Source organism: Fusarium solani, assembly GCF_023522795.1.
Source record: "Fusarium solani strain SB1 chromosome Unknown bctg00000004, whole genome shotgun sequence".
NCBI classification, from domain to species: domain Eukaryota; kingdom Fungi; phylum Ascomycota; class Sordariomycetes; order Hypocreales; family Nectriaceae; genus Fusarium; species Fusarium solani.
This window is the reverse complement of record NW_027072152.1, coordinates 3203595-3610675: the sequence shown is the minus strand read 5'-3', so window position 1 is coordinate 3610675 and position 407081 is coordinate 3203595. Positions and strand designations below refer to the sequence as shown.

General features: G+C 52.7%; 151 protein-coding genes across 151 annotated transcripts; 85 read left to right on the top strand and 66 right to left on the bottom strand.

The window, feature by feature from the left end:
* Positions 1-1393: 1393 nt before the first annotated feature.
* On the bottom strand, positions 1394-2982 carry MRS44_008229 (uncharacterized protein; the record flags this gene model as incomplete). Its single annotated transcript, XM_065620827.1, has 2 exons — positions 1394-2889; positions 2943-2982. The coding sequence occupies 2 exons, from the start codon at positions 2980-2982 to the stop codon at positions 1394-1396; spliced, it is 1536 nt and encodes a 511-aa protein (XP_065476899.1).
* A 2003-nt stretch (positions 2983-4985) lies between these two features.
* MRS44_008228 (uncharacterized protein) lies at positions 4986-8931 on the bottom strand (the record flags this gene model as incomplete). The annotated part of the gene is made up of 4 exons (XM_065620826.1): positions 4986-5273; positions 5802-6868; positions 6927-7828; positions 7874-8931. 4 exons carry the CDS (start codon positions 8929-8931, stop codon positions 4986-4988), a joined length of 3315 nt encoding a protein of 1104 aa, XP_065476898.1.
* A 1720-nt stretch (positions 8932-10651) lies between these two features.
* Positions 10652-11440, top strand: MRS44_008227 (uncharacterized protein; the record flags this gene model as incomplete). Its single annotated transcript, XM_046275882.2, has 1 exon — positions 10652-11440. The coding sequence occupies one exon, from the start codon at positions 10652-10654 to the stop codon at positions 11438-11440; it is 789 nt and encodes a 262-aa protein (XP_046133752.2).
* A 1287-nt stretch (positions 11441-12727) lies between these two features.
* MRS44_008226 (uncharacterized protein) lies at positions 12728-14125 on the top strand (the record flags this gene model as incomplete). Its single annotated transcript, XM_046275883.2, has 1 exon — positions 12728-14125. One exon carries the CDS (start codon positions 12728-12730, stop codon positions 14123-14125), a length of 1398 nt encoding a protein of 465 aa, XP_046133753.2.
* Positions 14126-14565: 440 nt separating this feature from the next.
* Positions 14566-15126, top strand: MRS44_008225 (uncharacterized protein; the record flags this gene model as incomplete). Its single annotated transcript, XM_046269079.2, has 1 exon — positions 14566-15126. The coding sequence occupies one exon, from the start codon at positions 14566-14568 to the stop codon at positions 15124-15126; it is 561 nt and encodes a 186-aa protein (XP_046133754.1).
* Positions 15127-15300: 174 nt separating this feature from the next.
* Positions 15301-17088, bottom strand: MRS44_008224 (uncharacterized protein; the record flags this gene model as incomplete). Its single annotated transcript, XM_065620825.1, has 2 exons — positions 15301-16492; positions 16556-17088. 2 exons carry the CDS (start codon positions 17086-17088, stop codon positions 15301-15303), a joined length of 1725 nt encoding a protein of 574 aa, XP_065476897.1.
* Positions 17089-18775: 1687 nt separating this feature from the next.
* Positions 18776-19459, bottom strand: MRS44_008223 (uncharacterized protein; the record flags this gene model as incomplete). The annotated part of the gene is made up of 2 exons (XM_046284018.2): positions 18776-19099; positions 19151-19459. 2 exons carry the CDS (start codon positions 19457-19459, stop codon positions 18776-18778), a joined length of 633 nt encoding a protein of 210 aa, XP_046133756.2.
* A 1901-nt stretch (positions 19460-21360) lies between these two features.
* MRS44_008222 (uncharacterized protein) lies at positions 21361-22898 on the bottom strand (the record flags this gene model as incomplete). Its single annotated transcript, XM_046281036.2, has 3 exons — positions 21361-22018; positions 22070-22493; positions 22547-22898. The coding sequence occupies 3 exons, from the start codon at positions 22896-22898 to the stop codon at positions 21361-21363; spliced, it is 1434 nt and encodes a 477-aa protein (XP_046133757.2).
* Positions 22899-23246: 348 nt separating this feature from the next.
* Positions 23247-24357, top strand: MRS44_008221 (uncharacterized protein; the record flags this gene model as incomplete). The annotated part of the gene is made up of 2 exons (XM_046280030.2): positions 23247-24172; positions 24225-24357. 2 exons carry the CDS (start codon positions 23247-23249, stop codon positions 24355-24357), a joined length of 1059 nt encoding a protein of 352 aa, XP_046133758.2.
* Positions 24358-25388: 1031 nt separating this feature from the next.
* On the top strand, positions 25389-25958 carry MRS44_008220 (uncharacterized protein; the record flags this gene model as incomplete). The annotated part of the gene is made up of 1 exon (XM_046275884.2): positions 25389-25958. One exon carries the CDS (start codon positions 25389-25391, stop codon positions 25956-25958), a length of 570 nt encoding a protein of 189 aa, XP_046133759.2.
* A 374-nt stretch (positions 25959-26332) lies between these two features.
* Positions 26333-29553, bottom strand: MRS44_008219 (uncharacterized protein; the record flags this gene model as incomplete). The annotated part of the gene is made up of 2 exons (XM_046284019.2): positions 26333-29051; positions 29150-29553. 2 exons carry the CDS (start codon positions 29551-29553, stop codon positions 26333-26335), a joined length of 3123 nt encoding a protein of 1040 aa, XP_046133760.2.
* A 1139-nt stretch (positions 29554-30692) lies between these two features.
* Positions 30693-31937, top strand: MRS44_008218 (uncharacterized protein; the record flags this gene model as incomplete). The annotated part of the gene is made up of 1 exon (XM_046275885.2): positions 30693-31937. The coding sequence occupies one exon, from the start codon at positions 30693-30695 to the stop codon at positions 31935-31937; it is 1245 nt and encodes a 414-aa protein (XP_046133761.2).
* Positions 31938-32710: 773 nt separating this feature from the next.
* On the top strand, positions 32711-36197 carry MRS44_008217 (uncharacterized protein; the record flags this gene model as incomplete). Its single annotated transcript, XM_046275886.2, has 7 exons — positions 32711-34516; positions 34578-34592; positions 34675-34875; positions 34927-35353; positions 35409-35638; positions 35693-35971; positions 36021-36197. The coding sequence occupies 7 exons, from the start codon at positions 32711-32713 to the stop codon at positions 36195-36197; spliced, it is 3135 nt and encodes a 1044-aa protein (XP_046133762.2).
* A 228-nt stretch (positions 36198-36425) lies between these two features.
* On the bottom strand, positions 36426-40107 carry MRS44_008216 (uncharacterized protein; the record flags this gene model as incomplete). Its single annotated transcript, XM_065620824.1, has 3 exons — positions 36426-37321; positions 37404-37919; positions 38460-40107. The coding sequence occupies 3 exons, from the start codon at positions 40105-40107 to the stop codon at positions 36426-36428; spliced, it is 3060 nt and encodes a 1019-aa protein (XP_065476896.1).
* A 779-nt stretch (positions 40108-40886) lies between these two features.
* On the top strand, positions 40887-41801 carry MRS44_008215 (uncharacterized protein; the record flags this gene model as incomplete). The annotated part of the gene is made up of 1 exon (XM_046275887.2): positions 40887-41801. One exon carries the CDS (start codon positions 40887-40889, stop codon positions 41799-41801), a length of 915 nt encoding a protein of 304 aa, XP_046133766.1.
* Positions 41802-42151: 350 nt separating this feature from the next.
* MRS44_008214 (uncharacterized protein) lies at positions 42152-42376 on the bottom strand (the record flags this gene model as incomplete). Its single annotated transcript, XM_065620823.1, has 1 exon — positions 42152-42376. One exon carries the CDS (start codon positions 42374-42376, stop codon positions 42152-42154), a length of 225 nt encoding a protein of 74 aa, XP_065476895.1.
* Positions 42377-43849: 1473 nt separating this feature from the next.
* Positions 43850-44284, top strand: MRS44_008213 (uncharacterized protein; the record flags this gene model as incomplete). The annotated part of the gene is made up of 3 exons (XM_046275889.2): positions 43850-43973; positions 44033-44117; positions 44167-44284. The coding sequence occupies 3 exons, from the start codon at positions 43850-43852 to the stop codon at positions 44282-44284; spliced, it is 327 nt and encodes a 108-aa protein (XP_046133768.1).
* A 704-nt stretch (positions 44285-44988) lies between these two features.
* On the top strand, positions 44989-45771 carry MRS44_008212 (uncharacterized protein; the record flags this gene model as incomplete). Its single annotated transcript, XM_046275890.2, has 3 exons — positions 44989-45193; positions 45257-45360; positions 45415-45771. The coding sequence occupies 3 exons, from the start codon at positions 44989-44991 to the stop codon at positions 45769-45771; spliced, it is 666 nt and encodes a 221-aa protein (XP_046133769.2).
* A 194-nt stretch (positions 45772-45965) lies between these two features.
* Positions 45966-52568, bottom strand: MRS44_008211 (uncharacterized protein; the record flags this gene model as incomplete). Its single annotated transcript, XM_046279438.2, has 8 exons — positions 45966-47984; positions 48036-48323; positions 48375-48595; positions 48660-49126; positions 49184-49828; positions 49880-51543; positions 51600-52380; positions 52432-52568. 8 exons carry the CDS (start codon positions 52566-52568, stop codon positions 45966-45968), a joined length of 6222 nt encoding a protein of 2073 aa, XP_046133770.2.
* A 2903-nt stretch (positions 52569-55471) lies between these two features.
* MRS44_008210 (uncharacterized protein) lies at positions 55472-56356 on the bottom strand (the record flags this gene model as incomplete). The annotated part of the gene is made up of 1 exon (XM_046275891.2): positions 55472-56356. One exon carries the CDS (start codon positions 56354-56356, stop codon positions 55472-55474), a length of 885 nt encoding a protein of 294 aa, XP_046133772.2.
* A 371-nt stretch (positions 56357-56727) lies between these two features.
* MRS44_008209 (uncharacterized protein) lies at positions 56728-58743 on the bottom strand (the record flags this gene model as incomplete). The annotated part of the gene is made up of 2 exons (XM_046279439.2): positions 56728-58343; positions 58404-58743. 2 exons carry the CDS (start codon positions 58741-58743, stop codon positions 56728-56730), a joined length of 1956 nt encoding a protein of 651 aa, XP_046133773.2.
* Positions 58744-59185: 442 nt separating this feature from the next.
* On the bottom strand, positions 59186-61141 carry MRS44_008208 (uncharacterized protein; the record flags this gene model as incomplete). The annotated part of the gene is made up of 1 exon (XM_046275892.2): positions 59186-61141. One exon carries the CDS (start codon positions 61139-61141, stop codon positions 59186-59188), a length of 1956 nt encoding a protein of 651 aa, XP_046133774.2.
* An 840-nt stretch (positions 61142-61981) lies between these two features.
* MRS44_008207 (uncharacterized protein) lies at positions 61982-65413 on the bottom strand (the record flags this gene model as incomplete). The annotated part of the gene is made up of 7 exons (XM_065620822.1): positions 61982-63591; positions 63649-63780; positions 63895-64006; positions 64059-64446; positions 64561-64628; positions 64676-64928; positions 64974-65413. 7 exons carry the CDS (start codon positions 65411-65413, stop codon positions 61982-61984), a joined length of 3003 nt encoding a protein of 1000 aa, XP_065476894.1.
* A 610-nt stretch (positions 65414-66023) lies between these two features.
* MRS44_008206 (uncharacterized protein) lies at positions 66024-67052 on the top strand (the record flags this gene model as incomplete). The annotated part of the gene is made up of 4 exons (XM_065620821.1): positions 66024-66297; positions 66454-66566; positions 66617-67002; positions 67049-67052. The coding sequence occupies 4 exons, from the start codon at positions 66024-66026 to the stop codon at positions 67050-67052; spliced, it is 777 nt and encodes a 258-aa protein (XP_065476893.1).
* A 423-nt stretch (positions 67053-67475) lies between these two features.
* MRS44_008205 (uncharacterized protein) lies at positions 67476-68405 on the bottom strand (the record flags this gene model as incomplete). Its single annotated transcript, XM_046270847.2, has 1 exon — positions 67476-68405. The coding sequence occupies one exon, from the start codon at positions 68403-68405 to the stop codon at positions 67476-67478; it is 930 nt and encodes a 309-aa protein (XP_046133777.2).
* Positions 68406-69165: 760 nt separating this feature from the next.
* On the top strand, positions 69166-71307 carry MRS44_008204 (uncharacterized protein; the record flags this gene model as incomplete). Its single annotated transcript, XM_065620820.1, has 7 exons — positions 69166-69326; positions 69403-69496; positions 69564-69735; positions 70065-70636; positions 70689-70819; positions 70869-71114; positions 71175-71307. 7 exons carry the CDS (start codon positions 69166-69168, stop codon positions 71305-71307), a joined length of 1509 nt encoding a protein of 502 aa, XP_065476892.1.
* A 182-nt stretch (positions 71308-71489) lies between these two features.
* On the bottom strand, positions 71490-72395 carry MRS44_008203 (uncharacterized protein; the record flags this gene model as incomplete). Its single annotated transcript, XM_046283514.2, has 1 exon — positions 71490-72395. The coding sequence occupies one exon, from the start codon at positions 72393-72395 to the stop codon at positions 71490-71492; it is 906 nt and encodes a 301-aa protein (XP_046133779.2).
* A 704-nt stretch (positions 72396-73099) lies between these two features.
* On the top strand, positions 73100-73642 carry MRS44_008202 (uncharacterized protein; the record flags this gene model as incomplete). Its single annotated transcript, XM_065620819.1, has 1 exon — positions 73100-73642. One exon carries the CDS (start codon positions 73100-73102, stop codon positions 73640-73642), a length of 543 nt encoding a protein of 180 aa, XP_065476891.1.
* Positions 73643-73773: 131 nt separating this feature from the next.
* Positions 73774-74218, top strand: MRS44_008201 (uncharacterized protein; the record flags this gene model as incomplete). The annotated part of the gene is made up of 2 exons (XM_046278480.2): positions 73774-73918; positions 74049-74218. The coding sequence occupies 2 exons, from the start codon at positions 73774-73776 to the stop codon at positions 74216-74218; spliced, it is 315 nt and encodes a 104-aa protein (XP_046133780.2).
* A 937-nt stretch (positions 74219-75155) lies between these two features.
* MRS44_008200 (uncharacterized protein) lies at positions 75156-75615 on the top strand (the record flags this gene model as incomplete). The annotated part of the gene is made up of 2 exons (XM_046281039.2): positions 75156-75283; positions 75339-75615. The coding sequence occupies 2 exons, from the start codon at positions 75156-75158 to the stop codon at positions 75613-75615; spliced, it is 405 nt and encodes a 134-aa protein (XP_046133781.2).
* A 502-nt stretch (positions 75616-76117) lies between these two features.
* MRS44_008199 (uncharacterized protein) lies at positions 76118-77292 on the bottom strand (the record flags this gene model as incomplete). The annotated part of the gene is made up of 3 exons (XM_065620818.1): positions 76118-76757; positions 76807-77163; positions 77216-77292. The coding sequence occupies 3 exons, from the start codon at positions 77290-77292 to the stop codon at positions 76118-76120; spliced, it is 1074 nt and encodes a 357-aa protein (XP_065476890.1).
* A 395-nt stretch (positions 77293-77687) lies between these two features.
* Positions 77688-79013, top strand: MRS44_008198 (uncharacterized protein; the record flags this gene model as incomplete). The annotated part of the gene is made up of 1 exon (XM_065620817.1): positions 77688-79013. One exon carries the CDS (start codon positions 77688-77690, stop codon positions 79011-79013), a length of 1326 nt encoding a protein of 441 aa, XP_065476889.1.
* Positions 79014-79367: 354 nt separating this feature from the next.
* Positions 79368-80054, bottom strand: MRS44_008197 (uncharacterized protein; the record flags this gene model as incomplete). The annotated part of the gene is made up of 1 exon (XM_046275894.2): positions 79368-80054. One exon carries the CDS (start codon positions 80052-80054, stop codon positions 79368-79370), a length of 687 nt encoding a protein of 228 aa, XP_046133784.2.
* Positions 80055-81992: 1938 nt separating this feature from the next.
* Positions 81993-82712, bottom strand: MRS44_008196 (uncharacterized protein; the record flags this gene model as incomplete). The annotated part of the gene is made up of 2 exons (XM_046269082.2): positions 81993-82392; positions 82444-82712. 2 exons carry the CDS (start codon positions 82710-82712, stop codon positions 81993-81995), a joined length of 669 nt encoding a protein of 222 aa, XP_046133785.1.
* A 1045-nt stretch (positions 82713-83757) lies between these two features.
* MRS44_008195 (uncharacterized protein) lies at positions 83758-84584 on the top strand (the record flags this gene model as incomplete). Its single annotated transcript, XM_046279441.2, has 2 exons — positions 83758-84454; positions 84511-84584. 2 exons carry the CDS (start codon positions 83758-83760, stop codon positions 84582-84584), a joined length of 771 nt encoding a protein of 256 aa, XP_046133786.2.
* Positions 84585-85659: 1075 nt separating this feature from the next.
* MRS44_008194 (uncharacterized protein) lies at positions 85660-85866 on the top strand (the record flags this gene model as incomplete). Its single annotated transcript, XM_065620816.1, has 1 exon — positions 85660-85866. One exon carries the CDS (start codon positions 85660-85662, stop codon positions 85864-85866), a length of 207 nt encoding a protein of 68 aa, XP_065476888.1.
* Positions 85867-87039: 1173 nt separating this feature from the next.
* On the bottom strand, positions 87040-89314 carry MRS44_008193 (uncharacterized protein; the record flags this gene model as incomplete). Its single annotated transcript, XM_046283515.2, has 2 exons — positions 87040-89040; positions 89108-89314. 2 exons carry the CDS (start codon positions 89312-89314, stop codon positions 87040-87042), a joined length of 2208 nt encoding a protein of 735 aa, XP_046133787.2.
* Positions 89315-89785: 471 nt separating this feature from the next.
* On the top strand, positions 89786-91425 carry MRS44_008192 (uncharacterized protein; the record flags this gene model as incomplete). Its single annotated transcript, XM_046273733.2, has 2 exons — positions 89786-90160; positions 90220-91425. The coding sequence occupies 2 exons, from the start codon at positions 89786-89788 to the stop codon at positions 91423-91425; spliced, it is 1581 nt and encodes a 526-aa protein (XP_046133788.2).
* A 7423-nt stretch (positions 91426-98848) lies between these two features.
* MRS44_008191 (uncharacterized protein) lies at positions 98849-100452 on the top strand (the record flags this gene model as incomplete). Its single annotated transcript, XM_046281041.1, has 4 exons — positions 98849-99050; positions 99214-99276; positions 99393-99623; positions 99833-100452. 4 exons carry the CDS (start codon positions 98849-98851, stop codon positions 100450-100452), a joined length of 1116 nt encoding a protein of 371 aa, XP_046133789.1.
* A 1560-nt stretch (positions 100453-102012) lies between these two features.
* MRS44_008190 (uncharacterized protein) lies at positions 102013-102953 on the top strand (the record flags this gene model as incomplete). The annotated part of the gene is made up of 3 exons (XM_046275895.2): positions 102013-102264; positions 102319-102864; positions 102912-102953. 3 exons carry the CDS (start codon positions 102013-102015, stop codon positions 102951-102953), a joined length of 840 nt encoding a protein of 279 aa, XP_046133790.2.
* A 2147-nt stretch (positions 102954-105100) lies between these two features.
* On the top strand, positions 105101-106048 carry MRS44_008189 (uncharacterized protein; the record flags this gene model as incomplete). Its single annotated transcript, XM_065620815.1, has 2 exons — positions 105101-105242; positions 105546-106048. 2 exons carry the CDS (start codon positions 105101-105103, stop codon positions 106046-106048), a joined length of 645 nt encoding a protein of 214 aa, XP_065476887.1.
* Positions 106049-112470: 6422 nt separating this feature from the next.
* MRS44_008188 (uncharacterized protein) lies at positions 112471-114883 on the top strand (the record flags this gene model as incomplete). The annotated part of the gene is made up of 4 exons (XM_046269083.2): positions 112471-113497; positions 113545-113616; positions 113666-113884; positions 113934-114883. 4 exons carry the CDS (start codon positions 112471-112473, stop codon positions 114881-114883), a joined length of 2268 nt encoding a protein of 755 aa, XP_046133792.2.
* A 701-nt stretch (positions 114884-115584) lies between these two features.
* On the top strand, positions 115585-116052 carry MRS44_008187 (uncharacterized protein; the record flags this gene model as incomplete). The annotated part of the gene is made up of 1 exon (XM_065620814.1): positions 115585-116052. One exon carries the CDS (start codon positions 115585-115587, stop codon positions 116050-116052), a length of 468 nt encoding a protein of 155 aa, XP_065476886.1.
* A 1321-nt stretch (positions 116053-117373) lies between these two features.
* On the top strand, positions 117374-118251 carry MRS44_008186 (uncharacterized protein; the record flags this gene model as incomplete). Its single annotated transcript, XM_065620813.1, has 2 exons — positions 117374-117673; positions 117727-118251. 2 exons carry the CDS (start codon positions 117374-117376, stop codon positions 118249-118251), a joined length of 825 nt encoding a protein of 274 aa, XP_065476885.1.
* A 2473-nt stretch (positions 118252-120724) lies between these two features.
* MRS44_008185 (uncharacterized protein) lies at positions 120725-126762 on the top strand (the record flags this gene model as incomplete). Its single annotated transcript, XM_046269084.2, has 7 exons — positions 120725-120761; positions 120818-121458; positions 121510-123612; positions 124149-125020; positions 125073-125170; positions 125495-126284; positions 126336-126762. The coding sequence occupies 7 exons, from the start codon at positions 120725-120727 to the stop codon at positions 126760-126762; spliced, it is 4968 nt and encodes a 1655-aa protein (XP_046133794.2).
* A 621-nt stretch (positions 126763-127383) lies between these two features.
* Positions 127384-131574, top strand: MRS44_008184 (uncharacterized protein; the record flags this gene model as incomplete). The annotated part of the gene is made up of 7 exons (XM_065620812.1): positions 127384-127590; positions 127638-128829; positions 128991-129226; positions 129527-129668; positions 129906-130895; positions 130978-130994; positions 131041-131574. 7 exons carry the CDS (start codon positions 127384-127386, stop codon positions 131572-131574), a joined length of 3318 nt encoding a protein of 1105 aa, XP_065476884.1.
* Positions 131575-131674: 100 nt separating this feature from the next.
* Positions 131675-132449, bottom strand: MRS44_008183 (uncharacterized protein; the record flags this gene model as incomplete). Its single annotated transcript, XM_046283517.1, has 2 exons — positions 131675-132028; positions 132075-132449. The coding sequence occupies 2 exons, from the start codon at positions 132447-132449 to the stop codon at positions 131675-131677; spliced, it is 729 nt and encodes a 242-aa protein (XP_046133797.1).
* A 740-nt stretch (positions 132450-133189) lies between these two features.
* Positions 133190-135244, bottom strand: MRS44_008182 (uncharacterized protein; the record flags this gene model as incomplete). Its single annotated transcript, XM_046270873.2, has 1 exon — positions 133190-135244. One exon carries the CDS (start codon positions 135242-135244, stop codon positions 133190-133192), a length of 2055 nt encoding a protein of 684 aa, XP_046133798.2.
* A 1279-nt stretch (positions 135245-136523) lies between these two features.
* MRS44_008181 (uncharacterized protein) lies at positions 136524-138355 on the top strand (the record flags this gene model as incomplete). Its single annotated transcript, XM_046280032.2, has 3 exons — positions 136524-136592; positions 136676-138142; positions 138194-138355. 3 exons carry the CDS (start codon positions 136524-136526, stop codon positions 138353-138355), a joined length of 1698 nt encoding a protein of 565 aa, XP_046133799.2.
* Positions 138356-140709: 2354 nt separating this feature from the next.
* On the top strand, positions 140710-141409 carry MRS44_008180 (uncharacterized protein; the record flags this gene model as incomplete). Its single annotated transcript, XM_065620811.1, has 2 exons — positions 140710-140923; positions 141075-141409. 2 exons carry the CDS (start codon positions 140710-140712, stop codon positions 141407-141409), a joined length of 549 nt encoding a protein of 182 aa, XP_065476883.1.
* Positions 141410-141730: 321 nt separating this feature from the next.
* Positions 141731-142156, top strand: MRS44_008179 (uncharacterized protein; the record flags this gene model as incomplete). Its single annotated transcript, XM_046281043.1, has 1 exon — positions 141731-142156. One exon carries the CDS (start codon positions 141731-141733, stop codon positions 142154-142156), a length of 426 nt encoding a protein of 141 aa, XP_046133800.1.
* Positions 142157-143337: 1181 nt separating this feature from the next.
* On the top strand, positions 143338-144265 carry MRS44_008178 (uncharacterized protein; the record flags this gene model as incomplete). The annotated part of the gene is made up of 2 exons (XM_046273734.1): positions 143338-143955; positions 144074-144265. 2 exons carry the CDS (start codon positions 143338-143340, stop codon positions 144263-144265), a joined length of 810 nt encoding a protein of 269 aa, XP_046133801.1.
* A 1335-nt stretch (positions 144266-145600) lies between these two features.
* On the bottom strand, positions 145601-146812 carry MRS44_008177 (uncharacterized protein; the record flags this gene model as incomplete). Its single annotated transcript, XM_046269085.2, has 1 exon — positions 145601-146812. One exon carries the CDS (start codon positions 146810-146812, stop codon positions 145601-145603), a length of 1212 nt encoding a protein of 403 aa, XP_046133802.1.
* Positions 146813-150623: 3811 nt separating this feature from the next.
* Positions 150624-152503, top strand: MRS44_008176 (uncharacterized protein; the record flags this gene model as incomplete). Its single annotated transcript, XM_046275898.2, has 2 exons — positions 150624-150799; positions 150859-152503. The coding sequence occupies 2 exons, from the start codon at positions 150624-150626 to the stop codon at positions 152501-152503; spliced, it is 1821 nt and encodes a 606-aa protein (XP_046133803.1).
* A 526-nt stretch (positions 152504-153029) lies between these two features.
* On the bottom strand, positions 153030-153338 carry MRS44_008175 (uncharacterized protein; the record flags this gene model as incomplete). Its single annotated transcript, XM_046269086.2, has 2 exons — positions 153030-153143; positions 153198-153338. 2 exons carry the CDS (start codon positions 153336-153338, stop codon positions 153030-153032), a joined length of 255 nt encoding a protein of 84 aa, XP_046133804.2.
* Positions 153339-155435: 2097 nt separating this feature from the next.
* On the bottom strand, positions 155436-158416 carry MRS44_008174 (uncharacterized protein; the record flags this gene model as incomplete). The annotated part of the gene is made up of 2 exons (XM_046270885.1): positions 155436-155477; positions 155555-158416. 2 exons carry the CDS (start codon positions 158414-158416, stop codon positions 155436-155438), a joined length of 2904 nt encoding a protein of 967 aa, XP_046133805.1.
* A 606-nt stretch (positions 158417-159022) lies between these two features.
* MRS44_008173 (uncharacterized protein) lies at positions 159023-160350 on the top strand (the record flags this gene model as incomplete). Its single annotated transcript, XM_065620810.1, has 2 exons — positions 159023-159094; positions 159160-160350. 2 exons carry the CDS (start codon positions 159023-159025, stop codon positions 160348-160350), a joined length of 1263 nt encoding a protein of 420 aa, XP_065476882.1.
* A 251-nt stretch (positions 160351-160601) lies between these two features.
* Positions 160602-163213, bottom strand: MRS44_008172 (uncharacterized protein; the record flags this gene model as incomplete). The annotated part of the gene is made up of 4 exons (XM_046283519.2): positions 160602-162257; positions 162308-163053; positions 163102-163150; positions 163202-163213. 4 exons carry the CDS (start codon positions 163211-163213, stop codon positions 160602-160604), a joined length of 2463 nt encoding a protein of 820 aa, XP_046133807.1.
* Positions 163214-163912: 699 nt separating this feature from the next.
* On the bottom strand, positions 163913-164376 carry MRS44_008171 (uncharacterized protein; the record flags this gene model as incomplete). Its single annotated transcript, XM_065620809.1, has 3 exons — positions 163913-163922; positions 163977-164026; positions 164080-164376. 3 exons carry the CDS (start codon positions 164374-164376, stop codon positions 163913-163915), a joined length of 357 nt encoding a protein of 118 aa, XP_065476881.1.
* A 2396-nt stretch (positions 164377-166772) lies between these two features.
* On the bottom strand, positions 166773-168175 carry MRS44_008170 (uncharacterized protein; the record flags this gene model as incomplete). Its single annotated transcript, XM_046269087.2, has 2 exons — positions 166773-167723; positions 167840-168175. 2 exons carry the CDS (start codon positions 168173-168175, stop codon positions 166773-166775), a joined length of 1287 nt encoding a protein of 428 aa, XP_046133809.1.
* Positions 168176-169568: 1393 nt separating this feature from the next.
* MRS44_008169 (uncharacterized protein) lies at positions 169569-171166 on the bottom strand (the record flags this gene model as incomplete). Its single annotated transcript, XM_065620808.1, has 4 exons — positions 169569-170070; positions 170115-170315; positions 170647-170903; positions 171065-171166. 4 exons carry the CDS (start codon positions 171164-171166, stop codon positions 169569-169571), a joined length of 1062 nt encoding a protein of 353 aa, XP_065476880.1.
* Positions 171167-171659: 493 nt separating this feature from the next.
* Positions 171660-173756, top strand: MRS44_008168 (uncharacterized protein; the record flags this gene model as incomplete). The annotated part of the gene is made up of 1 exon (XM_065620807.1): positions 171660-173756. One exon carries the CDS (start codon positions 171660-171662, stop codon positions 173754-173756), a length of 2097 nt encoding a protein of 698 aa, XP_065476879.1.
* A 531-nt stretch (positions 173757-174287) lies between these two features.
* Positions 174288-176090, bottom strand: MRS44_008167 (uncharacterized protein; the record flags this gene model as incomplete). Its single annotated transcript, XM_065620806.1, has 3 exons — positions 174288-174728; positions 174779-175813; positions 175863-176090. The coding sequence occupies 3 exons, from the start codon at positions 176088-176090 to the stop codon at positions 174288-174290; spliced, it is 1704 nt and encodes a 567-aa protein (XP_065476878.1).
* Positions 176091-176906: 816 nt separating this feature from the next.
* Positions 176907-178174, top strand: MRS44_008166 (uncharacterized protein; the record flags this gene model as incomplete). The annotated part of the gene is made up of 2 exons (XM_046275900.2): positions 176907-176976; positions 177021-178174. The coding sequence occupies 2 exons, from the start codon at positions 176907-176909 to the stop codon at positions 178172-178174; spliced, it is 1224 nt and encodes a 407-aa protein (XP_046133812.1).
* A 293-nt stretch (positions 178175-178467) lies between these two features.
* On the top strand, positions 178468-179719 carry MRS44_008165 (uncharacterized protein; the record flags this gene model as incomplete). Its single annotated transcript, XM_046269090.2, has 2 exons — positions 178468-178539; positions 178592-179719. The coding sequence occupies 2 exons, from the start codon at positions 178468-178470 to the stop codon at positions 179717-179719; spliced, it is 1200 nt and encodes a 399-aa protein (XP_046133813.1).
* A 3639-nt stretch (positions 179720-183358) lies between these two features.
* On the bottom strand, positions 183359-184710 carry MRS44_008164 (uncharacterized protein; the record flags this gene model as incomplete). The annotated part of the gene is made up of 4 exons (XM_046269091.2): positions 183359-183834; positions 183903-183967; positions 184017-184504; positions 184561-184710. 4 exons carry the CDS (start codon positions 184708-184710, stop codon positions 183359-183361), a joined length of 1179 nt encoding a protein of 392 aa, XP_046133815.1.
* Positions 184711-184758: 48 nt separating this feature from the next.
* On the top strand, positions 184759-185373 carry MRS44_008163 (uncharacterized protein; the record flags this gene model as incomplete). The annotated part of the gene is made up of 2 exons (XM_065620805.1): positions 184759-184820; positions 184911-185373. 2 exons carry the CDS (start codon positions 184759-184761, stop codon positions 185371-185373), a joined length of 525 nt encoding a protein of 174 aa, XP_065476877.1.
* Positions 185374-186709: 1336 nt separating this feature from the next.
* On the top strand, positions 186710-189793 carry MRS44_008162 (uncharacterized protein; the record flags this gene model as incomplete). The annotated part of the gene is made up of 2 exons (XM_046275902.2): positions 186710-186833; positions 186891-189793. The coding sequence occupies 2 exons, from the start codon at positions 186710-186712 to the stop codon at positions 189791-189793; spliced, it is 3027 nt and encodes a 1008-aa protein (XP_046133816.1).
* A 956-nt stretch (positions 189794-190749) lies between these two features.
* MRS44_008161 (uncharacterized protein) lies at positions 190750-193494 on the top strand (the record flags this gene model as incomplete). The annotated part of the gene is made up of 10 exons (XM_065620804.1): positions 190750-190805; positions 190878-191000; positions 191052-191137; positions 191185-191379; positions 191431-191993; positions 192047-192171; positions 192220-192320; positions 192417-192595; positions 192642-192822; positions 192869-193494. 10 exons carry the CDS (start codon positions 190750-190752, stop codon positions 193492-193494), a joined length of 2235 nt encoding a protein of 744 aa, XP_065476876.1.
* A 97-nt stretch (positions 193495-193591) lies between these two features.
* On the bottom strand, positions 193592-194824 carry MRS44_008160 (uncharacterized protein; the record flags this gene model as incomplete). The annotated part of the gene is made up of 1 exon (XM_046272697.2): positions 193592-194824. The coding sequence occupies one exon, from the start codon at positions 194822-194824 to the stop codon at positions 193592-193594; it is 1233 nt and encodes a 410-aa protein (XP_046133818.2).
* Positions 194825-196039: 1215 nt separating this feature from the next.
* MRS44_008159 (uncharacterized protein) lies at positions 196040-197114 on the top strand (the record flags this gene model as incomplete). Its single annotated transcript, XM_065620803.1, has 4 exons — positions 196040-196357; positions 196414-196626; positions 196675-196932; positions 197016-197114. 4 exons carry the CDS (start codon positions 196040-196042, stop codon positions 197112-197114), a joined length of 888 nt encoding a protein of 295 aa, XP_065476875.1.
* Positions 197115-199185: 2071 nt separating this feature from the next.
* On the top strand, positions 199186-200432 carry MRS44_008158 (uncharacterized protein; the record flags this gene model as incomplete). The annotated part of the gene is made up of 2 exons (XM_065620802.1): positions 199186-199381; positions 199426-200432. 2 exons carry the CDS (start codon positions 199186-199188, stop codon positions 200430-200432), a joined length of 1203 nt encoding a protein of 400 aa, XP_065476874.1.
* A 74-nt stretch (positions 200433-200506) lies between these two features.
* MRS44_008157 (uncharacterized protein) lies at positions 200507-201684 on the top strand (the record flags this gene model as incomplete). Its single annotated transcript, XM_046269094.2, has 4 exons — positions 200507-200680; positions 200734-200832; positions 200883-200977; positions 201423-201684. 4 exons carry the CDS (start codon positions 200507-200509, stop codon positions 201682-201684), a joined length of 630 nt encoding a protein of 209 aa, XP_046133820.2.
* Positions 201685-202639: 955 nt separating this feature from the next.
* MRS44_008156 (uncharacterized protein) lies at positions 202640-204103 on the top strand (the record flags this gene model as incomplete). Its single annotated transcript, XM_046275903.2, has 1 exon — positions 202640-204103. The coding sequence occupies one exon, from the start codon at positions 202640-202642 to the stop codon at positions 204101-204103; it is 1464 nt and encodes a 487-aa protein (XP_046133821.2).
* Positions 204104-205671: 1568 nt separating this feature from the next.
* Positions 205672-206306, top strand: MRS44_008155 (uncharacterized protein; the record flags this gene model as incomplete). Its single annotated transcript, XM_046269095.2, has 2 exons — positions 205672-205990; positions 206038-206306. The coding sequence occupies 2 exons, from the start codon at positions 205672-205674 to the stop codon at positions 206304-206306; spliced, it is 588 nt and encodes a 195-aa protein (XP_046133822.1).
* A 1910-nt stretch (positions 206307-208216) lies between these two features.
* Positions 208217-209392, bottom strand: MRS44_008154 (uncharacterized protein; the record flags this gene model as incomplete). The annotated part of the gene is made up of 2 exons (XM_046269096.2): positions 208217-209220; positions 209275-209392. The coding sequence occupies 2 exons, from the start codon at positions 209390-209392 to the stop codon at positions 208217-208219; spliced, it is 1122 nt and encodes a 373-aa protein (XP_046133823.1).
* A 1046-nt stretch (positions 209393-210438) lies between these two features.
* On the top strand, positions 210439-212756 carry MRS44_008153 (uncharacterized protein; the record flags this gene model as incomplete). Its single annotated transcript, XM_046269097.2, has 6 exons — positions 210439-210547; positions 210808-211149; positions 211434-211970; positions 212020-212458; positions 212509-212678; positions 212731-212756. 6 exons carry the CDS (start codon positions 210439-210441, stop codon positions 212754-212756), a joined length of 1623 nt encoding a protein of 540 aa, XP_046133824.2.
* Positions 212757-213550: 794 nt separating this feature from the next.
* On the top strand, positions 213551-215190 carry MRS44_008152 (uncharacterized protein; the record flags this gene model as incomplete). Its single annotated transcript, XM_065620801.1, has 4 exons — positions 213551-213626; positions 213790-213836; positions 214087-214212; positions 214267-215190. 4 exons carry the CDS (start codon positions 213551-213553, stop codon positions 215188-215190), a joined length of 1173 nt encoding a protein of 390 aa, XP_065476873.1.
* Positions 215191-215751: 561 nt separating this feature from the next.
* On the bottom strand, positions 215752-216743 carry MRS44_008151 (uncharacterized protein; the record flags this gene model as incomplete). The annotated part of the gene is made up of 2 exons (XM_046272698.2): positions 215752-216335; positions 216392-216743. The coding sequence occupies 2 exons, from the start codon at positions 216741-216743 to the stop codon at positions 215752-215754; spliced, it is 936 nt and encodes a 311-aa protein (XP_046133826.1).
* Positions 216744-218895: 2152 nt separating this feature from the next.
* MRS44_008150 (uncharacterized protein) lies at positions 218896-220342 on the top strand (the record flags this gene model as incomplete). The annotated part of the gene is made up of 5 exons (XM_046272699.1): positions 218896-219041; positions 219090-219234; positions 219287-219649; positions 219696-219843; positions 219894-220342. 5 exons carry the CDS (start codon positions 218896-218898, stop codon positions 220340-220342), a joined length of 1251 nt encoding a protein of 416 aa, XP_046133827.1.
* A 507-nt stretch (positions 220343-220849) lies between these two features.
* MRS44_008149 (uncharacterized protein) lies at positions 220850-222097 on the bottom strand (the record flags this gene model as incomplete). The annotated part of the gene is made up of 6 exons (XM_065620800.1): positions 220850-221009; positions 221065-221160; positions 221215-221665; positions 221730-221763; positions 221828-221847; positions 221914-222097. The coding sequence occupies 6 exons, from the start codon at positions 222095-222097 to the stop codon at positions 220850-220852; spliced, it is 945 nt and encodes a 314-aa protein (XP_065476872.1).
* Positions 222098-222659: 562 nt separating this feature from the next.
* Positions 222660-225321, top strand: MRS44_008148 (uncharacterized protein; the record flags this gene model as incomplete). The annotated part of the gene is made up of 5 exons (XM_046281044.2): positions 222660-223606; positions 223662-224154; positions 224451-225118; positions 225167-225219; positions 225275-225321. The coding sequence occupies 5 exons, from the start codon at positions 222660-222662 to the stop codon at positions 225319-225321; spliced, it is 2208 nt and encodes a 735-aa protein (XP_046133829.2).
* Positions 225322-225699: 378 nt separating this feature from the next.
* Positions 225700-226625, bottom strand: MRS44_008147 (uncharacterized protein; the record flags this gene model as incomplete). The annotated part of the gene is made up of 2 exons (XM_065620799.1): positions 225700-225915; positions 225963-226625. The coding sequence occupies 2 exons, from the start codon at positions 226623-226625 to the stop codon at positions 225700-225702; spliced, it is 879 nt and encodes a 292-aa protein (XP_065476871.1).
* Positions 226626-227693: 1068 nt separating this feature from the next.
* Positions 227694-228910, top strand: MRS44_008146 (uncharacterized protein; the record flags this gene model as incomplete). The annotated part of the gene is made up of 4 exons (XM_065620798.1): positions 227694-227734; positions 227802-228465; positions 228513-228752; positions 228809-228910. The coding sequence occupies 4 exons, from the start codon at positions 227694-227696 to the stop codon at positions 228908-228910; spliced, it is 1047 nt and encodes a 348-aa protein (XP_065476870.1).
* Positions 228911-229473: 563 nt separating this feature from the next.
* MRS44_008145 (uncharacterized protein) lies at positions 229474-230214 on the top strand (the record flags this gene model as incomplete). The annotated part of the gene is made up of 3 exons (XM_065620797.1): positions 229474-229695; positions 229741-230024; positions 230076-230214. 3 exons carry the CDS (start codon positions 229474-229476, stop codon positions 230212-230214), a joined length of 645 nt encoding a protein of 214 aa, XP_065476869.1.
* Positions 230215-231623: 1409 nt separating this feature from the next.
* MRS44_008144 (uncharacterized protein) lies at positions 231624-232811 on the top strand (the record flags this gene model as incomplete). Its single annotated transcript, XM_046281045.2, has 1 exon — positions 231624-232811. The coding sequence occupies one exon, from the start codon at positions 231624-231626 to the stop codon at positions 232809-232811; it is 1188 nt and encodes a 395-aa protein (XP_046133833.2).
* A 2633-nt stretch (positions 232812-235444) lies between these two features.
* On the top strand, positions 235445-236715 carry MRS44_008143 (uncharacterized protein; the record flags this gene model as incomplete). Its single annotated transcript, XM_065620796.1, has 2 exons — positions 235445-235612; positions 235723-236715. The coding sequence occupies 2 exons, from the start codon at positions 235445-235447 to the stop codon at positions 236713-236715; spliced, it is 1161 nt and encodes a 386-aa protein (XP_065476868.1).
* Positions 236716-239739: 3024 nt separating this feature from the next.
* On the top strand, positions 239740-240840 carry MRS44_008142 (uncharacterized protein; the record flags this gene model as incomplete). The annotated part of the gene is made up of 4 exons (XM_065620795.1): positions 239740-239787; positions 239836-240189; positions 240235-240508; positions 240560-240840. The coding sequence occupies 4 exons, from the start codon at positions 239740-239742 to the stop codon at positions 240838-240840; spliced, it is 957 nt and encodes a 318-aa protein (XP_065476867.1).
* Positions 240841-241092: 252 nt separating this feature from the next.
* MRS44_008141 (uncharacterized protein) lies at positions 241093-242984 on the bottom strand (the record flags this gene model as incomplete). The annotated part of the gene is made up of 2 exons (XM_046269098.2): positions 241093-242767; positions 242821-242984. 2 exons carry the CDS (start codon positions 242982-242984, stop codon positions 241093-241095), a joined length of 1839 nt encoding a protein of 612 aa, XP_046133836.2.
* Positions 242985-245455: 2471 nt separating this feature from the next.
* Positions 245456-246484, top strand: MRS44_008140 (uncharacterized protein; the record flags this gene model as incomplete). The annotated part of the gene is made up of 1 exon (XM_046275905.2): positions 245456-246484. The coding sequence occupies one exon, from the start codon at positions 245456-245458 to the stop codon at positions 246482-246484; it is 1029 nt and encodes a 342-aa protein (XP_046133837.2).
* A 91-nt stretch (positions 246485-246575) lies between these two features.
* Positions 246576-247843, bottom strand: MRS44_008139 (uncharacterized protein; the record flags this gene model as incomplete). Its single annotated transcript, XM_046269100.2, has 2 exons — positions 246576-247329; positions 247383-247843. The coding sequence occupies 2 exons, from the start codon at positions 247841-247843 to the stop codon at positions 246576-246578; spliced, it is 1215 nt and encodes a 404-aa protein (XP_046133838.1).
* Positions 247844-248123: 280 nt separating this feature from the next.
* MRS44_008138 (uncharacterized protein) lies at positions 248124-249027 on the top strand (the record flags this gene model as incomplete). The annotated part of the gene is made up of 4 exons (XM_046269101.2): positions 248124-248309; positions 248362-248520; positions 248573-248943; positions 248991-249027. 4 exons carry the CDS (start codon positions 248124-248126, stop codon positions 249025-249027), a joined length of 753 nt encoding a protein of 250 aa, XP_046133839.1.
* A 1965-nt stretch (positions 249028-250992) lies between these two features.
* MRS44_008137 (uncharacterized protein) lies at positions 250993-251600 on the top strand (the record flags this gene model as incomplete). Its single annotated transcript, XM_065620794.1, has 4 exons — positions 250993-251056; positions 251107-251133; positions 251184-251443; positions 251493-251600. 4 exons carry the CDS (start codon positions 250993-250995, stop codon positions 251598-251600), a joined length of 459 nt encoding a protein of 152 aa, XP_065476866.1.
* A 675-nt stretch (positions 251601-252275) lies between these two features.
* Positions 252276-253599, top strand: MRS44_008136 (uncharacterized protein; the record flags this gene model as incomplete). The annotated part of the gene is made up of 2 exons (XM_046273738.2): positions 252276-252426; positions 252485-253599. The coding sequence occupies 2 exons, from the start codon at positions 252276-252278 to the stop codon at positions 253597-253599; spliced, it is 1266 nt and encodes a 421-aa protein (XP_046133841.2).
* Positions 253600-254014: 415 nt separating this feature from the next.
* MRS44_008135 (uncharacterized protein) lies at positions 254015-256183 on the bottom strand (the record flags this gene model as incomplete). Its single annotated transcript, XM_065620793.1, has 6 exons — positions 254015-254151; positions 254247-254410; positions 254467-254711; positions 254759-255806; positions 255862-255932; positions 256049-256183. 6 exons carry the CDS (start codon positions 256181-256183, stop codon positions 254015-254017), a joined length of 1800 nt encoding a protein of 599 aa, XP_065476865.1.
* Positions 256184-257418: 1235 nt separating this feature from the next.
* Positions 257419-258505, bottom strand: MRS44_008134 (uncharacterized protein; the record flags this gene model as incomplete). Its single annotated transcript, XM_065620792.1, has 6 exons — positions 257419-257653; positions 258039-258107; positions 258151-258241; positions 258288-258317; positions 258367-258393; positions 258448-258505. 6 exons carry the CDS (start codon positions 258503-258505, stop codon positions 257419-257421), a joined length of 510 nt encoding a protein of 169 aa, XP_065476864.1.
* A 1097-nt stretch (positions 258506-259602) lies between these two features.
* MRS44_008133 (uncharacterized protein) lies at positions 259603-261881 on the top strand (the record flags this gene model as incomplete). Its single annotated transcript, XM_046273739.2, has 2 exons — positions 259603-260700; positions 260748-261881. 2 exons carry the CDS (start codon positions 259603-259605, stop codon positions 261879-261881), a joined length of 2232 nt encoding a protein of 743 aa, XP_046133844.2.
* Positions 261882-262897: 1016 nt separating this feature from the next.
* On the top strand, positions 262898-263985 carry MRS44_008132 (uncharacterized protein; the record flags this gene model as incomplete). Its single annotated transcript, XM_046275906.2, has 2 exons — positions 262898-263249; positions 263297-263985. 2 exons carry the CDS (start codon positions 262898-262900, stop codon positions 263983-263985), a joined length of 1041 nt encoding a protein of 346 aa, XP_046133845.2.
* A 1125-nt stretch (positions 263986-265110) lies between these two features.
* On the top strand, positions 265111-266140 carry MRS44_008131 (uncharacterized protein; the record flags this gene model as incomplete). Its single annotated transcript, XM_065620791.1, has 4 exons — positions 265111-265270; positions 265347-265578; positions 265705-266021; positions 266073-266140. The coding sequence occupies 4 exons, from the start codon at positions 265111-265113 to the stop codon at positions 266138-266140; spliced, it is 777 nt and encodes a 258-aa protein (XP_065476863.1).
* A 1774-nt stretch (positions 266141-267914) lies between these two features.
* MRS44_008130 (uncharacterized protein) lies at positions 267915-268208 on the top strand (the record flags this gene model as incomplete). The annotated part of the gene is made up of 2 exons (XM_046269104.2): positions 267915-268067; positions 268125-268208. 2 exons carry the CDS (start codon positions 267915-267917, stop codon positions 268206-268208), a joined length of 237 nt encoding a protein of 78 aa, XP_046133847.2.
* Positions 268209-271060: 2852 nt separating this feature from the next.
* On the top strand, positions 271061-271420 carry MRS44_008129 (uncharacterized protein; the record flags this gene model as incomplete). Its single annotated transcript, XM_065620790.1, has 1 exon — positions 271061-271420. The coding sequence occupies one exon, from the start codon at positions 271061-271063 to the stop codon at positions 271418-271420; it is 360 nt and encodes a 119-aa protein (XP_065476862.1).
* A 2437-nt stretch (positions 271421-273857) lies between these two features.
* On the top strand, positions 273858-274763 carry MRS44_008128 (uncharacterized protein; the record flags this gene model as incomplete). Its single annotated transcript, XM_046275907.2, has 1 exon — positions 273858-274763. One exon carries the CDS (start codon positions 273858-273860, stop codon positions 274761-274763), a length of 906 nt encoding a protein of 301 aa, XP_046133848.2.
* A 4485-nt stretch (positions 274764-279248) lies between these two features.
* On the bottom strand, positions 279249-279841 carry MRS44_008127 (uncharacterized protein; the record flags this gene model as incomplete). Its single annotated transcript, XM_046279443.2, has 2 exons — positions 279249-279727; positions 279784-279841. The coding sequence occupies 2 exons, from the start codon at positions 279839-279841 to the stop codon at positions 279249-279251; spliced, it is 537 nt and encodes a 178-aa protein (XP_046133849.2).
* A 248-nt stretch (positions 279842-280089) lies between these two features.
* MRS44_008126 (uncharacterized protein) lies at positions 280090-280533 on the top strand (the record flags this gene model as incomplete). The annotated part of the gene is made up of 1 exon (XM_046269105.2): positions 280090-280533. One exon carries the CDS (start codon positions 280090-280092, stop codon positions 280531-280533), a length of 444 nt encoding a protein of 147 aa, XP_046133850.2.
* A 1158-nt stretch (positions 280534-281691) lies between these two features.
* Positions 281692-283262, bottom strand: MRS44_008125 (uncharacterized protein; the record flags this gene model as incomplete). Its single annotated transcript, XM_046269107.2, has 2 exons — positions 281692-283082; positions 283130-283262. The coding sequence occupies 2 exons, from the start codon at positions 283260-283262 to the stop codon at positions 281692-281694; spliced, it is 1524 nt and encodes a 507-aa protein (XP_046133851.2).
* Positions 283263-283485: 223 nt separating this feature from the next.
* On the top strand, positions 283486-285055 carry MRS44_008124 (uncharacterized protein; the record flags this gene model as incomplete). The annotated part of the gene is made up of 2 exons (XM_065620789.1): positions 283486-283721; positions 283873-285055. The coding sequence occupies 2 exons, from the start codon at positions 283486-283488 to the stop codon at positions 285053-285055; spliced, it is 1419 nt and encodes a 472-aa protein (XP_065476861.1).
* A 222-nt stretch (positions 285056-285277) lies between these two features.
* MRS44_008123 (uncharacterized protein) lies at positions 285278-285952 on the bottom strand (the record flags this gene model as incomplete). Its single annotated transcript, XM_046269106.2, has 1 exon — positions 285278-285952. The coding sequence occupies one exon, from the start codon at positions 285950-285952 to the stop codon at positions 285278-285280; it is 675 nt and encodes a 224-aa protein (XP_046133853.2).
* A 1963-nt stretch (positions 285953-287915) lies between these two features.
* MRS44_008122 (40S ribosomal protein eS27) lies at positions 287916-288457 on the bottom strand (the record flags this gene model as incomplete). Its single annotated transcript, XM_046269109.2, has 3 exons — positions 287916-288098; positions 288159-288221; positions 288455-288457. The coding sequence occupies 3 exons, from the start codon at positions 288455-288457 to the stop codon at positions 287916-287918; spliced, it is 249 nt and encodes an 82-aa protein (XP_046133854.1).
* A 497-nt stretch (positions 288458-288954) lies between these two features.
* MRS44_008121 (uncharacterized protein) lies at positions 288955-289784 on the top strand (the record flags this gene model as incomplete). Its single annotated transcript, XM_046273740.1, has 2 exons — positions 288955-289019; positions 289067-289784. The coding sequence occupies 2 exons, from the start codon at positions 288955-288957 to the stop codon at positions 289782-289784; spliced, it is 783 nt and encodes a 260-aa protein (XP_046133855.1).
* A 626-nt stretch (positions 289785-290410) lies between these two features.
* Positions 290411-291329, bottom strand: MRS44_008120 (uncharacterized protein; the record flags this gene model as incomplete). The annotated part of the gene is made up of 2 exons (XM_065620788.1): positions 290411-290843; positions 291283-291329. The coding sequence occupies 2 exons, from the start codon at positions 291327-291329 to the stop codon at positions 290411-290413; spliced, it is 480 nt and encodes a 159-aa protein (XP_065476860.1).
* Positions 291330-292442: 1113 nt separating this feature from the next.
* Positions 292443-294018, top strand: MRS44_008119 (uncharacterized protein; the record flags this gene model as incomplete). The annotated part of the gene is made up of 2 exons (XM_065620787.1): positions 292443-293423; positions 293497-294018. The coding sequence occupies 2 exons, from the start codon at positions 292443-292445 to the stop codon at positions 294016-294018; spliced, it is 1503 nt and encodes a 500-aa protein (XP_065476859.1).
* A 2391-nt stretch (positions 294019-296409) lies between these two features.
* Positions 296410-297743, top strand: MRS44_008118 (uncharacterized protein; the record flags this gene model as incomplete). The annotated part of the gene is made up of 5 exons (XM_065620786.1): positions 296410-296421; positions 296693-297082; positions 297133-297168; positions 297216-297613; positions 297662-297743. The coding sequence occupies 5 exons, from the start codon at positions 296410-296412 to the stop codon at positions 297741-297743; spliced, it is 918 nt and encodes a 305-aa protein (XP_065476858.1).
* A 487-nt stretch (positions 297744-298230) lies between these two features.
* MRS44_008117 (uncharacterized protein) lies at positions 298231-299637 on the top strand (the record flags this gene model as incomplete). The annotated part of the gene is made up of 1 exon (XM_065620785.1): positions 298231-299637. The coding sequence occupies one exon, from the start codon at positions 298231-298233 to the stop codon at positions 299635-299637; it is 1407 nt and encodes a 468-aa protein (XP_065476857.1).
* A 399-nt stretch (positions 299638-300036) lies between these two features.
* Positions 300037-301330, bottom strand: MRS44_008116 (uncharacterized protein; the record flags this gene model as incomplete). The annotated part of the gene is made up of 2 exons (XM_046269110.2): positions 300037-301189; positions 301239-301330. The coding sequence occupies 2 exons, from the start codon at positions 301328-301330 to the stop codon at positions 300037-300039; spliced, it is 1245 nt and encodes a 414-aa protein (XP_046133859.2).
* A 642-nt stretch (positions 301331-301972) lies between these two features.
* MRS44_008115 (uncharacterized protein) lies at positions 301973-302812 on the bottom strand (the record flags this gene model as incomplete). The annotated part of the gene is made up of 5 exons (XM_065620784.1): positions 301973-302029; positions 302076-302220; positions 302268-302468; positions 302514-302731; positions 302798-302812. The coding sequence occupies 5 exons, from the start codon at positions 302810-302812 to the stop codon at positions 301973-301975; spliced, it is 636 nt and encodes a 211-aa protein (XP_065476856.1).
* Positions 302813-303164: 352 nt separating this feature from the next.
* Positions 303165-304182, bottom strand: MRS44_008114 (uncharacterized protein; the record flags this gene model as incomplete). Its single annotated transcript, XM_046273742.2, has 3 exons — positions 303165-303661; positions 303709-304012; positions 304060-304182. The coding sequence occupies 3 exons, from the start codon at positions 304180-304182 to the stop codon at positions 303165-303167; spliced, it is 924 nt and encodes a 307-aa protein (XP_046133861.2).
* A 1932-nt stretch (positions 304183-306114) lies between these two features.
* MRS44_008113 (uncharacterized protein) lies at positions 306115-310907 on the bottom strand (the record flags this gene model as incomplete). Its single annotated transcript, XM_065620783.1, has 10 exons — positions 306115-307746; positions 307791-308054; positions 308101-308244; positions 308292-308786; positions 308834-309321; positions 309437-309764; positions 309812-310253; positions 310299-310363; positions 310520-310654; positions 310770-310907. The coding sequence occupies 10 exons, from the start codon at positions 310905-310907 to the stop codon at positions 306115-306117; spliced, it is 4131 nt and encodes a 1376-aa protein (XP_065476855.1).
* A 2423-nt stretch (positions 310908-313330) lies between these two features.
* MRS44_008112 (uncharacterized protein) lies at positions 313331-315044 on the bottom strand (the record flags this gene model as incomplete). The annotated part of the gene is made up of 3 exons (XM_046269111.2): positions 313331-314269; positions 314327-314795; positions 315034-315044. The coding sequence occupies 3 exons, from the start codon at positions 315042-315044 to the stop codon at positions 313331-313333; spliced, it is 1419 nt and encodes a 472-aa protein (XP_046133863.2).
* A 737-nt stretch (positions 315045-315781) lies between these two features.
* On the top strand, positions 315782-319033 carry MRS44_008111 (uncharacterized protein; the record flags this gene model as incomplete). Its single annotated transcript, XM_046284021.2, has 4 exons — positions 315782-316406; positions 316472-317834; positions 318164-318415; positions 318463-319033. The coding sequence occupies 4 exons, from the start codon at positions 315782-315784 to the stop codon at positions 319031-319033; spliced, it is 2811 nt and encodes a 936-aa protein (XP_046133865.2).
* Positions 319034-319079: 46 nt separating this feature from the next.
* Positions 319080-320125, bottom strand: MRS44_008110 (uncharacterized protein; the record flags this gene model as incomplete). Its single annotated transcript, XM_046269113.2, has 2 exons — positions 319080-319537; positions 319588-320125. The coding sequence occupies 2 exons, from the start codon at positions 320123-320125 to the stop codon at positions 319080-319082; spliced, it is 996 nt and encodes a 331-aa protein (XP_046133866.2).
* A 944-nt stretch (positions 320126-321069) lies between these two features.
* On the bottom strand, positions 321070-322416 carry MRS44_008109 (uncharacterized protein; the record flags this gene model as incomplete). Its single annotated transcript, XM_046269112.2, has 2 exons — positions 321070-321846; positions 321895-322416. 2 exons carry the CDS (start codon positions 322414-322416, stop codon positions 321070-321072), a joined length of 1299 nt encoding a protein of 432 aa, XP_046133867.1.
* Positions 322417-326163: 3747 nt separating this feature from the next.
* Positions 326164-328398, top strand: MRS44_008108 (uncharacterized protein; the record flags this gene model as incomplete). Its single annotated transcript, XM_065620782.1, has 4 exons — positions 326164-326292; positions 326762-327672; positions 327720-328072; positions 328127-328398. 4 exons carry the CDS (start codon positions 326164-326166, stop codon positions 328396-328398), a joined length of 1665 nt encoding a protein of 554 aa, XP_065476854.1.
* Positions 328399-328660: 262 nt separating this feature from the next.
* MRS44_008107 (uncharacterized protein) lies at positions 328661-333072 on the bottom strand (the record flags this gene model as incomplete). The annotated part of the gene is made up of 11 exons (XM_065620781.1): positions 328661-329585; positions 329643-329717; positions 329762-330988; positions 331045-331373; positions 331432-331663; positions 331746-331770; positions 331852-332057; positions 332141-332348; positions 332419-332624; positions 332677-332714; positions 332842-333072. The coding sequence occupies 11 exons, from the start codon at positions 333070-333072 to the stop codon at positions 328661-328663; spliced, it is 3702 nt and encodes a 1233-aa protein (XP_065476853.1).
* A 225-nt stretch (positions 333073-333297) lies between these two features.
* MRS44_008106 (uncharacterized protein) lies at positions 333298-333900 on the top strand (the record flags this gene model as incomplete). The annotated part of the gene is made up of 1 exon (XM_046269114.2): positions 333298-333900. One exon carries the CDS (start codon positions 333298-333300, stop codon positions 333898-333900), a length of 603 nt encoding a protein of 200 aa, XP_046133870.1.
* Positions 333901-334050: 150 nt separating this feature from the next.
* On the bottom strand, positions 334051-335208 carry MRS44_008105 (uncharacterized protein; the record flags this gene model as incomplete). The annotated part of the gene is made up of 3 exons (XM_065620780.1): positions 334051-334728; positions 334778-334930; positions 335149-335208. 3 exons carry the CDS (start codon positions 335206-335208, stop codon positions 334051-334053), a joined length of 891 nt encoding a protein of 296 aa, XP_065476852.1.
* A 648-nt stretch (positions 335209-335856) lies between these two features.
* MRS44_008104 (uncharacterized protein) lies at positions 335857-336738 on the bottom strand (the record flags this gene model as incomplete). Its single annotated transcript, XM_046275911.2, has 3 exons — positions 335857-336010; positions 336069-336404; positions 336503-336738. 3 exons carry the CDS (start codon positions 336736-336738, stop codon positions 335857-335859), a joined length of 726 nt encoding a protein of 241 aa, XP_046133872.2.
* Positions 336739-338741: 2003 nt separating this feature from the next.
* Positions 338742-340498, bottom strand: MRS44_008103 (uncharacterized protein; the record flags this gene model as incomplete). The annotated part of the gene is made up of 4 exons (XM_065620779.1): positions 338742-339175; positions 339230-339666; positions 339797-340202; positions 340342-340498. The coding sequence occupies 4 exons, from the start codon at positions 340496-340498 to the stop codon at positions 338742-338744; spliced, it is 1434 nt and encodes a 477-aa protein (XP_065476851.1).
* Positions 340499-342021: 1523 nt separating this feature from the next.
* On the top strand, positions 342022-343261 carry MRS44_008102 (uncharacterized protein; the record flags this gene model as incomplete). The annotated part of the gene is made up of 3 exons (XM_046275912.2): positions 342022-342195; positions 342262-342540; positions 342593-343261. The coding sequence occupies 3 exons, from the start codon at positions 342022-342024 to the stop codon at positions 343259-343261; spliced, it is 1122 nt and encodes a 373-aa protein (XP_046133874.1).
* Positions 343262-344201: 940 nt separating this feature from the next.
* On the bottom strand, positions 344202-345402 carry MRS44_008101 (uncharacterized protein; the record flags this gene model as incomplete). The annotated part of the gene is made up of 6 exons (XM_065620778.1): positions 344202-344816; positions 344873-344988; positions 345042-345100; positions 345157-345179; positions 345230-345300; positions 345363-345402. The coding sequence occupies 6 exons, from the start codon at positions 345400-345402 to the stop codon at positions 344202-344204; spliced, it is 924 nt and encodes a 307-aa protein (XP_065476850.1).
* Positions 345403-346094: 692 nt separating this feature from the next.
* MRS44_008100 (uncharacterized protein) lies at positions 346095-347009 on the bottom strand (the record flags this gene model as incomplete). Its single annotated transcript, XM_046269120.2, has 1 exon — positions 346095-347009. The coding sequence occupies one exon, from the start codon at positions 347007-347009 to the stop codon at positions 346095-346097; it is 915 nt and encodes a 304-aa protein (XP_046133876.2).
* A 611-nt stretch (positions 347010-347620) lies between these two features.
* Positions 347621-348391, top strand: MRS44_008099 (uncharacterized protein; the record flags this gene model as incomplete). The annotated part of the gene is made up of 1 exon (XM_046269119.2): positions 347621-348391. One exon carries the CDS (start codon positions 347621-347623, stop codon positions 348389-348391), a length of 771 nt encoding a protein of 256 aa, XP_046133877.1.
* Positions 348392-348535: 144 nt separating this feature from the next.
* MRS44_008098 (uncharacterized protein) lies at positions 348536-349247 on the bottom strand (the record flags this gene model as incomplete). Its single annotated transcript, XM_046281048.1, has 2 exons — positions 348536-349147; positions 349206-349247. 2 exons carry the CDS (start codon positions 349245-349247, stop codon positions 348536-348538), a joined length of 654 nt encoding a protein of 217 aa, XP_046133878.1.
* Positions 349248-349747: 500 nt separating this feature from the next.
* On the top strand, positions 349748-350853 carry MRS44_008097 (uncharacterized protein; the record flags this gene model as incomplete). The annotated part of the gene is made up of 4 exons (XM_065620777.1): positions 349748-349829; positions 349880-350039; positions 350147-350297; positions 350344-350853. The coding sequence occupies 4 exons, from the start codon at positions 349748-349750 to the stop codon at positions 350851-350853; spliced, it is 903 nt and encodes a 300-aa protein (XP_065476849.1).
* A 426-nt stretch (positions 350854-351279) lies between these two features.
* MRS44_008096 (ribosomal protein P1) lies at positions 351280-351836 on the bottom strand (the record flags this gene model as incomplete). The annotated part of the gene is made up of 4 exons (XM_046270843.1): positions 351280-351326; positions 351389-351524; positions 351596-351673; positions 351768-351836. 4 exons carry the CDS (start codon positions 351834-351836, stop codon positions 351280-351282), a joined length of 330 nt encoding a protein of 109 aa, XP_046133880.1.
* An 834-nt stretch (positions 351837-352670) lies between these two features.
* On the top strand, positions 352671-354270 carry MRS44_008095 (uncharacterized protein; the record flags this gene model as incomplete). Its single annotated transcript, XM_065620776.1, has 5 exons — positions 352671-352887; positions 352941-353344; positions 353391-353588; positions 353660-354007; positions 354058-354270. The coding sequence occupies 5 exons, from the start codon at positions 352671-352673 to the stop codon at positions 354268-354270; spliced, it is 1380 nt and encodes a 459-aa protein (XP_065476848.1).
* A 384-nt stretch (positions 354271-354654) lies between these two features.
* Positions 354655-355183, bottom strand: MRS44_008094 (uncharacterized protein; the record flags this gene model as incomplete). The annotated part of the gene is made up of 3 exons (XM_046278482.2): positions 354655-354848; positions 354908-354963; positions 355011-355183. 3 exons carry the CDS (start codon positions 355181-355183, stop codon positions 354655-354657), a joined length of 423 nt encoding a protein of 140 aa, XP_046133882.2.
* Positions 355184-357417: 2234 nt separating this feature from the next.
* MRS44_008093 (uncharacterized protein) lies at positions 357418-357795 on the top strand (the record flags this gene model as incomplete). The annotated part of the gene is made up of 1 exon (XM_046275914.2): positions 357418-357795. One exon carries the CDS (start codon positions 357418-357420, stop codon positions 357793-357795), a length of 378 nt encoding a protein of 125 aa, XP_046133883.2.
* A 337-nt stretch (positions 357796-358132) lies between these two features.
* Positions 358133-359891, bottom strand: MRS44_008092 (uncharacterized protein; the record flags this gene model as incomplete). The annotated part of the gene is made up of 6 exons (XM_065620775.1): positions 358133-358237; positions 358287-358754; positions 358823-359154; positions 359209-359245; positions 359298-359322; positions 359374-359891. 6 exons carry the CDS (start codon positions 359889-359891, stop codon positions 358133-358135), a joined length of 1485 nt encoding a protein of 494 aa, XP_065476847.1.
* A 1076-nt stretch (positions 359892-360967) lies between these two features.
* Positions 360968-363449, top strand: MRS44_008091 (uncharacterized protein; the record flags this gene model as incomplete). The annotated part of the gene is made up of 4 exons (XM_046270868.2): positions 360968-361012; positions 361160-361371; positions 361443-363010; positions 363067-363449. The coding sequence occupies 4 exons, from the start codon at positions 360968-360970 to the stop codon at positions 363447-363449; spliced, it is 2208 nt and encodes a 735-aa protein (XP_046133885.1).
* A 1021-nt stretch (positions 363450-364470) lies between these two features.
* On the bottom strand, positions 364471-365523 carry MRS44_008090 (uncharacterized protein; the record flags this gene model as incomplete). The annotated part of the gene is made up of 2 exons (XM_046269124.2): positions 364471-364999; positions 365054-365523. 2 exons carry the CDS (start codon positions 365521-365523, stop codon positions 364471-364473), a joined length of 999 nt encoding a protein of 332 aa, XP_046133886.1.
* An 858-nt stretch (positions 365524-366381) lies between these two features.
* Positions 366382-366705, top strand: MRS44_008089 (uncharacterized protein; the record flags this gene model as incomplete). Its single annotated transcript, XM_065620774.1, has 1 exon — positions 366382-366705. The coding sequence occupies one exon, from the start codon at positions 366382-366384 to the stop codon at positions 366703-366705; it is 324 nt and encodes a 107-aa protein (XP_065476846.1).
* Positions 366706-368071: 1366 nt separating this feature from the next.
* On the top strand, positions 368072-368572 carry MRS44_008088 (uncharacterized protein; the record flags this gene model as incomplete). Its single annotated transcript, XM_046269123.2, has 1 exon — positions 368072-368572. One exon carries the CDS (start codon positions 368072-368074, stop codon positions 368570-368572), a length of 501 nt encoding a protein of 166 aa, XP_046133887.1.
* A 1408-nt stretch (positions 368573-369980) lies between these two features.
* On the top strand, positions 369981-371770 carry MRS44_008087 (uncharacterized protein; the record flags this gene model as incomplete). The annotated part of the gene is made up of 3 exons (XM_046278483.2): positions 369981-370135; positions 370188-370213; positions 370266-371770. 3 exons carry the CDS (start codon positions 369981-369983, stop codon positions 371768-371770), a joined length of 1686 nt encoding a protein of 561 aa, XP_046133888.2.
* A 1294-nt stretch (positions 371771-373064) lies between these two features.
* On the bottom strand, positions 373065-375703 carry MRS44_008086 (uncharacterized protein; the record flags this gene model as incomplete). The annotated part of the gene is made up of 2 exons (XM_065620773.1): positions 373065-373925; positions 373997-375703. The coding sequence occupies 2 exons, from the start codon at positions 375701-375703 to the stop codon at positions 373065-373067; spliced, it is 2568 nt and encodes an 855-aa protein (XP_065476845.1).
* A 5924-nt stretch (positions 375704-381627) lies between these two features.
* Positions 381628-383361, top strand: MRS44_008085 (uncharacterized protein; the record flags this gene model as incomplete). Its single annotated transcript, XM_046269125.2, has 4 exons — positions 381628-381974; positions 382128-382419; positions 382490-382722; positions 382776-383361. The coding sequence occupies 4 exons, from the start codon at positions 381628-381630 to the stop codon at positions 383359-383361; spliced, it is 1458 nt and encodes a 485-aa protein (XP_046133889.1).
* A 422-nt stretch (positions 383362-383783) lies between these two features.
* MRS44_008084 (mitochondrial 54S ribosomal protein mL58) lies at positions 383784-384407 on the bottom strand (the record flags this gene model as incomplete). Its single annotated transcript, XM_046269126.2, has 1 exon — positions 383784-384407. One exon carries the CDS (start codon positions 384405-384407, stop codon positions 383784-383786), a length of 624 nt encoding a protein of 207 aa, XP_046133890.1.
* Positions 384408-387172: 2765 nt separating this feature from the next.
* MRS44_008083 (uncharacterized protein) lies at positions 387173-388366 on the top strand (the record flags this gene model as incomplete). Its single annotated transcript, XM_046269128.2, has 1 exon — positions 387173-388366. The coding sequence occupies one exon, from the start codon at positions 387173-387175 to the stop codon at positions 388364-388366; it is 1194 nt and encodes a 397-aa protein (XP_046133892.1).
* Positions 388367-393263: 4897 nt separating this feature from the next.
* Positions 393264-396960, top strand: MRS44_008082 (uncharacterized protein; the record flags this gene model as incomplete). Its single annotated transcript, XM_065620772.1, has 2 exons — positions 393264-394444; positions 394503-396960. The coding sequence occupies 2 exons, from the start codon at positions 393264-393266 to the stop codon at positions 396958-396960; spliced, it is 3639 nt and encodes a 1212-aa protein (XP_065476844.1).
* A 950-nt stretch (positions 396961-397910) lies between these two features.
* Positions 397911-399085, bottom strand: MRS44_008081 (uncharacterized protein; the record flags this gene model as incomplete). The annotated part of the gene is made up of 2 exons (XM_046269129.2): positions 397911-398671; positions 398728-399085. The coding sequence occupies 2 exons, from the start codon at positions 399083-399085 to the stop codon at positions 397911-397913; spliced, it is 1119 nt and encodes a 372-aa protein (XP_046133894.1).
* Positions 399086-401073: 1988 nt separating this feature from the next.
* On the bottom strand, positions 401074-401828 carry MRS44_008080 (uncharacterized protein; the record flags this gene model as incomplete). Its single annotated transcript, XM_065620771.1, has 5 exons — positions 401074-401112; positions 401177-401370; positions 401450-401492; positions 401534-401727; positions 401822-401828. The coding sequence occupies 5 exons, from the start codon at positions 401826-401828 to the stop codon at positions 401074-401076; spliced, it is 477 nt and encodes a 158-aa protein (XP_065476843.1).
* A 998-nt stretch (positions 401829-402826) lies between these two features.
* Positions 402827-404867, top strand: MRS44_008079 (uncharacterized protein; the record flags this gene model as incomplete). The annotated part of the gene is made up of 4 exons (XM_065620770.1): positions 402827-403081; positions 403152-404505; positions 404594-404753; positions 404807-404867. 4 exons carry the CDS (start codon positions 402827-402829, stop codon positions 404865-404867), a joined length of 1830 nt encoding a protein of 609 aa, XP_065476842.1.
* Positions 404868-407081: the final 2214 nt, after the last annotated feature.

Below are 407081 nucleotides of genomic sequence, written 5' to 3'. Positions count from 1 at the left end.
CCGCGAGAGGATAACAGATGCCAAACACCATAACGGTCCGTTGCCGGTACCTTGGTGTCACGAACTCGACGTCGGATAGCTTAAACTCAGTAGCCATAGCAGAGGTCGAGCTAGGAAAGGTACAAAATAGAGTTAAGCTCAACCATCTCTTAACCTACCCTTACACTTTGGGGAGACAAGTTTTCTAGCATCCTAGACCATCATTATCAGAGTAAAGTGGCGTGCGGCCCCGTTTGAAGATCCTGCCATTGCGTTGAACGTTAACGGGATCGCCCATGGTGACAACGCCTTCGGTATAAGCGTGGGGATGAGCAGGGTTGTACAAGCACCATGGCACGTCGGGATCACTACCCCTGCGTGTGGGAAGAGTACGGGATCCCTATTGTGTGATATTCTCCGCGGCAGACTTGATTTCACGCATTAAAATGCAGGTAAATGTGCAACAATGACCGACAGTTATGCTCCATACGTGGCCAGATACCCCAGAAGGTCCCAGTGCTCCGATCCACCTCGGCTCTTAAACCCTACATAGGCGAGAGATCGTCCATCAGCCGGGTCCTCTTAACCCAACTTGTCCCTGACTTCTGCATGAAACTAGTCTGCTAGATCGATCATTCAAAGCTCAAGCGCTTGATGTCGAGTCGATCACTTTGGGCCGCAATGCATGCCTGGACTGTCTTGCCGGCAGAGGTCCCGCTCTCCAAAACAGTAATCGTGGAAATCAGCATTCCCGAAAAGGGAATAATACGAAGGCCTTCCCCACGGGTTCCCAGCTTTCTTGTCTTCCTCTTGGCGTCGATGGAAGGTCTCGGTTGCGAAGCCCAGGACAGCAACACACACTTCATCGACGATCGGCTACGCGAACAAGTTGAAGACAAGTATTGCTCCACATGCACTTCTGTCATTTAACGGATTACTAACACCAAATATGACTAACTCAGATCATCATAGTTCATTATCACACGTAAGAGAGAGAACGGGTTTGATGATGGAAAGCTACCATCAATCGACGCAAATTCAAAGGCTACAGACGCTAGTACAACATTTTAAACACCACTCCTCCTCAACTATGTCGCTCAAAAGCACCAAGAGCAGCGATCAAAGCACCCAGGCCTACTTTCCAGCGAGACCATGAGTACCCAGAGCCCTCTTCTAAGATGTGAGCTGACCTTCCATATCGTGAATCATAAACTTCGTCTGTGACCTGGGACCTTTTTTCGTGGGGGTATCATCCAACAGACGATGAGACACGACTGTGGTCGCTCATCTCGGCCGGTCCCAAGAGCCGCTGTGGGATGCAGACAGCGTTGTTGGTTGCTGTCAGGTTGATGAAGGGGGAATGTTTGGTGAGATTTCGCTCAGCAAACAAGGATGCCTTCTTCAATGCATCAGCTTAGGCCTTGGGGGCGACAAGCTGAGAGACCTCGGGGGCGGCAGCTCCGTTGAGCTGGGCGATTATTGTCTCGACCTTCTTGGGTTCCACAACGGGCTCGGCCTTCTTGACCTCGGCGACAGGCTCGGGCACAGGCTCGGGTACGGGCTCGACCTTCGTGGGCTCAGCCTCTACGGGCTTCTCCTCAGCAACGGGAGCCTCGACAACCTTCTCGACCTCAGCGGGCTTCTCCTCAACGGGAGCAGCCTTCTCTTCGACGGGAGCGGGCTTCTCTTCCACTACAGGCGCCTCAACGGGAGCCTCAACAGCCTTCTCCTCAACAGCCTTCTCCTCAACAGCCTTCTCGGCGGGTGTCTCGACCTCGGCGGGCTTCTCCTCAACAACCTTCTCCTCGACAGGGGCGGGCTTCTCTTCAGCAGCGGGGGCCTCTACTGGCTTCTCGGCTTCAGCGGGCTTCTCCTCGACTGGCTTCTCAGGCTCGGCGGCGGGAGCCTCCTCGACGGGGGCAGCCTTCTCCTCAACGGGAGCGGGCTTTTCCTCCTCAGCGGGCTTCTCCTCCTCAACTGGCTTCTCCTCAGCAGCGGGAGTCTCTTCGACGGGCTTAGCGGCCTCGGGCTCGGCAGGCTTCTCGACTTCAGCAGCAGGGGCCTCGACGACCTTTTCCTCGACAGGGGCGGGCTTCTCCTCGGCGACGGGAGCCTCAACGGGCTTCTCTTCGGCGGCGGGGGCTTCTGTGGGCTTCTCCTCCTCGGCAGGCTTCTCAGCCTCGACCTTCTCGGGCTCAGCGGCCTTCTCCTCAGCGGGAGCTGGCTTCTCCTCCTCGACGGGGGCCTCGACAGGCTTCTCCTCGGCGGGAGCAGCGGGGGCCTCCTCGACGACCTTCTCGGGCTCGGCCTCGGCGGGCTTCTCTTCGGGTTCGGCAACCTTCTCGGGCTCGGCAGCCTTCTCGGGCTCTGCGACCTTCTCCTCCTCGACGGCAGGCTTCTCCTCGACGGCGGGGGTCTCCTCGACGGCGGGGGTCTCTTCGGCGGGCTTTTCGGGCTCGGCCTCGACGGGCTTCTCGACCTCAGCCTCGGCGGCAGGCTTCTCCTCCTCGACAGCCTTCTCGGGTTCAGCGGCAGGGGCCTCCTCAACAGGGGCGGCCTTTTCCTCCTCAGCGGGCTTCTCCTCAGCAGCAGGAGCCTCAACAGGCTTCTCCTCCTCGGGCTCAGCAGCAGCGGGTGCCTCCTCAGCGACCTTCTCGGGCTCGGCGGGGGTCTCTTCGGCGGGCTTCTCCTCCTCGGCGGCGGGAGCCTCCTCAGCAGCCTCGCTTGCGGCGGGGGTAGCGAGCTGAGCCTCGAGATCAGCCTTGGCCTTCTCCAGAGCCTCGATCTGGGCAGCGGCTTCCGAGAGGTGCTTCAGGAGATCGTGGACGGTCTTGGCCTCGGTCTTGAACTTGGAGAGGAGGGCAATGGCCTGCTGGGCAACATCGCCGTACTTTTGGGCGGAAGCGACATCTGGGGTTGTTAGCGTGTGGACACCCTCCCCTGCTCAAGAATGATATGCTTACCGGCTTCTTGGACATCCCAGGAGTCATCAAACCAAGCCATGTTGAGTGTAGATAGGCGAGTTGTGGATTGTGCGGGTAGAGGTGGAATGCGTTTGGTTTAGCTGCTCGTTCAAGCTTGTAGTTGTTGTAGAAGGCTTGAGTGATGGATGGTTCTTCTGGTCAACTTGGTGAAGATATCACGTCTTATATAGGCGGTTGTTGCTATATCCCAGACCATGCCGGTAGTCCTGACCGAGTGCCTCACAAGGTCGACTCACGACAGCTCCGTCGTCAATCATGCCACACCGGGTGCAGGCTTCCCCTCAAGCGACCTGGCCGCCACAACTGGGAAGGGAATCTCTGGGCTCGAACGTGTAGCGGGCGGCCAATGGAGGAGTTCCACGAGAGGGCACACGACTGATGATCGTCGACGACCAGGCTGGTAGGTTATCCCACCCCCGCAAGCGCAAGAAAACCTCAGGGTCCTCGGCCGTGCATGGCAGGTCATTCGACGGCCTGAGCTCAGAGCGAATGCACGCAACAGGCAACCCCTGCAGCACGCACTCTAGCGCCTGGATGGTTATTCGTGGCTGAGTGGCAGAGCAGAGTCAAGGCTGTCTAGGAGCTGCAAGAGTTGTGCTCTGGTGGCGAATAGAGCCTCGGAGCCGAAAATAAACAATGCCCTCATAGGATAAATTGTTTGGGGGTCTTTGTTTACCAGCGGCTCTTTTGCCGGTTCGTCTAGAGTTATCGTGATGCTGCTTGCTTCAGATGTCAGATGATTGACCCTTCTTTTCTCCCCCGCCAAAGACTAAGGCCACTAACAAAAAAGGACCCTGGATGTTTTTTTTTGTTGGCGCCCGCATCGGAACATCAGGCGAGGCCTGGGGTCATACAAAAAAAAACAGTGGCTGGGAAGCTAGAAAGAGTGCACCCGGAGCTAAGACTGCGGGTGTTGGCACCACATCAACTGGGATCCGATTCTGGGCGTCTATTCAACTCGGTCAATGGGTACATGAGATCGTAAGAGCCTTTGTCAAAGTGTCACCGTGACCTTGAGCGGGCACCATAGCTGCGAGAAATTGTCTCATCTGAGGCTGGAGACGGCCCAGTCCGGGACTGTGCTCAGTTTGCGCTGTAAGTTGGGCTTCGTTCTCAGCCATTCTCAGGCAGCTGTAGTCCATACGTAAACGCAATTGTCATTTCTTGCGCGAGGCTCTCGCAGAGATACAATATCACACGCATCCGAGACAGCCACCAGCGACCCCCAATGTCTCGAGTATAGCCGTGATAGATGAACTACCAGGTTCTTGACTCTCGCGCCTGCGCTTGGTGTTGTACGTGGCACACCGCCATTCATCCCTCCCCCACGAACCGGCAACCCGGGTAGCGTTGAGGTGCAGCATCCCATCCCATCCCATCCCATCCCATCCCATCCCCATGCGCAATTGTTTGCTTGCGCCTTGACCCACAAGTAGTCGACGCATGTTCCATTCTGGGGACCGGGTTTATTTTTCTCGTCCACCTGAAATTGACGGTTGAGGCTGCTGGGATAACGTCATGGTCAATTGTGTTTGGTGATGTTACCCCTCATTGTGTTGAAGTGATGCTATTCCATCCTTTCGCATGTCGGTGAAGGACAGTAAACATGTAATGATGGCAGTGAATATCATGACTATAATATCATTTTCTGATTAATACATGATAAGCAAACCCCTTGATTCATCCCGCAGCAATCCTCATCCTGTAAAACTGCACATTGTTCAGGGTAGCTCTCCCATTGCTCCCATCAAGGTGGCCATACTCTGCAGATCCCATTCATTAGCGCCCACTCGAGATGCATCAACCCAACAAGACCTGAACAAGGCAACTGACGTGTCCGTGCCTGTAAGCGCGTTTCCCAATTCATCATCTTCCGTGGACAAGAGGTGGTTAGCATGTCCGACTGACAGATCCTCTTCGGGCCTCGTTCGATAAACAAAATGATCTAGCCCCTCATGCCGCCACCTGCTGATTGGAGTGGAAGCCACCGGGAGATCCCGATATTTCATAGCGTGTTTGTACTCAGGCCTGTCGACCTGGCGGCTGGCCCATTCTTTCACTTTGTGATCCCTCACGACATCTAATCCCTCCATCACCAGCGAAATGTGAGGCGACACCATCTGTGTAATCGTCTACCATACGATTCCCAGTGTAGAATACCTCGTTCTTTGCGCAAGTCGCACCGTCGTGAGCAGGACGAGCACAAGATGCACGCCGATTATGCCAAGCACCACAACCAGCCCTGTCCATCGCGTAGGGATGAGCATCTCGGGATGCCACGGCCGTGACGGGCTGCAACAGATCCCAGTTCTGCTGCCAGTTGTAGTAGATCATTTAGTGCAACCGAAGATCAGCGCCCAGACAGCCGTCGGCAGAGTTCCCGTCTCTTGTGGGATGCGCCGAAAGAGAGATGCGCCGCGTGCGCGAACCACCATTTGCCATTTTCAGTGTCTGCTGGGCTGTCGTCTCTCAGTTTCTAACTACATAACGCTACGCTGTTGTGTTCTGATAGGACTTCGTTCTGCACCATTTGACGAAGAAGCCACTTGCACTAAACAAAATGAATACAACTACGAAAATATTTGGCCCTTCCACCCTCTTTCATACTGGTGAGACAATTTCCTTTTCTCTATGGCCCTCAAGCCGTTGATGATGCTACCCGCCGTATCCGACCGCGCCGTGTCTTCAATTCTAGCTTCCCCTGTAGCTCTACAAGATCAGGACAGGGTCTAAATTATCATCAAAAAGATCTTTCAACCCTCTCAAGTGAGTCTCAACACAAGACCAACATGGCTGTTTCGGAAGAATAACAGTACGTCTACTTAAGTGGATGCTAACCCCCACGGCAGCGAGCCTTCCTAGCCAGTTCCCAGATGTTCGAACAACAGAGACAGCGGCATCAAGGGGTGGTGTAAGTAATTCTTCCCAGTTGTTCACTGTGACGGTTTGCGGAAAGGTATCCGGAATCGTCTGAGATGCCCTGTGCTGTTCCTGGTCACTGCATGTAACACGGGATACCAGCGGGTTACTGAGAGTCGACAGGATGTCGAGATCGCATACCCATTCCGAGCTGTCGTAGACCTGGACCAGAGTTTCCCGGAGGGCACTTGCTTCATCAATGAAGTGCTCATCGTGGTTCAAGCCAGGCAACCCGGGCTGGTACTGTGTGAGGGTCAAGTGCATCGACGTTTTCCAAAAGTTGTCCTCAAGTCGTCCTTCGAACGACTGGTGGTTGAGAACGGTCCAAGCCTCAGGGTTTGACTTTCTGATCCTTGGCTCTGGCGGTGGGATGAGGAAGGACAGTCCTGGCTGTCCTATGTTGCCGGGAACACGCTTGATTTCGGTCTCGACAGGCGTTTCGTAAGGGTCAGCCATCATAGGGCTGGCCACAAAGATGGAGTTTCCATATGTCATAGCGAAGACATTCTTCAGGTACCCGGTGTCATAGATGCGGCCCGAATCAAACATGGCGATGCAGGCAAATGCCTCGGGTCGCGAGAGTTTCAATCTCAGTGGTGAGCCACCACCCCTGCTTGCTCTTAAAAACCACCGGGCATCAGTGAGTGACGTGCGTGCAACAATTGAAGAGTCGACGGTTGCTTCTGGCAGACGTGAATACATCTCAACCGCCGCAGCACAGGCCTGAAGTGGTTGCACAAACTTGGGATACCTTGCTCGAAATTTGGTGGTGAACCATTCCGCTAGAAGATCGTGATCAAGTTGATCAGGTTGAAAGGCTTTTTGGAATGTCTCCCTTGCGGTGAAAAGGTCGTTGAGTTTGGAGTCGCCACGTTTGCGATGGTCAGTGTTGTGCTCGGCCATTGCACGTGTTGTGAGTATTTCGGCGCGCGTATTGTCGCCGGCGCAGAACACAAGGTCTACGGAGGTCTCGGCCACAGCTGGTTCTGGTAGCCTGTCAACCTCACAAGCCCAATGTATTTAAATAGATGACCGAAAACTCACCACCTGCAAATCTCGTCAGGGCGACCTGGAAATCTGTCCCGTTCCCAAAATCTGCTCGCCGGTTCATTGGGTGAGTTAGCATGCGTATCTCGTGCACCGGCAAGCAGATTTCTCCTCGACCATGAATGTAGCTCATGCGACCCTCGATAAGACTCGACTCATGAGCGAGGCATTCTTTTGTCAGGTCCCAATGACAGGTCACTGAACAGCCTCCGTGTTCCTGGCAACGGCAGATCTTGTCAGAGCCCATTATCTTTTGCCCCAATCGCATCAAACTGGATCTTTTTTCTCCTTGGGATTGCGCAGAGCCTCCTGTGTAGCAAGCTTCACCACAATCGCAAGGTGTTCGTTTGGTTGGCACTGAAATCCACCGTATGTGCCTCGCTTCGCTTTGGGTAGTTGATGGATTCGGTCGGCGAATAAACCCAGACTGATTGCCTGCCCCGAGGCCTCCATGAACAGGTTTTATAGTCGCATATTCGTAGCGGTTTGGGGCATAGTAGTATCGGATAACGCAATTGCTGCTGGGCAGGCCAAGGTCATCCGCATATTGCCTTAGAAACCCTATCCACGCTTCAGGGTCGTCCAGAAAGGAGAAGAACCATGACGTGTCATACAGTCCGAAGAATGGCGGAGGATAGGACGAAGGCTCACAGAGAAACCTGGGGTGACGACGACCATGGTTGACCAATTTGATAGCAGTCTCCCTCTCGACACCATCTCCAGATACGATGTCATCTGCAGCCACGAGAAGTTGTCCCATCCAGGAGGTCTGAGCCGTGACCTCCTGCATCCGGTGCAATTGCGACTTTCGCTGCGATGAATCTTGCGTCGATCGCTCGGGTGAACGCAAGGCATGCAACAATCGAGCCATGAGGTTGATGTAGTCTAGGACTGACCCGCTGAAACCTGTCCAGGTCGCGAAGACACATCCAAGTAGGACGTACCGGAATTGATCCATAGATATCCGTGTAGAGTCCACGCTGAGGGTACGATTTACGAGGACGGGTTCGCCATAGTACCTCAAATACGCCAGTGGCAGGGACCATACCACGCTGCCGGCCGTCTCGGAGGACCTCTCAACGTCCACCGTCAGGATCCCAGAGCCAAGAATGAGCGGATCTTTCTGATGAATGACATCGGGCCCACGGCTCAAAATACATAAATCCGGATACAGGTGCCAGGAATTGATGGCCAAGAGAACAGCACCATTCCGAACCCTCTGTGGGATGCCCTGAATAAGGGAATCCATCGAAGACATTGCATCCTTCCAAGCCGTGATAACACTGTCGTATGGATCGGTTGAACTGTTGACCGGCATCCCAGCCTCGTCGGAATACAAGAGGGCGACATTTCGTTGTTCAGCCATCGCTGCATGCGCCGTGTTGATCCAGGACCGAGCGCTGTTGTCCCACGCTGCCAGCTCGTCTCTCGTGAATTCTTGCTGGGTTGCAAGTGCCGTTGCAATGGCCTTGACTGTGTCCCTCTCTTTGTCGATGGTGCTCTCAATTTCTGCTTTCCTCCTCTCGATAAGCTGCAACCAAAGAGCGATTGATTGAGCACTGTCAAACACTCCGGCAATCATAGATGCCAGTAGGTGAATGGCAATGGCATTTGTGCCAGAGGTCGCTGCTGCCCACAAGCTCGCCGTGTCGGTCCCAACAAATTGGGAGAAGATACCGTGCCTGGCTCGCTCTTTGGGATCGATGTGCTCCCGCTCGCAGATTTCAGACACGCGCTTGCCATAGGCCGGTAATAGGTGCTCGGTTGGGGGCGGCACCCCATCAAAAAGGGCACCCAGCTTGCGGGCGGTTCGGTGCAGCGTACCTCTCTCGGCATTCTCTCTTCGCACATCGCTGAGGCTGTTGTCGATGCCTCTGAACTCCTTGGGGGCCTCCAGCCTGATGAGAGTAAAATCGAGATTGAGATTGGCGGCTGCAAGAGAAAACTCGTTTTGGATGCTGGCTGCGCTAGCAACCAGCTTGTTGACGAGGGAGTTGGCCATATCAGCTTAGTCTATGAAAGGAGTGGGTTTTTACCATCACGGACCTTCCAGTACTGTCATCGTAAGATTGCCTCGAGCGGGGAAGTGTCGACAGAGTGGGGTTCTTGCTATGTGGTTGGTTGTGAAGAACCAGGCTGAGCTGGCTGTGAAGAAACAGGCCAACTTTGCAGTGAAGAATCAGGCTGAGGATCACCTTCGTCCTGCATGTAGGACTGGACCGGGAATTGCACGACCTTCAACTAAGATAACAGATTAGATGAAATATTTTAAACTCATGTCATGGCTTGGTTCCTGACTGAAGCTGATAGCTTGGCAGGATGAAATATCACTTTTCTTGGCCTCGTTATCTGGCAGGGGTGGTACACCGTACAGTCGCACATCGATGCCATAATCTCATCCAACCTTAGCTACCTGCCTCGTAATATACTAGGACTAACATTAAGATAATGGCGTTTTTCGGTAATGGGGTTTATTGCTGATATGTGTTAACAACTATGTTCTTTGTTATTATAATTGATGGTTTGTTTCGAAAGAGTTACCTAGTTCATAATGAGTACGATCAATTGAGGCAGTTCCCCGCGGCTCGGATTGGGGTGAATGGTTTAGGGAGGCAGAGAGAAACATAGGATCGGATGACTGGCCGACCAAAGGCGAAGAGGGAAGGCTAGTTGATGGTGATCAGTTTGTAAATTCGGCGCAGGAGGACTCACCCAGCGAAACCCAAGAGGGCAGGATAGACACAGTCACAGCTTATGACTTACAGTTAAATGATTCGTCTTCCTTGATCGATTCAGTCAACCGCTTAATGATAGCTGGCTGGTCTTTATAAATTCGAAGCTGTCCGACCAGCTTCTTGGCGATTGCCATTGGCTCTAGCCCACCAGCTGATACAGACTCGACGTTACGGTCTTTCGTCAATTAAGTTAAATGGTAGTGCCTGACAATAACTGTGCCCTTGAGTTATCACTTATTGTGGCTGGCAGTATTTGAAGGACGGTTGCGTGCCAGGGCTAGTCGCTGAGATTGGTCTCATCTTGGCTTAAAGTTGGCGCCAATTAACCCTTTGATCTATCTCAGCGGTCTTATCCTAGTCCGTGATATCGTGCTTATGCTAAGTGTCGGAAGAATTGGAAGCCCGCCTGATGGAGCCTCGGCGCAACATGCAACTGCAAAGAGAGTCTGGAAACCGGCCTTTGGTGAGCAAGCCGCACTCAAAGAGGTTATGATCGGTAAAACAGCAAGGATTCTCCTGCAATTGAAAATTGGCATCTGTACTGACGAAAATACCAAGTGCAAAGCGATGGAATACATTTGTTAGGCCCTTGCTTCGCTCGATGCTAAAAAGTGTCAAAGAAGCCGTCGTCTTGGCTTCGACTGAGGTCCCTCCGACTTTGGCTTTCAACTAGAACTGATAACTAGATAAGCCTACCGCGAAATAAATCCTCTCCTATCTGCCTGCAGCTCCGGAGTTCGATCTACCCTTGTTACATGCAGCTGAAATCGTCTCTATTGGAGTACATTGACTGAGTGGGTTGCACAGCCCCCATGTGATTACGAGCAACAACCAACAATCTCACCTCATCCTAACTCTTCATTAGTTTATCAACAGCTATTTATTAGCGAGGGCCTTCCGTTGTCAGTTACAAACGCAAACGACTTTGCACTACGCCATCCCAACCTGGCTAACGCCAGAATACTTGTTCTCCATTGGTACACAACCATGACGACAGACTCTCCCTCATTCACCCTCTTCCCACAACTTCCTCCCGAGTTGCGCACCCAGATATGGCAACAAGCCCTGCCAATCATAGGACCCGCTCTGTGCCGACACCGGGAAGGCCTCTGGCGCCCACGATACCTCCAGCCAGGCGACGAGGACTACTCTCCAGAGTTAGAAGACAACATCGAGCTTGAGTTTCGTCCCGACTTGGTGATACAAATCCCGGTGGAGCTGCCCCTCATACTTGTCAACCGCGAGGCCCGTAGCGTCACCCTGAAATGGGCTCGCGAGTATGGTGTCAAGATAACCCCCGGAAGCGATAACCACACTTGCATGCGACTATTTGATCCTCAATTGGATATAATATATGTCGAAATCAGCCAGATTACGGATTTTTACATGGCGCCTCATGAGCGAATGTTTGAAGATGATCTTATTGGGAGAATGATCTCCTCAAGCATAAGACCCAAACGTCTTGCGATATCCGAGATGGCATTCCGAAGTGACGATGTGAAACCCGATATCCTCTCCGCACACAACTATGCGTCACATCTATTTGTCATTGTCGGAGAACAGCCAGACTTTGAAGGTTTGTGGGAAGTTGACAGCAGTCGAGGAAAGTCCGTGTTTTGGAACTGCAAGAAGCTGCGTTTTGAGATGGGAGATGGCGAGTATATCACGGATGAAGGGCTTTATCGGATTATCGAGGAAAACAAGAAGGATATTTCAGAGGATCTTCCCCATTTCGTTGACCTCGAGATCAGACCTGCTTTTGCTGTTAGGAGGTAACCTTGTTTTCGACTACGGCTTGCCCTGCTGAGTGCGGAGGAGGACGGCTTGTAAACTAGCTTTAATCTCTAGAAAGACAGATATCACATGGAAAACTCAGCTGTGAGAAGACCGGAGGTTGTTTTCCCCCGGACAACCTCACAGGAAGAGGATATAGCGTCAAATACACCACTACCCTTCAACACCAGACGAGCCGTCATCGTATAGGGGTTAGTACATCAGTTTGTGGTCTCTTGAAGCACTGAAAACGCAAGTTCGAGTCTTGCTGACGGCAATTCATTCTTTTTGCCATTTCTCCATTGTTTGGGGCGTTCAGCCTGCATGGGTCATGAATCATGATGACACGACCATGGCATGCATCTACAGTTCCCTCATTTGGAGTTGAGAGGTGGATGATGATAGAGAATCTTAACTTAGCTTCTTGCAGCTCTGGAGGGCGTGCTCACGGTGTTGTTGTAGCTCTCAGGCTGAAGCATTGCAAGGTTGAAGTTTGGATAACTCCATGAATATCAGCGACATAAACTCATCCATCTTCGACGTTCGTAAAGAAAAAGTAGTAAACTCGCAGTCTTATCCGTATCCAAGATTATATAAAAACCTTTTCTACTGAATATCAGCATGGAGGCAGTTGTGTTGGCGTTCTGGGATCGGATCTTCGTTCTCAATGGTTGGAGCACACCTTCTGGCAAAGCAAGTTGCATCTATCGCCTCACCCTATTGCATTAAACATGATAGAGATTCTCATGTATTGCGGCGTCAGCAGCTTTCCGCCTATTCCCCACCCATGCCATGGTAAGGCTGAAAAGGTTGCATGGGGCTGGGTCACGACCTCTCCGTTATGCACGTTTCGTAAATTTCCTGCACGTATCGTCAACTTCCCTGCTCATATTTATTTACGAGATGACATACATATTCTTTTACAATAATTAATACGAAAAACGGATCCATGCAGACAAAAGACGCCATTTGCCACCTGCATCTCGTGAAAGCCACCAGATGGCCATATCAATCGGGCGACCATTGATTGATCGTCGGGTAAGATTTTCATGAGCTAAAGGTCCCGTGAAACCGCCATTTCTTGGCATTTCGACGATCCAGACGATATGAGAGGCCGGAACAGACAAGCTTATATTAGGATCTGAATCCCTGTCGAGAGCTGAAAATAAGCACGGCAGGGATCTGCTGTGTTAGTGCACCGCCTCACAGAATGAGTCGACTCGCATATTAAATCGTTAGACGTGCCCAACGTGAGTGATTTTCTCAATCTCAACATCATTTGCGGTCAAGATGCGCGTTGATCTGTCTGCCTCGGTTCTTTGTTTGTTGTCTTCGCACTTCTTTGGCTCGGTTGTGGCTAGAAGAGGAGGAGGCGACTCGAGCGATGGAGGAAGCAGTGGGGGGAGCAGCGGAGGCAGCAGTGGAGGTGGAAGCTCTGATGGCGGTAGCTCTGGAGGGTCATCTGGTGGCGGAAGCTCTGGCTACCCCTATGAGCCCTCTCTCTATCCCAACGGCTTGAGCGACAAGTTCACTTGCGGTCTGGGAGAGTGCGGCTGTCAACAGCTCCAGGAGCGAGAGATGCTCTTCGGTCTACCAGGCATCTACTACAACGGCACTATCACGGTTCGACATCGCATCAAGAACAGCACGGTGTGGGAGTTGAAAGGAGCCAATGGCTGCGGCAACGACGACGACGATGAGAAGAAGTATACCTATCCAGCTCTGTTCGTGGCGGCGCCCAGAGGAAACAGCTCCGATGTCAACCCTTTCCACTGGAACCTATACGGATTCCAGCCTGCGGACCAGACAAACCAATCGCGGGGTCCTTACCTCGACGTTTATCAGCGATGGGTTCAGATCAGGTCAAGCGACTTTATTCTATCCAAAACCTCGTATGGCGGCTCCTTCGCCTTTGATGGCTCAGATGCCCTTTATCGAAACTCGGATTCCACAGACGAGCAGCAGACCACACGCGTCTACTGGGACACCAAGATTACCGACTGGGATAACGACAAGTTCTCAGCCTCCGCAGAATACACAAATGTCCCTCCCATACCCGACAACGCGTATGTTCCTTACAACGACCGTTACGACGTTCGCTTCAGCCAGTACTTCACCCTCAGCGATGTCTGCGCATATAACCAGACCACTGGCTCCGGAGCCCTATTCCAACCCCTTCCACCCAGCAGGATCCCCAAGGGCAACGATTACCTCAACACCACGACTCCAACTTTCTGGCTTAGCAAGGGCGCCAAGGCCGAGATGAAGGACATCGGGGCAAATTCAATGACGTTTTCGCTGAAGCACACCATCAAGTCGGCTTACCCGTACATAAGCGACCGACAGGCCATCTGCGGAAAGAACGAGGACCTTACTTTTGTTATGTCTGAAGTTTTTGAGAGGTCTTATTTCAGGGAGATGCTCACGTACGAGGACTACGATGCGGTCTGGACGATGGATCTGGACATCAGCATCGAATTCAAGGGCGAGATTGTGAGCGAGAACAGCACGCGCATCACCGGAAGGCAAGACGGCGACGTCCTCTTTGCAAGGGTTTACGCGACACCAAGGCCGTCAGGAAGTTCAGGAGGATCAACAAGCTCCGCCATCTCATTTACGGAGCTCTCAAGCGTGGCTACATGGGTCGTGGTCGTATTCAGCATGACGCTGCTCGTATTTGTGGCGTGAGGGGGAGAGACAATATCTAATCAATCAATGAAAATCATTACACTAGGCATCTTTGTACCTAGTAACGCCGCGTTAAGCATATATACCCGCTTGTTCGACTAAGCGACTCGGTCTTGAGGAAGCCTCCGTAGCTCCCACCCCCACCTCTTGGTCTCGGGATGGGATTAGACTTCTGACTGTACCCACGATTCATGAGGCTGCATCGTCCGCGTGTGCAGCGCGTCTCTCTCAGACCCAAGATATCACGACTCTGCTGATGAGGAGGTTCATTTCGATCATTGACGTCACTTGCCCCTCGTGATCGGCAGTGGCCATAGCAGCACCTCGTAAAGCTGCCAAAACAACGCACGCGCTACGAGTGAGGCACCCTGACTCAGGTACTGTGGATGGCTTCACGCGATTGACTAGTGAGACACTGACAATAACATCTCAGGCTTGCAATGCGGTCACAGTATCGCTTCTTCATCTCCATCCCCATCCCAAACACCCTGCCACCCGAGATTGTCCTCAATTTCATCCAGACATACACACCAACCCTCCAGAGCAATCCTGTAATCGCCGACTTCGCGGAGAAGCCCACAGATATCGACGGCATCACCAGCGACCCCTACTTCGGTCCCCCGGATAACACCCTCCGCACCTTTGAGATCCACGAAGTCATCACGCTGGCCCCCGGTCTACGAAAGGAAACGAGGTGGCCGACCGTCTTTCAGTGCACCCCGCATGGCATCCGATCGCGTGCCAACGCTACCGCAGGCATTGTGGTCTGGGCTGAGTGGGTAGTCCGTCCGCGCCAAGATTCAACGGCGGCGTCACCTATTGAGCCTGGAAACACTCCTAGTACGGAACGGACGCTGGGGGAGGAGTGGGAGCTGTATGAGGAGGTGACCATCGAGGCCAACCGTCTTGTGATGCCCTTTGTTTCTCGAACGTCGAATGATGTGCATCGTGAAATTTGTCACAAAGTGTTGGACGAGGCTATGAAAGGATATGTCAATTGAAAACCGATTTTCATACATCCTTCCCCAAATCAGGCTCACTATCAGGTTGGCTTATCTCTAGCCTGTACGATGATATTCCTTCTCAGCGCCTAAAGCCTCGGCATGGCACCACATCATCTCTCGTTACCCACTTTCCGAATGCAGCACATCCTCGGCTCGGGATTCACACGTGATCTAACAAGTGATCGCCTCCTCGGTCTTGTTCTTGGGCTTATTGAACGGAAGAGACTGCCAACAATCCCTAAAGAATCCGATGGGACGATCAGGGGTGGCCTCCTCGTAGGCGGTGATGTAAGGGGAATCCCAAACAAGGTCGACCTCCTCTGGCTTGAGCCACTTGGTGCCCTTGACGTACTTCCATCCAAAGAAGAGAATTGGCATCAGGATAACCATGGCATAGTAGGTAAAGAAGGAACCGACGTCCCAGGGAGAGAAACTCTTGTATCCGTAAAAGGTGATGATAAGAATCTCCCAAACCAGCGCCAGCCAAGCAGAGTACGGCTGGAACCAACCACGGTAGGGAAGGCTCTTGCGGTCAAAATTTTGCACGACGGTGGCACGGTAGAAGCAGATGTATGTGATGGCGATGACGATGTAGTCGACAATGGTGCATCCTGTAGCCAAATTGATGAGCCAAGTTAGGACCTGGGCGGAACCGCTGGACATCTGGAGGAAAGACAAGAAGGGGAACACCATGACTACGGCGACGCAGTAGATGGGGACGCCCTGCTTGGTGGTCTTTTGGAGGAACTTGGGCGCGCGGCCCTCGATGGATAGTCCGTAGAGAGATCGGATGCCGTAGTAAGTGACACTATTGCCCGCGGCAAAGATGGTGGTTGAGATGAGTGCCGTGATAATGTGAGGCAAAACACCAATGCCTAGGTTACCCATAGCAATAATGTACGGGGAAGCAGCCGCACTTCCACTGTGTCCAGTCTCACCATTGAAGATGGCCGTCATGGTAGACTCGTTGAAGGGAACGAGAATACCAACAGCAATAGCTGAACCGATGTAAAAGACCAAGATTCGCAAGTATACAATCTTGTAAGCCGTCTTGATATAAATTCGAGGATGTTTAGCCTCAGCCGCGACAATGGAGACAAACTCAGGTCCAACACAGGTGAACGATGCAGCCCAAAGAGCAGCCAAGAAGCCCTCAAACTGGCCAAGCATACCAGTTGACGAGAACTCCGCAAAGGCGCCAGGGTTCTTCCAGTAGCGGAAACCATATGCGTCATGTTGAGGGTTCCCGCCGACCATTGTGATGAAGGTGAAGGAAAGGAGGATGAAGAGTAGGACGACTTTGCCGCCGGAGAGCCAGAATTCGGATTCGCCGTAGACTTTGACCGTGAAGGCGTTGAGGAGACTAGATAAAGCTGATAGTTAGCAACGGAGAGTCCACAATATCCATCAGTGTGAAGAGACTTACCCATAGAGCACAATGCAGCCACCGCAGATTGCCGCAACAGGAATATTATCACTCCAGTAAGACAGCACCAAGCTCAAGGCAGTAATCTCAAAAGGGATGATCACCACCTGATACAAGAAGAAATTCCATCCAACCATGAAGCCAAGAGCATCATCAACCCACTTGCCAGCCATGCGAATAAAGCCACCGCTGACGGGCATATAAACAACCATCTCAGCAATGCAGTTATTCAGCATAGCCAAAAATATGTTGTAGGTAACAAATGCCAGCAACAGGCTCGCAGGACCGGCTTTGATGAGGACTCCACCGATGCTCATGAACAGAGCAGTACCGATGGAGGCACCGATGGCAGACAGTTGGACCTTTCGGTTTGTCAGACTGCGCTGGAGACCATCCGTGTTGCCGGTCCGGATGTAATCATGGCTTCCATCAATCTCTAGCTTAGTCTCAAAGCACTGAGATGCATCTTGGATCTTTTCGATTGACACCCGAGAGGTAACGGAGCCAGGGATGGAATCCTGCGTCTTGGACATGATGTCGGCCTTGAAGCCAGGAGAAAGGTAGACGAAGAGAGTAGGGAATGAGAGCGAGTATAGACGCAAAAGAAAGTCGAGAATTCCGGAGAGACTGCTTGCCTTATATCTCTTGGCAACCACATTTTAAGCTATGGCCCATCTGGTGGGGGATACGGGGTCTCCGGGGGTGGGGAGACAAATCTTGGAGAAAGGAGTCTCCATTCTGGAGAATTCCCGTCGCCTCCACTGCCCCCAGATTCTCTACCCGGGGGTGTTTCCGTGTGCAAAGTGAGGGCATGAGTCGTTCATTTGCCCCATGGTTCGTGCGGGGATAGTGATCCCATGTGTGTCTGTATGCGTGGTAGTGTTGTTGCGCATCACATGGAGTTCATTTTGGCAGTAAGCGAGGCATCCCCGATACTTTTCTGAGAAGCCAAGACTTAAATCTCTGTCTAGATCTCTTAGCTATCCCCAAAGTCTCCTCCTGATCCCATTCATACTGATCCGTTGTCCCAGCTGCTTCACCCTTGGTGGGTTTCCCCCGCGGTCTCCAGTTAGAGCGTTATACCTTCAGCCAACCAGACACTCTGCTATTACGTAGACCCCTGAGTCCCGATGGAGAGAATTCAGCTCTGGAAACCCGAACATCAGCAGAGTTTTTCGCATTCTCCTCGGATCCTCAAGCCGCATGCCATGTAAGTGCCATTCGACAAGATCCCCGCCTAGTTCGAGACCATGGGGACTTGATGAAGCTAACTCAATATGGGCATGTTAGCCGGCGGTGGCATGTGGTATGGCGTCTTCCTAAAAACCAAGTGTCATGATTACAAGTTGTTATTGCGTATAGAAGAGAGGGAATGGCCTGTCATGTTCCTTGATCAAGCGCGTACTAGGACTATGAAGAGCTCCGTCTCTTACTCTCGGGCAGACTGAACATTTTCTCAACCAAGCGAAAACCTGCATGTAGAATGTAGACAGGCTCTTAAGAACTGTGGTTGGGAATAAGCCACTGCCTATTCGTTGAAAGCTGGTGCATGATCCCTTATGGCTTTTTACTACTATCGGAGAAATCGAAGCCAACCGTAAGCTTCTCGAAAAGTTCTGCGGGGCTCGTACCTGAACAACCACATTGGCTGTTTAGGTTACTGCTAATCCCGAGGGTATTCCTGACATGACAGTCCCAAGACCAAGACATGCCGATTTCTTCCGAACATCAGTCAGTATTTCACTCGTGCAATGACCACTTGGGAGGCGATTACTCTCCGGATCCATCCGTCAAACCTTTTCTGGCTCCAATGGCGATATCCCCAATCTGTCAAGGGAGAGTTTTCAAGAATCAAAGGTGTCCACCATTGACGGCTTCGACATCCGAGCCGAGCAGGGCTCGGGATGCTCTTCTCCACTTTCTTGGCTCAACCCCAAATGTGGGCATGCGGAGTTGACGGCGGAATTGGCGAATAAGAGTGGGAGTGAAAATGGGCGAATTGCTCTGGTCACTTCGGCTTCCCCCTGCGACTTGAGGAGGGCCGAGTCAGCAGGGGTCTCGGGACGTAGACTCAGGCACATGATATGGCTGACTATGCTACAAACAGGTACCTGGCACCACTTAACAGGTGATTCTGCTGGTTGGCCATACCAATAGTAGGACTGTAAATGCTTTCTAATTGTATCTAGGTCTACTTTAAATACCAGACGCTTCTCTAATTTACTTGACAATCTTAAGAGTCTCGCTAAGAGGCAACTTCTCAGGAACCTCAGGATGAGGCTGAGCCAGCTCGCCAAAGTTCAGGTTGGCCTTGAGGCTGTAGTCATCGGGAACCTCGAGGAACTTCTTGAGGGCAGCCTCGACAGGAGGGATGGCACCCATGTGCTGAAGGTTGGCGCCGAAGCCCTCGAGCTCGAGGGCGGTCCAGACGAGGATCTGGGCCATGCCGCTGGCGTGGTCGGCGAATTGGGGGAACATGTGGGCGGCGGCCTGGTGGGTTTCTTGGGAGCTCTTGATGGCCTCTCCGCTGTCCCAGAACAGGACCTATTGCATTGTTAGCATGCAGTCACGAAGTCGGGCTGATGATAGACATACGGAACCGTAAGCGTTCTTGAAAGCCTGGAAGCGGGGGCCCATGGCGTCCCAAACACCGGGACCAGCCCCCTTGAGGATAGGCTCGGCGTTCTCGATAACTACATCCCAAAGCTGCTTGTGCTTCTCACCGAGGACGAGGGTGATGCGGCCGGGCTGAGTGTTGTAGGAAGAGGGAGAGAATGAGAGGACCTCGGCGATGATCTTCTCAATACGGTCGTCGGAAACAGGAGAAGTGTCCTTGAGACCGTAAACGGTTCGTCGGTGCTTGGCAGCAGCGAGGAACTGGTCGGCGGTGATGGAGGGAGACATGGTTGTGATTGGAACTCGAAGATGAGACTTGAAGATTGAATTGAATTGTTTGTTTAGAAGTGTCTATTCTACGAGAGACTCGGTTCATATTTAATTCAATTGATTCAATCGTGTCCAATCCATCGACGGGGCTGGAGCGACGCTCCGGGCTTGCCGATTTTGTAATTGCCGCGCGCGTCGGGAGAATTATCAATCAGGGACCATTCACCGCCACGACACATGGTAAAAGATGCGGTCCTAGCAGAGGGGAAGATAGCGGATAGCACCAACAATTCAGCCACTTTTAATGCCGAACAATCCAAATGCAGAATTCTGAGGGTCAAGTCCGGGAACTGGATCGGTCTTTCGGCCTCCTGAAGTTCCGGTCCAACTGAACCAGGCGGTCAGGGGGGATACAGCAGTGCCCACAAAGATGGCGAGACCATCTAGATCGCTGCAGTGGAAGTATTATCGTCTCATGATAAAAAAAGCATCAACTATTCCGTCGAATAGGACGAGATCCCACGCCTGGAGGGCATGAACATCCAGATCAACGTGGGGCCGCTCGGCGACTTTACACAGCTAGACTAATCTAAACCCCGATTTCCCGCGCGCTTGTTGCCGTCATCGTGGGGACTCTGTACCCCTGACGGAGAGGGGTTCAACAGTGGACCACTAGGACCGAGTCATGAACTCGAATCGACCCATTCATGGATTGCAATGTTGTTATCAAGCCCAGCCTAGTAGATTGGTCAGCGGCAGTGCGGCTGTTCCTATCTTCCACTCTTACTTATTAGTTACCATAGGCCTCAAACTAAAGGATAAATCACTTGACCCTTTTTTCTTCTTTCTTCAACATGTCAAGAGACTTCCAAACGCTCGTCCGCTTCAGCGCCACCGACCTATGAACCCTTTTCGAGCGATCAGTGACCATGTGAATCTTCACCTTATTCACCCTAATCGATGACACACTCAAAGTGCTTGAGAAAGCGACATTCGCCGGATAGTTTTCATCCAAGTCATCGTCTGCATCGTGGTCGGGCGTAACCTCTGTCTAGGATGGGCGTCGGGATGCACCGCCACGAAGGCCCCCCTCGAGACCCGGCCCCCAGGTGAGTTGACTACGAAATTTCAAGCCTTGTAGCAGTGGATGTCTCGGAATTTGGTCAATGTCAGTCAGGCTTCGGGGAAGTTGAGCAATCTTGAGATCAGCATTCATCAAGGGTGTTGGATGCCAGAGCGTCCGTTGCCCATCTTTGCCTGAGGATGCTTCTAATATGCCTTCCTGTTGGGTTATCAATGACCGACAGCTCAAACCCATCAAGCCGGTGGACACATGTCTGACTATACCCCACGATCCCCATCTTCAGGGTACCGTACCTAATCTCAAAGTTCTTCCTACTCCCGCTGCTGTCAGCATGGGCGCTACCTTTAGGTTCCCCTTATTTCTTCGATCGACATCACAAATCATGCTAGATAGCACGAGACACGTCCTCGCCCCAGTGATGGGCATTGCCGAGATCCCGAGTTGCCGTCTTGAAGCCACTAAGCGGTAATTCGGCCCCAGGCAGCTTGAAGATGACTTAGCAGTTGTGTCCTTACGTCTCAAATTTGCAAACAAGTTTTTCATGCTCAGAATTTCATAGAAAAATCGGAGGCCTGAAGCGAAGACATCGGTTATCCTTAGTGCCTCCTACAGCAGCTGTTTATCATGTTTGGAGAGGTCGTGCAATGCGTCGTGGCTCGGTCAGAGTTCTTGTCTACTTTGGGTGGTCATGCATCACACGGGAGAAATTAACAATCACAATTCTTGAGATTATTGCCTATTCCTTTCCGCTGGGCATGTGTCTCTGCTTAGGCTAGATACCCGTGTACCTTTGACAGAAATCAGAGCTACAACTTGACGTGGGAGATTTCTCATTTCATCTGGAGTCGGTGAGCTTTTCAAAGGCCTTTCTCCCTATGTCATCATGGAACGTGTCAATCCACATGACTCTCTGCAGCCGTCTCCGCGTCTCGTCCCAGCCCGACTGGGAAACCTCTGACAGACTCCAACTCACGCCTTGGTGCTGAACTCCAGAGTCAAGGCAAATTTGCCCCATTAGCATCAGCCAGACATCTAAGATTCCGTGCTGGTCCTGGAGTAAAGGTCTGGCAGCATTGTATAACACCTTTATCTTCTCGGCCAGACTTTTGCAGTAATGTTGCTCGTCCGAGCCCGGAAGGCGAAAAGTCGTCGCGAGGAAGGCCATCATCCCAACATGAAGGCATTTGGATATGCTGTCTACAAGGCGGGACTTGAGATCAATGATACTAGAATGCACAAACCCTAGGCATTGTCGGATCAAAGGTCCATTGACCGGTGTCTTGCTGTAATGGTGCATGTTGAGGAGGATTGCGGTGTGTTGAAGGTGAGTGAATACGGTAGCCAGATTTGGATCGACTAGTCCATCTATACACAACATGTTGCGTGATTTATGAATATTCACCACCTCAATAGGAAAGATGGGTGGCTCCCAGACAATACCGCCGTAGATGGGCGCCCACAATTCTGTGACGAGCGAACTGGAAAAGTTTAACCTATATCCATATTAGAAGCTGTTTAATAGTACTTGCACTAAGAAATGTTACCTATCCATCGAGAATTGTATCACGGGATTTTCGTTTACTACTTCTGAACCGCCTCGGAGCCGGAGAATCCGTGATAGGCCCATGGCGTGTGTCTGCGCCGCGCTGTAGTCTCCAAAGAGGATTGCGATCGAAGCCAGGATACTAACGACGTAGATTGCTATATCGTTCTTATACGCATTCTCTTCTGAAAGCCGGCGGTTCAGAAGAGGCAATACACGCCGAAGATGGTGGTATGTTGTTCTAGATAACGGCTGTCTCGACACCAAGTCGTTGGAAGCCGAGGTTAATAATAGGATGGCTCTAAGGCAGAGTGGCTCAGAACAGAGTAGTCGAAAACACATAAAAGGGTCCTCGTCAAAGTCAATGTGAATGCCAAAGTGCTTGAATGGGTAGAGGGCGTCTCTGATTGGATTGTGAATAAAGTCTGCGATTTGATCAGCACCGTCTTTTCTTCATCATTGAGGCTACACCACGAACATTGGTGCATTAGCTTCTGGGCAGAAATGTCTAGTCCTTCTGGGAAGTGAAACAGTGCCCAGTCAGAGGGCGGTGGTAGTATGCATCGCTTAACGAAGAGTTGTGTTTGCGCGGGGGACGGCGCAACTCGATTCCGAACGGAGAGTCGGTCGGAGCAATTGTTTATCTTTTGGTCCTCCGGCCTAGATTCACGTGGCAGTTGAGAAGCTGCTCGAGCAGCTTCGCGCTTAGATCTCCGGGAACCAGGCTTCTTGTTCTTCTGGCGCATGCAATGGCGTCGTATCAACTGTCGCTCGGGGGATCCGATTCTTCCGGAACCGTCGGCCATGACAAAGGCGAGTTGTTGTGGCATGGTGATGTCTGCTTTGGGGTATCAATCTGGTCGGTAAAAGCCAGAAGAGAAAGAGAAGAGGCAAGGATCCTGCTTTAATGCTCAGATGTGCGGTCAAGTTCAATCTGACAAATGAAGCTGGGGTGAGAATAAAGTGGGACGACCACATTGTTTTCCTATTTGGGGCAAGTCAGGGTCTGGGTGGTTCGTGATCCATGCCAGCCAACCTGTTAAGGAGAGAGAAGAGGGAGGCATTAGAAATCAGAATGTTAAAAGGTATGGTATAAATTAGTTGATGCGGCTCGATACAAGTGAGTTTACTTCACGCAATTCTAGCCTCAGTCTCATACATACGCAACCAATTCAACCATGGCGGCTCCTGGAGGTTCCCTGTCTCTAACGCCAGAGCAACCCTACACATTTGCCAAAATCTTTGTCAAACACCAAATACGACCCAATTCTAAGCCAGCACTTGAAAACAACACTGTTTCTGGTAAAACCGCTGTCATCACAGGTGGCAATGGCGGCATCGGTTTAGAATGTGGCCGGATTCTGCTGTCGCTCCACCTTTCCCACCTCATCCTTGCTGTTCGAACCCTCGCGAAGGGAGAAGAGGCGGCAGCTTCACTCCGAAAACTCTACCCGAAGGCCAAGATCGATGTTTGGCAGCTAGATATGGACTCTTATGAGTCAATTAGGGCTTTTGCCAAGAAGTGCGCAACCCTGCCTCGTCTGGACATGGCTCTCCTCAGCGCCGGCATCATGAATGTCGACTTGCAAATCAACAAATCAACTGGGCATGAGGAGATGTTTCAAGTCAACTACCTATCAACCACTCTACTTGGGTTACTTTTACTCCCAATCCTCAAGAGAAAGACACCATCCGACTCTCCAGGTCGGCTCATGCTCGTGGCATCGGGTGCGGCTCTGATAGCCGAGTTCTCCGAGCGCAATGCCGATCCCCTTCTTTCTGCATTTGGCGATGAGAAAGGCTGGAATTCTTCAATCGCCAAGAAGAGATACGACACCAGCAAGGGATTGGTACTGATGCTTACCCTCCAGTTGAGTCAATTGACAGAGGCCGATGATGTCATTGTCAACGTTGTTGATCCGAGCTTCACGCCGGGTACGAGCTTCTTCCGCAACCTTCCCTTGCTAATGAGGGCGATGGCCTGGCCACTGACAAAGGCCTTGGGTACCACTGTGAACAATGCAGCATGGAGATATGTCGACGGCGCTGTGGCTAGAGGCAAGGAAAGCCACGGGAGCCTCATCAGCGATTGGGAAATTCACCCGTATGTGCCCCATCTCCAACTGAACGCAATCAGTTATGCTGACTTGGCCTAGATATCATCCCTTTATGTACACGGAGGAAGGCAAAAGGTTCATGGACAGGCTTTGGAAGGAGAGTGTTGAAGAATTGGATTTTCCTGAGGTACGCGACGCGTTGGTGTCGCTACGCGCAGGATCCGCATCTTAATGGTGTAGGGTAGCTATCTCGTTCGTCTTGGTTCATTCACGTGTTGCTTTCGATTGGTCTTTGGTAATTATTTCCTCAAATTTTCCTAGCTACACTTACTCAATTGATGGATCTCATCGTTCTCCCAACTGCCGAAAGTGCAATTGAACCGTTACAATAGTCAATGAAGGTGCATGTAACGTGTCTTCAGTTCAGAGCCAGACCTCAGCTTGATGCTCGGGATCGACTAAAACAAGCCTTACGCGCCACATCTGACTGGCGGTGGCACATTGTAAGCCATCAACAGCCAGCCTCTTTAGCGATTTCGGGTCCGAAAGGGGTTGAACCATCGTTATGGGTGGCTGACGAGCCTTGGTCGGAATGCAACGTGCCAGATTCTTTGGTCAGGTCCTCAGGGACCAACCCGCCTCAGCCTCCCTCGACCAAACTATCGGAAAATACTCTGCCATAGCTCCTCCGTGTCTACATGACGTCGAACCATTAACACGTTCAGTGTTGGTTCACCGACTCAACCAATGTCAGCACCCAACTCCCTCGGCAGCATCCGTCCGCACAACCAATCACATCTCCCCCAAATTACGGACCTGCACCAAACAAGGATTAGTGACACCAAGAATAGCACTCAAAGGCTGGGAACTGCCGGTGGTAGCGTGGGCTGAGCACCGTTAGCGCCGAGAGGATACGGGGAACCCTGGTTCTAGATCGGCATCGACCGGCCTGGCCGCTTGCCGTGTGACCCGGCCAAGGAACATGCTCGGGGGAACGTACCAGGCGAGGATAGGCTGGGTTCTTGGAATAGCATCAGCTAGGGTGCTTTCCATTAAACAACTCCACCATGGAATACGAGATGGAGACAATGGCCATGTATATAAGGAACCCAGGGAGACGACACAAATTCATTCATCTCATCACTCATCAGTCTCATCTTCTCTCAACAAGCTCAATCCACTCAAACAACTTCTCCCAACTTTCCAATTCCACCAAACAACTTCCAACACAACAACACCTTCAATCCCACAACAACAATCACCATGCAGATCAAGGCTATCCTCCTCACTCCCCTCCTCGCTGCCGGCATCGTCTCCGCCGCGCCCAGCAAGCCCGTCCAATTCGAGGCCATGGCTCTCCGCTCAGCGAGCCCCATCCACTTCAGCGCCCTCCAGGCCTCAAAGAGCTTCCTCTCTCTGAACCTCGCCAAGCAAGGCGCCTCATGCGACAAGAAGTCTGACAACCACGCCGTCTTCAACCTCGTCGGCGACGAGCTCTACCTCTACAAGACCGACAACCCTCCTCAGCAGCTCTACGTCGACCGCTCCGGCATGGGCCAGGGTGTTCTGGGCTACACCACCGGTGCCCAGGGCATCCCCAGCAAGGCCGAGCGCAAGGGCTGGAAGATTGACAAGAGCGGCAACCTGAACTTCAACGGCGCCGGCTTCATCGCCTGCCCCAACAGCAAGAAGGCTGGTAGCTCCTGGAGCGTCTGGGTCGATGCTGGCAATGCCAACCCTGGTGGTAACAAGGGCTGCCTTGGCTTTACTGCTCGCACCATCAAGACTACCACCCCCAACAGCTGCGAGTACACCCAGCAGCAGTTGTATTAGAACTGGATTTTGGCATGGAATGTGTAATGATTGGAGCGGGCTTGTTTATATTAATGGGGCTATTGTTTTAACATTGGCCGGGCATAGCGACAAAGAGAGGCGCATATAACTGCATTATAGAATAATACATAAACTCGATTGGCATTCTAGAATCTGTTCGTGATTCCATAGGATACCTTCCCATCCAGTGACTCTGAATTCCTCCTTTGGGCTGTAAAAGCCCACGAGATCACAATTCCATTTTTAGAGGAAAGCCCCGTCTAACGGGCTTTATCGGAATTTATACGCTCAATTGACCATAATACCGTGCCGAGGGCTTCCCTCGTCTCTTACACTTTCTGTTTCCGACCAGGCGGCTTACGATACTACTACCCTTACCCCCACCGAGGGTGTTTACCAGACAGCCCACCATCAGAAGCGTCGCTCTGGGGCCTCTTCCTCATTGATCGCCGCCCCTGGCAGCCCTCCATCTCAGAAGTGATCAATCGCAACAGGGGCGCGGCAACAGTGGCCGGACAGCCTTGTGATATCGCCACCTTCAGCTCTCTCAGGTCTTCTTCCCTGCCGGAGCAATGCCGGATAAGCTTCTCTAGGACGGATGAGACGAACGAGGCTCTCTGGGGATCTGCGGCTAATCTTGCTAGAAGACCTTTCAGCTCGGTGCAGAACGACACCAGCACTGACTCTTCTGGTCGCCGCCTCGCGAGATTCCCATGCGCCACCTCGGCATCCGGACCTGCGAGGTCAGTGGGAACGCCGAGGCTCGCACCCGCCCGTAGGAAGGCATCTAGAGTCCCAAGGTAGTCCTCGAAGCACTCCTCACCGAGAAACTTGGACAGTGAGATGTCTAGAAAGTGCGAGAATACGGTGCGAGCGCCCCGGCGGTTCAAGAGAGGCATATTAGGGTCGGCACCGTAGGACATCAGGCAGCCAAAGGTGCCGTCCCTCAGGGCATCGTTCCACCGACGGGCAGGGAACATGCAGGGCCCTGACAACATGTTAAAGACAGACATGGTGCTCCGCGCAAAGAGCATCCATGGCGATGCCGCGTCGGATGTTGCGCCCCGTTGTCGCGGCAGCACGTTTGGATCCTCGCCACGCCGGAGGAGAAGATCGAGAACCCCCGGCACAGGCGCGGGGCTCTCACCGCTGCTGCGGGACATTGGCATCAGTGCGGCAAACAGTGGTGACTCGTCGAACACGTCGAAGTAGCCTGGCTCCTCTCGGGTCTTCTTTGCGAGATAGGACGTCACGTTGTGCCTGAGCAGCTCCTCGCGGAATAGCTGTCTCGCGTCGCAACCTTGAGAATTAACCCCTTGAAGGGTAATGTGGCCTCGGCTCACCATCTCTACGACGGTGGCCTCGTACTCGTCCAGTAGCTCCTCTGCTGGCACTGGAGAGCCGGGCTGGCCTGAATGCTTCAGCGCTTCCGAGGCGTACACTAGAGCCTGGTTTAGATGGGCGATGAACTGCCCAGTGTTCAGCCCCTGTCCTTGCCTCATGATGCCCGCGATGAGCGATTCGTCTAGGCGCGTGTTTCTGAGGAAGCCGAGATAGGCGGCGGCGATAGAGATAAAGGCATTGTAGTCCGATGTGAGCTTACTTCGGAGGTACTCGCCTATATCTTTGGTCAAAACAAAGTCCTTGACAGTTCTGTGCAGAAACTCGACCCGGTTGTTCACGAGCCTGAGCAGGCCCTTTGTCTTTTCGTTGATGCTGCGAACGACCCGCTCTCTCCGTGCCGCGATTCCCTCGGGTGGTTCTGGCTCTGCTGGACCGCGAGATGCGGGACAATGACCCTCGAACTCCTTCTCCAGTTGCCAGTATAGATCGACGTGGAGAGGCTCCAGCGCGTGGATGGCGGCCTGTAGGAAACCCGCCATCTTGGGGTGGTCAGCCGCGTTCACGTTCTCCAGCATGTGCCGGAATAGCTGGTCCAGATCTGACGGTAGTTGCCCGAAACGCTTATTTAGGCTTCTAATCGACTCGGCGTTGGAGAGGCCCTCACACAACGACCGCGTCACGAAGAAGGCCCAGAGAAAGACGCCGTCGGCCTGGGACACGATCCGATCCACGAGCTCGGCCTTCTCCAAACTGACCTCCTCCGACACTTCGGCAGTCCACCGCTCGTGGGCCTGTAGCTGGTCATTCACAAACTTTCGGATATCGCCCCGCGTTAGCTCGTGAATATCCAGACTCTTCTGGCCAGTGCTGCCGAAGCTTCTCTCAAACACAGGCCACCGACGACTAGACAGGCACATCTTGATATGGGGAGAACCGGCTATGTCACGAAGAACCTCACAGAGCTCAGCGTGGTTGCTATCATATTCGTCGAGCCCGTCGATAAAAAAGCATATTTTCAGCGGCATGTGGTCAGCCGTCGCCAGGGCTCGCAGCGCGGTGGCGAGCTCGGAGACGGACCATGGCTCTGCGGCCGTCTGCCACCGTCCGGCCTTGGCTGCTGCCCAGCGGGTAGGGCTGATGAGGGAGACCACGTACGGACGTCCCCGGAGAAGGTCGAAGAGTAGAGATTGGAGGAGTCCCTGCCAAGACTTTTGGATGGGCGTACCCGCGATCCAGAAGAAGTGCGCCGCGACGGCCAGGTTGTCAGGCGAGCCTGCCCAGGCCGCCAGCAGCTCTTTCGTCCGAGGGTGCTTGGAGATGAACTTGATGAAGGTGGATTTCCCGGACCCCGGCTTGCCCGAGATCCAGAAGGTGCCGCTCCCAGAGCGAAACCACTCTGAGAGCTGCGAGTCAAACGCCCACTGGAAGGTGTCCTTGTGCGCCTGCGGGACAGAATCGAGGCGGACGGGTCGGCTGTCGTAGTTCAGGCTTGACACGATCTTGTCGGCGAGCAAGGCATTTTCCGAATTGGTTAGGCTGGCCAGTCGGGTCTTGAGTTCCTTGACATCAGTCTCTGTTAGGGTGGTTGAGGTGCTTGTATCAGAATTCGCCGACAGCTTTTGGACTTGGAGTCTAAGATCTTCCAAGTCACGAGCAACGGAATCGATTCGAGACTCAAACTCTGGTCTAGTGTATTGCTTCTCGGTCTCGGACGATTCGACGACTCGGCTTAGTTCGGAGATTCGAGACCTAGCATCATGGCACGTGAGGTTAGAATCTTTCAGATGGAAGACTACAAGGCACGAAAGAAGAAAACTAATTGGAAGCGAGGTATTTATACCACCCACCCAAGAGTAGAGGTGACCTGAAGAGTCACGGCCCGGATAATTCGCTGAAGTTCTTCAGCGTAAGATCTCCATGGCTCGCCAGACGACTTCCTTAGTGTACTCATAATGTTCTCCAGCAGCCTTGCAAAAGCTTGCTGAGAATAGAGAAGCTCTCTTAGAGCCAGAGCGTCGCTCGGCGGTGTGACAGAGCTCGTAGATGGCTGTTGTGGTACATAAGGGATTCGAATGTCGAATAACGTGGTACGCAACCGCTCGAGGGTTTCCAAAATGGTGCGCTCATCTTTGCGATCCAGCGATAACAGTGGCTGTGCCTTGGAGATTCTAAAAGATGATGATAGCTCCGTGATAGATTCCGTGATGGCGAGGATGCGCGCAGCGGTGTTGAGCACTGAGATGGCGTCCATGGTTGGCTACTTGGTCGGTGGTTGAAACGCGCCTTTCAGCAAGCGGGCTGTGAAAAGGAATGGATGTATCACAAGATTGAGACCCCGGTGCGACAAAGAAAAGACACGTTGCCCTTCAAAGCCAAAACAATGAAATGGCAGTCTCCCTGGTCATGGCCAGGGAGATGGATAAATCGCGTTTTCTCATGGAACTGGGCGAGGCATCTTACCAGACACTTGGCTCACAACTCCCCTTACCCATGAATTGACAAAGCGTTTCATCCCCTTACTCCACTACCAACGCACAGACATCGCCCCCGTGCGACTTGGGCTCCACTTCGTCGCACGGACAGTCATTTGTTGCCCAAGCTTCGACGATGTACAATCTCAGAATCCTCACCCTTAAATGGCGTTCAAAAGCAAAGCAATTAATGGGGCCATGCAGGGCTTGGTATGGCTTCTGAATGTTGGCTAGAATTGATGATGCTTGGCGTGTAGTAGGTACTAAGAACTGAGCATGAAATAAAAGGCTACACAGCTCTCACGCTTGATTCAGATCCATGCACCAGCTTCACCCCTTACCCAGGAGCAGCTTTGACCTTGCGGGCTGTTTCTATAGGTACTTCGCCAACGGCTACGGTGGGTGGCGCAAGCACAGCACGACCTCTGCCGCTGTCAGCAGTTTCATCTTATTAATGTCGGTGATAACGATGGGATTGGCGCTGGCGGCATGGGTGGTCACACGCTCATACCTCCCACACCTGTAGCTCTCTACAAGTGATTGGACATCATCATGTCGGGTAAGAATGGGGAAACGTGGAGCAGCGTAAATTATCCCTCAATTCTGTCTGAATCTGTAAAGAGTTTCCGGTCTGTGCCTCAACACCGAGGCTTCGCTTATCAGCCAGGGTCTCATTTAGCCTCATGGTTCCAGGTACACGTGTAGCAACTGGGCTCGGACCTATGTTTTGTCCTAAACACTTCGCCTCGCATGAGAGATTTTCAAATGGACCCGGGTCAATTTTAGCCCCCGAGTACTGGATTTTCAGGGCCAGATTGTACTACATTTGCTCACGTCCCTCCACTTCCCTTCCTTTTCTTACAACACTCAAACCACAAGCCAAGCCTGTTCGACTCAAACTCGAACTATCTCCATCACCATGTCGGAAACACACAATTTTGCCATCTTGGGCGGGTCCGGGGCGGGTCTCGGTATCGCCCACTCGTTCCTCAAGCACATCAAGCCAGAACTGGACAATCTGGGCAAGACCTACCACCTGTACGTCGTCGACAGCTCCTCGCACTTCTTTTGGAGCACTGGCAGCCCGCGTTCCATGGTCTCGGCCACACTCCTCCCCGCCGAAAAGCTCTTCACACCGATCGCCGACGGATTCAAGTCGTACGATTCCGAATCATATACCTTTATACACGGCACGGCCGAGTCTTGGGACGTCGAGGGCCGCACTGTTACGATCAGGTTGGCAGACGGCGGGGATATCCAGACGCTACCCTACTATGCGCTTGTCCTTGCCACTGGCCTGCATACACCGTCTCCCGCCACCTCGCTCCACGATAACTATACAACAAGCAAAGCTGCTATTGAGGATCTGAACAAGAAGATGGCTTCAGCCACGTCTGTCATCATCTCTGGCGGTGGACCCACGGGCGTGGAAACGGCAGGCGAAGTTGGACACTTCCTCAACGGCTCCGCCGGCTGGTTCAGCTCCCGTCCCTCCAACCCCAAGGCGAAAGTCACCTTGGTCACCAGTGGGGACAAGCTTTTGCCTGTCCTCAGTGAGGCACGTGCCCTCGAGGCCGAGGCGTTACTCAACAGAGTTGGCGTCGACATTCTGTACGGTGTCAGTGTCGTCTCGTCTGTCACTGATGCCGATGGTAAGACTACCGTCAGTCTATCCAACGGGGAAGAATGGACTGCCGACGTGTACATCCCCGCCTGGGGGACCACGCCCAACAGTGAGTACGCTCCTGCGCATCTCAAGAACGATCAAGGCTATATAAAGACCAACGGAACAACTCTTCGTGCCGATGCTGCTGGTCCTCGCGTGTATGTGGCTGGCGACGTTGGTGACTACTCTCGTGGAGGCTTCCACAACCTTTACACCGCCCTGCCCGTGCTGGCCACCAACATCAAGCGTGATCTGCTAGCAGCAGCTTCCAATAAGCCGGACGCAAAGCCTGAAGGCTTGGACCGCCCCTTCACTGCGAACAGATCCGAGACGCAGGCCGTTCCTATTGGGCCCTGGGGTGTGGGTGCCGTGAATGGATGGCGACTTCCAAGCTTCCTTATTTGGCTTCTCAAGGGTCGCAATTATATGATTGGCAATATCCCCATGACCGCGAATGGTGATATGGTCAAGAGGGATAATACCGTGTGGAAGCAATAGTCCATGAGACTACCTAGATGGGAGGACATATGCTATAGAACATATACAGTGTCCGAGTAGTGGGTTCTCCTTTGCCGAAGTGGGATGAAGTTTGATGTCTCTGTTTAGTAGTTGATAGATAGTTCGAATAAAGGCTCAAGTGGATTGCGGTGGGAAATTACCATGGTAGCAGGTAACAAGACATAAATGAATATGCATTATAAGATAAAAAAAAGTATGCGAATACAAGGACTAAAAATGATTGAAGTCATCTTGTTTATAAGACCGACCTTTTGATCTCGTTTGAATTGATCTGAGTCCGCTCCGTCCAGTGCGCCCTGGCATCCGGCCCCTATTTCCACTGCTGAGTCCCTCAGCTGTAGGATTAAGCCCGGTAATCAGGCAGCAGGCTCGGGCGATACGCTTTTTGGAACAGTGAAATGCATTCCAGACATGGATGCGAAAGGGAACTAAGCGAATCCAGAACGGAGACCAGCGCAGATTCGCCAGCAAAGCCGTGCAGTGAGACGATGCGGCAGCCTGGTCTGGGATGCTTGCTGGATCCAGTCTTACGCCAAGATACAGGCTTATGCCCCCCTCTTCCCTGTCATACGCTGGTAAACCAAAGTTCTTTTTCTATGCCTATATAGCTCCGTTCATCGGCTTCTGAAAAGCTGTTCTCTATCATACTCATCTTCGACCTAAGAATGACCGAGGAAAACAGACCGAGCCTCCACCCAGGCCATGATGGCCAGCCCCTCGGTAGCGAGACGGCCAAAGTCAACTCAGACACAATGAACCCCGTCCCCACAACTCCTCAGCATCCGCCTCGCTCTTCAACCTCATCGTCGTCATCACCATCGGCGGTGAGCGACCAGAAGACTGAATTGCACAAGTTCCTCCAGATCATAAAAAATGATGAGGGGAATGCAGACCGTCTCAAAGCGGTTCTCGATGGACTGGAAAAAGATCAGATCCGCCAGCGCTCCCCCCATGATGGCAATAAGAACGCTTTGCACATGGCAGTTGACCGCGGAATGGTGTGGGCGGTCAGACAACTGCTGGACTATACACCAGACGACACCTCACTCTTATCCGGGACCGATGAAGACGGGCGACAGCCTCTTCACTTCGCGTGTTTGAGGGGACACAGAGATATTGCGGACCTGCTTTTGCAGCGTGGAGCGGACATTGACGCCAGAGGGAATGCTAGAGCCACTCCTCTTGATGATGCATGCTTCAAAGGCCACAAGGATGTTGTCGAGCTCCTTCTATCCCGTGGGGCCAACACTCAAGTGTTGGATAAAGATCTGTGGTCTCCAATCCGAACAGCAGTCGGATACCAGCACCTAGACATTGTTGAAATTCTCCTGAACGAGAACCCGGCCAAAATCAACGAGGGAGACAAGCACGGGGAGACACCATTGCATGTGGCGAGTGGGAAAGGATTTGTCGATATCATGAACCTTCTTCTGGAAAGACGAGCCGACATCGACAAGCCCGACAATGACCGAGAAACACCATTGCACAGCGCGTGTCGGAATGGGTGGGAGAGATCTGCTCGTCTTCTTTTGAAGGAAAAAGCCAAGACCGACAGGACCGATAACCAGGGGGAGACGCCATTGCATGCAGCGAGCCGAAAGGGCCACGAGAGAGTTGTTGCAGTTCTTCTGGAAGAGCATGCAGAAATAGACGTGACCGACAACAACGGCAAAACACCATTAGGCGCGGCGAGCGAACAAGGACATGCCGAATGCGTCAACATACTCTGCGAAGCCGGGGCGGATTGCAACATCCAAGCCGAGCGGGAAGGGGGATATAAGACGGCACTTCACTACGCATTTGAGCCTTCAGAGAAGGAAGATGAAAGCCCTGATGACAGGAAGAAAAACCAGTCCCGCATCGTGGCAAAGCTCTTGGCACATGGCGCTGATCCTGCAATTCAGAACGACGAAGCCGACACAGCGTTGCATCTGGCGGCGAAAACTGGCAACTGGAGCGCCTACAAAGACATCCTAAAGGTGATGAAAGAAGGCCAGAATAGGCTCAGAACCGAGTGGGGACATACAGCTTTGGGCCTGGCACTCAAATCACACCCTGATGACATCCTGGGGTTGATGACGGACGAGGAGAGCGCAAGCATGTTCGGCTCGGAAGATGAAGTAGAGGCACTCCTCTGGGCGGCCCAAAACGAAGAAAACCATGATTTCTTGGAGAGTCTATTTGAAGAGAGGAAGCATCTCAGGGATAAGATGCCTCCCACCGACACGAGCCGTTGGAGCGCAATTCAATGGGCAACCTATCTGGAACTGCCTGAGGTGCTCGCATTGCTGCGGAATGCTACTCCAACCATCACGTCTGGAGAGGAGAAACCCGAAATACCAACAGCTGGTGCCGAACAAGAGGAATTCTTGAACCACTGGGGTCCAAAGGCGGCGGTTACTGCATGCAGGGTACAGGATGACGAGTTGACCCTCTCGACCGAATTCCGCAGCGTCCAAGATGTCATTTATGGCACTGGACCAGTACCAACCACAACTACGAAGGTAGAGTACCTCAGCGATGACCATTTCACATGGGTTCATCTTCCGGCAACGAATGTGAGTGTCTACCTGTCTTTCCGAGTCCCAAATCGAGCGCTGAACTGACTGGTCTCATTAGATTACCTGGATGAATGTGAGCTTGCCACGGGTGAAAGAGAGCCACTAGTGTCTTTGGCTCTCTGCTGAGAAGTCCATCTCGCTGATTGATCTTACAGGACCTCTTGAAAAGGATCTTGATCGAGGGGCCGTCGTGCTTCGATGGCTCACAGTCGAAGAGAGCGAATGCATTCTTCGAGTCTAGCTGGTCTCAGATTCCAGATACAACATCTGAGTCGCGAATCATGAAGCCTCTATGCACCACTGAGCTGATGCCCCAGGACATTGACACCCCTGACCGCTTTCTTCATGCTATTTATGTGAGCATCTCTCAGATACAGCCAGCCCTTGATTTCTCATTTTCCGTCTAGATACCATACCTCGTCTTGTCCACACAACACCGAGGCCAGTACCACACTGGGAATGATGATTGCGAGCGCAAACGGCCGCGGAACGAATGGGAGAAGGAGCAGAAAGGAGGCAGACAAGAGGAGGAGAAGGACGGAAGGGCTCAGAAGGAGATCGAACAACAGGCAGCTTACGATTCATACCACGGCCTCCTAAAGTGCTACGAAGGCAACGTCATTCATGGTTCAGCAACTCTGGAGGAGTCCTTCTACGGGTTTCCCAGGAGTCAACAGAAGTTCGCCCAGCAACAAGAAGCTCTGCACGAGAATCGACCACAAAGGAATGAACAGCAAGTTGTGACAAAGACCATACACCCTGAAGGTGTAGCCGAAAGGTCTGGCTGGACCCTTGTTAGGGTGAACCAGCTGTGGGTGTGGGTAATCGGTCACAGTAAGTCGACAACCCCTATGATAAGCAGTAGATTTTGCTAACAATTCATACTTAGAATGGTTGATCACGGCGACCACGCATCCGATCGACCAAGCTGAAGATCCATTCCTGGCAGATGTACTTGAACACATCGAAAAGCGAGCAAGATGGGCGCGATCCCCGCTTGAGATGGCAAAGGCGGTCTTCGCGTACTGCGTCGACGCCTACGACCGACCGCCAAAGTCGACAGTTTACGAAACAGACCATTCCATCCATCAGATCTTTTCTGACTCAATCAATGAGATTGTACGCTCCTCTGCACAAGCATCATTACTGTGATAACCTTCTAACTTCTCTCAGGCTAGGGAAGACGCCAGGCTGTTTGAAGATTTCTGCGAGCATATGGAAGCGAAACAGCCAAAAGGAAAAGAGATCGGCACGACGGCTGCCGTGAGACTTTTGGTCAAAGTCAGAAACATCCGCGACGAGCTTCAAATGCTCCGAGAGATCGGTAAACATCAAATGAGGGTTTGGAAAAAGCTGAAGAATAGATCTTTGGTGGACCACCGGCGATGGGAGAGCCACGTCATGAGCGACATTGAGGACATGATCGCATCTGCTGATCGCATCAAGTCAAATGTAAGGTGCATTTTTGGTACGCTTGACCTTGCTGACTTTTGTGCAATAGGTTGAAATGACGATCTCTCTTACCCAGCGGCAGATTGCCAACAATCACACGAAAGAGAGCGTGAAGCAGGGCGAGATCGCCAACGAGCAAGCGAGACAGAGCTTCCAGCAAGGCCGGACGGTCAAGATTTTCACTGCCATCACAGCATTCTGCGTAGGTTTTTCTGCCCTCATTTGAACCGAATTTGCAAGTAACAAGAGTCGTCTAGTTAACCTCATCTTCTCTGTCGTCCCTTTTTGCCATGGACGTTGATTCCTTTCGCAAGATCCCATATTGGGCATTCCTACTAGCTTGTAAGGCATCCCAAATCATGGCACTATATTGACCGACATTATTTGCTTACGCTCTTTTACTTCAAGTTTTTGCCACAGTGGCCCTTCTATACTTCCTATGGCTGGGACAGGCCTATCGAGGCGCTGCTGTGAGAGGAAGCTCAAAGGAGCAAGCTGACAACTCTCCAATCGAGGGGACGAAGCGAGTGGATACCAAGGGGTCTTTCATGAGTGAGAAGGAGAATTGGCAGATGTTGCGAGACGGGCTCATCACGTGGCGAAGACGCCGAAGGGAGAACCGGTCTGAGGTGTAGCCGAAGGCGGCTATCGTATGGTCAATTGTGAGCATCGCCTCTTGCAGCGTCCACGCTCGATCGTTGATGGGCTGTGGGTATGCCCCAATCATGGCCCAGTAAGGCCCCTCCCTGCACAGTAGGACGGAACCCTTGGTGCTCTTATCCACGCGAATGGGGAGAAAGAAGAGTCCCGTATCTTTTACTGACAGGCGCTTGAGAAAACCGTCCCTGCAAGTCAAAGCATTGGCTGCCGAAATCGTGAAGCAGCTGTTGAAGTAAATCTGGAACATCTTTGCCATTTCTCGAGCAACGTCCTCCTTTTCGTCTTGCACAATGCAAAGTGAGTCAATCCATATGTATCTTACTCCAACGGACCGGGCCACTTGGAAGGCGTCTCGGATAGTCTGTGGTAGCTCTTCGTATGGTAACTCTTGAAGATATGCGACATACTTCTCGCGGATAGTCTTGTGGACCTGGTCACCGCCCCAGTAATAGCTCAGGGCGCAATATTGTCCTGTTTGACCAAGGGTCTCGCACAAGCGCGCCGAAACGTCTACCCCCACTGGTGAGACCATGATGAGCCTCGTTGGTAGCTCTCTCGGGGCGTCACCGGGGCATTCTGGATGGTTGCCAACACATTCACCAAGCCACTGTCGTATGGCCCCAAAGGTTTCGTCCGACTCGAACTCTGCGAGTGTTGCCTGAGCATGGATGAGTTTGGATGCCGGGTTGTCTGTGGGAATAGTGAGAGGTAGCTCAAGTAGGAGAGGGCAGTGACGAAAACCTACCGGGTGTTGTGTGTAAACACCACCTACGGCCTATCAACAGGCCATTGGAGTCGTAGACCGCTAGATGTTTGTCGTCGGAGTGAAACTTGATCCTGAATTCGAGTCTCTCTTCCATCGGAGGAAACCAACCGGCTCGCGGCCCTGAAAACATGGCGATATAGTCTGGGCCCTCCTCAGCCTCCTCAGACTGTGACCCGAACTCACTCTCCTGTTCACTTTCTTCTTCAGTCTCATTTGCACTCCTCTTATAGTCGTCCTCCTGGCCAATCGTTTCGTTTTGCCGATCCGGAGAACTGTCCTGCTTATACGCTCCATCGTTCTGAACGATATCTGTACAGAACTCACAACTCTCCATAGCCCCCCGCTCGATCTCCTTACGTGTCCGCGTAAAGCGGTAACCCTCATCATTGGCCCATATCTGGCTCTGGATATTGTCATTGACGTTTGGGTCGCCAGCACTGGGGAAGATTCCCTTGCACAGGGCGCAAAGCTTGAAAGGGGGAAACTCTCCGATGATGGCCATGCTTCCTGGCGTAAAAGACCCTGTGACAAACTAAAGGAGCTCTAAAGCGTAGACTGCAGGGTCAGGACTGTGGTTGAGCGAGAACTGAGTGATGATGGCCCCGCTACGATCTCCCAAGCGGGGTGTCTGCGCCTCGACTGAACGAGGGATCTGACAAGAGGGTAGCAGTCGCGAATTTCATTGGTCAATGAGGCCGAGATCGTATCTGGAACTGCAAAAGGCCAGGCGGGGCAAAGCATCAATGTCTCAGCAAATATTCAGTTAAAAGTTGAAGATTTCGCAACCTGATGGTGGCTGATATGGTCGAGGTAGCTCGGTCTAGAGTTCTCATTTGGGAGGGACTACACCATTAGTCAACACCTGTTATCAATACCGAAGTAATAGTGGCAGTTGATGTGATCCTTAAACGTTCTTTCAGGGTTTAATTCGTTTATTTGGTCTAACAGTACTTGGGCAAAACTCAGACGCGCGAGAAATCCCTTAAGGCTCAAGTAGACCGTCAATCCTTGCCCGTATCTGGGCTGCCCTCTCCCTATTCCTCTGCGCCTCCACAATCGTACTCCCAAGCATCGCCGTGGGCGGAGGAGCCGCTCTCTTGCGAAAGAAGCAATCTGGGCGATGTCCTGCATGACCGGACCTTGCGGTTCTCCAGTCAGCCAGACACTCCCAGCAGAACTCGTACCGGCAGGCTCTACATGTCATGTGAAAACAGCCTGTGCCCTTTTCGATCGGGATGTTGCAGTTGGGGCAGGGCTTGGTCTTTTCGGCCAACCAGTTTTCTGTTTCTTTGTCGCCGTCTTTTCTTCGCAGGTCGTATTCGTCGCAGGTGAGGTCTTGATGCCATGGACAGTGGTGTTTAAAACACATGACAAAACCACAAACGCTACAGAGGATTCGGTTTCCATATGGGGAATCCGGGTCCAAGTCGTCGTAGATCTGGCCATTGGTGCATCTCCCGCGAAGACATCTCCGAAAATTGACCTCCATTGCCAGACTAGTGTTGAGGCAAAATTGATCGTACAGGGCAAAGGTGTCTGGGTCGGATAGAAGCCAGACCTGCTTGTGGGTGTACACATGATCACAGCCTAGATTAGGACACTTGAGATAGTTGCATGCTGCAGATCCCCGTGACTCGACCTGAGACTTGATATTGTAGCAGAGACAGAGTACGCAAACGTCCATGTCGTGGTGCTCGCTGCATTGTTGGAGTGCGGGCGGAAAGGGAAAGGAATCCTGGACGTTCGTATAAGTCTCGACGCAGATCGTACACTGCTTACTAGTCTCTTTCGTGATTTTATCGCTGGTCGTCGTCGTCGTCGTCGTCGTCGTCGTCGTCTGCGACTGACTTCCTTCCCTTTGTCTCTCCTGTCTCTGACGTTGCTTCAATAGTTGTAGGAGTCCGGCGCGCGCAAAGCTTTCTCGTCTCCCTGGCTCCACTCCGACAAATTGATGTTGTGCTTCTAGTCGTATGAGTTCATTCTCCAGCACTAGTTGAGCGTTCTGAACGCGGAGTTCTGTTTCGCGTCTCCGTTGGAACTGTTCTTGACGGCGTTCCTGTTCTCTCTGGCGCTGGCGTTGTCTTTCTTCTTCTATGGTCCTCGTAAACCTCTCATATCTCTCCCTCGTCCTGGCTTGTTTCGTGGTTTGGGCGGGTTGCTCTTCTTCTGGTTGACGGGCCCTAGATTGCCTCCCGACTGTAAAAGAAGACACTGCTCCCTGATTTGTCTGATTGGGGCTTTCACTTGATTCTCTTGCGCGCCCCGTTAGAGAATAACCTCTCAATCGCCTTGATATGGTAAGGATCTGGTCGTGTTGCTCGCCCCCCTCCGGCTGTTGATGATCCCTCGGTTGTTCCGTCCACGTTCGTAGTGGCTCATTTTCCGGTACAAACTGAGCATTGGTTACCCTCGCTTGTGTCAAGAAATTCAGAGGTGGCCCATAAGTTTGACCCTCGTCTAGTCTTTGCGTGTGCTCCGGCCGTAGTGCCCAGTGCCTCCGGTCAAGCTCAGGGCGGCCACGGCAGTTTGTGCAAAGAGGGTTCTGGGAGGGATTGCCGAAGTAAGAACCATCAAGTAGGCCCAGACGAGCAACGATATGTGCTGACTGCTGCTGGGCGGCACCACAGTTAGAGCAGCTGAATACCCCGCAGGCGCAAATGACCTGGTGAGTTGGCGCGCAGGCGCACGCGGGGACCTCAGTGCCGCTCATGTTGGTACGTCTGCCTTGTCCAACATTCAAAGATGGGTAAAGATGGAGAGATGAAGGGATGGAAGAGGAAAGCTTTTTGTATGCTGGAAGGAATCGTGTCACCATTCTTCTGAGCGGTGACGTTCTGTAGATGGGCCGAAAGGGACGCATGAGGCTATAGTGGCTGAAGTCAAGAAGTAAAGATGAGACCCTTGTAGAGGTCGAAACAATTCTTAAAAGGGTTTACTGAGTGGTTTTTCAAGTTTTCTTGCAAGCCATGATTTTCTCTCTCTCGCTTTTTCATTTATTTTTCAAGGACCGCTTCCACCCTATCTCTACATCGTCATTCTGGTTTCTGACCTCATTTGCTGAGGTTTCAACATCTTCCTGTCATCGTACTTCAAAACAAAAGGTAATCAGAAGACATAAATCTTTGACAAAGTTAAGTAGAACTCAAAAGCAGACAATCCCGAGGCATCAAAGACTTCTCAGTCTCTTGAAGATGGAGCCCGTGACGTAGCCTCCACTGCGACGCGTGGTGAACCAAATGGATGCCACTGCAGAAAAAGCAACAAACCGAAAAACACAAAAGAAAACATTTCCCTGTCATATCTACTTAGCAAAATATGTTCACAGCCGTTATCTGTGCCAACAAATGCGGAAAGCGTGACGGCAGTACCTCCGCAGCGTCTGAGACACCAGTCACGTGACGGGACACACTACACGCGCCAGTGACGTTCAACTTCATCACAGTCAGGATTAATCCTCATCCATACTAAGCCCGACCAGAATTCTACAGCATGGACAGCCCTATTGAGCTTCCAGATGGGCGTCTAGCCTGTGGACGTCACGGCTTGCCCGTTTGCGGCTCCTGCTGCGTCGATTACACCTTCATGGATGATGAGCTCCCAGACTCGGCCGGAGAACTTCACATGCCTTCTTACCAAGGAGTCTCTGTGGCATACGACCAGGATCGCCCGGGTCCGGGATACTTTCGCCGGATTGACCCGGTAATCGATTGTCAACCCCTTCCAATGCGAGAACAGGGCTGCATAATAGGCAGAGGACGCGTCTACCCGTCCAAATTTGTCCCACCATCAGCAGGAGCTCTGCCTGACGAACTATTCCCAGCCGGCCTGGGCGGACGAGCAAGCCCTCATGTTTATCGCTTCATCCGCCGCAATAATCCAGACGAATTCCTAATCTTCGCTGATGGCGCCTGTCTCGAAAATGGTGGATCCAACCCCAGAGCAGGCTGGGCCATTTACTTCAAACCAGTAACCGACCGCGATTCAGGCATAGTTTCCGGACGTCTTGAGAAAGTCGGCCCCTGGGGCGACTACCACGAGCAGACGAACAACCGTGCCGAGCTACGAGCCGTCCTAGCCGCCCTCCGTTTCCGTTACTGGCCGGGCGAAGGCTTCACCAAGCTGGTCATTGCCACCGAATCAGAGTACGTCGCCAAAGGCGCCACCGAATGGGTGTCGGGATGGTTATGGAACGGATGGAGGACCAGCAACCGAGGGGCTGTGAAGAACAGGGACCTTTGGGAGGCACTACTTGGGGAATTCGAGCGGCTTGAGGAGCTTGGTTTGAAGGTTGAGTTTTGGAAGATACCAAGATCACTGAATGCCATGGCGGATCGCGCGGCAAAGCGAGCTGCCGAGGATGAGGACCTGGATGATTACTGTGACGTCATGGGTGCACTCGATTAGCTGGTCCTGATTCTCCTTGGGGCGCAAAGGATGAAAGCCTCTGATCGGTGGGACGGGCTGGTGTATGGCTAGGAATGGCGGGCAAGTGGTGAAAATGTTGCAGCATTACGGCAAGGATCGGGGAGTATTGATTTTACATCGAGTGTATACTCAAAACTGATAAGATGATCAAGGATGATAGTAACTACAATTGTGGTCCCAGGCCAGCATCACAGCCACACTGTAATCTCTTGCCAACTATACCTATACACCCCATTTTCCTGACCTCTCCAGTGAGACTTCACAGCCCTATCATAACCACCGCAGGCGTAGAGCCATCCGACAAGACCCAGAGGCAAGCAGCCCGGCCACTACTTGGTCTTGCAGCAGCATCGCTGTGACAAAAGTCCGCAGTCGGTTTTGGCCATGTGGGAGAACTTGTAGGGCTTGCAGTAGTCCTCACACTTGCCGGCCCAGGTCCGGGAGCAACTGCTTCTGTTCCAGCATGTCGCACGGGCTTCGACGTCCCTGGACTCGATGTCTGGTGAGGGGGCGGCGATGACGGCGGCCGCGAGGAAGAGGAGATTCAACTTCATTTTGTAAAAAGTGTGAAGATGTCTGGATGAAGAACTGATTTGATTTTGTCTGCTTGTAGAGGTGATTGTCTCTGCTGTTCGTCAACTCGTGGACTCATAACCCAATTTATACCCGTTTGGTAGGCAATCCTAACATCTTTGTTGTATGACTTTGGCAAGATATTCTCAACATGCATCGTTCTTGCATGTAGCATTCTCGAGTTGCTGTATCTAGCTATTGCTGTCACATCACTGAGCCAGCTCAGCCCTTCGGAACATCGGGGCGTCCTCCCAAGGCATACCGGAAGGACAAGGTCCGAGATGCAAAAGTTTCCTGCATTGGTTCCCCGCTTCATCGTATCACTCATGCTAACAGGGCGAGACCGTGCATTTAACCGCTTCGTGCTAAGCCTTGCAGCGTCTGTCCTGGCGAACACGGCACGTGCATATCATGAAGTTGATCGTGTCATGGCACATGATTGATGCGAGCGGCCGACATCCGGAGGGGCTGAGAATCTCCGACGTTGCAGCATGCAACTCGATACGCCGAATACGGTGATCACCTTCAGGGATGATGGTAAGGCTATACGAGCAAGCGGCATGGTGCCTGAGTTCTCATCACGAGACCAATCTCAACTTCCTGCCCTATTGGCCAGGAGGTATGCAAGACGCCCAATATCTGTTACGTTGTATGCATTTGAATAGCATCAATAGTATGATTCTCGGACCGCGTGCCCTGAGACACCTTCCCTGAGCGGTTTCAATCCCGCCTCCCCATCAACATGATCATTCAGCTTCCGTGCCTCCATCAGTCCAGGTAACGTGCAGGAAACGGTATCATCGCTCCCACCAATTATGTACTACTGGAAATCGGTCGACTTCCTTCTCATAGAGACGGATGAAGGATCAGGCACAGCAGTGAATAATACGGTTTAGTCATGCAGCATCCATGTCCGACGCTTGGCTGAGCCTTGAAAGTCCCGAGTCAGGTTTGACCAACGATCGGCCGCTGTCGGATTCCTCCTACGGCGTGTAATTGCCGAAGAGATTGATATGCCGGCAGATCGTTTCCCGTATAAGATTAAAGATAGGATTAAAACGGCCGCGTGGTGAAGTGGGTATTCGTATTTGATGTTTCAGCTCCTGCTCGTTGCCGTTACCAAGACCTTACGGATACCGCTTTTTCAGTCAATCAAGACCTTAGTCATATACGGATTCGAGCTAAGAAGCTATGGTAACAGAGTAGCATTAATCTAACTTACTTACTGCTCTGAATGTTACTGGCCAGCCTTGTAGGGATACATGAAGCTACCCCACAGAAACGCTGAGTAAACTGCTTACCGATCTTTGACTTAGCCAGCTGAAAGACGACTTCACGAGAGAGTCGAAAATAGTGCATTATCTCGACTATATAAGTAGATGCCTTTTAAATGTCAAAATGCTGTATCCAACCACTCATTGCCTCTCGCTTCTAACGACTACAAGTTCATCATCATGAAGTTCGCCGCTCTGCTCTCCCTTGCCGGTATGGCTCAGGCCATCACCATCGGTGTGTTTGAGAACCAAAAGAACGGCGGTGGCCAGTTCAAGGCTTTTGACACTCCTCATGCCACCTGCAGTAAGTTTTCCCAAGCATCCCACCTGAATTTTGACAGTTTGTTGACTCAATTCTGGCAGGAAACCTTCTGGGAAACGACGCTTTCTGGAATGACCGCATTAGCTACATCCAGATTCCTCCCAACGTGTGGTGCCAGTTCTGGGAGTGAGTTGAACATCATTTCCATGACGAGAAAATCCCTAACATGTCTCAGCGATGCCAACTGCAAGGGAGCTAGCTTGGTGGTGCCCGCCAGCAGCGGCGGCGTTGACGCCAACATCCCCGCCAACCACAATGACAAAATCACCTCCTTTGCTTGCTACAACAAGTAGTCCTGCGGTACTTTCTATTAAAACTTGTTAGATTCTCCAGGCTTGAGGACTTCCAAAAGATGGACTACTGGGAGGTCAAATAGACGCCACGTTTGTTACAACTTGTCTCGCGGCGCAAGCTTGATACCGTGGAACAAATAGAGACTTCATATGATGCATTAGCAACACTCGCATGCCCTCTTCGTCGCTGTTTAAAAATTTAATCCTTTTAAGACAGGTAGACAGATTTATGCTTTGGGCGGTGCTGCGTTGGAAATGGTGCTGTTTGCCACGTTGCCCAACTCCCTCGAGAAAGGAAACACTGATCAACAATGCTTGCGGCACTGCTCATTAATAAAAATACAGATGTCTCTTGATTAATAAAATCCCCAACAGAAACAACTTTATCGAAAGATATTCCTATTTTGGGCCCCTTTTTCGGCTACAAATTAACTCCGTGCGACTTACCAATCGATCGGGAGCAATTCTCGTCCGAATAACGGACGAGACACGAAACGGATCGTAAACTAGCCAATCCGACTAGACGGAAAGGATGTCAGCCGAGGTTGGCTGATTCAATTATTAACAAATTAATAATTCTAGTTCTGTGCGTTCATGAGGTTGGGCTATATAAGTTACCATCATGATGCCAATGTCGGAATCTTGTTCAACAATCACATCATCATCAATCACTCTTCTCTTGGAACTCAACTTGAATCGACACAATGGTCTTGAAGCTCTACGGATACGGCCCTTCTACTTGCACCCGTCGCGTGCGCACGGTGCTCGAGGAGAAGGGCCTGGAGTATGAGCTGCCTGCTCTCGACGTCCTTGCGGGTGCGCACAGGACTGATGAGTACGCTGAGGAGTTTCACCCTTTCAAAAAGATTCCCGTTTTGATCGACACAGAGACTGGCATCAAGGTCTACGGTAAGTAATAGATGAGATGTTACGATTCCCCATCTAGGGAAGGGGAATGCTAACTTGTCATAGAAAGCAGGGCTATCGCCCATTACATCGCCGTCAAGTACCGCGACACTGGCATCGACTTGTCTCCTTCCGAGTCTGATATCAAGGCATATGCCGGTTTCCAGCAGGTAATACTCTTCTTCAAATCGTCTGTTGTGTGGATATTTGCTGACCTGTGTTAGGCTCTTTCCATTGAGCTTTCCTACTTTGACCCCAACACCACCAGAATCACCTGGGAGAAAGTGTTCAAGAGGGTTTTAAACCTTGGACCCGCTGATGAGGACGTGGTCAAGGCCAAGCTTGAGGACCTCGACAAAGCCCTCCAGGGCTACGAGCGCATCCTCTCTAAGCAAAAGTACCTCGCAGGAGATAACATCACCCTCGCCGACTTGTTCCACTTGCCCTACGGAGACATGTCGGAGCCTTTTGGCTTTGGGGAGCTTCTCGCCAAGTACCCAGCTACCGAGAAGTGGTGGAATGGTCTGAAGGAGAGGGAGAGCTGGAAAAAGGTCAATGTGAAGCACGAAGAGGCCAAATAAGTGCCCCCACCGTCTACATTTCTAAGATTTCTCCGAGGTTTCATCAAATCATTTACTCTATGCTCCCGCAAAATGAATGGAGCATACAAAATCAGTAGGCCTCAGACTAGATTATTCTAAACATGTGTCCCATACGCCTTACAGTCCCAACCAAGCCGATATGTCATGACATCCCAACGATATGAACCACTCGCTTATACAATACAAAACTCCCTCTCCTGAGCTCCCTCGACATTCTCGGCACCATACATAAGGCCATGTATATAGCACTCACCCACTAGCGCATACTCCGCCCCTATGCGCTTCCTGAGCACAAACGGCGCCTTGCCGCCAACAAATGTGCATATTTCATCGCCCCTTTGTGAGCCTCCAGGTACTAAACCAGCGTAGCCTTTCTCAGTCCTGCAGAAAACAGCCTTTGAGATTCTGCTCATGAGCGCCTGTGAAGTCTGCCAGTATTGCTTGACCACTCTGTCCTCCTCGGGCGATCTCTTTTTGTCTCCCCACACAAGCTCTTCCAAGTCATCTGGCCAGTCATTTGTCTCCTGGTTCACAAAGTCTCGGTACGCTCGCAGCCTATCTCTTGTAGATTCCAAGTGAGGCTTTCTGGCGTCTCCGATGGGGAGTTTGAGAAGAATGGCTTCTTTGCTCTCCCCAGAAGGGTATGAATGAATGAACTGGATCAAGTTGCGGAAGTTGTCTGCGGTACCAGAGTAGTCGGTACCGTCCTTGCCAATCTCTCTTATTGTGGCGACGGATGTGATTCTGTCAACTGAAAGACCACTGATTTGCAACATCGATATGCCAGAGTCGGATGGCTCTCGTACCTGAGCCGTTGGATGCTCCCGCCTCCCAGCATAGAATGTTCCCTTCGCAGCATCCCATGTTGATATTGTCTGGGGGAAGCTATGTCTTGTCCACTCGGGGATCCATGAACAGAAGCCGTACGATTTGTTCACTCCGGCCTGGCATAGTAGGTCCATCACCTGGCCTCTCTGCACAAAGCAGGCGGCGTACCTCTGAACGACTTGCTGTACAGTGGAGTCATAATCCGGATTGAACTCTCGCTGACTGCAGTCAGAGCCGAGGCCAAGAAGTGCGAATAGCTTATCGACAAGCTTAGTTGCCTGGCAGTGGGCAAACATGTCCAACAAGCGGAGGAAGGCAAACTTGTTACGACCTTCTCTGAGTGACTTCCGTGCCATCCCCAATGCGTATGCGGGGCTGGCGTGCTGAAGGACGAGAAAATCGTCGGTGCGATGACCACCTCCAGAGTTGAAGCCCCGTTCGCAGAGCTGGATAGCCTCGAAGAACTCATCCCAGTCGATCGTTGATCTACCACAGACGAGAGTGACTTTGTTTGGTAGCACCAGTTCCTGCACGATCCACACGCGTTTGAACCAAGGTCTTGCCAAGAAGGCATCCAAGTCGGCCAAGGAGTCAATATTGCCACCCCGAGACTCATTCTTGGTTTTGATGTTGTCCAAGAACGTGCACCAATATGTAGATTCTGACTGTTGCGCAAAGTTGGTGATGCTCTTGAGGTTCTCAATCACGATGTCGCCGTTCTGACTCTGATCCTCTGGACCAAGCCAAGCCACAACCTGCGTGGCTGACTGGAAGATGGTGCTCAGGAGGCGGATCTGTATGGCCTTCTCTGTCACGCTCGCTTGGTTGATGCAGATAGCATCAATCCATAGCATCGTATCAGCGGTTTGGTCTCTGATTGCCCGCAATGCAGAATGAAGAGAAAAGCTGATCTGGAGGGCACCCTCAGGAGTCTCGATAAAGTGTGGCGCCAGGGACGAGCTGATGTCACCCCAGACGTAGGACAGAGCTTGATATTCTTCGTCAGAGTCGGCCAGTACGTGGTGGACAGTACCTTTCAGTGGCTCGTCATAGACTCCAGGAGAGAGCTTGAAGAGTCGCGTTTCCCCCGGGCGGAGCTCTCGATACCTGTAGCAGCCAGGGTCCTCTGACGACACAGCCTGAACATTTGCACCGCCTCGGATATGAAGGGGACGTGCGGTCTCGTTGAAACGAGCCCAATAGCCGCTAGGTGCTTCCAGTGAGAGAGATCCGCCATGATAGTGTCGCCACGGATCATCGAAGAAGGCGACTCGAGGCTCGTCACGGAGATTGCACACAACCGCCAAGATGAACGCTTCAGTCAACGGAATGTTTGTGGGTCGGGTCAAAGACAGTCTTTCGGCCTAGATACTATTGATTAACAGGGTGAAGATTTCTCCACGGAGTGAACCCACCTTCTTCGCCTGATGCGCATTGAGTGTGAAGCCAGAGTATAGGGATTCATCAGAAACGATGGTTTCTATGTGAAAAGTCACAAAATCGGCCAACGACTCGATAGCTTGGAAGCCTTGCTGTGCCAGAAACTGCCTGAACCGGCCCTCCTTGTCTTGCACGGTGAAGGTGGATGTATCTGAAGCATCGTCTTGGAACGGACTGTGGCCCGCCATGTTTCTGAGAGGACTTGTCCAGTGAACACTGGGCTGGTATCCATCACCGACAACTTCTCTTAGGAAACTTGAGACCTAGCAAGGCTGTGAGACAAGAATCAATGGGATGATTCGCTTTTGACTTACATAGAGCTGGCCGATGAAGTTATCTTCCTTCTCGCTATGGCTGCCGGATGCAAACGACTCTGGCACCGACAATGCTGAGACTCCATATTTGATAGACCTGGTCTTAGGTCCAACGGTTATAAGCCTGTAGCGCTTCTGAACTTCATCCCATTCAGCGGTCCTCGCAACATATGAGGCCGGAGAGGGGGCTCGTTCGATGTAACTGCTTGTTAGTGTTTGAACTATCGAAATCATCATCAGTCAATCTCTGTATAAAGAAAGGTCTGCCGGTTTTCTTTTTCTTACCTTGCGAGCTCAGGGTGTCTAGATGATCGTCAAAGCTGCTTGAGATCTTGACATCCGCGGACAAAGGTTCCGGAAGCTTCGCGTTTGTGTTGTCAAATCCCTCCAGATCATTCGGTATGCCTTTTCTCTCAAGATCACTGGAGATCCTCTGGACATCCTGTTGCACCAGAATGTGCGTCAGGAGTTGGACGTGCTCAGGGTTCGTAATGCCACAACAGGCCGCCAGCTCTTCAGTCAGTTCCAAAGGAGGGCTGTAGATGTTGGAGTCTTCAGAGACGAGATAGATGTCGAGTCCATCTTCTTTGGTCGCAATTGATACTCGTCCTGATTCTTCGTGGCCGTGCACAACGTCTCCAATCTGAGTTACAACGGTCCATTGCACCGAGACCTTCTGCGGTTGGTAGACACATATCACACCGAGGCGGCGCAGAATGGTACACCTGTCTGCGTGGCCGAGTGGCACGAGCCTGCAGCATCCAAGCGTCAGTAAATATTTCTAGGTAGAAATCGTAGGAGCTACTTACCTTGCTATGTACTCAGCTTTGGCCGTGAGTGCCTTGGTGTAGTCGACCATGCAAGGCGCTTCTCCCATCGTGCTAGTCTTTGAAGTCGCCACCTTGGAGATGATTCGCCTATTCAGACCAAACGGGCGCAAGAGCTCCTCAAGTTGAGCCAGCGTAGCAGTATCAAATGCCAAAAAGGGAAGTTTCCCAGAAAAGGTCTCACGCAGGTGACCGTGGTCAGGAATGTACCACACATCGTCGTTGGCCATAAGGCTCTCAAAGCCATCGCTCGAGCTTGATTTCCTGATGGGCCAAATCTTCTTTCCACCCAGCTGTACGACAATGGCTGCATCGTGGTATTCTGACACTGTGGCGGCGTCCATGCGTCTGCTGGTCGTGATAAAGAGGTCACGGAGGTAAGTCAACGAGTCAGAAGATGTAACTTGTTGAATTTCGGATACGAGCGTCTTGAGGTTTGCGATAGGAATGTTGAGGTACTTTCGGAAGAGAGTCTCATGTTGATGAGAAGGGTAATGTCTCTTCAAGTCGGGGATCTTTCGGAGACAGGTGAAACCTTCCCAGGTGCATTCATCCAAGCCAACCCAGCGGCTAGGGCAATGCTCTGTTGATGGAATGAAGATGAGGTCGTTCTCTTCAAAGGATTTCCTGCTTATAAGTCAGCACATGTCATGATAAACTCATCTCTTTATACCGTACCTGATAGCTCCGAGTTGACTATCATCTGCGCAAGTAACGATCTGATCATACAGTACGGAGACTGCAGCCCTAGTGGTGTCGGTTCGTCGGAGCTCCAGCAATCGAGTGATGAAGTGCACTGGCTTCAGCTCCACAATGACATCGAAATGTTGCAAAAAGTCCCAGCCATTATCCTCCGGATCTGAGATGTCGAGAAGGGGGTAGCCCTGGGAATGACCCTGCATGCCAGATGAGTATCCCCATAGACCCAGCCCAACGAGTACATTCTTGCGTGGAAGGCATGTCTTTCTCAGTTGAACAAAAGGGCCGCCACGGCATTGAACGCGCCAGGAGGACAACTCATGTCGCAGTTTTTCTTTCGACCGCTTCTTATCCTTCTCGGCCGCATCAGTGGGTGTTTCCTGGATCCAACGGGAGTAGTAAGTCCAATTGTATTTCAGGACACTCAAGACTATCTTTGAAGACTGGTGGTGCATCAGGTACCGAAAGTCCCTCGACAAGAGAAAGCTCTTCTTGTCTTCGGAGATTGTTGATGCTAGTCGGGGGAGATGTGCAACACCAAAGTTCTCGCGGACCCATTTCTTCCAATGCGTCGGATTCTCATTGCTTCGGACTCTCGAGAAAGCGAGTTCATACTTGGCGTGCAAGAAATGGAACTTGGATCTATGATTTCCAGAAAAGACGGCTCCCGCAGAGTACTCCGAGTTTGCGTCGACGTACATACGATGGCCTCGATCACGAGTCCCATCTTCCGCAACGAACCAGATCTTGGTAGAAACTGAGGTCCGGACCCATTGAGCACGATACAGGAAGACAATGTGGGAAACAAGTTCGTCTGTGTCAATGGTTTGCGGGGCAAAGGTCATGTCCTCGTGTGTCTTGGTGATGATGTCGCAGACCATCCGGAGCCCGGAATCTCTCGCACCAAATTCCTGAATCAGTCGAAGACGGAAAGAATCATCCGCGACGTCACGGTGGACTTCCATGGCGGAAATTCCCTTTGGAACCGGGCCGACGCTGGATCTCAGAGGTAATAGAAGTTGACCGGCATTAGGGGTAACCCATCGACCGTCTTGGAGCAGAACAATTGGTAGTTCGGCGATCTGGGCCTTGTACTCTGGTGACCCGCAAAGGCGAAGGAGAATACATGCGAGTCGCGAGTGCCAGTATGAAGGCTGGGACTGAAAGACTGTGGAAAACCTAGAGATGAAATATGAGATTTCACTAAGGAACTCATCGCTAGAAAGGGTCTTGACCCCCAAGCCATCTAGTGCACCTGTGAACTGAGATGACAGCTCGGACGAGACCAACGTGTAGTGACAGAAACTCCGAGGGATCATAGAGCTGCCGTCAGTGTCCGCCAAAAACGCTGGGATGCGAGTCAGCTCTGACGGAGGTTTCAGGTCGCCAGTTATCGACTTCAAGATGGGCTGCTTCGATAACAATTTGAGGATCTCTTGCCCAAGGTTCTCAAAGAAGCCCGGCTGGTTGTGGTCAAAGATGAGGTAAGGGAGCCATGCATCGTAAAGACGACGGGAGTTGAAACGCTTGATCGCTGTGAGCATGGCTTCGGGGAGTTCATCAAGCAGCTTGATATTCCAGTCAGACGAGTTGTCAATATCTTCTCGACTAGCAGTGAGCAAGAAATCGGCCTGAATGATAAACTACAGTGTGCGTCCAGTTAGAATGTCTCATCAAGCTGCGCAGATGAAGTACTAACCTTGAAGCCGTAGTTCCGGATGGGAAGAAACGAATAAACGCTTTGAGTCGCCGTAGGTGGTTGTCTAAATGACATCTCTGGAAATGCAAGGAGAATGTCCGAATGTTTCCGTCCCTTCCGTCTGTTGTCGTGTCCAAGTTTGGTAGTCTGGTGACTCGAAACTAGGAAGGCTGATGCATAGTCTGATATCAACGTGAATCGCTGCAAGCCATCCGGGATTCTGGAATCTGTGCGTCGCTTCAACACCCTGGGAGGACGGGCCTTCTGGCCTTTTTCTGGAATAACGTGGACTTCTATACATTGAATCTTCCGAAGGAACAGCAGCAGCTGCGCATCGAGCTTCAATAGCTCATCAGCCAAAGCCGAGAGATTCAGCTTGGGTAGCAACCGGAGGCGGATCGATGTATATCCTTCTCGCTCTTCATCTGGAAATTTGGTCCAGATAGGGTCCACGGTTCCAAGGCGTTCTCTGGCATCGAACTTGAATGAGTAGTGGCCCGACTGAATCCACACCTTGTCGGCAACCTTGAATACGGACTTGAACCCAATTCCCTTGTGGCCAGTTGCTTGGTCCGACTGGACCTTGGAACTAGAGCCCAGGCTACACAGAGCGTCAACATTGGTACGAGTGAAGCCGACCTCGTTGGCGTCGAAGCGAACAGTGTTTTCTTTTAATGTGATGACCAGAGTTGGCTCAGATGCGTCGTAGTTACCGTCGTCTGCGTTCTGGAGGAACTCCAAGATGAAATGCGAAGGCTTTTGATACAAATCATCTGATAAACTAACGAATGTTGGTCATGATGGTTCATCACTGACATTGGGGCTTACTCACATACCGATGGCATTGTCCATCATACCCGCGATTCCTGATTTCTTATCCTTATCCCTGGCCTTCCGAATCTTGGCGATGTGCTTCTTAGCCTCAGACTCCGATTTGGGCAAGTCTGAGCCGCCATTGTATCGAAGCATCTTGGAATTTGTGGTGATGGAAATGAGGGGAAGTGATGACAAGCATGATAGGAACCCAAAAATCGGGGTTTGGGGTTAAAGAACAGCTGAAGAATAAATCAATTGTCTTCAGGGGAAGCCAGTGCCAGCACAGCCATCATATCCTGCAGTGTTCAATTGGCCAAGACACGGTCTTCAGAACCGAGAAGCTGGCGCCACAGCGCCAAACCAACGGTGGCAGGGTTGTGACTGGGGTGTTGAAAGGGATGCCACATTGAATGCAGGCAGCAGCTCTAAAGATGCCCATTTGCCAATAAATGATCAACGTACTCAGCCGCTATCGTTTCAGGAGAGTTTACGCGGTGCGGCGAGGCGGATTCAAAACACCAGGCTCTCCCGCGTTTCTTCGGCGTTGACAAAGCAATTGTTGCACAATTGGTTTCACTCAAGCAAGAAGAATTGTTCCATCAACTCTTCCACGCATCCACAGCAGAGCCTCGTTTCACAGCGATCTGAGGCATTTAGCGGGGAAGATAGGGGTTGGGCGCCATTCCAACAGGCTGCGGCGCTTTTGACTGGTTCTCTGAAGAAGCAGGCTCTGGGAAAGTGCGCGTTTAGCGTCGTGCGGCTGACCTCAAACCTGGCTGTGCAGCCGAAATGTGGGTTGAGGGTGCAGGGTATTCTCAACCATGACGTGCGTTGATGCTGAGTGAGAGAATGAGTGGTAGCTGGCTAAAAGCTGGACGAAATCTGTTAAAGTTGTTATGCCTTAATATCCTCTAAACCCATATGAATAGGCCTCTCATTTTTGTTACGATGCTGTTTCATCGCCATCATTTTTATCGTCATTTAGGTACTAACGGTTTTCCAGCTCAGTTATCCCATGAAGGGCCGGGCTTCAAATGTGTCAAAAACACAAAATGAGTTCTAACGAAAAGCGGCGCGCCGACTACAAAGGTCACATTGAGGGTTATACATCCAAGCTGTTATCAATGTACTAAACTCGTGAATTCAAAGTAGACAACACGGCGATTCTCTGTGAAGGTTTCAAGTATTGAATAAAGAAGCCTAAGAAATACAGCTGAACGCCTCGCAAATAGTCCAAAACTCATTGGCTGATATGCTACATAAATATGCTCGTTAGGTAAATAGCTTCTCATAAAGCTGTCCAAAAACATCCACTGCCAGAGAAGAATGTCAAGGCAATCACCCTCGCCTGGTGTACAGGATCACCCCAACTGGAATGATCGCGTCCTCGCGATACACAATCGTCTCTGGATACCTGACAGTGCCACCGTTGTGCGTCAGTACAGCCTCGACCTATCATCAACAAGTTAGTATCTTCGCCTCAGGCCCTTACTTTGCCACATACACTGTCGTATCCCCGGTCGGGACGGGTTCGGACGTTGTCAGGACGCCTGAGGTACTGCGGCCTGTTGCTGACGATCCGGCAGATAAACACCGCGTGGAGCTGAGAATGAATGTCTTGATTCTCAGCGAAGAGGTCGGCTTCTAAAAAGACAATCAGAACAATCCCTTCATTTAGTATGGACATCCTTACTGGATGACACGGTGGTGGTATATACCCCGTTCCCAAACATGCATCCCCAGTCTACCAAGGAATGGTTAGCTCTCGGCTCTCAAAGCTGTTTAGTTCTGTACTCACTTGTTGGGGTGATCTTGAAAGAATGGTTCAGAATACCACACATGCTGCACTCCGGGCTATGGCAAGGCCTCAAGAGGCTCCCCCGCTCTCCAACCAGGCAGGCCCTGAGAGTCCCATGATATCGAAGCTTGTACCTACCTCCCGAGCGACTCCTGTATGCGTTGAAACGCCTTCCCCGATAGGACTGGTTCAGGCTGTCCTCGTCGACATGGTAGATGGCCCGGACAATTGCCGATCTCTCACTGTGGCGCCAGTCTGCGTCGAAGTCCTCACGAACTGGTTGGACAGTTAGACTCTTGAATTTTTTCATTTCGTCTGTTCAAGGCAAGACTCACTTTCTCCATAGAAGCGACTGTTTTCGTTCAGGCGGTGGTAATCCTAAAGAAAACCCGGTTAGTGTTGGGAAAGGTCTGTCAGGGAAAAGACTAACTGGAGCCATCTCGGAGAAGCTAGGAGGGAGCTGTTGCTCCAATTACGGTCGATGTCCCGGTATTTCAAGAGCAAGCTTCCGCGCCGGTGCTCAGGTCCAGGTTTGGATGTATCCAGGAACTGAGTGCGGCTTGGTTGCTTGGATGAAAGGTACCGGGGCCATTGGGGGCAGTGTTGGAACATGTATATATAGTAATAGCATAGTCTTGATTCAAAGTCATTTGCAAGGAAGTTACCCATCCCCACGTAATGACATTGAAGCAGTACTGCAGCGTCACGGTGTTGAGACTCTACGCTGAGTGGGAGACCATTGCAAAGGTCGGCTGTTCAGCTCCTTAATTACATAAGGGATGGGTAGGAGTGATGACGAATCTAATGACCACAACTGTCACGAGTTCCGACGATAGGAGCAAACAGCAGAGTTTTCAGCACTATTTTGTCCCTGTGATTCGACAGTCTGGGAATCAGAGTGCTGTGTCACGCTGGAAATGGTATTCACTAGCGAGGAGCCCCTACTATTGTTCAGCGGTAATACTAGGCCAAATTTGAGAAGTTTAACTGCCATTCATAATGGAGCAGCAATTCAGGTACCTCGCCATAGTCATGGATCATGTAGTATGGCGCCCAGTCGTGTACGCTGCGTTGCTCACATTTCAAGATCAAGCCGTAGTTTTTAGTCTCATCAGGAGCCCTCCAGAGGTGCCTAGGGCTGTCATTAAGTATTATCTGAGAAATTTATTATCTTGATTGAGATCCATGACACTCAACTGTACTCTTGAGCATTGGGGCCAGCAGCCTCTTTGGAAGCATCACCAAATTCACAATGCTATCAAACTCTCTTGCCAGCTAGGACCTTCTGAAAGATCTCGTAGTTACCTTCCTGTTTTGGGTCATAGACAGCAAACCAGACCTCGCGCCACCAGTTTCCATGAAACTCCATCTCACGAAGTACCTCCAACCAGCAATGGGTAACGTCCTCGGGAGGGTTTGCGTACACACCACACCCAAACGCCCCAAGAACAAGGGAGCGGTGTCCGTTGCGAGCCGCGATCCGGAGGGCAAGTCTCATCTTGTTCTTGGTGATGTTACGATCCTCATCCTTTTCAAAGATTGGCTGTTGGATACCGCCCCTCAGATTGAAGGTATAGATTTTGGGCCGGTAGAGCGCCGCGATGGTCACCGCACTGACGACGGGAAGGTTTCTAGGAGGGACCTCTCTCATGATGCGATGCCCATGAGCCATGTCATGACGAAAGATGAGCACGTACGGGCTGTAGAGAGCTTCTTGCCCAGAGAGCGGATAGAGATTTCTGTTGAGACTCAGAGCCAGAGAGCTACGGTAGCACAGCGCTTCCTCTTGAGCTATGCGGCCATTCAGAAATCCACCGCAGGGCTTGTGGCGGTTCGCAAAATTGAGGATGGCCACATGCGGGCTAGCCATTCGAGGGTCGGGAGGGCCAACTTTGAGGGACTGCGACAGGCGAATAGCAGCGTTGAGAGTATCCTCGTTGATGACTCTGATGGTAGCCGGCTGAGGATAGGAAGGACAGTAATTGGGATCCAGGCGATGGAGAGTCTCGAGCGAGTACTTGCGCGCAGTGTGGGCGGCGGCTGTGCTTTGGAGCTGGCCCAGGAGATTAGGCAGAAGGCCTAAGGTCTCCTGGGCGACGTTTTTGAGGATATCCTGCAGAGACTGAGACCCGTTGTGCCCCATGCTGTCTTTGTATGCGATGTTTTACAGGCGATTAGAGATAGAGAGGAATTTGATTGCGATGTCTGAGTTTGGTGAACAAGGAAGATCCGTGAACAAAAGAAGGAGGGGAAGCAGCCGTCTTAGCCTTAGGCAACTGCAGGTTGCACACGAACGCGGTTGCACATGTTTGCTTTGCCATCCAAAAACGGCTTAGCTAACAGTTAAGAGAAGAAGGGCATGTATGAATCATTTAATGATCATTGGAGATGGTATTGCACAAAGAAATTGGACTGTGATTCACAGGCATGTGTAAGAGGAGTTGATGCTACACGTGACATCCTTTCAGCCGCGCAACACATAGACAAATACCCCCTCGCGTCACCTTCTCTGAATCATATCAACTTTATGAGATGACCAGAATCTGTGTCATACTCCTCACAAGGTAGCTCAGCCTTTCCCTCCGGCGACTTGAGTGCGTCGTACGTCTCGTCAAACTTCCTCGTGTCGTTGCGAACAGCACCACTGATGAAAGCATGCCCACACCGCGTATACACTCCCGGTCGTCCCATGACGCCTTGAACAATAATACCTCTAATCTCTGAGCTGACCTTCCACCTCTGTTCAAATGACATTGGCGCCTGAACGTCAAACAGAGGTACGAAAAAGAGCCGCTCCGCCCCAACAGCGTCAGGCGAGTCAACATCAGCGGCTCTGCCGTGCTCCTCCATTCCCTTTCCCCGCAGACGACAAGACTTCGCATCGCCTTCGAGTGTGATGGGATTAAGAACGCAGCGCATGCGAAGATACCCAGAGACCTTCTCACCACGATGCTCATCAGTTTCTCGACGAAGACTGACCTCGGTGATGGAACATAGTGAGCTGACATCGTATCCTTCGTAAATGTTGACCTGCTGTAAATGCACCGCTCCATTAAGCGATGCCCAAGACCATGTTGGAGCAAGATCGTTACGAGGTGTTCGATCGGCTTGCAGACTCTGCACTACCCAAGCAAGTTGTATCTCCATCTTGGGCCTCCACAGACCGACACAGTACTCCATCTTGAGCTCATCCCGTAGGTGGTTGGCTACCCCCGAGATGGCGATGAGCTTATCTCCAAGCACTGTCAAGCCACAGGCAGAGTAGGTGTTGACGATAGTTCCCCACTGGCCCAAGCCCTCATCGACGGTCTTTGCGGGTGCCAGTAAGGCTGAGCCCTGCTTGCATCCAAACGTCATCGGTCTCGACTCATATCTGGACCAGGCCGTTGAACCATGAGGAAGTGACTCGCAAGCGGTTAATTCAGCACAGTCCCAGATGACTTGGTCAAATGCAAAATGCGCGATGCGAGGCGACAACATGCGTTCCTGGGCAACCCACGATCGCAGATTGAGAGGAGCCTCGTCAACGGCTTGAGCGAAATATTCCTGGTCCACAAGGTGAAATCGGCCTTTGATGGCCTTGGTGTTGATATCAACTACCTCTGACTGCACAAGGTGGGGATCTCTCTCCTGGAATAAACCCCCGAAGCTGTTGGTCGAGGCAGTTGCTGCGATGTTGAACAAGGCATACTTGTACACCTCAAGCATGGTGCTTGCTTCTTTCTGCCAATCTTGATCCGAGTTTTGTATAATACATAGTGAATCGATCCAGATATACCTGATTCCCAGGCTTCTGACGACTCGGATTGCGTCTTGAAACGTCTCTGGCAGCTCGAGGAAGGGAATGTCGTCTTTCAAAGTATTGATGTTCCCGGTGGTGAGCTTCAAAATCTCAGCACCTCCCCAACAGTGACTGAGAGAGACAAATGGTTCAGAGATGGTCGTTTCGAAAGATTCCACAAGTCTTAAGCCGTCTTGTTCAACTTGGATCAGCCGGGTGGGAACCCAAGCAACACCGGAGCTCGTAGAGGGACAAGACTGATGCTCAGTGCGGCATTTCTCCAGACAGTCTTTCAGAAAGTTCAAGCTGTCTGTTGAACCGGTGCTTGCGCTCATCAGACTGGGCGTTTCTAAAGAGCCTTCGTCAGTTCGCCAACAACAGTATCAATATCGGACAACATTTCCCACACCTTCATCTTGGGCCTTTTCAAAATGCATCCGAGTCCCCCCAAGGAACGATCCCTCGAGATTTGCCAAGCTTCGGAACCAAGGACCGTTTCTTGTCTGGTTAGCCACAATCCCATGGCTGTATTGAATCTGCAGAGCCGAGTCTCCTTGCAGCTGAGGACTCCTGTCTTTGACGATCTCTCGGAGTATGCCTCGGCAGCTATAGCAGCGCTTGGCCTTCGCTTCAAAGTCAGAGAGAGAAATGTCATATTGGAACGTAGCAATCAGGAACTCTAGCCGGCTAGACTCCTTCTTCAGGGACATGGGCTGTTTGAACACGGCCTTGCACTCTTGGCACAACATTTTCGTATTCGATACGGAAAAGAGGGGAAAGGACAGAAGGCGGTGAGGGTCAAGAGGCCTCCGCTCATTTCTTTAGTGATCCACTGAGGCGTTTGTGTCACGGAGCTATGTATGTATGCATAATAGCGTACATGCGTCGTGCATAACTAGGCACCAAGTACGGAGGGCCGTTGAGATGCCTGGCTAAACGATCAGAGTGTAAGATATACTAGATGCCCTATATAGCATTCTATCTAAGGATCGAGAATATCCTCCATTGGCCAGGAAAGCTTACCAGGTCCTGACGTTCAAGGGACATTAGCTCAGGCTACTGGTTTCAATTTGAAGCACTATTCAAGGGAGGGACAGTGAATCAAAACTAGCCCAGTTTAACAGGACAGTACAATAAACACGCTTATGAGATCTTCCATCTTATTCAACTACCCTCCCACAGCATCAGGTCTCAATATCCAAAGAACACAACAGCCAAGGCAACCCCAACAGTAAGCGCAAAGTTATGTCCAAGCCCGGCGGCACCGTTACTATCATCAGTCTCATTCTTGATGATGAAGCTAGGCTCATAGTCGTTAACGCGGGTATTGTTAGACTTTCCGTCCCAGCAGTACTTGTCAAAGCAAGTGCGGCAAGCGTCAGGAACAGACTCTCCGGCCTTCCACCAGCTTCGGCTCATGATGGCGCAGGCAACACAAACGGGCCAGTCCTTGTTGACGGTGCCGTTTCCTTGGGTAGCGGAGTTGAAGCCATTTGTGATGATTTCGTCGCGTTGTTCGATGGTGTAAGATGGCTTGAATGTCGAGACATTGCTGAAGGTCGTGTACGGCGCATTCGGTACGTAGACAACCAGGGGCGGTACAACCTGTCCATCGGAGAGCGTAAAGTTGTCCGCGTCGCAGCCAAACATGGTAGGACGTCGGTTAAGGCCGTTGTTGATAAAGGTTTCGGCAGAAGGTACGGGAGGGAACAGAGTACCGTTGCCAATATCCTCCAAAGAACGATCGTACGAAGCACGCAGGGCAGTGCCGTTGGGCCAGTTATTGTTAGTATCAGCAGATGAATCAATGGCAAAGATAATGTCCACGCCACGGATAGGCTGGATCAACGGATGAAGGGGGATATTCTGCAAATCCTCACCACCGTCCACCAACGAGAGCTGAAAGTCCTTCTCGCTGGGGTTGGTGGAGGGGTTCCAGCCGCGGAACGGGTTAGGCGCGTATTGGGCGATGTCGTTGTCATCTTTATCCAGACCCTTGAGGACATTTTCAACGGCCTTTGTGAGGAAGGATGGAATGCCAGAATCTTCGCCAACTGCGGTGACGTTCTGGAGGAGAAATTGGTTGAAGAGGGATGAAGAAGTGCCCATGACGAAGCCAAACTGGTCGAAACCACGGACACATTTACCGTTGCGAGAAACCGAGCCATCGCTAAAGTTGGAAGCCAGATAACGGAGGGGAGCAAATCCGTAGGTCGTGGGATCCCAAGTGCCGAGTTCGTAAGGGTTGAACTCAAAGACGGTCGCGTTTAACGAGATGATGCGCTCACCCGGGGCACGCTCATCGGAGACAAGAATCGGGAACGGCGTGTCGGCATCCTTGAAAGACGAAGTATCCTGGATCGATGAGAATGTGTAGGCCGGACCACCTTCTGAGGCGTTGATCAGCTGATAAGAAAGAGCGCGGCCCCAGAAATCCGTGATGGACGTGTCCCATCCTTTGCCCTTCTCATCGACGGCATCCACAACCTGAGTCCAGTAATCGACCGTATTCAAAATCCCAATCCCCCTCTCCTCGGGACCCTCAAAGATTGACCGGTCGAACCGCCAAAGCGAGGACCCTTCAGCGCCCCGTTGCAGATCGGGAATGGTGGAGAAGTTGTTGGCGAACATGGACCCCACGAGCCAGCCACCACCGGATAGCCCGGCAAGGTAGGTCGACGCCTGCAAAAGCCCGCTGACGGCGCTGTCGTGTCCGTTACGTGAGTCGGCAGCTGACAAGAACCCGGCTCCGTTCATTAGGGCGCGATAGCCACCGCCAGAGATGGCGATGCCAATGTTTGGGAGGGCGGTGGTGTTGTCGCGGGCCCTGTCGAGATAGGAAGTCGCGTTGAAGTTGGGAATGGCGGCATTCTCAAGGAGCTTACGCAGAGGGTCAAAGGTGTTGTTCCGGCGGACAGGAATCCATGAGGCTTCCTCATCCGAGAGGGCGTCAGCTTTACGAATGGTAGGTCGCGTGCGAGGACAGTCGACAACCTCTGGAGCGTAGCCACCACTGGGAGAGTCGGGAAGAGCTCGAACCTGCAAATCCGTAGAAACCGCATAGCGAGGTTCATGTCCAAGGGTCGCTGCTTCGAGACGGAGAATGTGCAGGGCGAAGATCGCCGAGACGGACCAGAGCTGGACCATGACGGTGAAGCCCAGTGGGATGATACGAGAAACCGGATGATGTGGAAATACCGCAACGTAAAGGATATGTATTAGAAATGCGCCAAACGATTGTAAAGAAGAGCGAAAAGAAGAAAGTTGGTGAGATTCTCTTGTTGGAGTTTGGTCGGCTCCCTCATATATTGATCAACCCTGTGGACCCTCCCTTCAAAAAGGACCCTTCCACTTGAGGACGGAAAGTTAGATCGAAGCAGAGTTAGTGTCTCATAAATCGTCCCGTTCTCCAAAAACAAATGTCAACAAGTACGCGTAAGCCAATCCAAGGGTCAACCAGGGTCCCTCTATACGCGCCAATTCGTCGAGCCCATCTCAGAGTCCCCACCCGCATCATGATGACAGTATCAGCCGAGATCCGATATTACTTACGCGTGGGCCAATGGAAAATCCGCCGATCTGGTCTGACATTCCGTGATCCGAGCTCCCGGGGCAGAATCTCTCGACGTCTGCTTATTTTGTGTGGCTCAGATCAAGTCAGCCTCACCGGCTTCTCCGAGAACCCTCGGCCGTGGCAATTGTCACAAGTTCAAGACGTTGGGGAAATCAGGGGCAGCTTCGTAAGTTTTCTCGGGTGATATACACCAAGGTCATTTCTAGAATCCCAAATTTACAACTATCGAGACTTGACAGAGTGAGGATCATAAAATAACTGGTTGTTTGTTGGAGCCTAATGTGCTTGTAAAACTTGCATTAAGCGTGAAACAATGGGATACTGAAGTCCTACCCAACATTGTCGTCGTCTGCGTTCCCCTTCACCTCGGTTGACTTATTCTCACCAACTTCTCCACCCCTAGCACCCCCTCCTCAGTCATCATCTTCAGAATCATCATCCCACTCGGACGTGTCATCCGAATCGGAATTCACATCCTGTTCAGACTCGTCATCCAAAACCACGCCAATCTCGCGAAGCTCCTTCCTGTAGCTTTCGTCCACTGCCTTGCGCTCCCTGCGAACTTGACGGAGAACTTGACGCATCCTAGGGCGCCAATGAAGCCGCAAGAAGTCCTCGATAGAGAGATTCCGGTTAGAGAATTCTTGCTCAAACTCTTGACTCAACTCGTTAAGCTTTTCGATCAAGATTGGGTCCTCGTCAAGAATGGCATCCCATTCCTCTTTCTCCTTTATCTCCTGGAACCTCTCCTCAGAGTATATGGGCCACTGACGACACTGTGGTAAGTGGCTGATACTTAGGGCCTCCATGGTTAGAACACGGATAATTGACTTCGCTAGGTAAGTTACATCCACATCGCTAGCAATAATGCGGAGATGGCCAACGAGATGTATAGCCAGGGCGGGTTGGTCTGCGAAGGATATGGTATGAGCGAATGGCGAAACGGGCGTGCCCATATAACTCAGCGACGAGGCCACAACGTGGTGCAGAGGCCGTGATAGCTCCCCAGTAGCGCAGGGACAAGGAAGGCGAGACTGCGCAGTGCTGTATATCAAAGCTGAGAGCACTGGAACAGGCGTTGTTGACAGTTGATTGAGTCGCCAGTTTTTGAAGAAACTCTTATGAACCCACTGTCCAAACCAGCAAGCCAGGTCATGAGCAGCAGAGATCCCCAAAGAATTGGAGCAATCATCAATTCTGGCACCTTTCTCGATAAGCCAGTTAGGGTAAAGTAATTTGTCTTTTTCCCTGGTGAAGGGGTTGGAACGTAGGGTTGAACGTATGATTGGTGTTACACCATCTCTATCGGGTGTATTTATACCCTTGAAACCGAGATTGAACGCCACCTCGGCATGCCTAGGCTCTTGCAGAAGATGGAAGACCCCTTGCCGAGAGTGATTGACCAGCTGCCTTCCACTCCCAGGATTCAGACCATTGTGGAGTACCTTCACGACTCCGCTCTGGTGAAGTGACTGCAGCTTCTCCCATATCGCAGGGGCAGTGGCGTCAGGTAGTTGGTTTAGAGAGACTCCAAGATCTTGCAGCTCTGACTCGGGAAGATGGTGCAATGCCAGTCTTTGTAGCCGCTCTCGCCTCTGCGCAAGGTGCTCTAGTAGAGCTATCTTAGCTTTTGGTGAAATCCCAACTGGGAACACGCCGGGAATCAAATTGAGTCCTACGGGACAGTCTGTCTCGAGAAGCAGCTTGACGGTAGCAGAGCAGCCACAGCCAGAGCACAGGTCCGGTCCGTAGGGCTCCTGGCAGAGTCGCTTGCCAAGTTCCAGCGCATCCATCAAAGGCGTAAATCCTCTTGCATCAGGCTGGCTCACCAAGTGGTGTGTGGCCTCCTTCTCGAGCAAGAGTCGGAGACCAGTCTCCCAGTTCAAGCAAAAATGCACGATGTTTTGTCCAAAAATGTCCGTCTCGCGTACATAATCGACAAACTTGATATTTTCGATAAGCTTCTTGAGCCTTGCTTCATCTCGTTTGGCCACGGCCAAAAAAAGGTTTCTATATCCCAGCCCTGTTCACCGTCAGCCATCATCTAATTCGTATATTTCTGGCAATCAGGGCTAAGCACCTTCCATAATGTCAGGGCGCTCTTGTAGCACATCTATAAATAAGCCCTTTTCTGGAAAAGTCGGACCGCTCTCATGGTCTTGTTCAAGATCAAGCTGCGACTCACAGTTCGCAAGAACGTCGTAGACTGGACCTAGAGTCCTGTATTCACTTTCTCGAAAGATAAATTGGATCATCGAGCTAGTTCCCAGTTACTTAAAGAGCTAGGGGTGTTGAGTTGGTGCGGCATGCCTGTCGAAGTTGGTACCTGCATAGACATTGACGCCCACCTGTTGCAGGAACAGTAGCACCATTTTGAGGCCCTCAGAGCCGTTAGCCTTCTTTGCGGCTCCCGTCATTCCCATCAAATGTTGATAGGTCTGCGAATCTTGTCAAGTCCGAGTATGCGGTTCTTCTAACAAGTGAACCTACCTGAATGCACAGGTGGGCGGCATTGTAACCATCAGTGTCAACGTCCAAGGGCGATGCCTTCCCAGAAGTGTAAGCGATTTGTAGTTTCTTGATGTATTCCTGGGCGACTCTTGTTAGGTCAACTTCACCGCGGCCATTTCTGAAGCCGATGAAGACGTTGAAGGCTTGAGTCATTTCCCTGACATTGTATGTTCGCAGCGAGTGTGTTAGTAAATAGCCTCCGCATCGGTAATCGCTCTGCAGAGAAAAGCTAAGAACCTTGGAGAGGAGGAACCTCAAGCCAGTGTAAGTGATAGTGGTCTTTGTAGATCTCTTGTAAAAACAGCACCCGGGCTGATGATCTCCCTTGGACGTTGCCTGGTACGAAATGGCCAAGCCTCCCCAAAATCTGTACGTCGTCAGTGGCTGTCGTCCTTTTCCGCCTTTCTGTCCCTGGCAGGGACAGATTCCTGTGGCGGTTTCTTGGATGCATTTTCTTTCGATCATGGAGTTTCTCAAGTACCGTGGAATGTCCTTTTGTTGTGCCGTGCCAACGGTCTGGGATTGTGGACCAAGCCAAAGACCTTCTGCCTGCTCCTTTAATTAGAACCGGCATTATGACTCTCTGGAATACTTACGATTGCATCCAGCTTTCCCGAGACCATGAGACTGGTATCTTTGATCAGTGTTTGGCTACTTGATGCCAGCGTCTTTTCTTCCTCAACTCCAGTCGAAATCGCCGTGAGCCTTGCTTCTGTCTGTTGAGAAGACCCTTCAATTCTCTCTACTTTGGATTCAAGTCTCGTTAAGAAGGCCGTCGTAACCAAGTGGTTATCCTGAACGGCGCTTCTAAACGCCTCAATATCGTCACTGACACCCACACCAACATGCCTGTCGAAATTAGGAGATGTTATTTGATGGGAAGGCTGCCCTTACAGGATCAACGCTTGAATTACAGTTCCCAGGGCTCCCGTGGCCTTAAGGAGCTGATCTTGAATTTGAGTCAACTTCTTCCGTTGGAACGGGTAGGTGATAACTGATTTCGACTTGTCCCACTTGCGTGCCACATCCGAAGCGCCATCGACCTTGTTCAGATTGTCGATGAGTTCCTTTAGTGCTCGAAGCTCACCCTTGCAGGATCCTAGTGCTAGGACAACGAGATCGGTAGCTTGGGCATGGCGACTGCTGAGTGTCGACGCACTCGGCCGAATGAGCTCGATGTATCTTCGAAGCAGGCTCAAGAGCTCCGTGGCGCGTTTTAGATCATCATCTCGGTCTTTGATGGCACTGAAAAACGTGTCAAGGCCACTACAGATGGTAATGCCAAGAGAAACGATGCCAGCGACACCGCTGGCGATGCCGAGTGCCTCGGCCATGTTCAGCAGTTGGCCTGCAGAGTAGGTCGCCGTTTACCACGAGATGGAGCGTGGAAAGCCTCAAATTATGTAGACGAAGAATGCAATCTGTCAAAATATGCCAAAACTCTTGGCAGATAGTTGGGCATACATGCATGTGACAGCCAGATTGAGGCTGAGGGTGCGTCCGTCAAGGCAGACATGCATTTGCTACGCAAAGCCCAGCTAGGCGGTGTTGACGGTGACATTGTAAATCAGGCAAGCAATCAGAGCCCAGCATTTTCGACATGAATTCGCGCTCTAACTTAACCGCCCATCTGCAAGCCACGTTGGGCCTGACGGTTTTCAAGGCCAATGTGCAACCAATAGGGGCCACCTAACAGGTCAAGGAGTGCATCAGATATCACAAATATAATGTGACCTGTGCTGCGCCTCCGGCGAAGTATCCCGCACACCTTGTCTCTGCTTGAGGATGGGAAGATGAACAAAGCCTTGGAATTTGCCTTGGCTGTAAATTCGGCGACACAGCTTCACAACTCAACCCCCAGTCGGAACATTGTATTAAGATCCTAGGTCCGATCCATCTTGACTAGAGCTTCTCCAGGTCATGAATTTTCGATAACCTGAGAAAATGGCCGTCCCAAAAACACCGCGGCCAGTCCTGCAACTTCCATTCCGAGCCCCTTGCGAATATGATCCTGAGGCAGCGCAGGGCACTCCGTCCCTCCCACCATCTCCGCCATGTTCTCAGACAAACGATGTCGGCACCAGTAGCTCTTCTGAACACCGAGGTAGCCAGTCATCATCCGAGGAGAACTTGCCCGCCGAGAGTCGCCACCAACAAAATGAAGGCCGACGAGGCAGGCCCAGAATCATCGGACAGACAACTGAGAGGCCCCAACCGCGTAGGCCCCATCAAGTCCAGACTGAAAGATTGCAAAAAATACTACAGCCAATTCTTGGTTTAGAAAACGACGACTCTTGTGTTCTGCTTCTTTGCTGTGGTAGCTTCTTAGCATGCCGCATTTTGGTGGTCAGAATTCCTATCTCAACCATCATAGCTAATGATTACGTTGCCATTTGGAATCTGATTCAAGAATCTTGGAACGCTCTTCCCAAAACTTGGCGGCATCGTCTTCCATTCTACGGTGTCAAGCAGGTTTCGTTAGCATCAGTGTGGATTCCCACCATAGCTTCAAAGACACACACGCTCACATGGAATAGGAAGTGTCACTTCTCGCGAAGATAGAATCGCGTGGTGCCAAAAGACCAGGTGACAACGAGAGCGTTGAATTTATCGGGGCCTGTACACCAGAGGACTTGCGTGGTGAGGTGCAGCGTCAACGAGTGGTCATTGGTCAAGAGTTGCCCCTAGTTGACTATCCATGTTTGTACGACCGACAACGACAAGTATTCCAGCACGATGAGATATGCGCAGATGCACACCAAGATGTCGGAAGAAGCTACCAATGCCCATTCGAGGAGGTTAGAGAGGCAAAGAGAAAGCTTTGGCAGTTGTCCAGGAGGTCATTCCTCACCTTGGCCTTCCAACGTCCTGAACTGAGCGAAGCAAACAATCTCCTTCCGACGGACCTGTTTTACTCACATCTGTAAGCGCCTGTACCCTTACATCACACATGAACTTAACTCAATCAGCTAACAAATGAGTGTTCAGTGCTGTTTTGCGGCTTTGTGACTTATGGGAATGCCCTTCCCTCTATGAGTTGTCCTTTCAGGGGTTAATTATCGAGGAAGGCTGGCTACTCTCATCGCCCTCTCCATTCTTAGCTGCCATTGGTATTATGCTCATGTCTACAACGCTGTTTAAGTTCATGTTTGGAGGTTGGGATGCTGCCTGGGGAGCTGCCAGTTGCCTTGTCACTGTGGCCATGTTTGGATACCAATATACCAAGGATCAGCCCGGGCACAAGGCAGCATGTTTATAGTATTGCATTTCGATGCCGTTTGAATGCCACATTTCCCACGAGAAGTATCAACATTGGCAAGTTTGCTCTGCGGTGGTAGCCCCTTAGTATGTCGTATTCAACCAATATCGTGTTCTACCGCTTGGAATTCACAACTACTAAAGAACATATGATTCAAGCTCCTTCTCTGTCCATTCCCATAACTGCTCCCGAACCTTCTCATTATTACTCAGCGCGGAACCCTTCCCCGTGACCCCAACCGGATAGTAAAAGACCCCAGATTCCACATCCTGACTAGTCGCAGCCCACAGCTGGTTCAATGCTCCCTTCCCAACGCTTATAGACGTCATATTACCGATAAACCTGAGCACCAAACCCAGCAGCGCACCATAGCTGTTGATAAACGAGTCACCCAGATTGGTTTTCACCACTCCAGGGTGAAGACTGATGAACTTGATGTCAGGGTTGCGCTTCGCAAGCGCTGCGTTGTAGTGAATGTTTGCGAGTTTGGACTGGCCGTAGCGGGTCCAGGTGCCGATATGCAACATCGTTGTCTTGGCTTTATCGAGATGATACGAGTCCTTGGGCGCCAGGCTCTCTGCAGATGACGAGAGGAACAGGACTCTTACGTCAGAGGAGCTGGTGGCGGCGGTCGCTTTCAGGGTTGGCAGAAGGAGCTTTGTGAGGAGAGCGTGGCCGAGGTGGTTGGTGCCAAACTGGATCTCGTATCCATCTTTAGTGAGGCCTTCTGGAACGGCCATTATCCCGGCATTGTTGACCAGGATGTCCAGACGGTTCGATGAGGCCCGGAACGAGGCGGCGGCTGCTTTCGTGCTCTCGAGGGACCCGAGATCCAGACGGAGAAAGCTAATGGGCGGTGCATCGGGGACCTTCTCTTGGACCTCTTTGATGGCTCGGTTGCCTTTTTCTTCGGATCTTGCTCCGAGATAGATGTGCGCAGGGTGGTGCTTTGCGAGTTGCAGGATGGTCTCGAGGCCTAACCCGGTATTGCCTCCAGTAACCAAAATGACCTTTCCGGAGAGGTCGGGGATGTCCTTGTCAGGATCGAACGAAACACCACTTTTCATGATGTTGAAGGCCCAGCAGTACAATCTGGATATGGAGTGGAATGACTGACAACACGAACTAAACGGCCAAGTAGTGTGTATAGTGCAGACCATGAACGAGTTATTATAGACAAGTACCATGCGGACATAGGGAAATCAAGTCTCAGTTAAGTCCGGAGGCTTGCAGAAGAAGCCCTGGTCTGATCAAGGTTCACCGGCTGGGACTCCTGATCTGATTCCGTCAGGGTTGAGTCGGAGATGGGTCGAAAAGGGGCTAGCGCAGACTCAAACAGGGGATAGATGAACCTTAACTTCCCACTGCTCCGCCCAATTCCGCCGTTATAACTTGGCCTTGGCAGGTCAACTTTGTCGATCATACGTAGCCTACTTTGGTTACCAATGTTGATGCTGCTTCGTACTCTAACTGCCGTACATCATCAAGAACAATGCAAGCGTGGATGTTGCGAATAGTCTCTAACGTGATTACTTCCAACTCCAAAGCCAATGTAGATTTCGGAAAATAAATGGACATTAGGCCAGGGTTCTGGTAGTTTGAAGGGATCTGACGCAGTTTGATTGCTTTTGCGGTCTTTTACGGTATAGGGTTTTGAGGCCGTCATATATTGACAGCTGTGTCTTGCTATTGTGGCTGATGGCTTCTGTAAGAGACGTCATTTATGACAAGAACAATTGGCCGCACTGAGATAAATATCTGGCCAATGTACCATTTACTCGGCTTCAGACGCTATCACTCATCGATTGGGGCAGCCTACTCGCTACCATGATCCCACTACAATATGCCAGTCTTGTGGTCCTAGCCTTTGTTGCCAACGTCCTTGGACGAGACTCGTCTTCCCACTGGCTTCTTTCCCAGGGAATCGAAGCCTTGGGAGGCAGCCGCAACCTCGAGGCCGTTCTCGATGTTACCTACTCAGGTGGCGGGTATGCTTCACCCCGATGCAGCAACCCGTGCTACTGGCGTTCCGTCGCTGAATCATTACAGACTCTTTCGCTCCAGGTCCATGTCCCAGACGCTCGGTCTGAACGGACTCGACAGAATATTGGCTGGTGCCGGCCGTCAGAACGTTTCCTTCTCGTTCGAGGGAGGTGTTGTAAAGCAGCGCATCGACAGATTTCACGACCTATCAGGCATGCGCATAAGAAACACGACGTTTTTAGGGGTTGATTGCTAATTTTTCTTCATCAGCCAACTTCCTATGGGCCCGTCCTAATCTTGAGCCAGTCAACTTCTCCCTCGTTGTCCAGGATGGAGGCGACGGTTTCGCTGCTACGGTGGAAGGGAGCGACTTGCTTTTGGCCCCAAGTGCACCGCCTTCGGGGTATAAAGATGGTACGTATCCTGGCTAATAACATTCTTGATCTCTCTCATGGTCCCTATTACTAATCTTTTATCTCGTCAGGTCTCCTGGCAGCCTTCTTGGTGCAAGAGGCAGTCAAGATGTCCCCTTTACTTCTCAGGATAGTCAGTTCACTTCATTTACAAGCGACTTGGCTCAAGACACTAAAGGCTTGTGATAGATCTCATGGAATAATTACCATACTATTCGTATGGAACAAACCACCGATGGCAAAAAGCACCGGGCTAGTATGTTGGAGATCTGTGCCCTCTGAGCTTTTGGAAGCGGTCTTCATGCTGACCTGTACCTTGCCTTGTCCAAGTTTACGACAAGACCCTCGATATCTCGGTTCTCTTGGATGAAGACACTAAACTCCCATATCTCATCCGTTCGTACGAAAACCACAGCTTCTTTGGACCCTCTACCAACGACCTGTTTCTCAAAGACTACGTGACTGTAAAAGGAGTCAAGTTCCCCCGTCGCTTCCAGACGATTTATAATCGCAAACACCTGTTGACAGAGTACTCCGTTGCCAGGGTCCTTGTCAACACTGGAATACCATCAGCACATTTCGACGGTCCTCCTGGCCGTCTTCTGACAGCTCACGTGCCCAGGCGAGACATACTCTACGGCTTTGCAGAGATCGGCGAGAACAATGCTTACTATAGATGGACTGGCCAGTACACTGGCACTTTCGCTAACCTAAAAGCGACCCAACCCTGGAAGGATCTCCCAGGTGTCTGGCTTCTCACAGTGACCGATGCTCCCAGTTACCGCCAGCTCATTCTTGAACTCGGCAACAACGTCGTTGTGCTAGATGCTCCACCACACCAGAGCCTGCTAGTCTTGCGGTGGGTTAGAGAAAGGCTGAACAAGACCGTGACGCATGTTTGGGTCAGTAGCCGTACGACTATGCTATGGATGAACCGCTGACACTTCTCCTTAGCCAACTCATCACCATCACGACCACGCATACGGCACTGTCGACTACGTAGCTGCTGGTGCAAGGGTTATTGCCCTTGACAACGCGGTGGACTACTACTCAACCATCCCTAAAGACCGATTCATTACATATTCGTAAGACTCTATGACTAGAAAGAAAAAGAGCCACTAACGCCTCCTAAAGGACCAATCGCCCATTTACTCTCGGCGATGATGCTATCCAGGCTACCCTCGTACACATGGGAGGTTCTCTACACGCGGCCGACCATAGTTACGCGCATATTTCCCCGCGGTGCAGCACCACCAATAGCACGACTTTGATCTTCGATGCAGACAACGCAAACACAGCCAATATAGCGGCTTCCGAGCAGGGCGCCCTGTTGGCAGCCCTAGACAAGTTCGCAGCCGACAAGGTAGCTCTGAGCGCAACGTGAGGAACCTAACCCCCGACCTAGACTCTGCAGTTAACATCTTGTCTCTCACATTTTAGATTCGTAGCGGTGCACGGAAACTGGATTCCGTTCGCGCAGATTATCAACGTAACTGGATATCGCTACCCTAGCACCGGAGCGCAAGATTTCAAGTACCTACGCCACAGGTGCATCGGTCCCAAGTCACCCTAAATTGGAGGGTACATGAGACGGGAGGATACATGCTCTTCTAGCGCCACTAGACTAGAGACGAAAGATCTAATGAGTAATGTTCAAGTCCTATTGTTTTCAAGCTATCTTCATTCTAAACCACGAGATAACTTGGACCCTCTATGTTTTCTCATCCGAGTTACAAACAAGCATTAAAACCATGCTCACTGACGCGTGACAAGTCGCTGGAAGATCTTGGGACCAAACTCGGCCATATTAGTCGGAATAGTAAACTCAGTCTTATCCATCACCTTTTGCCAGTTGTCCCTCACAGATTCAACAGTCCAATCCTGGTCCGCGGGTCCAAAATATCCCTTGCTCTCAGCCAGAAAGATGCGAGTAACAAGCCTGCTGACCGCTGCGACGGTCTCACCGTTGACCTCGGAGTTCTCGTGAGCCAACCACGCCACCGTGGTAGCCACATCGCGGGCAGGCATGCTGGCCTCCATAAAGGCCTGCGTCTGCTCATCCGTAACAAAGGCGGCAGAACCAGGCGTATAGGCCATGGGAGCAACTGTATTGACCAGAATGTTATGCTCCTTGCCTTCAATGGCGATAGACTTGGCTAACCCCATGAGGGCCAACTTGGCAGCTCCATAGGTTGACTGCTGAGCGCTGCCAAACATGACAGGCGATGCGATCATGACAACACGACCAAACTTTTGACTCTTCATGTGTGGCCAAGCGGCTTGCGTGACATTCCAAGACCCTCCCACGTGGACGCCAAGCATGTCCCAGAGTTTATCGTCAGAAGTCTGGTCGAAGTCACCGCCATCGGCACCACCAGCGTTGTTGATAACGATGTCGACGCGTCCGAAGTTGTCGATGGCAGCTTTGACGATTGCGTCGGCAACTTCGCGGTCTGCCACGCTACCGATCTGGACCACGGCTTTGCCGCCGGCGTCAGTTATTTCCTTGGCAGTCGCCTCTGCGGTTGAGGAGGTGGTGCTGTTTATCACCAAGGCGGCGCCGAGACGGCTGAGAAGGAGGGCATATTCGCGGCCCAGGCCTCGACCGGAGCCTGTCACAATGGCAACACGCCCATCGAATCTTAGGGAGTTTCCGGCCATGGTTTAATTGAATTGAGATGATGATCAATGTAGAATTGTCTTGTAATGGGCGAAATAAAGTACAAGGTTCACGACGTATTGTGTTGTGCTGAGCGTATTGTGTTGTGCTGAGCTATGCCAGACATCCTAGCCTTTTTGTACCGGCCGTTCATTATGAGAGTCTTTTTTTTTCTTTTCGCTCTTCAGTAGAATATTGCTGTTTCTGTTCCTGGATAACAACAGCGGAGGTGCGACTCGCTCACTTGACTCCCTCCGCTGTAGCCCGACGCTATGAAGCATTTGTGCGGAGGATCGTCCCCAGTCTCCGATTGGAAGGCGATCAGCCTACATGCTACCCTTGGCCGCGTATTTGTATCCTTGAAATAGCGTCTCCGGAATCTTGTCCCTCTCGGCAACGACCAAGAGTCCGGTTCCGAGACACACAAACGACGGTACATGTGGACGTATTTTATGTCACAGTTATCGGGGGTGTAGCGGAGGAAAGGCGGAGGAGATGCAGATGAAGGCGAAAGTGTTTCATTCGCCTTGTCGTTAACATAATATGGAAATAGTAGTTAGTGGGTGATATCCTTGTGTTTAATAGAAGAGGATCTCGCTTTAAAGGCACCAGCAACAGAATTGTACAATCCAATTCATCATTTATCCCTTTTCTTGTTATTACTCGTGTGGTGTCAAGCAGCTCCAAACCAAAGACCAAACTCACCATGGCTAGTTCAACAGAAACAGACGGCTCTGAGGATAGTCTTGTCTTGACAGTGCCTCGCCTCGTTCCGACAATTCATAAGGCACCCTATCCCAGCCTGCTGCCCTCTCGTCCCGAGTTGAGTCAGTCCGGCAGGACAATCCTCATCACTGGCGGATCCGCCGGCATCGGGTTTGCAATTGCACGAGCATATGCAGAAGCGTCAGCCTCCAACATCATCCTGACTGGCCGTCGCAGTGCTGTTCTTCACCAGGCATCCTCCAAGCTTTCGGACGAGTTTCCCAGGGTGAACATCATTCCTCGGGTTTGCAACGTTGCAAGCACCGAGGAAACAGCCAAACTTTGGTCCAGCCTCAGCGATGATGGCATTTTTGTCGACGTCCTCGTTCTCAATGCGGCCAAATTTGGTCAACAGCAACAGCCACTCCTTGAAACTAACTTTGACGAAACTTGGTCCCTTTACGAAACAAACGTCAAGGCAATCCTTGATTTCTGTCAGCGACTGCACAAGCAGCCGGGCGCTGAAAATAGGAAAAAGGCATGATAAGGACGTGCCCCAACAAACACATCAAGCGGTAACTAATTATCCCACGATAGTACATCGTCTATGTATCGACTGCCGCTATTCACAGTCGGCCCATTGCGGCTGCCCTTCCGAGTTACTCCTTGAGCAAGATGTCAGGCCATCTACTGCTTCAAAAGATTGCAGAGGAGGTGGACCGTGAGAGCCTCCAAATTGTTAGCTTCCATCCTGGGCAGATTCTCTCTGAAACGGCTCGATCTGCGGGTCTTGACGAGAGCAGCTACTCTTTTGACGATGGTATGTTGCCAAACTTCCATTCTTCTGGTCGTGTTCTTGTACTGCTGTCTTGAGTTGTGCATGTGTTTGTGTGTTACGTGGTGTTTTCTGAACTTCAGATGAAACCTATTATTCTGACCAACACTCACAGAGAATCTACCTGGACGCTGGGCTGTTTGGGCGTCAACGTCTCAGTCCACCTTCCTCCATGGCCGTTTCGCGTGGGCTGCATGGGATGTTGATGAGCTGAGGTCTGGAGAAGTTAGAAAGCGCATAGATACGGATCCTAACTTCTTGACCTTGGAGTTCGTGGGACTCTGATGGTGTGGTGTCAACAGATCGACGGGGAAGTAAGATACTCGTTGTGCCGAGTAACTATATAGCTCATGCAATTTAGTTCCCATTTGTTTCATAGGATTGCGCAGTGCTTTTTTCTTCATCGTGACAAACCACCTTTACAGTCTTTTAAACCTCATGTAGATCAAGACTTTCACATAATAAACCACTACGCCAACGGCAAAAGGAGAAGATACCTTCTAAAGGCACCAGGGCAATAGGGCCTTTATACTCCTCTCGACAAGACTCTTCTCTATTCTTATTGTAAGTAACGCCTCCAAAAGGGGTTACCGGCCACAACTCGAAAGGCACAGTTATTAATACCTGATAGCATTAAAACCCAACACCTTACAACACCGTAACCTAAATTATTTCCCATCCCGACTCATCCGATGTCGAGAGACGGGTGCAAAAGCATAGTATCGCTCTTAAGCACTGTTTAGCTTGAGTGCCTGAGAATCACATTTCCGAGCACGGCCACTCTCCGGGCTCATCAGAAGGGACCTACAAGCCTGAAGGGGGTAAGATTCCCGGTAGCCTATGGCGTGATGTCTATTATTGAGCACGAAAGTTTGGAAATTCACTTTCGATCGTATGGTGGACATGTGATGGAGAGAGAATGGATATGTCGCGGAGGTGTGGCGGAGTTGCGGTGGAGGTGGGTGCACCCACGGAGAAGACTTCTGCCGTTTGATTAGTTTCCCTATGGGAAGTTCCATGATCTCTAAAGAAGCCGTAGTTAAACAGGGATAGCAGGCATGCCGTTGGGTTTGTGGAAAAGGTTTATTGTAAGCTACGTAGAGACGTACGGGATAAATTCTACCTCCCATCGCCAGCTCAAGACCTTCGTTACTCCCTTCACTCGCCGTCTGATACAAGCCTCTAAGCCTCGCAACTTAATATCACGCCCTATACAATCAAAATGTCGTCTCAACAACTGTCCCTAGGCGAGTGGGTGAAGCAGGTCAACGATGCAATTTTTTACCAGCCGAAAGATGAAGTCGCCTTAAAGGCCCTGAACGAGGACGTTGATCCCAGCCTGGTAGTTAAGTGAGTATTTACAGTGTAGGTTTGCCTTGGAAACCTGTACTTACATGTATTTCAGGATCAATCATGCCGTCTTCACTTACGAGGAGATGAAAAGCGGCGTCTTGTATATCCGTGGCAGTGGCGGCATGACCCTCGACAGCGTCTCTGAGGTCTTGAAGTGGGACGACGCTGAGAAGCAGGGCGGTGTCGTCGCAAACCTTACGAAGTTTACTACAAAGAACAATGGAACCGGGCAAGAGGTTAAGAAGACGAGTTTGATCACCACTACGGTCAAGTGGATTGATGGTAGGAGAAAGCTTACTGAGCTTGTAGAGGTTGAGATTGAAGAGTGATGGCTTTATATTTTGCAAGTTCAGCCCTGTAGTTTTTAGCTGTGTCTAAAACTAGCTGATAGCTCCTTGCAACGTTGAAGTTACCTAACTGCATAAGCGGCATGTCGATCCTAGTAACTATTCCACGTGCAGTTGCCCTCACCTTCATGAGTTCATACATAAGGAGGCTGTAGCTTTGACACACGGATCCTGAAACTGGGCGCATACAGTCGGCAGGTAGGTTGAAGTAAAGGTGCTGATAAGAACGGTATCTGGAATACCAAGGTGAAAGCTAGTACATATTGAGAGGAAATATGTCGAAGAATTGGTCTGCAACTTTGAAACTAACCAATGTGTTGGCGAATCTCAACAACACCTTCTGATGCCTCTGCATTGCGGAACTGCAGGGCTATGCACTTATACGCAAGAGCAGATACGATCCACACTGGAACACGAAATCTTTCAGAATTACTGGAATGTATAAAGATGCGTGAGTGTCGGTGTTCGCCTGATCATAGCGATACTACATAGCTAGTAACGGAGCAAGCTTCTTCTCGGTCATCCACCGATTGACCTCGATGGCCGTATTCTCCCACAGGCCTTTAACTTGTGCAGCATCCTCAGCAACTGGGTTAGGAGCTTCCAATTTCCCAACTGGAACCAGGAACTTCCCCTTGTACTTTTCAACATTCTCCTTGACCTCGGCCGCAGCAGCTGCAAACAAAGAGTTTGCGGCACCTTGCTCAGCGCTGACAAATGCTATGCGCGCTATGGCCCCGACGAGAAAGTTGTTTATAGATAGCAGGCCCTCAGTGAGGACCTCTCCAGGATGGACGGCAAGACATGTTATCGCGAGGCCTTGCTCATCGAACCGGCGCTGAAGTTCTTGTGTGAACAACACCACTGCCGCTTTTGATACGGCATAGCGAATCATGTCAAAAGCGAAGAAGAATCTACCCAGAAACCGCCACTGCCATGGGTAGGAAGTCACCGGATCTCTGAAGCATGCAGGCGAGTCAAAGTTGAACTTGAAATGGCTTGGTAGCATGCTGATATGGGCTGTAGAGCTGACATTGATGATTCTGACATCGGCATCCTTGGCGGTTGAAGCGTTTTTTAGAAGCGGCAAAAGGCGATTTGTGAGCAGGAAAACTCCCATGTGACTGGAAATCATTAGCCATGCGCTCTATCTATGAAGATAGCTCCCCTTACTTGGCAGCCATGTGCTGTTCATATTTGCCATCTACCAATTCACGGGATGGTGTTGAAGCTGCTGCATTGTTGACTAGGGGTTTGTTAGTGGTCATGGCAGCCAGCAAGGCCAGGGCATGGAGAATACTTAGAATGTCAACTTTTGTCTCCCTTCTCTTCAACTCATCGGCAGCGGCAGTAACGCTTGCTGGGTCAGATAGATCCAGTATCAACCAGTGCACATTGTCCGGATCGATATCAGGGTCTTCGGTCAAGGCCTCCTTTGCTTGTAGAGCCTTTGATTCGTTTCGAGTGGTCAAGTATACCTTGGCTCCCTTCTGACCAAGTAGCTTGACAGTTGCAAATCCGATTCCAGTCCTGTAAAGAATGTATCAGTTGAAGCCCCGGACCGTGTAACACTCAAACTTACCCGGCTCCCGTCACGACAGCAACCTTGCCGTGCAGATCTGGCAGGTCTGTCAAAGGGTTCCACTGTTCAATGGTCATGATGTGAAATTTCACCACGATGGACGGAACGAAGGATAAGAATGGATGTGAGAAGATGGAAAATACAACCTTTGAGACAACCAAACTCCCGCTTTGGGCTTCTTTAAAGCAATTTTGGTATTGACATGAACTTTCCAATCTACACTAACTACACAGTCGTCCATGGTATGGCCCTGGAAGCTAAACTGCTTGAACCGGCACTGGCGGAGTTGGCGGAGCGCTTGCGGAGATGCACGGATACTACTTGAACCTAATACGCGGACCCCTGAAACCACCGACCGAATTCCGATCACCTCCCAAAACCTACCAGATCCATCATCCGCATGACCGCATGGCGGCTCAGTAACCTGTCCCGCTCATCGCTCCCTCCGCCGTTATCGTCTCGAATATTCGTCATGGGTCGGCGGTCCAAGCAAACGTCTTGCTTCGCGTGCGTCGAGACCAAGCGTCGATGTGACAAGAAACTCCCATCATGCTCGCGCTGTCTAGATAGGGACATGGTCTGCACATATCCTCGAGTGCCGCCAAGACGTCAAGGCCCGCAGTCTGACCCTGCCCACATCGAGACTACTTCGGACGTCGGCTTCAGTGGCATATGGGCTCCCATTGACTTCAATGGGGATGGAGACAGTGCCGGTCAGGTCGGGCTTGTCCCGGACTCGGCGCTGCTTGACTCAGCGTTGGCTGCAAGTCTAATCTGCCCATCTTTCAACTTTTTCCCAACACCATCCTCGAGTACTATGGTCGATCCCCCCGCCTCTGTCCAGCTGACGAGGAGATTTGGGGACTTGGATTGGTTCCTCAAGCCTCAAGCTTGGACAGTAGCGCTCCATTACCAACCGCCAGATGCAATACCACCGGCTTCTGTCTTCTCAAATTTCATCCGGGGCCTACAAGACTGGTTATCACGCTTTGTCCGCAACGGCCACAACCCCTTCATCCACCGTCATCTCTATTCCGAGTCAGGCTACCCGCAGTGTATACAAGATGCATACTCTGCTATTGCCATTTCGAACGCCGCCACCGCCGAGAACGAGAACATTATCGGTGCAATATCGTCCGCTCACATCTCCAATCTACTCAACTCGGAGTCAGCTTCAAGCTCCATATCCTTCAACTCACTCTCTGCTAGAGATCATCTAGCCCGCACGCAAGCCCTTCTAATTCACATCCTGCTTGCACTATTTTCCTCCTCTATTCAACGTCGTGCTAGAGCTGAGAGTCTAATGAGTACGCTTCATACCTGGAACACCCAGCTATGGGAATCTATAAACCAAGATACAACTTTCGCTCCTCTATTACGAAACATTACCCAGGCATACGGTGGAACTCATATCGGAGACGTCGATCCCGTGCCAGCCCTATATCGAGCCTTTGTCCTCTCCGAGTCCATCCGTCGAACCTGGCTACTTTGCAATCTCGCCACAGGTGTCTACAACAGTCTCAGAGGCGAATTCGCCGAGGGGTGTGGGGGCGATATCCAGATCACGACTCATGCAAAATTGTGGGAGGCGCCCTCTTCAGCGCGTTGGGAGGCTGTTGCCCGCCACACTGACCCGTTGTTCATCTATAGTCTCCACGGCCCGTCACTTCTCGAACGCGGTGTCGGTGCTGCGCAGGTGGACGAGTTTGCGCGACATTTGTTTACAGTCATGTGGGGGATGGAGAAAGTAGAGAGTTGGGTGGTGAGAACAGGGGATGAAGTTTCGGTGGTGTATTAAGGTCAGTCATCGCGTCCTTTGCCGCATGGGGCTCAAATCTATGTACACCTATATAACACTTTGCACAAGGTACCATTTTCAAGGCCCTGGGACTTCTCATCTTGCCCAATCCCAGGTGTTGGATAATCCCACCGAAATGGTGCCCGAGTGTTGTTCACTTCATGTCATGTCAACAACGAGGGGCATATCACGCTGACGACCCTCACAGAGAGATATTTGTACATTTACGTCTAGTCCAGCTATGAAGCCTATTCCCAGTTCTATCCGGACCCAGCCGGTCCATACAAATCCGACCACAGTTGGCACTTTCATCCCTAGAAAGTACTGCAAACACGAGCCCTGGCAGCCAGAACCCTAGTTGAAAAAGACCTTGAACATCCTGACAAACTTGCCGACGGGCGATGAGAGTCTAGAGGCGGCGGCGCTGGGAACGTCGGTGCCAGTGGCGCTCGGGGTGCTCTGGGCGCCGTTGGTGCTGTCGGCAGAGGTGCCCTCAGCAGCAACGCCCTTGGTAGGGGTGCTCACGGCAGTGGTTTCGTCGGCAGTGGTGCCATCAGTAGTGGTCGAAGGGAGCTTAGAAGACAGAGGAGTCGAGGGGGGCGTGATGCTGCTGATGGTGGTGGACGCCTCAGTCTTGCCGTCATCATTGTCCACCACCAACTCTAAGCCCGTGTTGTAGACACTGTATGCCTTAGGATCCTTACCGCCGCAAGCCTCCATCGGATAGGCAGAGCATGGGTCGTTGCACTGAGTGTCCTTAACCAGGGCCGACTCGGGAGGATACGTGTCGGCGCAGTGGCAGCCGTCAGGGCTGGTAATGGCGACAGTTTTGTTGACGTCCAGGCAGGCATCGCTGCAAAATCCCCCGCTGATGTATATAGACTTGGCCTTTACAGGCTCAGCGCCGGCCGGGAGCTTGCTGAAGCAACCCTGTGAGGTCCTCTCGTTGAGGATAGGGAGCGTCGCGGGCTGTTGTTTCGCATCGCTGGCGACGGCCAAGGTGGCCCAAGAGAAGAGAACGGCGTGTATGAGTCTAGTCATTGTAATAAATTGGTTTCCTGACTTGTTGAGGTAACGACTGTGGTGAAGAAGATGAAGATTACTGAGCGATGACCCGAGATATTTGAGGTTTTGAACTGAGGCGCAGGAACAGCATGATCCCCTGTAATCTAAGTATGACCCACCTGAAGCTGCCTGCCGATTGGTTGTCTTGTTGATCCTTGTCAGCGTTGTTGGTTGTCATGGCTTTTAGTTAAGTTACCAGGCAGGCAGGGATACGTTGTCTTGTTAGTGTTGGGAATACGGCATTTGATCCAAGAAATTTGCAACATCTGGCTACCTCTATAAGAGAGCAATTGCCAATCAGGCATCTTCAAATACTAGAAACATGTAAAAAGCGCGATGCTAATCTTAGAGAGCAACTCCCATGGTTGTTGTTTTTTAGGAGCATCAAGGAGGATCATCTGTAACGTCAATGCATCCAATCAAACCTCGTTCCTTCAGAGACTCAGGCCACTCGCACTGCGCCACTCTGTACGGTTTAGTGCGAATCCTTCGTTTACGGAGTTGAAACGAATGCCTGCTTCCAATTGGACAAGTCCTCGTCTCGTGTCTCGGCCATCAGACGAAACGAAATTGTCATGATCATCGTGCCACGTGAATGTTACTAAATATACGGAAAATGTGGGTTTATTGAGAAAGGAGAAAAAACTCTCATGACTTGATCAATGGCCCGGACTCTACGCAAACAAGAGTGTTGGCAGCACCAAAATCAATTCGACACCAAGCCCAATGCCAGCGTATCCTTCGCATGTAGATCAGACGGGAAGTGACGTGGAATCCTCTGATGAACATTCTCACTGGCACAAATCCTTGCCTACATTTGGTGTTCATCCAGATTCTTCCTTGCATCAAGGCTTGGCAAAACCTTGGCATTAGCCAGTGAGTGGCCAATCTGCCGAGAGGCTTGAAGGATCAGAAGCAGATAAAGAAGAACCACAATGAATCATCAGAAGGGTCGAGTTTCACATGCCTTTCTTGGAGATAGTTGCGAGTTTCTTCTACCAACACTGGGAAGGTCATGACAGCTAAACATAGTAGACCCCAGGATCTTCTGGCTCAGTTAACCCATCAAGGGCCTGGCTTCAACTATAATAAAGAACACAGTATTAACACATCATAGCATCATATCCTAATATTAATATAGTGGCCTTTTTTTTTTAGTCTTCCTGCTGCCTATAGTCAAGGACTCATACCTGGCTGCATCATTATGAAAGGTTAAACCTCTCAGGGCGTATTTAACTGCTCTAACCTCCGTACGAGAAACAAGATGGTAGACCCCACAGATCTCCGGATTATGTTTCTCATAGAAGGTTCGGATTCCAAGCCCAAGGTTCTGGGATGATGTGGGTAAGTGAACGGCTACCCAATCATACCCCCGTTGGGCATTTCTTTGATTTCTACTTCTAGTGTCTGGAGTCATTTCACCCGGAGCAGACAACCACCAACTCAAGCCCAGCGAATTTCTCTTGAAGAATACGGCCACTTGCTCAATGCTCATCAGAGCATACTAGGGGTTCAATGATTCTCTTCTTGGAAAAGAAAAGCAACTACTCCGTATGCAGCTTAGGGGAGCTATTTAAGCATGTGGACCGCCTTGGGGGCGAGGAAACGTCACACCCGGATCTACAATCACCGGCTAAATGCACAATCCCAGTACACCCAACGTCAAGGTTGGTTTCTGACATGTATATTTACTGCTCACTGACACTTGGTCAACCTGTGTGAGTGACAATTCTCCCCCAAAACAGGGAAAGCCATGCTATGTACAAGAATCAAAGACCGTTCAGACCGTAGACACGCAGCGAGTGTACACCCTCAGGCAAGATGGACCTAGAATCCAAGGACCGACGAAAAGTTCCTATCCCACAAACATCCCCTCATGACATTCCTCCACGTGTTGAGAACTGTTCAAGTCCCTTAAGAAACAGTCATGGTGGCGGAGCCAGAGCTGTAGTAACCCTCAACAGCAAGAATCTGGTAATCGAAAGATCCAAGCTTCAAGCCAACATTGCTCCAAGCGTTGAAGTGAGCACCGGTGTTGACAGAGCCGCTGGTACGCTTGTTGCGGCGGACAGACCAGTACTGCTGGAAAGTGCGGGTACCCTCAATGGAGGGAGCGTTGGTGCGGGTGCTGGTGTAGATGTCGTAGATGGAGCCGTCCACGTTGACCTCTCCCTTCTTGGTGGCGCCAGAAGAGGGGTTGTAGGTTCCAAAGTTCTCGACGATGTAGTACTCGATCAGAGGGTTGCGGGTCCAGCCGTAGACGGCGAGGTAGCTGTTGCCGTTGGGCTTGTAGGTGCCAGAGTACTTGATAGTTCTAGAGCAGGCGTCAGTATACGAAGACATGCAACTTTGATTGAGTTCTTACCTAGCAGCACCGGGGTTCCAACCCTTGCCGCCAACAAAGTTGCCCTGGTTACCGCTCCAGGAAACGCTGAACTGACCAGCGTTCTGGTTGGTGTAGGTGACAGTGTTGGGGTTATCAGTCCAGAAGGAGTAGTAGTATCCGCCGTGGTTGCCGGTGGAGCTCTGAGTGCGCTTGGAGAGGGCAGGGTTCTCAGAGGTCTCGGCCGTGGGGACGGCGAGAACACTGGTGAAGGCAGACACAGCTGCGAGGAGGTAGCTGAAAGAAACCATTTTGACTTGTGGTGATGATGTGCTTTGCGTTGGCAGGAGATGTTGACTTGCTATAACAAGAAATCTGGTCAGCAGGTGGTCTTATATACGTCACTTCAAGATCTTCTCAGCCTGAAGTCGACGATATTGTCGGTATATGTCAAGCTATTAAGCTTCAAGGACGAAAGGAATTTCCTAAAGGAACCTACCGGAACAGAACAGAATGGGGTCCGTCGGGCCTTGGCTAGATTGATTTTACCGGTGAGGAGACCTGGAAAGCAAAAGAGGCCATCAAGAAGCCCGATGGTCGCTTTTATTGTAGGTACTCTACCGGAGCTCCCTCATGTAAATTACTCCGGGTGGATCCACCGCCTCCTCCGGAGCCAGGACGAGACGAGGCACTCATCTCCGAATCACGAAACCTTGAACTAAAAGAGGGGCTCGCTTTACCCGGTCCACGTTTGCACTACCGGAGGATCGAGGCCCGGGCCGTCCGTGTGAGACCTTCCCAGGAGGGCAACTCAGTGAGGCCATCTCGGCACGAAAGAGTCCACATGACAACACCGAGGAAAAGGCTGAGGGTCCCGGCTATTCTGGACAACGAGGTACGGTAACATCGGCATCCCCGCGTGGTCCGGGACTTGAATTTACCCGTCCAAACATTAGCTGGGGAAATTTCCGTTATTAGAAAGGGGTGGGTGGTCCAGGGGGTCCGGGAAAATTCAGCCTGAAACCGCACGTTTTGTTTCAGGCACATCTTCCGAAAAAAGAGGGTGATGCATAGTATAGCTGGTGTATATTAAGCACCAGCCGCGGCTAAGTCTGGCCGGCATCTGCTCATGTCTTGTCAAATGACATGATTGGTTTGTGGGAGAGTGTTGTATTCTAAACCTGATTTATGGAACTTTTGATTTACTTCGTACAGAGTTGTACTCACCTATATAGCCTCCTTGAAAGTCAACCTTTTGGCGGACCACCTCATGGTCTGATCTAGTCCTACTCCAAATCATCCTTTCTTTCACCATTTTAGTTTCTCGCACATAATTCATTCGTCTAGGCAACCAAAATGCCGTCATTCTTGAAGACCGCCGTCAACCTCCTCCTTCTTGCAGCTAGCGCTGCCTCCCTCCCCGTTGCCAACCCTCTGGACCTCTTCGAGCGTCAGGCGTCTCCTGGCGTTGTCATCCGCCAGTGCAGCAAGCCTGGTGTTCTGGCTCTCGCCTACGATGACGGCCCAGCGCAGTACACCAGCCAGCTTGTAGATATCCTCAACAAAGTCGGCGCCAAAGCCACCTTCTTCTGGACTGGTACGCTGTATGGCTGTGTCTACAACCATAAGGACGCCATCAAGGCTGCCTACAACTCAGGCCATCAGATCGCCAGCCACACCTGGACTCACCCCTCAAACTTTGGCAGTCTGAGCACCAATGACCTCCAGCAGCAGATGCAGCGCTTCGAGCAAGCCATGGTGAACATCATCGGCAAGAAGCCCGCGTACATGCGTCCTCCGTACCTTGCCACGGGCGGAAACGTGCTGCCCACGATGAAGTCGCTCGGATACAAGGTCATCACCAATGATGTTGACTCTGGCGACTGGAACGGCCAGACCGCCCAGCAGAGTCAGCAGAAGTTCCAGCAAGCCGGTGCAGGCGGCAACGGACATATTCCTCTGATGCATGAGACGTATGCCAGCACAGTTCAAACGCTTACGCCTTGGTTGATCAACTGGGCGAAGCAGAACAACCTCAAGCTTGTCACTGTTGGTAAGTCATACCTCAACTGAAGCGAGCGTGGTATCTTGAGACTAACATTTTCACAGCGGAATGCCTCGGCGATGCCAGCGGCGCTTATCAGCCTGGAACCTTTACTGGCAATGGCCAGTCCACTTGCTAGACGCAACAGAGTCCAGAGGGTTCAGGTGATATCTGCAGTATAGTTGACCCGGTCACTGAAGTGGGAATTTTGAGTTGGCCATTTTGGATATCAAATTGTTTAGGAGGGAATCCAACCGTACATATGATGAGAGCTTTACCAGGTTACGAGGTTGAACGATGTTTATGCCATGTCTTTTGCAATGAATCGACCTTTACGTGATTGTCGCTCCCTGAGCAGCCCAAAGATTTGGCCCGGTGGCTGCAAGACGTAAGGAGTCGAATGTTGAAGGAAGCACTCGTAGAGATGCCGGGGAGAAGTGACTTGTTTGTTGGTGTGACTTCAGCCCAAAGCTCGTTGCAACAGTCTGTAGAACCGCGTGACAGTAATCAGTGATCAGGGCAGTCCCCTCAAACACAATCAGCGGTGAGCATGTTAATCCATGACAAAAGTGGCTGACTCTGCATAAGTTGTGTGCCTGTTGAGCACGGGAGGAATTGACAGTTATCCGCCTAGGAAGCGGACGTACAGTTGGTTGCAACACCTGACCACAGCTGAGGGAAACAGCGGATACTAAGTCAATCAAAATGGTTTGTGCTACGTGTTTCAACCAGGCTGCACGATCCCAATCGTTTAGCGGTGACGTGATAGCCGGTGATTGTCGATGAGTCGACTCAAAACCAGTGGCAACCCGACGTTCACAGTATCAGCCTGCAATCTGTCAGGTGATTCTTGTAAGCTGTCCCACAACCAGGGGACCTCATCACCAGCACCATGACTGGCCCGTGATTGTCCCCTCAGCTTCTTATGGTTAACATATCTTAGTGATTCATGGCATCAATCACTTAGAGCCGTCATCAAGCGCAGGAGAGCGAGAGTCATCCAACCGATCCAGCAATGAATCAATGTCCCGGAAGAGACATATAAACACGACGATGTCTTGGGTTAGGAACTTTTCCAAATCAAGCAAATATACCAACTCTCTACTCTCGACACAACTACTATCTCGGTCTATACACCACCACGGCTGGCAACCTTCAACTCCATAGCCGGAACCAAAAACTGCAACAACCATCCTGCGATAACTATATACACCATGGGCTGGCGATGTACCAACAACGGCTGCGCAACAAAGACCCCGAATCCCACAGAGTCATCAGTATGCCTTCACTGCGGGTGCCGATGGGCCGTCAACCCATATAAGACGACAGATCCCCCCGCCCCAGTGCTAGACAACAAGGGAAAGAAGAAGGAGACCGAAAAGGGCAAAGAGAAGGACAAGGAGAACGATCCAAAGAAGTAGAGTCTTTGTGGCCTGGTCTGTGGGAGTTCAGCGGTGCGAGGCGGCGCGCATGTCTCAAGCACCAGTATGGGCACTTAATACTGTTAAGTTTTGGGTTCAGGCGTCTAAATAGAACCAGATCATCGGCCAGTATAGGCAAGAGAAATAGCTGGCAGCATGAGCATCTAACTCACTAACTAATCACTAAGTGACAAGCGGCTGGGACTCTGACAGTGACCCCAGACGATTTGCATTCCCTTGACCTTAGATGACCTTCTTCAGAGCGAAGTCTATGCATAGGCTAACAATTGTCACATATCTTGTTAATTTTGATGCTATGGTTGTTTTCGAGAATGTGTTCCTTTGCTGGTGTTTCGTTGCGGTCACGCCTGATGCTCTCGTTCTCTTCGTAAATAGGTTCTTGATTATAGTTTTTTCTGGTATTGGCATTTATAACTTTTGATGCCACTGTGTGTTGATAAATGCGCCTCTTAATGTTGTGGCTGGTGGCCTCTTCTGGAGACGTCATCAATGACCACATCGAAGTGAGCTGGTCAGCAACAACGCCTCACCCCCCACCAAACCTTTGCTCCACAACATCTACAACTCCTTTGACACGGTTCGGGCACCTTGTTGTGCTTTTGGAGCATCGTTCGTAAGCTCCCGCTCCCCATCCCCAATGCGCGTTAGCACCCTCTTGGGATTCAGACACTAACGGCTTCCACCCCACCCAATTCGAAGCAAATGAAGCTAGGATATGAGGTTTCGATGCTCTTGTTAAAGACTGACTGAGGATTAGACTGTACAGGTTTCGTTCAGTTGTCGGTTCTGAGTTAAAAGCAAGCTACCCTTCGCAGAATTGGTGACAAGGCTGAGCGTATGGAATTAAGTCAATGTAACTTACCCTACGTGGAGGGTAATGGCAGCAAGCTAACCCTAGTCTAAGGAAGACACCAATTGAGGGGAGAGGTCACGGTGTGGTAGTAAATCGCGCAAACGTTGGTGGACGGGGGCAAAAAGGTCAAAAATGAAAGTTGGGTATGAGGGACAAGGGATTTGAACCCTTAACCTTCAGGAGATTCCTAGTTTGCTGGAATCTGACGCGCTACCGTTGCGCCAGCCCCCCTGGTTTGTTGAAGAGAGTCGTGAGAAATATCCCTCAAGAACGTGGTGTTGCAGAACTCCTCGTCCGACCTACACGATCTCAACACTCTCGAACACCAGTTTCTGAGCAAGTTCACCATCCATGGCTCCTTCCACGTAAGTTTCGCCGACCAAGATCCATCCCCCAGGCCCTTGACGTAACACAAGGGGTACATGAGCCCCTGCTACCAGGCCCACCACATCGCCAACCCCCATCCTTGCTGGGCCGAGACCCAAGTATCCTTTCTCAGTTCTAAACAAAACTCTATCGATCCCGACATCATTCATGGCTGCAGGAAATATGTCTCCTTCTTCTGGATCTGGCTTCTTCTTCAGGTGCAGGTCATGCTTGACACCCGACGCGGACCCTGAGATGCGGGCCAGGTAGTTTGCAAAGTGAGCTTCGCAACCTTCTGGTGCAGGATGAGAGGTGAGCCAAATGTTCATCAGCAGAGTTCGACATAACGCGCTTGGCACAGTGGTGAAAGGTTGGTGTTGATATGGAATATTCGCCAGACGGCTCTTCTTTGGATACCACGAACGAAAGGCTTGATAGAAGCCCGGCTCATCCTCTTCAGTCTTGGGCAGTGCAGCCGCAGCTTTGATTGTGTCCAGCAGATGTGCTTCCACTGAGAGTCTTTTCCCGTCAGCAGACCAAGAGAACCCTCTCTGAACCTTTGATGCAGCGTGGAAAATCCTCCAACTAGGATCATGAAGAGCCTTGCCTCGAGCCTTCTGAGCTCTCATTTCCCTGAGGAAAATAGGTTCCATAGCAACAGCGCTCGCCATCTTGGGGACCCAGCTAGGATATCCCACGCCTTTGCCACTCCAGTCCGGTTGCAGCGCTTCATCAAAGACGTCTTCTTTGGGAGGCGCAAACTTCGGATCTTGCTGGGGGAAGCGCTTCTTGGCCTTGTACTGGTCGAGAAGACGATTACCGATTGGCTTCTTGGATTTGAACTTGTATGATTCGCGGGGAAGGGGGTGGTTAACAAGTGAGAGAACGAGTAGCCCAGCATCGCCTCGCAGGAGACGTTGAGCAAGATCGATGTAAAAGTCTCCCATGTTCCGGTTAGCGTAATCAGGTTTGAGAGAAGGTTGGCCAATCGATTCCGGGTCAGTGATTCCCAGAAAAGCCCAGGCCTTGTCCCGCGGATCTCCCGCCATCCTCGTTGCTCCAAGCATGGCTACATCGAGAAAGCTCAGTCTCGCCCCGTGTTGTTTGAGGTCGAAGATGGATGGCTGGAAAGTGACCCAAGATGGGATGAGCTTGGAAGAGCAATTGACTGCAACAAAGTAAGTCCAGTCCATTGCCTTCCTGAAATCCTCGGTTGGTACTTCAGCTCCGTTGTAGAAGAATGCATACTCCTTTGAGAGGATAAACTCCTGTACTGTCCAAACCCGGCTCCACCAACTCTCAGTCACGATCGTGAGAAGGCCAATCCAGGATATGAGTTCGGATCCAGTTGAAGTCGCATCAAAGAAGGCCTTGGCTGTCTTGTATTTCTTTCCGTGGAACTCGATGTTGGCGTTGTCTGGGTTGGGTGGGAACGAAGGCCACACTTTAAGAATCCTCATGGCAGTGTCTCGTTGTGTGTGTTTCCGACCAAGCCAAATGAAGACCTTTTCCGCAGCGCTGTATATCTCCCCCATGCGAGCGACTTGTGTAGCCTTTTCGCTGCTATCAGTCTGGTTGATGCACATGGCATCTACCCAGATAGGTCTGCCATCGAGATACTGTCGGAGGCCAAGCAATGCAGCGTGTAAGTTGGCCCCGATGGAGAATCGACGATCGTTGAGGATAATATCGGCGCTGTCTGAGTGACTAAACATGGGCACTTCGAGTTCAGTCTCGCGAAAGTCGCGCCCTCGATTCATCATTGGACCGAAGTCGGCCCAAACGTACGAGAGACAGACATAAGGTGGGATCTCAGAGGCTGAATAGGTCCGGAGGGTGCATCGTAGCGTCGAATTTTGGGCGTCAACATGAAGGAGACGGATCCCTTTGGAGTCTTCAAGTGGAGAGTGAACAAACTCCTCTGAAGGTAAGGTCTGCCTAAGGTTAGTTCTGGGGCCGTCATATGCGTTGCTTGAGGCCATCCTAGAAGGCACTACTCACCGGTTTCGATGAAGAGCCCTGCAGAGAAGATAGGAATCCACTCAGCTTCTCCTTTTGCGACTGCCCCAGAGCTTTATATCCAGCCTTGACACCCTCAGCAGTCGAGTAGTCCCAAAGGAACCTCGCTATCGGGAGTAGACCTTGCGTATTGTCTTGGGGGTTGAACTTGGGGTCACGGCGAATACGGGCTTCCCACGGAATCTCCATTGTGGTAATGTCTATTCAAGATACTTTGCAGATACTGTAGATGCGAGTGCCAATATTCGAGCTGATATATCTAGGACTTGTCGTGCTTGAATCCTCTGACGTAGTGGTTGCCAGGGTGGTGTGTCAATCTGTGAAACATTGGGGGCGCAAGGATGAGCACTAAGGGGCTGATCTCTGACAATGCATGAATGAGAATTTCTCCATTGAAGCCATCACGATTTGGTATCACAAACAACGGAGAAAAACTACAATGTAACGCTTCACATTTGCTTGTAGTCCACTCAAGGTTGCCAAAGAACAAACGTTGCGCGTCCTACAAGGGCTATCCGGACAGAGACCCATTTCTCAGCAGTGCCCCGTCCAATCATATCGCCCACGTGCATACCAAATACAGCGGCTAATTTCAACTTCGCCAAAACAGTAAAGGAGGTCGAGCTCGAACATCAAAGGCTCCATCTCCCCCCTCAAGAAATGGCGCTCTTCTTCCCCAGGTTTCAGCTCCGTCGTGTTGCTCTCACGGCCGTCGTTCTAGCCGGAGCCTTTTACTGCATGAGCCAGTACATCAGCATGTCGTCTCTACCCAAGAGCGGCCTGCTGGCCATCCTGACGGCTTCTTCGGGGGTCGTCACTCAGGCGGCCGATCCCAAGTGGTACCCTCCGAGCAGTAACCAAATAAATAACCTCACCGGTGTGCTTCATGGTGAGGGGATTTACGGCTTCATATACAACACTTCACATACGCCTGATGACAAGTATGGCGTTTACAACTGGTGCAACATGCCTCATGCACGCAAGAAGGAGTATGTGAAGCCTTCTGATGATCATGAATTAATATATGTCGAGGTGGTAAGTCAAACTTGAGGTTTTCTCAGCCGATTTGTTTGATTCTCAACAGTTGTCTCCAGATTCAAAGACATCACAAACGCACACCATATGCAGCCAACGCTTTTCCCGTTGAATCATACCGATGGGACTGCAACAACCAAGGTCTATACTACTTTGGCAAACCCTTCGACAAGGGACATAACCCTCCCGCTCAAGGATACTGGTCAGGCTTCAGCTCCGACATCAACCCCTTCACCCCATACGGATTTGTTGGATCATGCCAGTTCCCTCAGATCAGCGCCGGAGGTCTAGACGACTCTTGGGTCCACGGCAAGGACCTGTATGAGGTCTATCATGATCTACTTCACTTTATCCCAGGTCGTGATGAGGACTGGCGCAGCAAGGTCAAGTTCAGAGTCACCAACAACCAAATCACAAGCCAAGTCGCCGGCATGTTCCTCAACGGCATGTGGCAAACGACAGAGTCTGTTCCCCTGCTCATCCAGCAAGCAGACATCGACAGTCTGGAGCCCCGGTACAGCTGTGCCGTTGGGAAGAAGCTGACCAATGCCATCATGTCACCATCCAACCGCGAGTGGCAGAAGCACTTGACTGAAGGCCAGAGTCTTTTCGATACGTTAGACGATATTTCAGGTGTTCCCAAAGACGATCAGAGCTTCCACGTCAGCTTCGACCATTACTACGACAACTTGTCTGCCCGTCAATGCCACGACAAGCCTCTGCCATGCAAGCTCGTCAACGGCAAAAACTCTTCAACCTGCGTTGATCAAGAGCTCGCAGAAGCCGTCTACCGCATGGGCCAGTGGGAGTATTCACAAATGTACCGCGACGCCCCTGCATCTCTCGCCGCCTCGTTTACATCGTACGGCGTTTGGATTGCCGAGCTAGCGAGTCATCTCCGCGGAGTCATGGCCGGCAATAGAGAAACCCTCTACTTGCACAACTTTGCTCACGACGGGCCTATGAGCCGAGTCCTGAGCATCCTCCAGATCGACGTCATGGTCTGGCCCGGAATGGGCAGCGAGATCGTGTTTGAGCTGTACAAGAAGGGTCCTTCCAAGTCAAGAGATGAGAGCAGCTCAAGTGGCGAGCCTGGATATTATGTGCGAGTTCTGTTTGGTGGCAAGCCGTTAAAGTCATCGAACCCAGACCTGGGGTTGATGGAGATGGTACCTGTTGAGACTTTGCTTGCGTACTTTGACGGTCTAACTGGCAAGAATGGCAATGAGGTTAAGGGCAAGTGTGATGGTTCTATCCCAACTTGAGGATGAAGAAAAGGAAGACTCGGTTTGGATATAACTGGGATCACTCAACACCATGGGACATAATACAGCAATAATAACCAAAAATATCACTCCCGCTTCATAAGTGGCGTTTCTCTTCACTTTCCAGTTAGTTGGGATCTTTTTATGCTCAAAGCTAGATCACAGACAGGTTTCCTCATGTAAAAGTAGGACGTTGATTTACAACACAGGAAGCACCCAGTACAGCTAAATAGGCAAGACCACTTAGAGTCGAGCAGGGATATGGCCGGCTTTTATCCGGTAGGAGGGCAGGGCGTTTGATGGAACAAGAACCAAGATCCTCTCTCGAGTCGCTTATAACATTTGACGCCCTCAGTCTCCGCGATCGGCTACTATTCTCCAAGCACAGTTTATCAACCGAAGCATTCATTGGAGGACCAAGATCCCTTCGTAGCGAGTGACAGCCCAAGGTTTGGAACAACCAAGCAATATCCTGTCAGCATTCCATGAGATGAGGCCAGACGCAGGCTTGAGCCGAGTCAAGCTGAGGCGCCGTTCTTGGACACAGATCCGGTGAACGGGCCTGTGGGTGTCAGCATCGTCACCACTTGGGATCAAGTATCCAAGCCATAGAGTCAAAACTAAGACAAGACAACTCTAAGCAGCCCGAGGTTGGGCCATGCATAATGATCTGATGCCGGGCAGCAGAAGCTGATTGCCTATCTTCGAGTCCCAGCCTCACCTTTCTTCGTTCATTGACGAATCCTAACGCCAGAGACAGCTCCAAGACAGGTTTCTTGTTCTTTATTCGTTCTACCGATCCCGCCATGTTACAAAATGTCACTCCTAGAAGCCACCAACCTCGGCATTCACTGATTCAGCATCAGCCCAGGATTTACGCAAGTTCCAAGGGTACCCAAGACCAGGCTATAGCAGCATGTCTAGATCATGAAATAGCCATGATTTAGAATGTCTTTGTTGGCATTTGGCTGGCTGGTTGTTCCGCCCAGATGATGTCTGTCCGGTCATCAGGCCAGCCAGCCAACTCCATGTCTTAGTTTCCCTCCCTCTTCACCACTCACATCTCTCTCCGTCTGCCCAACTAATCTCCGCATTATTCTGGACGTTTCAAACTCATCTCTGTCTTATCCTCCAACAAGCCTTACTCACGAAAAGAGGAAATGTCGATGCCGTTTCGAGCAACCTCCCAACAAGACATGGGCCGACTTTGAGTCTAACTCTGGCCTGTCTCAAGCCATCGCCTTGGAGACCTCGTTTAGAAATATTTCTAAGCGGTAATTGCGGAAGCCATCAATTCATGCGCTTTCCAGAGACTGGATGGAGTAGGTCAAGGCAATGAGGCCGGAAGATCTGTTCCCAATACGAACCTGACTGACTTAACCTTTCTCCCGGTGTGAATCAGTCTTGTTTCACCGGAAATATATTATACAGGAGTTCTTTCAGTCTACTGCTGACTTCACTCGGGGATTTTTTGTATTTAACGGACAGCCCATCGCGGAAACTAAACACTGCATCACCCCAGCTTCAGTCCCTCAAGTCCTTTTCAGTTTCAGCTGCTTGTATTTTCTTCCCTTACAAGCTGGCCTTACTTATCTCTCTTCTCAAAACACCACCATGGCTCTTGATCCTGTCCAACACATCAAGAAAAAGACACAAAACGACATTGTCGCTCACGCCGGTGCTTGGGCCGAAGACCAAGTCGCTCCTCATCCTCCTAGTCCAGTACGCACCCCTTTCTGACAAGTGGCAACACTAATTTCTAACAATTCAATCACATTTAGCCCTCCAAAAAGAGCTCGCCCTCTGTGAAGGAGGGAAGTGCCATGGCCGCCTCAGCTAAAGGCGCTTAGTGGCCTTGTCTCCATGGTTTTTGTGCATGGGCTACAAGATGAGACAGGCCACGCCTTTTCATACATTTTTTTTGGTTTCGAAAATGGAGGCAAGATGGTTTACTTTCTTATTCGTCTAGGGACGGAATCCTATTGAAAGCTCCTTGTGGTTGAACCACGACACACTACCTAGGCGTAGAGGTGAAGCAGCCTTAAAAAGAATGGCCTGGTGCCAGGGTTCCGAGGATGGGAAATTGTAAGGGGTTTACTTTAGGGGTCAACATTACTATTCGACGGAACATGGGTTTCCATAGGAGCAAAGCAGTGCCTATTTCTTTTCTCTGGTCAAGCTTGGTATGGTATTTACTACCCTGTGACACAAAGCATTGAGGTGTAGTTTTTTCCCTTTATGGAGGTTTCTTAATTAAGCGCACAACTTCTTGATTCACCCACTTCAAGCAATGATCTTTGGGTGAAAAACCAGGTTCACCTCAGTAAGCTTCCTGTGGAACATTGCTACGATATCAAGTCAGGCTCAAGGCAACTTCGCAGGTGGAATCTGGACTACGTAAAACGAAAGACAACATAACCATGTCTCATTTATCAATATACTCGCATTATATCTCATACCTAATCATCTGTCTGATCTCGCGGGCTTAGGATATGTGCAAAACCTGATCAATGGTATTCATACCCTACACCACGGCGACGGTTCCGCGATTTTTTGCTGTTCCTGAAGTTTTTCCCCCAACATGGTTTAATATCTATTCTAAAAGTGTATTTAGTCACTTACATAATGTAAATGTTCTAGAATATTAAAAGGTGTGATCCAAGTAGCTGGACGGGCATCGCGGATAGCCTTCTCTGAAAACAAGGCAACCAAGACAACTACCAACCATCACCAAGCTGTTTCTGCAAGATACATGCGAGTACAGCCACTACTTACTCATATACTCCACTTTCAAGACAAGAAAGAGTGCCATGTCGTCATTGTCCTGACCAACGCACGCCTCATCCAAGTGTGGCCCAAACCACCACGAGGATACCTTCCACCTCTCCGATCGCCCTGATTCTTCCACCATCTAGGCATCAAGGTGCCATCAAGTGCCAGAGACGAGAACCGTCAAATCAGAGCGCCAACCGGCGCGCTACATGGGTGACAGATGGTGACGAGTTCAGCATGCGGTTTTCCTACCTGGCCAATGATGGAAACGAAACTAGTCTGGGGAAATTGGGACTGCGGGATATTAGCCGGTGATTACAAAGATACGAACTTATCAGTCCCTACGAGGGTGGGAGGTCTGGATGGCCATATTTTGCCCAATATCGCCTGGGTAAAAGTGACTCGGCTGACTGGGCGACATGGGCCTCCCGATGGCAGCACTGTACTGGTACCTTTCTTGAGGGGATGCAGTAGGGTGGATCAGATGCACTCCAAATCCCGACATTTGTGTTTTCGAGTCGGGGCGAGTTGTAACGAAGCTCGTTTTGCTAAACACGGGTGCAAAAACCCCCGACAAGCTTAGACAGCTCGGGCCCGCCGCTCCAGCATCACTTCAACAAGACGATTTCAAGGGACCAAGTTGTCAATCTTAAAGAGCGAGCGACCGAAGAGACGGAGGCTACGAGGAATGGGTGGACCCTCGGTCGGTCCATCCATCCGGGTCCGCCCATTGATACCCCTGTCACCCCGAATGGTAGCTGAGGATCGTGTCAGCAGCATGAGCAGCTGCAGCGGGAGAAGAGAGGAACCTACCAAGGTGAGAACTTGCACATGGCTGTGCACTTTGGAGGTAATCCATGATGTCGACCTCGAGAGATAGCTATGAGAGCACCACCAATGTGATGGGGACATTATGCCGACAACCTGACGGATAGGTCGCGATGTGGGTAATGAGAGGTTACGCTAGCTTGAATACCGTAGCTACAGTATGAACATCTTCTCAGAGAACCAATCTTCGTAAATATCTCGTCGCCAAGTTACAAGTTATCGTGGCTGGCTGAGGCACTGACTGCGTACAAAAATCGATGTAGATGTAGTAGCCGGTCATCGGGAAAAAGTCGGGGTGCCTACTCCGTACTGTACTGTACTTAGACACGGAGGTTGATACTTGGCAACGCGCCGCCCGGACGCGATGCCCAATGTGGACTTTGAGCGTGAAAGGATTTTGATGAGCCGCGTTTTGCATCCAGAATACAGATGAAAAAAAGTGTAATTGTATTTGCCAGGCTTGGCTTGTTGCTCACGTTGTCAGGGATCGTTGAGAATCGACCCATGCGAGCAGCCGCTGTAGCTGGAGGGCGGAGGTTACCTGCGTATGGTCTTCAGGTATTCATGAGAGTGCCAGATAACGGCCCGAACACGATCCTCCGTGGTTGATAAGATTGAGAGAGAAAACCCGGACACTGTTGCCAATTCCAGCTCCCGGCATGGTATGAGGTAGCTGGCGTTCTGCATGTGAGTTGGCCGTTCCGGAACGTCTGAACGGAGTGCCGATAAAGTGATGCTATGCGCTGTCCATTTTGCAGCTGCAAGCTTGATGTCGCAGGGACCGCGGTCCGTCTTGCGGGCGAGAGCCCAGGCAAGATGACAAGCGCAGAATGGCTATGTAGCAGGCAGGTGACATGATTGATCGCGGTAGCTGGACCCTTGCTGCGAAGTTCGAGGCGTGGTATCCCAGGCCATGCATGCCATTTAACGCGCTGGGTCCATCAGGCATATCATGATGAACAGCGCCTTAGGAGTTCCATACGATGCGATACGGCTTCAAGGTCCTGGGGTTCAACGGGCACCAGGCACGAGTCAGCATCAAGCCCGGGCGTGTTAGCCGATACCAGGAGAAGGCGGTGCGGCACAGTTCGACACCGAGGCGGACTTTCGCGGAATTGATCTCTTGACCGGACATCAAATGCGGCTAAGGAGGAGAAGTCCATGAGAGAGCAGGAATTGCAGGCGAAGGAATCGCGCAGCGCATCGCATCACGGGCGCACAGTGCCCTGTTTCAAGAAGGTGATGAACCTGAAGGTTGCAGCAATCAGCTGCATGGCAGTATGGCGACGAAGCACCGACGCCAGTCAACGACACGATGGTCGGCTCACGGTGACAGAAACCGCGAATTGAACGAGAACAAGCCGGCATACAAGACCGTCCCCGCTTAAAAACCCCCAGATCCAGCACAATCAAACCCGTGGCGCTGGGAAAAGGGGGATGCCGCTAGGACACGAGAGTCGTCAATGTAATTTGGTCCCCACATCATCCAGATGATGGCCCATTGTTAAAGTTGAAAGGACAACAAAACCGACGAGTTGAAAAGACAGGAAAGGAGGACGAGGCACCGGGAGTGGGAACATGACGTCCTATGACAGCGGACGGTGTAACGAGTCAATACTGATAAATTAACCCGGTGCAATATGCCGTAAGGTGTCCCTGTTGGTAGCTGAACAATGCAGCGGCTGCAGACAGCAGTTGGCAAGGCTGCCTGTGGTGGCAACGGCAGGTTGCATGATGCTATTGAATGTGGGATTCTCAGAGGTGGTCATCAATGATGAGGATTGCTGATGTCGGTTGCTGATCGATTCAAGATGCACGTCTGTCCTTGGGTCGCGGTCGAAAGACAATTGGGCTGCATGGAACGGTTTGCGATGCCTGAACCGTGCACCGGGAAGCCAGACTCAAGGATGGAAGCATTAGAGAGTGTCCTAAGCGTTGCGAGGACTGGGTCTGAGTCTCGTGCGAGCATGGAGCAGGAAGAGGCCAAGGGCATCCTAGGATTCGAGGAGCGTTGCAAGCGTTGCAGGGTCGTGAATGGCGCGAGCTACTTCGGCCGAGGCCCAGACGCAGGACAGGACATTGAAGAAGAAAAACCCGTCAAGGGAGTCTGCATGTCATGAATTAGTCAATCAAGAAGGAGTGGGAGATCAACATTGGTGAACTGACGTGCGTAGCCGTCTACGACCTTCGGGCTGATGATATCCCCATCGCCGAATGGTTTCGCATTCACACCCAAAGGACACAATGTATTCGCACAGTGTTCTCATTCCCCGGCTGCACTGGCAACCCACCCGCCGTCAACTGGCATCGTGGAGCGTGGAGCGCAGAGCGTTGTGTTGCTGGCAAAAGGGCCAAGAAGAGGCACCCCCCACACGTCGTCATTTCAGTGTCCGTCATTAGCCCGGTTATCAAATCAAAAACGGATTGGGGCGGGTGTCTGGGCGTTCAACGGACAACGGGCGGGCAGGGCCGGGGGGCGGACGAAGTCGCAGAGACATCCAAGCTGCAGATGGTTGCGCAAGATGAAGAAGATCGGTTGTGTTCTAGAAAATGGCAGGGCATGGGGAGACGAGGCACAAGGCGAGGAGAAATTCAACATGGGCAGGAGGTAGATCCAGTTCTTAGTAAAGGGGAAGGCGAAGCCTGGATGCATGTCTCGAGTTCTCCTTCCCCGAGGTCTCAGTGTCCGCATCTCGAGGAAGGGCCCAGCAGCTGTACCCAGTACAAGCACCCTTTCTTGCCTCCTGCCTCTCCCTGTTCTACGGAACGAGGTACGAGTGGAGTAGGTACCTCTCTCCCCTAGGTGGGCGAGCCATCACCAAGAGAGGCCGCCTCCAGGTGTCTTGCAGTAAATTGCACCCACTATTTGAGCGTCGGGCAGGCCCTGTAATGATCACTTCAGGGCACTCGACCGACCTGCCGTCCTCAGAGGGAGCGTTGGACCACCAGGGCAAGGTACAACCTCACTAAGTACCTGCAGCCTTCGACAGCGCCTTGCACCTGGCACCTGCCAACTGCGCGCCCCAAGCGTTGCCGACCTGTGCCCACTCCCCACGACGTGACTTCCTGATTTGATTGATGACTTTTGGGCCTGGCTCCTTCTCCTTTCCCACCAGCCCAGCACCAGGCCCTGGGTTTTTCCTCCCCCCATCACGCCTTGTCCGTTGACAACTTGTTCACCACCATCTTCGGCCTCTTATTTCTTTTTCCCTCTTCCTCCTCTCCGTCTCCGTCTCCCTCTTTTTCTCTATTAGACTTTCCGTCTGCTCTGCAGCGGTTTTCGCCTCGAGTCTTCCTGGTTCGCCGTCTTGTCACCAGCTCTTGCGACCAAGCTTCGTGCCTTTTCCGCCTCCCCGAACCCTTTCGTGGTTTATTCCCGACTCGCGCGGCCCGTGGCCATTCACCCCTGCGCTCTCTTCCCGCGAACGAAGCTGCACCACTCGACGACGAAATATCCTGCCGCATAGGGTGAGTCGGTGATTTGACGCACAGTATCGCCAGCAGTTTGTCAACGTGTTGCGACGAGGGGGTCCTGAGGGCTTGGTGGTTCTCGATGGAGCCTGTCTCAGATGGCTGATGCATCGCATCCTGACGTCGGCCACGGCGGCAATTTTCCTCCACCACCGTCCCTCATTGTCTTGTGTCCCGGCGCCCTCGTTGCTTCGCGCTGCACCTGGTTATCGCGAACTGCCGTCTATCGATTTGTCGATTTCATCGGGCTAACCCGTCATTGTCGTCGCTAGACTCTTTCGTTGCGAGATTTGAGAAATCTTCGAACCGACACCGTCCCGGTTTTTCCCACTCGAATCCGAAATTCTACAACATGTCCTACTACGACAACCCGCAGTGGTCGGCTTCGACCCAAAGCAACTGGGAGCACCAGGGCTCGACTACTCCCGTTCGTGCAGGTACGGATGGAATGCGAACGCCTTCCGATCCCAGGATGCCCATTAACTCGCTCATCCGCTCAGGCGCCAGTGGACCTCAGCCCCAGGACGACTACGCCTTCTCGTATCAGTTCGACGGTATGTTCTCCATCAACAATGTCGGTCTTGTTCCCTCTGGTTTCTGTTGGCGTCTTTTGTGACGGTCGCTTTGCTGTCGGGTGGCCGACCCGAACCAGAAATTGGAGAGAACTCGGACTTGACGAGTTGTGCGTCTCGCACAGGAACTAATCCTCCCTCCCAGAGGTCGACCGAGCTTATGAAAACTTGCAAAAGTCTGGCAAGGGCTATGGAATGGGTGGCCGACGTGAGTTTTCTGATCTACACCGTTTTGGCCCTGCCAGCATCCTCCCAAGACCTGGGTGAGTAGGCTGGGACTGGCAGGGCGCCTTGAGCGCCCCAACTGACCATCCTCCGATGCAGACTCGCGCGCCTCCCACCACTCCTCTGGCTCTCGCCCTCATTCGGTTAACAACTTTGATGACGCCCGAGGCTCCCAGGGACCCAACCTCCAGAACTTCTACGCCAACCAGCGTCACCAGCCCTCGCGAGGCTCCAACGAGGCAGAGCAGGTCATGCAGGCGAAGAGAAGGATGGCAGCTCAGCGGGAGCGAGAGCTTCGAAACCTGCACACTGAGCAGCAATACCAGCGAAGTAGGCCACCCTCTACTGTATAGCACATTCCTACTATCGCAAAACCAAAAGAAGATGCCAAATAGAAAAAAATTGTGGTCATGGGCGGCCGATGATTGTTGGCCGGACGCCGCTCATGTTTTCTTTCTTCTTCACTCGCTTCTCCCGAACAGCACACATGTAATCCGCGTCGAGTTTGTTGAGCTTGGGCTAACAGCTTTTCTACGTAGCCGTCCTTTCCGAGTTGACCCTCCCGGGCAACAAGCATATGTCTGAGGAGGAGACTCGGGACTTGATCGCCCGCCAGCGCAGCGCCTTGTATGGCGAGGGACCGTTCGCTGAAAAGGCCGGATATGTTGACGAGACTGGTAACGTCCGCCCTGGCGCCCCTGGCCCTAGCGGACCATCTAGCATCCGCGGACACTCGCCCTTGGCCTTTGACAACATCGGCCGCGCCCCTCCTGCTGGTGATGCCGGTACCCCAGGCTCTACTGGCGACGCCCACGGCCCTCCCGCCGAGCCGGCCTCTCGCCCCCAGAGCACAGCCAGCCCCCAGACCTCTGGACCCACGAACCGGGTCTTTGACAACGCGGTTGGACCCCAGAGCCGAACCAGCACCTCCAGCCCAACCGGCGGATCCCCCTCGCGCGATCTCGCCCCTGGATCTAAGCCCAGCCAGTCTGGAGCCTCTGTTGCTCCCATCGGCACCCGTCCCTCGGGCACACCGGCGACCACAGCTTCCTCCAAGCGGTCGACCACTCCCCTCGCCTCCCCTGGCGGCTGGGGCCGTGGCAACGGCGTCTGGGGTCAGTCTTCGGGCCTCGGTGCCCCCGCTAGTGTCTGGGGTTAGAATCCGGGGGACGGTTTCGGGCGTGTTGGTAGGCATGGGCGTTGACAGTTGCATAGGGAATGGCGCTTGAGGTAAAAGATGCATCGAGGTTGGTACATTTGAGTTGTGACAGGGACAGGGACGGTGTCTCTGCAGCTCTTTTACGGCTCCTGATTTTCATGTTGGGGGCACTCTGGCAATGAATGGGGAACGGCAAACACGCAAGACTGCTCGGATCTGGCTAGAGCTGGGTGGTTCCATTGAGGTCACAGGTGTTGAAGGAACGGCATCGACAGAGGAGTTGTCATTTGTTTCTTTTTTCGGCTGAAGGGCTTGGACTGGTGAAATGGGAGTTGCATTTGATCATCACAATGGGGCGTCCGTTGTTTAGGGATGTCGACTTTGCGTTCAGCAGCGGATGGACAAGGAAAAAGAGGTGTGTCTAGTATGGATGGATGGACGGACAGGAAGGGACGCTTTCGAAAACATGTTTGGACGAAGTTCTTTGGGAAGGCTATGGCCTGGGGCGCTCATCATGATTGTGGCGGGACGGCTCAGCGTCCCGACGGCAACGACGGATACCCAAGGGAGCGGAGCTTGAGGCGTTCACGCTGTTTATCGACCAACGACAAGTCTGCGAATCGTCTGCGGCGAGTGCGAGCAAGCAAGCAAGCATAGCCGGAACGGCGGTCTCGGAGTCTCCTTGACGATGGGAGGTATTTGATTTGTCGGCGCCAACACACAAAGGTTCTGGGATGAAAGGGATTATACGGATCACCAATCCTTTACTCGGCAAGCGAAAACGCGGGTGTTTATATACGACAAAAACACACAAGACCCAAAAACGACACAAAAAAAGGAGATAAAACAAGGGCATTTCTTGGGGTTCAGGGTGGATATAGGGTCAGGACTGTTTCGGTGTTCATTTTCCTTCGCGTCTCTCGTTTGCGTGCTTTTGGGCAGGTTCGTTCGGTGCAGGTTTGGGGTATACGGAGATCGGTTCTACAAGGGTTGCTTGGCCAGGGAATGGAGAAATTGTTTGCTGGTTTTGCGACGACATTCTGGAAAGGGAGACAAACATTTGGGGAGACAGTAATTGTTAGGGCATACATTTATGGGAACGGTTCGGGAGTTAATAAGACTTGTTGCGAACGTGACTGATTTGATCTGACAGTAGAGGCATTCATTCAAGGGTCCATTCTATTCCAAGACAAGTAACCACCAACTCTTTGACAGTCTAACTCGAGTTACACACCATGACGCCAAACTTGGACGACTCGGGCATGTGCGCGTCATCGGAAGCTCCCGTCTGTCGTCTCCCGTCTCCCTTCTCCCTTCGGCGTCAACAACCCCCACCCGATGCCGTGCCCGCCCGCCGGGGAGAAAGCCGCTCCCGGAATGGGGATTCCGTGTGTGGAGAAGAGGAGTCGAGGGAGAGAAGAATATAAAAGGACGGGAATGAATGAATGACGGGTACACTGAGTGACGCGATCTGTTTCTTGTGTCACTACACAGATAAAAGGGCACTCGGAACGTTACAAACATTCACGCTGCAACGATTGAACCTTGAACAAAGAAACGATGCCTCAGTTTGACGAATCCAAGGCGTATGTTGAGCAGGAAGACACTGTCTTTTTCGACGATGGTCGAGAGATTGAGCTTCTGCACTATGTCTATGGTAGAGACGACATTGATGAGCTGCGTGGCTCGCCGAAGCGCATTCTGCAGGCCATTGATGAGTTTGCTCGCACAAAGAAGTATCTCATGAATGTTGGCGAGGACAAGGGCAAGATTGTTACGGACCTGATTGCTGAGGTGAAGCCCAAGGTCATGGTAAGCTGAGACATGGCAGATCTTATCTGAAGGCATCTGAACGTGCGTCTACAGGTTGAACTTGGTGGTTACGTGGGTTACTCGACTCTTCTCTTTGCCGACGCCGTGCGTTCCTCAGGTGGTTCACACTACTATTCCCTCGAACGCAACCCCGAGTTTGCCGCAGTAATCACCTCACTCATCGACCTTGCGGGCCTACGCTCCGTCGCCAGCGTAATTATCGGACCCAGTGACAAGTCCCTCTCACGCCTGCACGCCGACGGCACCCTCACCAAGATCGACCTCATGTTCCTAGACCACTACAAGCCCGCCTACCTCAGCGACCTCAAGCTTTGCGAGCGTCTCCGCCTCGTGGGACCGGGCACCGTCCTTGCGGCTGACAACGTCATCAAGCCGGGTAACCCGCCGTATCTGGCCTATGTGCGGAGCAGCGTCGAGGAGAAGAGGGCTGGATCGAAGAGCGCAGGTGGCTTCTCTGATAAGACTACTAAGCAGTATGAGAAGAGAGAAGGGGAGGAGAAGTTGGATGAGGCGGAGGGAGATCCGAATTTGGTGTATGAGAGTCGGTTGATCAACAGCTTTGAGCCGACGGGTATCCCAGTGAGTATTCTATGTAGCTCCCAAGATTCTTCCACTGACATATACAGGATGGTGTTGAAATCACAAGATGCACAGGCCGAGAGAAGTAGATATGAATGCATCACCACCTTCTCAACACCAAAGAGTCCATGACTACCTCCCTCACAAGACGATCGTGAGACCCTCAACCCTCACCAAACAGGCGTCCCGCCCGGTTAGCTCAATCGGTAGAGCGTGAGACTCTTACGAGTACACACATCTCAAGGTTGCGGGTTCGACCCCCGCATCGGGCTATTCCTATAAAAATGATTGAGATTCTTTTTTTTGCTGATTTGTTCTTTTTTTTTTTTTTTTTGTTAATGGTCTTCTCCTTTTTGAGGCTTTGGGTGAGTGAGTATGTCCCTACGGATTGTTCGTCACCACGACTATCCGATATTCTCTTTTTGCACCCTGACTATGGTAAGTGAGGGCCTTAAGTATGCTTCCATGGCAAAGAGATTGTTGTCGACTCACTCATTTTTCGTTTGAACAAGCTCTGACCTGTGAGCAAGCCTGGGGTCATTGACTGCTACTTAGACTTGATCGACCAACTGCACCTTAGACCAAACAGTTAATCTCTATCATCATACTCAGCTGCTTCGTTGTTTAGCTGGAACCCTTAAAGACCAGACCTCTTTGTTCCTTGTGAGGACCCGGCTGGTCGCTTCATACACTACTCCAAGATGAGGTCAACCAGGTTCTTCGCCATCTTGCGTGTGGTTGCTGAAGCCATCCAGGTTCCTACGTCTATGTCCCAAGACTTGAGGCTTCTGACACTGAGCGGAACCTCTTTGGCCTCGTAGGCGCCCCCAAGGTTGGCCTTACCCTCCAAAGCCCGAATGCAGGCCTTCCCAATACCCACTCCCTGGTCTTTGCGTTGACTGCAGTTTCGAAATTGAACAGGGTGAGCTGTTGGTGCTGATAGCTAGCTAGTCTCTTAGTGCAAGAGTCTCCGGCACTCCTGGCATAGGGCAGTTGCTCCCTTGGCGCGACATGAGAGACGTCTGCTGACGAAGACATATCAGTCTCGAGTTAGGACCTAGGCTCCCTGGCGTAATGCCATATGCCAAGACCTGGTCCCTAACTCTGAACCCCGATTGTTCCCATACGATTCATGGGTTTCACATCATCGCCGCTCAGGGCTACTCAACGGGATCTGTGGGTTTGTCTTCCAGGCACCTACCTCGATTCCAACCAGCGGCATCAACTATCCCAAGTCTCCTCAGTGACCTATACGCCCAACAGCCCTGACAAGTCTCGTCCATCCATAGGGAGATTCCATAACTTGGGACCGTTCGCGGATGATGCTCGACGGGACTGTCGCTGGTGCGATCATGTCTCCGTCTCTCAGCAGAGCGAGATCAATGCTCGTCCACTTGGACAGTCGTCGGTCCTGGGTCGGATAGACAAGGTCGAGGCGTCATGTTGGAGTCGTCTTTTAAGCGAGCATATCGCTAGGGCTTTCGTTCGCTTGGGCAATTCGGCTTCGTGGTCAGGAGTGCGTTCATGTTCAAGCGTCCTCGGGGCACTCTCGAGCAAGTGCGAGCCTGTGGCGGATGGCGAGTGTTTCTGTTATGCGAGCGCTGGCTGTCGTCCTGCAGGAATGAGATCCAATAGTGAGATGAGTGAAGTGCTCAGTCGGGGGGGATTTTGAGCAGACGAACTTGACCAAGTCGGTTTATCATTCTCATTACTGAACCTTTATACGGCGGCATCTTTCGCCTAGTTCTGTGCTAGTATCATGGCAAACCGAGAGCCTCGAGACATGGCGACATAGCCACCTTTTGCGTGCGCCCTGACTACCCAACTCAAACCAGCTTTATTCCAACCCAAGCATGACATCTTCTTAAATAGCTTTCCCCTCCATTGCTCGTAAAAACTCTCCTCTTCATATTAAACCATCAACTACAAGGCCATACCCAGGCTCGTGCGCAAGCCCCCATTCCTCACTAGCGGCCCCCCGGAAGTTTCACAACACCCGCAGCCTCAACTCCACGTCTTCAACACCAGGGCCATGATGTGATCCGATTATAATCTCTCTCTCTCTGTCTTTCTTTTCTCTTGAATCAATTGCCGCTGATCTCCCACCCCTTGTCATCCTCGGCCCGAGCCGCAACTGCAAAGCTGACTTGTTCAACCTGTCACCCCCTTGTATCTTTTACCCCCTGTCCTTGTATCACTCTGTCCTTTTTTTCCTTCTTATTCTTCAGCCGACCCAATGCTCTCCAGCCTCACAACAAAGCTGGCCCTCAAAAAGGCCGGCATCCCCAGCGATATCCTTGACTTTCAGCAGCAGCCAGAAAAGTCGTCCAAGTCAAACCAGGATGATCAGCAGCCCCCCAAAGCTGGGGATCCTGGATGTCGATCCGATCTCTGCCGCTCACTGTCCAGCCTTGGCTGAGCCCTCCGCCCCCGTCTGTGGCCGTAGGTCGCGTGCCGGGCATCGGGGACAAGGCGCCCGTCGACAGGGAGAGGAGGATCGTGCTCGGCGGCAGGAGGAGGACGCTGCTCGTCTTTCTGCGCTGCGTTGGCTGCGCGTGTATGTTGTCAAATCTCCCAGTTCCCCACGTCGATGCTGCACCTTTACTTTTTCTGTCTCTGCACGACATTCTTTCATTTCACTCACGAGCCGTTATAAATCATCAGCTGACATGTTAAAAAAGTCGCACAAAAGACATTCATCAACTTGCGTACTCTGTCGAACCGCTATGGTGACGCCCTCACCTGCATAGCCGTCTCGCATGCCTCAGAGCAGGCCACCCAGAAGTGGGTATCCCTCCTCGGCGGCTCCTGGGGCGTCCGCGTCGTCATCGACGAGGACAGAGCCCTGTACGCCGCCTGGGGACTGGGCACCGGCGGCATGTGGTATCTCTTCAACCCTACCACCCAGGTCCAGGGCTGGAAGGAGACGGGGTGGCTAGGGGAGAAGGTGGCCGGGGCCATCCAGAGGAAAGGCCTCGAGGACAAAAAGGCCCCAAAGAAGGTCGCCGCATTGGATGACGACGATGAAGACGAGGATGGGCCCTTGACAGTCATGGGGAACAAATGGCAAGAGGCTGGCGCTTTTGCCATCGACGGGACTGGGACTGTTATTTGGGGTGGCAAGGCCATGAGGGCAGATGATGTGATGGAGCTTGAGGATGGAGCTAGGATTTTGTTGGCATAGCAAGCGTCTTCCTTGATATTTGCATTGTATGATTGTGTATGTTACCATAACAGCTGAGCTACATAGAAGTTGTATATGAATGGCATGGTGTATCAGATGGTTAGGCTAGTAGACGCCAATTGATAGATGACCAACTCTTCCGATCCTCCACTCCGCAGAGAAGAATTGAGTCCAGTACCTAGTTCATCTGGTCCCGCCGTCTCCTACCTGGCATCGCTTGTCAAGGACATAAGCGACTCGAGATGACCTAGCCGATCCGATCCGATCCCCCACAGATTCCCGAATACACCTAGGAAACCTAGGCCGGCATTCGCAGACCCAAGCGCCCATGAGCTGTACGAGACTGAAGATTTCCATCGTACGGATGTTGTGGTAGTTGCGGGGGACCCTAGGCTTCTTGATCGATAGCCTGTCCTTGGATGGGTGGACCGTTTCTTGTCATGTCGCAAAATCCCCACCGTCAAATGTGACAAAGTCCGCACAACTACGCCGAACACCGTTGTCGAAGCGGCCGACTCCGGGTTGTGGGCAATTACTGGAGAGTTTGAAGTGACTAAATAGCCAATGAGCTGGCCAAGGTTCCGAAATCGACACGAAAACGAGAGGCTGCACTTTGCTTATAGAAACATGGCTCAACTCGAGACTATTATACCTAGCAAGAGCAGGATTTCAGCGTACGAGAAGGACCAGGCAGGCTGAACATCGCTCTCTTGCTGTCATCGAAAGGCATCTCAAGATGCACGCCAAGTCCAAGTTCAGTTCCAACACTGAAAGAGGCAGTAGGCTCTGAGGATTGAGCACTGCAGTCATGGTGCCTTGCGATGGTTTCTTTTTCAGGGGCTTGAAGTACAAGCAAGAAACCAGTTTCGGTGCCCTGGTTGAGCCGCAAATGTCATTCGCCTTCTGCAGAGGAGATTACGGAGCAACTTAGTTGTGCCTGATGGCGGTTTGAAGTCGTCCCTGGTTTGTGACGTGGCATACCGATGGCTGATGATCCAGCTTGGTCAAGGCTATACATTTGCCACGCTGGCAAAGATGGCTTCAAGTTGTCTCAACTGAACAGAGGAATGTCGCCATCAGGGCCGAATGTCCACGTTTGAGATGTCCATTTCAGGTCGTGATCCTCGGGCTCAGGGTCTGGGTAGGATATGGATAGCAACCCAAGCGAGAAGGGGAGCTCTTCCAATCATATGTAAAACTCGGCATGCCTCTGAAGGACTTGGACGTCTCGAAAGTCCAAAGGGAAAGAGGCCAAGACTGCACCAGGGGTTAATATCGCTTCTCTAACAGATCTTAGCCGAGACACCCAACACTCTGAGGCAGGGCAGTGGCCGGCTATGATCTGTTTCCATACCTGTTTTTCATGTCGTACAAAAGGACCAGCCGAGCCAGATGAAGACTGACGTTTGATCCGGCCAAATAGAAAAGGCAAGCATGTCGTTTGCTCAGCAAGGATCATGCTCGTCAAGGCTGATCTATCAGGCTGCCCGCGTCAGGCTGGATCCAATACCACGAGATATATATTCGCCATCGCCAGCCCCGGCAGTGGTGAAACCGGCAAACGGCCACTGGACCAGTCAGCTCCAGACGCGTTGGAGAGAAAAGAAAGCCACGTGAACTGTCAAGTGCCGGGCAAACAGACTATCGACAGTAAAGTGACCGGGGGTGATAATTGAGGCCTGCATTATCGAGCCCAACTAGGCGATTTTCGCCAAGGTGAAAGCGCTTGCTTTCATCCCAAAGGGCCTGGAACGATTCAGCTGAGCTGAAGTGTGAAATGACCACTTGGTCGCCAAGATAGCCCGAGATTGGTGTTTGCAAGCCTCAATTGCACGTGGACGCGGAACAAAACAAGGCGAATGCCTCACAAAGTTGAGATGAGCTGAGCCTTGCCTGCACGCTTCGAGACTATGAATCATGGCCAAGTAAACAAACAAGGCAAGGCATAAGTTGAGAAGGTGACATTGCAAGACGAAAAGAGAAGAAGAGAAACCAAGATGGTCGGGGCTGTCCCGTCGGATCGTTCGTTCAGCCAGCCGCCTGCATCAGCATCAGGTAAGTCGCTGCAATTGAGTTTTCGCTCGCACCTTGCGCATCAATGCAAGACCATCAGCCACGTATCGTCAGCCTGAAGTCAGCTTCAGTGGGACGAAAAGTCAAGCAGAGGCAGGGCCTGGGCGCTGAGTGGCCGCACCGCACACTGTGCTTCAGGAACGGGCTCTTGAAAATGTGTGGTTGTACCCGACCTGAGATGGCGGCCGCGAGGCGTTTGCAAGTGCGCCATCGGGAAATCCGAACCTGGGCTGGTAAGCGGGAGAGGGAAAGAGAGACACCGGCCAGTGAATAGTCTGATCTACGTGTAGGACTATAAACGGCCTGGGATCTCGAGCATTGACGGGAGCCTCGTGACCTGGACGTGGCTGACCGAGATCCGATACTCTTTTGCTGAGTGAGCAGGTCAGCGCGAACGCCAGGAATAGATACGGAGGATACGCAGGTGCTGTATCCGTGAGTAAAGATAGAATACGAAACCTATGGCGGGATACGACCAGCGTAAAGGTAGCCTCGCGTCGGCCCTTTGCGTGTTGCCGTCATCTCGCAGCGCGGCGCATCCACGGATGCAAGGGACGAGCTTGTTTTTGTTGCTTCTTGAGGCGGATCTCGAATAACCCTTTTCCAATTCGATCGAGACGAGAACCTAACGCTGCAGAAAAGGGATGGCCCAGAAAGCCTGGCGGTGGCCAGGAAGGGAGAAAGACCACACGAGTCTGATCCGATCCGCCCAGAGGTATGACGATGGGGCCAGGTCCTGGGATGCAATGTATATCAAAGTGTAAGAGGCGGGCATCGATGAGACATGGTCAGTCTCCTCTCCTGCTAAACTGAACTGGACGATACGAGGTGCACCTTTTGGATAGACGCTGTAGATCAATCCCTCTCTCCTTTTGATACATACGGATAGCCTGTGCTACACACGCAGCAGCCGCACCAACACCAACTGACCCCCGGTCCATTTCCCCGTACCACCGACCGGCCCCCGGAGCAGTGGGAAATGGGAAGAGGGGGGTGTCTCTCCTCGGCGCGTCAATTAGGACAGCGCTAGACTCCAGAGTAGTGAACAAAAGTCAAATCGATAACTTGGCCTCTGGAACCCTGAGAATTCGATAGTTTGGTGGAGAATGAAGATTGTTCAGCCAGCCCGTGACGACAGAGTTGAAAGCCCCAGGGGACTATTCGAGGTCGTCATTGCTCCCAGGGGAAAAGGAGAAAAACAACCTTTGTCGGTTGCTGAAGGTTCAGCATCCTCGCCGTCAACGATGCAGCCCAGCCCGCCTCCGCTCGCAACTTCGCGACAACAACTTACCCCTGCTTGGCTTCTGAGCCTTGACCTGACGCGCCCTAGGCGTGACAGATGACGGGCTCTGAGATGGGCCATCCGTGTGCTGGCCTGGCAGGACCGCAATAGGGAGGACAAGGAGCAGGAGGAGGAGGAGCAGGTACACGGGCCGCGAGTGGGCTCGATCATCAATCAATTCCATTCAAATCTTCTGGCTGTCTGTCTATTTTCGCCTCCGTCATTTATACGAGTGTCCCTCAACAAAGGAAAGGGAACGGTCGGCTCCGAGTGCGGGTATTCGATCAAATCTGATTCAGTTTGGACAATCGAGGGCGCGAAATCTTGTGGTCTCAGTAGACATGATATGATGAAGTAGAAGAAGAGAGAACCGACAAGCTACATACCTGCAGAGTAAAGAATATGATTCCAACGTCGCCCTTTGGATCCCAAAAGGGGACACGCGAGGTCTCGCCTCCGCACACATGCACATGCCTACCACCACACAAGCGACAATGGGACATGGCAAGACAAGCTGTAGCTGTAGCTGTAGCTGCACGTCTCTCCGCAATTATCATGCGCTGTCGGCCTCTTCATTTGAGGCTGCATCTCAATAATTACCCGCCACGGACGGACATTTACGGCGGCAGCAGAAGGGCCTGCTAATTGCTAATTCTGGGCTTCTGTCGGTCGCACCGGTCGCGTACCTGATTCTGCCGGTCCCTTAAACAGAGCCAAATCCTCCTCCCGTAAGAAACAAAGGAGAGTCCTGAGTTTGAGGGGAATTGGAGGACCGACCCCTCGGAATCCAGAACCCGCCCTCCACCAAAACCTGATGAGAGAGCCTCCTTGATGGCTGGCTACCGGTCGGAGAGGTACCGGCCGAGACTGTTCCTCTGGATCAAGCTCCTCTCCAGGGACGGGTCGTGACTTGGCGGCACCGTAGCAGCACAACAGGGCAAGGGCCCAAGGCATGGATCACGGCCAGGAGTCATCCATGGGAGAGACGCGGGTGGGACACACGGGGCGCGTCAGGGGGAGAGAGTACAGAATCAGGGTCCCCGTTCGGCAGCGCATCGGCCAAGGCCCCTGTAGAGACTGACACAGCGCTAGCCAGGAAGTGCAGTTCTAAATTGACAAGAGGATGGCCTGTTTGGAGGCGGAATATCCGTATCTTGAGTTTGATGGGTTGAGGTGCACCTAGAGAAGGAGAGGCAATCTTGGGTGCATCTGCAAGCCCGCGTCCGTCCCGTCATCTCGGCCAACGCTCCAATGGCACAGTCGCAACCTCTAACGAACCGCACACAGTGCATCTCTCTTCTTTGGATCCCTGACGGGCTTTGTCCATGGATCCCAGCGGCCCTATTGCTTCGCTAACTATTGCGGAGGCTGCTGCCACGCGCTGGACGGTACAGTAGGCACAGGCGGGTGGATCTCGCTATTCCACGGGCATGTTCCCCCTAGCACACGCCGGAAGCTGGGCCTGGCTCGAGATGGCCCTGTTGCTGGCCCCGTTCTGCGCCCTGTTACTGCTGGAGGAACCTACTGATTCCCCTTTGCCGTCAATTACCATCTCATATTGCCTATCCCATCCCATTGCACTCTCGGGTGTCCCGCGTCCCTTTTTCCATCTGCTGGAAGGGCCCTGCTGAGGCTGTCGCTTGGCAGTGGGACCCTCCGCTCGCTACCGGCACAGGCGCCCATTGGATTTTCGCCCGTCCGCGCGTGGACGGATGGATGATGGTGTCGGGTTATGGAAACACTGTACCGGCACTGTGATTGCCCTGCTAAACGGCCATGTTGGCTTTCCACTTTCTGACGAGAGGCGTTTGGTAGCAGAAATGTACCGAGTTTGTGTCATGGACAGGACAGACGGACGGGACAAACTGTCAAAAGTCCAGCCCCCGCTGAGGTGAGAGCGAACATCGAAATGAGTGAGCTTATCCCGGGGCTCCGAGGGATGGACAGACGCGCTGCGCTGCGCTGCGCTGCGGTTGCACATGATGATAATACCGAACAATTCATGCAAGTACAGTGTGCAAACCGATATCCTCGCACCTCAGTCCATCCATGAACATCCCCTCAGTGGCACTCAACTCGCTCAGTGGAGGGTGGGCCATCTGCTGGACTTGCGAGGTACCAACTGTACTAACTCCCGTCCTCTCACGCACAGCTCACACGCAGCACACCTGCATCCGCCATACTACATTGGAACCCCAATCCCAATCCCAGACCCAGATCCAGCCAGAAGCACCAAAAAGGACGGCACTTGGAGGACGGGCTCGGTCTCTCTTGCTTGTGTGTGTGTGTCTCTCTCTCACTCAGCCTGTCCCGCTCGTGGCTCTACTACTCCATTCGCATTTGTTGCTTTGTTTCTTCTCTTCTCAATCATCATTCTCTCTCCCATCTTCTCGGTACTACTTGCTCGCTCTCCTTCGCATCATCTCAGAAACCAACCCATTCGCCCTCTCCCCCACGAGGTGAACCGGCGTCCCTCGCACCGAGCGACCCCTTTTGGCAAGGACCCCCCCACAAGCAAGCGTCTCGGTCCCATACACAGTCCACGTCCATCCGTTCACCATCCTCGAATCCTCCATTTCCATCATTATCCCGCGCCCCGGGGCTTCGCCGTTATACCAAAAAAAGCTGCCTCGTCCTCGCACAACAAACCACAACCAACACACGCTCTTCGACTTTGAAAGGGCGCTGTTCTCGTTTCTTGCCTCTTTTCCACGACGGTTTTTTATTCTATTTTCGCCAGTAGCCTTGCTTCAACTGCTTTGTCTCGACGATTCATCCTCGCTATTTCCGCCGTCCGCCTTGGCTTGTCCCCGAACAGCGCCTCGTGGTCATCTTCGCCCCCTGCTCCTTTGACTGTGCATTGGTTCGGATACAGAGGCCTCGACGCTCCCTCCGGTCCTCAATACCCTCGCCGTCGCTTCTTTGCTCTCAATTTCTGTCATCTCTTGTCGGCATCAAGAAAAGAATACACCCCAAGACTCTCTATAGACAAGACAGCCTCGTCGACGCCTGTTGTCGCCTCCCCGCACTCCTTTGAAACTGTCCCGGGGCTCGCTCGCTGCTCCATATGGACACCCAGACCACAACGGCCGAACCTCAGCATCCCTATCCCCCAAGTCCTTGGAACACGGTCTCGACGATAACATCGAGCACGACGAGTTCGACGACGGCCTCGACGACGAGCAGCCACAGCGCTCCCGCCGCCGACGGCTCCTTCTTCCCCGACCCGGCCGCCACTCAGTTTCACTCTCATCTCGACTTCCTCCCCTTTCTCCTCCCCCAGCAGTCCAACATCTACCACGCCCAGCTCCTACACTACAACAAGCTCATCTCGCCCGCCCGCGGAGGCGGCCTGCAGACGCCGCCGCTCCCTCCCGTCGTCTCCGCTCCCCATATCCAGGCCGCGCCCAGGTCGCGATCTTCTAGCAAGGTGTCGCTCAAGGACGCATCCGCCGGTAAGGGGAACACAGGAGGAGGCCATGGGAGCAGGTCACATCAGAACTCAGACAAGAGTCGCTCGGTTGTAACCTCCAAGGAGGTTCCGCCCAAGATGCCTTCCAAACAGTCGGCCGACTCATCGAGGCCTCTGCCCCGTCGATCCGCGCCCTCGGCTCAGTCCCATTCCAGCTCTGTGCCCTCGACGCCTCATCAGCACGCTCGTCAATTTTCCTTTGAGGATCGCGAGCCGTCCCCTACCGGCACAAACAATCACTCCCCCCGATCCGCCTACTCCGAGACAAATAGCACCCTGCCGTCGCTGCGGCCCTTGCCACCGCGATTAGGGGGCTGCAAGTATGAGACGGCCCAGATCAACTCCAGAAGGAGGATACCTTATTCGGTCGGCAACGACCGTCTTGAGAAGCTGGACTTGCAGACGGTAAAAAGCAAGCTGACCGAGGATGAGGAGCGAAAGTTGGCGACCGACATGCGAGAGGTCTATGACCGACTGCTGCCCACTGCCGCTGTCGAGGAGAACCGCAAGAAGCTGGTGCTGAAGCTTGAAAAGATCTTCAACGACGAGTGGCCTGGACACGACATCCGTGTTCATCTTTTTGGTTCTTCTGGAAATCTCCTTTGTTCGGATGACTCTGATGGTTTGTTGACTCCGCATTTCTCGTAAGCCACATCTAACCGGACCTAGTGGATATCTGCATCACCACCTCGTGGCGCGAATTGGAGGGTGTTTGCATGATCGCCGACCTCCTGGCGCGACGTATGTGCCTCGCTCACCCGCCCAAATGTAACCCGCTGACAACACATAGGGGGGATGGAAAAGGTTGTCTGCATTTCGGCAGCCAAGGTGCCAATTGTCAAGATCTGGGATCCTGAATTGGGCCTTGCCTGCGACATGAATGTCAACAACACCCTTGCTCTCGAGAACACCCGCATGGTTCGAACATATATAGACACCGACCCTCGAGTTCGTGAGCTTGCCATGATTGTCAAGTATTGGACCCGGAGGAGGATAGTCAATGATGCGGGTACGTTTCACTTTTCGTCTTGCTATAGATCTGGCTGACCGTTTTATAGCGTTTGGCGGCACATTGAGTTCTTACACTTGGATTTGCTTGATCATCGCGTTCCTGCAGCTCCGAAGCCCTCCCGTCCTCCCCGCGCTACATCAGCTGTCACACAAGCTTCCCAGGCCGGACGGTACCATGCCCGACTTTGCCGACGACCTCAAGAAGCTGTCTGGTTTTGGAAACAAGAACAAGTCATCGGTCGCCGAGCTTCTGTTCCAGTTCTTTCGCTTCTACGCGCACGAGTTTGACTACGATAAGCACGTTCTCTCGGTCCGTCTCGGAAAGCTAGTTACCAAGCATGAGAAGAAGTGGCACTATGCGATTAACAACCAGCTCTGCGTTGAAGAGCCGTTCAACACCTCCCGTAACCTCGGGAACACGGCCGACGAGTACTCGTTCCGGGGATTGCATATGGAACTTCGACGAGCGTTCGACTTGATTTCAGTGGCGAACTTGGAAGAAGCGTGCGAACCGTACGTGTTTCCCAAAGAGGAGGAGAGAGTATGGTCCCGACCACCGCCGCAATCTCGGCCTGTCCTGCTGCGCAGCTCGTCGCAGACACATTCTGGACGTGGCGGTCGTGGAAACCACCGCGGTGGACGACACAACAACAATTTTCATCGGAACAACGGGGGGAATCGGCGAGCATCGTCGGGCGTTCCCCAATATGATGCCAACAACAACACCAATAACGTGTATATCCCGCAGGTCAACATGCAGCAGCAGGACCTGCAGTGGTATCAGAACCCGCAGTTCCAGTTCCAGTATACACAGCAAGATCTCATGACTCAGATGGCATATCACCAGGAGAACATGCGGCTTTTGTATGCTTCTCAGTCACCAGCATTTATGCAGCACCAGGCCCAGGCTCAGGCTCAGGCCATGAACCAGCAGCAGCAGAGAATGTGGACACGTTGGACACTATTCTGGATGAATACGGATAGGTGGAAGTGTTGATCCAGCAAGTGTGTACGATTGATGCCGAGGGGAAGCCATCATCACATTATACCACATCAGGTATGGTGTTCAGTTACAGATTGGCACGGAAGGCGGGCAGGCTGGGGGAGCAATGGATGGAAGAATGACTGAGCCGAAGATGGATGACTTGCCATGGACTGCAAAGCAAAGATGGAAAGGAAAGAGGCGTTGGCGCTTTCTACACATGAGTTGGGAGGCGTTTGTATACAGTTGCAATTGCATCGAGACAAGCCCATGTAGCGGAGGGAGGGAAGCCAGTTTATATCTACGGGCTACCCACAGGCAGAGGAGCGGCCAGCGTTTTTAGATGGTTGTCAGAAAAAGCATGACAGATGTAACGGTCAAGCAAAAATGACGTACCATGAAAGGTTTTAATGAATGAATGTTTCTAGAGTGAGATTGGTGGGTGCCTTTCAGTGAAGTACAACAAGAATTCCGTCTGTCTTGTGAACGTCATGAACCAACACCCGAATGCGACCCTTTGAGAACCCTTGAGATCAAGCAGTTGTGTGGAAGCTGATGAACTTCCCAAGATGACTCTTGCTCATCTCCTTGCCTAACCATGTCGCAGATGCAAATGAGCATCAATCCGATAGATCTGTCACATACCATGGCGGCCTCTAATCTCGCGCAAGCTGTGGCAAGCTTCACGTCTGTCGCCCTCGACTCGACAGCGTTTGATGTCCCGTCAGCAGAATGGCATCGCGCCGCTTGATTCGCCATCGCTGAGCATCGGATTGAGCCCTGTTGGTCAAGATTTTGCTCATCTTTCTCCAGTGTACGAGAACCGTACTCCTTCTCCCACAGTGGTTCGAAAGCCCGATGGACCTTTGAAATCAGACAAGCAAGCTACACAGAACAGCCCCAAGGCATCACGGGGAGATGGTTCCAAGGCAGGCCAGAAGCCTGACGAGCGAGTGCAGGATTCCCAGGATGGATCGAAGCCTCAAAAGGGCCAGAAAGCCACTGCGCAGTCTCAGAAGGTCAACGGAGTCCGAGAGAACGGCCACGTACGCGGGGCTAAGAGCGAGAGCGACGGAGGCTGGCAAAAGGCGGGCAAGGGAAAGAAGAAGGGTGCCAACAATGCCGCAAATCAAGGGAACGGCGAGCAGCTTCCCAAGCTTGAATCCGAGCGCAAGGGAGGCTGAAGTGGATGCCACACCGGGAACTACCGATGGAATATCTCGTGTAGTGACACGCAACCCAAGGTGGCAAGGACACCTCACGGGGTTTCGCCCGGAATGACGACGATCGCTTGATTTATCAACTGGCATATCACCATTTTGGATAGGACGGACCGCAGCCTCGGCGCCGCTCCTAGCCACCGACGCCGTGTCAGGGGTGCTTCGCGGGACGAGAATGGGACACGTTGGACACTATTCTGGATGGGATCCGGATAGGTGGAAGATGTTGACAGGTGTAGCAAGTGTGTACGATTGATGTCGAGGGGAAGCCATCATCACAGCAACTTATACCACATCGGGTAGTGGTGTTCAGTTACAGATTGGCACGGAAGGCGGGCAGGCTGGGGGGAGGGGATGGATGGAAGAATGACTGAATGGCCGGCTGGATGGATGAATGGATGGATGCAAAGCAAAGATGGAAAGGAGAGGCGTTGGCGTCTTTCTACACATGGCCGGTTGGGAGGCGTTTTATATACAGTTGCAATTGCATCGAGACAAGCCCATCTGGAAGGGGGGAGGGAGGGAAGCCAGTTTATATCTACGGGCTACACAGGCAGAGGAGGGACCAGCGTTTTTAGATGGTTGTCAGAAAAAGCATGACAGATGTAACGGAACACAAAAATGACATACCTGAAAGTTTTAATGAATGAATGTTTCTATAGAGTGGTGGTGAATTGGGATGATATGAGTGCCTTGCTCAGTGATGTACAACCAATTGTGATCTCAGCCCTATCTTGTAGGTCCAGTCATTAACAATTCAGCCGGTCCGAATGTCTCATGGCACCCTTTGAGAACCCTTGAGGTTTCTTTGAGCGGGGCAGTTCGGTGTGTGTGAGCAAGCTGAGAGCGGCATGATGCCGAACTTCCGTCAAGATGACTCTTGCTTGCCATCTCCTCGCTGCAGCTAACCATGTCGCAGGATGCAAATAGTCACAATCAGATAATCATCAATACCTTGGGTACGCGAGCTGCAAGGTTGCGTTTGCGTGTCTTGACAAAGCTCTGTAGTCAGAGCTTATCAAAGGAATGGCTTCATTAGTCAGGCTTAGTGTGAGGGTGGGCTAGGCAAAAGCTGGTGGGCTGAAGTGGTGCCTGGGGTGGTGTTGGACGGATATTGCGGCGTGTGCGGGATCTGGGATTGAGGGCGGGGAGAATTGGGTTTGGAGGTGACGTTTGATGGGATGAGGGGATGGGTATAAAGAGATGGGTTTGTCTCGTTTGTTTTTGCTTTGGCTGTCATAGTCTTTATCATTTTTGAGAACTTGGACGAGATACGACTTTCACGATGAGTATGCTTTCTGCTGAAGTCGCGGAATGGGGCGCTACACCAAAGCCCATGAGGATCCTCCCTCCTCCCGCTCCCATCCACGAGGAAGAAGTCGAGATCCGAGTCCTCGCTACAGGTCTTCACCAACTCGTCCGCACCCGAGCCGCGGGCAAGCACTACACCTCAACCTCTCTCCCCCACGTCCCCGGAGTCGACGGCGTCGGCGTCAACGTCTCGACGGGGAAGAAGTCCTACTTTACCACGCTCACCACGGGCGAAGGCACTTTTGCTGAGATTGTTAATGTTCCTGTTGAGGATGTTACGGAGCTGCCTGATGGTGTTGCTCCTGTTGTTGCGGCTGCGCTTATCAGAATCCTGTCATGAGTAGCTGGATGGGACTTAAGAAGCGGGTGGATTTCCTCAAGGATAGGAAAGGCAAGGAGGGAAAGCCTTGGAAGGTCCTCATCATGGGAGCTACAAGCGCAAGCGGGAAAATCGCCATCAAAGTTGCCCGCACTCTCGGAGCAACACAAGTCGTCGGCGCGGCTCGTAATAAGGACGCTCTCGCCGCACTTCCTCTCGACTCGACCATCGTCCTCCAAGATCCGCCTACATCCACCGACTTTTCCGCAGCGGCAGACGCTGACGTGGTGCTTGACTACCTCTACGGTCCATGGCCAGCAGCATACCTAACAAGCGCCTCAACAGCCTCAGCCAAAAATGCCCTCACATGGGTAGGAATCGGCGCCATGGCCGGTGACGGAGCCGAGATCCCCGCAGCGGGCCTCCGACGACGGGACGTCAGTGTCCGGGGCGCGGGACCGGGAGCGTGGAAGCTGGAGGAGTACGCGGCCGAGGTTGCGGGGATTGCTGAATGTGCTTGTCGGGGAGGGTGATGAGGGGATCCGGAGGGTCAAGATGGAGGATCTGTTGAGGAGGGCTGGAAGAGCAAGGAGAAGGGGAAGGGTTGTGTTTGTGTTTGGGGATGAGGGTGTTTGAAGGCGTTTTGGGGCGAGATTTCATGGACGGTTATGAATCAGAATGAGAATTATGACACGATTTTGTATTTCTGAGCTTTTCATGTTGCTTGGTGACCTTGCGCCATGTTGTCCTATGTGGGTTGGTGATTGAGCTGTAATGAGGATCCATATGACAAACACACCACAGGAAATGATCTCTTACATAGGATAAGGGATAAGAGGGAAAGTCAAGTCTGATCCATATAATTAGCATATTAATGTCATAAGTATCGCCTAGGGATAATTGGTTTCGTTGCCTAAACTGTCAGCTTTGTTCCATATTCACCCTATATCTCACGATACGTTCCTATTTCAAGACATGGTGAAGATCCTCGTATCAAGGCCTAGTACCCGCGAGATGGCGCGTTGATATTTTGACCCGTGCTTATACGTACCAATGGAAGCTGTCAGCGCCATATCAGATTTCCATTCTGAGGCATATCACCATGGTGCCTGGCTTCACCCATGATCTGGCCCCCAAACACCACCTGGCCCGCCCGCCCACCAGGCCCACGAAAGACCCGGTAGAGAGACCGGCACTCCAAAAATAGTGCCGTCAAACCCCAGACAAGAGGGCCTCGCAAAAGTCTGGAGAAGAGACAGGGTGGATGGGATATTCTGAGGAATCAGCATCGCTTTTATGTCGGAGCCTAAAAGTGGGCGTTGGCAGGGGTTGCGAGAGGGCTTGTGAGAGGACTTGTGAGATCTCGTTGAGATGGAGGGGCGAGATATGAGACATTGTGTTTCAGCAAGGCGGTTTCTGGTCTTGGTATTTGCGAAGGGCTGAATCTAGGGCTGTGACGGCTGTCTGAGCCGGAGTGAGGCCAGCAGGTGATTGTGATGCTGTTTGGACGAGGTGCATATAGAGCTGCCTTGGATACGACCAGGCATCTTTCGAGATGAGTGAATACGAACTACGAGAATGCCTTTAGTGAATACTTAATGCATCTATTTCTGCAACCCTGTTTGAGGCTGCCTCGTTGACACGAGGCTCTGACGGCCTGGTCTAGTCCATGATCCATCGTGGTGGAGCTTTCACGAGCCATGAGGGCAAGCCGAGGAGCACATGTTAGAGTGAACAATCATATATACAGCAGATCAAAGAGAAAAGAGACGAGATATTCGAAACATGGCTCTGCATTAGTTAAACGAAACCTGTCATTGAGAGCTGCAGATATAGATCAAGGCAGTCTCGTGACCTAGGACTTGAGCGTCTCCTCCCCCGCAATTGTCTTGGCTCTTTTGGTAGCAGAGCAGCAAGAGCCGGCAGCCTGTACTCCACAGAATAAACGGCTGCCCCCCTTTCGAAGAAACCCCACGGATCGTCTATTAAAGCACCTCGAAGGATATAAAGTTCTAGAGTCCTTCTACAAGTCGTTGTACGTTTATTGGCTTCAGTCCTAGAGAGTCGCCCGGAACGGTCCGTACTGTGTCGATTGAGTCCAGCACTGTGCCTCCACCCCAGTCTAGCCCCCGGCTTCCATGCCATACGTCACAATCCATACAGTACGAGCCAAGAAGCCATCCAGCCGCGCTCACCATCCATCTCATCTCAGCTCCGATCCTCTCCTCTTTCACTCACCCCGTCTCATCCCCCCGCAGCGCGTGCATCTACAAACGCGTGTCCTTGTCTGGTACATGCGCATCTTGAAGCCTCGTCGTCGCGCGGCCGCTAACAGAGTCCAGACAGTCGATAGTCCTACTCCAGTTAACCGCCCCGGTTTTCAACCCCAGTCTCACCAAGCCCGCTAGTTAGCGACCTTTAGCACCTGCTCTCTCCGCCTTCCGCTCAGCCCAGGCCCTGTCCTTTGGAAACGACGACAATAGCCGAAGCCCGACCTGATCTTCTGGCTGCCGTATTTCTCCTCGACAAGCGAGTGTCTTGCTGTTGGGAATATTCTGCCGTCTTTCACAGACCCTGTCAGCCTTGCCGCTTGCTTAATCGCGACCCATATCCCCGGAGACTGTGGGGTTACAGCGACCGCCGATAACTAGCGATTATCAGTCCCCGTCCCTCCTGCGCCCACGATCCGACGACCCCGGCTCGACGGCCTCTCACTGCGTTGCCACCGAACAACGCCGACAACCAAAAAGATACGATAGCCACGGGATCACACGGGCAGTCTCTAGCAGTCTTCCGGCCCCTCTCGTCCCGGAGAGGCCTCGCTTCCTCACGGTGGCTATGATGCAGTGGTCTCGCGCCGGCACTGAAGCTGTGCAAGTCCTCAAGGCCTGATGCGATCCCACCGGGCTTCCGTTCCTTCCAGCGACAAACATCCAACATATCTATGAGGGTCGACATGGTCTCGAGGACTTCAAGCGATGGCCCTCCCCCGGGCGTTGGGCGGAAATGGAACTCTCTGATCAACAAGATCCCAAGGAGAGGGGTACGTCGAAGCGATGCTTGGCTCAGAGAACCTAGCTAATGTGTGCTGTGCGACAGATCAAGATAATAAGTCAACATGCACCCGATACGAGTCTTCAGACCTCGGTCTCAATCCCAAATCCCCCGAGTCCCATTCCGCCAATCCCCTCGAAACCCAAGAATCCAACATCCGCCAGCTTCAGAGCCTGGTCGGGCGCATGCCGCGCAACATCCCCTCCTCACCCGACCACGTCGACGCCGCCTATAACGACCTTAGAAAGGTCAAGGAGCAATGCGCTACGCTATGCCGACAAATCCTCACAGACGAGCTCCGCCGCGCCCGCGATGTTCGCGGCGGGGGCGAGGTTCTGAACCGTCGCGACTCATCCGTCGAGTCCCCCCGCAGTCCCGGTCATATATACGATACAAGGAGTTCCTTTAGCGGGAGGAGTCTGGCCGAGGTTGTCTCTGGAAGCGTTGTCAAGAGCATTCACCAGAATGACGCCTGGCTTACGGCTGTCCGTGACTGGAAGAACTACCTCGAGTCCCTTGCCGAAGCATGCCGAACGAGTCTTATTGAGACGTATAAGAACAATGAGCGCGAGGCGACACCAGAGATGGTTGAGGCCTTGTTCACAAACAAGCCTTTCCGCAAGGAGGCTGTTGCGCGCATGCGCAATGCCAGTGTGACCCGGGTCATGTCGCCAGACCCTCAATTCGTGAGTTTACTCGGCCGTTCATCCTGCCGAATACCGACTGACCGTTTTCAGTTCCCCAAATACGAGATGCGCTTCTATAACTACGAAAGAATTAAGCAAGAGTTGACCGAGATCCGACAAATGCTTCAATCCGGCGAATCAGGCATCTCCCCTGACCGCACCATCAATGAGTATGTCATCTCTCAGCGAGGTGATGCTGTTCTCGAATTTGCAAACACCGCTCCTGAATGTGGTCTCAATGATCCGGCGCTTCGATTTCGAGTATCGTCTTATATGCTAGCGGAGACTTCTCCCATCTTTGCTCGCATGTTTTCGGGGCATTCTAGTAATCTACACCCTAATGACGATGACGATCTCTCGACACTATTACCATCGCCCCCGACAAAGTACTTTTGCAAGGACGGATCAGAGGTCAAGCTATACCGCATGCCACAAGTTGAGCTCAACCGCCTCAGTTCTCTTGAGATCCTTTTGCACGCAGCACATATGCACAATGAGAGAGTGCCCAAGGAAATCAGTTTTGAACAATTCGTTGCCATTGCAGAGTGCTGTATGAGATACAAGAGCACATCACCTCTAGAGCTTGTCGTGGAACATCTATGGATGCCTCAATGGATGCATAAGGGTGCTGACGACATGCCTGACGGACTTTTGGTGATCAGCTATGCCTTTGGACTACGACAACTCTTCTCACGAATGTCCAAGACTACCATTCTCAACCTGGTTGACGAAAAGGAGCTACAGGCTAAGCCTTGGCCGCAGAAGATAAAGGACAAGATTTGGGCCGTCCGATGCGCCAAGGTCGCCCAGGTTCATGACTGCTGTGTCAACGCTATCCGAGAATACCTCAGAGCCCCAACGCACACCTCAGTTGAGCCAGGGGGCTCACCGACAGAGCCAAACAGCTTGTCATCCGATATAGTGACACCCATGATGCTTACGAGTACACCCAGATGTCCCAAGGGCAGCCATTGGTGTGACGCAACAAATCTAGGATGGCTGATGCTGGTTTACAATGAGATGGGCCTGTTGCCGCACATCATGCGACCAAGTGTGCTGAATCACCTCCCCGAGTCTCAACCGCAGCCTAGAAGTTTGGCTCAGATAGTTGATGCATTGAGGAGGGTACCGGCACCACCAACCCCTGTTCACCGTGGTGTGTGCGACCTGGGCCCGGCCTTTCGGTCGTCTATCAACGACATCTACAACAGCGTGTTGGGCCTAACATTATTTGACATCAGCGGCAAGAGCCATGGTTGGGCCCTCTCGAAACACCGTGAACGGGAACCCCAGACACAGCTCAACAAGGGATTGAGTGGCATGGCTGCGAATGACCCGGGATACAGTGTTGCGACTGAGTTTCCCGAGATCATTCGGCTCCGCATCATGTGCGAACTCGGGGAATTGGAGGATCTTCATGCGGCTGCCATGATCAACCGGGCGTATTACGAGACGTTCAAGAAGCATGAGCTCTTCTTGATGAGGAACATCTTGCGTATGGACCGGAAACGAGCAGGGGCAAGACAGCACATTCCGATCACCATCAATACCAATGAAGAAAAGGTGCTCAAGGAGGAATCGGATATTCTAAAAACGACGGTAGGCGACACAGCGGACGCCATAACCATTATGACGGAAGGAGACGATGACGATGTGGAATACACGGACTCCGATGATGATAGCCTGTACTCGTCACAAGCACCATCCGTTCAGCGGTCGGTGCCCAGGAGCTCTTTCTCGAGAGGGCCTGATCGCCGGGGATCTACAGAGCCGTCCGTGGTGAGCGCGGGCAGCCCCGTGCGGACACCACGGCCACGACCTGAAACACCCACCTCGAGATCCACGAGGAGCGGAACTCCAACTACGCCACGACAGGCACCAGTGGATCTACCACCTCCGGCTGCGACCTCTCCTGCAAAGCCGACGGTTGACCATAACGAGGAGATCGATGAGCCGCCTCTCACAGTGGAAGAAGCACGTCGAATTCTCTGGCCTGATGAGGTCATCGAAGCTGTGGCGCCACCTCCGCCTCCGGGCGTTGAGGGAATACGAGAAAAGTTCCGAGCAGGCGATCCGGCATTCGAGGAGAGGCTCGAAGAGAAGACTCTGGTCCCAACAGGAGACAAGCAATTGCGAAGTGAGCATGACCGTAGGGTTGGGCTCCTCAAAGGTGACCCCTGTGATGGGGACGGCCCAAGACGAGGAGGTAAATGAGAGAAAGAGATGGAACTATACCATGACATTTTGAACAGGCATTGGACAAGCGAGATTTGGATGAAGCATCTCGATATATACTACTGTGTCTTGGAGCCTTTTTGGCTATGATGGGCGCTGGCTGGCTCTAGCATGGGGCGCTGATACCCTTGGCGCGAGGAGTTGGGATAACTTGGATCATGCATGGGATATAGCGGAGTTGGATCTTTAGCTGAATTATTAATGAATGAATGCATGAGAAGTCAAAGGAACCCTTTCTACCTCGAACTGTTGTTGATGTCAAGCACTTCGATCCATCCCGTATCATGGAGGAGGTGATGAGGGATAAGCTCGGATGAGGAGGCCTATGGCAAGCCACGTCACTCCGTCAAGAAAGCATCCCGTCAACCCAACTTACCTTGGACATTGTATTCTTTTCAAGATTTTGCTTAAACATGACCTCGGTGCTGTAACCACACACTGGAATTCTCCGCGAGGAGAATATTGCGCTTCGACAAATCCTGGGATATCGCCTCGAGACCATTCAAACCTCGCCATATAGTCCACCCCAGATTGGACAATACCTGCCCGGCACTTCCCTCAAGGACGCTTTGCTCGTGTCTGTCGATGTCGATACGGGAGGAGGCTATGAAGCCATCTCCCCTGATCAGAGTTTCCACATTGGCGTGCCAATTTTTGACGCTCGGTGCCTCGTACAGAAGCTGCACGATCCTCGCGATGCCATCACGGCTTACCAATTTATTAATCGGGATTCGCGGCCGTGCAAGTGGGCCGCCGAGAGCTTTCTCTTTGGAGAGACGGATTTGATGACACTTCACGACTTTGCATCGCGGGTTTCTTTGCTAACTAAGGACCGCGATTACGTCTTGGTCGCGCATGGGGTTGGGGAGGATATCAAAGTTCTCAACAATATCGACCCCAACATTGTGGACCGAGCCTCTTACGTCTTGGATACAGTAAAGGCAGCGCAGTTTCCTCTACAGCTGTCCTATCGGTATAGTGTTGAGAAGCTCCTCAACGAACTTGGGATCGGTTATGCGAAACTCCATGCGGCTGGGAACGATGCTCATTTTGCGCTCAAATCTTTGCTGATGATTGCTGTCCGCGATGGCCAGATGGCGCAGGAGGCTACTACGCCTGGTGACGAAGAGCGATTTCGTTACCTTGACGCTGTTGCACATGCCCCGTGTGATTTACCTGTCTGGACTGACACCCCGCCGGTTACTTGCACATCACCAAAGCCGAACATAAAGCTGGGTATAAAGGCGAAGCGTCGATTGCGTACGAAGAGAAAGGTCGCTAGACGAGCGCTTGAGGAGCTACCTTGGGCCGACGAGCCAACGACTCGGTAGACCAAGGACGAGCAGCAACATCAGATACCTATCACATAACTCTGTTAGGGGGCACTTTCTATATGACGAGACGGAATGGATCCAGGATCGCCACGCAGAGTCGAGGACCTCTTTGACGTCTAAGAGGCTTATCTATGAGGCCGATGGTTACAAGAAGGGGATGTAGTTGGTACACCCCATGAGGGAGGATGCAGCGATGAGAGGGTCTAAACGAAACAAACACCTGAATAGTCTTGAGCAACATAGCCATCTGTTTGCTTCAGATATGCTTAGGCACCCCTAGTGCTGGAGTCGAAATAACGTTGGAATAAGCTCTGATAGAAGAGGATTTACTTCTGCACTCAAGTACCGGAGTCCATGGCGACGTTGGTATCTCTCAACGTGGGGTCATCTGACTGTCATTGAAAGGACCGAAGCTGAGGATTGAAAGGAGGGGTATTGTCGCTGAACTGTATCCCGTGGGCATCTAGACACTTCATCACTCTACGATTTTATCGTGGTGTTCTTTGCCCTTGGCTGCCCTCAAGCCAATTCTCACTCTCGTTTACAGGCGCTATGTCGCCTCCAGAAAGAGGTTCGCGCTGGTCGGGCCGCAAAAGGCGGAGATCTCACCAAGGGAACAAGAGATACGCTCACCAACAGCCGGCGGTCGGCCCTCGCCCACGACCATTCTGCGGAAACCGTCGTCGTCCGCGCCGGCGAATGGAACGGCGACCACATGAGCAACAACCTGAACCACCTGTTGTCTGTCCAGCATGGTTTTTCATCCCATTTGCCAATGTTCAGTAACTATCCCTCCGTCCGTAGCCCTCTTACGCATCCCGCTGATTGTCTCTGCAGTGTGCCCCGTGATCGTGCTTGGTTTAAGGACGACTACGTTCCTTACCAGACGCAGTTTACTAATTCCCAGGGCGAAGAGCTTGAAGCCATTGGCGTCGGGACTGTTGTCATCACCATCAAGTGGTTGAATGACGAACGTACAGAATTCATCCTAAGAAACGTTCTGCACTCCCCAGACGCTGCCTGCAACATAGTCGGGCACCCAATCGTTGAGGATTACTACACTGATCCTATCCACATACCCTACCATATCTGGAAAGTGAAAGACGACAAAGGTTCCTCCATCGCGCGCTTCAGACACGAGGGAAACAATGCCGTACTCCATTTCAGTAAATTGCCTCGGGGTACTATATCGGGTCCTGATGTACTGTCCATGGACAAGATCCCGGCGGTGTATTGGCCCGAGATTGAGAGAGATCAGTTCGCACAGCTCCACAGAGGCTAAGTTTATTGCCTGCTTGACTCTGAGAGGGCATGGCTGAAGGAGCACTGGGGTGATGAGCTCCGGTTTCTACGGGAGCATCAATTGAACAAGTACAACGAGGACGAACGCCGCGATGGGAGATTTATAATGAGGGTGACCATGGCCGAGGAGTCTGACCGGCGTCGAAGGCGTCAAGAAAGAGGATATGAAGATTGGATTGAACAAAGCGTCTTTAAAAATATGCCCGAATTGCTCCTGGATCGCTTCAATTCGCACCTCGCCAACCGACACTTTTCGGATGCTGAGCGTGAGTGGATCAACGTTCGCTACGGGAATTTGAAGACCTTTTTGGATTGGTTCAGATTTAGATTGTATGAGCCTGATGAGCGTAAGGAAGCAAAGAAAAAGCTGCAATGGCTCATGTGGATAGGGGCCAAGTTGAAAGAGGTACCTGCGTGCTACGGGACGCGATGAATGAGTCTGGGAGCTGGATGAGGCTGCTGCTGAGCAGGTGGCCGCTGGGAGGCTGTGCGAGCCGGCTTTGTAATTTTGTAATGTGCGAAGGGGGAACACGGCTCATTCACCAGTTGGCGCTGGCTAATCAACCTGGCGTTTAGGTATTTCTGGCCATCTTATAACTAAACCAACATCTGGATGGTCTTAACCAACATCTAGACCACAACTCTTCTCCTTGAAAACACCGATATGGGCTTCGAATGGCGACGAAGCTGCCTCGCACCAGCCGCCAGAGCTGAAACCCGCAGGCTGAGGCTTCCTCCACGGCATCTCACCCGCTTCTGCTGTGCATTCAGGCTTTCGAATCAAACAGTATAAAAAGTTGCCAAGCTATTAACCCGCGCTTCGTGATGGGCGCCTGCAGCAATGTGCACCCAATCGTGCGGGCTTGTGGGTTGTACCAGTAGGCCTCTCGCACTCAGCTTCTTGGCAGCCTGGTTTTGAGAAAAAGCAATCAATTGTATAATTAGCTCAGAGGCTCCCGACTTTTGGCAGACGTTTCCTTCTCTTCATGTACTTGCCTCTCTGACTCGATTTGGCTGTCCATTGCCTTCTCTTTACCCCAGGTAACTTAGCACCATGTCCAAAGACAAGCCAGAGCAAGCTGAACCCGGGCAACTGGAGGGCCCTTGGTCTCTCAAAAGGCTTCTCGACAGCCTCCTGGATCTCATTCTTGCCACTGCCGCCCTACTCTTTGTTCTGTTTGGCGGCATGATCTACATGAACCATGGCACTCCAGCCACGCCAGGCTCGACGGGCAGACTCCTTCTAGACCTGGCCAAATATGTATGTTGCTCCCCCCAAAAGAGTCTCACTGTCACTTACAGCGACAGGGTCCAACCGTGTTCCCCGTCCTTTTCGCCGCCATTGTCGGCGCTGCGTTGAAGACGTTTGCAACCTGGCGGCTCCAGAACGGCACCCGTATCGGTCTCATCGAGCAACTTGTCGGTAGCCATACGGTAGCTGAAGCAGTATTTACACAAGCTCGGCTCAAGGCATTCAATATCCTCGCCATCGCCATTCTGCTGCTGTGGTGTCTCTCGCCCCTGGGCAGTCAAGCCGCGTTGAGGGCGATAAGCGCCAATCATGCGTTCCGAAACTCAACAGGAAACCTGACGGTGCTGGAAACATTTAATCGGTTTAGATTCATGCAAAATCCCAATGATTTGCTTGATGCCGAGAGAATGCTAGTCCCACCTGCCATCGCCTCGATTCTGTCTGCACGGTTGCTGCAAAGCAGAAACCAGGATATCTGGGGAAACATTCGCCTTCCCCTGATAGAGAGGCTCACAGACAGTGCTTCAAACACTAGTTGGATCGATGTATCGAACGTCACAGAGCTTGACTACTCTTCGCTTGTCGGGGTCCCTGTGGCGGGGCTCCCTGATCAGGGAAACCACACATTCAACTTTTCAGCTTCCTATGTCAGTCCCATATGTACCACCCTCAAGACGCGTCCCAAAAACAACTCTCCCGTGGATCTGCCAGACTTCAATTCGAGCGACAGAAGCAACTGCGACTGGACCACACTCGAACCTGACTCCACCCTGATGGTCAGTCTCTCCCAGCCGTGTGTGAAAGGCATCGCGGCTCTGGGTGAGAAGTATCGCTCAGGCAAGGATCGGACAGCCCGCGTCTTTCTATGGAAGTCTAGCTCTTTAGGGAGCAAGGTACACTCATACGCGGAATGCCATCTCTACACCACGTATGTCGACGTCAAGATGCACTGTCAGGGCACCTTGTGCTCGCCAACCTCGGTGCGCCGATCGCCAAAGCCACCACGGCATGGAAACTGGACAGTGTTTGACATGGGAACCAGCTTTCATGAGCTGGTGGGCTTCTTAAACATCTTTTCCACCATGTTTCCGGGGTTACACCCCAGGACTGGTCAGACACCGACCATCAAATACTTTGCCGATCCCTTCAACGCCCTCTCGACATGGAATGATACTGAACCCGCTGCGCTTCCGCGCGCGAAGTTTGAGACTCGTCTTGCGCACCTGATCAACTCGGAACTCCTGCTAGGTATCCATCCAGGAGACGTGGCGGGTGGTTTAACTAAGGAAAACACAAACAACGTCTCCAACGTCGTCGAGATGGAGACGTACACTCGGGGGAGATTGTTCAATACAATAAACTGTGGCTGACTATGCTGTTCGCATCATCCACGATCCTCTTTGGCGTAGCCATGGCTGCCATTGTTGTTCGCTTCAGGATACTGGTCCCTGAGGTGTTGGGCTCGCTTGCGCTGGGCATGCTGGACAATCGATGCGACAAGGTCCTAGACTCGTCCTTCATGAGCGGCGATGACAAAATGGCCAAGATGAAGGAGGTCAAGGTGATGCTGGGCGATGTTGAACCTCACGCTGAGATTGGTCGGATTGCATTGGCGGCGCCGATGGAGGATGTGGTGGTTGGCAAGGTACAGAAGGGCAAGTTTTACCTGTAGATGGACAACATCGTCTCGCTTCAATCGATACTTGGGATGATGAATAGAAGAAACACCCGTTTAGCTCTGAAGACATAGCCATGGTGTCTTCTCTTGATGGAATGCACGTGACTAAGACTGATGGGCTAGAACCTGTTGATCACTCTCAAATGCAGCTATTCTTTACTCTAGCAACAAACCCACCCTTATCTCATCTTTTCCTTGGTACCCTGCCCTTTCATTAGTTTGTCAAACAAGCCGACCTCTTATGTCGTGATGACTCAACCCGACCAGCTTTGCCGTAAATGCCAAGAGCTATTCTCACAGCCCGACTTGGAGCCCAGCAATCGTGACTGCTGGCAAGACCCGTCACTTGCGGGATGGAAGCGCCAGGGGAGGGACGTCCTTGAAGCTGCCGACTCGGGCTGTCCCCTCTGTCGGATAGTATGGAATGAAGTCTCTTCTAAGCTTGGCAGCAGGATCAACGTCGAAAAGGCTGTCATCGGTCCAAGGATATGTTGGGACGACGATACGGCCGCCTTCTGCGCGTTGGTCTATCAGCTTAAAACGTCAAGCCATGTTTATCCCGAGCTCCTCTCTGTGGACATGTATCTTAAGACAGGCAAGTCCTTGCACAATATGTCCTGATGAAGGAGTCTAACAATGGTAACAGCCGTCGGGGATATGGTACCTGATTGTCCAAGACCACCGAATAGCGCTGATGCCTGCCAGTCGATGGCGACGCGTTGGCTTTTTGAGTGCACCACGCAGCATGAAAAGTGTCGCGTTCGAGATGAGCCATCGTGGCTCCCGACTCGCCTGATTGATGTCGGACCTGCTTGGTCGACCCAAGACCCAAAGTTGGTGATGGCTTCATCTCTCAGCTCCAGCTCTCCGTCGCCATTGTACATATCCTTGAGCCACCGATGGACGACTAGTAACATGCTTAAGCTGAAGAAGGCAAACATAAACGACTTCATGCAGCGCATCCGATCGGCGGACTTGCCGTTTACCTTTCATGATGCGATTCGGTTGTGTCGAAACTTGGGCATTCGATACATATGGATAGACTCCCTCTGCATTATCCAAGACTCAAAGAAAGACTGGTTGAAAGAGTCTTCTAACATGGGAAAGGTCTATGAATACTCATTCTGCAACATTGCTGCAACCTCGGCCTCGCGTGGGCAAGGCGGATTATACGGCTGGCGGGATTCACACTTAATCACGCCGCATACCGCGCATATCAACTGGAGAGGGCATGAGAGCGAATATGTCTTCTTCTTGGATAGTCACTGGTTCAAGTCTATTTCTCGGGCAACTTTGAATGGGCGAGGCTGGGTCTTTCAAGAGCGCTTGTTGAGCCCCCGGACCATGCATTTTTCGTCTCAGCTATTCTGGGAATGCCGCACACTCAAAGCCTGCGAGACTTACCCCTGTGGCTTACCTTCCGAACCATCGATACTTGGTGATGACGTAGATCAAACCTTTCCAGGAAGCACTAAGGATTGGAGAGATGGTCTCGAACGGGATGGTGTCGGGTATTGGGAACTGTTGATACAGATGTTCTGCAGGTGCTATCTCACGAAAGAATCGGATCGCCTTGCTGCCATTGCAGGTATAGCAAGTCAAGCGCAGCCTCTGCTCAATGACGAGTATTTGGTGGGTTTGTGGAAGAGACACCTCCCTCATGGATTGCTATGGAAGTTGCAGAACATGGTTGGACAAGATGACTTGATCGTCACTAGGCCAAAGAAATATCGAGGTGAGTAAGACTTCACGGGTGGTTGACACCTTCTAACTGGCAATAGGTCCTTCGTGGAGCTGGGCGTCTTTTCGACTTTGAAGCTGCAAATATCAACATCTTGGACCGCGAAGGTATCGACCGGCATTTGGTTGAAATCACCGATGTGAAAATCGAGAGCAGCACTGATCAGATTTACGCTAACGTGACCGGAGGTTATATACGTGTTCTTGGAAAGGTGGGCCATGTTGACCTCCCCAATCTCGAGGACGCAGAATGGAGGGGCGATAGGGGTGGACACTACACCTTTGAGTTCTCTCTCGACGTAGATGATGAGATCGACATCGAAGAAGAAGCCCCATATTGCCTACCGATCCTTACGCACGACAGAGCGAACAGGAACCCTTTCAAGAGCTTGGAAGTGCATTGCCTCTTGCTGAAAAAGGTCGAAACAAATTCTATTGGATTCAGAAGGATCGGTAGCCTTCAGGTTCTTCTGGATTGGGAGGCTGAGACGATAGACGAGTTTCGGTGGATCACAGACTTTGCTAGAGATGAAAGTCCCCTAGCACAGGGTTTAGATACGTTGATGATATACTAGGCGTGTTTCATATTCAAAACCATATATACCTCATTAAGTGGTAAGCGCCTTTGGTTTGATCATACTTGCTTGAGTGCTTCTGACATCCCAGATACAGCATTTATTCCTCTCCGGTAGCAAACTCTCCCTCCCGAAGCTTCCTGCTCAACTCCTCATTAGGAACGACATACTTCTTCAGATCAGGCCTCTTCTCGAGCAGCAAATCAGCAACCAGACGACCAAAGACAATCTCTCCAGCGGGGTTCAGATGGGTCCTGTCACCCTCGCTGAGGTTGTAGTAATCGGCATTCTCCTTGCCAACGGCGTTGATGTAGTTGGTGCTCGCAGTGTTCAGGTCGAGATACTGGACGTTGAGATCCTTGGCGACTGCGATGGCGGCATCTCGCCATTCGCTGAGGTTCTCGACAACGTGGCCGCCGCTGAAAGTACGGCGGGTGAGGGATGTAATGACGATCTACTCTGTGAGGATATACACGCTAATATCCAAAGGGAATACTTACGGGTGTTCCTCCAGCTGCTTTGACCTCGTTAACCAACCCAGCCAAGTTGTTCGAGTACTGCTCCAGAGTATACGTCTTCTGGTCATTGTGTCCAAACTGGATAGTCACAATAGACTCATGATCTCCCTTGTGACTCTTGACGGCCTCAATAGCAGTATTCCATCGACCCTCAGCTCGGAAGGAAGGGATCGTGGCACCACTCTTGCCGCTGTTGACACCAGATGCGGGACTCTTCAGGTCGGCCAGGAAGCCATCGCCCCAACCTCCGTTGACGGCAACGGTTGAGTCGCCAGTGAGAACAAAGTATGGAGATTTCTTAGCTTGAGCTACGCCAAGTGAGCTCAGCACATACAGGAAAGTCGAAGAGAACTTCATTTTGAACAAGACGTGAGGTGCAGTAGTTGGGTAGAAGCGGTACCAGCGGAGAGGAGGTGGACTTTCAAAATCCCCTCAGAAACAAGACCATACCGGCTATATAACAACATATATTCCAAAAGCATCTGACTATGCTGTCCTTTCGCCAAGCTGCATCACGTTTGGTCTTCCCCCACACCGGAAGAACAATGCGTTATTCCGCCAATGACCATCTTGAAACATGGCATCAGAAAGTCTATATGTGCAATTTATATGCCGAGGCAATAGGAGCGCATAAACCCCCAATTTCCTCATTCTCTAGGTTGCAGGCTCGTATTGGGGGTGCATGTCGGGGTAGAATTGTACCGAAGTATGTTGAATGTGTCGATCATGGAGCCATTTGGCATCGTGTTATGGGACAACTGCCTATATGGGCCGAGGGCCCGATGACGACCTTCCGAAGGGCTATAGCGACTTGACGAACGCTAGATCATTCTACCGAAACCTTGAATTTAGGCTTAATGCTTGTATTGCAGTTGACGTCTCAATGTTTAGCTCCTCCGTGATTTCCTTTTGCGGAACAGAGAGTGATGGCTTCCTCTCTATTCCTCTACAGTTGCTAAGACCAAGTCCCTGACGACGAAAAATGATTCCACGGCTATTCAAGAGGCTATTGAAGACATAAACTCAGGTCTTAGAATGGGCACAGTATAGAGCATAGATATAGTGAATTGATTAAAAACGTATGCTAGTAACGTAGACTAAGTAGTGACTTTGATGGTGGCCGCAACGCTCGGCACTCCCACAGAATTCATGACAAACAACATCCAATATCCAGGCAAAGCAATGCCCGAGTCGCTAGGAACCTTGAAAGTATACTTGTTCTTCCCAGCACCCGTTAATGTCAAGGGGATACGACGCTGATCAGTGTTGACCGTATGCGTGGCCGTTCCATATCGTATCAGCGAAGCAGTGTTTATAGCGCCTCCCGTTGTGACGGTGAGGGAACCGCCGACTTTGATTGTAGTGGCCGAAACTGAAACAATCTTTGGCCGAGTTGCTGGTTTGCCGTCTTTGGTCAAGAGGTAACTTGGTGTGAAGATCTGGGCATCAAAGTGATTCGTTGAGCAGTCGCCACAGAGACCACCGCCGCCGTTAAAGACTCTTGCGTCGGGTAGAAGAATCGACATGCTGTGGTAGGTTCGTACGATAGAGTTGGGTTGTTGTTTAACAAAGGTATCGCTATCAGGAACGTACAGTTCCGGCGTAAGTTGGGGAGTCGAGTCCTCGAAGGGAATGGCGTATTCTTGGCCTCCGGTGATGAATACTGTGCCATCTGGTAGAAGAACAGAAGTGTGAAAAACACGAGGGTAGTACATGCCGTTGCTGGCAAAGGCCACATTGGCTTGTGTTCCAGGGGCGCCGATGGTGATGATGTGAGCGTTTGTCGTGGCATATGAGTCCTGATAGTTAGGAGTCCCCCCAAATGTGACAATCTTGCCCTTGACAGCATCAAACATGACTGCGTTGCCGCACATTGAGTCTGGGTCAACTCCACGACTGGACTGCCTCTTTCCCGCGGGCTTGACAGTTCCCTTGCTTTGGGTGTAGTACCAGTTCATGGCAGAACTAGGGCCGGCCTGAAAGATGGTTTCCCCCTTCCAGCCAAACAACCATGCATGATTGTCAGAACGAAAGAGTCCCTGGGCATCAGCCGTGAGCATAGGCTGGACCTTGGCGTTTGGGAGAAGTGTCCACTTCCTGGAGCTTGGATCAAAGATTTCACCAGGCTTGAAGTCTTCACCGCCAGCCCAAGAGCCTCCAATCGTAAAGACCTTGCCGTTGGATGTGGTTGCGGATGACTGGTAACCACGGGAGATCTTCATGTCGGGCCCGGATACCCACTGGTTCTTGACAGGGTCCCAAGTGCTTGTCCTTGCAGCGCTGTTACCGCCTGTCACGACGATCTGCCCTGTTCCGTCCATGGAGATGCCAGGGCAAAACATGTCGTGATTGGTTTCAAAAACTTCTCTCTGCGTGATGATGCCAGTCTCTGGATCCCAGAGCGACGTCAGTGTCATACCGCCAGGAGACCCATTCATGGTATCGTGATAATACGAAGACCAGACCAAAACCTTTCCAGTTCCCGGGTCAACTGCTCCAGCAACAGGAACTATAGGAAAGTCGAGTGTCGGTCCCCAAATTCCCACTCCAGCTTTGGGCGCAGTGTAAGAAGCAGCCTTGTAAACATTGAACTCAGCGATGCTGGTCCATGGACCGTCATATGCCTCGGTGGTGGCGACTATGCGTACGTATCGAGCCCGCTTCGTCTCAAAGTTTGAAAATTTCTCGGTGCCGTCTGCGTACCATGTTCCTGTCGCAACAGGGGATCCCCAGGTTTTCCCGTCCGTGCTGAGGAAGACGTTATGGCTAGCGATCCATCCGTGAGTAGTACCGTCTTGTCGAGGAAGAGCAGAAATTCCATTGACGTTCTGAACGGTTTTCATATCGACCGTGAGTGTGTGTGGAAGCGTTGGATCTTTGCTTGTATCTTCAAACCAAGCAGTGTGCCAAAAGCTGTTTACATCGCCATCGATTGCTTTTTGGCAAGCGTTGTCTGAGTCCGGGTTGTCGCTATCGCAGGTAACCTTCCAGTTATTTCGATTAATAGCCGTGCCGAGAGGTCCAGTGGCCCTGGGACTCAAGTTCTCCATCTGCACCTTGACCTTGGTCGAGTTCTGCGCTGGGATGACGATGCTCATGGCCTCGTCCCAGAACAAGCCGGCAAGGCAGAGGGTCAATATCGGGGACCACATTTTCACTGAATTCAAAGAGTTAAAGAGGAGGAGGAAGATGACGTTTGAGCAAATGCCTGTGCGCCAAGAGAGGGTTCCAGTGTTCTATAAGAAGACTGCTTTCGCCTCGGGAAACACAGAGACCGAGCGGGCCCGGATCTCTGGAGGCTTACACATTAACAATTGTGTAGCTAATTGCAGCATCAAAGTTCCTACACCCGACCTAGACTTATCCCCATTCCTAAAGCACGTGGCTTGACCATGGCGGGTGGGCGCATCAAGCTTGGTGCCTTGTCTAGCCAGAATCTAGAATCGGCCGAGAAGCCATAGTCCAGAACCATACTCCCGGAGCATTCTAATCCAAATCTTCAAGGTTTCAGCCTTGAAGCCGGATGAAACGAGTTGGTTCAAGCGCCAAGATAAGTTATCGATAGCTCCAGTGCCAACTAGTCTGCGTTCCATTCTCCCATAGCTTCGAGTGTTGGAATGGGTTGGATTCCGGTTCATTGTGGTATTTCTCGATCAACACTGAGCTCTTCATGTGTTTGAAATCGGTTTAGTATGTAATAGGAGCAAATAAGAGAACGGAATCGGTTTGAAAAGACTACCAGTTTACGTATTGCTTCTCACAAATGGCAACTCTCTCCCCAGCAACCATTCCTGGAATGACGATGGAGACCGCCATGCTCGTTCGATTTAAGGAGATTGCGAGATTAAAAACACTGCAGGTTTGCCACCTCGCACAGGATTCTGCCTTCCTAAGAGGAGAAATGAAAAACAAGGGGCCCCTAAAGTGGAATCAAAGTGTAATTCATATGTCCCATTTGATTTCTTCTGCCAGCAGACTATAGTCAGTGTATCACGCTCAGTTGTTTCAAGTTTTTAGCTACTCTTTGTGTACAAGCCTATGGTGATAGCAACTAATGTAGTTTGCCGGCCCCATGATGCACGTCTGCGGCAAACAAAGCCAAAAAATACTTGAGAAGATTGATGAATTTGCAAACATCTGCTGTCTAGTTCTAAGTACGTGAGCACTTACAAAAGAGGTGGCTCGCAGAGATACCTCCATCAAACAACAACAACACCGGACTGACTTGATTCCTTTCTATCTCAGCAGCACAGGATCAAGTTCACACATGAAAACATCATCAAACCTCGTCCTCAAGTCAAACTTGCCCCTTGTTCTAGATGTCGCCCATTGGCCAGCTCGGCCAGTGATCCCCACAAGAAGCCCCCGGAAAATTCCCCGCGGAGAATTGCCTTTCAACGTCACTACAACATCCGTTTCATGAGAACCAGCATGAAGAACAATCGACAGGTTCCATTATCTCGACGTGCATGTGATGCCTGCAAGCGTCGGAAGATCAAGGTACGTTCTTAACCTATTTGCTCACCTCACCTCTACCAAAGACGAGGGCGGGACCCTCGGAGCTGACTTGTTGGCGAACATAGTGTGACGGAGCATTACCATCATGTGCTTTCTGTCGTATATCTGCTCTTCAATGTACTTTCGAGATCGCACCAAAAAAGAGGGGCCGGAAGCCTGCGAATAACTCGACGAGTTCCCCGGCGTCTCAGCTTGAGTCTCCTGAACCGGCGGCTCCTCTTCACCTTGCCCAAGCATCAGACAAGCTTCGAGTTTCCTACCTGTTAGAACCTGGAGCCGAAGCTCCTATTAAAGCCTCTGACTCTTTACCGCTTTGCGTGATCAAGCGTGCAAGAGAGATCAAGTCGGTCCTGTTAACTAAGCTACAAGCGCTGGTCCCATCCACCACCCCCTTGAACATCGTTGACAAGTGCATCCGTCTCTTCACTCAGTACCAATTCCCTGCAGCTCCACTCTGCCATGAGCCATCTCTATGGCAGAGCGCGAACCAGTTTTTCAAAGAGCCGCAACTTGAAGCTGCAGCTGGGCAGGATGCGCTCACATCATTGCGAGCATATACACTCCTCTCAGCGCTCTGCGCATCCATCGCCAGCATTCATCGCGATGCTGTCATTGGGCCGCAAACCATAGCTGTTTCTGCAGCCTTCTACACAGCCTCCAGGGAAACCTTTCAGCTCTATGAGGACATCGATCTCGAATACCCGGACTCATCATCCCTATCAATCCGTTCACTTCACTCCAGCGCTATTCAGCAGTTGACTGGCAAGTCCCAGCTCGCACATCGTGTCGTCGGCCAAGCGAGGCTGCTAGCACTAGACCTACGACTCTATGACGAGACAAGTCTGGCGAGTTATCCGCCATTGGAGGCACAACTACTTCGAAACAACTTTTGGCATCTGCTGACTTCGGACCATACGGCTGCTGCTCTGGGGACTCGACCATATCTATTACACGAGGCTCTATTCGATCCCGGCCTGACCGTGAATCCTTATCAGCAAGAACCAACGCCCATGTTGGATTATGGGCGATACGAAAACTCGCCACAGCTTGAGAAACAAGTACTCGATGGCTTCTACATGGGCTGTCGCATGAGGCACATCGCAGCCAAGTTGATGTGGGCGTTGAGGTCAAAGTCACGGGACGACCGTTATGAAGAGAACGATGACTCCAGCATTTCTCCTGTCAGTGATCTACCAGACATGTGGAACGAGTTTTCCCACATCTTGGACGACTACAATCCAACATTGCCACTAGAAGATGGCGGAAATCTTGCTTCATCGCAGCAAGCTTTCATCAGACAGTATCAGAATGAGACCCTGTTCACGCAGACTACCCAGCTCCGGATCGCTATGCACGCCTTGAGAATGGCCATATTACGACACTGCATCGTCTACAAGGTAGCTGGACTTCTGGGGCCAGATTGGAGTGATGAATCACTGCTCGTCAGTAGAGTGGTTGAAGGAGGCCGTGACTTTGTGAGTACACTGATCGAGTTGCCGGTCCACCACTTGCAGATCATGGGAGAACCTTGGGTGAGTTGAAGGATGCTACATCACTAGCTCAGTAATGCTGACATGGAGCAGATCGAACAGATACGGCTAGCGGGGAGTGTATTGTTGGAGCTGTCACAGAACCAGGACGGTGATGTAAAGGAAGAAGCAGGCGTTCAACTGACGCGCCTTGTCGATGTTCTATCCAGGCTGAACTCGAAAGCAACCGATGAGCTTGTTTTCAAGGGTGCGTGAGACGACTGGAGGGTTCTAATGGAACCATGGATGCTTTTTGATGCATAAAGGAATAATGTCGCGTGCCCTTAGCCTGCACATCAGGGACGCGCCTGGGGTACTATCTAGAACATCGCCATTGTCTACAGTCCCGATCATCTTTTACTTGTTTAAAAAGGCAGACCATGTTTCAGGGTGATCCAAGTCACGGGTGATAAAGACCTAGATGTGGGCAACACTTCAGGCCCAGTCCTGGACGCGCAAAAGCATGAGCAAGTGTTAATCGCAAGTCATTCCACCGCTTCTTTCGGCAATCCGCATTGGTTCGGCAAGCTTTCCGCGTTGCTGCCTAGTTTTTAATATAACAAAGCGCCAGGTGCAGGCAAACACGGAATACTGCAGCAACCAGTATGCTGCTTGACAAAGCGGAGGAGGCTCGGGAATCAGGGCAACCGGCATTACAAACGAAAAATTCTTGATCTTTTGGGATTGACTTACGGCCAGATTGCTTGGTTTCTGCCTCTGGCCTGGAAATCAGATCTTGTCCTCACAAGTATAAAAGGGGGGTCCTGCCCCACAGGCTCCTCGGTCAGATCAACTTCCGTTCATCAACAACTTCACCACCTCGGTATATACATTGTGTCTCTTACCCATTATATAAAGATTTCATCAGGATGTTGCCGCGCGGTCATCGGCGCGATCCAGTCAACACCAACTTCTTGTACGTCCAGCCTTACGGGACTCTCCTTGTCTTCATCAGAGACACGAGACAGTTTCATCCCCTCACAAAGACTGCTCCCAACAATCCAAGAACGAGACAAGGCTGGATCGCTCTGCCTCAATCGTTACGTGTGGAGTTTCCCCAGAATTTTTGGCAACCTTTGCAGCTCCTGCCCAGCAGGTCGGGCACTCTGGCAGTCCAGTTTCCACCTGGCCTCTAGCTCAAAGCGAGAGACCCGTCTGTCTGGAAGACACCGGTGACATCCATCCCTATCACTCATCGAGCGCATCACCATTTTCGATTATATACCGCCATGTCATGTAAACGATTACCTATATATACCGCACAGGCATGGTATCCGAATCCCAGAGATCATGTATTACATTCGTCTTCTGGCCGCTTGGTTCCCGGTATCCTCACATTCACTCCAGTACGACCCGGCTCACTATGCAAATGGGGTGTTCAATATGCTGTTCAAATCACCCGGCACGAAGGCTCGGGAGAGCCATTGGCCTCTTCTTCCTTGCACACACATAAACCTTGGGTGAAATGCTGCTTGACACAAGAGCAGACCACCAAAGACCAGGGCGGCAGGGAGAAGTCAGTTCACCACTTCATGATGCCTCTGTCTACTCCGTGGCTACATTCCCAATTCTTCCTGCCCAATATGGTCCTATATACTACCCTTCAATGCATGGATTTTGAGCCATTCTTGCAAACCCGCCGGGAAAACATCTCAGAGACCAGTCGGCCAACCATGGGAAAACTTCCATATATATACCACAGCTCACACTTCATCCTTTCATCAATAGAATGCTTCCCGTCCTTTGGGAGCATCACTTGTGTTGGTCCTTGACATCCCACAGAGGGAAGAATGTCCGTCCCTCGATGCAAACCTCAATTTGGACCTTGGAGCTCGACTGGATGCAACACCTGTTGGCTTCTCGTGTCAGTACGTATATGAGGGGCATGAAAGCTTGGCATTCGACAAGGACTCGGCTAGATCTAGGTTGGGCTGCCTCTGCGAAATTCGCCTCTATCAGAGGGAGCAGACCTATCATTCTCATTCGGCTTGGGGGCGGTTGACGCATCACTGGACACCATCGGCATATACAGCCACAGGGACCAGGTACATCTTTCTGGTATCCATGATTGTGCCCTGGCTCTCCCTCAACAGGGTGAGGACTATTACGACCCAAGGTTTCTTTCACGGATGGTCCGAACCAGGAGACGCTCCATGAGCTTTCTGAAAGAGTTGAACGGAAGCGATGGGAATTGGTAAAATGCTTGGAATTAAACGACCGAGTATCGCCGGGGTTAGATACAACCGACAGCTCCCCTCCGGTTGCTAATAAGATGAAGTGACCAAAAGCTGTGTTGGCCGAGGTCCATTCCCAATGCCTGCCCATGAACCTCTGGCTCTCTACACCACCATAGTAACCGCATCCAACCTCTTTCCTCGGGGCCCTATATACACACCGCCCACGACTACTGAGACTGAGATCCTATATATGGCCACGAGCGCGTCAAAGGCTTACATGGCTGCAAGTACCTCAATTGAAGCAATGCCGGGGCAAGTCGGTAGCGTTGAAACTGCGCCAACCAAAGCCCCCATTACAAGCGATGGGGGAAGAAGTGTCTCTGGCAGGCCATCATGACCTCGAATCAGGTCCAATTCGGAAGAAGATGTTGTGTCTCTGCCAACCGTGGCTCTTGGATGTTAATTCCTGAGCCTGGTTTCATGGTCGCGTACCGTCTCACCTCTGCCAAGCGGAACAACCTCACCGGGATCATCATGGCTTTAGGTCATGGCGCAGACATGCGTAGTCTTGAACACAGCCCGAACGACTTCGAGGCTGAAGAACGCGGTACGCACATGGTCCTTCATGTGAAGAAGGTCCATCACAATGGAGTGTCACAACATCTAACCTGACTACCGCATTCACTCTATTATATAAGCCCAGGCGATGTCTCGATGCAGTTCTTGCTCAGAAGTAATGAACCGAACACCGTATTCAGATGTAGGACATTCGGCTTCTGCTTATGAACTCGCTACACGTACCAGCTCCTCCCTGGCTGACAGTAAAGAGTTTAGCCAGACAGCGCAGACTCTCAAGGCAACCACATCGATTTTGTCCCAACCTTGTCGCTCTCACCAAGATCCTGTATCATTGAGAGAGGAGCCACAGAGTCAGAAACTCGATTTATTGAGAGAAAGCCCCGTCGATGGTCGCAATGAGGTCATCTTCAAACGGAGAATCAAGAAGAAACATCCTGAGACCCCGGATTTTGTTCATTCAATTCTCCAGCGACCTTGGAAAGCGGATCATGAGAGCTTCTCCCGAGATGCGTAACGCATTCTACGACTAGAGGTCTCGCCTGGGCGCTGCTATCTCTATATATAAGCTGGCATTCTATATCAATTAGACACATTCGCAGTCGACCCCAGATCTCTTGCGGTGGCCCTCCGATAGAGGAAGGCGTCACAGTCCAGTCGCACATTTACTGCCAACGTTCTCTGGCAGGCCCAGTTCAGCCAATTCCACCAAGTCCTGTTGCGAGTTGTGTCCTAAAAATTGGCTCACAAACACCGGCTCCCCTTGCCTCATACAACTCACTATATATCCGTCATCCGGAGATTGCCCAGTCCGACGAAAACGACCCAATACCTAGAGATGGATGAATACCTCATCAGCGGAGGATCGTCAGTCGAGATGCACTTGGGAAAGGTGAAGGCGCTGCGATCGACCTGTCGAAATGGCGATATGGACCGACTTGTCAACCTGCTTAAGGACCTGGTTCACTCTGTATATATGGCCCACAATGGCCTGGCCGTTCACTTCCTAGAAGATGAGGGCTCTGACGCCGACGACGAGCTTAAAGTCGTGGACTACCTCAGTTACGACGAGTTGCTTAAACTCGAGTGGCTCAACCACATACCTACTCCCACCAACCTCCTCCACAACTGCTCACAGATAACCCAAGACTTTACTGGGAACTGGATCGGAAGATCCCGTACCAAATTCTTAGCCTGTGCAAACCGCCATGATGTGCACTATCAGGCTTGGCTCACGACAGTTGTTGAGGAATACAAGGAGTGAGTTTCTCATATCCCAAGACGGGATACGCCTTAATTCTGATCACCCCAATATTATCTAATCAAATATTACCAACAACCATGGTTTATATAGAGCAACGCTTCCACGAAGGGTTATGGGCTAGAGCCCTCGCTGAAGCTGTCACACAACTATGGAAACCATGACGCAGGCACCAGGATAGCCCTACTCGGTATATTCTTTCATGGCCGTATATATATCACACATCGTCTCACGACACGTCAACTCGACCATATATGTGTCTCAAGGCCAAGGTTGTTGTTTTATCGCGAATATCGAGATCGGCCCGCATCTGTAAATAAGGAATGAGAAGTTATTGGGTCAATCTTATGACGATATAGACGACTTGGCCCCGTCATGCCCCAATCGAAAGAGGTTTGCCCTGCTGCCCGGGAATGCAGCAAAAGCTATTCAGGTCTATCTCATTCTCTGATGAACCGGGCGACGAATGACGTTCCCCTATATCAATGCACTCAAGTCCCCCGGCAGTAGAAGAAATTTGCATCTCCTGCGATCGCCGTCTGCTGCGGTGCAGATAAAGCGGTGGTTCCAGAAGACAGCCTCTATCCTTGCCGAACCCACCGACTCTTCAGTTCAGCGGGCCTGCTATGAATATTTACCACCTCTCTCGCATCACGGTGTGCTCTTCCAGTCGGGAGAACTGAACGAGTAGGACCTTTAAGGGGCAGCCAGGGCTCGCAAGAACAAATGGCTCTAGCGAACATCCTTGATCGCAACCAGGATAGCAACTATATAGAGCTCAAAGCGGACATAACATTGGGAAGGTTTCCATGAGACTCTAAGCGTGCGAACTATCATGTTCCGGATGATGCGAAAGTTCCCAAAACGCTTTCGCACCTTCGACCTCAACCCAGAGCAACAGAACAGCTGATGAACGCCGTCACCCAGAAGGGGCACTCCAAATGGGTCGGAGATTCCATCTCATTTATTCGCTGGCTTGTGGATAGATATAGTCAGCTAGTCCAATTGGTGGCACCCGCTGCACGATGAGGCTGTGTTCAGACAATCTGACTATAAGAGAAGCCCAATTGCTCAATGTCAGTTAGACACTCTCGGGGATTGGGGGAACACCTGTCGTCTTGTTTCCTTCTTTCTTCAATATTTGAGTCGGGAGGGGTCAAGAATGGATCCTCACCACCTCCATCATGCGACCACTACCCTCGACGTCAAGTTTATGTGAAGTCTTTCCTTTCCGTTACCATCGCACATCTCGACCTTACTCTATATATTCCATGTCTACTCTTGACTTGGTGAGACTCCAGTTAAAGGCTGACCACTCGTATATGGACCAGGCCAGAGAGGAAATTTTTGCACCTCGAGTCCAGGGAATCGTATATACAACACAAGAGATCCGTCAAAGGTCCCCAGACGAGAAGGTCCTAATTGTTTCAGGAATGGTCATGATGCTCGACGTGGTACATAAAGGCCTACGTCGGGAAGCCTGGGGAAACCCCCACATGAAGTTCGCCGTTGGGGAATACAACGGGATGGCGAAGCCCAAACGGAGAGCCGAGAGCCAGATACGGCTCTTCGTCACTCCCCAGGCCCAATTCTCGCCTCCTACACAGTCCGGTGGAAGGCTTACGAATTACTCCTTGGCGACATTGGATGTTGGATTCAACACAGCATCTCCAAGGGGCAAGGGTAACACCCTCCTCTACCGCGCGCGCATTCTCTCAGCGCTTAAAGAAGACCTGCGTTATATATACAGCAGACACATACCCTCCGGTTCACCGGGAAGCACCCTCGCTCAAGCCTTGGCTGTGAGTTGTTCTGCGAGATGCAATGCCTGATTGGTTTATTTGATGGTTAACCCATCACGCTCGAGAGCTTACACAACGCGCTTGACGAACGATTGCTTGAATCATATACATGTCCCAGCGGAAACCTTGCGCGATTAACACACCTTTCGCAGAGTTGCCCACGAGCTTCACCATCGTGGAAGGGAATCACACATCAGCATTGGTAGTCATCATCGACATGACCCCAGGCACACAGAAACAATGCGACGATTATTACGCCTCACTTTTGGCTGGCCAACCTCAAATTCATATTCCAAGCGAGAACGGATAGACTTAGACCAGCTCCAGCACTCGTCTTCTTGTCCAAGACAAAAGTATACGCTTAACAAAGTCTAAGCAACAAACGGTGGACGAGCAACCAGTCACCCCACGGGGAGTGAAGCACCGAAAATGAGTGGGAAAACATCACCAAAGCCATGGTGAATGACTTCCAGAATCGACGTCTGGAGCAGTTTCTAAACGATGGACCCCGATGGGGCGGCAGAACGAGGAACCCAGAAGCGACCTTGGAGTTTCGATGTCAGGGAATAGAGGCGCGAAGAATCACCTATATATATCACACTGAGAGCAGTGATTACTTTCCCTGTGCCCCGGGAATATCACGAGAAAAAGGCAGCGCAATAGAAGCCCCTTGCCTTTTACCATCCATCCATTGCTACCTCCCCGATATTACCCCCTCCCCCTACGAGCTTGGAGAACACAAGTGAGAGTGGCCTTTTCTTTAATGGATGCTTACATGCCCACCAGCGAGCGAAGGGCCTTGTAACCTCGTCCTCGCTGGCCAGAACCGCTCACAGGCTGCGAATGGGCTGAGCCACTATCACAGTCGCGCTTTGAACGACAAGAGCTGCCCAGAGGTCTTCCCAAACACATGGCCTGATGGCGTCTTACCTTGAGGCTGCCGGGGCCGGGTGCGGCGAATCTCCTCGCCCTTCGTCAGCGGGACGTCCATCTATTCGCGGCGGACGTTTTAATTTGCCTCGTGCGTTGATCGATAAACAGCGGCGCGAGATCGAAGATCTAGTCATACAGGAGCCTTGACTACCCCTCGTTTGCCAAATAGCCACGTCTTCCAGCTATATATACTACAACCTAATTTATCGGCAGTTGCTAGCTCAGACAAGCTCTGGTGCTAGTCAAGGTATCCCTAAAGAAATACCACTGCACACAACGCAACATGGCTGCCTCCGAGACATCTCCGACTATGGTGGTGCCTCCCACCCTCACCATGAGGACAAGGACAAGTCGTGCCGTCTGGCCACGCAGATTCTGCGCACCTGAAAGCAGGCGTAAGGGTTTCTTTGTATGGTTATCCATCAGGCGAACTCCAACCCAGGTTCGACGAACGGATCTATCTGTTATACACGTCCAATCTTTCATATCTACATCACAATAGAACAAAATGAGCAGTAAATATTAATGTATTGATATGCATGCTATCTCGCTCCAGTCCCCAGCATCTTGACATAAACAAGTCCAACAGTCCATCAGCCAAGGTCTATCCGAGATGGCATGCAATCATCCAGACTCTCCAACTCCATCTCTTCCTCGTCATACCCAACCCGCCTGTACCATTCATTCACTCGTCAACGTCACTCAGACAAGGTCAGGACTCATTACCACCAGACTCGGCCTCAATCTGAGCCTTTCGAGCAGCATTGAGAGCCTTGAGCTTGGCAGTTCCGAAGCCCAGGACACCATCCTCCTGGTTGTCTCCAAGCCAGGGCTTCTTGGAATCGCTAAGGATGCTGCCAGTGACAAAGTAGATGAGCTGACCGATGATGATAAGCACGAAAGCAATCGGGTACAGGAAGTGAATCTTGTAACCAAAGACGCGGGTGCCGATGATGACACCCCAGAAGTTGGCCGTCAGAAGCGAGATGTTGAGGAAGGCCGCGCTGCCCATTCGCAGCATGACAGGAACCAGCGCATAGAACAGGTTCAGGCACAGCGTGAAACCGATGATCCAGCCGATAACGTCGCCGTTCCAGGTGGCGTTATCGAAGGACTTTCGGTCAAAGATGGCAGCCTGGACAGCATTGATGCACATACCAAAGAGACCCAGGAAGGACAGGACATGGTACAGATGCGCCTTGGACACGAGCCACTCCTCGAAGACATTGGTAGTACCATAGAGCGTGGCACCGAGCAGAGCAAAGAGATCACCCTTGACCATATCAAGACCCTTGCCGCCGTTGGAACCCGTGATGTGGTCACTGCCAATCAAGATACCCATGCCACCGCAGCAGACGAGGATACCCACGATCTGGAAGATCTTGTAGCGAACCTTAAGCAGGAAGAACGAGATGACGACGACGCAGACAATGGCCCAGAAGTTGATGAGTTGGGCAGAGAGGACATTGGTGTACCGGTAGGCCAGGACGGTAAAGTAGTTGCCCTGGACATCGAGGAACGCCATGATGAAGTACTTCCAGCCATCAGTCCAGGCGACTCGAACCCACTCGCGGGGACCATCCTTGAACAAGAAGATGGGGGTGTAGATGAGAAACATGAGGATGTAGTTGAAGACGGTCTGGAAGGCGGGAATGTTGGTACCCTCCTCGGCGAGGAAACTGGTAAAGGTGTTGGTCGACGTGATGCACAGGGCGAGAACCTGGCCGAGGGCGAGGACGATCCAGAAGTCGTAGGTAGTGAGGTAGCTGTACCAATGGACCGACTTGACCTCGAGGGTGTGAATGCCCTGGCTAACAATGGCATCCTCGCTTTGGCTGGGCGCATTGGCGACGCCGATGACGGGATCAGCAGTAGGGGTGCCGAAACCCTTGGTGTCGCCGACGGAAGGGCTGTTTGTAGCCATGGTGACAGTAGTCGCGTTGTCTAGGCGAGATGTTGTGTATCGTAAGATAGGGATTGCGAAACGAAGCTCGACGGAGTCTAAGATCTACTCTATGAGGATCACTCGGTGTACAAGACGTAGTCTGGAGATTCCCGTTAGCTCGTCCCCCCATCAGAGTCCATGACGCTGATCGCATTGCGCCAACGTCGTACGTACCTCGAATAGCCCTATTCTAGAAGCGCAGATCGATATCTTGGTGTAGTAAAAGTATAAAAGCCAGATCTACCAATCGCAAGAGAATGCTGGTGGTCTGCTCAAAAGTGTCGGATGAAGTCTTTCTTATCGTCCCCTAGGTTTGCAGCAAGCGCAAAGACTCAAAGTCGCTCGCTGGTGTTTTAAAAGCCGAAGCGGCACATGTAGCGATGTGCCAGCGCGTGGTAGTCAAGGTAGAGGCCCGAATTGGCGCTTGTCGACATGGGCTGGAGGGTTGAAGTAAAAGGAGGAGAGGTCAAGTCCAAAGGAGGACTGTGATCAGATGAGAGGCGGGGGAGCTTTTTGAATGCGCCCACCTTTTGCGCGAGACTGTGTCTGTGGAGTAGTTGGAGGCGATTGATCGGCGACGCACTGCACGGAGACACCGTTGAAAGCGACGATCCTTTCTAACAGCGATAGAGAGAAGAGGAGGAAAAGAAGAGATGGGACAGGCTGAGCGCAACATCTTGTACCGCGACCATGGTCGACAGGTTGTCTCCATCATCTGCTGGTCCATCAATTTTTTCCTTCTTCCATCAGCCTCGGCCAAGCCTAAACAGGCAAGCTGCGAATGATAAGGCTTCTAATTGGCTTTGAGGCACATAAAGATCCACGGGACGCGGGAGCCAAGAACTAGCACTAAACTCAATCAAGGTAAACGTCCTGGCTTGGTGGGCTGCCCAGCCGGTCTAGCGGTTCTGCTGTGGTCGTGGCGTTCTTCACGGCGGGGTCACGGCGGGGCCGGGGCCAAAGCTCCCTCCATGGAAGAACTGCTGCAGCAGTCAAGTTACAGTGCTTACAGTGGCATCTGCGCGGGCGAGTTTAGTGCTCCATATCGATGAGACTCTGGCTGCCACAGGTGCAGATTAACGAGACGAACACAGAGAAACAAATTCCATGAGATCATTCAGTGAATAGAGTCGCAACTAGCAGAGTCAATCGAGATTGGTCCCGCGCCATCTTCAGCTCGAGTCTTCGCTGTTGGTGGCGTCCTGGGCTGAAGTCTCGCGGGCGGCTAGGGCGCACAACCCGGTCGAGAAAGGTCTGGGCATGGGAGCTGATTTGGGGCATGAGGTGATGATGGTGGGTAGCCACGTGGGGGATCGTGACAATTGGCCCGAATACAATCGAGCATTTGACTTGGTATCGAATCATGGGCCATCTCTTGGTCATCGGATTGTAATATATTGAGCTGGGTGATTGCGATATACGAGTCTCTCAGACGACTCCCATATCCGCTTTTCGATCCTCCATCCCCGCCGTCAAGCCGTTCCGTGGCATCAATCCTCAACGCCATGAAATGCAAAGACATTATTGAGGCTCCTGGTCGACTCTTTTCCGTGTCAGTATGGCATTTCCACCTTTGTGATGCGACATCTGCAACGTCAAGGTTCAACTCCTAAACGCTTTCGTACAGGCCCGACATCACCCAGGAGAGCAACCTCGATAAAGGGCACCGGGTCTTTCGACTGACCCTTCGTTTCCCCTATCCGGCATTCTGTGTATGCTAGGCCAATGTCTCGGCCAAAAATCGGGGCCGATTGCAGAAGTTTAGTGGCTTCTGATATGTTGAAGCGTCGAGTATCATGATCCGGAGAGGACATTTGACATGGCGATCCGTACGGTACGGCCTATCCAGACATTGTTTCTCGTCACGCTATCTGTCTGCGCAGAATCTCTCCCTGGGTCGAGTTAGCCATGCTGCAGCCAGGCAATTCCTACTTGGAATAGAGCATACGAGGCATTATGGGCATCTGCCTATCCGTCGGAGACGTCGTGTTACTGGTAGCTGGCTCCCGTTCGGGCAACGCCGAAACTTCACGGAGGAAGAGGTCGCTGCATTCTTGTTCCGAAGTAACGGTATACGTTTTGGAATCACTTGTTGTTCCTAGAAAAACTCGTCAGCCATTGATCTCCTTGGGTTCCACTTTCGCCGGGATTCGATACAGTTGTCCGAGATGCCGGCGGGCTGGGTTCTCACCAGGCTTCGTCGGAGGTAGAGATTTCGGAAGAGCACCGCCGTCGGGCATGTCGTTGTTTCTGCGAAGGGGAATCCCCGAGTAATATGATGTTGGTAGACCGAGATTCGGTCTTTAGGGGGTTTCCGTGGGAGAGAGTCGACATCCGACAGGTCGGACAAAGGACGTAGAGATAGATGCTCCGAAACCCGATTTGCTGACACTTGGGGTTTTTTGCCGTATGTCACTCGTCAAAAAGACAACTTCTCCAAGATTGATGCCAAAACACAAATACAGAATATGAAGTTAGAGAAGACAAGAAGCGGCAAGTCCTTTATAAGTCGAAAAGACACCAAATCACAAACACCCGGACATCTAAGCCGCAAACAACAACCCGGCCATCGGGAGGCCAGCGGCCGGGAGTGGAGCCTCCGCCGCGTCTCGTATTTCGTACCGGCGACTCGAGGATCCGCAATCTGGCGATCTATCCAATCAGCATCCGTCTCTCCATGATTGCCAGCAAGGGAGCCACCTGGCTTCGCGCCATCATCCCCGAATGGGGTAAGCAGCTCTGGGCTCAGGATGGGGATAGGGCTGTCCTATGGCATGGCGGTGCGAGATACGGTCAGAGACGGATTGGGTAAAACGAGCGCAAGAGACTTGTCGTATGCCTCGCTTCAGGTGCCGGACGGAGAGATCAAAGGAGTTTGTCAGCCCTATCTCGTTTTGTTTCAAGGGGTGGTTGTCGTCATTCATACGATGGGCTCAGTGGCTTAGGTTCCTTGCATTGCGTGGGCGTTGTTGCATCCCGGCCGACGCCTGGTAATCCATGGTGTTTAGCAGAGGGTATATTTGCCAAGTAAAAGAACAAACAGTTTCTATGAGTGCGAATAACTGTAGAATCAGGTATTTGTATCCCAGCATGTCGGAGAGCCTCCAGGGGCACCACGATTCCATACTGCATCAATACCTGTCTTCCATAACTAGGTCGTAGTCCCTTTTCTCATACTCCTACTACCTTTGGTACTGCCTACACGTCGTTGAGCAACCCTTTCTAATAACAGTTCTTCAACTGACCTTCAACGTTCCCCTCAACGAATAAAGCACAAATCCCAGGCTGTTGGCCGTCGATAAAAAAGACCTCGTTTTGTTTCCTAGCAAACAATTCCATATACTATCTCCAAACATCGAAATAGAGCACGGACACCATATCCTTCTCCTCAATATTGATCACACTGCAAAGTCACATGGATCTCCATCACTTGGGCTTTGTCTCACCTCGAGTAACACGAGTCCCGTGCTCCAGGCACCGGGCCCGCTGATATGCACCCACTGAAGACCAGCGCCCTTGCGGGGAGTATTCGGCAACCCCATTGGTCGATATTGATAACGTAAGAGCAGTCAGCCAATCATTTTGTCTCTCCATCGACCATCAGGGTCTCGGCCCCTCAAACGTCATTGCTAGCGGCAGGGACCTTATCGCTCCGGGTCCTCCTCCACTCGAGCCGAGCTGCTCCTTCTTTCATCTTCATCATCAACAGGACAGGACTGAGTCATCTTCCCGTCTCGTTGAATCACGTTTGTACTCATATTGGCACTCATTACCATCTTTCATTTGCAGCATGGTCTTGCGGAGTAGAGCTTTGGCTGCTAGCTCAGCGCTCGCCGCTGTTGCTCACGCCGCTCAGCCGGGAGCTGTCCAGCCTGTCCCAGGTCCCATGAGAGACCTCACCTGGGGTCAGATCAACTTTATCCACACAACTGATACGCATGGCTGGCTTGGGGGCCATCTTCAAGAGTACGTGCCTTAGTGGCTGGCGTCCAGGGGCCTCGCGACTTATAGCTAACCTTATCTAGAGCTCAGTACTCGGCCGATTGGGGAGACTACATCTCCTTCACCCAGCACATGCGCAAGCAGGCCGACGACAAGGGAGCGGATGTGATAGTCATCGATACCGGCGACCGAGTCGAGGGAAACGGCCTCTACGATGCTTCAACACCCAAGGGCCTCTACCAATACGACATCTACGCCGAAGCCGACGTCGACATCATCTGCACCGGCAACCACGAGCTCTACAAGCATTACTCGGCCGACAAGGAACACAATACTACAGTCCCCAACTTCGAGGGGAAATATCTGGCCTCCAACCTCGATTACATTGACTTTGAGACGGGCGATCGCGTCCCTCAAGCTCAGCGCTACCGCAAGTTCAAGACAAAGAACCAGGGCCTCGAGGTTGTGGCTTTTGGCTTCATCTTTGACTTTACCGGCAACGCCAATAATACCGTCGTCCAACCTGTGGCGGAGACGATCAAGGAGGAATGGTTCCAGAAGGCGATCCGCGAGAACCCTGATCTCTTTGTTGTTATTGGTCATGTTGGTCTCCGCATGGAAGAATTCAAGACCATCTTTACCGCGATTCGCAAGCAGAATTGGCACATTCCCATCGCCTTTTTCGGCGGCCACGCCCATGTTCGAGATGCTGTCAAGTACGACTCCAAGGCCTTTGCCATTGCCAGTGGCCGGTATCTTGAAACAATTGGATGGATGTCGATCGATGATATCAAGAAGCAAGACACCAAGGAGGTCGAGGCCGCAGCTTCTCCCACCTTTACTCGCCGATACATTGACAGCAACCTCTATGGACTTCACTACCACACTGGCTTGAACGAATCGACATTCCCTACTGAGCAAGGCCAGAAAGTCACTGGGATGATCACCAGTGCCCGCAAGGCGCTCAATCTCGACCACAAGTTTGGGTGCGCACCAAAGACCTTGTGGATGAACCGAGCCAAGTACCCAGGAGAGGACAACATCTACAGCTGGATCACCGACGAAGTCCTCCCAGATATCATCACGCGCGAAGATCGCAAAGACAAGCCAAGAATTGCCATTACCAACACAGGTGGCGTCAGGTTCGACATCTTCAAGGGTGCCTTTACCCGAGACAGCACTTTCGCCATCAGTCCCTTTACTAGCGGCTTCCGATACATCCCGGATGTGCCGTACAAGATTGCTTCCGAGGTGATTGATGTTCTCAACAGCCTCGAGAGGATCCTGTCAGAGCAGGGTGCTGACACCAAGTTCCTGGGTCTCCCTCAACAAATGTTCCCCATCCCTGCTACCGTATCCCAGGCTAGAAAGGATGAGGAAGATGAGGAAGGTCGTCTGGAACTCCGCAGCTTCGATGACAAGCCAAATCTTACCGCCGGTTACACCACTGAGGATGACATTGGTGCTGACGGCGATGACACGATTCATGAGCCTGTCAAGTCGTACCACCTGCCCAACTGTGTGCAGGCCGAGATTGCCTTCCCCGAGAGCGGCAAGCCTGAGACAGTGGATCTTGTTTACCTCGACTTTATCCAGCCGTGGCTTCTGGACGCGCTCAAGTTCTTGGGCGGCGAGTACAACAAGGACAGCGTCGAGCAGTATATCGATGGCACTTGGACATATCACATGACGGAGTGGATTAGCAAGAACTGGAAGGGCAACTGCTAGATTACATAGGCAGATTATGATCAGACACATGCAGCATACATTTGACCAAGTGTCAGGGGCGTTTGGATAGGGACAGCATTCAACAGTATTGACTCCAGAGTCGGTCGACATATAAATTGAACTAAATTATCAACTCTTGCGGTGTCTCCATCTTTTTCTTGCGTCTAAGTTGTAATATTCCTGATATTTGATCTATGCTATGTAAGTGTCAATGCTGATCCAAGTATGAGTCAGTATCATCTCCCCCTTCACTGCATGATTGAACAAGCCATGGGGTACTGTGGTAGATTTGCGGACGCTATGCTACCTATCTAACAAAGACTTGAAGCCCCAGTCTCGTGTATGTGTATGTTCCGTATATCGAATTAAGCATATAAAAAGGATCGTAACTCATGCAAGCATGAAGCAAAAGTAAATCATGTACCAGAACCCAAACCCATACCCAAATGATTCAGTTTCCATCTTGACGACCAGGACAGTGGAGACAATTTCGAGGAGACTGCAGCTCCGATTGCTATCCTCCGTCTTAAGAGTAGGAGCGTCTAGTTCTGGGGGAACTTGAAGCCGGGGGGACGCAGTAGGGGCTCTTGCTAGGCTTGTAGAAGACGCAGCCGGTCTTGGGGGGGCAGGCACCAGCGAACTAGAGAAACAAGTCAGTATCCTATTTACACGTCTTGTTGGAGAGTGAACTTACGACCCAGGTGCGGGTGACATCGCAGACCTGCCAGCCCTTGGTGTCGGGAGTGCAAGAATAGGTTCCAGGAGTGCAGCCCTTGGGAGGAGAGGCAGCGCCGAGGGTGGCGAGAGCGGCAACGAAGACGGCGGTGACCTTCATGATGGCGGTTTGTTTTGTAGAAAAGGTGGTTAAGGTGAAAGCGAGTGTTGTGTTTGAGCGAGAGGTTGTTTGCTTTGCTTGGTTGAGTTGAACTGATGAGGATGGGAAGTGTTGGACTTGCAGGGAGAGACGAGGAGTTTATATACTTTTTTCAGATACATACGTTACTATTCTTGCTCTCTCCAGATCTTCAATACCCGGACGTAGAAGAGAACACGAGCTGACAAGGCTCTCCATCCCCAAGATGGTGTGGAGGCGAAGCAGCTTCCCCCCTCCCCAGCTCTGAGGTTATTCCCTCCCACCCCGTGAAAAGGCGGTCCAATGCCGAGAGACATGTAAGCCACTGCACCGGAGGAGGGGACGGGTGATCAGCAGAGCTGGGGCATCGGAATACGAATGTCTTGTGGTTGTCTCGGTTTACAGGTAGCTTAGAGGGAAGGGATATCATGATTTGCTTTCTTGGCTAGTAAGTGGCCATCACCCCGTATTCGCCAATGCAGCAGACTTACAAGCTACTGTACAGCTAGTCCTATCATAGTCATATGAAGCTCTACTGCTTCAGCGTAGGCGAGCAGTGCAAGGTACAAGGATCCATATGAGAAGACCAGCCCTACGCTCTGTTACAGAGGTAATTAAACGGGGACAAGTCCTACCAGAGGATTTGCTTACTCTTCTGTATGACCCGAGGGATATCCTTCTTCCTTGCTTGCATATGTGATACAAGGAAACAGTCGATCAAGCATGAAAGCGGTTGATGAAGTATCTCACACACATACCGCAATGTAACATTATTCCTCACTCATCACCAAAAACACATCTATCCAGCGCTGTCCCTCTTCAATACAATGCTCCATCTAAAAATAACCAAGTAGGCAATACTAGACTCTCGTCAAAGTGCCGTCTTATACCCCGCAAGCAAGCCATCACCACACCCTCACTCAACCACCTCATCGCTTATTCGTCAAAGCTACAAGCCCCCCGCTCGTGTTAACAACGCCCCTCCCCCGAGGGTCCGAGTTTTCCAGAACTTGGATCGGAGTAACTTTATGCTGGCTGTGCTGACTGGCGTTTCTCTGCTTGCCTATTGGGCTTTCTGGGTAAAGCATCATTGGAAGATGATGAAGTTGAACGTTTTATGGGTCTGTGATTGGGATGTTTGTTGGTGTCTTTGTCTTGTTGGGCTGCGTCCATCTCGTGATTGTTCAATTCCCATTCGAGCCTCGGAAACAGTCTAGACGCGAGCTGAAAAAGAAGAAGCAAGAATACGGGCATCGTCAAGCCCTTACGGGTGGTCGCCCGACTGGAGTACAGTAGCAAACCTGCACGATGGCATCATCTTATTCGAGTGTCAAAAGCCTCGGCTAGGCTAGGCTATTATAGGGTGTGTAGTGAAAGACGGGGTGCGTTAATGAGCCTGCTGACAGGCCCGAAAAGAGAACGAACCTATCGTCTTCCGTAAAAACCTTGGGCTCGTCTGATCGGTGCATGAGTGCCGATGGCATGAAATGTCTGTCAGTCATTGTCCGATCAACCTACGGGGAGGCTTGCAGTCTGCAGAGCAACACGAGGTAGCAGTCCGGTCTATGCTGTGACACCCAGCCAGTTGTCAGCCATTTCATCCTCAGCAGGTAACAGTAACATGTCCGTCTACCTTGCCTGCTATACCTGCCTACCTAGGCAGAACAGTACAGCCTCCCTCCCGTTCTACACGGCCTGCAGCCCCACACCGCCGTGCCGCCAAGCCCGTCTTTGTTCCGTTCATCGGCGGAGGACCACCCCCTCGTCACCCGCTCTGGCCGAGACACCCTCTGAAGACGTGGCTGCTCACGGGAGAAAAGCCCTTAAGGGTCCCCAACACCCATTCTCCATTGGAACCGTAGCATCGTGAGGCTAACTCCAAAAGCCAAACACGGGAATATCACGAGTGAAACCATCCAATAGCTTCAGGGCATGCCGTTAAATCAGTTGAACCTAAAAGCAAAACTCGTTTCCATTTACAACCCACAGGCCAATGTACCACACTCATTGGTTCCGCATCGGCCGAGTCTAGTGATTAACTCCCGCGTCTGTCTGACATCCATCCATCTCCTTCTTTCTCTACAGTCCCTCCCATCTCCGGTTGATTTGCTTTCTCCGTACCTGCAGAATCTAGTGTCAGCCAGCCGTTGTCTACACAAGCGGATGTCGCGGCAAGTCAAAAGAGTAAAGTCACTTACCATTGGTGACAGAAACAAAACGCCACCCAGCAGCGCCACCACAGTTGTCACCAGTGTCGCCTTGTTGAAGCCGTTTCCAAGAATATCAAACACTCCGCTCGGCGCAACCCGAGTGCCAAACACGTCCAAGCCATAAGCCACCACCAGACTCGTGCTCTCCACGATGGCTGGCGATGCAACGATGCCCTTGACGCCCAGCACGTTTCGCTGGTGCGAGACCACCGACTTGGGGTCGATCTCGATGCCTGGCGTGTACTTGATCAGGCCCTCAGCCTCCTTCTCAGCTGGGGTCGAGTCTCGGCCGACGGGCCGACGGGGGTCGAGGATCTGACGAGACAGACCGACGATGCCGTGAGACTCAGGAAGGTAACCCAGAACCTGACGGTTGGCAATACCCTGTCGAGTCTGTGTCACAGCAAGAGAGTCGAGCGGCTGAGAGAGAACATAAGCCTGCTCCTCAACCCAAGGCAGAGGAGGTCCACTCGGCGTGTCCACAGGCTTAAGCGATGAAAAGTTAACAGCATCGCCAAGAGGACCACGGTCGTTAGGCGAAGATGACTCGTAGAGATCAGATACAACGATCTGGTATCCCTTGATGGATCGCTTGGTGCCATCTTCGAGAGTATACTGCCCGAAGAAGGTGCATGCATACCAGTTCTCAGCCATGGTGCAAGAGATGGGCTTAGTCGAGTCGACGCCGGTATACGATGAAGCAGCCAGAACCTGGCCCGAAACGGTATCAACCAGCTGAACTGACAGGGTGGATTCAGCCTTATTGGCGGCAGCCACCACGATCGTGTTGGGGTTGAGGTACTTGTAGCTGACGCGACGGTCCGCCAGGACGCGACCAATAGAAGCCACGGGATCGTGGGTCGAAGGCTTGGCAATATCAACAATGGTCTGTCCAGGGAAGAGCTGAAGTTGCCAAACTTCCTCCTCAGAAACCTTGTTGTTCTCCTCGACAAACTTAACGCCCTTGAGGACATCGCCCTCGCCTCGGATGACGATGGTCTGATCAGGAGTCCAGCCAGCAGGAATAGGTCCGGCCTCACCATTGACACCAATGGGGAGCAGCCACTTGCCAGATGAGCTGTCGACGACGACGGTGCTGGACACAGGAGGCAGCGATCCAGGGGGCATCACCTCGACAACGTCGCCAGTGTCGCTCTTGATAGCAACGTATTCGCCCTTGGCTCCACGAAGAGTGACAATACCCTCATCCTTGGCGTAGATACCCTTGACGTCCAGAGTCTCGCCAGGGAGCTGAGGAAGAACAGACTTGGACCAGACAATCTGGCCATTGTGCTCAGTGCTGATTCCATACATGCGGCCACGTCGAGTCGCGAGGACGATGAGCTTGTTGAACCCAAAGGTATCTCGGTGAAGACCCTCCTTCTTACTAACGGGCTCACCACCCAAAATACTAGTCATAAAGCGCTCAGGGAGAGAGGCCAGGTAGTCGGGGAGGTATTGAAGGTCGTCAATATGACGGGTGACGCGGTGAATGTAGGCCTCGATGGGGTTGGTGTGAGCCTCCTGCTCAAGGACCTTGGCGAGGTTCTCGCTGCCAGGAACATCGGCCCACACAGCGGCAACGGCAGCGCTGAGGCCTTCAGGACGCTTCCAGGCGACCTCGCCATTGCGCACAAGAACCCAGTCCTCCGACTTGGTAAGGGCGGCAGCTCTGACAGCAAATCCTTCACCGCCGGGCTTCTTGAGGACTTCAGCAACGGCGTGGACGGCCTCAATGTCACCAGCAGGCTTGGTGGGCCATCGGGCAAGAACAGCATGCGACTCAGAAGACACAACCAGAGTCTCGCCCTCAGTAATGCGAGCAAAGTAGACGTTGGCTCCCTCAGAGCTGGTCGAGATGGCGCCGAGGCCAGACAGGTGAGGCAGCTCGTAAGCCTTGGAGATTTGGTTGCTCTTCAAGTTGGTGTGATAAACCTCAGCCTTGTTGCCCGTCTTGGTTCGAGTGTGGACGAGAAAGTGCGGCTGCGACTGAACAAGATGCGGGGCATGGATCGTGACAGAGACGGCCTCGGCGGGGAGCTTGAGCTCCTGGGTCGTCTTGCTGCCCAGAACGTTGATCTTGAGCTTGGACAGGCTGGCATCAGCCCACGCGAGGATGGGCGCCGCCGAGTTGGCGCCAACAAACATGACGTCCTTGGGTCCGTGGACATCGCCCTTGGTTCCAATCGACAGGTCGTCCACGCGCGTTCCAGACATGGTATCGAGAGCGGTGACCTTGAGGCTGTAGGACGAGGGGGATCCGTGGAGGCTGACAACGTAAATCTTGGAGATGTCGGTGGAAACCTGGAGGGGGATGTTCTTGGCCACCTCGCGGAACTCCCAGACGACCTGGCCGAGGGTGCCGTGTATACGTCGCAGAACCGTCGAGCCGTCCTCCTCAAACAGGACCAAGACATCCTTCCTCGAGCTCTCAGTCAACTCCAGAATCTCCAGGTCCTTGACCTCGCCCTTGAATTCGTTGTGCCAGACATTGCGGCCCGTCAGAGCATCCCAAGCCTGGACGCGCGCGCCGTGTGCAGCAGCAACCCAGTGCTCCCCCTCAGCAGCGCGCAAGAAGCCGCCGCCATTGGAGATGTCATCCGAGATCTGCTGGCGCCAGACAAGCGCACCGTTACTAGGATTCACAGCGCCGACGACGCCGACGTCGCTGAGTGTGTAGAGCAGGCTCGCCTTGTCCTGCTTTCTCGGTCGGTGGAAGAAGGTGGTCTCGACCTGGGGGACGCCGACGAGCGCGTGGTGGAAATCGATGTGGCCGACCTCGTCCTGGAACACGGCCGCGCCGAGGGACGAGAGCCCCAGGAGGAGCAGTGGTTGTAGTGATAGCCGCATGATGGTGTTGTGAGGGGGCGTTGTGCGGCTTCACTTGACGCTTTGGAGCTTCGATAGCTGGCTTGATGCATCATGACGGCAACCTGTTCGTTGCGCAATGCTTAGTCATCGAGATTGGGGTGTAGGGTAATCAACTTGGTGGCTGCCGACCATCAACTCAGCTCTTATGAAGGAGGACATAGTTGCCCCAGGTTTAAATGGTTTGAGAAACATGAATGAATTAGATTGAATGAATTATTTAAATAGCTAGTAAATCTAGAAACACAGATCAAGTGAACTGGGCGGTGTAGCATGTATGAAATACTCTATCCATCTCGTCGATACCAACCATGACCACGAGTCAAGGGCTATCACCTGTCGCGTGCTTCACATAAAATTAAACGCAAAACCAGAAATGTTTCATCTACCGTCAGGTTTATTCCTTTCATAAACTTGAATCTTTGAATTTCATCCAATAGTTCTAGATTGTCAATATCTTTTGTTCTACACAAGACATATGTCATGAGACACCTTCACGCGGCTCCTTGATAGATCGCGTGCCACTAACCACAACCTCATGTCTCAACCTTCAACTTGGCACATCAACCATAAGTACTAAAATCCAACATGGACCTCGTAGAAATCTCTCTCATAGTTCTCGAGCTCTTACCTGTGTGTTCAGAGACCTGGGCTGGTAGTGTCTTCTAGCATCCCACCCCGATATCCTTCGAAACTCGTGTTAGACTATAGACTTGAACGAATAGAGTCTGCCAAAGACCCAAGACACTCTCACATCTCTTCAGTCTTTCCACTCCCCCGAGTCACACAGCCAGTCGCTACAGAGAAACAATGGAGGCAAGTCTAACCTCGACACCAAAAACTCCCACTTACACAACCAGCCTCGATCCCTCATCCCATCCTGGACCACAACCCCTCTCCCCGGTATCGTCCTCTCTGCCAGCGGTCTCCTCGCCCTAGCCGATCTCCGCACAATCTCCCGTCGCACAGCCCTCGTAGGTGGTGCTTCATGGGTTGACGCTCTTGTGCTCGCCCCTGGTCTGCACTACCAGCAAGCTTGCGACGACTTTGAACGCGAGGCCCCTATTGGTCTAGTCGCCCTACCCGTCGAGGCTTTCAATGGCGTGCGTTATGCAGTCAAGAATAGTATAACGGCAAGCTATCTTGTGGCTCTTTGCAGCCAGAGTCCAGAAGGTATTGTGACGTTGGACGTTGGGCTAGACATGCCTTGGAGGGTAGCAAAAGCCTTCAAAAAGCTGTTCAAGAAACGAAAGCTTGAAGATGAAGAGGATGAGAACGAAGACAATGATGACTGGGACGCCCTACCTGACGTCGACTGGTTAAGCCATCTCCTCTACCTCGTCAGTCCCCTCCTCACAGTGTCTTCCCTCACATTCATGATCCTCTTTGAGGACTGGTGGGGTCTGGCCATCCTCCTGACGCTCATAACCTCGCGAATCCTTAACGTCTGGGCCATCAAACACCGCACACAATCACCAGGCCATACTCCCCACGACCACCGCGTCACCGAGTACATCGTCGATCTCGGTGGAGGCCATGCCGTACGTCTTCGAGGTCCAGATGCAGATCTTCAGGCCCTCGTGACACATGCCTGGCTGCGTGCTCAGTCGCACATCGACGGGTATCTCGAGGCGATAGCCAAGCTGCTGGTGTACCTCACTGCCGCGCTGGGAGGAAACATGACCCAGGCTGGGGCTATCGTTCTTGTTGGACTATTGCTTATAAGCGCTGCCCTGTTGGGTTTGAGCAACGCCCATGCTAGAGGCATTCGCGTGCATGGCCGGTATGCATTACCCGAGACGGAGAATACAAAGAAGAAAAACACCAGTTCAGGGACAAGTCGTGGGAGTAGCACAGCCATGAGAGAGGCAAGCACAGCATCAGTCCCACGGAACCGAGTTGCTGGAACACCATAACGTTACCGTCACTAAGAAACAGGGTGCACAATGCTCTGGTTACGCTTGTCGTCCGTTAATTCATAGAAACTACCCATTATCAACTCCTGTAGCAATAATACTGTACAAGCCCAGTTCCGTTCATGTGCGGCCCAAAAAGAGTACCAACCAAGATTCTTCTCTTCACACTTCTAAGCCGATCGTATCCATCGCCTTTAGGTCTAGGAGAAAAAATCGAATAATTCCGTATCCATGTCTGTCAAGGTTGCATTCTAGGCCTCCTCTGACTTTGGTTCATCGGTCTGCATGGGCTCGGGAGCGGTGGGCGCCTCTGCTGCTGGTGCTTCGGCTGCAGCAGCTTCAGGCACAGGCTCCTCAGGCTTCGCCTCTTCCGTGGCCGCAGGTTCTTCTGCAACCATAGGTTCATCTATAACCATAGGTTCTTCCGCAGGGCCTGCTGGTGGTTCGGATGGTATCAAGGCCGACTCAGGGGCTGGCTCCGGGGTGGATTCAGGTGCGGACTCAGGCGCGGACTCAGGCGCGGGTTCAGGCACGGGCTCAGATGCAGGTTCGGGGGCTGGTTCCGCAGCTGGCTCGGCGACAACTTCAGCAACAGGTTCTGGCACCGGGGCTGACACTTCGCTCGGCTTCTGTTCGGACTGGCGGTCAAGCTCGCCCATCAAGTCGCCAAGCAAGTCAGGCTCCTCAACGGGAGCTGGCTCCTCCTCCTTGATCTCGGGTTGGGCCTCGGTCTGAGGTTCGGGCTGAGGTGATATAGGCTTGACTTCCTCAACGCTAGTCTCCTGGATAGTCGTCTCAGCTGGGGGCTCAGCTGGGGGCTCCTCAATCTGAGGAGCAGCTACTGGGGCATCAGTCACTGGGACATCGGCTACTTCAGAGGGTGCTCCGATGAAAGAGGCCGAGTCTTCAGGCTTGATAGTATCCTCAGTCAGGCCAGTATCCATCTGCTCAAAGGGTGGTCTCTCGGGGACTGTCGTAGCCTCCTCGCCAGACTGACTCTCTGCCGTTGGTCTGATATCGCTTCCAGGAGCCGAGGTACTTGGTTCGCCAGCACTTGGTGTGGTTGCAATATTGCCGACCTGCTCAGGTGGGGGTGGTAGCAGTGCGTCGTTGGCAGTTGGCTCCAAAGTCGGCACATCGCGCTCAATTGCAGCCTCAGGGGCATCTCCAACAACTGTCGATGGCGGCTCGGCCACAGTTGAGTCTGTTGTCTCAGATACCACAGGTGCCACAGCCACCACGGGTACTGGAGGAACCTCTGGAACCTTGCCCGCCTCGAAAGGAGCATCGATAGCGGCCTTCACCAGCTTCTCTTCCTCTGTTGCAGGCACTGGTGCCTTGTCTGCCTCAGCAGGAGTGTCCAATACTGTCGCAAGTAACTTCTCCTCGCTCTTTTCTACAGTAGGCGAGGGAAGAATGACGTTCTTCAGCGGGCTGCCCTCAAGTCTTGAGCCTCCAGGAGTGAGGTTCAACGGAGGAGGAGCAAGGTTGAGAGGGCTTGGTTGTGGGGGCTGTGGTGAGGTATCCTCTTTCATCTCGACATCGGGTTGTTCGGTTGGAAGAGCGGCCGTGTCAGGGGTCGGGACAGGTGCTGGTGCCGGGACTGGAGCTGCAGCTGGAGCCGCGACCGCAGCCTCCGGAGCTGTAGTCGGAGCTTGAGCTGGAGGCGGAACCACAGCGGGAGCAGAAGTGGGAGCAGGAGCGGGAGCTGGGGCCGCATCTGTCATCTCATGATCTTGCGTCTTGGTGTTGTCGCCACTTGGTTGACTCTCTGCCGCTGGTGTTCCTTCACCCTCCTCGCCCTCTTCTCCCTCTTCACCATCCTCGTCATCGTCATCGTCATCATCGTCGGCATCGGGCATGGGGCTATCCTGGTTCGCCGAGTCTTCGCGCTCTTGCTTAATAGCCTATATACAGTTAGCAATCGAGAGTAAATACCCATGACGCGGGATCTTACGGCTTCCGCAGCGTGCTCAGGCTTAACGGGCGCAGCCGGAGCAGCTCCATTTGCTGCGCCAGCAGGTGCCGCAGGTGCAGGCGCGCCAGCCTCCGGAACGGGGTTCTTGATCTTCTTCTTTCCTCTGCCAGGACCAGCCTTGGCCTTTCTCTTGGGAGGAGGAGGTCTTCGTCTCGATGACTGTGGCGTCGCGGCAGCCATCTCAAGACCGGGCCCGGGCGCAGCTTCGATCCTCGTCGAGATGATTTCGCCCTGAACCTGCTGTCCATCTGCCAGCGTGACCTCTTCCGTGTATGGGTTTCCAGCGGCATCAATCCTCCTCACTGTCGCTCTCGTGACCGTCGGGCCCTGAACCTTATCCTCGACCGTCCGGCTGGCAATCGTCACGGTATTCTTGCGTCGCTTCGCGAGGTGGGAGGTAGAAGGCGTGTCGACGTTGCGAGGCATCTGCTTCCAGACCTTGATGCTAAAGCCCTTAACACTTGTGTCCTCCTCCTTCTTCTCCAGCTTCTCGGGAACCGCCTCAGCATCAGCCTCTTCCTCCTCGGCCGGCGCAGGTCGCTTATAGAGTCTACCGGATCGCGCGGCTGCGAGAAGTTCCTGGCTATGCGGTGGGAGCAGGTTCGAGTCTTTGGGCATGCCGTGGATGAGCTCGATGGACCAAATGTCGTTCTTCTGAGGCTGTTCCTGTTGCGGAGGGGGCACCACATTCACCCACTCGTGGCGCCATTGTCGCACGGGGAGACCTTTGACGAGTTAGTATGTATTGAATCTGGCGATCGGTGATATCGCACCTTCGAAGTCATCGTGTTCGGCGTATCCAGAACGGTTGGCGCGTCGCGTCTATCACGTCAGTCGAGGCTTGCGGCAGGCAGCAATTAAGAGGCAACATACTCCCGGGGCCATCGCGGCGGATGAAAGAGCGCAACGGCTCGTGCAGTGACGTTAATGCAGGCAAGTTGGGACGGTTTTCCGTGATTGGGTGGCGTGGCGCTGGTGAGAATAAACTGCTTCTGGGTCTGTATTGTACGAGGCTGAGAGGCTTGTCGCGAGTCGCGATGGAGATTCCAGTGGTTGATGCCAACTGGCCAATTAAATGTGGCGATAGCCGGCTGACATAACACACAGAACTTTTTGAGCTGGGTTGCGCAACGTGAATGGCATGGACGAAAAACTTCACAGGTGAACAATGGCAGCTGTAGAGAGAATTTTTAACGGAAGGTTCTGGGGAGTTGAGATTATAATGTCCTACGTTGTAGTCGTCGTCCCATCACTCTTAAGAATACACTGAAACTGGGGATGAAAATGGCCCGCAACCACAACCAACCGAAGCCAGTCCCAGCAAAGCACAGCAATAGACCTTCAAATAGTAGAGAAGCCAAGCCAGGAAGAATTGAGATTCGCCGTCTAACGTTAATGTCCCCAACCGTGATGCACCCTCCTTGTTCAGGTTCGGCGCAGCCCTCACGGTCCGCCGTCGCCCTCAAAACCCTTGTGTGGTATCCGATACATATACATAGCTCCCCAAAGTCCTACTGTACACTCGATTCGTCTCTTGGTTTTTTATTTGAGTTGGATGGAAGATGTCGTCGTGTTTCGGTCCGTTCAGTCGTAACTATGCAGTTGTCAGTATTGTTCGGAGATCTTCGATATGGGCGCTGTGACATACCCCTGCTCCTTCTGCCTCACGATCCCTCCATGCTTGCCCGTCTGCTTGCCCTGGTCCAGATATCAGTATTTACCTCGTTGCTCCCTCGAAAGCCAATACTTACAGAGATCCCACCCTCGACAACTAACCGATCCAGCTGGTAGAACTGGCTAATGACTGTTTGCCTCTGCTCCACCGTCAGCTCCCAGCCCTCGACCTGACAAAGGTTGTGTATCCTCACCTTCATGCCCTGAAGCTCCTTCAAACCATGTTGAACCAGCTCCTGCACCTTTCGCGGATCCTGCTCGTCCTTGTGCTCTCGGAACGCATCCCTCGTCCGTCGCTTCGCATACTCGCGGAAGTTGTACGCGGCGAATTGCTCGCCTTGCCGTAATAATTGGCGGTACTGCAAAAACTCCATCGTCAGCAATCTCAAAATCCACCGAAGCCTTCAAGAAGCGACATATCAAAGATCTCTGCCCGCTTGAATTTTTGCACCGAGGCAACTGGTCCAAGAGAGAGAAACTGAGCATCGGGGGCGACTCACGAGTGATCGTACTTGCTGCGGCATGTCGCCCTTGAGAGTTGCAACAACAGACATTATCCGGGATGGTTGTGGGTTGCGAGGAACGGCTGGGGAAGAGATTCGCGACTGGCTTGGGAGTGTCCGATGATGCAAGACATTTGGCGATGCGAGTTCGGTGTTAGTCGGGGCGGAGAAATTTGCCGCTCCGGCCGGCATTTCCGGGGGGGGCTAGTATCCGCACTGTACATCTCGGCCTCATGAGGTGTAAGAACACAGTGTGTCGGTGATGCTACTCTTCGGTCGCCCATCCGGTGAAGATCTCGGGGTTTCCATTGGCATCAAAACTCGGCTTTTTGTTACATCATCAGAAATATCTGGACTGCAATTCGCCCTTTTGTCAAGGCCGCGGACGTGTTTGCTCCAGTTCGATATGCCTTCTCGGACCAATGCCCAAGACATCACATTTACAATCAAGCCATACCCTGGAATATCCTTTGGGCGGTTATTTGTCCAAGCATGGCAGGAACTGGAGGAAGAATTACTACCGTTTGCAAGTATGCAGCTCTACTTGGCAGAGCGTATGGGTGGTACAAGTTGTAAATGGAAATAGTTAAAGAGTAACATCGGGACCTTACGCATATTTCTACCTGGGTAGGTATGTGGCCAACAGTGAGAAGGCAATTCGACATTTTGAGCAAGTGCTCGAGCAGGAACAGACACAGACCCATGATAGGTAGAAGGGAAAATGTAAAAAAAATGCCCCAAACATAGAGAAGGGAATACACCAAGGGCTCTTCTCCGTGCTTAAGAGCAGAGAAACTGGCGAGTTCGCATTTTCACAGTCGGCCGACCGTTGCACCCCAAAGACAACAACTGCGTACCTATGTAGGGAGCCTCCATGTGCCTAACCGTTTGTCTCGGGCAACGCACCTCAAGGAATCTCGGCTGCATCAAAGTCAACGCCTCCAGCTGCAACCCGCCCCTCTAGAAAACCTCTCTGTCACCCAGACCAAGAAAAAAATGGCATACTGTAGGCAACGAGAACTTTGCCGGGCTATAGGGACGTAATTTAGAGTGAAATAAATAAATGATACTCTAAAGTCTATATATGATCTGATATTTATCATCATAAGCCTTTTATGCTATGGTTCTATGGATCAAAAACGTAGAGTACTTGCGAAGTGTGCCATTTTTTTCGTGGACCACTAGTCTGGCTCCATCAAGACATTTGCCATCACTTGCATAAACATGGCCACGAGGATATGATACTTTTGACCATGGCATTCCACGAGTCCTCCCTTGCAGCAGTGTTCTGTTTATCCTACCATACGCTACAGATATCAAGAATTCAGGGCATACATATATGGACTAAGAAGAGGCGATCACAGCATGATTCGTATGTTGTCTCGGACTCATAACCTCTCGTTTCTATTGGCGGAATGCAAGAGACTCACATGCAAGGGGTTCAATATGGTCAAGATATGATTCAATTTCCAAGAAGATCCAAGTACCTAGATGTGATCGATATGGATGGCCTCGTTGAGCATCGGGTTGCTGGTTGCATCGGGAGTCTGCATACGCAACCTCGAAACCACTGCAGCTTTTCACGAATTCGGTCAAGTCCATACCCATGATGCTCGTGAATACGATAAATGACAACATTTTGGTGGTTGGCTAGTGGCCAAGGTTACACACCAGGAACCCCTAGTAGTATCGGAACCCCTTGCATATGACAGTAGTTGGCCTGGAACTAAACTTGCGCCATGCTCGAGATGCTCCGCTCCCATGTGCCCTTGGATCCCTTGCATCGAGATTGGGTTGCAGTCGCTTCGATGCACCAGCTTTTCGATGAGATGCACGTTACTCCGAACCGGTGAGATGCAACCCCAGGCCGGCTGGCCTCAGCAAGCATGACATCGCCTCATGCATGCAAGAGTTTCTGAGACCGAACAAACGGTCGAGAATTGACGCCATGCTCCTCTCCCATGAACCACAGCTGCGGTGCGCGTCCTGCCGTGCGCTTGGACATGTTGCCGTATGTCAGGGGAGGACCGAAGCGGAGGGACGTGGGTGGTCGTAGGCCGTGCGCCATACATGTCGGATCTCATATGCAACGTGCTGCATGAGATGCGCTTGAGCCCGTTGAGGCTGAAAAAGCGAACGGGAAGCGACATCAATCACTCGGAAACGGCATCTTGGGCTGCAATAGAGCCCGTATTGAGCACTTGGATTGGGCACGAAATAGGACATCTAGACACGGCACTTAGGCCGGGCCTGCACCTGCGCATTCTCTAACTGACCGGGCCATTGAGGAGCTTGCAAGCGTTCATGATGGCTCGGAACTGTTCCTCTTGCTTGGCAAGCTCGTCGTCTTGTTTCCCGTTGGATGGTGTAGACACGGATGAGATTGCCGTCTCCAGGGATTCAGACGAGAATCCGTTGGTGGCTAGCATCTGACTGAGTCGTGTCCCATCTCCGAGATCGGTCGTCAATTGCCCTGTAAAGGCGTATTGCTTGAGGTTCTGGTTTGGCTTGACAATAGTCAAGGCCTTGGTCGGTTGCTCCGCCGACAAGGGAGGGACGAAACAAAGGTTGGTCACTGAGGCATTGAGGCTCGCGACCTCGGTCGGATGGGAGTTCTCAGCCAGACTCCACCGTAAGATCTTGCCGCTGGTGTGCCCAGACAGAATCGAAGTGCCGTCATATGTTACAGCGAGGCACGATGGCTGGCCGGCTTCTGGATCTGAGACAGCCAGCGGGGCGCTGACTTGCACGACAATGGATGGCAGCTCCGTGCTGCGGGAGCCAAGCACCGGCTTCTCGCCACCATACAGCTCGATCAGGGAGACGGCGCCATCCTCAGAAGAAACGAAAAGAGCCCTGGCACTCGGATCGAGACGGGCGCAGAGGGGAAAAGCGGGGAAGAGCAACGTCCGGAGAAGCTGACCGGTCTGATAGTTCCAAATGATGCATGTCTTGTCCTTGCTGGCAGACACGCATATGCTGGTTTCCGGGTTGGTGCTGGGGCCGACGGTCAAGCTGGTGATGGCACCCCGGTGGTTGGACAGTGTCAGGTCGGGTTCGTGCTCCCCTTGAACATTGAACTCAAGCAGGCGTGACAATGACCAGACGTTTATGTTGGAGTCTTCGGATCCGGACAAGATGTGATAGGGCGTCACAGCCAAGCAGGAAACAGCCTGAACATGGCAAGGCGGCGTCGACACTTGTCGGCCCGTGCACGTCTGTCACTTGTCAGTATTCACATTCAAACCAATGGCTTGCGTCACGTCTGTGTGCATGTCATACACGCGGAGACGGGAGGGACAAAGTTGGGGGACGAGATTGAGACAGTACTGACCTCCCACAAAAACAGCCTTCCTTCTGCGGAGCCTAGGACCAACACTTGGCCAGCGAGGGCCAGGCTGCGGATCCTGTCCGGGAAGGGTACGAGGGCCTCTTGGTTGCCACGCACGCGGGAGTAGACATGAACATGTGCCTTTTGGTCCTGTGCGGCAAAAATGTGAGTCTGGCTGACGGCTAAGCCGTTGACAGGAGTGGAGCTCTTCTTGAAAGACGCCTTGATGGTGTGAGACGGGGTGAGGGAGTGAGAGTAGATGCCGACATCCTTGGAGACGGCAGTGTTTGCGGCGAGAGGAGGGCCGCAGATGGCCGAGATGAACTCCTGGGACAACATTCTGTGGACGTTTCGTTGTGGGCTTGTGGTGGGTGGTATCGTAGGTGACCAAGCCAGATGCCTCGAGATGATTGATCGGCAGCAGTACTTGCCTGGTTGCCTATGTCGTGAAGAAGCTGGGTTCAATCACAAGCCAGGCTCACCGCTGAGCTCTGTTGTCAAAGGGGCTTGATGATGCCTCAGTCGAGGAATGCTTGGTTGGTCAGAGTTGCACGTGTGCCAAAGACGTCCGAGAAGCTGGGATCCAAGGGCCTGAGCGATTGGTTCCAAGACTCTAGAAAACCGTTGCGGAGACTGCCCAGAACGCCAAAACAAGCAAACACGACTAGGTGGCCAGTTGCTGCAGAAGCCGTGTCGACGTGAAATATCCAACACTTACAACTCGCAAGTGGGCTGGGTTGGTGTCGAGCCAATCAGACGCCGCTGCTGGACCTTCTTCTCAACGGCCGCGCTCTTGCGTGCTGAAGCCTACAGGGACTCTATAGGGCTGGAATGGCGGAATGGCACGAGGTGGCCAGGGGTAATGTTTCTCGTCGTCTTCGCGAAGGTGAGAATGGAGCTTGGGGATATTAAAGAAGAAGACTTTTTTCTGTTGTTTGCTTCGCTAAAAGGATGAACCTGGTTGCTCGTGTCGCTAGCCTGGGAAGAATTTGGCAAGAGCTTTCTTTTTTGGCAGGTTGGTGGAGCGGCGCCAATCCCAGCCGCGGGCGGTGTGGCAGCCGCTAGGCTAGCGCCCTGTCGACGCCGAATTCCATGTTTGCCGCTGCGGCTGAGTAGCCCAGTGTTTGAGGCGGGTGATTCACCGTGTGTGGCTGTTGCCTTTTGCGCCCTTTATCGTCCATTGAATTCCAAGCCGCTCAGTGCCAATTGAAAACCTTTACTGTACTTGGTCTGTCGGAATTGATTGAGCTCATCCCCAAGCTCCGGTCGAGCTCCCCGGCCGCCCGTTGTGCCCCAGCGCTGCCCTGCAGAACGAACCCTGTAGCGCCTCATAGCGGCCTGTCGCTCCCTTGATTGGGATTTTCAGGACATTTGATGTCCGGGGCGTTTGTGCAGGGAGCTGAAATGCCATTTCCCAGGTCGAGGGGACGACGTGATGTTCTGGGCAGTGTTGGTCCCCAAGTTATAGTGGTTGCCCTTGCTGAATGCCCTGAAGCTTCAGGGGACTCTCTCATCAACCTCTAACCACCCTCCAGGACCTCTATGGATCTCATTACCTACAGGCCGTTTGCTTCATTGCTTTTCCTTCGTCATCCCCTCATCCATGTTCCCTCCAGCTGCTTACCCCTTGCTCCACGCCCCTAGGCGGCTTCAAGTTAAGCATGTCTTGCGGTAGTCCTTCTGGGGGCATATTCCTTTTTCCTCTCCTCAGCGCTGAGCTCCTCGTCATTTATCACATCCCCTGCTGTCCTCGCCTTGCTTCTCCCGCCTGAGGATCAAGCTTGATAGGGTCCTGGATAGCTTTTTCCGCATTCCAAGGCCCCATCCGTGGATCCGTCAGCTCCATCTGTTCGAAAAATTCTGACAAACTTTGACAGCAGCAGGCGAGTTGTGATAGAATCGTGTACAAAGACGTGGCGGATCGAGGACGACAAGAGGTCATCGGCCGCCCTGCCGCGTGCAGCGCATCGAAAGTGTATCTGGCTTCGGCACGGCAAGAAAGTGACATCGTCTCTCGCGGCTCTTTACTCTCCGCCCCCAGGCGGTACGGTACGGGTACGGTACCTGCAATGGCTGCCATGCGGACGCTCAGGGAGCCATGTGGCATCGGTGTGTTTGCGAAATAGATGACCATCCGTGGGGTGCAGTGCATGCCGGGGCTGTTGTCCTCGTCGACGACCCGGAAACGCTTGACCTTTGCATCCGTCACCGCGCCTGGCGACGAGGACATCCGCCTGCGCTCTGATCCTAGTGGTCTCCCTGCTTACGCTGTACGCACCTAATGGCGTTTCGGACGCTACCTGCTGCTGTCTCGGTTGTTCGCAGGGCTCGAGAGTGTCCTGCTTCTGCTCGCAGCCCAAGGCCGAGACCTGACCCCGATGACGACGAGAGTTCAACTCGCATGCCAGTCTCTCGTTTCAGCCACGGCACCATGGCAGCCTCGATGCCCATGGGACGAAGACGCAGCTCGTGATCGCATCTGGCCTAGGAGAGCTGCAGACGGGACACTTGAGTGCTTACCAAGGTACCAGAGCGTCACGGTCGTAAGTGGCCGAACGGGGTTTCACAGACAGTGATTGTGCTCGAACCATATCGCCCCCAGAGGCTGCGCCAGGCAGGACGCCTCTCAATTTCAGTGACGCGAAACGGCGGGTGGCTCGTCTCCTGTCTTTCTCAGGGTTCCCTCATTAAACCTCGCGCATATCCAACTTGTGCGGCCCGTGTCGATTTCGGGGCTAGTTGACGGATTTGGGCTATGGAGCGCTTGTCTGGGTGCGGAATGGAATCCATTCTGTCCACAATGCCCTTACGCACGCACACACATGCTCAAGGTTCCAGTTCCCGCCCTTGTGGGCGGTGGACTGCGAGACGCAGACGCAAACGCAGACGCAGACGCAGGCAGCTTGGCACGGGTATGACAGTTCCCAGTGCTGGACGGGTCACCAACACGGCTCCAGCGGTACACACTCTGCTGCACCTGTACCATCTGTACGCTCGCGGCATTTGCCTGCTTGAGTTCCTTGTGAAAGCCGGAGCTTGATTGCTCGGTGGAGCCGGCCGGAGATATCTGGCACAGCAGCCTTCATCATCAGAAACCCGGACATGGAAGTATCGCTGTGCTTCGATGGAGAAGATGATCTCCCTTGGACACCCCCCTTTGGCGTCTGTCTCCCTTGCCTTTCTTTTTCGTCTTGCTGCTCTCAACTCAAGGATCAGCAGCTTCCAAACCTTCCAATCGAGAAGAGTCGAGGCCCGCTGGAGCTGTGATCCTTGTTGGCCCGGGGCCCGGGACCTGTTTTGCTTTTGGAGAGCGAGAGGAGAGTCCATCATTGTTTTGCTTTTTCGCGGTGCAACCATCTCCTCCCCGGCAGCGCCACTCGACTTCTCACCTCATTCCTCTTGTCAGGCAGGTCAGGGCGCGCCGTTAGTTACATTATTTGCTCTCGTCTCCCTCCGTATCACGTCTTCTCTTTTCCTGGCTCTGCCATGTGCGACAGACCCCGCCCCGTTCTCTGCCCAGTGCGGCCCCGTCCCTGGAGATTTACATGGCTGAGCGACATAAGCATCCATTCTTCCTCCCTTGAGCCCTGTCTTGTCTGTTCCTGTCCTTCAGTTGTTTGTCTTGTCTTGCCCTCTCGCTCTGTGCCCACTCATAGATCCACCCTTCCTGTTGCCGTCGCTCCGCGCTGGTCGTTGAGTTCCAGACCCGGTTCAGTCATATAACTCGCCGTGTCCTTTGGCAACTCTTTTACCCCCGAGTGTGAGGTTCAAGAGTCCATGCCAGAGTTGTGTCTTTGACCGCCGTTGTGTTGAATCAGCCTCCATGTCTGTGCTCGATTCCAAGATTCCAGTCGCCGTCTACTTATACAGACAAGACGCAGCTCTGTCCCACGATCACTCGCGCCGGGCAACCTCATCACCGGTCTCTGCGAAACGACGATCCGTCTCGAGAATGACCGGCCTACTACCGCTTGCCTTGCCCAATTCACGCTCTAATACTCCCAGCCCTGTGCCTGACGAGGGTGCCGACGACAATATGGAGGGCTGCTTCCCGGAGATGTTGGCCAGAGACCTGGAGATGTCGAGTGCAGTTTTCGCAGCCAAGAACATGACTGCCGGTTCACCATCAATGGCTATCTTTTACCAGGAGAAGCAAGACAACAAGACACCCTGCCCAGGTCGAATTCTTACATCCCCATATCAGTCCGGATCAGTACGAATACAAACTCTCGGCTCGATCGAAGAACGACAATCGATGGTGTCCTTTATAGAACAACGCGGCTATGGCTCCGAGGAGACTGGTTCAGATGTTGAGTCTCTGCCTGCCTCGGAGTCTTCTGGAGGCATGGAGGTTCCTTCAATTCGACTACGCGAGCAATCTATCGTTACAGCGGCTACATCCCTTACATCAGCCAGTGGAAGCGCTCCATCACCCAAGGATCTACTCTCACTGGACCGAGCGCATGAATACAGCTGGATTGATATTGATTCGGACGATGACGACGACGAAGATGAGATTGAGGTGCAAGAAGAGCCTACCGTTGAGGATCAATCAGTTGCTCTATCTCCACGACCACCAACACCCCCAAGCACAGAGACGACATTTGACATAACAGTTATGATGAAAGATATCGACCAACCACCAAGACAGCAACTACACCAGACTAGCCCTAGTGGCAACAGTCCTCAATCCTGGCACCAACGTCAGACTTCCATCAAGTCTATGGAAGCCCCAATGATACCCCCGAGGAGAGCCTCCTTGTCACAAGCCACAACCCCCCTGGATACCACTTATAGACCCAAGACTCCCTGCTTCGATTCGCGGATAAGCACCGAGAGTCACCGACAACAACAGTCACCATACTATACCCAGCGTTTCCGCGACGAAACTGACAACAACACCATCCTCCTCAAGTCAGACTTTGGCTCCATTGAACTAGAGATTGAGGAAGACAGCTATATGGACGATTACACCCCCGATTACCCTCCGGCACTGTCTCGACCAGACACTATTTACATCCAAGAAACACCACCCCCATCTCCACTACCTACAGTCGAGTCGTGGCTGGACGGCTCAAACCCACCTTGTCTACCCCAAATACCAGTGGATGATCTAGCAAAGGCCGTTCCATTGCCACCAGATATTATCGAGACGCTAAGGGTGTCGATCGCCTGCTTCCCAGAGACGATGCTCCTCTCGTCTAGTCTCACCATCGAGACGATCCGGACATACTCCAAAAAGGTACGACATCCTTCAACAGACATCTGGAACGAGTCCCCAGTCGACCTGGCAGCCCCGGGGCCCCGGAGGTCTATTTGGAAAAAGGTTGTCTCGCATGGGCGCGAGTCGATCGGTACCAGGCGCCACCGGTTACACATGTACGAAGATGGCGCTCACCAAGACGCTGTGGCGTCTCCGGCACCCTGGGCATCGCTGAGACACGTCTTTGGCGGGTGCTCGGATTACATATGCGACGCCCTGTATGCCCACATTGTCGCCTACAACTACGTGTCGCGCGTTCCTCGAAACCAGCCCACCTCGCAGCGCGCGTCGACGTCCTACTCGAAACACCAGAGCGAGGACATCCCCAAGAAGGCGGCTACACTGCTCGGGCTGAGTGCGCCACAGACGCATCTGACACCCAATGTTGGGCGGTTTGCAAAAAAGTTTAGCACGCCGCTCACGGCCATGGGCTTTGGCAAGGATGAGGTTCCCTCGACTACGGCGCAGGACAATGCCACGCGGAACATCGAGTCCGGTCTGCTACGGTGTATCTCGCGCCTAGTTGCAACAGCCAAGATGATGGCTGAGGAGGGTAGTGGAGAGGACAGGTTGGTGGATGTTGAACCACAAGAGGTTGACATGATCTTTGTGAGGAGCCTCTGCGAGATTGTGAGGATTTCTGAAGAGGCAACTTAGAGACGTTACGGGCAACGATCCTTTCTGATGTATGGTGTTTTATTGGGATGGCGATTGTGATTCTATACCCTCATTGGCAACATCGGGATATTTTCCCTTAGTCTGTAATGACTCTAGATAATGCAGTAATGTCGACTCCGAACAGACAAAGTCTTTCTTGGCAATTCTAGCGAATGTGACGTCTGATCGCCAAAAAAGGCCCGACCCTTTAAACAATGGTCTCTGGACCTAAATTTGGATTTCCCCAGCTTTGGGGGCTAATGCGCGATGGCGGAGGAGGCTTGTTGTTAGCGTTTCGCCGAGAGATGGTCCATCGAGGTTAATTGATCCTGTAGACGCCGATGATTATCGGATGTTTTCTTGATTACATGTCGTTGCTTGATGTTGTGTTGTTTGACGTTGTATTGTTTTATGTGGTGTCGTTCGTGTCACTCAAAGAGGTCATGAGGATCTCATCTGGGGTATTGCAAGGATGGAAAGATGCTTGTTGTCATGATTATACATTAATAATTCCTGTTGGTTAATGCTATCTCAAACGTGTAGAGGACCCTTTTCGTCTCCAAACAGCTCGTCATACCACATCCTCCCGCTGGCCTTACTCTGACATACGCCGTCCCACGCGATGGGGACAAACCTCTCGCCCGAAGGATTGTGAGGGCTAAACACCCTCGCCGTCTTGTGATGCCCATTAGCCAGATACACAATTCCGTCCTCGACCTCTGCCAGCGGCCGCCCTGACTCGTCTGTGTCGGGCTTCAGGCGCTGGACGATAAGGTCTCGTAGCTGCGGGTGGTACCACATCTTGTCCCACCAGGTACGTAGTCGTAGACCTTTGAGCCCGTTGACGTAGGCGTTGTGGTGGATTCCCACGGGAGTGACGCCGAAGAAGAAGTCAGTGTATAGCGGCACCGAGCCCCAGTTTGTCCCGGAGAGGATCTTGTCCGGGCTGCGGCGTAGCTCCGGGGTGGGCCGCTGATGCGCGGGGGACCGGGGACCCCGGCCCTTTCGGACTCGGAGGTGACATTGGCGGCGTCGGAGAGATTGACAAAGTAGCCGTCCTCTTCGGCGGAGCAGGTGGGTGGAGCCGTGGTGAAGTTGTAATCGAGGCCGATGCCAAACTCGAAGCGTTGGCCGAGCAAGGCAGCGTCAGCGATGCTTCGGACGGCGGAGTCGAGAGATGCTTTGTTGTGGGCGATGGAGCCGTTCCATGAGGAAGCGAGATGTCTCACCCACTCGCGCCATATCTCTTGGTCTCCAATAACCTCTCCTATGAGCGCCTGGTCACTCCAGAGCTGACGGCCGTTCATGGCGACACGATCAATCTTCTCCTTGCACCGGCGGAGGGCATCTCTCAATGCGCCCATGGATCCCATGATGAGGCCACTGTTGACACATCTCGGGCGCACCTTTTTGTACTTTCTTGCAGGATCCAACGACCACGGTATCATATCAGTGCCCTCACCGTACATGTCCTTGGGCATCGGTGATTCGGGCCAATGCTCATACCGTGGATCGGAACCCGAGTAGCTGTCGGGAAAGCAGTCCTTTGCTGTAGTGACAATGATGTCCTGACGAGGAGGCGGGATGGGAAAGTCTGCAAAAGCTGCCCATTCTTTGCGCATGCGAACATCAGCTTCGCGGTTAAGCTGGTGGTAGCGCTCGAGAAGCACGGAAGGTGGGAGCTGAAACCACATGTCGTAGGCATCAACGAGGACAGCGACGTCATCCACGCTCGCACCATCTTCGAGAAGAGCTTCGATACCGCCCAAAAGACTCTCCAGCTTAGCGATGTGACTACCGGCAAAGTGCCAGGAAGGCCGGTTGTATTCGCGTCCCCAGTTTAGTAGAGTAGGCATGGGGTAGCCCAGAGCGACGGCAGACATGATGGTCTTGCAGAGGTTAATGTGAGGCGAGTCTGCGGGCATAAAAAGGCGTAGACGACGTGAGGAGCTGGACTTTGTGCTTTGGGGAGGCACTATGAGGCCATCGAGGTCGGCACGCGAGAGGGTTTCGGAGGAGGTCCGGCCGGGTATGACATGATCAAGATGTGAGGTGAACTAGATGAACTCGTTAGCAAGATGTCGCCAAGAAACAAGTGATTCTTACCAAGGCTACGTAGGAGGTCCAAGAGAGGAGGAGAAAGGTCAGAATGACAAGAACCCATCTCCTCACCGGCTGCGACATGACTCTAGAAAAATGCAAAGACGAGCCTCGCAGGGCAAAAACCGGCGATACGGACTGACTCGAAGGGAACGCGGCGTCCTCGGGGTCAGCGTCGGGGAATCTTCTCATCCTGGAGGCTGAGCGGCCTGAGACGGAGGACGAAGAAGCCATTTGGAGGGCATCACCGGAAGGAGCGAGGGAGGAAACATCAGGTAAATGTCGGGGATAGCATCATGGGGACGGATGATCTGCAGCCAGCGGATCAAAGGATGGATCTAAGCCGGCAATTCATGTGTGCTATCGTTATTTAATGTGTAACACAAGGGCTTACAAACGCGCCTAATCTCCAGGGTTCTCGTCCAGAATTGACCACTATCATGACCGCCTTGGACTCCATGGTCGATATCGTCCTTGGCACGAGGTTGTAGTACTGAGGCTATCTCCACCGCCCAGCTTGAGACCATGAGACCCTCAGCATCTTTGAGATTTCCCCCACGAAATTCATCTCTGTCCAATCATTCGACACCGTGACACCCAGAGCCCGAGAGTCGAGGCCCAGGCACGGCCCCACGTGGTAGGGCGGGTCATGATGACAGGCTGTGCCGGGGGTGGGCGAGATGGGGATTCGCTCCGTCGTAGATGCGACTTGGGAGGTGGTAGCATTTAATTGAGAGCAGTCGTCGTCATGTCTAAGCGGCGTTTTTTATCGCCCGTGATCGGCCGGGGCAGGTACAGAGGAGGGCACTGTAGCTAAATAGGTGCTTGCCTGGCTAAATCGGGAGAGCTGTGTGGTGCGGTGCGTTTCGTAAGGGAGATTAATTTGGAAACTTGTTCGTATTCACTCAATTCATCTTCCTCGCTTGCGCCTGGCTCTTTGACCCAAAGCTGATTGTTTGTTTTGTCTCTTTTTTAACCCTTCATGATCCTATTCTCAGATCATCATCTAACTGCATTCTTTTGTGCTGGTTGTCAGCATCGTTTGTCGTGATGGCTTACAAGGCCAGAGGAGGCTTCTGTGGCACAACGCTGCCAACATATCTAGGCTTTGCCATCCTCGGTACGTCTACAGATGCTATCAATGTTCATCTCTGACTATTCAAGGCTTCGTCAATGCGGTTGTGCCGTTTGTCGTCCACTCGGCAAACTATCTCATCATCCCATACCCGCGCTGGATCGTCCTCCTAATCGAGACCCTCCCAGCTCTCATCACCAAACTGGTGATCCCTCACGTCCTCCACCATGTGCCCTACTGGATGCGCCCTCTCTCCGTCGGCGCCGGCTGGATCATCGTCGCCATCGTGACCAAGAGCACACCGCCAAACATCGCCCCTCCGATCCGCATCTTCACCTCGGCCCTCGCGTCTGTGTCGGCCGCCGCTATGGAGGTTTCGTTCCTCGGCATGATGCGCTATTACAGCCGCGCAGGTCTCGCTGGATGGGGAGCCGGTGTTGGAGCTGGTGCTGTGTTTTGCGCCGTTCTTCCGTTTGTTCTCACGGTCTGGATGGAGTCGTTTCTACGCGATTTCATCGATTGCATCTATGCGCTCACGGGTGCAATGCTTGTCGCCTTCTTTGTCGTCTTACCTGGAGCACCAGTGAATTATCCCGAGGCGCGACAGGATCACGGCAAGGCGCATGTTGAAGATGGACCGACTCTGGCGATGCAGGATCCAATTGAGGAGCTTTCACGTGCTCTGAGCACGACGAACCGAGTCAACCTCACAAAGGCCATGGTTCGACCTTTCATGGTTCCTCTATTCGCGGCGTTTGCATTACAAACACTTGCGTACCCTGGCATTTCTCGGGCACTGCCGCTTCCTTCGTCGACTGGGTCCTTCTTCTCGTATTTCACAAGCTACGCCCTCGCGTTCCAAATTGGCAGTTTCATCGCCCGAACTCACACCCCACTGCTGCGGCCCGAGAGCACCAGGGTTGCCTTTACAGCTCTGAGCGTCGTTTCTGCAGTATTCCTCATCAATGCGGTACTGCTCGTCTTTTCGGCACCTGTACCCGTGGCACTGCTGGCCTTTGGTGCTGGCCTCGGGGGAGGAGCCGTCTACATGATTGTCATGGGCAAAGTCTTGGAGGAGAAGTCGCTCGAACCTGGAATCAACCAGGAGTTCAGTCTCCAGGTTGTGGGAGCTGGTGAGACGGCTGGTGTTATTGTTGGTGGACTGCTGGGTACAATGCTAGAGGCCGTCTTGTGTGCAGGAGGTTTTGCGACAAAAGAGAGGTGGTGCCACACCAGCCGATGAATCGAAATAGAAGTCTTGGAATAGAAATACTGATAATAATTAAAAAGAATTAATTCAATGCTTTCTTGCAAATTGGCGATGTCTGGATAAGACGGCATCTCGCTGCTGCACAGCCTCAAGCACAGCCACAGTAGCTCAACTGAGTGTTTAGGCAACTCTATGCTTGACATCTTGAACCCTGACTTGCATCAATCCACTCGCCAGCTTGTGAGCTAGGTCTCGCGCTCCATCATTACCCTTCCTAGAATTGGAAAGGCTTCAATTGAGGGGCCTAGCTATTGTACTTGAGCATCATGCTGATGAAGCGAAGAACTCACAACAAGTCGCGGCATGGTTGTCGCAATTGCAAAAAGAGGCATGTCAAAGTGAGTGATCTAGACCCCCTTCTATCTACAAATTAACTAACCCATCTTCCAGTGCGATGAGCAAGGCCCTCCTTGCACAAACTGCGCAGCCCGTGGTCTCGAGGGCTGCTCATACCTCCCAGATCCCCCCTCTCAGCTACCCGCAACAGAGACCCGACGACGTCTCGAGCTCGAGCTGATGCACCGCTGGTCCACGCGCACATTCATGAGTCTCGTCTGCATCCCCGAGGACATCAAGTGGCTGCAAGGTGACGTGCCAATCTGGGCTCTCAAGAACGAGTACCTCCTACACGGCATGTTTGCCTTTGTAGCGCTCGAAATAGGCCTTTGCGGCGACGCCGTCATGGATGAGGATCCTGTCGTCTACGTCAAGTTGGCGTTAGAGTACTACGACAAGGCAAGCAGGGCTTTTCGCGCGCAGCTCGAGAATGTGACGCCAGAGAATGCGCAAAAGATGTTCATGTTCTCCTTTCTCGCCGTGGGGGTCAACATGGCACTCGCCCAGTGCGAAGGCATGATTGCGTTTGAGCAAAACATCCTGGAGCGCATGGTGGCTCTGTGGGAGCTTCTGATGGGTAACGCTTCTATCGCTGATAGGTACTATGACGTCCTCATCTCGGGTGCCCTGTCACAGTCTACAGAGGCGATCCTGATTCGGACGTCACAGCAGACTCAGACGCCGGCGTCCTTGCCGAGTGAGACCGAAGCTGCACTCGAACGGCTATCGGCCATCATCGAAAAGGCCATTCAATCACAAGGGGGTGAGAGCAGTGACCCAGAAGCTCACACAGATGACGCCGTCCGCACCCGCATATACCGGTCCAGCTTCACAGCAATCAAGAAATGCTTCGAGGTGGACTCCAAGGACCTGTACAAGGGCGCGGCCATCGGGTTCCCTGCCATGGCAGGCCGCGAGTTTGGCCCAGCCCTCAAGAAGTCGGACCCCGTGGCCATGTTCCTCATGATGCACTGGGGCGTGCAACTACACGCCCTGGGCAAGCTGGCGTGGTGGGTGGGCTCCTTCGGCCAGAAGATGGTGCGCGAGCTGTCGGGGATGCTGTGGGAGTCTGACCTAGGGGCCGACGCACCCGGGTGGAGGGAGAACATCACCTGGGCCAGGATCGAGGTTGAGCTGATACCGCTGGGGGGTGTGACACCTGAGGAGGAGGTTCGGGAGTAGTTGCAATCTTGTTTTTGAGGCATGTGTTGGCGTATTGTGCATCACCACTCACACTTGTTTGCTAGATGGATGAATATACCCCCTCCAACAGCTTCAATTACGTAGTTTCATGGCCCCCGGGCTTGGATGAATCCATAGGCGTGTGCTTCTCCTGGTGCCGCCTGCAGGAGTCTAGTCCTGGCGGGCTAGGTGCAAGGTGCGTGATCATTCTCGGCCCATCTGACAAAGGGGGTGTAAGAATTCATACCTTGACATGTCCAATCAGGGCATGAAGATGCTAAATGCCTGGAGTAGGTCCTGTGGAGGCAACCGCCGGCTAATGAGGCCTTCCTTTGGTCATGGTTGAACTTCAACCGGCCCCTTCAGGAGTGCTGCAAGCCCATGTCCACCTGGCTCCCTGGCGCCGCTCCCTTGCAGCAAAGGAGTTTGGTGAGCCGTGGCCACTCTTTCAAAGATTCAACTCAGTTCTCTTGCTCTGTAAGAAGTGTGACTCTCTGGATGACTGAGGAGTTTCCATACCGTTGACGAGACAGCTGAATAGGAGGTCGCAGTCGCCCGCTTGCGGATACGTACGGCAGAAGTGATCACTGCTGCAGGTTTTAATGCCCTTTATTTAGGGGGTCCTGGCTGATTATTTCCCATAATAAGAGATTGGGTATGAAAACAATGAATAGAGGTAATGATGAGGTCCGTGGCTCGAGACATTGAATAAGTCCGCTCAACCTAGAGGACTCAGGAGGATACAGTTCAAGAAACTGAAGACGATATTTACTGCTTTGAAATGGCCTTTTATGCTCTTTTCAGCTCCTCAGGCGAGAGTAGTCACTCATACGTTCAATGCGGTCAAACCCCAACACAGCTCGTGCCTCGTCGGCCTTCCCGAACAACGATGGCTGTGAATTTCAGGTGACCACCTTCATTCAAGCAATCAAGATTGAATATCAAATAGAACACAGGTCCCATCTTTTCGCCGATGGCGATGGGCATCTTCAGCCTTGGGACTCAGCCTCTCTTGGGGCGTGCAGATCCGAACGTCGATCATCTCGTAGGTTTTCCTAGAAAGGAAGCTGGTCAGATGACACGGAAAGGGGAACTCAAAGTGGCAAATTCTAGTTAGGCATTCTTCTCTCTTGGTGGACTTTAGAACCAGTGGCAAAGGGGTTGAGAGTTTCTAGAAGGAAATGGTGGCAAAAAGTAGGTCGATCTCTTGGTCAAAAAGGCTTCATTTCACTTGACCCTCTTTGCACAGAACAATTAAAGGGAATTGCATGTAGTAATTTCATACGAAGGTCTTAAGGGACAGAAGATGATTTAGGAAAATAACAAACTTGATGCTTGCGTAGTGCACTGTGCTTGCCGCGATTTGAAAGGCTTGAGGGAACCCCCAAATCAAAGCAAGCCTCGGTTCCATCTCACGAAATCTAGAAACGTAGTGGCATTTCCTTCATTCCACTGCAGTTAATATCGAACTACTTATGAAAGACTAAAACAACTCTTGCCACTCGCAGGCATGAACATGGCGCAGAAACGACAAATGGAACCAAGATTGCAAGGCTCAGGCGAGACTCGGACTTGGCGAATAGTGGCTGTGTTGTCAGGTTAGGCAACTTTCCCTTCCACAGAGATAGAAATACCATTGATCTAATTAACTCTGGACACAGTAGATGGCAGTTCGAGAGATAGGAGGTGTGAACTACAGAATATCATTTGTTGAGGCAGTGCCTTAGATCTGAGTAAGCTTCACAACTCCGACCCCGACAAGAGCATTGAGAGGCAATCCAGTTACCCAAAGTAGAAAAATGAACCGCAGAATTGTACTCGTGATGCTTTTTTATGTGAATATTCTTTAATCAGTCGGTGAGCCTGTCGACAAACAGAATGTCAACATAAGAGTCCGAAACTCATCGGTAGTCGTAGGGCTTACTCCCGCTGTGAGCTGTAATAAGCGTCTGACAGTCTGCAACACTTGGTTCTTACTAGCCAGGTACCTCGAAAAGGGGGCATTCCAGAAATATCTGGCCTTGTCTCGCGTGGTGTTTGGCCGAGAGTCGTCCAACATCAGCACAAAGTTACAGCTTGACAGGGTTTGCTGCTGTTTCAGAGAAAATGCATGTGGCCTTGTCCGAGTTTTCAAAAGAAGCAATACTATCTATACTTCTGTTCATGTTACTGATGTGTGAAGGGGTAGTCACAGACACATTGCTTATCCACATGCAAGGCAGGAGTTGCCTTGGCTTGGCTGCATTTGAACTCACATCTCTCTCCATGGACTCCCATCTAGTTTTCTCCTTTGATGTTCCGCTGCTAGCATCACTGCACTGTATAGTAATCCGATTACAAAATAACTCCAACACCTCACCGCAAAGTGCAACCCATGGCCCCATTATGAGCATTCAGTGTGACGTGGTCCCGCTCAGGGCAATGCCCGAAAGACATCGGAACCTGTTTTTTTCAACTACCCCCTCCCCATCTTTCTTTTGATGCCATCTTCAAAATGTGACGAGCTGCATGCCTAGCTGAGGTCCCATGCGGGGTGACATGGACAGAGTTTGAAAATCAAGGTCAAGCTTTTCTAGTTGCCGGCCCTCGCATCCTAGATGGTCGAGGTGACGCGGTTGTACCAGTCGGCCGAGGTTGACAAGTGACAGCTTCCTTATTCAGAATATCAATACCTTGGGATACCATGATCGACGTCTTGTTTCTAAGTATATCGTTCCTTGTGATTACCCATCGAGATGAACACTCTCATTAGGTTGTCCCGTAAAATTCAATGGTGGGCCAGCAAGGCTGACTTGGCCGAGTAAACATTCCAGAGGAAACGTTGGAGTGGAAAAAAGCAATGCGTAGGACCGTCAGCGTGGACAAATACGAACAGGATTTGAGTCAATTCCAAGAATGCGGTCGGTTTCTCGAAGGCATCGCGTCAATCAATGTCTCGTCTCGCCCAGTGAAAGGCGGAAGGAAGCGCAGACGCGAGAGGATCATCAATTGTGCAGATAAGCTTGTCGGCTTGGCAGCAGCCTGCCACTAACTGTATATGGTCTTATGCGCCGCCCCCATGCCTCTTTCACTGCTAGGGACGAACGCCTGCTACGTTGTATCGTGCGACCTGAGAGGCTCATTCTTGGAACCCGGGGAGATAATCGGGTCCGGGAGATTGGCGAGTGGGCGAATGAATATATTGATGCATCTCACTCCCCTCCTCTTCAGCCTCGCTCTTCGGCTCTTTTCCAACACGAGTATCCAGCCTGACAAGAGGTTGTCCCTTCTCTCGCGGGCCGAACCACGCAGACCAATCAAGGCTGGTTTGACGACCTGTTGTGCCGCGTGTCCCCCATGTGAGCTTACCGCCGGTAGAGACAGAGGGCGGATGGGACTGCGACATGTGCAGTTGTTGGCCCACCGTGCCCTGCATCCTGCAGCCGACTAGGCCTTAAACAAGAGCTTGAATGCCTCAATCTGGGACCTCCCGGGTCCCCGAGGCCTTGACGTCACAGGCACCATTTGTGTGTTGACCCGGCACGACACACGACACCTCTGTAGAGGGGTCCTTGGCTGAGGAGGATAAAATGGCGGCGATGGCCTCTCTCTCTATGATGTTGTGAACAAGCAGAAACAAGATTCATTCATTAGTTATACTTAGATTCGATCCTCCTGGACCTGAAAAGTCGTTACCTTGACGATACGCTGTGGATCACCACTCAACCCTTTGTTGTGTTGCTGCCCCATCCCCGTCAACTCCTCCTCGCTCTCGTTCTCCACACTCGTCCTCGTCCCCCAGACAGACTTTTCCTGCCCCGGCCTGTCGAAATGGCTCCTCCCAGCGTAAGCTGCCTCGCCGTCTCGCCCGTGGCGATCCAGATCGTCCTCCCGTGTGAATGTGGTGAGGCTAAAAAGGCTGCGATGCCTATTCCCGCTGCCGTCGGTGCCCTTTGACTTGAATCCCCCTGATGCAATGGGCTGATCCGTGTCCTGCAAGACAGACGGGCCCGATGTCGATATGCCGAGCTTGTGGCCGAGTAATCGAAGCAAAGGTCGCAAAGTCGCAAGGCTGCCGGCAGTGACGGCGAGGCCTTGTTCCGTGGTGGACCAGATGGCGATGTCGACGGTTGCCCCTGGGAGGTGTTAGCAGAGAGATTTACTTGGAGTTGTGATGGTGCAATGGAGTTTGGGAGATGCTTACAGAGAAAGTCTGGGCTTTTGAAATCTTTGACGAATGCGAAACGGACTACCACGGCTGAACTCGCCCTATACAATGTGAGTTGTTTATCCCGTGCTGGGATAAGGGGGTACCTACACGCAGGCCATAGCCATAATAGGAATGAGAGCAATCTTGGTTTTCTTGCCCATGTTGAGCTTCCACACGAGAAACATTGGTAGGATGGCGCATGTAAAGTCGGAAATGACACTGCAAGCGCTGTATAGGTAGGTGAGGCCGATGATGACCTCGACGTTGATGCATGTGCCCTTCTGGTCCTTGTTCCAGAAGAAGGAGATGGGCTGGCACTGAAAGAGAGTGACAAAGAAGAAGACGATGCCAGTGCAGACGGTGATCATCATGACGCCGTAGATGATCCAGACGTCCATCTTTCGGACCGTGATTCGGAGGAGGAAGTAGCCGATGGATATTTTGGAGGCGATCATGCTGGTGCAGTACCATAGGTAGCACCACCACCAGAATTTCATTGCTTGCTTGATATCTTCGTGTTCCAGGTCTTTGTGGTGACGGCCGGTGCCATAGTGAACTCCAATGAGGGCGCAGATGACGAAAAGGAGGAATGAACACTGTCGATTGTCCGGGTCAATGGTTGATCGTACGGCACAGACGGGACGGGACTCACGAGAGCGGTACACATGCACCAGTCGTCAAAGCCAAAGTTCTTGACGAGGCGCACACGGACAAAGCATCGTAGTAATGTCGATATAACTGCAGCAGTCGCAAGCGTGTAGCATACTGCCTGAAGCTCAGGACCCCGGTTCTCGACGGCCATGGCTGATGCAAGACCCAACAAGTCGCAGGGGGATCATATGCATTCAATATGGGAATAAGGGAAACGAGCACAAAGGATCGAATGAAGAAGCGGAAAGGATTCAGAGCCCGGTAGGCCCGGGCCGGGGAAACTGGAGCGTCGCAGATATATCTACTCCAGAAGCTGGGGGCCCGCTCGATGATTAACTGATCTGACCCAAGACGCTGGCTCTTGGGTCCGCCCGGCCCTTGTGCGGCGATTCAGATGGTCTCCGAATCCACCGCATCGACGAACTCCTCCGATCTGCACTTCTTGGGCATCAAGAGGCGACAGACTATTTTGCGTAATTGGCACGTCCCGGGACTGGCCTCGGTTGGGCATACAACCCCGAAGCCAAGCCCCTGCCGTCGCGTGGTGGCAGTATGGGCACCCCCTGACATTAGCCCCGAACTCAATGGTGCCTCGGGATGCGACTCTGAAAGGCGCCCTGTTGTGGACGGGCCTACAGTGGCACAGGCACAGACAGGCACGCAACACGTGTGTGGAACCCGCTTGGAAGACGCCGCGACGGGTCGCGATGCTGTTCTGGGAAGTTTCTCCTTGCGACGGTCGGAGATTTCTCCACCACCCTTGGCCCCTTTCCTGAGTCAACAAAAAAACTTGAATCTTCTCGAACAACTTTAAGCAAACAAGTTGACGCCTTTGTCTCTCCTCGGCCGGGAAGGAGATCAGGACACACAATGGCATCCATGGCATCCATGGCATCATGCGGGGACAGGACAGGCGACGCCCGCAGCAAGACTAGACGATTTAGCAGGTTCGGCAGTTGAAGCAAAAGGGTCTTGTCTCTCAATCATCTGACGGACTTGGTCAAGAGTGGACCTGCGCACTGACAGCTCGTCTACAGTAGATCGCCCTGAGTCCTCCAAGCGAGCGAGGATCACCTCCCGGGAGAGTGACTGACCCTTGCAGGACATAACTAGAGACTGACTAGAGACAGCATCGCCTACAATGCTTGACTCTTTTGCGTTGGATAGCATCGCATTGTTTGTGGGGAGAAGGCGATCACTGCTCGTTGCCCATGTTGGATCGGAGCACAAGGCCCGAGAAATTCCCGATGTAATAGATTGTGAATTTATCCAGAGATAGGATCGTCAGCCTCACTGTGAGACAGAAGAAGCCGTTCTCCGTCCTGTGCTACCGTAATAAGCACTTGGTTGCGGATAGTGCACTTCTGCCAAGGACGAGAGCGCGTGGTGGCCTGATTGGACAATTAGGGTCTGAATTGACGAATTGTAACAAGGACAAGGTATGTTTCACAAGCGTCGCGGAGTTTGGCTCACATTCTTGAGATTCTCCGCTCCAAGGTCAGGTCGTGGCTCACTTGCGTGCAAGCGAGTGTGGGTTTTGTTACCAGAAGGGAGATTGTTCCGTGGGCGTTGAAGAATTTGAGCCACACACTCTCTTGGCGAGACAGACTCTAACAGACACAGGAACTCGTGTGTAAAAACAACATGATGTGAGGCAGCCACCGCATCTGTATACCTGATTGGGACCGGTTAACGACATGGCTCTTTTAACCACCGCCGCCACTTATAGGCTCAATTAAGCCCACCAACAGACGTCTCTTGAAATGAGTGCTAAGGGGACTCGGGAGAGTGACTTGTCAAATTGCTGCCGGCACGTTCGGCAAAAGCAAGTCACCTACCCTACACCTCGGCGCCATCCCCGCATTCGGCCACTAAAATTGGAGAAGGCGGGGAAATTCGCGGGGATGACAGGCCACAACCAAAAAGTGAGCAGAGAGTGGTCAGCTGACCGAGGTTGGCTGCCCCCATAATCTTCAATCTGTCTTGAGATTGGATAGAGCCAACCCCCCGCTTTCAACGACGTCTCGACGACCTCGCTCACACACGAACGCGCAGACGCTGCTCGCCCCAGCCCTACAGAGGCTTCAGGGAGTCACTCGACCGTCGCAGCGCGTCGGGCCCTGGCCGCCGACCCAAGGTCACGCGCCACCATGGCCTCATCACCCCCGCGTCATAAACGCCGCAAGGCCTCGTGCAAGGAGTTCCAGTGCAACCACGAAGGCTGCGGGAGGACCTACTCGCGAGCAGAGCATCTTCAGAGACATCAGCTTAACCGTCAGTCATGGCTCTGCCCCGGTGAGGTGCGGTGGACCCCGTGCTGACACGTCTTAGATTCACCCAAGGAGATCTACTACTGCGACTACCCGGGCTGCTCATTCACCTTTGTCAGGAAGGATCTCTACGCGCGCCACAAGCTGAGGCATGAGCGCCAGGTGCAGCAGTATGGGAATGGCCGGTTATCTCAACGGCCGCAGAGGGAGTTTTCAAAGGCGCCGAGGGAACGCGCTGAGAGGTACTCATTTAGCGAAGATGGATCTGCCTGGAGCGACACTCAAGACGAGGCGAGGGAAACGCCAGCAAATGAAAAGCAGCCTGCCAGGAACAGACACTCACTGGACGCAGGTGGTGTCGATCCGAGCTCTCAAAAGGCTGGTGTAGGAGGTTCGGCACAGCCGGAGTCGGCTCAGCAGAACGAGGCGGGTGAGGCCGCTGGTTACTTTGGGGACCAACGACAACTTCAGAGCCGCGAATCATCACCGGAAAAACAAGCTATGGGAACAGTTCCGTTCAGGATGGACCAGATGCCAGGCGCCGACATGTCAATGCCTATGGCCAGTCCTGGGTTACCAGGCCGGCCAGAGCGCATGAGGAACCAGTCCTATGTCATGGCAAACGGAATGCCGACGTCGAGCACCGAGCAACTCATCGAAGAACAGCCTTTTGGACTATCGCCATCCAGCACCGACGAATTTACCTCTTGGCTGTTCAACGGCCAGGGCTTGGCTTCGAATTACAATTTTGTACCTGGCGGCAACCTTGGGATGGCGGGATACTCAAACAACTTTGGTCAACTATGCCCGGATTACTCGCAGCCGGGAATGATGGGCGGATCCTATGTCGAACCCATGAATGGCCTCTGGTTCCAGTCAGAGCCTATGCCCATGGCCACGCCGATTGTGGATATTTCGCAGATCGGAAAGACTGGACTTTCGGAGCATAAGCGACAGTCTCTGCTCCAATACATGATGCAGAGATTCAACGAGATTGGTTCACAGGGCAACAGATCGGCCGCAGATATCAAGAACGAGATTTTCGGCAGCGACAGCGACGCTGACTCCCATGTCCTCAGCCATCTCAACGTTCAACGATACATCAACTCGTACTGGGAAAACTTCCACGACCAGCTGCCCATCCTGCACCATCCAACGTTCATACCGGAGACGGCCCACGATTTCCTCTTGTTAGCCGTTCTGATCATGGGAGCTTCTATGCTTGAGAAGAAGGCTGCCTTGCCAGAGAACGCGGACAAAATTTCAAAGTTCACCACCTTTGTCTCGTGGAATCTCCGCTGGCAAGTCTTTATGCACGCCGACTCTCATCCACCAGCCAAGCTCTGGGTCATTCAAACACTTCTCATCCTCGAGGTGTATGAAAAGATGAACGCAACCCGGGTTCTTCATGAGCGTGCTCACATTTACTTCCCCACGACGCTCTCCCTCATGCGCAGAGGAAGCGCCCTGACTGGCAAGCAGTCCTCTTACACCTCTCGAGTCCAAACTCCCATGGGCAGTCCGAAGCTTGGCCAGCCTAGGTTGTTCCCTGGGCCTGATCGAAGAGGATTTGATTCCTCGCCTGAAAAGTGGTGGGATCATTGGATTGCTCAAGAAGCCACTCGACGAGCTGCTTTTGCTGCGTTTATCATCGACGCCACCCACGCCGCCTTGTTTGGGCACACGCCTACTTTGGTCATCCACGAGATCAAACTCCCACTTCCCTGCGACAACACTCTTTGGTCTTCCGACTCACCGTCCGAGATTGGCTGTGTCGAATCGAGCTTACACGCAAACGGTGTAACACCAATAACCTTCCTCGATGGGCTCCAAAAGACTCTTAACGGCCAGAAAGTGCGGACGAGTTCCTTTGGCAGGATGGCTCTTCTTGCTGCATTGCTTTCTGTCACATGGCAGATGCATCAGCGAGACCTCGATCGGGGTACTCTCGGTACCGATACAATCCCGGGTGTTCAAGAACGATGGCGACCAAAGTTGTTGCGGGCATTTGATTGGTGGAAAAAAGACTACGACGATGGTGTTGCTCATGTTCGGCATGCGGCCTTTGACTGGCAGAGACTGGGGCTGAGCAGTAGAGGCGGAAGTGATGATGGTGATGCTATGGAAACACTGGGGACGGTTCTCTACCACCTGGGCCACATTACCGTTTACATCAGCATGCCGGAGCTGTGCATCTTTGCCGGTGTTACTCAGATCCTTGGCCGTACTGTTTCGTCTGTCGACTGGAGGAGAACAGAGGCCAAGATCAAGGAATGGGTCGCCTCGCCTGGAGCCATTGGAGGCGTGTACCATGCACTGCAGCTGATCAGGCTCATCCTGCTCCAGGAAGAGACCCCCAGGCGAAGCACTATGGGTGAATCAGGTGGAATGTCCTCCGTTTTCACCCCATCCCCTTATCCCAAGTACGATGCTGCACAGGACAACCTGCTCATTCGCGCCTGGGCTCTATACTACGCGTCCCTGGTGCTATGGGCTTACGGATATGTGCAGGATGGAAACATCGAACCGTTCCCCGACAACCTGCACTATCCATCCAGCACTCTAGCTGTACCACAAATGGCCACGGAACCAAGCATGCAGTCATCGTCGAACCAAGGAACGACGCAAGCCAGCAACCCCAGTACCGACACGCCTCAAGGATCTCACTCTGAGCAACCATCCATGTCGATGAGTCCTGACTACGAGGCGCTGAAACGTGATCGCCACGAGGACCTCCGGACCTATCTGCAGATCATGATTCCGCCGACAATTGATTCAATCAAGGCCTTCCACCTGCACCAGAACCAAGCTGGTGTGGTCGGCAACCGGAATAAGATCATTGGGCTCCTGAGCGTCGTCGACGACGCCCTGTCCAACACAAAGTGGGAGCTCCTAACCGAGGCGAGACACAGGTTGAAGATGGCAGCGTCTATGATGCAACAGCCTAGAGAACCGAGGATGTAAAAAGGGTATGAAGTAATTTCGGTGAAAAAAAGGCCTTGTAGTTGTGCGATGGACGTTTGATACCTTTTGAGAGATGTACAACAAAAATAGGCAGCGGGAGGGTTGGCTTATCCTTTCTTGTTTTATAGCGAAATATGGTTGCAGTATAAGCAATCACTGATTACATGTAGTTATTTTGATCAAGTACATAGGAAAAAGGGTTTCTCTCTTTCTAATATGGTAATTGCTGACCTTGTCTTGTTTGTGAGCACGTCACGTCGGTTTCTCGGTATTGGGTCCGACATCTCGGCGTAGTCCTCCGATGTCGCAATCAACCGTTTTCGCCCTTGAGAGCTGGCTGAGCCAGTAGAATCTCACTCTGTTACGCAGCGTACCATTAAACTAATAATTGCTTTCTAAGCACCATGTTTATGACTATACAGTAAAGAAAACGTAATTATCACCTGTTTTGTCCTCCGTTCACAAAGTTGTCATTGTCGAGTCTTACGGCGGTTAACGGCATAAGCGTGGGTTGCTTCGGCTCACGACAACTCCTACACATATATCGGCTTCCAGGCCGGTATTCAACTGAAAGAAAGTAGTCAAACCAGCCTTGAAATGAATCACTAGATAAGGTCGCCACCATGTGGACCATTAGATAGAGTTTGTAGGTCTCGAACCGGGTTCTATCCCGACTTCAAAGAAGGAAATCTCCAGGTCTGGAGATGGTGTATCTCTAGCGGCACGTGATCGGCGTGAAAAAATGGAGAAGGGCTGGCGACGTCGGAACTTGTCCCGAGGGCGCGACAACCCATCATCACTCGAAATCCCCGCGTCCCCTTCGGAGCATCTGCCCATCAGTTCCTCACCTTCGGCGAAGCATTCCAGAAGGGTTTGATCTAGGTCTTCTCTGCCTTATCGGCCTCTTTTTGTTGTTCTCTCCCTCTCTAGGTCAAATGCCCGCAGTCTCCGAAGACATGGCTCGGAGGCGTCCGGCCTCCAACAGCAAAGATGCCCGAAAGGCACCATTGGCGTACGAGAGCCCGCTTCTCCACATTTTTTCATGCAGTTCGTTGAGTAGAGGCTAACGAAAACATGTTTGCAGATGCCTCACTTGCCGCAAGAAGAAGGTTCGGTGTTCGGGGACGACGCCTTGTCAGTACTGCACCAAGAGAGGGCTAGACTGTAGGGTTCCTGAGCATGGACACAAGCGCATGTATATGGCCAAGTATGAAGTGTTGTGTTGTTTCTGTTCATCTTTACTAATCGGGGTTGACAGTCGTATTGAGGAACTTGAGAGCAAGTTAGCCAGATATGAAAAGGAGGGTAATGTGATACCGACCGGACTACCTGCGAGCATTTCACGTATGTTGTCATCCAGCCGCTCATTGAAACCCCTCTAACAACTGTAGAAACCCCGGCTCCAGTCCACAACGGACTCAATGGAGAAACAAATGGGCACTCGCAGACGTCTCACTCCTCCCCACACACAGATCAGCACAGAACATCAAGGTCTCCGAGCTTCATTCGCCCGTCCAGCTTCTCGGCGCCTTTGACTCAACCTAGTTACCAAGCTAAAGAGGCTACTCACACATCCCCAGCTTCAAGTGAGTCAACTTGTCCACAGGATGATGACCAAATCGCTTATACAAAAACAGCCATTCTTGCTGGCTCCTCGCTGAGTTCAAGTCACACCTTTGGTTCCAGAGTACAGGATCTACTTGGGTCATCTCGTCCCGAGTATGAGCAAATCACAAACAAGCCCTGGGTGAGCCCAGAGGCAAACCAACTTCACGAAGTAGCCAGGAACAGTGCCCCATGGCGAACTTCAAATACCGAGTTTCCCAAGCTGCCGTCGAGACAAGAGGCCGAACGGCTACTGGAAAAGGCCTTATTCTACATCGGCCAGTCACAGCATCACATCGACGCCCGCGAGTTCTCAGACCGCCTATGGGTGTTTTACGAGAACAAAGACGATCCCGCGCAGCGCGAGTCGCCGTGGGTTCTGGAGATGATTCTGATGATCGCCATCGGAACACTATTTGACGCGAATCCTGAGGGCAATGACGAGTTTTCAGGGGTTCAGTTGTTTGAATATGCCCACAAGAACGTGCCGACGCTGACAGAGATGCGTGCCTTTGGAAAGCTCGGGGTAGAGATCTTTGCACTATTTGCGATTTACCTTGTGAATATGAATCGCAAGGAAGAGGCTTACCTCTATGTGAGTACCCCGGTTCATTCTTGTCTACAGAACTGAGAACTGACCCGTCCTAGATCAGCACTGCTATGCGACTAGCTATTGCGCAAAAGTATCATAGAGTCTGCGGAACCAGACACTTGATGCAGTCAGAAAAGGTCCATCTGAACCGTCTCTGGTGGACTATTTACATGCACGAGAGGTATGAATCTTGACGAGAGTGAAGAATCCCGGCTAACAAATGACTCAGACGTCTGGCTGCAGCAACAGGAAACCCTCCCAGCATAGCTGATGAAGCCATCAACATCTCGCTACCAAGCGATTCCCCCGGATTCCCCCTGCTGGGCCCATGTGCACAAACATTCGGATCGCCAGAGCCACAGGGCGTATCCTGGCTGGTAAATAATCCCCTTCCCAATGTATCGAGCTGTATCTAACATTGTTCAGTGCTCTATAACCCAGAAGACGAATCAGAGAATACCTTTATCCCTCACGTTCAGGAGATCGTCAAGTCTTTATACGGGATATCACAAGAGATTCCCTCGGACTCGGTTACCGATGTCTACAACCTAGGCCGTGACCAGTGTCTAAGGACAACTGCCTCGCTTCATCTGATGCTCTTCCAGGTATGTAGAACCGAATGGCTAGAAAGATACTTGCTAACAGTTTCAGGCAACAATTCTTACAATCCGGCCAATCATGCTTCATGCTGCAAAGCTCATCCTTAGTGGCCAGGGGCCAACTGGCGAGCAACTACAAGCTTCGCCACTTGGAAGGTTATCGAGGACGTGCGTGGAAGCTGCTAGGCGGCAACTGAAAGTCGTCGGTACACTAAGGAAGCGAAACATGATCGGTGAGTGCCATGAGCTCTTACAAGGTTTATGTGCTAACAAGTTCAGCAATATTTGGTTTTTACGACTTTGAGGCCTCGTTCTCTGCTGCCTTCGTCATGATTCTAGCCGCTATTCTGGACTCTGTCTGCGACGAGAGCTCAAAGATCAACCCTAAGCCGGGACTGACCGAGGCATTGGGCGAGTTGCAGTACCTTGCAGACCATGGCAACACGTATGCTCGTGAGAGACTGCAGGAAGTGAAAAAGCTATGGAAGGTGATGGCTCAAAAGATTGAGTCACTACAAGTGGTCAACGTCTCTCCTCAGGCACACACAGGCGATGTTAACGGCGATGCTCACCACGAAAACCCGAGCAATGGTATCGGGGTCAACGGCACAGACCTCGTCAACATGGGCAATGCTGGTGTTGACCTAGTTCCCGGACAGGGACAGACATCTCCAGAGGACTTTATGCTCCTCGACACTGATCTCTGGGACAACTTCAACAACCTTTGGGTCCCTATGCCTGAGGGCGCGGGAGACAACCAGCAGCAAGACATGATGATGGCGGACATTCCGCCAGACGACTTTTACAAGTACTGCTACTCGATGTATAATAATCCGGACTGGGACCTCACGGGAGAGGATGTTGGGGACTTTGCTGAGCTTGGGAGGCATATTCAGGATTCTTGAGGATTTTTTGGGAATAAAAGTTTGGGCGAAAAGGCTATCTCTCCAGGTGGCAGGCGTATTTAACAAGAATTGGAGTAATAACTTCAAGTTACCGAATTCAACATATTCGGACCTTTTCAAGAGCACTTTCTTCTGCGAAATATCCGGGGAATGACATCTCATGACCCTGCTCCTCCCTCGTCTTCCCCGAGCCGATTCCTACTGCCGCCGCCCAAACCTTTCCAACCCGTTCAAATAAACCGCCGCCTCTTTCGGCGGGCTGCAGGATGAGATAATTTGCCTCCTGGGTTTGCCCGTCTTCGATAGTCTTTCCCATCTCCACAGCTAGCACTTGAGAATCTGGAGTCTTCATCGTCCAGTCTTCCACGTCAGGTTGGAACTGGAACTTGTATGGACTCGAGGAACGACACTCTCCGTTTGTGAACTGGATCATCGGGAACCCTTGACCACGTCCTCCGCGAGGAAATATCTTTACTCGAGCTACATACCCTTCTAGAGTAAGTATTCCGCGATCAAGGCGGCCGAGGAATGTAGGTCCATCAGGTTTGCAGTCAATGTCAACGACCTTGACTGTAAAAGTCGTCCTGTGGACACGATCCCACGGGCCGGCGATAGGCCCCGAGACAGAACCCCACGACCACGTCGGCACGCTCTTGAGCTTCTCTGGCCTTTCTCTCTCGTCGCCAAATGTCTGCCAGCAAAGATCAGAGACGAGGGAGTCCTCCCACAGACCAGCTAGATAACGCCCTTTTCTCTCTTTGCTGAGCTGCGATGCAATGCCAGCCATGACTGGAAGTCGGTCTTGGATATATGTAAGGTCCAGGGACGTGATGCTCCTGAGGTTCTGATACCATAACTTGAGCGTTACCATAGGATCTCTTAGATCCAGGCTAGGTTTCGAAACACTGAGGAGTTGGGTCGTCCTCTCGCGTACGGTTGGCCTTGCAGGTGTTCCTCCACATTGGCATGTTGTCAACGACTGGCACTCCCACACGAGCTCCCTCGGACCAAAGTGGAGGAATCTCCGGGAGAGGACATGCTCTTGGTGTACCCATCCTCGGGTCATGAGCGGAAACTCATACGCGCCCCCGTTAAAGGTTTCATCGCGGTTGGATTCGTAGGGATGCCTCATGTGAGACCTCACAACGAGGTGGTACGGTTGTCCTTGCTTGTCCACCCCTTGTATATCAAGAGGCTCATCTCGTGCGGGTCGAGGGGAATAGAAGCCTACCGTGCCATCTGGAGATGCGGTGGCTGCTAATGTAGCATCAGCATTGGCGTAGTATTCCGCCATCTTGACGGCTTCTCTCTCCCCAATCTGGTGTATCATCTTGGATAATGCACAGAGAGTCGATCCAGATGAATTCAATGCCAAGGTGAAATGAAAATTTGATGGCGTCCTTAAAGGTAGTTGATAGCTCAGCCCAGGGAATTTCCCCCTTGTGGCGGTTAAAGTTATCCTTGGTCGTTCTGATTATCTGGTGTTTACCCCAGCAATGACTGAGGCAAGCGTAAGATCCCCTTTCGCCGGGCGACGTTTCGTAGAGGCGAGCTCTACATGGTGCTGTCCCGGAGTCTCGGATGATCTGGACAACTCTTCTCGGTAGGATGTTCTCTTTAGACCTTCTACAGCCCGTGTGCATCTTGTCGCAGTCGTCGATCCACTTCCTGGCCTGGTTTGCAAGCTCCTGGGGCTTAGAAGGAATCACCAGACCTTCTTCAAACACTGGCCAGGAACAAGGCTTTCCTAGGTTGGGAGATAGTTGGTGAGCCGAAATTGAGGAAAGCGGTTGAGCAGTCCCGTACCTTTGGCAGTGTATATGTGAAGTTCACGATCCCGAAACATCTGTCCCACCAACTCCTCCGGCAGATCCTCCTCAACGACATCCTCCTCAACAGAGACGGTCACGCTAAATGTCTCGCTAGGGTTCTGTAGATGACGACCGTTAAATCGAGAGAAGGAGAGGCCGAAATAAAATGTCGCCAGGAGAATCTCTGGAAAGCAATGCTCAACTGCTCTAAGAACGATGCTGCATGTGGAACATGCCGGCGCGGAGTTGCATAGTTCATCAAGGGTGCAGCGTGTTCTCGAGGGCGGTTGGAGTAGGCTCTCGTCAAAGTCGAGGCATATCTTGCAGGGTGATGAGAGCATTGTGCCTGGTAGAGGCGTTGAGTATTCGCTTGGCGCTGGAAAAAGCTTGGTGGATAGAAATATCCAAGGTCTTTCTAGCGTCTCATTTGCTGGAGATATCAATGTTAGTTTTGCACCAACTAAATAGAGATGAGGCGCAGTTGGGCTAAATGCACTCATGCATAGATGCCTAAGACAGCAAATGCCCTTCCGCGAGGCTTTGAGAAGCACAGCCTCTCTCAGGCTCCCCTGGCTTATTTCTCCAATGTCAGCTCAGAGAGCCAACAGAGCCGCCATCTCGATACCTACTTAAACACGGCTAGATAAATCCACCAACGTCTTTTGTGCACTTAGCTCCGCCTGTGGTAGTGGATTGGGTGATTGTTAGGCGACAGTAGGTCTGCCCCCTGAAGGATGCCTTCCCGCCAAGTCCTCCCTGATCACGTCAGGGACGCCAAAATCGAGACCGACTTCTTGGACTCGTGCACCCGCCATGTGGTTTACGAAGCTGAGCCGTCTCCAAGTTCACGATCCTTGCGCAGAGAGGAGCGATGGCAGAGGGAGTCACTGCTAGGGCGTGGAACCTTCGGAATGGTCCATCTTGAGAGATGCATCACGGGTAATGACAACAAAGTCAGGGCTGTCAAAGAAATCATGAAGGGTATCATAGTGGGGGTGGAAGACGACTGGATCCGCGAGCTCGACGCAGTCTTTAAGTTTTCACATCCCAAGGTCAGTTGGGGTCTGGCTGATACGTATACTTGAGTTTGGATGCTAACCAGGATTAGTACCGCCATTGCTTTGTGCGCTCGGAGGGGTGGTATGAACTAAACGACCGCATCTTCATCATCATGAAGTATATGCCCCTGGGAGACCTACAAATCAACTTGAACGATGAACCTCTATCGGAGTTCGAGGGAAGGCAGATCACAGAACAAGTCTTGGAGGCTGTTGGGTTCATGCACAACAGCGGGTTTCTTCATTACGATCTGAAGCCATCAGTATGCCTACACGAGGACCATTTTACTACATTTCTGACTAGTCTCTAGAACATTATGGTGGTTTCTAGGGCTCCGGCTTGGCATGTCAGGGTCGCCGACTTTGGGATTAGCATGAGGTTGACCGACCAGAACACAGTTACTGTCGTCCATCGCGGCACCCTAGGCTACGCGGCTCCAGAAGTCATTGTCTCCACAGATCATCCGTGCTCACCAGCAGATATGTGGTCGCTAGGTTGTGTCGTGCACAAGATACTCACAGGGACCCCCCCTTTACCACCCTCCTTGATCTATTTCGGTTCTACTCCGGTATGTCTAAGTTTCCGAGGGATCACTTGCTTTCGTGCAAAGTCTCGGATTATGGGCGAGACTTTGTCATGAAACTCCTACAGGTGAGAGGTGAAGATCGTCTGACGGCTACCTCGGCGGCACGACATCCGTGGATCACCGCTCCACTTGACCCTTCACCTCCCAAGCCCAGATCAAGGTGAGCCATCTGTCCCTACATATGAAGGAAAAAAAAAAAAAAAAAAAAAACCCTTGAATTCAGGCTAATAAGAGCTATAGCTTCATCACGAATAGTAGCCAAACCCAAACGACAATTTATTCCATGGCTTCGGCAGCTTGGACAAGCCGGACGAGGACGACTGAGTTTACATGTCGATTTCGTCGACCCAGGTTCGCCTATCCCTTTTTAAGAGGGCCCGAATGTGCCTTTCCCACGTCCTTCTACGATCATAATCCATTTCTCCCAACGGATAGTTGGACTGGTCCATTGACTATGCCGCTTTCACAACAATCGGGAATGGGAGGGGAGGCGGTGACACTTGGCGGCGCATGAAGGGGGAAGAAGGCTCGTGGAGCGTCTGAAGTCCAGCTCTTGGAAGGTGAAGAAACGCGGGAAAAGAGACAAAAGATTGAGGATTGAAGATGAAGAGAAGGCCAAGATCGACTTTCCTGTAAGACGAAAATCAGACCGTTCGCCTTCGGCCACTACCGCCAACGGATGTAAACGCCACGAACCGTCGGCAGTCTCAGCCGGGACCCGAGCAGCGCTTGCAATCAGGCAAAATGCAACAAGAAAGCCATCATCCCAGCCTGTCGGGTCCTCAAGAGCGCCCTCTCTCGAACCACATCCTCGAGCCATGGTCCGATGTGGCCCTCCCGGGTGATCCAGTACCTCGGGACGAGAGCAGCCGAAGCAGCATCTGATATGCCGACTTCTAACCCCCAATCTTGGCGCCTCATAGGCTGGGGAATATGAGCCTGAGGATTAGCCTAAATGCGCTGGGAGATAAACTTGAGGATACAAGTCAGATGCGGAGGTGGTGTGGAGGGGATGTAACCTTGCTCTATGGGAGACGACTTGCGTGGACGAACTATTGATGAGACGACTCTTTGGTCTGTCTCAATAGCTTCAACCCGACGGCCCGTTTGACAGCATCGCCCATTTGATGGATCTTCCAATTGGCGTATTGGAGTTCTGGTCATACAAGCTTTGAGCGTGGCAAAAGTAAGCAGTAACTAAGCACTGTTGAGAGGGAGAACACCTTAGTGATGACTGACAGATCAAGGAGGGACAGTCAAGCGGGCCCGACATTCACACAAGCGAGGGGGGAAGCGATCCAGTATCTGACAGACCCTTGAAAGAGCGCTGAATACAGTCCAAGAGTGTACGACAGCTTGGAGAGAGCAATGGCTCCTCATATGCGGCTTAAGGTTCTGACCAAGGTCAAGGTCGCGTGCAGCGCTTGGAGAAGCACTTAACCCATTCCCAGGATATAATACCGGCAGAATAGACGCAAAGATGGGTTGAGATTCACCCGTGATCGAGCAATACGGGTGCCAACAAAGACAAAAGTTCTTCACATGCATGACCCCAAGCATCACTAGAGCCCACTCAGCCGGAGTTGACTGCCGACGAACCTAGCCCCAGAGACCAACAAAAGCTTGCCTGATCCTCCCGTCAATCCCCCAGAAAGTCCAGCTGCAGGACTAAGAGAAAGCGGAGTCTACACCGAAGGGAGACCAGCATCGTCGCAAGGATCAAACCACCATCCCCCAGACCTACCCCAGATTCTCCACCTACTGAACTAGGCAGTTAAATCCTTTTACCCCAAAACTCTAGAGATTTGAGGGGAGGACGCTCGCTGTGAGTGGTCAGACGTTTTCTTGATCTTAGGCGGTCCACTCGCAGTCGATGAGACCAGGCCATCTTTAACATCACCCCCGCAAGATCTTCCACCAATGGCGCGGGGGAGTGGTGAGATGGCCTCGAACACTAAACTTGAACCTGGGGAGGAACGATTTAACGGCCCGTCGATCCTATTGCGGATACAGGCTCAATTCGATATGCCGGGCTTCGAGTGGAGAGGATCATGTTTGCCGCGAGGTTGCAGAGTCGAGGTAGCATGAGGAGAAGGATCCTAGCTGGAGGCAGCTGGAAGGTGACATTATAACTACCCGCGGCCCCAGTCTGGGGAACTCAATTGATACAGCCCTACCCTCTCCAGCTCTCATCCATTGAGATCCAATTGTTCATCCAACTGGGCAGGCTTCAACATGGCGACCGAAAAGCAAGGCGAAGCTCCAGAGCTCCAGATCGAGACCACTGACAATGGCCTCGACCACCTCAAGGACGTCGACCTGCACGACAAGACGCTCAACACCGAGGCTCACCAGGCCACGGCCCAGGAGCACAGCTTTGGCGTCTTTCAAGCCCTCAAGACGTACAAGCGGGCTGCCTTTTGGTCCATCCGTAAGTTTACCTACTCAAAAAGGGTGCTGTGCTGACAGACCAAGTCATCTCAACCACCGTCATCATGGAGGGTTACGACGTTACCCTCCTGAGCTCGTTCTACGGTTACCCGAGTTTCCGCAAGAAGTACGGTGCCTGGCTGGATGAGGACAACGGACACCAGATCTCGGCAAACTGGCAGCAGAAGTTCAACTGTCTCGGCGCCTTTGCCAACATCATCGGCGCCTTGATGAACGGATGGGCGACTGCCAAATGGGGCCACCGCAAGGTTCTCATGGCGAGCCTGTTTTGGTTGACTGCCTTCATCTTTGTCGTCTTCTTTGCGCCTAATATCGAGGTTCTCCTCGTAGGTCAATTCCTTTGCAACATCCCTTGGGGCGTGTTTGCCACCACTGGCCCTGCGTATGCTGCTGAGGTGACCCCTCTGGCCATCCGTGGCTATCTCACTGCCTATGTCAACCTGTGCTGGTGCATCGGCCAGTTCATCTCAGCCGGCGTCCTCAAGGGCCTCGTCAACAACTCTACCGAGTGGAGTTACAGAGTCCCCTTTGCCATCCAGTGGGTGTGGCCCGTCCCCCTCTTCATCGCCGCCTGGATGGCCCCCGAGTCTCCCTGGTATCTCGTCCGGACGAACCAGCTCGACGAGGCCAAGCGATCCCTCGAGCGTCTTTCCGAGCCGGAGCACGACATCAACATTGATGCCACCGTCGCTATGATGGTACACACCAACAAGCTCGAGATCGAGGAGCGGGCTGGCGTCACGTACTGGGACTGCTTCCGCGGGAGCAACATTCGACGTACCGAGATCGCATGCATGGGTTTCCTCTCCCAGATCACTAACGGCGGCGCTCTCTGCTACAGTGGATCTTTCTTCTTCCAGCAGACCGGTATTGGTGCTGATGCTTCGTATGGTATCGCCCTCGGTGGCACTGGTATCGCCTTTGTCGGAACCATCATCTCTTGGTTCTACATCTCCAAATGGGGACGCCGCACCATCTGGCTCGCCGGCTTCTCCTCCTGGTCGTCATCCTCTGGGTCATCGGATTCCTAGCCCTCGCCAAGCAGACCGCGGCTCTCGCCTGGGCGCAGTCCCTGCTCTGCATCGTCTGGCTCGCAGCCTACTCCATGTCGGTCGGCCCCATCATCTACACCTTGGTCGCAGAGATTGGCTCAACCCGCCTGCGAACCCAGACCGTCGTCCTAGCCCGATCAACCTACTACGTCGGCAACATTATCTGCGGAGGACTCCTCCAGCCGCAGCTGCTCTCCCCCGGAGCGTGGAATGCAAAGGGAAAGACTGTGAGTGCCCATCTTGATCACATTCGCCACAGCGTCCGCTAACACCAGCACAGGCCTTCTTCTGGGCCGGACTCGCTACTCTTACTCTGGTTTGGGGCTACTTCCGCATGTTTGAGACCAAGGGCCGAACCTTTGGTGAGATGGACTACATGGTGAGTGATATGCCCAAGTCAAGAAGGATCTCCGCTAACAGCCTTAATAGTTCCAGAAGGGCATCCCGGCTCGCAAGTCTGCCAATTACAAGATTAACGAGGATGAAGTGTTCCTCGCTGAAGCTCAGGCCAGCAGGGAGCAGAAGTAAATGCGTGACGGTGGTTGGGATGAATGACAAGGAGTAGGTTGGTCTAGTTTAAGCGTGGAAACGGAATCCGTGCAAATACCAATTTGTTTTATCCATCAGCCTCGAGTTTCTCAAGAAAGAATTTCTCTTGCAATGCTTCTTGTGAAGACTGGACCTTGCATGGCTGAGACTGTCGGCCGACGAAGGTGACCGGCCATGTTTTGGTCGGTGAGACATGGTCGGGAGCGCTTGAGGCGGGAACCTCCTGACAAGCATTCAACGGTGAGCTGAGGGTCAGATAGGGGCAGCTCGAGTGGAACAGGTCAACGAGTCGAGTATGTTGACCAATGTTTGATGCTTCGTCTCGAGTCGCGGGAAGAGAATCGTCTCAATATCTTCAACTCAGACAGGATTAAACTCGGTCGCCCAACATTCGTCCCGTTTCGACTCTGCCCGTTCCAGACACGCCGAAGCTCGCAAGCTCAAGAACGGATCGATCGGCTTCCAAGCCAAGCGTGCCGCTCTCCACTCCAAGGGGGAGCTTAGCCCACTTGGACCAAACACCATTCAGCCACTCGTCCACCCTCGTTTCTTGTTCCCGGGGAATCTTCTCGTATCACTCGTTGACGTCAAGGAAGTTTCTGGGCATCCCTTTCCACAAGAGAGTAGCGAAGTGAATCCAGGAGGATTGCGAAATTGGTACCTGCATCTGTCTGGCCTCTGATTGAACCACTCAGGAGGTTGCATCGAATGTTTCGCGGTTTCGCCTGCATGCCCAGTCTAAACATGAAGATTGGCCATGGAATTGGAACCCAGCTGCAAAAGACATCCCAGATCCCAGCTTATAAATGCACTAAAGATTGGGTACACGAATAGACTTTGCTTATGTTTTCTTTGTCGGCGACTTGTTCCTTGCATAAAGATCCACCCGTGAATGGGCTTGGTCCTCCCTGATCCCCGTTAAAGCCCAGTTGCCGAGTTTTGGACGTGGCTTGACAACACATGGCATCGAGACGTGGCAGATCCTCAGCGAGTTCTTAGGGAAGCATGCATCGAGCGCGTTTTATCGACATTAACCTGAATAAACAAGAAACTGTACTGCACCGTATCATAACCATTCCTCACCGCGATCATGATTGTTTATCGTCGATCACACGCAAATTACCATCCCGTCTATGGCTTGGGTGGCGCTGGATACGAGACAGGAGATGCTGGGGTTAGCCGCCAATGAGCACTGACCTCAGCTGCTATTCTTAGTGGACTAAGCGCCGGGGCCAATCATTCCATCGCTGTGGAGCCGCGTCGTCAGCTCTTTCCCCTGAAAAACCGGGAACTTAGTGCATGCACGTGACGGCGCCAGGGCCCGCTCCCCCTAATTTCATGGCGTTCCTGAATGACCCAAAACAAGAAGCTCATCCATTCTTTCAATCACGAAAAAGACCTTTCTTTCATCCATCATTCCCTTTTTTCTTGTCTGTCCTTTCTCTTTTGGGATCGACATTCTCTGTATTCCTCGTCACTCTCTTTTCGCCTCAGGGCTTTTTTGAATATTATTTCCCACATATCCCACGCTCTTTTTAGTACGTGATCGATCAGGCGTGGCGTGAGCTTGTTAGGTTTCACAGGAAAAGTAACGAAAAACAACACTCTCTTGTCGAACCGAATAGACTTTAGCCATCATGAAGGTTTCCGCTACCATCGCTGCCGGCGCCCTCGCCGTTGGCGCCTCGGCTAAGAACTACCTTGGTTTCAACTCCGGTGCCACCCTCGCCGACCGATCCGCCAAGTTCAAGGCCGACTTCAAGGCCGAGTTCGAGACTGCTCAGGGCCTCAAGGGCGCCCCCGGTGACTTCAGCGCCGTCCGACTCTACACCAACATCCAGGCTTACTCTCAGGATGACCCCATCGAGGCTTTCGAGGCTGCCATCGAGACTGACACCTCCATCCTCCTCGGTGTCTGGACCTCCGGAACCGACAACATTGACAAGGAGATCAGCGCCCTGAAGAAGGCCGTTGCCAAGTACGGCTCTGAGCTTACCGACCTCATCATTGGTGTCTCCATCGGTAGCGAGGATCTCTACCGAAACTCGGTCACTGGTGTCAAGAACAAGGGTGGTGTCGGTGTCGACCCCGATGTCCTCGTCGACTTCATCGACGACTTCCGCACCGCCTTCAAGGGCACCCCCATCGCCAAGGTTCCCCTCGGCCACGTCGACACCTGGGACGTCTGGGGCAACGTCACCAACAAGCCCGTCCTCGACGCCATCGACTTCATCGGTGTCGATGAGTACCCCTACTACGAGAACGACAAGGGCAACAGCATCGAGAACGCTGGCAAGCTCTTCGACAAGGCCTACGAGGCCACCATTGCTGCCGCTGGCGGCAAGCCCGTCTGGGTCACCGAGACCGGTTGGCCCGTGACTGGTCCCGACTGGGATGAGGCTGTCCCCAGTGTCAAGAACGCCCAGAAGTACTGGCGCGATGTTGGCTGCCGCCGCCTCTTCAACCAGACCCCCACCTTCTGGTACACTCTCCGTGACTCCAACCCCGACAACAAGATGAAGTTCGCCATCACTAAGGACCTGTCCACCAACCCTCTCTTCGACCTGTCTTGCGAGGGCTACGAGGAGGAGGAGACCGAGACCTCCACCAAGGCCTCCACCAAGACCCGCACCAGCGGTTCTTCCAAGGCTACCGACACTGAGGATGCCGAGGCCACCGAGTCCACCAGCGCTGCCCACAACAACTCCACTGCCACCGCTACTGGCACTGGCTCTGGTCACGACTCTACCAAGACTGCCACTGGCACTGGTGTCTACTCTACTCCCACCGCTGGTTCTGGCTCCGGCTCTGGTTCTGGTTCCGGCTCTGGTTCTGGTTCCGACTCTGAGTCTGGCTCCGGTTCTGGCTCTGGCTCCGGTTCCTCCGGCTCTGGCTCTTCCGAGTCTGGTTCTGGCTCTTCCGGCTCCGGCTCCGAGTCTGGCTCTGGCTCCGGTTCTGGTTCCGAGTCTGGCTCTGCTCCCGCCGAGAGACCCCCAGCACCGTCGTCAGCGGTGCTTCTGCCCTCAAGGTTTCGGCGGCTGGCCTCGCCATCGTCGCCGCCTTCTTTGCTCTGTAAATTACCCAAATGGATCGTGGGTTGACTTGACGCCCATTAGCGTGTCTTGTGTATTATCTCGCGCCCGAGATCTGTTTTTGTATTCGTGCATAGACCAAGGATAGACTTAAGAAGGTTGCCGTTATTTATTTGACTTTAATGACATGGTTTTTTGTGAAGTGGGTTCCATGTTTTGATGTGTGCCTTGTTCTCTCGTTCCTTTTGCTCTTATTGTTCCATGTGCTCCCAACGGTGTACTTCATGACCAGACACATACCAAAGCTGGGAAACAAAAAGAGGTGCTGTTATCCAATAACATCAAGTCAAAAGCATCACCAGCCATTGGTAAATGGTGCAAAAGAAAAGGGTCTGGCCGGGGATTGAACCCGGGACCTCTCGCAAGCTTGCTTTCGGGTTTGCCCTAAGCGAGAATCATACCACTAGACCACCAGACCAATCACGTGATTGTTTGATGAAAGAGATTGAGCAATCAGCGTCCATACGCACTTGGGGAAAGTAGACGGCGATGTAGGGTAGAATCATGACGAGTTAAGATTGACATGACGTAGAGAGGATCTTGGGACTAGGGGATCATTGTCCTTTTTCGGGTTCCAAGGCATTCTTTCGCGTTTATTCTGATCTGATAATGAGGCAAATCGGAGGCCGCCGGTTGCTATTAGGCAATCCCCTTGCGCTCCAAGCTGTCAGTGATGAAAGGTTGTTTAAACGTCGTGTCAGTCTCAAGCTTCCACTACACGGAGCTACCTGGTCAACTTCTAAGCGCTAGCAATACTAATTGCCCGACAGGGCAGCTCTAGGGTCCATTCATCATAAGCTCAGCGGTTCCTCTCGAAACCAATGTTACCTCACAAGTCACATCGGAGAGCTCAGTACTCCGTACGGGACCAGCAATCTCTCAGCCGCCAGTAGCCACAATCACGTTGTGTTCAACAGTACCAAAGTTCCCTGCAGATCTCCATCCAGCACACAAAATATGTCTTGTTAGGCAGCTAGCGTGTATCACACACAGCCCCCCATCCCCTCCCAATGAGGTGGACAATGCGAAACATCACTTCCGGCGGAGCTGTTTTCTCGGAGCTGAGCTACCGAGCCAAGACTCGTTCGACAGGAGGCAAGCAGAAAAGTACCGGCAGGACGGATGGGCGAATGAGCAGCGACAAGCGACGAGCATTTCTGCACGCAAGGCGTTTTTTTCCCTTTCTCGTTCAACAGCCCATGTTGAAGCCATGATCCATCGTTCTTTCAGCTCCTCCACCGCCCCCTTGCTTCAGAGGTCAAGTGGAATCAGCCTTGCCGGCGCCACACCCTATCCATTCGTGGTTGCTATATCGGGACCGTTGCTGCGATCAGCCCTACGGTTAGTAGCAGCAGCTCCTGGCCAGTAGAAGCTGCCCATGGCTGATCGCAGCGCGCGTCCCAGCGGGGAGGGAGGATAGGCGTTTTCCATGTGACTGACTTTTGGTTGTCCGCAAGGGTCTCTGCCACCTTTAAAAGGGCCCAAGGGTCCGGTCCAAGAGCTTGCGACGTCATCCTCTTTACATTCCTCTCGATCGAGTCCTATCCATAGTCAGCACCATCAAACACAAACCCACAATGTCCGTCCAGCTCCAGCCCGCGCCCCGCCAGGTCGGCGTCTTCCCCAACCTCATCGCTCGACAGACCGAGACGCTGGTGCTCAAGGAAAAGGTGCTCTCCCTGACGGGCGACAGCTTTGACATCAAGCTCGCCAATGGCCAGCCCATCCTCAAGGTCGAGGGAAAGATGCTGAGCATCTCGGGCCGCAAGTCGGTCTACGACATGCAGGGCAACCACCTCTTTGACATTGTCAAGAAGCTGCTCAACATCCACACCACGTTCCACGTTGAGAGTCCGCAGGGGCAGGTCCTCATGGAGGTCAAGAGTAGCTTCAAGCGTAAGCTCCCTTTTGTTGTGCAATGTGTCTCATACTGACAGCTCCAGTGCTCGGATCCAAGGCCACAGCTACCTTCACCTCAACCGACGGCAAGCAAGACGTCCTCGAGATGAAGGGCGGCTGGCTCGACTACGCAGCCGACATCATGGACAAGACGACAGGCACAGCCGTCGCCCGCATCGACCGTAAGCTCCTCAGCGGAAAGGACATCTTCTTCGGCCAGCAGACGTACGCCCTCGTCGTGGCGCCCAACGTCGACATGGCCCTCATGGCTGCGCTGTGTATCTGCATGGACGAGAAGAACAACGAAAAGTAAACGACGGAACGATGAGCGGAGGATGGATTTATTGATACCCAGCGGAGGTGAACTCGCTGTCGGATTTTTGTGTGTGTTTGTTCTGGGAGGTTCTTGAGTATCAGCATTGTTTCTATCGTGACGAGTGTTTCTGGGAACTGGCAGAGAGAAATAGCCAGAATGAGGAAAACGGCCTACTTGAGTAGCAAAGAACCAAGAAATAGACCTGTGTCATCAGTTTTCCCATCACAATGGGGAGTGTCATCTTATGGAGAGAGCCATTGCTAGAGCACACGTCGAGGGAAGCGTCTTCATAGACAACAACAGCAACAACGACAACAAAGTCAAGTTTGAAAGAACCAAGTTCCGTCTTACCGCTTCGTATCTACTTGCCAATCTCCTCCTCGACTAGACTACACCCCTTGATGCGTCAACACCACCACCACACACGGAACCATCCACGCGCGCCAAGCATATTACCGGTACGCCCCCTTTACAAGGTCCCCCTACACTTCCAAGAAAAAACAAATAAGCAAGAGATGAAAACAAGCTTCTTTGTCAAGCTTCTTGTCAAGCTTTTCCCTCCCCTTGTTAAAGGTGCGTGTTTCTCGCTGACCGTTGTTAAAAAAAAAGCTTGATCGGATCAAGCATCATGGAGGTGTGATTATTGCCGCATTCTCGGCAAGAAGTTGCCGTATAGATATCTCGGCATGAGGCTAGTAAAAACGGTCGATCCCAGTGTAAATGGCGGTGTCTCTTTTAATCTCGATTCAGAACTCCTTGTTATTGTAGAGATCGAGTCCCTCTCTTGACTCGGTTGTGGAGATATGCGGGCTGTCAAGAACACAGCCTCAATGACCACCCAGGGTTCGTGTGGGAACCAGAGGGATAGGAGGAAAAAAAAGGGGGATCCGCGCCCGCTAGAGGGCTCGTAGGGCTTAGGTTTGTGAAACCGTTATGTATTGTAGATGGAAAGTTGAATAACTACTTGTCCTGATGCTCAAGTGTACCTATCTAGGTACTGCGTAAGGCCATCATCACCACCTCAAGCACAAGAGAATGGGCATCAACATCAATGCCCCATCCCCCTACCAAAAAGGGCGCGTAGCAATCTCAGTTTCAAACGGTCCACGGATACAATACGGAGCAAGTATAAAGGTACTCCCAGTCGCCAAGAACCAACCGCCGACTATCGACATACAAGAGCGGGGAGTGAAGGAGGCTGTGCAAAGAGTCCCTCACCACGTTCGTGTAATGCCAAGCAAGCATGGACACTGGACAACTCACATGAGTGACTTTTTCCTTTCCTGCCTCAATTTTTGTTTATTTTCTCTGGTGACTTTTACCTCATAAAACTGCGCTGTCATGCTACTATTCCTTACTGCCTCGACTCCATCCGGTGAGGCCTCCAACTTCAACCCCGAAGACTCGGGTTCTCGGCCGGAGCAGAGGCCGGATATTTCGAGACCGGGGTTGGAGGCAAAGAGGGTCCCATAGTTCTTGGCTCCGTGCCGATAAGCGAAAACAATGGCTACTAGTATCCTTTTATGCACCCCCGGCGCGTCTGGGACATGGTCTGACGCCTGGCCTGGCTATGCATGCGCTGCAGCAGAGCACTCGCGGCGGCACATGAGGTGCAGCGCACGCCAGGCCAGGCCTTCGACATCAACGACATGTGGATGCTCAGTCATTCTTTCACTCACAAAACAGTGGCAGTGCTAATTGCCAAGAGGCTCTCGCCAAGATGTAGCATCATCACGAAATGAATGCATGCATTCTTGTTCCTTCTGCTTGTACAATGTACAAAGGTATCAACAAGTGGAGTCCAAATTCAATAGGTAACCTGCTTCCCTGCCTACACGGCTTCAACCCATCCCGATTGGATATTGACCTGAAATGCGTCGTCGTTAATCATGGCTCATTTTGCACCCTTAGTCCTCATACACCTCCTCGTACGCTTCCTCGTACGCCTCACGGGCCTCCTCAAGCTCCTCTTGGTCACTACTGCTGGCGTCTGAGTCGTTAGCAGCCGCAAGAGCCTCCTCGTACTCCTCACGAGCTTCCTGAACATCCTCGCGATCACTTGATGAGACAGAGTCTCCATCGGCATCAGTGGGGGGAAGGACGGCAGGGGGTCCGTCCTGGGCGTAGGGGTCGTTGTAGTCGGCGGGAGGTGCCTCACGGTACTCATGGTACTCGTGGTACTCAGTATGTGTGACAGGGGCCGGAGCGGGAGCGGGAGCATTCTCATGGTCGCTGTCGCTGTCGTCAAGGGCATTAGCAATGAGGGCACCGCCTACAGCACCGACAGCGAGACCGCCGGCGGCACCGAGGAGCATGCCAGAGCTGCCGCTCTTCTTCTTCTCGCCGCCGCGCTCGCCTTCGTTTCCGTAGGGGTTGTGGCCGCCGTCCTGGGGAGGGTAGCCGCCGGGAGCACCGTAGCCTGGGGCGCCGTAAGGAGCAGGAGAGCCATATCCGGGGGCACCTCCGTAGCCGCCGGGAGGAGGGGGAGAGCCATAACCGGCAGGGGGAGGAGGAGATCCGTAGCCACCGTAGCCAGGAGAGGGCGATCCGTAACCGCCGGGAGGAGGAGGAGAGCCGTAGCCAGGGGCGCCACCATAGCCAGGAGCACCGCCATAGCCAGGAGCACCTCCGTAACCACCACCATGGCCACCAAAGTCGCGAGATCCATCAGAGGGAGGGGGACCGGGAGGAGGGGCGTGCTGGCCGGGAGCCTCCCACTGGGTGCGACCGGTAGCTACCTCGACATAGTACCAGCGCTGGTGCTGCTGGTCGAACTGGGCAGTCCAGCCCTCAGGCAGAGGAGGCTTGTCGGAAGGAGGCTGGTACGCAGGCTGGGGAGGAGCAGCGTAGTACTGAGCGGGAGGAGGACCTCCCTGGCCGCCTTCACCGTGGTAGCCGTAGGCGCGAGTGCCTGGGGGAGGACAAGTTAGCTAGAGCGGCTGGAAGCGATCAACTCGACACTTACCCTCGGCGGGAGGGGGAGGAGGAGCCTGGGACTGAGATTCGTCCTTCTTCTCGTCCTTGTCCTTATCACCGATTCCGAAGTTCTCGAGCTCCTTGGTAAGCTTCTTGAAGAAAGACATGGTTGAGAGTGACCTCGGAGAGGTGGGAGGTGATGCCGAAAGGCTTGGTTGAAGGATGTGCAGAAGGGAAGATGCGGAAGAAGAGGAAGAGGAGAGAGAATGGAGATGAGAGGGAAAAATAAACAGAGGAGAGGCGGAGGGATTTATGTTTATATGGCGAAAGGCCTGAGGTGCAAGGCGCGAGGAGTGAACAGCTGGTTGTCACTGGCAGGCACTGGCCGTTGGTGAATACAGGCAGGCGCATGCAACACAAGGAAGGAAAGATGGACCCGTTCAGTTATCGTCAGTCGTGACGACTTGGCACTGCCGAAACGGTGCAAGGATGGGATGGGGATGGTGGGGTGAAGCGAGTTGTGTCACTGTTTGAGAGAGTCACTCGAATCGATGCATGTCACTGCTTCTTTTGCTTTCCACTCCATCCGTGAATCAACACTGGTGCTGTCGTATCTTGAGCTGTGCCCGTTTAAACCGACCCCTCTACAGGGCAGTCAAACACCGTCTGGAAAACGGTCGGCCGGAAGCTTTGGCCAGTTAATGCCCCTTGCGGCCCGTTCCGGCGGGGCAGCATCTTCTGCCCCTCCATGAAATGAGTTTTAGAGCTTGAGCTTGAGGAGCTCTTTGTCCTCGCAAACATGCTTCTTTTTAAGGGTCTAAAGAGGCGTCATCAGTAAACTCTGAACTGAATTCTGACAGGAACAAGTCCTCACCGGCCCAAACGCTCTCTAGTCTGCAGAAGCGAAGTGTGGATATCGCACCGGCGCGGTACTTGGACGCATGTACACCAAGAAAACCAAACCGCATCTCCACTGGTATATGGTACATGGCTTCCAGTCATCTCCATTGGGCTATGCCTCATCTGGGCCTGACTTGTCTGACCTGACCATGGGCTCTGGACGCTCATGACAAGTGTTGCTCGGCTTTCCCCTCGAAGCGCTCAAATCCCCACTCAAAGCTCATCGGACGTGGTCCAGGAAAGGGGGCGGCATCCATCCATCGCAGCGTGCTGTGTTGATACATGTGGCGGAGCCTGAGCGCACGTCGCCATAATGTCCGACCATGCCGCCTCACGGAATCAACGAGAGGCAAAAAAACGTGTCTGTAAACACACGGTCATTCAGCATCGTCACCCAGCTGGTCCCGGCGTGACGCCCCGAGGTAAGCGGGAGGCCGCCAGTGAAGCCTCATTTCATCTCCAGAGAGGTTGGGGATGGAGCATCCTGTCGCGGGGCTCCAGAGGGCGCCCACCCGTTCCCCCATCTCGTCTCAGACGTCCCAGTTTCGGTCCCTTGTGATGATGAATCCGTGTCAATCACGTTTCTGATACACACTCCAGCAGTTTATCCCGTGCTGCGACTGCAACGCCAGCATCAGACATGGACTGCGGTGAGGGGGAGGGGCTCTGCTGCAGCGCCAAGGCCTGCCAAGGGACAGCCAAGACCTTGGCGCTGATGTCCACAGGACCACAACAGTCCGGCGCCATCAGGGCATCCAGCGGCAGCCTGCAGTGAGCACCTCAGCGGCCTCCAGCTGGACTCCAGGGGTTTCCCAGGGACTGGAGGGGAAGGTCGGATGGAGTGAGAGCACCAAGGGTCGAAGTGAGGGCCCCGCGTCGACCGGGATCCGAAGGGACCCCTCCCCTCCATCAGCACCTCCAGTCACCATCACTATTCACCACCACGGCCACCACCACCAGCTCATAGCCCGCCCCGCCTCGCAATTAGCGCCCGCTGTCGCTCCGGAGCACCAAGAGCTTCCGCGTGCGTCGTGAGACTGAGTTGAGGCTGCGCTGCCTCCTGTCGCGTCGGTCGAGCCAGTCAGCTCCAGACCAATCTTTGCCCTGCCAGCTCGTCCGGCCTGCCGCCGACCCCATATTGTTGCGTCTCGAGCTTCCCATCTTTCCATCAGGTTCCCTCCTGCATCTTCCTCCTAATCCTGGACAACTCTCCTCTTCCTCCACCTCGAGTCGCTACACGCGCCAAGGATCAACACCACAATCTACCTCGCACATAACCTGCCGACATGTCCTACTACCCGGGTCAAGGCTATCACGGAGGTGGCGGCGGCGGCTACGGCTATGCTCCTCCTTCGGGACCTCCTCCTCCCCAGCACCCTCCTCAGGGCTACGGTGGCCAGCCCGGATACCAGCGCTACCCTCCTCCACGATACCCTCCACCTCCCGGCCTCGACGCGTACGGATACCCGCTCTCACGGGGTCACGGCTACGCCGCCCATGCCCGCTCCGGTCCGCCTCCTCCTTCGGCGCCTCAGCAGTTCGGCCATGGAGCTCCCGAAGGCTATACTTTCCAGTACTCCAACTGTACCGGCCGGCGCAAGGCTCTGCTCATCGGTATCAACTACTTTGGCCAGGAAGGCGAGCTTCGCGGCTGCATCAACGATGTTCACAACGTCTCGAGCTTCCTCGTTGAGCGCTATGGGTATAAGCGCGAGGATATGGTCATTTTGACCGACGACCAATCCAACCCTACGATGCAGCCTACAAGAAGCAACATCATTCGCGCCATGGGTTGGCTTGTGTCTAATGCCCAGCCCAACGACGCTCTCTTTCTTCACTACTCTGGTAGGTCACACCCTTTTGTGACAGAATGCGTCAGCTCTAACTTTGTCAGGCCACGGCGGACAGGTCGAAGACGAGGACGGTGACGAGGATGACGGATACGACGAGTGCATCTACCCAGTCGACCACCAACAGGCTGGCCACATTGTCGATGACGAGATTCACCACTACGTCGTGAAGCCTCTGGGACAGGGTGTCCGTCTCACTGCCATCTTCGACTCGTGCCATTCGGCCACAGTCATGGATCTTCCTTACGTCTACTCCACCAAGGGTGTCTTGAAGGAGCCCAACCTGGCCAAGGAAGCTGCCTCGGGTCTGTTTGACGCCTTCACCGCGTACTCTAGAGGAGACTTGGCTGGCGCTGCGGGCTCCGTTTTCAGCTTGGCCAAGTCTGCCTTTACGGGCGACGACGCATATGAGAAGACCAAGCAGACGCGAACTTCGCCTGCCGACGTCATCATGTGGTCGGGAAGCAAGGATGACCAGACATCGTGAGTATCGCCAAAGGGATTCGCGAACTTTTGCTAACATGTACTCACAGGGCTGATGCTACCATCAACTCCCAGGCCACCGGCGCCATGTCGTGGGCCTTCATCTCGGCGATCAAGGCGAACCCCAAGCAGAGCTACGTCGAGCTCCTCAACAGCGTCCGCGACATCCTCGAGACCAAGTATACCCAGAAGCCTCAGCTGTCGAGCAGCCACCCCATTGGTGAGTGCGCCTATGTGATGGGACCCGAACGAATACTGACTGGTGACCTCAGATACCGACCTGTTGTTTGTGATGTAACGTGATGAAGCGGAACTCGAGGAAGGTTGACACGACACTCTGGGTGTATCTGAGCAAGCGGAAGAGCAACTCTGTGATGACTATCATGACCCTTTGATGAGGCGAATCCTCGAAACGATTCATGATTGAGAAATGGCCGACATCACTGGTGACTGGCGTCGTGCATTTGTTGGCGCAGGGATTGACTGACCTGGAACAATGTTGTGCGGTTGGGGAGGCCCCTCTAGCAGCCACCAAAAACATCGCTAGCTTTCCCTCCGAAGGTGAGGAGCCGGGCAGAAATAGCCACGGTTGGCAAAAAGAATCTCAATCATTTTATAGGAATAGCCCGATGCGGGGGTCGAACCCGCAACCTTGAGATTGTGTACTCGTAAGAGTCTCACGCTCTACCGATTGAGCTAACCGGGCAGAAACCGGATTTGTTGAGTTAGGGGTCTTCAGCTTTGCAATATGACACCTAGCAAGTGCTGCCATGATCTAGAGTTGAAGTAGAGTCCCTTCTACTCTCGAGTTGCCAACGTTTTCCCCATCCATGTTTGCGTATACGATGACAACAGGATCCTCATTTGACAGACTAGTTTTTGGCACCTATTTTGCGCTGCTACGAAGTGTGCTTGTGAGGCTTGTGGGTAATGGACTGGCAGTCAAGACGACGACGTTCTTGAGAAGTTGTGAAGATCGGGGCAGGCAAGCAGAGACTCATCTCAATACGGCAGGATAGAATTGAGAGGTCAACTTGGCTGTCTTCATTTCAAGCCGTAAAAATAATTTCGCTGCCATTGCTATAAACAAGCATGGCAAAGAGCCAACATTTCGCGCATCGCCAATGCAAAACTGCTTCTGAGTCTTGGTGTACAGGAGCCTTTGAGCGTAAGAAAGCGACTTAAGCACGGGAATAGGCTATTTGACAAGAACTTTCCATTTCTGGACAAAGCCTTTGGTGCCCATTATTGTGACGGGATAGGGCCCAAGTGGAAGACAAAGAGTTATCCTTTCGCCTTTTGCATGGCATTGTGCTTATGCACTGAACCAGTTCTGCTTCTCTACTACATGTTTGCCCTCATCCTTGTTCCTTCCCTTGTACGTTCTAAGTGAGGTCTCGGTTTGTTTGTAGTACTTGTTCAGTCAGGCCTCTTCTTTCATACAAGCCGTGTCTTTGAACATGTTGGGGTATATGAGGATTCCCACCCACCGTGTTTCTACCTTTTCTTCCTCTCAGCTCTCGATCAAACATCAACTGGGCCACTGAAAAGAAAGAGTACGTACGGGTTTTACCATCTGAGCATCATGACAAATTTGAAAACCACTACCCGAAGGCGATGGCCCCAAGCTAGAGCCATTCAACCACGATCTTCTTGCCGATGATGTCGAGTTTCTCGAGTTTCTCGGGCACCATGGCATACATGGCGCCATTGTAAAAACAAGAATCAGAGGTCATCTATACGCCATTAAATTTGTAAGTATATCATAATCTTTGACGATGGATTAGTTGCTAACGGTTGTGGAAAAGTTTACAGAGACTGAGCTGGCAAAGCCCGAATACGATGCCGAGGAGTACGAGACGATCCCCATGGGAAAACAACACGAGTTTGAAACACACTTTATCCCATTCTACCAGGAATGCCGCGCCTTTGGTAGACTGAAGGAGGTTAATCGCGAACACCTTGCTGTCAAGGTCTACGGCTACGTTTCGCTCAAGGTGGATCAAGCTCTGGAGCTCAAGATGCGCAACGCCTTGTGGAAGCTTCCCCGTCATCCCAAAATTCCCCCAAGGACCGCCAGATCCATCCTGATTACATCCTCTGAGATCAAAGGTATCGTCAAGGACTGGGTGGAGCCAGCCAAGTATAAGGGTGAGTCGGATATACTATCACACAGGATTGACAGCATTCTCTCCGTCTCGCATTTTCCGCGGATGCTGGAAGAACTGCACAAGATTCATCAATGCGGGATTGTTATTAGGGATATGAGCATCTCTCAGTACGTCAACGGCATTCTCGTTGACTTTAGCATGGCTTGGACTATGCCTCACCCTTTTGGACCCGGCGGGGGCCTTGAACCAGCTTGGACGTTTCAAAGTCTAGCTGCGTGGGATCTCTTCTGCTTCCAGACTAAAGTGATTGACCTGTGGAATAACTTTCTCAGGGGCGCGCTTGATACTAGTCAAAGGGAGTGTCGGCTTCAAGCTTATCCGCACCCTGAGCAGCACAAGAGGCTTCGCCCTCAACCGTTCCGACAGAGACCATTCCTCCCCATCATCAATCAAGACGATGAAGTATTGGATATGATCGAGTTACCCAGGTATGATCCTGGGGCTTTCAATGCTGAGGAGGCTGCCAAGATGGCCCGGGAGCAGAACAAGCGGAAACGGGCTGGTGGAGAACGTGTTGGCCAGGCACAAAAGAAGAGGAAGGTTACAAAGACATACTCTTAGAAGAGGGGTGAAACAAGAGGTAACAAAGGCTGAAGAATGTCCAAACTCTTGCAGTTTGAGGAGGTGGGCACTGGGCAGTCTTTGACCACCCAGTTGGGATATTGTCGGGTTGGTTGTTGAGAAGCCGGCACCCCATGTTTTATAGTAAACCATGATGCGTACAGATTTGCTAGAATACCCACTGAGCCTAATTTTTATCCCATCTTAGATTTACTTCATTGTTAGAGGCTCTTGAGGTATATGGTTTGTTAGGTGCATCTAGATAACAAAGAAGCACCAATGAACTTGACGCAGAAAGCAAGGGTTATTCCTCGTTCTTATTTATTTAGTCCACTTTCTCGGCTTTTTCCAAAGCACAACGGCAATATTTCTTTGTTATCAAGCTAAGCCGCGTCTGTTTTCTCGCCGAGAGACACCGGAGAGTGAGATCCATCTGAGATATATATAGTGAATTCACCGTGCTCTTGAAATTCCGGGGCAGATTCTGAACGCTTTATTCTACTTGGTATTGATGTTGGTGTCTAGAACTGCAAATTACTTGGACTTGTCTATTTTACTTCCTCACAAGGAGTTTTCCAGATCAATCAGACCCTTGAGAGCACCATCCACACCGCCTTCGAACTTGCTCGCATCAACCTGGCCCAGCGGTCTCCGGCTTCGTCCACCGCCATAACCATAGTACCGATCCAGTGCACCCTTGATACCGGCCACGCCCAGCTGAACGAGGGCCCAGTCGGCTCGGCTCAGCAGAGTCTGAAGCTCTTGGCACTCCTTGAGCTTGCCCTCATCGTACAATTTCAGCACGTGCACGTGAACCTTGGGGAGAAGGTTTGCCGCAGCAGCAATGACACCGTGCGAGCCAGCAACGAGGCCGTGGAGGAAAAAGTCGGTCTTGCCAGCAAAGGCGGCGAAGGGGTGACCGATCCGGGGCTCGTGGGCCAGGCGCTGCAACTTGCCCAGGTTTCCGCAGGTGAGCTTGGTGCCAACAATTTTGGGGTTGGCGGCGGCCAGGTTGGTGATGAGGTCAGAGTCCAGGTCGATACCGCCGGTGACGAGGGGGAAGTTGTAGAGGAGGATTGGGATGGGAGAAGCGGTGGCGACGTCGTCAAAGAACTTGGAGAGAACGGGCTTTTGCATGGCTCCAACTGAGTCAAGTGTTAGCACGTTGAGAAAGTAGTTTTTGTATATGAGGTCCTCTTACCAAAGTAACTGGGGCTCAGGACAAGGGCAAAGTCGGCACCAGCCTCGCTGGCCTCATTGCAGAGCTGAATGGTCTCGCGGGTGCTTTGGGCACCGGTCCCGGCGATGACGACAGTATCCGGACGACCATGCTCCTTGAGGACACTCTTTGCTAGTTGAATGACCTGACTCCTCTCGTCATGACTCAAGTGCATGGCCTCTCCGTTTGTGCCCTGGATCACGAGACCAGCAACACCACCCTTGGCTAGACGGGTGAGGTGGGTTCGGATAGAATCAAGATCTAGTGTCTCATCCTCTTTGAAGAAGGCAACGGCAGGGGCATAGATGCCCCGGGGAGGAATAGGTGAAGACATTCTGTGTTTGTGATAAAGGCTGATAGGTCCAGTACAAAGGTTGAGTGAGGGGAGAGAGGCGAGTTATATCTACTTATACCCACATAAAGTCTGCGGCTTAGTGCCTCACGTCAACGTAGTGCCGGGCTCCATGTCAATTGCCTCTTTGAGCCACGCCATGCCTGCATCTTGATCGGCAGAGTCCCGCTCCGGCCACCACGGCCGACCTTAACTCAACTCCCTCCATCAGCCTAACCACCGACGTATATGCCAGATATTCGAGGCTGATATTCTCCAATAAGGATATTCATAAGTTGAGACAAATTTGGGAAAATGAGCTACATCCAACGGAATATGCCTCGTTCCTGGAGCAGACGCGGGGGCAGATGGGGTTGCTCGGATGATAGCCGATTGTAGTGCAGAGCACACCATATCCGTCGGGTACTAACCGACATGCGTAAGTCACGAGAGCAGAAAAGATGGAACTCTATAACTCTGAATCCATTTTCCATTTCTTCAACCGAGTTATAACTGGCTATAATGATGACGAGATGTTTCTAGGATCTATGACATGCGTATTGCTACATATCTACTCAAAGTGCGTATTAAACGATAGGGCGTTCTGACACCTCTTTCCTCAAGTGTTGAATACTGTACTACTTCGATGCAATGCCTATTGAACGGCCGTGTTATTCTCTTCCTGTCCTCAAGCATGCCTGTTTCTCGGAGCCCGGGCCGCTGCCGAGCAATTCGAGGCCGGTCCGGCGTGTTGAACGGCCGATATGTCGGCCCCGCCGCACGATCCACAATGCGAGAACGTCGGGGAGGGGCCCCGAAAACTGCGTTTTTGATACTAACTAGGAAAGATATATCTAAGATTTTATCAAAGGGATTAGAGCAGAGTTTGCATTCAAGTTGCTCATGTGAAGAGTTGTTGAAGATAACGGTACCATAAGGAGTCATCTCTACCAACCACAGAAAGAAGCATGAACTGATAGTAGGCTTCCTGACAACATCACTGCACCAGGTTATAAAGTCCTACCTCATCGTATTCGGCTGTGCTCTAGAACGGCAGAAACCCAACTTGTTAGTGTAAAATTGGGTACCTGTTTGTACTGAGCGCTCCGAGATGCTACATGCGGACGCAACTATTATCTTTTTGTTCCTTCCAGTAGCCATTACCACCCTATAATCAAGTTGCACTAGGGTCATATCGTTCAGGTTGTAGGGCTTTGATATGTCCCAAAGCTCAATCTGGTACTTTTGCCTGGGCTCATTGACGTACAACATTCCTTGCTGTCTATGACCATCGTAAACTACTAAAAAGGAAGAAACAAGTACATGAGTACATTAAGCCCAGCCAGTATTGATAGTTAGTAGTAGGACCAGACCGAATAGTAACACTGCTGCGACTCAATATCATTCTGAAAGTACTGAGTCTTATTGTGTTGTAGAAGGAAAGAATGCGAATCCACGCCCTTGCATGAGAGCATGAGTTTGCGATGGACTTGGAAGTCATCCGAGTCGCTCTCCTTGGGATCCGATCTTGACCTGGCTGAGAGCTGATAAGTAGTTCATGTGAAGAGAAGGCCTGGAGATGTTCGAGGTACTGCTCGTTTTAAGTCAATGAGACCCCTGCAACCACTTCTACGTAGAACTGATTGAAGTGGAGCATAAGGCTGTTGTGCCGAGGAGAAACCAAACTACGAAATACGAGAAGAGGCGGATATACCGTTCGATGATTGAACCGAATGCACTGTTGTATCAGCTAAACATGATTAACACACCAATCAATACTCTTCCTCCCATGATAGAAGAAGTATTATTAGCGATCCGAGCCCATAAACAGCAGTTCGGAGTCTCGTCCCCCTTTGAAACTGTTCCTGTGGCAGAAATAGGCCTGTCAACACCCCTGCCCAGCAGTTCCACCAATCGGCACAACATGCCACCAAACACCGTTCACCCCCTTAATTACCCGAAGGGTAAACATTGGAGGATATTCTAGACCCCGTTCTTGACGGCGAGCAGAGGTTTAGGCTGGTGTTTAGACCATATGCTCGGTAGAGAAAGTTTCAGGGGTCTTTGGGGGTGATACATAAGGCGGTTTGTACGCCACCTTTTTGATCTGAAACATGAGTATCTGGGCCATTTTCTTCCAGTCCATCGTCGAAACATGAAGCTCTCCCTCTCTTTGTTGACCCTCGCGGCTGCTTCCGCAGTCCAGGCTGCTGTTCCTGCGTTCCCCGGAGCCGAGGGCTTTGGCAAGGACGCTGTCGGTGGTCGCAATGGTGGTGAGGTCTACAAGGTGACGAATCTTAAGTAAGTTTAAAACGGACCTGATGCCTTCAAATTTCTAACAATCAATAGCGATTCGGGCAAGGGTTCTCTTCGTGACGCCGTGTCAAAGCCCAACCGGATTGTCGTGTTTGACGTCGGCGGCATCATCAAAATTACTGGCCGCATGGTCGTCTCCAAGAACGTCTACATTGCTGGCCAGACTGCTCCTGGCGGTGTATGTCGAATCCAATTCCGTTCCCTTGAGACATGTGCTAAAGTGTACTTAGGGAATTGTGGTGTACGGCAATGGTTGGTCCTTTTCCAACGCCAACGATGCCATCGTGCGATACATCACCATCCGTATGGGCAGAGGAGGAACCTCGGGTAAGGACGCCATCACCATCGCTGATGGCAAGAACATGATCTTTGATCACGTCAGTGCCTCGTGGGGTCGTGACGAGACCTTTTCTATCAACGGAGCTGTCTCCAAGGTCACCATCCAGGACACCATCATCGCTCAAGGCCTGGTGTCGCACTCTTGCGGTGGTTTGATGCAGACCGACGGAGGAGTCAGTCTGTTCCGCAACCTGTATATTGACAACAAGACCCGTAACCCCAAGGTCAAGGGAGTCAACGACTTCCAAAACAATGTGAGTATCTTGTCAACTCTCTAGGTTCGTGAGGCTAATGTTCTAGGTCATCTACAACTGGGGAGGTGGCGGTGGCTACATTGCCGGAGGAAGTGATGGTGACAGCTACGTCAACATCATGAACAACTACTTCATCTCTGGTCCTCACACCAGTGTTACTGCTTTCACGCGAGGCAACGCCAACTTCCACGCTTGTGAGTGTTTCTTTGCTTGGTTGAGAACAACCTAGACTAACACATTACAGACGTCAAGAACAACTTCTATGACTCCAACCGCAACGGAAAGCTCGACGGCTCCGCCCTCTGCGAGAGCACCACCTGCTACTCCAGCATGGACATCGTCAAGACGCCCTACAACTACCCCGCCCCTGCCACCGCCCGCACGGCGGAACAGGCCCTCAACGTGGTCCTTAGCAGTGTGGGCAACTCGCGAACCCGCGACCAGGTCGACACTGCCCTCGTCGAGGAGGTCAAGACGTATGGAAAGAAGGGATCCCAGATCTCCAACGAGAATGACTTTGGCGGCGTGGGCACGATTGCGAGCGGCAAGGCGCCTACTGACTCGGATGGTGATGGTATTCCTGATGAGTGGGAGAAGAAGAATGGTCTCAACCCCAATGATAAGTCTGATGGTATGAAGATTGCCTCTAACGGGTACACCAACCTGGAGAACTATGTCAACTCTCTTGTTTAGAGGTTTCTTTCTTGTAGCCAGTAGTGTTGGGCCTTTTTACTCCCAGGCCATTTTAAGCTAGTACATATTAACCCATGCATATATCATTAGCCGAACAAAGCTATGTTCTTATGAAAAGCATTAATTTGCATATATTGCGTTATGAACCCATAACTGTATTTGCTCTTAGCTATGTACCATACCTCAGTTGTGCATACACTTATTCTATGTATAGCTATGCCTATTACATGTTGTTCTATCCTGTACTTGCATAGATACCCAGAGTCCGCCAGGTTGTTAACGCTATATCAAGCCGAATATGTAACAGCTGTAGTTCGTGTCTGTATGATAGCCTTTTCAGAGCTAGAATCCCCCTGGCTATTCAACGAACTCTGACGTGCATGTTGCCAAGTGTTCCCAACGTTGGGATCGTATCCCTGGGACGCCTCCACCTTGGATACAGTTTGCAGAGGGTACATAGGGCCATCATCGAAACGTTGGTATCGATCGTGTCTTTGGTTGCCGGTGCTATCGCTCCGATAGTTGGTGGGGCGCTAGGGTTGGAGAATGCAGGGCCGCTCTTGGTCGCGGGATCGGTCGTGCCGAGGATTCGGGGGAAATGTGCTTGATGAAGGGCTTGACCGTGGGGAGGGCGGCACAGATGCAAGAGAGGTTGGCTTCGGCAAAACTGTTACAGTGTTAGAATGATTTCCATGTCGTTGTACAGTACAAGAGGGGCTTACATCCAAAGGAGTACGGGCCCGCCGCCCCAAGATTGGTCCATATCACCCATCGAGTTGATGAGTGCTATAAGTCTCATGATGGAGGTGAATACGGTCCTATTGCATGACTCTTAGCTCTGTCTCCTACACACGCGGCTGTATGCGACTTACACTCCACCAACAGCGAAGAAACAGATCAATCCAACCTTCTGCCTCATCGATATCTGAAGCGGTATGACGACTGGGATGGGGATCGCGAGCACCATGAGATCCGTAATGGCTCCCAGAGCTGCCGTGGCCTTGTATACTGCATTTCTATCAATGCACTTCGGATTCGTATAGGTGATGTCCCACGCCGCTCGAGTTGGTTGACAGGGGAAGATAGTGACGAATGTGATGGCTAAGGAGGACCCGATTACCACAAAAGTCGTGAACCAGACGGAAATGCGGAACCACATTTGAGGTGCAAGTCGGCGGTAGACGAGGAGGAGGGCCATTTTCGCACCGCATTGAACGGGGTTGTAGAGGATCGGGAGGAGGTACAACGCTCGAACGAACATGGCGAATTTTGTGATTGGCATTTCCCAGCCATGTGTACCCATTATACCACGAGCAAAGTCGCCTAGGATGAAAAACGTTAGGAAAGTGCCAGAGTTTTTGTTGGGTGGGATAAAGGCGATACTTACGGATAATGAGGGTTTGGAGGACCACCGAAAACACCTATGGGGGTTAACATCGAGACTCGGTCAAGACCACTTCGAGACCATCCAAGAGTTGCACTTACATAGGCGATGCCCAAGCAAGCTTTTGAATGTCAGCAATTATCTGAAGCATCAACATCGGGGAGAAAAGGGGATCAAGCAGCCGTACCATCTTCCAGCCGGAGTGTCTTCTGAATCACGAATCGAACGTAGGCTCGCTGAAGCATGAAAAGAAGTGCAAGAAAATTCCCGACGCCAAAGAGCCAGTATGCCGCAGTCACACTGTTGCGCTGAGGGTTATCAAAGTCGACTTCATAGCCCTCTGGGTGGCGGGATGGCGACGGGGACGCCATTCACGACGGCAGCCATGGTGTTTCCAGATGCAGCAAAAGCTGAATGTATGCAAAAAGACGGACATGGCTGACTTCTCGGAGAGCAGAAGGACTGGCGGACACTACGTAAAACCCGAGACTAAGATTCTTTTAGAGATAGCTTACTGACCCAAGAGCATTTACCTAGTCCTTGATACGAGGGGAAAGGGATAAGTCACGTAGCGTTGGCAGAAGAAACATGGGTTTTTGAAGCGAAGAAACGCTTTGTAACAAGACTACCCCGATAGAGGCAAGGAGTTGCGAGTGTTGGCTATGCAACAAGGGATCCTGGTAGCCAAAGATGGAACGCCAAGATGCGCGATCCAGGGGCAGGCTGTAACTCCTATATCCGAAAGAGGAGTTGATCCTACACGAGGCCTGGTTTAATAGGCTATTTGAGGGGCCCTCAGAAAGCCTATTTTGCTGTCAAGGGGTCAATGTGGATGATAAAGTCCAACTTTGTCCTCAGATTATCACGGCAGATCTCCTCTCCACTCCTTTTTGTCTTACACCTCAACTTGCAATCACTTCCCCAACCTTCACCATGGGTGCTCCCACACCTCAACTAGACATCCCCCAGGCTCAGGGCCTCGTCGCAGCTGGCCTTGAGTCGCGCATCTTGTCCCCCACGGATGCCGAGTTCAAGGCGCGACAAGAGTCATACTGGTCCAACAGCGCAAAGATCAACCCCGCCTGCATTGTCCAACCCCGTTCCCCTGAAGAAGTTGCAACTGTTGTCAAGGCTCTTGTCGCCGCGGGCCAAAAGTTCGCTGTTCGAAGTGGCGGTCATACTAACTGGGCGGGATCCAACAATATCCAAGATGGTGTGACCATTGACCTTGTTCACTTGAACAAGACAACCTACAACGCAGAAGCTGAGACTGCTAGCATCGGGCCTGGCTGCCGATGGCGTGACGTTTATGCCGAGCTCAACAAGTATGGACGTGCTGTTGCTGGCGGTCGTGAAGGCAACGTCGGAGTGGCTGGTCTGTTGCTCGGTGGTGGCAATGCCTTCTTCACAGCCCGTCAAGGCTTCTCCTGCGACAACGTCGTCTCATACCAAGTCGTTCTCGCCAACGGCGACATCATCACTGCCGACAAGGAGAACAACGCGGATCTGTTCCTCGTCCTCAAGGGTGGCTCAAGCAACTTTGGCATCGTCACCGAGTTCACAATGAAGGCGATCCCATGCGACAAGGTATGGGGAGGAATGACCTTCTTCCCAAAACAGGTGATTCCAGGCGCCATCGAGGCTCTGTCAGCATTTACGGACAACGTGCCCAACGACATCAACAGCAACTTGGTCACCATATTTACACATATGCCTGACTTTAAGGATGTTGTTGTCGCTACTCTTTATGCGAATATAGCTGGTGTCGACAAGCCTTCCGCATATGAAAAGTGGCTGGCTCTCCCAGAGATCTTGAACACGGTCAAGATGACGACGATTTCAGAGATGGCGTTTGAGTATAATATCCCTGCCAACTACTAGTAAGTCAAGCCCTGTCATCTTTCGCTCAACTTGAGCTGACTTTTTCCTTTTCAGTGACACATGGTTCACGACCTGTTTCAAGAACGACATCCGCATCATTACAAAGGCGTCGGAACTGCATGACCAACTTGTCCAGGAACTCAAAGAATTTATCCCGGATGGAAATTTTATCACTCAATGCCTGTTCCAGCCCCTACCTGCTCTTTTCGGGCAGCGCTGTGTTGAGGCTGGCGGAAACGTCATGGGCGTCGAACGACAGAAGGACAATGGTATCCTGTTCCTCGCTGTTGTCATGGCCAACACTCCGGAGCAAGAGGCTTTTGCTCGACTAAAGGTGCAGGCGTGGATCCAGCAGGTTCGCGAGTTTGCGGCCACTATCGAAGGAGGCAACCTCGAGTGGACGTATCTAAACTATGCCGACAAGAGCCAGGATCCGTTGGGTAGTTACGGTGTCGAGAATGTCAAGAAGATGAAGGATGCGGCGGCCAAGTACGACCCGAGCGAAGTTTTCCAGAAACTGTGCCCTGGAGGGTTCAAGATCTCGGATGTTAAAGACCCATGAGTACTACATAGGGGTATATTAAAAATACACGGTTGGTTGGCCATGATAATCCTCGTCCGGATTAACAACGTTTCATTCCGCCAGCACAAACCAACGTTTCCAAAACAACGCAGAAATATCCCGTTGGTGCATTAAATACCCTCTTTGACATGTTTGGAGCACGTCATACGACGATCCATGTTTCATCATCCCTGTGGTGCTTTCGTTTCAGGTTTCCGGCAGAGGAAACAAATATTTAAACCGTCCATGGCCGACCAAAGAAACACTGAACACACCTCAAGATACAACTTCTCGTCAAAGAGTCCATTACCATGTATGCCCTTGCCCTCCTTTTTGCCCTACACTCGGTGGGCGTTTCTTGTGATAGCCTGCGACCACCGTTCGAAGAACGCGCTGTGACTGACATCCCTGCGGACTCATTCAACTCTCTTGAGACCTACTGGAACTATTTGTATCCTTGGGGACCTACACATAATGGAGGCGCCCGAATGGATCAAGAGCACGTCTCTGTCAACGATGGCGTCCTCACCCTCACAGCCGAGCCCGTAACCGGCCAAGAAGATCCCATCCACTACCTCTCTGGGGCCATCCACGCCAAATCCACTTTTGCAGTCGTCGCAGGTGGCGGCTACGACGTTAAAGCCGAGTTCATTGCTCCCGTCGACCGGGGCACGTGGCCTGCCTTCTGGCTCAACGCCGCAAGTGGGTGGCCACCAGAGATTGACGTTGCCGAGTGGAAGGGCTCCGGCAAGATCTCGTTCAACACTTTCAACACCTCAGACGAGGTCACCGCTCTGGACATCGACTATCCTGAACCGACGCAGTGGCATTCTGTTAGGGCTGAACTGCGTGATGAGAATGGTGTGGATGTCAGGGTCAAGTTCTTCCTCGACGATCGGGAGGTGACGACACAGTACGGAAGGGAATACATCGGAAAAGGCCTCAGGCTGTAAGTCTTATATGAAGAAGCCCTGTGGTGAAACTAACCGGGCTATAGCATCATCAACTATCAAACCGAGGGATCGTCAGGATCACCTGGACCTACCACACGTATGTTGAGTTGTCACTTTCTTGCCGTGATATGTGCTGACTACGAGAATCACAGCAACGACTTTTCAGATTCGAAATGTCGAGGTTATTAGCTATAACTGAGCAGATCGCTGGGTTTAGAGCGAGATGACCACTATCCAAATGCATCATTGTTGGGACACTCAGAACTTCGTCCCTCTACTTAAACCTGATGCTGGTACATCTGGGTCGGCATATGTGCTTAAATTTACCACTCTGGGATTTCACTGTAGATACTACGATACTGGGCCACCATTTATATGCCAAAATAGGTAGAAGAAAATGTCTAGTGGTGCCTTTCAAGCAATTAGCCACAACACCAAGACGGACTTTCAGTACATGAAAACAAACATCTTGTCTACTGAAGTTATGAGATATAGAAGTTCTTGCCACTTCTACACGCTATCTACATGGTGAAAGCATCTACTCTGCCTCATGAGCAAACAACACTTCTGACAGACTCTAGAGGCTCTGGTCCTTCAACTGTTCCTCTGTCCACTCCCAAAGCTTCCTCGCCATCTCATCATCCAACCCATGCCCCTCAAGTCCCCCAGTCTTTCCAACCGGCTCATAGAACTCGCCGTTTTCAATTTCTGGACAGGTCGTTGCCCAGAGGTGGTTCTTGACACCCTCCGAGATGGGAATGACCACTTTGGGCGCGACCTCAGTTTGTAGCATCTTCATGTGATCGTCTCCAGGCTCACGAGTAAAAGCTCCGTGTCCACTTCACCAGGGTTGATGGCGATGTTCTTGATGTTGGGGATGCGCTTCGCAGCTTCCCTTGCGTAGAGGAGACAGGCCAGCTTGCTCTGTGCATAGCGTAGCGGCAAAGAGGTCTCACTCGTCGCAGACTTGAGTGTTTCAAACTCGATGCCTGCTGGCCCTACATGCCGGAACCCGGCGGAAGAGAGATGGATAACACGGACATCGGCCCCGGTTGCTGCAGTCTTTTGCAGGATGGGTTGAAGAAGCTTAAACAGCAGTGCGTGTCCAAGGTGATTTGTCCCCATGTGGGCTTCGTAGCCATCCCTGGTGAGCACAGGGGGAGCCCCCATAACACCGGCGTTCAGCAGTAAAACGTCGAGTTTATCCTGTTGCTTTAGAAAGTCTCTTGCGGCCGCCTTGATGCTTTCAAAGCTAGAAAGGTCGAGCTCGAGCAAGGATACTTTGGTTCCCTCGCTAGCTACGCTCTTGATCTCATTTAGCGCGCCATTTCCCTTGGCTGAGTTGCGTGAAGTCAAGTAAATATGCTCCGGGGAGTGTTTCGATAGCTCAATGGCAGTGGCTTTCCCGAGACCAGTGTTTGCGCCGGTGATGAGGATGACTTTGCCGCTAAGGGAGGGGATATCGGTAGAGGGGTTGAATGGGTAGGTTTTCTCGGGAGACATGTTAACAAGCAGTTTAGATGTGAAAAGTGATACAATAGGGGTTGTGGAATGGGGCTTTGGGTGGCTGACGAGGTAGATCGCTGATGCGATACATACTAGTCTGGGAAACGGCCCCTTTATATAGGCATCCGTCGCCTCTCAAACTTGAAGAAGTAAATCTCTAGCCAAGAACGGACTTAGGACTGATGTGCTTCCCGAGGCATTAAGCAAGTGTATGGTCCTTCATCATCGCTCAGTTAGGCGAGCCTCGCTGACCAATGAGACACTAGAGAATGCGAGCGGGCCAGTCGTCAACTTCTACCTTTCACGTCCCCATCCTGCACGAGGAAAGGTCATTCGGAGTTAAATCATGATTTTTGCTAGCTTGAGAATGTTTAACTATCGTGAGTGGCCGTGATTCCAACATAACAGGGTGGATAAACTGGCGGCTTCTCCCTAGCCATGCTGCCGTTAACCAGGCGTTCCCGGCTGTAGTTGATATTACATGTCATCTAACAATACTCGAAACGGGAACATGCATAGAGATTATGCATAAAAGTAGGATGCAGTCTTTTCTTTGTGTCTAAAAGTGCTGCATGATCCTCCTCACCCCACACGGCCTTTGTTCGAGTCACGACGAGGTGAACAAAGAAAAGCGATCTTCTTATAACCTCCGTGAGAACTTGTAAGTCGAAGCCCTACAATGAGATCTCTACAATCAGGGATCTGTTACACTAGAAGCCGTTAGAATCATTTGCATAGAAAACTTGGTGTAGATTTGTCCACGGCGCTTCCTTGACTTTAACATAAACATGACTCTTAACAACAGTAGGTAGGCCTACTAAAGGACTTTAGTTAGCTGGAGTTATTTACTTGTTAGTTATTTAGGACTACAAAATCTAAGAGAATCTGCAGTGAGTGATCAGTCACTTTCCCGCCGTTCCGATAGCTTTTCCGCCCCCTCACGGAACGGATAACTAACCGAGCATGGATATATTCAGGTCAGCCAAACTTGGGGCTCGTTATACACCAGAACAACAAACAGCAAAGTAAAACACCATATCTGACAGCTCTCAAAAACGCGAGACAATGACATCCCCAAAGATTTTGTTGCTTGGTGAAATCATTCAGTACGTTCATGGTCTCTTCGCTTTCATGGAGATACAGGGGTGCGTCTAGCTAATATGCCTCATACAGTGCTCTACAATCCTGGCGTCAACTTGCGTCACTAGCCGAGATTGTTGGCCCAGGAGTAGAAACTCGCACCGAGTTTATTGAGAAATGCCGTCAGGGAGGCTTTGACGGCGTTGTGGTTCTGCACCGAATGTACCACAGCGTTGCTACCACTGGCCTGATAGATGAGGAGCTTGTACAGGCTTTGCCAGAGAGCGTGAAGTTTATCTGCCATACTGGTGAGCAGCACACACCCTCGTCAGATTACCTTGTTAACGTCTTTCATGCAGGTGCCGGTTATGACCAGATTGACGTCGCCGCTTGCTCCAAACGGCAAATCCAGGTGTCGAATGTGCCCCAAGAAGTGAATGATTCTACCGCCGACACGGCCATCTTCCTCATGCTTGGTGCCCTGAGAGGTTTCAACCAGAGCATCATGACTCTGCGCAGTGGCTCCTGGCGAGGCAACCCGTCTCCTCCTCTTGGACATGACCCCGAAGGCAAGACGCTTGGTATCATTGGATGCGGAGGTATTGGCAGAAACATGGCCAAGAAGGCAGCGGCTTTCGAGATGAAAGTGGTTTACTACAACAGGACGAAATCAGACGACATCACCGAGGCAGAGTACGTCAGCCTTGATGACCTTCTTGGGTCTAGTGATGTTATTGCTATAAGCCTGCCGTTAAATGTACGTTTCCCTAAGCACATTCCTACTTTTTCTCACAAATATGACAGGCTGCAACGAGACATTTCTTATCCTACAAAGACTTTGACAAGATGAAGCAGGGCGTCGTCGTGATCAACACTGCCCGAGGCCCCATCATCGACGAGCAAGCGCTCGTCGACGCTCTTGAGTCTGGAAAGGTCTGGTCCTGCGGTCTAGACGTGTACGAGAATGAACCAGCGGTGCATCCTGGTCTTGTCGCACACCCGAGGGCCATGCTGCTGCCTCATCTGGGCACTTACACGGTAGAGGTGAGTTTGATTAGTCTACTAACTGGGTGTTGGATGTCCTGCTCACTTCTGGCTAGACGCATGCAAAGATGGAGGAGAGGTGCATTGCGAATGTGCGGGCTGCACTGGAAAAGGGCAAGGTTAACGATTTGGTGCCGGAGCAGCTGGGGGAGTTTTGATGTCTGAGCCAATTCACGGGATAGACGAGAATAATAGATTCGGCCATGGTCAAGATCTTGGCAGCATTTTAAACACGGGGTCTATTCTCCGTTTCATCAAAGTTGTGCAAGAAATCAACCAAGTTTATCCACCTAGGCCTCGTTGGATGAAAATGGCTCCTGCGAGTATGATTTTCAAGCTCCTCACGCAATCCAAGCCAAAGCCACACATGTTCTATGTAATCCAAACTATTTCTCCCATACATATAATGGTAATAAAAAAGTCAGACTGGCTGGTCAAACTTCATTCCAAGCCTCTCCCATGACGTAACTCAATCAGCAAATACCGTCTTGGTCTTGGGTGGCAGTGCCGTTACCCGGATGTGACGACAGCCAAGTATTAAACATGGTGATATTAGTCACTCTGTGGAACCCTTGGGATGAACTCAAAGGACGAACTCCCTGTCCGCCAAGGCCCAGCCAAGACTATGCTTCCGTGTCAGTTATAAACCCCAATTTCCTGTTTCCCTCGGACGAAACATCTTGAACTCTTACAACCCAAATATCGAATTGAAAAAGTCATCATGTCCAATGCAATATGTCCAATGCCCCTGGCGGAAATCATCAGGGATGTCACGGGCAGGAAAGAGGAAACCAACCCCATCAAGAAACTCTACCGTGAGGCATTCAAAGCCGACATTGGGAGATGGATATCGGCCTGCGCCGTCATTGGCCTTGCGGCAGGTTTGCTCTCCAAGCATCCGGGTCAGGAGGTGCTCGCAGCGTCCGCATTCAATCTGGCAGTCGTAAGAACAACCCCTCTGTCGGTCAACGTATGAGAAACCTGACAGCTTCAAAAGGGATCTCTGCACTTCTTTATGCTCAAAGTCCCAGTTAAACCGAGCGGCTCAACGGACCCTAGACCCCCGATTTGGTACATGGTCGTCTTAGCAGCGTCAACAGCGCTGTGGCTGGCTGCATTTATTGTCATTTTCGTCTTCCGAAACCCTAGCCAGCACGACGACTCCGGCATAGAGAAGCGTAGGGCTGGGTTCCTCGACGACGTCGGAACAGGGACGGTGGCCATGGTTGAAAACCTGTCAATTGCGTGTGGTTGCTTTGGCATATGTGCTTTGTAAGTTCCGATTATCAAGGATACTCTGAAGGGTTGTGCTCACTTAAAAAGTCTATTTTGCGTCTATCAATGGTCTGTAGTTCACCGTCTGCTCACGACAAGGTTCAAAAAGAATGAGATGCGAGAGGCGTATCGGAAGAAGAACAAAGCTGAACCCGAGAAACATGAGCGAAATGGGTCAGAGGTGTAGACAGAGCGCAATATCAAGTAAACCCACACTCATTTTGTCTCGATTGCCCAAGTATACAGAAGTGGTGGAAGAAGTAGACTCAATGGCGCCACCGACTTGAGAGGTTGGCCACCCGTTCCCATTGTGAAAGACAAGCATCCTACAAACGAACAGCAAGTTTCAATGGCTTCCTGGCCCGCTTTGGCTTGGCTGGTGGTATTTGCGTCTTACTTTGGCTCGGCCCTCGAGGGGTGCCCTTTGTTGACTCGAGGTGGACAATTAAACCCCTGTAAGTTTGTCGGGGTAACTTGGCCATATCTCGATATTTGAGGAGAAAAGGGAAAACATAATAGGTATAAGAGATAGAAAATAGTGAGTACGAGGTTACTCGCCTTTTACATTTTTATTTTTTTTTTAAGAAAAAAACTTCTGAATTTTCCAGTTGAGAAATTAGAATCTGACTTTTGGTGGCGTTCACCACTTCCAGGGGTTTTACAACGTAGAGGGGTCAGAGATCAACCCAGTTCCCCGTGCTTGGTTTCTGTTGCACTTGGAAACTCGTCATCATTTATAGTGATTGCAAACTTTACTGGCTCGCTCCCGCATAATTGAAGCTTGAGTATAAGCTTCAGTTGTGTCACGGCCGTGTTACTTCTGTTGGGTTGCATTGAAATCCCCGCCTCCTGGCCTCATGGAGCCTTTTGACTTCGCCAAGCACGGGAATAGCCCGGCCGGTCCCCTCAAGTCCTGGCCAAGGTAGAACAGACCCCTTGTCCAACACACCCCCTGGGCCTACGGAAGCTCATGGGAGGGATTGGTCACTTCCACTGACCCTGCCAGCCATGGGTACCTGTTTCGTCTTGTTTGTGGAAGACACGGTCTGTCCTTGCCAAAGTACGGACGCCTTCTTTGACAAACCAACAGAGGAGAGCCATCAGCAAACCTATCACGAGCCGCCCGTTACCTGGCAGCCACTTTGCTATTCTGGGCACCAGACGCCAGCTGTTCGCCTACCACAAGGGACTGTTCTCTGACGCTATCCTAGGAACGGCCAAACCATGTCAGGGGCAACAATGGCATCAGGACGCTGTGCAGTGGAAGGACAAGATGAAGCCCTGTGTGCAAAGTCGGGTTCTTGTTGTTGAGAAAGGAGGCCAGCTACAGACAAAGCGGCGTAAAGGTTGCATGTTGACACCAACTCCATCATCCGAGGGTGAACAGCAATACCATGCCCTCCCAAGTACATGGTACATCGAGGCATCTCCATACGTATAAATAAAGCCCGTATCCTGGAAGATAAGCAGATCATGACAGACACAGCAAACAAGCAAACGCACAGCAAAGCACCTACACCAACCAAACAACACTTTCACACACGACACACGTGGGTTGTTTACTTTCTCCTACAGTAAAATATACTCATCGACACCATGTTGACAATGGAGGAGCAGCGCGAACGGGCCTCGATGGCCCTCATCAGGCCCGTGCCATCGTCCGACAACTTCAAATGGCACTTTAATCACGCCCTGGAGCGATGGGACCCCTCTTTCCGGCAAATCAATGCATCATCATGGATCATCTTTGACAAGGCCATTCTGACCCAGCTGCCCTTGAGGGAGACTAAGGAGGAGTCCAACGACTACGTCGACCGCAACGAGGGCTTCATCTACCGCATCCGTGAGCTCGGAGACGATGAGGCCCGGCCGACCACAACGGCTTCGATACCTGATCGAGGTCCCGTGCGGCCCCGCCATGCCATCCATCCCGGCCAGTACTTCGAGTACCTCATCGGCAGTTCAGGATCCCTCAAGTTCATGCCGGCCAAGGCAGATGCCAAGCATGTCAACCACCATGCTTGGGAGCACGAGAACATCGAGTACGCTGCAAAGCAGGGACCCAAGCATTTCCGCATCCCCCGTGTCATTTACCACACCGAGCTCGAGGGCAAATACTCCATCCTCACCGAGAGAGTCGGCACCTCGGTCTTCGACAGGCCCATGCCGGTCAAGTTCCTGAAGAGGCTCTTGGGCCAGATCACCAAGGCCGTGGGCGAGGTGGCACGGTGGGAGGCCCCCTTGGTCCAGGGTGTCAAGGGAAAGGATATCCAGTGGTGGATATTCGAGCATGTCATCGACACCATCTACTCCGAGGGGCATCGGGCCTCTGATCGCGTCCAGGATTATCTTGCTAGCAAGGGCTTCAACATGTCGCCCTGCGGTTTCCTCAACGGCCATATCGGGCTGGGCGACGTTGGCCTGGACCAAGACTTCAACCTGGTCGGTTTCAACACCTGGATGGAATGCGCCTTCGTCCCCAAGGGATACATCGCGTCGTATGTCCTGGGCCGCATCGATTACGTCTCCCGACCCGGCGATCCTGTATGGGAACTGCCCTCACTTCTCAAGGCAGAGCGGCGTCAGGGCGCTGCAAGCCTGTTCTTGAACCTGATCAGCCAAGGTCTCCCCAATGAGATCGAGTGTTTTGACAAGGTTATAGACGATGAAAATGCCATCAGGGCAACGCACAAGGAGCGTTTGGAGCGCAAGGTCCCTTGGAAGAGGGGCTTCATTTTCCCAGATGAAGACCCTGACTTTCGCCCCGAAATCTTCCCCAATTAATAAACAGGAATGGTGATGGTGCGAGTAGAGAGACTGGAGACGGGGTATTCGACCGATTAGACCGATTGCTGGAGGATTAAGCTCCACATAGGCCAAGAACACTCTTTTATATAGATATGATTCTTCAGATATGACACTCGTTTGGACAAGAACCGAGTTTAGCCTAGCCACATCCAGTAAAGCAACCAATGCGCGATGCCCTGAGATTTGAGTATATTGAACTAGCCTTGAGTGCTCCGGGCCTGCAGAATATCATGGCAGTACGGACTGGTAAACGTTGGACCTAGTCAATGATGGTGAAGATTGACTGGCTCGGAGATGGAGACGGATCACCGGCAGAGGAGATGTGACAGCAAGGAAATAGATGTAAATGAATGAAACCTAGTAAACTCGACTAAAGGTAGAAGTCCCAAAAGAAATTGGGCATGATTGACTCAAGAAGTGAGATGTAGAAAGCGATAACGACAGTGCCTCCAACGAGTCCCAGCCCACCAAATCCCGTTCTGTTCTCTAAAGCCCCATGAGCTTATCAAGAGCCTGCAAGTTGCTCCCCCATCTTCTCCCCGGTGTTCCTTTGGCTCGGAGAGGAGCATTCGAGAGATAGAGCCTGAGAGGGCCCCGCTCCCTTGGCCATCAACTTTGCGTTCCTTAGGCCGAAAACCTGGGGCCGGTATTGCAACTTCATAGAGGTACCCCGAGGACGATTGGCTGGCTCAATTTCCCCGTTTGCTGTGTAGTCGTTTGTTGAAGTTGCAAGCATTAATTAGGGAGAGCCCTTTCACAGCTCTGGCACTGATCGGCGTACCGAAGACTCTGGTAGCAAACGCACCGGTGTCCTTGTGTGGGGGGAACCAAGGGGATCGATGATCCCTGGTTCGATGTCTGCTATTATATCGTCCATCGTGCGGTGATGTTTGATCTGACTGAATGAGATTCAAATCAAGTAAAGGGTGATTCAGAGGGGGACAGCGAGGTCGAGTAACTATCGATGTTGGCTGTCCGTGGTTCTTTTCGGTTGCGGACTGTTGAGGGTCAAACACCAGGCTGGTCGGGAGGAGCGCCACTTCTTATACCTTCCCGGCTTCATGGCATCGGAGAGTGTTCGTACTACCTTTCCTAATCCCTTTTGTTCGTACCATACTCTGTTGCGCGCGGCAAGCATTCTTTGAGCGCTGGAGGAGCTTAGTAGGGCTGACTCAACCTCACAACATGTACAGAAACAAAAGGCAAGGAAGTCAGGCGGCATCTTCAGGCCCGTCAGCCCTTTCGAAGAACGAGAGTCTTGGGTAGTGGACGAATCGGGAATCTTTTCGCCCTGTTCATGGCTTGCTGATGCGCAGTAGGTTTGTGGGCAAGGGAAGAACACCAGACCGCCACGCTGCCTCAAGAGAGACGACAAAGATGCCAGAGCTTCAGGCCTGATATAACGGTCACCTTTGAGACGAACGGGGTGCTTTCTGCATCTTCTTGCTATCCCGCAAGAAACGTGTGCTCGCGTCTGCCTTGTGACGTCGTCACGCTGTGCCCCAGCAAGGCTAGAAGACGTCAGCATCTGTAGGCACTTTCTTTGAGCCTCTAGAAGCCTTTACGGCGGCTTAGTTGGAACCTCTCAAAGAAAAAAACACGATCAGAGCCGCGGACCAAGAGTGTATGTGTAGATGCCCAGCCAATCAAGGCCCTTCCAGGGCCAGAGTTGCTCACAGTCAGGGGGCGTTTGCCGGCTTCATGGCTCTGGGAACTTAGTGCATAGCAGTCGTCATTGTTTCCCGCCATACTTATTTCTATGCCTCCCGAACCTCCAGGTCACGCCTCAGATTTCTCCCTCCCAGGCATACGATAGAACGGCATCGTGGCTGTAAAGGCTTCGTCAAGCAGATTTGACTAACTCTTGAGCGCCCAATAAGAGGCAACTGTAGTCATTTGGCAGGCACGTGGCGTTTTCTTCTTTGTTAATTTACATACCACTGGTCCCTGTTCCTCCAACCAGGTGGCAGGTGTGACAATGCATATTCGGGTGGCTACCTGCGTCTGTTTGATTTCGAATCTGGTTCTGGCGTATGCCGGTAGTTGATTCTCAAAGGCGTATTGGCCTACACGCACAACCCGAGTCCAACGTTCGAGTTCTCCGAGATTGGAAGCATATTAAGGCTCTCTTGGAAGCAGCCACAATGCACCTCTAGGTATTCTCGTTGTTACCAAAAAGTTCAAGTCCCGGGATATCTAATGCGGGAGGCCTGCCGGTGTGGCACTGCTCGCGGCCAGTTATGCCGGCTGTTATACAAGTGCTTGTCTGACTCGACCAACAATCCAACGCCACTAATCCACTTTGGCCAAGGCAACCAATTCCCGTTCCTTTTATTTCTGTCACTTGCTCTTATATTCTCTTGGCTTACCCCCAGAGCCTGCTGGAGGCCGGCCAAGCCATGGGCAAACAGCGCCAGGCCAACAGTTTTCCAGCTCTGAATGTGTCAAACTGTAATAGCAGGTCAGAGCCTCCTGCATGTTTGACTCCCTATTCGATTTCACGCACACATCCATACCGAGCCAGTATAAATACCCACCTCTTGTCTCCCTGACGCTACCATCTCCTCTCTTCACGATAAATTCTACCGGTGTCAACCAACTAACCGAAAATGACTTTTTCATTTGATCCTACAGCTGAAGACTTTCGCCCTGTGGGGAACCAAGCCGAAACTCTCGAGATACCTGATCCTGAGCACGCATCTATGTACGATGATGCTGAGATCTCCGAAGTCGAAAGGGGTGGCCAGTATGCCATCACTGCGTATCTCAAGGAGAACGTGCAAGAGTTTCGCCACCTTCAGCAAATGCGCACAAAGGCAAGTTTCCGCCGCAATTTAGGAATTCGCATAATCCTAACCGTCTTGCAACTTGCTAACCACCATGATAGGGGTGGGAGAGCTCCAAAGGCGACGCCCACTTCAACAAGCAACGACGAGTCGCAGATGAGCCCACCGAAAAGGACGCTCGCTTCTTCTACAATATGATGCACAGGATAGGACGGGACATTAACAAGGCCACATGTGCTTTTGACCTGTCCGGGATCAAGAAGCCGGCCTTGCTGGACATGTGCATGGCTCCAGGTGCCTTTCTTGCACAGGTCTTGGACAAGTACCCCAATACACAAGTCAAGGCCATGAGTCTTCCCCTCAAGGATGGGGGCCACCGGGTTAGGCTGGGTCACCACAATGTTGCCGTCGAATTCCGAGACATCACCATGTTGGCAGCCGACATGGGCATGCAGGTGGAGGATGTACCGGCAACTGGGCCTGACCCAGGAAATCTTGAATTCACAAAGGTCTTTTCTGATTCCGAAAGATTCGACCTTGTCTTGAGTGATGGTGCTGTTCGGCGCACGCATCAGCGTCCAGCATGGAGAGAACATCGCGAGGCCACCCGTCTCACACTCACCCAGCTTGCGATCGGCCTCCAGCACCTCAACAACGGCGGCACCATGGTCATTCTGCTACACAAGCTTGACAGCTGGCCTTGTTTTAGCTTGATCCGCAACTTCAGCAAGTTCTCCACCGTCCAGCTGTTCAAGCATCCTCAGCACCACAGGCTGAGATCCTCATTCTATCTCGTGGCCAAGAACATCCAGGCCGACAGCACCTCGGCCAAGGCACTAGTTCTGGAATGGAAGGAAAAGTACAAGGCTGCTACAGTTGGCACAGACGAGGAGTATTCAAGCGTTCTACGGGTGAGCAGCCAAGACGCTCAGGCAGCTTTGGATGAGTTTGGGGAGGAGTTTACAGCCATGGGACGCAAGATCTGGAAGCTTCAGGCAGAGTCCTTGGCAAAGGCTTCGTTTATGAAGTCCGAGGACGAGAGCCAGGGCAAGGGAAATGAAAGCGAGGACATCGGCCAGCAGGACGTGTTCTAGTGTACGCCAGGTCGGCGCGTCAGTCAAACTGACATAAATATCCAGGACATCTTTCTACCCCAGTGGCCCGAGGTTACCACCACCTTGACCCTCACAACTACTGAGCGTTGGTACGAGCGGGAATGAGACTAAATGCAAGCACAGTATTATTATAGAAGAGAGAAACATGATATGCGTATAATCAAGCATCGGTGATCCTTTTTTACTCATCGTCCTTCTCTAACTGCCCATTTCTTTCGAGCAGCATTGTACACCTCTAAGCTGAGTTGAAAGTTTCTCGCCTGTCTCGAGAGTCAAGGACCTATCTAAAGAGGAAGAATCTCATATACAAAGTCCAACCCAAGAATCTCTTCGTAACTTCATAAGGAGTGAGTGATTGTCGGAGTTTGTCAATATTGGCTGATGGTTTCCTCGATCGGTGTGGGTCGGCATGTCACATATCACCTATACGCAGGTTTTTCATGAACAAAGAACAAACATGGGAGCAAGCCCCGCTTAGGCGTGTGCATATCAAACTCATTGTTTTGTATCGAGTTCTGCTCGCTTCCTAACACGAGGACGCGATGCGGCAGTGAAAGGCCCCTTCTCCCAGTATTCCTTCCACCGAGTCGCCAGTATCGATTACACGAAGTGAGATGCCGTCTTTAATGCCCTGTTTAGGCATGAAGGTGTACATATCCCTCTCGATAATCTTCTCGATACTTGGGAGTAACAGAAGACCGAGGATGATGCATGGGTCTCATGGGCGGTTGACCTCATACAGCTAAGACTTCGAGAGGAGTCACCAACAAGACGCACTCTTTAGAATGATGCAATTACTTCTCAAGTCTCAATCAAATTTAATTCCATAATAACATACCTCCCGTCCATTGTTCATTTGGTGTCCTGTGGGAGCGCCAAGGTCCACGGCAGCAAGACAATCCTCAACACAATGTCGGTACTGAGTCGTGCCTTACAAGGCAGGTGCTCTGAATAGCCTCATCCGGGCCCACAAAACAGGCACCATGCCAAGTTCAATTGCCTCTCGGTTTTCTTTGACATTTGCAGCAAGCCACTCTGCATGGCGAATCACTGAACCGGGAGACACTGCATGCGCGCCCCATAGATTCGCCGAGGTATCACGTAGCTTTATGCCACCCTCAAGAAGACCACAAAGCCAAAGATTCCAGAAGGACAGCCTTTTCAGATTGTAACAGAGTTCTACACCTCCAACTATCTCACTTCTCGGCTACAAATACAGACACCTCTCCCATCTCAGCAGCTTTCTCTTCCAATCTCGCATCTTCCTTGTCTCCCCTTCACGCAGCCTCCACCTCTCAGCAAAGCGGACTCCACCCAACAACACAAGAGATCCCCCAACATGATTCAGCATCAGCCCATCGCTATGAAGAAAGGAGCAGAGCTTCTTCTTCGCATCGCCAGCAAGACGGCAAGTGCAATGGAAAAAGAGAGTGCGCATCACCTGGAGGCAGTGTAATATCAGGGACACAGGGAAGACATCAAAAATTATGCCGGAGACCTACCAACATACCGCCTCAAGGGGGGTTAGCGCATGGAAAAGACCCCAAGAGATGATACCTGCCCAACATCTTGAACGCTAGAACAGGCCGGCTAGAGTCAAGTACTCTTACAAGGTGAAGAGGAGAAAAGAGAAAAGAACCGGACGACGAGGAGAAGGGGGGCTTTTATGGCCCTCCGGCAAGCTCCCCAGCTCCTTGCTTTTCGATACACACACAAGACTCAAGGCGGAAACAACGCCCATGGTAATAATTGTGTTGGAAGGCGAGTGCTCTGATGACAAGGCAAAACCTAACACTAGAGAAACAGGATCATGCGTTCAGGAAGGCGCCCCCATACATCACAAGACCTGACGTGGATGTCACGGCTGAGGTTCTGCACATCGTTTTGACAAAGGGCTTCAAGTACAATATACGATGGGGAGGCAGAATAAAAGGATCAAGCAACGAGACTGCGAGGGCAATCCGGTCAATTCATCACCCTCTACCTGAGATCGTTGCTCACAGCTTTGTACGAGACTCGAGACGACGCGAGAGTGGTAGCTACCGTGTCACAAGGTAGGCGACTTCTTGATCAGAGCCCACAGGACGGCCAATGCCAAAAGGATTGTCGCAAGCACACCCAGCACAAGGTCCAAGCACAAAGCTGGTGAAAGAAGAAAGGCTCAACGAGCTACCAAAGAGGGGGCTCCACAGCTGTCTGGCGAGCATGCAGGACTGCTTGGATAGCAAAGACCTAAGAGAGAAGGGCCCGGGCGACCACATTCCCAAGTCTCGAAAAGAGAGCCACCTACCACGAAGGCAATGACATGCGGATGGACGAGGCAGCCAAGCAAGAACGCTCAAGAAGACGACCACTGCGAGATGAGTCCTTCCAGTTTGGTGTTTGGGATAAACAGTACATACGATGAAGGAACAGACAATCTGGAATCAATGAGCCATTGCATTAAGAGGAAGGATTTAGAAGGGGGGAACAGAGTGACTGAGGCTGAGGCAGTCAGAGGTGGCCAACTCGGGCAAGGTGACGGGTTGTGAATAGCTTCAAGGCGGAAGTACATATGGCATCGTAGCCAACAGTAAATTAAGGCTCAATTCAATGACACAGGGATTCTCTCCACGTGAAGAAATCACCACTAACGTACCAAGAGCCCCATCATGAACTTTCCTCGTGGCCGCCAAGCTTCCTTCCAGTGGAGATGCCATCCACCGAAACAGGCCTCAAGCAGCGCCCAAAGGTCCCGACTAGACTCATCAAGGCCTCTAGTGGAGATCGCTGCAACGTCGATGCTTGATCTGATAAGATAATCTCGCCCGCTTGGCTCATCATCGTGGAGCCCTTACCGAGCCTTAGCATCGGATTGATCAGCATTGAGTGCGTGGTTTTACGAGCGGGTGATCCAGCCGAGGCAGGGATCGGCCGTCGTTGAGGGTCCATGGCGAAATGTTTAAGTAAACGACGGGTCCAGGTTGAACTCACGTTAACAAGGCGTTTACATCATCTTTAACAATGGCAGAATATCGACACTTTGCAACTCCTGATCCTCAATGGACAGACGTACGCTGGGCCGTCGCGAGTACTAGATCATATCACTGACACATCCAGTTCCCAAACAATCTGCCTCCGGGTACAAAGGTGGTACGGGGCATGCCGAGAGATCATGATCCCATCACTCCACAGGAAGGACTAGACATTGTCGAGTTTGACGTCCCCGTACGAGATGCCACTCCCGTCACGCTCCGCACGTACAGACGAACCGCCAACCGCGACGATGCCCTCCCTTTGTTGGTGTACATGCACGGCGGTGGCTACGTCTTTGGCGGCCTTGAGACGGATGATTCAACTTGTCGAGCGATTGCCCTAGAGCTGGGTATCGTCGTTGTCAATGTCAAGTATCGACTCGCTCCCGAGCACAAGTTCCCCGTCGGCTTTGAAGACTCCTTCGACATTGTCCGCTGGGTAAGTCAGGTTCCAATCACCACTTCACCTCTTAACATTCCGCAGGCCGCATCGTCAGAAGGCCAAAGCAAGCTCAACACCGATCTCGCCAAAGGCTTCATCTTGGGCGGCACTTCAGCCGGCGCCAACTTTACCGCCGGCATCTCGCACTTGGCCCGCGACGAGGCTCTATCGCCAAAGATCACAGGTGTCGTCTTTCTTGCTGGTAGTTTCTGCCATCCCGATGTGCGACCAAAGAAGTACCTGGACCGCATCCTGAGCGTCGACGAAATCAACGATGCGCCCGGTCTAACTAGAAAGTCCATCGACTACTTTTCAGGTACCAAGCCGCTTGAATTCCTACTCTAAACTCTAGCTGACGTTCATGTAGAAAAGTACGGTGCTCCATCAGAAGACAAGCGTCTCTCGCCTCTGCTATTCGACTCGCACGCAGACATTGCCAAAAAGGCGTACTTTGCCATCTGTGGATGGGATCCTCGACGAGATGAAGCGCTACTTCTTGATCAGATTCTTCAAGAAGAAGGATTGTCTACCAAGAAGCACGTCTATCAAGGGCTGCCACATGGTTTCTGGACCACTTGCCCGGATCTTCCCGTGTCCAAGAAGTGGTTGGGGGATCTGCTTCAGGGCCTGCGCTGGATGATTGAGTAAAGCAGATACAAAATGAAGTCAGCATGACTGTTCCATCTTGCTTCGTTTACTCTCAAGGTGATTACGCCATGTGTCTTCTCGAGTAACAGATTGGAATAGCACTGCAATTTGACAGACTCAACTCCCCCTTAGTATACAGCATGTCAATTTACCCTGCCAGCTCGTACAACCACAGACCAACGCCCCTTCTCGACATCTTCACAACGAGCGAAATATCGAGTCCTGTTTCTCAGAGCATCTCGCTCTCACTCATCACAGGATACCCTCCTCGACCACCTTGACCTTAACCTTCATGCCCCAGCCCTCCTTCCAGTGCTTCTCCTTGCCAATCTTTTCCACGTCATTAACAGCATCCTCAATCGTCTCCTTGGTCTTTGCGGGGTCATCCTTGGTCTTTTGAACGGAAATGGTCAGGATCAGTCCCTCTTCGTTCTTCTCCTTTCCTAGATTCCAGGACCACTGCGCAGAAAACACCACCCGGGGCTTAGACTTGTGGATCTTGCCAGCCGGGTACAGGGCCGTGATGAGACGTCCTACTCTGCCAAGGTAACCAGCCCACCAGACCTCCTCAGGGGTGATGAGCTTGCGGAGAGACTCGCGGAACTCGATCTCGCGAGGTGGCAGCTCACCGCCGTACCTCGACTCGAGCATCAACGCCAACCTAGCTCGATCCTGATGCGAGACGCCGTGGATCGACGACATGGTTCCCACGCTGGTTGAGTAAAGCGCAGTCGTCGAGGCGGTCTCTTTGGACATGAACATGTGCAAGTACATCGAGTTGGCGAAGGAGTCCACGACGGGCTCCCCAAACTCTTCGGGAAACTCCTTGGTCTTGGCAGGTTTCGGGATCGCATGCTTGAGCAGCTGCTGGATATGATGTCGCGAGCCGGGAGCAAAGTACGCTGTGGCAACCTCAAGAGGAGATTCCTGTCGAATGTCAGGTGAGAGCTGCCGGAACAGGAAACCCTCTCGCACACCACCCTGGCAAAAGTGCGCCTCCTTGATACCCCAGGGGATAGCCTCAGAGAGGACATTGACGAGGAAAGCGACGGCAGGAACCTGCGATCGTCTTCGGTCCGAGACTCGGAAGATGTCCTTTGCAGCCTTGGCAACGTGCTTGAGCGTCTCGGTGTCTTCAAACTGCTTTCGCTGTGCAGTGTAACCGTTGATGATGGAAATGGGATAATGGCTGCCATGAGACTGGTTGAGGTAAAGAAGCAGGTATCCCCAGCCTCTGAAACCGCCTCCGGAGAGGTAGATGCGATATCCACCTTCTCTCTCCGCCTTTTCGGTCAGCTCTTCAGGGATCTGCAGACGGCTGTATGCGTCCTTGAAGTTGCCAATCATCTCATCCTTGAACACCTTGACAGCGGCATCAGCTTCATCCTTACTCTTCCCATCCTGCAGGTCATGCAGCTTCTTGGTCAGAGCAGCAGCTCCATAGGGGAAGCTGAAGCTTCCTCGGGGACTAATGCGGATCTCGCCACCCTGGCTAAGCATCCAGGTGATCTGCGTGCTGCCTCCTCCCAGGTCCATGACCAGTCCTTCCATGCTCGAGAAGCCACTGGCGATACCTAGGGCTCCAACCTGACCCTCTTCTTCCTTGGGAAGAAGCTGCACAGTCAAGCCAGTCTCGGTCTTGATGGCAGATAAGAACTGCTTAGAATTGAGGGCAGCGCGCGTTGCTTCGGTCGCAATGACGTGGATGTTGTCCTTTGTGCAACCAAAGTCCTCGCAGACAACAATGAACCTGCTCAAAACTGAAACAACAGACTCAATGACTGAGTCCGGGATGGGAATCTTTTCTCCAGTCTCGGGGTCATACTGGGAGTCGTAGAGTGAGATGGAAGACCGATAGACACAAACGGTCGGGAGCATACGCGCCAGAGGCGACGAGAGGTCAGAAATGGAGAGTCGGATACCATTGCTAGAGTTGCAATGTCAGATTGACACCCGAGGAACGTCATGGGAATTGCTCACCTTCCCATATCCACGACGCCGATCAACCTGCCGCCGTGTCCCTGCCATGGCGGGTGTCCACCTTGAAGGTGAGCGCGATGCGGCAGGATGGGCTGCGAAGCAGCGCCATGATCAATGCCAAACTCAGTAATCGGGTCAATCTCTTCAAAGTCGGAAAAATCCATCACAAGACGATATACAGAACAAAGAAGCAAGGCCAGTGACGACAGGGCCGTCCCCGATATTTAACGCGTCACTGCCAACCCTCGTCCCAGTCCCCTCAAAACTGGAGCCAGTTACAGCGGCCGAACACGTCAAGGGAGGTGAAACTCCAGCAAGACAAGGAACGCTCGCCCGGGGGCATCATTGGCTGAAGCTCAAGCTGAGGCTTGGATAGCTTGGTGATGCCCTAGCCGGAAGAGTCCCTAGCAGCGGCCTTATTTGACGACGGCGAGCGGTGGGGCTGTTGTCGTGTGAGCTTATCTTTTCAGCTCCCATCAAGGTTGAAGCTTCTGTCCATTTTGAGGATGCGCTGACGGAGCTCAATCGCAAGCGAGGGAGGTTTAAGTATGACAGATCAGCTACGAAGAAGTTTGACTCCAATTATTACGCTCCATTGACGCATTTTCGTGGCATTCGCCTTAATCTTGCTCCTCGGTCAGATACCAAAAGAGGTAAACATCCCATACTCAGCCACGGGTAGTGGCATATCACCCCTGAACAAAGAAAGCTGAACCGGGCTCCCGCATGCTCCTCCAACTCAATCGAGGCGTACCACTGGCGTCATTTCCCCGGTAACCCCAGGTCCACATCCCTGGTCTTGTGCATCACCAGCACATGCAGGCGTCCGCCTCGAGGGCATCATCACCGCCACCCCCTTCCAGTGGTTACGTATATCCAAGACTTCCAGGTCCGGTTCCTGGTTTTTGAGATACCGGTTATATTGGAGCTTATAATCATCGCTCAACATCGTTCATGGATCGTCCAAGCACGTGGTCGTACAAAAACTTGAGGCACCAGGACGGCTGCGCTTAGTTAAGTCAAAAAAGAGTATTTACTTTGTAGCCTATTTATGAGCTAAATAAGAGATAGAAATGGGAAGCAGTATTATAGATCTTTGAATATTATATTTATTATATTTAACGGCCTTTTTTACGTTGGAAACTAGAGATTATTGACTAAGTGTCTTATGTTTTTTACGACTGCGTGCCAAGGTGTTGCCCTTCCAAACAGCACCCGGACACTCATGGTCGCAACACGTCAATCAGTATATCCCCGACTCGTCCAGAGGCGATTGTGTCGGTACAGCGAGATCGATCTAAAACTACTCTTTTTCCTGTGCCAAAATTCCCTCACTGGGCCCGGGGATTCTAAAGGCAGCTTGCTCTACAACACTCTATCAAGCAACTTCTCAATTGAGCCGCCAACCATCAAGGCAACGGGGTCATTGCTCACGAGTGTTCTTTCACAAAACAAATAAGACCTTTTGACTCAAAAAATGCGTTATCCTTAACCAAGTTAGCCCATAACAGTGAGCCTGGGCTCTTGCAAGAAACCTCCTCAGGTTAAATAGGGAAGAGGCCGACAGGGAGCTGCTCAAAGTGCCATTGCGTCCAGGCAAAAAGACAATAAGCAAGCTTCCATCTGGCCCGAGTCTTATTCTCTCATCGTCAAAGAAACGGCCAATAGCTGCTTGGTGACGGACAAGCATGGCCCAGTGGTTTGGCAACCGATTGTTAGACGGCTCATATTCCCGCACTCACACGAAGCTCCAAATGGATGCCTCAGGGAGTCTCACCACGAGATCTATGGGTGTTCAAACGGGATTTGCCGAAAGGGCTATTCGAAAATCTCAACCCTCGTCGGTCTCAATCATGACTGCGCGATAGACCCCGACTGTTTGCTCGCTCCCGTGTTTGTGTTAACAGGTTCATCAGGACAAGCAGCTGATGTTCATTCCGTTTCTGACGTCGAGAGTTGAAACGAATTCTATGAATCCAATGGCCTTTCCCTTCGCTACAATAGCGATTCCTGCATCACGTTCGATGGTGAGTATCTAGATTCATCCAACCTCAGGGTCACAACCACTTAAGAAAGCTGCTGATCTAACAACTTAGGACTACATACATGCTATAATAATATATCGGCATCGCTACTCATTTTTCTCGGCCACGCCATGCCAAACAGGAAGATGCTATTCTCGCTCAGCAGAGAAACCTGTCCGTCAACAAGATCAGTCAGGATTCAAGTGGGACGGAGAAGAAAGACATGAGGTCTAAGTATATCGGGACAAAGCCCAAGGCTATATCGATAAAATGATCGAGCTCTCCCGAATAAAGACTAATTAGGTATTCTCAACATTTGGTGGCCACCAGTTGAGAGGCATTTTGATAGCAGTCACGCAATCACACCTACGCACGCCATATCCTGTTGATTGAGCGATTGGGGAAGGATAGCTCACCGTTCATCTTTTTGAGCAAAGCAGATTAACATGGGAAATACTCGGCAAGAAAAACCTACAATGCGTCACACTCATGATGAACCAGGACCGCTTTCCTTCGGGCTAGAGTGAGTAATTGAGGCTATCCACTAAATCTCCATCCTGAGCGGGGAAGATCTTCAAACTCCAATACTCACAACCAACAACCCCCAAAAAATGCCTTCCAAAATCCTCATCCTCGACGGCGGCCTCGGTACATCCCTCGAGTCCAAATACTCCGTCTCCTTCTCTCGGTCCACGCCGCTCTGGTCTTCTCACCTTCTCATCTCCGATCCGGCGACTCTTCAATCTTGTCAGAGCGACTTCGGCGCTGTGCCTGTTGACGTGCTCCTCACGGCGACGTATCAGGCTTCTATCAAGGGCTTCGCTGATACTCGTACTGAAGAGTTTCCAGATGGGATCGGTCGCGAAACGGTTCCGCGTTTTCTAGATGACGCTGTGAATATTGCGCAGCGAGCCGTGGGTGACAAGGCACAGGTGGCTTTGAGCTATGGACCGTACGGCGCGTGCTTGATCCCAAGTCAAGAGTACAGCGGTAAATACGACGCCGCGCATGACTCAGAATCTACGCTTGAGGAGTGGCACCGTGAGCGTCTCGGACTCTTTGCAGAGGTTCCGGACGTTGGCAAGAGAGTGAGCCATGTTGCGCTGGAGACCATCCCCAGAGTCGATGAGATTATCGCCATGCGTAAATCTCTCGCCGCAACACCAGCTCTCTCAGATCTACCATACTGGACTTCATGCCTGTCCCCTGGCGCCGACTTGGCACTTCCCGATGGAAACTCCATCGAGTCCGCCGTTGAAGCCATGCTGGACCGCGATGTGTCGGCAAAGGTGCCCTGGGGCATCGGCATCAACTGTACCAAAGTCGACAAGCTCGATCGCCTCCTACAGATTTTCGAATCGACAGTTGCGCGGCTAATTGAGCAAGGCCGCTTGGATGCTTGGCCAGCACTTGTTCTGTACCCCGATGGCACGAATGGGGAGGTGTATAACACGACGACCCAAAAGTGGGAGCTGCCGGACGACGCCAAGGACCAGGTACGCTCATCGTGGGAGTCTCAAGTCGAGAGTGTCGTCAGGGCTACTGAGAGTCGGGGGAAGTGGCCTGTCATTCTCGTCGGTGGATGCTGCAAGGCGAGGAGTGAGGATATCAAGAGGCTTCGAGATCGTCTCCTCGGGTAGACCACACAACTACTCGCGTTCAAATCCAGTTTATGTTACATCAAATGGGTATCCTTATTCAAATACGATCCAGTCTAGTGTATGCCTCTTCTCACGGCAGATATCCCAAACCACTTATATCTGCGCTCAGCTCCCTCCCCTGCATCATCTCCGCCATGACCTTACCCGTCCCAAGCGAGAGACTAATCCCCCAAGGCCCATGTCCCGCCGCAACAAACACACCTCCATCTGCTCCCTTTCTCGTCCTGTACCCTTGTCTTAGATCTACATCTTCCACCCGCGTAACGTACGGCGTGCCCCTCTGCGTCACAGGACGGAAACACAGCCCAGTTCGAACAACCTCCAGCTCACCCTCCGACTTGATCAGTTGTCTCGCCGTAGCTTTCAACTTCTCCAGAGGCCCTCGCATAGGTTTTGCAGCCGTGGCTAACGGTGGTAGCGGTATAGCCGAGTTGACGCCCCCCAGCCAGATATCGCCGTTCGGTCGAGCATATATCTCTGGGGAGAAGTCATCCAAGCTACAATACAGCGAGTGATACACATCGCCCACATCCCCAGGATTCCGCACAACCAGTGAATGGCCCGCAAGACTCAACACCGGTATATCGATAGCAGAACCTGGAAACATAGACTCTAAAACATCGGGCGTCCAGCAACCGGCGCAGACCAAAACCCTTGTAGCCGGGATCTCAGTCTCGGAGGAGCAGTCGGTGAAGCCGATGCGAACATGTGAAAGTTCATCGTGGCAGTCAGGCCCGACGTTGAGAACGACTGCAGGATGGTGAAATCGGACACCAGCAGCTCGACACCTTTCTAGGAGGAACTGGCAGAGTCTAAGGGGGTCACTATGTTTCTTTCATATCAGTAACAGGCTCATAACTGTGATGTCTCGACTTACAGAACAGCCGTCCCCTCGGCATTGTCAACCACACTAACAGCATCACCCTTGACACGCCTCAACCAAGGCGGACTATTCCCATCCTCAACCTCCCTCTTCTCCGCTACCAAATCTGCCCGGCTCCCCCCCTCATGTAACCAATCCTCACCTCCAGGTCCATTAGCCTTCCTCCTCGGAGGCTCATAATTCACCGTCACCGACTTAGCATACGCCCACTTCTCGTGCCCATCGTACTGCTTCGCGAGTCTCTCATGCTCTTCAAAGCTGAGAGCGCCCAGGGACGCAAGTTCCGGTGGGAACCAGTCTCTGGCGACGAAGCCGCCGGCATAACCCGACGCCGAGGCAAAGAGCTCCGTAGAAGCGTCGACGACGTGAATCGACCAACCGGGTTGATGTTCAGAGAGGTAGTAAGCCGTCGCGATGCCAATTATGCCGCTTCCAACAATCACTGTCGTAGCCATCGGATGAAAAAAGAGGTGTAAAGGTATTAACCATACAAAATGTTTGAGGAGGTTTGGGCTCTCAGCTGACAAAAGACGCCATCAAGCTACAAGCTCAATGCAGTAGCAGCCCCCGATGACGTTTGTGACCATACAGGGTAAGGTAACCCAAGTGAAGCTCCAGAAATGACCCCGCCATTCAAACTGAACCCCCACCTCGTGCTGAAGCTTTCGACTCAGCCAACTCACGAAAAAAGAATCTTGCGTGAGGCGCCGTTACACTACACCAACCACCACCAACATGTCTTCCAAGGTTTTTATTGTCACAGGTGCCAGTAAAGGCATTGGTGCCGCCATCACTCGATACCTCCTAGGACAATCCCACAAGGTGGTCGTCACGGCTCGATCTTCTGAGCCCCTTGAGGGATTCAAGAAGTCGCACCCTGATCAGGTCCAATTCATCGCGGGAGACATTGTTGATCCTGAGGTTGGGACAAAAAGCTTTGCTCTCACAGACAAGTAGGCTGACAGCAGAGTAGTTGTCCACCAAGCTGACGGAACTCGCCGTGTCCTCGTTTGGCAAGATTGATGGCCTTGTCATCAACCACGGCCTCCTGGCTCCCAAGCGATTTGCTGACACAACCGTCGACGAGTGGAAGCACATTTACGACGTCAATGTCTTTAGCGGCATTGCCCTGGTAAGATCTAGCCATCTGACACATCTGCGAGAGTTACGCTGACATAGGTCAGGCTCAAGCAGCACTCGACGAGCTCCGGAAGTCCAAGGGATGCATCGTGTGGGTGTCATCAGGGGCGGCAACAAAACACTACAAGGGATGGGCAAGCTATGGTTCATCTAAAGCTGTCTACAATTCCATCTCGGCCCACATTGCCCTCGAGGAGCCCGACATTACTAGCGTGGCCGTCGCGCCAGGACGCGTCGATACTGACATGCAGGGCGTTCTGAGGGCCGAAGGGAAGGATAGCATGGACGAGGCGCAGTATGCTACCTTTGCCGAGGCCAAGGAGAAGGGCACCTTGCTCAAGCCGGAGCAGCCGGGACATGTCATGGCCAAGTTCGTGGCAGACCCGCTCAAGTCTCTGAGCGGAAAATTCTTTACGTACGTTTCACAACATGCTGTGAGATCGGCAGCTAACGGTTATGCAGATGGAACTCACCAGAAGTTGCGGCGTATCAAGAGTAGAGGCTCCTTAGAAAGTAGAAGACGGATTTCTGGATACTCAAGCAGATGTTAGCTTTATGTCTTGACAAGGTTTGAAACAAGTAGAAGGTAAATAGACAAATGCAAGTCAGTCGAAAGATGAAAAGCTCTTAGTTTGCTCCACATGGACATTCGGATTTAGCATGGAATGTAAGTTTCTTCATCATAGCATTTGATGATGTGTTGAGAGAAAAGAAGAAAAAATTGTTCTTACCTCATGGTTGATGCGACACGCGTAGAATGTCGTCTGGATCTTTCAGGCAATATTCTTTTCTCCTGTCAGTTCCATAGCCTCCAGCAGCAAGTTCAACAAAGTTGTGGTATCGAATGCGCTCAGGCTATCGAATGTATCCGTCATGAAATGTCGGTATTTGATAGTACATAGCAAAGGCATCACAGCAGGGTCGAGAGGAGGGTCGCTGCTGAAGGGTTCTTACAGCATGAACGAGAGCGCCGGCCTGAACTTTTTTCTTGTTAGCAATGTCCAACAGATGGAATCAAGCTTCAAAAGGACAAAGAATTGGAATCAATCAGAAATGTCTATTTGGCATAAGACGAAGTCAATCAGCACCGAGGCTTGTCGAACCTCTAAGACTGGGGCGACAACTTGTCTCTTCATGCGATGCGACTGGGCAGAGGGAATCGAGGCAACTTACTCAAGGCGGCAGCTCATTGTTGGTAGGAATGTAGAGCAAGAGATTGAAAGATAGCAATGTGACAAAGCCCAAAGGCCATTGTCGCAGAAGAGACCGTCAGGAGACGTGGTCTCTGTCTGGATTGTGAGCAGAGAAGGAGAGGAAGTGATGATGAAGAGAAAGGAAATTTTTCAGATTGGAAATTTTGGCCGAAGAAAATGCATTCGCGAGGCTTGGTCCGTGCACGGCAGACGCGCCGCTCGAGGCAACAAAGTGTGGCGCGTGAGGTCCTTTCAGCCCCCCTCTCTCCACACCTTTTCAGGCCCTTTCAGCTAGCTTCCAAGGACAGCGTGCGCGCACTCAACCACTGGCGGGCCTTGGGCTATGAGGCTTTGATCTGACTGAATTAGTGTGGAGTCTGTCCTGGCCACGTCCTGGTTGGCCCCTAAAAAGAATGGAACCTGATCGCGAGCTGGGCTGGGCTTTCATCAAGCGCGGCGCATGAGCCTGGCCTGGCCCCTCCCTCCCTCCCTCCCCCGGGCCGCAGCAGCTCGCACATACAAAAGCGGCTTGCCCCACCACTCATGGACCATGAGCAACCATCCGTCTGAAAATCGTCCTCTCAAGCCTGAAGCTTTGCATTGTGAGCCGTCAACACCAAAAAAAGGTTGCAGCAAACTCTCACGGAACAAACGAGTATATACCGGCAGATACCCACATCTCAGTCACTCTTGTTTATAGTTTCACCCATCTTCCTGTCATCTTTGTTTGCCATCTTTTCCACCGTCATCGCGTTCCACATCCGTTCAGTCACCGCTCACACTCTGATCGCGTCCGTCGCCTGGGAGTTGTATATCTCTCCATTTCGATATTGGATCCTCAACTTTTCCCGCAAACGCCTCATCACCCGACGACTTCTTCACCTCTCGCTTCACTGAAATCATGTCTGATCACGAGTTTGGAGGTATGTTATTTTGGTCATGCTGCTCTTTGTCTTGTTTGCTGTTGCATGCACCCTCATCCGGCATGCATAACTTGACTCCATCGCAACCCGTGGACATCACCACGATACGATGCGTCACTGTTGTTGAAGCCAACACTGAATCACTTCTACACCTTCTTTGACTATTTATTCATCTGCATGCTCAATGTTCGCTTCAATTTACGCTGTCTATCAATTTGACATCTTTCTTCACATGCATACTCACCTAAGGACTCTACCTACAACATCACTTTCCCATTCTTCATCCTTTCTCAAGCACAACTTCCCCAACTGCACCGCATCTTTGATTATTGCTTTGTTTTCTGCATCATGGCTCCCCACATTCCTGCATCCGACAAGTACTGGGCGAGAATCGACGCCGGACTGAGTCTGCGTTTCATCCTTGACTTGGAAACATCCCGCTAACCCTCTTTCTCCAAACAGGCAACGACGACCTCTCCCTCCCAAAAGGTATGCCAGAGTCTCCTCCTCACACTTTCCCCTTGCTTACATCTTTGCAGCCACTGTCCAAAAGATTGTCTCAGAGATTCTACCCCCCTCAGAAGGCGTGGCTTTTGCCAAGGAGGCCCGCGACCTTCTCATCGAGTGCTGTGTCGAGTTCATCACCCTGATCTCGTCCGAGGCAAACGAAATCTCAGAGAAGGAGGCCAAGAAGACCATTGCCTGCGATCACATCACCAAGGCTCTCGAGCAACTAGGCTTCACCGACTACGTCCCTGCCGTCCTTGAGGCAGCAGCCGAGCACAAAGAAGTCCAAAAGGTTTGCAATGTCTGCCCTTTCTTGTCTAGCACCCACTAACATGACGCAGGGCCGAGAGAAGAAGGCGGACAAATTCGCCAGCAGTGGCATGTCCATGGAGGAGCTGGCTCGTCTACAGGAAGAGCAGTTCGCGGCGGCGAGAGAACGCCACGGCTAGGTGCTTATGTACAAGATGGATGGAGATGGGAATCATTATTTCGGCATTGCTAGGCGTTGACGTACAGGAACTGGGTTGGACCTGGACTGGATGGACCCTTGGGTTTTGTTATCTGGGAGCGGGTTGGCTCTTTATCACTTTCGCTTATAGAATCTCCGTCATGCTTTACCCGGCATGGCTCGGGGCTCGAATATCAGGTTGTTGATCTGACTACGTTCCTTGGTACTGAGCCTTGACTTGAGTTGGGGTTGCATGGTTAGACACGGTTACATGACTCTGGCACACCAGTTCGTTCGCCACGACCCAATCATGACCTGGCCAACTCTACCAGAGACAAGTAAAGGATAAAGGAACCATGCAACGTACCTATGCAACATCAACATCTCTATGTCTCTAGCCTCGCTGCCCCTTGAATACTCTGTCGTTGCCTTGTAGGCAGGCAGTCAGCAAGCACTTACAGGCATCCATTGGCATCTTATCGATAAAGAAAAAAGATGATGTAACTCCACCACCCCGCCCTGACAATCACTCTCTGTTTTCGCAACCACCTCTGCTGATGCGCCCGCCATCGCAAATAGACTCTGTATCCCTTGCCAGGGCACCGCCAAGATAGGTCGAAGACGCCGCAACAAGAATAAGCCTGGACCCCGTGTCCCTCGCTGGCTCGCTCGCAAGATGGGTCAGGACGAGTCCTCCATGAGCTTCGGCGGCCCGCCAAAGGCCCTCTCCGAGAGGAGCCTTGCCGCTGTCGCAGAGTACATCAAGACGGGTCGCGACAAGAGGATTGTCGTCTTGACCGGCGCCGGTATCTCGACTGCCGCTGGAAGTATGTATCTCCTTGTTCAAGCTTTACTCCGTAGAGGTGGCTCTAACCTCTACCTCAGTTCCCGACTTTCGATCGCCCAAGACGGGCCTCTACGCCAACCTCGCCCGCCTCAACCTTCCCTACGCCGAAGCCGTCTTTGACATCTCCTACTTCCGCAGCCATCCCGAGCCCTTCTACGTCCTCGCCAACGAGCTATACCCCGGAAAATTCCATCCCACCGTCTCCCACGCCTTCATAGCCCTCCTCGCCCGCAAGGGCCTCCTCCAGATGCTCTTTACTCAAAACATTGACTGCCTCGAGCGCGCGGCCGGTGTGCCCCCCAACAAGATCATCGAGGCCCATGGTAGCTTCGCGACACAGCGGTGCATCGAGTGCAAGACCGAATTCCCCGACGACAAGATGAAGGAGCACGTGTTTGGTGGAAAGGTTCCGCACTGCGGAGAGCCCGGCTGCAACGGGCTCGTCAAGCCGGATATTGTATTCTTCGGCGAGTCGCTCCCCAAGGCGTTTGACAACAATGTCCACAATGTGGCCATGGCGGATCTGGTGCTCATCATCGGCACCAGTTTGACCGTCTACCCCTTTGCTGCCCTCCCGGGTATGGCTCAAGAGGACAAGCCTCGAGTACTGTTCAACATGGAGCGCGTCGGCATGATTGGTAACCGCTCAGACGATGTCATTGAACTTGGTGCCTGCGACGACGGTATCCGCAAGCTCGCTGATGCGCTTGGCTGGAGAGACGAGCTTGAGCGCCTATGGAGAGATACCGTTGGAGATGAAGAAGCGGAGCGACAGCTCAGGGGCAGGAAGGAGGATGAAGTGGAGGATGAGGTTGAGCGCCTGGCAGCCGAGGTGGAGGCGGTCGCTATTAACGATGACACCAAGGCCGATGCGGAGGAAGAGGCATCTCCAGAAGCTGAGCCTACAAAGGAGGTCGATGGAGAGAAGCCCGACAATGTTCTTTCATATCAGCCGGCCACCATCTCAGCGCCAGCGCTAGCAGAGACCAAGGAGGAGGTCAAGGCGGAACCAACCAAGACAGAGTCGTCAAAGGTGCCCGAGGGCGAATCAAAAGTTGAGCCATCAGAGACAGAGGCTCAACAACCAAAAGACGCCAAGACGCCCCAAGAGCAGCCCGCAGAATCTGCTACTGTCAAGGAAGAATCCAAATAGTAACCCTCTTTTAGACAAGAGTCACGACGGACACGGGTTTAGGAACATTCATGAGGAAAAAGATGACGAGGTGGGGAAAAGCAATGATACACTGTCATCATACGTAGATGATAGACGACTGGATGAGTTTTCTTTGTTGGTCACGAAAGGCGATGGGAAATGTCACATAGATGGAATGGTTTAACTAGGTACCCCAACTTTGTAGATAGAATAGTCAGGCCGAATTCAAGGTCAAGATTGTCACGTCAATTACCGGAGAGAGACATTGGCGATATGATATCAACAAGTATAGGTATAATGAAATTGCACCACTAGGGGCTATAGAAGATCAAAATTGTATCCAAATCCTCGTACGAATGGTAACAGAAGTACGGGAAAAGGAAAAGAAGAAGAGAAATACACAACAAGAAAACCCTTACAGCCCACTATCGATCTGCGCTGGGATATTCGATTGCGTCCACGTTCCCCACTGCCGGCACGTCTCAGCCACCACATTAGGGATCCGCAGCTTCTCGACCTTGTCCGGGTTTGTGAGGAACTGCACGAGAAAGCCTGCAGAGACGTGCCAAGCTATGTGACAGTGGAAGGGCCATACGCCTGGGATGTATGTGAGCAAGACGTGACAGAGTCTGTGGAGTGGCACGAACCTGGATTCTTTGCTGCGTCAAATTGTATCACTAAATGTCCGTTGGGTTGTAATTGGACAACATCACGCCGTAGGGGATTGTGCTCGTTGATGATGGTGCCGTCCCAAGTGCCTGGGCCGTCATGTAGGACATACATGTTGAAGCCGTGCAGATGGATTGGGTGCCTGGGTAGAAACAGCATTAGCCATAGTCCATAGTAGAGCAACTCAACAATACTCACGCGACAGGCGTCTTGTTAATAACATTGACCCTCACACTCTTGGCGTCCCCCAGGTTCCTCACGTTCCACTGCTCCTCGAACGAGTGGTTACCCAACTTGCTCAGCAGCAGCGTAGGGCTGTTGTAGTTGGCCCTAAAATCGACACCTCCAAACCTCCACAGCGTGACATTGCTCGCATTGAGATGCAGCTCAACGTCAAGATCAAGAGTCAGGTCGGCCTTTGGCAGTGGCAGCTGCATGACAGGCTTTGTGAGCGCAATATCGTCGTTGGCGCACGTCCCGGGTCCGGGACGTCCCACGGCTGCGACTCGGGTGGCTTGTCCCGGTTGGCGCCGTCGTAGTAGATGGCCGCCACGGCGTCCGGGGCGCGCGACAGGCTGCACTTTGACGAGATGTTGGAGCGCATCCAGTAGGCGTCTAGATCACCGTCGGCCTTGACAAGCACATCTGTGCGCTGCCCGATGCCGAGTGTCACCACCTTTGTGTCGTAGGGCTGCACCGGCACAAAGTCATTGGCAATGACCGTCAGGGTGTGCTCGTCGATGGAGAAGCGCTGGAGGCCCTCGCCCCCCGCGTTGATGAGGCGCAGGCGATGCGTCTTGCCACGCTTGAAGCGGAACTTGGAGATGCCAGCGTTGTTGTTGCATGGCGTCGTGTCTCCCTCCTCCACGTTGGAGCAGTTAAAGTTCATCTTACCGTTGATAAGGTTGCTGTCTGAGAAAACGGGGCCTGGGGCGTTGGGCTGCATGGTCTCCTCCACAAGGTCAAAGTACTCCTTGTGGTACCAATCGCTCAAGATTACAGGACCGATATCAATATCGTAGTTCTTCTTTTCACGGGGACCATAGATGACCAGGGGACCAAAGAGACCAGCAGAGTATTGGGCAGAGTAGTGAGAGTGATACCATGTGGTGCCGTACAAGTCAGCCACGAATTGATAGGTGAAACTCTTTCCAGGTGGGATAGGGCATTGCGTTATACCGGGGACGCCATCTTCCCAGGGCATCTTCTTCTGCTGGATGCCATGCCAATGCAAGGCAAGACCCTCGTCTTCAATGTCGTTGTTCACTGTCACCTGAATTGTGTCGCCCCAGTTGGCCTCGATGGTGGGCCCGGGAAACTGTCCGTTGACGAGAATAACGGGAAGCTCGTATCCATCCGGAGCGAGTGTACCCCGGCTGACGGTAAAGTCATACCTCCGAATTACACCTGTGTTTGGGTGTTGGTCGTAGTAGTTGGTGTGAGGGGTCATGGTGCTCCATGGATAGCCATTGGGGGTAGGGTTGTTAGAGAGGAACAACGGCAGCAGTGGTGCAAGCAGGGTGCCAAGCAGAGATTTGCTGTATGTAGATCAGTCAATCTATTCATAGAAGCTTCAGGGAAGGTAGGATGTACCCATTGGTCTTTTTCTGGCTCAGTTTACCAAGGCCTTTCAGATTGAAAGTCCCTCCGTCGCCGTTACCCATCTTGAGATCGAGTTAAGAGGCAGTCTGCGAGTCTGGGTTGAATCAGATCACTCTCTCAGCGGAGGAAAGCCTCTATCTATATACGTCTCACTTGATACGTGCCGCTGCTGGCGAACCTGGACGGGAAAGCCACGAGGAAGGACTTCTCCCGTCTTGGAGCTCTGCATGTGCCGAAGAGCCGTGGCTTGGTTGCACTCCTCCTCGGTAAGGCCATGATCAGGACACAGTAGCTTTTGGCTGAGAGAAGTCATCCTGAGCACGGCCCGCCAGAATCTCCAAAATTGTACCTGTACACATGAAGGCGTTGAAGATGCGAATGGTGGTGGTGGTGGAGCCACATGGCGAGGCCCATCATGCATCAGGTGAAGCTGCACGGTGATAGTCAGCACACCAATAAGATGAGAATCAAGCAGATTATCCTATCAGGTGTTGTTGGGTAAACTCTCATGGCGCCATGAGGATGGGGTGCTTGTTCCCGGGATGTGGGCGTGATGATATCGGCAACTCGAGGCTGCTGAGCCTTGGGCAAGCGGAAATAGACACGAGATCTTCAACTAAGACACGGATCTCAGGACCCGATATTCGACCAACGGTTGATGATCCTCTTCCAGGATGTCCTTGGCCAGGGAGAGTTTAATCAGAGCAGCTGAGTCGTCGGACGGCACGGCAAGCTAGGTGTTTCAGGCCAGCCGTTTCTATCTCCAAGTAAAGAAACAAGCGGATCCAATGGGGTTCAGCTTCTTAGCAACCTCAAAAACAACACGGACCTGTTGGTGGTAAAGGTCGCTCACTGTGACGTCGAGAGGAAGCACGATAAGCTAGCGCCAGCTCATCACGCATCTTAGAGCTGTGTGGACCGTGTAAGATTCAGGTAGGAGGCAATCTCAACACCGCCAGTGGGGTCTGACGGCATGCCGTCTCTGGAGAGCAGCGGAGTCAGCTGGTATCGCGCGGGATGTTCGATCTTTCAACCTGGGGGTCAAGATCAGCCATGCCTAGGGATGACTGGGGTGCATTGAGGTGCCGCTGCATGTCGCCCGTGTGGCGAGGTCGCGATAGTCCAACTGCATTGTAAGCCGGTGATACCTATCCAAGGCTGAAGAAAGCTTGAGGCGTCAATTGCCTACGGCCGGATCTGGACTTGATCGCGTAGACATCTGTAAGCCAGCCCCCAATCGCATGGCCGAGTCAGAGTCAGCCTGTCAGCGCCGCTAGGACATGATATTATCCTCATCAAATTAAAGCATCAAAAGTTCGTGCAACCTGACGAGAGAATGATCCCTCAGGAACAGGACTCCCAGCTCAGCGACGCGGTCCAATATGCATAAGGTTGTGCAACGTCGCGTCGGTCCTAGCTGCCACACTCGACTCATCTCCGGTAGTTGACCACAGCAGAACCAATCGCAAAGGGATGGTGTAAGAGCCATTTAGCAAGTAAGCCGGAAAGGATTGTTTTTCTGCAGGAAACCCATGAGGAAATAAGCCATTAAACGCCATGCTGAAGATCGCATGGCCGAAGAGCTGAGCGTGTGGAAACCTTAAGCGGCCAGCGGCTCCCAGCCCGGCAATCTCGCGCTGCACCACCAACGCTCGAGACCTCGTATCCACGGCCGAGGGGTAGGTCGGCATGCCAGGTCACGGGTGTCATGGCGTCGATCCTGACCGTAAATGCAACCTGGTCGATTGACGGCTCAACTTGAGCGCCACAGCTGTCCTGCCGCCTATCTAGCTGTGTTAATCATGTAATATCTTCAGCTGCTGTCTTGTTTTGCCATCTTGGACCACTTGATCCCAGAAAGCAGCGGTCTGCAAGGTATGGCAGGCCGACAAAAGGGCCTCGCATGAGACACCACCCCTCGCTGAGTGGTTTGTTTTGTTTCGCCCAAGAGCCCGACCGGCATGGCCCAACTGCAGCACGATAGAACCAACTTGGAAGACTTGATATGTATATTACAGAATGCGGCCATCAAAGGCCAGACTGTACAGGGTGGTTGTCGAAGTTGACTGGGTATTGCTCTCGTCTCAGATCATCTTGGCCGCTCTCATGATTTCCTCCAAGCGGGGTTGGCCATATTCACTATGGGTCGTCGCTGCGCTCGCATGTACATTTCGTGCAGTTTGGGGTCGGCATCGGATCGGATGACGCTACCGATAGACATGAAGAAGCTGCGAGACCTGGTGAGCATTGAGTGGGATGCAGAGGAAGATGCTGACATACCCAAAGGTGGCACCGGATCCGAGCATATACTGGCCCAGAGTCCTCATGATTCCGTTGGGGCCAGCTCCATATCGGAAAATGTTGACGGTGCCTAGTCAACGTCAGCAAGTCTTCGGGGACAGATGGAGGGGACGCACCAAATACAAAGCCCATGATAACACCAACAGCTGGTATCATGTTAGCTTTGTCTCTCCCATGTCGATTGGGAGAACCTACTTCCACCCATCATGGCACCCATCTTGACTGCGAAGTTAATGTCAGTCAGGCGTCTTCAATCCAGGCAGATGACTAGCATACACTTTTCCATGTTGGAGGGGCCATGCTGGCCGGCATTGATGGGCGCAACGGGAGGCATGTTGAACTAAAGGTACGGCGTCTATTAAACTCGAAGCTCAATGGCAGGCTGTCGTCGAGACGGTGGACGAGATTTATCGTTCGCTGTCGCAAGTCTTGGATCAGTTGAAGCTGTCTTGCGCCGGGTTGTGAGCGTAGAGGGACAATAACCATGACTTTCTACAACCGGTCGCTGATTGGCTCAATGGCACTCTCAGAGACGGACTCGGCGAAAAGTCGGAGCGAGAAAACTGAATTTGGTCGCACGGACCAGCGCCTCCCTCACAGTGCCCGTGATTCTCCGGCATAGGGGGTGATACACTGTGTAGAAGTCATCACGTGGCTACCTTCGTGGGTCAAGAGTAGGCTCCACAGCGCGGCTACCGACTCGCAAGAGGGATTTGATTGTGCATTGTTTTTCTGACGCTCTTCTCAAGGCTCCAGGACCGTCGCGATTGCTACTCTGCAGCCTCTTGTTGCGTGGTGCTGGGGATATGCGAGCTGCGAGCAGTGAGCACATGCCAGAGTCTTTGGGCGTGTGCTCCACTGTACTCCGTGCTCTGTACTCCGTGTGCCGGGGCCCCAATTTCAACACGCCAAGCAGCGCTTAGCGAGACGGGCGGACAGACCTCCCCCATACTGTTACTGCAACCTCCCATCAGCTCACTCACAGCCTTTCGTCTCCCGCCCATCGACTTTGCGACGCGAAACCCCTTCCGACATCGCGATACCCTCGTGCTTGGTGAGTTCTTCACCCTCTGGGCTATCCCTGGCGAGTTTGTCGGCCCCTGATCACCCGTCCCGGTCAGGCGGCCCGCCCAATCCAACTTCTCTCCTCGGCGCCAAATCCTTTCTCCCAGCCACGAACTGACCAGCTTTCCTCTCCACTTAGCATATCGGCGTCGTCTTGCATATTTTTTTCAGCGAGCGCATCCTTTCCAACGCACTGTCCCGTCTTCGAGCCGTTGCTGCACTCGTTTTGTCTCCGACCAGTAGTGGAGTGACGAACCTGGCGAGGCGCGAGCCGCACACCTCCCACTTCCAGAACTGGCCATCTCATCAATCCTTAACCTTTCCGTCCATCGGCCGCATCCTGCCCTCGTGCCTCACATCATCCCTATGACTGCAGTCGCCAACCCGCCCAACTTTCCGATCTCACGACCAGCATGGGCGATTAACGGACATCATCAAATGAATTCAGACGAAGCCCGAGGCGGCATGGGCATGTTCATGCCGCGCAAAACCTTGACGCGGTCCAACTCGTCCTCCTCCGTCTCTTCAACCTCGTCCAACTCCTCCACCACCACAGTTGCTACGAACGGCTCCCACACCAATGGAACCCCTCTATCGTCGACTACGGATCTGAGCCAATGGTCGGCCAACGGTGCGCCTCGAAAACGGCCTCAACCCAAGAACCCCTGGCCCGCAGGGAAGGGTGATTTCCAGCAAGATCTCTCCCGGGTACCTGCCGGTCGAGGAGCGGGCATGATGGCCCATGGGCCTGTTCAGGCCGGTCCTGGCCAGGTCCAGATGTCACCGCAGGCCATGATGCGACCTATGACCGCCGAGCAGTTTCCTCCAGGTCAGCCGGTACTATATCTACTTTCTCTAAACGGAACTTTTGAACGAAAGACTATTGCTGTTCCCTTTGCTCCCGAAAGCCTTCGAATTGGCCGCCAGACGAACCAAAAGACTATCCCGACTCCCACAAACGGTTTCTTTGACAGTAAAGTGCTGTCGAGACAACACGCTGAGATTTATGCGGAGCGTAACGGCAAGATCTATATTCGAGATGTCAAGTCGTCGAACGGAACTTTTGTCAACGGAACTCGTCTATCCCAGGAAAATCGCGAATCGGAACCCCATGAACTGCAGACTTCGGACCACCTCGAGCTCGGTATCGATATCGTCAGTGAGGATCAGAAAACTGTTGTTCATCACAAGGTTGCTGCCAAGGTTGAACACGCTGGCTTTCTAAGTGCTTCAAGCAATGTTTTGGATATGAACTTTGGAGATCTCGACCCGGCCAACGGCGCAATGATGATGCCTTCAGGACCTCAAATGCGTGGCCGGGCCGGCAGCAATGCTTCGATGGCCAGCAATGGTCGGATGATGCCCAACGGCGGCATGATGAACATGCAGGCTAATGGCATGCCTCAACAGCGGCCTTTCTTTCTAACCCCGGTTGCCACTGATCAGATCCTCAAACGGCTTGCGGTATGTCTAATGAAACACAGAAACAACTATTTAACTAACTTGGCTAGAACGAAATGCGAAACGCTCGTCTCCAGGCGCAGGATCTAGGCCGGACGAACCAGTTCGTTCACACTCTATTATCCAAGGACGATCTCAAGGATCTTGATAAGCCGGAGGGCCTTGAGCCTCCCAAGCCTCAGCCCATTGTTAATGGCATGGGCACGCCGTTCCGTGCAGACCCCAAGGCTCGATTCTCTGATCCTCCTGCACCTCCTCCTCAGCAGCCTCTTCCTGAGAAGCCCGACGTACCCTCTCTCAAGCGTGGTCCCACCGAGCGACCCAAGTCAGGACCACCCAACACCTCGCCCATCCGGCCAGATAATCTCAGCCAGATCGTCCAGCTTACCGAGGCCCTGAACAATGCCAAGCGAGACATCGACTCTCAAACCGCACGTATGCGTGAACTCGAAGAAATGCTGCAGAAGGAACGACTTGCTCGTGAAGAGGCGGAGGAGTTGGCCAAGAGACTAGAGGAATCAGCAACTTCTCACATGAACGGATCGGCCATCCCTGGGGAGTTGGAAGCACCAGAGGAAGAGCCTGAGGCTGCTGAGGAGGTTGTTCCCGAGACTCCCGCACCGGAAGTTGTGGAGGAGACAACCCCTGCTGTTGATGCAGCTCAGGAGACTGCCACCGCTCTTCAAGCCCGCATCGACATTATGGAGAACCAGATGCGAGACATGAAGGAGCAGATGGAAGAGTGGAAGCAACGATGCGAGATGGCCGAGTCAGAACGAGATGCTGATAGGAAGACGCTGGCTGAGATGGTTGTCCAGCTTCGTGCTGAGGAAGCTCTGCGAGAAGAGGCAGAGAAGAGGGCTCGCTCAAGGTCGAGGAGAAGAAACTCTGAGGCCGATGCTGTTGCCGCTGAGCAGACCCCTGCCTCAGAAGATGCTAAAGACATCGATGAGAAGGCAGGAGTCGTTGAGCCAGTTGTCAACGACGAATCCTCTGATGCGCCCACTTTGTCCCGGGCCAACACAATCACCCCATCGAGTCCTCAAAAGGGTGCCCTTGCGCAGGAAAAGCACCTGCACGCTGGACTGCCCTATGCCTCGATGATCGGTGTTGTTCTGTTTGGCGTGGGATTGATGGCGTACCTCAACGGTTGGCAAGCCCAGCCTCCTCGGCCCGAGCAGTAAGGGTGAGGTGGAACAGACTGTACGAGGTTGTTGTTTGGCAATTGATATTATCTGAAGGGGTTCGTTTACGACATGTCATCTGGGGGGATCTGTACTTTTGATGAGCGGTATTCATAATGCATCATGCGGCCTATCGGACGTGGCCGAACGACAACGAGACGATACGAGACCAACATGGACATAACACATCCGACCGACCACTATTTCCTTTGTACGTACTATACTTTTGCTTCTCTTGTACCAACGGCAACCAGACAACGACACGGCTACCCTTGGAAAGGGAGTGGGCCTGATTTGAGTCAGGCTGGAGGACATGGCGTTTTTTTGTTTTGAAGCCGATACACGGGGGGCGCATGAAGGGAGGGAGGTTGGATGGATGGATGGATGGATGGATGGATGGATAGCAAGATGGATGTTGTGAGCAGTGGGCTGCAACTCCCAAGATAGCGAAGGGGCATTTGCATAACTATACCTATCGCCTAAATACAATTTGGCTTTCAGTTTTCACACTGGTGTATCTGCAGGTTGAACAGAGTGCATGAGAGACGAGACATGTGCGTCACTGTAGACGTTCTAGAACGGGTCAACAAGTGCAACCGAGTTGTCTGACAACCAGGCACGAATCGTTCACGTCATCACACATGATAGGCCCCGGCCTAACAGTTGCACCTTTGTTCCCGGAGCTCGCATTCGCATCCTCCGACATGACGGAACGGCACGGGGCGCCAACCACCGGCGCTAACCAGTTTTCGTATTGCTGCGGCCCATCATTGAGCCGGCTGGACGGCATCGACTTACATATGATCCTTGAGGTCGATGATGGCTTGAGTATGTCGGCAGAGTCGTTATTGTGTGTTGCCGAGATGGGGTGTTCTGATAAGAGGGAGCTGAGAAGGTGTTGTGGGAGAAATAGGTATAAAGGGGTCTTCATTCTCAGTTCTTCTACTTGTCCTACCATTCTTTACTCACGACCAAATAAACTCACATCCTGCTCATCTATATGCATTACTTTCAACATGGTGTCCCTCTCAGAAGTCGAGCACTCAAACTCATCTGCTGCATCGACCCTCCCGTCAGGCCTCGTCGCCGTCTTTGCCGGCGCGACGGCGGGCATCGGCGAGGCGGCCCTCAAGGCGTTCGCCAAGCACACCGTCAGACCAAAGATTTACTTTATCGGTCGGTCTCGGGAGGCTGGTGATCGGTTACTCAAAGAGCTGAAGGCCATTAATTCCGATGGGGTGTATGAGTTTGTTCAGGCTGATATGAGCTTGTTGGCGAATGTGGACAAGGTCTGTCAGGATATCAAGAGTAAGGAGTCGGTTGTGAATGTCTTGTTTATGAGTCAAGGGACGCTCAAATATGGTGTTGGTAAGTTATGCATCAACTTCATCAAGTCTATCTGCTCATCCCTATAGATACTGCGGATGGCTTCCCTCTCATCACCGGCCTCGCTCTATACTCCCGCACCCGTCTAACCGTCAACCTCCTCCCCCTTCTCAAGAAGGCCTCCTCCATCCGGCGCGTCGTAACCGTCATGGCCGGCACAAAAGAAGGCAAAATCTTTCTCGACGACATCCCCGGCCGCAACCTCCCAAACAAGATCAAGTCCGCAAGGGGACATCTCTGCACCGCTTTGACTCTATCCCTCGAGGCTCTTGCCCCTCAGGCACCAGAGGTTTCCTTCATACACAACTTCCCCGGTTCTGTAGACACGGATCTGATACGTAGGGATGACGGGTTGATGATGCAGTTTGTCAAGCAATTCTTCCGGTTGGGCACAACAGTCATGGGGAAGTGGGTTCCCAAAGAGGAGTGTGGAGAGAGACACGCGTGGTTATGCCTGAGTGCAAGATTCCCTGCCAAGGGTGAAAAGAGTGCCGAGGCAGCCGTCGGCACTGATGGTACTAAGGGCAGTGGTGTCTATAGTGTCGGCACTGATGGTACTAAGGGCAGTGGTGTCTATAGTGTCGACTGGGATGGCGAAAGTGCGTCGACGGAGGTGATCAAGTTGCTGGGAGAGTATCGAGACGAGGGGACGGTGGACAAGGTGTGGAAGCATTTCGAGGATGAGTTTGTCAGGGTGACGGGGTCTGTCTCTATTTGAAGGATCATTTTTCATTCTTGTGTTTCACTATATCCTAGTAATATCCCATCGAGCATGCCAATGAACTAGTTATTCTATCCCAACGAGAACAGTACCACCCAAGTCGGCAAGCCTGGTCGTAACTGAGCGGCAAACTAGCCTAGGTACTCACAGTTGTAATTTAGGGCATTCAATATCCCGAGTTCTCTACGTCAACAGATACTGAATTCGGTACCTCCTGGCATGCCCATCGAATCTCAAATGTGTGTATGGCAGGCTAGGTCTAGAGACACCATGTCTTCCACCAGGAGACTAGATCAATACAAAACGGCATATTGTAATCGGCTTAGCTACATCAGGAGACAGTTTCAGAGCAGCTTACTATCCTCCCACGCAACATAGCCATGTCGGCACTACGGTAACTCAGTGTGACTTGCCTCCTTACATACCGTCGCATACAATGTCCCCCTACCACAACTAGGATACTTAGGATAATCCAGATAGCCCAATACGTCAACAGCATTCATATGTCTCAGGGGTTCAGTTGATAGTTAGCAGTTGACATCAAGGTTGCCACGTCCTTCATTCAAAGGATCGAGGAAGCCTCCTTGCTACTTGAACAGTCGATGCTGATTCAACTCGCATTTAGCACAGAAACTACAACCCTTTTAGGCAACAGTTGTAAGCGACATGATGAGCCAGGATGATGAAACACCCATCAGCCAAGTCTTGGAATCCTACACCGACATGTGCAGTTCAGCAATCACTCCGAAAATCCAAGACACGGGCGTAGCGTAGCATTCAGAACTCGGCAGCTGAATTAACTAGCCAGCATGAGAGCCTTGTTCAAGCTCCCATTTGCAGAGCAGATCCGGGGGTTGCAGTGCATAGGATCTGCAGATGACAGGTGTAGTGTCACGCAGGGGCCGTAAGCACCTTGTTTAGGAAGGCAGCTGAATCCTTCTCGATTCGAAACGTCGATCAGATGAAGGGGAATAAACACGGTATGATGCGCCGCTCACCTTTGCCTGACAGTTGCAAAGAGCCATGTGTCTATAAACTACCGTTGCGGCCGCACATTACTCTTCTGAACAGTATCGCCCTCCAGCTCCTCTAGTCCAATTAGTGTTCAACTGCATATTCACCATGTTGTATCAAACCCTAGTCCCGCTGCTCCTTGCCTCCTCGGCCTCTGCGCTCCAAGTCCCCAGCAACGTCCGCACATTCTACAACCAGCTCAAAGCCAAGGGCACATGCACCAACAAACTAGCCACCGGCTTCTTCGATTCCAAGTTCGACGATGGCAGTAAGCTCAACTCCCCACCCTGTAGATCCCAAGCTGACAATGTAAGAAACATCGTACTGCGGTGATCATCTCGAAGACTACGGCGTCGTCTACCTCCAAGGCGAGGGAGGCACCTTTTCAAACATGGACGTCGACTGCGACGGCGCTCAGGGGGGTCCTCAAGATGATGGCCGTTGCGGCGAGTCGACAACCACCATCCCGACGACGTCCATCAAGTACATCATCGAAGGGTACAACGTTGGTATCAGCGATTTAAATCCTCACGAACACTCGTTCGTCGTCTTTGGAAACTCAGGCACCAAAGCCTGGTTGGAAGACATTTGACCCCCCGTGAGGTCGGCGTGCAAAAGGCCAGCCTCATGGCGGTTGTCTGCGGAGACAAGATGGTAAGCAATCACACTCAATATGCAGAAGCCTGGCTAAGCTGATGTCAGTTTTACGGCATCTGGGGTGACTCAAACGGCGACCACGGCGATCGCCCCCAGCGTCGGCGAAGCATCCCTCTCTCTCGCAACAGCCTGCTACGGCAAAGGGATGCAGGCAGGCACAGGCTCCAACACAAGCCACGACGAGGAGGACGTCCTATACATTGCCTTCACCGGGGCAGATGCCGTTCCAGGCGCTAAAGGAGCTGCCTGGACTGCAGGCAACTTTGACGACTTCCACGCCAGCCTGGTTGGACTAGGCAACAAGCTCATCAAACGCATCGGTGGTGGCGGAGATGAATGCTCGTGGTCTGGACACTGTGAAGGTATGAGTATAGACAGCGAACTTCCGGTGCATATGCTAACAAGAAGGTCAGGCGCTTCTTGCAAGGTTGCTCAGGACTGTGCCGATGCACTCACTTGTGTAAACGGTAAGTGTGCGTAACAACAGTTGAGTTGAAGTTAGGCAAGCTAGCCGTGTAGTTACCCAAGGTTTACCAATGATACCGAGGTGAGGGTCATTGTTCTACAGGTTAACCGATCCCATGCAAAGTCATCTCTTCAATATCACCCTATAGCATGAGTGGTAACCGCATGTGTCCACATCATTCAACTTCTTGTACATATTAGCTAGACATAGAGCTAGTCTTGAATCACACCGTCCAGGCCAGGGATAGAAGGCAGCCGGTGGCACAAGTTCATGCTGCCTAAACATGCTGACCCTCTAGATTTTGAGCCGGTCTTTTGTTGAATCGTCTACTTCACTTCAAGTAAGCCAATGCCACAGCTGTACTGGGGCAGCTTGCCCTCAAAGGCCAGGTGTTAAGAGCTAGCATCGGGTTCTCGACCAAGTGTAGATGCCACGCTAGGAAGTTTTTATGAGTCAAATATCGGGCACTCCTTGGACCACATCGCCATGTCACTCAACAGGCACCAAGGCTCAAGCACAGCCCAACAGTCCACAACCCTCGGTAATAGCGACATGTCTTCGCCCGACGGTCCGATGCCAAAATTGGAATCGCCGACGCTACGATTGGCCGCCTTGCTAAATCTCCGAGGACCCTAAGCTCAACGTCGTGTCACAATTTTGAAGCGCCGTCGCAACGTTGGAGCATGGACCTGGGTAGTAAAATCTTTTTCGTCCCTCATGGCACTAGAAAACGGGAAGGAAAATTTTTCGAATACCGAAGCATCACCGTGCGTTCTCGACGTTCCTCGGGACATGAATAGCGTAGAGCACGGGCTTGTTGAGACAGTGTGTGTGTGTGAGAGAGGCGGTCACGCGAGCAGGAACCGGTTCCAGCCTCGGAGTTGACAGCTCTCCCCAGGATATTCCAGGCACAAATTTCGGGGTCCTCGCTTCACGATGGTGTCCTTTGCCTTCTAGAACCCATGGATCATTGGTCCGCTTGTCTGCTCGGACGTGTTTGACGGCTGGAGATGTCGGTTGGCGTGGCACAAGACGGTGCATCCTCCCCTGTCTGGACGAGACGCCGTGGGTTCTGGCATGATGAGGCTGAAGGAGCAGTTAATATTACTGTATATTAGTGAAGTGGTCTGTGTAAGTATGGAATAATTGGGATGGAGTTTTGAATATCGAGCCATTGAGTTGGAGTGGAGATGCAGCTGGACCCTGAAGCCACGCGACAACGGTCGAGCATTCTCCACTCCAATTCATGGATGTCAGTGGATGTCTCGTTCTGGAACGGGAAAACGTAAACGCGCACAGGCCATCGACTCCATCGTCAGCGCCGCAAAAGAAGAGTGGAGCCTTCGTGATGGAGTCGTCAATCGTCCGACTCGACCTCTCACCATGATCAAATCAAACTCTTCCTTTTCGTAAGCGATTGGCTCGACTCTTGTCACGTCTATTCACAATCTTCGACTGCGCCAGACGCAATTCAATTGAACACACCATCAGCCCATCAGCCTTGACTCGCCTCCACAATTGCCCGCCTTCTTCCCCTCCGACCTCACAGAGCAAGGCTGAACTTCACCCTCCGCCCGGTCCATCCTTTCAATCTCACGGAGCTCCCGACCAAAAACCTCCGCCGAACCAGTCCGCCCTACCTCTATCCCGGACCCGACCGACCCGCACTTCACGATGCCGACGTTTCAGAGCAAAAAGTTCCGGTCCGCGGCCGACATGAACAAGATCGGCATGCGGTACCGCACCGTCATGAACAAGCACCCCTTCCTCATGTTCGGCCTGCCCTTTCATGGCCGTCATCGTCGCCGGCTCCTTCGTCCTCACCCCGGCCACCGCCGTCCGCTACGAGCGCCATGATCGCAAGGTCCGCCAGATGACCAAGGACGAGGAGCTCAACGTCCGCCGCTCCGCGAGAAAGGTGGACATGAAGGAGGAGTACTACGTGCGTCGCCTCATTCTTGGGAATTGGACGTGCATGCATTGGCTGACCTAGAGACAGCGGCTTGCTGGTAGAGACCTCGATAACTGGGAGCAGAAGCGTGTAGAGCGGCTCAAGGGTGAGAATGACGGTATACTTGATTGAGGCCGTGCAAATCCTCCCTTGCTTCCGTCACTCGTTTGATACGATAAGAGTCCATCATGATCAGCAATACGATCGATCGACCTTGTCAGCGCCGCGAGATGCCCGAGTTGGATGGTCATGCAGACGTCATCCCTGGTGCTTACACCAGTAACACGGCTCTGGGCACTGAAACGCTCGAGAAAAAGCAAGGATCGCCTCAGGGGTTGAGGCTGTGTACTATGTAAGATGTACTATGTATGATCATCTCTGGGCGTTGTGGTGTTTTGGGCATGGGAATGAGTACGCGTCTGTTTGTTTTAAGTGTCTTGGTATCACCTTGATTACCTGCCCATTCGGATGTGTCGGGGAGTTTCTAGATCTGAGACGGAGGGGGACGAGCCGTAACGTCGTAACGTCACGGCAAGACCCAGGTGCGTGGGTGAAGGAAAGACTTTTCATGCAGAGGATCGAAGATGGTGGGAGGACGAGCATCGTCAGGAGGGAAATCCTCCGATTCCTTCACCGGACGCTCGATCTCTAGGCTCAGGTCTTGGAGGGGAGCATGTTTCACGTCAAGGCGGGTGAGAAAGAAACACTGCACTGCACAGTCGATCGACGCTGCAGGTCTCTAGTGCTGCAAGTCTCGCAGAGACCCGAGGCTGTAGTTCTGGGCCGCAAGACTCACAGCCTCGGGACCGGATTCGAGACTTGCAGCCTCAGACACTTGCAGGAAATGTGATGACAGCCTGAGAGGATGCAGCGGCACACCACATACCGGTACCTGGTAAAACAGCACCTCATCTGCACCCCATCTTTTGTACCATAACGCGTTAGCACACATGGAAATGGGCATGATTACTCTTGATCCCCCTTGCGCCGGGTCACGTTGACATGATGCCCCTGCATGTAGGTCCAAGCCATCTTGTGCCTCTTTCATCTAGTCTGGTGATAAGGCTTGGCCTCGCAAGTTGCTCTACCTCTGATAGTTGATTAATTACACCACCAAGTCATTCACGCAATCTCGATCACCTCGTCGGTTCACCGGCCCATGGTCGATCCGAAAAAGCCTCTCAAGGCGCAGGCTAAATGGATCAGATGTATCACATTTTTAAAGACAAGACCAAGGTCTACGCCAAAGAAGAGACGGACAACTCGCTATCGAGCGGGAGGACGCGAGAGTCGGTGCGCTCGATTGGACCGTGGCTTCTGGTAGATCGCGGATAGAGGCTGCGGTAGCGAGAGTAGCGTGCGCAAGCAGCACCAGCTGAGCAGGGGCATCGGATGGGCCTGGGCGCCCCTCTAGCCAAGCAGATCACGACGATTCTATTGGATGATGGTCACCGGCCTTTGGGTTTCGGCGTCCAAGACATGCTTAGGCGATCGTCAGGAGATGCGCCTGCTGTCACCGGTGATAAGATGGGTGGATGGATGCTCGAGAGGGGAAAAAAGAGGAGAGGGCTGCTGCAAGAATAAGCGATGGAGGCAAAAAAGAAGTTGGAACCGTTGTTGAAGAACTGATGCCTTTTTCTCAATCGAGTTACGGATCGGGGTTGGCGAGAGGGGTTGCGTCCAATTAGAGGCGACGGGTTTGGAAGTGTGGGAGGGGAAGGGGGGAGAAGCATGTCATCGAGGTCATGGGGAGGTGATGATGATCACGATTATCACTCAAAGGTGGTGTTGAGGATGAGGAGTCAGGGGGGGAGTTGGCTATCTACGTTAGTACATGCAGGTACCGGACGAAGTTTCAGAACGGGATGATAATCGTGTGTGTGATTGTAGATTTCACAAGCAAGGCACAGGAACAAGAATACGAAACAATGTTCCGATGAAGGGATCACACGTGTTTAGGGTAGCAATCGAAAAGGCCAAGAATGAGTTTCGGCAAGAAGACCAGGATTCTTTGATGAAAGTGCGCTGGTGTTGAGATGAACTCGCGTGTGAATGGCCCGATAAACCCCAAGATTCTTTCCACTTTACGGGGCTGGGGCACGTTGTGCTCAGCTGTGCCAGGCCACTCAAGAAGCTGTCACATTTCATATTTTCCGGGTCAGGGAATTAAACCAAAGTTAAAATGATTTTGTTGACGAGAGCTGAAGACGATCGGGAACAGCGAAATAATACCGGGGGGTCGGGATCGAATAACAGCCAGCCACTGCTGAATCTACAGTACAAAGAAGCAAAAAGTTAATTAAGCAAAGCCCGTCTCCCCCGTGCTACGGACTCGATTTCCATAGGACGGTGGTGACCTACATGAATAGCCATGTTGCATTGCAGGAGGTCCAGACTTTGGGGGTCCAAGGATGACTGCAGCCTCAGCCTGTAGCAATTTACAAGCCAGCATGCATGATCCAAGGAGCTGGAACTGAAAGGCCAGATTCAATGTAAAAAACAATTAATTATTTGCTTCCCAATCAATCTTGTCTGCCGCGCTTGCAGGCAGCTGGGCTGCACGCTTATGCCTAAATCTCCGGTGACATTTGCTTTTTGAACATCGTGGCCCGGCAGTTTTTTTTTTCATTTTTACAGGCCTAAAAAATCAAGTCTGGATCCTCCTGCGAGATGAGAATCTGTGGTCCCTCCGATTGCGTGTGAGAATTGACAAAGATTACACGGCAACAAAAGAAAAAAACACAATAAACCCAGTAGAAATAGTCCATCTTTCCCCCAGTGCATCGTCGTCAGCCCCGAGATCTCGATATCCCGGGCTTGTTGCTCTCCACTGCTTCGGGGTCAGCGACGCTTCATGGCTGGCTGACAAGCAAGCGTCGTCCCGGCAGTCAGGGCGAGCAGCAGACGCCACGTCCGTCGAGCTGGAGTCCAATATTACAGGGTCATGAATTAATCATTACTATCGACTGCAAGGTACATACAAGATGAAGCCGAAAGCTGATGACGAGGATATTCGCTGCTTGCAAGGCAGGGAGGGAGATTGGGCTCTGTCGATGAACAGGTCCGTAACTCTTCGGACCCGAGAGCACAACCAGGAAATCCCCAATGCCGAGAGACGAGAGAGGCTTAGCCAATCTCCGTTCAAGTCCGTTCACGAGGCCGCCAAGAAAAGAGAGAGGAGCCTTGCCATGCACGATAATGATGCTGTGCTCTCCACTGCGATCGTCATTCGCCCTTCGACTGCAACATTTTCAAGACTCCATCGAACAAGACCCTGGATCTTCATCGTCAGCACCGCATCAAGATACATGTCCGTCCTGCGTGTTGCACCTGAAGTGGAATGATAAGTTATGGGGTTCCGATAACGAACACGCAGAATTCACGAATGTGGTGTTTCTTTTTCACGGTATACAATTTTCTGTATCGCCTACTTTGTGGACCAGAGAAATGAAAATTTTGACCGTGAGGCTGGCTGTCGACCCGCGGCCCCGTCACCTCTTTTTGCATTCATCTGAGACCTTTTCCTCTTTGACAGCTGCTGAGTAACTGATGTGAATTGCTTCTTTTCTCCTCTTTCTCGCAGCTTGCATCGGCTGCAGAGACGCCATCCCCGATGCCCTCATTCAATTCCAAATGCCAGAGACCCTTTCTTTTGGTTGTCCGGGGAGGAGGAGAGCCCCAATCATGCAGGTGAGATGCGTATTAGCCAGATTTCTCATGTGGGTGATGCATGCGCCGCACAGTAGCGTCCACTGCCATCAATCATCTCCCAATATTCAATCTCCAGCTGAATTGACAAAAGCGAGACCATCCACCGTTAACCTCCGTGCCGTGTCCGCGTAGGGCATAGTCCAAGGTGCTGCAGGTAAAGACGAGACAATGTCTCTCCTTGACCAACAGCTCTTCTTGCATGTCAAATCGTATATACCGTCTTTTACGCCTTCGGACTTGCCCCCACACCATCGTAGGCTAGCACCGCCCGAGGCGTCTTGGCGACCACTTTGGTGTCGTCCGCCGAGGGGCGCCGGCCCTGAGACGCAAGGGAGGACGACGCAGCGGTGAGAGAGGGATACAGAATCGCTGCACGGCTGAAGAGAAAGAGGCTCAAAGTGAGTTTCTCGGCTGGCGCGCAAATGGTGAGTGTCACATCAGGACATCAGGCTGTTGGTGATGATTGCTCGGAGCTATTCAGCACAGAGTTGGAGGCTTGAACGGTAACCGGTCGGAGAAGCGGAGACCAGTCAATAATCACTGCCAAGAACGTCTGAGTTGATGATCTGTTACTCGAGCTGCTGAAAAGTGACGTCGAAGAGGTCACCACGTATCGTATCGCGGAACCACTTTCTGCAGTAACAACTCTGCAGATCTACAATGCATGCACACACACGAAACCAAAGATTGACGTCTTGTGAATTAGAATTGTACATGATCTGCCAAGCCAGCAATGTCACTGCTTCAATAAATCCTGCGTCGATAGCTTCAGGCTCACACTCAAGCTCGAGCTCACGTCTTCTTTGTTTCTTTCTCGCCCTGCTTTCTCCTCATCGTCAGGGACAAGGCTTCAATCGGGCTGAAGTTCTGGACCTGACAGGCACGGGCCTTTTCGGGATTTGCTTTTTCGTGGCCTCTTTTTTTCTTTTCTCATCAATCACTCACTGTCAGTCACTCCTTTGCGCTAGTGTGCTAGCCTCGATGCACTCGAGCTGCGTGACCTGACCTGACCAACAGGGGTTTTGAATGGGGTTGCTGAGTGAAGATGAAAGAGTGTGAGAGGCCGGCCCGGGAATTGCTCGGTGGCGTGCAGCTGAGGGGCCTTTTCGTCGAGAGGCACCAGGCACGGGCAGCAAGGCACAAGACACCAGGTACGCCGCCGATGGGCCTAGGCCTGGTACTACCGGGCGAGAGGCTTGTCTTGGGGTGGCATACACTTCAAGACAAAACGGATGGAGGGGGAGAGAGAAAGAGCGGTGTCTACGGTTGGAAAGGTACCTCCGACGGAGAGGCTTGTGGCATATTGGACGGATCACGAATGTGGTTTTCGTACCTAGTTTGGTGTCGCAGTAGTCCATAGTGGTAGGCTGCAACGCACGCTCCAAGAACAGTCCAGATGAAAAAGAGGCAGAAACGTACGGCTTTCAAACAGGTACCCGAGGGTACTTGCCAGGGAGGAGGGAAACGACAGGGGTGGGCTGCTGTACAGATCAGCGGGACAGGACATGCTGGTCTTGTCTTGGAGCAGGCAGCCCAGAGAAGCATGGGAATTTGCGGGTGAATGACTGTGAAGAGTCAGAACCAGGGCACTCCGCTCTTGTGGAGATGGAGGGTGACAAGGTCCAAGGGTGGATCTGCGCTGTGCAAGCCCAGGAACAGGGGGGCCTTGTCGGTGTGAGGTACGTACCCTACAAGGATGGTGCCCGCCTCGGCTGCGACGGTTCAGTGGATGACGTTGGTAGCCCGTCAGCTTTTACGGCTGATCCTCACTCACTCTCACTCGGGCTGTGAATACGACGGCCATTATTTATAGAGTTAAGAGCCTCCCACCCCGGTTATCTCGGGCCCTAATCATCAACCCCGTCTGCCTTGGTTTATATGACGACCATTGCATCGACATTGTAACATTACTTACCAATCTGCCTGCTCTTATTAATACAGTCCATCCCCTCACCACTTGGACTCGTCACCTAACATCTCCAACACCACGACTCGCTCTAATACGTCGACTCGATCACTAACATCGACTCGACCAACAACCCGATTATCAACCACACACAACACATCAACATGCACGTACTACACGGCTTCGGCCAGCGACGCAAGTCGTCTCGCCGCCCTCGTGACCTCCACATTCGAAAGGTCTCCTTCTCCGGCTCCTCTCTCTCTTCCGGCTGCTCCCTCTCCTCCTCATCCTCCACCATCTCCGACGTCTCGACACCTACACCTACGCAAACACCCATCGCCACAACCCGACCCGAGATCGATCCTCTTGCTTCGCATCCCGCCTTCCACGCCCCGCCTCGGCTGTACGAGAGGCCCTTTATCTGCATGAATGAAGCTGAGCCTGTGTTTTATGGTGGCAACGACGAGGAGGAGCAGTATGTTGAGCATGAGACTGCTCAACCTATCGAGATGGCCCTGCCTCCTCATGTGAGCCCAATGGATGTGGCCGATGAGCAGTGCAAGGAGCCCCAGGATTACTTCTTTACAACACTATCCAAGCGACCGCCGATGCCCCGATCACGGTGGTCCGAGTCGACCATCCAGACCCTGGACCAATTCGACAACTCTGACTCTGAGGACTCGGACGAGATTACCCAGTCCGAGGAGTCTGAAGATGAGGACGACGACGCCTCAGTTCTTGAGATGCGACGTCTTACCCGCCGTGTCTCGGCCCTCAAGACCATCTCTCTCAACACCACCTACGCCCCCTCGAACCGGCCCTGCTCCCAAGCGTCCTCCCATGCGCTCCCTCGACTCCGTCGACAACTTTATCCGTCGCGGAGGATGGAAGCGTCGTGGCATTGTCTTTCGACAAGAAGACATGGAGAACCAGCAGCGGACCGAGGCGGACCGCGCAAGCTTCTAAGCAAGCAACTCTTTCCTTACATCTCTCTCTTTTTTCCAGCATGCCTTATGATTTCTTCGATACCCCAACCTCTTTTTACTACTCTGCTTCTTCTCTTTCGTTAAATGCGTGGACTATCACGGGAAGAATGATATCTCTTGGGTTCTTTTTTCTTAACGGCTGGTTTTTTTTCTTATATATCCTCCCACCTCCCCATAAACTGGGCTTGGTCTTCTATCATCTTGATTTCATAGCTTGGAGTTTCTTATATGACATGGCCTATGAGCCTTTGGGAAAGCACAAAAAGCGGGTTTCATATTTTGGTCAATTGGGATTCTTGGGAAACGCTGGTATGCGTTATGGGATTCACGGCTTCAAACCGACCTCACCTTTACTACCTCACTTTTTTTTTTTTTTTTTTTTTGGCGGCAAATATCTTACTCCATATCCTCTACTATCTACATAGGCATCTTTGTAATGCACCAATACTACCTCTTGCCGCATCCACTCTGCAGCCTTGAATCAATCGTGAATTGGTTTTTCCCCAGCCTCACTTGTGTGTGTTGTGTCTTGATCTCTCACAACAAGGGTCCAATAACATGATCCATGTTTGACACGTCAAAGATTCAGCCTCATTCCCCCGTCTCACTCAACAACAACAAGGAATCAAATTAAACTGGAGGAAAGGCTGCTGCAGCCTAACCGAACCCCAGCCATCGTATGCCAATTCTCGTCTAAATTCCCCCATCTTCGGTTTCGAATTCGCTTGCTGATGCCCGGCTACGGGCGGCGGCCTCTCCGAAGCGAGAAGCCCGGACCTGGTGGTGGCCCCGGGGACCGTATCATTGTCATCATCATCAGCCCTTTTTTCTCAACGGTCCCTGGTCAAATTGGGGTTTGTTGATTTCTCCACGGGCGGGCGTAATGATGGGTTTCTAGAAGAAGGAAACATACGCCAAGAAGCATGTTACATGCAATTTCCATCTTTGTTGAGTCACTCTCTGCCTGAACAACCGAACCCGAATCTCAGGGCTCAGGCTGCGCCTCATAGTGGTAAACTTCCAACGTTGTAACGTCACTCGGCATTTGAAGGACATTTGGGAGTACCGAGCACCATATTTCATGCGGCGAAATTATCCGCCCGTTGCTGCCGAGCCCGGACTTTTCGTAAAACCTAACTTTGTGTGAATGCCCTCACAGCGGCGCCCGCGGGCCACGCAATTAAGGTCGGCACTTGGGAAGCCCTGACAATCAATTCCAGTCTTTCCCTTTTCCGCCTCCCCCTGACTAAAGTCCACGTTGCTTGACCATGCTGCTGCTCAGCCCTCTTTCATCTTGATCAGGGGGAGGCGAAAACCGAAGGAATGATGACTTCACCCTTTTGGAATGTGGCAAACGTGGGAGGACCAGGGTTCCCCGAGAGTGTGGTTGTGCCCTGATTCATCAATTGTTTACGATCTGCACCAAACCAACAAAAAAGTGGCTGTTTCATCAACACCGAATTAAACCATTCTATTGATTCTCTGGCGGTCTTGTTTCTAGCGAATCTTGGGAAGGAAAATGCGGCCATCGTAGATCCCGGAAAGCTGACGTCTTTCCGGATGGTCATGTTTCAAAACGTGTGCACCAGCATGAGCGATGATGAAAGGATACATCTGAGAGTATCTACAAGTATCTACATTGACGACGATAGCTGCATCATCTGCATCGCTACGCGCCCTTGTCCTGGCCAAGCTTCGTCATGGTTCTGGGGGTGTAGCCAAGGATCTTCAACTTTTCTGCGATATGCGATGCGGCTACACTGCATTGCCAGCTGTTTGATGTTTACCTTTCGGGGCCTTCGGCAGCTGCCCGCTGTCGTGGCCTACTGACATTCTCGTGATGTTGTGAAATATCCTCGGATCCCGCATCATCCGGTCTTTCCAGAAAAAAACCTGAATTTTGATCTCTCAAGACAATGACGTTGAAATATGCAGAGCCGCAAGTCCGAAACACCCGTCCCTCGTTGGTTCAACACACGGCGTCGAGTCCGAGCTCTCCTGGCCTGCCCACTATGATGTCTTTCATTTCAACTGATATCCTATGGATGTCACTGGAGCTTGGGCGGCTATTGGGCCCCGCGCTTGTTAGTGGTGTTCTCGCCTATTGTGATGGGCTGGTTGGCGCTATTAGGGATGCCTAACTTGGATCAGGGACATGCTAAGAGTCTCCTTTGATGGATTAGAGGGCAAGCCAGGTCTTGACGGGAGACTTGAACTACGTAGCCATACTGCGCCTCTCAGGAGATGGTATTCATCTAATTAATGCCAAGAGAGCTAACTTGGCTCAAGCCGCGTAATGGCATGATCATGGGCTATTCAGTAGATAATCCGCATGCTGAACATGCGTTTTCTTATCAATCATTACCCCTGTTAAATGTGAGTACTGGAAGTAGATGCGTAATGTAACTTGATCGTCCTTGAGGCAGGGTTATAGAATGCTCTAGATCACAGCCAAGTCTTCACCACAGACTTAGAGGATGTATGGGGCAACAATAAGCTGTTCGCTGCAATGCTATTGCACCTGTGGAATGTATCAATGCTTTTCTACTCTTGCTTGCCAAGTTCCTATCTGAAGTCTTGAACAATTATGAGGTTTCAAGAGGAGGTCATTTACACCACCAGTATTGCACAGTTACACGCTCCGACACATGTATCATGCACCATGCAGTTGACCGGATGATTTTTATTAAAGCCGGATATCATACAACCTAGGAATAGAGCGGCCCTAGAAATATCACCTCAGATACTTGTGACTTTGCCTCCTCGGCGGCGATCTTCTAGGACGTAGACTGCATGTTAACGTGATGCCCTTCTTTCCCAACACGTGCTGACAGCCCCCTTTTCAAAGTATAAAAATAAATGCCGCCCTGGCCTTTTGCTCCAGCCCATAATGTGTCCCATGACCGGAAGAAGCCCCCTCCGCTGCTGTAGTTTGCGAAAAGATGGCCAGTTCACTCAGCATTCGCACTGGCGCCTTCGCCCTAAGCCAGTGGTCCAGATATTACTCACCCAGAAGATGAGGTTAACTTATAGTTGTGCAGTGCAGGGCAGTCCATGTCTAGGCAACGGTTTCAATGGTCATAGGGGATGGTGTTGGCCCCTTAGCGGATTCATTGTGGTATGGGTCATTCCGGATAGTAGTACTTATGCCATGGGCCAACGTCGCAAAAAGAGACCCTAGACAAGGTATCCTCTGCAGATTGAGAGAAAATTTAAAAGAGTAATTGCTATTATTGGTCGCGCGCAAGAACCATTAGGCGGGTTCCTATTCTAGTCTACAACCTCTGGTCACGGCCATCTTTGCCCTCGCGGCAAGTCGTGAGCTGTAGCTTGAAAAAGACTCGTGAATAATTTCAAGTGCTCCATGGAGGCCTCTAAGGCGCCTAGCTGATGATCAGACTTGGGCAGGACGAAAAGAGTCGGGCTGGCGCCGAGATAGAAGTCTTTGGTCTGTTTAGGAAGTTTGAGTGCTGTCTATAGCCATTTTAAAGTCTGATTGCAGAGACTTCAGTATCCGTTTCAGGATCTTAACTGCCCTTGGTTCCTATTATTGTCCTCCGTTACGCATAGAGGATGTGTATCTTCTTGACGCGGTCGTAAAGGAGACACTCCTGCGCAGGTACCTTGGCACTAGGAAAGGACGTCAAGTTTGGCTCTGAGTGAGCTCTGATGACGATTTAGATCAATGTTAAAGTGTCAGTATTGACAACGATTGTGCTTCGGGTCCCCCGTCCCAAACATGATCGCCTGCATCGAGTCAGTCAAGTCAGCTACTTGCTGTTTCTCACTTCCATCCAAATTTCTTATGTCCAGGTCGTTTGGAAGGTAGTGCTAGGTATTTTGCAACTCAAAGACATGATACATCTGCTTCTCATCCATGATGATGGCAAATGCTGAACCTCCTTGGTTGCTTCGCTTGGGGGACGATGATATCTCCTCGCACCTGCTGTGGACGACCGACAATTCAAGCGGCTTACACTCGTAATAAATGGAGAATCGTTGTGCATCGTCTCTTAGATGACCTAAAAACTGGTATCCATTTGCCTAGTTGAGCATCATTACAGCTTCCATTCGATCGTTGCAATCGCGGTGAGCTGCCTCATCCACGGGTTCCTGTAACACCTGATGCGAGATTGATCGTTAACATGGCCTCCAGAGTAGCTATCCCATAATATACTTGATATAGTAGTGGAAACTATAGATAAACGTTCGATTAGTAACCATCAGGAACTATAAGCTATCCGACTGAGTGAAGTTGAGAGAGCTATTCACTATACAGGCTTTGCGCTGGGGAGTTGGACGATGAGCAAGATGGGGAAATAGTTAGTTAAGATTGAGGTTTCCGAAAGATTGCAATATTTGTTTACTATATATATCCAAACCACAGGACACCTTTGCTCGTTATTCTTTCAATCTTGAACCTAGACGAGGGAGGAAGAAGGGGAGTGTTAGGCATAACCCCTTGTCCCAAGAAGCAACAAACGCCAAACTGAAACATATCCAACGTCAAAGTGCGTATATCGTTGGCCACATTCACGCATAGAGACATCTAGTCGTGTGCTGAGACGTCTACCACATCCTGCGCTGGTAGTACGCCGGCTCATCCGCGTGAGCCAGCTTCTGGAGCTCATTCTTGATCATCTTCCTCCTCTGAGCCCTGCTCACGGGCTTGTGGTTCTTGACGGGAGCCTCGACGTGGCCCTCGGGAGTCGACATCTTCTCCACCACCTTGGACTGGAGCTGCTTCACGAGCTCAATGTTCCTTTCCAGCGCAGCGTTGCCATCGGCGCTTCCCAACTTGGCCCCGGGCAGTGTCTCCTTGACTTCGATTAGGAGTCGCTGCCGCCTAACCTCAATATCCGCTTCGGTGTCGATATCGACGACGCTTCCATCCTCGAGCTCCTTGGTTCTTGTGCGGAACTTCTCGGGGAGATAGACTTTAGGGGACGGACGGGTATGGCGAGGTTTGATGGCTACGCGGAGCTCGCGCAGTGTTCGTTGTTGAATGACATAGCCGCTGATGAATAAAGCTGACGTACAGAGAACCACTGGAGAATGTCTCGTCAGTAACTGAGTGGAATGCGGGAGCTGGAATGCGACTTACCGACTATGCAGGATGCGATAATCTGGACCTGGGACGACGTGAGGAGCAATCTGGCCATCCTGATAAATAGATATATAGAGAAAAGAAAACGCACAATAGGAGACACAAGATTGAATGGTCATGTAGCTGATTAAACCTTGCGCCTCGAAGCTTGGTCGTCATGCTCATGCAGTGTTGACTCTGTTAACACGGCAACCGACCGATAAGGCTCTTATCGGTCCCGAGCTTCAAGGTTCCATCAACTTTTCCAACACCAAGCTCCCCCATCGCCAACGTTACACTACGACGAAACCACGACCGCCCATCATGAGCAAAAATAAAGATACCGTACAAGCCGATGCGCGGCGCTTCCTCGATGAACGCGGCTCCAACGCGACAATGGCGCCCAACGGCCTCAACCCCGCGACAATCATGGAAAAGGCCGTCAAGGATCGCATCGTCGACTCATACTTTTACAAGGAGCAGTGCTTCGCGCTCAACGAAGCCGACATTGTCGACCGCGTCGTCGAGCACGTGTCGTTCATCGGCGGAACCTACGGCGTCACGCAAAAGCCCAGCCCCTTCCTGTGCCTCGCCTTCAAGCTCCTCGAGCTCGCTCCCAGCGACGCCGTGCTGCATGAGTACCTGCACTACGGCGGCGACGAGTTCAAGTACCTGCGCGCGCTGGCGTGCTTCTACTTCGGCTCACGCGACAGGCAAAGGACGTGTACGAGATGCTGGAGCCGTTTCTCGAGGACAGGCGCAAGCTGAGGAGGAGGGGCAGAGCGGGCGTGGCGTTGACGTATATGGATGAGTTTGTGGATGACCTGCTGGTCAAGGATCGCGTTTGCGGTACGAGTTTATGGAAGATGCCGAAGAGAGAGACATTGGAGGACTTGGAGATTCTGGAGCCCAGGGTCAGTCCTCTTGGTGATCTCGAGGATCTACTGGAGGAGGATGAGCCGGAGGGCGCGAATGGCACGAGGGAAGAGTCTGGGGAGCTTTCGGATAGGGATGAGATGGATGTTGATCGCGACGAGAGGCCGAGGAGTCAAAGTCGGAGTCCAAGCAGGAGCCGGAGCCGGAGTCGTTCACCCTGAGCACGCCCGGGGACGACCAAGAACACCAACACGTGGGCCTGACCTGGGTCAGCATCATCAATGCGAGATGCCACGCCAGCCTCCTATAAACACGAATCGCCGCGCCGAGAACACTTACAGTCTCGCCCTCAGCTACATTGGACCATCCCCGAGCTGGGCCACCCTGACGTCGATTGCCCTTGCGTCGACCCGCTCGCTGCGATGTCGAGCTGTACGAATTCATGAGGAGCGTAGGGTTACTCAGCCTCCGGGGGGATGGGTACGACGATATAGGAGTTAGCAATTCAGATTGCTTCAAGTGGATGGTTGAAAGACTACAACCTCCATGACGGCCAAACCATCTTAGCAACATCTACAACGAATACCACTTATGGTCGCAAAGACCGCTTACTTTGGTTTTTATATTCAAGATCCCTGTGTCTTCATTGTAACCAGCATCATCACGACAATAGGCCGGGACCAAGCTCCTAGCTAAATGTCTTTATGACATAACTCAGTTGCTTTACCCCTTGGCCTTCTCTTGGAGATGATCCAGGTCGAACGTTGTAAATATATATCCACTTTCAACTCATCGGCACTTTAGGGAGGTGGGCAAGGGCCATTAGCAGAGCCATAAGGGGGATGGGCTCAAGTATCGGATCCCTTTCGTCGTTTCCTTCCCTCGAGACCTATGGCGATGAGCCAGGGGTGAAGTGAATGCTCCTCTGACATCCTCTAGCAGTGTCACGAACTATGTGATCAGTACCTCAATAACCAAGTTCCTACTTCTAAGCCATCTAGACTACTATACACTAAGATCATTCAGTCATCGCTTTTCATTTATACACATTTATGCCACAGCCTCCTTCAACTTCTCCGCCAGTAACAGCACCCTCTGGTCATCCCAATATTGCCCAATCACTTGCAATCCGGCCGGGAATCGACTCTCCTCAACCTTGGCGGGAACGCTCACAGCCGGCAAGCCCGCGAGACTAGCAGGCACCGTAAAGACATCATTCATGTACACGTCCACGCTGCTCTGCTTCTTGATATCGTCCAAGCGCGGGGGAAACGTCGGCGCCGTGGGACAAAGGATAAAGTCCACTTGCAGAGGACCTCGCTTGTCCTCCATGCCGGTGGCCTCAGCCATGTCGCTGAGATCGAACTGTGCGGGCTCGTATAGCGGGTTGTCCAGCCGGAACACGCGGTCAAAGTCCTGCTGGACCATCCGTCGAACCTTTTGCGCCTGAATAAAGTAGTTGTCCATAGCTTCGGAGCTGAGGCTGTACGTGCCGAGTAGGATTCGCCTCTTGACCTCGTCGCCGAAACCGGCGCCGCGGGTATCAGAGTATAGAGTCTCGCCAACAGCGTCACTACCCTCGCCACGCTTTCCGTAGCGGACGCCGTCGTATTTTGCGAGGTTAGAGGAAGCTTCAGCTGGGGCGAGAACGTAGTATGCGCAGAGGGCCTCCGTTGTAGAGGGGAGCGAGATGGGAACCAGAGTTGCACCCTGTGCTTCGAGAGCAGAGGCGGCAGCCACCCAAGCAGCTCGGATGGAGGGATCAAGTTCCTCGATGTTGTACTCAAGAGGAATGCCAATGTTTAACTTGGATAGGTCAGGGAGGGTGGAAGGTGTTGTCTCAGCGCAGCGTTTCCTGGAAGCAATAGGGAGCGATGTCGGGTCGCTCGAGTCTTGCTCTTGATACAGGCCAGTCTTGAAGACGAGGTCATGGATCGGCTTGACTTCGTTGGCCAAGAAGCCAACCGTATCCAAAGAATTGGCGTATGGAACGACACCGAACCGGGAGATCATGCCATAGCTGGGCTTGTAGCCAACTGTTCCTGTATAAGCCGCCGGTAGTCGGATTGAGCCTCCAGTGTCTGTCCCCAGAGCGATATCAGCGTCTCCAAGCCGAACAGCAACAGCGCTTCCACCAGAACTACCACCGGCTGAAACATCGTCGTCCTCGGCCAATGGGTTCCTCACAGCGCCGTGTATTGAGTTCGTTGAATGTGATCCCATGCCAAACTCATCCATGTTGGTCTTTCCAACTATGGAAGCACCTCGTTGACGCAATTGTCGGACAACAGTGGCCTCGAATGGCGAGGGGTGGGAGGAGAGGATCTGGGAGGCGCATTGTGTGGGGAAGTCGGCGGTTGCGATGTTGTCCTTGACGGCAAGTCTGAAGGGTTTCGCATCTTTCCGTAGTGGAATAGAAGAGTCTGTGGTAACAGATTCACCTAGGAATGTTAGGCAAGTCTAATTGCGAAGCTTCGACTTGACATACTGCTGCCCACAAAGTGGTTGTAGGTGCTATGAGAGCGCCATTGTGCCAATTGCGCGCGAACAACGGCTCGACGGGATATGACGGTGTGGCGCGGCGAATTCAAGGCCAAGCGGCGCACAACAGCCGCGCTCATTGTCGATTTATCACCATCAACAAGCCCCAAGACCAGAGCGTCAAGGTGTGAGTCGAGAGTTGGTGTTGAAGCTCCAAAGGTGACTGGTTGGTCGGCCGAAAAAGCGGCATGAGGGCTTATCGATAAGCACCAGGCATCATTTCCAGGGTCCTTTCCATCTTCACTCCACCTTAGCTCTTGAGCTTCGACAAAAACAAACCCGTCAACACGCGAACTTGCGGAAATGGCGACGAAAAGGGAGTTTCAGGAAGCCGACGACGGCGATACACCAAAGCGAGAGAACAAGCGCCCAAAGAAACAAGGCGGCAAGGCGCGACAGCATCAGCACTCCAACATCGATCCGACATGGGGTCAGAAATATGTCTTTTCGGGCGGCGGCAACGCGACGACGGTTCCCGCGGGCGAAGAATCTGATTTTGAGGACGACTCCGAAGCCATGGCCTATCTCAACTCTGTAAGGTATGAAGTTTTCCCTCAGCGCTCCTCGTGATTCTTTGCTGAAGATGGCCGACCTATAGAGAACGAATACTGATATGGTGAGTACAACAGACAAGAAGCCAACGGGATCCCCCATCTCCTAGTTGCCCCCAAAGTCCAAATAGGGCCGCAGCTACCCGCCGACTTCGAGAGACGATGATGCAGACCAAGATGACGAGGGGCCTACCGATCGAAGCATTTACGAGACTGGCATCGGGGACTCTAGAGGTTATTATGAGGACGGCGCATATGTCGGACTACCAGAATGGGCCGAGGAGGATGATTATGAGGAGGGTGAGGCTCCAGAATACGAGGACGACGACTTTGACGAAGAGAGAGCCATACACGAGGCCTACTTTGCGTCCCTCATGGACCAATACCTCCACCTCCGATCGGTCCTCCATACCAAACCCCCTTCCAACGCCCTCTCTCGACTCTCCCCATCGCAAGCTACCACCGCCGCGCCTTTCGGTCATCAATCGTCACCGATAGGCGTATGGTCTCGTCTTCTTCGCACCACCGACCCGCACCCCCTCCAACTCGCTCTCATGTCCAAAGACACCATCCTCCGCATCCTTCGCGTCCTACTTGGTGGTAAGTTTCTGCGCCGCGGTTATACCCTGCCTGAACGCACGAGTCGTTGGCTGTGGGCGCTTCTTGCGCGACTGCCGGACAAGGGAGAGCTTAACTATGCAGAGATTGGCTGGGTGCGTGACCTGGGTCGACGGGCGGTGCTGCTGGGAAGGAGTTTGGCCGAGATGGCGGCGCTGAGAGAGGAGCTAGCTGAAGGTGGCTTGGGAGCCCATGAGGCTGTTGATAGGAGTAGCAGCGATGAAGACGTCATGGTGGATGCAGAGGAGTTGGAGGTGGAGGGCGCCGTCAGCCCTGGGCAGGACGAAGATGATACAACACCCCCTGAAGTTGAACAGGACGAAGGACAGTCGTCCAAGGCTGATATACCAGCACCTCAACCTACGAGCCCTGCGCCTAAACCCGACGCAGAGGAAGGTGAGATAGACGACGAAGAAGAGGATGTGGCTATGGACCTCGCATCCGAATCGGAAGCTGAGGATGGCGAAGTCGCCCCTCAACCCAAGGAAGACCTCGAGGAAGCCAAGGCTCGACTACTCGCTCAGCTGGACAATGGCCCAGCTTCAGACGACCCTGACGCCGAGGCTGAAGCTGAGAAAGAGGCAGCGAAGCAACGCTCGCGAGCCAACCTGCGCGCCACGCTCAACATGATCCTCACGGTCGCCGGTGAGTTTTACGGGCAGAGGGACTTGCTCGAGTTTCGAGAGCCGTTTGTGGGCATGTAAGTGCGGTGGAAAGGAAGTACTTGAAGGTCACGCTCGACCAAAATGTCTTAATTCCGTGTAACATACAGCCAGTCCTAATTCATCTTATCCTTGACATCCATAAAAAAACAACCAGCTCTGGAGCACCAATGTATACCCGACAACGCCTAACACCAAATTCATCGATCAACATAACACATGTGGCATGTAAGTCTTGACAGGGGAACGACCTGAGGAGTCAAGCTAGTTGGCTTGATCCATCGTCTCGTCTCCATAAACAAGGAACTCGGCATCTTCAAAGTCAGAACCAGTAGCTGTGCGGCCCTGACCACCGGTTCCAAGTCTGGCTGCCTTTTGGGCTTGAGAGACAGGAATAGCGTAGACTCGAGAGTCACCCTCGCCAGCCATAGTTTGGGCATGAGAGCTGATATTGGTTTCGTCGTCCTCCTCGAAGAATCGCTTGCGATATGTCTCGTTTGAATCAACGCTCTCGGTACTCTCTTGAGACATTGAAAGCTCGGGAATGGCATCGGCGTCTGGGACGTCATCCTCTTGCTCAAACTCGGGCTGAGTATCAAGACCGCCGACCTTGTTGATCCCACAGAAAGGCAGCAGCTCTCGGGATGTAGCCTTGTTGGCGGCGCGGCGGGGTGTAGATGTGGGAACTGGCGCATTGTCCGTCCACAACTTAAAGGCGCTCGTCCCAGTGGTCTTGTATCCCTCAGGAACAGACTTGCGAACACGCATTCCGACGCTGAGAAGGTTCGCCTGGACGGTAGAAGGGAGTACAGGCTGGCGAGCCGGTTCGGGGTTGGGTTGAGGCTCGTTGGGAGATCGGGGGTTGAAGAAGGAAGTGATTTGGCGCTGGGAGAGATCAGGGGTGCCAGCGAACTGACGCTTTACCCGAGGAGTCGACATTGTGAGAGATGTATAAGGTCGAGAGCGACTCAATGGGGATCAATTGGTGATGAAAGATGAATGCGCCGAGATGTAATGACGTCGCAAATTGGTCGCAATGTCTCGATTGTTGTTGCACAAGAGGGCAAGGCTTAACAAGGTGTCAACAACAGAACGGCAAGGCCAAGATCAAGAAAGTATAAAAGATAGAAGAGTGGAGAGTGTCTTGAATAGAAGAGAGACAAGTAGTTCCCCTCGACGATGGCAATGACGTCGCAATCGATGAGAAAGCAAGGGTCCGTGATGGATAAAAAGAAGGAGGGGTTCTTGATTAAACGAGGTCTAAAGGAGATCGTTGCCAGGGTGAAGAAGAAGGGAAAAGGGAGGCCCCTGCCCCAGAAAGCTAAAATAGAGGCGGCAACCTTTCCGTGAGCCACTGACCGAGCCAGAGTTTCTCACCTTGCGCTGAAAAAGTGGAGCGTGTTCTGCGCGACCTGTTCGTGTCGCTTTCGCGTAAAGTGAAGTAATTGCAGGGTTGGCCATTGGCTGTATAAAGAGTCATATGATATAAGCTGCATTATCTGATCAGCGAGAGGATCAAGGCAGTGGCAAGGAGCCATTGCCCAGGATCGACAGTGTCTCGTGTGATTTGCTTGGCTTTGGTTGTTTTTTCCCCAAGTTTGCCTCATCAAGGCGTTGGGGAAGATTCGGGTTTGTTCTAGCATTCAGCTGCAGAACATCCACAACCATGGGTAGGTAGTGTTTGCGAGATAGGTGCTTGCCTAGGCATTTTTTGAGCACTTAGATACTTTATTTGATAATGGTTTTCACAAACATACATTAAGAGAAGCATGTTTCGACTGCCTACGTCCCTTCCATTGCCCCGAAGCAAGTGTGAGGGGAGGTGGACCCAGGCACGCGAGCTTCTCACAAGAGCTGATAAAGGCCATGTCAGGTTGACAAGAGCCAATTAATTAAACCAATAACATAGAACACTGCAATAAAGGATCAAATATATTTACGAGTCCAGAAATTAGGTAGTCAAGTTGGAAGCTATGCCTGTTTGTGCTGCATAATATGATAACTCAGTAGTTAGGCCTATAGATACAGCAGCCAACTAATGGCCCAATCACAGTCAACCATCCAGCTAATCATCCACAAGCTTCAGGTCCGTCTCTGCATGTCACGCTATCGTGCCATTCCGCGGGGTAGTCTAGTTCCCCAGACGATCCGGATGGGCTGCCTGAGGTTCTATCCCACCGGATCACATTCCCCGAGTCGAGTCATCCGGCGACTAGCATTGAGGGGTAGGTCGACGCCTTATCCATGACGCTGCCAGTCACCAATCACCATCGAGTCAATCGTTGACAGCTTGGGGGAGGAATGGGTGGGCTCTACTGATGAGTCGTGATGACTCCTGGAAGGCTAGGTCCAGGCAGCAGAGCTGGGACAGGACGGTAGAACCGGACAGACGGCCATTCACAACAGGTAATCCCTCACTACAGCACTCAATGACAGTCACCATCAGTACAACAGCAATGTGGAAACCATTGTGAATTTTCGCAAAAGCACAGTGACCATCCTCCGCTACCCACTGCACCCGGGTATGAAGCGATCATCAAGCAGCGGTTCCACGTCCTCGCGCCAGACGTTACCGGTCCAGGCGCTCGTGAAGGCCTTCTCCAGCTTTCCACCCATGCAGTGCTTTTTTTTCCTTCCTGCCTCGAGAAGACTCTTTGGTACAAGGCGCGCAACGGAAAAACAAAAGAAGAATGATGTGCCATGCAAGATATCCGGAGACCCCAAACGCCCCTATTCTGGGTGCCCCATCTTCTATCTGCAAAGAGGTTTTTGGTAGTGTTCGCAACGTCGGTTGTTCTATCCGTCCATGTCGAGGTTGTTGATTTGCAGATCCGAGATGACCACCATTCGATGAACCGTAAGAGTCATGAGTACCCAAGGAGATAAACCGCCGTGAAGCAGTTTACTTCCGTCGGAAAGAGCAGCCCTCGGTCAACCGAGCCTTACCACCGGTGGGCTGGCAGAGGACGGTGGTGCATCCCTGGCAGATGACGACGGTCTGGGCGTGAGAGAAGACGGTGGTGATGGTGAAGCAGCCGGGGCACTTGACGTCCATGAAGAAGGATCGAGGGGCGGGGACGAGGGTCTGGCGAGTAATGTTAGGTCGATTGTCGAAACATGTGAAATTTTTTGTTGCTTATCGTACCTTGAGCTTGTGCTTCTTGGCCTCGCTGGCCGCGGAAGGGTTCAGAAGATCAACGGCGAGAACCTGGGAGGCGGAGAGTCAGCCAAATTGTTCCATCATCGTGTTTGCTCGCCCCGATTGTCGATTGCATCGTCGTCGTAGTCGGTCCCGAGTTCCATCATTTTGACACTTTTGCCACGGCGGCCGGCCGCATCCTGTTGTCCAATTTCCCCCCTTCCTCACACACACGTGTCCATCGTCCATCGCTCGTAGGTCGGTTCATCGTGGGAAAACATCAGAAAGAAGCAGTCGCTTACCATCTTGGCTGATTTTCTCGAGAAATTCTTGTCGGTTTTCTTGCGAGAGTGGGAAAGCTTGACGAAATCCGGGAGCAGATTTGAGGCTCGCAAGAGTGGGTGGGAGGAGGTAAGCGAGGAAAAGTTCGGTGGCTCTGAGGGGACGGGCTCTCCTTTGCCTCTGGCGGAATTTTTCGACGAAAGAGGCTTAGCGTGCTAGGGTTTTCGTGCCCAAGCCACGTGACGAAAATTATCCCCAGCCCACCGCCTGTCCACCGCCTGGGCCAAGACTTGTCGGTGCAACATAGCGCCGATGGAGGAGCTTTATGCACGCAATGTTTTAGTGGGGTTTGTGCACGGCGGCCAGTTATGCGCGCCGCCGTTGAGCTGCCTGACGCAGTACGTAAGGCCGTGACTGAGCCTCGTCAAGTCTAGTTGTAGGCTACCACTTTCGATCACTACAAATTGTTGTTGGAGCCTTGTCTTGATATTGGGTCACTCTCATTTACATTGCATTCATCATGGCCGCTCCTTCAGAACAGCGTATTGCTGTGCCCATCGACGACCCCAATGCCGACACAGAATGGTCTGCAATTGCTACCCCTCCATGGCACAGCTCTAACCCCGCCATAGGAACGATATCCTTCGGAAACATGGTGTCATTCCTGAGAAGCCGCCGAGCCCGACTCCCATGATCGAGGAGGCCATTCTCGAAGGTCGAAGATTAGCACATGAGAACCGATTGGAGGGAAAGGACCTGGACGAGTTGGACGAGCTTGAGGATGAGGAGGACGAGGCGTTTCTCGAGATGTACCGGCAGAAGCGCATGGCCGAGCTGAGCAACCTCCAGAAAAAGGCCCTCCACGGAAGCGTATATCCCATTTCCAAGCCCGAGTACCAGCGCGAGGTCACAGACGCCTCCAAGAATGGTCCCGTGTTTGTCAACCTCACATCCTCCATGGGCACCAACGTCGAGTCCAGGGTCTTGACGGAGCTCTGGAGGCAGGCTGCCAAGGAGTACGGCGAGATCAAGTTCTGCGAGATCCGGGCGAGCCAGGCCATTGAGAACTACCCCGATCGAAACTGTCCGACCATCCTGGTGTACAAGAACGGCGATATTGTCAAGCAGGTTGTGACTCTGATGACCATTGGCGGCGTACGGACCAACATGCAAAAGATTGACAACCTGTTGGTAGAGGTTGGCGCTGTTCCTGACTCGGATATGCGTGTGATCAAGAGGAGGCAAGCCGCTGAGGACGCCGAGGAGGAACGCCTGGCAGGGAAGACCATCAAGACGGGGACTGCTGGGAAATCAAGAAACGTCGACAGTGATGACGATGATTGGGATTAAGAATTGAATAAGGACTTATTCTGATCGACCCGGCCGTGGATCTAGAATTCAAGTACGGTCCCTACCCAATGTCCATGTCCGTTACTGAACCATCTATAGCAATATTGCTGTAAGGCGCTTGTGCTGGCCCGTAGAGTGCCTCCCTAAGCTAAGCTCACGTCAACGTACCACAACCTACATGCGATGATCTAGCATCATGCTGTTCTGGACGCGCAAGAAGTCACGTTATGCATGGCGTGGGGAGGGCTACCAGTTGATGTGGCAGTAGGCTTTACGACAAGATGGTAGCCCTCATGTATTCACCTTCATCCCATACGGTTGTCCTATAGGAGTCATGATGAGATCTGACATTATCGACCCAATACCAATTCGGCAGAGGTAGTGTGCCATGGTTAAGCACACGACGGGACAATACAGAGCCACCACCAAGACCTCGCATAAATATGACAAGTGATGTATGCCGGAAGCGAGGAAGACTCTCCAGTCATAATCTTGGACGCATCAAAATAATGCCAGATATATTATCTTGCGGATGAAGTATCCATTACAAGTACCCGGATTGAGAATACGAGTAGCATGAAAGGCAGTTGGCAGACCACACCAACTTGATGCAATACTTGTATGAACTATGATTCCAAGTCGTCCCATTTTTCGCATTCATCAAACATGTCCAAAGCAGCATCAACACGTCCCATCTGCCATGCCTCATAGATCGCGCCCCAGCGAAGAGCACTGCATTTCATGTCGTGGAGGGCGGGGACGTCTCTCGTGATTGCCCTAACATAGCTCTCAAGGTGATGAGCCTGAGCGGGGAAGTCGTATTGAAGTTCGCCATCTTGGTCGATCGCGCAAAGGACGGGTCTGTTGGGATGAGTCCACTCGATGTGGGAAAAAGAAGGTGCCGAAATGGTCCTCCGGAGTTCAGTCAAAGAACTTGCCTCAACTGCTCCCGTCTGAACTGCCCAGCGGAGAAGAAATGGGGCAACGGTGTGGCAAGGCTCGTCCTCATGGTTTGGCGGCTCTGTCAAGCAGTGGGTTGCCTCATCTCGAGCGTCGCGCCTAAGGCAGGTATGAGTTCAACCGATACCGTGTTTGCAATAACAATAACAAACATACCTCTGTCCATTGCGGTACGCGATTGTGATGCGCACCGGAGGCTTTTCATTGGGGCGAAGGGATCTCTTGCAAACAAATACGTGCTCCTAGCGCAGGCATGCTTCTTCAGACCCTTCAGGAGCGGCAATGTCGCCCATCCTAGCGCCTGTCCATTTGAATATCAACATGGTCAAGACTTTGAGGCAAGTCTGGGGGGTTGGATAACGGATCAATGTGTCTCCCACTGTTCAGAAAGTGAATTATCAACCGCCTAACCGTTGAGCCGGTCACAAAAATAGCACTGCCTCGAGCCTTGGTGACTCGTATCACCGGCACGGAACCCAACCTTCTATTGCCTGTCAGTCCATGTAGTAACTGTAAGGAATCCGGCAATGTTACATACTCTCCAGTTGAATCGAGGATATCGTACTCGACTTGGTCAGTGCTCATCGTGAACCGCTGGGTGGTAACCCAGGTAAAGAATTAAGGATGGTTGGAGAGATCAGATCTTGTGTTTGGGCAGTTGAATAGAACATAAGAGATGACGAAAGAAGAGGATTTGATGAAGAGCTGGGGGCTCGGCGGTGGTTCTTGGTAATAGCGAGAGAAGGAAGGTGCACTCTACGCGAAGAGATGAAAACAAGGCACCACAGCGGAATGGAATCGGATGAACCGTGCAGTTGGCTCTGAAAAGGTGACGGCCACAGGATGATAGCGAGAACTGTTGAAAGAGAAGTATGCAGCGTGCTCGCCAACACTGCCACAGACGAGAAGGCTGGGGAGGTGATGGCCTTCTCGGAGCCAGCGCAAGATTCTAGTGCACGGTTAGGTTTCAGAGAGAGAGAGAGAGAGAGAGAGCAGTGTCGGGCGGGAGAACAAGTTTCTATCCCTTTTTGTTTCTCTCTTGTTCAGCAAAATTTAGGTAGGCATTAGGATCCATAGCATCGCACACATTCAGCACCCGCTGCTGGCTTAATGCCTGGGCAGGTGCTACTCTGACGTGTTTGATCTCGCAGCTTAAGTACAATTCTCCGGTGCCATCTCGATACATGTCAACGGCGTTACACGAGCTTTGACCGTGGAGTGGTTCAACGCGTCAACCCCGGTTTTTGCGTAGAGGGGCACGTGCCGGTCAATGAGGGGTCATTTCTCATCATCACCGACGCGTTCCATCAAACGAGGCCAAGAAAGCACCCTTGCAACCATCAATTGAAATCGCCGTTATCTGATCATCTTATCAATCCGCAGCCTCCCCTTCCCGTCCCTGGTGTGCCCCCTTCCCGCGGGGGGCCCGGGGGCCTCGGAAATTCGGACCCTGAAAACCAGTTCTAGGGATGTGGCACGTGCACGCCGGCAAACGTGCAGCACGGTGCGTCAGTGGGGCATGAACCCTGGCGTTTCGTCGTCACTCGGCGTCGCGCTCCCTGTTCACGTCGGACAAGAACCCAGCCCAGCCCAACCGCTTCAATTTTTCCCTCTTGTGCGTATTCGAGTATTTATTCTTTGTCTTTATTGTGTGAGCTCTTTTACCGACTCATCTACATATTTTATTTTTCAGTTACAATGGCGTCTGAAGAGCTGTCTTTGCCTCGCCTTCCCGGTGTCTCTTGGGATGAGCACTCACAGAGCTTCTCCAACAACCCTCGCAAACGCGTCCGCAATTCCACGTCCAAGCACGCGCCATCTCCCGCCTTTAACAATTCAAGTGACCCGGCCATTTTCTCCAGCGATGATGATCCGGCCTTGGACAATTATGTAGAGGGCAGGCGCAAGAAGCGCTATGTCGGTTCCTGGTTCCAGCAGCACCCTACCTCGTCTGACTCGACCTTTGGCGGCGACAGCCGCGACACCGTTCACGTCACCAAGCAGAGACGCGCCTGGTCGCGACAAGCAGACAGTGGTGTGTTCCTCCCCAGTGATGGTGATGGAAATGAGAGCGACGATGTTATGGACCTCCCTGCACCCCCGAAGCCGCGGCTTCCGCAGCTCAACCGCGTCGTGCGCCGCGTCTCCAAGGCGGAGCAAATGGCTCGCGACAAGGTTCAAGCCTGTCTCGACCAAGGCGAAGAGACAATTGACTTTTGGTCAATGGGATTGGAAGATATCTCCAATGATACCATTAGTCCTTTGTCGCAGTTCACCTGCATCCCTGTCGTCACCAAGGATGTCGCCTTTGAGCAAAAGGACCCTGAGCTCAAGATCTATATGGCCATGAACCGGTTGACTCGGGTTCCCGGTGCCATCTTTGATCTCACACATCTTACTATCCTCAGTCTTCGCCACAACAAGCTCACTGAGCTTCCGTCTGCAATTGCCAAGCTTCACAATCTCAAAGAGCTCAACGTTTCACAGAACCGGCTGCGACATCTGCCTGTGGAACTGCTCGATCTATTCTCGTCAGACAATGACCTCCGCACCCTTGTTGTCCACCCCAATCCTTTCTGGCAACCAGGTGACCAATTGGAGCACATTTCGGAAGACCAACCTGATAACTTGCTCTTTTCTTACACACCAGAGTCAGAGTCCTCCCCATTGCCCCATTTGGTGAGCAGGGTATTGGGTCGCTCCCCCCCTGCAACTCTCCAATACGACAGGCAGGGTCATATCAGATTTCAAGTTTCCCACAGACCATACCAAACACATTCTTCCTGTCGACGATTTTGAGTCTGACAGCTCCACATCCTCTCCCTTCTCTGCCACTCCCAGCTCACAACTCCAAGCGAGCCGTGTCCCAAGTCTTCTTGAAACAGCCCTCCGAGCCTGTTATCAAAGTGCTCAGCTCCCAGAGATGCCGTACTACATCCCCGACGGCCTCACCCATTTGCGGAAGCTTCTTGAGAGGGCACAACGACAAAAGGATGCTGGTGGCTTGACCTGCTCACGGTGCCGAAAGTTTATGGTTATCCCAACAGTTGAATGGGTCGAGTGGCGGGAGATTCGAACTTGCAAGGAAGTTGGTCCAGAAGCCCCCTCAGTCGTGCGTATGACGCCGCTGAGTATGGCCGAGGGTGAGAGGACTGTGCCGTTTGTGTATAGAGGATGCTCATGGCGATGTGGGCCGGGGGATATGGATAAGGCAAGTTGGGGTTTGCCATCTGGAAATCTTGTTCCATTTTCAGCGGATGATTTGAACGCTTAAGCGTGACTGGGTAACGGCGTTTTTGAATAGGGCAGAATGAGCGTTTTGCATTTACATGACTATCGAGCTTTAGGTATGAAGCCTTTACTGTTGAAACCATTAAGATCTCTATTGAGATACTTTGAGTCCCATTTTGGGTGGTATGGAGTTGGGGAAAATAATGACTTGTGATTTATCTACTGCCTACACTTGTCTGCAGCTATATGGCATAGCCCGTGAGTGAAGAATGAGTTCCTACTGTGATGACTGTTCCGTCAAAGTCTTATAACATGGTCACAGCAAAAGAGTTGCATGACCTCTCCCCGGAAGGATGTTTCCGTGATGGGAGTAGATTCAAGCTCACAACAGACACGCTACCGCATATACCCACGAGAAACACTCGACTTCTCATACGGTCGACTTACACGCAAGGTATCATCCCCTGTCATGTTGGCTGCGGCTCTTACATCGCTGGGGGCGCGTGCATGAAACTGCCCCATATCTAGGCGCCACGCATTAGTTCCCGGTCCGCTGAGATTCACCTTCCTCGATAGCATACCCAAGATATGCAGGCCGTCTTGGCTTGCAAGGGTGAGGTTGCCCGGCAAGAGAACAGATGTCTTGCTTTTCGGTGCGGGATTTGTAATCTGGAAGACTTCCGTTATTGTCCGAGGGAAGCAGTTCCTTATTGGAGTCTTGAGGGCTATTGCTCTCTCTGAGTGTCATTGAAGGGTGTTGGCGGTGAGCTCCGAGGGCGGTGTACAGCTCGTACGATCCGGATGATAGCAATGTCAGCACCGATATGCCGCAGAATAGTCGTTCTCGAGTAAAGCGTGCTCCTATCTCGGACCTCAGGCCCCTTCCCTTCATTTATCGTGTGCATGTATTGGTTCGTCGCCATTCATGTCAACAAACTTGTTACTCGTGCCATAACTACTCTCCACGATGCCTGTCCATTAACCGTCCCTTTGACTTGGATGTGCCAGGATTCTCCTAAATATTTTTAAAATATCTTTCTGCTTCAAGACGAACTGAAACAAACGTCTCGTCAGCTACATGACCGATGCTCTGGGCACCACGGGGCAGAAGCTTTTTGTCTTAGTCAACTAATCATCACCTCATTGACATGTCTTAAACAAACTTCTCCATGAATTATTATAGGAGTCTGCTGGGCTTCACTATGTCTCTTGAGATGGTCTTCGGCAGTAACTCATATAAAACGGTATTCGGCATCGAGTACTTGTCGATAGGATGGGCTATGAGTTTACACGAGTCACCCACACAGGCATCATGCATGTTCCGAGGGGAGATATGTGCAACCCGAGATCTCTAACTTGACGAACGTGTAACTAAACCACACGACCCTTCCCCAAGTCCGCCGACTCTTCTCATCATGAGCCCTGACGAATGAGTGTGTCGCCGCTGCGGACGCGCACCACCACATGAGGACATGGCCAGTGTTGCCGGTAACCTGCAGGATCTAACACCCGAGGCAAACATGATCAAAGACGCGAGAAGATGAGTGGGCATCAGAAGAGCAAAAAGACAACTGGGAGGTGCCTAACAACATTGAACTATCAAATGGTTGGGGTGCAAAAAGAAGGTCTCAGAGGGAGTCGAACCCTCGCTGGCGGAATCAGAATCCGCAGTCATAACCGTTAGACCATGAAACCAACTGATGACTTCATGGCTGAAAATTGGGGCTTATGACCGTCGCTAGGCCGGCCTCGTAATTCTCAACCGCACGCTACGCTCAGGATTCCGGATTGTTTCTTTCATGATACAGGTCTTACAGGGGCTCTTTAGTTTATATCTGACTGTGTCTTAACATCACTATCCAAGTACGGTAGTAACAGCCTCCGTAATATGCCCAACGCCTGTGGTTGGCCGATTGTGAAATGGGCCCAATTGGACACGGCCTGCTGACAACTTTGAAGCTTTGTGTCAACCCCACAGTTCGCCGTTCCATCAGCCCTATGTCTCTGTTACTCAAGGCCAATCGACGACGCTCGTTGCCGTTGCTTCAACGGGCAGCTTGGCTGACAGTAATAATCGAGTAGAGTTGCACATTCTCGAGCCCCAGAAATATTCCCAATTGTGCTTTTTTCACTATCTCTTTGTGGGGATCTTTGGAATGAGCCTGGTGGAGACGTTCACTCTCTGGACTTGAAGAAATGTTGCTTATCAAGCGAATTCATTATTCGGATTTACGGAATAACAACGAAACAAAGCCAGCTCGAGTCCCCATGGGCAGCTTAGCTCATGGTTATACATTTACATCAAATACTTATTCAGCACAGTTTCCCATCCAAGTCTTGCCTCACCTCCTCCACTCTGGGGAAAGGCCTTGATGTGTGTATCGATATCTTACCGGGCCTCTGTGTGTAGAGTAAAGCCATTCTCAATGCTAAAATGGTAGAAGAGGTATACGATGGACATATCGTGACTCGATTCAGATGGAGATAAAATTCGACAATTAAGAGCACGTCAACCTTACTCGTGTCAATGCCCTGGACGAAACACCAAAGCAGGGGTGGATTGTGGTCCGGATCTACGGAAAAGGGGTTCAAATCAGAGAAACATAGCATATATAATTAAACAAGCCCACAGAAGCTATAAGAATCCCCAATGAGGCTCCAGTGCGGCTGAAAAGTAGAAGAAGGTCTGGATGTCACATTTCCAGCTTCATCTCTAGGGTAACTCAAGCCGAACTCCACCTAGCCGCAAAACCTCTCATTGGACAACCCGACCTCCAACTCTTTGCCATGTCCGACGAGCAGCAGCAGCAGAGAACAACAAGAGCACCGTTTTCCGCTGGCTCCTCATCTTTCTAGTCCCGCTCATTTTCCTCGCCATCTGGAACTTCAAGCCAGACACCACCGTCACAAAAGAAAAAGACAAGATGTCTATCGCCCCGCTCGTCTTCCCCGCGGCGTCTCGCCACACGGCCACCGTCATCTTTATCCATGGTCTGGGCGATACGGGCCATGGATGGGCTTCGGCTGTTGAGAACTGGCGAAGGAGGCAGAGGCTTGATGAGGTCAAGTTCATCTTGCCTCATGCGCCTCAAATTCCCATCAGTGTTGTGAGTTTGGATTGCCTTGGGTTGAGGAGAATTGGAACTGACGGGCTTAGAACATGGGTATGAGAATGCCGGGGTGGTTTGACGTGGTAAGTATCCTCGTTCATCTCAATGATAAGCTTCTTACACCGTGTAGAAGCAGCTTGGTGGCGATGTCAACACCCTCGTCCGTAGCGAGGACACAGAGGGCATCAAGCGAAGCCAGCAGTACTTCCACAACCTGATCCAGGAGGAGATCGACGCCGGCATCCCTTCGGAGCGCATCGTCCTCGGCGGCTTCTCCCAGGGCGGCGCCATGTCCATCCTTTCGGGTCTGACCTGCAAGAGCAAGCTCGGAGGCATCATCGGCATGTCGTCGTGGCTGCTCCTCTCGCAGAGCTTCGCGGGAATGGTGTCGCCCACCGACGCCAACCGACAGACCCCCGTCAAGATGTTCCACGGCGACGCGGACCCCATTGTCAATATTCAGCGGGGCAAGCTGAGCGTCGACCTGCTTAAGGAGCTTGGCTACGATGTGACTTGGAAGGTTTACCCGTAAGTTTGACATCTCATTAGAGCTGTGAGTGTATGCTGACTATCTAGTGGCATGGGTCATTCTGCTTGTCTCGAGGAGCTGGACGAGGTGGAGGCTTTCCTGCGCCAGCAGCTCCCTCCCAAGAACTAGGTGAATGTTTAGACAGCGTTACTTGAAAGTAGACTTAAAGAGATCTTCTAGACAACAGCTAGAAAACCATCAAGAAAAAAGGGTTTAACATGTCAGATGGACCAATCATTCCCCCACTCTTACTGCCGCGTGGCCATAACCCCGTGATGGTACAACCTCTTGATGCTCAATGACGTGCGCCGTCGTCGCCCATGCGCTAGGTAGGACGGACCGCCAAGTGCCCTAGGATTACAGTGGGGTCACCTCCTCCTCCCTCCCGGGCGGACTGGGCTTCTCCAACCGTTCGCCGGCCCCGGCTTCACCTCGTCTCCGAAACCTTCTCCGTCATATGCTCAATTCGATTCTCATCCATTCCCCCCACGCTGTCTCTTTTCCCTCATCATCCTCAAGCTCAGTTACGAGCTATGCTCCTCGCCTCGGTGAGCGCCCGTCCGCCGTCGTCGTCGAGAGGCCTGCGAACCCTCAGGTAAACAAACAACACAAAAACATGGCCTCGGAACAACACTCTCGCCCTGCGTCCCCCACGCCTTCGCAGCTCCCGCCCGTCCCCGGATCTCCCGTATACTCGATCGCGTCCACGGCGAACCCCCTCTCCCAGTTCAGCTTACCGCTGCCCCCGCCTCCGCGACCCGCTCATGCCGTCTTGACCAAAGCCGACCTCGAAAATTCCCAGCAAGCTTATTCGGACCTCCTCTCCTCGGCAAAGGCTTATCGCCTCGCCCTCGCCGCGTTATCTACTGCCGCATCTACCTTTGGATCAGCTCTAGAATCATGCGCAAGGCTCAAGGAGGCTCGCGCAGAGCCTATCGGTCCGTCTGGTGCCAACATGACGGCTAGCTTCACCACAAAGGGCTCCTGTACCGCCGATATGCTCATGTCGGCCTCGGGCGTCCACTACCTCGTCGCGAACCACCAGCAGATCCTCTCCGAGACTGTTTACCGGTCCTTTGAGGTTCCGCTGCTACACGACCTCGACAAATGGCAGACCGTTATCGACGATGAGGAGGAGACGTACAAGCAAAAGATAAGGGCACAAAGCAGGGAGATTAAGCGCCTAGAGAAGGAGGGCCTGAAGCTTCACAAGCAGCGGCGGCGTGACGTCTCGCGTTTCCGAGCCCACCTGGTTGAACTGACGACGAAGCTCGACGGCTTAACAACGCTACACGCAGACCACGCACGCACATTACTGAGGGAAAGTCAAGAAACGAGCGCGAGGATCGTCGACGCCAGCTGCAGCCTCGTGCGCGCAGAGGTGGACATCTTTGAGGGCTTGGCAAGGAAAGGCTGGAGCGGCGGCGGTCTAGACGAACTCCTCGAAAAGGGCCAAGATCTATTCGCGACAGAGGAAGACACGGCAAACCTCAGCGGAAGCAGCGGAGAAACACCAAAGCTCTTCTCCATCCTGCCCCCAAAGAGCATACTCGCCGACACGGGATCCGAGGCGTCCAGGCCGGGCCACGCAAGGAGCGACAGCCTCCTCATGGAAGCCGAGCGATATCAGTCCCTCGCAGCGCTGGCCTCGGATTCGAAGCAGAGCAGCGGAGGCAACGACAGCGACAGTGTCTTTTCGACAGACTTCAACAAGCCCCGGAACGCGAGGCCGTTTTCACCGCAGCCTATCCGCCGCGTGCCGACAGACGTGACGTTTGACTCGCTTTCTGGAAGTGTGCCCTGTGGACTTGAGGATGAGGAACTGCACAGGCCGGAGCTGATGCCTGTTGCAGAGGCAGACGGGGAAGAGGAACGACATGACGGTCAAGAGAACGAGGAGCCTAGAGGGAGGCCACCGACTTCTGATTCAGCAAGGGAAAGGACACGGTCACCGGGTCTCATCACGGATGCCAGCTCTGCAGACGCAGCATGGAGTGGTGACGACACTAAAAGCCCTGGGTGATGATGCTTGGGTTGGACCTGTCTACTTTCGGGAGTTATCTGCTAGGGCGTTTGTGTGGGTATTGTATTTTGCAAGACATTCTCTTCACGGAGGGCTGGCTGGGACCGGCAATAGATTTGCATGGGTACTTGTTCTCGTTGGTTGGTTGATATGATAGTGTTGTACAAACATTATGCGGATTTCTTGATCTCTATGCCTATGCCTCCCAAAGTAGGCCATTCAGAACCAGATATGGCCCATCCATTCATTCCCACACGCCTGACGCCATGACCGTAATACGCCTTGGCCAATGATTAACCTTTATCCTTCATACACTGCAGCAATGTTGCTGCTGCTGCTCTTGCTCTTGCTTCTGCTGCGTCGACGGATTTTGCGCTTCCAAAACCAACATGTGATCTCCTAGTCATCCTTGTCGGCGTTGAGCACATCACCACTGAACAGTCCAAATGTGGCATCCAGCCACCAGATGAGCTTCCAGTACAAACTCGCACGGGTCCAGTCGAATTCGCCTGTCTCGGTACGGGGAACCTCGTTACCAATCATGCTACCGCCGAACCACTTGACAAAGGGAATGGCATTGACCAAGCGCTGCATGACCGTCTGCTGAGGAAGAAGTGCCTGTTCAGCGGGGAGAAGGGTGGCACGGCGGGCGGTAGGGATCCGACGACAGAAGGCACTATCTTCATCTTGGATCTCGACTGGCTCGATGCCTGTGGTGGTGCTTTGGGGTAGCGGTTCGGTAACAGTTGCGGTCGACTGGCTGATGGTTCCCGTGTCCATGGTGAGGCTTGATGTTTGCGAGTGAGGAGGAGAAAGGTCGAGGAGACGGCTGTTGAACGAAGTGGGCATTCCGCTGAAGCTCTTGGTCCTAGGAGTAGGAGCAGGCACGCTCTGAGATCGCGAAAGGTCGGGGACAACGTTGTCAACATCGGGGCAAGCTTCGTCCTTGGCAGGGGGGTGTCCTCGGTAAGGCTCAGCATACACCAAGTGTCCCAGTATCCTCTGAGGGCTGGCATAGATGGCCGTCTCGCCAGCCTCGCTACTTCCAAATGTGACCTTGACCCAATGCTCTCCACCATCTGCCCGGTTCACCAGCGCTCGCTCATCCGCGGTCAAGGTCCGGCGTCGCGTGAAGGCAGGGTCTCGGAGCTCAGACTTGTACCGGCGCTGAGTCGCAGGGGGCTCGCGGGGGTAATCTTCGAGGATGGTACCAGCCAGCCCCTCGTATCGCGAGATGGCAGCATACTGCTGGGTGGACGATCGGTAACCGCGGAGGATAATCTCGACGGGGGTAGACGTGACGGGTCGTTGGGCGGCTGCCTCCTCCTGCATCATACCGCTGTTCTTACGCTGGACGGCAGGCGCGGGAGCGGCAGCGGCCTGGTTGTTAACCCAGTCGCCAAAGAGCTTGTCTGCGGCGGCGAGGGTGGGATTCTCGCGGCTTCGGGCGGGTGTCCCTGTTCGTGATCGAGAACGGCGAGTAGATTTGCCAAACGAGCCAGACTCGGCGACGGTGCGGCGAGAGCGAGTGCTTCCCTGAGGGCCATCTTGCCTAGATGAAATGTTAGCTCTGGGAGGAAGAAGATAACGAAAGGCCGTACTGGTTGAAATACATGGCGTAGGGCCGCTTGATGCCATCGTCGCCAATGTAGCATTCGTCGTCGGGGACGTTGTGAAGGATGAGAGGAGCCATGATGGGAGAAGGTGCTCGCCGAGCCGTAGATGACGCAAGGAGATGGAGGTCGACGATGAGAGAGGATCGGTGGTTGGCGAGATGAAGAGTGTCAATGTTCACATGCGATGGCCCCCAAGTTGAGTTCTCCAAGTTGACTTGACTTTTTGGCGGGAACCAATTTTGGCAGTTGCACAGCAACCACTGAGGTTAGGCCGTTTAGGTAGGAGCCACCGACCATGTGGGGACAAGTTTCTCCGCGTTCCGCTGGAGCTTCAGATACGAGACGCCCCTTGCTGAAAGCAGCTTTTTCTACTTCAATTTCATTGTTTTTGCTAAAAAGGAGAAAAAATCATTATCCTTTCCGGGGAATATCCCTTGCGAAAGAAGATGGCCGGTTTGGTCGCCAAGAGAAGTGTGGAGCCAAAATTGTGAATCGCATCGCGTTAATCAAGGACTTCCATGTAATGCTATCACCCTGGGTATATCAATCTGCTCTAACAAAGGCAATATCATGCAAAAAGGCTATAGAAAGAGGCAAGAAAGGAACAAGAGCGGCCCATAATGGTAAAAGAGAAATCTTGACTTTCAAAATGAGAATGAACCTCAACGTTGCAAGCATCGCATTTAAATCCAAAGCAAAAATGGGCATCATGGTTGCTGTCAGTGCTGATCCTCTCTTCCATCGAGCCAGCTCGTGCAATGGATGCATCGCGCAGACTATGTTTATTAGTTACGAACTCACTTCAAAGAATGGTACTCTCACCTTTTCGTTGATCCTTTGTCTGCAGTACTTGCACTTCTTGGTGTGCTTGATGATGGGCTCAGTCGACGCGAGCTGGTACAGGTGTGCAAGGCCATATAGCGAGAGGCCGAGCATGGCAAATGATATGACCTGGCTGATAAACGACCTGGTGCTGTTAGTCTCTGGGCAAGCCATAATGAGCACATTTCTCACCCATAGGCCATGACAACGGCGCCGTCATCTTGCGCCTGATGCAGCGTGTTGTATCCCGTCGACGAGTCAAAGTTGGGTCCAGGCTTCAGCACCGCAAACTTCTCCTCCATGTTCTTGTTGAGCGGGAGAATGATGGATATGGGCGGCATGAGCACATCACTGACAAACGACTTGACCAAGTCTGTGAAGGCAGCGGCGAGACTATCACGGTCAGCGTTGAAGCCTGCACACCGGGAGCTCACTCACATTAGACCAAAGGCAATTTGGAGGATGTTGCCTTGAAAGGCAAAGTCGACAAAGCCGTCCCAGAAGCGACGGACCCTTCGATGCCCGCGGTCGAGCAGCGAGTCCGACTCCCCTGAGCCGGACTCTTCATCGTGGAAGCCGCCGGGCATTGTCTGGTAGCCGGTAGGGCGAGATGTTCCCGAGAGTCGAGGCAGGTTGAGGCGAGAAGCGACAAACATCTGTTGTGAAGTAGAGTCTAGACGAGTTTTGAAGTCAAATCAAGTTTGCCATATCATGACGCATACAAACAAGTTGTGCATGTTGGTGGTTGGTGTGGCACGACAGTTGGATGCCTGTCACTTTATTCGAGGGCGGCGGTGACGTCACAAGCACTATTCAGGGGTCTACCAAGGCGATCTCTAAACATTGCACGCATGACACAGAGAAAAATCACTTGGAGCCAATTTGGATAGACCAGCTATCTTATTACTATTTGATATTTACTAGTTGTTCGTACGCCAGTTGCGTGGCTGTGTGTATATGTGTAAGTCATAAAAGGAGGGAACCATTCTTCAACCCCTTAGCAAGTAAAACACTCTGGTATCATAGCCGCCACCCCAAAACCGATTTTTTACCAAGGAAAGTATGAATCATTCTAGTCGTCAAGAATCTTTAGTAGCTGCCCTTGCGAGGAGTCCACTGGCGCTTTCTCTCGCGTCGCATGAGGCAGAGGTGTGTCGCCCAGTAGACTGTTGCGGCGATCATGAGCCCGGAAGATGCCCAGGTTAAGGCGAGGAACTTTGTGCCAAGAGATGCGGAGATTCCAACATCATCGCCAACATCGTTGATCTTGTCGACGCCCTTGTCGCCAGCGACCGTCACGAGAATGCTGCCTACTGTAAGACACAGCGCTGCGAGACTGGCGAGGCCGAGGTTGGCTGCGTTGACACCACGTCGCGAAAAGAGGAAGAAGGCTGCGAGACTGCCTAGCATAGCAAGACCCGAGAAGCCCACGCCGAGGACGTAAAGCACAAACAGGGCGAGCAGGGCCGAGTTGAGCATGTCGATCGAGTCCTGGATGTCATCGGGCCAGTTGATATCGGTCAAGCTGAGCTGGAAGGGACCAACTTGAAGCTGGTGGTCGAGGAGCTCGGTAAGGTTGAAGCGTTCTAAAAAGGTCAGCATACTTCCCAACGTTGCATCTCGAGCAACTCACTCTCAGGGGCCGAGTTGGTACAGTTGGTAACGTTGAACCCAGCACCCGGGCTCGTGGCATTGGGCTTAAAGTCTCCGTCGCAGGTCGACATGACATGGATAGAGTACCACTCGGAAACACCAAGCCTATCGGCCAACTCATCCGCGACCTCGCCGGTAATGTCGTTGATCTCTTCCTTGACCTTTTCCTTGGCTTTGTTCCACTTGTCCTTGACACTGCCGAAGAAGCTGTCGTCGTCTTCCTCGTTGGTGGAGGCGTCGCTGCTGGTATCGATCAAGTTTTGGCCGATCATTGAGGTGTTGAGCTGGACTTGTTAATAAAAAAACATACATGAGTACAATCTCAACTTACCCGTGCGACAGCATACTCTTCCATAAAGCCTTCATTATGACCAGCAAAGAGGCACAGGATGGAGAGGATAAAGGCCACCAAGGATAACACCAAGGGGAAAAAGACAAAAAACCTCGACAACATGGTGTAATCCGTGTCTCCTATCACAAGCGTTCCTAGTCGAATATTCTCAAAGTATACAGCAAAAAAGGGAATGTCCAGAAAGGAATATCAACAGAACCATGTCCCTTTTGGGAGGTGCGGGTGCCCTATATAGGCATCCCTCCCACATCATGATGCAACATGATTCACAGTCAAAGAACCACCGCCATCCAAGCAAACGAAAAACCCAGCCGCCAGAGAATCAGAACCGGGTTTGACCCAGGTGAGCGCATCGCCCTGCAAATCATGGCCAGAAACAAAGGCCATTTCCACACGCGGCATACGTCCTGGCCAATCGTGGGCCGCCGCGGATCCAAGGCGCTTGCGTCATGATCGGGGAGCAGTTTGTTCGCAGGCGGCTGGGAAAACCGGTTCTTTGGCTTGCCGGTGGAGAAGACCCCTGAAGGCTTGCTGTCAGCCACTCGAGCCACCCACCGACGACGCGTGTGAAACGGGGCGGCGAGAGAGTTTCTTTGTTAGTAAGTTCGGCACCATCCTCGTGTTTCTATCTTTGTTCGCTCAGAGAGGCCTCATCTCGTGTTTGAACATCCTTTGTGGGTTTAGTGGACCTTTTCCCGCTTCAGGTGTTGGACCCTGGATTTGAGTTAAGCATAATCGACAGATTATGTTGTCCCGACAAGGTTTGTTCGCTACGTGGCAATTCTGGGCTTGAGACGAGGCTTGGCTGTGCATTGAATCAGTAGCACAACCGCTAATGCAACTAATGACGAACAATGCACACTGAGCTCTTGACAACAGCCGTCAAGGGCCTCTGCTAACCTTCACATCACAGATGGATGAATGCCTTCCAGTCTCGCCCTTCCTTGTTAGCCTGACTGACTGCCTGCCACCTCCAACCAAGAGCGGGTCATCCGCTCAATCACCCAGTCGGCTTCCGTAGCTCAGTTGGTTAGAGCGTCGTACTAATACTTCAGTTTACACTGTAATATCGGTGATGCGAAGGTCTCAGGTTCAAGCCCTGGCGGGAGCAATCCCATACGCCTTCTGGGTGCTTTCTTTTTGCATTTTTGAGTCCTTAATGACCGAGTTGTGCTTTGGTGATATCCTGGGCTTGGTGTTGATTGAAACTGATGCTGTCACGTGGCGACCGTTGTACCTCAGGCAACCTTTACCATGAAGACAGCTTGAAGATTGCCAAATTAGGCAAGCAATCACATCATGACCACCTACCTCTTTTTTGCTTGCTCTTAGGTAAACCGTTAGCCTAAAGTGTCTGGGTCGACGGGAGTGGCGTCGCATTTGCAGTAACTTAGCCACTGCCGAGGAGCGGCAAACTCCTGGAGGCCATCATGACCACCAAGACCATCTTTGAGTGGAAAGTCGAGATATCTCTCGGCCTTGGTCCAGTCTCTGGTTTTGGTTCTTTGATAAGCCCGGCCTCAAGACCTTGTAAAAAGAAATGTCGGCTGCTCATTGTTCTCGTCAACTAGCTGAACAAAGACCAGAGCATCTTGATTCTTAGTCTTTGAGATACGTACTACTACTATAAACGTGTCGAGGCAATGGCCATGAGCACCGATATTCATCCATAAAGACACCCTGCTCTGTGAATTCCCCTTCCAACGGAGAGAGAAATCACTGGCGGTGGGAAGATACTTCCTCCATTTCCTCAAAATGTCTATGAGAAGTTAATGCCTTGGATCGGTTACATGGTGTGGTTGGGTTAGACATGTATTCACCCTTGAGCTAGTAAAAGACAAAATAAACAGGCATCTAGAATAGCAAGAATTGCTTCGTATTGATCTTTTGCGTTTGTACTCCTGTATCGCTGCCCCCCTTGTGTTATCGCGTCTATCATGACATCCTCTTCATCACCCCTTCTGTCATGTCTTCTCATGTATAAAATCATGTATCTTCATGCCTCTCTCATCTCATGCTCATTCCTCCTGTCCATCAAGGCCACTTGATCTCACCTGGCACTCGGCTCCGTCTCTTACCCACGGCGCCCGACGCCCCTGATAGACCGGCTGGCGGTGGCATGCCTCCGTCTCGGCTGCCTGGTGCGCGACCCACGTTCTCCTTGTTGCTCATGCTGCTCTCGCTGCGGACCACCATAGGAATATCGCCTCGTGATCCGATGGCAGAGCTGTTGCCGTTGCCGCTGACTCCCACCGCTGATCGTGAGCCGCTGCCGCCGGCTAGAGATGTTCGCGGGAGCCGGCTCTTGCCCGCGGCGCCAAATTCGCCGCTGATACGTCGGGGAATCCCCGTAGGACCGTCTCTGCTCCGCGGCCGGTATAGCATACCCTCTCGTTCCACCGCCGCTGAGCGTCGCGGGCTCGCTGCTACTTCTATGTAGGCATTGCCCGCAAGGCTGGCGCGGCTTCTATGAGTTGGTGTTTGCGGAACCGACATGGAAGAGTGCAGCCCAGGGGGCGTGTAGCTCGTATTACGTCGCGATCCCCGACGTGATGAGGTCGAACTTGGTACAGAACTCGGTACGTTCTCGTGAGGTCTTCCACTGCCCTCGATATTCGACTTGACCAGCTCCGAAGCCAGGTTCCGCACCAGGACAGCCGAGTCCTTCTCTGATAAGGTCTGAATTGCAGCCATGAGAGACCGCACTTGGGAGCTGTTGAGTGACCGTGTTCCATCACCGCTGCCCAATCCTGGCTCGCAAGCGTCCACAATAGTCCTCACCAGCCTGAGGAGGTTCAGCCGCACAACAGCCTTCTTGTGTCCCAGGCGCTGCGCAATACCCGCAAACATCTCGGGCTTCGCCAGTGACGCCGCAACTGACGGGCTCAGGCGCAGCAGCTTGAGCAACGGCTCCAGAAGGTTCGAATCGAAGGCGTTGAGCCTATTTGTGCCAAAGCAGCTGACAATGGCGCGTGTGAAGCTGCCCTCGACCAGGTGGCTCTCCACGTTGGCCGTCTCCTCCTGCAGCCAAATCAAGATGGCGTCAAGCGCCGTGACCTGCCAGTACTGATCCGTAAGTAGTGACACGTAAAAGTCGAGACCCTTGTTCTGCCATAGGTATCTCCGCCCCTTTGATCCCGAATGTGCCATGTCGCAGAGGATCGGAAGAGCAAACTCTTTCGGTGGGCGGTCGGTCTGCATGATACGTAGAAGCAGCGGGATAATACCACCAACAGCAGCATCCTCCTGGCGTTCCTTGCTCAGACGACAGAGGTTGAACAAGGTGTTGAGGACCTGGTTGGAGATCTCTCGGAAATGGGTCTGACCCTTCTTCATGCTGTAGCTGAGAAGATCAATCAGGAACTCGATAGCGTCAGCCGAGTGCAGCGATTCGATGGTTGTCGAAAGCATCGAGAGATTCTTGATGAACTTGAGCATCGTGATTTGGTGGATGGGCGTCATGCGGCGTAGATCCTTCAGGACGCTCTTCAGCACCTGCCGATCTGCCACTACCTCCTTGACGTAGTTCTCCGCCTGGCTGAAGAGATAGAAAATGTTGACAATTCGTCCCTCAATGAGCTCGCCCAGCTCGTCTTCGCCCTCCTCGTCGAGGACCCTGTGTAGAACCAGGGCCATGGATAAAGAATCTTGCTTCGTGAAAAGATTCTGCAAAAGTCGTTCTTAGGTGTTGGGCCTTGGAGCTCAAAAACGTTCCAGATTCCGTTGACTCCAATAAGGACCAAGTCTCTCGTAACATCGTAATCTTCATCGAGAAACTCGACCAGGACGTTAAGACCACCTGCGGATACAAACATCTGGAGTGTTAGTGTAGAGGTCTGGTACATCTGACGAACAAAGGCAGCCGCCTCGAGACGGATCTCGTCAGAGTATTGCCGTGCAGCAAACTTGGTAATGATGGGAATTCCACCGACGAAGCAGAGGTTTTCTTGAATTTCCACGTCATCCAGGATAATCTTGGGAGGTTAGCTAGACTCCTGACGTGGGTGATTATAGACTTACTGCATTGACAACCTTGAGCAGCTGTAATATCATGTACTGTCTGCTCTTGACTGTACATGGCTCTAGGATCTCAAGAATGGGCAGCAATCCGTGAGCGCTGATAATCAAGTTCTTCACCTCGCTGTTCTCCCAGAGCAAGGCAAGCTACACATTATTAGTAAATCCTCATTCAAAAGGTTGTCGAGACTTACAAGGTCCTCGGAGAACTCAGCCAGGGCGTCCTCGCCCTCTGTCGTCTTCAACGATCTCACCAACCCCTCGACCTTCTCTGCTAACCTGGCGTGTCGATCCCTGGCAATGTTTGCCTCCAAGTCCATCTCGTCCCACCCTGGGTCCATCGACGCAAACGGATCGTCCTCATCCTCGTCGTCTCCTAACCAGGAGTTGCTCGACACGCGTGACATGAGCATCAATCCACCATCCTCAGAACCTCTCTCGCTCTCCTCTTTTTCGGCTATCGAGTCTTCGGGGCCGAAAATGTCGCTAAAATCTTCGTCGTCGTCCTCTGCGAATTTCTGAATCTCTATCGACGACCGAGTGCGTCGCATAGGTCGATCGGGAAGCACGGATGGCCGAGAGCTGGGCTTCTTCTTGATACTACTCCCAACGGGATCCTGCATTGATCTCGGTAGGGTCGTGAGGTCTGATGGATGGAATAGTTGTGGTGCATCGCTCTGCCGTGAGCCCTGCGAAATTGTGAGCCTGATAGTTCATCATGATACGTACAACATACTCTTCGTACAGCTTGATTCACCTTGTGGGTGAATACACTATCATTATCCACAAATAGGTCTGAAAAGTCCTCAACGCTGTGCTCGCGATACACAACGTCTGGTCTCGATGGGAGCTCAAACTTGTTAAAGTGTGATTTCGTAGGCGATCTGGTCCGGCCTGAGGCTACGGCCCTGCTCGAGCTCGACTTGTTCCGGCTGTGCGATTTGGGCTCTGGGGTCTTGGTGGTCTTCTTCGGTAGAGGCCGGATCGTCTGCTCCTGAGGATCATTGTCCTGCCAGTGATTCGGGCCCTTTATCGTCATGAGTTCTCCCTCAAAGTCGTCGTCGTAGGCGCTGCTGTCGTTTCTTCCATCATTCACCGAGGCAAACGCCTTGAGGCGGTCGCTGGACAAGAGGCCGCCAAAATTATCCTGAGGCTTGAGATGGGGTAGCTGCAGCGCACTCGGTGAGATGGCTGTAGCAAAGTCGTCATCCCAATTGTCGTCATCTGCGTATATTGATGTCAGTCCCTGGAGGGAGCTTGAACGGATTCGGTCGACCGAGGACGCCAAATGCCCGGTTGCGGTTTAAGGCGACCAGATCGCCGAGGGATTTGCACATACCAGCAAGTTCAGGCTTACTGAAAGCTTCAGCGCCAGGTCGCGGTTTGGGGAGAGTCAAAGAACTCTTGGCGGGCGTTCCACCGAGGAACCGTGTCGAGGGGCCTGATTCGGAGCCAGTAGAGGCTCGGAGCGATGACTCGGATGACTTGAGCGCCTTGTTCCACTGCTTGACCTCCTCGACAGCGTCGCTGAAATTGGCTGGTGCTTTTGATACGGGTGCTTCGGTTCGACGACAGCCTGTGATCCAAGCATGGCGGAGCAATTTGCGGGCTGTTACACGAAGATTTGGGTCTTTCTGAAAACACTGCATCAGAAAGTCTCGGGCGGCCTGAATCAAGTCAGCAAAGGGCGACCGGGACAATTGGGTGAACCAACCGCCGAGATTCCTTCAGGTAGAGGGGGATGGTCGTCGTTCACGATGGCAAATAGCGCAGGCATGGCGGCGAGGTTGTGATATGGGGGTTTGCCTTGAAGGAGCTCGATGACGGTGCAACCGACACTCCAGATATCAGAGGCAGAGCTCGCTCCAGACAGTTGGATGATCTCAGGGGCCATCCAGTAGGGGGTGCCGACAACTTGCGCCTCCTTGTCCTGTCCACCAGCTAGAGTGCTGGTGGAAACTCCAAAATCTGCGAGTTTGACTGTTCCATCTTTGGTGGTGAGAATGTTGGCGCCCTTGATGTCTCTGTGGATAACGCCCTGGTCGTGGAGATACTGAAGTCCCTGTAGGACTTGGGTCATGTAGACACCAACGAGATTCTCGGGGAATTTGCCATAAGCCTTGCAGATCGAGTGCAGGGAACCATTTTCGCAGTACCTAGTTGGTCAGCCAGGCATTTTGAAGATCCATGGGAATTCGTACTCGAGAATAATATTAAGGGCGTCAACAGACTTGACGTATCCAATATACTTGACAATATTGTCGTGCTGTGGTGGTTAGAAGTTATATCGCCTGCAGGGGAAGCTTCTTACATGAAGATTCTTGAGCAAATTAATTTCACTCTAATCGTCGCTCTGTCAGCATCTCGGTTCCAGGCAACCCCATAAGCTCTGGTTATTTGACTTATCCAGGAACAAACCCACCTCGATCATGCGCAGTTCACTCTTGGGCAGATCCGCGAGTTTGATCTGCTTGACAGCAACCGCCTCGCCGTTACCCCAGTTGAAAGCCTTGTATACGGATCCAAAAGCGCCCTTCCCGAGGCATTCACCTAAGCGCTGCACGCAGATATAACGTTAGCACTTTGGCACAACTCTCCCTGAACCTAAACCCTTGCTTCCTCCTCTCGTCCTACAAAAAAGTTTGGCGCGGAAGCTTGGAGAGTGTACGCACGTAGTCCTTGAGCCCCGGATCCTGCAGGGCTGAGCTCTCGCGGTGCTTCTCCTTGCGAGAGGGCGTGCCGGGCATTGGTCGCTCGCGGCTGGCCACGGCGGCGCGGCCATTGGCGTGGAACTGCCGCTCGGGCAGCATCTCTCGGGCACGCTCTCACTGCGTGAGGCTCGGTTATAGCGACGGCCAGCTGAGAATCCGCCTCCTCGGGACGAGCAGAGACGGGCGACGAGGAAGAGAACCGGGTTTCTGTGTCAAGACGGAGATCTCATTCCCGGCAAAGATCGAGGCAGGGGAGGGCGAAGAGCGGTAACGGTTCGTTTCTACATGCGAAGTCGAGATTGAGATCGTCTTTGGACCGCTCAGTAACTTCGGCCGCTCGTTGAGGAGGTCGTGCGGTTCGCAGGATCGTCGAGGTCGTCAACGTGATCGAGTCAAGGGTTGTCGGAGGGGAGACGAGAGAGAGAGCAGAGGTTCGTTTCGTTTCGTGCGGCCGCTAAAACGAGAGACGGGTTGGGCTACGCACAGAGGCCCAGGGAGCAAGGAGGGGATCAGACGGTCAAGTTTGCAAGAGAGGAGAGAAGAATGAGTGACAACTGGGCAGAAATTCGGCTCGACTGGACCAAAAGATTGATCCCCAATCATGGACCTGCGCTCGCTTGAGGTGTTGTTTCTCGCAACCCAACCTACGCCGGGCCCGGGTACCCGTACCTGAGGTCCCTGCCTGCTGGCCTCCGCCGAGTGGACGGGCGTGGACGCTGCCTGTAACTCCAGCGCTGTTCAGCGCCCTGCAGAGGGATGGCCCGCTACTGGGCCGCAGGTCCCGATACCTACAGGGCTGTCTCCCGGCACTGGGCGGTGCGGGCTGTTCCCCACTGGCTCATCGCCCGCGCATGGTGGATGGCCCCCCGGTTCTCCACAGTGAGGTGAGGTGAGGTGGCTCTCTGCTGGTGACACCCAACAGCAGCAACCACGCCGACAACGAAGCAATCCATCCATACCTGGGGGAACGGCAGGCTGCAGATCTCTATCGTGATCATGATGGCTCATATCTCAAGCCTTACAAACCAGTCTCTTTCTTCGACAATGCTATGGCTTTCCGTTGAAACAGCCCAAGTTCATGCCATGCCATGCCATGTCATGTAATGCAATGCATTCACTCACAACTCTCACCCAACCTTGCTTACCCAACTCCTTGTAAGGCTGTCCGTCCGAAAGGGCAGCATGTCCCGCTCATCCTCATTGGGCGACGCTCCTAATCAAAGTGTCGCAGAATTTCCTAGACATCTCCATCGCTCTCGAGTAAGGTAAGCCATCCCCCGGAACTACAACGACGGGTTACGACATTGGTGCGCCTCTCACCGCCGGCAGGATGGAAGGACAATCAAAAAAGAAAGTGGCCGAGGGATTTCATGTGTGCCTTGATCAGTCGTCATGCGCACAATGTACTCACTCTTGACACCCGGCTTATTCTCTTTCAGCCAGCTCCTGCGACGCCTCAACTACTAGTTACGGCCAGGATGACTTGTAAGCGAACGACCAACAACGCCAACTCTCGGGCAAACCGCAGTGACACTTCCCTGCTCGCAACGCAAACGATACCGATCTATCATCGACTACCGCCCCTAGCCTCGGGCCACTAATGCGTCTCATCCCGGCATGTACGACAGACTTGGGGGGGCTGCGAACCTCCGATCTGGAGTGCATCGCCGCGGCCATGCCAACTCGAGAAATGCGCTTATTACCTCTCTTTTCTTCACACCATGTCGAATGCCCCCTTGTCCGCAGCTGGTCAAGGATATTTCAGTGCCGATCGATTTCGAGTCGCGGGGGAGACTCGTTGTAAGCAGTAACCAACGCGTTCAGGCTATCCCCTGATCAAAGCGCAATTACTCTTGGCCAGCCTGACGTGACGCTGGCATGACGATGTCTCGCACCCCCTCCGTAGACGACCAGGGGATACATACTCGTCAATGCGGCAGGGCATCCTCGTTTCGTCCTTGCCGCGTCTTACCAATCGGTTGGTAACTATGTACGCGCGGATGCCCTCAAGAGCCCTGGCACCCTCGACGGTCAACTGTACCAAGGACCGGAGAAACCCTCGCATCTTGGCACCTTACACCCTCGTATTTCTCATCTGTATCCAGCAGTTATCGCGACCAACAGCACGCAGCCGTTCCGAAGACAAGGTACACCAAGCCACCATCGTTTTGCATCTGCCAGGGCCTGTCTACAGATGAGGGTCCAGGCACATGCATGACGCCGCAAATATATCCAAAACCCCCTCACAATAAGCCTAGCAGTCAAAGCACCCAGCGTGATCGACATGTCTGGCTCATGATATTGAATTGTAGCGTGGGCGAGTTTCCGCACGACAGCTAAATAAAAGCACCCGCAATTATACAGAATTGACTCGAACACCCGTTAACCGTTGACCGTCCCAGTATACTCAGACATCTAAACCTCCGACACTCCGACGCTTCCTCGCTGTTGTTTCCCTGACACATTGAGCACCCCGCCAGTTTTGATCCGTTATAAAATACAAAGCAAATGTGCCCGCTCGCTCATTCAGGCCCATCTCCTGGCAAGTTTCGACTGAGGCCTGCCTCGGCCCACCACTCATCTGGTATATCTTCACGGCGTGCCAGACTTCGAACAATGCGCTGCATTCCCATCCAGTCGTCATCTCCAACAATTGTGTTGTTTCCCGATGTTGTTGAGCCCTCGCGAGTGACCCCCCATCGCTCCAAAACTTGCTCGTCATCCGAGTTTCCCACGGATAATTGTCCTACCCAACCATGGCGAGGACGTTGATGAGCAAGAGGCAATGGACCATCCAGTTCAGCTGTGTTTCCCGTCGCATCCTCCCCACTGGGCAAAGGACCGTCCGGTGATCGTCGCCGCCGAGTGACCGAGGGTTCGGAGTTGACTGCCCCACTACCCCGGCTGATAGGCCCGTCGACCGGTCCATCCAAGTTGTAATCGGGCACTCGGACCCGAACACGTCGCAACGCATCCCGGCGACGACGGATTAGCGCAAAGTCGGGATGCTCGTAATCAGGCGATTCTGTGTCCGAGTTTTCGCAGCCTGATTCACAAGCCTGGTCAACCGACGTGTCGTGGGGCGGGTCCGGAGCAGTCAGAGGTGTGCTTGACGATGCGCCAGCACTCTGCGATGCAACAGTCGATGCAAAAGATGAGCCCGCGCTGGGCGGTTGAGGGTCGGGCGTGAGGGTAGTCAAAAGCGTGTCCCACACCTCAGGGCTGAGGCTTCTGTCGCGATCACCAAGTCCGTCAACACCTCGGTTTGGTTGCGAGGTTGCGTTGCGTCGACGCTCAGTCATTTCAAGCCTAGCCATTGCGCGGTTTCGGAACTCGGCTCGTCGGCGTCTTCTCTCTTGTTCGGCGCTTGATGAGCGAGTAGTGGTAGGTGGCTGTTGAACGGGAGGGGGAGGCCCTCGTAGAGGTCCATCTTCATCCTGCTGAAAGCTAACCGGACCAACCTGAAGAGTATGTTAGTGATGATGCTCAACTAGCAAGAGCAAAGGCCAGCAACTGACAATTCGAGACCGATTGTATCGCGGCAGAGTTTCAAATGTCCACCATCCAAGATCGACCTGCTCGTCTGGCTGCTCATTGGTCGTTCCGGGTGCAGGCCAGTTATCCCTGAACAGAGAGGTGAGTTGTTCCTCCAGGGTGTTTCTTCGGCGATCTTCAGGCCTCCCCGACGGGCCATCGCGAAATCGCACCGAGTCTGGGACATTGGGACCCGTCATGGCATCGACATCAGGACCAATCCTCGACACCAAATGGCTCTCCCTCAAGGGGCTAGGTCGCCATCTCGCCATGAAGTCTCGTTCTCTGCGCTCGCTATCGCGAATGGAGATGTGACGGCGCAATGCAGCGCGGCGCTCGCGATATTCGGCAGCACGTCCATGGCGACGAATTCCAGAACGGTTTGGTGACGTAGCTCTGCTCTTGTCTGAAGCTTTAGGTGGGAGATCTGACTCGACAGGGGCGATAAACAATCTGTAGATCCAATAAATCAGTACATGTCCAAAAGTCAATCTTGACTCGGCGACACAAAGTTGAAATGCACCAATGCCCTCGTAGTTTAATGCAACAGCAAGGCAGATTCACGGTCGGAGCACGATCTATGTTGCGCCGGCTTGCGAAGCGATAGCGAAAGATGGATCGACCGGGGATCACTGCGTTGGCGCGATGGCAACGAGAGGCATCCAAGAAAAAAAAACAAGGCTGCGCTTACGGGAGACCCATGGCTGTAGGAGCGAAAGCAGTGGAAATAAAGCTAAAAGCGAGCGACAAGAAAAAGAGGCCGAAAAATAATCAACACTTTAACAAATGCAAAATGCCAAAATGTTCAAATGTTGGCCTGAAGAAAGATGAAAGATGGTTGATGACGGCGCTGCCTAGAGCCGGAAGCGTGAAGCGTGAAGCGGGCGGGTAATTAACCGGTGGAGAGGATGAAAGAATGGAGTCCGAGACGGTCCAGCAAAGGGGCGCGGGGGGTAGAGATTCATTCGAGAAGAAGTGACGAAATGGAGTAGCCAATCAGGCGGTGGCGAGGCTTGAAGTCTGAGGTGGTCGCGCGCGTGCGCGTTGAGTGAAGCGTGTCTCGCGTGATCAGGGCTGTTAGTGATTGGTGCAGGTTCAAGACGAAGTGTCAAGCAAGTTGGCAGGGGACTAGCAAATCGTATCAGATGTGGCTCGTGCTGTCGGTTCGCCCGATAACGGATTTGGCCACCTGTGGCGGAGGGGTAGTGTGGCTGGTGCGTCAGGAGTGGGTCAATGCTTCCAGACTTCCTCGCCTCAAGCGAAAAATAATGGCCCGTGAAAGACTCTCTCATGCGTTGATACCGATGCCGATATCCAACTCCCAGGCATCCTAATCTGTCAATTCATCCCGGGATTGCATCAATTAGCATCCCCGGAGCCTCCCAAGGCACCTTGTCTCCGCAGCGCCGGGCTCGGTGAAATGCCGTCTCACCCTCACCATGTCTTCCGCACAGGAAATTCAGTTCGCCATTAACCGCATCTATCGAGCCCTGGCCAACAAGAGGAAAGCGGGCTACCGGGACATTCGATTAGGTCTTGACCGAATCAACCGTGTTGTACCAGACACTCAAGAGTGGAAGGGTGTTCATGTCGCCGGTACCAATGGCAAGGGCTCAATATGTGCCTTTCTCGCCGGCCTATTCAAGCTGGCCGGGCTCAGCTACGGCAGCTTCACATCACCCGCTTTCCCAGAGAGACATAACGGCGTCACCATAAATGGCCTCTATGTTAATCCGCGGATGTACGAGATGGAGATGAGGCACGTCGAGGCCAAGTGGGAGCGCATTGCCACTAACTGGAGGTTTCAACACGGCGAGGACCCCGAGGGCCTATCACCATTCGAACTTGAGACAGCAACCGCCTTCCGCGTCTTCAACAAGATGCATGTACCCTACGGCATCGTCGAGGTTGGCATGGGTGGAGCCACCGACGCTACCAATGCCATGAAGGAAAAGGCTGTCACCGTCATATCAAAGATCGGCCTTGACCACCAAGAGTTTCTCGGTAACAACATCGAGAACATTGCCAAGGTCAAGGCTGGCATCATGCAAAGAAACGTCCCCTGTATCGTCGATCATACTAATCCCCCTCCGTCATTCATGCCCTCAGAGAGCACGCTCGCCAGGTAGGGACAGATATCATCCTCACCTGGAAGGCTGAGCCCTTTCTCATGACACTCGACAACTCAAAGTGGAAACTCGAGAGCTACCAAGTTCAGAACCTCCTCTGTGCTGCTCTCGCCTTCCGCCATTTATTTCCTCTAAAAGAAATTGACTTGAACAAGCTTATGGCTACGAACCCCTTCTTGCCCGGACGAATGGAGACGGTACAGATCTACCCCCCGGCTTCTGGTCTTGAATCAAGAAGTATCCTCGTCGATGGAGCTCACAACATGTTGGGAATCGAGGGTCTGGTTAGCCATGTCGACAAGCACATGCGAAAACCAGATCAACCAGTGACCTGGGTAATGGGTATGTCCTCGAGCAAGCACAAGCCATTCCACCGAATTATCGAAAAGGTTGTCAAGCCCCAAGACAACTTGGCTTTTGTCGAGTTTACTCCCGGCACCAACGATCCCCAGCCTGCACCCGCCAACTACGGCGCCGACCACGGCAAGACCATCGTCAAGACTCCTGAGCAAGTGTACGATGGAGAACCTACCATTGCGAACGCTCTGCCATGGGCTTGCGAGAAGGCTGGCCAGGATGGACCAGTAGTTGTGACAGGAAGTCTTTATCTCATCCGAGAGCTCTTTGGTCTTGAAGGTGTTCGCCGAGCACGACAACTAGGCACCCGGAGGCCTGGGCGAGCGCAACTATACCGATATGTTAAGTTGGCGCAAGAGAGGAACTTGACAAAAGAGGAGGCTCGGGAGTTCAAGCAAGCGAGGCGGCATTTTCACCTGTCGCCCCTCCGAAGCAAAGTCTTCTTGAATGTACGTGACGGTGGCAGTCCTCAGTCCCCGGAGGTGTCCGCTGAAACGTCAGAGCAGCAGCGCAAAGCCGCGTACCACAAGAAGCAGGAGGAGGGATACAAAAAGACCATCGTCGCTATCCAGAACGATCTAAAACGACCCACTGCCACTGGTGGGAGTGCCGAGGAGGTCGTCGAGACGGTGGGAAACCTTGCCGCTCGGCTCGAGGACCTCAAGAACCAAGCCTCGATGCACAGGAAGGAGTATGAGGCGGCCATGTTCAATATCAGGGGGCATACGGCAATGGCTCACAAGAAGTACATGGGCTATCGCAAGATCTTTGGGCGGTCAAAGAAGCCTAAGGCCTCTGCCGGGTCCCCGTTCCTCTCGTCGCCGGGGGGCAGGCCTATCGCGGTGCGCAAATCGTCCGTGACATGGAATGAGCAAAAGGTGGATGAGGCGGCGGCATTGGCTGAGCAGAGAGGAACGTCAAAGGGGAGGAAGAGGGCGTCTGCGCCGAAGGAGGCAAAGAACGTTGACCCGTTTGCCGCGAAGCTGGCTTCGGCCCGGAGGAACCAGTGAGCAGCTTGAATGATGGATGGTCTTGAACGAGTACATGTCTTGAATACCTGCAGCCGGTTGTACTATTATAGAGCTATGGGTGCATCGACAGGGAGCACAGGATTGGATATGGAGATTGACAGGACCTTATTGTACATTACCACGACATAGGCAAGTCTATCTGGGCTGAGCATTCAGCATGTATAGTTGATGACAACATCGCCATTTCTCCACGCCAGCGTCTTGAGCCAGGTCTTGGCCAGAGAAACATGCCATATCTTCTTGGTCCTTGGTCTTTGTAGTGTTAGTCAAACCTCGCATGGGCTGGCCTACATCACATGATCAGACCCTCATCTCACTCCAAACATCGCAAACTTGCGAATCCCCTCATCACACACCTCCACATGGCGCCCACACACCTCATCATCGTCTGCTGCCACGGCATCTGGCTCGGCGGACCAACTCACGGTGCCGACGAGGCCGAGTGGCTCATTGCCGACTTTCAGCGCGGCGAGACCCCCACCTTTATCAAGCACGTCAAGGCTGGGGTGGAGGCCCTCGCCCTTGACCGGTCTGGTTCTGCGCTGGTGTTTTCAGGGTGAGTTTCCTTGAAACGTATTGAAGGTTCGGATGCTGACAGTATAGGGGCCCTACACGTAAGGAGACAAAGATATCCGAGGCTCAGAGTTATGCAAACATCGCTGCCGAACACGACTACTGGGGACTCTTGCCGGATGGACAGCCAGGCGACGAGATCATGGTAGAGGAGCGAGCACTGGACTCGTACCACAACGTCCTCTTCTCACTATCGCTCTTCTACTCCAAATTCAAATCATGGCCTTCAAAGGTCACCATCGTGAGCCACGGCTTCAAAAAGGAACGACTCGTCGACGGACACTGCGCAGCCATTGGATTCCCCTTGGACCGCGTCTCCTTTATCGGAATCGATCCACCGGGAATGGTTGCTGCCGCTGCAGGAGCTTCTGATGGAAAGGATAAAGAGGAGGCCATCAAGGGTGTTGGGTTGGCGATGGGCGAGTGGAGGAGCGATCCTCATGGGCGAGGAGAGAGCTTGGCTGGGAAGAGAGCGAAGAGGAACCCCTGGGGAGTGAGCCAGGGCGTTTTCCCGGATGAGAGTCTTGATCATGGTGGTTTGGTGGTCAAGATTCAAGATGGGAATGAGGTTCTTGACGAAGACGTAGCAAGGCCATGGTGATTCTCTATATAAACCACTCTAGAGCATACCACAATATTTAGATCATCTATAGAACGCTCTTCTCCCCATCTCTTGTCTTTCCCTTCACCCTTGGCCCCCTTTGCACCGCATCAACCAGGAACTTGACAGCATCTTCCACCATAGCAGCACTAAACCGATGTCCCACGCCCTCATAAACACGATCCTCCAACACAAATCCACCATCGTACCAACCCCCCTCGCCCATAGCCTGCTTCAGGAGCGTCGCTAGGGGCCGGCTGTTTGCGTAGGGGACCAGCGCGTCGTCGGCTCCTGAGCAGAGGAGAAGCCTCTTTCCTCTCACGCGGGCGTCGAGGATAGACTTTAGACGGGTTTGGTCAGATTGAATGGGCGATGTTCCAAAGAGGAGAGCTTTTGGGTCATGGCGAAGGCAGGTCTTGACGAGGTCTTTGGGAAAGTATTTGCTCCCGATGAAGTTGGCGCCGCAGTCGAGCTTGGCGATAGCAGCGCGATCACTCATAAGACCTGTATCTCATCAGTACACTCTCCTTATCTCTTTTCAGTTTGGAACTCACTCATAAAGTCAGGGCATCCAACGATGGCCACAGCAGCGTCGATCCTCTCCTCTCCAAACCAAGCCTGCCACGCGCTGTGTCCTCCCAGACTCCATCCAAGACAAACATGCCCATCAACCTCACGACCAAGATATCCAGCGACAAGGTCCATCAGTCCAGACATGTCAGTAACACCACCCTTAACCATGCCCATCATATCAATCGCATGGCTCGCATTCCCACCATCCCAGGCCAGATTCGCCGACTCGCTGACGAGCCGAGTCCCGTGGTTAGGCATGTCAAAGGCCAAGGCGACGAGACCTCGCTCTGGCGCTTCCCCCGCGTGGGCGTTCCAAGCGGCGATGGTCCGACTAGCAATATCATGCATCCGCGCTCGCGTGCGAGTGCGAGGATGAAGCAGCCAGAGACAAGTCACTGGCTTATTCTGAGGCAGCTCATCAAGGCCGTAGACGTCGACGAGGAGTCCCGCCATGGGGAGCGTCTTTTTAGAGACGGCGGGAGGTGGCGGGAGGCCCTTTGTAGCATATGTATCGACCATTTTGAAAACAATTCGTTAAGTAGATAGATGAAGCTCGGCGATAATCTGCCAAGGTCAAGATGTCAAGTTCACCTCGGCTTCTTCTCATGCAAGCTCGAGTCGACGAGTGGGTCCAGGGTATCCCGCGCCGGTCTCGGGACTCGGTGTTTTATTGTTGCAGTCAGACATGACGACGGTTGGATTGGAGAGTATTATGTAGCTTGCGGTCTCTGGGGTTGATGAATTTGTTCATTTAATATTCAAGTCTGCTATGGTAGCTGAGTTGCTGGGTCTGGCTTGAAAATGAGTGGTTGTGTTGGCATTCCAGTGGAGAGATTACCTAGAGGCTCGAGACCTACCTACCAAGAGAAATGTGACGACATGCATGCACAGCAGCATTCAGAAACGAGCAAGACATCTACCGTGAGATTCATCAAGAGATATGTTTCTACTAAATTAGGGCAAAGAATGGATATCAAATCGATCAGGAAAAGCAGGCAGAAATAGTCCGAGATAAAGCCCCATCATGTCCCAAGCCCATCACATCGCAAGCCAACCACAATAATCATCTGACAACAAATCTGTCGATATTTAAAATATTAAAACCACGCTGCCCTACTACAAGCAGACAGTATAAAAACAAAGCCAACATCATATCGGTATCGCCATGCTGCACAACAAACAAGAACAAAATAGCTGCCCAACCCGCCCCAACGCCTGGTGCGCTACTGCGCCTTTCCCGTTGCCCACTGCCCGTCCCAGTCCGGGCTTCCCAGTCCCTTATGCTACCTTGAAATCAATGTATCCCGTTCCGAAAAGTCGACGCCTTCACTTCTAGCTCCCTCTCGGAATCGGCCTCGGGCTGGGGGCCCTGCCCTCCGTCTTTAGGTTAGGCACCTAGCGGAATAGGTGCAGCTCAGATGTTCCTTGAAACATCACTTTCTTGATTCAGCTTCCAGTGGCCATTAGTCCACCTTCCAGTGATCGTGCTCGTCAGAGCCCAGGTAGAGCTCCACGCCGTATAGAACCATGGTCAGGCCAATGTTGGTCCACTGCCAAGTGCCACCACCAACGTCGCCGCCCCTGAGCGTCCAGCCATCGGGACCCTCGCTCGTCGAAAAGTGTTGCAAGAGTAAGCTGGTGTAGATGGCTATCAAGATGGACGGTGAGAACCAGCTGAGGAAGCCCAGGAGCCTGCTGGCAGCTTCTGAGTCTTCCCAGTCAGGCTCCTGCATCATGCCCCGCGCACCCGATTCACGGATCGAAGGGATAATGCGCGTTGCGCAATAGAATACCAATGAGCGGTATGTTAGAGAGATGATAACTGAGGGGGTGATGGTCTGGAAGGCCGCATATAATAGGGCCAGGGATGAGTGAACAGCAGAAGGGAGGGAGCCGAGCATGTGGAGAAAGGTCGAGTAAGATGCCATGATGATGGGTGGCAGAGGAGGAATGTCGGGTTGAGAGTTGTCTTGATCCTCGACTTGGTCAGAGTTTTCCGAGGGGAGATAGTCGGTGAAGATCTGGTAAACGCAGAGGACGATGTAGGCAAAGAGTAGCGATGACTCTATGGGGTTGCCTCGACCGCTGCCGATACCGAAAGCACAGAGGAAGACGGCTGTGGTCATTGCAATGCCGATCAGAGTAGCATCGACATTGCTGATCTGAGGGAACTGTGCAACCCTCCAGAGGAAGTAGGAGGCACTAGCCATGATGGAGCTGGAAAGGACGAGGAGGACGATCTGCGGAAATGTTAGCATGAATCTCAACTGACGCTGTTTCAAACGTACCACCCAAGTATCGCTTCTTCCTCGATTTACAAGCCACCTGGTGAGCTGGCCTGCGGCCTGGATGACCAACAGGGTACAGAAACCCTCCAGCAGCTGGAACACAGGACCGCAATATCGAAGCACATTGTCCCAACCTCCCAGCATAACAGTTTCAACCAGCCCATCCTTGCCAAATGTCCACTCCCTCCAGCTCGTGCTCTTGGAGTTGAGGAGACCGCCTAGGGTCCGTTCCACCCAGTTTGTGTTGCCCGCATCCACGGCAAACTGACCAAGCGACCAGATCAGCAGCGAAGGGATGATGATCCACTGCGAGAGTCGCAAGAAGCCCGACAGGACGAACCGGGAGCGGGACTTTTCAGGCGTCAGAAGCTCCAGGGTCGAATATACAAAGTAGAAGAGGAACAGGGCCAGGCTGTAAGCCAGCCCGCTATCACGGCCGCCTACATCGAAGGCGACGGGAATGGAGAGGACGATGCTGAGCAGGAAGATGGAGCTGAAGAATGCTCTAAATAGCCACCACATCGGAGCGACGAGATGGCGGGCGGAGGCCGCGCCAGGGGAGCGGGAGGGATCGAGGTGGTGCGTTCAGCAGGTGACGAGGAGAAGTGGGCGCATTCGAGTGCGCCAGCGACGGTTATTGTGCGCCGTGATAACCAAGAGTCGGTGGTGGGCGGTGGTGCTGCTTCAAGGGAAGGGCGTGCTCATCGGAGTTGTGCGTGCGATGGCTCGTTCGTGAAAGCTCGTCCGATATCGTCTCCGGTCGGTGAATGATAGCAAGCGAGGGAAGCAAGCACAAGGTCAAGTTGGCAAGCGAACGCGGTCAAGTTGGTTGGACTCGATGGAGGGTTGTCGGGATAAGAAGCGGGCCGCGTTTTCTTAACTTTGCTGTCGAATCAAGGCAGCAGAAAAAGGAGCTCTTCTTTGGTGGTGGCTGTTGCTCGATGTTTGTACGTGACTTGCGCACCAGGCGATGCAAGGTGGCTAAATCAGGTAGCTGCCAATTTTTGCTTATCGCTATCGCAATCGTCACCTGGAAGGGCAGGAGGGAGCTCAGGCGGCCTGACGTTTTTCCAGTGGCTCCCTTCCCGTCTCGGCTGATCCTGGCTCTGGCTTTTGGTGGGGGAGCTTGGGCGCTTTGTGACTTTGGCACGTGTCATTCAACAGGATTATCTGTGCATGTGCCTTGAAATCAAACATGCTGAATTTGGAGATGAAACATTCGGATCAAAGGAGTTGGCAGACACCGGGAGCAAGTTCTGAGCTACTGGGCTTGTATCCAAGTTTGACTGATAGACAGACCAAAGAGCGACTGCTGCGATGACTTGATAGCGTCACACCGCATGATAGGCTCTCGGCGCAACAAGCAATCAAGGATGGACGACTGGCTGCGAGAGCAGAGAGCAGATATTGAGTGACGACAGCTTTTTCCTTGCCCTCCAGCGCTTCTCTCCAGCTCACTCGCAGCTGCGACCTGCCTACCTAGGTAAGGAACATGGTAGAGAGCTTCAACTGACTTCAGTGAGTGCATAACCTCTCGCATCAGGCATGCAAGTTCTTGACCCAAATCCAAGGACATGATGAACTCCTCACCAAGAACCCTTCAGCCTGCGAACCTAATTTGGTTTAGTTTGCTCAAGTTTGGGGTGGGTGAGGGTTTATTTCTCTTTAACGAGGTTATGCCTGTACCCATCACAGAAAACCCCGTGACCCAGCGTTAGCCCTGAACCCACTTTGGCCAAGAGATTTGGCTCCACGCCCATCTCTGGAGCCTCACCAACTTCACTCCTTCATCATCACGTCCCTCCACCGCATGGACATCGCCCAACCGTCACCATCACCATCTGTTAAACTCATACTCCTTGCAAATACTGTTGGCATAGCTGTCATCACTCCTGATTCGTGTTTTTCGTGTTTCCGTGCTCTAACCACATCACTCTCCCATCCGTCCTTCCTAACCAGTATCCTTCATGCTTTTGTAATTCTGCGGAATGTATCTGCCACGAGTAACCCGAACGAACCACTCTTCTCTTCTACGAAACGAACCGAAACGAGCGAATGCGATCGCGACGACTGGAATATCTCGAACCGAGACATGATAGTTTGAGGGACTATGGTCGTTCGCAAGTGCCGAGCCTTTCGATGGAGGAGATTTGTGTGTCGCAAGTGCATACACGTTGTTGTGGATGTTCCCGATTGCCTGTAAACTTCTTTGCTGAGCGAGCGCTCTTGGTAATGGTGGTGATGATGACGCTGATTGACGATGATATCTGAGGTTGTGATGCGAGGTGATGGTATCAATCCTGGCCTGGGGAGAATGTAATGCAAGTGCATTCATCACCTACAGCAAGCCGCCTGTTGCACTTTCGCTCTCATGTTGCGTTTGTTGCTTCAATTGTCATGGCGATGCTTGTTGTTGGTGGTGTCGATGGTGCTGTGTGATGGTGGTGATGGCATCAATTACCAACAGTGTTGGTGTATTGCGTTGGCGCTGGACATGAAAACACCACGGATCATCGTGGGGAGAGGATTTGGCAGAAGCGAAATACTTCATGCTGGCGCTGTTGGCGGTTGACGGCTGGGATGCAGCTGGCGGGCCTTCACCAGCGCCTCACGCCGTCGTCTCAGTCGCCGCATCCGCCACGGCCATGGCGCACCACCAACCCTTCATCAAGAGGGGATTGATCCAGCATACCCTCATCTATCACTTCCCCGGATCTGATCACCAGGGAGGAGCAGGGGCGCCTTGGTACAATGGTATCAAGGTCAGGTCAAACTGCTCCTCCCTCACCCCCCGCCCTAAACGCCTGGGCACACGCCAATCTCGAGTTCGATTCCCGCGACGGTGACCGAAAAACGACGACACTCCCGACGACAACCCGACCCGACGACAAGAGACGTAGGAGCCCATCGACACGGGGCTCCGAACTCTTTTGTCAGTCAGACATGAATTTTTGATTTTCCCAAGTTGAAAAATTGCACATTTAAAATTTGAGCCATAGAATAGATTGTAATTGAAAATTTAAAGTAATCTTTTTGCGATACGACATGGTGAAGTTGTGAGATTTGCTGGGTCCATTTGACGTGAAGTCGCATGTTGCATGATATGATGACGCCAATTGGCTGGTTGCCCGATCGCCGAGAGATCGCCTAGCCCTTGGCACTAGCTTGGCGATAACCTCGCTCGTGTGGGTATCGCATGCGCTCGAACGACATGCGACACGATCGAGACACGACCTTGAGCAATAAGCTTAAAAAACCGCCCACGGACTCGGTCGTGCGCAACGGCCATGGGCTCCCCGAACTCCCCGTGCCATCCGGACAGGAAGGAACAGAAAAATGCCTCGTCGTCTCTTGAGTGACCATGTTTGTCAAGCTGATCCCTGAAGAATGAGAGAAGCGAAAAGGGTCCTCGGAAACGTGGGCACTTGACCGACGAGCCGCGAATCCTTCAGCAAATAGTCTGAATGACGCCTTTTAAGGCTATAGTGATGCCAGAGCCGTGGTCTCGACGATGGGGCCACTCCTGCTCCTACCCAAGTGGAATCGAAGGGGGTTCCGGACCCTCGGGACCCTGGCTGGCTTCAGTTCGGGCGTGGGTGTTTCTGTCCGATCACATCATGGCAATTTCGTAATGGGATGAACCTTGTGAGATGAACTCCCCGAGGACATGGAAACAATAAGACTGGGTCTGGATGAGAAAACAGGAAGTCTAGGAAAGGAGTGTTTAACGTAACGTCAATATCGTCTCGCTTGAAAGGGGATCGAGTGACATTCTTTTGCAGAGTTTTGCCCCAGGCGTTGTTGATCAGAGCTCGAGTTGCTGGCCTGATCGGATGCTATGGTCTCATGCTGATGATGTCTTTCAATGTTTGCATGCAATGGCGGTCTCCTTCGACGCCTCGTTCATCATCCAACCACTTTGAGCTCACGAGCTGATCAAATGGCGTGCGACCTATTGATTTTCAGCTCGAGAAATTGTCAATCCATGGCTTGGTATGGGAAGTATGAGCCGTTACAGGACCAGTTCCTCCTCGAACCCGGGTGTCGCCCCCTTCAAGACTGGATTAAAAAAAAAGCACAGGCTACGTTACGTCTGCTTTTGACCCCACGGGAATAGCCCAATCATGACTTTGTTCCAGCAAAAAAGACCATGCTCCCCCCCTGCCAACTTCCAGGCATCTCTATTCTGTGATCGACTGCATACGGGGATCCCGGTGGATTCCCATTTTTACGTGATGATGCGATTCCCGCTGCCGTTGACTGGCTGACATGCAGCTTCGATCCTGGGTCGTCGGCGTCGTTGACAGGCCAGCACCGGATGTTCGGCACACTGGCGCGGAAGACGGGCGGAGCGGGAGTGGAACCCCCCCGCCCCGCCGTCCCGGATGGCACTCGGCGGTTCGTCGTGCTGGGGAGGCGGACACGCCCATGGGGTGTATTTCGTCATGAACATGAGGGTCTGTGATGTTGCTTCTTTCTTCCTGCGTGATGATCGCTCTTAGCGTTGGGCTTTGTTGGTGAAATGGACCGATGCGGAAGGTTGTCCGGACCGGGGTGTGTCGTGAAGCTTGGTGAGATGGCGACATTGGAGAGAGAAATCCTACCTCGAGAGGTGCTGGGGACCTTGCGTAGGTAGGGATCCTTGATTTGAGTATGATCAGCATTTGTTTCTTTAAAACGGACTCTGATCCCCCTCCCCCGAGTGCTTTGCTTCTAATATCCACAGTTGAGATTTGCGCCAGCTCGCCTTTCCTTTAGAGTTGTGCTTCTTTGCGACTCTTTTGCCGATCAATTTGTTTCATCTTGTCTTTGATTCATCCCGTCTTTGACTGTTTCGACATCTCACGCAAACAATGGCCGAAAAGAGCGCCTCTGTCAACTCCGGGGTGACAGCCCCGACCCCGAGCGTCGTCCCTCCCAGGTCCAAACGCCCTCTTCACGATGGGCGTCCTTGTTCGGTGGCAGCGGCACCACTGTGGGACCTCGAATCGCCGACCTGCCAGACTTTGTCAAGCGCGAAGTCTCGGATTCCGAAGATTCCAGCTCTGCTATCCTCAACAAGCAGCTGGCGGCCGAAGAAGGAGAGCAGATCCAGTATCGAACTTGCTCATGGCAAAAGACTGCAGGTTTACTCTTTAGCGAGTACATCTGTCTCGCTATTATGAGTTTCCCCTGGTCGTATAGCGTCCTTGGTCTGGTCCCTGGTCTGATCTTGACCGTTGTCGTCGCAATCATCGTCCTTTATACCAGTCTTGTATTGTGGGAGTTTTGTTTGCGCCATCCTGAGCTTCGCGATGTCTGTGATATTGGACAGATGCTGTTCTGGGGAAAGGAGTGGGCGTGGTGGGCCACTGCTGTCTGCTTCATCCTCAACAACACCTTTATCCAGGGTCTTCACGTCCTGGTTGGTGCCAAGTACCTCAACACCATGACTGCCGCCGACGATGTTGGTAGCTGCCGTACCGTCATGTTCTCCGTCATCGTTACTATCATCTGCTGGATTGGATCGTTGCCGAGAACTTTTGACATGATGGCCAAGCTGGGTACCGCTTCGGCCTTCTTCACCTTCATCTCTGTCCTGCTCGCCGCCATCTTTGCTGCCATTCAAACTCACCCCGCTGGATATGACTTGGCCAAGCTAGGCGAGCCCATTGTCACTGCTGTTCCCGTCAAGGGCACAACCTTTGTCAACGGAATGTCGGCCTTCCTCAACATCAGCTACACCTTTATCGGCCAGATTACTCTGCCCAGCTTCATTGCTGAGATGCGAGATCCAAGGTTCGTAACTTGAATCGCCTCCAGGGAATAATGCTAACGTGACTTAGGGACTTCCCCAAGGCGCTCTGGGCCTGCACCATCGCTGAGATTATTGTCTTCAGCATCGTTGGAGCGATTGTGTATGCTTACACCGGCAACCAATACGTGACGGCGCCCGCCTTTGGCTCGCTCGAGCCCGTATACAAGAAGGCGGCCTTTTCGTTCATGATCCCCACCATCATCTTCCTGGGCTGTCTGTATGCCTCGGTGTCGGCTCGATTCGTCTTCTTCCGTCTCTTCCGCAACTCCAAGCACATGAACAGCCACACTGTCGTTGGGTGGGGATCCTGGGCTGGAATTTTGCTGGCGACATGGATCCTGGCCTTTATCATCGCCATGGTCATTCCCTTCTTCAACTCCCGTAAGTGGTTACCTCGAAAGGAAAGTGTAGCATTAATACTGACACAATCGGTAGTGCTCTCGGTCATGTCGTCTCTGTTCGACAGCTGGTTCGGCTTCATCTTCTGGGGTGTCGCCTACTTCCGTATGCGCGGCGCCGACAAGAAGGTGGGACGGCATCACAGCTTCATCACCGACTTGACGGGCAACGTGGTCAACATCATCTTGATCGCCATCGGCATCGCGTTCCTGACAGTCGGCACGTACGCCAGTGTGCAGGGTATTATTGACCAGTTCGAGGCTGGTGCCGTGTCGGGTGTCTTCTCATGCGCGACAAATGGAATCTAGAGAAATTGTTTTATCTCAGTTATCAGGCATTGAATACAGAAGTTAAGAAATCTCAATTATCCCTATTGAACTGTTGAAGAATATCATCAAAATCATGGCGGCGGTCCACATCCAAATTGGACAGCATTCCTTGGATCATTTCATAAGCATGAAAGGCGAGCAGACGAGCCATGTGTAGCGATGCTTGAGCCTCCCATGAACAGATAGGATGGATGCTTTGTCTCCTGTCCACCTTGACCAGGCTTGAAACTCACTCGTAGAATCAGGAGACTTGGGCCCCTGCATTCTGAAGTAGATCAGCCATACCGACTTGCCAGTTCGCCACGGCCCATTGCAATGCTGTCTTGCCCCAACGATCTCTTGCATTCACGTCAGCCCCCCGTTGCAGTAGCAACTGTGCCAGCTTCTTATCGCCGTGGTGAGCAGCCCAATGCAGAGCGGTTCGCCCGTGATAGTCTGTAGCGTTGACGTCAGCCCCCTTTTTGACGAGGTAGTCTGGGACCTGGAACCGCCAGTCCTTGGCTGCAAGCAGCATCGGTGTCCAGCCGTGGACCCTGGCGTCAACATCGGCGCCGTGGTCAATCAGTGTGGCCACGATGCCAGAGTATCCGTGCTTGATAGCAATGTGCAGGGCAGTCCAGCCGTGCTGCTCCCGCCGGTTAGGGTCCGCCCCGTTCTCCAGGAGAAGCTCCACGAGGTCGTCTCGCCCAAGCCAGGCTGCGTGCGTGAGAGCGGTGCTGTCTCCAATCCGATCCTGAGCATCTATGTCTGCACCGCCATCTAGAAGTGCGAGCACCCTTTGCCTGTAGCCACTATTGACGGCGGACCGAAGCCCAGATACAACCGTGCTCCCATGCGACTTATTCTCAGCCATCTCTTCCAGCAGAGCTCGTTCGTTCTCATCATTCATCCTCTCGCGCATCTGGTCGACGAAGCTGGCCCTGTTCTGGGTCTCGGGTGCCAACTGATTCTGCAGGGCACCATGCTCCTTTACGATAGCAGCGTGCAGAGGAGTCCAGCCATCTTCATCCACCACATTGGCGTTAGCCCCGTTGAGCAGCAAGAGATTCACTACTGCCTCGTGCCCCCCAGGACCGCCGCGTGCAAGGGGGTGACGCCGTGCTCGTCTTGGGAATTTGTGTTGGCCCCGTGCTGAACCAGTAGCTCGGTTGCGGCCTCCAGACCGGCTTGGGCACTCCAGTGCAGAGGTGTCTGCCTGGTGTTATTTGCAGAATCTGGGTTACCTCCATGCTCTAGGAGTAGGCGGGTGATGCCGGCATATGGAATTGCCCAGTGTAGCGGCGTGTTGTCGAAGTTGTCTGTCGAATTGGCGTCGGCTTTGTTCCTTAACAACAAGGCTGACGTCTGCTCGTGTCCATCGGCGACGGCCCAATGGAGAGCTGTGCTTCCCTCTTCGTCTTTCCAGTCAATATTAGCCACCTGCTGTAAAAGCATTTCAGTCGTCTTGCTGCTCCCAGCCTCAGCCGCTAGGATCAGAGCCTTGTTGGTTTGAGTCTCATCCGGGCTGAGCCCGGAATGCGGCTCGAGAAGTAGCTTCACCAGCTCATTAAACCCGTTGATGATAGCCCAGTGGAGAGCTGTCCATCCCTCGTTGTCTTCCACCATGTAATCAGCACCGTTCGCCGTGAGGAGTCTTACAACTTGCCCATGCCCATTCCTCGTAGCCCAGATCAAGGCGGTTTCCCCGTTGTCGTTTGTCGAATTTGTGTCTGCTCCTTGCGCGAGCAGCAATCTCGCTGGCTCAACGAAGCCGCGCTGCGAGCACAGGTGAAGGGCAGTCATCCCCCGGCTGTCCGGGCTGTTTATTTGTGCGCCCTTCTGGCAGATGGCGGCCAACACATCCCCCAACCCCCAGTATGCAGCTGCATGGAGCGAGGAAAAGCTTCCGGGAAACCCCTCGTGCCAACCAATCCTGCGACGCTGAGGAGCATACAGAACCTGAACAGAGGAGGCCAGGCTTTCTTGGTTTTCAAGGAAGTGTAAAATCTCATCGACATTGTCTTGTTCTCGACATCGGGCGAAATGATCCCCCCAGTGACAAGAGGCGTAGGAAAAAAGGGCATACTGACGCATTCGTTGGTCGAGATCCTCCTCAGTCTCACATGGGCCTGCCCTAAACGGCTCGAAACATAGGTAGGTGAGGCAAACGATGGCGAAGGATGCTTCAGGCTCCAGGAAATGGTGCGAGCTCTTCGCCAGGTACTCGTGTAGAGTGAGATGGACAAGTCGGGCATCACCAGTCTGTTGGTCAACCAGAAGTAATCCCGCCGTGACAGAAAGCAGGATGTGTTTCTCAGTGAGCGCCGTCGGATCTAGGTCCTCATCGCCGGGCTCAACACCCAAGGCGTGAAGTAGCTCTTCAAGTTTGAGGGGCCTTTTGGCGTAGAAGACAAAGGAGAGTGCCTTCCTAGCCAGGTCTCTATCGTCGCTGTCTTGGTCCTCTATCCTCTGCAAGGCTTCACGGTAGAAAGACTCCATGTCTCCAGCCAGGCAGTCGAGTGATGCACGCACTTTCTTGAGGCTTGGACGGTTGCACAAGTGTTCGATCTGTACATGAACGAGGAGGAACCTGCCCGAAATCAGTGAGTGGTGGGTGGGTAGGTGGGTGCGAGGTCTTGGACGCACATGCCATCTGCCTTCTCAAGCAGGCTTTGGATGATGTCACCCCTAAGAGACGGGTCCTTGGCCATGAAGGAAGCCATTCTCTTGCTGGTGCTCATTTTGGAGTTCAAGTAGACCTCGACATCCGAGGGATGGGCGCGCACGTTGATCCGCCCAAGATTCTGGAAGCTCGTGGTAAGATCCAGGTTAAGGCGTGAAGTAATCAAGAGGTGGGTAAAATATTGTACTTGTCCCGCCAGCGCGATGAATGCCTCCCTATTCTCCTCGGGGCATTCGTCCTGTTCGAGGTCAGCAGTATCCTTGAGAGATTTGAGTGCAGCTCGGTAAGGATCCTACCAGCGCATCTACCAAGATGTATGTTTTCCGGAAAAGTCGAGACAGGGCCCTTACGAGAGAAATGCGCTCTTCATCAGTGGGTAGTGACCTCTTTTCTAGGTATTTTTCTCGAAAGGACGATATTTCTGCTGGCATCTGCTGACACGACTCGACAAGCTGTCGGACGATGCTGGACCAGATGTTGGTCTCGGAGAGCGTGGCTGGGTCTTTGTAGTCACAGTAGACATAGGCAATTGCAACATCGGAATCCCCTGTATTCTCTTCGATGTAGGTGACGGCAGTCGACCTGTAGTTTCTCAAGCTGGTTAGGAGCCCCATGGACGATAATGCCTCGCAAAAAGATTGGAAACTGGGCTGAGTCCACTCACATCATGATCGTCTTTCCGGACCCAGCTTTATCAGATAGTTAGCCAACTGGCCATCGCTCGTCAATGGGGATATAGGGGAGGGGGGTTGCGAGGAAGGGTCCCGTACGATTTCCATGACACCAGAGTGCGGAACCAGTCTCGCTACGAAACCAACGTTGAAAGGTGGCCGACTCCCAGAACCATTGACCAGTGTCTCGATGACGTTTCGAGGAGATGCTCTTCTGCTTTTCGCGAAAGTCGAGGCTTGATATCCAAGTGACGATACTGTGGCGCTCGGTCACCGTTTCTTGACCTTGGGTTTGCCTTGAGTACCTAGAAAGCTGAACGGTTGGTGAATGCGTAGCTGCTTACTCTCGATGTATTTGTTTATTCGGCGAGACCCATTTACAACGGACCTTAAGCCGTGATCGATGCGATCTGCGGCAGCTAGACTCTCCTTGACGTCTGCGGCAGTGGTGCGAACATCGTTCTTAGTCTGCTCCACTCCTACCAGTATAGCATTGATGACGATGTCTTGCTCTCTTTTCACGCATTTGTGGAACTCGTCGTAGGCTCCCTTCAGATCAGCATCCTCTCCAGAGATGAGAGTCTGGAACGCCTTGACTTGAACGGCTGTCAGTAGCTCGTCGGGTCACAATGAACAACTGGCACGCTCTCCACCAAAAGAACATACCGACCCGTTTCTTGCGGATATACTTTGTGCAAATCGCGCAGAGGACAAGAATCGACGTGAAAACCTGCACCAGCACCGCCTTGAGCTCAGGTACTGGCGGGACATTGCCTTCCAGCACTTTGAGTCGGCAAAGGTAGGAGCGCAAGTCTTCGAAAAAGCCGGCAACCCTGTCATAGTCTGCAGAAACGCTTCTCGAAACCTGCGAGCTGTCAGAATAGCCCACACGCCCTTCTCGCAAGACATGCGCTTATTAGATACCGCACAGCAGCAAAGATGGCCTCACTTGGAGGGTAAGCCTATCACTGGTGAGTAAAGGCAAAGGAGGAGGTTCAAATAAAGTTGGAGCGTTGAAAGACTTGCTGTTTTAGTCGCTTGCGCCACTATGTCGGCGATGGACTGAATGGGCGCTAGGCTCTGGCTAACGAGGCTCCTAAACTTGTCTAGTTTAGAGCCATCATGGCGGTGGGTTGTGAACTTGGCCTCCTTGTCGTCAATATCCTTCAAGATCTGAGCCACGTTCTCTGCTTTGGCCAGCTGTTGAACCTGCACACCCGCGATGGCCTCGTATCGTGCGACAGCTGACTTCCACATCAAGCCCACCTCGGAAGTGCTGTCAGCTGGCACTCTAAAGCAAAGCTCGCTGTGTTGCGCCATGCCCGCCACGAAAACAACTGCTTGATTCTCATTCGCCTTTCAACTTGTCGCAAACAGTCCAACTTTTCTTGGAACGTGGAGCTTGGTCTCCTTGATGAAGGTGGGGTCCTCGAGTGGGGGCGTACGCGCAGGGTCGAGACTGGCCTCGACTCCAGGCGTACGCCAGTGGGCGAGGTTGGTTCCCTTCAAAGCTAGGAGTCCCTGACAACCAAAGCCCTTAGGAACATGGCTCATGGCAGCGAACATGGGAGGGATTTGTTCTCCAGAGAGACCAGGGACGCGTTTCTCCGATACCTGAAGGACCACCCAAATAGTCGTCGTGTGTCTCAGTCCGAACAATCCAACATCCGAGCATGGTTGACGAACCCAGAACGACGGCCCGCTTCCCAGCAGGACTTTAGCCGACGCCACTACATCCAAAAGACCTTTGCCTGGGATACAGATCGACAGGTCCTAGTCGCCGTGGCAAAGGGCGGCAAGGAAAACCGCGACGTCGTTATCGAGGAAAATATTGTGGACACTGTTGAACTTGTTCATACGAACAATGGGCACTCTGGGTGGGATGCTACCTGGAAAGGAATCAGCACTTCCTACCATGGCATATTGCGTGCGGATGTTATCTTTCTTCTCAAGCAATGCCAGGTATGTGCTGGAAACCCCCGCAAGCGTCCCAAAGGCCAAACCAAGCCTGGATCGGACTCGCTTGACGAGGGTCCCTCGAATCTCTTTTCTATCGATGTCCTCCGTGACCTGGTATCCGACATATTGCCGGAGGAGGGAGCCGTTGGAACGGGTGATGATGGTCTCTTGATGGGACATTCTACGTGAATATTCACAAGACGTTCTCAGACTGCCTTGATCAGGTTGTCATCATGCCCAAATGATCTCCTTGACCTCCACAACTCGGGCATACCAAAAACTGGCTATTCCAACACGAATCGATGTCCCAAAGCAGCCAACTTTGTGCTAAGATCCCACCTACACTCTTGTCTTTTTCATTTTTTCATGGAGCTGTTTCACGGTTGGGTGCTCCTCGAGAGTCTCGTCTCTGGGATCCACCACTTCCAGCGTCCCGAGATGCCTCAGACTACACAGGCCCTCGATGCCTGGGTCTGCCAAAAACTTGCTCGCCGACACGTGGTCGAATATGTCGTCATCCAGGCATATCCGCAAAAGCTCGAGCCGCTTGCATTCTTTTAGGAGTTGGACGCACCTTGATACGTGGAGCAAGGGGAGTTCGAGAGGAACATCGCCAGAATGCGGAGACATTTCTAGTATAGACTGGATTTCGTTCTTGCTCTCCCATGGGAACTGCAGCGAGGTCATGTTGTCGCGTCCAATTTGGCCAACTCCTACAAGAACCTTCACTGCATCATCCAGATCGTCCAGGCAAAAAGTCGTGCTTCGATAGGCAAAGGGAAGCGCTTCTTGGCGTATCTGTTTGTTGACTCCAAGAATCGCTGGTTCTTGCCCCAACTGGAAGAAGAACCCGCTCGGCTCTCCTACAGCTACGGGGAAGCATTGGCGCTCGAATGCATCGATATCCTTGATGCCTAGTTCTCTAGGAGGTAGTGCAAGGCGGTAGACTTTCTCTCTCAGCTCTCTCGGCAAGTTGAGAAACGGAGAGTCGCTGCCAGAGGATTCGATGGACGGCAACTTTTCATGTCAGACCAATACTCACTGAACCGTATTGCAAAGGGTGTACCTTGGGGCATGATAAGGCCAATGAAGCTTCAGTTTCAGTGAATAGGAGTGGCAGAGAGAATCCCCAACTGTGCTTGATATCGACGGCGTATCTGTAAAAACCTATGCGGTCTGCCTGCGTGATGACGACGCCGCATCCATCGCCCTTGATGGCCTGATAAGAGTTAGACTGTTCTCGAAGATACCAGGCGGAGGGGGGCGCGACAGCATGCCCACCAAGTCTTGTCCTGATTTTGGAAGAATATGACACATTCGATGATCCCTTCGGGTTAGCTCTTGATATTCTCGCAAAAATTGTTTTAGTTTGTCATTCGGCACGGGTTTGAGATCGCTGTAAAAGCGTTCTGTACCTGCAAAGGCCATGGAACCCACAGAGTAACCCAATTCCTTTTCCATCTCGGGGAGGCTTGGGGAAGTCTTGAGTTTAGCCATGATGGATAGATGCCAATGACTTATTAGACTTGTGCAGGTAAGGCTTGCCGTCAGCGTGGGTTTGCTTTGGTTGGTTTGGTTGAGTGGTTCGCCGGTACCGGAGATTAGCCGGGCTATGACCGTCATCAGGTTACCCTCTCGCTGACCAAGGAAAAATTAACACACTGGAGGCGATAAGAACTTTTGTAGACTAGAGAGATATAATTTAGAGTAAAATAAATAAATAAAAATATAAAATAAATAAAGCAAATAAAATATAATCTAAGTTTTTTACTTATAGCCCTATTTTTATAATTATAAGCCTAATATAATCTAGTTTTGCGGATTAAAAAGGTACAGTATTTATTATTTTTTCTTAGACTACTAGATCCATCAGGGCTTCCCTTCAAGATGCATTATGACAATTATCACCGGGCTATGATTTCCTCTCTTATAATTCGCGGGAAGCGCAATGCCGTGCTTGTGGTCTCTTTTAAGTGAATTCATCGTAGTCCAGGTCTCCTGTCGTAATGGATCTGCCGCCGCCCGAAACCAGCAGTCAAAACTAAAGCATACCCAAAACACTTGGCTGTTCAGAACAGGCACGGCTCATAGGCGGGCAACTTCAGCACAAGATCAGATCCCCTGGGCCCCGTGAAGAAGACTGAACTAGACTTTAGAGCCCGTCTCTACCGGTCTCAAAGCATACATCTTTAAGGGCAACAGTTGCCGGTTTCCCACCACAGGAAAACCCCGCTGGATTTCTGCCTTGATAATGTCCAAACCGGCCTGCTTGAAAAGAGCCTGGAACTTGCTGTCCTCCCTATAATATGGTTACCCCTCCTGCGCCGCTTTTCCGTCTTGAATAGGTAGAGCCTTACCTTGTTACACTGCCATCAGCCTCGTCAAACTTGTCTGCGCCCCACGTGCTCAAGTTCTCCTTGACGACGATGATGCCTCCATCTGGATTGAGCACAGCCTTGCACCTTTCCAGGTATTCTGCCAGCGACTTGTCGTCCAGGTGCCCGACACACCACTGAGTCCAGATCAGGTCGTAGAGCACACCTTGGGTTGGCTGCCACCCTTCTAAGCCGACGTTGAAGATGTCTCCTACGCCGGGTTTTCCTTCCAGCGCCGCCGTAAACTTGGCCACGGGCTCAATTACGTCGACTCGATCCGCCACATGGAGGAGAAGCCCTTTGGTAATCCTTCCAATCCTACAGACCTCGTTATACGTTGATTAGCCTACGCACGAGATTCAGTCGCGCCTTGTCACAGCACAGCTCCCAGCAAGAGAAGACGAAACATGACTCACCCTGCGCCCCCTTCTAATGCTCTGGGGACCTTGCTTCGTCCGCTTTTGATGCCGATCCCCAGCCTTGCCAGAAAGGTTCGCGAACCCTGCAAATCGATGCGGGACACGGGGGGCATGACGGTCAGGACACCGCCAAGCATGCCGTCGACGCTGGCGTCAATCCCCTCCCAGTACTGCTTCCCCTTGTCCGTCTGGATTAGTGAATCCGGCAGCTGGGCATTGTCGGGTTTTGACATTGTGATACCGGTAACAAAAGCTCACAGCAAATTAGTTGGTGGTGAGGCTCCATACTTTTTTTTTGCCCTTGTACTTTTTACAGCTTAGCTAATACTCATGAGAACGATCAAATGATAATTCGTATGTGAAGCAGTCCTTTTCTTTATACTGTATGAGCAGGGTAAGGGAAAAGCATCATTACATTTATTAGTATACACTCTGTAATTATTTCTTCCAATCCTTAAAGTTAGGTGGCCGCTTTGCTCTGCTCTATCGCATCGAGCGTTAGTCAACTGCTATCTTGTTTCCTCTGTTTCACAACAGCCTCACTTAGTTGGCCATCGAGGGAGGAAGCCCGTGGGTGAGAATGTACTGGCGGTAGCCGTAACGACATTTCGCAGCCCCATGTCCTGTTCGGGGCCCAGGATCTACTGTAACCGAGACACTTGCCCTCAGATCTTGTGCTGTGCGTGCACTGCATGACATGCTTGGACTTCCATGACTGGCCCACGTCGAGGGGCACTGTGGTTAACTCTGAATTCTGTGAGTGGGAAACATGAACAGGGGGTACATTTGCGATCTGTCGAGCTCAAAGACCTTGTCCGCTTCGTCACCGTTGCCAACGTGCAGCTGATAGCGACCTCGTCCATCGTCCCTGTTTCTACCGTTTCGCCGAGTTCCGCGGCGTTGCCTTGAGGAGGTGCCTCAAGGACTGCCTCGCCCCTGATGAGTCATGCAGCTCCCTCGCTCCCTGACGAGCTGACTGTAATTGCTTTCGCCTGTGAGCAAGACCATGTGGGAGCCGACAATGATTCTAACCTTCTTGGGGACTGTGGCTGCAGTAACAGTCGGATTTCGTTTCTAGTCTGACTAGGGTGAGTGACACTGCCGGAAGAGGAATTACCATGGGAGGCTAGACAAAAATAACCGTCTGTTAAAAGCAGTCAACAGGCCTCATTTCTGTAAAGACTGCCTATAAATTCCCCGTCTGACCTTCATTCTCTAACCAACGCTACCTTGTCGTCATTGCCGATTTTCTTCCCGCGTTGTCAACAAAAAGTGAAAAGATCGAGAATGGGCGACATGATAGAACAAGACTTGATGGACATGGCCGTCCTGAAACACGTGAGCTATAGCCAAGGAGATGGCATCAGCATCTTCTCTGAATTCAACGGCACGCGTATTTACGTGTGCATCTTCCCAAGCAACGGCTCATCGACCGAAGATACCCGCCACCTGTAGCCGAAGGATCGTCCTCTTCAGGGCCACCTCATTGACATCTTTTCAGGGGATTGGATTTGCAGAGACTACGAAGAGGGTAAAAAACTTCAGGGAGAGGTCCTTGGCACAATCCTGAAGGTTGGCAAGCCTCTCTTCTCTCAGTTGACACCTTCTCAACAACCGCCGCGCCGCAGGCATCCGACTTTACATCAGCTCTTGCTCACCAAGATACTCTACTTTCGCCTAGAAGCTGATACAAACCCTGCCTCGCTTGTCCCGATCGAATACAGCGAAGGATATTGAGGAGACGTGCTCAATCCGGTCCTTGACCCAGCCTTTGACAAGGAGTTGGATATCTATGGACCCATTCCTTGGTACACCCCCGAGGATATCGTTGTTAAGAATGTGATTACGTAGTCTATCACGACTGTCGTTGCCGCCGTCTGCCTATCTAGAGACAGTTAGACAAGATGCAAGACAGGGAGTAAGATGTAGCCTAGTAAGTATCTCAAGAACGACTAGCGCCTGAAAACATTATTCCCTGCCTACCAAGCTAGCGCACTACAACTCATGGTTTTCGTATGAGTTGTGACTCTCGTTCCAAGGTAACTGGGTCGAAGGCCAGTCTCCGTAGCTCCAAGAGAGGGTACACACATCTATTGTACCATCTTGGGTCCATCATTTGGTTTCCCGGAAACCGTCTTCTATCCACAACGAGGGGTCGAGTTGAATACGCTGAGGCAACACCCTCCCACGCTTCAAGGACCTCAGGTGCCAGAGCATACTCTTCCCCACCGTTCATTCAGATTATAGTAGCTTGATCGTTAGACTGTGTATATCGGAAGAGGCACTCATACCCACGGGTGTCATGCCACACTTCTAGAATGCGCAGCCGTGGCAATGCCTTTGCTGCCGCAGAGGTTAGGGTCAGCATTTTAGCCACACAGCTCTGGGCGAATCTCCCGCCTTTGATGGAGAGCAGCTCAAGCTTGGCTTCTCCAGAACGGCCACTCATCTGGCCGAGTTGATCTAAAAACTCCGTGAGGTTCATAAGATCAGGAGGGCAGAACTCGGCCAATTGCAAAATCAATGGCGCTAAGGCTCGGGAGAGAGACTTGCGCAAGTCGATCTGATCGAAGGTTTCATGCATCCAAGGTGGCTTCCATCTTGACCACTGGCTGAAGGACAGCCTCTTGACGGTTTGAGGCAAGGTAGGTATCAAGAAGGCCCACAGATCTGCCACGATATGTCAGCGATGATCAATTCTCTGATCGGATGTGGGTATCATACCAGTATAAAAGGATATCTCCTGACCGTACGTGAGAGAAGCCCATCGTTCGAAACGAAACAACTCTAGGGCTACGAAGCTCTCATTGAAGAGCTTTGCAAGCGTGCCGAGTGCAACCCCCCTGAAAAACGACCGGCGGATAAGGAAAGCTTTGATAATAGGAGTTTCAGACAGTGTTGGTATTGGCTTTCGGCGGCCTTTCCGAGACAGCGGCGTCATCTCAAGAGGTGTGCCATGGAGCCTCACTAGAGCCGCCCTCATGTGACGATTGGAAAATGGTCTGGGCTCGGCAGACTTTATAGCGTGATATTCTCGAAATCTGGGAGACTGTTCCAGATCTTCCTCCAGCTGGAATGGATAGTCATGTGCCAGTTCAGGCTCGTAGGCATGGTGCTCAACATCGCTGGGTGAAAGGGCAGTAACTTCCAACGTAAGCCCTCTGTGCGTACGGTCCCAATATGAGAGAACCTTTAGTAGACGTGCCAGAGCAGAGGTAAAAAAGTCCGGTTGTTCCTGATTATGGATGGTTAGCGGCAGCGCATCCCGGTACGGACTCTGGAATATCTCACCGGTCAATCGTGGCTCTTTTCTCGGGCTTGTTGCAGGCCGGACAGGTGTATGGGGTGAGCTCGATTCGCAACGAGAGGTGTCTAATGTGGTTGAGCCTGATGGTGTTCTTTTCTCCAACAAACTCGCGAAACATCGGCAGATCCGGTGCCTTGAGGGACAGGCGACGAAATGTGTGCTCTTCGACCAAGTACTGCCAGTCCCTGCACACAGGACTCAGAGCGGATAGTCGACACGTCTGTTCGGAAGCCGCGTTTGTTCGCTTGGTGAGGTAATTGGATAAAATGTAATCCAGTATCATTAGTTGTATCTCCCGGGGCAGCGAGCGCCAGAACACTGGAGAGGAAGGGGCGTCCATGTTGCTGATGTTGGGTGAAAGAGATCCAAGTGTCGGCATCTTTTCAGAAGCTGAAATTTAACGGTTTTATAACGTTTGCCGATTCGTGTGACTGTTCTTGAAGTTGCCGTTGTTAAAATTAGACCGATAAGCTTCACGTCTGCATCACGATGTCAAATAAGAGAAATCACTGTAATCTTTTTATCGAACCTCCCTCCTTAATTGAACTCGATGGTTTTTCGGGCATATAGTCAATTTCTTCATCGTCCAAGATATCGAGGGTAAATCGATGCTTCAGGTTGAGCTTGTACAAGTGGTCGACCATCCTGATCGAAGATGTAGTTGTGTAATAAAGCACGGGTTTCATGGTTTTCTAAAAACATGCAGATATTGGGCTGTAATGGAATCGAGAAATCGAGTTGAATAGGCTACTATGCTATGAAATAGAGTTAGAAAGCACGAGAAACTATTTCCGCGACAATGATGATGAAAGGTCGAGGTTGAAAGATTGTTGGATATGGCTTGAGGCTCAACCTGATGGTGGGTGGTCTAGACTAAGCCTCTTGCCAAGAACTGGGCCAAGTGCTGGCCGTGCACGTCCCCACTCTTAAAAAAGCCATCTCACTCGCAAGCTGTTTGCCTCAAATGGTAAGCTGGCAATTGGATTGAAGCTCTTAAGAACGAGGTAGGTAGGCTCTTGAAGCTTCCAGTGTGATATGTGAAGAAGACGCCGTATTGGAAATCATGTTTCATGATCAATTGGTATTGACTTGGTCAGGCAATGGAGGGGCATTGGGAGATGCCTCGGCTGCGCCAGTTTACACCTAATACAGGGGTAGAATGAAGCCTATCTAATGTTGTGGCAAATCTATGAATTCTTGAAGCCTTGAGGTGAGGTCAACTTACATAATAAACATCATAAATACATGGGAGAACATGTACACTCTATTCTGGTCCCCTCTCATTGTTATGGTGAGGTCATCCTTAGAATTAGATAGTGTGCAGCGGGAACCAAGTGACGCTTCTGTCGTCCTCCTCTACTAGATACATCCATTCACATGAGATTCCAATTGAACAATGCAAGTAGAAGCAATCAGCACAGCTTCTTTGTAATAGCCCCTCCAGGAGTCCGCGTAAAGATAAAACCTCGTAGATCCACTCCGGTGATGCATGCTCTCGGCCAGTTTCTTCATTGACCTCTGTATTCGTATTCGTACGTCCTTGCAAGTTGATGCCTGGATGCCAATCATGGTAGAGGAATCAGCAAATCCCCTTGATGATGATCCAAACCCTAGCCAGTCTGCCACAGAAGCAGGATGTAAAAAATACATCCCCCGGCATCAAAACAAGGGATATTCCAACAAATACCGAAGAATCGTATGGTCCGCCAACTTAATCCCCGGAACTCGACGGCTCCGGATGGCACCACTCGCACCACCTGGCCCCGCGCCTCTCCGAAATCTTGGGGCAAAAGAGCCTCTGCTGCATCCAATGTTCATCAGCGCCTCGGGGGACCCTCTCAGCGCTGACACGCCGCGCAATCGGATCCTCCCATTGGACCCGGGCCCGCTGCTGAGCCCCCGCTTTCGAACCCCTCAAAAACGGTCCCCTGAATCTGGCAACTTGCTTAGGTTGAGATTTGCCCGCCAATTTTTGGCTGGCCCGCGCCTGCACCTGCGCCCCTAAATTTTCACCGCCTTCCACGTCGCCTTCCCGTCCCTTCCTGCCCCTTGTCACTCTACGCCGCAAAGGAGGAAATAAGAGGCAAAAGTCTCACATTCTTTTTAATTCTTGAACCTGCACTCTCTTGGTTCTCATCTCGTCTCTATCAATTGCTTTTTCGGGACAATCGTTTTTGAAAAATCGATAGAGTCGGACACTCCCGTCGCAATGACCGCGGCCAACTCCTCCACCGTGACATCCAGGGCCAAGGGCGATAGCCCAACCCCAGCTCCTGCGGGCGAGCACGACGACGCCGCCCAGAAGAACAACGACTTCTTCTGGACCTACACCGAGGAGCCTCATCGAACTCGTCGTCTCGCCATCATCAAGGCCCATCCCGAGGTTCGTCATTTCTCAATTGACCCCACCATCGCACAGCTCGGATGCTGACCTGTCCTCCGATAACAGATTACCAAGCTCTGCGGCCCCGAGCCTCTCACGAAATGGGTCGTCCTCGGCGTCGTCTCTCTTCAGGTCTTCCTCGCGTGGATGCTCCACGACACTCCTTTCTTCTCTTGGAAGTTCTGGGCTGTCGCCTACGTCTTCGGCGCAACCGCAAACCAGAACCTCTTCCTCGCCATCCACGAGATCTCGCATAACCTGGCTTTCAAGAGCCCCCGCGCCAATCGCTTGATCGCAATCTTCGCCAATCTCCCCATCGGTATTCCATACAGCGCCTCTTTCCGGGTATGTTGAGCTTCGACTTATTGGAGGACGAACCCGTGCTAATAGCTGCTAGCCCTACCACCTCACTCATCACAAGTCTCTCGGTGTCGATGGCCTCGACACTGATCTCCCGACCGCCTTCGAAGCATTCGTCCTCGACTCCATCCTCGGAAAGGCCTTCTTCTGCACCTTCCAGATCTTCTTCTACGCCCTCCGCCCGATGGCCGTCTACCGTGTGCCCCTAACCAAGGTCCACTACCTCAACATCGCTGTCCAGCTCACCTTTGACGCCCTCCTATACCGTTTCGCCTCGATCAACGCCATCCTCTACCTCCTCCTCTCCTCATTCCTCGCCGGCAGCCTTCACCCCCTGGCCGGCCACTTCATCGCGGAGCACTATGTCTACGAGACCGTCACCCCCTCGGCGCGGGATCCCGAGAACCGTATCCCCGTCCCCGAGACCTTCTCGTACTATGGACCTCTCAACTGGTTCACCTACAACGTCGGCCTCCACAACGAGCACCACGACTTCCCTGCTGTCCCCTGGACCCGTCTGCATGCCGTTCGCGACATTGCTCACGAGTTTTACGATGACCTGCCTCGACATGAGAGCTGGTGCTACGCCATCTGGCGCTTCATCTGGGATGAGAACGTCGGCATGACCTGTCGCGTCAAGCGCAAGAACGGCGGCCGCCTTGTTGGTGGTGGTGCCAACTGGAAGGAGTCTGAGATCCAGGCTTAAAAGTTGACGAGCTGGGAAATCAGCAAGTGATGGAGGATGAGATGTGGCAGTGAATGAAATTTTGATGTCTTTATTGAAATTATTCTGAATTGGCATCAGGGAAAAAGAGCCCATGTTTGTTCTGGGATCGACTTGCATTCGGCTGCGAGTTGACGCAATAGACGAAAAAGAGCATCATAGAGTGCAGTGTGGTTCTTTTGCGCAAGGCGTTCAAGGTTGAGAAATAAATGATTGGATGTTTTGAATAGGGCTCGATTCGGGGCCGTAGGCATGATTCATAGGTAGTTTTGAGTAAAATGAGTGATTGTATATACAAGCAAACGTATACAAGCAAGCGAGATGCCTTCAAGTTGAATTATGGTCCCTCTCATATCAGACGGATAAATGTACAAGTGGCCAAGAACAGATTCTTGATGGCAGCAGACTCGAGACAACAAAAATGACGCCCAGGTTATCAGAGAACGCGATTAACAAAGATAATAAGAAACCAAGAAAAAACATCAAGAGCCACACGAGAGAGGCTCAAGCTAGAGTGTACAGCAAAAAAAAAAAAAAGAACATCAACCGCGTCCTTGCAACGGAACACCTTTTTGTCCCCTCGACTGACCGACAATTGACCACCTGCTGCGGTATTCGTCCCTCTCGTTACCCAATCCAGACACCATCGCTCTTCTTCGTGGCTTCATCCTCCTCCTGTATGCACATTTGCTCTCCACGGTTGCTGTCGCGTGATGCCTGAGTTCCATGCGACTATGCCCCTTGTCATTCGTAGCAAGGCATGAGTCCTGTGGATCCAGCTCTGCCCTCCTCAGCGTATTAGAGCATGCCCTTGATCACCATGAGCCTCTCCTTAGACTAGGTTTTCGTAAAGCGTCGTCAGGTCTGTCTAGTAGCTTCCTCTAAAATATAAAGACCCTAGGCTAACCATCTTCACCTATTTCTAAAAGAAGAAGTAGGCGAGCAGGAAGCTGATCAGGCAGAGGATTGCCGCCATCTGCACCGGCACCCCTTCGACGGTCTGCTGGACTGCTTGGGCAGTCTGGAGCATGGGGCGCTTCTCATCTTCGCTCGAGGCCGGCTTGACGTTGCGCTGTCGGAGGCCAGTCTCCCTAAGTGACACGATCTGAGCCTCTGCCTGGGCGAGTTTGGCCTTGAGCTCCTCATAAGACACCTCCGCAGCCTCCTTGACGGCCGCTGTAGCCTGGGCGACTGTGCTCTTTGGCTCGGGGTCCTCCGCGGGCTGGGGCTTCTCGTCTTCCTCAGGGACATGTTCGGACTGGTAGGGTGGTGGAGCCGCGGCCGAGGGAGACTCCTCCTTAGCAACAGGGGAAGAATATGTGCGTGAGATATCGGGGGTGTCGGTGGCCTGATTGGATGCGTTGTCAGTCGCCAAATCCCACATATCGGAATTGTCATGACCTACACCGTTAGCAATGGCCTGCTTGTGAGGCGTAGCTACCGGGCGGTTGGCAGACTCGTCAAGCTCGGGGTTCGCCGCCAGCCAGTTGACCCGGATCTTGCGCTCCACGAGTTGACTCTTTTCCGTTGTTTCCAGCTAGATACTGCGGTTAGTTATCCGTCTGCAGTGGCTGGAAGCCGTTGGACCCATACCACGTTGGCGATACTAGCAAACTCCTTTTCGGCGGTGATGGGGGCGGACTGAACGAGGAACTTGTCACGGCATCGAGCATCCGGGGGAGGGTCCTGCTTCATAGCCTGGAGCAGAACTATGGAGTTTGTCAGTCAAGTGCTTGCATGACAGGCACGTGAGCAAGCTTACCGGCAACATCGAAGCTCTGACCGGCCTCGATGCGGCCTGCATTTGGTCGGACACAGTATCTATTCAGGAGTCGTCAGGTTTGCGATTCGAGGGGTTGGGGCGGGGGCAGGCGTACTGCTTGGGGGCGGTAGTCTTGACCTAGGAATGGGTCAGTAAAGTCGCAGCATCAGAGGCGCAATTTGAGTTACCTTGAAAGCGACGGGAGTCGAGCTCGGGTTCTTGATGGTGAGGGTCTGCGCAACCTCGGACGTGAAAGGACCTGGCATCCATGTCAATGTCAATCCCCGACGATCACGGTGTCGGGTGTCGCAGATGACGAACGTCTAAAGGAAAGCTCGAACGGCTCGATATCGACCGACATGGTGGCTCAGTTTCGTCTCGACGGACTTTGGTTGCTGTTGTTGGGGTGTCGCGAGATGCGCTTGAGGCCTCGATACGGCGGTAAGAGGAAACGTGGCAACCGGGCGGATGCGAGATGATGACTCGGAAAGCAGGCAGACGATGATTCAGAGACGAAGTTGATGAGCGTTGTCGTGACTAAGGCTGGGCTGTCGCGTGAAGGGGGCGGACGAAAATTGCAGACACAGATTAATATGGAGGTGAAGGAGAAAGGATGGGGATATGGCGTCTGATCGCTGCCACGACGTAATTGCTGCTTCTGAGCGCTTCCCTCTTCCAGAGCCACCTTGCCCTTTTCCCAGTTCAGTTGGTTGCTACAGGGTGGCGCACGGGCCAACAGGGACTTGGTCTGCAGTGGAACAGGAACTGCCAGTCCGTCGGTTCCTTGTCTTGGGGACCTTACCTTGGCCATCACGACATGTGTGCATTGATAAGCAGGCAAAGAGGTATTAACTGGGTATATTCTATGCTTCACGGACGACAAAAAGACAGCCGTGACTGTTTTGTCTTGTTCATTGTCAAGACTCCTACAAGACAATCATGGCATCTACTCCACATCACTGACCTTTGTCTCCCTATCTTTCACCATGGCACTCAACACCGGCCATGATTGATTCATGTTCATGCAGCGTGCCACTGAGCGTGGCCACAAGCTCACATGTCAACTACTTTGACCGCCAGCTCACTCTTTTGACCGCCCACCACGGCCGCGTTCACCAGCGTCGTCGTGTGCTCCGTGCCTCGTCTTGGCCAGATGCACTCGACCAATACCCAGAACGCCATCAGGGCCACCGCCAGCAGCCCGCCCTCTCCCGTCATGACGCAGTGGTACGCTCTGTCGGCGCCGCTATAGGTCATCTCCTCCAGCCCTGCTCCGGCGTGGATGTGTCCGAAGACTACAAGCCGGGGCCGTACGCGGCACACCTCCCTTAATAGTTGAGGGCATCCCTTGCCCCCGTTATCGAGGTGGCCCCTCGGCGGTCCATGGGTGAGGAGGATGTCTGTGTCCTCCGGCACGGCACCCGCCCAGACCTGGCGGATCGGGGGGTATTGAAAGGCCCAGGTCCCGCACAACTCCGTCAAAGGTGAGCCGTACACCTTGAGCCTGCGACCGTTTGCGAACCGCAACGTCGTAGATGAATTGTGCAAGTAGACAATGTCCCCCCAGTCTAGATCGCTGCGCGACGTGCCCTCGCCCTCGTAGATGCGATCGGGAAACTGCCTCACGTACTCTGCATCCAGCAGCTTGTCGTGGTTCCCGCCGATGACAACCTTGTACCGGTGCGGCATGGTGTTGAGCCAGTCCAACTGTTCCTGGAGCTCTTCAAAGCTTCCCCGGTTTGTCAGATCGCCGGCATGCAGGAGGACATCTCCGTCGGGGACCTCGGGCTGAGTGCAGTGTGTGTCTGACACGCAGACGATGCTGATGGGCGAAGAAGAGCCTGCTGCTGTTGCTGCATCCCCTGGCGTGCTAGTGTGCCGGCGGCGGCTCTGCAGCCAGAGTGCCAGCTGTGTCGACGGGTCGCGGCGGAATTTCTGCCATGGTGTAGGTCGATAGTGCGTCGCCATTTATTTATATCCAGTATCCGTCCATGTCTGATGATGGTGTAGTTGTCGGATTCTGGAGATGCCGACAAGACACGAGCGAGACACGGTCAGCAGTAGACCAGACTCAACGACCGTCTCGAGTCCTACCGAGACTAATAAATAAATTAAAATGATTCACGCGGGCAAGGCATCAGCACATTCCTAGACTAAAAAAAGCGTCCTCGTTCGTGAACAAGACTGAGCTAAGCGCCGTAGTCCTGCGCTTCGCTTTGTGTGGATAAGCAGCCCCAGCCCTGAACAGGCCGGCGCCATATGCAGGACAACCCTCGTATTCTGCCCACGCGAGGCGGTGCCACCCTTCAGCCAAGGCTTCCTCGCCCTTCAAGTCCTGTGCGGCTGAGCCCAGAACTTGCAGAACAACGGCCCTAGGGACAAAGGACATGCAACCACTTCGTAAATGCAGATCCATCTATTTAATACGAACCCGATCGCTCGGGTCAGGTGGGTTGAAGTAGACGCTTTTAGATGTCTATACGACCACCCACAACCCCATCCTTGTGTATTAATTACCCCGTCTTCGGCTCTATCTCACATCCCGTTCAATCACTGCTACCTGTTTAGCCTTCATCACCATGGGCTGCAGTCATTCCCAATATGAGCGCGAGATGGAGTCTCGTCCCGTCCGCCCCGTCACCATCTCCGACCCCATGGGTGGCCCCGTCATGATCCCTCCAACGTTTCGTGACGAGACGGGACGTCCCATCCAGTATGAGGCTTCGAGCCTGAGCCGGAAACAAATCATCCATGCTTTCGAGCACATGGCCGAGTACCTTGACGAGTGCGGTGTCGAAACAAACGTCGTCGTCGTTGGTGGTGCCGTCAACACAGTCTACCTCGGCTCAAGGGAATCAACACATGATGTCGACTTCTTCCTCGAGGATCCAGCCTCAAAAGAATACATGTCCCTCGACAACGCCGCCAAGTTTGCCAACCGCCAAGCCAAAGGACGCCTCGGCGAGGAGTGGTTCAACAACTCCACACAGCTCTTCATGGCGAGGGACGTCCAGACTTCCCTCGTATGGCAAGCCAAGCAACAAAATGCCGTCGTCTTCGAGAAGCGAGGGACCCAGGGCGGCTTGAAAGTCTATGCCGCCCCCTGGACATATGCCCTATGCAGCAAGCTCAACCGCCTCTGCGAAATCAACCCTCGATCATACGACATGGATGACGCTGTCGTCTATCTCAATCGGCATCTCATCCTCACCGGCGAGACCTATGTTAAGTCCCAGGAACTGCACGACTGGTGCCGGTGGTATAATCATGATGTGCGACGGGCGATTCTGAAGCAGCTGGACGAGAAGTACTTCCAGAGCTACGGCTATAGACCCATTGTCTGGAACTGAGCGAGGAGCGAACTCGACCTAATGAGAGTCAGTGTACGATATCACGAATGGATGATGCCGAAAAGATACCCTAGAATTAACCCTTATTACCTACCTGATTAATAATATTTACTTCCATTCCTGTCAAGTGCTATGTTGTAACTGTTACGCAAAGTGAACATGTGGATGCCACACAAGAATGTTTTTGTCTGCAAATTCCTTTGACGCTTCACCACAGTCGAAGCCTGCCAGAGGAACAAACTTTCGTTCATTGTTGTCCCAGTGAGGTATCACCAGCGTTTCCTCAGTTCGAGGCACCTTTTCTGTCCAGACAGGCACCCTCTCGAACTTGGGTTCCTGTGCTCTCCACTCGTCGAGCATGTCATGATTGAATATGGGAGGAGCTTCTCTCGGTAGTCCCATTTCTATCCTTCGATTGAAAGCTAGACAGAGAAGCGCTGGGATACAAGCCAGGCAGGCATATCTTTCCGGATCTGGATCGCAGGGATCTGGGATGTCAACTACAGCCCAGTCTTTGTGATACCAAAACGCCTCGATCTCATTGCGGATTTCGAGGTGTTGGTCGAGAATTAGATGCTCATATATCCGATATAAAGCAGAAATAGGAGAGTCATCGGCAGCATCTACCCGACGGTTGAGGAGGGGTAACTCATAGTGGGTTCGATGGGCGAGCAGTTCTCGGGGAGGTGGAGGACGGCCATCTGAAACTTCCAAAGCCGTCGACTGAGCTGCTTCAGAACTCTCTTGATCACCAGTCTATGAGACTTAGCCCAAGTTCCAGCTGTAGCACTGCATCGTGAGTGAGGGAACACACCAAACGACGTTTGATGGTCGTAAGCCAAGGAGGTAAAGTCATGGTGTGCGCGGGTGAAGAGACGAGGACATGGCCAAGAGACAAACCAGAACAGAAGAAAGAATCTATAAAGATTGAATAAAAGAGCGCATTCTATATATGTATGCAACAAATAATCTCGAGTCCAAGAACAAACAATCACGAGTTCGAACAAAGGAGCATGCTTAAAGCGTCGGGCGTTAGCCGTAGTAAACCCGGCGGGAGACAGGCACGTCACTGAGGCAGCGGCTGAATGACGTCTCTTGAGAGCTGTCAGCCCAAGCTCAAACTGGAACTAAGAACCACCACAACCATCGGATTCACTTTTGGTTGCCTACAGCCAGTTCAATTCGGCTCAGTGAGTATATGGGAGCATTCACTTGCCTTTTATTCACCAGAGGCAGCTTTGACTCAGCTTATTCAACCCCTTCCAATCATCCTCACCTCACATCATAGCCCCTCACCTCAGACGCTCAACCCCACCATCGACAAACTTACACCTTACACCACCACTCACCGCCAACATGCCTTCCGATCTCGACACCCTGCTCGACATGGGCTTTGACAAGGAGCGCGCCGAGCTCGCAGTTAAGAAGTCCGGCGGTCGTAGGTTGTTCCCATCTCATTTGTAAGCGCGCCAGCTGACCCTGTCTTAGTCCAAGGAGCTCTTCAGTGGCTCGAGGACAACCAGGACAAGCCCCTGGAGGAGATCAAGGCTGCTGCCTCTGACGACAAAGAGGATGATGAGGATGATGACACCGAGGCCAAGATCGCAGAGCTTGAGACGGGCAAGGCCAAGTCTCTGGTCTGCAATGAGTGCGGCAAGCGCTTCAGAAGCCATGATCTGGCAAGCTATCACGCGACCAAGACGCATGTCAACAATTTAGTCACTCTATCGGTTCACATAACTAATACAGCTTTAGTGAGCATACCGACTTCTCAGAGTCGACGGAGGAGATTGCCCCCTTGACCGAGGACCAGAAGAAGGCCAAGCTTGAGGAGCTCCGTGAGCGCCTCCAAGCCAAGAAGACCGCTCAGGCTATGCAGGACAAGGAGGAGCAGAAGCGCAACGAGGTATGTGTTCACATTTTAAGAGTGTAATATTTTCTAATTATCCTAGAAAATTCGTCAAAAGTCTACCAGGGAGACCCAGGAGGCCAAGGAGGAGCTCGCCCGCAAACAGCAGATCAAGGAAGCCGAGAAGAAGCGCCAGGAGAAGCTCGACGACATGGAAGCCAAGAAGCGCATCAAGGCCAAGATCGAAGCCGACAAGGCCGAGCGTCGCCGTAAGGCCGAGGAGGCCAAGGCTGCCCGCGAAGGACGAGCTCCCCAGGCCGAGGCCGTTGCTACTCCTGCCGGTGGTGCCGCTGCGGCCGCCGCGCCCAAGCCAAAGGCCAACCACAACGAGGCCCGTCTTCGGTTGCAAACCGGCGGGGGAAACATTACCAAGACACTCCCTGCTGAGACAACCCTGTTTGAGCTGGCACAGCAGATCGAGAGCGAGACTGGTAATGCCGTCACCAGCTTCACGACTACGTTCCCGAGACAGACCTTCCAGGGCGATGTCGACATGTCCAAGACCCTCAAGGAAGCGGGATTGGTTCCCTCTTCCGTGTTGATTGTGAAATAAATTCGAGTTTATGTGGGCGTAAATGAAGGTTGCATTGCGCGGCGTTGGTTGGGTATGACGGGCGAGAGGAAGCAAGATCGAGACTACGCAGAAAATATGCCAGTTAGGTAGAGGGCAGAAGAGGAGCACAGAGACTCCGTCCAATTCACACTTTCACCAGCACTTGTCACTTCGAGGGGCCCATGTTGAACTCAAACCACCCATGGCGGGACCTTTCTTTTTTCAGAGCCGTTGAATTGACCAATTCTCCCTCCGCGTAAACTCCGTTGAGCGCGTTCATCATAGATTCGTATGAAGGAAGCTACTCTGTCCAGGGCGCAGGATATAGTGCCCTCTCTCCATCCTGTATGATCGATCGATTGGAAACCCCGAAGCCATGCAGTCGAAGTGCGAAAAACAAGGAAACAGTCGTAGCGGCGTGACTTTTTAGTCGAAGAGACCGAAGCCCATGTCCTCGTCAGACTCCTCAGCCTCTGTAGTAGTTGTTAGCAATCCGCGACCTGGCACAAAGACGATTCGAGGGGTTGAAACGTACCCTCCTCCTTCTCCTCCTCAGCGGGAGCATCGGCGGCATCGCCACCAGCAGCGGCAGCACCGCCAGTGGCAGCGGCGGCACCACCACCGGAGCCGACGTTCACGAGGAGGTCCTTGACATCCTTGCCCTCAAGAGCCTATTCGCACAAAAATTCATTGGTTAGAAAATCCAATTCTCGATGACGGCGCAGTCGCGATCGGGTCGTACCTTGGCGAAGATGGAGGTCCAGATGGGCTCGACGTCCTCGACCTTGGCGGCCTTGATGAGGGTCTGGAGCTTGTCGGCCTGTGGTGTCGCGATGACGAGTTAGCCTTCACCCGCACACACAATTTCGAGGCCGCGGGGCATATCGAATTTTGACGGCGAGAGGGAAACGTACGGTGATCTCGACGCCGTCGTCGGCGAGGATCAGGGCCGCGTAGGACGAAGCGAGCTCGGCGTGAGACATTGTGAATGAGTTCTGTCGATGCAGGTGGGAGATTGGTGAGTCTGCACGAAGTCGAGTTCGATTGTGGTTTGAGGTCGAATATCACTAACCGGAGTGCTTACCACAGAAAATTACCCTGGTCGAAATTCTCGGGTTGGAGGGCTTCAAGACCTAAAGTGGAGGGCTCAATAGATTATCCGAGCTCCGTGCCTGCCTGTGCCTTCCGTGCCGGTGGGCAATTGGGCACTGGCTAACGAGCCAATCACGGCCTCTTGCAAGCGACCCGCTCTGCCTTGCGGCATGTACCCCACCTTGACTGGATCCAAACAGCGCCCCACCATTATCCATTATCGCAGGTTCGGGCTCAGTGCCGTAGTGCAGCGCATGGAGGGGGTCCTCCTGGCTGGGCCTCTTCTTTAAGTGACAACATCCCTGGCAAACAAGCGTGACATTCAGACTTTCGTACGTAAAAACGCTGCGATTGACTCCTCCAAGTAGTCGCCGACTCTTTTCGTCCTTCTCCCACTCTTTTCGTCCTTCTCCCAGCTTCCCGATCCCCCGAACTTCCGCCTCTAGGCCCTCGTTCCTCTCTTTGCTCGAAGCGAAGCGAAGCTACGCCGACCTAGCCCATCGCGACCTCCCCCACTGAGGCCCGACTCTGATCTTCCTATCTAAACCTGACCCCGCCGCCACTCTCATCGCCTTTCGTCACTCCACGGAAGCTCGGAGAACCGGCGCAAAACAAGAACAGCTCATCCAAGCTTGATATCGACGAATTTATTCAAGACTCGTCTCTCATTCCCAAGCAGCTTACGCTCGATACACCAAGCAAGCTTGAGCCCGACATCCGTCATCATGGACACGCCAGCAATCCCCTTGCCACGGGACCCCCGGGAGCGTGCCATCCTCGACAAACTGATCATGACCCGGGATCACTTGCTGCTCCTCAAGCAGGATCGAACGAACTACATCCGAACACAGGACGTCATGCCTCTGTTTGATCAAACTATGGACCAGGTTAAGGAACTGACCGTCGTCCGCGCTGAAACAGGCGACAGTGAAGAGAACAGACGTATGTGTCTTTGGTCTACGGTATATGCGATTAAGCTGACATTTCCGTCGCAGTGGACAAGGTCCTTGAGAGCTGCTTCCAATTGCTATCACTCTTTTATCTCACGATCGGACGAAACAACGAAGCGCCTGCGACTTACGCTTTGACCTCGACCATCAAGCGACTGCTCGATCACCTGGTTGAAGCCGATGTGTACTCCGCTAAGGACCTTGGTAGCATCAAGTCAACACTAGAGAACTTGTGCAACAGCATCCGCGATGCCGCACATGACGAATCTCCTGACAAGCGACACCCTCCCTACATGCTCACCCTGCTTAGCAACCGAATCAAGCTTTGCAACAGCACCCTCGAGAAGCTTCAAAAGAGACTAGAGCGAGTCCCCCAGTCCCTTTTGGAGACTCACGAGAAGCTTGTCTCTATCCTGCGGTCCATCTCTCTAGCAAACACCAAGTCCAAGGTAGGGAAGTCGTTGCATGTCTCAGAGCCAAGCTAACGGTGTGTAGTTCTCGAGTAACGAGGTTAAGAGGCTACGAAACCAGATCTTGGAGATTGGCGAGAACCACAACGGTGGCAAGTTCACAGCAGAGGATGGTTCTTCGGTGGAGGGTGGCGAGGAAGTTCGAGAGCTTTACAACCGTTGCCTCCGGTGGTCAGACCTCGTTCTTGAGCGGCAAGTTGAACTACGCCTCGTTGAGCAATACGTGTGCTAATTCTGAGAAGACAAGGAGAAGTCGCCGATCAATGGCGACCAATCTACACCGAGTTACTTCAGATTCGCAACAACCTCGAGAAGCTCTCCCTGACACAAGCATGGTCTCTGCGCGAGACAGACCTATACGACTTCCAACGACGGCTTGACAAGATTGACGAAAGCCGAGATGCTGGAAACTGGCTGGACGATCGGGGGCGTACCGCTGACCTCTGGACTCAGCGAACCCTGCTGTACTTGATCCGACGGTCATATGCGTACATCTACTCGTTCATGCTGGCGTCAGAGCCGGTATCGGAGGCGCTGCTACCCGTGTACAACCAGCTGCAGACGCTGAAGCGCTGTCTGATCGAGGTGAAGAAGAACGGAGGTGTTTCGTCTGTACGAGAGCTCTACCCGTACAGCATGAAGGTAAGTGTCGTGTTTCTGGTCGGCAACGCGTTGCATCTAACTCTAAGCAGCTCAACTCGCTCGACAACATGAAAGTGGACGGCAAGTTTGTGGTTAACGGCGACATCCCCGAGGGGCAAGGGAGCGTCAGTGAGCTCCTTGCTGAATGTTTCGATCTCAACTACGAACTCAGAGTTGCGGCGGAGGAAGCAGCAGAGAACGGCAACGGAAAGGCAGATGGACATGTTGAGGCCAGGGAAGTGGAGGAGAGCAAGGCCGAGTGAAAAGCGGCTAATGGGCTGTCTGGTGTATCGTGGCGTTTATTTCTACTTTAATTGGAACGTTCCAGGTCGGATGGATCTCGAGGTGTTTTGGTGGCTGCTTGGGCTTTCTTTGCTGAGCTTCTAATAGGACTTGATTATAGGGATATGGAACTGGGTAGGAACAGGGGCTTGGACAAGGATGGGGACAAGGAACGGACGGATCACTCGAAGATGGGGGCCTCCAGCAATGGGCGGATGGGAAAACGGAGACATCCTGGTAGTGAGCAATGCAGAATTCAGTTGTTTATGTTATACGTTTGTCCATTTCGTCACCAGACTGTGTGTCGAGGATTAAGGCTGTCTAAATGCAGCGCGGAAGGGGTAGATCTGGATCTATTCGGTGGGTTAGTAGAGGCACAATGTTTGTTTGCTGGGTGTTCTCGCCTTGTCCATGTCCCACACGCCAGAGGTAGCATAGATGTCCTTGCTCAACTGCTCGCGCACCTCTTCGACCGACTTGGCCACGCAGACGAGGGTGCTGCCCATGAAGTCGAGGCTGTCGGGGCTGTCATCCTTGGGGACACTGTTCAAAAGGGCACCTGCATGTAGTTAGCTTCTCTCGCTTCGTGGGCCGAGATACCTGAGTGTTCAAACATACCTCCCGTCTTCCAGCTTCCGTTCTCAACATTAGGCTGCATGTTGCTGAAATGGATACTACAGACATTAGTATACGTTAAAATTACAGCCAATTGAATGCTCACTGTCTAACTTCGAGCCTCTTCTCACGAACGCCAGGCTTGTCCGGGACGACGACCAGGAACTCGTACTTGCCGGGGGGCACCGAGACGGACTGCATTGTGCGAATAGTAGTAAGACGAGGGGTGACTCTAAATCGAGAAAGGGAAGCTGGCGAGACTCGAAGACGCGATGCCATTGGGAAAGGTTTAGTTCAAGACGTTGGCAAGGTAGGTTTATATCATTGAGGTTTCTTAGAGGTAGGTACTGTAACTGCGGGGGTGACGATCCGAGGTGGGGTACAAAGGCGCGTCGAGTACGCCTTTCGAATCGACATGAGCTCTCCACCGAGGATGTGAGGAGGTTGACGATGCTGATGGGCCGGTTTGCGGCGGTATAGTGGAAAGGTGTTCTTGACAGGCGTGGTATACTATAATTTAGCTGGCGAACTGTAACTGTAGCCAACATGTTGGATATTATGATGTCATGTCATGATAGGTTCATAGGAAGCCAGTGCAGTTGAATGCACCTTTGTCGATTATATACGTTCAAATATGATTATAGTGAAAAGTTTATTTAATTGCGGATTTATCAATATTGTGTTGTTGCGTTGGCTTTGACGAGTCTATGAATCCATGGGCACAATTGAGATCATCCAGCTCCAGGGTATGCGCTGTAAAGGGAACAAATTATGATGACTCGCGAGGTCAGTATGAAGATTAACGTCCCAAAAGTTGCATGTTAAACGATATAACTAACATTCTCTGTTTAATTCGCATCATATATGACCAAGGTGACGAATTGCCGCTGGCAATGCTATAGTATCAGCCAAGATGGAGGTGTTGGACGAAAGACCGTACGAGTTGATCAGCTGAGAGCTATGCTCCCACTACAGATGTGAAGAAGGCGACCGAACCATCTCTTCTACACGATGTAAAAAAATAAAAATAAAAATAAAAAAAGATAAAACCCATGGTCATCGAGAATAGCAGACGACCTGGATTTTATTCCTTGGAAAAGGCCATGACGCTGCTTACCAAAAAAACCTCAAGCTCATGACAAACTCTTGGGAGCTTGTTGGTCCCCGACTTCGGCTACAAAGCTTCAAAGAGCTCCCCCTCAATTGCCCGGGTATCACAAACGGGGTCTCATGGCCGTTTGTGTCCTCGTGCGAGATTGAGTCACATTGGAAAACCTGGTAGAGTAGATCGGCGACACAGATTTCCGACCTGTGACGACAGTTGCCATCCTCAAGGGGAAATACGTCCTGGGTCAAATGATGTGTCTCCATTCCAGGGTAGCTGTTTTCAGCTCCGAGGCAAGCAAGTCATCCCGCAACCCGGAGACCCCGGGAAGAAGGGCTATGCAACGACACCCCGAGCTCACTCCGTCTTTCTCCTCGGGGGGAGCATAGGCCAGCCGGATATAACGTCACCGCCCATCACACGCCGCCGTCCGGCCCAAGCGTTTATAGAGAAATTCCTGCGTCGGGTATCGTATGTCATCATGCTATCTATGGGGGACCAGAGGGGAGGGGATATGCTGGCGATGGGTTAGGGTCGGTTGCCACGTTGGCCCCGGACGATGGTGCCATAGATTCGCGTAGATGCGAGAGACAGAGTGTCCTCTATGCAAGATGAAGAAGGATTTTTTGAACATTTTTCTTTCTGAGAAGTTCGTTGTTTTGCAGTGTCTGCAGTACGGGCGAGCGCCGGAGCATACGGAGATGGAACCCGGCGTCTCTCCGCTCCAGCTCCGAAAAAGGACCATCAAAGCTCGGCGTTGCCTCTCCGCCCACCCCCCATGTCGTCAAGGCCCACGGGATCGATGGTCTCGAGAACGTAAGAAAAAGAGGTCATCGGCCGGGCCGGAACATTCAGACAAGGGGAAAGATTTCTCACAGAGATGGGAGAAAACTACAGAGACAATAGACAGAGAGACAGTCAATCCCGGCAAGGTCCCTTGCCTCATGGCACACCCCGTCACACCACCCGTGACTAGCTTAGAAAACGCGCAACTTTTGGGACCGGGGTTTGGTTGGTTTTCCCGCATTGGATCTGAGCTTTTACCCCGTTCTACCTTGTTCGGGAGGGAGCTGTAGATGCGGCGAGAGGCGGCGAGAAACATGGCGGCCTTGCCTTGGGAGAAAAAAACAAGGTCAGCTGAGCCCCGGTGGTTGGCAATTGGATCGTGCCAGGGTAGCTTGGGTTCAATGATATAATAATGTCTTGCTTCGCACCTCGATAGCTTCCCTTTTGTCTCTTCACTCTTCATCACATTTCATACAATAGCTACATCATAGCAAGCAAACATCATATCCATTGGATACTAAACACTTATACACCTACAAACAACCATCTACCTATGCCCTACATTCTACCTGAGACGACGCTGGACACCATCTACCTGCCCCCCTCCCAGAAGAACCACATCATGGCTCCCTCCGTCTTCGTTCTCCTTCATCGGGACACTTCGTCCACCGTCTCCATCGTCTCCGTCTTCCTCGACCTCCAAGACGCCAACGCCGCCTGCCTGCACAGCGCCCAGGAGGCCGGCGTCGAGGTCAAGCCTGCCGCCGACTCTGAGAAGAAGGAGTCCGAGAAGCCCTCCCTTAACAAGGAGCCCCTCCGCTGGGAGGCCCCGGACGGCACCTCTTCGTGGGTTGAGCGTCACACCGTAACCCCCCGCAAGAATCTCGGCCCCAGCGCCGCCGAGCGACCCAGCGGTCTCAAGAGGAACGACAGCCGCCTGTACATCAACGACGAAGATGATGTAATTGAGCTTGCCGACGACGACGGCCACTACGACTAAAAGGTCTTCAACAAAAACGACAGGGTTTTGGATTTTAGACGAGATGCAAGTAATGCGGAGTTAATCTACGAGATCTGCAAAGAAGCAAAAAAGCAGAGGGCGGGGTTGGGTTTTCCCACAGGGGAGAAGTAATGATATGCTCATGAGACAGCCTGGTTGTGGATAATTGGTTTCAAAGTAGCAGGTTTTCAGCGAATGCCTTCATGAATATATGAGAAACAATCTCTCTTTGACTTGAGCCTTCTATCCAAATGTATACCGATTCTTCCCCAGTGACTTGAGATGTATGTGTATATATATCCTGTAGTAGTATATGCCGTTGTAAATAATCCTGCCTTTACAACTTGGCCTTGGGAGTCTCCTGCTTCATCATGGTCTCGGCCACGATTCTCCTTTGGATCTTGCCCGTCGCCGTCTTGGGCATCACCTCGGTGAAGTAAACCTGGCCATCGTTAGCATCTCCCATCACTCTAGTGCAAGAGCAAACTCACCTTCTTGGGCACCTTGAACTTGGCAGATCGCTCCTCCACCCAGCCCTTAAGCTCGCTGGCCGTCAGCTTCTCGCCGTTCTTGAGAACCACCGCCACGCCAATGTCCTGACCGTACACCTCGTCAGGGATGGCAAAGCTGACGGCCTCGCTGACCTTGGGGTGGCGCGTCAGGACATTGTCCAGCTCGATGGGGCTGATCTTCTCGCCGCCCTTGTTGATGAGCTCCTTGATGCGGCCGGTGATGATGATATATCCGTCCTCGTCCTTCTTGCCCTGGTCACCCGTGCGGAAGAAGCCGTTCTTGTGGTAAGAAGAGGCGTTGGCTGAGGGGTTGTTGAGGTAACCCTTGGTCACATTCTCGCCCTTGATGCAGATCTCGCCCTCGGAGCCCTGGGACACCTCCTCACCCTGGTCGTTGAGGATCCTAACCTCGACGCCCTGGCCGATACCGACGGTGCCTGCCTTTCTCTTGGCCGGGGAAGAGGGTTCGAGGTCATCTGGTGCGAAGCCTCGGTCATGGCGTAGGCCTCAAGCACGGGAGCATTGTACGTCTCCTCGAGCTGCTGGAAGACGGTGGGCGACAGGGGGCTGGAGCAGGAGCGGATGAAGCGAATGCTTGGCTTGGGGTTCGGGGGAGGGTTCTTGAGCAGGATCTGGTGGATGGTAGGGACAGCAGTGTACCAGTTGGCCTTGTGGGCGATAAAGTCGACCCAGAACTCGGAGGCTGAGAACTTGGTGGGCACGACCATGGAGCCGCCGGTGAAGAGGGGCGCCAGGAGACCGCAGAGCAGGCCGTGGACGTGGAATAGAGGCATGACCAGCATGGTTCGGTCCTTATCGGTGAGCTGATATGTCTGCTTGATGTTGTCTGGTAGGGTCAGTCAGCGGTGTTTACTAATGACTGGCTCTCACAATGACATACGCATGGTTCGGGTTAGGTTACGGTGAGTGAGAGGAACCTAGAAATGTGAGATTTTGACCATGAATGAGTTTTAGTTATCATATACTCACCACCTTGGGTCGAGATGTAGTACCGCTATCCAGTGTTAGTGAGAGTGAGATATCAGGATATCATGAGATAACTAACCTAGTGTGGAGAATCAGAGCAACATCATCAGGCTCAGCAGTCAAGACCTTTTCCGTCTTGCCCTTCAGGAGGCCATAGTCCTTGACGTCCAGAGCAACCTCGCCCTTGGAGGTGTCCCAGTAGCACTCTGCGACGGCGGCATTGAACTTCTTGGCGGCCTTGACGCTGGGAGCATTGGCAGCCCAAGCACCCCGGGGAACGAGGACGATGGCGCTCTTGACGTCGTCAATGTAAAACTCAAACTCGTCCTGCTTGTAGTTCGGGTTGAGAGGCGCAGCGATGCCGCGCTGCCACGAGGCGGCCAGGAAGGAGACGATGAACTCGTACGAGTTGACGAGGGCGATGCTCACGGGCGCGGCCTTGGTGATGCCGAGGTCGGCGAGCTTGCGCTGGAAGGCGGCCACGTCGGCCTGAAGCTCCGAGTAGCGCTTGGTGAGGGCGTTGGGCTTGGAGGGCACGATGACGGCCTCGGCGAGGGGATTGCCCTGGTTGATGGCGGTTTGAAGGGTCAATGCCATGATTGCGCAAGATCAGGTGAATGGATGAAGGGTGAGTGAGAGAGCTCGGGATACGCAGGGCCGAGGGTTTAGCGGGAGTTGTTGTCCAGTAATGGGATGCGACCTCTTTGAGCAGAACGGAGTATTAACGTCAAGTCACGATGATGGAAAGGAAAAAGATAAAGATCAAGACAACGTTCAACGGGTTCAACTTTGTTAGCTCTCGGCTGCTCGCTCGCTGGTGATATGGGAACGGTGACGTGCTTCTTGGCTCGTCCGGGGGCCCCTCGGCTTCCATCCGACCGCCCACCGAACCCAGCCCGCCCCGTCCCTAGAGCCCATAATTACGGGGTGGGACGACGCGGGCCAGCCTGTAACAGCAGGGATACGGGGGAATTTCAGGGGATGCTTCCAGAACGAGTTGCCCTGGACACGGGAGGGAAGAGAGGAGCTGTCATGATATGGGGCATTTTGAGGCCCAACACGTCAGCTTTTGTATGCTTGAGGCTCTGGAGATCTCTCGTCATTGTGCATGCCCGGATAAAGCAGGCCGTTCTAGGGATGCTACATTGAGATACAACGGCACGAGCCATATATCTGCCTTTATCCATCCATCTCCTTCATAGCGGCTAAATTGATCCATGGATCTCGGAGCCTGGAACTGTCAAGCTCCATGTGGCTGGCGCCGGAAATCGGCAGGACCGTCTGGGCAGAAAAAGCCTTGGGTTAGACTTGGCCCGGGGCCATTAATTAATTGGCGGGGTTTTAGATGGACGTTAGGTTAGGCTGTTCTGGCTGCAAGCTGCACCTCCGCTGCAACTTAGGGGCATCAACGCCTGAACTCACCACCTACTCCATTGGGACAACCGCTCTCTCCCATCCTCGAGCTGCGCCTCCATCTTCTCCCCGCTGTCGTCTCCCCCGTCGCATCTACAGCTTCAACTTTACTAGTAGTTCCATTCATACACGATAGTCGCCTCGAGGTCTCCCGTCTCCATCTCCTTCCGGCCCTGCCATCACGTGTATGCCTCCTCTTCAGCGACCAACGATCCCCCTCCTCCCCGCTCTGATCCGACTACATCCAGACGTCGCCCATCATGGCTGAGGTGGACGAAATGCCCACCTTTGGCGCCGAGCTCAAGGTTGGTTGCCTCTTTATCCGATAATACCCTCGACTTGTTTCGCCTCTGGCTCTTGCTTTGGCATTGCTGGTTGCGCCCCCTGCAGATCCGACAACCGAGACTCGACTTGGACTTGACGTGGACTCGTACAGCTGACAAACATGCCAGGACGGCTTCAAACCCGCCAATGCCTGGGTCGGACATGGCATCGCATGGCTTGAAGATATCCAGCAGTTCTACCGAGAACGCGCTGTCATCGAGAAGGAATACAGCGCCAAGCTTACGGCCCTCGCAAAGAAGTACTTTGAGAAGAAGAATAAGAAGACGGCTCAGTTGAGCGTTGGCGATTCTCCTGCCATGACGCCCGGCTCGCTTGAGAGGTATGACAGGCCGAAGCTACCATCCGTCTTTCCGCGGTCCGGTTTGTGCGCATTCGTGCTAACTACGTCAGCGCCTCATTGACGACATGGACAACCCAGCTTACGACGCTCGAATCCCGCGCCGGCGAACACGATAAATATGCCAACAGCCTTGTATCCCAGGTCGCCGAGCCGCTCAAGTTCTTCGGCACCCGGTTCGAGGAACTACGCAAACGCCATGCCGAATATGCCGCCAAGCTCGAGCAGGAGCGCGACGGTTCGTATGCCGCCCTCGCCAAGACCAAGGCCAAGTACGACACCGTGTGCCAGGAGGTCGAGGCCAAGCGCAAAAAGACCGAGTCGCATTACGACAAGGCCAAGGCCCAGAGTGCCTACCAGCAGCAGCTCTTTGAGATGAACAATGCCAAGAACACTTATATCATTTCCATCAACGTTACCAACAAGCAAAAGGAAAAGTACTATCACGAATATATCCCCGAGGTTATGGATAGTCTACAGGACCTGAGTGAATTCCGAACGACAAAGCTCAACAGCCTCTGGACAGTTGCGACCAACCTCGAATCCGACATGTTGCAGCAGAGCAATGGCATGATTCAGCACCAGGGCACCGAGATTCTGAGGAATCTGCCGCATCTTGACTCCATGATGTACATTCAGCACAACATTGGTTCTTGGAGGGAACCTCCGGATAAGCAATTCGAGGCCAGCCCCGTCTGGCATGACGACGGCACAATGGTGGTTGACGAGACGGCCAAGATTTACCTGCGCAACGTCTTGAGCAAGTCTAAATCGCAACTGGGCGAGCTACGGAGGGAAGTGGATAAGAAGCGAAGAGAAGTCGAGGGCGTGAGACGCTTGAAGCAGCGAGTCCGAGAAGGCAAGGAGAAGAAGGATGAGGTCGAAGTTGTCCGCACCCTCTTCGCGATGCAAGAGGACCTTCACGCCGTTGATCGTCAGCGGCTGACGGCCGAGGTCGAGACGTCGACCATCACATCCGTTGTCGGCGATGTCACCCTCGGAGCTAAGAACCACAACTTTAAGGGTCAGACATTCAAGATACCTACCAACTGCGACCTCTGCGGCGAGAGGATCTGGGGATTGAGCGCCAAGGGCTTCGACTGTCGGGACTGCGGCTACACGTGTCATAGCAAGTGCGAGATGAAGGTGCCCGCCGACTGCCCTGGTGAACAGACAAAGGAGGAGCGCAAGAAGCTCAAGGCTGAACGCCAGGACTCCGCGAACAAGCTGCTCAAGCCGAGCGCCACCATGACATCGACGCACTCAGCCACTTCGGACGGGCCTGACCTCACCCGTTCCAACACCATGACCTCTCTCAGCTCACACTCGGCACGCCCGTCCTTGTCGGGCTCTGTGTCTGGGCAGCGCAGTCCAGCTGAGGAGACGCCTCCTGAGGTTGGTCCGCGACCAAGCATCTCGTCCAAGACGTCCAACACTGTGCGCAAGAACCGAATCATGGCGCCTCCACCAACAGCATACATCACAGATGGAGGAGCTAGCGCACCGAACGGTGGCGAGAAGGAGGAAAAGAAGGGCAAGATGTTGTATGCCTTCGAAGCGAGCGGCGACGGCGAGCTTACAGTACCAGAAGGCCGTGATGTGGTGGTACTTGAACCCGATGGTAAGTCTGGCTATCCCCTATCATGATCATGCCATGTTCTAATTGCGTCGCAACAGACGGCTCCGGCTGGATAAAGGTCCGCCTAGGCTATAAGGAAGGCCTCGTCCCAGCATCATATCTAGAAATAACCACCACAACCACGCCCTCAGCGCCAGCACCCGCGGCCAGGCCGTCATCCACGTACTCGACGTCCACCACCTCGTCGGTAACAGCCTCGACCAAGAAGAAGGGCCCTGCTGTGGCGCCTAAGCGCGGCGCAAAGAAGCTCCGCTACGTCGAGGCGCTTTACGAGTACACGGCACAGAGCGAGAACGAGCACTCCATGGCGGAGGGCGAACGCTTTGTTCTTGTGCAGGATGACCCGGGTGATGGCTGGGTCGAGGTTGAAAAGGCGGGCGTCACGGGAAGCGTGCCTGCGAGCTACGTCCAGGCTGTCTAGAGAACCAAGAGGGGGTGCAGGTGCGAGGCTTGCCGCCGGAGGATGGCGCGGCAGAGGACGAACAAGCTGTAGCTTGAGAAGTGGCAGTGTATATATGAACGGGTTGTGAGCCGGAGATACTTGCTGGGATTCTACCATGTGAGTCTTGACTTGGGAAGAGATGGTAGACGAAAAAAAAGTCAAGCCCAGAAAGGGGGGAGGTATTCGTGTACATTGTGGCATAGCATTCATGGGAGGGGAAAGTACATAACGCATCATCATCATGTTCATGAACATGCTTGTACCTCGGCCGTGGGTCCGTTTTGATTCCTCATGTTGCTGACGAAGTCGTCGTGCGTGGTGTCTTTGCCACGACCGAGCGTCCCGGGGGCACCCGGTGAGACCCATGAACTCAAAGCATCATAACAAACGAGACGAGATAAAAGCAGGGAAAATGAGATGAGAATAGTGACACAAGACTGGACGATTTCTTCATCCCGTCACGTATAGATTTCATGAAAAGGACAAAAAAGGTGGGAGGCAAAGGGGGCAACCCGTCTATATATATTACACGATTGTACATCAAAGTCCATCCATATTTCCCTCGACCCGCCTGCTCATCATCTCGTTAAAAAAAAAACCTGTAAACCTAAGCCGGTCCTGGGCATTCCGCCCTTTGGTCGTTCTCTTCGTCCATCGCTTGTGCGTGTGCGTGCAGTGTAAAATAGGAGGGGGATATCATCTCTTCCAGAGCCTTCAAATCAAACGCCACGCCGTAAAGGAGGAGGGGATAAAAAATATAACAGAAGAGCGCAAAAATGGGGGTTCGTATAAAAGCAAATGCAGTTCATCCTTGGGGGCAGCCCTGTGCCGTATATGGGACCAAACGCCGAGCGGAATGTAGCTGAAAGGGGGGAGGTCGTCCGAAGAGAACTGGTAGCGCAAAAACAGTCTATCCGCTGTTTAAGAGTTGCAGTCGCAAAGTTTCGTCGCGCAGGATTGAGCTGAGATTCGAAATCCACGCCTGGTGCTGATCGGTTTCCTAAATCATCTGTGCTGTCGGAGCTCCCAGGGTGTGCGGGCCGAGTCCATGACGCAGAGCATCTTGGAGCTCGGCGATCTGAGCCATCATGGCGAGCGAATGCTGTGACTGTGTGTCCATCTCTGCCTTGAGCTTCTCATTCTCTTCCTTGAGACGCTTGACTTCTTCGCGGAGCTCAACCATCTCCTCGCTGGCCTGGGCGCTTGAGCGGCGCTTGCGCTTCATGCCCACCTTCTCGGCATCGTTTTCGTCCGGAGATTGAGCGGTATCGGCCGGAGGAGTGGTCCCGTCGGGATTGGTGTGGACGCGGCGTAAATGTTCGTTCAGATTCTCTTGTCTCGAGAACCCCTTCCCTGTGTGTCGCTTGCAGTTCGGATGAGGGCAGTTGACTGTATTCTTGGGACCGCCATGCTTGCCGTGAACCTCTCGCTCGTGTCGGAGCAACCCGCCCGAGTAGGTGAACCCGGGGAGATTCTCGCATCCGTCGGCAGGACATCGATAGGGTCGCTCGTGCTTATCCATGTGCTTGCTGAGAAATGGTTAGCATGCGCTTAATATGGGTGGCAATATCGGAGAGACTTACTTCCACTCGCACTTGCGCGAAAATGTTCTCACTTCCTCCTTACACTCGTCGAGCGGGCAGTGGAATTTTCCGTCCGCTTGCTTCACAACATCTCGATCGGGCTTGGGAATCGGCTTGATACGGGACGCAGGAGGAGAGCCGGCTCCTGGCGATAGGTCCTTGTCTTCGGGTAGAGGGTCGAGAGAAGGCTCTTGCATCGTCGCCTGGATCGGAGAGGGGAAGGTCGAATGTGTTAGGTCGAGCCGTGTTGCTTCTTGGACGGCAGCGGCATCCTCAGGCATCATGCCTCGATCATCTCCAAGCACGCCTGTGTTGTCGGGAAGCATGGCCGCCTCGGTTGTGTAATGGCTCAGTTGTTCGGCGACATCGTTGTCGGTAAACCGCTGGTCGGCAGTGTGATCATGGTCGTCGCCGATAGGAGGATAGCCACCCTCGTGGATAAAGGTCCGGGGCTCGTACGCGACACTCATGGCGCCTACGAATTGATGTCGTCGAGACTCTGCTGCAGTAGATGACGCGGGTGTTGCGGGAAGCGAGAAGGCGATGTCGAGCCGTCGCGGGGCTATTTGAAGTCGTCGATGATGAGGAAGGAGGGTATCGAGTTGCGCTGTGCGGCGGAGTCGGAGTCCAAAAGGCCGAGTCGGATCAACGGTTATGGTAGGCCGTTATGCAGATGCGCTTCGATATGATATGAAATGTGATGGTGAGTGAAGCTCGGCTCGGATGGAGGCCTGAAAAATAGGGCTGGTATGAAGGTCGGAAGCCAACGGAAAACGGGGCGGAGCCAAGAGGCTTGACGTGGGTGGATTAGTCAAATTTGTTCACGTGATCGCGCGGAAGTGCGTGGCCAATGCGTCAACGTGTCAAAGAGGTACGTATCCGTAGGCTGTCAAGCATCAAGTGGCACCGGTTGAGCCGAATCGTTTCGTTTGTCGCTTGCCTTGCTTCATGGTACGTCGCGCCACGATGCGAATGAGGCTGTATTAGTAGGTATCCAGAGCCTTCTAGGCAGACAGCCTGATGACTCGAAACGGAAGGTCCTGACGGTCCTTTGGCTTGGAAGTCCGGAAGTGCGTAGAAAGACGTGACTCACGGCCGTGCCTCTTAGTGGCGCCTCGCGATGGAGGCGTGGGGAAGGGGGCAAGGCTGCGACGCGACTGTGAACGGCTGCACTAACAGCATGCAGAATGCCAATATATCGTGCGTCTCCGCCTTGCGCTGCCTGCTCCCGCTGAGGGAACCCGTTAGCTGTTGCCCAGTCTTTACTCAAAGACTGGCTGTACGGTTGGGTCCGATGCCATGCGAGCCACGCCAACCGCAGGCTCAATATGCTCCCCCAGCAGCATCTCGTGACCTCGTTCACGGTGTCTTCGGCCAAGCTGACTTTGCTTATTGGAGGGAGCTGGTCACCCGGCATCGACTTTGCCCATGTCCCACTCGGTGACGTGCACTATACACAGGAGCTGCCTGATCCCGGTTCCCAAGGACTTGAGGTTGCGTCAGGGTCGCGAGCTGGCGAGATCTGGCTGACACGTCCAAGCATGAAACTGTGTATCCAGATAGTCCCTATTGGACGTTGCGTAGCCAAGCGGACAGGGACCTGTATGTGTGAGTTTCCTGAAGGAGGCGAGGCAGAGGCCATGACTGGTTAGTTGGGCTGAGTATTGAGGGTCTGTCCCTCAGGCGCCTGAGTCACCTCGTCCTGTTGTTTGGTACTTTCGTTGGTGAGGCATCCAGTACCTGTCTGCAATGTGGCAAGTGTTGGCGCTGGACAACTTTGTCCAACGTGAAACCGCGAATGGGTCGAGATGATGGCCTCGGGCGCAACATCTGCGAATATCAGAGCAACAAGTTACAACCAAAGCTGGACCTGTCAGCGTGTTGTGGACTCATCGCGTTGGTATCCGGATGCGAGGGCTCCAGCATGTGAGTGGCACAAGGGGGTGACGACGATGGATGGATGTTGAGCCTGAGGCATTGGCGGCGGTCGGAATGGTCCCAAGGCTCCAAGGCCGTCAACAGCGACGCCCGCTAGAAAACACTCGAGTAGGGAGCAATTGATCCGCCATGGATAATTCCAGCAGAGATCGGAGCGACGGGTGTTGGTGTTGGTCCATGGATTCAATGTCGGTTGGGAGGGAGTGAGTGATGAGGGGAAATACGGGGACTGCAGGTTTGGAGACACCTTGTTGTTTTGGGCGTCTTGGTTCGTTCTAGGTTGTAAGGCACTTCTGCATTTACACCCGAAATATGAGGTTGAACTTCCCGTCGATACGGCCTGGCCTGCCTGCACAGGAGCCAACCCCAAAACAGCTAATGCTCCTGGACTGCAATACCACACAAATTGTGCACATCATTATTGGTGAGCATTGGAGGTTGCATTTCGGGTCGTCGCTGGTTGTTGGCCCATCGACATGAATTGTATTGGATCTTGTCTCCTTGGGTGGTAAATACATTTCGTCTATTGCTACCAACACCGGAACAGCACCAACGATATCATTGCACAACTTGTACGGTTTACAGTTTAATAATCATGCCGTTTGAGCTTACGGCGTTGATCGCTGCAATGAAGCGTTCCCCGCGTCCGATCATGAAGGAGGCCGCCGTCGATTGGTGCCAAGATGCACAAGCAGCGCCGCCGAAGGAGGTGGCTTGCTACCCCTTCCAGGCAGTTCACGATGCTTCACTGTTCTATCGCAGCGCTGCGTGAAGGCTCCTATTTGCTAATATAGGCCGAGATGCGCTACACTAAGAGGTTGCGCCGCAACACAGGTACTAGTTGTCTGAGGTCGCAAGCCACCTTGACGCTTCACTCATCGTTCGCACCATGGTAATTACTATCGATCAAGGGTTTGAAGTGTCTCAATCGATTATATATAGTGCGACCTCATGCCACGCTCCTTCTGTTCTTCATCAGCGTTCACTCTTCAACCTTTTCAATAATACTCACACTTAGGCATCTCGTCTCAACACTGCTCTTCACAGAAGCACATACACTCACATACACTCACATCCACAATGTCGATAAGCAAAATCTCCACGTGCCTCTGGTTCGAAAACCAGGCCGAAGAAGCGGCAAACTACTACGTCTCCATCTTTGCACCAGACTCCAAAATCACCACAATCCAGCGCTACTCCGAGGCCGGCAAGGAGCAGCACGGCCGCGAGCCCGGGTCCGTCATGGTGGTCGAGTTCGACCTCCGGGGCCACCACTTTGTCGCCCTCAACGGCGGGCCCGCCCCGTGGAAGTTTAGCGAAGCCATCTCCCTCATGGTCGACTGCAAGGACCAGGCAGAGGTGGACCACTTCTGGGAGAAGCTGGGGGAGGGTGCTGATCACTCTCGCCAGCAGTGCGGGTGGCTTGGGGACAAATTTGGCATCGCGTGGCAGGTTGTGCCGACCGTGTTGAAGGAGATGTTGAGCTCTGGGGATAAGGCGGCGGCGGACAGGGCGACCGTGGCTATGATGAAGATGAAGAAGCTTGATATTGCTGAGTTGGAGAAGGCGTTCAAAGGATGAGGCAACTTGACAGGCGCATCAGGTCTTATGATTTGTATTTCAACTTGTTATGATGTCTTTCAGACGATGGCCATGATACGGTGGACATCAAAAGATAGGTTTACGCAGAGGCTCAACACCATAAAAATACACAAGGCACCTCTTCAAGATTACGTACGTTCTATTTATTGCACCTTCATGAATTTGAGCCAATTCACATCATGTTGCGCTTCAAAGACGGTGGTCGACGGGGACCTACCCACCCAGACCAAGAAAAAAATGGCATACTGTAGGCAGGCAACGAGAACTCTGCCGGGCTATAGGAACGCAATTTAGAGCAAAATAAATAAATAAAAATATGAAATAAATAAATTATACTCTAAAGTCTATCTATAATCTTATATTTATCATCATAAGCCTTTTATGCCATGGTTCTGTGGATTAACAAGGTAGAGTACTTGCGAAGTATGCCGTTTTTTTCGCGGACCACTAGCCACTCAAGATCTTGTCACCCGCTGAGTGCCCGAGTGGGGACTTGAAGGGTTCACGAATGGTTCATGTCATTCCACCTTCTGGGACCCTGGCGACGAGCCGCAGGGAGATCCTAGGGATGCCAGAGCAAGACGAGACTTGAAAATTGTTTTGAGCCTCGTCATCACGCTACCACATACGTAGTTGGATTCGCCGTTGCTTGACCTTCTCCGAGAAATACCTCGGTGCCATGCCCCGAGATTCGGTTATTTGCCGAGCCGTCTATCGACTTGGACTCATGAGGCCGAGAGCGGCTTTTTATACCCGCGTGATGGTCTGCAGGAGCCAGGGCCGGTTAGATTCCGACCCAGCCCTGTGGATTAAGTGCATGGCCTGCTGTCGAAAGTGTTACCATCTCCATCACATCAGACCTCAAGTTGACAGCATGCCACGGGCTGAAAGGATGGAGAGAGGAGACTTATCCATGATAGCTAGTTACGTTAGACCTACTGCTACACGCATGTACTCTCGTATGACTCTATCCACAAGTATCCAGAGCAATCACGCTGTCATGAGCTCCCAAAGCTCTTCTCGTTGGCGGCTCCATTAGAGCTTTCCCCGGCCCACTACTGTAACTAGCTGTGAGCTCAATCCCCAATTATGCAGGCAGGGACAGTTGCTCCTTCGGTTTTAGCGGCCTAGATCGGCTCACCCACCCTCCTCCACCTTAATCAATCTTTTTTATCTCCCCCTCTCGATCCATTTTCTTCCCTCCAACATCAAACTTGTTTCTTGCTTCTTATTACTTTTCGAAGGAATCGCTTTAGAAACCCTCTCGGCTGGCATTGCCTCTCTTCCATCTACACTCGCATCAGACTGCTGTCACCAACGCTGAGCTTTCTTCATATCGCCTGCAACAGACTTATAGCACGCTCCTCCATTGCTTTCAAGTCCGAGCATGGCAGAACCGGCTCCCAGCTCGCTCGCTAGCGATGGCCTGCATGATGAGCAGGCTTCAAAGCATCAGCACCCTACCAATGTGCTCGTGAACCAGGAAGAGGGGAATGCCCGAGAGGGTGACTATGATATGGAGACTGTCGAACGTGTGTATCGGTATGTGGCCGCAATCTCCTCTTGACGAACAGTTTACTCACAAAAACTACAGAAAGATTGATCTCCGCATCATTCCTGGTTAGTCCACATCTTCAAAATGGACAGAATTATATGCTCATCAGATTCACAGCTTTTTGGATCCTCTACTTCCTCTGTTCGGCCATCAGATCCAACATTGGAATTGCTCAGACCATGAACAAGGATAAAGGTCATGACCTCATGACTATGCTTGGGTTGACTCCTAAGGATACTTCGACTGCTCTCGCTCTGTTCTATGTCGCCTATGTCATCTTCGACTTCCCCTCCAACCTGGTCATGAGCAAGCTCAGCCCCCGTCTCTGGATGGCCCGTATTGTCTTCGCTACTGGCGTCGTCGGTGCCTGCTTCGCTGCTGTCCAAGATCCCTGGAGCGTCAAGCTTCTTCGATTCTTGCTCGGCTATCAGCTATCATTGGCCCGCAGGCTTTCTACCTCATGTGGCCCGGCATGGCTTTCTACCTCTGGGAAGAGAACTCTCTTCTATCCTCCTTCGCGAACTGCCGGGAAGAGAATTGGAATGTACTTTACGGCAGTGGTGCCGCTCAGGTCCGCTGGATGTTTCTGCTACGGCCTTGTGGTCGGTCTTGTGTCTGCGGGCTTCCAGCTCATGGACGGCAGTGGTGGCCTTGTCGGTTTCCGCTGGATGTTTCTCATCTACGGCCTTGTCGCGGTTGTCTTGAGCTTCATCCTCCTCTGGTGGCTCCCTGATCGTCCTCTTGCGCCTGGCCAGACTCGACCTCGGACTGGCATCTTCAAGTGGCTGCCTCCTACCCCTGAGGTCCTCAAGGGCCAGGATGCCATCATCCACTACCACGACCTTCGCCGTGTCTACCACTCTCGTCCCTGGACTGCCAAGGACCTCCTCCACGTCCTCGTTGATTGGCGACTCTGGCCTCTGACCATGATGTACTTTGGTGTCGTCGGAGTTGGTATCGGCACTCAACTGTATGGCTCTGTCATCATCGCCTCCATTCAGCCTGGCTCTAGTGGTGTCAAAGTGAGCTTGCTGTTTGCTCCTATCTGGATCATGGATCTTATTGCGATCCTCATCGTCACGCCCATCTCGGACCGCTTTCATCGATCTCGCCCATACTTTTTCGCGGCTTCCGCTTGCATTCAGATTGCTGGTCTTCTCACCGTCACTCTGGCTACCAACAACGGTTGGGCTCGCTACGGTGGTCTTCTCATGGTCGGCTTTGGCCTCGGCCCTACTGTCCCCATCTGCATGGCCTGGAGCTCCGAGATCTTCCAGAAGCGCCATGGTGAAGTTGGAGTTGCCGCCGCCACCGCTCTTGTCTCTGGCCTAGGCAACCTAGGAAGTGTTGTTACTACCTATGCTCTCTACACTGGTTGGCCCGAAGACGCTGCTCCTGGACCTCACCAGTACCGCAAGAGCAACTACACCATGATTGGAATTCTATGCATGAGCATCCTCAGCGCCTTTATCATGAAGGCTCTCCTCACTATTTTCGGCAACCCACCCAGCACCAAGCTCCAGGACGACTCGTCTAGTGAGTTTGACGACGGGGCGGCTCGACGGGAGGCCCACGAGCGTGGCTTTGGCTCTCTTCCTTGGAAGAAGGCCAACCGTGCTTAATCCTCTTCAACACCAAGAGTCGTTCGCCTGAACTTGATCTTCAACCATCGCCTCCGGCCAACGACCAATTCACTTCTCTACGGCATGTATTTCAACCTACGTGCCAGCTATTTCCCACGTAGCATCTCTCTTACTGAGCATGCTTTTATGACATCCACTTCACTATTTTGCCATGGCAAAGGCTCAGTCACTGAACCTTTAGGGCGTCGCTATATCTCAATGCTTGACCTGTTCTGCGAGTCATTCATAGCGACGGCCTCAACAGCAACGTGTTTTACGGAAGACTCTCCGACCTTGCGATGGACGTGGTGACAATGCTTCAGCGCTATTACCTCGCCCTCCGTCAGGCCAGACCCTTCCCGAGCATTCACGCCTTGCCAGGATTATCGTGCTTTTTCTTTTGCTTCGGCATTCATTTAACGCATCGTTTTGCTCTTTATGATACCCCATCAGCGTTTGTACACGCTGTCCTACGAGTTTCATGTCCCCTCGGCAGCGAAAGTGCTACTACGCCATCGCTTTGCGGATAGTGTGTTGAACCAGGGCCCGCGGCGACAATGCTGCTGCGCTATCGTTTGGCGGGCTCTGTGGGCGTTTAAACGTGTTGATTTTTTGGAAGGTGGAAAAAGGAATGTGGCCGTTATGGGCCAGGTGTGTTTGGGAGATGGTGTATATCTGTCGCATTGTTCAAGACTAGAGTATAGCTTGTATAAGACATGTTGCTCCCGCTTAGTGTTTTCACATGTTATTTGTGCACGAAACGATGAGGCAATCTCTGCCAAGATATCTGATACCAACCCGTCGTTTTGAATGTTTAGCCAAACGGAGAGAAACAGGAGGCAATAACTTGGCAAATAGCCCTGACTACTCACTCTACAAGTTGACTCCTGAATCATTACAGCTTTAGCCTTTAGAGGACTCGACATGCACTTGAGGTCATTCACCGTGTTATGGATGTTACTCATAAAAGTCATAAGCACCAAATCGCGTTCAATATTGTCTCGAGTTAAAAGGCGGTACATGGCTATGCTACACACCCGTGGGTAAATTCATATGCACATGAAAGAACAAAAGGAACACGACTCCAGATCTCAGTTCCCAATTCCCATTCCCCTCGCGGCCGCCCCCTTCCCTTCCACCGTCTGGTCACAGACCGAAGCGGTGTCTTCTTAGGGGCCGGCCGCTCCGTTAATCCTTGAATTTGATTTTCCCTGATCCTCCTCCTTCTAAATCCTTGTAGTGGTTGTTGTTTTCTATGATTGTGACAAAGTGACTTGCATCATGGTTGGTAGATTTACCAGGAGAAGCCGAGCATGCGGCGAAGGCGCTGGGGAGTGTCGGGGGTGGCCGTCTGGCGGGCAAACTCGACGGTCTCGGTCACGTACACCGTCTCAGGGACACGCGTGGAAGTGGCGGTAGCCAGTGTGGTGGACTCAGGGCAGGTGGTGACAATCGAGATGATGGTGGCAGCAGACTGAGATCCGTTGGCACCGCAGCCGACCGTGACAGTCTCAGTCTCGGTGACCTTGGCAGTGACGGTCTGGGTGACGACGTCGGTGTTGCCGCCGACGGTGACGGTGACGATGCCGTCAGTGTTGCCACCAACAGTAACAGTGACAACGCCGTTGGTGCCAGAGGGAACAGCAGTGGTGTCCTGGCCGATAGCAGAGGAGTCGGTAGCCTCAGGGGCAGGGACCGAGGTCTCATCGGCGCCAGGTCCGTAGGGGATGCTGACGGCGCCAGTGCCAGAGGGGCCAGCGGTGCTAAGGGTGATGGAGGTGACGCTGATCTCACCGTCGCTCTTGGTCATGGTGATGACAATGGCGCTGGACTCAACGCCCTGGGTGCCAGTAACCTCCTCGGTAGCTTCAGTGGTAGCAACATCCTGGGTAGAGTCAGCACCAGTGGGCACGGAGACCACACCAGTGCCAGTGGGCTGGCCAGTGGTGAGAGTGATAGCAGTGACGGTGACCTCGCCGTTGCTGTTGGTCATGGTGATGCTGGTGACGACGTTGCCAGTCTGGGTGCCAGTAACCTCCTCAGAAGCCTCAGTGGTGGCAGCATCCTGGGTGGACTCGGCGTCAGACTCAGCAGCGCTGGTGGTCTCGGCATCAGCAGTGGTCTCAACGGCAGTCTCACCAGTGGCGGTAGGGCCCTTGATGACGGGGGGGTACCATCGGAGATCTCGCAAGACTCGGAGACAGTGAGAGTGCGGGTGGAGATGACGACGTTGCCGTTGCCGATGTAAGACTTGGACTCGCCAGTGATGGTGGCATCGGAGGGCAGGATGATGGAGGCGGTCTCAGTGGACTCCTTGGTGACGGGAGTAGGGGCCTTGGCGGTGGAGGCAGCATCAGCGAGACAGTTGGTGAGCTGCTTCTGGCAGTCGGCGACACGGAAGTTCTTGCCAGCGATGGTGGAGCAAGCCTTGAACTGCTTGTTGCAAGCGTCGGTGAGAGCATCGCCAATCTCGGTGAAGCTCTTCTCCTCGCTGTCACGGCCGACGATGTAGTTGCCGCTGTTGCCAGCCTTGACAGGGGGGCAGGCAGCACCAATGACGATAGTGCGGTGGAAGATGGTGACCTCGCGAATCACAACGATGACGGGCTTGGGGATCTTGGAGACGACGGCAGTGCCAGAGGTCTTGACCTCACCAGTGGTGACAGTGGGCTCCTCGGGGAGGATGGTGGAGGCCACCGCGGAAGTCTCAACAGCGATGGAGGTGTTGGGGAAGAGACCAGTAGGGCCAGTAGCAGTGCTACCACCGAAGCCAGTGGAGAGGATGTTGGTAGAGAAGCTGGTGGGGATGGTGGACTCGACCTCAGTGCTGGTCTCAGCATCGTCGGAGGCAGTGCCGGCAGTTTGGGCGCCAGTCTCCTCGGCGCTGGTGGTGCCGTCGGCGTCCTGGGAGCTGGCAACAGACTGGGTCTCAGAGGCAGCAGAAGTCTCAGCGGTGTTGTCACCAGAGGGGACGATAGCGGTGCTCTCAGCCTCGCCAGTGGTCTGGGTAGCCGCACACTTGGTGCAGGGGATGGTGATGGTCTGCTCCTCGGTGATGGTAGTTCCCTCAGTGACGTAGGTAGTGGGGACGACAGTGGTAATATCGGCAGTCTGCTCAGTCACGTTGCCATCGTCGACAGGCAGGGAAGAAGTGGCAGCATCGGCGGTCTCAGTGGTAGTGTTGGCATCGGCGGTCTCAGCAGTAGACTCAGCACCAGTGGTGTTGGCGTCGGCAGTCTCAGCGGTCGACTCAGCACCAGTCTCGGTGGCCTCACACTTAGTGCAAGGGATGGTGATGGTCTCGTCGACGAAGATGGTAGTTCCGTCAGTGATGTAAGAGGTAGGAACCACGGTGGTGATATCAGCCGTCTGCTCAGTCACATTGCCGTCGACGGGCTCAGAAGTGCTAGCAGCATCGGCAGTCTCAGCGGTGGTGTTGGCATCGGCAGTCTCAGCAGTAGACTCGGCCTCGGCGGTCGAAGAAGCCTCGCACTTGGAGCAAGGGATGGTGATGGTCTCGTCGACGAAGATGGTGGTACCATCGGTGATGTAGGAAGTAGGAACCACAGTGGTGATATCAGCGGTCTGCTCGGTAACGTTGCCATCGACGCTAGACTCGGAAGAAGTGCCGGCAGCATCAGCAGTCTCGGCAGTGGACTCGGCGTCAACGGAGCCAGTGGTCTGGGTAGCAGTGCAGGCAGAGGCGCTGCAGGGGATGGTGATGGTCTCGTCAACCCAGATGGTGGTTCCATCGGTGATGTAGGAAGTAGGAACCACAGTGGTGATGTCCTCGGTGGCCTCCTCGGCAGTGACGCTGGAGCTGGACTTGCGCTTGGTGACGGTCTTGGTCAAGGTGACCTTGTCCTGAGCAAGGATACCCTCGACGAGGTACTGCAGGCCAACGGCCGCGACAAGTGCGTTGCGCATGTACATGTTGAAAGACTCTCGGGGAAGTTGGAAGGTTGGCGGGTAGTTGATTTGTTTTGTTGTTTTGTCAATGAATGAATGGCTCTATCAAAGAACCAAAGAGTTGAAGATTTTGTTAGAAGGCGAACCAAGCACCTGTCTTGAAGAGAATGACTGAGAAGGAAACCCAAAACGGGGAACAAAACGAATGAGAAGAGAAAGAAGAAGCTGAGGAGGTGATGAAGAAGGTAGAGCAGGAGAGAGGCCAAGAGAGACGGCGAGAGCTTCGTCTTTATGGACGTTTCTGATCGGCCCCCAGGCCCTCGTGGGAGGCCAGGGCCAGCCATGACAGGTCGTCGCGGAGGGCACGGTGATCCCGGGCATCGATCGGGAGTTGATTGAGGTGGCCTGAACATGAGACGTGATGGACATGTTGTTGCTGCCCCCCTCCAGGACCGTGATGGAGCAACTGTAAAGACGAGACGTGGTTCTGGAGAAAGTGGATTATCCGACATGGGTAAGGTCGTGCCATATGGGGGTCTAGCATGCAGGGCGGTTACCTGCTAAACAGAACGATATAGATACAGTATAAGCATGGGCCCCCGGATGGCGAGTCGGCTTGTCGCCAGATGAGAGGAGGCATCATTGGAGGGATTGGGCCCCCCGGCCGCCGTCCATCTGGTGATGGCCGTTTTTCGAGGCCGGAGAATTGATGGAGCAAACATGTTCTCTGACGACTTTGGCAGGCGCTTTCATGATCGACTCTCGGTTGTTTAGACGTTTCTGATGAGCAAGTTAAGGGGTTCTGCAGGTGGCCGCAGTGGCAGGCCGGCCGGGCGGTTGACATGACGGGACAGCAACTCTGCCGTGTGATGCTATTTCGAGCCTCGGCGTCGTCGTCGTCATAGTCAGCCAGCACTCGCTGACAATATGGATGAGACCGCCATCATCCCAAGTCCCAGCCAGTGTAAGGCGGACGCTGACTCGATTGGGCTCATTGCTGATGCTCCTGCTAATTTGCTGAACCCTATATTTCCTGTTTCTGGGCAGAGCGGCTGCTGCGGGAATATGCAAGATCTGGGATCGTCGTTGGAGAGCATGTCAGAGTCAAAGGGCAAGCAACAGAGTGAGCAGCGGACGTTCCATCCAAAGGACGGAAGCAGGGGTCGTGCGGAGACCTAAGGCAGGTACCAAGGTATGCATAAAGTGGACTTGCAGGGGGCGGGGTTTAACGTCGCACGAGGGGCTCTTTTGACATGGGGAGCTTAAGGGGTTATCGTCCGCTCTTGGGCTGATGATGGAAATACCACGCTCGGATAGGGAATAAACAACTGAATTATTGATGAGGCTGTTGATGAGGCAAACAAGATGCTAATTACGGCTTATTGTCCGTGTATTGATCAAAAATCACCGACTGAAGTACGTTCAACGATGGAGTCTCCCCTTCTCACTCTAACAACTCTCGCATCATCAATGTTAGAGACTCTTCAGCCTCACTACATGTACCTATAATTATCTAGCTATATCTATAATTATCCATACACAAGTCTATTTCATCTTCAACAACTGAATCAATATTCCGACGCTGGTGAACCAATCTTCTCCAAAACGTGACATTTCTCTTCAAAAGCCAATCGCCTTGATCCTCAGCTGTCTTGGCCCGAGCTTCGTCTCGTTCAGTCGCCAGAAGCGAACCGGGGTCCAGGTTTCAAGCTCGAGAGGGGATGCCTCGGAGTCGTTTCAGAAGCCCCAGTCTGCCACCAGACTGTGATGCACAGCCTGGTTTTGTGCACGCGGCGGGATGACTCTATGGATGGAAGATGCGAACCATTCGTCGATCCCTTACCTTCACCCCAGTCGCTCATGTTTCGGGCAGCATGATGTATTCCTGAAGATGGTGCAGCTCCGCCTCCCCATCGGAAACGCACAACAACCCAAAATGTCAACTTTCGATTGCATGTTTGGTTTAATACGGGAAATTATCACGACTCCAAGGGTGTCGCCTACGTCTGGGATATGTTTCCCGTCTGCGAGGATCATCCATCGCCAGTGATCCTAGCCCCGAAGCTTCCTTACCCCCCACAGCCACACAGAGAGATGGTTTTCATATAAATTGAAGGAAATTGGGATGAACCATGGCAAAGACAGCAGCACGACTCAGTACCAGCTGAATTTTGATTGCCCTGTCATCCTGCCTTACTTTCTATTCCTTGCAAGAGCCCCAGAACCAAGTTACCAAAGACCCATCGGCCCCCCGTCAGATGCCGCCCCCGACAATCGTCAATCGGCACGACCGGGTCTGCCGCCAGTTGATTAACACAGCTTCGTCTCCTTGCGTAAGCTTGTTTCTGTTTCATGAAACAGAACGGGTCTTGTAATCCTCTGCAATCATTCAATTAAACAGAACGCCGCACATCTGCTGACAGTTGCATCTTTTGGAACTTTGACAATGGAGCCTCAATCAATTTTTTCGTTCTTTTTGCCGTCATATTTTGTCATTGTGGCGGTGAACGATATTGAAGGCGACCTTCGGGATTCCCATATGAATATACATGAATTATTAATTGGAATTCTATCTTTGGAACCGTCTATAGTGGTCATCGTAAGAGGCTCAATCTTCCGTCGGGTCATCTCAGTCGAGTTGATTGCCGGGCTGTTAGTCAGGCCAAGGGGCCTCCAAGCCTCAATCCGAGACCGATGCATATTAACACGGACGAATTAAATCTTGTTTTAGCCTATCTTCTATGGTATACCTACTTATCAGTGTTTGTGTCTTTCCTGGTTGCGTCAAGTCCAAGTTGCATGACAAACCTAGACTCCGGAATGATGCAGCTTGCCGTCTAATCTCTTCATCCCGTCCACACCTTGTTTTATTAAGGAGCAGCCTCCTAAAACAAACATCCAGAGTCTACTCCGTACTTCATCCAGAAACTTGAAGCCATCAGTGGTTGTTACACTTTCCCTTGTACGATTCAGCGTTCCGTCGTCTATGTATAGGGTGAGCACCATGTTAGCAAGGTAACAACAGTCCAACTCCGACCACAATCAAGCAGCAACATCATTAGCAACATGCAAGATCACTGGTATCCTAAGATGCATCACAAGTCAAGAATGACAGGTCCCAATATCCAAGTCGGGCTTCCCAATACGACGACGGATCCCCCCTTCCGGATATGTGTCTTACGTCTTCTTCACTATTCCGAAATCTCATTAACTACCCTACAAGTCCAGGTCGCGCATTTAAACCAAGCTTCATAACTCCTTTTGCTTCCGCTTGAGCATGTGAAGACCTTTTTTCCCTGTGTAAGTCGTCGAAGTCCTGCGTCTGAATTTGATTCCGGGTTTCTCCCTCTTCATGAAGGTGTAGTTTCATCTCACAGGGTAGGTAACTTCTGTCAAGAGGTAACAATAACACTTCACCCCTTCGGCTTTCCTTCAGCTCATACTATGTCCTAACCTCATACAAACACACGCGATCCCAGCTGTGACTTTACTACCAAATCAATACTAGTTGCCAGCTACTCGGCCTAAGATGAGTATCGGCCTTGCGACCCTCGCCCAGTACTTGCGCAACGCAGTTCATGCCTGACTGGGTAGCCAAATGTGAAGATATGAACCAAATAAAACGTTGCATATAATTGAAGTCGATGCATTTAATATGTGAAGAAAGTCCAGGCGTCTTGTGAGTGCATACATTCAGTTGTTACTTGAGTTGCAGTATCTAGGATGTCAGTGCAATAACTCCGGGACAGAGTGGACTGCGATGTGATAAAGCTCTGGGAAACAGAGTGCATCAACTCCACAAGCTTACTTCTGTGATGAACGATAGCTTGACACTGCTCGTCTTCGACACACAGGTACCTCGCGGACGAGCAACGCGAGTCTCGGAGTGGATAGTAGCCTGAGGCGAGAGTGTCCCAATTCTGCGTCCTTGTACATCAGTTTGGCCTATACGACACTACAGTGTTCTAGTGAGATATCTTGTACAGAATGGGTAGGAATTTCCTAATGCAGGTTCCGAGAACGTGCTTCTATACCCAAAGTGCGTGTTAATATACGAAGTAGGGTAAAATACTTATGAAGTAGCGCCGCGCGTTTTCACGGGTATTTAATAGTTCAACCTCATTTCAATGGCTGTCAAAGTCGGTAGAGATTGGTGTTTTTGGCGACTCGTTTCTCAAACACTCAACTGTCATGGAGGTTAGGTAGTTTCGATCGAACGCGTTCAACGAATATGGGAACTTAGTGTGTCAAGGACTTAGCCCGATGCTATGCGTAAACAACGACAAATTCGAGGCAGATATGGCGTTCAATAACACGAATGAGTATCTTTTAGAGTGCAAGGCGGTGGAAAGAGAAGCATAGCAAAGCGGCAAGTGAAACAGTCAAGAGACGAGAGGAGGGAAGGGAGTGGGTGACAGATCGGGGCACGCGGATACGGTGGCAAACGAGAGAGAGAACGGAATCTCAAAATATGGGACAATGAAGACGTGTCATCCCAACTTATTCTTCATCTTGGTTGAAGATGGCTAGACTACCCAACATTCTCAGATGAATCTCCACATCCTCGGCAGAAGAACCCGCAGAGAAGGAAACTTCTCGTAGAATGTCAAGGGTAGAACAGCGCCACAGACAGAAGAATCCCAGTCTAGAAATCTGGGGGGACCATTCTCGCCAAGGAACCTTGACGGGGGGATATTATTAGCAGCTCCTGTCTGGGGAAAGCTGGTCCAGAGATTGATTAGATTGATAAGATGCGATTGTCATGACCGCCCCGAGATCGGACGCTTTTTTAACAGCGCGCCGTGTCTTTTTTAAATAACTCGCACTATCTGCTAGGACAGCTCGGATATTCGATCAAAATAGGAATGAGGTGTACGTAACGAGAAGTGCTCTCGTTTTGTGATCTGGTAGGTGACGCCGCGTCCTGCTCCGGCTGCATTGCAACATAGAGGCCAAAAGGTGAAATCTGCTCGTCTCATGACGAGAAAAAACGCGTGGGGCAACCAGTCTCAGGGGGAGCCTCTCAAACCCCCGCGCTCGCATAGCCACGGGGCAGCATATGTACAGAAAGAGTGGCTTACAGGAGCTCGCAGACCGCCGGGTCTGTTGTTCCCTATTGTCGCATCTCAAAAGGAAAAAACGGAAAACTTCAAAAGTCACGGGCCCACTTGGCTTGGGCTGAGATCACAGGGGAAAAAAGCACCTCACTTCACCGGGAAGGTTCCTGGCTTCTCACCATGGAAGCAAAAAGAGGGGCCCGTCCAGAAGTTGTTATCCATGATGGGCTCTTTGCACGGTTCAACTGTACCTTACCCTACAGATACTAGCTCGTCAGAACCGGCAAACTCTCGATGGGCCATCATCAAGTGACGCACCTTTGACGAAGAGATGGGCCAGCTTCGCAATCACCGATTTCTCCCCTTGACCTTGGCAGAAGACCAATCTATGAGCCTTTGACGTATCGCCAGATTGTACCGTAGCTCTCGTTGGCCGCAATGGCTGTTTCCGTGCCTGTATCTTGAACCCTCGTCAGATTCCTCTCCTCTCGTCCGTCTTCTTCTCCCCGCTTCACAAGACTCGGTAATCCACTTTCTCACCTCTCCATCAGCAGCCGAAACCCTTGCCTGTCACACTTGATTCGGGGAAAAGAAAACATTGTCTCTCTCTTGGCGAAGCAGCCATCTTTTCTCTCTCTCCCTTCCTCTCACACACACACCTATCCTGCGCCTGTTCTAGCCCGCTTGAAAAAAAAGTCCCGCTTTCTATCCCGGCTACTTTCCGCTCCCCGGCTTTGCCTCGACCGCCGGGCTGCATCGGCCAAGCTTCGGAAGCCCCCGTTACTTATCAGATCCTGGGGTTGGAAAGGCCGCGACAGACAGGGCTCACACTGTACGGAACAAGAGACAGAAGGGCAAGAAGAAAGGGACAAGTCAAAATTAGCCCCAGCCATGGCGCGCTTTGTGGATTTGGACGACGAGGAAGACGCTGGGGCGGGCCCTGCGGGTGGTCCTCGTGCTGGGGGCGCCCGAGCTCATCATGAGGCCGCCGCGCCGCCGCCTATGCCCATGCCGGTCCCGATGCCGGGTCAGCTACAGTTACAACATGACGCCGACCCCCAGCTGCAGCAGCTCTCCCAGAAAGAGCAGCATCTCCTCCTGCTCAAGAAGCTTCACCTGCTGTCCGCCAACGGCCGGAATGGACCTTGGTCGCACTCCCTGTACAACCCAGAGCCGATAGGCACCATGGACTCTTCCACTTTCAGGGCGCCCGTCACGGACGCGATGCAGATCTATCCGTGAGTTGGAGCCCCCTTCCTCTTTGTTATGATGCCCAATGCCTCAATGGTTCATTCCTTGAAGCCGTCCCGCCCATCATGAGATGTTGCCAGCGCCTCGCGTCTTGATGTTGTACCCGTCATGATAACTCCTCATACTGACCCCTGACCTAGCATCGCCGTCGCCGTCGCTTCCTCCATCGACCTAAACACTCTCGATGCCCTCTCCCGCACGTGTCGCCTCATCCATTATGGCCTTCTCCAGTACCGCACCATCCTCCTTGCCTCCACCCTCCACTGCCGTAACGAGAGCGTCCCCGTAGATGGCTCCGAGACCTTTCGCTACCGCGCCCGCGCTGGCAATTGGTTCTACATGGAGGATGGCCGCAGCTACAACGGCAAGTCGGGCGACTGCGCCCGTGACATGGTTGGCGAGTGCCGTAGATGCGGCGAAGTGATATGCAGGGTACGTGCATGAGCCTGCGAGCAGCCGAAGCTGTTAGGCCGTAGTGCAGACGCTGACCGGCCGTGTTTAGAACTGTGCCATCAAGCCACCGGCTCCTGTCGCTCTCCGTGAGAGGCATAGGAGGCTCTGCAAGCCTTGCGTCCACGCCCCGATAGCAACCCTTGCCAAACCCCCTCTGGACCCTAACCTTCCCGTCTCCTCAGAGGCTGTGTCGCGACAGATTTGCAAATGCGCAGACGAGGGCGTTTGGCTATGTCAGCCATGTGGACGAAGTATCCGCGGTGCCGATCATGAATATCAACGGTATGTTGCTATTGCCCCCTGTCCAGGTTGCGTAAGACTAACAACGGCTCCAGCATCTGGCGCTGGCGAAACCAATATGGCGAGGTCCTCGGGGGCCTCGGTACTGGCATCGGCGAGGGAGACCGAGGCGTCATCTGTGGCCGCGAGGCAGACTGCTGTGCGGCTAAGGAGCGCGAACAGCAGCTGGACTGCGACGCCGAGGACGCCCGGGACGGAAACGTTGCGACTCCGGGCGGCACGACCCACCCGGCGCCGGTGGATGCGCTCATTGACGAGCTCCGCCTCACCCACGAGCGGACACCGTCTCCGTCCCTCGGCCCGGGCTACCTGCGCCACGAGATCGAGGGCATCGGCGGCATCGTCAAGCGCAAGCGGGTCCGCATGGTGCGCGTCGGCCATTGCGTCCCCGAGTGGGAGGACGAGCGTGGTAGCGGCAGCCGTGTGCTGGGCCGAGAGGTCCGAGGCGTGCGCCGAAGCTGGTGTGGCTGGTGCTGGCGTGTCATCCCCAGCGAAAAGGACTACCTCAATGAGCCAGCTTCATCATCGTCTTCGAGCTCAGGAGGTAGTCGCCGTACGTCGACGTCTACCACGAGGTCGAATGAGTTCAAGTCAAGTCGAGGTGACCTACAAGATATTTAGTGGGCATTGTTTAAGTATATGGGGTTGGATCTACCTGCACCTTGACGGTGCATGATTTTTTTGCTGTTGAATACAACAGTTGACGTATAGGTTGAATTTGGTAGAAATAGGGCCCTCGGGGATTTGAATGGCATACAAGATCCATGGATAATAACGTGGTGGCGGGGTGACAAGAGACCCTGGCAATAGGGGTAAAATATACAAGGCTGTTTGCTTGCATTTGGGGAGTTCTTGGTATTTGGCAGTTATACAAAGTGATTTTGCCCATGCGGCCCGGGCTCCAAAAGATCCGCATCTCTCCGTGCTTCCTCACGCCACACATAATCCTACATGTGCCCCGGACGGTCTCGTATGTTTGTACAGGTCCGTTCCACCTATGCTGCACCGCGCTGCCCTCGTTGGCGTATTCGGTAATAATTTTTCTACAACTCGCCGCGGTAAAGCATCTCTGTCCTCCGCTTGCGGTCCTCCCTTGCTTTGGTCCGGATAGCACCCCACCTTGCCTCCCTCCGCTCTTGCTTGGCCTGGAGGGCCTTGAGATGTCCGGCCGGTGCCGGCGCAGCCATCTTGACAAAGACTGTTGAGCAACCAAACTTCTCGGCAAGCTTATTAACACTCCAGGTCACAGGGTCCTCCGCCCGCAGTCTCTTCATTTCTTGGATGTCGGCAGCCTTGAGGTTGTAGTTGGGGTCTCGGCGATGATAGTTCATTGCTGGAGGTAGTTTGCCTTCGGCGGGAGGAGCCACAGGTGAGCCGGGGGTGTGACGGAGGCGTGTGATGGCGGCTCGGCGCGCATCATTGGGAGGGAGGAAGAGGAATGGCGTATGGAGGGGAGAGGCCTCGGAGGCGGGGGGGTTGTAGATGATAGAGTCGGCGGCGGGAAAGGCCGTCTTTCGGTCGGGTTGAAAGGATTCGTGAGGAGCAATCTTGAGTGACCGCTTCGTTCGAGCCGTCGTCTTGTGACCACGGCTAGGAATGAGAGGGAGCCCTGAGACGGGGGACTTGAGCAGCCGGGCGGCTGGTCGGGCGAGGCTTCGGAACTCCATTGTGGCCGATGAAGTCGAGTGTCGTCGGGGAGTCGAGACGAGAGGTAAGAAGGAGAAGTAGTGGCAGGATTGACGAGGATGACAACTTCTCACAAGAGCCTCGTTGACCGGGCTGAGGGTGATTGGCCGCGGCAATTGACGTTCGTGCGGTCTGGAGCTGGACCCTCACGAGCACATTGAAGTCGAAGATCTGAAGTTTCTGCCACTACGCTTACCTAAGGATCCTGCTTACCTAAAATTTGAGAGTTGAGACAATCACGTGGAAGATCAGTAGCCAGGTCACATGACAGTCACGAAATTTCCGGCGGGCTGAAGCTTAGCTCAGGACCGGCGGGCCGATGACGTCGAGACCAGCAAAGCCCCTCGGTGGCTGGTCACTGAACCCCTCTGTGGCTTGACCATCCCACGCTCGCCAATGCCACGCATTCACGCATCCCAAAGCTGACGAGGCCCTTGTTTCATTTGCAAGCATGTCGGTCAATCAAGCAAGATCTGCTGTCCCCGGGAAGTCGGGAGACGGGGAAGCAAACGGCCCCTTATCGGTGGCGAATTGCGGCAGGGGAAAAGGGGGCTTGCCGCAAGGGTCCTGCTCGAGAGCCCGGGGGACAGTGACTGATGGGGAAGCCCAATAACGGGCCTGAGATGTCACCTTCTCTGGTGTTGATGTTGTTCGGGAGCCAAAAGCAAACTATTGTAAACGAGGGATAAGCAGGGCAGGCTCCCTCTTGGCCCCCCTCGTGGGCAACTCAGCTCGGCTGCCAGCATGTGCGGATCCTGCCCCTTATTAGCCTATTCTGTGCTGTTCCGTCAGGGCAGGATGAGGGAGAGCCCTGAGGGAGTTGTCACGAGGTCATAGTTGGTAGCGGGGCTGTCGCCGGGCTGGTGACGGCAGGAGAGGGGGGATGTGATGAGGGATGTGACCAAGATGACCGATAGTGCCCAACCGGATCAAGGAGGGCAGGGCAGGGAAGAACAGGGCAGAGGATGCACCTTGGACATGGAGAGGAATGATGAGCAAAGCATCAGGTACTGGAATAGAAACCGCATGTTGTCGAGGCTGTGTGAGTGTGTAAGCAGGAGCTGGCAACGCAGCACAGCGCAACACAGGTGAGGCATAACGCGACGACCCAGCCCGATCTCAGCCCATCGGATCGGGGTCATCTGAGATAGGGAGTCAGTCATGGCCCATTTCTTTCCGTTGTTGCTTTTTGGGACGGCACTGGCTTTTTTTCTTATTCGGATGGGTTCCACGGGATATTGGGCGAGGCATGGTTGGCTGTGCGATGTGCGCTGTGCCTTGCCTTGCATGACTTGCTTGACGAGATGCTCCCATGTCCAACCTATGCATATCAATTCATGCAGCACGGTGCCGAAGATGTAAGAGTAGGGCATGGGCATGGCCAAGGCGCAGCGGGCCAACAGAGGATTGGAGAGCGGTGGGATTGCAAAACGCGAGCCGAGTCTGAGCTGGGCTGGGCCTAGAAGCATTGGATGTCGTGTATGATGGCCTAGAAGCTGGTTCCAAGCAGGTTTTTGTGATGCCATCAAACAAATGGTGTTGTTAGCATCTGTCCGTCGGGAACCTCGTGGCGCCCGCATGTTCTCGTCTCGTGCTCAACAGCTCGAGCTCTGGAATTAAATCTCTCGTCAGGCCTGACGGGTTATCACTTTCCTGTACGACTCACAGTTGCCCCATAGTGGCCTTGATAGTGCAATCTTTTGCCGCTACACGTTTGATCCCGTGCCTTGCTCAAGGTGCGCTGATCCTTCAGAGGTTGACGAGACTCGACGTTCCAAAGCCACCTACGCCGTCGGGCCCCTACCTGCCTTACCTGCCCTTCCCGTCAATTCTTCCCCTCCCTCTCTCACTCCCGTCTCTTGACTCTTCTTCTCCCTTAACACGACGGCAAACAGACAATAAGAAACCCTGTCGCTGACGAAGCGAGCGACAATCAGCAGAAGCAACGACCACCAACAACACAACAACAACAAACCTTGCGTCGTTCGCCCTCCACAAGAGTTAACGGCTCCTTGCCGCAGCAATAGCGCGCCCAGCAGTCTCAGCCGCCCTGCCCTCTGAGGCTCGCATCCACTAAATCCACCACGCTATCTCACGGGGGCTGTCTGGCTTTTAAACCTGGGCTGCATCCGCCGAGGATTTCGTCGACGCCCAAGACCTCAAAGGTTCTCTCCTTGTTGTTGACCTGACCTGGAACCTCGAAAGTCCCGACCGCCGTCCAACCTGACCTGATTGCGTCACTCGTCCCTCCGGACCTCGATACCCAGCAAGCCCAAAGCAAAAGACGGCGGCAGAACGGACAACGGCACTGCCGTGATTAGCTGGTCCCTAACAACTAGCGCTGGCCGGAGCGGGTCTTGCCTCGAGTGTTGGATCGGGAGCTACGGACTGTTACAGGTCACAGCCTCTAGGTATGTGCAGCATCTAATATTCAATGTCTCTCCCGTCCTTGAAGGGCAGCGTCACTCTAGGTCTCAGTGCCGCACGGCCGCTTTGGCAGAACTTTTTTGTGATATTTTATTTCGAGATTTTCCTCCTGGTCTCTCTTGTTGTCCCAGCTCGTTGCTCCTCTCGCTTGCCGACCCAGATCTGCATTCCCAACCCTCGTCACTAACCCAACCTTGTTTTCCAGTCAGTCACCCAGACAACTTTCCTCTCTGCACGGCCAAAAGTTCCTGCCACGCACCTTCAACCACGGCCACCGTAATCGTTTCTCGCCGTTTTACACGTTGGCTCATCCATCAACATGAGCCTCGCCGAAGCAGCTCCCATCACCCGCGGTGACCCATACGCCCCTGTCGATGCCGCCGACGACCAGCGATTAGGCGACTCGACACCTCGAGCTAGCGACTTCATGACGGAGCCAGACAGCCAAACGGGAGACGCTAAGAAGGATCCCAAGAGCAAGAAGCGTAGCTTCTTCGGTTTCGGCAAGAAAAAGACACCGTCTCTCACCAAATCCGAGTCCCACAACGAGTCCAAGCCCGAGTCCCAATCCCAATCTGAACCCAAGTCCCAGTCCCAGTCTCAGACTCCCTCAAACTCAAACTCGGCCGCCGCGAGCCCGCCTCTGATGTCCCGAGATGCTTCGAAGCTCTCGTCGACAGCGTGGAGCGCGCCCAGTGACCAGGCCTTTGTCCTGCCTTCGTCTCCGGGCCGCGGCTTCAGCGGCTCCCCACGACTCTCCTCCCCTGCGACGTCACAGATCTTTGAGCGTGATGTCCAGGATAGCACCGTACTGAAGCCGAACTCCCCGGCGATCCCGACGCATATCCAGACCGAAAACTACATCCCCCCCGTGCTCGACGACGCATCCGAGGCCATCACGAATGAGAAGCTTGACCCTGACACGGTGGAGATTGTGACGCACAGCTCGCATCAACCCGCCTCCGTGACGGTTACGGGGGCCAGCAACGGCCTTCCATTGTACGACCAGTCGGCCAGTGAGTGGGCAGCAGAGCTCGCTTCCTTTGCCGATCGAGATGCTGTCTCGGCCGACAACGCCTCCAACTACGGGTCTCTCGACTCCTCCGACGTCCGCCGATTATCCTTCATCTCGTTTGCCGATGTTGTACAGGCCGAGCACAACCCTCCCGCGGGCGTTGCGAGCTCCCGTGACAGCATCCACCTCGCAGGGCTCACGTCTCTGCCAGCAGCGGTCAACCGATCTCCCTCGCCCATTCGATCCCCAGTATCGAGCCAGGGGCCCGAGACAAGTCCTCCCACAAGCAACCCTGGTAGTATGAAGGGTATTGAGTTGAGCCCGCCTCGGAAGCCTCTGGGAAGTCCCACCAGCACGGCCAACCTCAAGCTCAGCGTTGCTGGAAACGACCTCAACATTGAGACCATGAGCCAAGCTCTCCGACGGACGGGTAGCACCGATCTGAGCAATGTCCGCAGCCATCCCACAAGCCCGATCGAGGGGTCCAACCTTCGTTAAGGGCGATATGAGATGGAGGGGGTAGAGCAGATGAGGGGAGACGAGATGATATCCACACAGCAGCTGCAACACTTTTACTATTTGGTGATTTCACTTCACATTATTCACTTCAACCACGATACCCCACGGGGATCGTCATTTTGATAGGGATCGATCGAGCACCGGGGACTCTGGAATCTGGCAATTGGGAGTTGGAAGAGAAAGTTCGTTAGGCGTCGAAATACTCTACGCGCACTACCGGGATTACGCATATGTTATACTTTTCTTGGTCTTTGTTTGTCCTTTGCTATCATGGAAACTGCAAATATTCTGCAGATGAAAGGTGATGGTTCAAGGTCCAATCGATTCGTCAATTTACTTTTACGTCTTTATTCCTCCGAAAGCGGTCTCGTCAGGGAGACTGTGATGGCAGTGAGGTAACGGCCGACTTTTCTTTGCGTTACCTCGATTGCAGTTCAGAGCAAAGGAGTGGAGAGGGGGGTGGTGACGGTGGTGGATAGGCGCATGTTGCACATGTATCCAATATCATATTTGGCACGCCGACAAGGGATTTCCCTCGCCACAGAAAATGAGTACAACCACGTCCTTTTCCGAGACTACAGCTTCGAAAGGCGAGATATATAGGCATCAGCGGCAGAATCGTGACGACATGGAGACATGACAGCCGAGACCCTGATGAATTAACTCTGTTGCAGGCTTGTCATGAGGAAGTTGGCTCGGACGCGGCGAGACCGTCGAGTCTATCACTCATCTCTGACAGCTGAGGCTTGATCCGTGAAAGCCACAAAGGACATTGCACTTTGGAAGCTGACGACAATAATAATAGAAAGAAAAAAAAAACATTATTCACAAGCACAGATGTCTCGAACAGAGACACGGGGAGGGGTTCGCGTTTGCCGAGATTATGAGGGAGATTCTCGTCCCGGGTCAAGGGCTCCGCGATTACACGGAATGCCGAGTTTACTCGTAGCCGTGCATGCCATGCCATGTTGCAGGCAGACAACATCCATTTCAACTTGCCTTTCATGATGTGGATGAGAGGGTGGGCTGGAACCGGTGGTGTGGCACCACATGAGACATGGATATCTTGGGCCTCTCTCAGGAGGGACATGTTGGGGTGGACGCCAGGAGCACAGTTGAGGCTGTCCAAACGGAAGCGGTGTGTAATGGTAAACTGGTTTGCGTAAGGGCCTCTGGTTGCCTGTGTGCTGCCTACCTAACTGTATGAACTGATGTCGCCGACTCTTGGGTCGAGAGATGGGCTGTGCTTAATTGCCCAGGACCTCTTTCACGGCAAAAGATGGGTCCGCCCGCTCTCTTGTTTTCTGGGACAAGGTGGGCTTGGCCGGAAGGGAAAAAATCTATGTTTAGGAACCCCCAGTAATTGGTTCATCGCCCTTGTTTGTGTATGTTCCTTGCAACAAGAAGAGTTTAAACCCCCCCTGGCTTGTCTCGGTGCTGGAATATCACACGGTTAGGTTGATCAAGGGGGTGGCCTCCAAGAAAAAAACCGGACGAAAAGAACCGTAACAATAAAAAGGAAAATAAGGATCTGAGCGGGAAGATGCGCTCTGGCGTAAATGTAGCTCTGCATTGCTGCAGTAGCATTTTTCTGTAGGTATAAAAAAGCAAATGCAGCAAAAGGGGAACCCCTGACAGGTGAGATCCCTCAAAGCAAGATTTGAGGCCCTTTTTTTCCCCCAAGATGCGACACGTGGGAGCGTTCCATGCTGGCGGGACAGGACAGAGCCAACAGCTTTGTGTCTTTTGTTATCGCGTGGCTTTGTTGGATCTTCTTCAGGGGTTGATTGAGGTGATTTAGACACTGTGCTCTTGTCTGTTGTAAGATCTTCAGGAGATTATCGTCATTGCTTTTGGAACATGTATGTACTCGGTAGGGTCAGGCTACATTGGGCTCGCTGGTCACGAGAGGAGGAGATAATGTGAGTGAGAGCTGGAGTTGAGGCTGACCATCCCATAGGAAACGGTCAGGTTCGTGGCTTTTGAGGCCACCCAGCTATTACCACTAGCCAGGAGAGTAATGCCGAGGCCATCATTGGGTTGTAAATGGTAGGCCCGGCGGCTGCTTTCTTTTTGCCCGCACAGAAAGCCTAGGAGAGGCGCATATCGCGCCCAGTGATATTATCCTGGGAAATCAATCGCCCGTCAACCAGTGCTAGTCAAGAGACCGGGTTTACTTTCCTTGCTGACCACTGACAAAAGAAGGAGCAAAAAGCCGATGTTACAAAAGAAAAGGCCCTGCCCGGCTTGCGCTAGCGGCTGCTCAAGTCTGAGTGCGAGATGCAGAAGCAAGCAAGTCAAGAAAGGCACGATATCATAAACGGACCAGTCGCATTTGTTCCTGCGTGGATCGGGGAAGAATCACATTCTGCCCCGTCTGGAGAATGTTTTCTTTTTCCTCTTCTGCATTTCTTTTCTTCATTCTTCAGCGTCCGAGCGTTCTTTTTTGCCCTGTTTCCGTGGCTCTTGTCAGAGTAGGTTGGGCTAATCACCATGTAACGCGGGTCGAGTCGACCCTCCTCATCCCGCTGGAGACTAGTGAACGTTGAGATTGGATCCCTGGCCGTGGGCGATGATGGGCTTTGGTCCCTTGTTCCCGGTGGCCCCCGTGGCCGTGCTGGGATTTCGTCTTAGCACGAGAGACAGCCTGCCTCGTGAGTTGGGGCCAGGGGGGGTAAAAGCCTCTGCCACAATAAGACGTGCATTGTCTTATAGATTCTATCATAGGTCATTCCTGATTATTCTTTCGACCCATCTTTCACGCATTGAGTGCCATTTGCTGGGGGGAAGAAACCATCCGAGGATCCCTGCTCCGTGACGAAAGACGGTAGCATCCCCCACTGACGGCGGATGCCGTGGGCTCCTCTCTTGAGAAACAAACTGGGCTTACAGGCGACATGGGATGAAACCTCGTCCAAGGGAAGGGTGCTTGGCGAGAGGTGAGTGGCTAGAGTACCCGGAGGGGCGGTGTCTGAGGTGGTAGGGTAGCACAGGAACGAATGGCAGAAACAAGAAGGGCTGACGGAACATTCTATACTTTGCCTCTAGACGACGTCTCAGGGCTCGATCCGGCGGCCTCAGGGGTTGACTGCTGATGTGATCCATGAGAACGGAAGCTCCGCCGAGTCAATGCAAGAGAGTACTTCACTGCCTAGGTAATTGTAGTCACAGAGGAACCTCGTCCAATTCCATCCCAAACAAGGGGATGGAACATCTCTAAGCCCCACCTCTCCACTGGGACCTGGGACCAGGGCCTCTTCTTGGTGTGTGCCTCCTCCTCCTCCCCCTCCACTGCTCCGGGTTCTTATCCCCGGTCAATTTTGACGATAACGTCGTCGCTGGTGCTAGCGATCCCTCTTTGGTGTGGTATCTGCCCGGTCTGTGTTTCTGCTGCGACTCGCCGATTATTTAATAAAACAATCACTAGATAATTAGACAAGCATCTCGCTACGGCCCGCCTTGGTGTCTCGGGGGCACCCTCGCTCGCCTCTTTTCCCTTTCCAAGCGTGGAACAGTACTCCGTAGCAGAAAGGGTTTCTGGAGAAACAAGAAGAAAAAAGTTTCTGGGCAGAGCAGGCCTAGGCCGCTTGAAAAAGCCAAAGAGGGCTGCATGGCGTTCCATTGGAGTCCCTTGTGTGATCGGCAAGGAAAACCGTCATTCGCTGTGTTCCCCCGCTTCTCGAAGCCAGGCCAAGACGGAATAAGCAAGTCGACGAGAGATTCTGGCTTTTTTTTTTTTACTCCTTCTTTTCTTTTCCTTTCTTGCTTCTTTTTGCTTCTTCGGATTATTGTAAACATCATCACATCGAGTCTTGCTCAATCCGGCAGTTGGCTTCGGTTGGGCAACAAACCTAACAAGGGCATTGTTCACTACCCAAGCATCTACTACTCCAAGAGTCGAGCTCTGTCCCGTCCCGTCCGGGGGTGGCTGGAAACCCGGTGCCTGCGCTTGAGCCTGTGCTTGCTTGACTGTGGGTTTATCATCCATGGGCTCCGTCTGGCCTTTCCAACTGGCGCTGAAACGTACCTCGACTGAAGCTACTGAAAGTGCGTGTGTGGCGACCTGGGCTACCTAGACTATTCTACCTACGGGTCAAAAACCGAACCAAACCCACGCCCACGGACCCCAACTCCCGTCGTTCGCTCACATTGGATTCAATTTGATCCATCCATCGGGCCTGGCCTCGGGGTGTAGTAATTTCTACAGCTTTCCCCCCTCCCTCCCCGTCGTCCCCCAGTCCCAGTCCAGCCCAGTGCTGTGCTGTATCATACAAGTCGAAGCCACTCACCGCACATTTTCGATCCCTCTTAAAACCACCTGACGACGGTCATTTTATCTGAGCGCGCACGCGTATTCTTGTTCGTCCCATCTGATCTGGTCTGGTCTCGGAAACTTGCCATCCATCCATCACATCACTCTCATAACCCGTTCCGTTCTGTCCGTCCGTCGTGCAGTGCAGATGAGCATGCTCAGCTGCCGGTCCCGCGCGTTCCCCTCAGCTTGCCATTCTCTGCCGAGACTAAGCCCTCCTCCCCGCAACCGGTGATTGTGCCATTTGGATCTCTTTCTCAACAACCCGGCAACGACGACAGCTGCGATAATTTACACCTCTTTTTTTTTTCTGCCGCTGCGACATCGATAGCCGACCACCGAGACCCGTCAGACCCCGCGCGATAGCGAATACAACCTCACCTATACGCCATCCGCACTGCACTCCGACCCGAGGAACAAGCATCATCCACATCCACGTCCAGCCCACCATCGTCGTCGCCGCCTCCTCCGACTTCTCCTCCCTCCTCCTCAGGTCTTCAATGCGGGACGAGCGTGCGCATGCAGATGTGGATCGGCAATGGCATAGGCTTGCCACCGCTGGATATGGACGGACAAGCCCACTTACGACCTGGCGCCTCTAGCGACTCTCTGACCTGGAATCAGACCTCGAGCTCCGAGCTCAACCCCCCGCGCGACCCCAAGATGGAGCGCTCCAGCGCCTCCAACCTGAGGTCCGCCTTTCGATCTACCCTCATTAACGCCGCCGGCACCATCCGTGCAGTCACCCCCGAGCCCGTCGAGCCACCGACCCTCAGCGTCTCTGGGGACTCTCAACAGTCCTCCCGCGGAGCCACCTCGCAGCAGAGCTCGCCGCGGACCATTCCCTCGGGCCCCTCGAGGCGACAGGGCATGATATTCAATGATGTCTTTAGTGAATCGTATGAAAGCAGCGAATCCAGTCCCCCGCGCCATCTGCGACATACGAGCGGCAGCTTGCGGCCTAGGACGCGCACCATGGACACCTCCATGTTAGCCCAGAGGAGCGTACCTCCTACCTCAGAGCGACATCGCGTTGGTAGCGTAAGCTCCTCGGGATCATTACATCCCACAGACGAACCAAAGCTGCAGTCCGGTTCGCTGGACTCGCTGCACCATTCTACTATCTCCGTGCGGGAATCGATAGCAGCCGCCAAGGACAAGAAAAATAGCCGAAGACTTATGAAGCGGCAATCGTCTCGTCCCACATCTCCTCTTATCTCGCCTCCGCCGACAGTCGATTCGCTACCACTACCCATCGCCACCGACGACGCAAACAAGGTTCTCCTCTTGATGAGGACACTATGTGGCCGGATGCGCGGTGAAATCGAGTACCAGGGTGAGACGGGAGGACCATGGCACAGCGGCGTGGCTTATATCGAGGAGGAAAAAGGATGTCTCATGTTTGACTCGGGCCAGAACGGCCCGTTCCATATCCCTCTGGTATCTGATCTGCGCGGCTGCAGGGTCCTCCCCGTGGATTATCCCGAGTTGACCAAGGAGTGTCTGGAGCTGGTGTGTCTCCAACCTCCGGTGGAAATTCTAATATGCCCTTTGGTGACGGAAGAGTTTGATCTATGGCTAGCAGCTTTACTCTGCTGGCAACAGCTGCGCCCAACCGGCGTGAAGCTCACCAACGGTAAACCAGCCAGCCAGGTATCGCCGATGAGACCGGAGCTCCGGAGACATGGCTGGTCACAAGAAAAGCACAGGCCCACGAACATCATCAAGGTTGGAAAGGTTATGCTGTGGGACAAGGGCCTCGCCGTTTCACCCCGGGGCGATCGTTAAGCGGCCTTCGACTAGGGATCTCCGCTCACCGACTACCTCGTGGAGAAGAGTTTCATGCATTCTCCAGGATAATGGAGAATTCAAGTTGCTGACGGAGAATGACGTTACTGTTTTGTCCATTATCGACCTCTCACAGCTCTCACGGTGTGCCGTCCAGCAGCTCGACCGAACGGTGCTTGATGAGGAATACTGCGTTGCCATCTTCCCCATCTATGCATCAACATCTACACATCTTTCCATCTTCCGGCCAGTCTACCTGGCTCTCGATAGCAGAGTTCACTTCGAGGTCTGGCTGTGTCTCCTGAGAGCATATGCGGTGCCGGATATCTACAAGCTCGATGACCCCAACGCCTCCCAAATATTGGAGCTGGACGATCTAGAATCAGAGTACGAGGGCGAGGTGTTCCGACTCGAAAAGACGATCAGCGTCAGGGTTACAGAAGCCAAGATCAAGGCCAAGCCGAGTGGGTTTGAAACACCCATACCAGAAAGGCCGGGACGCCCGGAGCCAGATCCCCTGGTCGGCAATTACCTAGCCGAAGTTATACTGGATGGCGAAGTTCGAGCGAGAACCACGACCAAGACGGGGACCAAGAATCCGTTTTGGCGTGAGGAGTGCGAGTTTACCGATCTGCCCCCGACGACACCGCTACTATCTGTTGTGTTGAAGAGGGTGGAGGGCAACCTCGACAGCTCGAGCAATCTCCTCCAAGCTTCTGTGGGACTGCCCAGAACTCGAAACCTGCAGGAGTTTGTGGTTGGTGCTGTTGATATTCCACTTGAGCAGCTCGAGCGCGGCAAGGATACTGAGCAATGGCTTCACATCTATGATGAGAAGCACCAGTCGGTTGGACAAATGCTGATCAGAGTGACACACGATGAGCATGTCGTACTCTTGTCGAAAGAATACCAGCCCCTGTCGGACATACTTCACCGCTTCCCTGCAGGCTTGACGAACCAGGTTTCTGCGGCTCTACCGGGACACCTGCGACGACTATCGGAGCTATTCCTCAACATCTTTCAGGTTTCAGGGTCTGCTAGCGAGTGGCTGATGGCCCTGGTAGAAGATGAAATCGACGGCATTGGAAACCAGGCTTCGATGAAGAAGTATCGATTTAGCAGCCGGCTCAAGTCAAACGACTCTATCGACTCGGGAACCGATCGGGAGCTCATTGTACGAGATATGAGCAAGTCTCTGGCTGGAGAAGCCAATCTTCTTTTCCGAGGCAATTCGCTGCTTACCCAGTCTCTCGAGTTTCACATGCGACGCCTTGGCAAGGAGTATCTGGAAGACATCTTGCAAGAGAAGCTCTTTGAGATCAACGAGATCAATCCGAACTGCGAGGTGGATCCCAGCAAGACCCCCCATGAGGGGGACCTTGATCAACACTGGACTGTCCTGATTCACTACACGACGGAGGTGTGGAAATGCATCGCCAACTCAGCCAACCGGCTCCCCCCTGAGCTACGACATGTTCTCAAGTATATCCGCGCTGTTGCTGAGGATCGCTACGGTGACTTCCTCCGTACCGTCACGTATACTTCAGTGTCTGGATTCCTGTTCCTACGGTTCATTTGCCCGGCGATTCTGTCACCAAAGCTGTTCAATCTTCTACGTGACCACCCTCGACCTCAAGCGCAGCGAACATTCACTCTCATTGCGAAGGCCCTGCAGAAGCTAGCGAACCTGTCGACATTTGGCAAGCGAGAGGAGTGGATGGAACCAATGAATCGATTCTTGAACGTACAGCGACAAGCCGTCCGTGACTTTATCGATCAGGTGTGCAGCATCCCTGCAGACCGCAACGCAATCATTGTTCCCGCAGGTTACAGCACGCCCGTCACCATCCTTGGCCGACTCAGTCCCACCTCTAAGGAGGGCTTCCCGAGCCTTCCGTACCTGATTGACGACACGAGGAACCTGGCTGGCCTGGTCAAGCTTTGGGTGGACGCAAACCCAATTGACGACAAGAAGGACGAGGTGGATAACGAACTCCTCGCCTTCAACGACGTCTGCTTTGCTCTGCAGGAACGTGCCGATGCTTGCCTGGCCAAGGTCGAGTCGGAGCGCGCTCACGAAAGCGCCTCATACGCAGCCACAGACGATCTGACCGAGTCTATGGAACAGGCATCCCTGATCGAGTCGCTCTCCATCTCGTATGGTGGCTCATCCACAGCCTGGAATGACGTCTACGAGCCTACTCCAGGTAGCTCTGGCAGCGAGGTTGCTGACGACAACAACAGCAACAACACGGTGACACGTAGTCGTCGACGCAGCAAGGAACACCGCCGGCACCACCGAGAGGGTTGGGAGCACCGCAAGCCTGGTGGTCTGCGACATGCGAGCGCGAGCGCCAGCAGCACGCTCAAGGCCAAAAACGGACGTATGGGACGTACCATTCTCAGCGGCATCATGCGCATCGGCGGTCGCGGAGAAAGCCCCGAGTCCAAGGAGCCACGGTACAACAAGTGAAGGATATGACATGACAGTTTGCACTACAACAGCATGATGGAGAGCTAGTTCTCTCTACAGCCTCACGACTTGATGATGAAGAAAGAAGAAAGGACCATTTTTATACCACACACACAATTCCCCCCTTTTTTCCTTGTCGCATACCCCCTTCTCCAACTTTTTTTCCTATATTAACAACACGAGTATTGGGATGTGGGGATACGGGGAGGCTGGCAAACATGATTTACTCACATGCGAGGCGTTTTTTATCTTTCCTTTGTATGGTTAGAACATTGACCCCCTTTTTCACCTCGTGCGTCACCCTGATATCACCCTCGGAATCACAATCCAGGGGCAAAGCAAAAGGGTGCATGAGGTGAAACGAGACCAATGCTGTCTACACTTTTTTTATGTTTGCCACGGGTGGCTTGGTGAGGCAGGGGAAATACCACTTTGTTGTTTCGGTGCAGCTTTCTCGCGCAAAGGTTGAATAGAAGAGATGGGAGGTTTTGCATGGAATTAGGTAGTCAAAGAAAGACTTTGGGATGGGAAACTTGGGGCGGGTTATTTAGTGTACCTCTCGGTCCATAGACAAAAAAGAACAGACACGGAGCATGTCTATTGTGATGCCCAAGAGTTGTTCAGAGTCGTAGTTGTCAAGGGATGGATATATATCGACGTGCATGTATCCATAGACGTGTCGAGAAGAACAAGTTCACAACTCGACATAGCACATAAAACGAGTCTTTGAATGTGGTTTATTGTAATTGGATGGTATCTCATTCGGCGCCGACTCCTACCCGCTGTCCCTGACAAGGTGCTGTTAACTTGAAAAAAGATGGATTTCCTCCCCCTTCCATGTCATGTCTCTCAAAACATCGCCGATTTTAATGTTTGCTCTCCCTCCCTCCCTCGGCAACGGAGGCGCCTTCTATATCTTTTTCTTCGTCTTTGCAAAAATTCCCAGGTCTTTAGGTAAAGAACTTCTTGTAGGCGGCCTTCTCCTTCGCGGCGCGGGCAGCGGCCTTGGTCCGGACGGCGTTGAGCTCCCTGGTGACGGCGCTGTCGTTGGGGGCAAGCTCGTTGGCCTGGGTCAGGTCGCGCAGGGCAGCCTCCTCGTCCTTGAGACGGATGTAAGAGAAGCCTCGGCGGTAGAAAGCCTTGGCGCGGTCAGCGTCCTTGACACCACGGACGTCGAGGGCAGACGAGGCGGCGCGGACAGCGTCGTCCCAAGCCTCAAGCTTAATGTTGAGCAGAGCCGAGTTGTTGTTGAGGGAGAAGCGGAGAGCCTCGAGCTCAGCCTTTAGCGAGTCGGGCTGGCCGTCGAGCTCGGGCTCCTCGTTGATGTAGCGCAGGCCCTTCTGGTACTTATCGAGGCCGAGGGAGAAGTTGCCGGACTTGAAGGCGGTGTTGCCGTAGTCCTTGCAGGCGGCGGCGATCTTGAGGACGGCGGGGGCGTCGAGGGTGTCGGTGCAATCCTCGGGGAAGTCCTCGTAGGGGTCACCGAGGGCGTCGGGCTGCTTGACGTCGGCGGCGAGGGCGGCGTCACCCTTGAGCTCACCACAGTCGGCAATCAGGGCCTCCTTGGCGGGGCGGTCACCCGACTGGGTGGTGAGGTTCTCGATCTGGCGGACGATGGACTTTCCGTTGAGGACCTCGCCAAAGACGACGTGCTTGCCGTCAAGGTGGGGGGTGGGGACGGTGGTGATGAAGAATTGGGAGCCGTTGGTGTCTATGGAGGGGTCAGTACGTGAGAGTGAGAAATCGCGGGGTATCATTGTAACATACTCGGCCCAGCATTGGCCATGGACAGGAGGAACGGGCGCTCGTGCTTCTTGGGAAAGGCCTCGTCGTCAAACTTGTTGCCGTAGATGGACTCGCCGCCGGTGCCATCACCAGCAGTAAAGTCACCACCCTGGATCATGAACTGCTTGATGACGCGGTGGAAGATGGAGCCCTTGTAGTGGAGGGGCTTGCCCGACTTGCCGACGCCCTTCTCGCCGGTGCACAGGGCGCGGAAGTTCTCGGCCGTCTTGGGGACGAGATCGGCGTACAGCTCCATGGTGATGCGGCCGACGGGCTTGCCGCCGAGGGAGATGTCGAAGTAGACGCGGGGTCGCGCGGGGGAATCGCCTTCGGACGCCATGATGAGAGCTTCTAGTAGACGGAGGGAGAGCGGGCGAGGGAGGGTAGAGAGAGAAAGAGAGTGTAGATGTCAGATTGAGGTTCAAGGTGGGGGAAGAGTGTAAGGTAGATATTATTAGATGTCCGAGCCGTTCAAGGTTGGGGCAGAGGCAGAATCGGAGAGAAGGCAACAGAAGAGGGGAGCTTCCTTTCCACTTCCGGAAAAGTCGCGATGCAAGTGAGCCCAAGATCGTGCGCTTATAAGTGGGTAAAGCTGAGTGGGTTGTTGTTGTTTCTCTGACACAGGTTTGAGTTGAGTCTCGAGAGGATGAGAATAACCGAGAGACAGAGACAGAGGCAGAGAGCTGTGTGGTACTTGTACTTGTAGTTGGTTATTAGTGGGCAGAAGCAAAAGAGCCTGGCCGCCCTGCCCTGTGTTATCCAGCAAGCAAAGTGGTTCCGAAATAGATTCGGACCAAGTCGAGAACATCAGCCTCGGGGCAATGCGGGGTATTCTGGTCTGGTCTTGCTTTGTCGTTTCTTTTTCCTTTCTCTTGTCTGGCAGAGAAAAGAGAAAAGAGGCCAACAGCCAGCTCAGCCGGGTGACATGAGACCAGGCAGAGAAGAGAGAGGCCCCAAATTACAAGGGCAAGCGATTCAGCTCCTTTGAAAGGAAAAGCCTCATCGATGTAAACAAGCAAGCAAGCATCACCGGAAACTTGACGAAAGAGAGAAAAGAGACAACAAAGCATTGATTGACAGACCAGGGGGAGATGGGGGTACCCGGTCAGACAAGGCTATACAGCTTCTATCGAGGGATCAAATATCAAGCCCAGAAATGCAACAGGGTGAATCAGTATCGACTCGTTTGTTACACCAGTCTTGGCATGGATGGAGAACAATTGGATTTCTTTTTTGTGGCAGAGGGACAAACTGTAAGATGTTTCAGACAATCAAGGGTATCACGGCAGCCAAGACACATTCATTCCCCCTCATACGCAGTCCCAAAAAGCCATCTCTCTCACTCTCACAGTCTCTCCCACGGGAGGGTATTCGCACCCGCCCAACCCCCGTGTCGCTCCCGGGTGGAACTCCCTAACCACCTATGGACCCCCGTCAGCCGCCGGACAGGGGATAGGGCTGCCGATGCGCCTACGCACGCCTGCGACGGCACGCAATACCACCCACGCAACAGGGCTTACTTGCTTGCTCCAGCGTTAGGTCGGAGAGCGGGCTGTTTAGAATCTGCCCAACAGGGTCCAGTCCGTTCCGCGGGAGGGAAGATGCAAGCAAGCAAACCAGCACACATCTCCGAGACCCCTGATTCGCTGGCCCCTGGGCCCCGGGCTGTCAGTCTAGAGACCCCTGGTCCTGAGTCTGATGAGAGTTGTCCAGTGGTGAACCTGTGTGCCCTCTTTTTCTGTTCAGGTCTGAGACAAGAATGCTACCCTGCGCCGTTTGCGAGCCAAACCTTTTCTGAGGCGGCAACAAGGTCGGCTCTCCGAAGGGGGGGGGGGGGGGGGATGCAAGGGAAAAGAGGAAGGAAAAAGAAGCAAAAGGTTCTGCTTGCGTGCGACGCGAGAATGCAGATCCTGATTACATATCAACCAATCGTTTGTCTTTAGCCCATGTTGTTGTTGGTGATGTCTGTCTTTTGTCTTGCCGTTTTGATAAACGGAGAGAGAATCTGAGCCGTCCCATACCTTTTCTAAAAGCCGGACCCTCCCGGGTAATGAATGATTGCGTCAAGTTGCAGCAAGCAGGCCGGATGTGAAACTTCACCTTTTTTTCTTTCTTGTGTAACGCAAGCTTGTCTGTGATTGTTGGTGCCAGCCCATCTAAAACAAAATTCCTCTAATTAAAGATTGGCGGCCGAAACACACATACACTTTTCCCCCCAGCAAACCTCCTCTCTACTTCTATAGCCTACCTAATCAACAACTTTCCCGCCATCTCTCTATAGAATCCTCTAGACAAGGGAAAAAACAATCGACCCAGCCTCGTTGTCTCTTAATCAGTCTTGGCACCATTCTTCAGCTCTAGAGTAACCTGCTTGTCGTCAGCCGAAACAAAGCCTCTCGAGTAAAAAAAAAGAAAAGAAAAATAGGCTCACCGGTCCGTCGTTGACGAGAGCCACCTCCATCATGGCCTGGAACTGCCCGTCCTTGACCCTCTCCTCCTGGTACCCGGCTCGCACCTTTTGCACAAAGTAGTGGTAGAGTCGCCGCGCCTCCTCCGGGTTGGCCGCGCCGTGAAAGTCGGGCTTGGCGCCCTTCTTGGTACTGGCCAGCAGCGTAAACTGCGACACTGCATCCCAGCATCAGCTCGTTTCTTTCAACCGTGGCTTGCTAGGAAGGATGGGATGGGAGGGTTGGGCTGAACCTACCACACAGGACCTCGCCCTCAATGTCAGCTACGCTGCGCTTCCACTGCTCTCGGTTGTCAGATCATGTTCATGTTACCCTCCTACACTCAAGTAAGTACCTTGCCTCCCTCGTCGTCGTCCCAGAGCTTCATCCGGAGCACCTTGGCCGCCATCAGGTCGGCCTCCTTCTCCGTGTCCCCGGGGGGCGACGGCGGCAAAGGCGAGGACGCCCTTGCCGATGGACGAGATCATCTCCTTGTCCACCGTCACGGACGCCGACAGCACGCGCTGCAGGATGACTGCTCGAGTGTCATGTGTGAGCCCCTCAGCCGTTTCACCTCTGTCGACTGCCGCGCCGCAGTCTCGAGACGGGGGGCTCTTGTCTGCACGTACCCTTCATATTTGGATATGTAACCGAATTCTTGACCGTTTCGAGATGTTTGAGCTGAGTTGTCGAGTCGGGGTAATTTTTAACCAAGATCGGGAACCCTTCCGAGCTCTATAACAGTAGCCAGTAGCCAGTAGCAGTAGCAGTCTTGGCATCGACAAGCGGACAACGCTGATGAAACCGGAAATGAGTCACCGGCGACTGCAAGGGCAAAAATGGTTGTGATATTGAAATACCTGAAATTCAATTATCTCTTATCAAACACGAAATGTTTCGTCAAACTCCTGCCCGATACAAGATAGTCTACAGAGGATAGATACATTGCATGCCGTCTCTCGTCTTCCAATAGCTTCTGTGAATCCGTGTCATGTGAGATGCGCCTAGTGCTAGCGACGCCAAGCGGCAGCCTCGTGTACCCCACGTCATCCAGCAGTACCTCAGGTATCCCGCGATAGCGAATCCCTCAACTACACCGCAACGCACGCCCTAAAACCCAATAATTCCACAACTTAACCCTGTATAACAAGTTAGCACTGCATCACGGAAGCGTCGCGTCTCTCGCGCTGCCGCAAACGCATCCCGAGAGCCTGAATCGCCACCCAAACAGGTTTCGGCATCTAACCGCGCCCCGCCCCAGGTGACCCGCGGTACGTCAGCCAATCGCGCGCCTGCGGCTGTTTGGCCTCATTACTCTATTTCCCACCTCAATCAACGTAGCAAAGTCGAGCAGAACCGCTTCTCTCGACGCATTTCATCCCCCACGACCCCCGAATTGGCCTCACGAGGTCCATCACCGCATTCCTGCGCCGCGCACCATCCACTCCACCCTTGGATCGGCCACGCGACGCGCCATTCCGCCCTTGAGCCGCCCGCCCTCAAGATCCCCCACAGCCGGACGAGACGAGGCGAACAAAGAACGAACCATCATCAAACCCTCCCCCGACACCGACGACGACCCCATCGATTGAACCCCGTGTGCGCCCCCGCGAGGCTCCGTCGCTTCCATCACAATGGCGGCGAGAAAGTTGCAACAAGAAGTCGACAAGTGCTTCAAGAAGGTGGCCGAGGGAGTCACCGAATTCAGTGCCATCTACGAGAAGATTGAGCAGTCGAATAACCCCGCCCAAAAGGACAAACTAGAGGACAACCTCAAGCGCGAGATCAAGAAGCTCCAGCGGCTGAGGGACCAGATCAAAACATGGGCCGCTAGCAACGACATCAAGGACAAGGCTCCGCTGCTGGAGCACCGGAAGCTGATCGAGACGGTTGGTCCCCTTGCCTGCTACTGACAGAGGCCAAGAAGAACAAGAACACCTTATTGACCGGTCGGGTTAGCAAATGGAAAAGTTCAAGGCAGTGGAAAAGGCCATGAAGACCAAGGCATACTCCAAGGAAGGCCTATCAGCCGCCGCCAAGCTCGACCCCAAAGAGCAGGCCAAGGTTGAGGCGAGCGAATTCCTAAGTAGCATGGTCGACGACCTAGAGCAGCAGATCGAGACTCTCGAGGCCGAGGGCGAGTCGATACAGGCCACCATGAAGAAGGGCAAGAACAACAGCGCCAAGGCTGAGCGCATCGCCGAGGTCGAGCGTGTCATCGAACGACACAAGTGGCATCAAGGGAAGCTCGAGCTGATCCGCAGGTCCCTTGAGAACGGCGGCGTCGAACCCGAACAGGTCAACGAGCTCGAGGAGAGCATCCGGTATTACGTGTCGGACGGCATGAACGAGGACTTTATCGAGGACGAAGAGATGTACGAGGAGCTGGACCTCGAGGACGAGGAAGGCACCTACGGCATGGGCCTGGACAACGAGAAGAACTCGTCCCTCGACACCCAGTCCGTGCAGGAGGATCTAACAGCTGACATCGAGCCCCCCAAGCTGCTGTCGAGGAAGGCGCAGAAGGAGGCCGACTCAGGGCGGAGGGCATCCTCCCAGACAAAGTCGCCGTTACCTGCTCTCGCTACCCTCCATGCTCCTCTAACAACAATCAGCAACGGCAGCGCAGGCGGCCCACCGATGAAACCAGCATCAGTACCTACACGGCCGGCCGGGGAGGGCCTCAAGTACGCATCAGCAGCTGCGGCCGCCGCCGCGAGCGACAAGAACAACGTGGGTATTGCCCCGTTACCTCCGCCTCCTGGCGCCGCGTCGTCGAGTATATCACCGCTGCCGCAGTCCCGAACAAGCGCGACAAACTCTCCCGCAACATCTCTGATCCAGCCCGCGTCTCAACAAGCCGAGTCCAAACAGTCCACACCTGCCATCACCGCCGCGGAGCCCGAGCCCGTACCTGTCCCCGTCCCCGTGAAGCCGTCCAAGCGATCCAAGGCTGCTGGCAAGCAGCCCGCTGTCCCCGAAGCCACCGAGTCGCCAAAGCGTACGTACACGAATCTCCCGTACAAGCCCTCAGCTGACCGTCGTCTAGCTCCCCAAACAAATGGTGCTTCCAATGGTGTCAAACGAATCGAGGAGGCCGAGGAGGAGTGCATCTACCACCTGCCCTCATCGCTGCAGGACCTCGTCGACACGTATGAGACTTCGAGGAAGCGTCCGGCACCCCCTTCGGCACCCTCAACGCTGCGCATCATGACCTCTAGTCAAGGAGCCTGCCCAGATGTCCAGGACGCCGATGTGCCACGGTCATACCGGCCCGACGTCCCGGTGCCTCCTACAGTGTCTGGCTTCCCCCGTGAGCCCCTCGCTATCTTCGAGGACCCCCCGGTTGTACTCCAAGATCGACCCTGACACTCTGTTCTACGTCTTCTACTACAAGCAAGGCTCTCCTCAACAGTATTTGGCAGCCAAGGCTTTGAAGGACCAGAGCTGGCGGTTCCACAAGCAGTATCAAACATGGTTTCAGCGACACGAGGAGCCCAAGAACATCACCGAGGACTTTGAGCAGGGCACGTATCGATTCTTTGACTACGAGAGCACTTGGTATGCAGAACCCCAGGGCCCCCTTAATGTGAGGCGTGCTGACAACATGACAGGATGAACCGACGAAAAGCGGACTTCAAGTTTGCCTACAAGTTTCTCGAGGACGAGGTCTAATGCCTCGCTTTCCTTGACCAAGCGGGACAGGGCTTGTCCCGCAGGTAATTCTGGTTGCGCGAGAGAGATGGATATGGAACGGAACGGGATATGGCTGACTGTACAATGGGTTTTTGAGCCTCCCTCGGCGGGTTTCATGGGGAGCACAAGGGTGGGAAAAGGGACGGTATCATGGGGTAGCCTCATCTTTTTTCCTCTTCCCTTGTCCTCGCTTTACAGCCGCTTGTTGTGCTTTTTCTGGGACAGGTAAATGTGCGAAATGGCTACATGGGGCGTTAGCAACCTCAGTGTTTGAGATATGAATATGGAACCTTTCGAGTGTCGGGCGACGCAGCCCTGAGAAACGAGCTTTCACACGTGTGGGTTGTCCCGCTGGTCATGTGTATGTATGCCTCAAGTTGAAGTGTATGGCGTGGTGCATGCGTGGCTTGCTTGCCAGCTAGGCTCTTGCGGCAGGCTCTCGCCTCGTTGAGAACTGTTTCGCAGAGAGCAGTTTGTCAGACGGCTCAATAGTGTGGTTGACATGGACCATTGGACAGCCCCAGATTCGGTTGCGAGGCCCGAGGCCCGTTTCGCCAGTGCGCCGGCATGTGCAAAGCCATCTCGTCCACATGTGTTGCGCCTCAGTGAGATCTCAGCCCAACGCCCATCTCACTGTGTCTGTGTGTCGACGTGGCACGTCCTCGGTCTCGATCAAGGTGAAGCGCTCATGGACCGAAGCGTGAAAGTGCATGAACGGCGTGAGATGCATTGCTGCCCAAAGGACAGAATGGGGAATTAGGAGCATATGTTTGCATGATATATCTAGGGATGAGACGAGGTTGAAAGATGGAATTGAACTTGTGCAATTGGGTTTCTTTTTCTTCTTCCATGTGCTGGCTGTCGCCAGTCATAGCCAGGGATTCGGTCATCAACAAAACATCGCTGCGACCATGTCGATACGATACCATCAGCGAGGCGGCAATGCAGAGTCATCTGATGGCAAAAATGCGCAGTCCCTTCCCAAAAGAAAAGAAATCGAGCTGAAGAAATCCTTGTTGTCTCAACTGAGGCAACTGCAGTTGCGTTTGTGGTCTCGATTCCTCCCTTGACCCTTTCTGTTCAACCCTGACTGACAAGAGTATGACTTGATCCATGACGGTTGTGAACTCGAACCTAACGCTCTGCTTTGGGCCATGGCAAAGTGCAAGCTGTCTGGTTGAAATCAGGGCTGGCGGGACAAGAGAGGCTCCCATGCATTGGCGCCTCTGGTTGCCTTCTTTCGTGGCATCGTCATCAATTCATTCCTCAACAAGCCAATCGAATCGTCGGCCGGCCGAGGGCTAATGAGGCAATGCTCTCGTTAAAATTCGTCTCACCTTGTCAGTGTCGCCGTCCTTCTCGGAGAGGCGGATCCCTTTCCGCGGAGCGACTTGGGACTGCGGCGCAGTACTGCCACTACCTGGTGATGCATCATCTATCAACAGAGCTCGGAACAGCGAACAACCGCAGGACGATGTCTCCCCTAGCTCCTTCGGTCTTGACCGCGGAATATGGCCGGGGAGTGAAACGGAACGAAGACAGAAACGGAACAAGAAGGTTTCCAGAATGCTTCCTTATCTGCCCGGGGTCCTTGTCCAGACAGACCGTCGCGGGAGCAAGATCCTTGAACACGAGAAAGGGGGGATCCTGATTAGCGAAGGTCGTCTGTCAACCTTGTGGCATGGACCCAGAGCTTCCCCGCGAGGGTTCTTGGCAGGCTCGTTGGGCAGAGGTCAGCAAGCGAATGGTCACGGAACCAAGAGGGCGAAGCCTGCGGGAAACAATTGCAGTGGAGCCTCTAGTCGTCAAGGCAGCGGGCGAACCATTGACTTGGGTAGAGAGCGAACCATCACAAAGCCGATAACTTGCGTCTGTTTGCTGTCACTGCCTCAGTCAGCCTCACTAACACGCCCCAAGCTCCATGGAACGAACGGCACCTCGGCAAGCAGTCCAAATCGACGAACCAGAGGCTAGACGCCGACAACGGCTTTGTCGGAGAGTTTTCCTGTGTTGACTTGCAGGAGCCGGAGATGAACCCGGTAGGTCAGGCAGACGAGACAAGGCGTCCATGGGTGGTTGCTCTGCTTGGTGTTGCTCGTGGTTGATCGCCTAGGGCGCTCTGGTGGGCTGCCTGCCCTGCCTTCTGTGTTCTCGCAAAAGCAAAATGGCTGAGGGACGTCCCGGATTGACTTA